Source organism: Copidosoma floridanum, unplaced genomic scaffold (assembly GCF_036245765.1).
Source record: "Copidosoma floridanum isolate Cflo_tuat_1 unplaced genomic scaffold, Cflo_Japanese_pri ptg000015l, whole genome shotgun sequence".
NCBI classification, from domain to species: domain Eukaryota; kingdom Metazoa; phylum Arthropoda; class Insecta; order Hymenoptera; family Encyrtidae; genus Copidosoma; species Copidosoma floridanum.
Genome location: NW_028321892.1, coordinates 3,419,063 through 3,867,519, shown reverse-complemented (window position 1 = coordinate 3,867,519; position 448,457 = coordinate 3,419,063). Strand labels below are relative to the sequence as shown.

At 35.1% G+C, this 448,457-nt stretch overlaps 4 protein-coding genes across 4 annotated transcripts; 3 read left to right on the top strand and 1 right to left on the bottom strand.

The window, feature by feature from the left end:
• Nucleotides 1-20,375: 20,375 nt before the first annotated feature.
• Vps11 (vacuolar protein sorting 11) lies at nt 20,376-225,239 on the top strand. Its single transcript, XM_089592289.1, has 15 exons — nt 20,376-20,582; nt 20,669-20,737; nt 20,872-21,045; nt 21,180-21,376; nt 104,287-104,545; nt 104,968-105,116; nt 105,179-105,412; nt 105,493-105,793; nt 143,238-143,540; nt 163,414-163,520; nt 163,669-163,881; nt 163,970-164,142; nt 219,994-220,291; nt 224,085-224,437; nt 224,706-225,239. Exons 1-15 carry the CDS (start codon nt 20,568-20,570, stop codon nt 225,110-225,112), a joined length of 3,252 nt encoding a protein of 1,083 aa, XP_089448415.1. The 5' UTR covers nt 20,376-20,567; the 3' UTR covers nt 225,113-225,239.
• LOC111643661 (uncharacterized) lies at nt 57,084-57,644 on the bottom strand. Its single transcript, XM_089592255.1, has one exon. It carries the CDS (start codon nt 57,642-57,644, stop codon nt 57,084-57,086), a length of 561 nt encoding a protein of 186 aa, XP_089448381.1.
• An 11,498-nt stretch (nt 225,240-236,737) lies between the features above and the next one.
• Pldn (biogenesis of lysosomal organelles complex 1 subunit pallidin) lies at nt 236,738-433,671 on the top strand. The gene is made up of 6 exons (XM_014353806.2): nt 236,738-236,833; nt 345,860-345,982; nt 346,058-346,162; nt 346,234-346,321; nt 433,214-433,300; nt 433,450-433,671. Exons 2-6 carry the CDS (start codon nt 345,942-345,944, stop codon nt 433,480-433,482), a joined length of 354 nt encoding a protein of 117 aa, XP_014209292.2. The 5' UTR covers nt 236,738-236,833; nt 345,860-345,941; the 3' UTR covers nt 433,483-433,671.
• Nucleotides 236,941-237,612, top strand: PolZ2 (DNA polymerase zeta subunit 2). Its single transcript, XM_089592270.1, has 2 exons — nt 236,941-237,244; nt 237,306-237,612. Exons 1-2 carry the CDS (start codon nt 236,958-236,960, stop codon nt 237,610-237,612), a joined length of 594 nt encoding a protein of 197 aa, XP_089448396.1. The 5' UTR covers nt 236,941-236,957.
• Nucleotides 433,672-448,457: the final 14,786 nt, after the last annotated feature.

The window sequence follows — 448,457 nt, the reverse complement described above, 5'->3', positions numbered from 1 at the left end:
ACTTTCAAAATTATATTTATTTCAAAATATTACGTAGAAAGCGAAACTGACCGCCAACAGGAGGAGGTATCCGAACCGATGCCCGGTCCGTCGGGGTTAACTATGATGCGTTACACCCCTGCAGGTAACTAATAAATTTAATATTCGAGTTTCTCAAACACAATGTATAACATTTTAATTATAATTGTCACATATTTTTATTTTACAGATAGAGTTGATGGGATTGATAGTGCTTATATCGAACAACAGCAGGAGCAACCCCCTTATCATCAACAAGGAAGAGGTGTTGCAAGCGTCGCCGTGCAAACAGAAGATGAACCGGACACGTCAATAGGTACAAAATATATTACTTTGGAAAGCGATAAAAAAAAATTTGTAAAATCTTTTAAAACCACTTGTCGCGTGATAAAATTTAAAATTACCAACCCTTCCGATGCAGCGAATACTTTAGATTGGATCAAGAACGCTTTTCAACAACTTATAACTGTTATTTAAAAAAATAACTCTAGTAATTATCTTGTAGGGATAGATTTGCACTCAGACGCGTTGACTGAGGGATCGGCGGGTATCTATTACAAACTTATTGATCAAATAAATTTTCAAGACATCTGGGGTCTATGCGAAAAAATTGAACAAAGCAAACTAATAATCGACATCGCGAAAACTTTAGTAGTTGAGGTTACATACGTCAAACTCCCTCAAGGGTGGGGTGCACAGAAAGATATTATAAATAGTTTGAGTAAAAAAGGCGTCTTAGTGATAAATAATAGAGATAATCTATGTTTAGCTAGGGCTCTTGTATGTGGTAAGGTTTTGACTGCGAAAAATTGTTCGTCAGATTGGTCCCAACAATGGAAAAAAATTAAAACCGAAAATGAACAAAAGTCGGAAGCTATTAAATTAATGCAAGAGTGTGACATTGAAATAAATAACGAACAAGGGTATGGATATGTAGAGTTTTTGAAATTTTAGCGATATTTTGAACAACATAATATATGTATTCGGATATTTGAATATGAGTCTTTTGGTGATGACACAGCTCTTATATACGATGGTGCTAATGACGGAGCAGTATATTGCACATCATTTATAAACATCATGTATTATGAGGACATAGGACATTATAATTTAATTAAAAATTTATTAACCGTAAGATCAATGTATTTTTGTGCAACATGCAATAAAAATTACAAGCGTGTGGGTGAGCATGTTTGTAAATCGGTTTGCCCTGCATGCAATGGGTCGCCAAATTTTAATAACACCTACGATACGTTAAAAAAATCTTGCACTGATTGTAGGAGGGAATTTTACGGAGATCAACGTTATAATAATCATAAGATAAAAGGGTCATTTGCGCGTACAAAAAATCACAAAAGAGCGACAAGAAGCATATGCGATGTAGTTAAAATTTGTAATTCATGTGACAAGCTCATAAACTTAGCTAAAGGTAAGCATGAATGCGGAAAAAAATATTGCAAAGAGTGTAAAAGCGTTCATAAGTTTAACACGCTTTGTAGTATGCAACCTATTACGTTGAAGAATAATTTGAATGCTAAAAAAAATTGTTTCATTTTTTACGACTTTGAAACGCGACAAGATAAAGAATTACATGATACAGCCAACACGTGTGTACACATACCGATCCTTTGCGTGCTGCAAGTACGATGCGATGCGTGCATAGACGAGATAGAAGAAAATCCCCACGCGATTTGTCCCTTCTGCGGTATTAAACAGATTATTTTCGAGGGTGAAGAGTGTCTAAAAAATTTTGTTGATTTTGCAGTAAGATTTGAAAGTAAAACTTTCGCTTTATTTATCTGTATAGCTCATAACTCTAAGGCTTTTGATGGTCAATTTATATTAAAATATATTGTAGATAATAAAAAAGGTACTCCCAAAATTATTCTTAATGGGCGTAATATTATTCTTATGTCGTTAGGAAAAACTAAGTTTATAGATAGTTTAAATTACTTACCCATGAAATTGGCTGATTTACCCAAAACGTTTAGTCTTGCAGGAAATATAAAAAAAGGGTATTTTCCACATTTATTCGTTACGAGCGATAAAAATTATAAAGGTCCTTATCCAGATTCTCGCTCCTACGCGCCAGATTCTATGAACACCGGCGATCGCGCAAAGTTTTTAGAATGGTACCATAAAGTAACTTCAGACGTAAACGCGCAGTTTGACTTTCAAAAAGAACTTGTTGAGTATTGTGTGCAAGATGTTAAAATATTACGTGAAGCTTGCACGGCTTTTCGAAAAATTTTTATACAAGTCGGAAAAGTAGACCCCTTTGTTGAAAGCGTGACAATAGCAAGTGCGTGTTCCGTACTATACAGAAAAAACTTTTTACAAAAAGATACAATTGGGATTATTCCAGCAACTGGGTATACACATGCAGGGCAGTTTTCTAAAAAATGCATCCTCTGGCTTTTGTGGGAAGAAAAAGTAAGGAATGTAGAGATCATCCATGCAGGTAGATCGCGAGAATATCGTTTAATAGAAGGTCTTTTCGTTGATGGTTATTTAAAACCTCAAGTAGAAACAATGAATCCGAAAGGAACCGTGTTTCAGTTTCATGGGTGTTATTCTCATGGTTGTATTCGCTGTTTTCCTAACGATCGATATCAAAAATTGAACAATAATGAAACTTTCACCGAACGATATGAAAATACTATGAAAACAAGTTTTAAAATAAAAGAATACGGTTACGAAGTGATTGAGTTGTGGGAGCATGATTTTGACAAATTTATAAAAAATAATAACGAGTATTTAGACTATATAAAAAATCACCCAATTGCGAAAATCTGCACTATAAACCCTCGAGATGCTTTTTACGGTGGTCGTACAGGGAATATTGTCACACATTATACGATTAAAAATAATGAAGGGATAAAATATTTGGACGTTTGCTCACTATAATTTTCAAAAAAAAGTCGAAGGTTTAGTAAAATTCACAATTTTACCGCCGCGAAATTTATTTCACCCTATACTTCCAACAAAAATGAATAGTCGTTTACTTTTTGGATTGTGTCGCACGTGTATGGTAACATCCTCTCAGGAAGAATGTAAACACGATTCAGTGTCAGATAGGGCTTTATCCGGTACATGGGTATCCGTCGAAATAAAGAAAGCTCTAGAACTAGGGTATAAATTATTAAAAATTAATGTCATTTGGCAATATGAAGTTTGCTAAATACGATCAGACTTCTCAAAGTGGTGGTTTATTTACAGAGTATATAGACACTTTTTTAAAAATTAAGCAAGAAGCAAGTGGGTGGCCCAGTACGGTTAAGACGGAAGAAGATAAATTAGAATATATCAATAATTATGAACATAAAGAAGGTATTAAATTAGACATCTGTAACATTAAAAAAATTCGGGTCTGCGTTCTGTAGCAAAATTATGTTTAAATTCGTTTTGGGGGAAATTCGGTCAAAGGGGAAATTTACCTCAAACTAGTATAGTTAATGATTATAAAGAGTTACTAAAGATATTATGCGATAGTGAGAAGTATGTAGAAAATTGTCTACCGGCGAATGATAGTGTTATGTATGTAACGTGGCGATATAAAGAGGAAGTGGCGCTTTCCTATCCATGTACAAACGTTGCTGTAGCTGCATATACGACAGCTCAAGCACGTTTAAAACTTTACTCATACTTGGAAAAACTCGATAGAAGAGTTTTGTATTATGATACAGACTCAGTAATATTTACAAGTAATAATAATGAAAATGTCAGTGAATATCAACCACCTACCGGTTCGTTATTAGGACAGTTAACAGATGAATTAGAGGTGTATGGTGAGGGATCGTATATATGAGGCTCTTTTACCGTCAAGCTTGAATCAGATGGCGCCAGGGCACGTCGCGGCTGTCATGGCCGTCTCACTCACACAACATTACTTTTCAGTATTGTATGTACATAGGAAATTAAAGTGTAGTGGTAAAGCGCAATATTTGAAATTTTGAAATGAATAAGGAAGACAAGAAAGAATATTATGGGAGCTTAAAAGTTTCAGAATTGAAAAAGCTTTTAAAAGGGAAAGGAGCAAGAGTCAGTGAAAGAAAAGCAGAACTCGTGGACAGGTAAGCCATGACTTGGGAGCGGCAAAAATGTTGGTCTCCCAATTGCTTCGAGCCACTTTTTTTTTATCACACTATCAGAAGGAAATTTAAATTTCACTTTCTTATCGCAGGATATTACACTGCACTTCATTTTTCCTACTATCTTTAAACGTAAATGCAAACAAAAATTGTCTGCAAACAACAGCAATCATTTACAAAGGTTATGTCTTCTGCTTTGCTCATTACACAGATAGGCTCACGAACGCAATACACAACTGTAAATTTGACGGTGTGTAAGTATGACAGCCGCGACGTGCCCTGGCGCCATCTGATTCAAGCTTGACGGTAAAAGAGCCTCATAGAGACCTTTGTTTCAGGAGGTCCTAAATTTTATGCGTACCGTGTGCGTACAGCTGCTGGGGGGTTTCATGATGTATGCAAAGTCAAGGGTATTAAATTAAATTACGAAAATTCATTAAAAATAAATTTCGATTCTATTGTAACTATGGTTGATCGATGGAATGAAAATAATGTCCAATCAGATAACACAATAAAAATTAAAAATACGATGATTAGAAAGTCCGACATACATGAAGTGGTAACGCGTAGTGAAGAAAAAACATGCGCGATAGTTTTAAAAAAGCGGCGGTTTAATTCGGAAACCTTATCGTATCCTTTTGGTTATCAGAAAAAATAAAATAAAATGAATAAATTATTTTTGTTATAGATACAGTACGCGCAATCAAAAAAGTCTGTGCTGACGGAAATTGTGATTGCCATCGGTACTGTTGTCATGTGCCAACATGCAAGTATTATCCACCCTATAAATCCTCTTTAAAAGGATTAGCATGGCACTCCCTTTTACATACGCTTGTTAAACTCAAAGCAGATGGAGAAGTTAAAGCGTATCATGCAATGTACGAAAATCTATTGAAGCTTGATTTTATTGAGATAACCTTTAAATATGTAAGAGTGTTGGGGTATTTTAACGAGTCAAGCGTCATATGGAGGCTTCAAAAACCCGTTGAAAATTTGGAACCCAACGATCAGTTAAATACTGTACCGTACAATAGACTATTAGATGCGCATATTTTTTTTAATATTAAAACAGCAGAACTCTTACATCTAATCGATACAAATCGAATTATAAGAATTCATTTTCATAAAGTTAGACGTTTGGATGAAGAGCAACGTGATGACGGTGTGATTTATAAATGTTGCAACGGTCATTTGATAAAAAGAACATATTATAACCGATGGATTGACGTAGTTAAACATAGACGTAGACTAAGATTATTGGAAAATGAATTCTAAAAAATTGTTTCTATGTATACGAAAATTACTTGATTAAACTAATTTGATACTTTGATTTGTTTGTTATAGATCTCATGCGTACTATTCAAACATACTGCTCTTCATCGAAATGTTCATGTTTTGAAAATGTTTGCAAATTTCCTGAATGTATTCGTTTTCCAACTTTTCGCCAGACGTTGCAAGGCTTATCGTGGCACTCATTATTCCATACGTTGATAGAATTAAAAAATAAAAAGCAGATATCCGCTTATAGACAATTGTATCAAAAAATGTACATCATGAAAACAGTTTCGGATATCATTTTTCATGTAAAATTTATAGGTTATTTTCAAACATCGAGTATTATAAATTATCATGGCTCTACAGAATATAACGACAATATTCAAGAATTTGAGAACATTAAAATTGCTGAAATTTTATTTATAATAAATACAAATAAAATAACAGATATTTATGTAATAGCAATACAAGATGACAATTGTCAAAATGAATGGTGTGCGTCTGTTGGTATGCACTTGTAAAACACAAATACAAAATATATTGTAATAATGATTTTTTTTTAATTTTTAATAAATAGAGTTCTTCCCAACATGAATGTGAAACTTTTGTTATTTTTCCCTAATCATATATTTTCTTATAAAATTTTGATATTCAATATATATTATATACTAACGCTGTGGAAGAAAAATGATGATGGTTATAGTTGCGAAAGGTGAGTCACTTGCTTCTTTCATCTCTTTTACTCATCTCTTTTACTCATAGCATGATCATTTTTATGATATTTTTCAAAGGGGGCTTGTTAAGATAAAGGAGAGAGAGCGAGATAGAGAAAAAAAAAGATGTCGCTACATTCTGTAAAAAATATATTATAAGAGCATGTTATAATATGTTTTTTACTCAGTATTTCATGATGTCTGCAAGTAGTAAGAAGGAAAAGGGTACTATAGAAGAGAAGACCCCTCTACTTTCCAGAAAGAACGAGGAGAAAAAAAAGAAATCGTTATTTTCGTCGGGTAAAAAATTCACGACCGATCGATTCTCCAGCAACCAAAAATCTTGTCCAGAGAATAAATATTATAAGAGAGTGTAGTAGTTCACCATCATGGATTTGGTTGTAGATATACAAGGTTTTTATAACTCTGACAGGCGTTTTATACCAAAAGAAGTTGCCGTGGTATCGATGCAAGCAAATGTCATCGGTCATTGGTTAATTAAACCACCCCGCCCATTCAACGATTTACCTTACGATGTAAAAAAGTATAATAATCACCGCCCGCTAGAAGTTCACGGTATAGAGTGGTTTGACGGAGATACCACAATAAATTATTTAAAATATAGTCTTATTACGCTTACTAAAAATTTCAAGAGAATTTACATGTATGGTAACGATGGAGCTGAGTTTATAAGTTCAATACTAGCACGTGAGGTTCGCGACTTATCGCAAATTCATACCTCATTCAAAATGTATGAAAATAAAAAAATTGGTTTACCAATTTGTCTAACGCATGCGCAAAAACATTTCGAAGACAAGCAGTCATTTTGTGCATTGTATAGAGCGTGCATGTTAAAAGAATGGATCATCAAGACTGAATCTCTAAAAAAAGCATCAGCGTTGGATAGTGATGCATATTATAACGCCTACCAGAAGCTTAAACGTCAAAGATCGCTACGACCATCCCCTGGATGTCCTGACGTCGTGGATTGCGTCGGTGATAATGAAAAATGAAACAATTATTTGTTACTGTACGTTTTTGAAAAAAGTTATTGCAAAATAAAATCGTCAAACTAATATTTTGGCTTTTTTTAGAGTGGTACCCCATCCGAAATTTTATTTTAAAAAATCCCATACTTATAAATATTAGGTGTAATAAAATATATAAATAAAAAAAATAAAAAAATAATATGCAAGCCCTGAAGAGATCAAATTGAATCAACAGTTTCATGTCGATAAAACCATTAACCAACTGAGCTATTCAGGACTTGCATCTTCCAAAATCAGAATAAGGTACTACAACTACTTTTGTAAGTAATAAAAGTATACGAGTCGTTCATTTGCGTAGTTAGATACCAATGCAGGTAATATTTTTCCTGTGCATGCTCCTTCCATCTACCCAAGGGAGTAGTTGAGAGAAGAAGAGAGTAGCGTCTGATGTGTACGTAGAGACAAATCAGCTGACGCTCACACATCGAACCAACCCATGCGTAAGATGCATATATATATATATATATATATATATATATATATATATATATATATATATACATATATGAATATATTTATACACTTAAGTATTAGCTACAAAATCGTACTGTTGCACCCACCACCACAAAGTAGGTATGCTTTTCGGTAAAGTATTTAACGTACTAGCTTTTCAAAATATAATTAGTATAAAAAATATTGTCATAATGGATACCCGTTGGCAACATCCGTGGACAAGCATGATTTGCGGTCCAACTGGTTGTGGAAAAACAGTTTTTGTTAAAAGATTTCTAAATAATATAGAACAAATGGCAAGCGTTACATTTGACCGTATTTTATTTTATTATGCAGAGTGGCAGGATGGCTATAAAAGTGAGAATTTTTTGAAAAACGGACGACAAATTGAATTTTACGAGGGGTTGCCAAAACCTTCTGATTATTCAAACGATCCTCATCTTAAAAAACTTTTAATCATCGACGATCTGATGCGCGAATCGTCGAATCATGTTGTGGTAGATCTTTTTACAAAAGGGAGTCACCATAAAAATATTAGTGTGATGTTTATAACGCAAAATATTTTTCACAAGTCAACTCATTCACGAGCCATAAGTCTGAACGCATCGTATATTGTCGTATTTAAAAATCCTCGCGATCGCGCGCAGATACAACATTTAGCGAGACAGATATATCCTGGAAATCCGAAATTTGTGCAAGAGGCCTATCAAGATGCAACGGTTAAAGGTCATGGTTACCTTATGATTGATTGCAAACAGGACACTTTTGATGAGTTAAGATTTCGTGCGTGTATATTCCCCGACGACGAGTATCAATATGTTTACCTGCCAAAATATGCAACGAGTGCTTTCGCGCATTTGAGTTAAATTAACAGATAAAATAGTTTGTAGTAACACATAGCTCTCAGTTTTCTTTTGACAATGAAGCCATCAACACCGAAAAACGGACGTTTCAAACAACCCCCTCGTCGTGTAGACGAGGCTCGTGAAGCTCCTTTTGAAAGAAAGTACATTGCAATATTAGAAGCTCTCGCTCATCTCAATAGAGAACAGAGAGTTGCATTATTAAAAAAAGGAGACAAAAAATTAATCGACTGCTTGTGCAAGTGTGTTTTAAACATTCTCAAAGGTGTTGTTTCTCTGAAAAACAGTCAAAAAAAAAAATTTTAAAAAGTTTAAAAGTGTTTTAAGACAATTGATTGCGAAAAGTCAAGGTAAAAATTCGTGGAAAAAAAGAGGAAAATTATATAGTTCAAAAAGGTAACGGTTTTTTACCGTTAATATTACAACCTATTCTAAGTAAAATATTATCAAGAATATAGTAAAAATAATAAAATGGAAAGAGGGAAAAAAATGATTTTACTGTCTAAAGACCAACTCGAAAGAATAAAAAGAGAAAGCACTACCGTAGGAGAAAGCCCCGGTCCTTCTACTCCTACACCCGCAAATAATTTTTTCACACATTCTATTTTACAAACCACACAGACAGCCGGAGATAACTTGAGTCGATTAGACGACTCGATGAAAAAAATTCTAGATTCAAATTCGTATAGCAATGAATACGATAAATTGAAGGAATACTTGAGAGTTTTACACAGGTATTTATACTTTATCGATGAAAAGCGTGAGCCAATGCAGATTGCTGAAAACGAAGTTAAGAATATCACTACTAATACAGATGATTATGGAATGAGCGAAGAAAAGATTGTCAGTACTGTACCTAAAGTGTATCAACAAAAATCTATGCTGCTTTTAAAACATTTAAAAGGATACAAAAACAATATTAAGTGGGATAGTACAGGTACAGTAATTTATAAAGGTAAAAAAATTGATGGGTCAAATATTATCGATTTAATTAATGATGCTGCAAGGCGAAGGAAAAATGTTAAATTGGTGGGGAGAAACATTTTTGCTAAAGTACTTCGGGAGGTAAACACTCCTCAAGAACTCGTGGGAAATACAGACCTCTTGAAAATCGTAGATCGCGACAGTTCAAGCTTGCTGTTGGATGGGACCAGTAATATAAAGTCGCTCGGAGAAGACGAAGAAACGTTTGAATACGAGACTTTTTCATCACCTTTGGAAAAAACTGTACGCGATTCATCTACACCAAAATCAAGCGGTGTTAAAAGCTGGTTACGATATTAATAAATAATGAATGTGCTAGAGAAACAATATTTTACCCCTAACCATGAAGCAGCATTTTCTGGGGTCCGCAATTTAATAAGAGTAAATAAAAACAAAATCTCCCTTGAGAAAATCAAAGAGTGGCTGCAAAAACATGATGCTTATACTTTACATAAATCTATTCGGCGAAAGTTTCCACGGTTGTTTTACGATGTTAATGCTAGAGATGAATTGTGGGAAGCAGATCTTATTCAACTGACGTCATTAAAACACTACAACGACGGAGTGTCTTTTATTTTAATTGTAATTGATGTATTAAGCAAATTTGTATGGGTGCAACCTTTAAAAGATAAAAGTTGCCGTAATGTAACAGCAGGTTTTAAAAAAATTCTTGATAATAGTCAATCTCGCTCGCCCTTTATGTTACAAACGGATCGAGGGAATGAATTTTTAGGAAGTGAATTTCAACGCTTTTTGAAAGACAATGCTATAAAATTTCGAGTTGCCAAAAACCCTGATGTTAAAGCGGCCGTAGTAGAGCGCGTCATTCGAACGTTTAAAGAGCGTATGTACAGATATTTTACATACAAAAATACATACCGTTACGTAGACGTTTTACAAGATTTAATTAGTGGTTACAATAATACCCCCCACTCTACAACAAAGTTAGCGCCAAGCAGTGTAACAATATATAACGCACATATAGCACGACAAAATTTAGTCAATTCGAGACAACCTCGAACAAAACAACGGCACAGTCAAAGTAAATATAATTATAAAGTAGGTGATTATGTACGCATAAGCCGTGATAAAAATGTGTTTGAGAAAGGTGCAGTAAAAACATGGAGTGAAGAGATATTTAAAATTACTCGAATTTTGAAAAGACAAAATTTACATGTATATGAGCTCAGTGATTTAGATGATGAAAAAAATTGAAGGATTTTTTTACTCTCAAGAACTGAACCCTGTTCGCAAAGAGCGTGTCTCGGAGCAAGACCATAAAATTGACAAGATCTTGAAAACAAGAGGAAAAGGGAAAAACAAACAACACTTTGTTAGTTGGGCAGGATACCCTGAAAAATTTAACTCGTGGATAAATTCAAGCGATTTAAAAAACAATGCATCATAACGAGTTTACTGTAACTCTACCTAGCAATAGTAGTATGATATATTTTCCGAACAATACTACAACAAATTTTTTCACTCAGTTACCGAAAGAGATCGAGCTTAGTGGTAAATGGGAGGTAGGAATTTCCGAGATTCACGTAACGTACACTATTTTGCATGTACGACGAGAAGAGGCAGTAATAAGCGATCCTGGTGAAGAAAAAAAGTGTTTTATTCAGCACGGCACCTACGACTCTGTACATAGTTTATGCGAGGAAATAAATAGAAAATGGTTGGAATACTATCATAAAGATAAGAAATGTCAGCAGCTAATTTATGATCATCGAGGCAGATTTGTATTTATTGGATTTCCAATAATAGGACCAGGACGTACAAGAACATGCGGAAAAACTCCGGCTGTATCAGCTGTAGTAAAACGCGTTATTGGGTTTGAGGAAGGACTAACCGAGATTAAGCGTGACCGTGCCGAAATAAGAGGGGATTACAGGCTATTGTTTCACGGTAAACAACCAGCAAGCTTATCAAGAGCGGTACCCGATCAACTTTTTATCTATTCTAATATATGTGAATCAAGTATAGTTGGTGATACATTTGCACCCCTGCTGAAAATAGTAAATTTAGCCGCTCAAGAAATTAATTTCGGAAGCACAATTGTCAAGACATATACTCCACCAGCCTACGTACCCCTCCTCAATAATAGATTTCATACAATTGATATAGATATAAGAGATCAATTTGGTAAACCAATATCATTTGAGTTTGGGACACTGACCGTGGTGTTACATTTTAGGAAAGTTTTCTTTTAAGTGAATCGTTACAAAATGGTTTTTTACGAGGGGTATCACATACAGCACGGGGGCGGAAGAGGAGTCAAGCATGTGTTTGCGGGGTCATATAGACAGAGAGGACATGGATTTGGCTCTTTTTTCACTGGACTATTTCGGAGTGCTGTGCCCTACATATTCAGAGGTGCTCGTGCCGTTGGAAAAGAAGCTTTACGAGCGGGAGTGAATATAATTGACGATATAGGGGAAAGCAATATTCCATTTAAACACGCATTCAAGAATCGGATAAACGAATCTGGTAAAATTTAAAACGTAAAGCTACAGAAAAAATTGTGAAGCTGATGGAAGGATCGGGATATAATGCTTTACCATATAAGAAAAGAGCAGAGTCTCGGCGTAGAAGCGGTGGTGTAAACAACTCGTTAAACACTGCAGAAAAAAAGAAAAAAAGTCGTTCGAGAAAAGTCAAGCGAAAAATAGGTACGCGTAAGAAAAATAAAAAAAATAGTAAGAAAATAAAATCAGACAGAAAGGTAAAAAAAAGAGTTGTTCGCAAAACTAAGAGAAAGGCAGTAAAAAATAAAAAATCAAAACCAGTAGATATTTTTGGATAATCATGTCTTTCCTGCATAGTCACACAGACCCTTGCTTGTTGAGCGAATTGGATTTATTTTCCGTTCCTCTCACGCAGACGGCATTAGAAGCTAACCGATGGGTGCATTACAAACCTGTTTCGTCGTTAAGCGACGAGAGTCCAATAGAGTTCGTTATCAGTTCTCAAAACGAGGATTACATCGACTTGGCCCATACGATGCTCAGAGTGAATGTCAAATTGACACCTTACGACAAGGATGGGGATGCGCTTGTAGCTCCAGTAAACAATTTTTTACACTCAATATTCAACCAAGTTGACGTATATTTTAATCAAAAACTCGTGACTCCCCCAAATAATGCTTACCCTTACAGAGCATACATTGAAACGCTTTTAAATTACGGCCCTGCAGCAAAATCATCGCATTTGTCAACAAATCTTTGGGAAACAGATGTCGCTGGTGAAATGGACGAATTACCCGGCTCGACAAAAAATTCAGCTCTTACTAAACGTCAAGAATATTTAAAAGACGGAAAGACCATAGACTTAATAGGTCATTTACACTGCGACGTATGTATTCAATCAGGATAAATTATTATTAAACGGCGTCGAAGTTCGTTTACGTCTAATACGCTCAAAAGATGCTATTTGTCTCATGGATGCTTCAACGAAAAATTATTCTATCAGCATTACCGAGGCTACGCTTCTCGTTCGGCGAGTGAAAGTTAGCCCTACAGTTTTGATCGCACACGCAAAAACTTTGGCTAACACCACGGCAAAGTATCCAATTACGCGCGTCGAAGTCAAATCTTTTACCTTACATAGCGGTATAAGCGGTGACCGTTTGGATAACGTTATCCTTGGACAACTTCCGAAAAGAATCATTTTAGGTTTTGTTGACAACAAAGCCTTCAACGGGGATCGAAAGATGAATCCATTCAACTTTCAAAACTATTCTATAAATTTTTTGTCGTTATACGTTGATGGTGTACAAGTCCCTAGTAAACCGCTGCAACCGACTTTTACAGGTAACACACCTATGTACGTGGAAGCATACCATACTTTATTTTCGGGTACCGGGATCTACTACATGAACGAGGGAAACAGTATTCACAGAAAAAACTATCCCCATGGGTATTGCCTGTTTGCATTCGATCTTACACCTGATCTCTCATCACATTTTGCAGGTCATTGGAATTTAGTAAAAAATGGTACAGTACGAATAGAGGTGCGTTTCGAGACAGCTCTCACGAAAACTATAAATTGCATTTTGTATGCTGAATTTGACAACATATTGGAAATAGATTCAAATCGTCAAGTAGTTGTAGATTTCAACTCATAAGAATTCATACATCTGTTATTATGGACTCGTTGCAACTGCGTAGAGCTCTTTGCAATATACCTGCAGCGACGGTCGGCGTATTCCCCGCTGACCAGTTACCTTTTGTTTGGACGAGACCGTGCGCTCTCATAGTTAATACCGACGAAAGTTCCAAACCTGGCTCGCATTGGGTAGCTATATATGTTGATATTAAAGGTGATGGAGTGTACTTTGACAGCTATGGTCTTCCACCCTCGATCTCTCATCATATTAATAGACTCAAAAGAAACTGCATTACTTACCATTGGAATGTACAACAGCTTCAAAATATTAATTCCACCGTTTGCGGAAATTACTGTATCGATTTTTTATTTTTCATGTGTAACAACTATTCTTTAGGCATGTTTTGTTCATTTTTTTCAACAAATACTCTTATAAATGATAAAATAGCTGTAACTTTTTTTAATCGTATAACTAGACGTAGAAATTATGGAAATAATCGTATTGTAAGCAATACATGTACTCAAACTAGTAAATCTAAGTGCAACCATAGAAAAGTACATTATTAAAATTTATATGTAAGCTCAATTCGATAATGTGAGTTTCTTAAAAAATACATGTATATGATACATTTTAAGATGGTTTTTTTTTTTAAAACCTGCCTAACCACCCACTCCTAATAATTGTTTTACGATGTACTTTGATGAAAATGAATAACTTAGAATTATATTTTTAATTTTTAAAATTTTCACACAAAATGTTATTGAGAAACGTAAGCATCAAGTAGACTTCCTTGACTTTAACCGATGTTCGACTTTAAGCCGATGCATTTTTCCAATCCCTGTAGACTCATGAGTAATAAATATTTGCTCGAAATGTATAAGTATTCCATAGCTCTTAGATTTCTCTGACCCTACTTACTCTACACTATAGGTTACGAACAATCGGTCAAAATGTTTTTCGATTTGGTGTTACTTTACTTTACGTTTGGTGCAAAAATCGTGTTCTATTGTCATGAGACAATAGATTATGCTATATATTCAATACACCATGATTTTAAATGGATGTTGATTAATATAGCTAAATATTTCGAAGAAAAATTAAAGGAATATTTAGAGTTTAAAGACGTTCAAGATTATGGTCGCCGCCTGGAAATGTCGGATAAAGAGATCGAAAGGAAAACAAAGTGGAACAATTTTGTTTCCAAGTGGCTCCAGTTCAAGAAGATAAAGAGGTGTGATGTGAGCGTAAATTTTCCTTATGAAGATCGATATGGTAATTATCGATTTTGTAATAACTTAAAGTTATGGATCGGAAGCAATATGCTCGAAACATAAGAACATAAGAAGATCACTATGTGCAGCATATCACCTCACAACAAAAGCTGTAGAAGCCAACGTACCTGCGGATCATATGGGTATGGTGGCATTTTTTGAGCTGTTGCTACGTAAGCAATACGCTTATAAATTTCACTTAAAATCGGACGTAGGTCATCAAACATGGGAACTCGAATTGAAGAAACGGAGTCGCCACTTCCGTCTTCATGACGGATTTATTCAGGAAATTAATTGCGACGACAAGAAATGTAAAGAAAGGTGTCGTGAGATACAGGGACGATTTACCAAACCTCGTAAGCTCGTCATACATCGTAGAAATCGTCTTTTTTAAATGACATAAATATTAAATTAAATAGGATTAATAATATTGTAAAACATTTGAACATTTTGTTTATTTTTATATAATATATGTATGAAATATATTTTTTAATTCATTTAAAAAACCCCACCCACCACCCGCTCCTTATACTAACCCTTACGAAGAGCGGTCAATAATTAGAACAAACTTTTGAATTTTGCAATTTTCAAATTCTGTCACGCTTACCAATCGGCACAGTTGGAACTTGGATGCCCTAATTTTTCCCCCTCCAAAAAAAAAAAAAATAAAATAAAATAAAAAAAAAAAAGTAAAAAAATAAAAAAAAAAAATAAAAAAAAAAAATAAAAAAAAAAAATAAAAAAAAAATAAAAAAAAATGTATATAAAAAAAAAAAAAAAAAAAAAATATAAAAAAAAAAATATAAAAAAAATAAGAAATAAAAAAAAAAGTTACCGACCAGGCAGCGTCGGTAATAATACTCAAATTACGCGGGGCCACCGCGCGCCCTCTTCCGCGCATACTGGCTACCCACGCAAGATCACGTGGCCTGCCAAAATAGGACCCCGGCCACGCCCCCGCTCTCGCCGCCAGCCGTATGACATATATCTATGAGAGTGTCTGGAAAAATAGTACCCTTACTACTCTCGTCGTTGTCATGATTGTAATTGTAATATAACTGAAGAACATTTTTAATACCTGAAAACGAAATAAAGATATTCTGAGTCAAAAAAAAGGAAATTATTTTTTCCTCCATTTTTTTGTTTTACACAGCTGTATCTAAGTATTGCTGCAGTTTAAGGTTTTTAAGATCTCGTAATAAGTGATTGTCGAATCGTTTGGCGTGTTGGCGGCACTCTTTAATTGAGCGTTGTGTAGTACGCGGGTGGGCACATGTAGCGACCTACTGGTGCTTCCTCAGTCAAAAATTTATAGCTATGAATATGCCTATAATTTATAGCTATAATTAAAGTTATAACTATCTATAAAACAGCTATAATAGTGTATAAAATTCAGCTATAAATATAGCTATAAACTACGGCTGTAAATTTTTCACAAATAATGAATAAAAATTAGTTTAAAACCAGATTTTTTTAACATATATCGATCAGTACAGAGGGTATCATCCTTATGATAACAGTAAAACTGGGGGCCTGAAGTATTTTTGAATAAGTAGAAAAAAAAACAAGAAATCATATACAATTTCAAGTTTTTTAAAAATTGTTTAAAAATACTTTAGGCCCTCAGTTTTACTGTTATCACACGAATGATACCGCTTGTACTGATCGATATATGTTGTAAAAATCTGATTTCAAACTAATTTTTATTCAAAATTTGTGAAAAGATTACAGCTATAATTTATAGCTATATTTATAGCTGAATTTTATACATTATTATATATAGCTGTTTTATAGGTAGTTATAGCTATAATTATAGCTATAATTATAGCTATAATTTATAGGTATAATTATAGCTACAAATTTTTGACTGAGTCAAGCCCTTTTATATAACAAGCTATTGCTAGTTTTTCACGCTCCTGGGGTGTTTGTGTTATCTCTGGGTAGTTGCATTGCGGTATTTTACCCACTCTAATATACAACTGTAAGACACGATCATTTCTGTAAAAGTAATTAGTCGTTGATTCATTTCTACGTTGTTTTGTCCAGATTGTTGCTTCATTAATATCGATTAAATGGTTGAGAAAATTTTATTTTTGGATTAATTACGTTAAGAGATTTATTTCCTGTTTCGTGTTAAAAGGATTTTTTTTTCATACATATATCTAGATACTCTATAACCCTTCAAAGCATGCCAACTTTTTTTAAGACAATAGAGAAAAAAAATGCGAAAAGTTGTTTCATAATTGGTACTTTTATCTTATCTTGGCTTCAGAATAAGCTAGAACATTCTTTTTTTTTTTTTAAATTCGTGTTTTTTTTACGACAAATCTAATGTATGACGTTTGTTAGAAAAGAAAGTATGCAAAATTGGCTTAGGTATTTGCAATTGTTTAAGTTGTAAAATACGATTTTTGCTAGCAAAGTTAAATTTTTTCTTATTTGTTATTATTACTAACATTCAATACAATGTTTTTTTATCGAAGTGAAATGTTATTTAACTGACCATGAAGTCTGTAATGTCTCTTCAAAAATTAAGTTTAAAAAATTAATTGACAAAAAGCTGACAATTATTTTGCAATTTTTAAAATAGCTAAATATATTTTTTATGCAACTTAAATACCTTTACTTTTTTTTACCCAATTGGTTATATGTCTATAAATTAACATGATAGTCGATTATTAACGTCGATCTAAAGTTTTTCAGAAAAAAAAATATTTTTTTTAGCACTTTTTTGCCATTCACATGTTATTTATTATGTGGACATATTAACAATAAATAATGGATTTGCAAAAGTGTCTGTTTTATAGAAAATTAGATGACGAAGAGATGGGTGCATGAAAAATTTCTCTAAGAGCAATAATAGAAGTGGATATATAAACAAAAAACTAAATAAGAAATTCCTGTTCCTTCATGAATTGTTAAATAAATAAATAAAGCCGACGTTTGATTTGGGCAAAACTATTTTTCTCATCTTTTTTGGAATATTCTGAAGGGAAATGACCCATTTTTTCCCTACTGGAAAACATAACATTAAGTCGTTTTTTTTGTTTACGGGCAATGGACTATACGTATAAACATCTGGTCATAAACTAAGTTTGCACCGATGACTAATTAACACTATTCTTGGATAAAAGATTGCCATATTTGAACCTGAAGGGTGATAATGAATAAACAAAAAAAAAGTATGTATGGTATAAATATTGGTATTCAACCGCCATCTGCTGGAACTTAAATAAAACAGCACAAATATTTTACAAAACTTATGCCTACACGGAGGATATGGGACATGGGATGGGACTTAGTTGCTCACTGCTCAGTTGCTCGCCGACAGCGATGGGATATAGTTCCGGCCAGATTTGGGAATTCTCTAGGACCCAACCTCTCTGACGTGGGAAATCACTAGATCAAAAAAAAATTAGTACCGAAGGTGACGCGCGAGATTCAAATAAGGTCCAATAACACAAGCATCCATCACCTGATGACCCGGGGCGCTTACTGGCAACTCTGTTAAATAAATAATTATTAATAACACAAGCGCCTATCACCCAATAACCCGGGGCGCTTACTGGCCACTCTTTTAAATAAATAATTATTAATAAATAACACAAGCGCCTATCACCTATTGACCCGGGGCGCCTACTGGCCACTCTTTTAAATAAATAATTATTAATAACACAAGCGCCGATCACCCAATGACCCGGGGCGCTTACTGGCCACTCTGTTAAATAAATAATTATTAATAACACAAGCGCCTATCACCTGATGACCCACGGCGCTTACTGGCCACTCTTTTAAATAAATAATTATTAAAATAACACAAGCGCCTATCACCCAATGACCCGGGGCGCTTACTGGCCACTCTGTTAAATAAATAATTATTAAAATAACACAAGCGCCTATCACCCAATGACCCGGGGCGCTTACTGGCAACTCTGTTAAATAAATAATTATTAATAACACAAGCGCCTATCACCTAATTAATGACCCAGGGCGCTTACTGGCCACTCTTTTGAATAAATAATTATTAATAAATAACACAAGTACCAGTTACTGGCAGTAAGCATGAGCAAGGGGATGTGCGCATGCGCGTTGGCTGCGGTTTAACTGAAATTATTGCGTAGAGCAGATTTGCATTAATAATTACCATCCAAGGTTTTTAAGCTTTCATTTCGTTTGGAGACGGCACGCGCAGCTTACGCGCAATCCTTTTATCAATAATACATAATTCGTTGTCATAATTAATCAATAGAAACTAGCCACTGAGTTTTGGGGGCAGCCCATAAGTGTTTTTCCCTTATAACTCTTAAACAATTGCACGCGCAAAAAAGTTGTAGCGTAACTTTTTGCAGCATTTTCTACGCACAATCGATACATCCAATTTTTTTTAGATTTTAACAGCTCTGGGGGCGAGCTCTATGGCGCTGCGTAACACGTACTGCGTAACCGTTTAAGCCCATTAGAGTGAGAGAGAGGTTCGCGTACTTTATCTCTCTCTTACTCTCATGGGCTCAAAAGTTTACGTGGTACGCGTTACGCTCTCCATGTGCCTGCGGCCTTACACTTTACTGCTGAAAATAAATACAACTCACCTTGGAAAGCAGTATTAAATTAATAGCTTTGTACGTACAACGTTAATTAGATTGCCAGAGATGAACAAAAAAACTGACTTCTGATGTTAAAATTCTCATAAAAAGAAAAAAAATTGTAAAATTTGTTTATTCAAATATTTAACAAACTATATTCCTTGTACATTTTACAAATAATTAGATGATTATATTGAGTTATATTCATACATAAGACAGTGCACCTAACAAATTTTAAACACATTTAGCGAGAAAATTTCTTACCCTGAACTCTTGTTTATGTGTAGCAGTACTACAGTAGTTGAACAACGCGCTCTCTACGCTCATTGGTGGAAAATCCAATATGGAAGGTCGCTTGTTCCGAGCCTCCTGATTGGCTGATCATTTCGGTGGCTGAAGAGCCCACTTTATGTATTTTTTACACCATAGGACCACCTATCGTACACCGCGACATTGGCCTATGCATAGACATATAAAAAATAGACTGCTCGTTCTTAAGTACGGCGCTGAAGCACAAGTAGAAAGAGACACATCACCGTGCGTGTTTATCGAGTTGCATCGATATATCGATGTACACGTTCGATGTTGTGTCCATTTCTACTTGTGCTTTAGCGCCGTACATAAGAACGAGCAGTCTATTTCATATATGTCAATGAGCCTAGGCAATAATATAAGCTTTTGAAGCATAGAGGTATAAGAATAGAGGGGAAAAGCGCTATACTAGCCCATTAGCGGCAGCAACAGCATAATTCAGTGTTACGGGGCATCTATCCTTGTTGCCAAAGCCACGTTATTGGCTACTTCTTTGTCCTGAATCCTAGAGTTAATAAGACTTGACCAATAACATAACTGCCAGACAAAGACAGATGCCCCGTTACGAAGCGAATTCTGCTGTCGCTTAACACGCCCCCTTTTCTTCTCTATTCTTAAACCTCTATGTTTCGAAGTGGAAAAAAGTTTAGTGGTTCGGCTCCTGCAGTATGTTAATGTGAATAGCTCAATGGTCATTTATAGTCCTGAGTAGATCATTTGTTACTTCTTCTCTAGTAAATTTTTGAATTTCTCTGAAGCAATTCTTCGTTAATTAATTTTCAATACCGTACCAACTGAATTTTTAATGGAATAATTGAGCTTATAACCTCACATTGCAGCTTGCACTATGACTTTTTTTGAAGTAGGCTTGTTTGATTAGGTTGAACAATTATCGTTCAAAGTGTCATAGCAACTTGATAACTAAATCAACAAATTTTCGTATTTCAGTGGCGTCGCTTCAATTTTTTTGATTTAGAAAAAGAGGTAGACTCTGGAAAAATTGCTGAGGTCCTTGCAGTATGTCCATTATTTTTGTTAGATTAATACACCTACAAACATCATTACCTACCAAACCATTAAGATGGATAGCTCTTTGTTGCAAAATTTTTAAGATTTCCGCTGAATACTGTTTATTCTTAAAAACTTTTCAGGGAGCCCAAGTTGTAGCAGCCACTAGTGGTAATGGACTACTAGTTTTTGCTGATAGTGCAGGCAATATTCATCTTGTCAACAGGCACTTTAATGTAGTCACGTTTAGAGCCTATGAAGCTACTGTAACAGCTGCTCAGCAAGCACAAAATTCAACATTTCTGTTTACAATTGGAGTAAGTCAATTTGATGCTGGTCTATTAAACTTATTTATTTACAAGACCTTCTGACTGTTGAAATTTCATATTTTTTCTGCTGTATGTTGTTTTTTTAGATGTGGAACTATTTTTTTTTTTTTTTGTAATTGCAGGAGGATGATCCTGGATGTAATCCAACCATCAAAGTTTGGAATTTAGCTGTAAGAGACAAACAAGACTGTCCTCTGTGTGTTCGCATTAGCAGAGCTATACCCAGTTATAAGGCAGTGCCTGTCAGTGCACTGTGCATCCATTCAAGCTTAACATTAATGGCTGTTGGTTTTGAAGATGGATCCGTCATGCTTTATAGGTACTTAAACATAATTATATATTATTTGAATTCCACTGTATCAGGTAATTGCAGGTGTGTAACATGTATAATAGACCATACGCCGGGGATTTTGGCCTGCATTCTCCGGGTGGAAGCAATGTTTTGATTGATTCTTAGCACCTTGTGCCGTGGAATACGATTATCGTTACGCGCACACTGTGAAAGTTCGCCTTCATTTTTTAATCTACTAATTTATTGAAAAAAAGTGACTCTTTTCGCGTTTTCTTTACATCACCTCTTCTGGGCATTTTTTGAAATCCATACCTATAGAGTTTTTTGTTCCATATTTATTTATCTAAAAAGTAAGCCCTGGTAGAGATCGCTAAGCATATTTTTTTAACGGTACATAGCGTTTAACGTTGAAAAATGTGCTCTTTGAACACAATTAATATCTTAAAAACAACAATACCTAGAAGCTTGAGATTTTCTGTAATTGTTGATGATAATAGTCGCACCGAATTTTATTAAAATCGGTTTTAAAGTTTTCGAGTAATTGAGTATTTGTTGAATCATTCAAACCAAGCCGAAAAATTAAAAAAACTATCCAAGTTTTGTATCTCGTTCGAATTTAAAAAAAATAATGATTTCGACCAATTTTATAACTATTTTGTAGCCACACTATTTTTAGACACACGTATAAAACTATACAACTTTTTGAATTAAACGTCTTGAGAATTCGCTTTTGTATTGTTGTAAAGCTGTTATTTTATTATGAGTTTAAAAAAAAATGTCCTAGCATGCTCAGGAGTCGAGATCATTTTTTTTCTTAAAACTCTTAACCTCTTAATTATTAAGGGAGTTCACTCGTACCTAACCTCTGTGACGCTTAAGATCAGCAGTATTGTAACCTGCATTAATATATATCTATATATACATATATAACATGACTTACTAACTGTAGCTGTTGAAGAATTATTTTTTCACTAATTTATTGCTCATTCCATAAACCACGAGTGAAGATGAGACAACAGCTACGTTATCACTAAGTTTTTAGCTATTTTCTATAAAACTTCCAATCAAATCTTGACGTCGGTTATCCAGATATTGCAGGTTATGTATCAGAACAGTACTGATTCTCATAAGACTGCACGTTAAAAGTTTGAGAATAAAATTATCAGTCTCTCACTTTATAAGCCATAAAGGGACTTGAAATTTAAATCGAAGGTTTTTTATACACTAATTAATCTCTGTTCAAAGTATTGCACATGTTGTTCAATTCTTATAATTTCATAAAAAAATAGCGATCTGTATGCAGCCAGATAATAATTAAATCCCGGTAAAACAATCACTACTATGTTATCGCGCTCCAGATTTCTAGTTTCAGTGGAGGGACGAGAGGCGAGGGTAGCTTGACGACAGATAATCTAAGGTTACTATTGTTATTCTGTACGATAAAAATATTAGTTTATAATTTAATATTTTTGTTTAGCCATAATTAAGATGTTTTTAATTGCATATAATTATATATTAAAAATAATTGAATATTAATAATATTCTGTGTTACATAATACTTACGTGGCATCATAATCAACTCAGAAAAATTTGATGAATGATGAAAAATGTATATCATTGTATAATTTACAACTATATTAAAAACAATAAAATGCTTGTAAGTAGTTTGGAACCGATAAGAGAGTACTTATAGCGCGCCTTATTTCAAAACATTTCTAGAATTATTTTCCCAAATTGTAGTACAAAAACAATGCAAACAATGTTCACAAATAAATCAAATTTAGTTTAATCAATGTTTTTAGAAAACGTACTTAATAACAGTTTTATGGTGCAAAAATTCATATTCTATTAAACAATTAAGAAAGCCAAACATTTTTATCGTACATAACAACAATAATAATCAACTTTCGATTAAGTATTGTCAAGCTACCCCAAATTAATTCCAAAAGAATTTTTTTACGTCCAGAGGAAGCTGAGAAAACGATAGTTTAGCAAGCATGGAAAGTTTAAAACTACTTGATCTCTTTTCGTCAAGCTGCGGTGTCTATGAAGCAAGCGTAGCCAAGTCATAGGGTCATAATAAAACTCAAACAATATTTTTTTGCTAATTATTTGCTATTTTTTTGCCAAAGAATTGATTTTTTTGCCATAGCCGTTTCCGAAAAACAATGGTCCTGCTGACTTGAGACTCAAGTCAGCGTAGCCAACGTAATATTTTTAGATCTCTTACACTTATCAAAACGAGCTTTGGGCATAATTTTTTGCTAATTATTTGCTACTTTTCTAGCAAAGAATAAATTTTATTGCTGCTACCATCATCGAGTAACAATGGTCCCACTTAAGGTTTAAGTCAGCATAGCCACCGCTGTATTTCTAGACCTGTAGTATCAATTCGAATAGGATTTGCGGGATATTCTTTTGCTAGTTATTTGGAAACAGTTTAAAAAAAATGCTAATCACTAAGTTGCCAAGAAGCTAATCAGGTTTAATTTTTAACAGAAAATTCAGCCATAAATAGCGTAACACAATTATTCCATATGAAATGTGCATTTTTTTCAACGGTATGGTTGAACTCATAACTGTATTGACTTTTTAGCCCATGTATGGCTTTTTGCATAAATGGCTCTTTTTTGCAGTTTCTAACTAAAACTTCTTTATAAAATCTGGCAAACTTCTCCAAAATATTATACCAATTTTAAAGGATATCAAAAATACAAAACTGGAGAAATTTATTCGATCTGATAAATCGTTTACGCTTTTAAGACTGACAGTGCCGTAAGTCTGAAATTCGAAAATCTTTCGGTTACTTACATAAGCTACTTCTTTATAATTTACTAGCGGCCCCCCGTCTCGGCTTCGCCCGAGACTTACTAAAAGGAACACCGTAGTGTGTTGACATGTAATGTGAAACGTTTTCAGTTAGAAATTTTACATTTATTCCTGACACTTTTCAGAATAAAAATCTTTTTATTGAAAACATATTTGTTCACAATCCATACAGTTTATTTGGTCAAATAATAAACTGCAAAAATTAAAAAAAAATATGCTGGAAAGTACTGTGCATTCCTTATGCCATAAAATAATCGTTGGCCGTAAGGAGCGCTTGATTTTCAGTTTCTCCCGTATAATTTACAAAAAGGGATATTTTTTAAAGCTGTCAAGATTTTAAACTCCCAAAAAATATTCATTAAAAACATTTTTTTTTCTCTTATCTCACAACTTTATAACCAGAGCAACAAAGTCCTAATGCTTAATCTCTACATTTTTTATTGCCACAAAAATACAAATGTATTTTCTACTTATTTAAATATCTGAATTTAGATCTTTGAAGATTTAAGAGATTACTGTGAGGGTAAAATGAAAAGCTGATCTCCCACGTAATGGATTATTTATTTGTCGATTTTGATGCTGCTGTTCCAATCTCGATAAACTTTCTGCGTCAGTTTCTTGATGCCTTAAATTGTATTCATTAGATACATTTGAAGTTTTCCTTCCAATTCACCCTCTTGCGACTTTAGGCATGCTTAAGACTTTAGTGACTCTTAAAGGCCATTTTCTGTCAACTTTGTTAAGTTCTAATGTATTTGTTAGCAAGGTAGTTCGACGTCCCATTGCCCAAAAAAAGACCGGTGAGCTTATTAAGTAAACTCTTTCTTGACTAAAGTTTACAGCAAAGTTGACTGCCTGGATACCTCAGGGTGATCTTCACTGGCCTGCTGTTGAAGACCCAGACTGATCGGGAGAAAAATTACCAACTCCGAAGCTTTGGGGCTAGTTGTAGTGCTCTTTCGAGATTGGTTCGTGATGCTTGCCCGTTGGAGACTCCCGTTGGCTCAAGTTTTTTTTTCTTTCATAGCTTTTAGGTTCGCCCAGCGCAGACCTCGGAGATGAGGATCGGTGATTCCTGGTTGAATGCTTAGAGTCGAGAGGGTAATATAGGATCGTCAGTCACGGGGGTTCCCAGCCTTCTGACGAACAACTCTGCTCGTGACGTCTGCCAGTGAATGACTGACTTGGTTTAATAGTGGCCGGCTTTACGTAGTCTTTTACTTGACGAATAATGTTTCCGAAAATGGTAGTAAAAATGTATTTATTGGCAATGTAGTTTAAACTTAGGTGGCCCTTATAAAAAACTGATGAGATTGAAGGTTAAGTAATGAACGTAAATATTTATATTGGCCCTGAAAAAGGCCAGTGGTAAAATTTCTAGTTATTCCTTATTGTTATTCTTGACTATGGAGAGCCAGCTGTTGGTAGCTTGACTCTTACCCTCGAAGTATGTATACGGAGACCGTACATGAGGGAGATGCGCCGCTGACCAAAATATGTCTCGTCTTCAGGTCGTTCCCCGTATAACCAACCGCTCATCGTTAGTCGGGAAAGTGGGCCTGGAGAATACCTTCTCTGTAGGTATGCCGTTGGAACGACCACCAAGAAGTTGGCCGTTGTGGCTGCCCGTACTCTTCAGGGCTGTCTTCCCTGGCTTACATTTGTAGTAAAAAATTCTCTGACGGCACCAGGCCAGATTGTGGTACGGCCACATTACTCTGAAGTGTTGGAGCAGGACGTGCTCTGGCTAGACACGTCTCCTGGTATTCCGCCGGAGATGTCATCGGTTAGAATAAATTTTTTATTGGTTGCACTCGTCAATCCTGGAGGTTCTGGTTCAGGGTGAGAGAGTAGATCTAGATCACTTGCCCATTGGAGAAGAGTATTGTCGGTTACCGGGGTACCCAGCTGCACGACTATTATCTACGTTCTCGATGCAGCTCACTGAATTGCCGATAAATAACTGAAGAAATTTTTCGAGACGCTCCGGCGGATTATAACCACACTTATTTAATTCTGTTGCAGGTAGCTTCGATTTTATGTCGACGCCACCTAGCGGATCTTACTGAACTAAAGTAAAAAGCTGGCGAATTTTTGCAAAATTTTGAGCTTATTTACTGATATTGTTAAATTTTTCAAGATAAAAACCATACTTAAACCATCCAGGAAGTGTCAAGAATCGGTATGTAAAGTTTCAGCAAAATCGGTTCAGTAGTTTTCGCAGTTAGCGATTACAACGGTTTTAGCCACTTTGCTTTATATATTAGTAAGATTACGTTACTGAAAAAATTTCATGCAAGTTAAGTGTACATAAAAAGCTCGTTTTTCATAAATAAAACGCTAATTTTTCGACTATTTAAAAGTAAATTTCATTACTTTCGAAATATTGTTTTATTATATGTATGTAAAATAGTGTAAAAATAATATATATATATATTGAAGGAAATAATCTTCTACTTTCATTATCTTGAAAAAAACATATGGTTTTTTTTAATGTTTAGGTGGACAGAGATTTTTAAATCTCTTTATGATTTTTGTATAGTACTTTTGAGATAACGCAGTCAGTTAAAAATATTGTGGGTAACACTTTAAACAGGACCATTTGCATACAAATTTGTAACTTAGACATTTATATAGTTAGAAAAGACCTTAAGAAGCTTTTTTTTTTAATTTTCTTTTATTACATTTTAAGAATAAAACTCATAATTATTTTAATTATTTTCTTCAACCAAAAAAAGTAACTCATTAAATTTTTAATTTTGATAAATGAGAGTCACGATGCCGTAATTGTTTATTTGTTTTTGTACTCAGACACTGTTATAGTAAAAAAGTTTCTTGAAATTTAGAACACGATAAAGACAATACATGCGTTTAAGCAGAGTTCATACGTTTGTATGGTCTTTAAGATTATGAGTCAATGCTCTAATTAGGTATACACAAGTACTTATTACTATTTTTTGTTACTTTCATACTCTTTCAAAAAAATTTAAAGGTGTTTAAGACCTAAATAAGCTTTAGATTTAGATTCAATGCATCAATAGTACATTATTTACCTAGGTAGGAAAAATTACTTGTGACCTGGAACATTATTCATTTCTCTCCCTAGGTGAATAATATACTATTAAATAGGTTGGTTTGGCCAAAGAAGAATTAGTTTTTGTTGTGTCTTAATGTAGTCTGATGTAGTGATTGAAGATGTTTTTCACAAAATGCAATGAAAAATATAATAATTTTAATAACCTTTTAATAACATTGTAATGCTGACGCCTTTGACTTAAGTACGAGTAAGTTGCTCGATACGTCGAAACTCTCTTCAGTGTTAACATTTGGCTGTTATTTTTTGACTTTGTATAATATTAAGGCATTAATTATGAGTTTTATTTTATTTATTTTTTAAATCAAGCCGGAAGAGGTCGATGCACCTGGCGACGAAACGTTGCAAAAAAAAAAAAAGTTTGTTTTTCCAATTAAACCACTCCCCTCAAGATCGAGTAAAAAAAAAAAACACTTATTTCAAAAACCTTTAATGGTTGGAAGATGTTTATTTTTATTGCTTAAATTTATTGCACTAAAAATATTATTTTAAAAGCCAAAAAATGGCAAATAATTAGCAAAAAAATATCCTTTAAATCCCGTTTGAATTGATGCTTCAGATCTAGAAGTACAGAGTTGGCTACGCTAGCTTCAGCCTCGAGTCAGTAGGACCACCGTTACTCGATGATGGTAGCAGCAATAAAATTTATTCTTTGCTAGAAAAGTAGTAAGTAATTAGTAAAAAATTATGCACTAAAGCTCGTTTTGATAAGTGTAAGATATCTAAAAATATAACGTTGGCTACGCTGACTTGAGCCTCCTATCAGCAGGACCATTGTTTTTCGGAAACGACTATGGCAAAAAAATCAATTCTTTGGCAAAAAAATAGCAAACAATTAGCAAAAAAATATGGTGTGAGTTTTATTATGGCCCTATGACTTGGCTACGCTAGCTTCATAGACACCAAGCTGCGCTGAGAGAGCCGCCGCACAGTGTGATAAAACGCAAATAAATGTGTCAAAATTTCCGCTTCAACTGAATGTTGCTCCATAAAATAATTTTTTGATATCGTTCTACTCGTCCTAGACTCTAGTGTTCCGTGGGATTCTAAACGTTCAGGGTGCTTAATAACAACGCGGTAGTTGAACTCAATCAATCACTTTATTGCTATATTCCTTAAGGGAAGGCGCTTTGCGGTCTCGAGTTACTCATTGAGACTATCCTCTTTCTAGTCCCGACGTTCTAGAGCCCTGTGGCCACTGCTGCCGGCCTTTTTATGCTCTTTCCTCCCCCACTTGTGCTCCTTTCTAATACTAATAGCCGAGGCCCATCTCACATAGTATGTTCCATATTGTACGTGACACGTCCGAGGCCGCTTCGTCGTCGCCCTCGACAACGTTCTTTTCTGTGCCACCTCGGGAATGATTGTTTAATTAGTGTCTGTGTCATGTTGTTCGTGTTGTAATGTATACTAACCATATAAGAAAAATCAATGAGGTGTTCCTATGAGCATCCTCGTTTCTTTTTCTTTTACATGCTTTGATTAGTTTTCTGCAACTTTATAATTGTGTTATTACACATATTGTTCGTGTTTGCGCTCTTCCCTCTTACATAATAGATTGATAAATATGCCCTTGTGGGTCTTACTTTTATTTGTGATTATTTAATTACCTTTTATTGCTTATTATCTAATTTAAAATTTACTCATTTACTTACATATTTTTTTTTTTAGTTGTTTCATACATATTCATTTTTATCATTATGATTATTATTTTCCTTCTTTTGGTTTTATTTTACTTACAACTTTTGTTTTGTACATTTATTATTTTTTTTTTTATTTCCTTTTTTTTGTTTTATACAATATTCATTACATTTCACGTAGCGTCTTCCACACAACATGACAAAAATCTTTTTTTTTCATTTTATTATCATCATCATTACATACGTATTCTTTTTTTTTTTTTTAGTATTCATCCATTTAACGCATCATTGAACCAAAAGGTATATCAACCGTTTTTATTTACGTATCTAATTACTATTTTCTTTGTCTATTTATTTACTTATATTTTTTTCTCACCTAGATTTTTTTTTTTTTTTTTTTTTTTTTTTTTTTTTTTTTTTTTTTTTTTTTTTTTTTTTTTTTACTAGACATCGTCAATGCTTAGGTATTAAGGCTCTACCTTTAACTTAGCCCAAAGTTTGTTTGTTTCTTATGGTAACTGTTTGTTACTGCCCGTCGGTTGATCTCCTTATCGCCGCTCACCCCGTACTTGAATAAGTATTGGCTGGAGTACCATAGAATTCCCCGGATTTTCATTTCTTGCGGCATTGTTTCTGGTTCTTCTTCCTGCAAACATTCTAGATAAGTTTAGTATAAGTGGGGCCCCCCATTTTAAAATCCCGACCGATCCTGTAGCCGCCCCCAACGCTATTTCAGCTGCTAACCATGCATATTCCTTCCAGTCAAAAAACTCCTCTTTTGTCTGTACTAATTCATGTATACGTTGTACTATGTCCGTCAGTTTAGTACCTGTTGTCAACCTATCCTCCGATCCATGTTCTTGCTTACCAAGCTACTGTAACCCATCCCTTTCTACTATCATCTTTATTTGTTCCAATATCTCATCTACTTTTACCCCTTTTATTTTCCGCGCTATTTCTTTCAGATTTAAATTTGAGCTTTTAAACTTAATTATTTGGTTCTCGCCCTCGTCCTGACTCGGGTCCAATCTCGTCTCTGATGTTTGAGCTGTGAAATCTTTCGCTAGGTCTATTATTTCTGCCTTCATTACTTTAAATGTTTTGTGCTCGGTGTGATCGTATTGTACGTGCATCTTTTCCTTTATCGTGGTGCTGAACGCATGTTGATTCTTCGCGTGAAGACGTGTCCAATATGTGCCCTTTAATTTTGATAGTACTATCGAGCACTCTTCCGGTTTCTTTACAGTGTCTTCTAGTTTCAGCCGTATCTCACAAGGATGGTCCTCCTCCACTTCCTGTGCCGGCTCCATTCGTGTACACACACTTACCTTTTTCAACTTCTTGCATTGTTCCACTGTCTCCCGCGCTACTGGTGCAAATCTTTTTTTGCTCGTGCTACTCGCAGTGTACTCATATGTTGGTTGGAGATAAGCGACGACGTTCGTCATATTTAATCCCTCCTATTCTACTGAAAACGGTGATATTCTGAAAAGGTCTAGACTCTTTCTTGTTACCAGCGGTATTTCGATATAATAGATAATTTTTCTATCAAGCGCTATCGTTGCTATCTTTGATATTTCAGCTATTTCTTCCCCTACCGTGTTTCTTTCTCCTGGAAATCTAAGGTCCGGTCTAAACTGTTCTGCTATCACATATAGCGCTGTTTCCGCAGGTGTGACACGCCTCGACTCGCTAAATATATGATATCCGTCGCTGTCTCAAATTTAGCTACGAGTTCTTCAGTCAATTTTTCGAATCTTTCTACTATTCCTGATACTCTGTCGTATCCGTCTCTAAGTTCCGTGAATATTTTTAATCCTTCTTCTGTTACTACTTCTAATCTAGTATTAGGGCTTGACTGGTTATTACGGTAAGTAGCGAGTGTGGCTCCGTCTTTACATTCAGGGTACATCGTTGCACATAATATTAATGTTATACTTATGTACATCTATATTTGTTACACCATGTATGTGTATGCTATAAACATAAGGTACATAATAGTCTTATTCCTGAGGAGTTTCTTTTTTTCGCTCAAAATTCTGTTTTCTATCCCACGTCGCGTGTTAGGCACATGCGTGTCTGTATGTTTACAGCGTCGTTTTCGCCGATTCTTGCGACATTTGTGTATGTATTCGTTTATTGTACCTTTGGAAGGTACCGCGTTGTATTACAGTTTGTCCCCATTTTGGCTGGGATGAGCTTGGAGGAGTATATGATTCTATGATCGCACCTTTCCGTAGTGAGCAGTATGTCACGTCGGGACCAATACTTCACTCATTTTCCCTTTTTTATACATTATCTCCTTTCATCCCTTTTTTTATTACTGTATATATATATATCTTATCTTTTCCTTTTCTCATGTGACAGGATTCAGGCAGGGAATGTCAAAGGGATTCTGTTGGGTTTTCCTTTTCTCATTGCTGCTCTCCCGTCAGTGTACTCGCTGATTTTGTCCAGTACTCTTTCTTGTTGTTCCCTCACAACGCAGAAAAGTTTTTACTATGACTGGTGCAAGTGCAATTTTTGATATTTTCGTGCGTTTACCCGAGTTTCTAACGTTGGGCTTTACCCATCTTAGTGAGCCGGTAAATTTTCTTTCACCTAGAGGATCGCCTTGTGCAATTCTCTTAAACTGCATTCTGCAGGAGGATCACATGTGCATAGTGTCCTAATGTCGTCACGTAAGTAGAGGTTTACGTAATTACCAGCACGCTTCACTCTCTATTGGCTTGTCGTATAGGCATTCTTCGTTTCTATTTATTTTATTTATTTATTTATTTTTTTTATTTATTATTTTATTCCGTTGCAGGTTACACACCTCTACGTGTGTCGGCAAGTGTTCACCACCCTGCGACCTTCTTCCGTCACCGTTATTGTGGTCGAGGGTCCTACAGCCCTCGCGGACGTCTACTGTCCCTTAAACGGTTTGGTAAGGCTATTAGACTATTGGATATCGTGGTCCTGAAGTTTAAGAAAAAATTTGTTTTAGTTGGGTACACGGCTCGTTGTTGATCCGTACGCTTATTTCGGCGTACCGAGGCCTCTGTGTAAGCAAGGGTGGTCTCACAACGTGGCCCTTTTGCCCTTGCGGCGGTACCCATATTGTGGAGGTGTTGGAACCTGTGAGGTTTAGTGCCCTTTAGGGGTACCGTTTCTCCTTGTTTTTCAGGACCACGAGGAAGCGGTGGCGCGCACGTCATTCGGCGGCCGCGTGCTGAAGAAATACTGTCGAACTCTTGAGTCTGGGGCGACTTATACTATTGTTATTGGGTGAACTTGCCACCGGGCCTTCATGGTGGTGGTAGTCGACGTGCAGCTCGACGCTGCTTCCTATCTTCTCGACAGCCGACCGATAATCCAGGTGCGCTATCAGTTGATTTACTTCTCGTCATAGTTGCCAGTTATATGCTTTTGTAAAGAAAAGTTACCTTAGGTGGACGGTCCAGTGGATGGTCTGTTCGTCGCCAAGGACGTGACCGCCGATCCAGTGTTGTCTCATGACGACTGCGTGCGCCGTTTACAGGCGCTGTTATTATCCGGGAGTGACCACGGCGGGGGTAGGATAGTCCCTGACGGCGGGTGGAAGAAAGAGGGAGGAAGAGGGAAGAGAAAGATGTGTCCTAGTTCGCGAACTCGTGGCTCTCGATAAAAGTGTGATAAAAAATTTTTCCTGCGGTAACCCATTATTATTTCTATTTACCGTTCCTCCATGCTCCTCTCGGCCGTACAAATATGCAACTCAGAAAAAGGTTCTATTGTCCTCTTTTCCTTTCTTTTTTTTTTTTTTTTTCTTAACATATATATATATATATGCCTATGTTCTGCGTATGTGTTCAAAGTGTACACTTATGTGTTAGTTGTATTAACATAGTTTTAACGCTAGTTAAATAGAGCAACACGCACTTTTTACCCACCTCTCATACATCGTTTATTTAAAGAGTAACAAAGGAAATAAAAATAGAAAATCACTTTATTATACACTTTATTTATTCATTCCCTCTTATTATTGTGATTTTTATTATTATTTTTATATTGCATGTTTCTCTCTTCCCCTTAATTCCTCAGTCTGTGCTCATTTTGAACGTAATTTATTTTCTTTCGTGATATGTCTCCTCCCGTATGCCTGTATTTAATGAATCTTCGCGGCGCGTCTGGGGGCCGCGAAAAAAAAGGGGGTTCCCGAGAGAAGTGGTATTTATTTTCACATCTATTTCTACCCCCTATTCATCTATAATAATATTATTCGTAAGTAACTATGGGGGTTTGGAGTAAGTTGCCTCTTGGTCCCTTTGACTTTTCTTCTTCTCCTCTTCTTATAATCTCATCCCTCGGACGCGGGGATTTCAATACACAAGCTTTTTTTATTTTGTCTACATGTGAGACCCGTATTTCTTCATTTCTCTGTAACTTCACATTATGGTTCCTGTAATCGATGCCGACTATTTCGTAAGATACCTCGTATTGGTCATTAGATTTTCCTTTAGATGGCTCTTTTAGTACGTACACCATCTCACCTTCCATAAAAAAATTCGTGTTCAGCGCCCTATCATAATAGTACTTTGATCTGTTTTTGTTCTGTGTTTGGGTCATTGCTGCCAATGATCGTAATTGCGCGAGTGTCCCCGTTATTTGCAGCAGTAACTCTGTATATGTTTGACCCACCTCTGGTTTCTTAAAGCTTGACGGGAGTTTTGCCTGTTGATCAAACATAAGCACGTAGGGTGTTTAGCCTGTACTCTCGTGTTCCGACGTATTGTAAGTGAGCTTACACAACGGCAATAGTTCGTCCCATTTTTTGGTCTCGCTAATATAGGCTTTTAAGTATTCTGTTAAAACGTGGTGCATGCGTTCAATTGCCCCATTGCTCTGAGGATGAAATGCCGTGCTCCCAAGTTTTTCAATTTTGAATAATCGCGTAAACTCGTCCATCGTTTTGTTCATAAAATGCGTTCCTTGGTCTGATAATAATTTTTCTGGAGCTCTAAAGTATGCTAAAAATTTATTCATTAAGGCTCTTACCATTTTTTTATCTGTTGCTCTTTGTACCGGTATTAATACAATAAACTCGGTTAGCCAATCCTGTATTGACAGGATATGTGTATAGCCGTTTGTTGAAGACTTATTAATTGGTCCGTAATAGTCAATCAAGATTTTTTCAAACGGTCTGCTGGGCGTATCTGTAACGAGCATAGCTTGCTTCGTTTTTACCCGCACTAGTTTCTTAGTTTGACATGACCTGCATACAAGTATAAATTGCCTTACATCGGCCTTCATATTCCTTTAATAATAGTCCCTTGCTATCTTATTGTAGGTTTTATTCATTCTTTTATGACCCCCGATTGTTGATTCGTGATACTCCTTAATAACCTTATATCTTTGATCCACTGGTGGTATAACTAAGGTGTTCATGTAAAAGGTCGCTGTGACCTTGAGGTTCTTAAAAATTTTCCTCAAATTTTTCCACGAAGTAGATCCATTGGCTCATGTTGAGTATTACCAAGTCACGTATAACGCCTATAGACTTTATTTCATTTATCATTACTAGTGCCTTGAGTGACGTAATGCATTTCTTGATGTCCGATTTTAGCGCCGTATCTTCAAAATGCGATTTAATATAAATTCGCATTACCGCGACCTTTCTCACATTTGCTCTCATGACGTCACCAACCATCTTTTTTTTATTATTTAGGGCTATTGGATTTATGTATCCGCGCTCATATAGGGCGTCTATTGTTTTCGTATCAGGCACGCTTTCTGTTAGCGTCGCGAATACTAGGTTATCTAGATAATGAAATGGGTGATCCTTTGCCCGATGCATTCTTTCAAATGGCTGTATGTCTGTTTCTTTTCCCGGTAGCTACGCTGGTTTTTCATGTGGTAACCGTGTCCTGCATACTTTGTACTTTTTTAGCTGTGGGAGGTTTGATACTACTTTTTTTTGAAGGTCTGCTTCCTCTGGTTCGCTTTCCGACTCCAGTCTGGCCTTGTTTAACCCAGCCTTCTCTTCACTCTCATTGTTTAGTAAGTCTGAGCTACTTGAAGAGTCGAGGGGTGGTGGTGGACCAGGTGGGGGCGTGTCCCTATCTTCATAAACTTCCTCATTCATGGAGTCACTTTTATTACGCTCTATTTCTTTAACTCCTTCCTTTTTTCCTTTCCATGATTCGTTTACTTCACTTTTCCAATTTATGTTGGCGCCCGATTCGTCACTAACCCGCGATTCCCTTTCCACTGGGCTTTGTTCCTCCTCCCTATGCCTGGTTGCGGCAACGAGTGGCCTGAAGTGGTTGTTGAGGAGATGCAAGTGTATATATTCCTCATTGGTATTAATCGTGAAAATTTCGAAAATTTCACACTTTTCTCCCCTCTTAGTGCCCTGTAGATGTATACAAATTATCTTCCTGAACTCTAGTGCGAACAAAAATATGCAATCATCATTACCATATTCTGTATTGGACTGCAGGATTTTTTCTACCTCCTCCGGGTCAACACATATATATTTTCCACTTCGAACATTGTAGTAAATCCCGGAGTTCTCGCGCCGTCAATTGCAAGTCACAGGAAAAAATAAGAGAGTCGAATAAGCAATTACCTGGTATTTCTACCTGAAGTTCTTCGATAAGTTTTAAATTGTTATTCAACTCCATGCAGTTTTGTTCTAAATTCCGTTTGGCTACATTTCCACCTCCTGCTTTACTTTCAAGCTTATTACCGTCATCGGTATAATCGTCCGTTACCCCTCTTATTCTTTCATTCCCCGATGGGTTTTCATTAATCTGTGGTGATCCACGCGGGGTATCTACCTTGCTAAAGAATTTCTCTCTATCCCCTAAGCCCGTTTTCTTCTTCGAGAACTGTTGAGATATGTTTGTATCATTATCTGTACTTACCGTCGGATCGCTCAGAAGTCGATCGGTGATAGTAGCGTCTATTCTGATTCCCAGCTTGCCTTTAAAGTCTCGGCGCTTAACATCTAGTCTAACTTGCGCTTGGAAGTTATCTATTGAGTCAGTAAGTAACGCTCCAATCTTTTTGTTTACTTTCGTCCCTTTTTCTGGACTTTCTTTCGTCTGTGTACCCCGTCGTGATTCATTTATTTGCTTCTCGCTTACACTCTCAGTAGACGGTCTGCTTTGTACCCCTTCCTTCGGCGTCAGTCGGTCCCCTTCGACCGTATTCGGTATTTTCTGTTGCTGCTTGTTACTCTCTTGGAGCACACTTTGCGCGTGAGCTTGGACCCATCGGTCATTCTCCTTCTCTCCTTTATTCGCATTTCTGCTTGACATACCTGCACCCGAACTCATCATCTCTATGGTATCTATAGGGTCAAGCATTCTTTCTCTCTTTCCGATCAACTCTGTAACCAGGCCTGTCTGTGCCTGCTGGTGTCTCCCGTGCTTATCATTATTCGCATTTATGTCTATGATCTCTGTGCTTACAGTTTTTTCTTCCTCTTTACCTTCCTCATTCGCTAGGCTAGCTGTGGCTAGTTGGAATCCCCATTGTTTCACCGGCTCAGATTTTCCTTTAAAAGCCAACGGTGAGTCACAGTTCGCTATGATAATCTCTTTCGACACAGTTTCTATTTGCGGTGTTACTGAAAAATTTGGCGGGTGCCTATGCAGCGTATCCAGTTGTCTTTTGCGATTTTTTCGTTGCATCTTCAGTTATATTTCTAGTTCTAAATACGGTGTGCTTGTTATTCCCACCCCTTTTTTCAAATTTTCTTCTTTGCACATGTAAGCTAATCTATCCTCAGTTGGACCCTGTGAGAGGATTTGTTCTTCACCATTGTTTAAGGATCCTATTTGAATATTTTTCCCCTTATTCTCTTCTGCGATCTGTACTATCTGTTTACGCGGCCTGCTTCTTTTCCCTTGTTTCTTACGTGGTTCTGCCCTTTTACTCTCTATATTTTCACTCGCCACTGGCCACTCTGATTCTGAATCTGCGACGCTGTGTTCATTGACCGTCAACTTATCTGAGTTATTCATCTTGCGAGGATTTTTCCTTTCTACCTTTTCGTTCGACTCGTCTGAATCAGATATTTCTATCTACCATTTCCTATCCTTTCTTATTATGTTTTTCTTTCTTCTTGTCCGCATTTTATATATTTGTGCGGGTGGCTCATTTATGTCACCACGACCATCCCTCTCCTGCTCTTTAGCAAGTTCATATAACTCTCGTCGCGGTAGTTCAGGATTTTTCTTTCCATCCTCTATAATCGGATTTTGGGACAGTGCGTCCAGTACCTTATTGGCTATTCCTGGTCTATAAACAACGTCAAATTTATAGTTTCTTAATTCAGCTTTAAGCCTATCAAATCTTATGCCTGGCTTCTTCGATGAGTAAAAATGTTTAAGAGGCTCATGGTCCGTAACCACTATAAACTTTCTGCCAAATAGATAGGGTCGAAACTGCTCTTTTGCACATACTATTGCGAACAATTCTTCATTGTACGTAGGGTATCGAATTTCGCTGCCCTTTAGGCATCTAGAGGCATACTCGCACGGATTCTTTTCCTATTTCTCCCTGACTCAATATTGCCCCAATGGCATAGTCAGATGCATCCGTTGTCACCACAAATGGTTTTTCTAGATCGGGTGCTTTAAGGTGGCTCCAGCGCCTAGTGCCGTATCAAAATGGGAAGACTAAAAATTAATTATTATTTTCTTTAAAATATGGTATAAAATTATCGTAGAGACTGTTGTAAGCCATATTTTACATTTTATCTGTTACTTTAGTGAGTTAATATAAAAAAACAAGAAAGTTTTATGGTGCCCTAATTGATGAACTGTTACGGTACGCTCCTAAGTTCAAGAATAGTTATACCTACATATATGTACTCTGCAGAATGCAGACAGCTGAGAGCTGACTTGCACTCGCAAGTGTATACTTAGTCTCCGATTATTTAAAGATTTTGTTCGATAACAAGACACTTTTCTCATGTCATTGAAAACTGCGTAATAATATATACAAGATAGTATGTTTTTTACACCTTACGGGTTATTTATATAAGTGCAGCAGTAGGTTGTATATCGCGTAAGCTTGCATTTCCTATCCAACCCGTCTTAAAACTACGATTTTGTAAGCATGATTTCTTACAATTTTCATCGTCAACCTTAATTTTTTTTTATACGAATAGAAAGATGGGAATTCAAAGAATATAATTCAATTTTATTAACCTCTGTTGGGTTATTTATAATTTTAACATCGAGGCCACTGGAGCCACCTCAAGTACAGGCTCGCTGCAAAGTGCATCTACGAGCGTTTTAAATGCTTGTTCATGCTGCTCTTTCCATTTAAACTCTGTACCTTTTTTCAGAAGCTTCGACAGCGGTTGAGCAATTTTAGCGTATCCTTTAATAAATCTCCTATAAAATCCAACAAATCCAAGAAATTGTTTGGTTTTTTTTGCATTTGTAGGCCTTGTTTATTCTCTTGCAGCCTCGGTTTTCTTTGGATCCGTTTTTATTTCACCATTTCCTACAATATGGCCTAACACTTTTGCTTCACGTTTTAGGAATTGGCACTTCTTTGGCTCAATTGTAAGATTTGCCCTCGACAATCGCTCTTACAATTTTACAAAGCCTTTGCGATGTTCTTTAAGTTTCGACGCGAACACCATTATATCGTCTAAATGTACCTCTACCTCGTGGCCCTGCAGCTCTGCCAGTGCAAACGTTATTGCTCTTAAAAACGTGTTCGGAGAGTCCGTGCAACCCATTGGCATTCTTTTGTACTAGTAATGCTTATCTGGGGTTGAAAACGTTGTTTTATAAGCATCGTCACCATGTATTTTGACTTGAAAAAATCCCTGCTTCAAGTCCACCACTGTAATATAGCGTGCCGTCGCCAGATGTTCCAGTATATCACTCTGGAAGGGAAGTGGGTGACAACTACCCACTGTTATGTCGTTGAGTTGCCTGAAATCCGTTACTACCCGCCAGCGCTTTTCTTCGTCTGGTCTAGCGTTTTTTGGTACGATCCACATGTTTGAGCTGTATGGCGACTCTGAAGGCTCTATTATGCCTTGTTCGAGTAATTTCTTAATTTAAACTTTTATTTGCTCTCTCACAGCTGGCGGATATCTATACCGCTTCGTTACTATCGGTCTATCCGTAGTCATATTTATTTTATGTTTTAAAAGATTTGTCGCTTTCAGTTGTTTCCCGTCGAGTCCAAAAACGTACGAGTCAACCTCTATAAGCCCTCGCACATGTTTTTTCTCTTCTTCGTTGCACCCCGATACGTCGACTAACTCCATTATTTTGTCGACTCGCGCTTTCCTGCAACTTGGGACGTCTGTTTTAATATTTTCCTCAAGTATTTGAGTATTCTCGTTGTCACGGCCATCCTTGTCACAACCCTCGTTTCCCACGATATTTTTCTTCGTACATGTGCAGCTGGCGTCGTTTCTTATCTCATTGCCTAGTTTTTCATTCAGGGTTTTCAGTTTCTCTAAACATCCGTACAAAGGCTCTTTCTAAAGCTTCTACGTCATCCCCATTGACGTCTGATGAGTCAGCTTTCTTCGTCGTCTTACACTCTAAAAGATCCACCACTGGGACTTGTACATTTATTATTTCATTTGATATATTTAGACATTCGGCATACACCCTACCATTATTGTTCGTTGCGATAAAATTACCGGACAAAATAACCTCTGTAAGCTTTTGTAGTGGGATCCAGCCCACTTTAATTTTCCTGTGCGACTCTTTTATATACGCATATATAACTTGCCTTGTTTTTGGCACCATTTCAAAACTTTCTGATTCTCGTAGCGGAATTCTCCTTTCATTCAACTTAAGTGTGTTGTCTTCGGCATTTATCTGACAGTTATACAACTTAAAAATATCCCATACTATGATTCCTTCCACCTCTATGGGAAAGTCATGGGGGACTACGTGTAGGGTACACATAGTGTTTTCTAGGGGTAATCTTATAGATCCCAAAGTTTGGCGAGCTCCGTGCGTTACGCCTTTTATTTCTACTTTTTCTCTACTATTTACCGCTACTCCAATATCGAGACAATTCTCTTTAATTATTGAAATTTCCGCGCCCGTATCGGCATTAAATGTCGCACCTTCGTTTATACAAGGGCTTTCTAGAATTACTGTGGGTGGTGTGTATCCTATTTTCGATAAATTTATTCTCACTGTGCGAGATAGCTGCTGCTCATCTTTTCCTTCAGCCTTAGAATTTTCACGCGTCGTGGCATAAGTCTTCGATACCTTATACTTGTCATTATCCATACCCTCCTCTAACACTCCTAACTTCCTCTTATAAATTCCTTCATTTATTGCTTTGTTATGCCCGACGATTGGGGATCGCGTCGAACATCCTGCGAGTTTAAATGCCCGGTTTTCGAGCTGTTTACCCTCGCACTTTAACTATTAAGATTATTTCTCCTATAATTATCCCTGCGATTATGCTGATTGGAGTATTGGTTATTTCGCCTGTCCCGATAATCGTCCTTCCTGTGGTCATATCTATTATAATTATGATCTACTTTTCTGTCATTGTAACTATTTCCATCATAATTATTACTGTTATTATTATTGTTATAATAATTATTACTATCGTAGTTATATTTTCTTTCCTGGTAGCGATTCCCTTGGTTGTAAGGCCTTTTACCATTATTCCCTTGTTGTCGATCAAAAATCCTATCGTTTCCATACCGACGGTGATAATCATTATACGCCACTTTCCTATCATACCATCCTTCTTCTATTATTTCTTTTTTTGGTTCTTCATCAACGTTAAAATTTTTTATTATTCCTTTTTTGCATCTTGCCACAATTTCTCACATCCACTAGTAGAATGGGCACCGTGCTCTCGACAATACGAACAGTACTTTACATCAGCCACACCGTCCCACTCGTCCGTATCTGACTTCCCCACAGGTGCGTCGCTACCGATAAGGCCCACCATGGCGTCATACCGTCTCTCGGCGTTATTTGCTCTAAATATGCTCTTTTGCACTATCATTGAGCGGCGGAGACTTAATTCATTATCTACAGTAATGGCGGCTCCAGTAGCCTCCTCTAGCGTTTTTGGTTGGAACCCTGCGACGTTCCAGTTATACGGTGCCTTTAATCCGTACAGAAACTGCCTCACTGCTTCACCGTCTCATTTCTTTTTGGACGCGTCTTTCTCGGCCCGCGTCAAGTATGGGTTCGCCTCATGTGCCATTATGATCCCATTGTGTAATCGCTGGACTCGCCCGCAACATTCCATAATTAATTCGTTATTCCATTGCGTGACAGTTTTAAGCTCCGCTGTAAGTGTCTCTACTCCTCCCATTTTATTGAATCTTCGTGATAGAGCCGACAGAAACTCGTCAATTGAATTAAATAACGATAATCGCGTGCAGAACTGATCGTCCGCTATGCCCCGCAATTTATTTCCCAAAAGTCCTATGAAATATTTTTTATACTAGGCAGGTATTGTTCCCTTTATCATCCTAACCATTTACTCAAATAAAGGAAACTGCACGGGGTCTCCATTATACAGTGGTATACCATTTACTGCGTTGTTTAGGTAGCCTAATATATTAAGATTCGAGCCTAAGGCTAACGGTACCCCTGTTTGTTGCCTATTTCTAGGAGAAAATTGCATTGTTTGATGCTGAGGGTTATCCCGTATGTTACTTTGTGTCCTTTGAAAAAATTCTGACTGATTATTTATCGGCAGCTCGGTTGGTCGGTCAAATGCAGGGGAAAGGTATTCTGTATTTGTATACACGTCATTATGATTTTCTTCGTATCCAAACCTCAGTCTATCTGTCCTATTGTTTGATGTATAGTATTTATTATGTTTGTCATTCGAATGCAGAGGTGGCCAATCGCAGAATGGTATAATAGGTTGTTTACTGTTTGTATTTTCTCGTTCTCGCCGTTTGGTATACTTTTCCTGCCAACTCGTTTTGCCTAGCCCTACCACGCCTAATTGATCACGTTTCCTGTCCACCCCTATGTTCTCCTTAATCGCATTCTTTTTTAATTCTGATTTTTCTGGTGCGATTTCCAACATTTTTATTTCTGCTGTTTCATTCGTTGGCTCGGCTAATTTTGTATTAGAATTCCTTAAATGAAATTTTTGGTTTTATATTTTTAAATATCTTTAACATAAGAACTTGATTTTTCTTATCCATCTTCTCATAGAGTGCATACGATTCGGGGTCGTGTTCAAGCATAACCGTTATTGTATCTGAATCTTCCTGTGTCATGGAAAAAGTTTCGTTTAAACCATCCCTACCGTTATCAATCTCTTCCCCGTGGTTGGACATCATTATTTCTTTTCCTTTTTTTTTTAATATTAGAGTGATGTAAGCTTAATTATATTTTTTGATTTCAGTCCACATACAAAGAAATAATAGGATCCCTTTTTAATTTCCGATTCTGTATTTCTATTTTACTGGCTTCTAAAACGAGCGGAACTAGCCGTATTCGGGTTAAGTATTATTTTTTTTGTACGTCGTTTCCTTAGCTAAATAACCCCGAGGGACAATAAGTATATATATTTGGGAGGATAAAAAGAATTATTACTTACTCTGACAGAAGGCACGAAACAATGAGCTCCAATATACTCCAAGTCATCCTCTTTACGATGGGTCCTTTTGAAACTGGATGTTGACTCTAGTCCTTCCTTACTCGATAGCAGCTGCAGGTGACTGCCTTGAATTTTCTGCGCCTGTTGTTGCACTGCACTATGTGTGCTTCCCGATTGTCGCCCGAAAATTCCGAAATATCACGTGTAAAAAAAAATTTTTATTTCGCGACAAAACCTACCCTACACTTAGCACCAAAACTATTACCTGGGATTCTAAAGGTTTAGGGTGCTTAATAACAACACGGCAGTTAAACTCAATCAATCACTTTATTGCTATATTCCTTGAGGGAAGGCGCTTTGCGGTCCCGAGTTACTTATTGCGACTATCCTCTTTCTAGTCCCGACGTTCTAGAGCCCTGTGGCCACTGCTGCGGGCTTTTTTATGCTCTTTCCTTCTCCACTTGTGCTGCTTCCTCATACTAGTAGCTGAGGCCTATCCCACGTAGTATGTTCCATACTGTTCGTGACAATATAAAATAATAATTATTAAATTTACACAAATCTTTGGTACACGATTATTTTTTTTGTTAAATCTCTATTATCTTATTGATTAATATTTAATAATCTCCATCGATTTTTCATCATGAACTATGATCTTCACCGAATAAATATGAGTAATAAAGTGTGACTTGTTAATAGATTTTTTTGTGAAAAATATTACGAAAAATTATGGTCTTTAAGAAACTAAATTCTTTGTTGGATCATTTTAATGAAATAAGGTGTCCTGTTTTTTTTATTTCTTTTGCTTATAATTATCATTATTACAAATAAACCTGTCATGAAATTCTTCCATACTATTTATTATTTGATCTCGCTTCATCCTACGATTACCACGTAACACGGTATTATCTTTGGGGGACAATTACGATAAAAATTATCGAATTTTGTCTCTCAGTGCATACTGGCAATCAATTGCTCAGCCTGTATTTTCTGTACTTAGTGATAAATTTGTAGAGAAGCAAGTCCATTAGAGATTTTTGTAAGTATTCGATATTTTGGTCCAATGACAGTATTGAAACGTTAAATAGCACTTTTTAGTACTTATTAGTAAAGATTCTTTGATACTTATACCTTCTTGTGCAAAGTATAAAAAAGCATTAATTTTATGTATTAATTTAAAATACGAAATATTTTTTTACTATAGTTTGAAACGTTTGAGCTCACACGAAAAATGTACGACTAGAGCACGAGTTCTGACGGTACTTTTAATTACAAACGAAAGTGAATAAAATGTAATTGCAAAAAGACATTTGATTTATAACTTGATTGTCTGAAAATGTGTTTGTTAATTTTCCAAGACATTAAAAAAAGATCGTTCAACTCTTTCTAAATGTACATTACTCAGTTTTATAAGTCACATAATTTATACCAAGTGAAAGTAAACCATATATCTTCAGAAAATTTTCATCGCATCAACAACTTTAACATTGATAGTTTTTATAATGAGCTTCAAGCCTTAAGTGTTTTTTGTATACAAGAAATAATACATAAACATAGATTATATTTTTATCATGCGTGAATGTAAAAATTTTTGAGGCGCTTTTGAGAGGTGTGCAATCTGTTGGACTTTTAATTAACTCTACGTTTTTGATAAGGTAGTTTGTAACTTTTGTATGAGAAGGATTGACGACAAGATTAGGTTTAACATAATTTGTACTTCTTATCATGTTAAGACTTTAATTACTCATAAAAGGAAACATGTACGAATTTCTTCCGCAACTGTTCAAAAGATTTCTGAAACTTTCAAGAATCAGTCAAAAGTTATCATTAAGAAAGAATTTAATGTTTTTCTCAACACTGTTTAAAACAGAGTAGCAAGTCGAAAGCTGCTCTATAAGACGTCATGCGTTAGACATGGATACTGCACACTTTATTTAGACTTCAAGAATTAAAAAAAAGTACGATTATTTACACATTTAAATAAATAAATTTTGGTGCGAACATTTTGCTGAGTTTTGGTTTATTTATATTTTTTTTTCAAGGTATTGATGAACCGTTGTCGCAATACGACAGGTCAACTAATTAGAATTATTATTCCACTTCAAATATATGTGCTGTCAATGAAAGGTATTGTGTTACTTGAGATCAATCACCTCAGCTTCAGTTAAGTCATTTATTAAATGAAGGTGCAGACAAGCAAGTTCAAGTTAACAAATAGTAGCCCGAAAAAATACCGACCATCTGTTTACTATCTCAGATATATTACTGCTACATACATGAATGTCTTCATGAACATTTGCTAATAAATAATATATATTTTATTGAAAAATTGTTGTATCACAGCTGCACAAAAATTATGACAGTACAAACGAGAGAAATTATTGTTTACTATGATAAAAAATAACTCAGCATTAACTGTCTGATTCGTATCTATTCAATGGATTGTTAGGCAATAAACTTTCTACAATACAATGACTTTAAAAAATAGTCGGTATTTTAAAATAAATTTGTACACGAAGCCTATGCACAATTATCTGCCCTACAATATTCATATGTAACCCCTACACTAAAATCTGCCAAGTTTTATGTATAGTTCAGTCAACATAACCCAACTCATATTGAATGAATACAGAAGATCTTGCAAAACAAATATGTAAAGAGAGAAAGAGAGAGAGAAAATGAGAGAAATAGACTGCATTTATTATGTTAGACAGCTAGTACAAAGGAATTCTCCAAAATTTCATCTTTTCAATTGGATTTATACTGGCAAAGTCTTCATAGTTACAATAAAAATAGATCTTACCTTATTAGTACAACAAGAATAGCGCTTCAATTACGATGAATGCACAAGTAAAAGGCGGAATGAAAATGGATGCTTTTATGAGTTTTCAATATAAATACGTACGGTTCACATTTATAACAAATGCATTTGTCAATAATGCGTCGAACTGTTTGTCAACACTGTCACAGTTAAAAGTAAAGCATGACGATAGTAAAACGTAAATCGATAGTGTATCGATCCTTTATTGGTATCGATACTTCGTTAGAGGCATCGATAGTTTTTATGATTCTTTCAAGTACCACGGAATACCATGGCGTTCTAGAGTAATCGTCCACTAACATAAACACTTGCCTGTTGCGTTAAGAAGGTCAATTCGGGCTTATTGGACCCATGGTGTCCGAATGAATAATGTAAAAAGGAGCAGTAGTTCTCACTCTTACTGTCTTAGCAGGGAGTTTTTTAAATTTTACCTCTAAACATACTTAACAATAAGATAATTTGTAATTAAATATAACATCCTTTAAATCTTTGTTATCGGTAAAGGGCCTAGTTGGATAAGGAGGGTAAAACTGCCTTAGCTCTAAGAAATCTGAAAAAATGCATGTACGTGTAGCGCCTGAACCTGGCGTAAAATCTTCGCGCCACTCGCGCAAGCAGACACTGGTGCCGAGGAAAGAGTTTGACTACCTCAGTCAAGCTCTCTCCTACTCGCGCGAGCCAGCAAGCGGCAGCAGGGCCGCGACTGATCACCGCGGTACTGTTGCTGTCTTCTTCGCTCGCCTTCCATCAGCGGACCACCTCAGCTGAGGCGCCGGAAGCTAGCCCGCCGTCTCAGGAGATTGTGTGCCCAGCTGTACACCAAAAAGCAAGCGCCATGCACCGTGCTCGTGGCCAGAGCACGTGTCAAGAAACAGTTATTTTTCCAATCTGGAATTTTCCTTGCAATCAAGTTATATTTTCGTACTTATATTTTATCAACGTTAATAAAAAATTTTATTAACTAGTTTTAAAGTTGACGAGCACGCGAGTATTTATTTCGCCTTGCAATAATCCCGCTCCCAAAGCATTCAACAAGTGGTGGCCCGACTTCAGAACAGCACGACGTGAGTCTCTGTTGTTTTTCTTTCTTCAGTGTTTTTTGCTTGCGGTGATTCTGTGCTCGCTAACACAACTCAAGTGCAAAAAATTGTTCGGCTGGTATTTGCGCAGACTTTTTGACTCTTTTCGCGAGTGCAAGTTGCTCGTGAAGTGCTCGTGACTCGTGGACGTTTCCACTACGGAGACGCATAGCCAAGTGCGCCTACGAGGGCGAACTCGAAGCCTTTCTCTCGAACGCAACACACGTCGAGACCCAGGGCGGCCTCCTGTCAACGAGGATGACACACGCGCCCGCAGCTGGTCTCCCGGTCACGGCAGAGGAAGGGGTCGCGCGACAGCATCCAAACGCTCAATTAGCGAACACGACGATCCTCTACGTGGTTTCGATCTTGGCCCCGTTCCCAATGATCCGGACGCTTTGCTGCTAGGTTTTGCTGCTCTCCCGTTCTTCAACATCGACGACATCTCCAAGGAAGGGCTCAGAGGAACGCCTCCATTTTTCGACCAGGGAACGAGGAATATTTAAAATAACCTCTCTGACCCTACTAACCCTTTCAAGGAATCGACGGAGGCGAATGGCGTCATGTTAACACACAAAGGCGTGCTACAGCCTTTTTGGCGCGCAATGCCCAACCTGTGGTTTTTACAAGCAGAGGCACTTTTCCACACCAACAACGTTACGGACGACGCAGCAAAATTTGATGCCGTTTTCAGCGCTTTGGATAGTGAAACGACGTCCAAGTTCGCCGATATCGTTAGTGCCCCTCTGGCTTCAGAGAAGTACAAGACACTCAAGGAGACGATCTTGAAGCGCACAACAGAATCACAGGAGCAGAAGCTACACAGCCTGCTCACCGATCTGAAGGTGGACAATGTGAAACCCTCGCAACTGTGGCGGAAGATAAAGGGCCGAGCAGGTTCCCGAGTTCCTGATAAGACACTCAAGGTCAAATGGCGCTCTCTTCTTCTAGTCCACGCTCAGAACCTGCTTTAGATTTTCAAACCTGGAAACATTGAAGACATGCTCCAGGCAGCAGACGAGATCGTTACTACAAAGGGAGTGGGTGTTTTTGCGGTCAATAAAGATCCAGTGCTGGAGAGACTTGCTGCCCTGAAAGCCGCCATCCTCCAACTTGCTGCAAATCAGAAGGCCCCTCAACAGCAAAAGCAGCAACGAGGACGCAGCCGCTTTCGCAACAGGTCAGCTTCAAGAGGATGCAGTCAGTCAGCAGGCGGTAATCAACAGTGGTGCTGGTACCATGACAGGTTCGGCGATAAAGCGCGTACCTGTTTGCCACCTTACTTGCACCCCAATGCTAAGCCAGGGCCTCTGGGAAACTAGTGACGCAACCTCTGTGTCAGGCGGCAGAGGTCAGTGCGCAGCATGAAATCCGCCTACACCTGCGCGATGCAAACACGGCCACGAGGTTTCTGGTAGACACTGGTTTAGCTGTCTCTTTGCTGCCACTTCCCAGGTATGCCACAGGCCTGCAGCCGCAACTACTAGTGCTCTACGTAGCCAATGCAACGCCAATTAACACCTATGGCCAACAACAGTTACTGCTCAATATCGGCCTCCAGCGGGACTTAGCATGCGAAGCCATCATCGCCGAGGTTCCACACGCAATCCTAGGAGCAGATTTCCTGGCAAAACACGGTTTGCTTGTCGACATGAAAAATGGTTGCATCATTGATCCTCTTACAGGTCTGACTTCTAAAGGAACACTTGCCCGTGCAGCGCTTCACTCAGTCTCCACAGTGGCGCCAATCATGCCTGCACCCAACGAGGTGTTGGCACATAAACACACAGCCTTGCGGCAGGAGTTTGCAGACGTCTTCGAGCCAAACACCACGCCTACCCAGATCCCGGGACTTCCGGTGAGACACCATCAACACCACTGGGCCACCCGTGTTTGAACGATTTTGCAGGCTGGTGGGAGACAAGCTGGCAGCTGCAAAGAGTTCCTTTGCAAGCCTCCTAGAGAATGGCATTGTTCAACCCTCTGCAATTCAATGGGTGAGTCCACTGCACATGGTGCCGAACAAGGATTCATGGCGCGTCACAAGTGATTATCGACGTTTGAATGCCTGTACCACCCCGGATCGATACCCTCTGCCCATTACAGAGGACCTTCTCCAGGAGAGCTTTGATAACGTTTTCTCAACGATAGATCTGCGCAAAGCGTTCTATCAAATACCGATTGCAGACGAAGATGTAGAGAAGACAGCGGTGACCACACCATTTGGGCTGTTTGAGTTCCTAGAAACACCCTTGGGATTACGCAACGCTGCACAGTCCATGCAGAGGTCCGTCGATTATGTGCTGCGCAAACTTCATTTGCGAAAGCATACATAGATGATATTATCGTCGTCTCCAGTAACCACGAGGAGCACCTGGGCCATTTAAGGCAACTCTTCACGACGCTTCGCGAGAACAACCTTTATGTGCATGAAGAAAAATGCTCTTTTGGCCAGGCCAAGGTCATATATACCTTGGTTATCAAGTCTCGGCAGAAGGCCTCCAGCCGCCGCCAGCAAAAATTGACGCCATTAAGACGTACACCAAGCCCGGCGCTACCACAGAGCTTCGCCGTTTCCTAGGCGTAGTCAATTATTATAGGCGTTGTACTTCTCACGCTGCAGAGGATCAAGTGCCACTCCACGACCTACTCAAAGGACTATCCAAGAAAGCCAAGCTGACTTGGACGCCCGAAACCAACAAAGCTTTCGAAAAATGCAAGAACGGCATCATCAATGCCGCCTGCACTACCTTTTTCTGTCTGGTAACCCACTGGCCCTCTGGACTGACGCTTAGCAAACTGCCATGAGAGCTGCGCTGAAGCAACAACAACCAAATGACACTTAAAAACCGCTGGGTTTTTTCTCCAAGAAATTGGATGCTACGCAATACAACTACAGTACCTACGACAGAGAGCTGCTCGCCATCTTCTCAGCAGTCAAACACTTTGAGAGACTTCTCGAAGGCCACTCTTATACTGTGTTCACAGATCATTACCCTTTGGTGCACGCGCCGAATCAACGCTCAGACAAGGTATCGCCCCGACAAGCACGGCAGCTGGAATACCTGCTGCGTTTCAACGCCAAGTTTAAGCACACACGAGGCGCCGACAACGTCGTCGCAGACGCCCCATCCAGAACATGCGCCATTTCGCAGATCCACAGCAGCAAAGAGGAATCAACCAACGAGAACTTAAGGCAAGAAGTGCCTTCCGAGATTGCCACCGACGCAATGCCAACTTCATTAGACGCAAAAACCATCGCAGAAGCCCAAGCATCTGATGTCGAGCTGCCAACTCTTATAGACTCTGTTCTCCAACTGCAAATCTACCGTTGGGCGGGCATGAGGTCTTCTGCAACATCAACAACAACATCGTGCGTCCATACTTACCGGCACACTTGTGACGCCTGGCATTTAACACGACCCACGGACTATAGCACCCAAGTGGGAAAGTCACTTCAAAAGTTTTGGCACAAAAATTCGTGTGGCCAGGAGTCCGCATAAATTCTCACACCTGGGCACGTAAATGTAAAGCTTGTCAGAAGTCGACGGTTGGTCGACACAACAGGGCACAATGCGGTCGATTTACAGAACCTGACAATCGATTTGAACATGTTCATATCGACTTAATAAGATTACCACTCATTCAAGGTATGCAATACTGCCTCACAATAATTGACAGATTCACATGTTGGCCCATGGCAATTCAAATACCCAATATAAGAGCTGACATAGTTGCTAAAGCTTTCATGGATCGCTGGATCAGCATCTTTGGCACACCACTCCAAATTACATTGGATCGTGGGGCGCAGTTTGAATCAGAGCTTTTCAACGAGCTCGCTCGGATCATCGGCGCAAAAATGGTGCACACTGTGACATACCACCGACAGTCAAATGGGATGTTAGAGAGATTCCATCGCTCTCTCAAAGCAGCCCTCAGATGCTGCCCACAGTCATGGGTTGACTGCCTACCCACGGTTTTTTTTGGACTCAGGACAGCCTTCAAACAGGACCTGGAAGCATCTCCGGCTGAAATGCTTTTCGGCACCACACTCCGAGTCCCAGGAGAGTTTTTTTGTTACAGATTCCCTGCAAGCCGACAAAACGGCTTTCGCTCAAAGCCTACGTAGCCTCTTTAGAGCAATACGGTCCGTTCCTGCATCCAGGCACAGCTCCGGTCAACCGTTCGTCTTCAAGGACCTTCGATCCTGCACACACGTTTTTAAAAGGGTTGACAGCATCCAGAAGCCACTGGAGGCTACCTATACCGGCCCACATCGTGTCATCCGGCGCATGGAACAACGCACGTTCGTCATTGAAATCAACGGCCAGGAGAAGGTGGTCTCTGTCGACCATCTGAAGCCTGCCTACCTGGAAGCAGTAGAACCGTGCCCAGCTAACCAACCAATACAGCCCACTACACCAGGTACAACTTTGGCTCAGCAAGCCGACCGTCAACAACGAGAAACACCTTCCCAGGCAGTTGACGAGCCAACTCCAGCTCCAAGCGCTCAGCCCAGAAAACTTGAGCGTCATGTTACCTTTCCAGCGCCCCCCGTGCCAGGCACTGGAAGGGGACTACCTGTAGCGCCTCAACCTGGTGTACAATCTTCGCGCCACTCGCGCAAGCAGACGCTGGTGCCGAGGAAAAAGTTTAACTAGCTCAGTCAAGCTCTCTCCTACTCGCGCGAGCCAGCAAGCGGCAGCACGGCCGTGACTGATCACCGCGGTACTGTTGCTATCTTCTTCGCTCGCCTTCCAATAGTGGACCACCTCAGCTGAGGTGCCAGAAGCTAGCCCCCCGTCTCAGGGGATTGTGTGCCCAGCCTTACACCGAAAAGCAAGCGCCATGCACCGTGCTCGTGGCTGGGACACGTGTCAAGAAACAGTTATTTTTCTAATCTGAAATTTTCCTTGCAATCAAGTTATATTTTTGTACTTATACTTTATTAACGTTAATAACTAGTTTTAAAGTTGACGAGCACGCGAGTATTTATTTCGCCTTGCAAGAATCCCGCTCCCAAAGCATCCAACATATGTACTGTGAAAAAAATTTTTTTTTAATTTTTCCAGACCCCAATCCACTCGTAGGTTTGCTACAGGCCCCAAACGGTGAATTTCGGATTTTCAAAGATACCTCCGCTATTTCTTAACCGATCCCAAAAATTCTAATTGAAAGTCAAGGACAAAAATAATTTATACTAACTAGAAATTTTTCAAAATTTTTGACGCCAAATTCAAATTTTGGGAAACGTTCGAAATTTATAAAATTGCGTACTACTAAGAGTCTTATCAGGACAGACTTGAAAAAAATCTATAGATTGTATTATATAATATTCTATAGCTATGAATTTTTTCAGAATTTTTGAGATTTGGCAACCTGAATAAAAAAAAGAAAAACCCGTTTTTTCACCTATTTTTTCGCTATAATGGCTTCGATATACCTCAAATAAACTATAGAAAAAATAGATATATTATTTTTTGGCACTTTACTCAAATTATTTATACTGAAGAATACTTTATCAAGATGAATACTTACATAAAAAAATGAAAAAAAAATTGTCACGATTTATAAAGTTAGAAAAAATATGAAAAAATAATTGCAAACAGAATTCAGTGACGCTTAATATCAGTTAGAGTAACAGGTACGTGCAAAGTATTATTTAGAAAGATGTAAGTAACTAAATACTTTCATTATGTAATATTTGAACTTATGTTTTTCATTCTTCCACTACGTTCTGTCATCTACATGCTTAGCAGATATACTGTCCAAGGATGATTAGTACTGGGCCACCGTCTGCACTCACCTACGCTTACGGAAAAGACTAGAGAGAGAAGAGTATAGTGCGATAGGATCTTGTTTTTACCGAAACAGATATTAATATTGACTGTTGCAGTAATAAAATTGATTTGGTGAGATCTTAATAATCAATTCGTAACTATTCAACAATCTCATAAACTAAACATAACCTTGTGAAATGAAATATTAGGGATTCATTTTATCTGGATTTATTGTTTGGATTTTTTAAATAATAATATACAGGTAACCAAAAGTAGTTGAAGTATGAATAATTACCTTATGTAGTTTTCTAACCTTGAAAACTTGTTAAAAATTGTTTTTCTTGAAACTATTATAAAGTATGCTATATCAGTTATATGAAAACTTTTAATCAATTCAATCAATTTGATACTGCAACATATGTAAGTTATATGACCTTAATATTTTTAATAACTTATATTAATAAGTATAATTAGTTGAGTAATTATTGGTTTCAAGAGATACAATATTAAATATATGTGTTTTTACATTTTTTTTTCTTTTTGCTAATCCATTTTTTTTATACAACCGATTGCATTCGTGAAACTTTTAATAAAAATAAAAAATAAATATATTTCTTTGTTTTGAGAATAAAAGTAAAAATATACGAAAGGTCCAGTACAGTGAGTTACGGTAAAAAATAAGCGTAGTCCAGCGTGAAAATTCTTCTTTCTTAGTAAACATGCACTTGTTATTTGTTTATTAGTATACCACTCAACAATTTTAGTTTCAGTGAAAGAAACATTTAATAATTTGATATATTTTGTCTTTGAGTTAGATCGCTTTATTTAATAATTATTTGGAATCTTAATAAAAATTATATACGAAGAAATATTAAAGAATACAAATTCCATCATTAATTATCCATGTAACCCGTGTAGTTATGTAAATGTTCTATAGTGTGTATAGTAGTAATTTTAGAATTCCCATACACTGTCTACATAACATTATGATTTACTAACTTAATGTTTATTTGTTCATAATTATATTGTACTTAAAGTTTGTTATCGTAATAAAATGAAAAAAGGTATTAAAAAGTTTAATTTTATTAAATTAACACCACGCCTTTAGTATTTTGATTCAAGAAATTTATACAAACAACAGTAGACCAAAAAAGTCTTGTATTGTTTTTACGTGTAAAATTCCTTACTTTATTTTGTAACTTGATCTAAAGGTTACAATATTACTCACTTGTATTGATGTACATAGTGCTATTATGAGGCCAATCTTTGCGGTCAGTATTTCCTTAGATGTTGTAGAAGTGTTATATACGTTAACGTTTACATTCGAATTACAACGTATAAGGAATAATACAGCATTTACCGTATATATTTTAGAAATATCTTGTGTAGGTACATATAATGCGTTGTTTGTAAGCTGATTTTCAAATAGTATAAATTTGAAGCTTTTTGGTCAATCATTTTTATTGATTGCCAGTTGTAAGTTTGCATACACATAGTAAATATTCTTGAAACTTGAAACAACCATAATTCAAATGATGGCAATAAAAAAGTTTATTTAACATAAGCATAAATAAAATACAAACCTACTGTTGAATAAAAAAAAATTTATCAATCAATAAATTTTTTTTTAACTACTGTACTATGATGACATTAAATGTGTCAGTAGATCAACATCAAGTTTAATGTGATACAAAACTTTTACAATGTTAAATTTTTTATTCTTACATTTTAAAATTTTTTCAGATTTATCATTTCCGTTGGAGAAAACTCAATGACAATTAAATGTGTGGCTTGTCAAATTCAAATCGAACATTTCATTGGAGGTACAAAAAAAAATAGTGGATACAGAAGAACTGGCAAATCAGTTCTCCGATTATTTAAAAAAAAATATTGTGATTAATGATTTGATTAGCCCAAAATGTTATAAGGGAGACCGGGGTAATCGTGGCCACCTGGGTAAACAGGCCACTGGATATATTCAACCATTTAATTGAGATAAAAATGTAACATATTTTTTTTTTTATTGAAATATATCTTTACTTACATGCCGTCAATAAAATAAAACCATAGAATGACTTTTTGTTAAATTTTTAAATAATTAAATTTGATAGTTAAAAAATTTGGAGGAACAGCTACATTATTAAACTTGCCTCAAGCGGAAAATACATCAAATCGATTCAAAATTGACACAAATTGAAAGTTTGAACCTCAATCTACAATCTGCTTTTTTTTATTTTACCAAATATTATTTAGAAATATAATTATAAGTAATTTAAAATAGTCCTATTGTGGGGTGTGGTGGCCATCTCTACGGGGTACATTGGCCATCGAGTTTGTTGTTTACGTCAATACTGAGTCAGTCTGCTAATCTGCGGATACTAACCTAAACTTTTTAATCGTACTTACAGCCAAAACAAAACAAACAGTGTCAGGTGAAAGTTATGTAGTACTTAAGTAATTAGTCATATTTTAAGTAAATTCGGTATTAAAGGTGCAATAAAAATAAGTCATGGTGCGTAAGTATAAGAGAAAAACTATGGATAAAGGCTGGAATGAATTCCAATTGCAATTTTCAATTGAAAATGTGCTTGGTGGTACCTCTTGTAAAGCTGAGGCAGAGACGTCAGGCATCCCAAGAACGACTTTGAGAAGGAGAATTGCAATAGCTGCGAAAAATGCTGATGAAGCAGAGAAAACAAATAAGTCTGCAGGTTATAGTCGTACTTTTGATGATGAGCAAGAAAAAGCTTTAGCAAATTACATTGAAGAAATGGAATGTAAATTCATGGGCTTGACCTCGACTGATGTAAGAAGACTGGCTTTCGATTTTGCTGTGAAATTTGTAAACGATAGACTGATAGATTAAGAAGTCAAAAATTTATAAGAAAGTTTAAAAAACATCGTAATTATTTTTCATTCAATTTCTACAACGATATACCGAAAAATATATATTTCTCTTTATTCTATGTGTATTCGCTCCGAGCCAATGCAGAGGCTGCGCCCTCTGAAGCTGACATTTGACGACTTTTCTTGCATGTAAACAAAGAGTAGTGATATATATATATATAAATATATCTTACAAATGTCAAAATCTCATTTTAAAAAGCATACCTAATGATGGATGTTGTAATTCGGACTGGTTTTTCTCCCGTCACTCATTCGATAAATTTTGAGCCTCAAAAACTCGTTAAGGGAAAAATGCTATCTCTTTCCCATGTTCAGAGAGTAGAAGAAGTAAAGGGAGTAGGTGATTGCAGGTTAATAAGGTGCAGTGTTATAAGAACAACCAGTGTCACTGAACATCCTTACAAAGTGAGCTTAGAGGTAAAAATTTTGATCTTTGTAAATGGACGATAAGTAAAAAAAAAAAAATGTGAATTGCATATTTTTTCAGTTAGACACTAATACATATGTCACACATGCATCATGCACATGTGTTACAGCTGATGGACACAAATGTAAGCATATTTCTGCTTTAATAGAGTATGTTAATGTTGATAGAAGTCTGTCCAAAACATCATTAGAACAACAGTGGGGTAAGCCCACCGATGCTCAGCTGGGAAAAGATTTGTATGCAAAACCACTCGTTGTCTCAGACGTGTTTAAAAAAAAATCAAGTGTTTGTTGCGATATTCAGCCTTATTATGTTAAAGTAGAGGATCTGTTAGATTTAAATTGTTCATTGAGAGAAATTTTGAAATTGGAAAATAGAAGTGAACAGTGTATAATTTGTACAGTCTATTTTAAAAGATATTGTACATCATGCCGTCACTAAATGTGAAAATAGTGTGATAGAGGGGAGTGCAATTTGTTTGGTACATTTGTCAATGAGTAGCACTACTTACTCATCAAATATTAAAATCAGTGATCCGGAAGTAAAATCTTATTTTGATACTCATGTATGTCGTCAAGAATTAGACATCATTCAAATCTGTATTGAAACTGTAAAGCAAAGTGAGTGTGATAAATGGTTTGAAGTTAGAAAAGTGAGGATAAGTGCTAGTTCAAAAGCTCATCGAATAAAAAGTAGAACAAAAAAAACTGAAAATGAACTTGTCCAAGATTTTCTTTCTCAGAAGGAAAACAAAATAAGTGAAGCTCTGGAGTACGGAATAAAGAACGAAAAGAAAGCGATTCGCGAGTATTCTCAAAAATTTAAACAAGATGTAAAGTTTATTGGAGTGTTTGTAATGCCACAACAGCCCTGGTTGTGTGCCAGCCCTGATGCCGTTGTTATTCATGAAGATTGCATTGTCAAGGTATTAGAAATAAAATGTCCCATAAGTTGTCGGAGCAAGCCTATATTTAATAATAAGGAAAAGAAGTTTAATGTACCTTACTTATATCTGCATAATGACAGAATGCATTTGCAAGCTTCACACAAGTACTACACTCAGTGCCAGGTACTTATGTACGCCATGGGATTGAGTGAATGTGACCTCTATGTTTGGTCTCCGAAGAGGAGCTGCTTAGTAAGTGTATACAGAGATGAAGAATTTTTAATGGAAGTAATACCCAAATTAGAATGTTTTTATATAAAAAATTTCCTACCAGAATTAGTCAATTATTGTAAACAAAAATCCAAAAAGGGAGTTACAGCTAATACAGCTACAGTATACTCTGAAGTTGAACAATGACTTCTTTACATAGATACACAATGTAAAACAATTTTGATAAAACGTGAGTCAGCAGAATTGTGATATTAAATGAAGTTAAGTTACAACAATGTCTCTGATATTTAGTTTGTTAAATCAAATATGTCGGCAATGTAAATTAAAAATTCTATGCCTTAAAAAAATCAATTAAATATAAGTGCAAAAAAAATTTGTAATAAGTCAAGTTTAAATTAGTAAATTAGATAAAAATAAAAGACTGAATATTAAATAACAATAAAAAAATTTAATTTATTTATTTACTTAATAAAAAAACAGTATTCTTTAAATTTTTTGGTCAATGATTGGTGGTTGCAAGTTTACTAAAACACAATACATAAATATAATATCATCAGCATAAGGAAGCATTTCTGTGGTAAACTTGTCGACAATCTTGTAGGTTCTAATCCTTTGCATAATTCTCTCAATATGTATTCTTACTTTTGCCACTTTATAGGTTTTGTCAACTTCTTTTGCAGTAAAATGCTTATTTTCTAAAAAAGGAGGCATTACAACTAAAAAATCTCTTCCAGAATCATCTAACAAAGTTTTAATCTGAGGGAATCCCTTATCTGCAAGTACAAGGTCTCCTGGTTCTAAAAGGTCCAAAATACCAGATGATACAGTAATTTGGGAGTCACTGGCACGTCCACCATGGCACTTACTCAAAAGAGAAATAAATCCTGAGGGAGTACACCCTACTAGCACTTTAACCCTGTATCCCTTCTTATAATGAGAGTAAAATTGGACTCTTTGCTCTATAGAAACTGGCTGTTCCACCTCAAATTCTGTACAATCAATAATTATTCTGCAGTTCTTGTACTCTTGCTTGAAGGAAGTTGGCATAGTTGCTTGCACAGTTTCTTTTGATGGCCAAAAAATGAAATGTTGACATTTAGCAATCAAGTGTTCTAAAGTGCAGTAAAATATTTTTGAAGCTGTTGTTCTATGCATGTTAAAAAGTACTCCAATTGCAGAAAACGTCATTCCACTTTTCATTTTTACTAAAAACAGAAGAAGTCGATTTTCAATGGTGATTTGTCTATTAGGGCTATAGTCTAACGTTGTTGGAGACAAAATTTTGAGCAATAATTGGAACACTTGAGGCATCACTCCAGCTAGATCGACAAATTGATTCGTATTAGACAGACTTACAAATCCATGAAATCCTTTCGAACAGATTTCACTATTTTCAACTTTCTTTACCTTTCTTTACCATTTCTGATGTAATTTGAGTTTGAGCTTCACATGTCACTGGACCACTGAATAAATTACACAAAAAAATTTCTTTTTGCTCAACTGTCTGAATAAAACTTATTTGAGTAGATTTGTTAGCTACTTGTATGCAATGTTTTTTTTCTTTTTCTGGCTCGTTACTGAGGGTAATGTTTTGAAATTTATTTGACTGCAGATTTATTTCTTTAACTGGCGCATCATTAACTGCAGCTGCAGAATCAGAAATATGTTTACGTTTTACATCACATTCATAGCTATGAACAGCTGCATTCACCCTTACTCTGCTTTCTTCATCAAAAATTTGTGGAACATAACTAGGGTGCAGAAGATCATCTGATTTTTTATTATTTGCAAAATGATGAGAACAAATACGAAAATAAGGTGTTGGTTCCCACGGAGAACCATCAGTGTTTTTTGGCTGCATCGCTTCCAACCATTTTCTACGTCTTTCTGCTGCACGGTTTTCTGATGGAAATGGATAGAACTCTAAATCACATGAATTGGTCGTTGTATTTTTACAGTTTGCGATACAACATCGCATGCTTCGTTTTGATGTCCTCACAGAAGCTCCTACATTAAAGGTTATACTGCTAAAAGGAGGATTACCTACAAAATATGTTCTTGTTTAAGGTAATCGCATAAATAATATTTTTTCTAAGGTCAATAAAGACTTTTGCATAATTATTTACGTGACATGATCGCTGCTTTTATAGGAAATTAAAAAATATTACTGCTAATGATGTTTTTAAAATGTATTACTATATATTTCTTCGTTTGTTTACATGCAAGAATTGTTGCCTGATTATGGCTAGAGAGGGCGCAACCTCTGTGTCGGCTCGGAGCGAATACTGACAGAAAAATATTTATGTCGATATACATATTTATTTATCGATCTGTTATGTAAGTAATTATTAATTTACATAAATTTTTAATTTTTAGACGTAAGTTTACTAGCAACACTTAAAATAACCTTTCAAATCGATGGCCACTGTACCCCGGGGTATGGCCACCTCTACCCCGGCCCTGGGTAAAATGGCCAGTTTGAGACGCATTCACTTTTTCATATTTAAACTACATTTATTATAAATAAATAACTCAACAAATTCAATACTATTTCTACACATCCGGCCCCTTTTATTTGCGTTTTTTAAATTATTCTACAATCAAGTAGTCGTTAATAATAACGTGATAAAGTTAGGGTGGCCAGACTACCCCGGTCTCCCTTACCTTTTTTCTCTTAAAATTATTTAAGCGAATAAAACTAGAAATGGATCAAAGTCGACCAAATCATAGTAATCTTGTAAGTTAAGAATGTAAGCGTAGTTCATCGTCTCAACAGTTAAGTTGTAGCGATGGTTCGGTACATGCTTCTCCCGTTTCAAAACAGTCTGAAGAAGTTGAAAAAGTAGAACTACCATTTCCAAGACCAATTGTAACTCATTCATACTGATTTATACGTAAGAAATATTCTAATATAATATAAGTACCATTGATTGCTCGAAAACAAGTTTTTTTTTAAGCAAGGATATACATTTCCGAAGGTAATCGCTGTTGCAACGATCACATTTTCAATAAAAAGTTTTGTGAGGATGAAATTTATATAATAAAAGTTGTATCGAGTGCATGTTCAGTTGCAGTACATGATTTATCAACGATGTTAGAGTCGATGTGCGTGTCAGCTGACCAAGAACTCACAGATAAGATTGGCGATTTCACACTTTTTGAAGAGCGAATTAAAGCATTCACTGGTCTTAGTTGAAAAAATGTGATTCAATGACGCGACATGTTGGTTAACATGAGAGACTCTGAATGCCGAAACGTTGCTCAAGCTTTGGTCGCTTCTCTATTCAAATTAAGAAATGGCAACTCGAACAATCTTATTTCATCTATTTTTGAGCTTAAACGACCACACGTTTCCGACTTCTGTGCTTCTATCTTAAAAGCTTTTGAAAAAAATTTATTAGCGAAAAATTTTGGGCTAAAATCTGTTTGTAGAAGCGATCTCATTAATAATCACACTGTAATTAATGTTAGAAAAGGGCATGATATCGGTAGTGATAAACTTAATTTAATCGCAGGTAGACTGTCGGCTGGTGACAGAAAAAATTAACCAACTTTTTACAGTCTGCCAATTATAGGGGAAATATTTACAGCCCCAAGCTACAAAAAAATGTATTAAATAAGATTCTATACGCATTCATGCATTGTTAAACATTAATGTTAGTTTGCAAAAAAAAAAACAGCTTTTCAAAACAACTTTTTACAGTCTGCCACTTATTTAAATGAAAGACCAGACTGTTCAACATACTACAAATTTATTGGCAGACGACTACTCCAAATACTAACTTTTACATAATACTATTAGTTTGCAAAAAAATAAATAGTACTAGACACAATGTTTTACAGTCTGCCAAGGATAGTGTAGAGTTGCGCAAGCATAAGGTTGGAGAAATTTCACATGGCAGACGAATTTACTATGTAATTTTTTAGACGTACTGGTGAATTAGCATTTTTTTCCCAATAACTCGGAACAATTTTTTACAGTCTACCTTTTTAATCAATGCAAATTTGTAATTAAATATGACATTTAAATTTATGGGCATACTTATTCGCAAAGTTAGATGTGTAGGCAGACGAGGTTAAACTTGTTAAAAAAACACAACAATTTTTAACAATGTATTTCAGTCTGCCAATTTTTTTCGCAATATTTAGTTGTTAAATAGACAAACTTCAAAATGGCAGACGATTTATTATTATATTAGTGTCCATGTAAAAAAAAGAAGAAAAAATTTATTCCCCATACTGGCCTTTTACAGTATTGTAACGAATAAATCAATTTTTTCCAGTCTGCCGCTGTTTTGCAGCATTAATTAGTTAATTAATTATCTAAATATTAATTGGCAGACGTTCTTATTCATGGTACAAGTTTTTGTTATACGTATGAAATTTTTTTTTTATTTTCACAACAGTTAGCACTTACAAATTACATCGTATAAAACAGTAAAAAAAAAAATTTCAATTAGAAAATACAATAAGTAAATAAATTTAATTAAGAGCTTTCATCAGATTTGCCTTCATGAGACATGTTTATGTCAATGCTGATATCGCTTTCCGCGTCACTATTATAATCAAAATCATCACTATCATCATGCAAAGATTCGTTTTCCTGCAACACATTCTCGTCTTCTTCTTCTGTTAAATAAAAAAAAGAATTTACATTACATAACACTCATTATCGGCGAAAAATTTCAAAATAAACTGCATTGTCTTATGACAATTTATTTTAAAAATAACATACCTTGAGAATATTCTGTTGGCAATCGAATTTCTTTGATGGTTTCTGGTGTTTCAGGGCCATCAAACCATTTAAATTCGTAATGACCATCATCACTTAAAATCCAACCATAATTGGTTGCATCTAATGATGAAGGAATATTTTCTATCGCTTTTATCCATACATGTGCCACGTAAGCGCTCCTTAAGATTTGTTGCAGCAACTCCCTTGAACATAGTGGCAGATTAGATGCATCAGCAGAGACAACAGATTTCTTAAATGACTCCATGTCATTCATCACGCCATACGTTTGTGTAAACAATACAGATCGCGCTTCATTTACTGTATTTATGTTTCGTAATTTATTTTTTTTTGTTGCATACATTTCGCACACAAACTGTTCGATGGTCTCTACTGCGTTAGTAACTAATGCTGGATCTGCCAGATCTCTAAAAACTTCTTGGTATTTTTTGTTACTACGTAATATTTGAAATGGTTTGCTTTTCCCTTTTTTATGAAATGCTGGCGTAAAATCACTACCAGTGAACGCGTGAAAAGCAGGTAGTGCAGAGCAGAGTAGGCTGCCCAGACTATTTCTGATTTCGTTTACATTAATAAACCTGGTATTATTTCCTACTCCAAACTGCAACCAAACAGAAAGACCATCATCAAATTGGACCATATTAGCCAAACTTATAACTAAAACGCCTCCATGAAGTCTGAAAGAACAGTTCCTTAAAAAATACGTGGTAATTTTTGTTTCAATAAAATAAATGTAAGATAAATAATTTATTTTACGGAATATTGTAAATACTAAAAATATTTAAGTTACTATCAAAATTAGTGAAAGTAGTATGAAGTATATTTATTTACAAAGCTGTGACCTAGAAATATTAATTACGGATTCTAAAATTCACACATTGTTCGTATAACTAATAGTCGTAAGAAAAAAAGTATCTGGAAAATAAATAGCAATAAATTTATTTTTCTTACTTTTGATATTATGGGAAATACAAATACAGTATTCTGTTCGGTTATACAGAAGAATTAAACAACTGGATTGAAATATGTTGGTGCATGTAAATAAAAATGCGATTTGTTTCATGAACATTAAATTTACGATTATTAATATTACGTAAGTTGTCTCTAATACCTTTTCCAGATCAATATTCGCTTCTAGTGAGATGCCGACTAATCTGCCAAATAAATCCCGCTGCAATATTACTTCTTGTACTTTACCAGCAACATTAATTTTCCTTTTTTTTTCTATGCTTTTAAAATTACATATTTTCGTGTTTTTCATAACATATGTACTTATAACATTTTCATCTTCTGAACAGCTGTCGAAAAAAATTTTTCATAATATGATGTTTCAAAGTTTTGGGCTTACAAAATAACTAAAAAATTGTTAACTTGTTCAATTAATTGTTTAATCTGTTTAATTAACACTTTTACCATGAGTAACAACGTCTGCCTATTAATATGCTGTTAATTAATCAACTGATTAATGCTGCAAAATAGCGGCAGACTGGAAAAAATTGATTTATTTGTTATAATACTGTAAGAGGCCAGTATGGGGAATAAATTTTTTTTTCTTTTTTTTACATGGACACTAATATCATAATTAATCGTCTGCCATTTTGTAGTTTGTCTATTTAACAACTAAATATTGCAAGAAAAAATTGTCAGACTGGAAAACATTGTAAAAAATAATTGGTTTTTTTTTGCAAGTTGAAAACAGTTTTGCAGTGTCCTTTATGAGTTCTTTTTGTCTGCCATTCATGTTATTTAAAATTAAAACAAGTTTAAGACTATAAAAAATTGTTCCGAGTTATTGGGAAAAAAATGCTAATTCACCAGTACGTCTAAAATATATATACATCGTAAATTCGTCTGCCATGTGAAATTTCTCCAACCTTATGCTTGCGCAACTCTACACTATCCTTGGCAGACTGTAAAACATTGTGTCTAGTACTATTTATTTTTTTGCAAACTAATAGTATTATATAAAAGTTAGTATTTGGAGTAGTCGTCTGCCAATAAATTTGTAGTATGTTGAACAGTCTGGTCTTTCGTTTAAATAAGTGGCAGACTGTAAAAAGTTGTTTTGAAAAGCTGTTTTTTTTTGCAAACTAACATTAATGTTTAACAATGCATTAACGCGTAAAGAATCTTATTTAATACATTTTTCTGTAGCTTGGAGCTGTAAATATATCCCCTATAATTGGCAGACTGTAAAAAGTTGGTTAATTTTTTCTGTCACCAGCTGACAGTGTAAGATGGTACTTACCTTAGACACGAGAAAAGCACTAACAACGAATATCAAAGAAAATCGTATTTTAGTAAAAAAAAAACTTATCTTGTCAAGCTTTTTACAACCTGTACAACAGATGGATGTATCGTTGACGTGCTTGGACTTTTGTAGCGAATAAAAATGATGCTGATATTCTTAGAAGTGAAATGGAACACAATTAAAGTCTGATATTTTAATTATAGACCGCGGCTTTCGAGATGTTGAAAATCATTTACAATCAAAAGGCTTGAATGTATTAATGCCATCGCTAAAAGGCCAAAGAAAACAACTTACGACAGCTGAAGCAAATTATTCTTTATTAGTAACCATGTTTTGATAGGTAGTAGAAGCAGTACATGGTGTTATCAGTCAGAAGTGGAAGTTTTTCCATAACCAATTTGATAATAAAATGCTACCTGATGTAAAAACTTACTGTCAAATAGTGGGTTTTTTAAATAACTTATTCTGTCAGAGATTTGATGAAAGTACATCAATTACAAGTAAAGTGTTATTGCAAGTAAAATGTCACAAAAACAAAGAAAATACGTTAGCTGAGGAAGCAGAATCAGGAAGACAGAGACGTAGAAAAAGTAAAATTTTAAAATTGCAGTTTCGTGACTTTGAAGATTTTCCAGAAATGATCGAAAGAGATTCAAAAATATTATTTACAGGAACTCACCAGTTACACCAATAGTATTATATCCGGCAGAAATCATAGATAAAAATAATGAAATTATTATAGAATACTTAAGAGACACCTACAATTGTCAAGTTTAAATTTCGATCGCGACACATCTTCAAGAAGACATACAATTACTTTATTGACTGCATACCCAGTACTATTGAGTACATTGTAATACAGAGATACTGCTATAAGTGCGCAAACGGCATGAGAACAATCGGCTATTGTTCTCACGTGGCATCAATTATCTACTACTTAGCATATGCGAGATATCAGTCTAAAATAATTAGACCAGCTGAAAAACTGTTACAAATTTTTCTTCAACATATTGGAATACCTGTTATTAACGACGACAGTGACAAAGATTAGAATATGTTCTTTAATTATTTACATCTATATTTTAAGTACTTTTTTATTCAGAAAATCAGATGTATAACTAGTTAAACAAAAGTGTGATATTAGATGTAATTAGTCATCATTTTAATGAATAATGAAACTCATTTCTTTTAAACTATGTAAGACATATTTTATGTTTGTCTTTATTTAAAAAAATTATGTAATAAATTTTTCATATTTTTTTTTTTTGTACTTTAATTAGCTACTGAGAAATTTCTAAAAAGTTAAAAAGTTAATGCGTTCTTAAAAGTAAAAAACTTAAATTAAATTACATTTTACTATATGCCAAAGCGTCACAAGTTTAACAAATTGGGTTTGTGATCATTTTTCCGCATCATCTTTATTTTTATGAATAATACTAACTTTTTTATGAAAATATACAAAAAGTTCACATCATTTATAGTATTCTCAAGTATAAATAAGTTAAGTAAAGTGCCAAAAAATGATATATCAATTTTTCCTATAGTTTATTTGAGACACATTGAAGCTATTTTAGCGAAAAATGGGTGAAAAAACGGATTTAATTTTTTCATTTAGGTTGCCAAGTCATAAAAAATCTTGAAAAGTTCATAGCAATAGAATATTATATAATTTAATCTATAGATTTTTTTCGAGTCTGTACTGACAAAACTCTTAAAAGTACGCAATTTTAAAAATTTCAAACGTTTCCCAAAATTTGAATTTGGCATAAAAAATTTTGTTAAAATTTTGGTGAATATGAATTATTTTCGTCTTTAACTTCTAATAAGAATTTTTGATATCGGTTGAGAAATAGTGAAGATATCTTCAAAGAACTGAATTTCATTATTTTGGGCCTATAGCGAACCCATGAGTAGATTGGGGTCTGGAAAAATTTTCAAAAAATTTTTTACAGTACACTATGCACATGGATTTTTCCAGATTTTTCAGGGCTAAGGCAGTTTTAGCCCCCTATCCGTAATCTAAAGTGCCTTAAGATAGGTTTGTTGATAGTATCTGTCTTTTTAACAGTTCTACAACTGGCAGTTATAGCCGCATTTTCCACACATCAAGTAATCTACAGTTATTAATCAAGTTTCCACAGCAAGAGTGTATGGTGTGTGACATGGTCAAATTTTTAGTACATGGTGGATCGTTTTCAATAACTTCCTCTTGCCCGACATTTTTACCGATGTTGCCGTCTTCCCTTGTAGCTTCGTTTCTTGGTATTATACCGAGGTTCGTCCGAGCCATTCGTCAATAGATACGAAAACTTTTTGACAACCTGATTTTTATCTTTGTTTCAAGTGCTTACTTTAACAAGTCAGAGATTCGGAGTTAATCAAGTTATTTAACGTCAGATCATTAATATTATTCTTCCTACGAACAACCGTGCTTTCTCGTTTATTTAATTTTGCCTGTCTGATTGCGATTCAAATTTATAACTACCAGCCGAGAATTAACTAAATGATCAGTCGCTCCCGAATCAGCAAAAAGTTTAATCAGGTTGCAATTATCAGTCTTTAGGTTATCCACAGAATTTAGAAACAGTAAAGAGACAACATTGTGGTTTAGAGAAACAGTCTTATCTTTATTATCAGCTTATGTGTCTTTGTTATTTTTGCCATTCGAATTTCTACCTTTTCCTTTGGTCTCATTCTCATTTTTGTTACTTTTGTCATTGTCTTTTTTCTATTTTTCATTTTAATTATGTTATTCACTGTCATGCTCCCTTTTTCCCTTTTTATTTGAAAAAGTCCTTGACTCGTGACTATCTTTCTTTTTCCTTCCTTTAAAATTCCCAATTGTATTCTTCTCCTCACCTGATGAAGCACTCCTGCAGTGTTTTTTGTGTTCTATAATGGTGCACTGGAGTTTTCCACAGTAGTAGCATTTATGATAGCCTTCCTCTGTTGGGCAATTATAGGAGTGATGACCAGTGTCGTTACACCTATAGCATCATACGTTGTCATGGGAGCAGTTTCTCCTGCAGTCCCGGATCTCCCCTTTGAGAAAATCAATTTTAAGCGGTCATATGTTATTAATTTTCCTTGCTCTTCTTCAATCATGGCGTCAAAAATTTTAGTCTGTGGTACATTATTAACGCCTGCAGTACAAATTGCGTTACGTATGTCTTCCTCAAAGTAGGACTGTGTACCTCGTAAACTTGTGTAGCTTCTGAGGAGTTCTTTAAATTTATGAATGCAATCTGATGCTATCGTTCTATTAAAGAAGTACCGGAAATTATACATTTTTCGCCTGATTTCATTTGATAATAAATAAGTTTTATTTCTTTCAATTTCCTTTGATTTATCTAGCTTTTTTTAGGTTAGTAAAATGAGCCGTTTAGAGTCATCGATATGATTAATTATTATGTGTCGTTTTTTTTTTATGCTCATCCAATTTTTCATCCGAAAGAAAAAGGAGATACTCGATAGTATCATCTAGCCTATGTAGCAGTCTTTTAATTTTCAGTTTTGAAAAGAGCTTATCAAGGAACGATTCTATGTTATTTTTTAAAGTTTAATTTATAGTCGTAAAGGCAAGGTGCTGCTTGGAAGTTTCTGCTAACGTTTGCAAAGTATTCAGATACTTCATTTTCTACCTCGCCTCAAGCCAAGTAAACTCTTGAATGTAAACATGTGATTTAGGAATTCAATTATTTTTAACTGCCTGTGTAGTAACCAAGTTGTCCTATCAACAACATGGCGCCTGGCGGTTTGATGTACGCTACTTTTGCATTAGGTGTTGCAACTGTATGAACTATGTTAGAGAGGGTCAAAGGAGAGCGTGGAAAATGATGTGATATACATATATTAGTGGCGCTTCGCGCGATAACCTCCCAATACTAAATCTCAGAAAAAAACATTACAATCTTAGAGTAAATGCTTTATTTTAAGTCTTAAATTATGAGTCATACAATTTCATACTTCAAAAGTTACGTGTATTGCATTAAATATGGCGTACTACAATATACTGCAAGAATCTATAAATTTTTTATAAAAGATAATATGATATTGCTTAAATATCTATGTCTTAATCCGTGTACTGGATCCATCTCAGATCTGATACACCAAGCATTGATACGGAATGCATCCATTAACTATTCCTGAGAAATGCCATTTTCAGAACAGAAGTAAGATTTAAAAGTTTTGTTCAATTTTATATTATTTAGACAATTAAATATGAAGATTTTATTTTTGCCCATAGGATCGAAAATAATTTTAGTAATTTAAAGTTAAAACTTTTTTTCTGGTAATTATAGTGACAGCGGTCATTATGATCCATAACATCATGATCATGTCAGAATTAATGAAAAACTAAAGAAAACTATGAAAACAGTTATTATAAAAAAAAATAATGCAAGATAATATTAACATTACAGTCTTTTATGAAAAACCTCAAATTTGTTTTGTCACAAATAGTAAAATAAGATCGAAAAAAAAAGTTCAGAAGAAAATGTAATAAACGAAATAGATACAAATAAAAAAGCTCTGCACAAAAAAAACTTACAAAAACAGGCTATTCTAGCGAAACAAATGTTGAATGCAAATTTTGTTCAGCAAAATTTTAGCAGGGTGATACTTAATTTAATATTACAAGAATCTTCTCTCTTTTGCATCATTTAGTGTAAATCTCGTGAGTGAAAAAAAGAGCTATTAATAATTTCAAAAGTTGAGGTCAAGTTTGTCACATGACACCTAAATCTATTATAAACAATTCTGATAATCATTTTTACCGTCATACGTATATATGATGATGACTTCAATTTTGTAGAAAAATGCTTAAAACAGAAACCAATGTGATCCAAAGACGGGGACCCAATTATCTTCCCGCTATTTAAAAAAATGGTACAGATAGCGAAGACAACAGTTTCGCGGCCATTTGAAAAATATTTTATAGGGACATTAAGAAATAAGATAAAAGGTATAGCTGCAGACCAGCTTCGTGCGCGGCTTTCACTATTTAATACGGTCGATGAATTTTTACTAGCACTCTCGCGACCATGTGGAAGCATAGAGGGCGCGGAGACGCTATTAGCAGAGTTGAAAATGTTAATGCAGTACCCAAGTGAATCGATCGCACAATACTACAGTCGGGCCCAAAGATTATGTAATAGAATCATAATAACTCATGATTAAAATCCACACCTGCGGAAAATAGAAAAGAGAATACTTAAAAAAAAAATGTAGATAGGGAAGCGGCTAAAAAATTTGTGTATGGCATCAGGGCACCATGGAGTTAGAACATAGCCGGACTTAGGCCGGCGACGACAAAGGAAGCTACAGAAGCAGCCACAAAAGTAGACAACGAAATGGGCTTGCGTAACATGGGACAAGGACCGTACAATTCCTATGTAACACAGGAAATTTAGAGACAGAGTACATAATGAGTGTGTTTGACGAAGACGATAAATGGTGTTCATTTTGTAGAGGACACTACACACACTCTACTAAGGAATGCGAGAAGCTGTATGAAGATGCACTAACTGGAAAATTACGACACCCTGATAAACCATTCGACGTACCGTGCGAAGAATCTGCCGTAGGAAGAACAAGAGCGGAACTTCGTACAACAACTCATCTTATGTTACGCGGCAAAATGGTCTCAACTTCTATGGTAATAATAATTATTATCAACAACAACAAAAATATGAAGATGGTGATTACAGGCGCCGCAATAACAATAACTATTATAATAGTGACTATAATACCAACACTAATAACCGCTCGTACATCAGCCAACGGCCACAAAATGGTTATGCTGATAATTATAATAGGTCAAACGGAGCAAGACGAAATTTTAATAATAGAATCAGATATAATAATACAAGTAAAGGTAATGGTTATAGAGGACACTATCAATATCAAATGGGTTTAATAATCGGGGCCAACAACGAGGAAACGAGGCCACCACGAATTTCAGGAAGGAGTCGCAAGACGCAAGAGTAAACGCGGGGAATTGAAACTCCAACGATGCTTGATGCGCTCCCCAAACATAAAGCATTCAGCAATAGGCAATAAGGTGATAAACATGCTCAGTGGTAGAGGGGTAGCAGGCACACGTGCAGATAACGAAACGCACGAAGGTGCATACACATGGCAGGTAGAGACCGAGGAGCCCAATAGCAGTACTCCGAGCTTAACACAGCCCGTAAGACAACTTGTTAACGAGTCGTGTGAAGTCAATATTCAGGGAAGAGAACCACCGACTACGAGCGCGTACGTAGATAGGATGACGAAAATAAATAATTTGCTTCAAAGCAGCCCACGAACGGAAGAGAAAGAACGAGGAGATAGTAGATACGAACCCTCTTATAGAACTATAAATATATTTAAAGCAGGTAAGACCTCTCTTCCCTTTAATATGTTTGAAAAGCTCTTGGCTACGAAATGGTAAAGTAAAATTTTACGCCAATACAGGCGCAGAGATATCGATCGTAAAGAAAGACTGCCTTCATCTAGACACTTTCGTTAACAATGGGACTCAAGTTAAAATTATTGGAGATACGCACGGCGAGCGTAGCACGTTGGGTATAGTAGAAATACCACTACATGGCCTCGTTTATACGTTTTATGTGGTCCCACGCGACTTCCCGATAGATGTGAAAGGTATAATTGGTTCGAATATTTTTAAAATGTATGATGGCCGTATATGTGCCCGGGAAAATGTTTTGCAATTGGGAGGCACAAAAATAAAATTAGAGCCAGAGATTCTCAAAATTTTGGTCTGACCAAGGCAAGTGGTATATGCTCGTGTAAAGAAAACAAGCGAAAATTTTAACTTTGGTTGGGTTCCTTTGCAGAAAATGAATAAAGATTAATTTATTAGAATATGAAGTAATGCAAAAGGCTGAACCGTTCAGTGGATTGAATAAGGCAATGATATGGCTATTTAAAACAAAGGGGGAAAAAAAAAAATTTGATTAAATAAAAAAATATAAACATGAAAGAAGCAAGAATTATTTTGATTTAATAAGTGCCAATAATATTGATGGAGCGTTAAATAAAGAAAGAATTGTGAGAGTTAAAAAAATGATGCAACTCATTGACGTGTCTAGCTGTAACGAAAAAGAAAAATTACATGTCTGAAAACTTATAGAACATAATCCCTTTGTGTTTGATTATGTCGTTTGTTAAACATGTCGTTCTGCTCTCAGTTGTTTCCATGATGACTTGAGGGTCAGTGCCTAAGCACACGATTAGTAAGAGCTAATTTTGGGAGTACGAATGAAAATTCCAAAAAATCAGGTGTTAGTTTGAGCAGCGTTTCGTTGGTCTTGACGCCAACCTCATCTATTGTGTGTTCATGATCTAGAATTTTGGTTTGAGAAAAATTAAAGTTATGGTTGGATTCTTTCATGTGTGTAGCGACAAAAAGTTCATTTTTCTTCGTACTTTTGTGTTCGTTCAGGCGTTTTTTCAATGCTCGCTTTGTCTCACCTACGTATGATGCAGAGCAAGAATCGCAAGAGAAATGATACACATTGGTTTGATCGAGCCTATCAATTTTATCCTTTCCAAGAATGATAACACTGTCCAATTTGTTTTGAATAGTAGGGTAAAATTGTATACTTAATTTTTTCAAATTTTTTGAACAAAATTTGAAAAATTACGGGTTGTAAGGGATGGACATTGTTATTTTAGCACTTAAATTGTCATCTAGTAAAAAGTTATTATCATTATTAGTATTTTTTATTTGGTGAAGTCTTTTCTTGATATGTTTTTGTATAAAAATTTCAGTATATTTGTTACGTCGAAGACGGCGTAATAGTAAATTTTGTATTTAGGCCTAAGCTTTCGCTCAATAGCCTGGGGACACGACAGCAAGGGTTGAGGACGAGGCACTAGGGTAGGAACAGGGTAGATGATTAAAGAAGGGTTAGCTAGCTACTTGGCCATCGGTATTCGTACCCGCGGCACGTAACTTAGCGTTGCTTGATTTTTTTTAAATGGAGGCTAGTTGTTTGGCCATCGGCATTTGCACCAACCGGCACACAACTTAGCGTTGCTTGATTTTTAATTGGAGGCTAGTTGTTTGGCCATCGGCGTTTGCACCAACCGGCACACAACTTAGCGTTGCTTGATTGATTTCTTTTTTAAATGGAGGCTAGTTGTTTGGCCATCGGCATTTGCACCAACCGGCACACAACTTAGCGTTGCTTGATTGATTTTTTTTAAATAGAGGCTAGTTGTTTGGCCATCGGCATTTGCACCAACTGGCACACAACTTAGCGTTGCTTGATTTTTAATTGGAGGCTAGTTGTTTGGCCATCGGCATTTGCACCAACCGGCACACAACTGAGCGTTGCTTGATTTTTGAAATTAATAATTTTTTTTTTGAATTAAAAATTTTTCCACCACCTGCTTGGCCATTAATATCCGGATTGAACGGCACGCAAAGTGGGTTTTACGAAGAGAAGAAAAAAAAACTATTAGGGGATATATATGAGCATTGAGTTTAAAAAGTATTGTTACTTACTTTTATTAAAAAGAAAAAAAAAAAAGGGGAATATAAGTGGCTCTCGAGGCAAGATCCGGGTGGCCGGATATAATTTAAATTGAAATTGTGGACCGGATTCTCCAGGTCACGAATAGGCTTCGACCGGATTCTCCAGGTCGTGTATTCCTGTCTGGCTACTACTCTCGGTGGTTTACCAAGCTGGCCTGACCATTGAATGCATCGACCGGGTTCTCCAGGTCGTATGCCTTTAGTCTGGCTACTGCTCTAGGTATACACCCAGGCTGGCCTGACCATTGAACGAATTTTTTTGAGACTGAGCTGCTCGTGCAGGAGGCCATGGGCTTATATAGCCGAAGATCTTGCCTCCTTATCACTGCCACTACGGCCAGAGACGACGAGACGCACATAGGTTCTCAGAATTAGTCTGCATCATCTCATGGCAGGGAGAGGGAAAGATTTCCTACATGCTTTCCGTCTCCCTTTACATATGTTGTTTTGGTTTTGGGGTGACGCTTACTTGCTAAAGAATATAGTATAGTAACGATACTGGTCCCAGTGCTTGCTTATCGGGATTAGGTCGTATTATAGTTCGCGTTATTTTTCAGCTTGGCGTCTCTGGATATGTGAGTGTTAGAGAAAGAAGGTGGTAGGAGTATAGCATGCTGTTGTCAAGTCGCGTTGCATGAACGCTGGCCGATGTGTAGATCAACATCCCGGCTCGCGCGTCGGGTTATTTACGAATGGTTAGGACACAGAAGAGGGAAAGGATAGAAATTATTAAATTTCATCAGGCGATGTCGACGTATAAGGAGGGAGGGAGATGTAGACTAGTTCTTCTTTGTCTTGCTCGGTTTCTCCTTATTTGTGTGTCACGAAGCCTTAGTTTCGGTACTTGGTGTATGTGTGCGTGTATGTCATTTAGCTTGCTACGAAAACGCGGCTTTACGAGGAGGATAAGGAGAGGAGGAGGAAAAAAAAAAGGTACGTCGAGCGCAGCCTCGATGTAACATAGTTATTATCTCTTAAAATTCTTTTAGCCATGAGAATATTCTTTCTGTGGAAGGATTTATCAGATAAAAAATGTCTCGATCAACTAAACCGTATACAGCATTGACTTTTAACGATCGGGGATGGTTGGAATTAAAATTAATTATTCTATTGGATGAAATTGGCATAACATACCAATTAGTGGTTATTTTCGAGTTTTTATGTGTAATTGTTATGTCTAAGAAATTTATAGAATTGTTTTTCTCTACTTCGTAAGTGAATTTCAAGTGATTGTCTTGTTCAATAAAAATCTTTTAAAAATAGTTGAGCCTGATCTTTGTGTACACATACGAGAGTGTCATCGACGTATCTTTTATGTATAAAAGGAACGCAACTATCATTTTCTTTTAACAAGCGCAAGACTTCGATCTCAAGTTCTCTAAATCTAAATCAGCAAATAGTGGAGAGACAGAAGTAAACATTGTTGAATAAAATTTCTTTACATTCTATGATTTTATAGTAAGGAATTTTCGATCATCTGTGAATTGGCATGTATCTCTTTTCCAAACTATTTATGACTGATAAACCTTTGTGTTTGGTCTAGATAGAGAGCAGCTAAAAGCCACTAATGTATTAAAACATTGCATTGAGACTACAACAGAAAAACCCGTGACAGCTAAGCGCTATAAATACACGCTGGCACTATGGAAACAAATGAAGAAAGAAATAGAAAAATTGTTAGAACAAGGTATAGTTAAACCATCGAAATTGCCATAAAATTTTAACATGTGGATCGTACTTAAGCATGTAGGGCTAGACGGAGAGAAGCGTTGACGCGTAGTAACCGATTTGAAAGAGCTGAACTAAATTACTGTAGAAAGCTGCCATCCCTTACCATTCAAGAGCGATGTATTTGAGCATTTAGCGTTAGCTCGATCTAATCTCGAGACTCGAACAGTAATCAATCTAAAACAAGGATTTTTTCACATCGAAATTCTCGAAGGAGACGCACATAAAACGGCGTTCTCTGGCCCGGACGGGCATTATCAGTATAGGATAATGCCAATGGGACGTACGGACTCGCTCAACAAATTTCTAAGAGCGATAACACTCGCTTTAGCAGGTCTACTAGAACACGAAATAGGGGTGTACTTAGATGATATAATGGTGTTTGCTGAGAGCCATTAGGAATACGGAAGATGCGTTATTAGCCTCTCAAATCGCGTGGCAGAATCTTACTTGACCATCGAACCTAAGAAGTGCCAATTTCCGGAACGGGAAGCGAAAGTGTTATGGTATATTGTCGAAGATGGGCAAATAAAATCGGACCCAAAGAAGATCGAGGTAGCATGAAAATACCCGAGACTTACTAACGCCAAAAAATTGAACAATTTATTGGATTCGTCGGCTACTACAGACGATCTATCTAGAATTATGCGAAAATTTCTCAGCCGCTCTACAAGCTCTTAAAAAAAGGAATATAGTTTAAATGGAAAGAGCAGTAGGAGCAAACCTTTAAGACACTTGTCGTAGCATTATCTAGTGATTCGGTGCTCGTTACACCTAATCTGGACAAGCCCTTTATAGTTACAACGGACACGTTGGAATACGTGATAGGGGCAATGTTAAGCCAAGGCAAACTGGGGTAACATAGACCGTGTGGATATGCTTCACGATGCATTTGAGGAAGCAAATTACGCTACGTGACGTATGATAAGGAACTATTGGCTGTAGTGTTCGCAAAAGAAAAGTTTCGGCCGTACTTATTTGGGCGCGAATTTACAGTGATCACAGATCATGAATCACTAAAACATCATACGTCAAAGAAGCCTGACATAAGATTCAACAGACTGAAAGCAGAACTACGAAACTACGACTTTGACGTAGTATATCGGCCAGACATTTTAAACAATGCACCTGACGTACTCTCTCGAAATCCAGTATGAGGAGAGGGAGAAATAAACACTAAGCGGCCACGCCAAGAACTGTATTAGCTGGTGGACAAATAGGAGAAAGAAGGACTAGCCGATAGCAATGGGCCTCCGACGCGCTTTTTTAAAATTCAATTACTTGTACTCAAAGGAGTCAGATAAAAGAGTGCAAAAAAAATGATTAGTTAAGGAACAGAATGAAAATAAACGTGACATGGACATAGGATGTGCAGGCTCGGATACATCATACGATGAAGCAGAAGAAAAAAGAAAAATCGAAGGTTGACAAAGAAAACGATAAACACAAAAACGAAGACACATGTGGGGAAGCGGATTTAGAAGTAGGAAAGTTGGATAAGATAAAAACTATAAGAATGAAAAGGAAAAGCTATACGGCAGGGATGACATTAAAAGAAAAACGGCGAGACCGATCGCTACTGCAGGGGATGATCCTATTTTCCAAGGAATGACGGACGAAAAATGAGGTTATATTATGAAAGAACCGAGATTTTGAAGGGGATTAAAAAAACGCCGAGAGCAGTACTGATCAAAGAAAGAAAACGAAAGTTGCGTAAGAGACAGCTGGAAATATTAAACAGACAAAATCCGAATTTTTCGATTACGCCACCAATAAAAAGCCCTTCGAAGAAAATAGTAATTGCTTATTGTGACACGGCACAAACATCAAACAGTACAATGGCACAAAACGCGGAAGAAGAAGAACGTAGGTCAGCGAAGCTCCCAGGGAGTACAGAAACGAACTTCGCTCCAACAACAGAAGCGGACAAGGAACCGGACATACACAATTTGTTGGAGGGAAAATCAGATGAATTGTGGGTGCAAGTTATGATCGACGTAAGAAGACCAAATCTAGAGGGAAGGCCGGGAATGAGGATTGACGTGTGGGAGCCCAACGAAACCATACCTGAGAAAAAAAGCGCCACCTGAGAAAGGGGGAAAAATAGGTCTCACGTTGATAATGCATAAAATTGATAAGCAAGTCCAATTTGAAGAACCGGGGGATCAAGAAATATAGGAGCCTAAGTCACCATCAGGCACAAAGGCGCTGACAGACAAGTGACTAGGGTATCTTAATGATGAGATATGAAATACTTTCTAAAGTGCCACGACTAACGCACGACCCGCCAGGAAACTGAATATTTCACTGCCTAATATTTTTATTTAATCTTGACCTCTTGACTAACGAGCTTAGAACGATTAAAAAAAATTTTGAATTTGTGCAAAGGTGTTGAGAGCTAGAGGAAACAGAAAATATACTAGAGACGCATAGAAAGTATGGAAATGGGGAATGTGTACACACATTTTTGCAAGAATTCAAGAAAAACGTGTGCGTACACTTCAAATTAAACTGGGGAAATTATATTTATACGCACTACATTGCAACGGGCAAAGAAGAAGTCAGCCACTTACATCTAGAAGGTGATGGCAAGATCGCCCATTACATGCTTTTAATACAAACATTTAATACCGAATCAAAAAGTGATTTACATAGCGATGGCAACAGCAGTCGTAAAATGAAGAACGCAAGAGTGATCCAGAGCTAGACGAAAGAACAGACCGGCGTAAGTGGGAAAGAGACAACAAAAGTTTATCAAGAATGGAGCAAACTTCCACCGTAGAAGGGATGGGCACGGATTTGCATAGAGAAGAAGGATGAAGAGACAAACAGCTGAGTAGCAGCAATGATGAAAACTCTAAAATTACAGTGAGGGAGAAGTAGAGTAGGTTAATGAGTTGAATAACGCATCATGCGAAACGGAGTACGAGAATAAAACTAACAGAGCCATACACTTACCGTCGATGGAAAAATACACGGTGTGCAGAACACGCCTGCCAAATGGGCAACAAACGAGGGGAAAGATCCACCCTTGTGCCAAAATAAACAAGATCGAAAACCATCCCTTTAGGTACCTCGAAAACCTGGCGTTTATGACGGTTCCGAAAGCGGTATTCAAAGCAAAAGCGATAGATGCCGTACATAAAAAAGAGTGCATAAACCCAACGCGCATGAACAACAAGGAGAAAGTCGTAGGTGAAGCTAAAAGTACTAAAGAGAGACAGGTAACGGTCATACACATGTATGTAAAGAAACGCTTCAAAGAAACGTTGCTCAAATCAAACATTAAGAAATGTATTAGAACTCTCAAATAAATAATGGTAGCAAATAGCATTAAAATATTTGGAACTATCAGAGATCTAGCGATTATCAATCTTATCCAATCGGGGTACTTTGTCGACATTTTCAAAGAAGTATTTGAAAACACTAGATTAGCCGCAGTGCTCTACACCAACACACTAATAATTCAACTGACAAATCAATGATTAAAAATCATTAGAGAGTACCACGAAGCAGCATTAGGCGGGCACAGAGGTATGAACAAAACCTATTGTAGGTCGTAAAAGACTACTACTGAAGAAATATGCGCTCAGACATAAGGCAAGTCATTTTGGGGCGCCCCTTATGTCAGATGAAGCAAATTGTAAGAGGAAAAACAAAACTAGCCATGTTTATTACGGACACACCAAGCAGACCATTTGAAAAAATCTTAATAGACTACTACGGACCAATTAGTAAGCCATCAGTAAATAAATACACGCATATTTTATCTATGCAGGACTGGCTAACGAAGTTTATTGTTCTCGCACCTGTAAAGAGAGAAACAGCCGAAAAGACCGTGTGGGCAATCACTGATAAATTTATAGCATACTTCGGATCCCTGAAACATCTACTATCCGACCGAGGTACCCATTTCATGAACAAAGGCATGGACGAACTAGTAAGATTGTTTAAAATAGACAAATAGATAGCACAGCTTTTCACCCTTAGACAATTGGGGCCATTAAATGAATGCATCACACACTCATTGATTACATAAAAGTCATGGTAGAGAAAGAGGATCAATGGGACGAACACTTACCGTTGTGTATTCACTCACATAATACAACGGATTATGAAAGTACAGGATACTCACCGTATGAGCTTGTTTTCGGACAAAGAGCAAGGACACCTACTAGCTTTGGAACATCACCTAACGGCCGGACGTCGAGCGAATATTTTAATGAGATGGTAACGGCACTGACGGAGATAAGAACCATCGCCGCAATGAATCAGATGCAAGTGAAATACCGGTCGAAGTATTATTATGACCGCAGTCGACGCCTAGTACGAAAGCCCATACGAAATAACCGGCATTGATTATGCAAAAAAAATGTCAAGCTTCAAAGAAAAGATGAGGTGAGAATATCCCACTTGGATGAAATAAAAAAAACATGCAAGGTGAAAACCCCTACAGAAAATGCAATTACGGAAAGAGACACGGAGGTGCAAATTAAAACTGCTAACTTCGCTTAAATCTTCGCGGCCCCGGACGCGCCGCATAAAATACAAAAAAGTTAAGTGAAATTAAAGAAAATTTACAATACACACGAAAAACGGGGATACAATAATAAATAATAGCTGTACGTAAAAAAAATACAATGGTACGGTAAATGAAAAGAGAAAAAAGAGAAGAATATTTGAGTCAAAAATTTTTATACCGCAAATAGCTGTACACACAACATTCGGAAAGTCAAGTCATTGTACAGATAATAAGTCTTTTACATTTTGCAACCTTTAATAATGAATTGTTAGAAGCAAAAAGGGATATTATTTAGAATAATAAAACTATATGGTAAGCATTAAAAATATAGGCAAAAAAGCTATTGCGCTTCCATGTTGAAAAAAAAAAAAAAAAAAAAAAAAAAACATTTTGAAAAAAAATAGCATAAATAATAAAAAAACGTAAGTAACAATAAAAAAAAAAAAAAAAAAAATTTACAAGACATTTACAAATACATTTACGGATGGATGTGGCCTACTGCAGATCGATGTAATTAGTAGATTCTTAAGAATGTGAAATATGCAAATTTTTAAGAAAAAAAAGTATACTTTTATTTAAATTATCGAAAAATACAGTTGCAATTACAATTTTTATTGGTTAGGCACTCAGCTATAATCCCCAATTACTTGATTCCTAAAGATCCTTATACTCCTTATCTACCAACAAAATCAACAGCAAAAGTAAATGGATTATTGTTTAACTTAAAGTATCGTCTGCCTTGTTATTATGGAAAAAAGTTATGATTGCGTAATCGATTATAACATTAAACTGAACAGTGATTGACGAACAATAACTACTCAGATTCCTAAGGAAAGAAAAATTTGCTTTATACAAGAGACTAGAATAAATCCAAAAAAGAACATACATATATATACACATAAATACGTACCTGTATGAAAGAAAATGATACTCAAGGAAATAGTGCATCTGTCTTTTAAACAAAGCCAGAAAATTCTAAGAGCAGACGCATCTGCAGTAAAGTTCCGAAAAACAGCTATCACAAGCTTTCAGTTGCGTGAATAATTGAGCAGACCTACTACTAATACAGCAAACCCCACGTCGGTGATTGTCAGCTCTACTATGGTAGAAAAAAAATTTACACAACACTGCGAAAAAAACCAGCTCGTTGAAGGATGACGTAAAAAGAGGTCAAGACCCAAGTGTTAAAGTATTGTTGAACAAGAAAAAGGAGATGCCAAACTTAAAACTTTTATAAAAAAAAAAATAAAAAAAACCAACAAATTTTCTACCAAAAATTCTGACGAACTGCCTATACATTCCCTATCCAAAAATACACACAGTCCCAAAAATTTAAAAAAAAAATCGTTTAAAATAGTTATGAGGGCATTGTCAATTTATATCGGGCAAAACAAGGGCACACCAAACTATGACTCCACTCAAGCAATGGCACATCCTTTATAGTCAACTAAAGTAACGTATATAGTAACCTTTCCAATAACATGTAAATGAGAAAACTAATAAAAGCATTTTGTAGACAAAGAAATGAGCTATAGAAAGATAAAAATTAAGAATAGGTCAAGCACCAATATGTGTAAAAGGGATGCAAAATATAATTACTTATTGAAAGTTTATCATTCAATATAATTAGTACTCATACAAATATAATTTTCACCTAGGTACATAGAGTGAAAAAATTTAGTGCAGTTACGCTAAACACCTTCTTCTCTACAACGTTTCTTATCAAAGTGTCTTTTTAAAGTAAGGGGCCCCTTAATACTAAATTTGGCTAGAATATTTGCAGGTAAAAAAAAAACAGATCCCGAAGTGAAGGAATTGCAGCGGGTGCAGTGACAAAGCAACCACTAATGTTGCAGAGCATACAAATATCAGGTATACCAGTTACATCGCGAAACCCAATGCGCGTAGGGTTCAGATGCGCATCATCGGCAGCTCACAATATGCCACGTCCATAAGAGGAGAATATAAAGAAGCAATCGTTATATCTATAATAATAATAGTAATTAAAATATATATAAATCTAAGTTACGTTTGCTTATTATAATTTAGTTACCATATTAACGAAACAAAAAAACCACATTATGTAGCATAACGCCTAATAGGCTCGTAGCGCAGCCAATTGTAACAATGAGATAGCACTAATAAAAGGCATTAAAATAATTATTGGACCAACAGTAGGAGAATAAGTAATATTATACAGTACATTATAATAATATTGTAATACCACATTATACAAAATCGACTATCAATAACTTAAGTAAAATTAAGTAATTATGCTAAGCACTAGGACTAAGTAATAACCCTTAACTGTCAAATTTAGAGGATTTTTTTACACACAACAATATAGTATACGAGATAAAAAGAACGGAAATAATAAAAGGTTACGGCTATATAGTTCGTGTTGAATAATGTTTAATAACTCTTAAAAATACTTTTAAGATTATTATACTCCAGGAATTAGTAAATAAGAATTTTGCAACACTGCACTATATTATAAAGAGAGAAGAGCGTGAACAAAAACAATAAACGTTTTTACAAAAAAAAACAATTTAGTGAATTTATATATATGTATAAATATATATGTAAAATAAATTGAAAATTTATATGACAAGGGACTCAAGATTCTACAACGTGGCTAGATTTAGCTGCCAAAACATGACTAGGCCCACGCGTTAGCTATAGCCTTACAAAAAAAATCACAGTGTACAAATTTTAATCACCTTAAATTAAATAAATAAAAATAAAAATAAAAAAAAGATAAAAAAAAGGTAACAAATATGTCTCACTCCCGTCCCTGCCTATCCACGCGTAAAAACTAACCTTAAAAAGTGCCTATGAAGCCGGCCACGAAAATTAGGTAAACTGAAGGCTGATCGTAACTCAGGTGGCAGATAATTCCAAATACGTAGAATAGCAACGTGAAACACTCTCTGATAGCATGAAATGGATGCGCGCGCTATTCTCAGGTCAACATTAGAGCGACGGCGAGCACCATATTCGTCCTGGCGTCTAAACACTAGGCGATTTGATTGGTACAAAGGTTGACCACGCCTAAGCATCGAAATGAGAAGACATAAAGCCAGATGAATTTTGCGCTCATAGAAAGAGAGAATCGCTAAGGCCCTATAAACAGGCATAATATGATCTGAACGGGCAACACTGGTAACAAATTGTAGGCACGCATTTTTACCACGAGCTAATTTAGTGCACATTATACTGGACATGTCCAACACAATTCCGGAACAATACTTGAAGTACGAGAAAATCAGTGATCTGATCAGCGCTAAGCGCTGCAAGGAATACCAGCACCTCTGAAGACGTGAGAGGCTCGTGTAACTCCTTTGCTCGAGTTGCTCTAAGTAGCTTTAAGGATTTAGTGAGCTCTATCTGTACTCTATTAAGAGTGGGGGCCCGGTCAGAGAAACCGTGGACAGCGACCATATTACTACGCGAGCCGAACTATGCTGCAAGAGTTTTCCTGCTATTTGCTGTAAAACAGTTATCAAGAGCCCAATGTAAAACATGGTCCAAATCCGAGTCAACTATCCTCACTATTTCTCTGACCTGGCGCACAGAGCCTGAATATCTACTTCAAGACAAATTCATCAGCATATAAGTGGCAACTGTATTACTCCAAAACCGATGGTAAGCCGTTTATAAACAGGGAGAATAAAAGCGGCCCGCATAAACTCCCCTTGCGTTACGTCAGCAGTACCATCAAGCCAGCCAGACACAGATCCATCTGATAACTTGACAGCTTCAGCCGCCTAGTCATCAGTGATTCAACCCAGGCGCAAGTAGAGTCTGAAAAACCAAATTCGTAAAGCTTACGTATTAAAAGCTCAATGTTAACGTCGTCGAAAGCTCGTTGAAAATCCACAGCCACTATCAACGTAACTTTGCCCTCATCTATTGCCATTCTTATGTCGTCGACAATGTTTATTAAAGTAGTGTCTACGGAAGCCCGATTGGTTGGGGCAGAGTGTTGCAGTAAACACCACAAAAGCTAGCATCTGCTTAAGTGCCACAAACTCAAGCAGCTTAGATACGGCGTGCAGGATGCTAATGGGGTGAAAGTGGCTGGGATAGGTAAGGAGCCGTTGTTTAGGCAGCGGTATGACAAGCGCTTTTTTCAAGCTGGCGAAAATCTGCCTGAGTGCAAAGAACAATCAAAGATGTGCATACTAACAACTAGAATTGTGGGCATAGCAAGTTTTAATAATTTGAAAGTTAATTCATCGACCCCACGTGCGTTAGACTTAGCATGAGAAAATACCTTATGTATGTCACGCTTGCTGACGTGACCAAAGAAAAAGCGCGAGTCAAACGGCAATGGGGTACACGAAGGAGCAGAGGCCGAGGATGCTGCGGATACAGCAGCTCCGAAAAAATGGTGATTCAGATCATCACCATTCACTGAGGCAACTGGCACCGTATCTGGCACAGGAGCAGCGCCGATATCACGAAGACTTCTCCACATATCCGCTGCGCATTTACACGACTCTTTGCTTGTTGTAAGCGTGAAGTGCATTTCGTGGAACAGTTCTTACCCTATTACGTAGTTTCCGAAAATTTAAAAGATCGGCCTCACATCGGGATCTGCGGTACACTCTCTCAGCATCGTTACGGGCCTGAATGAGTGACTTAATTGTATCCCACATCCAGGGACACGGGCGCTAGTGAGGAACAAAAGTTTGCAAAAGAGCGTGCTCATTGAATAAACCTAAAAGAGAGCGAGTTAAAAAGTAAACCTTGTCATCAATATTTTTCAAACTTGTTATACAGCACCAATCAATTGCCTCAAGGTCACGGCGGAAACGTTCCTGGTTAAAAGCTATAAACGACCGAGTAAATATAGGGTGATTATTACTCTCTGAAAGTGTACACAGGACCTGAACAGTAAGCACACTGTGCTTGGAAATCGCTGGCACATCAAACTGTCCACTCACCCTGATTAAACTCGGATCACTAATACAAATATAATCAATAGTAGTGGCAGATAAGCCAGTGTGATATGTTGGATGAAAAGGTACAACCGAAAGGCCCAAGGTAATAAAAGAATCACCAAGTATTCTTCGTGGTGTACTTTCCAATCAATCAATAATGGAAAGCAAATTTCTCACGAAATAGATTCTTTATCTTTCGATTTTTACGCTGCTGTTTCAAATCTCAATGTTCTGAATCAGTTTCTTGATGTCGAAAATTGTATACCTTTGATGCATATAAAGTTTTTTTTCCAATTCACTCTCTTGAGACTATAGGAATGGTTGAAACTTTTTTGAGCCCTATGACGGCTATATTTTGTCTATTTTGTTACGTTGTAGTATTTTTGTTGGAAAGGTAGTTTGACGTCCGATTGCTCTAACAAGGACCGGTGCTGAACTCTTTCTTGATTAAAGTTTTCAGCAAACGTGACTGCCTAGATATCTTAGGATGGTTTTCTTTGGGCTGCTGTTGTAGCACCAGGCTGATCGGGAGAAAAACTGCAACGTCTGAAGCGTTAGAGCTAGTTGTATAGTTCTTTTACAACGTTTTATGGTATTGCGCTGAAAATGTTGGTGTCTGAAGCACCCTTTTTTGCAGACCTTAGTTGTTTTGATGATTTAAGGTGGAAAAATTGGTTCGTGATGCTTGACCGTTGGAGGCAGTCAACACTTACTCAAGAGAACTCTAATGAATATTGATTTATTTAAATATACTAAGAAGTTAAAAATCTCCGATCTTCGTGGGATCTTAATTCAAATAATCTGCTGATTGGCTTTGTTTTCGTGGAACTGTTGTAGTTGATCCTAATGATAAAGATCGTCCTGGAACACGCTGGGTGGCGTATCGAAAACGTGGTAATGATGTCTTTTTTCAGTTTTTGCGATCCACAACCACCAATCGTTATTATGATGTACTACGGAGTTGACAATATCAAGTGTAACTATGAAAAATATAAAGATTATAATTTTTATATCTGTGATCAAGAATTATGCTTGAAATTCATGTCTAAAAGTATAAACGGATTGTCATCGATCAAAATCATTTAGTCGTCTGTGAGCAGCCATAGATAAAATATTGACATTAGCTTTGTCTGAAACTTCTACTGCATTACACGGTGTTCTTGAAGGCTTCAAAAGTTTGAATAAAATGGAATCAAAATCTGTGAACGCAGAAAGTTTCTATATTGTTTGTACATAAAAAATCAGTTGAATTTAAAATTGTAGTTGCTTCTTTTTACGAGTTACACGTGTTTTTAGATTTTTACATATTAGCTGTGTGTTATTGACCCTGTGTAAAAGAGTTTTTCACGTAAAATCATTTTTGGATTTGATAATCTTTATTACCACTTTTAGCCAAGTCCAGGACGAACGACGAGGACGTAGTTATTGAATGGTCCCAATTAAAAAAAATTTTTTTTTCATTTATTATATTTTTTAATTTTTTTCATAACTTTTAGATTTTTCTTAAAATTTTCTAGATAAGCTATATATTAAACTATAGATAATAGCAATTTGTAACTTTTAATCATACTTAGGAACATAGTTTAAGTAAAGATAAATTATAATTGTAAATGTAGGGAAGAAAATTCTATGACTGCTTTTAACAGTTGTGATGAATATGATACGTGAGGTAAAGTTGATACTTTGTGACGTGCCAGGATTTCAAAAAATTACGATGTATAGATCCTCCGCTTTGCTCTGACCAGTACCTTTATCCATTATTGTTTTCTATGTAATTCAAACTTTATTTTACATGATCAAGAATCATGGGAATCATTAGTGTCTCAGAAAGCTCATTAATCAGCCTGATCTAATTCGTTTATGTAAGCACTGGGTGAGAGTCCAACTTTTCTAGAGGTAAAACAACAATCAACTACTTTATTCATTGCCTTATAAGCATTTACAAAGGGTATCATTTTGAAAATACCTACCTCTTCATACATTTCTGGATCTTCTAGCTTATCAGCTTTTTTTACTATTATTTTACAAGCATTACCTTCAAACGCGTTTCCGTGATGATTTTTTGTAATAAGGTTGAGCTTTTTCGGCTACAGTAGAGCTTTTTCTCTACCTACAAGAGTAACCATTCCTCGCCAGAACAAGGGGCTTACAAATTCCTGTAAAACATAAAGCTCGGGTATAACACATTTTTGCAATACATAAACTTCATCATTTTCCGAGAAAATAGGGAAATTAATTGTACGATGACATTCTTTACCATGTTGTTTATCTTTACCTATAAGACAGTGTTTTTTTAAATCAGCTCGTAAATCTCCATAAGTTTTAAATCGCCTACAATTTTTCACTGTTTTTGTATCTATTAAACTCGTGGATGCAAGAGAATCAGAACTATCTTCAGTAATAGATTTGCCTCTTTAAGTATTCAACGAAATAAAACAATATAGGCAGGGATAGGCAGCGCTAGCAGTTTGTTGTCCATTAACAATTAGTAAGAGTTAAAAATCTGCCATAAATTTGAACGAAATATTATTATATCTGTTACGTAAACTAAGAGTTTAAAATTGTTGTAAAATTCTTTTATTTGTGGAACGATGCATAACAATATTAATGTGTCTATGCTACTCAGCTTACTTCGTTTTCCAAGAGTTCCATCTTTTGAATATAATGATCTTTTCTCACATTCATATAAATCATTTAAGTTGCGCTCACTGTTTTCAGTACACTCTGGACTTAACTGTGGAGAGTAATTTTTAGGAAGAATTTTCAAACTATTTAAAAAAAAACCTTGACCTCCGTCAGCCATAATCTTAACAGTACAATTTCCTTCTAGTTCTTTTTTCTCTATAACTGATTCAAGTAAATATTCAGCATTAGCATAGATAACAGGCTATTGTTGTTTATTTTATGAGTTTCACAGTCAGAGTTATAAAAGCCAACATGTTTTTATCAGGAAGCCGTTCAACTACTTTCAGTAAATTATTTTTAGGGCTCTTGCGAGCATGGCTCATATCTTTTCCTATTTCTTGAGAACATTTACTACAGAGCTTAATAACATTGCTAGTGGTTTCAACTGGACTTGAAGCTTTTTTTTCTCCATAGACTTTTTATATTGCCCTGAAACATCCATGTTAGTTCTTAGTTCTCTCAAATATCCTCTGCCTTTCTTTACATTTATGTGCTCAAAAGAAGTGGCAGTAAAGCATGTATAACAATCACAGGTGTCTTTTGCAGATCGTGTCTTTCTCGGTAGTACCATTTTGTACCATTTTGTAGAACACAAATGTGATCTACAAATACTCAAAGGATATTTTACATTTTGAAAATCAAATCTTTTGACACACACTTTTTTATGAGATTTTCCATTTTATTATTTATCACAAACTTTTCTGACTTAACTTTACCAAAATAATTTTTCTGCCTCACGGAGTGCATATTTTTTGCCTATTCTCATTATGAAAACATGTACTACCGTGATTCATATTAAAGGTAAGATAAATATAAAATGACAATGATTTTTAGAAATTATCCTTCATTGAATTGTAAATTTATTTACACTCGAACCTGTTGCACCGAACGTTATTGGTAGTAGTTGTCGTAGGGAGATCTTGCACGTTGTATTTTCAAAGTATTATTAAGTTCTATTGTATCTATGTATATCTTACGGTGTTTTATTTGTAATACAAGTTGTATTTTTTAGCCGTAGTAAACCACATTAATACATCGATACTTATAGTTAAAAAAATTAAAATTTCTAAATTCAATCACCAAAAATCTACGAATGCGAATAACTCACGAAATGAAGCAGCTAGGATTTTGAGTTCGACTGATTTTTTATGTACAAACAATATAGAAACTTCCTGCATTTACAGGTTTTGGATTCATTTTATTAACAAAATAACAACATTATTGGCTTAGTAGGTAGTAATACCAGATAGTAATACAGCAACTATGAATACTGTATTGGTGAATAAGTTCATTTGTCACCAATCCGAAGAAATTGATAATGAGATTAACGCTATTGAGATAAATAAGGCTGGACATGTGGTTCTAACAACCCTCATGAAAAATTGGTTAATGTTTTGTCCTGATCAAGACGTGACGTAGAATTTAAAATAGTAATACGGCAGCTCAAATAGCGCGTTCCATATACAGTGGTGTCGGTTTTTCATAAAATTTGTCTGCTTAACTATTTGATTAACAAAGACAAATTGATATTTATAAGTTTTTATACTTAGAAGTTTTATGAAAGTCTATTTTTACTCACAACATTAAAACATATGTAGATAGTCAAGACATCCAATCACTGTAACATAGGAAATGTTAGACTATTTAAATTCACAATATCATCATTACGGTGATCTGAATGTCAACATGATGATCATGAAGCACGCAATGTTGTTTAAATTTGAATCTCACGATAATTTTCTCGCCAATATATTAGCCTATTGCTTAATTCTACGCAATCATATTTTTATGAACAATGCAAACCAACAAAAATATTAGGCATCTTTGAACACCCAGGAGGTCCTTGGATAGATCCATATTACTCCAACACATAACGGAGATCCGTAGAAACATGTTATAACAAAATAACTAGTAAAACGAACGATTGATCTATTAGCTGGACATGCTGTACAAACTAAGAAGAAAAGACAGGCAAAAAGGTTATAGGCAAATTAAATAGATTTTTGTTCGGCACACTCGACGAGGAAGACGAGAGGAACATTAAAAATATCATCGAAAGCGGAAACAATCATACAAGAATACTCACCATGTTCTTATCAAACCAAACAGAGTTGGTTATGACAGAACTATCGTCAATCGAAAGGGAAGAAATGAAAACAGAGCAGAAAGTGAACAAACTTAACCTCGACGAAGAATTGCTAGAACAAGAGCTCTCCTCGTCAGTGAGTTATTTAAAATCATAATTAACGATAGTAAGTAGAGAAAATTATAAACAATCATAAGATCGTAACATTGATCATAAAAGTTGCAACAGTATTATTTGCGTATAAGCCAGTAGGCAGAAACAATAAAATAAAGTAAATATTCTTCGACGTTACTTACTTAACCGCTCTTTGGCGATAAATCAAAATTGTTCTCCACGTATAAAAAAAACAAAATTATTTGTAGAAAGTATTGATTTGTACAAATTGATGGAGATGACTAATACACGTAATAACCACAGCTTACTAATCACTGGCTCTAACTTACCTTAGTGCATTAGGAAAAAATTTCACTCACGTGTAGTTGCAAAAATACTCTGCTGGTAAGGAACAGAAAAGAAAACTTATACTGACTACATTAATATCACTTTAGATCAAAGAGTATATAGTATCAATACGAAAAATTGACTACAAGATCACTTATCAGAACTGACTCGTACCATAACATGTTCTCACTATTGAGCACGAATTCGCTTTGCACTGCACCCAGAGTTTCTTGAAAATAGAATTTTAATTAATATATGACCTCAAGATAAACATAGCCAAAGAGTACGTTCGAGGGCTAAAGAGCAAACGATCCCCCGAAGAGAAAATCAAACAGGTTTTACTAATTTTGGTAAAGATTGAAATCAAGAGTATTAAGGAAATTAAACGACCTTCAGCATCACCACGCAGCCGGTCTAGTGATACTGATTTGTTTGATTATAAAACAAACAAAGGTCTTAAACTCAATGTCAACTTAAATGCCTTTCATAGAAGACTCCAAAAACTGCAGCGATGTTTGATGGGGGATATACTTACTTGTAATTCCTGTACTTCTTGCTGTCTGACTCCTTAAGACCTCAAACTCATACTGCCATTTTTCGGCTTTATTTTTCACCTACCTTCTCTTTTCCCTCTCTTTTCTACGCACATTCAGCACGTATACCGCCCCTAGCGACCACTTAGATGCCTAGCGACCATCCTTACTTTCAGACAACTGTGGTAAATTGCCGTTGCTATACAGTTTTTCCCGTAAAAGGTGTTCAGTCACACAAATATATGGCCTATTACAAAAAAAAAATGTTTACTTTCAATGGGTTTGTGTCAGATTAACAATGTTTTCTTCTTTTAAAGATATTCGTTTGTCGAGCTAAGTGTATAGCCTTGTGAATTTGTTTTTAAGTGAATTTTTAACTCTATTTTTTATCTTTACATATTTTTTGTTTATATTCGTAAAAAATTCAATTAGTTGAGTTTAATTCGTCGATTTAAAAATTCTGTACATATTCTTTTAAGTCCTTAACCATGTTCTTAAGAACCTTATGTGCAAAACAATGTCGTTAATTTTAAGATTAAGACACAAATTTTTTCAAAACTAGTTAAGGCTAGTTTATGGCAAAAATTACTCCTAAAAGTTAAATTACCAAAATTTTTACTAGCATTTTTTATGTGCGCTGGGATGATGTGATGTTGGTGACATTGAAGAAGAAATATGCTGCGTGGAACTACCTTTAAAAGTTTGAACGTATTGTGTTTTTTGTTTGGAAGTTTGCCCCAAATGATCGAACAAAAATTAGTAAACAGTATACATATGAGTCTCCATATTCCTATGATCTAAAACTTTGTCAATAGTTTGTACCGTTTTACTGACAGTTAAAAGAAAGCTACATAAATATAAATGATACTGTATCGTAATGCTTAATCTCGAATAGTATTCAGTGTATCGGAGGCGTAAAGACGATTTCAGCGTGGGTACGACCACAGCCCCCTTGCACTTGTGCTCGTAGCGCCATCACCCATCCATGACTTTATAGCTGAGCAAAAACTGCCCCCCTCTTCACCTATGCAGGTACGAGACATGGTGTAAGGAAAACAGGTGAGCTAAATGCTTACCTCTTTACCACCTTTTCACATAATTTGGCTAAGCGGCATCTAAAGCATATACTACTGGAGGTGGCATGGCAATGCATTACAGTATAAGACTGACGAGGACGACTTTTGGTAGTAGCTATCTTTCTCTAGTTGGGACGCGGTTAGTCGAGACGTTTGAATTTATCTGCGTTAACCAATCACTTTTCAACTAGAGTGAAATAGCTACTACGCGTCAACCAATCACGCTTCAGCTAGAGAGAGTTAGCTACTGCTAAAAGTCTGTCTGCCTCGTCACTCTGTAAATCATTGCCATGCTACCTCCAGTAGTATATGCTCTTAGGAGCGAAGATTATGTAGTAGTGTCTCTGTTGGCTTGCAGAGGGATTCGTGTCAAAAAGGTAATATATGAGTCATTCTACAGAAATCGGAATATTTTAAGGGCCAGAATAGACAAACGCTTCAACAAATTTTCAAATGTTAAAATATTTTTTAAGTATAGTTCGTGACCATCATGAGCTAAAAAATTTTTGGCCCTCCTATATGTAAATGAGAAAAATATTTTCCGAGTATTTTCTTATCTCATTTTGTTAGAGCTATCGAGGTACGGGATTACTTTCCTTCTCTCTAGCTTTAAGACCACCTATAGCGAGTATGGAGTCACCCCCCTAAAACACCTATGCTCGTTTCCGCACAGCTCCAAGCACAAGCTGTGGCCTGTGCTCGTCCCACTCTTGTGTCCATGGCTGCCTTATTGCAGCCCGGTGTCTCCACCTTAATCCGGTCTATTTGAATATTTTACATTAGATGTTATTTTTAAACTAACTTTCTTAGATTTCAATAATCATGTAGATCATTTTCCTTTTAAGATTAAATAAAAAGGTCTAATGTGTAATTATAATATGTAACAGTATATAAAAACTCATTTTGAGTCAAATGTAAAGCGTGCTTTATTCAGGTTGAAATTGGTACATTTGGATATTTGTCAAATAGATGCTGTTTCAATTAAAAAAGCAAAATATATTTTAACAGAACTTAATAAAGATTTTGAAAAAAAAGTTCATGAAGTTTCTCTTTTTCGTCATGTTTAACATGGGCTCAAATGTGAGTTGTCAAAAAGTCTTAGAAAAAACTTATTACTCTTGACGTAGCGATAAAAATGTTTTGAAAAACTGGTATATTATTTATAACAACTTCATTGATACACGTGCAAATCTTTACCATTAGAGATATTTGCACAAACGTAAACAAATTTGTTTCCAGCTAGTATACTACCTACATTCATGTAGGAGACAAGAACGCACTAAGTACACAGTCTGCCGTCAGCTTGACTTTTTACGTGGTACGATGTCTTTTCATAAAATCATTTTTAGAAGCCATTGTACTAAAAATTATGGTATAAAACTTGGTGTAGCCCTCCATGAGACCTCTAATTTGGAAAATTCATGGCAAACTTTTCTTGAAAGAAGATTAGATTGGCTATGCCGTTTTCTCTTTATTTTTAATATCGTATAAAAAAAAGATTTTCACTGTTTGATTTATACCATAAGAAACTAGATACCTTGAAAAATATTCTGTTACTTTTTTGAAGCATAGTATAATTACACTAATAATTACTGGTGAGTTGAACACAAATGTGAGTTAAGTGGACGTTTTTGGACTAGGTTATTACAGCAGACTTTATCACGGCACGTGTGCTTTCCTTCATTCCCCCACACCCCCCATGGTAATGACCATCCTTTATCAGCCACTCCTTAAGTGGATGAGATGTATGCTATTCTAATCTGAATTACCGAATAAATTTTGGGGTGAAGCTACTGCAACTGCAGCATACATCATAAATCGATCGCCTTGAATAGTACTTGATGGTAAAACACCGGAAGAAGTTTGGTCAAACACAAAGTCTAATCCATCTCTGAAGACTTATCATTTTTTTAGGCTGAGAGGAGAGGTCAGTAAAACAAAAAAAAACGATGCACTTGGCTGAAAATAATTTACTATAGTAGATTCAGCAAATTATATAATATAAACGTAGTGAGTAACGTGCGTGCTTTATAGCGTGAATACCCACTATGATAGTTTACAGGCTCAAGCGTTTAATGTAACATGAAGTTTCATGCGCACACAACGTATAATACACAGATGTATACTACCTCTACCCTAAAGAGGATTATTAGTTCTTTTAGTGCGGTTATAAAGCTCGAGTTCCCATTGGATTTACAGCAGCAAACAAATAGGCGCCTTTGCTAAAGCACGTTGAGTGAAAAGTGTCGCTGCCAAATCACGACTTTGTTATTACTTCAAGGCACAAATTAATTCCAAGTGTGTACGCTCTTTGTGCAATTAAATCCAATGAGATGGGACGGCCCGAAGCCGTCTTATACAGTGGACTAACCTTTGTAGCAATCCGAAGTGCTAAGCACTCCTCTTCGACTGCAACTAGTCACGCTCAAGACTTGAATACTCTTTTAACTTTTCAGCCTTTTAAAGATTTTATAAGAAATGAAGACAGCTTAGTTAAGCCTGTCCTCATCATTTCAAGCGATGGTGGTCCTGCCAAGAATCCACGATATCGTAAAGTGATCGCTCATGCCATAGAGCATTTAAAAAAGTATGATATGGACGCAATATTTATCGTGACTAATGCTCCTGGCAGAAGTGCTTTTAATAGAGTAGAGAGATGCATGGCTCCACTTAGTGGTTGTTATTCTTCCTCACGACTCTTTTGGGACCCATCTTGACTCCAGTGGTAGAACGGTAGATATTAGCCTGGAGAAAAATAGTTTCAAAAAGGCAGGGGACGTTTTGGCCGAAATATGGTCCGCAGTATGCATTGATGAATATGAAGTCGTCGCTCAATACGTAGACTCGAACGAAGACACTTATAGCGAACCACACCTACTATGCGAAGGATGGTATGCCGAGCACGTTAGAGAGAGAGCCAAGTTTCCTTTTTATTTTTACCACGATTTCAGACATACTTTTTTATATTTTAAAAAAATTTCTGATTAGTGTGAGTACTAAACCAACAATACATTTTTATCAAAAGTTAAAAATAATATAATGAATTGTTTATTATTGTTTTTTTAGGTTGTTCAATGTGATGACCAGAACTGCTGCAGACCACGCCGAAGTGCACTGCATATGATTACGCACGACCGTTTTCTCCCACCCTCATACCCTATCGCTCAGGTTAAAGGGCAACCGATAGTTCCGTCCCTTGAAGAGCATGACGGAAAGTCATTTGCTCCTTTTTTTGATTCGTCACTGCCTACTGGTTCAACCTCTGCACTACTTTATCAGCATGCCCTATGACCTTTATTGCCTAAGTTTACGTGGTGATCTGGAAAAAAGATGCTGCAGTACATGCGGCATTTATTTCTCACTCATAACAAAAGTAATTGAGCATCAGCATGCAGCCCATAAGGCACCAACTGCACTAGCACGCAAAATGCGACCTTCAAAGATTGTCACACGTCAAGCTACTGAGCTTCTGTGTGCAATCGACAATGTTTTTGAGTGGCTAAGTCAGAGTGAAGTGGACGGAGCCGATGGTTTTACTGAAACTCTTATGGACATGCTGGTTCCACTAATTACTCTTGAAAACACATATGAGTTCTCATAGACTGAATTGGAATGAACATTTTTTTATGATTATGTGTATTCAATTGGTGAATTTTCTTACTGTGATACTAGATAATGTTCTTAGTAGTTTTACATACTAATCTTATCTAGTCTTCAATAAAAAAACGAGTCAAGTTATGTTTTTCGAATTATTTTTTTACAATCAAGCACATATGCATGTAGTTACACTAAAAATACGCATTTTAAAAAATCTCACGTGAAATTAACGGAGGTGAAGGCCGAAAAATCACCCAAATCACCTCACGTAAATAATGGACGACCCCCTAAGGTGATTTTTGAACTTCAGGACGTTCATCACAGTTTGCGGGGTGAAGCTCCAGAGAAACGAGAGGAGCGCAATATGCAGCTTATAGTATTTTTCTTCTTTTTCTTTGTTTTTAACCCTCAAAGTCTCGCCAAGAGCTCTTTTTTGTGTCCAAGAGTCTATGTGTATGTTTTCTGTCTCACTGTGTGACAAAGCCCGCCGATGCGTTATGGGCTATTACGGTGCTCATATTGGCTTCTCCCGTTGCCCTTGCCTTGATAAATCGGACTTGTTATCGGTGTTTGACTGGGACCTTGGTGGAAGAAAGAGATGTATATTGTATATTTTGGAAGCCTGTTCCCATATTGTACCATTAACCCTCGATAAAATGTATAAAACTTTCACACCCCAATTGGTTTTTTTTTTCTGCATCACTCCCCTTTTTATTACATTGTACATATTTTCTTTATACTCTTTTGTGTTCGTACATATTAGGCATTTTATTACACTTTAAACTACCTGTGTTCTTTTTTTTTTATGTAGACTTAGGTAGTGCCACTCTTAATATTCGTATGCAAAGATGGCTTAACTAATATTAATATCATTGACATGAGTCTGTTCTTATAAAAAAAAAGAAATTTGACAGAGGAAAAAAAAATGGCCATCGGTTCGTGCTGGTTTTGTTTGTATTATTAGTTATTTTTGACTGACTGTTTGTCTCTCCTTCCTGCGGTGTGTCCGAGGGCTGCCAATAAGAAAAAATAGTCTAGTTTAGGTATACGTATACGTACCGTCTACATACTCACATACATGTTGATATATTCCATATTCTTATACAGTTCTAGTCATTCTTTCTCTACCGTTGTTATTATAAATGTTATTTTTATAACTATTATTAATTATATTATTATTATCGTTTTTATTATCTCATTTTTCCTCTTTTCTTTGGCGCGTCCGAGGGCCGCGAATTTTTAAAGATGAATTCGGCATGTATTTTATCACTGTTGCTGTTGTAAAGAGAGATGGTTTCAAATGCCTGAACATCTGTAGGTTGCATATTTATTTATTAATTTTTATTATTTTTTCTCGCGGGGCGTCCGGTTGTAGTGCTCTGCTTTTTTTTCCTTTTCGTTTCTTAGTGGATGGGGGATTTCAGTGTACATGCTTTTTTTATTTTATCCATATATGCTATGCGTCTTTCGTTGTCTCCTTGTAGTTTCACAGTATGATTTTCATAGTTTATACCAGTTATTTTGTATGGTACCTTAAATTCGTTGTCGTGTTTCCTTTTGGATAGCTTTTTTAATGCATAAACCATTTCTTCTTTCATGAAGAACTTCGTGTTTAGCTTCCCGTCGTAATAATGTTTTGACCGTTATTTGTTTTGTGTCTATGTCATCGCTGCTAGCGTTTTTGATTCAGTAAGTCACTGTGCTATCTGTTTTAATAGTTCTGTGTACGTTTGACCGTTTTCTAGTGGCACCGTTATAAGACTAATTGGGAATTTTTCCTGTTGGCCGAATACGAGTTCGTATGGCGTGAGATTTGTTGACTCATATTTAGCTGTATTATAGGCTAGCATGCATAGTGGGAGCAACTCGTCCCATGTTTCGGTTTTGTTAAGCTATGCTTTTAAATATTCCGACAACCCGTGATGCATGCGTTCTATTGCGCCATTGCTCTGCGGGTGAAATGCTGTGCAGCCGAGTTTTTATATTTTAAATAATCTGGCTAATTTTTCCATTGTTTAGTGCATGAAGTAAGTTCTCCTATCAGCCAGTAGTTTCTCTGGTGCTCTAAAATATGTGATGAATTTATCCATTAATGTTTTTACAGTTTTTTGAGCCGTTGCGTGTTGTACTGGTGCTAATAAAATATATTTTGTCTGCCAGTTTTGAAAGGATAAAATATGCATATTTCCATAATCCGATGACTTATTTACGTTACATGGGTTTCTCAGTGTGGAAGTAAATAAAAGTGCGACTTGTAGTCAACTTGAACTTTATTAGCACTTCTTGTATTCGAGGGAAGCTGCTCGTGTCTTTCAGTCTCGTGGGTCTGGTCTTTTCGCTTTCGCGTCTCTAGCTAATCTGTCCCTTACTCTTTTGCTTCGCTCTCTCTTTCTATCACTTTCCTTCCCTTTTCTCCTAACTTTTGGGTCCAGGCCAGGGGAGCCAACGCATGCATAGCTATATGCTATCGTAGGTAACACGTCCAAGGCTGCGACGCCAACGTCTTTGGCGGCGATTTCCTTCTTGATTTGTATGTTTGTGATAGAGAAGGGTTCGTGTAATATTGTTTGTGTTATATATTAATTCCAGTTAAAGAAAAGAGGGTGGTTTCAAGCGCCATGTCCCTGTTTCTCCTACTGGTTTATTTCGCTGTTTCTTCTGTGTACACATATTTGTTTATGTTTGCGTACTTCCTTCATCTAAAACGAAAATATTTCAAAATTCTCTTACTTGTAATATATAATCGCTTGCATATACACATATATATATATACTTACATATAAGCTATATAATGAATTAGAACAAATTTATTTTTTTTCGCACTAAATAATAATAATAATAATAATAATAATCTCTATGTAGTAACATAATTGTCAATTTCGTACTCTTTTTTTGTTTTGTTATTTTGTTATTTTTTATTTTTTATTTTTTTTCGTGATCAAGAATGTCAAGGGTCAAAGGCTTATTGCTTTAACATATTTATAATACTGTTTCTAGTGTTTGTCTATTATATTTTAAGTCAACCCATCGGCTCCACGGTGGTGTTATTCTCCGATGTTGTCTCCGTTACCGTTCATTGTCTGTTGCGCCAATCTTTGCCTGTAAACAATCTATAACACATAAGTAATAGGGGCCCCCCGTTTTTTAAAATTCCGAACGATCCTGCAGCTGCTTCTAATAATATTTTCGTCACCATCCACGCGTAATCCTTCCAGTCTGACAGCTCTCCATTTATTTGCGCTACCTCGTATTCGTATGTTTAGTGATACGTGCCACCATAACGTTTTCTTATTTCGTATATCCTCCTCCATTTTTGCTAGATTATTATTATTTTTTTTAAATCTTTTAAAAACTGCACTGGAGAAAGTGAGGGGCAAGAAAAGGAAGTGGTTGGTCGTATGGCTCTGCGTCGTCTTCGTTTACATTCTATGTACGTTTCTCTTTTCCTATATCTACACTCATGCACATACATGTACCTGGAAAATGGTTTACTCGAATATGACATGACACAATGCATTATATGTGGCGCTCTCTTTATAGATGTATATTTTCTATCTTATGTTGCGGCATAAGCTATACGGTATACATATAAGTATTCCTCGCTATCCTACAATAGCTACGCTTCCTTGTTGCCGTGCGCTTACTTTTTTTCTTACTTTTCCAGTATCGTTTTTTGTTTTTGTTTTTTTTTTCCTACTTTGTTATTTTAACCTAATTTGTTTTTCTTTGATTTTACATTTACTCATTCTCTTTGGTAAATGAATAAGTATACTTTCTTAAAATATTTAATTATTGTTATGCTCCAACAGAGGCGAGTCCGGAAAGATTGTCAATCTTGTGCCGGAGTCGTGGTTGGGCTTATATTGGTCTAGTTTGATTTCCTGTTCGTAAGATTCACCTTTCATATTTATAGTGCTCTTTTGGGCCTGGGAATGTGGTCTTGTGTATGTCATCCTCGTGTATATCTACCTAGAAAAATCCGCTCTTTAAGTTTCTCGTACATGTCTTATTTCTTCTTCGTTGCAGCTTGATATGTTGACAAGTTTCATTATTTCTTCAACCCATGCTTGCATGTTTGCTCTTTGGCTGGTACATTGTGCCTTCCTGTTGCTATAATTCTTTTTGTCTCCTCCCTTTGCCCCACGTTAATTTTTTTGAACATCCAATAATTTGAAATGGTTTTCCTCTGCTTGAGTTTTTTTTTAGTTCTTGCTTGATTCTAAGTTAAAAAGTCCTATTATCGCTGTTCGAAAGCCTATAGCATTGTGACGTATCCCTTTCGTCTACAGCACGCGCAACTTGGTATCGAATTACCGTGACTATCTGTTGAGGTCAAATTTTTTTGAGTACTGTTACTTGCTGCCGTATCGTGTTGCCGTTTATTAAAATTTTCTCTCTTTTTGGCATCTACATTGAGTTGGAATATTTTTCACTGTTTTGTCGCATGGTCGGGCCCGTTGCAGAATGAGCAGGGATCATAGTTTGTCTCACTCGGATAGCATTTCAGCGTGTTTTCTATTACCGCTGGGTAATACATGTACGCACTTTTCTCCATTTCTTCTGTCCCTACTTCTGCCATCTTATGCGCACACAACGCGCAGTCCATCGCAGTGTAAGATAATTTCTCTGTCTATTTTCATGCCTGTAGCCCATAAAAAATTTCCTTATTGACTCTTCTTCTACGTCTTTTTTTAGCGACATTTCTTGTGTTGCAAAATAAACTGGGCTAGTGGCATATAAGGATATTATTCAGCTATGTAATGTCTGGATTTGGTCACAGTACGATTTCATTGACTCATTTCTTTGTTGTGACATAATTCTTAGTTTTGCCAATAAGGTGGTGGCATTCCTGGTGCAAGTATACCTATTTTTTATTTTTGTAAAAAATTCATCTATGGTCGAAAATTGTGCTAATCGGGGAATGAACTCACCCGTCCGGCTTCGTAACGTGTTTGCAAGGGTTCTAATGACAAATTTTTGTACAGTGGTCCTACCGTGAAAGCTACCGTTCTGGTCAGTTGTTTGAACAATGGGAGTTTTTGGCGAGATGGCTCAATGTAGCTAGAGAGTTTTATAACCCGCGTGTGTGAGTTTGATGTCATGTGTGTTTCGGCGGTTCTACGACGTGATTTTGTGTGTGTTTGTACCTATTGCCTGCTTGATGTGCGTAATGTGTGTCTACGAAATCATGTGTATCTGTTCTATTATGGATGTTATGATTTCCAATAAAATTGTTATTCCTAACTGTTGTATTATTGTTTTGAGTAAACGGGAGTCGTTCCCAAGTATTTGTGTTCTATGTTGGGTGTGAGCTTTTTCATCATCTTTATCATAAACAGCTTTTTTCTTACTGGCCTTCTGCTACTTTGCCCATGATTCTGGATCATGTTCTAAGTTCATTTGTATGACGTCGTCGTCTATGTCGTCCCGTCTTATTTCGTGTTTGTCTGTGTGCCTACCGTCTTTTTGTCCTTATCACTCTGATATATCATTCACTTCCGTGATGCTCATTATGTTAGCCTCTGTGTTTTTTTGTGTACATAGTTAGTCTTGTTAGTTCGTACATTTTTTTTTTTTTTTTAATCGTAAGACGCTTTCGTTTTTGTGTACTTCGGGTTTGCTTGAGAGATATGCACACTCTTAATTAGCGTTAGTCAATATCCTTTTTCCCGGTTTTGCTTTCTATTAACTACTTCTTTTATTTATTAATTAATTTAAAAAATTTTTTTTCATGAGTGTTTGTCGCTTGGATATCAGGTATATGTTTGTGCATGCAATTATGTGTTACAACCTAAGTCTTGAAATTTTCCGATTTAGAGCTAATATTAATGTATAGAAATTATCTCTCTGGGCGCTTATTTTCCTTAGGGGTTATGAGTATAGTATATAAAAACAATAAAACTTGACTTACCAGATCCCCGTCACGATGGTTAGTATAATAATGATCCTGTGTATGTACACAAATTGGCCTTTGATCCTCCTGTAAGTTGACCTGCCTTCGCTTTTCCCTGTTGTTTCCTTTTTTTTAGTGATGTATCCTGTATTTTGTCTCTGGGCTGCGGTCCAGGCTCGGCATGCCGTATTCTCTTTTTGTCCGCATTTCCCTGAGTTTGACTGGGAGTTGCTTCTAGTATTCTGGTGAATTGGTCCAGGACCATCTATGAAAAAAATATTATTTCTTTGTTTGCAAATAATATGAAATATATTTTTCTGGTCATTATTCAAACTTTTAAACATCGAGTAAAATATTTCTTTACTGAAACGTATTTCATCATCTACATCTCCTTTTTTTACTCTCGATTTTTTTGTTGTTGAGGGTAAATTACAGTATCCACACGATTTATCTTCTAAATCTAAAATTTGGTTAACATGTAAGAGAGCTAAACTATCTTTATTATTAAGCAAAACCCTTCATAGAAAATTCTTTGTATTTATTTCTTTATTTATTCCATGTTTTATCTCCTTAAACGTTTTCTTAAATTAAAAACCAAGCAAAAAATTGTCTTAATTGATATGGAAATATAACAGCAATTGCTTCTTTAAAAATATCATCAATTTTTTCATCATTGTCTATTAAACATGTTTTAATGTCTTTGAACGATGTCGAACCAGTTAACTTATTTAATACAAGTTTAAAAAAAAAATTTTCATCATCTTTTAGAGATACAATGTTTAATCGACCAATTGCAATATTTTTATTATATTTTTCCTTTAAGATTAATTTTTAGTTTACGATTACTATTTGAATTTCCATATTCGAATATCGTTATAGTTTGAATATCGTTATTCGAGAAATTAACTATAACGTGAACAGGTAATAAATCTGAGAAGCTTTTAATTTCAAAACTTGTACGGTAAGTCCCATTTTTTGACATTATGTTAATATATTTATCACTACTTTTTACATTTTGATAATAATCTTTTCCTACTATAAATTCATAATAATTTTACCATTTATTTACAACATCATTGATTACTAAAGAACGAGGTCCCATGTGGAAATCTTCGTCACTATACAGAAAATAAGGAAAAGTTCTGAATAAACAATTTTCGTCCCCTTTCACGCTAACTTTTATATTGTTCATTTTAAAAAATTTAAAAAATGTTAGTTTAATTTAAAATTAAATTTTAATAATACAAAGTACAAACGATTTTTTCAATTTATAGTGTGGAACACTGTGAAGAAATTATTTTCATATGTGTCATTGAATCTTAAAATGTAAAATTTTTGTCAACCACTTATATCAATTGATAAAATATAGAATGCATAATAGTAACAAAAATGATATAAAGTATATGTTATATAAAATTTAAATAATTTATATGTGATTTAAGTGATGAAAACTTTTCGTTGTTTAGAATTGAATCATTAAAAAAATAATGTATACTTTTTTTCTCTAAACATAACGGAGAGTTCTAAAAAAACTTTTAACGTACCACAATAGTACCTTCTGGGTGGTGTGGAAATTTACTGTTAGATTTATAACTAATGCCTAACGATGTAGATCAAAAACTCTTCTTCCTCACGAAATTCTGGTCACAAAACTCTTCCTACCTACTGATAAAATTTAAAGACTCTCCTTTTAAGTTATAACAGTAGGGGGTTGGCGTGCGGAGCAAGTAAGGGGGCGAAGCCCCACTAGTATATATATATATATATATATATATATATATATATATATTACAGGTATGTTAGTATGTATGTTCCTACGCTACAACTTAACACTAATTCGATGAGCACGAAGAAAAGAGATAAGAAGAGAAAAACAACAGATGTACCTATACTAGAAGCAAAGTATACGTGTACAATATGCATACATTTATATTTATATTGTATACATGTAAACGTGTTTGCCGTATTTGAAAAATTCATTTGGATATTTTCAAAATCTTTGAAAAATTTTTGTTATAACTTAACGTCTCAAAATTCGATAAACAGTCATATCTCAAAAGGTAAGCCAGATCGGCTAAATATAATTTTATGTATAGAAGATATTATTGAGATGCAAAAATGTATGTTACACGGATTCATACAAACTATCGTAAAACTCTAAAAGTAATAAGTCATATCTCAAAGGCAACGCTACACCCTACATATTCTAGCTATAAATTAATTTATTTTCTATTCTCTATCATTTCTTATAGAAATAATTGTCACGTGATCAAAACCTATATTCTCATTATTAATTTTAAGATTAGTAGACATTAGTTATAAGCACGACTAAATTTCAATATTAAATTATAAAGAATCATAGAAATCGAATTGAATGAAAAATTATATTTTTACAATGGAAAATAGCTATATGTCTATTGTTTTCCTTAATTTCAATAAGAGAAGTAGTGTAGATTATTTTACTATTATGGTAGCCAAAATTTAAAAAAAATTGCATCTGTTGGATACAATGATTCCAACAAGAATTGATTGTCCATCTATAATGCACGAATAGTAATTTTGAATGTAAAGAATTTTTTCTTCCGCGTAACGGGAAAAAAGTACCTTTTTTCGGGGCACTATGATGAAAATGTTTTTTTCACACTGCATTACATGACCAACAGTTAGTACATATATTAAAACATATATATTATAGCAAATATGGAAGTACTTGGAATGCGCGAATCACATGTAACATAAGTATACGTATTTTATGCACGCGCGTGCTTGAATACGTAATAATAATAAAATTTTTACTATTTTAATGTTGGATTTTTAAAGACCTATTGAAATTAGGTGTAATCTAATTTTTTCGATTTCTGTTACACCGAGTTTAATAACATTTAAGTTAAAAATTTCACTTCCGCTAGGGGTCCCGAGACCCACATATGGTTTTTTTTATTTTTTATGCTTTTTTGAATATATGTTTGATGTTTGGATACGATCTATCAAAAAAATCTACGTGTGATGGACGTCCTGAAGGAACATTTACTGGCATGTAATACTACTCTAGTGAAAAAGGCGGTACTACAAAATAATTTTTTTTTAACCTCTAATATACAATCATATTTTTTGTATTACATAACAACTAGAAATAAGTGTGTGATTGTGACGTAAAAGATGTAATCAGCGTAGGTGGTACAAAGTTGTTTTTAAATCAATGGAAGATGCGATGAAAGCACACCGTCTTGAGCTAGCCAGCCTACATATCGTTTATATTCTAGTGTGCCATAATGTATTGTTAATAACTGTTTATTTATTAAATATTAAAATATTTATAAGAACCTGACATAATTTTCGTACACGGAGAGAAGATTCTAGGGCCAGCTCCTTAGACCGTGGAATAGTAGCATGAATAGCCCGAAGCGCAGTCCCTCGATGCCATCGAGTTGCAAAAACTCGATAGAGAGAAGCAGCTTCTCAAGGAAGGGTAACAGCAGCACAATGAGTGTAGTGTATCAGCTACATTATTTGTTGACTGATCACTGTGTATTGTGATAAATTAGAGCGCCAACCTGCCTCTTACGTGTAACATATCTTACTTAATGTGCGATTGCGCTGGTAATAATTATTTAATAATTGTAATCCATTTATTTGAAATTAATTTTTTTATAACCTGTACGGAATTCAATATCATTCTCCATTATATACTCGTTAACAATTTTTATTAAAAAATCTTTTATTTTTAATTGTTTATAAAAAATTTATAAATAAACGGGTAATAAAATGCATACGTCAACATACGTGCATATGTTACCATGCTATCCCCACTCACGAAAAAATGACTGGAATCAGATGAAAAATGACTGAGATACAAAATTTTTTTGACGATCAAATTTGGAGTCGCTCGATCGAAAAAATGCAGGAACAAAAATCGTGGTGGGTCTTCATGACTCATAAAAACTACGAGTTGTCGAAACTTGATGTCAACAATGTGAACCGTAACATTTTGCAAAGCAGTTTGTGGAGTTATATAGTCGAAGTTTTTAACTAGCTACCCAGTCAATTTTTATTATTGAAATTACTTAACCAACAAACGGCGTAATAAACAAAAAGAATATTATCTTAGTTCAGAAACATTTTACAACTATCTTTTTTTTTTTAATCCGTAAAAAAATATCAACTATTAGAATATGTGATTTAATTGCTGCTATGATGATTTGTTTAAACAATATTTGCAAAAAAACGCTGACTAAAAAGGTCATACTTTGTAAAATGCCATTTTTTCGTAGAAAAAAATGAAAAATTAGTTAGACTAATTACAGGATCATTTACTAGAAGTAACAACACCAAAATAAGCTGTGATAATTTTTTTTTTTAATTACAGAAGTTGAGTTAGACATCTAAATTGATAGAGTTTCAAGCGCAAACTTAGTTAATATTGCAATGTATATATGAATTTTATAACTAACACCTCTTATTGTATCGTGCATAGTAAACTAACAAGTGATTATTTTTCTGTGCCTGTCCACGTATCATGCATGTACAACTTGATAAGATACCTAGTATTGTATTATTTCTTCCTATTCGCAACAGCTCCGAAAGTACCATTTAATTTCAGTGTTTAATATAAAAAAAAATTGTTTTACAGAGGAGATCTAACTCGAGATAGAAAAAGTCAAATAAAAGTCTTCAAAGATAGTAATTCAATAATCACAGGACTAGCCATAAAATCAACTGGAAAGCAAAATCATCTGTTTGTTTCAACCAATAATAGTATTAACTTATATGATATAACAATAAAAGACAAGGAAAGCAAATCATCTTTAGATAATGTAGGCTGCTCTAAAAGTTGCAGTATTTTAGCAGAGTCCAAACAAGATAGTCATTTTATGATTGGTCGCAATGATGTAATTACAGATTTCAATATTATTCATAACCATAACAATGATTTAACGAAGATAAATTTGCAACGCTAAAATGTTTAATTTTAGTTATTATTTTGCATGAAAAAATCCATTAGCTCTGTTGTACTGATATTAGATGGATGATAAAAAATATGAAATTCGTAGTTTTTGTTTTTCTTTGCGGGACATCATTGTTCGTTTAACTTTGAATTATTATTCACACGATCATAATAATGCTATGAATATGTATATATATCTCCCTTAATTTTTAATTTGAACTTGCTTCGTTGTCAATTCTTACACCTGTGTAAAAAGAAAAAAAAGGTCTAATACTTTGATGATTTGTCTGACAAATCCAATAAATTTGAAACATTTTTTTGGCAGCATCTTAATCTTGTAATACAAATAGTGTCAAACTTTTTTAGGCTGTTTATTGCTATACACTTGATGGTCGGGGGCCATGCTATGCAGTGGATGGTCAAAAAGTTATGTTGGAATGGTTTAGAAACTATCTTGTTATAATAGCTCAAGATACAAAAATTATCAACAGAACAACAGTGTCTGCAAAACCAAGGTACATCTTTGAAGTTTACCTTAAAATAAATTTTCATGCAAAAATTATAACTTTAATTCTAGTTCTATTGAGCCTATCTCCCAAGGAGCTGATAAGCACGTAATTACAATTCTTGATATTCAAAACAAGTTTATTGTATTTTCTGCATCGATGACGGTTGTTCAGGCAATCCTATCTGAATGGGGAGGTTTATTTATACTAAGTGGCGATTCCAAATTATATCACCTAGATGAAAAAGATTTACAATCGAAACTAGCTTTGTTATTTAAAAAAAACCTATACGACGTTTCAATCAGGTAATTTTAATATATTGTAGTACACAATTTTTTTTTTCAATCATGATCACATAAGGTTTACTCCAACTAAATTTCTCCAGGATTGCTAAAAATCAGCACTACGATGCTGAAGGTCTTATTGACATTTTTCGCCAGTATGGTGATCACCTTTACCTGAAAGGTGATTACAATGGTGCTATAGATCAGTATGTTAAGACAATAGGGAAACTCGAACCATCCTATGTAATTCGAAAATTTTTGGATTCTCAGCATACAGATTATTTAACAACATACTTACAAGCGTTACACAAACAAGGTCAAGCAACTGAAGATCATACAACACTGTTATTAAACTGTTATACAAAACTAAATCATACGGATCAATTAAAAGAATTTATAATGGTAAAACTCTTAAACTATATTATTTTAGATTTTTTAATAATTATTGAGTCATAATACTGAGTTTGGATGAGCTTACTTTAATTTATAAAATAGATACGTAAGAAAAAATCACACAAAACTTTTTTCAATGAGTCAAAATAGATTACTTTTTATTAAATGCTATTTTTCTGTGAAATCTGGAAAAATTGTCTACTTTTTAGTTACACTTGTTTAATATAGCTTGGTTAACAAATTTATCCAAGAAGTTATTGTAATACAGTGGCCCATCACACAAATCTCTACCACTGGAACGGGTGTGACATTTCAAACTGGCCACTATAGTTTTTAGTAGTGGAAGAATAATTTACATGTGTTAACTATTAAAAATCAAGGATATTGGAAGGGTCTTCTGCCTTTTTAATTTTTTTAAAATTTAAATTTCTATTGTCACAAGGAAAAGTAGTAAATTTAACCACAAAAAGATATAAAAATTGATCAATTTCTGTTATTTCTACGAGTTCTATCATTAACTAGGGTTTCTACGTGAAAACACGCAATACCGTACATATCACGTAAGTTCTTTCCTTGAAGTCTCCTGTTTTACAGTTCCATGTACCAAAATTTTTTCATACATACTCTACTTTATTATCATATAAATTAATCACAATATGTTGAAAATTATACATCTATAGACGCATTTTGCGCAAAAGAAAACCAATGATTTAAAAATTTTAACTTCAAAAAAATATGTAACAGAAGTAAATTTTACACTTTACTTCATGCCTCCTTCCGTCCAAGTGTAAATAAAATTAATTTTAAATTTTATTAATTTAAATAATTCTCAAAATAAAAAAAAAACACTCTGCCATGAGCTAAGTTTGAGAGAAGTTCACCTCTCACTTTTTTGATATTGTGGTTCGTACCTCATCTTCAATTAAAACATTTGTTTACTGCTTCTGAGCTAATTTGTTTTTAAATATTTATTCACAATATATACTAACTATTACGAGCGAGTTGAACACAGCATGGTTGGGAAAAAAAATTCACAAGTGTTAGGTGGCCCGCTCTCAGTGGACGTGCTCATATACATAATGCATTCTTTATAATTGTTTATTTATCAAATTAATATTAAGTGAAACCATACCTAACTACCGAATATCCTGATTCCAGCGATAATGGCACCACTTTGATACATACAACACAGTGGGTCATTAAAAGTATCAATTCATTAAACGTATATCAATGTATTCACTACACTAGCACCATTTTCTAAAATAAAGTCTACGAATTTCTAAGCTACAACAGGCCTAATCTGATATTTCGATAAATACACATAAATAATAATCAACGAAATTTACAATAAATTTGTATAAATAATCAAACATTACTTTTTTCAACACTAAACTTCGATGATCCTTTTTTTCAGCTGTGCCATCTTCACTTTGTCGTCTCATTCGTTTAATCTCGGTGGTTTATTCCTTATAGCTCATTATCAACTTCAAGGACCAGGTAGTAAATCTGGATATTTTTCAAGTTACTGTTGTCCGTCGTAAAGTATTTCTTACTGTTCTATTAGGCCAATTTAAACTTACTCCGGCTAAAAACTGTGAAAGGAATCCTTCAAATTATATGTCCAACAGATGAACCATAGGTTCACAATCGTTGTCCAACAATTTTTCGTATCCAATTCAAACGATTACTTTTTTTACTAAATGATTTGTTTAATATGTCAAGCTTGCAAATAATATAAACTACTGATGAATGTTTATACTGTTGTGAGATTTACAGATCCAAAGCTTCTTTTTTCAAGACTCTCTTTTTCACAGGCTCCATTTTTCCTATGTGTCAAGTAAACGATGGTTCATCAGAGACTGATGGCTGCTTTTTGTGTAAATATGAATGTAAGCTACTGATTATTTAAAAGAAAAAAGAGATTAAAAACTTTTGGAGATCGTTTATTGCGTTTGAGCTTGCCAAAACTGTACGTCTAAGTTATTTATTATTTATCAGTATCTCTCAATAATAGCAATCAGTTGTTATTACGCCCTACTCTTAGAGTAATTGAAATTATTGTTATATTCTTATTTTATATTTATTTGATGTTACGCATGTGGGAAACATGTAAAAAGAACAGATAACGGGGCCATGAGCCGCACGTTTTTCTCGCCATTAACGCTGTAATCGATTCGCTTGGCCATGCACCTGGCGAATAGGCAATTTCGCTGCGAAAAGATCACCCATCTCCTTTACGAGGAGCATTGCGTGATGGAAAAACACACGTAAAAATTCACAGAAATACTTGTTTCAAAGAGTCGCCCTGGCTGGGAATCGAACCGCCGTCTTCCGCGTGCCGACCCGCAACCTAGCCAACCGTAACCTTTCATCTTTTGGTATCTTCAAAGGCAATCTTTCTACTCTTCTAAATACTTGTTCATAGAGCGTAAAATTTGTTGTTTTATGTACACTCGTGTTTTATATGAAAGCTGCAAATTTTGCCACTTTGTTCCTGTCATCATACGTTTCAGAGTAAGTTCTTATAAAGTCAGGTAGGGTGGCATGACTTTGCTCTAGTAATCTGTTCATTTGGGGGTGATTTGCTCATGTAGTCAGATGATTTGTTCTTGGGGATTTTCATAAGTTGTTCTAATAAATCAGGCATAAATGTAGCAAGTCTATCTGATATAATTTCTCTAGGCACATTGTAAAGTAATATAAGATTTTGTATAAGTTCATCAACAAGCGTATTCGATCTTAAATCTGGTACAAGTATTAATATGTACTTAGTCGAATTACACTGTAGTGTTAGCAAGTAGCAATTACTATTTTGTGTCATTCTTTATTTACCAACGGTATCAACGAAAACTTGATCAAAAGCTTTCATATGTGTGTTTATAAGTACTAGGGTTTCTCGTGTTTTCATCTGTTCAATTTTTTTTTCTAGACATTTACTGCATTGTTGGCATTTCATTACGTTCTTGAAATTTTGGAAAATTAACCTTATTGTTATAGACAGTAATTTGTATAGGCGTGTGATTAAATGTTGCTAAGCATTTTGGAAAGTACTACTTCAAAAGAAAGTATGAAGGCGATACTATAAAAATGTTAACTGTGACGTTTTTCCCAAAATTTTAGAGTTGAGATTACAAAATGCTGAAACTGTTTATTTCTTGGAACTTATAACAGTTCGTAGCTAAAGTTTCAGAGATGCACAGACTCCAAATTATAAGCATGTACATCGATACATGATAAAATTTTAGAACTAAATTTTGTATCAACAATATTTAACTCTACAGCATTTTATTGGACATCCGCTGCTACCCCGTACAAGTTTTTTTATTATCTTTTAATTTTTTTGTTACATCTCAATGAAATTAAACGTCTGGTGATTTCATTATTTTTTTTAAATCATCAGAAAAATTATCGAAACATTTTCTGAAATCCAATGCGTTATTTGTGTACAATAGAAACATTAAAAATAAACTTAGCAGCTAATTAACATTCCTATGCCGTTTTTTGACAACTTTTTCGTAAAATATTAATGTTATCTGGTACCTCTGGTCGTACTATATAGCTATCGAAGTAACAGTCATTACAATGTTTATTAACATATGTAGCAACCCAATGGCCTTACACGATTGTCAGTGATTACAACAAGTGTTGTCTGTTTGATACACACCTGTAGGGTCTGATGTACCGAGAGTGTACCCAGTGGACGTGAAGGCATTCGAGAGAAAAGTTGCAGTACCTGCAAACGGTTCGTGGCTGATTTTTTTTATATTAAATAATCTCTTGCGGAAATTGTGTTTATAGAGCCAAGACTTAAACTTGTCCGCATCGTTGAAGGCACATCGATATGTTCGATAATCAGGCTTTAATGTGTGATGCATACAATATTCCTCCTTCTTTCCGAATTCTAAATTTATTACTTCACAATTCGTAATTTTGTACACACTGTACTACTTTTCACAACGTCTAACGTAAATTTAGCGCGTGTTTCTTCCAATATCATTCAAAATTCTTGAAATTGCTTTTGAAGGTACTTCGCCCTTAAAGATATCAAGCCCATAATGATGCTGGGACTACTAAATATTTGGTTTTTGTGCCTCCTTACTGAATTTTTGTAAACTGGTAAAGAGATGTAACTACCGAGTATGTGGAAAAGCCATTGATCAAAGCAATGATGGCAGCTTCTTTTGGCACTGTTACATTTTTTCTTTTACCTTCAAATATTGAATGTTTACTACGAACTCCATTGCGTTTTATGGATGGTTGAGCGTACAAACACAAACGAGACTGTAATATGTATAAATAAGTACATGCAGTTAGTGGCACCATCTACCCACTGTAGTTAGGTATCATTTATTTCGAGAATATTCTTGTACTCGGCAAATACTATATATGTTATACAGTTAACAGTCAAAAGAAGGGCGTCGGCGAATCGAACGACAAATCTAACAATACCGTGCTTAATTAGGTTCTAATGAGAACATTTGCTGGTCAACAAATTTTGTGTTAGTTCAAAAGCGTAGAGATAGGAACCGTTGAGGTTGGGTTTACGAGTACATTGATATAATTTTCTTTGTTCAGAAAGTAAACATCAGTATCGAAAAACAAGGTATGATAAGCATCTATGTATAAATCATTCATTTTAAAATGTTGCTGCAATGGTTTGGGAAAAACTTGAATGCCGTTAATATACACAGAAAATTAATAATGAAATGATAAAAATTAAATAGATTCATAGAGCGATCGCCATTATAAGCTTTTTTACGAAGTCGATAATAATTCGCTTAAGTTGCGGTTCCAATACAATATCATCCCAAGTTTTCCCATGAGTACCACTATGCTTTTACTTCGATCTTCGTGAGTGGATATTTTTCCATATTCTTTTACAGAGCTTTGGCATGGGCTAGTATAATGGTTAGGCTTATTTTATTGTGTCTAACTAAAATATTTTTTTTTTTTCAATGCGAACTGAAACCAAATTTGAGGTGTCTGTAGAGCAAATTGCATCGCGAAATCTTACTAATCGCATTTTCACTTGACGTCATTCCTGAATAATTTTTCCTGATAAAATACGTCACAATGAATATGACCAATTAGATAAATTGACTTCTTTGTTAGTTGTAATGCACGTCGCTTGACAAGCCCCACGTTGGTATCTGACTCGTCGTCCATCTTTTTTATCCTATCATCACATCATAATGCATTCGTGCAAATTTTGCATTTACATCTAAAAATAAAATACTATTTAATTATGATAAAAAGATCGTATACTGTACGAAAAGTATTAACACCCTATCTCGTTGCATAGTCAGCTGATTATACTTTTTTAATCCTGCATCCAAAACTGCATGGACTACAAACAAAAGTTTTTTAAATTAAAATTTATTTGTTCCATGATGTGTCCAGTATAAATGCAAAATTTTAATGCATTGATAAACTGTGATATGTGGGTTTCTCAATTCGTAAATAAGGGCTTGGCTTATGGTTAAGCTACTTTATTAGAACTTGTTATGTGTGAAGGAAGTAGCGCGTGTCTTTTGGTCTCACGTGTCTACCTTGTAGGGCTCAGACCAGATGGGGCGTACGGATGCATAGCTACATTTTATAGTACGTAGTACGTCGATGACCACGACGCCGATGTCCTTGGTGGTGATTTTCTACTTGACTTGTACGTTTGTGACAGGGTAATGTTTGTGTTATGTTGTTTGTGTTTTATATTATTTCCAGTTAGAGAAAGAGGGTCCTTTCTAGTGCCATGTCCCCGTTTCATCTATTTATTTTTGCTGTATTTTTGCTGTATATATTATGTGTATACAAGTTTTCTCATGTTTGCGCGCTTCCCAAATACAATTCTTAGTTTAAAAATTTTCTTAGATAGTTATGTTATCCAATCACTTACAACGTATTTTTCTTGTTATTTTTATTATACGTGTATGAATGGGCGTTATACAATAGATTATGACTATAAATTTTTCCTTTCTTTTTTTTTTGTTTGTATCAAGTACTATCGCTAGAGTACAGTCATATTAATAAAATTGTTGATTTGGTAACTTGTCAGGAATGTACAGAACCAAGAACTCACTGCTTATTCATAGTATTTTTATTGGTATTACTTCTTATGGCTAATATTATTATAAATGTTATCATTGCTAGCTATTTTCATTATTATTCTTATTATACACACAACTCTTTACTTTTTTTTTGTATTATATTGCTTTTCATAAACTACATATACTTTACAATAAATAGTCCTTTAAAATATTTTAGTGATGGGAATACTATTCCTACTACATTTAAGTTACCAAATTTTTCATTGTTTCGCTTGCTTCCTGCATACTTATTTTAATGTATTGTATGATTTTTGTCGAGGATGCTCTGATCAAGGCCTACTACGTTCAACTGAATATTATTATTCCTTTTTTTTCTATATGCGCCTTAGGCTGCTATTAGTACAACTTATCCCTATAGATATATTTATGTTATATATTTTTGTTATTCTTATGACCTCTTGAGTTTTGTTTCTGTTATCCATTTTTCATTAATTGCCAATGAGTTATTGGCTTCTGTTTAATCGTGAGGCGCTTTTGGGTTGCATGATTGGATTGTTGCATTGTGGTTGATTGCCTGTGTATTTGACGCCACTCAGATCTCCCTGAGCTCCTTCTTGTAATATTATAACTAATCTCAGTGCCAAATTATCTGCCAAATTAGTCTGGTGATGTCTTGTTGGCTCTATTTAGCAGATTTGGTCTGTTTGGCAGAGCAATATTATTAACCTTTTACCCAAATTTCACCATTCATTTTTACAGACGTATGGTTTTCTGAGTCATCCCCTTTATTACACCGCCGATTTCGTAAACCATCTACATTAGCTTAATTTTGAAACCTTATTAATTTTGCGACTTTTTAATGTGTAAGAGATAATGAGAAAGCCAGCTTTTTTCCTTTCCTGTTTTCCTAGCTCAGTAACGTTAAGAGGAAGTCCTTATTGCTGCCTCCAACATAGGTAACAGAACTTTCGAATCCCCAGGGCACGATAAACCGACTTTCTCTCTGATGACTAGCAGTGACGAATAGTTGTTGATAAAAGTTTTCACAAACATTTTGAATTATTTTTGCAACTTTTCTAATTAGTTGGAACTGCCTGTAAATCTAGTTATTTTAACTCGCGACAGGCGCAGTACTATTATTTCCATTTTCATTATTATCTTTATCAGTATAACTATTATTAGTATCATCCTCGTCATCATTGTTTAATGATTTTTATTGTTATTATTACTATTATTATCATTGTTATTATTACTAATACTAAATCTCTAAGTATCATAGCAAAGGCCACTGTTGCTATTGGTTAATTATTAATGCTAACGGATACACCGTAACACACCGACCGTTCATTTATCCAAGCATTAAATCGAAATGTCAAGCGATTTTCACCGTTTTTTTTGCAGTAAGTTTGGTTGAATAAAACAACAGTGCCTAGTATTAATCATTATTATTAATATTTTATCCTAATGTTAATATTAAGTTACAAGGAAAAATCTGTAAAATTTGTACGTAAAAGAGAAAGGAAGGGCATGGGTAAGTGAATCTACTTCTAATTAAAGGGCCCAGAACCCTCGAAACAGTCAACCCTTGAACGGTGGACTGCGTAGTGAGAGTCCGTCTCTGCTACCTCACGATCCTCCATGAGGTGGGTTCACAGTTTTTACTTTTACCCTCGAATGGTCGACTGGGTAGTTGGAGTCCACCTCTACTACCATACGGTCCTCCAAGAGTGCGGTTTAACTTTTGCTTCAGACCCTTTAGCTTGCATTGGTTCTTCGCGTGTATGACTTAAATATTCAGAATAGAAGTAAGTATGTTTAAAAATTGTTAGCTTCCTTACTTTTCTCCTTTCCAACGTGGGTATAACTTCTAGGGCTTTTTCAATTACTCGGGACGGTAGTAGTAGCCTCTAGATCACGAAATGAAACACCCTCTGCCTTCTCCTAAAGTGTACATCACCGTTCTAGGTAGTAGTGATAACCTCTAGCTACGTCACGAGTAGTTGAACATAATTATTGTTTGTGCAGCGCTAATCACCACAGCGGCCACTCTAAACAGTTAAAACTTGATCCCCCGCTCAAAGTTATTTGTGCCGCTTCGCTTGGATTAATGAAGAGAACTATGACTTTTAGTTTGGATATCTTGCCGCGTATTCTTGACAATTCCTTAGCCCCACGTCCTACCTATGTCATTAAGTGCAAGCTTGGACCCAAATATTACGTCACACCGACGTAAAAAGTAAATATACTGAATCTTTGCACCTAACGTACCAGGGTTAAAATTATCTGTTAATTGCTTATTATGTTAATAAATTTCTTTCACTAGATAATTATATTTCGCACCCCTTTTGCACATAATTTTTCTTGACGTATATTAAATTCTTATTTTTTTATAGCTAACTATTTTCTTGTGTACAAAATGCTTATACTAGTTTTCTTATTGCATGTAACATCGTGTTTTTTTTTTTTTTTCATTACTTACATTAGTGAGCTATAAAGGATGTGTCGGTTACGTACGCAATTATATCAATTTAAAATGTGTTTTTTTCATCTGATGTTAACTAACAATGCTTTCATAGCTATTATGAATAATTGTTTCTTTTTCTGATTTGAGACAATGAGTATTTTTGAACAAAAAAATTACAGGCGATTGGTTGGTATTTTTAGCTGAAAGTTTGTTCGTTTTTTTCTCATTTCTAGCAGATATTTGGCTCTTTTTATACTGGACACATACTCTTTTTAAACAATACTAGGTTTCATGAACTCCCTTTACATCATCGTTCATTGAGCTGTGTTTCTTTTTTTTTTGGAATTATACCATCGGTGCATCTGCTTTGGATGTTCTTACTTGATTTACAAGACTGATGACTTATATTATTCTCTAAAACAGGGTTTATTAATAAAAAATACGTCTGCATGTATGTATGTATAATTATGTATGTGAGTATACTTCTTAGTTCAGTTTTATTTTAGTCTTACTGTTTGGAACGAATTTTTAGAATTTTCAGTAATTATCAGTATTCTTTAGTCACTGTTTAATCTGAATCTTATTCTCAATCATGCAATTATAGCTTTCTCTGTGATCCCAAGGTAGAAGCTTCTTCCAGTTTAACGATCGTCCATATCTAATTTCAGCGGATTTTGTTGCAAGGTGAAGAGTATTAGAATCTTTACGAATAAAGTAATTGAGGGACTGTATTTTATTTGTATTTCGTCATAACTTCAATAAAAATAACTTGAAAAAATTTTTTCTCAAAAATTTGTACATTGTATAATGCGCACCTTTTAAAATCTACCAATTTCACAGATCTGAAGTGGACCATGTATGCCCGCAAGTATATGTGTAAATATGGTGTTGTTAATCTTTTTTTTTTATTGTTGATGGCATTATTTTTCTTGTTCTTATTTTTTTCTCAATACGTTCTTTCTTGTTCTCATGTGATCACAATGGTTTTTTTGGCCTACATTTTTCAAGGTAAATGTATAGTTTTGTTGTTATAAATCATGTGCCTTTATTGCAAAATTCACTAACTATTTGTACATTGATTTGTCTTTCCAAACGTTGGGTGTACAGCCATTTGCCACATGAAAAGTTTGACTGAAGTATTTTTCTCTTTCAACTTTTTTTTTTACTTTATATGGAATGATAAACATATGAAAACAGTAAATTTTAGTTGGTAAAGAAAACAAATTTGGTTTGCGTCTTCTTAAAAGATTTTTTTTGAGACGCGCTAGGGCAATACACCAGCCGTTCCGGGATAAGCTTTTCCCGAGTGGTTTCCCCACCCACAAAACTGGTTATCCTGGTAAATGCGGAACGGAATTTCCTACACCCTTACCATCTCCATACCTCCCCAGTCTCCAAAGTACCGAGTGCCCAGAGAAGGACGTATAAATATATATATATATATATATATATATATATATATATATATATATATATATATATATATATATATATCTCCCTATATTACATAGTTGTATTGACGAAAGTGAGTCTCAGCCCTTCCGTGCTCCCCCTCAGCTCTCCCCCTCGCTTCCCCTCCACCTCTCCCCCAAAAATACTTATTCACATAGTTATTTGCTTGTTTTTACGTCATTTTTGATCAAATTATGATAGAAGAACCTCCCCCTCGCTCCTCCTCAGCTCCCCCTCTACCTCCCTCCCCAAAAAATACTTATTTATAGAATATTTTACCATCTAAAATGTTAAAAAATATATGTAATTTAGTACCCAAGTCATACCTCGTTTTTAGGGTTTTTCAAGTCACTAAGCATAGGTCCCCCTCTGTCTATTATCTCCCATTTACTCACTATATGTCTCTGAAGAACCATTATTTGTTTAACTTAATGGAACTTTTACATTTGGAATCTCTTTCTGGTTCATGTGTACTTTACCCAAATATAAGATTCTTGATTAACTGAGGACTTTATTTACAAAAAGACAGAATTTAGGAGAAGGTATAATTAAATAGACAAACACAACTAAGCTTTTGAAACAATAATTCATTCTGTTCATTTAATGTTGTGACATTTCATGTGTCGTTTTAACCCATCTGTTCTTTTAAAACCCTTTCCACGTTTTTCATATATTTTTTTTTCATGGTTTTTATGAATTAACATATATGTCTGTTTAAATGTAACGATCTTTAAAGTTACATATTTTTAAATTACTGAAAAATTTCTAGCTAAACAATATTTTCAATTTCTAATTAATTCTTGGATTCAATTTGAATAAATATTCTTTTTAGATTCTTACATCTTGATAAAGCAACGTATAATTGTCCATGAGAGAATAAAGGTTTTGTGATGTACAATCCTAAGGAATCAAAACTCTGTCCTTGTGATTTGTTGATAAACATAGAAAATGCTAATACAAAGAAAAACTGTTTTCTATTTAAGACAAAAGGTAATGATGATGAGGTGCCAGTATTCAATGTTATTCTAGGAATATAAACTTTGCTTCCTTTTTTTTCTTTCGTTATTATTTCTGCTTCTATATTATACTTAAATAATTTTATTATTTTTAATTTTGTGCCATTACAAAGACCGTCTGATATACTTAAATTTCTTAATAACACTACTGTAGCATTTATTTTTTGTTTTATTTCGTGTGGTGGAAGACCTTTTCTGACATTATTTAAAAATTTTATTGGAAAATTAATACTTATGTTATCATCTGTTTTATCAACTCCTTTGTGACTCGCGTATTCTGCTATTGTGAACTTATTCTCAGTCTGCATTGATAATTACACGAGTAATGTTTTCATTTTTTCTACTCAATCTGTTAATAGGGGGTTGGCGCGCGGAGCGCGCAGGGGGGCGTTAGCCCCAGTAGTATACATATGTTACATTTAGATACACAGACGAGGGACTTGGTTTCTTGTAGACCATTACAAAAGAAACAAAATAAACTATCCATTGATTTTTTTAATCTCAAATTCCAGTGAAGCACGTTTTTTTGCTTTTTTTTCTTCGTTTGGCAACACTGTGTGGCGTATGCGTAGTTGCGTTCTTACCTCTCGGATAGACTGCAGGTCGTTATGGATAATGAAGGGGAGTGCTTGGACCTCTTTTTCAGATATACTGGAGTACCAGAGGAAAGCGTGCTGGGCCCTCTTATTTTAGCGCTATATGTTAACGATGCACCACAGTACTGAAATACTGCAAAAACCATACCTACGCAGACGATGCTACTTACTACATGCAGGGTACCTTAGGAAATACGTCTCCTTATTGCTAGAATGAATAAAGATCTCGACTGACTCTCACAATGGGCACTGTCTAATGGCTTGAAAATTAATCCTACGAAAACGCGGGTTACGTGGCTCAGTACAAGAGGATTCCTGAGGTGCCTACGTGAGATGAACTTGTTTAAGATTCGGGTGGAGAGCCAGGAGGTATTCTATACCAACACTACTGAGATCTTGGGCATGTTGCTCGATAGTGAGCTGTCTTTGTTGCAGTATGTGACTGGGACATAACGTAAGTGTTATGCAGCTCTCGCAAAACTTCAAAAGTGCGGTGACTATATGCCGAAAAGTACGCGATTACTACTGGTCAAGGCACTAGTCTTTCTCTTCTTTGATTACTGTCAAGGCCTATTTCTCGGTCTATCAGCTGAGCTTATACTAAGACTCAAACGTGGCATTAAAGCGGTCGTACGATTCGCAACGAGACTAAGAAAGTAAGAACACATTTCTTCAACCTACAAGTGTTTAAATATCATGCCCTCTCCAGTTCGCAGGGATAACTTGTGCCTTTGCATGTTGAGAACATTGCTAGACCAGCAAGGGCTTCAGTGCCTATCGTGCTGGTTTAAGTTTCGCCGATGCGACAGCGTGGGATCGGAAAGGCTCTCTAATCAAGATATTTTGGTGAAGTGGGCGAATACTGACTTTTACAAGATGTCGATTTGCATAAGGGCTGCAGAGTTGTGGAACGGTCTATCACTCGAACTCTGGACGGCATGGAGACGGTCGATTTTGAAAACGAAACTTTGGGAACATCTTTTGCGTGAATACTTTAAATAAATTTACATGTAATGGTAACGGTGTTGTGATTGTGACCGAGTTGATTATTAGTTTCTAGTCATTAACAAAGACTATGCGTCTTTCTTTTGTTTTAACTTGAAAATCAAACATGACAATTAAAATTTAATAAGAATATTAACCTTACGATAAGTAAACTTTTATGAGACATAGTTGTAATAAAATCTTGGTCATTATTACTTTTTTTGTCTTTAATTTTTAATTTCTCAAATGTTTTTACTGTTAATAATAACAATTTAAACATCATAAACGCCACAAGGGCATATATACATACCGAGCTCTCAAGTTCAAAATGTAATGTTTGTTGTGCTGGACTATATTGGACCAAGAGTCCGAAGTAATGAAATTCAATTTAATTCAATTTAAATTAATTCCTTATATTGTGACAGTTAATACACTGAATTTGGCGTCTGGCACTTTTCAAACTTTTTTTTTTCACTTATCGATAAGTGATATTTCTTTTTTTTCTGTTACATTCACTGAAAAAAAATCTTTTTTTCTTGTTTAGCAAAGTTAAGTATTTTTCGCGACCGAGAAAAAATGTGAAAAAAATTATCTCTGTATCCCAGTTCTACGTAACACCAGCTGTTACGTAGGTTTCTTGATTCTTGAATAAATAAATACGCGACATTGTGGTTAACTTACTATATTAGAACTTCTTATCTGTGAGGAAAGTAGCGCGTGTCTTTCAGTCTCGTGTGCCTTGTCCTTTCGCTCTCGTGTCTCTAGAAAATCTCTTTCACTGTCCCTTGCTTTGCACTTCCTCTACTACAGCTTTTTTCTCTATTCTCCTACTTTTAAGGAACCGATCCATATAAATCTTTCAATTTTTTTTTTAAGATAACTTATATAATACTATTAGATGAACATATTTAATTTTAAAATGGATCCATAAATTGGTTTTGTAATAAAATAAGAAAGAAGTAGTTAAATATGTGTGAAAGTGCATATGTAGGTAAATCTATTTAAATCAAATATTTGCTAGAGCGAGTGCATATTTGCTTTGATTTCAACCCTTTAAACTTAATCCCCCCCCCTCGCTAACTATGACGACTGCCCGTAACTCAAAATGTTACCCTAGTCACGAATAAAAAAATTATAAAAAAATAAGATGCAATCATTATAAATTATTGTATTTATAGCACTTAGAATAAATAAATATACTGTTCATGGAAAGTAGATAAAAAAATGTTGAACTGCTCAAAAAAGTATGAAAAATAATAGAAAAAATGGTATAAACAGTTATTTATTTTATTCAAAAATAATATATTATTAAAAAATGAATAGATTTATATTTATTTAAGAAGAGTTGCTAAAAAATAAAACTATTTAATCATGCCAATAATTTATTTATGTACGTATTAAATTAAATACTTAAAAACATAATAATCAATAAACAATAAACGCATACTTTATTTTAAAATAACTTTAAATCACACTATTCAAAAGTAAAAGATATCTTTTTTTTAGGAAGAGCTTATGGTTTAGGGGATATTGTATCCAGCTGGTACGCAAGAGGTCGTAAATTTAAGTCCGGTGAACAGTGTTTTACTATTACTTATTTGTTTTTTTTAGAGAGTTGCATAAAATTCAATATGTATCAAAATTTTCTTTCTTTAAATATGTGCTGTACACTGAAAAATATGTACAGCCGTATCGGCAGTACCACAATGTCGAAACAGCAGAGCTGGCCACAGTGATCTTTGTACGGCACTATCCTGCGGCTATCACAGGAAAGTTTAGAAGTTGTGGCAGTACGTACAAAGCTGATCCATCATTTCGGTACCACCACCGAAACCACTGTAATTACTCCCGCAATCCCGCGCTTACAGCTAACACGGAAGTACATCATGACAATTATAATTGGTTAACTGAGAGACTCTAAGCAAATCTAACCTACAAAATTTTGTAAACATGCGTAGTAATGAGTGCGCACACACAAGGAATTCTTGACCGATAAAAGCTCGTGCGTTTTGTGACTGCTAGATTTCAAATACTTTCGAGTCACTGAAGTACCAAATTAAACACATCTTGGTCCGAATTACGTGCTGTTCCATTTTAAAATAAAAACAGACGATAAGAAAGCAAATATTGGCAGCACTCATGTCAAAGTTGGTACAACCACTGTTCAATGCGTAGGCGAGCTGTGCAGTGTCGAGACTGGGGACTCCGAGTCTCAAAGTTCGGCATGTCAGGGGCCAAACCTTTGGCTAGCGAGAGACAAGTATAGCTTAAACTCTCTAGCGTCACGTACGTTAATTTTCAGTGTGTGTGTATATATGTATATATTCTCCAGTAGCATTTGATATTAGTGATGTGCATGATGATGGTCCACCGTCCGTAAAAATTAAAAAAACATGCCACCTCAGTACCGCCCAATTGTTGCTAAAGTACCACCCAAGTTCTGCCAAAGTACTACCCAAAGGCCGCCAAAGTACTACCCAAGCCCCGCTGCTTAAGTGCCCCCCAAGTGCTGCCAAAGTACCACTGCTTAAATCCCGCTCAAACACCGCCTAAATGCCGCCTAAGTACTGCCTAAGTGCTGCCAAATTCTGTCCAAGGTGCCGCCCAATTGCCGCCGAAGTATCGCTGTTTAAGTTCTGCCAAAGTAATGCCCAAGTGCCACCTAAGTACTGCCCAAATGCCGCCGAAGTACCACCCAAATGCCGCTGCTTAAGTGCCGCCCAAGTACCGAAAAAGTACCGCCACTCAAACACCGCCTAAGTCACGTCGAAGTACCGCTCAAGTATCGCCTAAGTACCATCAAAGTCCTGCCACCCAAGTCCCGTGAAAGTACTCCTCACGTGCCGCCCAAGTATCTTTAAATCCTACCTCTTAAGTACCACCATAGTACCGTTGCTCAAGAGCCGATTAGGTGCCGAGATGCCGCCGCTAGAATTCCTACCAAGTGCCACTATTCAAGTACTGCAAAAGTACCGCCCAAGTTCCGACGAACTACCGCCAAAGTCACGTGACAAAAGTGCCGCCAATGAACCGCTGCTTAAGTGTCACTCACGTACCGCTTTTTTAGTGCCTCTAAAGTGCCGCTGCTAAAGTGCCGCCTAAGTCCCAAGAAAGTACGACTGCTTAAGTGCCTTTCAAATACCACCGAAGTTCCACTTTTCAAGTACCGCCGCCGCGCCGTAGTACCGCTGTTTAAGTGCCCCTTAAGTATACGCCGTAATTGAGCAGTATTGTAAATTCATCAACTTATTAAATAATTGCCAAAAATTATTCTGCCAACGGATAAGATAATGGCCTACTCAGAATGAGCTGCTTTATATACTGGTTCCTGATCTTAAGTACTTATCAATATCCCAATTTCTAAGTAAATCCCAGATAAGTCCTACTAAAATCATAAGTAAGCCCCACTGAAGTCCTAAATTAATTTCAACTAAGTTTCAGTTAAGTCGCAATCAAATGTTAAATAAGTTTCAAGTTGCTCCTGAGCAGCACTAAAGCGCTCTTTTAGGAGGTGGTTTTGTGCTTTTATTATTCAATACTCACTATAATAGTAAAACATAGTAAGATTATAAATGATCTTCAATATAAAGTTATAATCATAAAAACAGAAGGTTAACAACTGAAATGAAATAAAATTTAAACACTATAAAGCACCTAAAGTCAATATAATTATAAATTTAATTTATTTGTATTAATTTGGGAACGTATTTCTTTCTCGGAATCCATAAGTATTAAAATTTTATTATTTTAGGTATTTGCTAATTATTTGGAGTACTAGGTGTTTCAGGTGTCATTGATTTTACACGCATACATTTTCAAATATCTAGACATATTATTGCGCTAACGCAGCTGTAGCTGTTAATGATGGACAACAGTAATATCTGGAAATCAATGAGAAATAAATTCACGTAATTATATGACAAAACAAAGTATCATATACTTTTAAATGGCACAAGGCTTGAATTGAATTCGACGATTTGGATAGGAAGGAAGGACTTCGAAATAGGGGGTTGAAGGTTACAACAACACTACTTAAAGAAACACCATCCTGTACAAGAAATAAAAGAAAACAATGTAATACAGCAAAATATTTGAAACAGGTGTGGGTAACTATTACTCTTAAAAAACAAGCAGAATTAAAATTGTTAAGGTTTACTAGCTTCTACCGTAATAACATATGTCTCCAGCAGTAAATCCATGTGACTAGACAGTATTCATGAAATTGATTTATAAGTACTATAATGTACAAAAAGCATTACTTTAATAAGAAAAATATTTTATCACTAAATAATCACACGTGATGATTAAAAAACCAAAAGGACTAAATACCACGTAAAACATATTTAAACATAATGTTATGGGTGAATAAACACCTGTATAATGTGTGCAATAAACTGTATCTGTAAAATGCTTCCCTATTTTTAAAGTAACTCCTAGACGTCATTATCAGTGTATAAAAAACATCAGACAGTTGCTCTGAATGGTTGCATGACGAATGATCGTGGAACAACAGAGACATTTAAATTTGACATCGGAGATACTCACTGGTGTGGTATTCGTGATTAGTTAACTTAAAACTATACACGAAAGTACCTACATCGGGCATTATCCTGCAGCTCTAGGAGATGGCATAGATATTGTCTACCCTGGGCTCCAGGGACCCCGAAAGCACTTGGTACCGTGGTCTTTGTGATAATCTACCCTACAAACCCCACGAGAAATTATCTATATCTGGCATTATTCTGGAACTCCAGGAGATGACGTAGATACTGTCTACCCTAGTATGGGATCTAGATGACTCGGAAACACTCGATGACGAGGTATTTGTGATCGGCATTCCCAAAAACCCAGAGAAATTTCTTATAATGACGTAAATAATATCTACCCTGGACTTTAGATGACTCGGAGACACTTGCTAACGTGGTATTCGTGATTAGTGACCTTATAAACTTTCGAGCAACGACAATCGCCTCATTTACTTTATTACTCATCGATTTGTATTGGCTTTGCATTTTGCTCTGAGATGAACTTTCAAACTAATAAATATAAATTACTGCACCCTACAAGATGGGATTGCCGTATTACAAAGCATGACAAAATACGGCGTAGGTACGGCTTACCGTATTCATCGATGGTTTGGTTATGGTACGACTGCAGCTGATCTGTCATTATGATTCGATGTTTGGGGCATTACAGGTTTTTCAAATTAATTCCTTGCAAAAGCCTATTGATTTAATTTAGTTATAATAAAGTGTATCCCGCGTTAAAATTCAACGAAAAACACGAAAAACATAACCAATTCAATGTTTGGTCAATACTCGTAACAATTATTGTTACTTTTTTTTTACTACGATCCTTACATTATTTTTATTAATTTCACTGAAAAGAGCATCCTCAAATTACTCTGAAGCCACATTTCTGCTATGGTATTATTGCTTACTCAACTTGCAATAGGCTGTCTAACTTGAACATGACACTTTGTACATAAATACTTTGATGTATTGAACTGTGACTGTATACGCATTATATGTTATAAACTGAATTTAGCGAACAAATGTATACGCAAAGAGCATTGCATTGAACGTGCAGAAAATATGCACTGCATATTGCGCAGGAGCAAGTACAGTGGTTTCGGCGGTGGTACCTAATTGACGGATTATCTATACATACTGAGTATACGTACTGAGACATCATCTGAAGTCTCCTACGATAGCTGCAGGATCGCGCCGTACAAGGATCGCTGTGGCCAGCACTGCCGGCTGTACATATTTTTCAGTGTACATGGAAAATCACAGCCGACAAATGGCACATCGATAAACTTACTTTAATTATTGCATAACATTTATTAATTTTCTGTCATATGAAAGAATACAAATTCATGTAACAATGCATTTTTTAACATTTCAACATTATAGAACTTGATTAATTTTTCCGTTAATTTATTATTCAAATATATATGTATTTCTTCCTTAATTATATTTATAGCTTTTACTAAATACTTCTGAAAAGTTAAAATTATATAAGTTGTACTATGAAATTTGAGGCAAAATTGTAATAGTGTGTAAGTTTAATCCTTATGAAAAATTCTATGCATTAGTGAATGATAAGGTATCATGGTATATCTGTATATTTTCTTTAATAAGAAGAGATTCCGTATGACCTATTTCTTTAGCAAACACTGAATCAGAAACTTTGAAAATATTGTCATTTGGATTCTCCAAAAATGAAATCATCCTTAAAGTAATATAATCAATGATTAATTCATCTTGTTCGACACCTTTATTTGCTTTGCCAGCGTTGGAGTAACATTTTCCATTTTCGTTTCGTAGAAGCAATGTGGGAAGATATAGGCTGTTCAACACGTATGATAGATTTTATTCTAGGCTTAGTCATCTTATTGAATAGCTCTTTTTTACAGTTTTCATTTTCTCAGAAATAAAATTTGTTGTGTATTCATCAAATATGAGAATGGTGATCTTACCTCTTCTGTCTTTTGTTTTAATCATGTTGTTTACAGTTAAGCTATTTTTTAACGTATTTATTATTTTTTGTTCAAATTTGTTGTTATATCCATTACTACATTGGTGGAATTCGTGTTCGTACGATGATCCAGAGACTTAAAAACATCATGTCTATTTAATGATTGTAAATTACTGAGACGCTTTGCTAATAGAGTGTCAACTAAATTTTTGCCAATTTGACTACCATTCTGACCTAATAAATTACTTGTTGAATTAAAATCTTGTGGAAAATAAGAACTTAATAAAAAATAATGATTGATACCTTCTACAAAGTTATTTCTTATTTTTATGTAGTAGTTACGTACTAATAAAATTAATTGCATTCTGTAAGGTAGACACAGTTTTTTCAACCATAAGTTGTGACGTACTGAAACAACTTCTTTCACTGTTAATAATATAATGTTAATAACATTGCCACTGAGAATACATTAAATGATTGTTCGTTGGCTTTAGTAGATTTTGCTGTATCTCTTTATGGGAAATATTTTTTATGATTTTCGAACATCCCACCACCATATTTTATGACTCTAAAAAAAGGAGAGAGAAATTATGACTAAAATTATTCAAATTAAAAAAATTGTTTATTTATACCAAGAGTGCTGGAACTGGAGCTTACGTGCGAACCAACAGAAAATAAATTCCCCTGTAAATCATAAAAATTTGATGAAAATACAGCAGGGTTGGGTTACCGAATCCCATTTTTTTTGTGCGTTCATAGCTGTCTTAGCTGTGGTAGCTTTACCAAACATATGAAAATCTCTTTTCAGTATGAATCGTTCACCTTGATAAAGAAAAGCTGCCACTTCCTGAGTACACAAATGACTGATAGGCTTCATATAATCCACATAAAGTGGTAAACGTTTGTGTGTACCATGTATTGGAAAACACAACATCACAACAATATTTTCTCTTGCAAGTTCAAGAACTTAAAAATTTTTTACATAAAATAGTTTTTTACTTGAAGCTGCAATCTGCTCCAGCACTTAAAGGTTTCATGGCCATTCTTTCAACCGTCCTGGGGCTACCAGAGCAGATTTTTCTACAACAGCAAACCAGAAAAAACAACCCCGAGCAGTTCAGTCAGCCACAACAGCCTCCTTCTCAGTGGTTCGTCCCAACGGCATACCCACACAGAAGGTATTTTCCAGGCCTACTTGCCTGACTAACGATGAGCGGTTGGTTATTCGAGGAGTGACACAAAGATAAGATACTCTTGGGCCAGTAGTGTACCTCTCTCCAGCACGACTTGCATACGCAGAGACTCTGATGGTAGGAGTCGAGCTACCCGATGTCCGCTTTTCATCTTCAAGAATAAAATAAAACCCGGTAGGTGAGGCATTCAATTAGGTCAAAATTGGATAATAACGCGAAACCTGTTTTAATCGTCTTGAAATATCAAATTATTAATGAGAAAAACAGTTTTGTCCAACCAAAGTGTGTGCTTAAATTTTTATTTAACAAATACTGAAAAGCGACTCGGTTTTTTAAAATTCTTTTCAATATAACTTTTTTCCTTGCATTCGAATTTAAAAAACAGCCAAAGATAATTTGTTCCTCATTTGATTATCTGTCGATCTGCGTTGGATATATTATCGCAAACCGTTTTTCCGCGAAGTTATAGTGGAAAAATGCGCAAAAATCTTCATTTTTAATTTCAATTTTTAATCACTCCTAACTTCAACATTTTTTAACCAAACTGCTTCAAATTTTAGGATTTGATAGCTTTTGTATAGGGTTCAAGCTATGCACAAGGCTTTTGTTTCCAGGTTAAAAATGACGTCACAAAACCGGAATCAATTTTTAAGCTCTCCTAATCGAAAAAAAAGATAGATCAAAAATTTTTAATGGATGTTGTTAAGAATAATAAAAGCTTTTATAAAAAAAAAAATTTTTCTCAATTTTGATCTTTTTTAAAAAAAACGATTTTGCCATATCAACAATTAAAAATTACTTGGTTGGTTTTGACGTTCGGATAACAAAACTAATTACATCTAAAAGAGCTTAATTTTATACAGATAAAAAAAAAAAATTAGTGCGATACGTTGTTTTTACAAATTGTTATTATCAAATTACCGTTTTTATCAACAATTTTGTTCTCGTACGTCATTTTAGCTGGGAAAATTTTTTTACTACTTTTTACAGTGTTCTTTTATGACTATCTACTACTCATTAATTTTTTAACTAACAACATTTCCTGTAAAAAAAATTTTTCCTTGCTCTACTTTACCCATGATACTGGAGGCCGTACGTTCGGTTGCAGGCACCTGAGCATGAACGCATATTCTGCGTGCCCTTCATTCTTAATACCATGTTCATTGATCATGCTTCAATTTTTCAACGAATTGCATTAACAATACGCAGCAAAAATGATTTAAAAGAATGCCTTCAATATGAATTAAGTAACTACCCACTATCGTTGTTTGACAACACCGGAATGAGGAAAACGACCAAATCCAAACTATATTATAACTTCACACCAGTCCCATTTACTCCAGAAATTGAGAATAGTATTTATGTTATCGACGGAGGTTTCTTATTGCACAGGGTCGTATGGCAGGAGAAAAAAACGTATGCTAAAATCTTATCTCAATATGAGTAATATATAAAGAAATATTACACAACTCGATCCATCATAATATTTGATGGTTATCCCAATCATGGTTCAAAACACACAAAAACGGCAGAACATATTAGAAGAATGCAATCAACTGCATGTCCAGATTACAAGATTGATGCTTCAATGGTACCTCCTGTTGCGCAATCAAAATTTTTATCAAATGAACACAATTAAAAAACGGTTTATTTCTATGTAAATTGATAAATTAAACAAAGCAGATTTTGTAGCGCGCCAAGCGCCCGGTGATGCAGACTTATTAATAGTGCATACAGCTATGCAAGAAAGTATACATTATAATTCCGTAACAATTGTCGGTGAAAATGTCGATCTGCTTGTTATTTTCACTTAAATTGCTAATTTAAATAGCAAAGTATTTTTTTAAAAACCTGGAAAAGCATCAACAGAGCCGCAATTGTATGATAGCAATAGCTGTAAGTATCCGCACTTACGCAATTTGATAGCCCTTATTCACGTATTTTGCGGTTGCGACACCACATCTGCATTGTTTAAAATTGGAAAAGGAAAAATTATTAATGTTTTAGACAAAGACGAAGATCTACGGATTGTGTGTCAAGTGTTTTATAACGACAAAGCATTCCCTAATTACATTAATTGTGTGGGACGAAAACTTATTCAAGCATTATATGGTGGCTCACTGCAAGAAGAAATATTTTTAAATGAATTCCGATTCCAGATATTCAAGAAAATTTCTTTGACCAAAAACATTAACATAGCTTTATTTCCACCCACAGAAAGCGCAGCCCGCGAACACTTTTGCAGGATATACTACCAAATAAGAGAGGGGCTTCAAACCAACTTGGGACTCGACGTTGAAAAATGGGGTTGGAATAAGACCCAAAACGGACTTCTTCCTGTGACAACTCTGCAACTACTGATACCCGATAAAATATTAAAACAAGTTGTGTGCAAATGTAAAAAAGGATGCAGTGGGAGATGTAGTTGTAAAAAAATGGGATGCACTGCACAACAGTATGCAAATATTGCGGAGGAAAAAACTGTGCAATATAAAAGAAGCAGTCATATCATTGACTGATGATGCAGAAGTTGTAGAGCAAAGCACACTTGAATCTGAGTACAATGAAAATGCCAGCTTAGTAGAAACAATAATTGACGATGACTCAGATGAGGTATTATATGCAAATATTGACGACGTAACAGATAGCGACAGCGACTATAGTCCAGCTACGAAAATACGAAAAATATAAGTTAAAGTATGTATATGTATGTACGTCAGCCGATAGTTATTGTAGCACGTAATAATTTTTTTGTAAAAATGAAAAAAATGTGAATAAATAACATTATGCAAAGTCATATAATAATAGTGCATTTCTTTATGGTACCTTTATGTCGCCCAAATGCCTACAATCGGACGTACGGCTTCCGGTATCATGGGTAAAGTAGAGCAAGGAAAAATTTTTTTTTACAGGAAATATTGTTGGTTAAAAAATTAATGAGTAGTAGATAGTCTTAAAAGAACACTGTAAAGAGTAGTAAAAAATTTTTTCCAGCTAAAATGACGCACGAGAACAAAATTTTGAAAAAAACGCTTATTTGTTAATAACAATTTGTAAAAACAACGTATTGCACCAATATTTTTTTTTTGATTTGTATAAAATCAAGCTCTTTTGGATGTAATTAGTTTCGTTATCCTAACGTCAAAACCGACCGAGTAATTTGACACCCATACAAAAGCTATCAAATCCTAAAATTTGAAGCAGTTTGGTTGAAAAATGTTGAAGTTATGAGTGATTAAAAATTGAAATTAAAAATGAAGATTTTCGCGCATTTTTGCACTATAACTTCGCGGAAAAATGGTTTGCGATAATCTATCCAACGCAGATAGACAGATAATTAAAAGAGGAACAAATTATTTTGGCTGTTCTTCAAATTCGACTGCAAGGAAAAGTTATAATAAAAAGAATGAAAAAAAACTGAGTCGCTTTTTAGTATTTGTTTAATAAAAATTTAAGCACACACTTTGGTTGGACAAATATGTTTTTCCCATAAATGGTTTAATTTCTCTAGATAATTAAAACAGGTTCCCCGTTATTATCCAATTTTGACCTTATTGACTGATTAATGATGCCTCGCCTACCGGTTTAATAAGGAATAGCTGGAAGTTTTACCACTAGCCCTAACTATCAACGTTTCCTACTTAACCATACATGTCGTTGGTTTTTCTAAGGGCCACCTAAGGTTAACTACCTTGCCAACAAATATTTTTTTACTACCATTTCCGGCAACGATTCGTTGATTGATAGTCTATATAAAGCCAACCAATATTAAACCAAGTCAGTCATTCACTGGGAGACGTCACGAGCGGAGATGTTTGTCGCAAGGCTGGGAACCCCGGCGACTGACAACCCTATATAACCCTTTCGGCTCTAAGTATTCAACCAGGAATCACTGATCCTCTTCGAGGTCTGCGCTGGGTGAATCTAACAGCTTTGAAAAAAAAGTAATTGCTAAAAAAATTTTCAGTAAAGCCGTTGGATCTGCTATCGAATCCTTAGCACGTGATAAAAATGATTCGCGACTCACTACAGCATTATTTGTGAAAGATTTGTCTAAATAGTTCACAACTATGTGCATCAGAAATATTGAGCATGCTTTAAGCCTTAAGAATCTCGAGAAGTTTTTTGGAACAGTCTTGATTTAAACAAAACCATTGAATTATTTACGAACCTAAATGTTGGAGCTCACCGAAAATCACAACCGTTTTAAACAGGATTAATTGTGTTAACAAAAACTGTCTTAGATCTATAAAAATTACAATGTCAATTCAAAACTTATTAGAATATCTCAGTTCATGAAACAAGTCAGCTATCTAAAATAGAGTTAAATGTTTTATACTATGTATCTGGATACATTATTGAAATCATTTTTAAAAATCCAAAACGTTTGTGGTATATGTATAAACGCAGTAAAATCAGAAACCACGATTAAGTAGTCTTATAGTATAATTTTATATAATATACTATGTTTAATTTTAGCAAAAAAAATTAAATTTCGTTTTTTTGTTATTTATACCACATCAATATTTTTTATTCGGATGAAACGTATTTTTTGTACGTAGATTGACGACTTCAAAGTAAAAAATATAAATCATAAACAATTTTTTATTACTCAATATAATTAAATATTTCCATTTACACCTAAATTTAATAAATTATAAACTAAGGCTATCAAGCGTTCCACCGCATTTAGGCTAAAAATTTTTATTTAAAAAATTGACCTTCCCTGTCACAAATTTATATGTTACTAAATTAGTTGCAATGCATAACCGTATTAAGTATATTTCATAAATTAGTGTTAGTATTAATGTCTAAAAAAGTGTTTATTTTCGTCAACTTGAACAGAAAGGTATTTTAATATTTATGCAGAATTTTATTGACTTCACCTTTAACATTTTTCGCGGATACAGAAATTAGGAAAAAATCAAAACTCTTGTTAGTAGGAAAAGATGTACCATAGATTTTACTGAAATGAGCTTCGATGGAAGCTAAATTTAAACTATTCCATACATAAATATTTTCTTAAAAGTTTTGCTATTTTAAAATATTATAATAATTTTCCAATTTACAAGTTTCTCGATTGGTATCCATAAGAAATAAAAACAGAGATAAGATCACCTGCTGCGTAGCACAATCGATAAGGTACCCTACCAGCAATCCGAAGGATGTGGATTCGATTCTCGGAGTCATTAAAATTAAAAAAATTTTTTTTCACTCTAAATGTATATTTGTATAATATGTGTTAACTTATAAGTATACATATATATGCTATACACACACACACACACACACACATATATATATATATATATATATATATATATATATATATATATATATATATATATATATATATATATATATATATATATATATATATATGTACAGTATTATATATATATATATATATATATATATATATATATATATATATATATATATAAATCTATAAATATATATACAGTTGTGTATCAATGTATATTCGGAGCGCGCGGTAGCTCAGTCAGCTAGGTCGTGAATGGGCACGCGGGAGACTATGATTCGATTTCCAGCCAGTGCGACTTTTCACATGTGCTTTTTCACCACGCAATGCTTCTCAAGAAGGCCTTAGGCGACTTCCTCGCAGTATAATTGCCTAATTTTCTCCTACCCCCCTCCTGTAATGGGAGGCCTCCCATCCCTTTCCTTGTCCCTTTCCCTAGTGCTAAGTGCCCATAGTAGTGCCCTTATTAAAAGGAGCCAGGTGTAGAGCACTATAATATAAAAAAAATATGTGTATTCGGTTAGTACACTTTAATTAAAAAAACCTATGTATACACGACAATATCGTTATAGTTACCGTGTATATGTATATATAGGGGTTATCACGCCCACTAACATCCACACACCCTTAGGTACTGTTTATTAATTCATGATACGTTATTCTGTACAAATTCTTAAACTTCCAAAATATTTTTATAAAATATTGATTGAAGAAAAAAGTTTATTTTTATCGAAATCGGCTTTTATGAATGTAAATAATAAAATTTAGCAGAAAAAAGAAAATGGCAATGTATACTACCAAAAAAGTTTTTATGTCAGCTGTGCCAATCATTTTGAAAGAAATCTAGAGAACCCTAAAAAATGACTTAAACACACACACACACACACACACACAGAGAGAGAGAGAGAGAAAGAGAAAAACAAAGAACCACATTTATTTCACAGTAATGTATTCGGGAGTCTGTGGTTAGAAATTTTTTTTTATTCAGGGCGCCAGACACCAAAAAATCGCCAAAAGTGGGAGTCTTTTCTTTGTCAACGATTTTGATTTCGAAATTTACAAAAATATACACAAAATATCATCCTACTCTCTTGACCTTGAGCAAGGTCAGAAACATTGTTTTTAATGCAAAATAAAAAATTTTGTACTTTTTTCTCCAATTTTCATTAATTATTTTGAAATGTATGACTCCTGGGAATTAATGTTTCTTTTTTACATGTATATTGAGCGAGAATCCGTCTAATTTTTCGTGGCGCAGAAAAAACTGTGCAAAATTTACTGCAATTTTCTCTTTGTCTTTATTAATATTTCTCTAAACTCCCCAGAAAAAAGGGTGTATTTTTATAAGAGTAACTTTCTAAAAAGTTAACACATTGATGCAAATGTTGTTTGTTTTTTACATCTACACAATACAATAACCACTGATCAAGGGGTATTCGAACTCTCCCATTTCTCCCACCTCTACTAGAGCCCATGAAAAACGTGTGGCTTAAAGAATCTTTTTTCTGCGAAATTTGCTAAAAAAAAAGATCGAAAAATTGTATATAAACTTATTGAGCGCTGGAAAACATCATTAATTTGTTTATAAACGTTAACACATTTTTAGTACAACAAACCTTCCTTAATAAAATTTTGTAGTATTTTTTCAACTTAAGCAGTCTTGTACATTCAATTTGCACAATGCAATATACGTGATAAAACGTATATATATATATATATATATATATCTTTCTATATAATATAGTCGCAAGAGTTAGAGCAAGGTTTTGCTCCCCCCACCTCCCCCCCCGCTCCCCCCCAAATGTGGTAGTTATTCTTTCATTTTCTTGCATTTTTCGAGTAATCCTACTTTTTTGATAGCTCTCCCTACTCCCGCTCAGCTCCCCCCCATTTTCCCCATATAAATTGTAAATATATTAGTAAAGCCTTGTATATTAACTGTTCCGAGTGGTCTAATTTTCACATATAATTTTATTTGACCATAACAACAAATTTTGTTACAATTATCTTACTAACGATGTTTATTTTAATTACATACTCTAAAATGTATTTTTAGGTGCTCTGCTTTTAGGGGTGAACGCACCATCTACCGTACACCCGTAAATTCACTTTATTTTGTTACCATGATTGTAAGACAGTTTGATACTAAATATTGACACGGTAAATTTTAAATTGTTATTAAGGATCTCAATAGAGCACCGAAATTTTTTTGAGGTGTTGGAGCTTGTTAAAATGATTTTATAATAAAAATAAAAAATTAAGTTAACCCTACATAACCTTTTCCACAATTTTGACATATATTTTTTTGAACGTTTTTTTCATGACTTCTCAAATTTCTCTGTAAGTGATGACTTCTTTTTAAACTTTTTTCGCATTTAATACTCTTAAAAATTTTTTCAATGTTTTGTCATTCCTTTGTGTGACGCAAATAGTTTTTCTTGTTTAATATTATAATGCTACACAGATCACATACAAAAAATTTTTTTTTGTGAATTTTTTCGTGCGATGATAGACACTCTTGATTTGAAAACTTTGAGTAACATTTATCACACTGATGAAAATTTTCATCCATGATGGTGTATCTAAAAACATGTAACAAAAAACGGATTGTTTATGATTACATAAATCTGGGTACTAGACGGTACTGAAATTTGCTTTAAAGATGAAAGATAAAATTTGCAAGAGAGTATAAAAACAGTAATGAACTATAGAATAGTTTTTTTGTTACTCTAAAATTTGATTCCAAACAATATTATTAATTTCAAATTTGTTTTCTGATTTAATTGGGATAAAAATTTTTTTTTGGTTTCAACATCTGGACAGTGCAACATATAATTGCCCATTAGAAAAAAATGGTCTTCTAAAGTACAACCCTAAGGCATCAAAACTTTGACCTTAAGATTTATTGATAGCCATAGGAAGAGTTAAGATAAATGGAAATCGTTTTCTGTACAATATAAATGGTAGTGAAGAAGAATTGTTTGTTTTGAGTGTTATACTTAGACTAAAGACTTTATTTACTTTTTTATACCTGAGATTATTCCAGCTTCAATGTTGTATTTAAATAATTTTGTAATTCATAATCTTGTACCATTGCAAAGTCCTTCAGATATGTTTAAGTTTCGTATTAACATAACAATAGCGTTGATTTTTGAATCTCATTCGTGTAAAAAGACTTTCTTTACTACTATTTAAATATTCTGTAGAGAAATTAGTATAAATATTATCGTCTAATTTGTCTACTCCTTAGTGATTTGCTTTATCAATACTATAGTACGTCACTAATATTCCTACCATATTATTTTAAATTTTTTTGTTCAAAAAGTGAGTTTATTTATTGTGAGATGTTAATATAGCTTTACTTATAAAAGAATCATTATCATTATTAAAAATTTAAGAACATATATCATTTGTTTTCAATGTCTGAGGAATTATAAAAGTTTTAAGTTTGCCTTCTCCTATATCCAGTAGCAATGAAGACAATTTTTTATCAATTGAACGTATATTATTTTTTAAATAGAAAATATTAAATGAAGGCCAAAAATTGGAAAATTTTATGGTTTCTTGAACAATAGTAATTTTTCTTCCGTTTTTTACTACTGGGAGAATTTGACGAAAGTCTTCACCTAAAATCATTATTTTATTTCCAAAAGGTTTATTACCACTAGATAAATCTTTTTAAGTCCTATCAGCGATTTCTAACGATTTTTTCGGTACCATAAAAGCTTTATCCCAACTAATTACTTTTACATTACGTAATTTTTGTTTATCTGGCTCAAACTGGAAGAATGCACTTTCTATAGTGCTTAATTCCAAAGGAAGTCTGAAAGTTCTGTAAGTTGTCATTCCCTTTGGAAGCAGAATAGAAGCAATACCTGTACAAGCCATTGTAAGAATTTTTTTTCAATTGATATGAAATAATAAATTAATCTTTTGTATAGAAAAGTTTTTCCAGATCCACCAGGACCATCGATGAAAAAAAATTTTTTTTTTAATTTCATTATTTCTTGAAAAATTCGACATTGATTATTGATGATTAAGTTGTAAAAACCTTTGATGAAATTTATGTTTACAAAATATTCTTTCATCATTCTCAGTATCAATATTTTTTTTCATCGTTTCTGTGGGTTCTGGTAAACTGAAATCTTTACAAGACCTATTTTCAGAATTAAAAATTTCGTTAAAATGTAAAACAGCTTTATTTTGATCATCTTTACAATTTTAAATGAAAAATTTTTTGTATTTGTTCCAAATAATATTTCAAAAAAAATTTTCAGACATAATAAACCATGCGAAAAATTTTCGCAGTTAAAAAGGCAGCATAACGTTACATGCTTCTTCAAAAATTATATTGTTTTGAAAATTGTGTTCTACTAATCCCATAGAAATAGCTGTTATTAGTGAGGAAAAATGAAAAGTGATTGTTAAAAATTCATGTAATTAATTATGATGAATATACACTTATTATATATATAACTTTTAAGTAACAATTAACATAATTTGGGTATTTTTCCATACTTCGTAAATCTCATTTGCAATTACGGGGGTTGGTGCGCAGAGCGCGCAGGGGGCATATGTAGTTATAAAAGCTTAGAAATATCTATTGACACATATAGCATAGACAGCTCATTTAAAAAAGGGAGCCACTAGAAGAAATAATAAAGCTCACCAACAAAAATTTAAGGGCACATCTTTCTGTCTATATAAACTTTACCACTTTTATTTAAAATTAGCAGCTTGTTCTTCATATTTCTTTAAAAAAACAGACCAGTAATCATACCCCCGCGTAGAAAATTTATTCCCGAGTATTTTCGAAAAATGCCATAGTCTTCCGAATTCTGTAAAATATACTTCAACATATTATTTCCATACTAACAATTGATACTATCATTTGTTAAGGCCTTAAAAAATATTAATACAAACCTTATTTTAAAAAAATTATACGTATAACACAATGAAAGGGGGGGTTGGCGCACGGAACGCGCAGGGGGGGGCGGAGCCCCACTAATATATATATATATATATATATATATATATATATATATATATATATATATATTAGTGGGGCTAACGCACCCCTGCGCGCTCCACGTGCCAACCCCCCACTAACAGATTGAGTAGACAAATTAACGACATTCCTCGTGTATTTATCAATGCAGGCTGAAAATTAGTTCACAACAGCAGAATACGTGACTCACAAAGAAGTTAATAAAACATATGATTAACTTAACATAATTAAATTAACATAAATATTAATTTTTCAATACTATTTTAAAATAATTTTAGAGAGGGTCTTTCATTGCTCGAATTAAAACTTAAAATAAATGCTATAGTAGTGTTAATGAGACCTTTAAATATATCAGACGGTCTCTGTAAAGGCACAAAATTAAAAATAACAAAATTATTTAAGTATAGCATTTTCTATGTTTATCAACAAATCACAAGGACATTGTTTTGATTCCTTAGGATTGTACATCACAAAACCTTTATTCTCTTACGGACAATTATACGTTCCTTTAATCAAGATGTAAGAATCTAAAAAGAATATTTATTCAAATTGAATCCGAGAATTAATTAGAAATTGAAAATATTTTTATTATTATTAGTTTATTAGTTTTCAGCCATTATTTAGGCCTAGAAAACGGACTCTCATACATATCTGTGTCATAATTACAATTACAATATTATTTTTACAAAATCATATTCAGATTACAAAAACTACATTGTTACACTTAATCCTATTCTCCATACTTTTACATTACATCTCTTTTAGTATTAATAACACTTAACTCTATAAGCTTTGGTAACTTTTACATCTCATATTGACATGCACACGCATAACCTTATGTTCTTATGCTCATACTTAGACTTATTCCTGAATCTACCCCTCATACTTATATGCCATATCATACACTTTTGCTCGCCGCCTTTCGATGTTTACATACTTGATTTTATTCATCTTTCTCCCCCCCTCCTTCCTCTTTACCCCTCTTTTCTGAATCGAACGCTTTAGTTATTGCTTTTAAAATCTTAAACGCCGCATTGTTTATATTTTCATTTAATAGCCAGTAAATTTTTTCTTGCAAATTCATATCTTTAGGTACCTCTTCTACATTTAAGTTTTCGCATTTTTCCAACATATGTTCCCAATTTCCCTCTCCTTTCTTACATAATACACAAGTTTTCTCCTCTTCTTTTAACCAATACTTATTCCCTGTTTCTAGATTGCCACATCGTGCCCTTGTAATTACACTAATACATGTTTGTTTTTGGTATCTCTTTAAATATAACGGTAATCCCACCGGCTCAACTTTTTTATAGAACTTATTGTACTTGGAAGCATATATTTTACTGTCAATCATCTGCATTTCGATATCCTTTTGTCTTTGAAATACTATCCTATTGACATTCTCCCCTTTATCTATTAATCTTTCTATCTCCACCCCGCTTAGTCCCAAGCTATTCAAGAACTGTTCCCTTTCCATACTCGTTTTTAATTTTGTATCCTTTTTCAACCCCTCTACCAGGCACGATTTTCTAAGTCTGTCTTCACTCTGATTGAAAATCTTTTCTTCATAATTTAAAGCTCTCATGCTCCACTGCAAACCCAATGAATTCCTGTCCAGTTCCCTCATTATTATGTACCTTGGAGTGCAGAAGTCTAGTTTAAGAACCCACCTAAAATAATCCATCTGTACCTTTTCTAATTCTTTTGCCCCTTTCCATCCAAAAATTTCTGCCCCGTAACTCATAGTACTCTTCACTAAATATTCATAAAGCATTGCCCTTCTCCCAAAATCCTCCTTGCATTTTCTTTCCCCCAAACTCCATGTTCTCTTTGCAGCCACCATCCCTTTTCTTTTTAATTCATTTATATGATCTTTATAATTTCCTGCTCTATTAAAGTTAAACCCCAGGTACTTAAACTTTTTTACTTCTTCCAGTTCCCCTTTGTCCCATTTCCACACTTCTTTCTTGCCATTATTAGCTTTATTAAATACTAATATTTTTGATTTTTCCTCGCTTACGATCAGCTTCCTTTTCTTTGCGAACCTTTTCAATGTACCCATCATGTCAATCATAGCCTCTCTATTAGTTGCAAGTAATACCTTATCATCTGCGTACGCTAATGACCATATTCTATTCCTCCCAATCGTTACACCCCCCACGTTCCTATCCCTGAAATCATCTTCCAAATCCGCAATGTATATACAAAATAAAATAGGACTCAATAAACACCCCTGTCTTAAACCTTTTGTCACCCAGAATTCGTCCGTTAGTTCTTCCCCTACTCTGATCCTGACCTTCGTTTCTTCATACAGGTTTTTTATTCGGCTGACTATATACTTGCTAATCCCTTTTTTTTCAATGATTTCCCACAGTTTATCCCTATCTACAGTGTCAAAGGCTGCTTTGTAATCAACGAACAGGGCGTATACTTTTCCTTTACCCTCTTTGGCTTTCTGTATCACATAATTTAAAATAAATATATTGTCAATAGTCGACCTACCTTTTCTAAATCCAGCCTGTCCATCCGGTAAAATCCCTTTTTCATTTATTTCCCTCTCCAATCTTCCCCTCAACACCTCAGTATACACCTTATATACAGTCGGCAAAAGCGAAATTCCTCTGTAGTTTTCTGGTTTGTCTTTGTCTCCTTTCTTAAACAGGGGTACAATAATCGCCGTCTTCCAATCTTCCGGTATTTCGTCCCCCTCCCATACCTTAAATAAAACTGCACACAAAGCGTCCCTCACCTCTTTACCCGCATGTACCCAGGCTTCATTTGGGATCTTGTCTATTCCTGCCGCCTTCTTTTTTTTCAGCTTCCCTATTGCTTTATTAATTTCCATTTCATTGATATCCACTACTTCGTTCTCATTGTCCATTAAAATATCCTTAACCCCCAAAACCCTTTTTTCTTCACCCTCTAACAGTACTCTAAAGTGACTTTTCCACCCTTCCAAGCTTATATTATTTTCTACGGCCTCTCTTTTATTCCTGAATTTATTTAAGAACTTCCATACTTCACTTACATTTTTAATGCTTCTCAGCTCCAATTCTTCCCGTTCTCTATCCTCCTTTTCTTTTCCAATGCATAGATTTCTCCATTCTTTTCTTATATTTAAGTAACTGTCCTTATTGTTTTCCCCCCTCCTCCATGCAATCAAGGCTTTTTTGACCTCTCTTTTCTTTTTTCCACACTCTCTGTCCCACCAACGTTTCTCCCTTAATCTCTTATTTTTTATCCTCATTTCTTTTTTAATCATAGCTCCACACACTTTGTCTTTTATTAACTCCCAAATATCTTTAGCCTTTAAATCTATTCCAGCAGTGTTTTCGAATTTTTCTGTATTCTTTTTATATTCCAATATACTTTTATCATTCCACAAATAAATATTTTTCTTTACTTCCTCTCGTTTGCGAACCTTCTTTGTCTCTATAACATTACCCACCAAATTTAACCTGAGTGGCAAGTGATCAGAATCTATTCTACTCTCTATCCAAAACTTTTCTATTTCATCAGTCCAGAAACACCCTACCAACACGTAGTCAATGACGGAGTTGCCCCTTGCTCCTATATAAGTGTATTCTCCCTCTTCGTCACCCTCCCATTTCCCGTTCAACAGATACCATCCCTTGTTGTTTATTAAATCTACTAACTTATGCCCTTCTCTGCTAATTACTTTATCTTTGCTTTTTCTACCTGTGTCGTCTCCATCATCCTCCCCCCCTGCCCCCGCATCTAAGTCGCCTATTCTAATATTAAAATCCCCTCCAATTATTAAATTTTCATCTAAAAAATCCGTGCTTTCTAGTGCCTCAATAAGCTCAGCCAAATTACCCGTATTGTAAACTGAAAGAATATTAATATTTTTTCTCCCATTTATTATTGTAGACTTCACCAGCCCCTCTTTTACAATCTCCACAATTTTGCTTCCTGCACTTAAACACCTATTCCTAACTCCAATTAAGAAACCCCCTTTAGCCCTCCCTTTTTTCTTTTCTCTGATAGCATGAACTGCTTCCCATGTAAACTCTGCAGAGAGCCTATGTTTTACAATTTCCCAGTCCTTCTTTTCCAACCAAGTTTCGGACAGACTCACAAAATCGGCCCCCTCTATAAAGTTCCAGAAGTCTTTATCTTTATTATGAAAACCGGCAATATTCCAGAACAATACCGAATTTAAATCAACACAGCCTCTATCCCCTACACTAATCTTACATCCGCTTCCCCGCCTCTGCCCTACTCTAAAAAATTCTTATTTTTATTTTTATTTAGATTTAAAATCGTTTTATCGCTAGAAAGCTCAGAGCTTCGTTGATCAGTCAATTTATTATTCTTATTGAGATCCCGTGCCTCCCTATTGTTAACCTCCAATCCGCTACTTTCAACTATCTCAATGTTCGGCGCGTTTAAAGAATGATTTTTCTCTCCTGGTCTGCTGTGCGCTTTCGCTTTATCACCTCCATCCCCCTGTGTAACACCAATATTATTGATATTTTCAGCATTTGTAGCTTCTGACTTTACAACATCCTCCCACCTGTTCCATACCCCCCCAACAAGTACCCTACCCTGCCCCACTTTTACTTCCCAGCCTTTGTCTTTTTTATCTTTTGCCCATTTTACAATCATTTCCTGTTTCTTTCTGTCGTCGTATGACAAATCATTTTCTATGTATATACTAGTTCCCTTTAAGCTGGACTTATTTTTCATAACAATCATTTTCTCTTCCACACTGTCAAGCTTAACAACAATAACTGAACCACTCATACGTACACTCACAACTTTTTGTACACGTCCATTCGTTACTTTTGACAAAAAATTTTCTACCCCGCTTTTTACATCATGCCCCAACCCCGCTGCCCCTTAAACAATAATATTATTTCTTCTATCTGCCCGGTCCCTTTCGTATACAAGTTTTTTCATTTTAAATACCTCTCTATCAGACAAGCTGACGCCACTCATACCCGTTGTTATGCTCCACGTTGAATCACCTTTGTAGCTGCCCCTGCATGACTGCAAACCAGCCGACCGCTTCATGCTTGAACCGTTTGACGTGCCATCTTCGCTGTTTGCCACTTCGATGTTCTCCCAAAGTTCTATCCTCTTCTCACAGTCCTCCAGCCGCTTGTTTACCTGTATCTCCAGCTCTTTTAGATCAATTATTGCTCTCTCTATCTTTATCCTCTCTTGTCGTACTTTGTCCAGCTCCTCTCTGCATGCATCTCTTACTTTCTCGCTCTCCAATCTCACGGCGCGGCACAAACATGCCTCCTCTCTCCAATCAAACTCGAAATCCACGTTCTTTGCTCTTCTATCCGTTGTGACTTGGTTATCGAGAGTAGACTGCCTTAACACGCTTTTCCCGGCCATTTTCTCTGTACCAGACTGTCTTATCGTTACCTTTGCCTCCTTTTTTTCAGAGTTCTTCACTTCTGTTAGCCCTTTGTTTCTCGTATTGCGGGTCTCAAGAGCACTCTCTCCCTGTTTGCCGCTCATTTTTCACAGTACAATGTGTAGACTCACACCAGCGCCGCGTGCACCTTTCTAACCTCCAATTACCTATATTACTTTGAGCGACACTTTTTGCAGATCCTTCGACCCTTCTCACCTCCTTTCTACAAATTACACTTCGCCGGTCTCCCTTTTATAGTCTCCAACTCAGTAAGTTATCTTTTAGTTTCAGCAACCACAAAAACCCCGGCCCTTAGCACGGACACTGTAGTCGTGACGTCCGTACGCTAAGGCGGTCCACACGCGAGTCCCGAAATTGAAAATATTGTTTAGCTAGAAATTTTTCAGTAATTCAAAAATATGTAACTTTAAAGATCGTTACATTTAAACAGACATATATGTTAATTCATGAAAACCACGAAAAACAAATATGTGAAAATTGTGGGAAGGATTTTAAAAGAACAGATGGGTTAAAATGACACATAAAATCTCACAACATTAAGCTAACAGAATGAATTATTGTTTTAAAAGCTTAAATGTGTTTGTCTAATTAATTATACTTCCTTCTGATTTTTGTCTTTTACTTAATAAAGTCCTCAAGTAATCAAGAATTTTATATTTGGGTAAAGTAGACATGGACCAGAAAGAGATTTGAAATGTAAAAGTTCAATCAAGTTAAACAAATAATGGTACTTCAGAGATACATAGTGAGTAAGGGAAAGTGAATAGACAGAGGGAGACCTATGATCAGTGGTTTAAAAAAATCCTCAAAACGAGGTACGACTTAGGTACTTAATTGCGTATATTGTATAACATTTATGATGGTAAAACATTAGATAAATAAGAATTTTATTGTGGGGAGGTGGAGGGGGTGTTGGGGGGGTGAGGGAGCTCACTTAAATATAATTTAATTAAAAATGACGTTAAAACAGGCAAATAACTTCGTAAACCAAGGGGGAGCTGAGGGGGAGCGGGGGGGCTGAGACTCACTTTCGTCAATACAACTATACAATTTAGGGATGTGTATATATATATATATGTATTGAATACACTAAATGTTAGTTGCATTTGTGATTCCACGGGTCAATGTGTGTACCGTGAAAAGCAACCCCCTCCCCAGGTGCTGTAGTGGGAACTTACTACATACTAGATCTTAGGGTACGGCTTAACTACCGACGCTTTGATTCTTTGTTGTCGGCTCCTTTTTACGTAAGTTTCAAGTAATTAATCAACATATGGAATTAACCTATCTCTTATAAAACACGTGTACACTTACTTTTTCTTTAAAAATCTAGGCATTCTTAATTGCCCATAGCTTCATGAATGCTACAACATCACTAAAAATGAATTGGCAACAATACAAAAAAAATTCTGTCCATATAAAAGAATTGATTTTTCAAATTGTTGAATTTAATTTTTACTAATTAAAAGGAAACCTATGTAGTACATACAAACATTTCATATGCTTGAAACGATATTTAAAAACACTTTTTCTTTTATAGACAAAAGACCGAGAAGTGGACTTTGATGTTGATATAGCTATCAAAGTTTGTCGACAAGGTTCCCCTGAAGATGCATTGTTCTTAGCTAAAAAACATGAAAAGCATGATTGGTATCTTTGCATTCAAATAGAAGATAAAGCAGAATATAAAAAGGCTTTGGAATACATAGGCAGTCTAGATTTAAAGCAGGCAGAAATGAATATGAAAAAGTATGGAAAAATACTTATCGAAAATGTTCCTAGTGAAGCAACGCAATTTCTAAAGGTTCTATGTACAAATTGTATTTCAAACCGTGGTGCTAAGGTAATTAAAATTTTTTTTTCATTTTTTATTTTTTTAATGAAAAAATTGTTTTATAAGTTCATATTTCAGTCAAGTACTTTTGATGAGCAGTACTAAAAGGACTTTTAAATATGTTTTTAGAATCAATATTTTTTTTTCAATCATCAGGTAACAAGTAATGAACCAAAATTAACCTAATATTTTGGTATACTATGACTATTGTGATAATAATTTCATTTTATTCAAATAAAGTAGGTTTAGACTACTTAACTTTTTTCTTATCATCTGTGAAATTTAATGATACTTGACTATTATACAAATATGAGCAATCATATTCAAAACCTTTATCTATGAGCTTTCTGCCATTAGTAAAATAAAAAAAATTTTGAGGTCATACCTTTGGAACAAAAATTTGAATCCACTTACCTTCAGAAATATAGGAAAATTCAAAAACATTTGGTTAATTGTAAGTAAACGGTAGTACGCTTTTAAAATTATAGTATAGTACTATTTTACAAATGAAAAATGACAAGTACAACTTTTATGGACCCTATATGTAAATAATGTACAAGTAATTCTTGAAACTCATTCTAAACCTCCATAGGTAAACAAAACTATACAAAAAATTAGTTTGCTATAAGTCGAGTATTGTTACTTTTACCTTGGTGAAAATTTACTGTTGGTGAAAATTTAAAAAAGATACAAAAAGTTGGATCGAACATTACTTGCTTCTCGACAATTATCGGAATTAATTCGCGAGGCGTACTGGTTATCTTAACTGTAGACAAATACGAAAAAAATACGCATAACTGAATGTTATTTGCTTTTGACTGTAATTTTTATATGATTGTATGTACTTTTTGTTCATTAAAAAAAAGAGAAACTGTATTCTACTCAATTGACACAGTATTTTCGTGAAAAAAACTATAAAGATAGTTTTTATAGCACAGTCAGTTACACAATCGTAGATAAGGTAGATGTTATTAGAGAACTACAAGATCATTGCCATTCTTGCTATGCAACAAATTCAAGTAATCTACGTGCGGTCGCAGCTGACACTTATGAAAGTAAAGTGATAAAACATTAAAAGTACAGTTGTTACAGAGCACAACGTACTGTAAACCGAGAAATCCGACATTTCAATTTCTTCTATATTGGTATTTAAAGTAAAATAACATTTTTTCTATCACATTGTAAACTTAATAAATAACCTTTACTATTGTATTCTTACCAACTTAGATACATTAAGACACCTACAGAGTATACGCACTTTCTAAGGATGCCAGCAGGACATTGACATGAGCAATTCAACATTTCAAAGCAATTTTCCATGCGAGATAGTTTTACTCTCACTTCAGTGGGATTGTCATTTAGAGCTGAAGTTCGTAGTATAAGAGCAATAAATTCAATATCCTTGTCGCTTTGGCCAGTGGTACCACTAAGCATAACATAATCTGCATTGAAAATACGTTCACCTTTAACATTTGGACGTGTACCATCACTAACATAACTTGAAACACTGCTCAAACGAATAGCAGAAGAATGTCATGCAAGAGTACTGTGCTTCCTGGTCAAATAGAAACAACGAAATTACAAGGACATTATAGAGCCGTGAATATTGATGAAAGCAATTAACATTAGGTACCTAGGGCAACAAACTTTGCTAGCGGTCTTTAAACTTATGTAGTTTCACGAACGTGGCTTGGCTGGACGTGGCTTGAGTTGGTACACTAGCGGACAACTGAGGACACAATAATGCACCTAGCAGCGCAATTAATACAGTCGAATTTGACCGCGGTCGTGGCTCAGTGGTTAGCTTAAAGTCTCGCAAATCCTTAGTTTATTGGTTCGAGCTCCTGCTTCGCCTTTTTGGCAGAGCTACTTACTATAACAATCCAGCAACTGTAATTCATTTATTAAATATATTGAAATTACCTGCTCCCCATGTATACGAATATTCCCCAAGCTTCTTCCATAACATAAGCCTCTAACTTGATGACAGGACGGTGGGATATAGATTGGGATACTGTCTCAGGCAGTCGAGTAGGTAATTCGCGCAAAATTTAACTGGGATATACGTTGGATACATCCATCACCAACTTGGGAATCATTTATATTACCTGCGGTGTCTGATAAGAATTACGTCAACTGGTCAGTCAATACTAATGAAGCTACTTTGTAAAGAAACGATATTAAGGTGAAAAGAGAGAGCGAAGCAGTTCAAAAGAAAAAAGGATATAAAATCTGTCGAGGGATGCCAAGACATGTACGAGGAGATTGTCAAGAGTTGTCGAATACTGAAATATCCAGCTGGTGACGTTACAAGAAATTTTATCTGAGATGATGGCATACTAATCTGTGGAGGTGCCAAGGACGCGGCGTGGTTCGGACAGCCAAGACAGTGCCCGTGTGTTGGTGCACCGGTGCACTACTCAGAACATAATAATGCACCTAGCAGCGCAATTAATACAGCTGCTCTCGACAGCGGTCGTGGCTCTGCACTTAATCTAAAGTCTTGCTAATACTTAGTTGATCGGTTCGAGCCCCTACTCCGCATTTTAGCGAAGCTACTCACTATGATAATTCGACAACTTTAATTCATTTGTTTACTGTACCGGAATTACCTGCTCCCCATCCACACGATAATCCCCAAAGCTTCTTTCGTATCATTAACTATGGTCAGTCTTAATGTATATCTTTTTTCTTATTAATATTATTAAAGTGAAATTTCTTTAGGCATGCCTAACACTTTTACATGTAGTCTTATGAAATCATCTGGCAAATCTGCCAGTGAAGGGTGCGTCAACTCGTTTCCTCCTATTTACCTTAACATGAAAAATTCGGCAAAATGGAAGCAGCACTGAACTTGCACACAGCGATTGGATATGATCTCCGTACCAGCCAGCGCTAAGATCTGTTAGTCCATTTGTCTTGCTCTCCCTCTCTCGCATGCGCACAATCGTTCCCCCGCCGCAGTTACTAAATATATAAAATAGCCTTTTTCTAAACCTACTACTGCAAGGTGGAAATGATAACGTGGCTGTAGTGAAAGCTGTAACAATAAGAAACTATTTGAATAATTATTAGAGATACTAGGAGTTTACTCTAGGGCCCTGAAGGAGTAGGACTTAATATTTTATCAATTCAACCAGCTCTTCTACAAGTTGCAGCGATAACAAAAGGCATTTGGCGACGAATGGCCCCACATCCTAAGAGTTATCTTGTGGCCGTGGCAATAGATGGTCAGTGACAAGCAGTCCTGCATCCTGGGAGTTGGTGGTTGGTTAAGATTTGAACGATTCCTTGCAGACTTCTATTTCTAAATGCTCCATCACTGTAAAAAATACTTGGCGTGAATCCATATCGACAAATAAATGAATGAATTTCTGAGGGACTGGCACCCCGTATAAATAGGCAGTCAAACAGCTATGCCAAAAATTTGCTGTATTAGAAAACAATACAACTATGACTACTACTATGTCTATTCTTTAACTGCAAACAGCATTATACATGTAAAAATTAATGAGTAGGGAAAAACTATTTTTTGCATCCATTGGAGCATCATTGTGTGCATTATTTTTAGAACGAAGTTCTTTATGTCCCGTTACTCGGGGGGCTGGAATTTGAAAACCGACAGATTTTTTTTTTTTTTGAAACGAAAGTGGTTTCACCCAAAGTCTCTGCCTTTCAAGTTTCCCCCCCTTACCCCGTCCCCCTCACCAACTGTTCTCTACACACTTTCCCTCTCCCCACTATATATGTATATCAGCCAACCGTGCCGTGTTACTCTTCTCCACACCTCTACCCACCATTACCCCTCACACTCCCAAGCATTTAATTTTATTTTCCCACAGTAATTTTTCTTTCACTTTGAATTTTTTTCATTTACAATTCTACAAAAAAAAAAAAAAAAAAAAAAAAAAAAAAAAAAAAAAAAAAAAAAAAAAAAAAAAAAAAAAAAAAAACATTTTCCACTAAAGAGATTTGAACCCTTGACCTCATGCACATGAGTCCAGCACCTTTCCCACTCTGCTACGAGCGCTGCCGATTAGAGAAAGTCGGTTTCTTGTACTTATCGTGCGGTTCGTAACTATAATATTCCATCTTTATATGCATTCACTGATGCTACATTTAAATAATGATAAATTGTGTATTTGTGTTGAAAAAAAAAAAAAAAAAAAAAAAAAAAAAAATTTAATTAGCATAAATATGGTAATGTAGATTGAACATAATAAGATGCGTTATTACGCATTAAATATTTGTATTTTATGCATTTGATGCATAAAATACTGACCCATTTTTATTAAACCTGAGGTTTTTTTTGGCATTACAGTAATGCTAATAATTACAGTTATAAATAAATTATTTTATAAATAAATTATTAAAATAAACATATACGACAGAGTTGCAGAACGTATCAATGGTTTTTGAGATTTTGAATTCGACTAACTAATTATGTTACAATGTCACATAATTATATAAATTAAAAAAAAAAAAAAAAAAAAAAAAAGGGAATGAAAGAAAAAAGATTAAATTTGAAAATAAGAAAGAAATTGAATAAAGGAAATAAAAAAAAATGAAAAAAAATGTAATAAAATGAAATATGAAAAAAAATAAAACAAGAAATGGAAAAAAAAAATAAAACAAGAAATAAAGAAAAAAATGAAAAAAAATGTAATAAAATAAAATATGAAAAAAAAAACAAAAAAAATATTTTACTACTCACGATGGTTGAACTTCGTGAGTACTGTATTTATGCACGACGTTCTCACGAAGTTTAACCATCGTGAGTAGTAAAATATTTTTTTTATTTTTTTTTTTTTATTCGTTTTTCAAGTGTTTGTTTTCGTAAACAACATGAATGCAGTACTAACGTTAACAGAGCTTCATTCCTCCTGTGGGTCTGGTGACCCCCTTGTTACCTGAGAAATTGTGTCTATACTCATCTCATGTTTAAAGAACTTCGTTCTTACCGTGGGTCCCATGACCCATTTATCCCCCCTGGTTTGTTGTTTTTTTTTTATTTTATTTTGTTTTTTTTTTCTTTATTTCTTGTTTTATTTTTTTTATTTTCATTTCTTGTTTTTTTTTCATATTTTATTTTATCACATTTTTTTTCATTTTTTTCTTTATTTCTTGTTTTATTTTTTTTTTCCATTTCTTGTTTTATTTTTTTTCATATTTCATTTTATTACATTTTTTTTCATTTTTTTGTATTTCCTTTATTTAATTTTAAAGTGGCAAAATAAATTTATCTACTTCTACAGCAGTATTTAAAAAACCAACAAATCTGAAAGAGAAAAGCAGCAGACAAAAAAATTTTAGAAGGAAAAAAGGTGTAGAAACGGTAGCCAAAATAGAAACAGCACTAAAGGAAACAGTTTTCAAGTGGTCCATAATTTTTTTTCTTATAGTCGCTCGAAAAAACTATCTTCATAAAAATCTTATCGTAGTGAAAGTATTTTTCGTATTTTTTTTCTGGCACATTTGAATTTACCTAATAAAAATATCTCTTCTTAAACTAAAAGTATTTTTTTTCTTATAGTTTATTATACCTATCTACAGACGTTTGATACAAACTGTCTTCAATGAACTATTTCAACTTCTTCTTATACGCGCTCGACTAAATCTGTATTTCTGAAAAAATTTTCCGAGTGTAAATATTTTTTCATATTTTTTCCTCAGACATTCACTGTTTACCTGTAACATTCAATCAACTGTGGGTTAACTCCAAACTACCATACAATTTCTTCATTACTATTTGGAAATAGTAGAGGTAGCAGGAATTTATATACATGAACCTCAAGTTTTTGTGTCAAACAAGAGCAAGAAGGGACACCAGCTCCCCCTTGATTCACATAGTATTTGCTTGTTTTCACGTTATTTTTAATCAAATTATATTTGAGTAACCTCCCCCGTTCCCTGTCGCTCCCTCTCCACCTCCTCCCAAAAATACTTATTTATAGAACATTTTACCATCTGGAATGTTAAAAAATGTATGTAATTTAGTACCCAAATCATATCTTGCTTTTAGAATTTTTCAAGTCACTAATCATAGTCCCCTTCTGTCTATTCTCTCCCCCCTACTCACTATATGTCTCTGAAGGACCATTATTTGCTCAACTTGAATAAACTTTTACATTTGGAATCTCTTTCTGGTCCATATGTGCTTTACCCAAATACAAAATTCTTAATTAACTGAGGACTTTATTTACAAAAAAACAGAATCCCGGAGAAGGTATAATTAAATAGACAAACAAAATCAAGCTTTTGAAACAATAATTCATTCTGTTAATTTAATGTTGTGACATTTCATGTGTCGTTTTAACCCATCTGTTCTTTTAAAACCCTTTCCACGTTTTTCATATATTTTTTTTTCATGGTTTTTATGAATTAACATATATGTCTGTTTAAATGTAACGATCTTTAAAGTTACATATTTTTGAATTACTGAAAAATTTCTAGCTAAACAATATTTTCAATTTCTAATTAATTCTTGGATTTAATTTGAATAAATATTCTTTTTAGATTCTTACATCTTGATTAAAGGAACGTATAATTGTCCGTGAGAGAATAAAGGTTTTGTAATGTACAATCCTAAGGAATCAAAACGCTGTCCTTGTGATTTGTTGATAAACATAGAAAATGCTAATACAAAGAAAAACTGTTTTCTATTTAAGACAAAAGGTAATGATGATGAGGTGCCAGTATTCAATGTTATTCTAGGAATATAAACTTTGCTTCCTTTTTTTTCTTTCGTTATTATTTCTGCTTCTATATTATACTTCAATAATTTTATTATTTTTAATTTTGTGCCATTACAAAGACCGTCTGATATACTTAAATTTCTTAATAACACTACTGTAGCATTTATTTTTTGTTTTATTTCGTGTGGTGGAAGACCTTTTCTGACATTATTTAAAAATTTCATTGGAAAATTAATACTTATGTTATCATCTGTTTTATCAACTCCTTTGTGACTCGCGTGTTCTGCTGTGTGAACTCATTCTCAATCTGCATTGATAATTACACGAGTAATGTTTTCATTTTTTCTACTCAATCTGTTAGTGGGGGGTTGGCGCGCAGAGCACACAGGAGGGGGGCGTTAGCTCCACTAGTATATACATATGTAAATTACAGGTGAAATTGATATTATTGATTGACATAGATATAGTTATGTTTATAGAGAGTGAAATTCGCGGTGATATAAGCCAATGTTGCAATCGGTTTACCAAGGCCAGTAATTCATATATGAAAGAAGGATATAAAGCTGATGCGGTGATAAATATTCGTATTATAATAATAATAACTTGTGTAGATGGGCTATGACCAAGCTATTGCCTTATGCAGGCTTTAAATGGATTAAAAATGTTTTTATTCCAAACGTAATAGATGATGGAGAAATAGATTACATACTTGAAGTGGATCTTGACTATTCCAAGACTCTTCACGACGCCCATACAAATTCATTTTTTTGTGCTGAGCACATCGCACCTCCAGCGTCTCAGCAAAAAAAATTGATGACTACACTATCCGATAAACAATGATATGTGATCCACTATTTTGCGCTATAACAAGTCGTTAACTATGGTCTTTATTCAACATTATTTGATAGAGTTTTACAGTTCAATTAAAGTTTATGGTTAAAGGAATATATAGACTATAACAGTGAAAAGTGTAAAATGGTAAATACATTCAGTGAACAGTTGGTGGCTATACAATTAGTACGTACCGAAATCTTAACCAAGAAGCTAATGTATGTTGGATTAGGGTTTTGAACCTATCCAATATCGAATTTATTGTGACTTTATGAAAAGTCAAATGGCAGATCAATGCCAACTTTTATGTACAGACACCGACAGACTTCTGTCTGAAATGAAATATAATATCTACAATGTGATGCGGGAAAATATCATAGAATTTGACACCCGTTAGTATCCTATCAATAAAGATTTTAACATGTCTCGTAGTAATAAAAAAAATTGTTGGCCTCATGAAGGATGAGTGCAATATAAAAAGTTATATTGGAATTTGTAGGATTAAGAAGCAAAATGTACAATGTAAAGATTAAAGATCAAAAGCCACTAATCAAAGCCAAGGGTGTTGAAAACTCAGTAGTAAAGGCTATGCACTAAGTGCGCATGATAGCAAATGCAATTTTCAATCTGGTTCTACAGTCTCCCTACCATGGAGTCATTACAGCATAGTAGAGAGATGATCAGTAAATCAAGGGAAAGAACGAGAAAGGAGAAAGATAGCTTATCTGATCAAAAACGAAAAAGTAGGGATTGAAACAGCAACTCATAATGAACAAATAGAAAGAGAGAATACTGTTAACCTAGAGCCACCAAAAATCGAGGGGGAAGCTGCGATGGAGGAACAAGCCACAGTGGAGGAGAAAGCTGCAGTGGAGGGGCTAGTTTTATACAAGGAAGTGTTCATATAAGCAGAGCTTATTACATACTTATTATATACTCTTAGCCAGAGGTTCAAATAGAACTAGACTAAAAAAACAACAGGATCCTCTATCGCCGTCAGTAGCCGTTTCTCAAAACGTTAGACCGAGTAAAAAGCCTTGATTTCTCACTGATTAGCATGATTTTTTACAATTTTTTTATTATCTTGAGAAAAAAAAAAGTGTTTGAGCAGCTCAAATAATTATTATTCATGTAAAATGTTACAGAAAGATCCTAAAAAACTCAATAAAATCACTAAAAGGTGTTTTGCCAACGAAATAAATTTCTGAGATGATTCCGCATAAAATATGTGTGGTAACCAAAAAAATTGAAAAATGTTTCATTTTAGTAGTATTTGATCCATTATATGAAAAAAAAAAAATTTTTCTTACTTATTACGGAAAATTGAAAAAGATTTCTTCATAATTTACTCCTATCAATTAAACTATTGTGAGTGCTGTTAAAACCTAGTAACTTGACAAGACCTTGCTGTCTACCTCTTCAAAGAACTTTTTCTACCATGTTAATATCAAGTTTTTTGGTTTTCTGCAGTTTCTGTTCGTAAAAACCTCTGGAGATAGGTTGATATCGATAATTTTTCAGACGATACTTAGTTGTATTTGTTCCTGTTGCATAAGTAATTGTAAATAATTCTGTCAACCCATTGGGAGTATAGTCTTTTTTAAATGCTCACTTTATTTTGCTTACTCGTATTTTATCACTAACCTTAAATTTTGGTTTTGGTTTGCTGCTACGTCCAAATCTTTTTTTAAATTTTGTCAGGACTTGAATTTCATTTTCAGCAGAGATGTCTATTGGTTTCATACTAATTGTTTGATGTTTTCTAATATTACATAATTCAATCAACGTCAGTAAATCATGAAACCATTTTTAATTGCCTTGTATGCTGAATTGCTTCCACATGAGGTCTTTTAATGAATGGTTCAATCGTTCCCATATAAGTGCTTTAAAGTTGCTGTAAGTTAAGTATAAGTTTATTTTGTAGTTTTCTATGAGATTTTGAAACTTTAAGTTGTAAAATTCCTTGCCATGGTCAGTTTGCAAGTTTACTGGCACGCTTCCGTTCTTCAATGTAACAGTAAGTATATACCTACAGTATTTGATAGCGTCAGACTGAACTTTGATAAGGTTTGCTTGCCAAGTCTTATCGAAGCCACGCACGGAAAATTTTCGACAAGGATAAAGCTGTCTCGCTGTTTTGTGAAGTTCTTTAAGAACTCGTCCAGATTTATTTTTGTTAACTAATCTTGAACAAACAAGAATTTTTTTGGATATGTACATGAAAATTTGAACGATACTTATTTCTCTTTCAATACTTTTAATTCTTTTACTTAAGTAAGCCCAGTTAACAGCATCTTGAGGTTGTTTTGGTGCTGAAACATTGTACAATCCCTTATTATCTAAATTATACTGTCTATAAGTAGTAAGTTTGTATCCGACACCTGGAGGACCTTGATTACTGCCTTTAGTCCTACCTAGTTTTCAACCAAATACGTCAAGGCTTATTTTGATACTAAAAAAAATTACTGCTTACGTTAATATATACACCCCTCACACAGCTCTTTACTAATTAATACAGTTTCATTGTCATGACTTGTATTCCCTGCCGATCTTTTAGCAGTGAGTAATTGTAAACAACCCACAAATTCATTCGGATTGTCATATATGCTGCTGCGTTTTTCAGGTAATTTTGTAATGTGGTAGTAATAATCCTTCTGTTTTACTTAGAACGCCATTGAACATTAGAGGCATAATTTGATTAAACTCATGACTATTATGTTTCCTAGGAGTCCATTTTTATCAAATCCTTTTCTATAAACACTCGACGTTTTTAAAAGCTAGTAAAATTTTTGCAAATCCTTCTGCGTTGTGAGAGTTGGAACAGGATGTTTTTTTTAATAGTAGTTTCGTTAGTCCATCAGTCATTGAAAACTCGAGTTTGTCCATTATAATTTCATCATTATCAAAATATATTGGTAAACTTTCATTCGGTATGTTTAATTTTCTTTTCGTACACCGTACATCAAATCCAATAACATTTTTTTAGCATTATCAAGCATATACATATATGAGCTGCTAGATAAGTTTTCATCGATTTTAACACTATGAGTCATACATTATACAGTTTTATTTATTTAATCAGTATCTTAAATCGTATTGACATCACTTTCACTTACAGCAGACTCGAACACCGTGTTATTATTATCGTTGGGTGGTTCTCTAGTTTTTGCTTTTGTAACGTCTTTATTCTTATCTTATTCAAGTAGTTATAGATAATAACTACTATAATAACTACTATAGTAACAATTTCCTTTAAAAGACCTGCTATTGGTTTACAAGTTTCACTTAGAACTTTTTCAAATTTATCTTTCCCAAACTTTAACTATCTGTACTTTTTTTCACAGCTTTTCTTGCCTCAACTAATTCATTGAGTACGTCTTTTTCTCCTTTATACATGTTGGTACAAATGGTAATAATAATATATATATATATATATATATAAAAATACGTATGTTAAACGCAATTTGCTCATTCTAAGTCCTTTTATGTTTACTATAATATATGTTTAAATACCTGTACGATTCGTTGGTCATGTAATGTAGAACGAAACGATAATTTTTACTATACTGCATTGAAAGAATTTAATTTAATTCCGTTATACGGGACAAAAATTGTTATTATCGGTGCAGCATTGGTAGAAGTTGTATCATCCTATGTAATTAAGTAAAGAAGTCTACGTCTCACGTTAACGGTCACCCTTCGCTTCGCCTCAGTCAACTATATACGTGAGATCTGAGACTGACTTTGCTTTTGCACCCTTAAGGTGTATTGTATACTATTTATGCATTAATATGGCATCAGATATATGTACAATCAATTGATGTTTGAATCTTTGTATTGGACAAATTAAAACTTTTTCAAATTTTGGCTACCATGAAAGCAAAATAATTTACTCTATCCGATTGAGATCAAAGAAAACACTAGACATAGCTATAGTACAACTAAAATTTTTATTAAAATCGTTTTTATAATTATTTATAACGTAATTTTAAACTTTACCCACTCTTTACACATTTCTACTAATCTCGAAATTAATAATAAGAATACAGGTTTTGGTTTCATGACAATTATTTTTATCTCACATGATAAAGAATAGAAAATAAATTAATTTATAGTTAGGATAAGTACGATGTAGCTTTCCTTTTCAGATATGACTTTTATTATTTTCAGAATTATTAATATTGTCCGTATAAATTTGTGTAACACATATTTTTGCATCCCAATACTTTTTTCTAAATAAAGAATTATTTTTGGCCTTTCTGGCTTCCTTTTTGAGATACGACTGTTTGTCTTATTTTGAGACGTTATGTTGTAATAAAAATTTTCCGAAGATTTTCTAAACGTCCATAGGGGAAGATAGGGTCAAATGGACATCCTGGCTCGGATAAGGGTGGGATGGATCTCAGAAACAAAAATATATTTTGAGCTGATTATTTTTTAATAAGCATATATAGCATCTATAATTTTATCCTCTATACAAATGTACAAGAGAAATAGCCCTCCTTTTTAATAATAAATCGTTTAACTCTGAGTCGAAAAATTCCCAACAGATCCAATTTTCAAGTTCTTGGCAAATTGACTTAAGTTTGATGAGCACGGTTTCTTATGAAATCATTGGAAAGCTGGGGTGTTAAGCTTTAATTTACACTTTTTTTTTGCATTCTTTACGATAAATATTAAGAAAGATATTGTTAATTCAAAAGCCTGTCTTTAAAGGGCACGCGTGGACACCCATGTGGGGTACGGATGAGCCCGGGTAGTTTGAGTGACGGTAGCGACAAGTGCGCCACATTTATATGTATAGATATATCAGTTCCCTGCTATCAGCTGTCGTTTGTGAAAATTGTAGGTTAAGGTTCACTGTCTTTGTTGCTGTTGCGTGGATTAGAGTAATTTGTAGGTAGCTTATAGTTAGTAAACATAAGTAATTAGGTATCATAGTACGCAGTTATCATGCTAAATCCAAAAAGCGTTCTTGGGCTGATGGGGACTCTTATTATTTTATAATTGTATAAGAGACCATGCTGTTTAGAAAATTTCTTATAAAACATCGTCAAATAATATTCACGTCCAGTATTACTTGAACACAGTTTCCATTCTATTTTCTTAATTATATACGCACTGTGTATTTTTTCTATTTTTTGTACACGCATAAGCCCGCGCCCATACGTGCCTAACCCCCTGTTCACTCGTACCTCCTAATGGGGAACGAGTGACTCTTTTTGATAGCTCTAGTTGTCGAATTATTAAAACCAAACTATGTTAAAAATCCAATTTAAAAAGTATTGCAAACTAAAGTTAAAGTGATCATCTTCAAATTTACATATTTGTCAATAGTAAAACACTAAAACTCTTCATCACAATCAGTTAATCACAAGAAGTGGCCCACCCTACCCCATGTTCTCCTATCAATTTTACCCACATGCCATACGAAATAATAATTTATTTTGACACGTCCTCCAAGATAGAGTCGAAAAACGAGGAAATTAAGGTTATATTTGTGCATATTCCACCGTTTCTCTATTTGTGTGCTTTGATTATGTAGGTTCCATCTCGAGAACAAAATTATTATTTTTAGCTAATTTTTCTTTTTTTTCAAAATACAGCATCTCTTCTTGTTTCCAAAGGTTTTATTGTCATATTATACATATGTAATATTTATGCATGTTTATTTACGTGCATATATACATAAAAAAAAATAGATAGGGAAGGATACCCATTTTTACTTTGTTTTTTTTTAAGACTTCAAAGAGATCAAGCGACGCGACGTTTCGCTTCCTTTGTAAAAATACAAATTAATGCTAAGGCAATCAACCTAAGCATGCCATCTATCCTTCAGTTATATTTCACCTGTCTTAAAGCCCACGCTCAAGATCGTTATCTCATTTTTCTTAAAACTAAGTATTACGTCGGCTTAACGCATCAGGTTTTGAGCTATGCTTTCGCTTGTTGCTTGGGATTCCTTTTCGCTAATCTCCTGTTAGGCAGTCAGATAGATGAAGATAGGCCGCGATGCGAGGTGATGAGGTACGTGAGGGAGGTTTAACTTCACACCAGCCACTCTAGCGAGACGGTGCAAAGGTACTATTTCATTGATTGCTAATTTCGGAAGGCAACCTGAATTGACTGATAAATTGTATGAGAGACAGAGGACCTTGACTGAGCGGATCGAGAATGATCGAAGAACCACCAATAAAGAGCAGCAGTATCTTGCGTACATGCAAAGTTGCGGTATTGGAAAGAGGTCCCGAGTGCGAACAGGGAAAGCGATCATCGAATGGGAAGGCGTGTTTCCTCGACCACGCCCTCGCATAATTCGGGGCTGTCACTCAGGTTTAAGCACGTGATAGTTTGCAAATTTTAGAAAATCCTCTTCCTAGTTCAACATACTAGAGAGAGGGGAGACAGTATCTTATATTTTTTCCCGTCTCTCTTTACAGCTGGTATTTCTTACAACTAACGTTATTGCTAAACTAATGCTAGTTATTAATAAGAGAGCGAGCATACTTAATTAATAATAAAGAAAAGAAATGGCGGTAACTTTACCAGTAATGATGATAATAGTAAGAATGGTAGTAATAAATAATACAAGCAGTGATAATAATAATGGTTCTAGCCGTAGTGGTGGTAGTAGTTAAAATAACAAATATAATAATCGTAGTAAGAATAACAGTAGTTCCAGTAGTGGTAGTAGTTACAATAATAGTAATCGTACAAGGAAAAATAATAGTAACAATAGTAATAATAATAATAATAATAATAATAATTATAATAGTAATAATAATAATAATAATAATAAAATACTTCGAAAGTATAATGACTGCACGACGGCTTTTGATTAATAAAGTGTTTAATTGATTTAACTGTAAGTATAGTATTGTGATTTATTAGCAAGTGTCTAACCCACTGAAATCCCACCCTTTAAATAAACTACTTATTAAAAAATGTAGGATTTTTCACTTTTAGCCAATTATCAATTGTTGATTATTATGTCCCAGTTTGACGCATGATTTTTTAACTGAAAAATTTCACCTCTCACATTATCACTAAAATGTGCTGATTTCTCATAAACAGAGCACGGACTTTGCACTTTTCAACTTATACAGAGCACACTTACTAAATTATAAAAAAAAATTTTTGTAGTGACATTTACCGACTGTTTCATTTTAAAAGAAAATAAAAATTGAAACGAAACAGACTTCATGTGAGTTATAGGGACAAACAAAAGACTAAATGGGTTTAACCAGCAGCTGTTTAAGGTAACAAATATGACTTATATTTTAGAAAAAAAAAAAAAGTAAAAATAAACCCCCCTAAAAAAAATTTTCGGCCAAATTAGTAGGTTATGATTAAAAAAATTGTTTCTTATCAATTTAAATTACAATGCATCGTGCATTTAACATCTTCAATCATTTTAAATATAACTTATCTAACAATGTCAGATACCGTAAAATTTATTACCTTTCTTCATTTTCTAAGATTCCAAACTGTTTTTTATTTTTTTTTATTTTTTTTTTTTTTTCTGTTGTTGCTTGCTAGCAAGAAGTTAAAGAAATTTAGGAGCATCATTCAGAGAGGCAAGGAACGGAGAGTCCCCCTGCTCACGCAGATGTACCCCCTTTACCGCGCACCTTCTCTTGCACTCTACAACTTGAATCTGTACGACTGTAATAGGTTATATTTTTGAAAAATGCCCGGTGAATCATGATTTTTTTGTTGAATATCTTTCTTTTTTACTAAGGTATCTATAAAAACGTATTTTTTAAATATAACACATTTATAATGTACCGTAATATTCTATTAAAACGCAACCTAACCGTGTTCTCTTACAAGAGACCGTGTTAAACTGACAGTATTTAATAATTTTCTTCTCGAAAATTTCTCTGGTGAAAAATCTGAAAAAATTCATTTGCACTCCTTGGTATGCCCAAATGTAACATACGTTTTTTTTGGCAAGATTCTACAATTTGCACTTTTTCCCCAAACCTCCTTAAAAGGCGTTATCATACATAAATATTACTAAGATTTTAGTACTGTATATTTTTGAAAAGTTTTTATTAGGAGTGCATTATTTGTTTCCCTTCTAAATCCATCATTTAACTTAATTTTCTTAAGCTTTCTGAAAAAAATGTATACTTCTTTATACTACGTATGAGTAAATGTAGACGCAATCATGTCTCTAAAATTTTTATTAACAAATCATAAAGCTTATTAATTTACTGTTTTGTGTTTTTTTTGCATATTTTTACTATACTGTAAATGTTAACATAAATAACATTTATCTTATTCTTTGACAAATTGAATATTTTTATCACCATAAACATAACAGTAAAGTTGATACTCCCATAAATATGAATCGTTAAGAAAAATTAAAAACATTTTTAAATAAAACATGAAATATCAGCTAATTACCTTTGTATGATAACTGAAATGTATAATTTTACTGTAATTTTATATCTCTTTGTATTTAAAGTATATTGCGAGTTTTGAAACTTCATGACTAAAATCTTTTATTTGGAAATTATGTCAATAAAATGTAAGTTATTCATTAACAATGAATAAATAACTATTATAAAAGTTTATTAACATAATTTTTGTAAAAATCTGTACTAAAATGTTGTTGATTGAACACTTACGGACACCAGTCCTATATAAATAGTCAGAAAACTTACGATTGACTCCTGAAATAAGCAAGTTATTATAAGCAAATGTATAGTAAATCTTTTTCATAAAAACTGTTGGTTTTATAAAAGTAGAAAAGAACTGTCGATCATAATTATTATTGAAATATACAAGAACTAAGTACGTATGTATATACTTAGTTGTGTTGTTTATGAATTTTCCTACATTTCTACAGGAATGTTAAATACTAAAATTTGTAATTAAAAACAACGTCTAATGATGGTACTGTAATATTTTTTAGTTATTTAAAAACAAAACAACGTTTCAACCATTTGGACAACGTCCTGGCCCTCATTAGGTACAAAACTTTCTGATTCTTACGAAAGGGATGAAAATCGTAATGTTTATATGTAATTGATGAATTGTTTGGACTTTGTTGATCTTATCAGGCGAAAAACAAACTTGAATTACTTAATGTTAACTAAGAACAAAAAAAATTTCCTCTGCAAGTGCAGATCGAACGCACAACCTCCTTTTGACTAGATGTTTGCCTCACCACTTAAGCTACCGCGGAGCAGTAAATTCACTCGCACCGTAGCACAATGTTGCCAAATGAAGAAAAAAGTGCAAAAATTTGTGCTTCATTGGAATTTAAGCTTAAAAAGTCTTTCGATAGTTTCTTTTGATAGTTTATTTTGTTCCTAAATATGTTTGAAATCTTTAAATCAATTGAAATAATCTTTTTTGAAGATTAAAGATAAAAAAAAGTATCATCATTGTAAATTTTTTTATAATTTTTAGCACAAAATTAAAATTTTAAACTGCTGATTATCTCGGTTTTGAAGAAAAGACGTTTTTTTCAGGATATCACAGTGAATTTTGATTGAACGGTAATAATACTCGATTAAGGTTGAAGATAGTATCAAGTAAGTTTACTGTAAGTTTTTTTGAAATTTTTTGAGCCCAATTCAAGTTTTTAATTTCTAATTATCTCATGTTTTCGAAGAAATGACTTTTTTTTTTTAGATATTATCTGAAATTTTGAATAAATAGTAATAATTCTTGATAGAGGATGGAAGGTAGTATAAAGTATCATTACTGTAAATTTTTAAATACTTTTCGTAACCAAAATTTTTGAAAAACTTACAGTGACGGTACTCGATACTATTTTCAACTCATATCAAGAATGATCACCATTTAATTAAAATTCGCTATAAAAAGCGGCGTTGGCTCAGTGGTAAGCGTGCTTGTTACTGATACAACGCAGTTCTAGGGGTCGTGGGTTTGATTCCCAGTGAATGCAGATTTTTTCAAAAACTGTTTTCATCGGGAAAAGTTCCTATGTAATCCCAGCTGTTTCGGGGCGGGTTTTTCCGTGGAATTTTCCTTCAGAATAATTCCAGGGTTTTTTCCTTGCCCCACAAGTTTTCGGGTCTGGGTGAATGCAAAACAGTGTTAGGGCTATAGGTAGGGATTAGTGGACCCGATGCCAGGCGTCGGGCAGGGATCGCTGGCCTTACCGGTGAGGAGTGGCCCCTGAAACACGGGGCTTCTCCGGGGATGCTAATTAGCCTGGATCCGATGCTTCGGCAGAGAGCGCCAGCTTAACCAGCGAGGAGTGGACGTCCTGGAATAATGGAGTCTTCTCCGGGGAAAGGCTACACAGTGGTGAGTGGACCCAATGCACCATCGATGCAGAGTGTCAGCTTAACTGGCAAGGTGTTCCACCGGAGATACTCACACTGTGCCCATGGATTCAGGTATAGGATGCGAGGAAAAAGGTTTAGAGATGGGTGTGGCAATACACCCCCACACATAGGTGGTGAGTGGGTGGCCTCCGCGACTAGGCCAAGTAGGCTGTCGTGTTAACCCGGTAAAAAAAAAAAAAAAAAAAAAAAAAAAAAAAAATTAAAATTCGCTATATTATCTCAAAAAATACGTCTTTTCTTTGAACAAGCGAGACAATCACCAGTTCAAAATTAGTATTTGGCTTCAAAAATTTTCAAAAAACCTTCAGCAACGTTACTTAATGCCATCTTTAACCTCCAATAGGAGTTATTATTATTTATTTAAAATTCGCCAAATCATCTCGAAAAAACGACTTTTCTTCGAAAAAATGCTATAACCAGAAGTTCAAAATTAAAATTTGGCTCCAAATAGATTCAAAAAATTAACAGTAATTTTACTTCATACTATTATCAACCATTATCTAGAATTATTACCTACTTCTTTTCTTTGAAAGATTGAAAATAGTCAACGATTTAAAATTTTAATTTGGCGCTAAAAATTATTAAAAAATTTATAGTAACAATACGTCTTAATATATTTAATCTCCATTAAAAATTATTTCCATTAATTAAAAATTCGCGAAGATATTTAGGTGTAACTGAAATGTTATTAGTAATTTTTATGTTGGCGTTCTATGTATGTATACATAGCATTTAGACACACATGCAAGAGACTTGGTTTCTAACAGAGTATTGCAAAAAAACTATAGAAGCTATCCGGCGATTTTTTTAAGCTTAAATTCCAGTGAAGCACGAATTTTTACGCTTTTTCCTTTATTTGGCAACACTGTGGCAAAAGTTTAGAAATGATTTTGTTCTTAACTTGAGTTGTTTTTACCTCATGCCCGATTTTTAATAGGTATATTATAAAATGATTCTAATGCTTGTAAATAAGTAAGAAATTTAATATTACTATAAAAGGTATATAAGCAATATTGATAAATTTATCATCTCATAGGCACATTGGTGGATGGCGGCATTTTTATATGAGCATTTTTAAAATCATACATGTCCTCTTTTCGATAGCAAATATATAGTACTGAGCCATATCTAGATTATAAACTCGATGATATATAATAATAACAGTATAATATTTTTATCCCAAATTTTGAAGAGATGAATTGTTTGGTCTTTGTTGATTTTATAGGGCGCAATAAAAACTTGAATCACTTGATGTTAAGTAAGAACGAAAGAAGTATTTTTATGGATAATATAATTTTAAGAGTGCTCAAATAAAAGTGCCACCATCCACATGTGTGCCGATACGATGATAAATGTTTCAATATTGCTTGTATACCTCTTAGAGTAATATTAAATTTCTTACTTAACTACAAGCATTATAATCATTTTCTAATAAACCTATAAAAAATCGAACTTGAGGTAAAAACAAATCAAATAAAGAACGAGAACTTAATCAAACCTCCGGTGCGAATGAATGTACGGCTCTTCGGTAGCTCAAGTGGTAGAGCAACTTTCTAGTAAACAGAAGGTTGTGCGTTCGATCTACACTCAGGGAAGATATTTTTCTCGTTTTTACTGAGCATCAAGTGATTCAAGCTTTTATGTCGCCCTACAATTTTAGCAAAGTCCAAACAAATTGAGATTTGGGGCAAAAAGATTATACTATTATATTTCTATGTCCTCATGACGACTTTACATCCCTTTCATAAGAGTCAGAGATTTTTGTACCTGATGATGGCAGGGACATTGTCCAAACGATCGAAACGTTGTTTTGTTTTTAAATAAATAAAAAATATGACAGTACCACCATTGGATATTATTTTTAATAATTTACCAACTATCGTTGGACGTCTTATTTAATTACTAAAATGTGTGTTAGAATCAGTTGTTTCAAAAAGGTATTTTTTAATTGTAGAGGGCTGCTAGTGGGAAAGGGTTTTTTAAATTGTTAAAACAAATAATCTACACGATAAAATTTTACTTTAGGAAAATTGTCCAGAAAAAGCTAATCCCGAAGATTATCTACATTTATTTATGAACAATTCTGAAAGATTAGTAGAATTTTTGGAACATTTGGTTAAAATTGATTACAAGTTAGTAATAATTCTTACTCTTATTATAATTATAATTTTTTTTTTTTTCATTTACTGCATCTTTATAGTTATGATTTTATAAGTTGATTTGAAATTTAAATGAAAACACATAATTTTAATTGCAAGAAATTTATATACTATTTTACAGATGGAGTACAACAGTGTACAATACGTTAGTCGAACATTATTTACATGTGTGGTCGTCTTTAAACAATGAAATTTTGAGATTACAATGTGAACAGAAAATTGCTTACCTGCTAAAAAATCCCAATGCATGTTATGATAAACATCAATTATTAATACTTTGTCAACAGCACGATTTTAAAGAAGGAGTCGTCTACTTATACGAGGAAAGAAAATTGCAAGTTTCATTTCATTTTTGTTGTTTAAAAACGATATGTTACGAAAGATACCACATGAAAATTTGAACAGTCATAAAAAATTTTCAGACATCAGGATATATTGTTGTACTACATGAGAAGAAAAGACTGCCAACACGTTTTAAGTACTTGCTACAAATACGGCTATCAAAATCCTAATTTATGGATTCAAGCCCTATGGAGCGTAGTGTGGAATAAACAAACTACGCCAACGCTGCTATCTGACATTCTCGATTACATAGGTACGTATAGCAAATTTTGGTTCTTTGTTTTATTGGCTTGAAATGGATTTTTCTGCAGGCATTTTGCGGTTCTTATATAATTTTTATTCTTGCAAGAAATTTGAAACTGTTAAAAATAATTTTTTTTTATACAATTATTTATTGACGTAATGCCCTGAATCGCTTATCAAATTTTAAATATAAGCACCCTCAAAAACCATTAAAGTAATTTGTAACTATACATGTTTTAACGATATATAACTCGATGTTTACGTATAAAATGATCTTACATAATTTATTAATCATTAATTTAATAAATTATTATATTTACATAATTATGTGACATTTGAACATAATTTGTTTATCGAATTCGAAATAAGCGCCCTCAAAAACTATTGATACGTTCTGCAACTCTATTGTATATGTTTATTTTAAAAATTTATTTATTTATCAAATAATTTATTTACAACAGTAATTATTAGCATTATTTTATTGCAAAAAAAAACTTAGGTATAAAAAAATGGTCGGTAGTTTATTCATTACATGCATAAAATACTAATATTTAATGCGTAATAATGCGCATTATCCGATTTTATCCATATAACCATTTTTATGCTAATTAATTTTTTTTTTTAATTTAGTATTTAGAAATCGTAGTTTTCCTACGAGTTTGAAAAGTCTTTGTTTGCGAACTGAGAGATTTGCGGCCCGAGCCGAAAGCGAGGTCCGTAACGAGGTTCGTAAAGGAGACTTTTCGAAGGAGTATCGGAAAACTGCTTTTTTGCCCGAGGAAGTACTAGCCTCCCAAAACCACCCGAGGGCGGAAAATATATTTATCATTAGTAAGATCAATTAAACAATTTAATAATTTTAAACTGTGTTTCCAGTAGCATACTTAATGTAGACAATAAGAATTACAGTAGTCTTAACACCTCGATATGTTCAAATCCCGGTATTTTATTTTGTTTTATTTTTATTTATTTTTTTTTAGGAGGAAGAGTCTTCCAGTAAGTGACTTCTGTTTCATAGAATTCTGTCGTTTTTAAAATTCCGGCCCCCCAAGCACGTGGCATAAAGAACTTCGTTCTAAAAAATATGCGAGCAAGTTTATATTAATAAGACTCAAGATTTCGTAGTCATTCTTTCATTCAACTTGGTGCTGCTAGAGCACCGTTTGCTACAACAGCAAGCTAGAGAAAACAACCCTAAAGGGTACGGGCAGCCACATTGGCTAAAAATATTATCAGTGTCATCATAAATGTACCACCAAACCAAATCTGTCGTGAATTTGAATCCGCGCACCATCAAGAAATGTAAAAGCGCCTTAATACTCAAACGTATGACATGGAGAGACACATTCTACTAGAGCTCACATCTATTTAGTAGTACTTTTGTATTACACCTTTTATATCATGTATTACTTAAGCTAAACCGGTGACGAAGAGGCTATTGCAGCAACTTAGTTTTCCTCGTTAACCAGTAACTTCTCTCTTGTGTTACTTGGGTAAGGAGAGGATCACCGGGGCAGTGCAAACTGGAGCTATCCTCTAGGTAAAGTGGCTTGTAAACCGGTGGATCTTCAGGGCAGTGCGAACTGAAGCGATCCCAGGGCATTGGTAAATTACCGCACCTGTGGGTATCATAAGAGAGTAAATAAATTAACTCCTAGTAATATCAATAACCCCAGGACGTTGTGTCGCAAGTCAGGGGCATTGTGAATCTGACCACATCCTACTCACTCCCACTGAGGTATCTCATAATACGTGTTGGGGGCTCTACGAACCCCACTTTGTACCTACGAGTCCTCATTGATTCCTATCCTTCTTAAAGCCGGATCTCCGAAATACTAACATACGTGAATATATTATGATGTCACACGTAAGAACTCCATACTAAAAGTATACTTTAAATTTCAATAAATATATTTGTATATAATCATGACCCTCACAGGCCATCATTAATTTTCACGTTTACTACTCTATTTACTACTCTACCATCAATCTCTTTAGTCTTTTTTGGGCTCATATAACGTTGAACTACCTCGCAAACAAAAATTTTTTTAGAACTACTATTTTAGATAAAAATCTTAGAGCGACTTCTTACAGCGATTCATTTACTAATAGAACTATATAAAGTCAGCCAATATTAAACCAAGTCATTCACTGGCAGATGTCGAGAGCAAAGCTGTTAGTTGTGAGGCTAAGAAGCTTAACCACCGACGACTCTGCATCACCCTCTTGACTAAGTATTTAACCCGAAATTACTAATCCTCTAAAGTCTGCGCTCGGTCTACTGAGTCTAGCTCACTGGTCTTTTTTAGGGTCATCTATCGTTGAACTACCTCATAAATAAATATACTACAACTTAAGAAAATTTGCGAAAAATAGTTACAAAAATTTTTAACATTACTTAGAATTGCAAGTGGGCAAATTGGAAGGAGATCTTTAAATGCTTTAAATGTTTTCAATTTAAGGCGTTAAGATGCTGACGCAGAACATTCATTAGGATTAAAACAGCAGCGTCAAAATCGATGAATAAATATTTCTTTAAGTGAAAGATCAGTTTTCTATTACAACTATCAGTCTTACATTAATTGTTGAAATCTTCTAGCAATCCAAATATGTGGAGTGAAATGTATTTACACTTATTGTGGCGCTGAAAAATGGAGAGATGAGGCCTTAAGATTTTGTTACTCTGGTGGTAAAGTTTCTCTTGATCTATTGGAAAATATTCCTGGTGTTTGCTGATGAATGAATATCCTCTATCAGAACATTTACTTCACAACATTAGACGTTATAATACTAAATTCCAAATAACTTCATGTGAAGGCAAAGAGATCAGAAAAGGGAACTTTACGCAAATTTTTTAACTTGAAGATAAAATATACCACTTGATAGGCAGCTTACTTCTAAAAAAAGACAAAAGCGTGGAGTGCTTACAAATTTATTTCATGTCTGATGCAGAAAAATTTTCCATTTGGTCAGGCAACGTTCTTAAAAAAATATTGATATAATTGATAAAAAAAATTTTACACGATTTCAATTCTTTTAAAAGAAGTTTTAAATCCAATGATGAATCTTGAACATTAAATGAACTTCAAAATTAAAAATTAATTATTCATGCTGACTGGACTCCTGTTAGTGAGCATTGGGGATGATACAAAATGAAGTTGCTGTACTAAAAGTTGACAAAGAAAAAAGTCCTAAAGACCTTATTCTACATGATCGACATGGACGGTTGGAGTGAGTTTCTCGCTCCACCGATTGTACGACTCCATGCAATAATCCTTTTATGTATGTTTTCAGAGAAAATAGATATTCTATTAATATACCACTTCACAGTCTTCCAAAAAAAATTGTTTTTTGCATGCAATTTTACTCTTACAGATTTACGTTTAGAATTTATAGTATAAATTACCTGCTTTATTATAAAAATTTACTTAATCAATTTGCTGTATATATGATGGCGAAAATAATCACAGCGTATTTGCTTTATTTGCGAACACCTTAAAAACAACTGCGTGCTGAAAATTACGTTCATCTCCGAGATGCAGTAAATAATGAAAGTAATATAGAACCCACCAGTATCGGACAGCTAATAATGTTACCTTTCGCATTTACTGGCTCTATGCGATATAAACATATAAAAACTCAAGCTGCAATGGTATACGTACGTGCCTTCGGGAGTCTATATTTATTTATCACCTTTGCATTTAATCCTGAGTAGTCACAAATAAGAAATAATTTCAAGGGTTTTTTACTTAAAACTGAGAATACTGGATGTCCTCACTAAGAAAGTAATACACGGTGAAATTAGAGCTTGGATCTAAAGTATCAAATGGCTAAAATAAGGCCTACCTTACGTACACATACTTTTATCACTCAAAACAAAAATTTAGCCAGTGAAAGTAGACATCATTTTAGCTGAATTACCAGATCCTCAACAAGATCCCTTGCTATTTAATATTATTTCAAAAAGTATAATTAATGGGCCTTGCGGCGAATTCAACATGGCTTCACCTGTATGAATAACGAAAGATGTACAAAACAGTATCCTCGCAATTTTGTAAAAAAAACTTAAACTGCAAATGGCGGCAACTTTACCTATCGTATAAGATCTCCTTCAGATGGAGGTCGTAGTCCTATAGTTACAGTTCGTAGTGAAGATGTACCCATCGATAATTATTGGGTTGTACTGTACTCGCCCATTTTATCTCGATGTTTCAATGCTCAGAGTAATGTCTAACTTTGTCATTCAGTATAAGCAATTAAATGTATTTCCAAATTCATCCACAAATGAACGTACCGTGCTACTTTTTTAGTTGGAAATATCGACGGAATTGCAAACTATGCCAATGGACATTATATTTATTCTTCTGAAAGATTTTGGCGTATAATTCATTTAGAGATTCATGCACGGTATCCTAAATATTAGTCAAATAAATGTTCAACAATAGGAACCATTTTAACAGGGCACACTAAGTATCAGCAACGATCTTCAGTGAATAAAAAACGGGTCTTTTCGTTTCATAATCGTTGACTGAGGAAACGAAAATAAATTAATGGATAGTTTTTTCTTGATCGTTTAGGTAATAAGATCTAAAATTACAAAAAATTAGTAACGAACGTTAAATGCAGTTTTTTAAACTCAAAAAATTAATGTTCTGATTTAATTTTGCTCGGAAGCATCGAGAAACTTTTTAAAATAAACTAAAACAACGAGGATTCTTGTGATGCATTAAATACTAAAATTATTTTCTAATTCATTTAACTCAAACAGTGGCTTAACATAACCTTAATGATATTAAAAAGTAGTAAAATTGTCTTTGTAAGCCATCAATTGTAAACATTGATAAATTTAATATTTTTCTAAAAAAATTAATGTGTGTTATTCATAATTTGTTGTCCCGTTTAACGTAATTTATCTTAAAAATCTAGGTAAAATCATAGTAAGTTATTGATTCAAACATTATAAATACATAGTTTAATTGAAACCCGAAATTGTAACAAAAAACCATTAAGCTAAGAAAATTAGCCTAATGTCGACGAAAAATGGAACAATCACCTACTTTCAGCTCTGTGTGAATAAATAATCAATTATGATAATTTTAATCAAAATATAATGGTTGACTTTACTACAGACGCAATACGTTTGCTATCTTTAACAAGTTTCAAAGGTTGAAAAGAACACTGACATTCTAAAACAAGATCTTAAAATGGACCAAAAAATTGCATAAAACTCAATATTTATCTTCGATACTTTTAGTACTCTCCTTAAAAAGTATAAATTTGTTAGCAAAATCAATTTGAAATAAGCCAAAAAATTTTTTAAAACTTGATTTTAAACCATTTATTTGTAAGAAATCGATAAAAATATATTCAAATTCAGGCACTACATTGGATTTTACGCAAGAAAAACCATATCTTGCAAATTCTGATTTGTGATTTAGTTAGAGAGAGAAAGGGATACATGTTTAAATGTTTTTTGCCTGCTTATGTGCTTAAAAATTAATTTATTTTCATTATTTAGAATTTTTTTTTTGTTAGAATTACATTAGTTTTAGTTGACGAAAATATTAAGGAGGTGGCACAGTCATTTTCAAAAATTGGGAAACAAGGGATACCCTAATACGTATGCGTGAACTTGTGTATACTTTTAGATTAAAAACAGATTTATGATAATTTAATTCTATTTAATTTAAAAAAAAATTCAGTAAAAATGCTATTAGAATTAAAAAAACTTACACAAAATTCTTAGGGAATTCTTTGATAGCAATTCACTTAAAACTCATTTGTATAAATTCTTATTAATACAAAATAACTTTAGATACCCTGTGGACCAGCATGCCTTAATGCATGCTACAAAGGGATGTGAACCCTTTTTCTGAGGCTCAGGACTCGGTCACATAAAACCACGTGACGCGTAAAGCGTATCGCGTATCCCGTACAATTCTAGGATAAGGGAAGGTTAGGCAAGGTACGCTTTATGCTAAAAAATTTCTTATTGTGTACATGAGTGAAAAAATATGCGCGTAACTTTTTTTGCCATGAGTGCAAGCGAGACAGCATGTATTACGCTGACGTTATTTTTATTGTGGAATGCGCGAAACAAATGCATGTAATCTGTGTATTGGCGGAGAAGGAAAGTCAATAGTCTGCACTAAATTAACAAAAGCAATTTAATCTTTACTTTCATAACATATTGAGTTATCGATATGAATAAAAAAAACAGTTAAATAAAAGGATAATTATAATCAATATATTACCGCACAATACAATTTAAACAGTATGTAGACACAATGTATAAGTAACAAGCACGCTTACCACTGAGCCAACGCCACTTGTTGGAATGTGGGTTGTACGAATCGCTGTGTTAAATGGGGTCTTATTATTATTTAAAAAATTTCACCACTATGTGGTATTGGTATTTTTTCTGATGCATATTATCATTAGTAGTTAATTAGCCTTCGAGATTCATTCATTAAATGCTGCAAACAAATACTATTTTGAATGAAAATTTATAGTACAAAAAAAATCCCACAAACTATAAACAGGAATACAAGTATTAAAAAGATTTTTTTCTAAACTTGATAACAAAGAAGCAACTACTACACTTTTATGCAATGCTTTATAGAAATATGTATTCACGGTTCTAAATGTAATATCTAATATTTATCAAATGTTAGTGAGAGGCTGTATGGGTTAATCAGATGAGGCAACATGGGACAAAACGAGTATAGCAGCAGACGATTTCTATATTTCTCTTGGACAGACACTTGCTCTGATATTCCGTGTTGTGATGCAGTAAGTTTTATTAATAAAGTTTAAATAAAGTGATGAGGTCGTACGAAAGAAAAACAAATCGGCAGCCCTGGTCTGCTGAGGCGTTGCAAAAAGTAGTAAGTGCAATTTCAGCTAGGGATACATACTGACTTGTAAATAAAAGAATATGGTGTATGTGGTAAAACGTTAAGGAGAAAAGCTCCAACTATTGAAAGAAAAACTAACAAAAAAGTCTTGAAGTCGTGTATAAACCAGGTTCGTATATTGTCGCTATGCTCGTTATATGATGTCTTATGAACATACTTTCCTATCATTTAGTTAAATTCAAGGGCCTCGGCTAGTGTGCAGAAGATCGGAGGTTCAAATTTATTGGGAAACTGTTTTTTGGTAGTGCTGTTCTATGGTAGCGTGGCATCGTGTGGTGCAGTATGGAGGGGAAAAGGCGCAGGGCAGTATGACGAGAGCGGTGGGGCAAAGGGGAAGAAACATGCTAAGTCCACTTTCATTACACATTTTCTCAAGGTCATTAATCTGAAATCGTTGATTTACTCTCGCGCGTAACGTGCCTATAGAAGTATAACTTTATAAATTGCAAGAACTTGAGGCCAAATGTGGAAAGTCCATACAAGCTACATTCAATAACTTAATTTCGTTTAGAAAAATTAATAATTTTGACGTTTAAGCTGCATGAAATAAATGTACATCTTGTAAAAAACAAAAAATAAATTATTTTTACGCGATACGCGACGTTCTTATGCCTTATTTATGTGATCATTTACTTGCATGTACCTAACATTTCCTACCTTTACGCGATATGCTTTACACTGTACGTGACTCCGTGTGACCAAGCCTTCATAGTTTGCTTCAAGATATCGTTTTTCGCTATTTTTAACGCGATACAGACTAAACGAGGCTAGCAAATTCAGCGTTTGCTGCGACGGTAAAAAGTTTAATTCCAGTCGCTGACCCCACCTAAAATAAAAAAAAACAAAATATGGGCAATTACTTTAAACGCCATACGGCATAACATATGGTTTTACATAAAGGGTATAGGATTGGTGATGCTATATGCAAGTCCGTGTAGAAAACACATGGAATTACAAATTTAAAAAAAAATTATTTTATCTAAAAATAACCTCAGAATACAGTTATATGTTATAAACTATTATTTTAAAGTGCTACCATCCGGATAACAACTCCCAAACAAGGAGTTATAGCTGATTTTCCTTAAACAAAAAAATGAAACTTTTTTTTTTAAATTCTAAAATAGTACTTGAAACCTACGGTTTAGAAGTCGTCATCCACATAATACTACTGATTTGTAACAGTAAATAACGAGTTACGTTATTCTGCAGAGATTTCTGGATGACAAAATTTTTTTCTTTTCTTTAACTTGTCATTCTACGTACTTTTCTACATGAAATTAAGTAATATGACATTACCAATCAAAAACACTTACGTAAAGTGTAAAACCATATGAAATGCCACATGGCTTTTCTGAAGTAATTACATGTAGAGTTTCGTATTTTTTTTTCTGGTGACTTCCAAGCGCATTTTGGTTATGGTGGACCCTGCGATTCCAACGCTGCCACCAATAAATTCTTAAACAAATGATAATGGATGACTTCAGGAATACATTTACTTCTCATTAGATTGCAGCAAAAGGCGATAGGAAAAAGCACCTCGAATCAATGAGATCAAAAAATTTTTGAACACAAAGTATATATATATCGGACATTCCACGTCAACCGGGTCACCCAAATGACAAGAAATCATTGAGACCTAGAAAATTATTTTTGGGCTTCAATTTTTGGTCTATTTATACGCTTCTGAAATTGACCTAGCTTTTTTGAAAATTAAAAATGGCGGATCCAATATAGCCGCCAACTTTTCAAAAGTAAACAAATTTTTAATTTCAAAAACACCACGATATTTTGCGTGAAATGCTAAGAAAGAAATTTCTCTTATTAATTTTTTAATAAAATTGCTGTTTTTGAGAAAAAATTTATAGAATTATTACAAAAATGTTTGCTTTATGAAATCTTTGATATTAGTCTTATATAGGAAGAAATTGACAATCAGTAAGTCAGGAAAGTTTGTGAAATACTCGAGTGTTAGAACGTCGCTAGTGACAAATAAAAGTCAGATGTTAAAAGTTTAAAATGGTGGATCCAATATGGCCGCCAAATTTTCAAAAACGAACGAATTTCTAATAAAAAAAATATTACGATATTCTGCGTAAAATTCTAAGCAAAAAATTTCTCTTACTAATTTTTTAATAAAATTGCTGTTTTCGAAAAAAAATTCATAGAATTATTACAAAAATGTTTGCTTGATGAAATCTTTGATACTGGTCTTATATAGGAAAAAATTGACAATCAGAAATTCAGGCAAGTTTGTAAAACACTCAGGTGTTAGAACGTCGCTAGTGACAAATGCGACGTCAGATGTCAAAAATTCAAAATGTATAGGATAAGTGAAAAAATCTTTTGTTTAAAATCATTACGTTAAATAATCCTTATTTATTATAACTATAGGTCTGTGAGATAATGACAGCTATATCTAACCTGTATAAGCTGTCGTAAACGTTTATTTTGCTGGTATGGACTTCAGTGATTGTACTAAGATAAGTGACATCATAGATTTTGTTGTAAGTGTTATTTTTGTAATTAAAGTACTGTACATTCATTCAGTAAAAGTACTACTTTTTGCTCATTACAGTCTAAAGTATTTACTAAACACGTATCTTATAAGTATTATTCGATTATTTACAAACAAATAGGGCCAAATTGAAGGATTATTTGTATCAAATAGTACTAATTAAAACTTTATTATATTATGTACTTTATAAAATAAGTTTCTTACGTACCAACCATATACCAAAACTGACACCACGCTAGTGTCAAACAAGCTAGCTACACAAACGAAAAATGATGATCAAACGCTCACACGTATTATGTTTATTGTACAGCTTTTCATCAAATACGTATGAAAGTCCGAATGTTGCAGTAAGTTTTTTTCATAAGTGTAGCGTATTATTAAACAGAAATCAGAATCAATGTAGACTAACAAAGACACTGATTTAAACAGTTAATAACTTATAAAAAAAATGAATAATCTTTAGGTATTTTGCATATACGCCATTTAGTCTTTGTCATTACAGATAACTAATAAAAAGTAGCAGTCAGTTCTTTTATTTGTATAATAACCTTAAAAATTTTTTTATTGCAGCTCAGTGAAATTTGAATCAATTTTAATTATTCAGATGCAAATCACAAGTAAGTTTTATAAGTTCAAACATTATTTTTCTCTTCCACACTCTTATTGATATATAAAGCAGTATACAGTCAAAATCATGTCCAAAACTCAAGATGCAGTCTGTACTGACAGATGTGTAAATCCTTATAATATTAAAGGAATTATAGGCAGAGATTTAAGACATATTTCTAAAAGTATGCATGAAGTATTTCCGAATATACCTCTGCATGCTAAAATCTGTCAAAATTGTAGAAAATTAAATTATAAGAATTAACAATTATTAAATAAATCTGAAGAAGTATATAGCATAGATACTATGTTAGACGACTTCCTTTCTTCAATATCCGAAAATTCAGACTCTCACCAACAAAAAAAATCGTCCATCGAGAGAAATCGCACTAGAACAAATGTTACAAAGTTTGAAAGACAAGTTTTCAAGTCTACCAATGAACGATCCTCTACGTTTAATGATTTTAACTGTAGCTCCAATTAGCCGGAGTGTTCGTCAGACAGCAGAAGAATTTGGTACGTCTCGGAGAAGTGTTTAAAAAGCAAGAGAGCTACAAAAACTTAATGGTGTTATAGCCTCTCCTCAGATGAAAGTTGGAAAAAGATTACCCGATGGTACAGTGAAAAAAGTTATAGATTTTTATGAGAGTAATACAAATAGCCGAGTTATGCCCAGTAAAAACGATGTTGTCTCAGTTACAATCGATAATATTAAAACGAAAATGCAGAAGAGATTGTTGTTGTCTGATAATAAAAGATTTCATACTTAGTTTACAGATTAAAATTTCATAATTGCAGTTGGTCTTCGTAAATTTGCAGAACTCCAGCCAAAATGGTGTGTGGTAGCTGAGACTAGCGGTACTCATAGTGTATGCGTTTGTGTATGCACCAAAATTTTAAGTCAATGATAGATGCATTTCAATTACCTCGACTGACTCGGGACTGCACTAGTTCTATATCTTCATTCACAGACTCTTTCAAAATTATTTTGTGTGATAATCCTGCGGCATCTTGTTACTTAGGCTCTTGTAAAAATTGTCCAGACATTGAGAGGTTTTCCACGTTTATTTCAGATATTTTCGGAAAAAATGGAATATTACATTTTTTTTTTCCACTTGGCAAACAACTAACCGCTGCACTCTTAAGAAAGTATCAGATGAGTAATCTTGTAAACCATGAACAAGATTTTTGTATGAAAGCTGAATGGCATTTTCATGCTACTGACACGGTAAGAGCGCTTGTGATGGCGTTGGAGCTATCTTTAAACGAAAAGCATATTGGGCTAGCCTTCTAGCTAATTAGATAAAAGCAATACTTACACCAACATTGCTATTCGAGTGAGCAGTGAAAAAATTAAACAATTTAAATTTTTATTACTATAGTACGAAGCAGCATGAAAAGACTCAAAGACATCTGGCTCAAAGATTTTCTGCAGCTCCAGCAGTAACAGATATATCCAAAGCACATGAGTAGTCGGTGAACAGTGGCGGTTCTGGCTCAAGTGAGCCAAAACCACCTGGCGGTTGTAGCTCACTTTCCCTCTTTGCCCCTGACATGCGGTAACCATGGCCGAGCTGCGGCAAGTATGCTCGAAAGCGGTCCGACCGAGTACCCCCTGAACTGCTGCTGTTACTTGATAGACCGCCGCATGCGCTGCTTGAGTTTGCGAAATCTTGCTCTCTTCCCGTAGAGCACCCCGATGTGCGGAGAGTATACTCAAGCTGCAAATACGATGTATAGGGCCCTCTCGAGATTAGCTTGAATATGCGAAATCTTGTGCAGCTTGTGCACGCAATGATTATATACATTTTTGTGTAAGCGAGTGCGTTGCATGATTATGTAGGATGCAGAGTGGTGGAAGAAAAATTGTTAAGATTTTTGTTTTATTTGATTAATGAGTTTATTTTTAATTTAATACATGTACATTTAAAAAATGATTTTTTAGAAAAGTAATTCTTGAAATACAATACATTTTCACAGCTCTTTATTATAATCGTCATCGTCGTTGTTGTCATCATCAACATCAACCCCTTCCATATTTAAGTAAAACTTTTTCATTCCTTTGACATTATGAGGAGCACACATGGATCTGTAAGCACCGTTGAGATGAGCACAAGTAGTAACTAATCTTGGAAGTTCAAACGGTGAATAGTCTGTCATATCAGTGACTTTTAAGCCAAATCTTTCAAGCCACTTTTGATACTTAACATTAGTAGTAAAATTGCTTGTACTCGATTTATGCGACATATTCATTGAAGTCTCGTTAAACAAATTGATTTTTCAAACAATTACACAGTCTTTATCTTTCGATTTTTCCACAGATTTTGTTTTTTCAACCTTCACATCTTTCTTCTGCTCGTTTCTCTTCATAAATTTTTCCTACTCTTCTTGTCGTCGTTTATTTTCTGCTTCTTCTTTACTCCAACTATTGCTCCGGCCTTTATCCATAATGGTTGAGAATAAACTGATGCTCACAGAGCCCATGAATCAGGTTTATATAGCTTTACATGAGTTTCTTGGAATCCCCACTCATTGGACTATACTGAACGATACGATCATGTAAAATTAAGCAATAAGCTGATGTATTGGCAGGAAAATTGTTATGCGACTCAAATTCTAGTCTCACATCTACTGGAGCATTTTTTAATGTCTTGTTTTGTTTGTAACAATCGAGGACGATTGAAGGTATTCCATTGAGAAAGTGATGTTTGCCTAATGAAGGCGTACAATATTTGCCATAATATGAATTTTGAAAATTAGCATTCATATTATACAGCAATGCATACTGCTACGTGTTATATCGAGATTAAGATCACCATAAGGATAATATTGTAAATTTAAATAGAGTTTCACATTTCTTATATTGCAGTGATCAATTATGTTAGCGCTTACGTTTTTCTGATTTTTTCGGTTTGTTTAGAAGGCTAAAGTAACATAACGAGGCTGTTCCAACTGATTAGATGTCTTAACTATCCAAATATGTTTTGATGTGCTAGGTAAAAGGGGATACTCATCTGATTCCCAAGTTCGGAAACTCATAGATATAAACTTATCTTTTTACATATAATTCAATAAACGAATTTTATGAGAATCTGACATCACCACATAGGGCATAAGCCATTAAAGCTTTGATATTACTATTTTGAAGTCTTCCCAAGTTGTTGCAGCATCAGGATCAGCAGCGTTGACATTGAGCGGAGTTTGTAACACAGCATTTAAATCACTTCTTGATCTTGTAAGTATAAGCTCATGTTTTACATTAACTACTATCTTACGATAGTCTTCAGCAAAACCTAAAATCATATTGAGTGGTAGTATAATCTCAAAGTAGCCGTTATTATTAGTAAGACTCTTCTCATCATCTTCTTCTTCTCCAATGCCAAGCCAACCAGCATTTATCATAGATTTATTTTGATCAGGATAAAGTGATAGCCAATTTTTCATTAGGGTTGTTAGCCCAACATTTTTGCACTTATCTACCTTTATAGCATTTATCTCATATCGTATTTCTTCAAATAAGTGACAGATGGCGTTATTTATCAATGCGGTGTTTGTTACTGACGTATTTTCATCTGCTTTGACCAATCTTCCGTAAACATGTAAAGAACTTTTGAATGGTAAAAGACACAAGTTTTGATGTTGAATTGAAATACGAATTTCATCACTATTGCCGTATGTTGATGATGCATACGGCTGATGAGCATGAATCTCATAGTGTGCAATAAATTCGTCAAATGCGACTGGAGACTGAATACTTAGAATCTCGTCCATTTTATATACAACAAAAAAGTATCCAATTTAGTTTCCACAGGGCTTTTTATTTTTAGACCGAGACTTTTTATAAACTGAATGTTATGATGAGTTAGTTTTTGATGTGTCAATTGTTTTCTTGGATGTCTCGATGCTTTGATAGACTTTTTTCTCTGACGTCTCAATGCTTTGAGAGCTCGTTGTTGACTAAGTGCTGGAGTGCATATTGAGCTGCCTATATGATTTGTCTGATTATAAATGATACCCATTATGGAGAGGGTTTTATGTGCAATCTTATGGTTATGACTTCTCCACGAAAATTCACTAAATCACCATCCTGATCTACAATCCGTAGTTGTATATGAACAATGATACGTCCAATGATCGGTAAATAAATTATTTGTGAAGGAACTTCAATAATCTTATATCTGGGTGGTACAGCGGGAAAAAATTCATGAATCGTGTGTACTTTGTGACTGTTTATGTAAGCTCCACTTGTGATGTTACATTCAACTCTTAATGCCTTTATTTTTAGAATAGCTACAGGTAAGTCTGAAATATGAGTGGTAGTATTATTTAGAACTTTCTGAGTAAAACCTAATAGACGGCCTATAGAATCTTTAGATCCAAAATCAACAGTATGACTGCACTTGATAACACTTCGAAGCGTATTATTGTTTGGCTTGATATCGAGAGTTACAATACTTATGTTGCGAGGTTGTAATACCTCCATCAAAAATGATCTAATATCTTTAATCTCATAACTGCCAGTTGGCAATACAATAACTTGATTGCCGACGTAAAATTTATTACAAATTTCATCGATATTTGGGATGGAGTTGAATGAGAAAAGTTCTACTAAGCCAAGCACATAGTTGTGTTTTGGTGATAATTCAATCGGTGGAAAATACTGTGCTTGTAAAACAGAAGAAGTACCAGAAAGGCTAAGTGTTAATGTTTCTTCCATGGTTGTTGAAGTGTAACTAAATGGTTTCTCCCCATGTAAGAAAGTTATATTTGTTTTAAAAGAAACTTTAAGCACAAATGACCGTAGTTGTAGAAATTCAATTCTTAATATCGCTTATGGTTATATTTCACTTTATTAATTTTTAGATACAACATTAAGTCAGTAGGTGGCTGCAGATCTCCAAAACTGTCAAAGGACACAACATTATTACTACATTTTTGATAAGTCACCCAGTGAGTTCCAGGTCCATTTTTATCATCAAGATTTACTATAGCTGTTTCACAAAATCACGAACCGTCAGCAGGTAAACTGTTGCTCATGAATACTCCACAAGAATGAGGAATTTTTAAGATTTTAGAATGTTTCATCAAGTCTATGTTGGTCAGGGCTCGATCAGGTCATTTTATTTCTTTGAACTTTTAAAATTTTTTTTTTTTTTTTCAAACCTTCTCTAGCGTAAGGCTTTAAATAGACTCCTAATCCAGTTTAATGCGGTTTGAGATAAAGACATTTTCCAAGGGCGATAGCTTCCATGGTTTGATTATGTCTCTGGCTTTCTGCTAACTTCTTTTTGGCTGACTTAGCAGCATTTATGCTTTTCATAATTCCAGCTATTCCATTTGCTATAGCGCCGATTGCACTCAAACCAGCAAACAAGGGAATCAAAGGTAAAGCTCCACCAATCTGAGTAGGAAGGTGTAAGATGCGCAGAATCGTAACATACTTTTTACCTCCCAATTTTTTAACTGCACTACGAGCACCTTTCAAAGCACTACTAATGACATCTCGAGTTCTTTTGCTTTTAGTATTCATGTCTTGCAAGGCAGCCCTAATAACTGCGCTTGAAGCACTACATTTTTTTTTCTTTGACCTACCGATCCTTCTTTTCCTTTTTTTAATACTCTGTTTTTTCTCTTGCTCCAACCCCATACCAAATTTACTTTTAACCTTCATAGCGCCTGTCACTAGGGCAGCTGTTGCTCTTTCACCAATACTTGAATCTAAAGCTTTAACTCTTTGCCAAGCCTTCTCAGCTAAAATTTTATCTGCTTCATGTCTGGCTTTCAAATCTTGTCGATTTTTTGAGTACGCTATATCATGTACATGCTCTTTGCACGCTGCGTCCAGCGGATTTACCCCTGAATCGCCTCTAGCAAGACGCTTAGCAAGCTTAGTACCTGGACCGCAGTACTGATAGCCTGGTAAATGAAGCTCTACTGGTAAAGAATTTATGATTCTATTTAAAAGACCATGTCCTCTCTTACGATGCATGATGATGATGATTGTTCTTCAGAGGTTGGACTATGACTAAGCATTCGAGAAAATGAATAATGTATGTATAGTAGACAAATTCGTTGACAAATAAAGAGCTCAAACTATATAAGCGTTGTACTATTTCATTAAAAGATTAGTTTGAACTGATTATTCATACAGTATAGACATGGAGTTCAAAAAGAAATCCATAAAATTGCAAGTTCCTAATTTTGACGCTATTGTAAAACAAGAAAAGCGTTCAAATCGACATGGCGAACTACTCCCTGACAGTATTCGCGCAGTATTTTGCGGTCCATTTAATTGCGGTTAAACTAATAGCTTATTAGCTCTAATCATCCATCCCAATAGAGTTAAGTTTAAAAATATGTACGTGTATTCAAAATCGCTACATCAACCGAAGTACAAATTTTTAAAAGAACTATTGGAGCCTATAGAGGGTGTGAAATACTTACCTTTCAGTGAACACGAAACTGTAGTCTCACCACATGATGCTTTACAGAATTCTATAATGATTTTTGATGATAAAGCCTGTGAAAAACAAGATAATGTAAAGGCCTTTTTCTGCATGGGTAGACACAAAAATGTTGACTGCTTCCATCTTTGCCAGTGATATGTTCAAGTGCCGAAGCATCTTCTAAGGGATAATGTCAACTGTTTAGTTTTATTTCGTCAAGATAAAGTTAATTTGAAGTTTGTGTATGATGATCATGTAAACTCAGACATACCATACATTCAATTTGAAAATTTATGCTCTAATTGCTGGAATGATAATAAACATGGATTCACCGTTATAAACAAGGATAGGCAAATAAATAATGGTCGCCACATAAAAGGCTTTGATAATTTCGCCATACATTTAGGACATACCTAGCGCAATCGTTACGGTGTGTTGCAAGACATTGGATCATCATTATCATGTATCAACAAGAAAAAGACATTCTACGCCAGTTAGTAAAGGCGCGAGAGTCAGTTCAAGAAAAGTACAGACTGTTGAAGTTTGGAAAAAATGAGGCTGAAAAAGTACTTAGGGAAACTTTCAAACCAATAACAAATCCTTTAATAGAAACTGTCGCCGAAACAAAAAAACACAAAAATAATAGTAATAATTTTGTTACTCACAATTATTTTTATAATAAAAACGGTGAAGAAAGTAATAAAGTTAATAAAGTAAATCAACAAAAAAAAAAAAAAAAACAGAACAATTCATGATTTAACATTCGAGTTTGTCATTAGTGAAAGTGATGATGATCATACCGATTTAAATAATACTATTCAACGTCAATCTCATGTTTCTGTTCAAATCAGTAAAAATTTATCAAATAACTTTTATTTACAAATACTTAATCAGAATCAGAAAGATTGATTAGATTTAAAGTATGGAGTGCGAAAAGAAAATGAGTTGTACAAACTTGGCGATTCGCAAATGGAATTTGAAAATAATCAAATCAAAATAGATGATTTAAAGTATCCAATGACTCCGGTATTAATGGAGCTACTCATCAAAAAGCATCCTAATGAATCTCTGTTGACACAGAAAGATTTTGAAAAATACTACGTATTATTAAAAATGTCAAATGTTTACAGAAAAGGGTTTAAAAAAAACGGAGCTATACGAACCCATAATAGTAATTAGTTTAATAAAATGATTGCTCCAATGTTCGATCTCGCGGTTCGTAAAAAAAGTGGATTGTTGCTACCTCATTATAAAACTGCTCGAATAATGCCAAAAGTAGATTATAGACACTAGGATGATCCTAATGAGTTAGTAGATCGTTTACGTTTATTAATAGCTGAAAAGTCGGCAGGAAATACAAGTCATGACAATGAAATTATATCAATCATCGAAGAGCTTCGTGAGGGAGGATATATATATATATATTGATGCATGTAATCATTGCTTCAGTATCAGTTCTATTCAGTATGAGTGTCGATGTATTCGGTTGACAATTGGGTAGGACCGAAGGCGGTAGCCGAGGTCCTCCCAGTATTGGATATACATTTACCGCAGATGGACAGTATGACTTCGATAATAAAAGTCTGTGCAATATTGGAACACCAAAACAGCCTCCAGATGCTGTAAATTATGCTTACTTGAATGATGTAATTATAAGACTTGAAAAAAAATAGATGAATTTCGAATTTTTATACACAACTTGCAAAAAAAACTTCCATTTATTCAAGCTGATTCAAAAACTTAAACCTAGACAATTAATACATGAAGCAAATCGTTGAGGAACTTCATAAGGCAGCCAGGCGTAACTATCCTCGCCGAAAATTTAACAAACGTGGCTTAGACGGAACTTGGCAACCAGACCTTGTACAGATGCAGCCTTACGCTTCCGTAAACAAAGGATATCGGTATATGCTCACTGTAATAGATGTTTTCTCCAAGTACGCATAGGCTGTACCTGTCAAGAAAAAAACTGGTGAAGAAGTAACTGCAGCAATGCATTCAATATTGAAAAAAGGACGGATGCCCGTGAACATGCAAACTGATCGTGGCAAAGAATTCTATAATGCAAACTTCCAAAATCTCATGCAGAAATATAAAATAAATTCATACTCAACTTACAGCAATCTTAAAGCTTTCATATGCGAGCGATTCAGTCGTACTTTAAAAGATTTGATGCGGAAAAAATTTAGTTTGCAAGGCAATTATAAATGGTTGAATTTGTTACAAACGTTGATTGAATTTTATATTAATTGAAAGCAACAAACAATTGGTTTGAAACCAAAAGATGTAGTGGCTGAAAATGAGGTTCAAATTTTAGAGAAGTTGAAAAGAAAATGTGAAAATAGTAGTAAATCTAAGCCTAAATTTAAAATTGGTGATAAAGTACGAGTGAGCAAAACCAAACAAACATTTGAAAAAGGATATACGCCAAAATGGTTGACGGAAATATTTACCAATACGCGAGTAGCAGCAACAAATCCAACAACGTATTATCTCGAAGATTACCGAGATCAACCCATTTCTGAAGGTTTCTACGAGCAGGAACTGCAGAAAACAAAGCATCCAGGTGTTTACCTCGTAGAGAAAGTTCTTCGAAGGCGTGGAAATCAAATTTTTGTTAAGTGTTGGGCTTTGACAGTACTCACAATAGTTGGACGAATAAATAACTAAGATTTTAAAAAAAATTACTTTAAGTTAAAAAATCATAAGATTGTAACACGTATGAAGTGATAATGAAAATGTTACATAGAAAAAATGTTTTGAATAAATACTCAAAATTTTAGAAAAAATTGTAGTTTATTTTTCACCTTTTTTTACATTATGCATAAGAAAATATGATGTGTTTTCCGTTGTACACTATGAATAATTAAAATTTATTTACAACATCCAACAATTTATTATAAAATTCTTCGTTTTTAAACAGAGCTGAACTTATTCTAGTCTGCAGAAAAATTTGAAAGTCATCGTCAAATTCTGCAACTCTCTTAGGTCCCTATTTAGTATAAACTTTTCACCATGTAGTTTTGATTAAGAATTAATTCGGAAAGTTTCCTCGTAGGGAGAAAATCGCTGTCAGTGGTTTTGTTGAGTGCTGCGAGATCCATCTTTAACAAACAAAAAACATGAAAGTTAGCATAAAATATTCATATATTACATATGCTGTGTAAATATGCATACGTATTTACTATAAAAAAAAATATATCACCTTGACTGTATTTAAATTTTTTACTGAGTGGTTCACTTCAAGGTGATTTCAGCTCCTGTTGATTAAGTTCAACCTCACTGGAACCTCTGCTGGGGTGTAGAATGAACTTGCCTGGTCGAGACAACTCCTTATATAGCACCGACCCCTCCACTATAGGCTCATCTGCTAGTGCTCTGTCTATTTTTTTTTTTTTTTTAAGGGATCCAATACAGTAACTACCCTTGCAGCTTCTCGTACCTAATTGGCTACCCCTTCCAACTCCATTATGCTAAAATGACCCCACGGCAAGGTATCTGTAACACCGGACTGCAAATATCGTTTGTCATCATGCGCACTTAACGCGATTTTTGTTTCTCTCTCTGTTAAAAGCTGATAATGGCGAGATCTAATATTTTTTTGCTGACGCGTCATGCTAGAGTTCGTACACAAGCACGTAATATAGTCATCAAAAGTTATCGTAGCTTTCACAACAGAGTTTTTAATGCCTTTGGCTTTCTTCAGCGGATTTTGATCTTGAATTTTGACACTATACATTTTGCTAATTAATCGTACGAATTGTAACATGACTTTCCCATTACATTTATCCTTCATCAGACAAAAAATTTTTTTATTCACGAGTGGTATATTAAATTTATTCTCTGAGTGATAGTCTGAAGTATCGAATCCCTCGATATTTTCACGCATAACATTATAAATATTTTGGTTAGTTATTTCATACACAAAACTATCAGTGTCTGTGTACAAGAGTTTGCAATCATCATTCATTTTACTTCTCATAAAATAATAATGAAATTTATGTACAAGTGTCTTTGATAAATCCAAGGCACTCCATCCAACATATCTTGCTTTTTTAACACAAGCATTAGTACGCAATAATTGTATAGCCACAAGCTACTTTTCAAATATGTCACAACTGTGAAAATTTGGTCTTGCAATATATATCTCTGCACCATATCTTCCCTCCCACTTGTCAACAAGCTTAACATCAATACGCTTGCTCTCATTTTCCATAGTTTTTCCATACATAGCATTATTAAATAATTTATACAACATCTTTTCAAAGTCATTTTTCGCAGTTTGACGCTTTCCACTGTTTAAGTCAATATATTTTTTTAACCAAAGACTCTGATAAAACCGTATGACTCTATAAACTTTTGATATGTTGAGACCATGACTGACAGCTTGCTTCAGTGACCGATAATAAATCACATAATGTTTTTTGTCGCAAAGAGTAGTCATTAATTTCTTCTGTTTGGATCCAGGGGGGTTTTGGCAATGTTGTAATATTGATTACAACATTGGTTTATTCCACCTCGTATGCCTCGCTCTATGAATAAAACTTTATCTATGTCAGTCAACAATTCTAGTTTAACCTATAATTTAAACAATATCTTAATTTTAACAAATAATTCAAATGATATTATTTAAAATAAACTTATAACAATGAAATACATCATAACTACCAAAAAGTATTAATTGCTCACCTTTGTATATTTAAGCATAGCGTCCCAAGTTAGGCCAGGTGTAGTGTAGTAATGAGCTGGGTCTAATTAATACGTCTCAATACAATTACTACGAAAATTTTTGAATATTTCAGCAAGAAGCAGTACGTCAGTCTTTAAATATAAATCAAAGTACTGCGCGACAGTATGAATGTTGAAAGTATTCCAGATATTTTTAGCATGTTGATACTCTTCGTCAGATATACGGGTTTCGTATAAGCTGCTGTAAAAATCTTGTTTTGATGGAAGTTCATTTTCTTTCAGGTTTTCAAGAGAAGAAGTATAATCATATGGGTATACTCCTTTTCTTTTCAATAAGTTTATCTGCGCTATTGTATACTGATCATCTCTAGAAAATACTTTTTCTAGTATTTTAAGTTCGTCTAAATATGATGACAATTTGTCAAGAGATGAGGCAATAAATTTAATGGAATCAATAAACCAAAGATTAATATCAGTACCCTCTACGTATTTTGTAAACGAAATAGATTTTTCTTTAGTTTGCGGTAAAAGCTAAACTCTTCCGGGGAAACGCTTGGAAAGTTCTTTTATAAATAAATGTGAACCATAACCACTCAAGTTATGAAAAATTATAGGTATCATTCTTGAGTCTTGATAGCTAATATTGCACTTGTTGTGGGCAGGACCGCGATATCTGCAAACAAAAATTATATATGACCAGCTAAAAATTATTTTCATAATAAATTACACTTACTTTCCAGTAAAATGATAATGATCTCGAACTTTTATATCATCCAAGCTAAAGGGTTGGTCACATATATGACACAAAGATGCTTTGTCATATTTAGTTTTTTCTTCAAGAGTCAAATCAATCATTTCGAGTGGATTTTTATATGATTCTTCTAGCTTCAGAGCAAGAAAATGAAGAGCTCGAACAAACCACTGAGCAGGTGTCTCTTCGTCTTCTTTACTTTGTTGATAGCTTTTATATTCTGATTTACTATCGTCATACGAACATTTTATAAAATAACCAATACTAAATGCTTTGTGACATTGATATGCTCGAATACTTTCAACAGCTTTCAATAGGCATTCAAAGTCTACATATACAACAAAAGGTACACGATTCTTGTGTGTAAAATTTTTAAACTCAAGTATGTGCTCATTATTGTTTCTATTAGGTAATGTAACTTTACTCCTGTCTAAATTTTTACAATCAATTTCGTGTGCTTCCAACTTTTCCTTGGACCAAAAATAGTGAAGGAAGCGATCACATGTATTTTCTGCATGTTCATGCCCAGATAACTGCTAACATACTAGTCGAGATAAATTTTTTATCCATACATAATGATATTTGTACTTAATATCATCATCATTCTCAATGATTCTGTTTGTGTTATCTTCTTCTTCACTATCTAGATAGAAACTTTCGACGAATAAAAGATTGACGTGATTTTCTTTTTTGTTAGCTGACAAGTGACTAGGAAAAACGTTGTAAGTGCTACCGTTTTTTTTTAATAATATAAATTAACTGAAATATGGTTTTGCTTTTCAAATTTATAAATTTTTCTAGGGTTTACAGGAAACTCAATGCTATTAAAATTTAACTCTTTTTCATATTGAAAATAGTTAGAGACACGATTTGAGTTTTTTTTTACTGGGTGTAAAGCTGACAGAATAGCCCATTCAAAACATTGGTTTTCTGCATTCATTATATTTACACAAGCATGCTTTTTTTCAATATAATCTGGTAAGTCTATGAAAGAGCTGCCTCGCATAGGATTTAGTTTATTTATGTAAACAACTAAATTTAAAATCGAGCGCAGAGACCAGCCAGATTCCTTATCTTGAAAATCGTCTAAATTTTTTTCTATAGAGTGTTGCACATTTACTTCAAACCACTCACTTAGATCAGTCGTCTAGTAAAAAGCTTGTTACTTTGTATTAAAATATTTTGAATCAGTATGCTCAACAATATCTCTGATTATCACATATTCAGCTGCTAAAACTGTATTTACTTTCAATGCTTGAAGATTCTTAAGAGACTGTTGACTTCGCTGAATAAATTTTTGTTTAGCATCTTTGAGAAATTTTTTTACATCTAAGTGCTTTAAATTCACAATTACAGCCGACGTAATACGATTTTCAAAGGCAGTATTAACGTAATCTAAATTAACAGATTCAACGTTCTCAACATTTGAAACTACAGCTGCTAATGCTGTGGCTATGATTTGACCTAGAACGATTTTTTGATTACTCGCCGGTACAAAAAATTTTGGTTCATTTTTAAAAGCATCTATTGCTGCTGCCACTTCTTTCTCATTGTCTGATATAAATTTTTCAGATTCATTCCTAAATATTTTTGTTGCCTCTACTACTTCCAAATGATCATAAAGTAACTAACACTTTTTAGTAAAACCTCGGCAGATTGTAGTTTTTGTTTTTTTGATGTTGTCAAATTATTATCATTATTTTGAGTAAAAATATTTGTATCTTTAAGAATTGCAAGGCTAATGTCTAATATTCGTTGAATGTGGCATGTGTCAACTTCACTATTGATTATTTGCTGATATGATTGCCAAATGCAATCAGCCTCATCTTTAAAATATTGAATAGAAGCCATATTAAAACTCTCACGAGGAAGTTTACTAGTGTAACGTTCGCGTAGAAGTGAGCTGCTCAAGCTAATACATCCCCTAAATTCTTTACGGAAAGTGGTGGGAGGAGGAGGGACTCATTTTTTATTGGTAAGTGATAAGAAGAAGGGGGGGGGGCTGAGTATGGTGGCGTGGAAATATATTGTAAGTCTTTAGCGGCAGAATTAAGTCATTTGACTGCGCTTAACTAAGCAACATCAGTTTTCTTTTTATCAAAATGAAGTACATCGTGGACTGTCAGGGCTTCCAGAGCTTTGGCAATATTTTTATTTTTAAGGAGATTTCTTGCATTGAGTTAAAGAAAGACGCCATACCTGTTGTTATAGTGCTCAAGCTACCTTATCCATTAGAATGTTTGTCAAAAAAAGATCAAAGTCTGAATGAATGGTTAGAGGCTAGTTTTCATAGCATAAGCTGGAATTTTGGCAACATTTCCTACAAGGGAGGACTTTGAAATTTTCAATGCATGCTGGTTGATGTTGAAGAAGTTTACGTCAAGGGTCGTGAAAAGAAAAATTGGCTACAAAGAATAGCATCATGCAAGTATGTATTTAAAATCACTTATAAATAAAAAAAAATACATTGAGTATTATTTTAAATTTCTCATATTTTAAATTTTAGGGTTACTAACATTGAGAAGTATGAGTGTCCAGCTCTTGAAACTCTAACACGTGACTACATACTATTTAAACATCATAGCTTTGTTACCGTCAGGGGTATTATTTTAATAATTATTATATATTTAAATAACTATTTTCTTTAAATTCGATCGTTTAACATAAATTTGAATTTTGAACTTTCGCGCGCAGCACCGACTTCCAACTAGTACTTGATAGTACCACCTATCGCTCGCCAGGTGGCGACCAAAATCGCAAGTAAGAAAGCGAAGTAAAGTATATAAGAAGGACTGTGCGACGACTGATTGTATCGATCCAAATTATTCAAATATGTGTAATGCATATCTCTTAAGCCACTCAATTACTTAAGGTACATATTCCATAAATATCACTGTACCAATACAAAACACTTGTCTACACCCTTTTTTTTTTTTTTTCCTCTCAAAAAAAAAAAAATAACAACAACAAACACCCACCGGTCAACCTGGCAACCAACCCATCGAGGCCTCTACGCATCACTGCTCAAACGCCACATCTCTACGATGAGTTGGATTCCGAGGAATGAAACGAAACCACTACGCCAACAACACCGGACATAGTACCACCATCGTCGTTTAACCTAAAAGGAAGGCTTGTGACACTTGAGAGTGACTCCAATCTCTTCCAACTACCCCCCCCTTGTTCAAAGTCGCCCACCCCCCAAAGGCCACTTTTAACAATTTGGCGCTCGACGTGGGGCCTCCTCTAAGGAATTCTCTGCTGCTGCAGGGAGGTATCTGCGAGCCTCAGAGTCAATCATTACCGCCGACTGACACACGCCTATCAGCAACCAACAACACTCCTTCTAGGTGGGGAGAAACACCTAGTGGCGCTTGACACACCTAACCTACAAACCCAGCATCAAGCACGGGGAGGATATGGACCCGAAGGACCAACCAACTCAGAAACTCGTGAGCACCAGTTACACAGCAGGTTCTTACGTCTTGCAACGAGCCTCCGTAGAAGATGGAAACGGATATCAGCCTTTGTAGTAATCGGTGGTAACATTGCCACTGAAGTCTCTCGGGCCCAACTTAGGTTGGAAGGCAACTTCTTTACTCAAGAAGCAGAGAGTCGACAGAGGGCATGGTCATCCTTTAAGAAATAGGCAGAGGCCATTATCCGCCCAGGTCAACGAACTCTTCAGACACTTCGGTCCACAAGCCGAACTGACTCAAAACTACACCACCTCTACGTAAGCTTGTCCGAATAGAGGTCGCCGTTTATGCTCGAACACCCGCTTCGACATCACGCCGATGCTTCTCTACGGGCCTCACGCTCCAACACCACCTCGGACGTTCCACCATCCGAGCTCGCCCAAATAGAGGAAACTGATCGTCGTCCACGCTCGAACACCACTCTTCGACACACCGGCCTCAGTGCTTCGTATCACACCGAAGTTCCTCTACGAGTCTCTCGCTCCAACTCCACCTCGGATGTTACACTACATAAGCTTGCCCAGAGGAAACTGATCGCCGTTGATGCTCGAACCCCCACTTCAACACACCGCCATCAGTATTTTGCATCACACCGATGCTCCTCTACGAGTCTCTCGCTCCAACTGCACGTCGGATGTGACACCATCCATGCTCGCCTTAACAGAGGAGGCTGATCGCCATCCGCGCTCAACATCCGCTTCGACATACCGGCATCAGTGCTTCGCATCACGCCGAAGCTCCTCTTCGGGCCTTACGCTCCATCTCCACCTCGGACGACACACCACCTAGGTATGCCCGAAACAGAGGAGACTGATCGACGTCCATCCTCGAACAGCTACTTCGACACACCGGCCCCAGTACTACGTATCACGTCGATACTCCTCTTCGGGATTCAAGCTCCAACCACACGTCAGACGCTACACCGCCCCGGCAAGCCAGGACTGAAGAGATTGATCGCTGTCCATGCTCGAACCCTGTTTCGACACACTGGCATCAGTACTTCGCATCACGCTGATGCTTCTCTTCGGGCTTCACACCCCAACCGCATGTCGGACGTTACACCATCCACGCTCGCTCGAGCTGAGAAGATTGACCGCCATCGACGCTTAAACACCTGCCTCGACCCCGGCATCAATACTTCGCATTATGCCGGTGCTCTTCTTCAGGACACATGCTGGAGATCAACACCATCTAAGCTCGCCCACACAGAGGAAACTGATCGCCGTCCACGCTCGAACACCCGCTTCGACTCACCGGCATTAGTGCTTCGCGCCACGTCGATGCTCCTTTTCAGGACTTTCGCAGCAACTCCACGCATATGAGGCACCACCCATACTCGCCCGAACAGAGAAGATGGATCGTCGTCCGTGCTCGAACACCCAACTCGTCACACCAGTATCAGTGCTTCGCATCACGCTGATGCTCCTCTTCGAGACTCACGTTTCAACTACACGCCAGACGTCATGTCACTCAAGCTTGCCCACTCGGAGGAGACTGATCGCCGTCCGTGCTCGAACACCCGCTTTGACTCACCGGCATCAATGTCTCGCATCACCCCGATGCTCCTCTTTGGGATTCGCGCTCCCATTTCACGTTAGATTATAGTACAAAAAAAAAAAAAAAAAAAAAAAAAAAAAAAAAAAAAAAAAAAAAAAAAAAAAAAAAAAAAAAAAAAAAGACTAGATTAGAAGATTAAGTCTACCATTACGCAATCATCAGAACGCTGCTACCAGGGTATCTCCGGCTCAACTGCTGTTGGGTCACAATACCTCTCAACCAAGGGAAGGGAGAACCCATAGCCGGCAACTCAACTCCTACCAAAGGAATACATTCAGGTTCTGGATCATCAAGCACGATGCCAGGAACAACACCACTCGACTGGTCAACCCAGCCCTACCTACCTACCAACCTCCACGGGCCGAGCTACCACGAAAACTCTACGTTTCCAAACTTACCCACGCGGAGGCTATCGATCGCCGCTGACGTCCGAATGCACACTTCGACCTGCCGGCATCGACAACTCCACAGCACACCGCAGGCCCAGAGCCCTCTACAAGGTCCGATCAGAAGATCGTGATAACCAATGCTAGTGAAATAAGCAGAGCGGATAAGTCCACTAGACCATTCCGAAACAATTCAGAAGAATTAGGTGACGTCTCAGTACCACCACCCGGAGGTCCTGATGGGCCAAGCCAACGTTATAATTTGCGACCACGAAATAATAAGTGAAGTGAAGTGAAATATGTGTACAGACATTGAATAAAGTAGTATGAGTGTGAGTGTGCAGGAAACCGCGGACCTTTGTCAATCGAGAATGGATGAATGAATGACCGTGAACATTTATATCGAGAGTGATAACTTCTCCGACTCCTGTAGCTCTGCCACTGCTTTCTCAAATTTATTATAAACTCTTTAAAACGAGGGGATTTGTTACCGTCAGGGGTATTATTTTAATAATTATTATATATTTAAATAACTATTTTCTTTAAATTCGATCGTTTAACATAAATTTGAATTTTGAACTTTCGCGCGCAGCACCGACTTCCAACTAGTACTTGATAGTACCACCTATCGCTCGCCAGGTGGCGACCAAAATCGCAAGAAAGCGAAGTAAAGTATATAAGAAGGACTGTGCGACGACTGATTGTATCGATCCCAGTTATGCAAATATGTGTAATGCATACCTCTTAAGCCACTCAATTACTTAAAGTACATATTCAATAAATATCACTGTACCAATACAAAACACTTGTCTACACCCTTTTTGTTTTTCTTTCCTTTCAAAAAAAAAAAAATAACAACAACAAACAGCCACCGGTCAACCTGGCGACCAACCCATCGAGGCCTCTACGCATCACTGCTCAAACGCCACATCTCTACGATGAGTTGGATTCCGAGGAATGAAACGAAATCACTACGCCAACAACACCGGACATAGTACCACCATCGTCGTTTAACCTAAAGGGAAGGCTTGTGACACTTGAGAGTTACTCCAATCTCTTCCAACTACACCCCCCTTCGTGCCATTCGAATAGCTTTATATAAAACTAGCCCAATGCCATATACAAATCATAACTACTCGGAATTTTTAGTTAAATTTTCATTTTTCTCTACCAAATTACGCCTAAGAAGATTATTCAACTCAATAGTGCAGCATCTACCAGAATCTGATTGTATGAGTCAGTTTAAATCGAACTTACATGCACATATGTATTATAATCAATAGTTATAATGCCGACACATCGTTCAGACTAACACCACTCACATAGTGCCTTTGATTTTATTTTATTTTGTTATTAACTTTTTTTCTGACTGTATATGAATTTACATAAAATTTTTTTCTCTACATTTCAAAATTTATCTTTGTTTGTATTATTACATATTTAAATATTTTTCATGATTATTTTGCCCAGCGATATACTTACACACCAATTTGTAAACTCATGTAATTGAGTCTTTGGCCCGTCAGTTTAATAAATAAATAATTTGCACACAAGAATGAATTTAAAATTTTTATTACATAAAAATAGCTATTTTACAAAAAAATTCATTTTATTACAACATCTATTTTATAAAGAGACAGTTTGTACAAATTATCCTTAATACAATTTATTTTATTTTACAAATTTCCTAATTTAGAAATTTGCATTTATGATTCATACGTAATTTTAATTTTAAACTTTCGCTGGTTAGCTCTTCAATATTAATTTTTTCATTTTCTTGATACTTTTGAAATGTTAACTTTTTTTCCTCTGCTTTTAATATTTTTCTTTTTTTTCAGCTTCTTGTTTTAACATTTTTTCTTTTAACTTCGTTTTTTCTTTTATTACTTTTTTTTTCTCGTATGATAATTTTTTTTGTAACATTTTCAAGAGCTGACAGTACTCTTGATACCAAAATATTTGTATCATCTTCAGTCCATTCTTCTGAATTATCTGATGGTATTGGTACTATCGAAGACAAAGGAGAAGAATACTGTTGAGGTGATGATGACAATGGTTGAGGTGTTGTTGAAAAATATGCAGCTAGTGCATTTTCCGTTGCTCTCGTTGTACTCGATGTAGGCGGAATAATGCTTTCCTCTGAAGATGTTGGGAAGGATTCTTCCAAATCCCAGTTTTGATTCAGCCACCAGGAAGCTGATTGCGACAATGGTGGCTGAAAATCCATAAGGCAATCTAACCAATCAGGTTGCGTTACCTGCATGGATTTTCCATTTTCTGTAAACGAAAAAAAATAATTAGAAAAAACATTTTTGAATAAAGTAGTAGTGAAAATTATATATTTTACCATTTTCTGCTGCTGATATCGTGGCTTCAAAATTTTTTTCAGCTGCAGTATCAAAAGAACTTGCATTTTCTGCTGCTGGAGTATCTTGAGAAGTTGGGTTTTCCAATGCTGATGGTTCCTCAACTGTCAGCTCTAGTGCTGGTACTTCCTGGGGTGGAACTTGAGCTTCTATCTCAGCCATAGCGTCAAAATCTCTAGCATAAACTGCTAGAGCCTGTCGCAAGAGTTCGTTATATCTCCTGATGTCAGAAGCTTTTGTCTTCTTTACCATTTGAAAAACTGTAACGCTAAGAGTAGAAAAAGTATTTTAAAAGAATTCGGAATCATTTCTGCGCTGAGTGAAGAAGAAATAAAGATTAAAAAAGTCTCTTAGCATCATTTCTGCGCTAAGAGTAGAAAAGTATTATAAAAGAATTTGGAATCATTTCTGCTCCGAGCGAAGAAGAAATATGTTAAAAGAGACTCTCAACAGCATTTCTGTGCTGAGAGTAAGAAAAAAGGTAAAGACAATCGACATCATTTCTGTGTCGAAAGTAAAAACATGTGCAAAACTCTCGGTATAGTTTCAACGTCGAGGGTAAAATAAAATAAATTAACTGAAATTTTACCTACCTTATAAATGTTAATTACTTATATGTACTTCAACCGCTGCACACGTGTTCCCTTTTTTACTTACATGCACCTTTGCTCTGAACTTAATCACCTTTGAGCTGCTTCGCTAACTCTAAATAGTAGAGTAACCAGGTCACTTAACTGAGATTAACTGACCTCTTCCACATTTCTTTGGTACAAAGTGGGGGATAAAATATAGTTTATCCTTTTCTAATATTTGTCATCCAATGAAAATTTATTTCAAAGTTCGGAAAATAATAAGACCATGTGAGACTGTAAATATAACTTCAAATGTAACTTTCTTTTTCTAATCCATCTTCACACCACCAAAATTCACATCTCTCACATCAAGAAAATATTCAGGAGGACTGAGTTCTCCCCTTCTTACTCAGGAACAAGTGTCTGATTGGGTATTGCAAATTTTCACCGGCAGAGTGCATATGCATATGAGTTTTATATCGTGTACATATGATGGGGGTAATTTTCTGCCTTTTTCGGAATAACTCTTCTAAAGTGAATATAAGAGAGGTCTTGGATTGTGAAAATTCAGTTTCATCGCAAGTATGACCAGAACAAGATCTGTACCACACTTTTGTGACATGGACCTGTTGTAATTGGAATAGATTGAAGACTCCATCAATCATTAGGCATCAGAAGAAGAAGAAGAAGAAGAAGAAATGCGACATTCGACGGTTCGCTCTCCGAGTCCGGCTCTATGGCTGCTATTTTCACCATCTTCAACAAACTCATAAGTAGATGAACAGATACTTGAAGAAGCGTAACTCGATATGACTCCCATTGGGGTATATTCAACAGAATCCGAAGCAGCATCATCAGAAGTTTGACATGTAGAAGAGCGGTATCCATTTGTTGGCGAGTTCACATTTAGACTGAATATTTGTCTTAGTGTGTAAATTTTATAATGATGTGTAATATTTTTTCAAACAGATTTTGAAGGAAATTTACTAACTTTGTCTCCGGGACAACTTTTCTCCGTGGTTGCTGAAGTAGAACCACAAGTAGCAGAAATAGTTGAAGTTGACAGCTATTCTTGCATTGGGAAGTTTTTCTAATTTTTTCTTTTTTCTACTCAAATAATATTAATAAAATTTTTTTATTTTTCAACAGACCTCGAAGGAGATGTTAAATGTCTGTCTCCGAGCCCTTTTTGCCCCGTGGTTAGTGAAATGGAACCACAGGTAGCAGAAGTGATCGAAATCGACTGATAACCTTGCATTGGTAAGTTTTTCTTTTTTTTTTTTTTTCTATTTATATAATAGTTAAAAAAAATTTTTTTTTTTTTTTTAACAGACCTCGAAGGAGATATAGAATTTCTGCCTCTGAGACCATTTTGCCCGGCGGCTGCCGTACTAGTGGAGAATGCAACAGCAATGAGCAATAACCCAATTTTTTCATATATGAATGAATTGGAGGTATCTCACTGTCAGCAGTTGCGTGCGACTCAATACCGATCATTGATTTGGTATCAGCAGATGTGTCTTCCCTCAGTACATTCCCTCCCGCAAATAAGAAAAATGAGCAAATTTTTTAATTGGTGATGTACATTATAAATATGTAATACGCAATATATTTTGAATGGCTTTGTTTATAAATCTTTAAAACCTGATTATTGTGTGAAATTCTATTATATATTTTGTATAAAATTTCTTACAAAAAATTTAAATATTTCAATAAGGGAGTATCTAGGGTTTTAGATCAGGCATCCTACTTTTAAGAGTGGCAACCAACTCGGAGTTTCAAAAAATTGACCACCTCGGATTACTTTTTATAACTTCCATGTATAACTATATACACTCAATCATACACATGGAAAGTAACTTCAAGCTAGTTCTTAGCTAGAAGAGGACAGAGCCTAGAACAATGTCGCCCTCTGGTGGTCATTTTTGTAACTGATACTCTTATTCTATCAAGTTTATTTTGTAATTTCAGGAAATGATTGAACTTTTTTTTTAACGATCGTTTAGTTTTTTGGATTGGGGGCTTTGCCCCTCTACCACCCTGAGGGGTTTTTCCCCCTGGTCCACCACTAGGGGCTGCCGTCCCTGGACCCCGCACAACCTTTGATTCGAACCATCGTTTGTTAATAATGAATTCTTACTTATTCACAAAAAATTGCCTACCCTACCGACTACTTTTTGAGATTTTTATTATTTTGTAAAAAGAAACCACACTCAATATTTAATGAGTGATACAAAATACAAGTTACACTTTTATTGAATTAACTAGACATCATTAACCTGACAAAATACGATCTCACTTTGCGCCCTGAAAGAGAAAAATAGGATACGCAACTCGGGTGGAGGCCTCCCCACCCTTGAGCGCACTTTCTACCCTTCGAGAACTTTCGGTCCTAAGGCGGAAAGTGCGCCCACGGGCGGGAAGTGGCACTTTCCGCCCTAGTACCGTAATATACTATTACAAGAAAGATAGTGAAAATCAGTTGTCTATCTGTCTATATCCTAAGTAGCTTTATGCAAGCGCGAGAGTTTTTATAAATTAACGATATAAAATATAATTATACCAGAATTGTCATTTAGTAATAATCAAGATTTTCATTAGTTTAGAGTCAATAAACAAATCAATAGCAGCAAACTAGTAGTGTAGTAAATAATTTCATTTAATTTTTTTAACATGTTTCAATTAATAACACTAGCAGAATACCAACCTTGCTGTACTTATGTACACATATACATACACACATACACACTCACACACACACATATATATATACGCACTAGTATAAAGTCAACTCAAAACTGTCCTTCTACATGACTAGAGCAGTAGACAACGGTGCTTTCTTAAATATGTTTTCTCTAAAATACGCTAACACATATCTTTAATCGTGCTTCTACCAAATTGTCGTGTGTGTACAATTCATGTATTCTTTTTTGGCTCAGTTGAGCCAGAACCGCCACTGATCACTTACTCAGATGCATTTATAGTGATTCCTGAGAAGTTGAAAATTTTAAGGTATTCCACAGCCTCTGAAGCAATGAGCATTATGCAGTATAAGAGGTTATAAAAATTACGAGTTATTTGACTCTTTTCTTTTAACTACGACATAATAACATAGTAACATTATTCTTTGTACATAATGAATGTTTTGCATTACATGCCACTACTAATATTCTTTAAGTATTAAAAATACGAGTATGAAAATCAATACTCAAAATAATTGATTGTTGTCTTACTTGGCTAACATTGTACAATATTTTATAGGAGCTTGTACGTACTATCATTAGTATAATATTCTTTCGCAATAAGAAAATACAGATATTGTAATATTACATATTTGGCTTGTTAGTTCTTTCAGAAGTATAGGAATAACATTTATGTAACACAATTTACTTTGAAGTCGATATGTAAATCCTCATTCATTATTCTTATTACTGTCATAAAATTAGTTTTTTACTGAAATACCAAAAAAACTTCTTGGAATTCAATTAGATTTCTAGCTGTGGACTTACGAGGGTGTCGTTGCCATTAAACAGATAAGCTTTTTTATAAAAAAGGCAAAAAATGCTACTGTACTTTTTAGAATTTAAAAATTTGTTTCGCAAATTTGGCGGCCATATTGGACCCGCCATTTTGAATTTTTACAATCTGATGTTGTATTTGTCACTAGCGACGTTCTAACACCAGAGTGTTTCACAAACTTTCCTGACTTAATGATTGTCAATTTTTTCCTATATAAAACCAATATCCAAAATTTGATAAAGCAAAAATTTTTGTAATAATTCATGATTTTTTTTTTTTAAAAACAGCAATTTTATTAAAAAATTAGTAAGAGACATTTTTTTCTTAGAATTTCGAGCAGAATATAGTGGTTTGTTTTTTCATTAAAAATTCGTTTACTTTTGAAAAGTTGGCAGCCAATTTGGATCAACCATTTTGAATTTTTAAAAAAGCCAAGTCAGTTTTTGAAGCGTATAAATAGACCACAATTTGAAGCCCAAAAATAATTTTCTAGGTCTTCATGATTTCTGGTGATTTAGGTGGCCCGGTTGACGTGGAATGTCCTACATATATGTATATCTTTATTAATCGTGACTTATGTGGACATTATTATGTAAAAAAAGGTTATTATGAGGACAAAATCGTACTTATGTGGACTGTCCTCATAACTTTTAAATACGTATAATCGTATGACATCATATGATCACACATATTGATTGAAACTCAAGTAGTAAAAAAATAGTAGAAACCATGGTAGTCATCGCCAGTAGCCCTATGAAACCACGAAGAGACACGAACTCCCCGATTCCTGATTTAAAGGGAAAAAAATAACCATCAATAGATATAGTAATGGGATAATAATTTATTTATATTTCTATGCCTATCCTTATAATTTTTTTTTTTTTTTTCTTCAAAAACTCGTCTGTCTCAAACCTATTAATTTCTTGTTTATCAATTAAAAAACAATTATATAATACGTAAAAGTTATAATTCATACTTAACTGTAATTTTACGAAATGAGACTTTTAGTACAGAATCTTAAAATTTGATTCTTGTAAATTATTGGTTTTTAATACGTATACAAAGTAATCACAAAAGTAAATCAATTTTGCCAAAGAAAGTTTGAAAAATGTTCTTATTTAGTTATAAATAGTAATCCTGAATCAAAATTTTAACTTTAATGATTTTTAACAAAATTGTAACATAATAAAAAATTAACATATCATGTCGCATGCTACTACTAAATAATGTTGTTTTAATTCATGAGATAACTTTTAATTTGTTAATTTTTTTTTCTTTTCAAAAAATGTACTTTCTCTTTATCAAAAATTTATTTCTAAACAACATTTTCTAATGCCGAATTATTTTCACGTTCAATTGGCATAAGTATCCCTTCTTTAGTTTTGTATCTGGATAACGATACGTATAGTTGTCCATGAGAAAATAAAGAATTTTATAAGTGTATACCGACTTTATCGAAACTTTGCCCTTGAGATGTGTTAATTGTCATAGTAAATGTCAAGACTAAAAGAAAATGCTTTCTGTAAAGTATGAAAGGTCCCTGGAAAAAAATTACTATATAAACTGGCTAGAAACTCGTCAACGTACATGCGTAACTGGGCTTATATCACGTTGACAAGTTTCTAGCCAGTTTATGTAATAACGTTTCTACCAGGGGTAACAACGAGGTATTGCCTGTATTTAAAGTAATTTTCGATATAAATACACTATTTCCAAGTTTTTCTCCCGTTATAATTTCAGCATCAATATTATACTAAGATAATTTTCTAATCATTAATCGTGTGCCGTTTCACAAACTGTCTGCTATACAAAAACTTTTTTTTAACGTAACTATTGCTCCAAATTTCAAACTTAGTTCATGCGGTGGCTAACCTTCACGAATATTGTTTAATATTTCAATAGGAAAATTTATGTAAATGTTATCATCCGATTTATCGACACCTTTGTACGTGGCATGATCTATGCTATAATAAGTTGTCGTATTTCCTTTCACTAGATTTAAAATTTTGTTTTAAAAAAAATAGTGTATGGTAATATAGTAAATAGTAAAAATGGAAAGTCAATGATCTACTTTACCAATATTTTGTATTTTTACTAAATATTTGTAAGATAGATCATTGACTTTCCATTTTTCACAAATGATCAGTCATTTTATTTTTTCCTTTCCAATTTCTAAATGTAATTGAGAAAAATTTTCATCAACCGCACTGAGAGAAGTGCACAGCTCATAGCAGCATGCTACGCCATCTATCTTAAGGTGATATCACGTCACAGCTACGCAAACTGCTTAGCAGACTCTAGGAGTATGACATGCACTCTTACAGTTAATGGGAAAAAAGCAGCTTTGCGAAGAGTGACGATCATTGCTACTGTCCATTCTATATGATATAGTCATGCTTCCGCGCTTGCTGATCGCATTATTATATCTGAGTTAAAGTTTTATTGTAACGTGCTTCTACTTTCTTTTTCTTAAATTACTTAATTGAAAATATTGACTAAGTATTAAATGAACAATTTTTTTTGTTTATTTTATTTTTTTTATTTTACTGAGGTGAGGCAAACGTTTATGGTTAATATAAGTAACCATACGTTAAAAGTTAATATAAGTGTAAAGTAAACATTAAAAAATGATAATTTTGTAAATTTGTTGTTTAGGGTTAAAATGGAAGAAAACATGAATCAACACATCTTGAAACTAAAGTACGAATTGTACCACAATTTGAGATACTGAAGAAGTGACATTTAGCTGATAATTAAAGTATTTAGTAATTTTATAAAAGATATTTACAATCCTTAAATTTTAAAAAAATTGAATAATAACCTTAAAAAATGCTGTAAGCGAAGTAGTATCATTCGAGATATTGAATACACTTTTGAAATGTAGTGATCTTTGTAAGCAGTTTCAAAGTGATGATATTTGTTTAAAAGTGTATGGAAATTGTGGACTATATGTTAAACCTGAAAAAGTAGTGATCAAGACTACTTAAAAAAAAAAATTTCTGCATGAAAATAAGTTCGTTGATAAAACTGTGGAATCCTAAATAGTACATTTACCGATGACAAATTCATTAAGATAACTATTGGAAACCAAACAGCATTTTTAAAGGTTATTATTCAATTTTTTTTAAATGTAAGAAGTGTAAATATCTTTTATAAAATAAATAAATAAAAAAAACCAATATGAATACGACTTTGGATAATAAGTTTAAAGTTATTTAATACTTAGTCAATACTTTCAATTACGTAATTTAAGAAAAAGAAAGTAAAAGCACGTCACAATAAAACTTTAACTCAGATACAATAATGCGATCAGCAAGCGCGGAAGCACGACTATATCATATAGAATGGACAGTAGCAATGATCGTCACTCTTCGCAAAGCTGCTTTTTTCCCATTAACTGTAAGAGTGCATGTCATACTCCTAGAGTCTGCTAAGCAGTTTGCGTAGCTGTGATGTGATATCACCTTAAGATAGATGACGTAGCATGCTGCTATGAGCTGTGCACTTTTCTCAGTGCGAACGAATGTTTGTATATAATTTTTAAGAGTAAAAAGAACTTTAAAAAAATGATAATAGTTTCCGATGTAACTATACTTCTATTACCATTTTTTATAACAGAAAGTGTTTGACGAAAATCTCCTCCCAAATTATTTATTTATTTGCAGAATGTATGTATGACTTGCATACATCACGCAAAGTTCTGTCTACTATCTATAAAGCTTTTTTGGAAATCATAGAAACCTCATCCCAAATTATCAAATCAATTTTACGTAATTTTTTTTTTTCAGATTCGAATTCAAAAAATGCAATCTCATTGTTTAAATCCAAAGGTAAGCGAAAAGTTCTATGACTGGTCATACCTTTTGGTAGTAGTACTGACGCAATGCCAGTCCATCCCATTGACAAATTTTTTTTTTTTTTTTGGTACAAAGTAATATATTAATAATTTATACAAAAAAGTTTTTCCTAAACCTCCCGGACCATTCATAAAATAAATCTTCTTAACGTTTTTACATACAATTTTAAAAATATTTTTTTGTTCGTTGTTTAGCTGAGCATACATCGAATCGAACATATGTTTACAGAATGCAACTTTCTCTGCGTCATCATTGTTTTGTAAGTCAATTTTAATCGGTACAGGTAAATTAAATTATTTACATGATTTACGTATATCTCCAAGTTCAAAAATTTCGTTGATGTGCAGAAGAGCACAATTTACGAATAAAGTCTTTAGAAAAATAGTTTTTTATACTTATTCCAAATGTTATTATCTTGTATATTTTCTGATATGTAAAAGTGTCTTTAAGTGTTTTATACTTTATATCTTTATATGTTTTTAAATCTTGAAATTAATTTGCTCCAATTTTTTTATTTAATATTAATTTCGAAAATAATCTTTCATGATCTCTTGGTGATACTGTATTCAATCTACCTATTGCAGTATTTTTAATATTTCTTTTTTTATCCACCCAAACATCTAGTTGATTATTAAAAATATAGTGCGTGGTGTTTATTTAACAAGAAGAGGTACAGGTAAATCAACTCAAAGTCGTATGTATGTGTTTTCAAAAACCTTTAATACGCAATTTATGAGTTTAACTACAAACAAAACTTTTAGCAATGTCTTTAAAATAATTCCAAGATAAATCACTACTGTAAAATTAAAAAAAAAAAGTTGAAACAAAATATTCCTAATCGCAAACAGCAAGAAAAACAAAAGATTCAGGAAAAATGGTTACTGCGCGAATTCTTCCGAACCTCGATTATACGAAGGGATTACTAATAAATCAAATTATTCTCACAACGCAGTTATTCTTAATTTACAAAAATATCTCACTTTAATATCTAAGAACTAAATATTTCGTCTTATCATTAATTAACTAGCAATTTCACACTTTCCCGCAATTATTTTCTAATATCAGATTGTTTAACATGTTCTTAAACGCAACTTAATTCAAGTGAGTAAAATATAAAGAAAAACAAGAGTACAACGCAACATCCAACAGGATCTCAGTGCCTAAATTACGTGGTATTACTAAAGAATAATTCAAGTGAAATCGAGATTTCCTAGCCCGAGATGAAGCATACCTGCAAGGTCACCACAAAGGGTTTTACTACCTCTACGTTGAGGAATCGTAAAAAAAAATTTAAACGATTCACGAGCTTAAGTCCACCACTCAATTACGACCTCACTCAGACAAAAATTATTAGCTATTATTTTAACTATAAATTATAGCGGTATTTACAGCTATAATCAGCTACAATAATAGCTATAATTGACTGCAAAGTAGCTATAATCGTGTACAAATAACAACTATAAAAAGTAGCTGTAAACATTTTCTGTCGATTTTGTCTCTTTTAAATCATCCTGCCTTTCAGATTGTTCTCTTTGTTTTCTTTTTTGATTAAACACATGCCCAGTGACCATAGGAGTTTTCACGGGTCTTGAATTTTCGAATCCAAATTTAGTCAAAATTTTATCTATATAATCAGTCTGAGTCAAGGTTAAGACCTGCCTCTCCCTTTCTCTTCTGACTTCGATACCTAGAAAAGATTCTACTTCACTGAGATCCGTCATCTCAAATTCGCTTTGCAGACTTTTTTTAATAGACTTTAAGCGATTTGGATCATTACTTTCAATAATCACATCATCAACATATAGAACTAAAATAAGAATTTTATCTACCTCGTGTAAAGTAAACAGACATGATTTTAAAATGTGTGACTTTAAACCTATTTTAATAGCTGCTCCCGAAAATCTTTCATGCCATTTTTTAGGACTGACCTTTAGCCCATTCAAGGCTTTTTGCAGCTTACAGACTTTATTCTGACGTTCTTGGTCTGTGTAGTCCAAACCTTCTGGTATCTCCATGTATATTTCATCATCAAGAGTACCATTCAAGAAAGCTGTTTTTACGTCTAGCTGACATGTATTCAGATTTAATTTATCTACCAGAGCTAGAACCGTTCTGATCAAGGTCAATATCGACACCGGAGCGTAGGTTTCTGTCAAATCGTATTCATTTGTGTCTTTAAATCCCCGAATTACCAGCCGTGCCTTGTGTTTTTTCTGCCCTTGAGAGTCGATCTTTTTCTCAAGTACCCAGCGAGAGTCAATTATATTTGGGCGTCTGCCGTTTATAAGACCCACAGGTCTGTCTGTAAGAATCCATACATCATTTTTCGCCATTGAATCAAGCTCATCTTGTATCGCTCGAATCCAGCCTTCCCGATCTGCTGCCTTTATTGCTTCTTTGTATGAAGACGGGTCTTCATTTATTTCAGCCAGAAGCAGATAGTGAGTGGGATCTTCTGCAGACGTATCTTTATCTGCCATGTCTGTATCATATTTTTTAAAAATTAGATTTTTTATGAGATCGTCAGCAATAGCCAAACCCGCAAAACTGACATCTATAAATGGATTTTTACACTTTAGGTTCGTATCTACCATGTTCGCTTCTAACTCTGTTGACTTTTTCAGCCTTCCTGGTTTTCTTCGTACGACTGCAGGCTCTCCCTCCGATGTTGTCATCTCTTTCCTTTCTTTCTCGAAGATCAAAAACCACTCATCTAGTTTTATATCTACTGTCACGTTCTCCCAGTTTTTAATCGAACTTTTGCCATATATGTCTCCATATACAAAACGTTCGTTGAATCTGACGTCCCTACTCTCGTAGGATTTTCCTTCGTCAAGGCAAAGCAGCCGATACCTTGTGGGTGTGTAACCCACCATAAATGCTCTCTTTCCTTTGGCCTAGAATTTTGTGTCTGTATTTCTCTGAACTCTCATATAGGAGACACAACCAAATCTTTTCATCTGACTTATATCTATCCTTTTGTTTGGCACAAGCTTCGCCAAAGAGATTTACATATTATTTGAACGATTTGAAGTGCCATGGTACGCAAAAACTACCGCGTTCAAGGCCAAGTCCCACATGTTTTCCGGGAGTCCCGAATCATACATGAGAGCTCTGACTTTCATTTGAATTGTTTTAATCAGCCTTTCCGACGTGTCGTTTAATTCGGGGGTATCCGGACAGTTCAACTGGAGTTCCACTCCAAGACCATCTAACACCTTTCGAGTGAATCCTCCCGTGAATTCTGTACCCTGGTCTGACCTTAGGTAACATACTATAATATCATATCCTAGCAAATTTTTACAGCTTGTGACGAAATTTTCTAAGCATTCACCCGTATCACTTTTGTTTTTCATGGGGTACTCCATGGCAAATCTCGAGAAGTCATCAATAAATATAGGGATAAATTTGTACCTTTTCGAGAAAGATGACGGACTTATAACTCCCATTGTGTCTGAATAGATGATCTGAAGTGGTCTGGCTGCTCTTTCTCGCACGGAGGGGAAAGGCAATTTTTGAGACTTTGTCTTCAGACACACGTCACACGTCCTTATTGCGTCACTAAAATAGCCTCCTTCAGACTTCTTATTTCCAGATATGCTTTCTGCAGCTCTCTGAGATATCCTTAAGACGCATGTCCCAATCTGACATACAATAACATTTCCCCGTTGTTATCTTTAAATGCTTTATATTTTTCGGTGAAAGAGCTCTGCACTTCGTTTATTAACTCAGTTTCTACTATTTCGACATCGTAAAACTTTCTATCTTGTATCAAGAACATACCATCAAAGAACTGTCACCTTTTTCAGTCATTCTAATCGAGCTCCCCAACTTATCAGTAATACTGTATTCCGAAACTGACTTTTCAGGACTAGTCTGTGCTTTTAACTCTGCCGTTAGTATTTTCATTCTTTTGTTACTTCCGATCTGTCTTTGGCCAAACTTTCTTATGCTATACGACCTTGTGAATTTGACTGTCCAGTACGATTTTTAGTATATTCCTTACACCCAGACGTTTTCTGTTTCAGGATCGAAAAAGCTAATTTCTTAATCATCTAAATAGATGGACAGACCCATGTCAGCAAATTTTCGTAAGGAGAGTAAATTTCCGACCAAGTCCTGAGCACGAATTACTCCGTTTAACTCCACCTCGTTACGACTATTCCTAAGTAGCAGACTTCCCACTCCCTCCGTTCTCAAATCTGCAGATGAGTCTGAGTTTGTACATTTAATTTTCCAATTTTTTTTTGACAAGATTTTTAAATAATTTTTCCGACTCAGTAAAATGATCGATCGCTTCTGAATCAGCGATTTTTTTTTTTAAATTTATTTCGGCCTTGGTCAGACACTTTCTGTCTTTTTCATCTCTGACATTGCTAGAGTCCCTTTTATGTCTTAAGTTCCGGGCACTTGGGTAGCCACTGCTATAACCACGTCTGCAGCCACCTTGATGCCCTCGACTTCCACGCCCCTGCCTTTTAAAAGCCCATGAATCTGACTTAATTTACTCACCACATCTTGAACTGTACTTCTTGTGGGCTGGTATGTCATTTACAAAAGTGCCACAAGAGTAGCTGTTTTTAAGCCCAGTTTCAGCCTTCGGGCATCTATCGGCCATATGGTCCCAGTCGTCGCAGTTTGAAGTACCGAAGGCGATCCTGGGGTCATGACGCTGTCAACCCCGCCCTCATGGGTCGGCCTCCAGTAGCTTCTGCCAGGCCTTCTGACTCAATCTGATTTCTTTCGGGTCTTGGCGTGGAGTGTGAGAGGGGACTGGAGTTGGCCAGTGCCTCGAGTTTTACGAGCCTCTCATTCCACATGTTTAGCCTTTGGTCGAAATTTTATAGGGCCGCATAAAATTTCTCCCTTGCTCGCTCTCCTTCCTGCCTTCCTTCTTCTATCTTTTTTCTTTCATTTGCAGCCTTCCTATTCTATTCCTCCTGCCCTTTTAGCATTCAGTCAAATTCGGCCATCAGACTTTCCAGTCGGCGTGTTGGACTGTTTTCTGTAAATTTTAAAACTTTATTTTTGTTTGACGTCGACTGTCGTTCAGTCACTGCCTTTGATCATTTGTATTTATTTGGCAATGTTTCTATTTTCTTTATATTTACTGGAGAAGTTTTACCTGTGCTTAGTCCGAAAACGGTTTCTGTTTATTTTTTGACTTGTTCTCACGGCCTGCCTTTCTGTCTAATTTCAATTTCTCGTTATGTTTTCTGCCATTACCAATAGCATTGAGAGCATCAGCATCAGACGTTTTATAAACCGACTTTATCTCATCAACTGTCTTGTTCACATCAACCAACTTTACAAATAACCCAGGTTCATTTCGAGTAGAATTTCCATTTTCGTAATCTTCCTTAAAAAGATCTCCTGGTAGTGTTGGTTTCCCGCCCTTTAGGTCGAGAAAATTCAGCAAGTATAAAATATCGTTTCCAATCAGGAATTCTAAAACACAACAAATATCAGGAGTCTTCAGAGAGTTAACTTAGACCGACCGAACACAAGTCGTTTCTAGTCACTCGGCCCGATGCATACAAACGTACTCGAACACAAAGTACTATTGTGTGCTGGGCACCTACACAGTCCTGCGTGGCCGAACACAAGCCCTACATGACTGTGCAAGCCACAGCGAAAAGTTCCAAAAATATCTGCCACACACCTTCAACATTTATAGTATTACACCCAACATGAATACAGCCTTCGTCTACTGATACAATGACTTTCGAGTCTCCCACATTTTGCCCTACGCGCAAACGAATGCCGTGGGAAGCTCCAGATAGAGCATCGAATGTCAGCCTTTTATATCGAGAATATTTAATGAACTATCTCTGACTTTTATTAAATATGAAATATATGACTTTGTTGTATCGATCCCGGAGATTTTATGTATCAGCCTTTCTGCCTTTATTTGAGGCAAAACAAAACACTGAGCGGGCACGCGCACGTTTACTGTAGAAGAACGTGAGAGAAAAATATTTTCTGTTTAGAAGTCGTGCAATGCTGTACAATGCGTGCGAGAGAGACCATGTGGTCTCATGTTAGTAAGACGGAGAGGGAGAAAAATTCTCTATTCTGACTCCACTAATCACCTTCCCCTGTCTTTCTTCCACACACCGAAAAACAATTAAACATGTGCCTGTAGCGCTTTTGTCGTAACGTGCGAATAGACAGTTTTCTTTTTCTCGAGTTTTTCTAAGAACTCGCTGACCTTTTCCTGTCTAACTGCCTCTCGCCGTAGCACTGTCTCCGAGATCCGACACAATATTTGATAACAATACTGCAACTTACCGACATCTCTTACTTCAAACCGAGCTGTGTTTGTCGCCTCGGGTGATCCTGGAAGCAACACCATCGCCTCGGCCTTATCCTCAGTCCCAGTCACCGGGAGCTCCTCGTCCACTAAAGTCGCGATTTCCTCGCTCTTCTCCTCAGCCAGAGCTAGTTTCCTATTAACCATTTTTCCTCCCAGGGACACGAAAAAGAATAACACACACGAGAGAAAAGCGCGGTAAAGCGTGCTGGGCCCATAACCTGAAGGGTTATAGGTTGAGGAAAAGAGGAGACGACTTTATGGATTTATTTTACAAAATTATTTATTTAACTGACTCGACACAAACGAACTGACGACTGACTATAACTGCCTTTACGTGTGTACAGACTTTATAAAATTCAAGGAGAGCTAAATGTTGCGTGTGCACTTGACTATAGAGTAATCAAAACTGGCGCACAACTGACTGGCGCTGTACATGCCTCTCCTCTAACACAAACACACATGCGCTCGCGCAGACGCGCATGTCTACAGCCTATCGATACAGTCGTGCACTTAAACATAAACAAAAGTTTAAGAGACAAACTCATTTGAGTAGACATTTTTCAATTCATAGGTTCAATGAGAGAAAAATTTACTCCAAATGTGAAAAAGCTCTCCTATCTTAAAAAACGATGGGTCACGTGATAAAGCCTGTTTATTCGTCGTGTGATTGGCTGAAATTAATTAAGCGCGAGTAAATTTGAAAATGAAATTTTGAAAAATCAGTAAAAGGTCACTTAAATTTATAAGTTGATAAAGATTACAATATTGCGTGTTACAACAAAGATATAATTATTATTTTTTGTTAAAAATATACACAATAAATGTTTGATTTAATTTCAGAGGTTTTCGCGCGGAGCGCGCAGGAGATTCAGCCTCCTAGTTTTTAGAAATGACGTATTTAACAGACTTATTAGAAAAATACATCAAAAAAGTAAATACATAGCAACACATTTTAAAAAAATATATAATTTTTTTCTTGCGATTTGTGATAAATGTTGATTCTTTCAACAGATAGATTAAAAATAACAGCGTAACTAACACTAAAGTGCTATTATCATGATATGTTGAAGTGCTAATGTCAGGAATCAATTTTTTAATTAATTACCAAACATTATTTTTTTGTTAATTTTTCAACATATATATTATATATTCAAACAATATACTGTTTAACTCCTAACATTTACGTATTGCTCTAAAATTTCAGCTGATAAAAGATTAGCCCATCAAATACGATGTTTTTAAACTCAACTATTATCTGGTAATGAAGAGTCAGCGCTCTAAGTGAATGAGAACTTGAGTAATATACTGGGAAAATATATGATTTCTTGATCTATGTACTATTTATTGATGATATTATAACTCATACATGTTAAATTGACATTACGCTAGCGATTTAAAGTATTAGTTGACTGAATCCTGCTGCATGCAAGTTCTCTATTGTAGCGCTGGCATCGTTATTTTCTTAACACCAAGTTACTATATAGATAAGTTCTGCGGTTAACTATTACTGGCTATAGTATCACATAAGCGATCGTCTTCAATTATTTCCTGTATCGATTCAAAGTAGTTTCAAAAGGCAATAATGAATGTAAAGAAAATCACTATACTAGCGTTGTTCCTTTTCTTTAGTTATAATTTTACTAATTAATTTGAATTGGCCGCCTTTCCTTGATCGATATCAAGTTTGAGAGCGACTCCTTCACAAGTGTGACTGTCAATCGAATGTAAATGTGGGGTTATGTTAATTATCGAGTCATGATAGTCTCCAAGAGTTATTTCATTTAAAAGAAATATTAAGACCTGGAATAAAGGCTTTAAATGTTGTTTTTTTGTCTTTACAGGTGAGTTAGTAATTTGTTAATAAGTGATAAAAGTGGAAATACATGTACATAAGTTTGTCAATAAAAATGTTCTTGTCTTTACAGAAAAACGCAAATTTCGTCTTTATTTCACCCATCAGAGTGTGATATTATTATAAAACAACATTTTCTGCAAATGTTTCAAGAATCATGGGAAAGTTGAGGTTTGATTTTGATGTGAAAACTTCGGCGGATGGAAAATCGAATATTATTTGCATAACCTCAATAGGTACACCGCATGGACAAGTTTTTGGCATACCGCTAGAATACCAGCTTGCAAGTTTACATCAAGTAATCATAAACACTTCAAACTATGCCAAGTTGAGAAAAACACTGAATAAAAGGCACCAGACAAGGAAAATATGGATAACTCAAACTGATGAGATATCCAAGATATATTTGGATGAAGAGGAAAACTTGCAGTTGAATGATTTTTACCTGGAAGAAATAACGGAAAACCAAAATGATTATAAATCTTCACCGAGTAGCTCCGATCACACATTGGAAAAACTATTAGAGAAATTACTTAAAGAAAAAGAAACAAAATCTGAAACTCTAAATTTAGGGAAAATTTCAAAGGATTTTATGATTGAGAAATTCACTGGCAGAAATGCAAATGCGTACCAATGGATTAAGGATTTCAACAAAGAGTGTGAACGTTTTCATATTAACGAAGACAAAAAAATAATTGAAATATTAAAAAACTTTTTGGAATACTCCAGTTTGGATTGGTACAGCTGTTTGCTAATGAAATTTACAGTGGAATCAGAGTGGAACAGATGGGAGAAAAATTTCTGTGATACATTTGGAAACAAAGGATGGTCGCCCATCAGATATGCTCTTGCCTTTAAATACCAAACAGGGTCGTTGCTTGAGTATGCACTAAAAAGAGAAAAATTATTATTGGAAGTGAGGAAGTCGATTGATACTGGGACACTTATAGACCTTACAGAAGCGGGCCTGCCTAATTAACTAACTGATAAAATTGACCGAGAAACTTTACAACAAACCGAAGATCTCTATAACGAGTTAGGAAAACATGGAACATCTTGTCGCAAAGAATAAATTTGATAAAAAAAATTACCCAGTAAACTCTGACACAAAAAGCAAAAAAATTGAAGAAAAAAAACCATGCCAAATCTGTATCACCGAAAAAAAGGGAAACGTTTCCACCCAGAGGAAAATTGCTGGTTTCAAGGGAAGAATCAAAAAGCAGTTGTGAAAAGTGTAAATAACTCTGAATTAGAAATTGAACTAAATAAGGAGAATCCAAAAAACTAGAGGTACCACTATTAATAAAAGTAATGTTACTAATAAATGACACTTTGCAAGTCTCTGAAATTTATGATTCGGGTTCGAATGTATCCTTAATTAATGCTAAAGTGTTGAAGATACAGGAAATAGAAGACACAAGTGATACACAAACAGCAAGCTTGAAAACTATTAATGGTGAGAAGAAAACAAAAGGTATGGTAACTCTTAAACTTAAAATCTATAATATGGAAAGAACTATGGATATTTTTGTGATGGACAATGAAAATTTTCATTATGATTTTCTGATTGGTTTGGACTGCATAAAAAAATTCAAATTAAGGCAAGATGAAAAATTGAATATTATACAATGTAATAATAATTCAGAAGAAGATAACAAGTTTCTAAATGAAGAAAATTTAAAAAATAAGGAATCAAAAATTGATCCTTTCAATTCAACAAATGTCAACATTCCTGATGTACTAGGTGACAAAAATGAAAGAGATATTTCTTCACACTCTGAGGCACTGAAACTAAAAATAAATCAAACAAACAGATGTGAAGTAAACTTCAACGAACATATAAACCTGGATGAATTTGAAATTTCAGTGAACCATCTAGATGCATACAAAAAAACAGAAATTGATAAATTAATAAACAAATACAAACCAGTTTTTGCTAAGGATAAATACGTCGGCACTGTACGAGATTATGAAGCTCGTATAGATTTGATAGTGGATAAATATTGTTACAAACGTCCGTACAGGTGCACAGCTGATGATAGAAAAGAAATCGAACATCAAGTATCAAATCTATTGAAAAAAATTTGATTAAAGAATCGTACAGCCCATTTTCCGCTCCGGTTACCCTGGCATATAAAAAAGAAGATAATAAAAAAACAAGGCTTCGTATAGATTTCAGAGATTTGAACAAAATTGTCATCCCTCAATCACAACCATTCCCCTTGATCGAAGAGTTAATGGTGAAAACTGTAAACTGTAAATATTTTTCTACTTTTGATATGAATTCAGCATTTTGATCAATTCCTTTAAAAATTTAAGATAGATACAAAACTGCATTTGTCACACAGGAGGGGCATTTCCAATGGACTTGCCTTCCATTTGAATTGAAGATACCTCCAGCAATTTTTCAAAGAATATTGAGCAACATAATAAGAAAGTACAAGCTCTCTGATTTTGCAGTAAATTTTATAGACGACATCTTAATTTTTTCAAAAACTTTCAAAGAACACTTACTAAATATATCAAGACTACTAGAGGCAATATTAACAGAAGGATTTAGACTGAAGTTTTCGAAATGTGCTTTGGCAAATAATTATGCCAAATACTTGGGCCACATAATAGAAAATGATTCAGTTAGACCTCTCAAAGATTATTTAACAGCTGTCAAAAACTTCCCAGTTCCAGAAACAAGTTAAAATATACACCAGTTCCTCGGAAAAGTAAATTTTCATCATAAATTAGTGCGATTATCCTGAACCCGTTACACAATTTATGTTACACAATTACGGAAATGTATGTAAAATTCATTTGGACCACAGAATGCCAAGAATCATTTGATAAAATAAAAGAATTACTATGTTGGAACCAGTTCTTAAAATATTCGACCCTGAACAACCAATAAAAATTTACACAGATGCTAGTATTAAAGGAGTGGGAGCAGTATTAAAACAACAAGATAAAGATGGAGTTAATAAACCTGTAGCTTACTTCTCGAAAAAGTTGACAGAAACTCAAAAGAAAAAGAAGGCTATATATCTAGAATGTCTGGCTATCAAAGAAGCCGTAAAATATTGGCAGCACTGGCTTATGGGAAAAGAATTTGTGGTATATTCTGATCATAAACCATTAGAAAATCTAAACATCAAGGCTAGAACAGACGAGGAACTAGGTGATCTGACATATTATTTATCGCAATATAATTATAAAGTAAAATATAACCCGGGACAGTCAAATCAAGAAGCAGACTGCTTAAGCAGAAATCCAGTCCTAGAACCTTGTGACAATACTGATAACTTTTTAAAAGTTGTAAATTTAATCAATCTGAAAGATGTAAAGAATGACCAAGACCCAAATCAAGATCTACAGAATGAAAAATCCAAGTTTATACTGGAAAATAATATTAACTACAAAAAGAATAAAAAACGAAATAAAATTATACTGTCGGAAGCATTTAGCAAAAAATTAATTATAGATGTCCACGATACTAACTGCCACATTGGAAGAACGCAGATGATAAATAAAATAACACCATTCTACACGGCAAGGAATATCATCACAAATATTAAGCAAATATGTGAAGAATGTGACATTTGTATTAAAAACAAATCAAGAAGAAAATCAAAATTTGGTTTGATGTCACATTTGGGTCCAGCAACACGTCCATTTGAGATTATATCAATTGATACCATTTAATTGGTCGCTTCGGAGGATCAGGGTCTACAAAGAAATACTTGCATCTTCTGTTTGATCATTTTACTAGATATGCTTATACATTGACATCGAAAACCCAAGGCTCCAGTGATTTTATTAAGCTAATAAATAATGTGACACAAAGCTATAATATTGATATGGTATTAACAGACCAATACGCTGGCATAAATTCCAAGGAATTTAAAGACTTCCTGAAAGAGAAAAACATAACAATAGTGTTCACAGCTGTAGATGCACTATTTCCAAATGGGATTAATGAGAGGCTCAATCAAACTTTAGTAAATAGGATAAGGTGTATAATAAACCAAGGTGAAAAGAAAACTGCCTGGACAACAGTTGCACCAAAATGTATAACAAAATATAACGAAACAGAACATACAGTCACAAAATTTACTCCAAAATACCTTTTAGAAGGCGAGAATATGGATATTCTGCCACTTGAATTGAAATCAAGGTGCACAAAAGAAGATCTGAAAAGAGATAGGAAAATAGCCCTCGAAAATTCAATAAAATCCCACAACTATAATAAGAAAATATACGATCTACGTAGAAAAGATTATAAATTCAAAGTGGGAGACAGAGGCTATGTAGAAAATGGAAATCGACCAAATAGAAAGAAAATGGATAAACTGAGGATAGGACCGTACAAAATTTTAAGGAAGATTTACATTTCAATCTATGAAATTGATGCTGGACATAAGAAGGAAGAATTGAATCTCTACTATGTTTCAAAGCTAACGCCAGTGATGGTTGACACCTAATCGAACAATCGCTTGCAATTGTTCTCTCCAAGGGTGGCAGATGTAAAGAAAATCACTATACTAGCGTTGTCCCTTTTCTTTAGTTATAATTTTACTAATTAATTTGAATTTGCCGCCTTACCTTGATCGATGTCAAGTTTGACAGCGACTCCTTCACAAGTGTGACTGTCAATCGAATGTAAATGTGGGGTTATGTTAATTATCGAGTCATGATAGTCTCCAAGAGTTATTTCATTTAAAAGAAATATTAAGACCTGGAATAAAGGCTTTAAATGTTTTTTTTTGTTTTTACAGGTGAGTTAGTAATTTGTTAATAAGTGATAAAAGTTGAAATAGATGTACATAAGTTTGTCCAAAAAAATATTTTTGTCTTTACAGAAAAACGCAAATTTCGTCTTTATTTTACCCATCAGAGTGTGATATTATTATATGAATAATAAATAAAAATTTTTAGAATTAAGTAAATTGGAGAACGAAAATAAATAATCAACAAATATATACTAAATATGTATATACTAAAAATAATTTCAGTATTGATGCAGGAGTGCTTTCTGTAATTAGATTGATTATAAAAATTTTTTTACGTATGTAATTTTTAATAAGTATTAAGCGAAAATAATTTTAAATTTTATCAATTTATTTTATAATTTAAGATCGATGAGCTTATTTAAGTGTGAATATTGCCCATATGTTTTTGGAACTACGGAAAAATTGAAAATTTATCCAAAAAAATATAACAACAAATTTTTTGAATGTGGTGTATGCAATATAGTTATAAGAAAAAAAATCTATTACGTACGCTACGTTAGAGAAAATACGTACGGTAAAATTATATCTTGTCCTATCTGTGACCACAAATTTATAAGAGAAACACATTGACGGCGTCATTTAAATATACATAACCCGGAGTGCAATAAAATTTGTAAACATTGTGGGAGAAAATTTTCGAGAAAAGATGCATTATAAAAGCACTGCAATAGAGTCCATAAAAATATAAATAAAAAATTTTAACAGCATGTGAATACTTACTAATTGTTCTAGTAATATTAGATGTATAATTTTCTTACTTCATACAAAATACAGATTAAACCATTTTGAATGAAAATCAAAGGTCAATGTGTACCCATCAATATTAAAATATGAACATATATCTATGTAAATTAGAAAGAAAATAAATTTAAAAAAGAACTGATTTACAGTAAATAACAATATTTATTGTAAAAATATCTCCAGTACTATGCTGCAATTCATTTTTTTTGTAAGTAAAAAAATCATATTTCATTTACGTCTATCATGAACCGCTCTTGATTATTTACCACAGACCCACTAAAGCTCTTATGACAACCGTAATTATCTATCTAATGAGGTATTTATTATATTTTTTATGTAATTATTATTATTGCCTATGCAATTCATGTACTTTAATTTAAAAAAAATAATTTTTTTTTCTCATTTATAACCTTTTGCTTCCTACCTCAAAGCCGACGTGAAAGATTATAATTTACTACTAAGGGGTTGACACTCGAAGCACGCAGGGGGGTGGAGTCCTACTAGTATTTACACACACACACAAATTTTATTAAAAGTTATTATCACCTCCTAAAGCTCAAACACGGCTATTTTAACACCATATAGTGTATTTAGCCATGCATTGGTTAATTAACAGTAGATAAAATGGTAGGTAAATCGGTGGATTTATTGAAGCTTAAATGTTATCCAGATAAAAACCTCATTTTTTAATTTAAAATTTTTGACTAGAGTGGAATTTTAACCCCGGTCATCAAGATCTGTCGGCAGGCACGCTACCGACGGAGCCATCATGTGGCTTCATATCTATATATGGAGCCCCACATTCGTCATGTGTGTGTGTGTGTGTGTGTGTGTGTGTGTGTGTGTGTGTGTGTGTGTGTGTGTGTGTGTGTGTGTGTGTAGAAAAACAATTTCTGAATTGGGCATGTAAAACATGATATCTTATGTATTTTATGGTGCTGAATCCGAGTCCGAAGTCAGAATAGGGGATCTCGCGGTACAAGTTTTAAGTAAATCGCTGTTTAAAGTCAGAAAGCCAGTCTAAAACACTTTATGCATTATGTTCGAATGCTTATTGTGCAAGGATAATTAGTATCGTATTTTTTAGTATCGTTTCATTGCGATAGTGATAAAGAGTACAGGAGTTTCTTCACTTAAGACCCTAATCTAGTTTACTGTCACGATGTAGTAGGCTTAACTAGTAAACTAAAACCAGCTGCTTATAAAGTTGATAAGTGGTGGTTTTTCATAAAACCATTACTATAAAAAAGAATAGAGACCTAGAACATCATTACAGCATAGTTCAAAGAATGTCACAAAGCAGCCATTAGTTGAGCCAAGTAAAATTCTTTTGCCTCCTTTACATATTAAATTACGATTGATAAAACAGTTTATTAAGGCTCAAGACAACGAAGGGCAATGCTTTAGATATATCAAGCGTGCCTTCCCTAAGTTGTCGGATGCTTAAGTTCAACAAAGTGTATTTGATGGACCACAGACCTGTACTTTATTGAGAGATGAAACTTTTGCGATTACTATGACTTCTACTAAAGAAGCAGCATGCCTTGGTTACAAAGATGTCGTGTAAAATTTTCTTGGAAACACTAAAAGCGAATAATATCAAAAAATTGTGAAGAATCTCAAACTACATTTCCTCGACTATCACCTGGACCTTTCCCAGAAAATCTTGGAGATTTCAGCGAAAAGCAAGTTTAACGATTCCATTATGATATTAAAGAGATGGAGAGACGTTATCAAGGACGGTAGGATATTAATATGATGACTGACTTTTGCTGGACATTAAAGAGGGAAACGAATAAGAAAAAAAGTAAAAAAATGTAAGAGAAATCCCCTACGCGAATCTTTCGAGGATAAAAAGATAGGTAAACGATCGAAAAATTGAATGAAATATATTGAGGCATAAGCCTACAGCTAACTGGGGATTGGAATCATCAGAATTCTTAATTTTTTTTCAACTTGTTTGGTCGAAATACTTGAAGTCTGTCCCTCCTGTACACTGAAAAATAAGATATTAATGATCCTTGCACATTAAGCATTTGAACATGATGGATAAAGTGTTTAAGACTGACTTTCTGGATTTTCTGACTTTAAACAGCGATTCACTCAAAATTTCTCAACGAGAATCCGTATTCTGACTTTGAATTTGGATTCAGCACCATAAAATATGTAAGAAAATATGTTTTACATGCCAAATTAAAAAACTTTTTTTTTTGTGGTCCTGTGTAATTTAATATTAAAATTTATCGGTGCTTAACTAATGTTTACTAATCTCAAAATTAATTATAAGAATATAGGTTTTGATCACGTAACATAATTATAATCTTGTAATACATGATCGAGAATATAAAGTAAATCAATTTATGGGTAGGATATGTGAGATATAACTTTACCTTTGAGATATGTTTTTTTAATTTTTAGAGGTTACGTTGTAACAAAATTTTTTTTTAAAGATTTTTTCAACATCCGTATTAATGTTCTCAATATGCCATACTAAATAAAACATTTTTTTCGATTTGTTCTTTTCAAGATACAGTCGAAGAACAAGAATATTGAGGTTTTGTTTGTGCATAGCCCAACCCCTTTCTATTTGTGCGAGTCAACAATGCAGTTCTTCCTATAAAAATCCGTAAAAATGGTTATTTTGGGTCTCTCTAGCTTCCTTGTCGAGATATGGCTGTTTTTTTTAATTTTGAGAGGTTATGTTGTCACGAAAATTTTTCGAAGATATTGTAAATGTCCATATTAATTATTTTAACACGGCATACAAAAGAAAAAAATTTTTTATTCGATCTTTTAAAGATACGTTCGAAAAAATAAATAGTTGAGGTAATCTTTGTGCATAGTCCAACCCCTCTATACTTTTTCACCTCGATCATGTAGTTTGCCTTTAGAAAACCCGTAAAAATTGTTTTTTTAAGCTAATTTGGCTTTTCATTTGAGTTCCAGAGTTTCTTCTTGTTTTCAAAAGTTAGGTTGTCGTATAATACACATTTGATACTTCATGCACGATTTTTTATGTACATGTTTATGTATAAAAGGATAAATTGGAAAGGAGAATTTTTACTATTTTCTTTTTTTGTAAGACTTCAAAGAGATCGAGTGACGTATTGTGTCAGACATTATTTGCCTGATAGTACCGCTTAGCCCGTATTACAACCACGTCACGATTTTCACCATGCAGCAATAGGTATAGAGCACTATAGAGAGAGGCTATATTATACATATAGATAAAGTATCAACTGCGGTGTACTATTGTGTAAGGGAGGAAGAGAGATAGACCAACAGATCCTCTGCGCTGCAGTCAGCGCTGGGTAGTACAAATAGATAATATTACATACAGATATGTGCACAGCAGCGTTCGAACGCTCGGTCGCTCGCTCGCTCGTTTCATCAGTTAACTTCCCATATAAGGCGTGCCTAAAGAAGTGTCACTTCAAAAAGAAAAATAATAATGATTTTGGTAATAATAATGATTACGATGATGATGATGGCGATGGCGATGGCGATGGCGATGACAATGACGATGACGATGATGGTGATGATGTATCTTATTAAAAATAATGCCACTTTGGAAAATTACTCTATGACTATTTTTTTCCATTTCCCTGCTACTTCATAGAAAAACTCCTCTAATTTTTATGTGAACCCTGCAGTAAAAAAACAATTTTTTTTTTAAGTTTAATATTATAGTTAGTGGATGATTTAAATTTACAAAATCGAACTTTTTTAAATTATAAGTGATATTTCGTACTCCTTACTTTTTTTAAATAACTTTTAATTTGATCAAAATAAATTGTATATTACGCATCTACCCCAGCGGGAAATTAAAAATGTAATAAAATGTAAGGAAAAGTAAACATGTGTAATAATATGCCGTGACCTGCAAGAAAACGTGACAAAATGTAAGGAGCTGTAATATTCTCATAGATTCCGGATGTTTTTTATATTTTATTATGCTGTTTTACGTTCTATTACATTTTTGTTACATTTTGTTGTAATTTACCATATACTATTACACTAATAATTTTTTACAACAATTACTTAATTTTTTTTCATTGAAAGTAAATTTAACTCAGAAATGTAAGAAAATGTGTCTACAAGTTGTTAGTTAGCACAAAATCTCACATTACATCACAGAAAGTTGTGGTTTGGTATACGTTTTCTCACATTAATTTTTCCGTTGGGGTAGTGAGCGAAGTTAAAAGTGTCGTAGATTTCACATGAATAAACGCCTGAGGCGAAGCCAAGGGTGGATAACGTAAAATCTAAGACATTTCTTAACCTCCGAACGTGGTGGGTATGCTATTTTTCTGCATACCCTCGTCGAAAGAGCTGATTATCTGTTTTGTAGCAGGGCAGATATGAAGCACTTTCAGTAAGAGTATGCAGAAAAAATGTAAAGCACATAGGTTATCAAAGCTGAGCTTATTAATTGCGTGATCATCTCTATACCATTCTAAAAACAGTAAATAAGCATTTAATAAATCAATATAATAATTCCATTTTCACAGCAAAAGAAAAGTTATTGTCACCACTCATAGTAATCAATACAGTTTCAACATCGTACTCATGTACTCTGGGAGATGTTAGAAGTTACTTAAATAATGTCTTACGTCAGGGATATAATCAGGTCCAGGTAGACAAAGAACTAATTGAAAAGTATAAAATGGATACGGAAAAGTTGCGAGAGTTAATACAGTCAATCAAAGATGATACAATAATTTTTCAAGGATCACGATGTAGTGCTTGCCATCATCAGTTAGAACTGCCATCTGTTCACTTTATGTGCCAGCATTCGTACCATCAACAGTTTGTATCATTTTTTTAAATAAATATTATTAAAAACTAATGGGCTTGTAAGGTCGTAGGATTGTAAGTCAAACAATGATGGCCTTTATAGTTTGTAATGTCTTTTATTTTATATTAGACTTGTTCAATTCAAGTGCTCCGAGCGACCCAAGAGTCATTGAGGTGTATATCTATATTTACAGTCTTGGCCATAAATATAGATATGCATCTCAATGACTCTTGGGTCGTTCGGAGCGTTTGGAGCCCTTGTAGAGTGATAGAATTAGCTTTTCTGTCCAAGAAATTCTGATAAAATAAAAAATAAAAAATATTACTCGCTAGGAAATCGTATTCAAAAAAAAATGCAATACTTTTAAACAGCTAAAAATGTCAATAAAGGCCCCCATAAAAATGGTAAAAATGACAAAAACAGGTTTTTGCGTCTAGATAAAATACTATAAGGGCTGTACAAAAAAATATTTCAGTTAGTAAAGATGCTCTATTTCAAGACCAAAAAAATGCAATCCGCAAAATTAAAACCGGTTGAGCCGTTTTTTTGCACTTTGCGAAAAACCGCCATTTTTGGCTATTTTTTCGAAATTCAATAACTTTTGTTCTAATAAATATTAAGGGCTGAAATTTGGAAAGAAGGTAGGTATTATAGCTCCCAACATGCACACTAAATTTAATAAATATCGGTGATACTTTTGTCGAACCGCTAAGAAAAAAAAGTCTTTTTTAAAAATGGCCATAAAAAAGTTTTGGGTCATTTTACGTAAATTTTACAAAAAGGTCTCGAATCCTCTGGACTTACTTTACATTATGTTGTAATGGGGTTTCATGAAACCTTCAGTTACTATTAAAGAAATAGGTTTAAAAAACAGCATTTTACATTTTGAAGGGGCTCCCTCAAAATCACCGAAGCCTCGCTTCGGAAAGTGGGCATGGCCTCCAGCGGCGCTTCGTGGCGGCTCGCCTCAATGCTCAGCCAGCTGAAAAGTGCTGTTTTTAAAACCGATTTTTTTAATACTAACTGGAAATATCATGAAACGCCATTCCAGCATAATGTAGAGTAAGTCTAGAGGAACCAAGACCTTTTTGTAAAATTTACGTAAAATGACCCAAAACTTTTTTATGGCAATTTTTTGAAAGGACCATTTTTTACTTTTCTTAGCGGTTCGACAAAAGCTTACCACCGATCTTTATAAAATTTAGTGTGCTTGTTGGGAGCTATAATACCTACCTTTTCTCTAAATTTCAGCCCTTAATATTTATTAGAACAAAAGTTATTGAATTTCGAAAAAATAGCAAATTAATCGGTCATGGGACCCACGGTAAGAACGAAGTTCTTTGAATATGAGATGAGTATAGACACAATTTCTCAGGTAACAAGGGGGTCGCCAGACCCACGGGAAGAACGAAGCTCTGTAAACGTTAGTACTGCATTCATGTTGTTTACTAAAACAAAAACTTGAAGTTTTTCAAGAACAAAGAAGGCAAAACTTGAAAAACTTCAAGTTTTTGTTTTAGTAAACAACATGAATGCAGTACTAACGTTTACAGAGCTTCGTTCTTCCCGTGGGTCTGGCGACCCCCTTGTTACCTGAGAAATTGTGTCTATACTCATCTCATATTCAAAGAACTTCGTTCTTACCGTGGGTCCCATGGCCCATTAATACCCCCTGGTTTGTTGTTTTAATTTCCTTTATAATTTTTCCCTTTTTTTTTTTTTTCTTTTTAATTTCTTGTTTTATTTTTTTCTTTGTTTCTTGTTTTTTTTTTTTTTTATTTCTTGTTTTATTTTTTTTCATATTTCATTTGATTACATTTTTTTCATTTTTTTATATTTCCTTTATTTAATTCCTTTTTTTATTTTCATATTTAATCTTTTTTTTCATTCCCTTTTTTATTTTATTGTTTTTCATTCCATTGTATTTATTCATGTCTTTTGTAATTTCATTTCATTTTATTTTCATATTTCATTTTATTAATTTTTTTTGAAATTTTTTTTTTCACTTATTTTTTTGCGATTTTATAGCTTATTAATGTAATTTTTATTTTATTTTTACATAATTACTCAATGACATTGTGCCATTATTTGTTTATCAAATTCAAAATAAGTACCCTTAAAAACCATTAAAATGATATGAAACTCGAAATTTATTTATATAATGATCTTACATAATTTATTTATAACTGATTTAATGAATTACTTTATTTATATAATTATGTGATAATGTAACGTAATTTGTTTGTCAAATTCAAAATAAGCGCCTTTAAAAAGCATTGATACGTTCTTCAGTTGATACTTTCTTCAACTCTATTCTACATGTTTATTTTATTTTATTTTTTTTTTTTATTTTTTTTTATTTAATATATTTTTTTTTTTTCAGATGTATTAATTGGAAAATATATTTAAATGTATTATTTAGAAAACAAATACATAATTAAACGTATTATCAGTGAATACATTAAAAAATGGAATGTTATGGTTACGAACCAGACGACAAGTACAAGAAACCAAGATTCCTATAGCCGGCAGCGCTCGTAGCAGAGTGGGTAAGGTACTGGACTCATATGCAGGAGGTCGGAGGGTTCAAATCTCTTTATTGGAAAGTGTTTTTTTTTTTTTTTTTTTTTTTTTTTTTTTTTTTTTTTTTTTTTTTTTTTTTTTTTTTTTTTTTTTTTTTGTAGAATTGTAAATGAAAAAAATTCAAAGTGGAATAAAAATTATTGTGAGAAAATAAAATTTGGAGTGTTAGGGGGAATGGTGGGCAAAGGTGTGCAGAAGAGTAACACGGCACGGTTGGCAGATATAGATATATAGTGGGGAGAGGGGAAGTATTTAGAGAACATTAGGTGAGGGGAACGGGGTAAGGGGGGAGACTTGAGAGGAAGAGACTTCGGGTGAAACCACTTTCGTTTCAAAAAAAAAAAAAAATCTGTCGGTTTTAAAATTCCAGCCCCCCGAGTAACGCGACATAAAGAACTTCGTTCTAAAAATCACGGTTTTTCGCTAAGTGCAAAAAAACGGCTCAACCGGTTTTAATTTTGCGGATCGCATTTTTTTAGTCTTGAAGTAGATCATCTTTATTATCTAAAAATTTTTTTTTGTACATTCCTTATAGTATTTTATCTAGACGCGAAGAACCTGTTTTTGTCATTTTTACAATTCTTATGAGGGTCAATATTGACATATTTAGCTGTTCAAAAGTATTGCAATCTTGTTTGAATACGATTTTCTAGCGAGTAATTTTTTTTTTTAATTAGAATTTCCTTGAAATCCAGGGGTCAAAAAGCTAAATCTATCACTTTGTAGAATCGAACAAGTCTTTTGTATAACCTGTAGTTTCTATACAGAGGTGAGCGTATGTCCGGTAATCAGCGAGGCTCGGGCTCGACTGTGTAGTTCGGCTTGTGATTGTCTACCTAAAACCTAAAGTTATTTCCTAAATGCACCAATCCGCAGTTGCGCACGCATACACACATTCATGGTACACACTAGGATGATTTACTCTAAAGGCATACTTTTTCCTATCTACCTGTATTACCAGAGAATATAGAATATACTCTTCTTGCTATATGCTTGGCCTGTACATAACAAAAAATAACGCCGAAGTTAAAATTTTTTTACAATACACGTTTAAAATTTGGAATAAGTGCATAACTTCAGCATTGTTTTTCAAAGCTGTGAAGTATACCCAATGTTTCACTCTACTCTTAGCTGTAGATAGATTGACAGTAACAAGTTACTTCTAAATATACAACAGGCATTAAAAAAATGTCTTGAACAAAAAAGTTTTTATTGTTGCAGCTGTTTCCAAAGTTTTTCAGAAAATGAAAATGAATGCCCAGCATGCATGCCATGTAATAAAAAATGGCTAGATATTATGAAAGCTCAAGAGCAATCAAAAGATATCCATGAAACTTTCCATAGTCTGTTGGATAGAGCAGAAGATCCATTTTCAATAGTGGCAGACTATTTTTGTCGAGGAGTTTTCAAAAAACTCATGGTTATTTCTGAATGGCAACGATATAAACAACGAACTTTAACAAGTAAAATAAAACAAAAAATAGTCAAGCAGGAGCATGACACAGATTGCACTGCTCATCAAATAACAGCCGACGTTGACATATGCTTAAATGAAAACAAAAACTCTTTTACTGGTAAAAAAACACATACTAGAACACCCTTATTATAACTGTTAATATTGCTATCACAATCGTTAGTTCAATTTTTGATGTCTCAATTTATCTTTTAGGGCTTTTTTGTCAAAACCATGAAGTTTCTTGAAAAATCATATGGCTTTTAAGAACCATGTGGTTATTTGAGACAAAACCATGTGATAAAATCTCATGGTTTTTTTAATAGAGCTTAGTACTTATTGCAACAGAATATAATAATATTTAATTTCATTCATATTCTTCCTTACAGTTGTAGGTAAAGTAGATCAGTGGCGTGCAAGTAATGATTTCTTACCATCTCCAGCCGCAACTGGTGACTTACTTCAAGCACTGAACAAACAGGATTTTCATTCTTTTTCTTTAGCTTCAAATGCAATTAACAGTGATTTCTCAATACCTGGAACTAATTTAAGAAAAGAATCTACTCATGAAATAAACAACAGCAAACAAACTCCAAAATCATCACCAGTTGAAAAAGCATGTGTGCTACCTATGTCACCAATAGTACCACTGAATCCATTCACAGATGAGTATGATGAATTTAAAAATCCTTTTGCTGAAAGTGATACTGAAAATATTAATGATACTTACGACAAGAAGGATCCATTAAGAGAAGATGATAAAGATTATGATAAAAATCTAAATCCATTTTTCTAATAATATGCAGTAGTCTGAAAATTATTATACGTTGCAAATATTTTTTTTAATTTTGTAATCTCAAACAATGTTAACCTGTTTACTGTTCCCAAATTTTGATATCATCATAGCTGTATTTTTTTTAAACACTGACAATAAAAATTTGTTTATTAGATGTACTATTTTCAGTTTTAAAGTATACATTTTTAAATGATATAATTTGACACACTGAGAAGTTACAAGAGTAATAAAAATATATCTGAAGAAAATCATTAATTTAATAATCCATGTCCCTGCAAAATTTCCATGTAGATATTTTATTGCTTATTTTGAAAGCATCACATGAGAAAACATGATCAGGTTTTCTAACTATTGGACTGGAAACCAGGAATCGTTCCTCACTAAATTTTAGTACATAAAAGTTTTCTAAATGAGGTATAATGTCCTTATTTCGTGATTCAGGATCCTTGCTTCGCATAATTTTTACTGGAAAATTATCATTCTCATAGTTTGAAAGACTTATCAAGTTTTTGTACACAGATTCAGTCGGTAAAAACTCTAGAGCAGCTGAAATCTAATAATAATTGTAGAACTAACAAGGAATCTTTATTTATTTACAGAAGTATACAAGTGTTTTTTCTAACCTTTTCATTAATAAGAGACTTGCATGCTTGTGAATTTTCAGAAGTAGTCACCGGTTTTTTTTCATTTATTTCGTCGAATATTTTAATGAGTTGAACAGTTGAATTGTATTCCGGTTGAGAGAATGGATTGATGAATTCAATTGTTTTCTTATTACTACATTTTGCGGAATCACTTTTAATCTTATTTTGAAATTTTTTAAATGGCACATTTGGTTTTTCACACAAATAAGATATGTTAGCCGCAAGAGTGGCATTGGGTACACTTATTTCTATCCTTGGATTTTGAAGCCCTTTGGTCGCCATCGGATTTTTAGTAGCGTGATCTGTTGGGCTCAACTTTTCACAGGCCATTCCGCCACTAACTTTCGACTGATAGTGAGTTAGTTAAGTATTAGTTAAATATTTTTAAATAATTTGCCCCGTGTCTCTTATTAGGAACTTTGTAAAGAATAATTTTTTAAAAACAATTTATTTTTGTCTACAACGACTGCTTTATTAAATTTGATCCAAAAGGTGCTTCCATGACAACTTTTTAAAAAGTTTTTTCTTGTAATCTTACAATGTTTTTTAATGATTTGTTTGCAATGCTTACATTATGTCTACTCACACGCAGTGGTGGGTATGTATATTACACCGTTTAATTAATAAATTTCTTACAGGTGATTAATGTAAGTCAAATAATATGTATTTATGACACGGTGTGGGCTCCAGGAACTCCGCGAATGACTTTCGAATTGGGACATGAATAAAATACCCAAAATTGCGGAATCGTTAGCAACGTTTGCAATCACTTTGCAAAAAATTGTCGGATCTTCCGATTGTCTATAAAAAAATAAAAACTAAATGGTCCAGCAAGAGTCCGAATAAGTACGTTGTCTGGCTCAAATACTCCACATACGGCTATGAAACTTACTTTAATCGTTTGCAATTTAATTGTCGATGATGATTATCTATTGCATTATCGTAAAACTAACAGAAAAACAATGTGAAATAATTATTTCAGTCATTGCGAATGAAGTCTTCTCTGCAGCTCTATATATATATACATATATATATACAAATAGCTATAGCGCTCTCGAGAGCAGACAGACTACCTAACTGGCGGAAAATTCAAATATGTCGCACAGTAGAACAACTTCTATTAATATCAAGATTTATAATTTAAAATAGATATTGAAGAAAAGCTAACACATGAGTAATTACAGAAGAACCTTAAACTTATTATTTATAATAACTTAATATATGTATAGAGCAAATATATCAAGCTGTATACCTATAAATACAGATATAGCTGTACCTGTAAATATATATTTGCTCTGACTCACGTTACCAACTTACAAACGCCAAAATGATAGTTTTATACTTATTGTATCAAAATAATTTGTTCTATTAATAATGCACACTTGTTGCAAATTCATACTGCAACAGAGTTTTTTTAGTATTTAATTCAACTTGATAAGACCGAATCGACTTCAATCACGTAAAGCAGATGATTGCGTTACGTAAAAACACATTTTCGAAGTTCACTTAAAAAATAATAAGTTTGAGGTTCTTTTGTAATAACTCATGTGTTAGCTTTTCTTCAATATCTATTTTAAATTATAAATCTTGATATTAAGGGGGCTCCTACGACTACTGCTGAGGTCAAAGACAAACAAAATATAAAGTTTTGTTTTTCAATAAACAAATGTGTCTGAAAACCATTATGATATTTTTGATAACGTATGAAGTGGGAGAAATGATATTTATGTGTGTAGTTTAACTTTGTACGAAAAATTAATTATTGTTTTGACCAGTCTAGTGCATACGAGGGTACACCACCTGTGTTGGTGTAGTAAAGCGATGTAATATATAGGTATATGGTATATATATGTCGTGAACAAGTACGTCTGCTACCCACGTGACCTCCTGACCTCCCGGACACTATTTATTTATTTCCATCACAAATATCTCGGTACAATGGTCCTTTATCCACAATTTTTAATACAGCATATTACAGAGGAAGACTTCATCTACAAAACGTATATATTCAGTCTGCTGGGACATTTAATTTAGGTTTATTATAAACGAAAACAAATTGTTTTTCACGCTGCCCCATAGGGACACGTGCTAATCGTTACAACTTTGAGCTCGGATTTCTCAAAATTTTGACCCATTCGAAATATAATTTAGACTACCATTAAATTCAGTAGACTTTTATTTACAAGAAATAATACATCTCTGTTTGGGGACTTTCGTGAAGGAGCCCCCTTAATAGCAGTTGTTCTACTGTGCGACATATTTGAATTTTCCGCCAGTTAGGTAGTCTGTCTGCTCTCGAGAGCGCTATAGCTATTTGTATATATATATGTATATATGTATAGAGCTGCAGAAAAGACTTCATTCGCAATGACTGAAATAATTATTTCACATTGTTTTTCTGTTAGTTTTACGATAATGCAATAGATAATCATCATCGACAATTAAATTGCAAACGATTAAAGTAAGTTTCATAGCCGTATGTGGAGTATTTGAGCCAGACAACGTACTTATTCGGACTCTTGCTGGACCATTTAGTTTTTATTTTTTTATAGACAATCGGAAGATCCGACAATTTTTTTCAAAGTGATTGCAAACGTTGCTAACGATTCCGCAATTTTGGGTATTTTATTCATGTCCCAATTCAAAAGTCATTCGCGGAGTTCCTGGAGCCCACGGTGTGTAATTAATGTCATTAATTCAATTCTAAGAGCTATTTCTTTACAAATTAAAATACATTACAAATTGGTATGTATAAATAAAATATATTTGGTTTCTTGGAAGCAACTTAACTCGATTTTTGTATGTGTCTAAAGTTTGAAGTTAATTTGTTATTAATTTTTTAATAAGTGTAGTATTATTTTATGTCATATAAAATTTGTCTTTAATTGTCTTATAAGAGCATCTAATGCATTTCAGATATCGCCGCAATCGGTCCTCTGTATTCTTATATTCATTACATTTATTACTAATTATTACAATAATTACATTTATGACATGTCATGTAATAAATACACATTTACTATATTTACCCACCACTGCTTACACGCAATCAATTATCTACACACATTAAAGCCTACGCACTCGAATTGACCACCTACACCCCAGCTTGCAAAGTGTTGTGTATACAAAAATTAAAAAAAAATAGGGTCGTATATTTACAATTGCTTCGACCTCAATGCATACAGTTTTAATTGTTTCTGTCTCAAAATAGCAAAAAAAAAAAAATATTTTTGAGAAGAAAAATTGGCTAATCTTTAACAGGTGATAACACAATGAATACGGTACACTTCGAATTGCTTCTACCGCTAATAAACTGCTTTTGACCTCTTCTTAATTGCTTCAGTGAGTTTGATAACAGCTTCGTAAATATAAATAATTAATTAATAGAAATTGGAATTCCAGCAATAATCTAGGAAAAGGTTAATAGCAGCGATGGGATATAGTTCCGGCCAGATTTGGGAATTCTCTAGGACCAAACCTCTCTGACGTGGGAAATCACTAGATCAAAAAAAAAATAGTACCGAAGGTAACGCGCGAGATTCAAATAAGGTCCAATAACACAAGCATCCATAACCTGATGACCCAGGGCGCTTACTGGCAACTCTGTTAAATAAATAATTATTAATAACACAAGCGTCTATCACCCAATAACCCGGGGCGCTTACTGGCCACTCTTTTAAATAAACAATTATTAATAAATAACACAAGCGCCTATCACCTGATGACCCGGGGTGCTTACTGGCCACTCTTTTAAATAAATAATTATTAATAACACAAGCGCCTATCACCTGATGACCCAGGGCGCTTACTGGCAACTCTGTTAAATAAATAATTATTAGTAAATAACACAAGCGCCTATCACCTGATGACCCAGGGCGCTTACTGGCAACTCTGTTACATAAATAATTATTAATAAATAACACAATCGCCTATCACCTGATGACCCGAGGCGCTTACTGGCCACTCTTTTAAATAAACAATTATTAATAAATTACACAAGCGCCTATCACCTGATGACCCGGGGCGCTTACTGGCCACTCTTTTAAACAAATAATTATTAATAACACAAGCGCCTATCACCTAATGACCCAGGGCGCTTACTAGCAACACTGTTAAATAAATAATTATTAATAAATAACACAAGCGCCTATCACCGTATTACCTGGGGCGCTAATTGCAAATCTAGTGAATAAATAATTATTCATAAGTATGTCAAGCACCTTCTTCCTGATGATCCAGGACACTTGTTTGCAACACTATTAAATGATAAAAAGTTGATCGATAACATATTAAACAGATCACAATTTATTTTGATTGCCTATCTAGTACAACAAAGATCTTTTTAATTGGCGCTCTTGTAATTACTTGATAACTTATTATTCAATAGTAGCCAGTAAGTACCCCGGGTCATTAGGTGATAGGTGCTTGTGTCATTAATAATTATTTATTTAAAAGAGTGGCCAGTAAGCGCCCCGGGTCATTAGGTGATAGGCGCTTGTATTATTATTAATTATTTATTTAACAGAGTGGCCAGTAAGCGCCCCGGGTCATTGGGTGATAGGCGCTTGTGTTATTTACTAATAATTATTTATTTAACAAAGTGGCCAGTAAGCGCCCCGGGTCATTAGGTGATAAGCGCTTGTGTTATTAATAATTATTTATTCAACAGAGTGGCCAGTAAGCGCCCTGAGTCATTAGGTTATAAGCGCTTGTGTTATTATTAATTATTTATTTAACAGAGTGGCCAGTAAGCGCCCCGGGTAATCAGGTAATAGGCGCTTGTGTTATTTACTAATAATTATTTATTTAACAGAGTTGCCAATAAGCGCCCCGGGTCAATAGGTGATAGGTGCTTGTGTTATTAATAATTATTTATTTAACAGAGTGGCCAGTAAGCGCCCCGGGTCATTAGGTGATAAGCGCTTGTGTTATTATTAATTATTTATTTAACAGAGTGGCCAGTAAGCGCCCCGGGTCATCAGGTGATAGGCGCTTGTGTTATTTATTGATAATTGTTTATTTAAAAGAGTGGCCAGTAAGCGCCCCGGGTCATCAGGTGATGGGCGCTTGTGTTACTAATAATTATTTATTTAAAAGAGTGGCCAGTAAGCGCCCCGGGTTGTTAGGTGATAGGCGCTTGTGTTATTAATAATTATTTATTTAAAAGAGTGGCCAGTAAGCGCCGTGGGTCATCAGGTGATAGGCGCTTGTGTAATTTACTAATAATTATTTATTTAACAGAGTTGCCAGTTAGCGCCCCGGGTCAATAGGTGATAGGCGCTTGTGTTACTAATAATTATTTATTTAAAAGAGTGGCCAGTAAGCGCCACGGGTTGTTAGGTGATAGGCGCTTGTGTTATTAATGATTATTTATTTAAAAGAGTGGCCAGTAAGCGTTGTGGGTCATCAGGTGATAGGCGCTTGTGTTATTTGTTAATAATTATTTATTTAAAAGAGTGGCCAGTAAGCGCCCCGGGTCATCAGGTGATGGATGCTTGTGTTATTGGACCTTATTTGAATCTCGCGCGTCACCTTCGGTACTATTTTTTTTTTGATCTAGTGATTTCCCACGTCAGAGAGGTTGGGTTATTGGGTTAATGTCAAAAGCGTATTTTAATTACACCTGTCTAAGATAAGCCAAATTTTCTTCTCAAAAATACTTTTTTTTTTGCTATTTTAAGACAGAAGCAATTATAACTTTACGCATAGGTGGTCGAAGCTATTGAAAATATACGACCTTTTATTTCTTATTTTTGTAAAGACAACACTTTGCTAGGCCCTTAGGTAGGCCCTAAAGACCAAGAGCTAAGCATAGACACAAAAAATTGACTGCTTGTTCCAGCGTTGGGATAGGTGGATTCAATATCGGAACTTTTTCCCTAGATTGTTTATGTAGCTATACGATCTAGGGAGAATGTTCCGTCGAGCAGACAGCATAGCAGTAAAGGGGCACAGACACGCGGAAACTAAAAATTGTAATATTAATAACACAAGTGCCTATCACCTTATGACCTGGGGCGCTAACTGGCCTCTCTATTAAATAATAAAGTATTAATTATTAACACAATCGCCTATCACCCGATGACTCGGGGTGCTTACTGGCCACTCTATTAAACAATAAAATATTAAGTATTAACAAAAACTCCTATCACCTAGTGACCCGGGGCGCTAACTGGCTACACTATTATATGATAAAATATCAATTATTAACACAAGTGCCTATCACCCGATGACCTAGGGCGCTCACTGGTCGCTTTATCAAACGATATATATTATTGATTAATAACACAAGTGCCTGTCACCCAATGATCCAGGGTGCTTACTTGCCACTGTATAAATTAATAAAAGGTTAATTAATAACCCAAGGGCCTATCACTAAGTGACCCGGGGCGCTTACTGGTTGCTTTATTGAACGATATATATTATTAATTTATAATATATATCGTTTAATAAAGCGACCAGTAAGTACCCCGGGTCATCGGGTGATAGGCGCTTGTGCTATTGAATAATACTTCATTATTTTATAAAGCGAACAGTAAGCGCCCCGGGAGATCGGGTGATAGGCGCTTGTGTTAATAATTAATACTTTATCATTAAATAGAGAGGCCAGTAAGCGCCCCAGGTTACTAGGTGATAGGCGTTTGCGTTGATGATTAATATTTTATTATTTAATAGAGTGGCCAGTAAGCGCCCCAGGTCATTAGGTGATAGGCGCTTGTGTTATTAGAAATTATTTATTTAACAGAGTGGCCAGTTAACGCCCCGGGTCATTGGGTGATAGGCACTTGTGTTATTAATATTACAATTTTTAATTTCCGCGTGTCTTTGGCAATGCCTCTTCACTGCTGTGTTGTCTGCTCGACGGAACATTCTCCCTAGATCGTATAGCTATATATACGATCTAGGGAAAAAGTTCTGATATTGAATCCACCTATCCCAACGCTGGCTTGTTTTTATGTAAACGGGTCAGTAGTCTAAGGCCAGCTGGTGCAACTTCCCCACCGTTGGCAACGTGCGAGAGAGACAGACATACACGTTAAATGTTGTGTCTCTTTCTACCTGTGCTTTAGCTCTGTACGTAAGAATAAGCAGTCTATTTTTTATGTGTCTATGGAGCTGAGGCTGCAGGATAGTCAAAATTTTAACCAGCCGCCACTCGCACTAGAATTGGAAAACCTTACGATTCGTAGAGATCCAAAATATTTCGGTCATATTTTATTCTGGTGAAGAGTTATGTGGTAATTATAGTTGTGCCATGCAGTCTTTTTCATTAACCACCGGCAACTTACACCAATGGATAAAAGAAAAAGTTGTTGACAGGAAGTGCCATTTGCGGCAAGATTAGAATGCATCTTGTACCCGAAAATCAACCTTTAAAAAAATAGACCCCCTACCTAATCTTATCTACAATACTCATCTACGTGTCTATGAAGCTAGCGTAGCCAAGTCATAGGGCCATAATAAAACTCACACTATATTTTTCTGCTAATTATTTGATATTTCTTTGCCAAAGAATTGATTTTTTTGCCATAGCCGTTTTCGAAAAACAATGGTCCTGCTGACTTGAGACTCAAGTCAGCGTAGCCAACGTAATATTTTTAGATCTCTTACACTTATCAAAACGAGCTTTAGGGTATCATTATTTGCTAATTATTTGCTACTTTTCTAGCAAAGAATAAATTTTATTGCTGCTACCATCATCGAGTAACGGTGGTCCTACTGACTAGAGGCTGAAGCCAGCGTAGCCAGCTCTGTACTTCTAGATCTGAAGCATCAATTCAAACGGGATTAAAAGGATAATATTTTGCTAATTATTTGCCATTTTTTAGCTTTCGAAATAATTATTTCACCGCAACATTTAACAAGAAACAATGATCCTGCTGATAGGAGGCTCAAGTCAGCGTATAGAGCTATAATTATAGCTATAACTACCTATAAAACAGTTATAATAATGTATAATATTCAGCTATAAATATAGCTATAAACCACAGCTGTAAATTTTTCACAAATAATGAATAAAAATTAGTTTAAAATCAGACTTTTTAACATATATCGATCATTACAGACGGTATCATCCGCATGATAACAGTAATACTGGGGGCCTGAAGTATTTTTGAATAAGTAGAAAAAAAAAAAAAATCATGTACAATTTCAAGTTTTTTAAAAATTGTTTAAAAATACTTTAGGTCCTCAGTGAAAAGATTACAGCTGTAATTTATAGCTATATTGATAGCTGAATTTTATACATTATTATAGCTGTTTTATAGGTAGTTATAGCTATAATTATAGCTAGAATTTATAGGTATAATTATAGCTATAAATTTTCAACTGAGGTTACACCTACCGTATATTACACGGTTTTTGCCAACCAAAACGTACGGGCTGATTTAAAACTCGGAATTATTTAAAAAAATAAAAATTGGATTGTAAGCGCCCTGGATTGTGTGGAAATAGGCGCTTGTGTTTATATTTTATGAATCATAAATAATTCAAGCGACCAGTTAGTGCCCCGAGTTGTGTGGGGATTGGCGCTTGCGATATTTTTTTACTTATTTTAAATAATCAAAGCGACGAGTAATTGCCCCGGGCTTAGTAAGTTCCGATAGTGGTGGGGTGGGTGTTCGTGTTTCGAAGATCCTCTATGCCAACACTGTTGCATACAGCGAAAAATTACGAGGTTATTTTAAAAGAGAGGGCGCACAGGCGCAAGCGGGCGCACACTTTTGGAGCGTTCCAAAAGCTGAAATGGATCAATACATTGATCTTCGGATTCATACGGTATAAAACATTTCCAACGTTTTCGACATCCAATTCAGAGTGAGCTATAGGGTGTAATCCGCAATCGCCGCCAGCAGTTACATATGTAAGACGTGACAACGTTGCGTAGTTGGGGGTGCTACTGTCGATTTACTGGTGATGTGATCCGCAATCCCGCCAGCAGTAAAACAGACGACGTCAGTCTACTTGCTCTTTTTCGTGACATTTTTTTAATGTAAACAAAGCGTATTGTGCTAGACGTTAACAAACACGCAGACCAAAAAAAATAGTTTCAAGTGCCAAAAACAAAAATGGAAATAACAGCTTTACTGCTGGCGGGATTACGCGGGATCACAGCAAAAATGGAAATAACAGCTTTACTGCTGGCGGGATTGCGCGGGATCACAGCAAAAATGTCACAAAAAAAAGCAAGTAGACTGACGTCGTCTGCTTTACTGCTGGTGGGATTGCGGATTACATCATCAGTAAATCGACAGTAGCGCCCCCAACCACGCAACGTTGTCACGTCTTACATATGTAACTGCTGGCGACGATTGCGGATTACACCCATACATATGTACACATTAAGGTCCTATCACTCGATGACGCAGGGTGCTGACTGGCCACTCCAATAAATAAATAATTATTAATCACGCAAGCACTTATCACCCAATCACCTAGGGCACTTACTGGCTACTATTAAATTATAAATTATTAATCAATTACAAGGGTGCCAATTAAAAAGATCTTTGTCGTACTAGACAATCAATCAAAGTTGTAAATTGTTTACATATGTTATCAATTGACTTTAAATTATTTATTATCGTGGCCAATAAGTGTTCTGGATCATCAGAAAAAAGGTGCTTCACTTATTTATTGATAATCACTTACGTACAATATTCGCAATAAGCATCCCAGGTTATTAGGTGATAAGTGCTTGTGTTATTAATAATTATTTATTTAACAGAGTAGTCAGTAAGCGCTTCGGGTCATTTGGTGATAAGTGCTTGTGTTATTAATAATTACTTATTTAACAGAGTGGCAAGTAAGCTCTCCGGGTTTGGGTGATAGGAGCTTCTGCTATTTATTAATAATTATTTATTTATTGGAGTGGCCAGTAAGCGCCCCTGGTCATTTGGTGATAGGCGCTTGTGTTATTCATAATTATTTATTTAACAGAGTAGCCAGTAAGCACCCGGGGTCGTCTGGTGATAGGACCTTAATGTGTACATATATATAGCTCACTTTGAATCGGATATCGGAGACGTTAAAAATGTTTTTTACCGTATGAATCTGAAAATCAAGTATTTACCGTTTGTTCCAGTAGCGCTCTCCGACAACTTACCCAGAACTTAAACATGACGCAAGATATCGTAAGATATAATTAAGCTGTCGGTAAGTTGCCGGAGAGCGTTACTGGAACACACTTAACCAACTCTGGCGTCGCGCGCCCTCAGGGCGCGCTCCTCCTTTTGAAATACTCTGGAGCTATTCACATAGACATTTTCTGCTTATTTCATTGTTAACGTTTATATTGAAAATGGGGTTCCACTGTTTCGCTAAACTCAAATTGAGTGAACAGACTGAACAGACCTATACTGTGTTCTCTGTCAGGCACATAGAGATATTATAGATAGAGTTGTTGCGACCATAGCATAGGCTTTTTTGCCTGATGGAAAAAGAGGTATAGGTCTGTTCAGTCTGTTCACTCAATTTGAGTTTAGCGGAACAGTGGAACCCCCTTTTCAATATGAACGTTCGCAATGAAATAAGCAAAAAATGTCTAATAGCTCCATGCATACATTCATAGCATATAAAGAATCTATTTATTATAGGTTTGTTCAAACCAATCATCGGTGAGACTCGGAGAGACTCTGGGTGCTTCCGAGAATGGAATGAACAAGTGTTCTTCTCCGAGTGTCTCCGAGAGACTCTGACTGTCCCCGAGAATGTATATGCACACGTTAGGTCAGATAAATTAAAATCCTATGTAGATTCACTCTAACACTGAGACATTCTGTTTATTTTTTGTACTTATCTAACCTAACGTGTGCATATACATTTTGGGGGACAGTCAGAGTCTCTCGGAGACACTCGGAGAAGAACACTTGTTCATTCCATTCTCGGAGGCACCCAGTCTCTCTGAGTCTCACTGAGAATTGGCTTGAACAAACCTTCTGTGTCTATGGGCTATAGTAAAATGTTGTTGCCAAGGGAACCGTTATCATGCCCTTACATCGATCAAAGCTGATTACCAGCTAGTTTATTGCAAAATTTCATATAGATACCCACTGAACACAAATAATTATGTCTGATACATGTATGTATTTAACTTTTTTTATTTGAACATAGTATTCAAAATTTATTATTTATGATTTCCTAAAAATTAGTTTCTTAATTAGTGTAATACATCCGTCTATATTTTCTTATTAGTAAACCATGATATGTTATGGAAGTTTATTGAAGTGGCTTTACATGCTACTTTGTACTACAGAAGATTGTATCCGAAAGAGATTTTTGTGAAGAAGACACTGTATGGCACAAATGTTAATTTTTGCAAACATCCGAAAGTGCTTGAATACATTAATAATATTGTCGAGACTCTGAAAGCGCTATTTTATGGAGATAAAGCAAGTTTTAAGTCATTAAATTTTGTATGTTATGATGTTAACAACATTGTCATTGAAAAATACATTTTTTCTCTCGAACAATCTTGTTTATGTAGACCAAAGTAAGTTTTTTTGACAGCATTCTTTAAGAAAACTAAATTTATTTAACATTAAGGGTATGTTTTTCAGAAAAACAGAAGATTTTTTCAGAAGTTTGTATTTAAGACTGTCTATGATATTAAATGGTATCAGCCCACTTCCATCTAAGGCATCTTTCATTGTCTATATATTGACGAATCAAAAAGCTTACGCAATTCTTCAAAATACATCAGTGTACTGTGATTTTCCCTGGTTGTTATACAACCATCGTGAATTAATAAAACGTGGCTCATTATTACCAATAGAATATATTATAGCACATTATATAATTTTAAAGTTTTATGCTGTGCAAAACAAAGACTTATTATTAAAAGTAGTTTACAAACACTAATGAGTTTTGTTCACAATTCGTTAAATTTTTTCATGTAAGAGACATAGATTAGTAGGGAGATTGCTGACTGCCATGCTATCAGCGTTGGGTTAGGTGGATTCAATATCGGAACTTTTTCCCTAGATCGTATATATAGCTATACGATCTAGAGAGAATGTTCCGTCGAGCAGACAGCACAGGATAGTGAAGGGGCATTGCCAAAGACACGCGGAAATTAACAATTGTAATATTAATAACACAAGTGCCTATCACCCAATGACCCGGGGCGTTAACTGGGCACTTTGTTAAATAAATAATTTCTAATAACACAAGCGCCTATCACCCAATGACCCGGGGCGCTTACTGGCCACTCTGTTAAATAAATAATTATTAAAATAACACAAGCGCCTATCACCTTATGACCCGGGGCGCTTACTGGCTACTATTGAATCATAAATTATCAAGGAATTACCAGAGCGCCATTTAAAAAGATCTCTGTCGTACTAGATAGGCAATTAAAATTGTGATATGTTTACATATGTTATCGATCAACTTTTTATTATTTAATAGTGTTGCAAATAAGTGTCCTGGATCATCAGGAAAAAGGTGCTTGACATATTTATTAATGATTATTTATTTACTACATTTGCAATTAGCGCCCCAGGTTATACGGTGATAAGAGCTTATGTTATTAATAATTATTTATTTAAAAGAGTGGCCAGTTAGCGCCCCGGGTCATTGGGTAATAGGCGCTTATGTTATTAATAATTATTTATTTAAAAGAGTGGCCAGTTAGTGCCCCGGGTCATTGGGTGATAGGCGCTTGTGTTATTAAAAATTATTTATTTAACAGAGCGGCCAGTAAGCGCCCTAAGTCACTGAGTGATAGGCGCTTGTGTAATTAAAAGTTATTTATTTAACAGAGTGGCCAGTTAGCGCCCTGGCTCATTGGGTGATAGGCGCTTGTGTTATAATATTACCGCGTGTCTTTGGCAATGCCCCTTCACTGCTGTGCTGTCTGCTCGACGGAACATTCTCCCTAGATCGTATAGCTATGTATACGATCTAGGGAAAAAGTTCCGATATTAAATCCGCCTAACCCAACGCTGCATGCTATGGAGAGGGCCCACTTTTTTCAGTGATTCAAGCGCCCCGCCGCGGCCAAGCGGCCGAACCAGGCGCACATTTTTATTTTATTTGAGGGTCACGGTAGGGGTATGAGAAGAGTGGATTCGCGTGGAAATGTCCATATAGGCGCACATTTTGGAGACGCGTGGAAGGGGTATACCGAATGTGCGCCTACGAGGAGAGGAGTGGAAATGTCTGCTATATAGCTGTATAGCTGAGCGCACAGCTAAAGCAAGCGACGACACGAATTTTTCTCTTTTGAGAATCTTTTGACTCTGCAACCGAGTACATGTTATATATATGTTTAACTGACTTGCTCTCGCTTTGGCTTTAATCTTGTCTATAAATCTTATTTAATTAAATCGTGGAACTACTTGCTCATTAATCATATACACAGAATTTGATTTTAATACATTATTATTTAACTCTTTCGTACTTTTAACATTCCCAAATCCATTTATGTTTTTAAAAAATATGTAGCTTCACCTATTTTTTAAGGTTTTCAGACAGCTTTAACCACTTATGTATTAATTTTACACATCCTAACTGCTGTAAACTGCCGGACAAGCTCCGAAGGGATACCCATGAACATATGTGACTTCGAAAGGGATATCACGTGTTCTTCGGATAGCTAAGATAGATAAGGCCCCTTCGTAGATTGTTTTGCACTTAAGGGTTCAAATCCACTTCATGGTAGATTTTTTTTTTTTTTTATCATTTTGTCTTCATTTCTTTTATTTATGTTTCGTTAAAAAAAATATATATGTGTAGTCAACATTTTTTTTCGGATACATCAAAATAAATTAATATTGTTACTTTGATACTTCTTATTAGCAAGGCAATTCTGTAATTTTATAATACTAAAATAACTTTTAAGGATTTTAACATAATTTGTGTATTTTAAAACTCCTAAGAAATTATGAACATCCTATTTTCGACAAAAAAAAGCCGCATGTCTACTGCTATTTACTTAATGTTGAATTTTTAATCAGTAAATGAATTTGATGAACACAATAGAAAACAGTTTTGTAAATATTTTAAAATTGTTTGCAGGTCTTTAATAAGGTGTGCTTTTTTCATTCATTTTTAGACAGCCAGAAGAATAATAATGAATCAAACAGTTCGATGAATAAGTAATAAAATTTATTCCGTAAGATTCTGAGACAAAACATTATTTATAATACCGCAGTTTAAAAAAAAAAAAAAAAAAAAAAAAATGAATTACCTTTAAGGGTGATGATTGTAATAAACATATTTTTAGGCTGTAGATTATAAAGGAAGTTTAATTATTTACATTGAATGCTGGAAAAGCATCGTAATACTTTTAACAATGATATCATCGGGTGAGTGCAAGAAAGAGTCTTTTTAGAGTAAAAGTCAAGAAAGAGCCTTTTTAAATTTTTGGGCAGGAGAAAGTCTTCTCAAACTAAAAGAAAAAGCCTTTTTATGCAGAGGTACACTCGCACTGAGGTGTCGGCGTCGATTGGTATATTTAAGTCCAACGAATCGTCGCTCAAGATTATTCTTCGACATTTTTGAGTTCTTATTTGCTCCTCGCCCAGCTCTCGGTTGATCTTATATATCTGTACGAATCTACACATTTATTTTATACTGAAGAGCAAAACGAGGAGTTCAACAAAAAGATATCAATGCCTTTTTAAGTAATTTGTTTACTTTTATTTTAAGGTAGTAATGTATATTTTTTATAGATCAATTATACATGTATACACACAAATGTAGTACCAACTTGAAATCGGAGAAATAAAAATTAAAGGCTCTTTCTTATATTCAGTTTGAAAAGGCTCTTTTACGCCTATTACTCTAAAAAGACTCTTTATTATTCTAACGTGATAAACTATTTAGAATCAGGAATTGTGAGAACTAAAAAAATTTTTTAACTACAAATTTATATATTAATAAAAACTGAGTCTAAGTCTATTTCTGCTAGCAAAAACTTCGATGAAGAGTTACGGGGGATGTTGTCATATTTCATTGATTTAAGAAATTCCTGAAAAAATTTGTATAGGTATGTTTCACTATCATAAATAACATTAAAAATTCAAAGAGCCCAGATTCACCATTTTTGAAAAATAAAATCGCGAAGTTGGCCACTTATAAACATGATTTTAAAAAGAACTTGTCGGAAAATGCACGTTTTTACTCATAACTTTTGAAATTTTTTTAAGAATCTTTTTAAAAATTAAAATGTTAGGGCTTATTATAGTTGAAATAAGTACTGAAATTGGGGAAGCCTAGCTTCACTGTTTTTAAAATATAAAAGTTTAAAGTCCAGTTACAACGTTACTAGAATACCTATGTAGTGGTACAGTCTGAGGTGAAAGTTAGGTTAATTTGTTGTTTTCACGTTTGTGTTTACTTTCCTGGGCATTTTTCTGTTCCATACAGTTAATTTTTAAATCATTTACCTTTTTTGTTAAGAATAATTATAACAAAGACATTTCTAACACGAAAATTCAATTTTGGAATTGACTGTACCACGACAACCCCCTTAAAATAGTATTAACATATACATTCGTAGTGCAAAATCTTTAAAAAATCTACAGTTTTTCGAAAAAATTGACCAATTATTTATTCTAGTTTTCCATTTTATTCTTAAAATCGTGAAGTATTCAAACTATTATTGTTTACTGTATTTAAGTGCATACTTCTTTATAATAAATTAATTCAACTATGATTCTCAAAAACTAATATGTAGAGCTATGAAAAAGGCATCTTAAAGATTTTAAAGTTGAGCTACTCGTCGTGAGAGTTCCGCGATTTTTTAAATAAAAGCAACCTATGTCACGTGGTTGAAGATACCGATAATGCGATTGTTACTATAACTACAAAAAAAAAAAAAAATTAGCTGCCTTGCGTTGTGTGGCAAGAGGTGTTTTTTTGATGGTCTTTCTTATCAACTACAAACAATCGAATAAATTTATGCGAATCATTGTGTGTTGCATACACTGTAAAATCAATTGAGCGATTGCGATGGTTAAAAGAGCAATTTAAATTGTGAAATTACAATGTTTTGTATAGTTATTCATCTATAAAAATATATATAGTGCCACCTTCAATATAGAGGAAAAAAAATTTTTTTTAACTGTATATGATTTACGCACTGTCAAAAAATTTTGGTAACTATTTCTGAAAAATTACAATAACAATTGATTGTAGGTAAAAAGATTAATTATTTACACAAAATACAACTTGTTTTTTTAATCCATACTCTGAGTTATAAGTGGTTGAAACCAGTATGTGTTGAATAAAAATAGCTTTGTTCAGTCTCTGTAAGACTCTATAATCTAAAATACGCACTATTTATAAAGACTAAAGAATCTTCTTTTATAATTGTACATATGTGTAGTACGAATTTTGTCAGTGCAATAACCACAAGGTATTGATAAGGAATGTAAATATAAGCTCAAAAGTATAATATATGTACGTAGTTAAATATTCACGTATAATTGGATGTAAGTTGTACTTTACTGGTAATGATCATATTTGATATAATCGTAGTAAAAGTATGAGTTTTCTTCTGCCTTCGGCTTTTTTTTGTCGTAAATAGGATGTTCATAATTTCTTAGGAGTTTTAAAATACACAAATTATGTTGAAATCCTCAAAAGTTATTTAAGTATTATAAAATTATAGAATTGCCTTGCTAACAAGAAGTATCAAAGTAACAGTATTAATTTATTTTGATGTATCCGAAAAAAAATGTTGACTATATATATATGTATATGTATATATGAATGTATATATTTATTTATTTATTTATTTTTTTTGTAAAAAAACATAAATAAATGAAGACAAAATGATAAATTGAATAAAAAAAAAAATAAAAAATCTACCATGAAGTGGATTTGAACCCTCAAGTGCAAAACAATCTACGAAGGGGCATAAGCCTTATCCATTTTAGCTATCCGAAGAACATGTTATATCCCTTTTGAAGTCACATATGTTCATGGATACCCTCCGGAGCTTGTCCTTGTCCTACAGTTTACAGCAGTTAGGATGTGTAAAACTAATAAATTAGTGGTTAAAGCTGTACTGAAAACCTAAGATTGAAGCCAAAGCGAGAGCAAGTCAGTTAAATATATACATAACATGTACCCGGTTGCAGAGTCAAAAGATTCTCAAAAGAGAAAAACTCGTGTCGTCGCTTGCTTTGGCTGTGCACTCAGCTATACAGCTATATAGCCGACATTTCCACTCCTCTTCTTGTAGGCGCACATTCTGTACACCCCTTCCACGCGTCTCCAAAATGTGCGCCTATATGGACATTTCCACGCGAATCCTCTCTTCTCATACCCCTACCGAAAAAAAATGTGCGCCTGGTTCGGCCACTTGGCCGAGGCGGGGCGCTCGAACCACTGAAAAAAAGTGGGCAGACTCTGTAGCATGGCAGTCAGCAATCTCCCTACTAATCTCTGGTAAGAGAATTGTTTTTCTGGCGGATGTGTTGTTTACGACTCCTTACGAGAAGTTTACTACAGAACTCGCAATGCTGCCAACATGACAGCCCAGAAAATTCTAAATTATTAAGGCGGTAAATTTGATTGTAAAATGCGGTCGGTAATTCTTCTGTCGGTACTTAACAGGATTTGTTTATTTTTAACACAGCTCTCAAGTGAGCAAAGCTCGCTATTACCAAACTATTACTGTGGGTGAACCATGATTGAACAAGAAAAAAAATTTTACAGGTGGAGGTGGAGTTTTCTTCAATTTGTAATTAACATTCAATTTTACCGCATTAGTGATTTTAAATTTCCCGTGCTGTATTAGATTGGTAGCACCTTAGAGCATATACATATGGAGGAAGCACGTAATGGGATAACGTGTAGGCAACTGAAGAGAAAGCAATAGGTTTGGGGTACCCCACTTTTTAACCCTTTTCTCCTTGTTCGTTCGTGATTGGCTATCCGTTGACTATATGTATAGGTATACTAGTATTTCACTTTGAGTAAGTGCCGTCTTCTCATAATATTTACATCAGTCGAGTCAAAAGCTTAATTATTGTAAGTATCACAGTGAATAGCTAATAGAAGCGTGATTTTTAATGATCCTAGTCTAACATTTTTGCGAAGCACACAAGTATAAAAGTATTTTGGTTCAAAATGATGACTGCAAATAAAAGAGTTGTTCGTCATTTTTATTTGACAATGAATAGCTAGTCTATTGGCCCACTGCTCTCTTCTCTTTTCATTTTTGCCAGCACTAAAACATTATACATATAATAACATATATTTCATATGCAACTCTATTTTTCTATACAGTATAATATTAAAACTTACAAAGAAAGTGAACATAAGTATTTACCTGCGAAAGGTTATATTTTTAGCTGCCAAGTCGTAACTTTTGAGATTTTCGCGTTGGCACGAAACACGTTTTTATGTTGTTTTTTTTTTAACCAAAACTTTTGCAAAATCACGCTTACATTAGCTATTCACTGTGATACTTACAATAATTAAACTTTTGACTCGACTGATGTAAATATTATGAGCAGACGGCACTCACTCAAAGTGAAATACTACTATACCTATACATATAGTCAACGGATAAACAATAGCGAACGAACAAGGAGAAAATGGTTAAAAAGTGGGGTACCCAAAACCTATTGCTTTCTTTCTCTTCAGTTGCCTACACGCACGGAAGATTGTTGTTACCAGAAAAACAGGTACTATATGTTAGTACAAGTATTTTCGATACTCTGTACAAGAAAAATGTGTACTGGTACAGGTATATTTGGTACGGTAGTGTACTTTCAAGTACCTTAGTGAGTATAGATAAACCTTATACTTAGTACGTCAAAATCCGATACGTGGTACGGGTTTTTCCTGTACCAGTACAGAAAGTTAGTCGGCCAGTGGGAGCATATAGAATGTCAGTATATACATACGTAGCTGTAAAAGTTCAAGAGGTTAGGATTTCAGTATATCCACCACAACACAATATAAAGTTCAATACATTGATACGAATCTAACAAGATGTAATGATAAGTGCAGTAGGCACTTGTAGTCACTTTCCTGTTGCGTATAATAATTGGTTTTCACTCGCAAAGAACAATTTACATATATTGAGCCAAAATAACAATGACAATCCCATACATGTATGCAAGTATGCACATATATATATACATACATATTTCCACTGTATATTATAAGCGCACGTACTATGCGCGGTAGACGGTACAGTAGAAAGCCATGCGCAGTATACAAATTTAATAGACTATCCATGGTACAGAAAAATCCTGTACCAATCCGTCAAAATATGAGACTGGTTGCAGAAATCTCAAGACCTGTACGTTATTTTTCTATACTCATCGCTTTTGGTATAGCTTATTCTGGTAACAACAATCTCCCGTGCGTTATCCCATTACGTGCTTCCTTGATATGTATATGCTCTAAGGGTAGCACTGCAAGTTCTGAAGCTAACTTCTCGTACGGAATCGTAATCTACACTTCAGTATCCTTCGATAGTAATGGTACAAGCTTCAGTGTCTTTAAATGTTACTGAATGATTAACGGTCAGATGCTGATAACCTTCCTTACTCAAACAATCGTAAGCTTTTCAGCAATCGCTCACAATTTTTGAACTCGGTTTCACATACTGTTTGATGAGTGGCATTAGAGTATCAGCTGACCTGTCAGTAACACTAAAAAGAAAACACTTGTTGCTACCTCTCTCACCACCACCAAAAACCCCCTGTCCTTCAACTCGCTTGCCTTGATTGTACTTTCGTTTGCCAAATTTAGATTCGTCAATCTCGACGATTTTTCCGACACCTCCAGTTTGTTCTCCAGCACTGAGATGAAAGACAATTTCGACACAAATTTCTCTACAAAAATTACACCAGTCAATACATGTTTTATTAGAAATTTCAGGTTCTCTCACAATATGCTGTTGAGAAAACTGATATGCCCACATGTACGTAATTTAAACAATTTTCTGCATGGATAAATGCGAACCGTCAAACCAAGAATTTTTACGCACTGACTTCAAGGTTTTGCATTTGCAGCACCTCCATACGTACTTATCCGTCAGACTAAATTTCTCACCTAAGTACATCTCATTGCTACACTGAGAACAAATTGCAGTTTTTTCCAATAATCCGCGACTCTGAAACTCTTGAATGGTTTGCAGAGGTGTCAGTGTCATCTCTGTAACAAACAATTCACGTAAAAAAACCATTTTAATATAGAAAAACGAGATTTGACAGGCACAACGAAAAAACAATGAATAGCAAGTTTAAACTTGAAAGCTTGACGGCGTCAGGGGATAATATATATATATATATATACATAAACAGTCGTATAAGCCTGCTAACAAGCAGGAAATTTTAATTTTCACTTCACACAGTATATTTAAAATAATGGCTCTCTCACTCGCTTCGCTCGCTCAAGAGCAGAATTTCAAATAAACAAATCCTATCAAGTACCGACAAAAGAATTACCAACCACATATATATAATAAAATTTTCTGCGTTAGGAATTGAAAATTTCCCGCGCTATATTATGTTGGCAACACTGCGCAATCTGAAGCTAACTTCTCGAAAGGAGTCGTAAAGCAGAGATGAGTCGAGAGATTGCTAACGCCAATGCTACGATGCGAGACGACTTTTTGGCACTGATCGGAGCGCCCCGCCGTGGCCAGCCATCGAACTTCGCACATCTCAGTACTTGTATCGGACAGCGTGCGCCTACGAGAAGAGTTGTGAATTCGCGTGGAAATGGTGATATAGGCGCACATTTTAGAGAGACGTGGAAGGGGTATACCGAATGTGTGTCTGCGAGGAGAGGAGTGGAAATGTTGAGTATAGCTATATATCTGAACGCACAGCCAAAGCAAGCGACGACACCAGTTTTTCTCTTTTGACTACAACCGAGTATATCGTATACATTAAACTGATATATTACACTGATACTAAATTATTGAATAGATTCAGTATGAAAAATATATTTATTTCAACGTATCGAAAAAAAAAAAAATGAGTTGGCAACATTATTTATATAAATTTAAATAAAAATTTAAATAAAACATAAACAAAAGAAATTGAAACAAAACGATGAACTGCATTAAAGAAAAAAAAAATCTGCAGAAAGTTGGAATTGATCCCGTGATAGCAAAACAATTCAAGCGGCGGCATAAGCATCATGCAACTTAGCTACCGAAACTTCGGTCTTTAGACATCTAAAAGCCACTTATATTCATTAATAACCTTCGCAGCTTGTCCTACAGTTCATAAAAATTATGAGGAAAAATAACAAATTAGGGATTATAACTGCCATCCTTAAAAAAAATAGCTGAACATTTTTTCAAAATTATACTAAATTTCAAAATAAGTATTAAAAGTAGGGGAAAAAGAAAAAAGAGCAAGAGCAAAAATCAGTTTAATATATGTACGATATACTCGGTTGCAGTCAAAAGAGAAAAACTGGTGTCGTCGCTTGCTTTGGCTGTGCGTTCAGATATATAGCTATAGTCAACATTTTCACTCCTCTCCTCGTAGACACACATTCGGTATACCCCTTCCACGTCTCTCCAAAATGTGCGCCGATATGACCATTTCCACGCGAATCCACAACTCTTCTTGTAGGTGCACGCTGTCCGATACGAGTACTGAGATGTGCACCCGGTTCGACGGCTGGCCGCGGCGGGGCCCTCCGATCAGTGCCAAAAAGTCGTCTTGCATCGTAGCATTGGCGTTAGCAATCTCTCTACTCATCTCTGTCGTAAAGTATACAAGTAACGTCTACAAATAAAAATTGTATTTGTACCTTTTTGTAAGAGAAATCTTTTAAGATTACAAAAATTATATGTGAACTACTTAAAGAGAAATAAGAGAAAAGTGATTTATTATCTTGTACGCATGCGGCGATTAAAATGATGAGTTCTTTTTTTTTATCGATATTTTATAACTTTTTCGACTTTAAAAACTCTGGATTTTGAATATGTGATTCAGATATTTAACTATCAAGACAATTAATAATAAACTTTTGTCATAATTCATAGAACCCTACAGGGCTCCCCACTTAGTGCGGCACCAAACGCTCAAGCCACCCTAATACCAGCCGCAACTTCCACCAGAGAATATAGAATATATATATATCTGTATGTATAATCCAAAAGGTGAGGGCACTAGCGCAGACACTTTCTTGCTTCCAACTTTTGAGAGGCATATATGGGTAATTTCATTAAAAACTGCGATATTTTCCCGCTCAAATTAAGATTTGTTAAATTGAATGTTTGGAATTTTTTAATTATTTTTCCAAGTGATATAAGGTCAAAATTAGTTGGAAACTTTTGGGCCCGACTACGATCATTTATTAAAACTTTGTTAATTTAAAAGCATTTTTTTTTCAATTAAAAAAGCGTTACGGTCATAACCGTAACCGTACTTTTTTTTTGCGATTGTGAAGCCCCAAGATGGAATTTTTCAACGAAATTTCGTTTTTCACGTCTGCACCCTATACCCCTTCATACACTTTAGTCATCCAATCGATGATTTCAAATCCCCCGGAGATTAAGGATGTGGCGGTAATGACCGCTTATTTTACTGGGAAAAACTCTCTGTATTTGCGACGGTACTACAAATAGACACATTAAAATTTGGAGCTGCAAAAAATTGACTGTATTTGCTGTGAGGATGAAGACCAGCAGCGTTCCAGCAGATTTTTTCCAAGACCTGAATGTGTCGAGAGCCACACGGAGAAATTATGTTACAGACAAGGAAATTTTTATATGTTTCAGATTATGGTAATGACATTTAGACCTGTTTTTTTAACCTTACGGCCACACAAAATAATTTTTCGACTCGATCTCAAAAATGCATTTAGGGAAAGTTGGTTCACACCGTTGAATGAAAGTTCTGACTCAAAATAGTTCGATCCGTCGTTTTTTAACGAAGGCTTCATGGAATATCGCATTTTTGTGAAATGACCATACATTCAATTAGGTACCCGATGAGGCGGGTGGCATAAACATCTGGGGGAAGTGTACTAAAGCAAAATCTGTTATTACCATGTGGGTCGATGCTGTTGACAATAGTTATCATGTGTTACTAACAAGCTAAAACTGTTACCATTTGCGTCATCGTAGTGCACTCGCCGTACTTTGATTCGCAAACCGCTAAGTTTAAATTCTTAAATTTTTTAATGACAAAGAAACATAAAGTATGATTTTAAGATTGTTTAATAGTTGTTAATACAATAGTTGTTTATCATTATATTTTTATTTTATGGTTATGGTTGTTCCTCGTGTTTTAATACGATAAATTACTTCAAGAATTCAAACTTCGCGGTTTGCGAATCAAGGTACGGTGAGTGTAGGTGATCTAACTGAACTGTCAAAAAGTCTCCTTTTGAACGTCCTCAATTATTTATTACCACACTTGATTTGCCTACATAATAATTATGACGAACGATATTTGTATCTACAAATGCTGATGTTACCTGTTACATATTACGGTAATTTTTGTCTACTTATAGGTAATTTCAGTAATAAACGTATTAAATGAAAAATTTAACAATTTTAATTCTGAAATTATAGATCTACGCTGATTGTTCAACTACAATACTATGGAAGCCAACGTAAAGGTTTAAGTTCTTCCATCAGGAAGGGATGGGAAGAGATGCATTAGGTGTTTTATTGCCACAAGTTTATAAGTAATTTGATAAGGTGGAAATTATATTTGTATTTGATTTTGTAAATATGTATACATTAGATAACAGTCTTACAAGTTAAGGATAACGAGATATTATCTCAGGCAATAAAATGAGAGGGAGCAATTAACTGAGAACGGAAAACAATTAACGTCTTGCACAATCAAAAAATGGAATGAGTTTTTTCTCCAGTACGTGACATGCATTTTGAGATTTTTTTCCTCAAAGTGTAACAAAATATGGCAACGTCTGTATTATAAACCATCACAATCACTCTATACATTTTTTACACAAATACATATTTTTCTAGAAAGAAAAATTCTTTTTGCTGAACATTCCAACCATTAGTAATCTGTAGAATACTGATTGTTAACAAATATTAAATCTATGTATAGAATAAAACATGCAAAATCGTAAGAATGTAATAAATTAAAGCTGCTGTACTTAAATGACCGCGAGAAAGCTTTTTAAATGATCTAATGCACATTTACTTCAATTATTTTACAGAAATGCCAATTCGCTTACTGTTTTATTCCATAAATGTTAACGTCTCATTACAGTGGTTCAATTTTTAGTAAGTATAATAAATAACAAATAGCGCTATGGTGAATAACTTAAATAAAAATTATCTCGACACTTGAATAACCGATTTGTAAGTAAGAATCAATAATAAGAAACAAAATCACAACATTTTAGACTGAAAAAAAAGGTGTCAAAACGGTTATTCATGAATAGTTATTACTTGTTTTATTTACGTCGTAAAAGACATCTCCAAAATTTAAAAAAAAAAAATTAGTGAAAGAACTATTATAAATTATAACCGAAACCTGCAGCTCACTGTATACATTATTTAATATCAAATATTTAAGTTTTTTAACAACCGATATAAATTTCTTTGTATTACAAATCTTTCACTAAAATTATTTACTGTCGTTCATTCTTGATACGTAAATTTAATTTTATTTAATTGTCATGAAGGAAGAAAATACACCATAACTCTTGCAAAGATAAATACTATTGTAGTCTCCATTGAGGAATGTACGGTGAAAGCTAAATCTGGAGGGCACTAGGGCCTGCCAATCCTGATTTATGGATTCATTTTATGTGAGTGTTTCATATTATTTGTTGGTAACGTGAATCATCGAGTTCATTGATAGTGTCACCATACACACACTAACACGGATACACTACCCTAAGTAGCACATCGTAAGTTTTGAGAAGCAGACTTTTTACGTCATTGCGTAAGAAATGCACGTGTCTGCTTCTTAAAACTTACGTTGCGCTACTAGGGTAATACATCCGTAAATCAGGACTGGTGGGCCTTGGCGCGCCCTCTGGATATTGCTTTCATCGCACATTCCTCATTTAGACCTGATCATTTGTTATGATCATTTTTATTAATTTTTACTCTTTTTCATGAACAATTAAACTATTTTTACTTACCAAGAACTCACTTCTTAGGTTTAAATACTACTTCGAAAAAGTTTATAATTTACGCCCCAATTTTTGCAATTAGCGCAATGTGTTGATAAAGTTGCCGTTCTTTTTTTTTTTTTTTCGTTATCTTGTGCATCTATGGACATCGATTTAAAATAATAATAATGAATATGTATTTTCACAAAAAGTTCGATCGTGTAATCTCGATGCCCTTGACACGTTTCTTTCGACCAAATACAACTGAACCTCTGCTTAACTATCTTTTCAATACAGCACTAAATTCACAAGAATAAACTTTTCTGTAATGTGATTTCGGAATTCTGTATAGAAAATTTCATAAGTGTTGTGTATGGGCTTGTGTAAGGGGACCCGCGACAGGAAGAGATCTAGGAGTATTATCTAGTAAACAAGTGTACTGAAACTCGCGTGTATTCAAGATATCATGTACATGACAGAGTGGTCTTCGCTTGACTTACTTACCTACTCATACTGCCCATTGCAAGCACGACTCACCGCTTCGCGCCTCAAACACACTACTGCACACTCTATTACACTCGCGTGTGTTACGCACATACCTAACACTTCCCCTTGAGGAAATGATACCTTCACTATTATTTCAAAGACAGTTGAAAGTCTTTTAGATGTCCTGGTAATTTTGTAATAGGTCTCGGTCTTTCTTGCTCATTAGTATCCGGTGTGTGTCGTTCTACTGCTTCCGACTTCCAACTTTTTCCAGGTCTTGGCGCTTCTTAATTATTTGCCCAGTTAAACGAACCCATGCCTCGACCTCGACCTCTGCTTTGCATGGGTATACTATTTAACCTTGAAAGTGGCGGGCGTAGCTGAATCTGTTCCTACAACGGAACCCAGTAATCAACACACTCACTTCCCATACTTCGTTCAACACTTTGTTCGCGCCTATTTTCACTCTTACTTTCTTTTCGCAAGTAAGTAAGTTTTTTTCAAAAACGATTTAAAAGCCTTTGACACAATAGTACGACCGTTGCCCGAAATCACACATTCTGGAATGCCAAAACATGCAAATATTTCTCGACACTCCTTAATCGTAGTGTCTGCCAGAATATTTCTTACTATGCGTACTTCCGGCCATTTCGAGTAAGCATCGACCAATACAAAAAAATAACGATTTAGAAATGGTCCTGCAAAGTCTATATGTATACGCTGAAAAAGTGCTACCAGCGGGCACCACGAGTGCTTCTCTACTTCCTTTGCATTATTCCAATTTAATTGACATTCCGTACATGTTTTCGCCGTTCTCTCAATCGCTTGATTCATATTCGGCCACCACACATACCTGCGACTCAGACCTTTTATTTTTGCTACTCCAAAATGACTAACATGTAATTTTTTAAATAATTTTTCGCGCAACTCTTCAGGAATTACAATTCTATGACCTCACACTAGCATCCCATGCCCCAATGTAAATTCTTGCGGTTCAATATTCCAAGTTTCACGTCGTCACACTGTTTTTCCTTCTTTCACTGTTTTTATCACTTCAATGAATTTAACATCACTTTGATACGCTTTTGTAATATCTGACGCATTAAAACATACACTCAACGCTCGCTCAACATAAAAAACTTCAATCACACCCATACCATTTCCTTCATCATCATTATTTAAAACTGGCAATCCCGACAGTCAGTGTTACCGTTCTGTTCTGAGCGCCTATACTCAATTTCAAATTAAAATCTACGAAGAAAAATGTTGGATGCACATTGCGCTATACACAGGTAAACTCTTTGTCTTCGCTAATATTTGCGTTACCGGTCTATGATCAGTTAACAAAATGAATTTTCTTCCGTAGAAGTACTGATGCAATCGCTTGATAGCGAATATTATTGCATAAGCCTCTTTATCGATTTGATTATACTTTACTTGTGTCTTATTTAATCGCTGTAAAATATATTATACTGCGCGCTCCGACCCATCCGGGTAATGATGTGCCAGCACTGTACCTACGCCATAAGGGCTTGTATTTGTTGCCAGCACCAACGGTAATGATGGGTCGTAAAAAACCAAACATCTCTCGCCTTTAAACTCAGCTATTGCTTACCTAAAGGCATGTTCGTGTTTCTCACACCAGCAAAATTATTTTCCTTTTTGCAATAACTCGTACAGAAGCTCTAAAATTGAGCTGACCCCCCTAATAAATCTATTAAAAAATTTATCATCCCCACAAAAGCCCGTACTTCATCTGTATTTGAGGGTCTTGGCATATTTTCAATAGCCTTAATTTTACTTTTGTCTTTTTTAATGCCCTCTTTCTCAATAACATCACCACAGTAATGTATCTTTGGCATGAAAAATTCGCATTTTGGAAAAATTACTTTTATATTTTACTTATTTTAAGTTTAAGTTTCAAACACCAATCCGAGTCTCTACACGAGTTCCCACTTAGATCTTACCGCTACGCGAATATCGTCCTAAAATGTTTTTACCCCCGGTATTCCTCGTAACATGTTTTTCATCATTTTCTGCCAGTGCCGCTGGTACGCCGTACATAAGTCGTTTATATCTTAATAAACCTCGATGCGTATTCAATGTTAAAATTTCTGCTGATTTGTCATGAACCTCCAATTGCAAGTATGCTAATTTGAAATTAATTTTTGCAATAACGCAACATCCGGCTATCTCCATAAACAACTCATCAATAGTAGGCAACGGGTATTCATTAAAAAGCAATTGAGGGTTGACAGTTACGCTGTAATCTCCGTAGACATTAACACTATTATCTTTTTTTTAAATCGGCACCAACGGAGTCGCAGATTCCGAGGAATTAACCCTTTCCAAACGCCTTCTTTTAAGAGTAAATCTATTTCTCGGTCTACCAATGGCACTGTAGCGTCTTGGCTTTCATAAACACAGGTTTCGCATCCAGTTGTAATTATAAACTCTCATGCACCCCTTCAATTTTTGAAAGCCCCTCATCGGTAACTCTCAAAAATTTACTGAGCATCTGTTGAACGCTTTTGCGACTCATCGATTCCATTCTCGCTTCGCTCACATTTACACTATTTATGTCACACAAGAATTTCCACGGTTTTCTACCATCAGACAACGCTCTGATCCATTCCCATCCCATTAGAGACTGACGCTCGATGTTGGTTAAATATATATTCAATTGAAGAAGTGCCCCTCTATATCATACTTATACCGTTTTGAAACGTAATACTTGAGTACACGATTCACAATACGAAATCAAACACAATTTAGTGTTGCACTCCTTAATGTCATTAAACAATTCATTCGCCTGATTTTGCCCCATCAAGGTTACTGCCGCGCCGGTATCCACTTCAAAATTTACTCATTTCCCGCTTACCTCCAGCGTTGTGTAGAACTTTTCTCTACAACCTACGTGCTCTACTGATATCTGTTGCCGTAAATTCATCACTTCATATTCTGTAACATGAAAATTTTTTTTGAAACATACCTTCTCTATATGTCCCGGGAGCTTACAGTAATAACAACGCACCGTACTCGCAAAGCTACGCTTGCTTGCAAAATGCGGACCACCACATCTTAAACACTGAACATATTCATGCTGGTCCTCTTTCCTTATTCCTCCTGCTACCAACTGTTGTTGTTTTGTAGTTACCTTCTAAGGCATCATCTTTTTATGTTTATTCTTCGGTGTGCATTTAAGTACGGCACTATACCCGCTTCGCTGCTGTGTATCGTGTTTGCTTCCTTCTCAGAAATTTCCATCGTCCTTGCTATCCATAAGGCCTTCGTATATGTTAGCTCCTTTGTCTCCAACAAGTGACCTTGTACTGTCTTGTTTACTAAACGGAAAACGAATTGATTTCGTAGTGTGGTGTCCCTGAACGACCCAAACCCGCAAGTTACGCTCATTTTGTTTAGTTGATTCGCGTAGTCCATTGCACTTTCACCTTGCAACTGCCTGTGCGAATTGAACTTGAATACTTTTGCGATCTCCAACAGTACTGGCTCATATAACTCCTTCAATTTCTCGGTGACTTCTTTGTACGACTTTTTATATGGATCCTCACGAGCGGATGCATCACATAACTTATTGAACGCGATTTCACCGATGTAGTGTAAAATATTTACTACACGATCTGATTCTTGTACTTTCATGATAGTAAAAGCGCCTTCCAGCTATCGACTCCACGTCGAATTTTTGTGTATGGGCTCGTGTAAGGAGACCCGTGACACGGATAGATCTAGCAGTAATAACTAGTAGATACGTTTACTGCAACTCGCATGTATTCAAGATATCATGTACATGAGAGAGAGAGTACTATTTACTTGACTGCCTGCTTCCTACTGCCCATCGCGAGCAAGCCCTAACCACTTCAAGCCTCAAATACACATACATACACGCTCTTATTGCACACTCTATTACACTCGTGTGTGTTACGCACGTACCTAACAATAAGCAAGTTGAATGAGTGAAAAAATTCATCAGATGGCACAATTAAGTTTCCAAGCTCATTTTCTGGTATTAAGTATACTTTGACAAAATAAATAAAATATCACTTTCATCACAAATACTTTTGTTATCTCTGGCAAACACGTTCGAACGAAATTTGTAATTAAATTTATTTCTACACTTATAAAAGATAACCAGCAACATACGTCATAGTACTTTTTTCTGAGAAAATGCTTTGTTAAGGAGTAACTTGTGAATCGAATTTTTTTTTAAGACCATAATTATTTTCTTCATAACCAAAATACTTTAAGCTAGCCCAGATCTCGAAATTTGATTAAACACCATTTAGTAGTTACAATCGTGTGTTAAAATTTTTTTTAAAATTGCAATGCTGTAGGATTAGTATTATTTCCAAGAAAAAATCTTACTACGGAAAAAAAGTTTTTCAATGCATCTTGGTTAAACTTCCCAGCCCGTAAGTAGCTATAACGTTGTGCTTTAAGCTCTTCCCACTATAATAATACGTTATTAATGAATAGTATTAAAAGCAATAGTGGGATTAGATAGTAAAAACTGCTCCTTCCTGGATTTTAAATCGGAGTTGACCATCCGCAAGTTAGTAAGAACTTCTCCAGCTAAATTTTTGGCCCTTTAAGTGCTGATGTCGACCTCCTGGCCTAAAAAACATGTTTTTTCGAAAAAAATCGTTTCTGCTCGATCTGCCATTTCAAAAAATTTTAAAAAAATTAAGAACGTGTAGATTTTATAGCAGAAATACATATTTATAATAAAGTTATAGTCTTGAAATTTCTAACTAATTAACAAAATGAACAATAATCATAATTTCTAAGATTGATTTATAATATTTTTAGCCCTTGTTACTATCTTCGTCTATTACAGGATCAATATCTGAAGTTATGAATAATTACGAAAGAATTTTTGCTGGTTAAATAGTTTTTGATTTACCTTGCATTACTGAAGATAATGTATGACTGTAGCAATGTAAGAAAAAGATCCTATAGTTCGTAATCCATTGGCACAGTTACATACATAGAGTAGAATACCGATGTGTCCGATTATGATAGGTTTATATTTGATGTACCATTTGTAAGTCTTTTGTTAATATGCCTGAACCTTATTATTACTCTGATAATATAAGGTTTCATTTTAATATATTTCAAATTGATATTGTTATCGTCATCCATTAATTTGGCTCAATAGCGTATGTCTTCACATAATTGAAAGATTCCAAAAAAAAAACTTTTTGATGTCTTTTAGTTGACTCTGGAAAGTCAATAATTTCATTAGATAATATCGTAATCAAATCAGTGGGTCGTCAATACCATCTGTCGGTTTGAGCTTCTATTGCTAAAGTATTTTCAGTTTGATTATTAATGAATATTCATTCGATGATATTATGTAAGCCATCGTTATCTTAATCGCTAGTTATACGCTTACCAGAAAAGTTATTAGGAAAACATGCAATTTTATAATATGCATCAGTTTTTGGTAATGGTTAACTATTTAATTGCTAGTACAGAAGCTTGTACTTCTTTCCTAGAACACCATGAACAGCTTCTACAACCTGTCTTAATTTTGTTACATAACAAGATTCATTCGCTTCAGTTGTACTCGAGTTTGATCTATTTTCCTTTAAGGCAGGCATAAAAACCGTAAAACCAAGATTTTCTAAATAAGGTACCACATCCCTAAAACTTCTATCCATAATACGAACGTCATCTTTTCTCATGATAGTTCTTATATCATTTGGATCATCCATTTCTTTCTTCGTGATTCTTGTATCATTTTCTGTGCTTAAGAAAGGACCTAAGAAATCAACAATAAATCCATCTGTGGTGCAAATAATAAAAGGCTTAACTAAGGATAATTCTTGTGATTTGAAAATGATTTTCGTTGGTACTCGTTATTTTTTAGCGTTTTGTAATTTAAGGACGTTCATCACAGTTAGAGGGGAAATGTAGAGAGTGCAGTGAGGGGGGAGCGAGCATGCGGCAGCGCCGGCAACTATTTTGAATAAATTTGTATACCTATATGTAGGCGTCTGACACTGTTTTTTTTTTATTTAACTGCGGAAGAAACTTGTCGATCTCTCTGAAAATTGAGAATAATATCAGTTTTATGATATTGCGTCATGCAAAAAAAATTGGAAAAGTTCTACATACCATTTTCTTATAAATTCCATTTTTATGTGACTCCTCCATAAGGTTACGTGTTAAGTTGAAGTTTTTTCAACATTCAATACTTAAAAAATGGTGTTGTGAAACGATCCAAATTTTACATGTTACTTTCTCACACCATTACGAGCATCCTGTTGAAATTTTAGGAAGATCTTACAGGAAACACTATGTGTGATGAACGTCCTTAAATGAGACTATAACTGGAGCCTGCATGATGTCTCTAGAAGCTGATAATCTCTTGAAAACTTAGAATTTTCTCACCTTTTGCAATTGATCAGACGAAAGACTAGTAAAAGAGAATACTTGTTTATCGGTAAGCTCTGATAATTTTATTTTATGTACAAATGTTTTTGGAGCTTCATCTGAAAATTTCTCTAAAAATAAACACATTTCATCTGCCGTTAAAAAACTAGGATTACTGTTTACCAGGATTAGTTCCAGGTCATCATAAAAAAATTGTTTTTCTTAATTAAATGCTTAGCACAAACTCAACTTCCATTTAGAATGAAAATTTTACATTTTTTTAAAACTTAATGGACATGCAGTTAATGGTACAAGCGTTAAATTATTTTTATTTATACAGATGCAATATGTTGTATAAGAAATTAAAGTTCTTTGATGGGGCAACACAATGGTAGGTTTTTTCTCCAGGTGTTCTTACTGATTCCTAAAAAATGCCTCCTGAGCTCTGAGAACTTGCCATTTCCGAGGCTGACTAAGTGTTTGTTGACTGACTTCCATCACTGGTTGAAGATTCTACTTCCGCTGTAGGTTTTCGTTTGCAAAAAAACAAGTATTTTACACTTATTGCAGAGTTTAAACCCGAATGTAATAGTATCTTTATTTAAATGCTTAAAAACGGCTTCGACTTCACTAGCTAAATTTTAAGATTTCGATCTGAACGATTTTTTTTTTTCTTGTTATTATTATATGGGCAGAAAATACATGCAATTCAGAAATAGCACGTCTCATCAATGTAATTGTCTAATATATATGTCTTATGAATTTTAATGTCTTATGTAGTTTAGTAAAAATGTAAATATAAATCACGATATATTGCATTTAATCAACTTTCTTTTCGCAGAAAGTATCCATGTTCAGGAAATCGCAATTCATGAGTAAGCCTGTGCAAAAATTTGTATACAAGAAGTATCATTTACTGTTACCGTTGCCTGGACTACTGAATTAAAGGATTTTAAACACTAAAAACATACACAATTAGGGACATGTTACATCAAATCTATGCATTCAAAATAATCAAACCGTTAAATAACATTAAAGTATAGTGTTTAAGTTAACGTTTTAGTCTTCGCGAGTTTCAAAAAATTGTGAAATAAATGTGAAACATACAATTAAAAATTGTAAAAAACGTGTTTTAGACTAGGAATTTTTAGCCTAAAAACTACGCATGGTACAAAAAAAATCATGAAAATATTTTTTGCTTAAAATTGGTCAAAGAAGATATAAAAAAATTTTATTTGCTCATTTACACAATTTTTGAATCCGTTAACAAAACTTTATATAACTCTTATTGTCAGTTGTTAATAACTCTTTTCTGTCCAGAATTTTAACAGTCCACTCTTGAATTTCGTAATCAGGGCATCAAAATACATAGAAAAAACCGTGGTGGAAATGTAGGGGCCCATCGGCTACGAAAAACGAATCGGCTATTCTCTTTCCTTTTTTAGATCAAATCTAACTATAGTGATAACTGTAAACTTTGTACAATGTAAAGCCCAGAGGTAAATAAGTATAGAGGAAAAAAATGTGGAACACGTAAACAATTTGCGCAATAATAACGCGAGAACTTAGAGAAATGAAATGCCTTAAACAAAATTTTTTCGCACCTAAAGAAAGGCTCTTTGTAGCTACAAAATGAAAAAAAAGTTGGTAGAACAATAACAATGTTGTAAGATCTAATGTACGGGTATTTTTAAGACAATATTCCAGATAATTATACATTTTTTAAAATTTTTTTCTGTAATTTTAGAGCATTATTTGATGTGAAGTTCATAGTTATGGCAATGGAATTCAACAATGTTGAAAAAATTGCAATAAAAGTGTTTATAAAGGTATCGTTTGCCATTGTTTTCAAGATTATATACCAAAAAAAAAAAAAAAAAAAAAAAAAAAAGAAAAAACGTCTCGAAAACAACGGTTTTCTCTAATTTTCAGAAAGCTCTGGCACGAAAATAATTCTCAAAATACCGTGACTCGAAAAAACCAAAAAATACATTTAAAAAAGTTATTCAGAAGTTAGCAAAAAATACCTACGTAACCTTAAAAACCATTGGAAAATTCAAACTTTTTTCTGAGCTCCACTTTAACAGAAAATATCTAAAAAAATCAATGTATTTTTGTTAGAATATTCACACGTTTTTCAATTTTTTGAAATGGTGAATCAAGCAGAAATGTTTTTTTCCGCCCTCGGGTGGTTTTGGAAGGCTGGTACTTCCTTGGGCAAAAAAGCAGTTTTCCGATACTCGTTCGAAAAGTCTCCTTTACGAACCTCGTTACGGACCTCGCCTTCGGCTAGGGCCGCAAACCTCTCGGTTTGCAAACAAAGACTTTTCAAACTCGTAGAAAAACTACTGTTTCTATTGAAAAAACATGTTTTTTTTATTAGGGGGTCTGCATCAGCACCTAGAGAGCTAAAAGTTTAGCTGGAAGAGTTCTTCCTAAAGATCTTTTAAATGGTCAACCTCAATATAAAATCCAGGAAAGTGCAGCTTTTACTATCTTATTCCGCTACAGCCTCTTTTCGCTTCTTTGTAATATTAATTGTCTTTCTTCTCGTTGCGTATAGTTTCTTCTGACTCCGTATCTGCATCCATCAAAAATATTGTCATTCCTGCTTGTGCTTACTCTCAATCATTTCATCGTACTTAAGAAAGCTATTTCTAACATGTAGTGTTAGTGATTTACAATTGCTGCAGGATAAGACAGTCTGAGCATAAATTAGTGTTACGTTCGATAGCATATAGCTATGCGTGCGTGCGCCTCTGCTGGCTTGGGCCTGAAAGGTAGGGGAATAGAGAAGAGAGGTGATAGGAAAGGAAGAGAGAAGGGACGTGGAGATCAGCTAGAGGCACGAGAGGGTAAGGACGAAGTCCGCGAAACGATAATACACGCACAACTTCCCTCAATGATAAGTAATTCTAATAAAGCATAAGTAACAACAAGTCACGCTTCTATTTATTCCCGCACCGAGAATCCCACGTAACAGCTGGTGTCAGAAGTAAGATACAGATAAAATTTTTACGGTCTGTCGCGTGCGCGAAAATCACTTAGTCTCGCGGAACAAAAAAAAAAAATTTTTTTTAATTTTTTTTATTGACTTAATTAACGTAATTAATAAAAAAAAAAAAAAAGTAGAAAGAATATATCTCTCGTCGCAAAGAAAAAAAAAAGTGTCAAAAGTGCCAGACGCCAAATTCAGCGTGTCAAGTGCCACAATATAAGGGAAATTAGAAAAGTAGAGAAGAACAGGAAGATATAATCGGAAAAATCTTCGATACTGCAAGGATACCAGACAAGGAAAAACTGCATATCAAGCCAGTGGACCAACATACCAGGACACTAGAGGCAGCTACCACTCACTAAACCCAGGAAAATAGAGACAAAGAGAAGAAAGCACGGTACGCCAAGCCCGGACTACAGCCACAGAGAAAACACGGGATACACGGCACAGGAGAAGGGAACAATAAGCGACAGCAAAAGCTAAGCAACTCTAGGAAGAATCAAAGAAGGGACCTATAAGTATGCACGGGATTATCGTCATGCTGACCATCGTCACGGTGATCTGCTAAGTAAATTTTCATTACTCGTATATTCTATACTCATAACCTCCGAGGAAAATACGCACCTAAAAGAAAAAACTTACATATCGATATTATTTCTAGATCGCAATATACTAAGACCTTAGCGGCAACCCATAATTTCATGCACAAGCATATAACCGATACAAACGACAAACACCCCATACAAAATTTTTTAAATTAGTTAATAAATACAAGGAGCCAATCGAAAACAAAAACGAAAAAAAAAGACTATCGACTAACACTCGATAAAGCGCGCGTATCTATCAGGTTAACACAAAGTACACAGAAACGACGGCGTTTTACAATTAGAAAAATATAAATACGAACTAGAAAAGCACAAGACAAACTACAAAAAAAAAAGACTTAAGAGCAACAATATGAGTGACGTAGAAACAAATGATACACTGGGAAGAGGAGTACAGGAAGCCGTTAGGTGCACAGATATACACGAAACAGGACTAATTGACACAGATGACGAAGTAATACAAATTAATCTAGAAGATGATCCGAAAACATGGACAGAGTGGCAGAAGACCAGCAAAAAACAGAAGCTTTTTATGATAAAAATGTTAAGGAAACTAACGCCAAGCATCAAACGTGGACAGTTATCTCATAGACAGGACATAAGCGATAACGAAACTGATGCGCCATCCCACACAGAAACACATAGACCCCCCGTATTTAAAAAATGAACTTCATTTACCGAACGTGAAAACGCGACAACTGACACAGTGCTCTCGACAGTGGCACCCAAAGAAGCGCGAAGTTCAAATTAGCTATATGGAGCAAGACGTGAAAACCCAGATATCACGACAGTATTTCATACACAAAAAATTAATAAATAAACCCTAAGCTATTTAACCCAATTACCCAGTGAGCCTACTGGTCGCTTTGTCATTAAATGAATTTAATAACACAAGCGCCAATCCCCACACGACCCGGGGTGCTTACTAGTCTCTTTGTTAATAAATGAATTTAATAACACAAGCGCCCATCCCCCCACGACCCGGGGCACTTACTAGTCGCTTTGTTAATAAATAAATTTAATAACACAAGCGCCAATCACCACACAACCCAGGGCGCTTACAGGTCGCTTTGTTATCAAATAAATTAATTTAATAACACAAGCGCCAATCCCCAAACAACCCAAGGCTCTTACTGGTCGCTTTATCAATAAATAAATTAATTTAATAACACAAGCGCCAATCCTCACACAACCCGGGGCTCTTACTAGTCGCTTTGTTAATAAATGAATTTAATAACACAATCGCCAATCACCACACAACCCGGGGCGATTACTGGTCGCTTTGTTGATAAATGAATTTAATATCACAAATGCAAACCCCCACACGACCCGGGGCGCTTACTAGTCGCTTTGTTAATAAATAAATTTAATAAAACAATCGCCAATCACCACACAACCCAAGGCGATAACTGGTCGCTTTATTATTAAATAAATTAATTTAATAACACAATCGCCAATCACCACACGACCTGGGGCGCTTAGTGGTCGCTTTGTTATCAAATAAATTAAAATTAATAAGACAAGCGCAAATCCCTAAACAAGCCGGGGCGATTACTGGTCGCTTTAATATTAAATAAATTAATTTATTAACACAAGCGCCAATCACCACACAACCCAAGGCGCTTACAGGTCGCTTTGTTATCAAATAAATTAATTTAATAACACAAGCGCCAATCCCCACACAACCCGGGGCTCTTGCTAGTCGCTTTGTTAATAAATGAATTTAATAACACAATCGCCAATAACCATACAACCCGGGGCGATAACTTGTCGCTTTATTATTAAATAAATTAATTTAATAACACAATCGCCAATCACCACACAACCGGGGGCGCTTACAGGTCGCTTTGTTATTAAATAAATTAATTTAATAACACAAGTGCCAATCCCCACACAACCCGGGGCTCTTACTAGTCGCTTTGTTAATAAATAAATTTAATAACACAATCGCCAATTACCACACAACCCGGGGCGATTACTGGTCGCTTTGTTAATAAATGAATTTAATAACACAAATGCCGATCCTCACACGACCCGAAGCGCTTACTAGTCGCTTTGTTAATAAATGAATTTAATAACACAATCGCCAATCACCACACAACCCGGGGCGATAACTGGTCGCTTTATTATTAAATAAATTAATTTAATAACACAATCGCCAATCACCACACAACCCGGGGCGCTTACAGGTCGCTTTGTTATCAAATAAATTAATTTAATAACACAAGCGCCAATCACTAAACAAGCCGGGGCGCTTACTGGTCTCTTTATTGGTAAATAAATAAATTTAATAACAAAAGCGCCAGTCAATGATGCAAGTTCTATTACCATGTAAACATTACTGCTTTCACTGTTATTAATAGCTTTAATAGTTACGATAGTGGTCAGTCATCACCCTGGCCTGTTCGGGGACTTGCGCTTGTGGTATTAAATTAATTTATTTATTATTAAAGCGACTAGTAACCGCCCTGGCTTGATTAGGAATTTGCGCTTGTGTTATTAAATTAATTTTTCTGATAACAAAGCGACCAGTAAGCGCCCCGGGTCGTGTGGGGATTAGCGTTTGTGTTACCAAATTAATTTATTTATTAATAAAGCGACCAGTAACCGCCCCGGCTTGTTTAGGGATTTGCGCTTGTGTTATTAAATTAATTTATTTATTAATAAAGCGACCAGTAAGAGCCCCGGGTTGTGTGGTGATTGGCGCTTGTGTTATTTAATTAATTTATTTATTATTAAAGCGACCAGTAACCGCCCCGGCTTGTTTAGGAATTTGCGCTTGTGTTATTAAATTAATTTTTCTGATAACAAAGCGCCAATCCCCACACGACCCGGGGTGCTTACTAGTCGCTTTGTTAATAAATAAATTTAATAACACAATCGCCAATCACCACACAACCCGGGGCGCTTACTAGTCGCTTTGTTATCAGAAAAATAAATTTAATAACACAAGCGCAAATCCCTAAACAAGCCGGGGCGCTTACTGGTCGCTTTGTTATTAAATAAATAAATTTAATAACACAAGCGCCAATCCCCACACAACCCGGGGCGCTTACTGGTCGCTTTGTTATCAGAAAAATTAATTTAATAACACAAGCGCAAATTCCTAAACAAGCCAGGGCGGTTACTGGTCGCTTTAATAATAAATAAATTAATTTAATAACACAAACGCCAATCCCCACACGACCCAAGGCGCTTACTAGTCGCTTTGTTGATAAATGACTTTAATAACACAATCGCCAATAACCACACAACCCGGGGCGCTTACTGGTCGCTTTGTTATCAGAAAAATTAATTTAATAACACAAGCGCAAATTCCTTAACAAGCCGGGGCGGTTACTGGTCGCTTTATTAATAAATAAATTAATTTAATACCACAAGCGCAAATCCCCGAACAGGCCAGGGTGATGACTGGTCACTATCGTAATTATTAAAGCTATTAATAACAGTGAAAGCAGTAATGTTTACATGGTAATAGAACATGCATCATTGACTGGCGCTTTTGTTATTAAATTTATTTATTTACTAATAAAGAGACCAGTAAGCGCCCCGGCTTGTTTAGTTATTGGCGCTTGTGTTATTAAATTAATTTATTTGATAACAAAGCGACCTGTAAGCAACCTGGGTTGTGTGGTAATTGGCGCTTGTAATATTAAATTAATTTATTTATTAATAAAGCGACCAGTTATCGCCTCGGATTGTTTAGGGATTTGCGCTTGTGTTATTAAATTAATAAATTTATTAATAAAGCGACCAGTAACCGCTCTGGCTTGTTTAGGAATTTGCGCTTGTGTTATTAAATTACTTTTTCTGATAACAAAGCGACCAGTAAGCGCCCCGGGTTGTGTGGTGATTGGCGCTTGTGTTATTAAATTAATTTATTTAATATTAAAGCGACCAGTTATCGCCCCGGCTTGTTTAAGGATTTGCGCTTGTGTTATTAAATTAATTTTTCTGATAACAAAGCGACCAGTAAGCGCCCCGAGTTGTGTGGTGATTGGCGATTGTGTTATTGAATTTATTTATTAACAAAGCGACCAGTAAGCGCGCTGGGTTGTGTGGTGATGGGCGCTTGTGTTATTAAATTAATTTATTTATTAATAAAGCGACCAGTAACCGCCCCGGCTTGTTTAGGAATTTGCGCTTGTGTTATTAAATTAATTTTTCTGATAAGAAAGCGACCAGTAAGCGCCCCGGGTTGTGTGGTGATTGGCGATTGTATTATTAAATTCATTTATTAACATAGCGACTAGTAAGCGCCCTGGGTCGTGTGGAAATTGGCGCTTGTTTTATTAAATTAATAAATTTATTAATAAAGCGACCAGTAACCGCTCTGGCTTGTTTAGGAATTTGCGCTTGTGTTATTAAATTACTTTTTCTGATAACAAAGCGACCAGTAAGCGCCCCGGGTTGTGTGGTGATTGGCGCTTAAGTTATTAAGTTAATTTATTTATTAATAAAGCGACCAGTAACCGCCCCGGCTTGTTTAGGGATTTGCGCTTGTGTTTTTAAATTAATTTTGCTAATAACAAAGCGCCCATCCCCACACGACCCGGGGCGCTTACTAGTCGCATTGTTAATAAATAAATTTAATAACACAATCACCAATCACCACAAAACCCGGGGCGCTTACTAGTCGCTTTGTTATCAGAAAAATTAATTTAATAACACAAGCGCAAATCCCTCAACAAGCCGGGGCGCTTACTGGTCGCTTTGTTATTAAATGAATAGATTCAATAAAACAAGCGCCAATCCCCACACAACCCGAGGCGCTTACTAGTCGCTTTGTTATGAGAAAAATTAATTTCATAACACAAGCGCAAATCCCTAGACAAGCCAGGGCGGTTACTGGTCGCTTTATTAATAAATAAATTAATTCAATAACACAAGCGCCAATCCCCACACGACCCAAGGCGCTTACTTGTCGCTTTGTTGATAAATGAATTTAATAACACAATCGCCAATAACCACACAACCCGGAGCGCTCACTAGTCGCTTTGTTATCAGAAAAATTTATTTAATAACACAAGCGCCAATCCCCACATGACCCGGTGCGCTTAGTGGTCGTTTTGTTATCAAATGAATTAAAATTATTAAGACTAGCGTAAATCCCTAAACAAGCCGGGGCGATTACTGGTCACTTAAATATTAAATAAATTAATTTAATAATCAAGCGCCAATCTCCACACGACCCAGGGCGCTTACTAGTCGCTTTGTTGATAAATCAATTTAATAACACAATCGCCAATCACCACACAACCTGGGGCGCTTACTGGTCGCTTTGTTATCAGAAAAATTAATTTAATAACACAAGCGCCAATCCCTAAACAAGCCGGGGCACTTACTGGTCGCTTTGTTATTAAATGAATAAATTTAATAACACAAGCGCCAATTCCTACACAACCCAAGGCGCTTACTGGTTGACTTATTAATAAATAAATTAATTTAATAACACAAACGCTAATCCCCACACGTCCCTAGGAGCTGACTGGTCGCTTTATAAATAAATAAATTAATTTAATACCACAAGCGCAAATCCCCGAACAGGCCAGGGTGATGACTGGTCACTATCGTAATTATTAAAGATATTAATAACAGTGAAAGCAGAAATGTTTACATGGTAATAGAACTTGCATCATTGACTGACGCTTTTGTTATTAAATTTATTTATTTACTAATAAAGCGACCAGTAAGCGCCCCGGCTTGTTTAGTGATTGGCGCTTGTGTTATTAAATTAATTTATTTGATAACGAAGCGACCTGTAAGCAACCTGGGTTGTGTGGTGTTTGGCGCTTGTAGAATTAAATTAATTTATTTAATAATAAAGCGACCAGTTATCGCCCCGGATTGTTAAGGGATTTGCGCTTGTGTTATTAAATTAATGTATTTATTAATAAAGCGACCAGTAAGAGCCCCGGGTTGTGTGGTGATTGGCGCTTGTGTTATTAAGTTAAATTATTTATCAATAAAGCGACCAGTAACCGCCCCGGCTTGTTTAGGGATTTGTAATTGTGTTATTAAATTAATTTTTTTAATAACAAAGCGCCAATCCCCACACGACCCGGGGCGCTTACTAGTCGCTTTGTTAATAAATGAATTTAATAACACAATCGCCAATTACCACACAACCCGGGGCGCTTACTAGTCGCTTTGTTATCAGAAAAATAAATTTAATAACACAAGCGCAAATCCCTAAACAAGCCTTGCGCTTACTGGTCACTTTTTTATTAAATAAATAAATATAATAACACAAGCGCCAATCCCCACACAACCCGGGGCGCTTACTGGTCGCTTTGTTATCAGAAAAATTAATTTAATAACACAAGCGCAAATTCCTAATCAAGCCAGGGCGGTTACTGGTCGCTTTAATAATAAATAAATTAATTTAATAACACAAGCGCCAATTCCCATACGACCCAAGGCGCTCATTAGTCGCTTTGTTGATAAATGAATTTAATAACACAATTGCCAATAACCACACAACCCGGGGCGCTTACTGGTCGCTTTGTTATCAGAAAAATTAATTTAATAACACAAGCGCAAATCCCTAAACAAGCCGGGGCGGTTACTGGTCGCTTTATTGATAAATAAATTAATTTGGTAACACAAACGCTAATCCCCACACGTCCCTAGGAGCTGACTGGTCGCTTCATAAATAAATAAATTAATTTAATACCACAAGCGCAAATCCCCGAACAGGCCAGGGTGATGACTGGTCACTATCGTAACTATTAAAGCTATTAATAACAGTGAAAGCAGTAATGTTTACATGGTAATAGAACTTGCATCATTGACTGGCGCTTTTGTTATTAAATTTATTTATTTACCAATAAAGAGACCAGTAAGCGCCCCGGCTTGTTTAGTGATTGGCGCTTGTGTTATTAAATTAATTTATTTGATTACAAAGCGACCTGTAAGCAACCTGGGTTGTGTGGTGATTGGCGCTTGTAATATTAAATTAATTTATTTAATGATAAAGCGACCAGTTATCACCCCGGATTGTTTAGGGATTTGCGCTTGTGTTATTAAATTAATTTTTTTGATAACAAAGCGACCAGTAAGCGCCCCGAGTTGTGTGGTGATTGGCGATTGTGTTATTAAATTCATTTATTAACAAAGCGACCTGTAAGCGCCCCGAGTTGTGTGGTGATTGGCGATTGTGTGATTAAATTAATTTATTTAATAATAAAGCGACTAGTTATCGCCCCGGGTTGTGTGGTGATTGGCGATTGTATTATTAAATCCATTTATTAACAAAGCGACTAGTAAGCGCCCCGGGTCGTGATGGGAATGGCATTTGTGTTATTAAATTCATTTATTTGACAACAAAGCGACCTGTAAGCAACCTGGGTTGTGTGGTGATTGGCGCTTGTAATATTAAATTAATTTATTTAATAATCAAGCGACCAGTTATCGCCACGGATTGTTTAGGGATTTGCGCTTTTGTTATTAAATTAATAAATTTTATAATAAAGCGACCAGTAACCGCTCTGGCTTGTTTAGGAATTTGCGCTTGTGTTATTAAATAACTTTTTCTGATAACAAAGCGACCAGTAAGCGCCCCGGGTTGTGTGGTGATTGGCGCTTGTGTTATTAAATTAATTTATTTATTAATAAAGCGACCAGTAACCGCCCCGGCTTGTTTAGGAATTTGCGCTTGTGTTATTAAATTAATTTTTCTGATAAGAAAGCGACCAGTAAGCGCCCCGGGTTGTGTGGTGATTGGCGATTGTATTATTAAATTCATTTATTAACATAGCGACTAGTAAGCGCCCCGGGTCGTGTGGAAATTGGCGCTTGTTTTATTAAATTAATAAATTTATTAATAAAGCGACCAGTAACCGCTCTGGCTTGTTTAGGAATTTGCGCTTGTGTTATTAAATTACTTTTTCTGATAACAAAGCGACCAGTAAGCGCCCCGGGTTGTGTGGTGATTGGCGCTTAAGTTATTAAGTTAATTTATTTATTAATAAAGCGACCAGTAACCGCCCCGGCTTGTTTAGGGATTTGCGCTTGTGTTTTTAAATTAATTTTGATAATAACAAAGCGCCCATCCCCACACGACCCGGGGCGCTTACTAGTCGCTTTGTTAATAAATAAATTTAATAACACAATCACCAATCACCACAAAACCCGGGGCGCTTACTAGTCGCTTTGTTATCAGAAAAATTAATTTAATAACACAAGCGCAAATCCCTCAACAAGCCGGGGCGCTTACTGGTCGCTTTGTTATTAAATGAATAGATTCAATAAAACAAGCGCCAATCCCCACACAACCCGAGGCGCTTACTAGTCGCTTTGTTATCAGAAAAATTAATTTAATAACACAAGCGCAAATCCCTAGACAAGCCAGGGCGGTTACTGGTCGCTTTATTAATAAATAAATTAATTCAATAACACAAGCGCCAATCCCCACACGACCCAAGGCGCTTACTTGTCGCTTTGTTGATAAATGAATTTAATAACACAATCGCCAATAACCACACAACCCGGGGCGCTTACTGGTCGCTTTGTTATCAGAAAAATTTATTTAATAACACAAGCGCCAATCCCCACATGACCCGGTGCGCTTAGTGGTCGTTTTGTTATCAAATGAATTAAAATTATTAAGACTAGCGTAAATCCCTAAACAAGCCAGGGCGATTACTGGTCACTTAAATATTAAATAAATTAATTTAATAATCAAGAGCCAATCTCCACACGACCCGGGCGCTTACTGGTCGCTTTGTTATCAGAAAAATTAATTTAATAACACAAGTGCCAATCCCTAAACAAGCCGGGGCACTTACTGGTCGCTTTGTTATTAAATGAATAAATTTAATAACACAAGCGCCAATCCCTACACAACCCAAGGCGCTTACTGGTTGACTTATTAATAAATAAATTAATTAAATACCACAAGCGCAAATCCCCGAACAGGCCAGGGTGATGACTGGTCACTATCGTAATTATTAAAGATATTAATAACAGTGAAAGCAGTAATGTTTACATGGTAATAGAACTTGCATCATTGACTGACGCTTTTGTTATTAAATTTATTTATTTACTAATAAAGCGACCAGTAAGCGCCCCGGCTTGTTTAGTGATTGGCGCTTGTGTTATTAAATTAATTTATTTGATAACAAAGCGACCTGTAAGCAACCTGGGTTGTGTGGTGTTTGGCGCTTGTAATATTAAATTAATTTATTTAATAATAAAGCGACCAGTTATCGCCCCGGATTGTTAAGGGATTTGCGCTTGTGTTATTAAATTAATTTATTTATTAATAAAGCGACCAGTAAGAGCCCCGGGTTGTGTGGTGATTGGCGCTTGTGTTATTAAGTTAATTTATCTATCAATAAAGCGACCAGTAACCGCCCCGGCTTGTTTAGGGATTTGCAATTGTGTTATTAAATTAATTTTTTTAATAACAAAGCGCCAATCCCCACACGACCCGGGGCGCTTACTGGTCGCTTTGTTATCAGAAAAATTAATTTAATAACACAAGCGCAAATTCCTAATCAAGCCAGGGCGGTTACTAGTCGCTTTAATAATAAATAAATTAATTTAATAACACAAGCGCCAATCCCCACACGACCCAAGGCGCTAACTAGTCGCTTTGTTGATAAATGAATTTAATAACACAATTGCCAATAACCACACAACCCGGGGCGCTTACTGGTCGCTTTGTTATCAGAAAAATTAATTTAATAACACAAGCGCAAATCCCTAAACAAGCCGGGGCGGTTACTGGTCGCTTTATTAATAAATAAATTAATTTGGTAACACAAACGCTAATCCCCACACGACCCGGGGCGCTTACTGGTCGCTTTGTTATCAGAAAAATTAATTTAATAACACAAGCGCAAATTCCTAATCAAGCCAGGGCGGTTACTAGTCGCTTTAATAATAAATAAATTAATTTAATACCACAAGCGCAAATCCCCGAACAGGCCAGGGTGATGACTGGTCACTATCGTAACTATTAAAGCTATTAATAACAGTGAAAGCAGTAATGTTTACATGGTAATAGAACTTGCATCATTGACTGGCGCTTTTGTTATTAAATTTATTTATTTACCAATAAAGAGACCAGTAAGCGCCCCGGCTTGTTTAGTGATTGGCGCTTGTGTTATTAAATTAATTTATTTGATAACAAAGCGACCTGTAAGCAACCTGGGTTGTGTGGTGATTGGCGCTTGTAATATTAAATTAATTTATTTAATAATAAAGCGACCAGTTATCACCCCGGATTGTTTAGGGATTTGCGCTTGTGTTATTAAATTAATTTTTCTGATAACAAAGCGACCAGTAAGCGCCCCGAGTTGTGTGGTGATTGGCGATTGTGTTATTAAATTCATTTATTAACAAAGCGACCTGTAAGCGCCCCGAGTTGTGTGGTGATTGGCGATTGTGTGATTAAATTAATTTATTTAATAATAAAGCGACTAGTTATCGCCCCGGGTTGTGTGGTGATTGGCGATTGTATTATTAAATCCATTTATTAACAAAGCGACTAGTAAGCGCCCCGGGTCGTGATGGGAATGGCATTTGTGTTATTAAATTCATTTATTTGATAACAAAGCGACCTGTAAGCAACCTGGGTTGTGTGGTGATTGGCGCTTGTGATATTAAATTAATTTATTTAATAATAAAGCGACCAGTTATCGCCACGGATTGTTTAGGGATTTGCGCTTGTGTTATTAAATTAATTTATTTATTAATAAAGCGACCAGTAAGAGCCCCGGGTTGTGTGGTGATTGGCGCTTGTGTTATTAAATTAATTTATTTATTATTAAAGCGACCAGTAACCGCCCCGGCTTGTTTAGGAATTTGCGCTTGTGTTATTAAATTAATTTTTCTGATAACAAAGCGCCAATCCCCACACGACCCGGGGCGCTTACTAGTCGCTTTGTTATCAGAAAAATAAATTAAATAACACAAGCGCAAATCCCTAAACAAGCCGGGGCGCTTACTGGTCGCTTTGTTATTAAATGAATAAATTTAATAACACAAGCGCCAATCCCCACACAACCCGGGGCGCTTACTGGTCGCTTTGTTATCAGAAAAATTAATTTAATAACACAAGCGCAAATTCCTAAACAAGCCAGGGCGGTTACTGGTCGCTTTAATAATAAATAAATTAATTTAATAACACAAGCGCCAATCCCCACACGATTCAAGGCGCTTACTAGTCGCTTTGTTGATAAATGAATTTAATAACACAATCGCCAATAACCACAGAACCCGGGGCGCTTACTGGTCGCTTTGTTACCAGAAAAATTAATTTAATAACACAAGCGCAAATTACTTAACAAGCCGGGGCGGTTACTGGTCGCTTTATTAATAAATAAATTAATTCAATACCACAAGCGCAAATCCCCGAACAGGCCAGGGTGATGACTGGTCACTATCGTAATTATTAAAGCTATTAATAACAGTGAAAGCAGTAATGTTTACATGGTAATAGAACATGCATCATTGACTGGCGCTTTTGTTATTAAATTTATTTATTTACTAATAAAGAGACCAGTAAGCGCCCCGGCTTGTTTAGTTATTGGCGCTTGTGTTATTAAATTAATTTATTTGATAACAAAGCGACCTGTAAGCAACCTGGGTTGTGTGGTAATTGGCGCTTGTAATATTAAATTAATTTATTTATTAATAAAGCGACCAGTTATCGCCTCGGATTGTTTAGGGATTTGCGCTTGTGTTATTAAATTAATAAATTTATTAATAAAGCGACCAGTAACCGCTCTGGCTTGTTTAGGAATTTGCGCTTGTGTTATTAAATTACTTTTTCTAATAACAAAGCGACCAGTAAGCGCCCCGGGTTGTGTGGTGATTGGCGCTTGTGTTATTAAATTAATTTATTTAATATTAAAGCGACCAGTTATCGCCCCGGCTTGTTTAAGGATTTGCGCTTGTGTTATTAAATTAATTTTTCTGATAACAAAGCGACCAGTAAGCGCCCCGAGTTGTGTGGTGATTGGCGATTGTGTTATTAAATTTATTTATTAACAAAGCGACCAGTAAGCGCGGTGGGTTGTGTGGTGATGGGCGCTTGTGTTATTAAATTAATTTATTTATTAATAAAGCGACCAGTAACCGCCCCGGCTTGTTTAGGAATTTGCGCTTGTGTTATTAAATTAATTTTTCTGATAAGAAAGCGACCAGTAAGCGCCTCGGGTTGTGTGGTGATTGGCGATTGTATTATTAAATTCATTTATTAACATAGCGACTAGTAAGCGCCCCGGGTCGTGTGGAAATTAGCGCTTGTTTAATTAAATTAATAAATTTATTAATAAAGCGACCAGTAACCGCTCTGGCTTGTTTAGGAATTTGCGCTTGTGTTATTAAATTACTTTTTCTGATAACAAAGCGACCAGTCAGCGCCCCGGGTTGTGTGGTGATTGGCGCTTAAGTTATTAAGTTAATTTATTTATTAATAAAGCGACCAGTAACCGCCCCGGCTTGTTTAGGGATTTGCGCTTGTGTTTTTAAATTAATTTTGCTAATAACAAAGCGCCCATCCCCACACGACCCAGGGCGCTTACTAGTCGCTTTGTTAATAAATAAATTTTATAACACAATCACCAATCACCACAAAACCCGGGGCGCTTACTAGTCGCTTTGTTATCAGAAAAATTAATTTAATAACACAAGCGCGAATCCCTCAACAAGCCGGGGCGCTTACTGGTCGCTTTGTTATTAAATGAATAGATTCAATAAAACAAGCGCCAATCCCCACACAACCCGAGGCGCTTACTAGTCGCTTTGTTATCAGAAAAATTAATTTAATAACACAAGCGCAAATCCCTAGACAAGCCAGGGCGGTTACTGGTCGCTTTATTAATAAATAAATTAATTCAATAACACAAGCGCCAATCCCCACACGACCCAAGGCGCTTACTTGTCGCTTTGTTGATAAATGAATTTAATAACACAATCGCCAATAACCACACAACCCGGGGCGCTTACTGGTCGCTTTGTTATCAGAAAAATTTATTTAATAACACAAGCGCCAATCCCCACATGACCCGGTGCGCTTAGTGGTCGTTTTGTTATCAAATAAATTAAAATTATTAAGACTAGCGTAAATCCCTAAACAAGCCGGGGCGATTACTGGTCACTTAAATATTAAATAAATTAATTTAATAATCAAGAGCCAATCTCCACACGACCCGGGGCGCTTACTAGTCGCTTTGTTAATAAATCAATTTAATAACACAATCGCCAATCACCACACAACCCGGGGCGCTTACTGGTCGCTTTGTTATCAGAAAAATTAATTTAATAACACAAGCGCCAATCCCTAAACAAGCCGGGGCACTTACTGGTCGCTTTGTTATTGAATGAATAAATTTAATAACACAAGCGCCAATCCCTACACAACCCAAGGCGCTTACTGGTTGACTTATTAATAAATAAATTAATTTAATAACACAAACGCTAATCCCCACACGTCCCTAGGAGCTGACTGGTCGCTTTATAAATAAATAAATTAATTAAATACCACAAGCGCAAATCCCCGAACAGGCCAGGGTGATGACTGGTCACTATCGTAATTATTAAAGATATTAATAACAGTGAAAGCAGTAATGTTTACATGGTAATAGAACTTGCATCATTGACTGACGCTTTTGTTATTAAATTTATTTATTTACTAATAAAGCGACCAGTAAGCGCCCCGGCTTGTTTAGTGATTGGCGCTTGTGTTATTAAATTAATTTATTTGATAACAAAGCGACCTGTAAGCAACCTGGATTGTGTGGTGTTTGGCGCTTGTAATATTAAATTAATTTTTTTAATAACAAAGCGCCAATCCCCACACGACCCGGGGCGCTTACTGGTCGCTTTGTTATCAGAAAAATTAATTTAATAACACAAGCGCAAATTCCTAATCAAGCCAGGGTGGTTACTAGTCGCTTTAATAATAAATAAATTAATTTAATAACACAAGCGCCAATCCCCACACGACCCAAGGCGCTAACTAGTCGCTTTGTTGATAAATGAATTTAATAACACAATTGCCAATAACCACACAACCCGGGGCGCTTACTGGTCGCTTTGTTATCAGAAAAATTAATTTAATAACACAAGCGCAAATCCCTAAACAAGCCGGGGCGGTTACTGGTCGCTTTATTAATAAATAAATTAATTTGGTAACACAAACGCTAATCCCCACACGACCCGGGGCGCTTACTGGTCGCTTTGTTATCAGAAAAATTAATTTAATAACACAAGCGCAAACTCCTAATCAAGCCAGGGCGGTTACTAGTCGCTTTAATAATAAATAAATTAATTTAATACCACAAGCGCAAATCCCCGAACAGGCCAGGGTGATGACTGGTCACTATCGTAACTATTAAAGCTATTAATAACAGTGAAAGCAGAAATGTTTACATGGTAATAGAACTTGCATCATTGACTGGCGCTTTTGTTATTAAATTTATTTATTTACCAATAAAGAGACCAGTAAGCGCCCCGGCTTGTTTAGTGATTGGCGCTTGTGTTATTAAATTAATTTATTTGAAAACAAAGCGACCTGTAAGCAACCTGGGTTTTGTGGTGATTGGCGCTTGTAATATTAAATTAATTTATTTAATAATAAAGCGACCAGTTATCACCCCGGATTGTTTAGGGATTTGCGCTTGTGTTATTAAATTAATTTTTCTGATAACAAAGCGACCAGTAAGCGCCCCGAGTTGTGTGGTGATTGGCGATTGTGTTATTAAATTCATTTATTAACAAAGCGACCTGTAAGCGCCCCGAGTTGTGTGGTGATTGGCGATTGTGTGATTAAATTAATTTATTTAATAATAAAGCGACTAGTTATCGCCCCGGGTTGTGTGGTGATTGGCGATTGTATTATTAAATCCATTTATTAACAAAGCGACTAGTAAGCGCCCCGGGTCGTGATGGGAATGGCATTTGTGTTATTAAATTCATTTATTTGATAACAAAGCGACCTGTTAGCAACCTGGGTTGTGTGGTGATTGGCGCTTGTAATATTAAATTAATTTATTTAATAATAAAGCGACCAGTTATCGCCACGGATTGTTTAGGGATTTGCGCTTGTGTTATTAAATTAATTTATTTATTAATAAAGCGACCAGTAAGAGCCCTGGGTTGTGTGGTGATTGGCGCTTGTGTTATAAAATTAATTTATTTATTATTAAAGCGACCAGTAACCGCCCCGGCTTGTTTAGGAATTTGCGCTTGTGTTATTAAATTAATTTTTCTGATAACAAAGCGCCAATCCCAACACGACCCGGGGCGCTTACTAGTCGCTTTGTTAATAAATGAATTTAATAACACAATCGCTAATCACCACACAACCCGGGGCGCTTACTAGTCGCTTTGTTATCAGAAAAATAAATTTAATAACACAAGCGCAAATCCCTAAACAAGCCGGGGCGCTTACTGGTCGCCTTGTTATTAAATGAATAAATTTAATAACACAAGCGCCAATCCCCACACAACCCGGGGCGCTTACTGGTCGCTTTGTTATCAGAAAAATTAATTTAATAACACAAGCGCAAATTCCTAAACAAGCCAGGGCGGTTACTGGTCGCTTTAATAATAAATAAATTAATTTAATAACACAAGCGCCAATCCCCACACGACCCAAGGCGCTTACTAGTCGCTTTGTTAATAAATGAATTTAATAACACAATCGCCAATAACCACACAACCCGGGGCGCTTACTGGTCGCTTTGTTATCAGAAAAAGTAATTTAATAACACAAGCGCAAATTCCTAAACAAGCCAGAGCGGTTACTGGTCGCTTTATTAATAAATTTATTAATTTAATAACACAAGCGCAAATTTCTAAACAATCCGAGGCGATAACTGGTCTTTTTATTAATAAATAAATTAATTCAATATTACAAGCGCCAATTACCACACAACCCAGGTTGCTTACAGGTCGCTTTGTTATCAAATAAATTAATTTAATAACACAAGCGCCAATAACTAAACAAGCCGGGGCGCTTACTGGTCTCTTTATTAGTAAATAAATAAATTTAATAACAAAAGCGCCAGTCAATGATGCATGTTCTATTACCATGTAAACATTACTGCTTTCACTGTTATTAATAGCTTTAATAATTACGATAGTGACCAGTCATCACCCTGGCCTGTTCGGGGATTTGCGCTTGTGGTATTAAATTAATTTATTTATTAATAAAGCGACCAGTAACCGCCTTGGCTTGTTAAGGAAAGTCCGCTTGTGTTATTAAATTAATTTTTCTGATAACAAAGCGACCAGTAAGCGCCCCGGGTTGTGTGGTTATTGGCGATTGTGTTATTAAAGTCATTTATCAACAAAGCGACTAGTAAGCGCCTTGGGTCGTGTGGGGATTGGCGCTTGTGTTATTAAATTAATTTATTTATTATTAAAGCGACCAGTAACCGCCCTGGCTTGTTTAGGAATTTGCGCTTGTGTTATTAAATTAATTTTTCTGATAACAGAGCGACCAGTAAGCGCCCCGGGTTGTGTGGGGATTGGCGCTTGTGTTATTAAATTTATTCATTTAATAACAAAGCGACCAGTCAGCGCCCCGGCTTGTTTAGGGATTTGCGCTTGTGTTATTAAATTTATTTTTCTGATAACAAAGCGACTAGTAAGCGCCCTGGGTTGTGTGGTGATTGGCGATTGTGTTATTAAATTCATTTATTAACAAAGTGACTAGTAAGCGCCCCGGGTCGTGTGGGGATTAGCGTTTGTGTTATTAAATTAATTTATTTATCAATAAGTCAACCAGTAAGCGCCCCAGGTTGTGTAGGGATTGGCGCTTGTGTTATTAAATTTATTCATTTAATAACAATGCGACCAGTAAGCGCCCCGGCTTGTTTAGGGATTGGCGCTTGTGTTATTAAATTAATTTTTCTGATAACAAAGCGACCACTAAGCGCCCCGGGTCATGTAGGGATTGGCGCTTGTGTTATTAAATTAATTTATTTATTAATAAGTCAACCAGTAAGCGCCCCAGAACGTGTGGGGATTGGCGCTTGTGTTATTCAATTAATTTATTTATTAATAAAGCGATAAGTAACCGCCCTGGCTTGTTTAGGGATTTGCGCTTGTGTTATTAAATTAATTTTTCTGATAACAAAGCGACTAGTAAGCGCCCCAGAACGTGTGGGGATTGGCGCTTGTGTTATTCAATTAATTTATTTATTAATAAAGCGATAAGTAACCGCCCTGGCTTGTTTAGGGATTTGCGCTTGTGTTATTAAATTAATTTTTCTGATAACAAAGCGACTAGTAAGCGCCCCGGGTTGTGTGGGGATTGGCGCTTGTGTTATTAAATTTATTCATTTAATAACAAAGCGGCCAGTAAGCGCCCCGGCTTGTTTAGGGATTTACGCTAGTCTTAATAATTTTAATTCATTTGATGACAAAACGACCACTTAGCGCACCGGGTCATGTGGGGATTGGCGCTTGTGTTATTAAATAAATTTTTCTGATAACAAAGCGACTAGTGAGCGCCCCGGGTTGTGTGGTTATTGGCGATTGTGTTATTAAATTCATTTATCAACAAAGCGACAAGTAAGCGCCTTGGGTCGTGTGGGGATTGGCGCTTGTGTTATTGAATTAATTTATTTATTAATAAAGCGACCAGTAACCGCCCTGGCTTGTCTAGGGATTTGCGCTTGTGTTATTAAATTAATTTTTCTCATAACAAAGCGACTAGTAAGCGCCCCGGGTTGTGTGGGGATTGGCGCTTGTTTTATTGAATCTATTCATTTAATAACAAAGCGACCAGTAAGCGCCCCGGCTTGTTGAGGGATTTGCGCTTGTGTTATTAAATTAATTTTTCTGATAACAAAGCGACTAGTAAGCGCCCCGGGTTTTGTGGTGATTGGTGATTGTGTTATTAAATTTATTTATTAACAAAGCGACTAGTAAGCGCCCCGGGTCGTGTGGGGATGGGCGCTTTGTTATTAGCAAAATTAATTTAAAAACACAAGCGCAAATCCCTAAACAAGCCGGGGCGGTTACTGGTCGCTTTATTAATAAATAAATTAACTTAATAACTTAAGCGCCAATCACCACACAACCCGGGGCGCTTACTGGTCGCTTTGTTATCAGAAAAAGTAATTTAGTAACACAAGCGCAAATTCCTAAACAAGCCAGAGCGGTTACTGGTCGCTTTATTAATAAATTTATTAATTTAATAAAACAAGCGCCAATTCCCACACGACCCGGGGCGCTTACTAGTCGCTATGTTAATAAATGAATTTAATAATACAATCGCCAATCACCACACAACCCGGGGCGCTTACTGGTCGCTTTGTTATCAGAAAAATTAATTTAATAACACAAGCGCAAATTCCTAAACAAGATGGGGCGGTTACTGATCGCTTTATTAATAAATAAATTAATTTAATAACACAAGCGCCCATCACCACACAACTCAGCGCGCTTACTGGTCGCTTTGTTAATAAATAAATTTAATAACACAATCGCCAATTACCACACAACTCGGGGCGCTTACTGGTCGCTTTGTTATCAGAAAAATTAATTTAATAACACAAGCGCAAATCCTTAAACAAGCCGGGGCGATAACTGGTCGCTTTAATATTAAATAAATTAATTTAATTACACAAGCGCCAATCACCACACAACCCGGGGCGCTTACTGGTCGCTTTGTTATCAGAAAAAGTAATTTAATAACACAAGCGCAACTTCCTAAACAAGCCAGAGCGGTTACTGGTCGCTTTATTAATAAATTTATTAATTTAATAACACAAGCGCAAATCCCTAAACAAGCCGGGGCGGTTACTGGTCGCTTTATTAATAAATAAATTAATTTAATAACACAAGCGCCAATCACTACACAACCCAAGGTGCTTACTGGTCGCTTTGTTAATAAATGAATTTAATAACACAATCGCCAATCAATACACAACTCGGGGCGCTTACTGGTCGCTTTGTTATCAGAAAAATTAATTTAATAACACAAGCGCAAATCCTTAAACAAGCCGGAGCGATAACTGTTCGCTTTATTATTAAATAAATTAATTTAATATTACAAGCGCCAATCACCACACAACCCAGGGCGCTTACAGGTCGCTTTGTTATCAAATAAATTAATTTAATAACACAAGCGCCAATTACTAATCAAGCCGGGGCGCTTACTGGTCTCTTTATTGGTAAATAAATAAATTTAATAACAAAAGCGCCAGTCAATGATGCAAGTTCTATTACCATGTAAACATTACTGCTTTCACTGTTATTAATAGCTTTCATAGTTACGATAGTGACCAGTCATCACCCTGGCCTGTTCGGGGATTTGCGCTTGTGGTATTAAATTAATTTATTTATTTATGAAGCGACCAGTCAGCTCATAGGGACGTGTGGGAATTAGCGTTTGTGTTACCAAATTAATTTATTTATTAATAAAGCGACCAGTAACCGCCCCGGCTTGTTTAGGGATTTGCGCTTGTGTTATTAAATTAATTTTTCTGATAACAAAGCGACCAGTAAGCGACCCGGGTTGTGTGGTTATTGGCAATTGTGTTATTAAATTCATTTATCAACAAAGCGACTAGTAAGCGCCTTGGGTCGTGTGGGGATTGGCGCTTGTGTTATTAAATTAATTTATTTATTATTAAAGCGACCAGTAACCGCCCTGGCTTGATTAGGAATTTGCGCTTGTGTTATTAAATTAATTTCTCTGATAACAAAGCGACCAGTAGGCGCCCCGGGTTGTGTGGGGATTGGCGCTTGTGTTATTATATTTATTCATTTAATAACAAAGTGACCAGTAAGCGCAAGGCTTGTTTAGGGATTTGCGCTTGTGTTATTAAATTTATTTTTCTGATAACAAAGCGACTAGTAAGCGCCCCGGGTTGTGTGGTAATTGGCGATTGTGTTATTATATTCATTTATTAACAAAGCGACTAGTAAGCGCCCCGGGTCGTGTGGGGATTGGCGCTTTGTTATTAAAAAAATTAATTGAATAACATAATTGCAAATCCCTAAACAAGCCGGGGCGGTTACTGGTCGCTTTATTGATAAATAAATTAACTTAATAACACAAGCGCCAATCACCACACAACCCGGGGCTCTTACTGGTCGCTTTATTAATAAATAAATTAATTTAATAACACAAGCGCAAATCCCTTAACAATCCGGGGCGATAACTGGTCGCTTTATTATTAAATAAATTAATTTAATATTACAAGCGCCAAACACCACACAACCTTGGTTGCTTACAGGTCGCTTCGTTATCAAATAAATTAATTTAATAACACAAGCGCCAATCACTAAACAAGCCGGGGCGCTAACTGGTCGCTTTATTAGTAAATAAATAAATTTAATAACAAAAGCGTCAGTCAATGATGCAAGTTCTATTACCATGTAAACATTACTGCTTTTACTGTTATTAATATCTTTAATAATTACGATAGTGACCAGTCATCACCCTGGCCTGTTCGGGGATTTGCGCTTGTGGTATTAAATTAATTTATTTATTTATAAAGCGACCAGTCAGCTCCTAGGGACGTGTGGGGATTAGCGTTTGTGTTATTAAATTAATTTATTTATTAATAAGTCAACCAGTAAGCGCCTTGGGTTGTGTAGGGATTGGCGCTTGTGTTATTAAATTTATTCATTTAATAACAAAGCGACCAGTAAGTGCCTCGGCTTGTTTAGGGATTGGCGCTTGTGTTATTAAATTAATTTTTCTGATAACAAAGCGACTAGTAAGCGCCCCGGGTTGTGTGGTGATTGGCGATTGTGTTATTAAATTGATTTATTAACAAAGCGACTAGTAAGCGCCCCGGGTCGTGTGGAGATTGGCGCTTGATTATTAAATTAATTTATTTAATATTTAAGTGACCAGTAATCGCCCCGGCTTGTTTAGGGATTTACGCTAGTCTTAATAATTTTAATTCATTTGATAACAAAACGACCACTAAGCGCACCGGGTCATGTGGGGATTGGCGCTTGTGTTATTAAATAAATTTTTCTGATAACAAAGCGACCAGTAAGCGCCCCGGGTTGTGTGGTTATTGGCGATTGTGTTATTAAATTCATTTATCAACAAAGCGACAAGTAAGCGCCTTGGGTCGTGTGGGGATTGGCGCTTGTGTTATTGAATTAATTTATTTATTAATAAAGCGACCAGGAACCGCCCTGGCTTGTTTAGGGATTTGCGCTTGTGTTATTAAATTAATTTTTCTGATAACAAAGCGACTAGTAAGCGCCTCGGGTTGTGTGGGGATTGGCGCTTGTTTTATTGAATCTATTCATTTAATAACAAAGCGACCAGTAAGCGCCCCGGCTTGTTGAGGGATTTGCGCTTGTGTTATTAAATTAATTTTTCTGATAACAAAGCGACTAGTAAGCGCCCCGGGTTTTGTGGTGATTGGTGATTGTGTTATTAAATTTATTTATTAACAAAGCGACTAGTAAGCGCCCCGGGTCGTGTGGGGATGGGCGCTTTGTTATTAGCAAAATTAATTTAATAACACAAGCGCAAATCCCTAAACAAGCCGGGGCGGTTACTGGTCGCTTTATTAATAAATAAATTAACTTAATAACTTAAGCGCCAATCACCACACAACCCGGGGCGCTTACTGGTCGCTTTGTTATCAGAAAAAGTAATTTAATAACACAAGCGCAAATTCCTAAACAAGCCAGAGCGGTTACTGGTCGCTTTATTAATAAATTTATTAATTTAATAAAACAAGCGCCAATTCCCACACGACCCGGGGCGCTTACTAGTCGCTATGTTAATAAATGAATTTAATAATACAATCGACAATCACCACACAACCCGGGGCGCTTACTGGTCGCTTTGTTATCAGAAAAATTAATTGATTAACACAAGCGCAAATTCCTAAACAAGCCGGGGCGGTTACTGGTCGCTTTATTAATAAATAAATTAATTTAATAACACAAGCGCCCATCACCACACAACCCAGCGCGCTTACTGGTCGCTTTGTTAATAAATAAATTTAATAACACAATCGCCAATCACCACACAACTCGGGGCGCTTACTGGTCGCTTTGTTATCAGAAAAATTAATTTAATAACACAAGCGCAAATCCTTAAACAAGCCGGGGCGATAACTGGTCGCTTTAATATTAAATAAATTCATTTAATAACACAAGCGCCAATCACCACACAACCCGGGGCGCTTACTGGTCGCTTTGTTATCAGAAAAAGTAATTTAATAACACAAGCGCAAATTCCTAAACAAGCCAGAGCGGTTACTGGTCGCTTTATTAATAAATTTATTAATTTAATAACACAAGCGCAAATCCCTAAACAAGCCGGGGCGGTTACTCGTCGCTTTATTAATAAATAAATTAATTTAATAACACAAGCGCCAATCACTACACAACCCAAGGCGCTTACTGGTCGCTTTGTTAATAAATGAATTTAATAACACAATCGCCAATCAATACACAACTCGGGGCGCTTACTGGTCGCTTTGTTATCAGAAAAATTAATTTAATAACACAAGCGCAAATCCTTAAACAAGCCGGAGCGATAACTGGTCGCTTTATTATTAAATAAATTAATTTAATAACACAAGCGCCAATCACCACACAACCCAGGGCGCTTACAGGTCGCTTTGTTATCAAATTAATTAATTTAATAACACAAGCGCCAATCAATAACAAGCCGGGGCGCTTACTGGTCGCTTTATTAGTAAATAAAATAATTTAATAACAAGAGCGCCAGGCAATGATGCAAGTTCTATTACCATGTAAACATTACTGCTTTCACTGTTAATAATAGCTTTAATAATTACGATAGTGACCAGTCATCACCCTGGCCTGTTTGGGGATTTGCGCTTGTGGTATTAAATTAATTTATTTATTAATAAAGCGACCAGTCAGCTTCTAGGGACGTGTGGGGATTAGCGTTTGTGTTATTAAATTAATTTATTTATTAATAAGTCAACCAGTAAGCGCCCCAGGTTGTGTGGGGATTGGCGCTTGTGTTATTAAATTTATTCATTTAATAACAAAGCGACCAGTAAGCGCCCCGGCTTGTTTAGGGATTGGCGCTTGTGTTATTAAATTAATTTTTCTGATAACAAAGCGACTAGTAAGCGCTTCGGGTTGTGTGGTGATTGGCGATTGTGTTATTAAATTTATTTATTAACAAAGCGCCTAGTAAGTGCCTCGGGTCGTGTGGGGATTAGCGTTTGTGTTATTAAATTAATTAATTTATCAATAAGTCAACCAGTAAGTGCCCCAGGTTGTGTGGGGATTAGCGCTTGTTTTATTAAATTTATTCATTTAATAACAATGCGACCAGTAAGCGCCCCGGCTTGTTTAGGGATTGGCGCTTGTGTTATTAAATTAATTTTTCTGATAACAAAGCGACCACTAAGCGCCCCGGGTCATGTAGGGATTGGCGCTTGTGTTATTAAATTAATTTATTTATTAATAAGTCAACCAGTAAGCGCCCCAGAACGTGTGGGGATTGGCGCTTGTGTTATTAAATTAATTTATTTATTAATAAAGCGATAAGTAACCGCCCTGGCTTGTTTAGGGATTTGCGCTTGTGTTATTAAATTAATTTTTCTGATAACAAAGCGACTAGTAAGCGCCCCGGGTTGTGTGGGGATTGGCGCTTGTGTTATTAAATTTATTCATTTAATAACAAAGCGGCCAGTAAGCGCCCCGGCTTGTTTAGGGATTTGCGCTTGTGTTATTAAATTAATTTTGCTGATAACAAAGCGACTAGTAAGCGCCCCGGGTTGTGTGGTGATTGGCGATTGTGTTATTAAATTCATTTATTAACAAAGCGACTAGTAAGCGCCCCGGGTCGTGTGGGGATTGGCGCTTTGTTATCAGAAAAATTAACTTAATAACACAAGCGCAAATCCCTAAACAAGCCGAAGCGGTTACTGGTCTCTTTATTAATAAATTTATTAATTTAATAACACAAGCGCCAATCCCCACAAGACCCGGGGTGCTTACTAGTCGCTTTGTTAATAAATGAATTTAATAATACAATCGCCAATCACCACACAACCCGGGGCGCTTACTGGTCGCTTTGTTATCAGAAAAAGTAATTTAATAACACAAGCGCAAATCCCTAAACAAGCCAGAGCGGTTACTGGTCTCTTTATTAATAAATTTATTAATTTAATAACACAAGCGCCAATCCCCACAAGACCCGGGGTGCTTACTAGTCGCTTTGTTAATAAATGAATTTAATAATACAATCGCCAATCACCACACAACCCGGGGCGCTTACTGGTCGCTTTGTTATCAGAAAAATTAATTTAATAACACAAGCGCAAATCCCTAAACAAGCCGGGGCGGTTACTGGTCGCTTTATTAATAAATAAATTAATTTAATAAGACAAGCGCCCATCACCACACAACCCAGCGCGCTTACTGGTCGCTTTGTTAATAAATAAATTTAATAACACAATCGCCAATCACCACACAACTCGGGGCGCTTACTGGTCGCTTTGTTATCAGAAAAATTAATTTAATAACACAAGCGCAAATCCTTAAACAAGCCGGGGCGATAACTGGTCGCTTTAATATTAAATAAATTCATTTAATAACACAAGCGCCAATCACCACACAACCCGGGGCGCTTACTGGTCGCTTTGTTATCAGAAAAAGTAATTTAATAACACAAGCGCAAATTCCTAAACAAGCCAGAGCGGTTACTGGTCGCTTTATTAATAAATTTATTAATTTAATAACACAAGCGCAAATCACCACACAACCCAGGGCGCTTACAGGTCGCTTTGTTATCAAATTAATTAATTTAATAACACAAGCGCCAATCAATAACAAGCCGGGGCGCTTACTGGTCGCTTTATTAGTAAATAAAATAATTTAATAACAAGAGCGCCAGGCAATGATGCAAGTTCTATTACCATGTAAACATTACTGCTTTCACTGTTAATAATAGCTTTAATAATTACGATAGTGACCAGTCATCACCCTGGCCTGTTTGGGGATTTGCGCTTGTGGTATTAAATTAATTTATTTATTAATAAAGCGACCAGTCAGCTTCTAGGGACGTGTGGGGATTAGCGTTTGTGTTATTAAATTAATTTATTTATTAATAAGTCAACCAGTAAGCGCCCCAGGTTGTGTGGGGATTGGCGCTTGTGTTATTAAATTTATTCATTTAATAACAAAGCGACCAGTAAGCGCCCCGGCTTGTTTAGGGATTGGCGCTTGTGTTATTAAATTAATTTTTCTGATAACAAAGCGACTAGTAAGCGCTTCGGGTTGTGTGGTGATTGGCGATTGTGTTATTAAATTTATTTATTAACAAAGCGCCTAGTAAGTGCCTCGGGTCGTGTGGGGATTAGCGTTTGTGTTATTAAATTAATTAATTTATCAATAAGTCAACCAGTAAGTGCCCCAGGTTGTGTGGGGATTAGCGCTTGTTTTATTAAATTTATTCATTTAATAACAATGCGACCAGTAAGCGCCCCGGCTTGTTTAGGGATTGGCGCTTGTGTTATTAAATTAATTTTTCTGATAACAAAGCGACCACTAAGCGCCCCGGGTCATGTAGGGATTGGCGCTTGTGTTATTAAATTAATTTATTTATTAATAAGTCAACCAGTAAGCGCCCCAGAACGTGTGGGGATTGGCGCTTGTGTTATTAAATTAATTTATTTATTAATAAAGCGATAAGTAACCGCCCTGGCTTGTTTAGGGATTTGCGCTTGTGTTATTAAATTAATTTTTCTGATAACAAAGCGACTAGTAAGCGCCCCGGGTTGTGTGGTGATTGGCGATTGTGTTATTAAATTTATTCATTTAATAACAAAGCGGCCAGTAAGCGCCCCGGCTTGTTTAGGGATTTGCGCTTGTGTTATTAAATTAATTTTGCTGATAACAAAGCGACTAGTAAGCGCCCCGGGTTGTGTGGTGATTGGCGATTGTGTTATTAAATTCATTTATTAACAAAGCGACTAGTAAGCGCCCCGGGTCGTGTGGGGATTGGCGCTTTGTTATCAGAAAAATTAACTTAATAACACAAGCGCAAATCCCTAAACAAGCCGAAGCGGTTACTGGTCTCTTTATTAATAAATTTATTAATTTAATAACACAAGCGCCAATCCCCACAAGACCCGGGGTGCTTACTAGTCGCTTTGTTAATAAATGAATTTAATAATACAATCGCCAATCACCACACAACCCGGGGCGCTTACTGGTCGCTTTGTTATCAGAAAAAGTAATTTAATAACACAAGCGCAAATCCCTAAACAAGCCAGAGCGGTTACTGGTCTCTTTATTAATAAATTTATTAATTTAATAACACAAGCGCCAATCCCCACAAGACCCGGGGTGCTTACTAGTCGCTTTGTTAATAAATGAATTTAATAATACAATCGCCAATCACCACACAACCCGGGGCGCTTACTGGTCGCTTTGTTATCAGAAAAATTAATTTAATAACACAAGCGCAAATCCCTAAACAAGCCGGGGCGGTTACTGGTCGCTTTATTAATAAATAAATTAATTTAATAAGACAAGCGCCCATCACCACACAACCCAGCGCGCTTACTGGTCGCTTTGTTAATAAATAAATTTAATAACACAATCGCCAATCACCACACAACTCGGGGCGCTTACTGGTCGCTTTGTTATCAGAAAAATTAATTTAATAACACAAGCGCAAATCCTTAAACAAGCCGGGGCGATAACTGGTCGCTTTAATATTAAATAAATTCATTTAATAACACAAGCGCCAATCACCACACAACCCGGGGCGCTTACTGGTCGCTTTGTTATCAGAAAAAGTAATTTAATAACACAAGCGCAAATTCCTAAACAAGCCAGAGCGGTTACTGGTCGCTTTATTAATAAATTTATTAATTTAATAACACAAGCGCCAATCACCACACAACCCAGGGCGCTTACAGGTCGCTTTGTTATCAAATTAATTAATTTAATAACACAAGCGCCAATCAATAACAAGCCGGGGCGGTTACTGGTCGCTTTATTAATAAATAAATTAATTTAATAAGACAAGCGCCAATCCTTACACAACCCGGAGCGCTTACTGGTCGCTTTGTTATCAGAAAAATTAATTTAATAACACAAGCGCAAATCCCTAAACAAGCCGGGGCGATAACTGGTCGCTTTATTATTAAATAAATTAATTTAATAACACAAGCGCCAATCACCACACATCCCAGGGCGCTTACAGGTCGCTTTGTTATCAAATAAATCAATCTAATATTACAAGCGCAAATCACTAAACAAGCCGGGGCGCTTACAAGTCGCTTTATTAGTAAATAAATAAATTTAATAACAAGAGCGCCAGTCAATCATGCAAGTTCTATTACCATGTAAACATTACTGCTTTCACTTTTATTAATAGCTTTAATAATTACGATAGTGACCAGTCATCACTCTGGCCTGTTTGGGGATTTGCGTTTGCAGTATTAAATTAATTTATTTATTAATAAAGCGACCAGTTAGCTCCCCGGGACGTGTGGGGATTAGCGTTTGTGTTATTAAATGAATTTATTTATTAATAAGTCAACCAGTAAGCGCCCCGGGTTGTGTGAGGATTGGCACTTGTGTTATTGAATTTATTTATTTAATAACAAAGCGACCAGTAAGCGCCCCAGAACGTGTAAGGATTGGCGCTCAAGTTACCAAATTAATTTATTTATTAATAAAGCGACCAGTAAGCACCCCGGGTTGTGTGGGGATTGGCGCTTGTGTTATTAAATTAATTTATTTATAAATAAAGCGACCAGTTAGCACCCCGAGTTGTGTTGGGATTGGCACTTGTGTTATTAAGTTTATTTATTTACTAACAAAGCGACCAGTAAGCGCCCTAGGTTGTGTGGTGATTGGTGCTCTTGTTATTAAATTTACTTATTTACTAATAAAGTGACCAGTAACCGCCCCGGGTTGTGTGGGGATTGGCGCTCGTGTTATTAAATTAATTCATTTATTAATAAAGTGACCAGTAACTGCCCCGGCTTGTTTAGGGATTTGCGCTTGTGTTATGAAACTAATTTATTTGATAACAAAGCGACCTGTAAGCGCCCCGGGTTGTGTGGTAATTGGCGATTGTTTTATTAAATTTATTTATTAACAAAGTGACCAGTAAGAGCCCCGGGTTGTGTGGGGATTAGCGCTTGTGTTATTAAATTAATTTATTTATTGATAAAGTGACCAGTAACTGCCTCGGCTTGTTTAGGGATTTGCGCTTGTGTTATTAAATTAATTTATTTGATAACAAAGCGACCAGTAAGCGCCCCGGGTTGTGTGGGGATTGGCGCTTGTGTTATTAAATTAATTTATTTATTAATAAAGCGACCAGTAACTGCCCCGGCTTGTTTAGGGATTTGCGCTTGTGTTATTAAATTAATTTATTTGATAACAAAGCTACCACTAAGCGCCCCGGGTCGTGTTGGGATTAGCGCTTGTGTTATTAAATTAATTTATTTATTTATAAGTCAACCAGTAAGCGCCCCAGAACGTGCGGGGATCGGCGATTGTGTTACCAAATTAATTTATTTATTGATAAAGTGACCAGTAAGAGCCCCGGGTTGTGTGGAAATCGGCGCTTGTGTTATTAAATTAATTTATTTATTAATTAAGCGACCAGTAACTGCTCCGGCTTGTTCAGGGATTTGCGCTTGTCTTATCAATTTTAATTTATTTGATAACAAAGCGACCACTAAGCGCCTCGGGTCGTGTGGGGATTGGCGCTTGTGTTATTAAATTAATTTATTCATTAATAAGTCAACCAGTAAGCGCCCTTAGAACGTGCGGGGATTGGCGCTTGTGTTACCAAATTAATTTATTTATTAATAAAGCGACCAGTAAGAGCCCCGGGTTGTGTGGGGATCGGCGCTTGTGTCATTAAATTAATTTATTTGATAATAAAGCGACCTGTAAGCGCCCCGGGTTGTGTGGTGATTTGCGATTGTGTTATTTAATTAATTTATTTAATAATAAAGCGACCAGTTATCGCCCCGGCTTGTGTGGGGATTAGCGCTTGTGTTATTAAATTTATTTATTTACTAATAAAGCGACCAGTAACCGCCCCGGGTTGTGTGGGGATTGGCGCTTGTGTTATTAAATTAATTTATTTATTGATAAAGTGACCAGTAACTGCCTCGGCTTGTTTAGGGATTTGCGCTCGTGTTATTAAATTAATTTATTTGATAACAAAGCAACCAGTAAGCGCCCCGGGTTGTGTGGGGATTGGCGCTTTTTTTATTAAATTAATTTATTTAATATTAAAGCGACCAGTAATCGCCACGGCTTGTTTAGGGATTTGCGCTTGTGTTATTAAATTAATTTATTCGATAACAAAGCGACCACTAAGCGCCCCGGGTTGTGTGGGGATTGGCGCTTGTGTTATTAAATTATTTTATTTATTAATAAAGCGACCAGTAACTGCCCCGGCTTGTTTAGGGATTTGCGCTTGTGTTATTAAATTAATTTATTTGATAACAAAGCGACCACTAAGCGCCCTGGGTTGTGTGGGGATTGGCGCTTGTGTTATTAAATTAATTTATTTATTAATAAAGCGTCCAGTAACTGCCCCGGCTTGTTTAGGGATTTGCGCTTGTGTTATTAAATTAATTTATTTGATAACAAAGCTACCACTAAGCGCCCTCGGTCGTGTTGGGATTAGCGCTTGTGTTATTAAATTAATTTATTTATTCATAAGTCAAACAGTAAGCGCCCTAGAACGTGCGGGGATCGGCGCTTGTGTTACCAAATTAATTTATTTATTAATAAAGCGACCAGTAAGAGCCCTGGGTTGTGTGGGGATCGGCGCTTGTGTTATTAAATTAATTTATTTCATAACAAAGCGACCTGTAAGCGCCCCGGGTTGTGTGGTGATTGGCGATTGTGTTATTTAATTAATTTATTTAATAATAAAGCGACCAGTTATCGCCCCGGCTTGTGTGGTTATTGGCGATTGTATTATTAAATTTATTTATTAACAAAGCGACTAGTAAGCGCCCCGGGTCGTGTGGGGATTGGCGCTTGTGTTATTAAATTCATTTCTTAACAAAGCGACTAGTAAGCACCCAGGGTCGTGTGGGGATTGGCGCTTGTGTTATTAAATTCATTTAATGACAAAGCGACCAGTAGGCTCACTGGGTAATTGGGTTAAATAGCTTAGGGTTTATTTATTAATTTTTTGTGTATGAAATACTGTCGTGATATCTGGGTTCTCACGTCTTGCTTCATACAGCTAATTCGAACTTCGTGCTTCTTTGGGTGCCACTGTCGAGAGCACTGAACTGACATGAATCGACGAGTCACTAATCAACATAGCGATAAAACACAAGCCAAATACGACACCAATTTACACGATATAATAAGAGAAGCAGCGGCACAAGCGGTGCAACAATATCCAAATCGAATACCTACACCTAGACAACCAAAACATCAATTACTACATTAGACTTACGGAGAAGTTATACGGCGTCAAACACAAATGCGAACCCCAGTAGCTCAAGGCGAGCAAGAAATCGGGAACTACGGCATCACCCACAATACAAACCACGACAATAATTATTATAGACAGAACACAGCGGCACTACTTTGTCCTGCAGGAGAGGACGAGTTAGGTTGGGCAAATAGAAATTACTTAAACGCTCAAGACCGATTTACAGTACCCCCACATTACACAGGAAATCCTAATGACGAATGCCCAATTCAGAACACACTGTCGTCACTAAGTCACCTAGCAGCAAACATACCGATATTGGACGGCGATTCCGTTAAACTACCTTTTTTCGAACAAATGGTAAGAGTGGTATCGTGGACGGTAAGCCCCGTATATGAAAAATTTTTTATAGGCTCACTAGCGAATAAGCTAAAAGAAGCAGCCGCCGAATTTATACCGCGCCTGGCACAGTTCTCATCTGTAGATGAATTCTTGGTAGAATTGAAAAATAGGTACAGCAGCATCGGAAGCGTCGACACGTTACTAGCAAAATTAAAAGTAGTGAAACAATACAGAGGGGAATTAGTAGAGGAATACAGCAGGTGCGTTCAAAAATTATACGATAGAATAATAACTCTATACGATTTGGACACGACACTATCACCCGGGCAACAACACGCATTAAAGGAGAGCGCTAAAAAAGAAGCTATAAAGCAATATACGTACGGGATACAATCACCTTACAACTACAGGGTAATATGCCTTAACCCGAAAACGAAGCTATAGTAGCCGCGCTGAAAATGGAAAGCCACTTAAGGCTACGAGAAATAATGCCGGCACGAATCGAAGCCCAAATATACCAAGCGAGAGCAGAAACAAGAGATACGGACGATCGTGTGAGCAGCCACGAGCAGGCAGAAATACGCGACACAACAGATAAAAATAAAATAACAGTGGACTATCAATATTGCTCATATTGCAATGAATACGGGGAGCATGCTACAAAAGTATGTATGAAATTAGTAGCAGACGCATCGAATAAGAGAATTCAAAACCCAGACATAAAAACAAATGATCCACCAGTGCAGGTATTACAGGATAAACAAAACGTAAGCGATAAAAATTGCGCTTACTGCAAACGCAGGGGGCACTATACCAGCGAATGCCGTACACTAGTAAGAGACGCAGAGAATGGGAGAATAAATCAGAGCGACGAACGCGAACAGTTTAACAATAATAACAGGGAAAATACGGAAGGAAATTTTAACTACCGGAATAATTATAATGACCCCCCTAACACGTGTAGCCAAAACTGTAACAACGATTACAGAAGGAACCCCTATACGAATACAGGCTACAACAGATATAATAACTACAACAGAAACGCTGATTACTCAAGAAATAATAACAATTACAACAACCAGTACAGTAACAACAATAATTATAGAGGAAATCATAATTATAACAGAAATTATAATAGGGATGAAAATTATAACGACAGAGGACCTCCGAATGGAACAAATGATGCACCTGATGAAAAAATATCCACGCGTATCACGGAACATTTAAACTCGCAGGACGCTCGTCGTGCTCCCCAAGCCGCGAGCGGTCCCCGAGAATAGAGAAGGAGATAGAGCATAAAAACGAAACGGAGTCAGCTGAAGGAGAGGAGCAAACAGAGTCAAATAAAATACACATTGGAGGTAAAGATAGCGAGACATCACGCAAAGAAAAGTATATGAAAAATCAAACAATTAAAGTATCGTTAGAAACAGACTCCGAACAGGCTCCTCAAAAGCTGAGAATTCTCACAAAGAAAAAAGAATTGAAACAGAATTTATAACTAGTAGCCCTTGAGCTGGTAAAGAAAAAATCCATGAAAACATGAACCTACCTCTCCGCAGGGTAAATATATCGAGTACTGGAAGCACACCACCATCAGTAATATTAAACAGCAATCAGCTGCAATCTTATAGCGCAAAATTTTACGTGGATACTGGTGCCGAAGTATCAATTATAAAAGAGTGCTGTCTCACTACAGTCACGCATATAGAGAGCAGAGAATAAGTCCTAATAACTGGCGTCACACATGGAGCACGCTGCACGTTAGGGACGACTAAAATACCACTTAACGGTATAATAATGAATCTGCACGTAGTCCCCGATACCTTTTCGATAGAAATGGAAGGCATTATTGGCTGGGACGCTTTTAAGTTGTATAAAGGCCTCATAAGCGCCAAAGAAAATTATTTAGAATTAAAAGGCATCAGAATCCCATTACTAAAACCAGAATATTTTAAAATCCCCGCAAAATCGAGGAAAATAATATTTGCGCGTATGAAAGATGAGAGCAGCCACGTACAAATCGGCTGGGTCCCTCTACAAATATAAAGGAGGGAATCTTATTCGAAAATTTTATAGGAGAAAATAAAAACTTAAAGATATATGCGGAAATTATAAACATATCAGACAAACAAATTGACGTGCCAGTACCAGAAGTAAATGTTTTCGAATGTAAAACCAGACAAGGGGCGGAACCATTTAGCATCGCTGGGAACGACGCTGAAGGGTTAAACGAAGCCATGATTTGGCTTTTTAACGCTAACAATTCAGACGGAAAGGTGGAAAATAATGAAATTATAAAAGGAAGAAATGCCGTAAGCGGTAAAAATAATGAGGATATAAAGAACAACAGCGAAAATTTCAAAGATATTAAAAAATCGGATATAGAGGCTCGACTAAGCAAAATAATGGAAATCGTCGATACATCTGGCTGTAACATGGAAAAATTGAACCACATCTGGAGCCTCATAGAGTACAATCCATTCGTATTTGGCCTCGACGGCGAGCCACTAAAAGCTACAAACTTACTTAAGCATCGAATAACAACGGCAACAGAGAAGCCAATAGTCGCCAAAAGGGTACGCTATCCAATAAAACTAAAAGAACAGATGCAAGTAGAAATAGATAAACTACTGCAGCAACAAATAATTGAGCCATCGACATCCCCATATAACTCAAATATGTGGATTGTCCCGAAAAACGTGGGACCAAACGAAGAAAAACGCTGGAGGGTCGTAACAGATTTCCGGCTATTGAACGAAATAACAGTCGGTACGTGCTATCCACTGCCATTCCAGAATGAAATTTTGGAAAATTTAGCGGCTGCAAAATATATAACCGTGGTAGATCTAAAGAGCGGGTTTTTCCAAGTAGAGATTCACGAGGAGGACGCTCATAAAACTGCATTCTCAGGACCAAACGGACATTACCAATATAAACGAATGCTGATTGGATGCATAGACTCGCCAAGTACATTCATGCGAGTGATAACACTGGCACCAGCAGTTTTACAAGGTTGGGAGATAGAGGTATATATGGATGACATCATGGTATTCGCAGAAAACCTGGAACAACACGAGATGAGATTCAAAAGGCTCTTAAAACGGCTAGCCGATGCAAACCTCACAATAGAGCCAAGAAAATGCTAATTCCTTAGAAAAGAAGCGAAAGTGCTCGGTCATATTGTAGGCAACGACCAGATCAAAACAAATCCGGAAAAAATTGAAGCAGTAAAAAGTTTTCTTAAACCAACAAATGCGAGGAAAATGAAACAATTTATCGGGTTGGCGGGATACTATCGACGCTTCATCAAGGATTACGCAAAAATAGCCCAACCTCTCTCAAAGCTTACAAGAAAAACAGCCGAATTTAAATGGAAAGAGGAACAAGAACATGCATTTACAAAACTTAAAAACGCTCTGTGCAGTGAGCCAGTGCTGAGAGCTCCAGACATAAACGAACCCTTTATCGTAACAACCGACGCATCTGACTACGCTATCGGAGACTTTTTAAGCCAGGGAGAGATAGGCAAAGATCAACCTTGCAAATATGCATCCAGATGCTTGAAGGGCAGTGAATTACAATATCCGACATACGACAAGGAATTATTGGCGATAGTGTACGCCAAGGAGCAATTCAGGCCATATTTTTTCGGTCGTAAATTTACAGTCATAACTGACCATGAACCACTCAAAAATTTCCATACATCAAAGAAACTGGACTTAAGATTCACAAAATTGAGGGCAGAACTCCGTGGATATGAGTTCGATATTGTTTACAAACCTGGACAGAAAAATAAGGCACCGGATGCTCTTTCTCGCAATCCAGTACTCAAAAAAGGGGAAGAAAACCCAGAACTACCACGCCGGGAGCTATACGAGCTTGCGGAAAAACAGGAAAGGGACAATCACGAAGACATAAATGCACCACCGGCACGAATATACAAAATGCGTACAAAGAGACAGAGGAATCTAATACGAAAGAACAGGAAAGTAAAAATCGAAACGTCTGACTCAGACGAGTCAGACGAGAAGGCAATTAAAAAGAAGCCCAGAAAACTTAAAGAAAGCGAACAGGTATCAAGTACCCACAACTACAGTAGTACAGACACAGGATCAGAACGGGAAAGGACGGAAAAACTAAAAGATAAGGCAGATAAAAACACCCTTACAGCGGTAAACGATGAAGAAAAAATTCTGTCGCAAGGACCAGCGGACGATAAACTGGCATACATGGGCAAAAAAAAAAAAATATGGAAAAAGGGGTAAAAACAACGAGCACACCATTTATCAACAAGGGTGTAACAGAGAAAACACAACACAGAACCCGTAAACGACAGTTAGATACTCTACATAGGAAAATCGCAGATTTTTCTATTACCGCCGAGCAACCGCATAACTAAAAGGAAATTATTATCGCGCATTGTGATACACCGGCAACAACGCAGAGGGATACCGAGCGAGAAAAACATTGGGGTTACCAACTAGCGCGGAATAGCGAGGCAGCAGAAAGAGCGGAGAAAGAGAGAGAGCGGAAAGCTAAGAAAGCAATAGGGGAAACAGCAGCATCAAAAACACCTGACAGAGACAAAGAAAGCGAAGGAAAATCGGAAAATAAAGGAGGGGTACATGACCAGAGAGAGAGTGGAGACAAAATTAGGCAGCAAGTAGATGAGCGAGAGACGGAAATGACCAAACAAAGCCGAACGGCACCGAACGAACACGAGAGCCAACAACCACCAGATACACAGGTACCCAACGGCGGAAACGATAAGGATAATAATAACAAAGGTCAAATTACCAATTTAAGGTCAATATTTAATGAATCAACCAATCGATTCCGAGCAAAGGTCTCAATCGACGTTAAGAAGAAAGACATCAAAGGAAAAGAGGGCATGAGAATCGATGTATGGAAAAGCGATAGCACACCAACCGCAATAAACGAAGAAGAGGATGCAAAGATCCGAGTATCGGGGACTCAATGCGCAGAACCTTACAGACAGCTAATAATGATCGATGTCCCTAGAGACAGAATTTGTCTGTTCCATTGCCTAAAACTTCTATACAGATAAAGAGAATCAACAGACGAGCTCAGAAAAATTCTACGCGGGTCAGAATGGATAATTAAATGTAATGACCCAAAAGGAACCAACCAAATATTAAATAGCAGCCATGAATTCGGCGACAGAGAATATGCTTTTATATTTTCACAAGAATATGAAGCAAACATATGTATACACCTACAAGTATCACCCGATAAGATAGTATACCAACAATTCATGGGGGGGGGGGAAGACGAAGAATTTAAACACATGCATCTCAGAAACCAACACTATCAAGCCCTCGTAGAAGGAACTAGCGGCGATCACTCACCCAAATATAATAATGAGAATCAAAACGACGATTTAGATACTCAGGAACCTCGAGATAACATAGAGGGAAATTATGAAGGAGATAGCAACGACCACGCCGTAAACGAACAAGACGAAGAGACCGATGAAGAGGATGCACGGAATACAGAGAGTGAGGAAAAGAGTGAGAGGGATGAAGAAGGAGAGCGGACAGATGAAAAACGCAGCATGCCCCCGCCTAAACCTCCACCACCACTAAACACTAATACTAAACGAGACTCTCTCTCACTAGATAGCGACCAGGGCCTAAACAAAGCGCTCATAGAGGAAAGTGATGAGAGCTGCGGCGAGGAAAAGAAAATCGTGGATAAGATGGGCATAATGGAAAAATATAGGGTATGTAGAACACGATTACCACGTAACATACCTCCATGGGTCCCGCAGGACGGCTCAGAACCTACCCCGTTTCAAAAAATGAAAAAGGTCGAAGATCATCCATTCAGGTATATCGACAACCTCGCATTCGTTACAATAACGGACGACGTCCCGGGCACGGAGACCATCGTCGCATTGTACGAGTGGGGCTACATAAACCCAGCAGTCATGAATAACGAGACAAAAGCAGTGGGTAACGTCATGCTATCCAAAATAAAAAAAGTATGCGTTATTCGGATGTACGCAAAAGCTCACTTTGAAGATACAGCACTGAAATCCGACATAAGGAAATGCGTAATGGCCCTTAGATCGCTAGTAATGGTAAACAAACTGAAAACAATTGGGCTGGTAAGAGGTCTAGTGATACTGAATCTTAACCAACGGACATACATGGTCGAACAATTCGAAGAAATCCTTAAAGACATAAAAATGAGCGCTACTTTATATACAAGCACATTAGTGGTACCGCCGGTAGATCAAAGGTATAAGCTAATAAAAGAATATCATGAATCGGCTGTAGGCGGGCATCGTGGTATTAACAAATCATATAGCAAAATAGCAAAGGATGTCTGTTGGCGAAATATGAGACCAGACGTAAGACAGTACATACTCGGCTGCCCGTCATGCTAAACAAAAAAGTTAGTGCGAATAAAAACAAAACAAGCCATGATAATTACGGACCCTCTGAGTAGACCATTCGAAAAGATATCGATAGATTTTCACGGACCGATAAACAAACAATCGGCACACAACAATACACACATTTTATTAATACAGGACTGGCTAACCAAATACATAGTACTAGCCCACGTACAGAAAGCAACAGCAGAGGAAACAGTAAGAGCCCTAACGGACAAATTTATAGCGTACTTCGGAGCCCCAGAAAAATTATCATCGGATAGGGGGACACACTTCATGAACAAAACCATGGAGGAATTCGTGAAACTATTTAAAGTCAAAAAAATTGGGAGCACAGCTTACCACCCCCAAAGCAATGGCGCAATCGAACGGATGCACCACGTCTTGACGGAATATTTGAAAGCATACGTCAGCCAGACTGAAAAATGGGACGTAGTATTACCACTGTGCGCACTGGCATACAACACATCAGACCATGAGAGCACAGGATACTTCCCATACGAACTAGTATTCGGCCAACGTGCAAAACTTCCCTCAAGCTTTAAACAGCCAGAAAAAGGACATACGTATACGGCACTGCTAGAACAAATAACAGAGAACCTCACACAACTACGAACGCTAGCAGCAATGACAGACACAAAATAAGTACAAATCAAAATACTACTACGACAAGAAACTCAACACAAAGTTCTTCATGGAAGGGAAAATGGTATATGTATTAAAAGAACCGTCCAAAGGGAAGTACGACAACCAATTCGAGGGGCCATATGAGATAACAGGTACAGATTACAAAAACAACAATGTAAAATTACAAAGGGACAACGAAAAACGCGTAGCACATAAGGATAAAATTAAAAAAGCATGCATATTGAAATCTCCGAATACACCGCAAAACGAGAAAGAAAAAGAAGCAAGATTGTACAGAATAACCACGCGCTTCTTGCTCGCGACCCTTAGACGGGCAAAAGAAAAAAACACACACACACAGAGAAATAACACAATTACATACAGAAAATCGCACACCCCCCTACGAAATCAAAATCAACATGCACAGGCAGTAGTCACTAAAAGTAAACCCTTTTCCCCTTCTCTCTTTCACGGCCCCCGGACGCACCACGAAGGAAAGCACACTAAAGGCCAACGCATACACACGTATACAATAACACGAAAAAAAACGAGGATCTAAAATAAATGAAAATAGAGCAAACAGGCGTGCGAAGGGCTACCTAAACCGAATCGGTAGAATAAAAATGAGGAGTAAGTACCAAGAAAAAAAGGCAAAGCAAAAATCGATAGAAAAAACAACAACTTTAATTTTATATTTAACATAACTGAGCAATCAATCTGACCAAAGCAAGCGCCCTCGTTGTTAGTAATGCAAAAGGGCATCAAACTGAAAACAACACTAACAAAAAAACAAAAAACAAAAAAAAAAGATACCTCCGCACATAAGAAAAATGGTCGTTTGTGTTTTAGGGCCGCTCCAGCAAAAGATCGACCAGGAGAAATAGAACAAATTAAAAGAAACTCCGGAATTCTGGTAGAGGACTTAGGCTTAATCCAACCGGTTGCAACGACATGGAGGGTAATATGGTACGTAGACTGGGCCCAATTAGCGGAAGAGACACATACATTCCTTAAAGCAAGCAGGCAAATGAGATGGAAATGCAGGGTAACCATAAAGAAGCAGGAGGAGTTGCGAAGGGCGGATAGAACACACAGCAAACAAGGTATCGGTAGCATTACAAAAAATGAAATTAGCATACAGGGCAGTGGTAGGACAAAAGATCGGAAACAACCAAACCGGAATACAATTACTCCAGGGGCACATAATGGACGAAAAAAAGGAGAAAATACGAGAACTAATGGAGTCGAACTGGACACGAACGACAGACACAACAAAGTATCTGAAGGAACAGATAAGAGTCGCAACATTCGGCGACCACGACAAAGTTCTACAAGTGATAGAAGAACTAGAGAATAAAGCGGGAAAAATAACGGAGGAAGGACTGAAAATGTTCACAGACCTTATAAATAGGTACGATAGGACATCAAAAATGATAAGAGAATTCGAGAAACTGTCCGACGAACTAGTGGTGAGATTCGAAACAGCGACGGATATAGTATACCTAGCAAGCCGAGGCACTTCACACCTACCAGAGACAGCCTTAAAGGCATTATCAGAAGTAAAAGTACTAGCAAAACAATTCAGACCGGATCTCAGGTTCCCAGGGAAAACTAACACAACAAAGGAAGAAATAGCAGAGCTTTCGGAAACAGTGACAATAGCATTGAACAAAAAAATTATATACTACATTGAATTACCACTAGTGACCAGGGAGAAATTAGAATTTTTCAGAATATCTCCACTACCAGTGGTACAAGAGGGAATAAATGTAACAGATGTAGTCGCATACCTGCAACCAACCTATGAATATATTGCAGCCAGTACAAGTGAAAAAACGTTTACACCAGTATCAAAGGAGACAGCCAAACGATGCAAAAGGCTAAGAAAAATAAACATATGTACGAATGTAGAACCAACACAGGAGGTAGAGGAGGATCACCCCTGCGAGGTACGATTGATACTTGAGGAAACCATAGAGAAACCAGAGGATTGCCCAATAATACTAGCTAAGCTAAAAGGAACGTACTGGACACGCCTACATGCGTGAAATCAGCAAGCCTTACATCACAACAAGGAAAGAGAAAGTACATATACAATGCGAACATACGGAACACGAGACAATAAAGATAACCGATGCAGGGGTAATAAATCTAGCGAGAGACTGTATGGGCCAAACGTACGAAACTAGATTAGAACCAGGACAAGAGGAAGGAGAAAATCAAATACTGCAAATTAAGAATTCAAATCTAAATTTAAAAGAAATATTACAACGAATAAAAGGGGAGGGAAAAGAGAAAATGATGGAGCTGATGAGGACAGTTATAAAAAGAGACGGGCTACAAGAACTAGGGGGTCAGCAACACGGACTGGAGGACATAATAAAGACGGGCACGAAATTGACAGATCTAATACAACGCATAGGCGAACTGACACACGTAAAAGGAGAACTGACAGAATGGAAAGAGTACGCATGGATAATAGCGGAAATATTGCTGGGAACGGCTGCAGGATCATTCGGAGTTCTAAAGTGGGGAGGCCCAGTAGCACTGAAGGTGGCAAGAATGCTTATGGACGGACAAAATAGGAACAACACTACAGGGAATGGAACGATAACAAACCTGGAAGCACTGAGACGAATAACAATACATACACAGGGTGACCGAATACGAAAGAGCCAACGGAATAATAGGGATCAATAAAGAAATCACTAACACTCCTTAATGAAGAATCAAGACATAACAACACAATACAGACAACGGTGACACAAAAAAAAAATATATCAAAATAAAACTGATCATCAGGGAGAACAAGAGCAAAGAAAAAAAAAAGAATTATACAAAAAGCATATATATATTATTAACAATAAGTACAGACTCATAACAGGACTTGCGAAACATACAAATCACTTGGGATTATACCAAGGTCCCAGCCACAGCGCAACAGATAACGGACGGTAAAGAAGACAACAAACAGGAAACGACATCATCTGACAACTGATAGGTTAACTTAAGACACTACAAAAAAAAAAAAATAAAGTCAGAGAAGGCTATAGGAATAGAATCATACTTACAACAGTAGGAACAAGCATGAATAATAACAACGGTAACGATAATATAGTAATAATAATAGTGATAAGAATAGTAATGATAATAAAACAAAAGTAATGTAGAATTCAATAACTATAAATCAAGCATATACATATAGTATAGTGTAGGAAGACGGGATACGCAGGAACAAACGAGTAAAAGTTATAGGAAAAATATTATTTTTCTTTTGTTCGCAGCCCTCGGACGAGCCGCGAGAGAAAGCAACAAATTAAATGAAGAGAAAATATAAAATAACTAATAACTACGTAACCAACGGACATTCAGACAATTAACACCCCCCTTATCTAAAGGAATAATATCGATGAAATACAAAAAAAAAAAAAAAAAAAAAAAAACTTTTTCTCGTTATGACCTTCCGATGCACGCGCAAAATAAAGGCGAAGGAAAAAAAATTAAGAAAGAGAAGAGTATACTTATCTGAAATTTTTTTGGCTGTAAAACATCCAACTTACAGAAAAATGAGTAATAGGATAAAAGATAGAGTTATTGTATTTTGCAACCCTTAAAAAGAACAGGCATTGTCAAAAAAAAAAAAAAAACCAATAAGAAATATTGTTTATAATAAGAATATTATATGTTTGTACTCGAAACCATAGAAAAAAAAATATAATAAGAATAATAATGAACAGGTAAATAATATTAATTATTATTGTTTTCTATAAGAGAAAAAAAACAATAAAAAAAAAAAATTGTTAACAATACAACAAAAAAAAAGGGATTTAATAACAAAATAATTACAAGTACAATTACGACTAAATGTGACGCACTTCAGAACAGTGTTATTAGTAGATTTTAAAGGACGTAAGACATGCAAAGTTTTAACAAAAAAAAAAGATCTTATTTTCAAATTATTTTGATTTTAATTATCAAGAAATACAGCTGCAATTGAAAAATTTTTACAAATTGCGCACTCAGCTATAATTCGTCAAGTACTCTATTCATAGCTAATCCTGATACTCCTTACCTACTATCAAAATCAACGGTTATCAGAGGATGACAACAACTACTGAAAATTCTGGAGATTCGGTTACATAACAAGACTAAAATAAAACTGAACAAGGAATATAAAATAGTTACACACATTTAGCTTGGAAGTCATATAAGATAAGATTTCCGCCACTGTATAAGGGATCAAAATCACAATTAAATCTGAAACAGCATTTCACCATGACAATAACAGTAGCATCTACATGCATAGTCATACAACATAGCAGAGCCTACAGGGGATAGTTCTCAACAAAATAACAAAAAAAAAACATATACATACATTACATATGTATATACATACGTGTTACATGGTAAAAAACCTATAATACAAGTCATCAGTCTCATAAACGAAGCCAGAACATCCTAAGCGGACACCTGTGATGGAAATTCCTCAAAACCCACAGTAAACATAAAACATTAATTGCCAGAACAAAGGAGCAACCCTGCTACAGAAACACTACACAATACTATTAGTGAATTCTAGTACTACCAGGACATCGGACGAAAAAAAAAAAACACATTTTATATATGATTGAATCGCGTATGCAATCAACACATCCTTCAGAGTCCACTAACGTAAGCGAAAAAGAAAAAAAAAAAAAAAAAAAAAACAATGTTATATTTAATAAAAAAATTAGTATAAGCATTTTAAACACGAAAAAAAGAGCTGTTACAGAAAAATAAAAAGTTAACAAGAGGCCAGAAAAATTGAATGTGTAAAAGGGGTTCAAAACAAATAAGAATGGCAAAATCTATTAGCATTTAATAAATATTAAACAAATCATTTTTACCCTGTTACGTTGGGTGCAAAGATTCAGCATACTGACTCAGCTTGCCTTCTCTTTCTTTTAGCAATAGTCAAATTTAAGTGCCATTCCCACAGGGGGCCCCGCTACTTACTTGTTATAGAATGATTTCAGGTAACAAGCGAAAGAACAGCAGTCAGAGAGCCAACGAAACATCACTGGACAATAGTTTGGCATTGAAACCAGCAATAATTTTACAGGAAGGTATCAAGACAAACTTAAGTGGCGTACTGATACACGGGCAATAATTGTCCAAGCAACCAAAATGAAGAAAAAAATGTATTAATAATAAAGTTAATGAACGCAGTAAGACCTTGACCCTCGACATCCTTGACACAAGGAAAAAAAAAAAAAAAAAAAAAAAAAAAAAATATATGAAACTGACAATTATATTAATTTTCATCCAATGCGAGAATAAACTGTTAATAATAATAACCCTGTATAATGCATGTGTACATAAATAATAAGCAAGAAAACTGTAATTAAGTGATTATATAATATAAGTAACTAAGCTAATTCTAGGATAAATTTTTTGTACAAGGGAAGCGTGGAAACAATAAACAAAAAAATGTATACACATAAAATACAGCGAATTAAACCAGTAGAGAAAATAGGGATAGAGCGCTTCAAACCACCCTCTTTCCTCTAACCGGAAAATGCTATACAACACATACAACATAACACAGACATGAGTACACATCAAAAAGAAAATCGCCGCCGAGGACGTCGGCGTCGCGGCCTCGGACGTGTTACGTACGATAGCATATAGCTATGCGTGCGTGCGGCTCTGCTGGCTTGGGCCTGAAAGGTAGGGGAATAGAGAAGAGAGGTGATAGGAAAGGAAGAGAGAAGGGACGTGGAGATCAGCTAGAGACGCGAGAGGGTAAGGACGAAGTCCGTGAAACGATAATACATGCACAACTTCCCTCAATGATAAGTAATTCTAATAAAGCATAAGTAACAACAAGTCACGCTTCTATTTATTCCCGCACCGAGAATCCCACGTAACATTAGCGTGATTTAATGCGTGTTTTTGACAACTGAACACGTTTTTCTTGCGTTGAGTTGTGCATCGACACTTTATTTTTATGTCAATATTATCAGGAATCAGTTCTATGCCTGAATATGCGTGCATTCTGCCGTTTGGTGATTGTTTCCAACCCCATTCAAGCGTAGATTTGTTGTTGCCTAGCCTCTGCTGAATCTGCAAATAAATGTGAAAGAAATAATGTTCTCTGGCATCTTCATTTGTCGGGAATAATTTAAGCAATAAATCCGATTTATTGGCACACTTTTTTAAGTGCTGGAAACGCAGATCGTTAAGCATTTCGGATTAAGTTTTTGTGCTGTACAATTTGGAAATTATAGCGTTACCAGACAAGAAATCAGTTGAGTGTGAAACTGCGGGATTATCCCGTCATCTTTTCTTTGCTCTTAGTAGCTCTTTTCCCTCTCTTCCATAGTATCCAACGCGTTTGTATATCTATATACGTAGTAAGGTCCAAAAGTTTTTGGTCAGAACTATAAAATGAAGGAAAATTCTTAAACCACTTATATTATTTTTCAACACAATGACCTTTTATATCAATAAATTTTTCACAGCGCTTAATCAACATTTCTATACCCTTGAAAAAATAGTCTGAATGTTTTCCTTGAAAATGTAATAAAACCGCTGACTTCACTCCTTCATCAGTGTTAAATTTTTTTTCTCGCAAGTCCGATTTCAATTTTGAAAATAAATAATAGTCACTTGGGGCCAAGTCACGACTATACGGTGGATGATCGAGCTCAGTGAAACCGCATTCTTTAATGGCAGCCTTTAAAACACCCGATGTGTGAACCGTTACGTTGTCATGAAGCAAAAACACTCCTCGTGACAGTTTTCCTCGACGTTCTTTTTTAATAGCATCTCGCAACTGTTGCAACAAGGAAGCATAGTATTCGCCGGTCACAGCTGTTAATTCTTCAATCTTATTCATCTGTCTTCCAGTACTTTCTGCTCCACAAATTCAATGTTTTTATCAGTAATGGCCTCGGATGGACGTCCTGGACGAGGTTCATCTTTAACTGATTGTCTTTCTATACGAAATTGTTTTGCCTATTCTTTGATGGTGGGATACAAAAGAGAAAATTGCCCGTTTACAGCATCCAAACGATGTTTGATTTCGGCGGGCATGTTGCCTGCTTTCATTAAGAATTCGATTACAGCTCGGTACTCAATTTTATCCATTTTGAATTTTTAATCGACTATCTGACTTTAAAATGCTATATCTTTTCAATGAAATGATATGACTTAAAATCTTTTATTGTAGGTGGGTAATTAAAAGTCTAGTAATTTAATGATAGGTTACTTTAGTGTCTCCGATTAATGTCATGTGGGAAGTCTGGAAACTTTCAGATCCAACCACGTATACATAAATACATACAAATATCTTTATTTATTTATTTATTTAGTATAAGACCTTTCTATATTTTAAAGTGGTTTTAGAGGGTCATTTTACAATATCTAAATAATAATTTGATTGGTTTCATACATTTATTTATTATTTATATTATTTAAATGAACTGTGAAATATTATTACTTTCAATTTCATACTTCTGCAAATATATAAAAATTCAATTCTTTTGATCTAGTTGAAATTGGTTAACATCAAAAATTTATTTCCAAACAATATTTTCTATTTTCAAATTGCTATCACCTTTTATATAAATATAAACTCCTTTTTTATATTTGCATATTTATAACGTGACGTATAACCGACCATGCGACAAGAGTGGTTTAATAAAAAATAATCCGATATTATTAAAACTCTGACTTTAAGATTTATTTATAGTCATGGAAAATGCTAAGTTTATAGAAATTTGTTTTCTGTATAAAATGAAAAGTAATGATGATGAATTTTCTTCGTTCAGAGTTATTGTTAGTATAAAACCTTTTTTTTTCAAGTTCCTCTATGGTTATAAAATTTTGTTTTAATATTGTATTTGAGTGATTCTGTAATTTGTAATCTTGTACCGTTACATCAGCCATTAACTATACTTAAATTGCATATCAACATAATTTTTGTTCCCTTTTTTAAAATAAAGCTTATATAGAGGTAAGTCTTCATGAATGTTGTTCAGAAATTCAAGCTCTTTTACTATCAGGATTTTTAATTAAAAACAACGTCCAATGGTGGTACTGTCAAATTTTGAATTTATTAAAAAACAAAACGACGTTTCGGCCGTTTGGACAACGTCCCGGCCCTCATCAGGTACAAAAATCTATGAGTAATAAAATTCTTTGCAATACAAATTTAAGTAAAATATAATAAACGCAAATTAAGTTACATGTATAACATACCTCTGACTCTTACGAAAGGGATGTAAAATCGTAATGTAGTCAGAGTTTCAAGCTAAGTTGCTTTTATACCCTGCACATACACAAATGACATAGTACACGCACGTAATACAATCGAATAAGAATCGCAAGCAGTTCCTTAAGACGCACATAAACAGTTCATGTTTTCTTAATACTATGAATGAAAGGGGTCCTCGAATCATGTATATAAAGTTAGTCACCTTTCTTAATTGACATAACGAGAGACCTATAACAATCTTTCAATTTTTCTGTATCTTGTTGTCTGTTAATATTATTATTAAAGTAATGTATATTTAGCATTTCGGAAAAAAGGCGCTATTTGTAATTTTGTTCTATGTCTAAAATTTTAATATTATCAAAATTAAAATTATGTGTGAATTCAATGCTGTGTTGTGATAGTACCGATGTATTCTTTTTTTTCTCGATGTCTCTTTTGTGTTCTGTCATTCTTAACTTTACAGCTCTCGATGTTTGACCAACATAACAGCGGTTGCAATTCGCACATGGTATGTGGTAAACAACATTTTTTTTATCGAGTGGCTCAGTTACATCTTTTCCAAGTGAAAAGATCGATTTTAATTTATTGTTTAAACTGTATATAAGACCAATGTGAATACCTTGAAAAACATGAATACGATTGACAATAGCAACAGAAATAAAAATAATTATAAATTAATCTTATCATTACCGTATATTCCCCACTTGCATAGTCATATTAAATATTATTGTAAGAAGCTTCACATTGGTCTTATATACAGTTTAAACAATAAATTAAAATCGATCTTTTCACTTGGAAAAGATGTAACTGAGCCACTCGATAAAAAAAATGTTGTTTACCACATACCATGTGCGAGTTGCAACCGCTGTTATGTTGGTCAAACATCGAGAGCTGTAAAGTTAAGAATGACAGAACACAAAAGAGACATCGAGAAAAAAAAGAATACATCAGTACTATCACAACACAGCATTGAATTCACACATAATTTTAATTTTGATAATATTAAAATTTTAGACATAGAACAAAATTACAAAAAGCGCCTTTTTTCCGAAATGCTAAATATACATTACTTTAATAATAATATTAACAGACAACAAGATACAGAAAAATTGAAAGATTGTTATAGGTCTCTCGTTATGTCAATTAAGAAAGGTGACTAACTTTATATACATGATTCGAGGACCCCTTTCATTCATAGTATTAAGAAAACATGAACTGTTTATGTGCGTCTCAAGGAACTGCTTGCGATTCTTATTCGATTGTATTACGTGCGTGTACTATGTCATTTGTGTATGTGCAGGGTATAAAAGCAACTTAGCTTGAAACTCTGACTACATTACGATTTTACATCCCTTTCGTAAGAGTCAGAGGTATGTTATACATGTAACTTAATTTGCGTTTATTATATTTTACTTAAATTTGTATTGCAAAGAATTTTATTACTCATAGATTTTTGTACCTGATGAGGGCCGGGACGTTGTCCAAACGGCCGAAACGTCGTTTTGTTTTTTAATAAATTCAAAATTTGACAGTACCACCATTGGACGTTGTTTTTAATTATTTACCAACTGTCATTGGACGTTTTATTTGAATATCAGGATTTTTTTTTGTGGAGGGAGAAAGAATGTATTGAGACATATCGCAGAGACAGCAGTAGTGTGGGACTCAGTGGATTTTTTTTATAAAACCACTAATACCCACTAACCCTCTTCCCTCATGCCGCGTTGCTTCAGTTCCACCCAGAAACCGTGTTAGCATTACTTCAGGGTGAAGCTACCAGGGAGATCATCGTATCTCACAGCATTAGTGAGCAAGCTCGCCACCTTGCTCGCTACCAGTTGCTTAAGATGCCAATCTTCTTGAAACCTGAAAAGAACTCGGGGTCTCTGAGGACCGGCACCCGTTATCCAGTGCTTCATTGTAGGCTGCAACCTTTGCAAGCGCCACTAAATGCTTAATACTTTTTCTTGCTAATGAGTAAATGTACTTAACGCAGCTTAACTTCGCATTAAACTTCACTTACCGTGGAGACCTTAGTACTTCTGACGGCCTACTCAGGGGGGGGGGAATTCCTGCGCAGCGGCTCTCTCCTTTTCTTTCTGTAGCTGGATGACAGACCCGACGAAGCCATCTACTACCTTCCACCCCTCTTCGGTGCATAGTATCTTAGAGATATTGGTTTCAGGAGTGCGTGCCACGTTGAGCCCATCTATCAGCTGATGGCACTCACAGTACCATCTCTCGCACACGAAAAACGTATGTTTGACGGTATCATTCAACGCAGGGAAGTAAGTGCATCTGGGTTATGCTATACATGGCATGGGATGGAGATAGTCATTAAAGTAGCTATGCCCGGAGAGGAACTATGTGACGAAGTAATTCGCCTCTCCGTGTACTCTCTCCAGCCATGGTCGCAGGATTGGCATCTGGTGCGTCCATCTGCCCACACCAGCCTGATTCCACTCCTGTTACCACGTCGTCAACATTTTCTCCCGCCTGTCGCTATCGCTTTCGTCACCAGAGCCCAGGAACTTCGTTCGTGGCTTTAGAGGAAGCAACACAACAAGAATTGTTCGAGCTATCGCCATAGTGGCAGCAAAGGAGACCGTGTGATAGGCTCACACGATCCTCAGGGATCCGATGCGCTGCACCAAAGTGAGGCGCTCTCGGATGTCCTTCCTTGCGAGCGCGTCCACCCACACCTACACGCTGTCTAGCAGAATCGAGTTGGAGACCAACGCAAAAAGCCGTCTTTTGGCTTCCCGTGGACTCACTACGTTCAGCATTAACCGTGAAAGCGTCCCAAGCGGCTTTATCGGATGCTCTTCTGATGTGCTTCCACATAGTGAGCTGTGAATCAATCCACACTCTCAGATAGCGCACCACCAGACTTGCACAGATTACCATACCCGCAACGTTCAGGCGAAAGTGCTCCCGAACTATCTCCGCCTGTTGAGAACGATCATCTCCGTCTTTTCGATCGCCAGTTCGAAACCGTGATCCCAAAGCCACTCCGGCACTATCACGACCGCCCACCATATTTTGCGTGACCTCTTGGCCGAGTCGAAGGCATTCTTTATGTTGAGAGTCCCCAGCATACAGACGCTCCCCGTTTTATAAGAGGGTTTTCATGCCTCCTTAACCAACTTAATAACCTCAGCCACAGCCATGATCGTCAAACGCCCCTTTCGAAACCCGTTCTGGTTGTTCGAGAGGCTAACTTCTTCTTTCAAGCGAGTTCTTATTAGCCTCTCAAGCATTTTTCCTCATTTGTCCAAAATACCTATGGATCGGAATGACGACACGACCAAAGATTGGGGTGTATTCCTTGTCCAAAAGAACAAGCCTTTAATTTTCCAACGCTCCCTGAACAGTTCAACGCGCAGGCACGCATTGAACGTGTCCAGCAAAATGTAGCTTCTCCACAGCTATGGCCTTAAGGACTTCGGAAGTCCGGGCCAGGGGCTTTTCGCCACGGCGTCTCCGATGCCATCGAGCTTAATTCATCGAGGGTAAAAAGAGGCACTTGTCCTGCTTTTATGTCCTCGCGCCTCCTATCGGCATGCTCCGGAAAGAAGCAAGAGACCATCCTCTCCAAGAAGGAACGTTCCATCGATGGCGTCAGATCCGAGCCGCGCAGTCTTTTTAACGCGATCTGGTAGCCCAAGCCCCATCTTTTCTTGTCCACCTTAGCGATGGGTTATGCCAGTATCGATTCTTGCTGACCTTGATCGCCCTCACCAAGGCTTTTTTTGCTTTTCTGTATGCAGCAACAGCTACCTCGGTGTCTTTGCGAGTTTTGTGTCGCTGTGCAAGACGCCATAGGTGCTGTGCCTCTCCGCGCAGGCTATCGATTTTTTTGGTCCACCAGTAGCATAAACGTTGACCCTTTCTGGCTGACTTTTTAGGTATACATGCATCGCACCATTTTTTGACACGTCTCATAGTGCCGTTCACAAGTGCCTCTACCTCCAATGAACTTGTGACCTTGTTCAAATTAGCAGGAGGTGGGGCGCTTACTATGGCTTCCTGCAGCAAATCTCGATTGAGTTTTGTCACATTCTACCTGGCAACGGGCCTTCATATCACTTTTTGCGAGCATCCACCACGATCCTCGTTTAACACAAAGATAATATATTGGTGATAACTGGCTATGTAGTCCTCTTGGACTCGCCAGTCAGACACCCGTGCCACCATTTTTGACAATACCATCGTAAGATCGATGATCGTGCTACAGTTACCAGGCTGCCTTAACGTTGCTAAGCCACCAGAGTGCATGACGATGAAACATCTAAGAGAGAGAAAAAAAAGGCAACGGTAGCTATGAAAAAGACCTGGAGCATTGGAGAGAAAATCTTCAGAGAAGACCTAGGAAGAAGATACAGGATGTATGATGCATTGGTAGAGAGTATATAACTATTTGGAGCAGAGATATGGGGCTACAAAGAGGAAGACGGTATGGAAGGGCCCAGAAGGAAATATGCAAAGAGGATTTTAAGGTTGGATAGGAACACGCCCAATTATATATTACAAGAGGAGACAAAACAAAGGAGCTGCAGAGGCAAAGCAACAGTGGGAGCAGTAAGGTACGAAGAGAAAGCGAGAAATTCAGAAAAACAACTAGTAAAAGAGTGCATCAAAGAGAAGGAGAGAGTAGGGTCACACACGCAAGCAGTATACTGGGCGAAACTGAAGAGAGAAATGCTGGAGAGGACTCTGAGAGGCAACAAAGATGTAGAAGAGCTTAGAAGAGAAGGCAGACTGTGCATACAGATAGAAAGAAACTTCGAAGCTAAAGAAAAGATACAGAGGAGGAAAAAGATAGAAGAGTCAAGATACAATACATTCTATAAAGAGTTACTAACGGAATCAAAAGACATGCCCGAATATGCAAGGTCGCACCTAGAGGCAAAAGATAAAATGATGATTGCAAGGTTTAGATGTAGTAATAAGGTAAAAAACAGACAGCACTGGATGGGAGGGAGAAAAGAACAATGCAGGCTATGCAACAAGGAGGCAGAGTCAATACAGCACGCAGTACAGTATTGTGAAAAATACAAGTCTGGCTATACAGCCAAAGAAGCACTAGATGAGAAGGGAAGAGGCCTTCTGATTCTTAAAGAGATAGAGAGGAGGACAAGACAGGTGCTAGGGAGTACTACGCAGGATAAGGAAGTTCAGCCCAGCGAGGAAAGTAAAAAGGGCGATTCCAACCACAGGGGTGAGCAGTGATTCGGTACAGCAAAAAGCGAAGCGGAACAGACCTATATAGAAAGGAGAAGAGAGCGGGAAGAAGTCACGGGCCGACCAGCATAAGCACGTGGTAAGAGAACTTCAGAGTAACAGGTCAAGCAAGTGTGCAGAACGAGAGTAAAGTAGACAAGAAAGGATGGACGGGCAAGCAAGCTGGGAGAGAGAAAGAAAGGAGGAGATCAAGAAGATGCTAGAGAAAGATGAGAAAGGCGATTTAGGCGAGTGGATGAGAGAGGTGAAAAGAGAGCTGTTTCGAGTCAAAGAGTTTGCTGCGAACATAGGATAAGAGAGAGAAAGTGACAGGAAGATCGTCGAGGAAAGGCTACAGAGAATGGAGAACAAGAGGGAGACGGATGTAGTGGAAATAAACAAGAAGCTGTCAGGTATTAAAGAAAGGTTAGAACGGCTCGAGTAGGGATAGAAATTCTGGGAGACCTGGGCATGAGATGTGGAGAGAGATATCAAGGAGATAGTGAAGAAGCAAGAAGCGAGAAGTGCAAAAGGAAAGCTCGAAGGTATAACTTAGAGACAAACGGAAGAGGCTCGCCCAAGGAGAGAGCAGCAGGAAAGGCAAGGAGCAAGAAGAGAGGACAGAAAGGAGGGCAGTGGCAACAGGCTAAACAGGAAAATATAGGGCCAGTAATGAGAGGTGTCCTAAAGGGAGCAGAGACATACACGACAGAGGAGAGTGGAAGTGAAGTCTGAAGTAGTAGGAAGTAGCTAAGGGCGTGAGGAAAGAGTGGAAGTCAGTGGTGCTTAAGTCAGTGGTCAGCCATGCAGAGGCTAGTGAAAAAGTGTAAACAGAATTTAGTTAGGATATAATGGACTGAGAGAAACATTTTTAATCATTTTAAGAAGTGCCTAAATAAGTGCTATATAAGCTTGGAATTTTTGTAATAATTAACAGTAATTTAGTCGTAAGTTTTAAATTATTTAACTTTGAAAATCAAGTTTTTGGAATCTTTACAATTTTCTGAATTTCTGAATTTTTAAAATTTCTTTTAATTTTGTTTGTGAATTTTAGTTTTGGAAAATCTTAGTTCTTGTATCGGTGTTGAGACGAGATTCGAGTAAAGTAAAGTAAGAATACATAAAATAAAGTAAATTAAAGTACGAGTATAGGTAAAAAGAACAATATGTGTTTAGTAACAGTCAACAGATAGGTTAAGGTTATACATGGTCTACGAAACTAAAAATAAAAATAAAAATAAAATAACTTGAAAATAGAAGTAATTAGAGTAAGTTAAAGTCAAAAGAATTGTAAAAAGAGTACAGGTAGTCAATTTGTAAGCCCGTTTTTTCTTACTAACCCCAGTGGGGTATGTAAGTAAAATAAATAAATAATGAATAAAATACTAACACAAGCGCCTATCACCCAATAACCCAGAGCGCTTACTGGCCACTTTAATAAATAATAACGCAAGCGACTATCACCCGAAGCGGTTATTATTACACATTTTAATTATTTATTAGAGTGGCCAGTGAGCACCCAAGGTCATCGGGTGATAGTTGCTTATGTTGTTATTTAACGTTTTGATTATTTATCGGAGTGGCCAGTTAGCGCCCCAGGTTATCAGGTGATAGGCGTTTGTGTTATTATTCAACATTTCATTATTTTTTAGAATGGCCAGTAAGCGCCTTGGGTCATCGCGTAATATTCACTTCCGTTATTATTTAAAATTTAATTATTTATTAGAATGGCCAGTAAGCACCTTGGCTCATCGGGTGATAATCTGAGGCGTTGTTATTTAACGTTTTAATTATTTATTAGAGTGGCCAGTGAGTGCCCCAGGTTATCGGGTGACAGTCACTTGCGATTTTAGTTGAGATTTAATTATTTATTAGAGTCGCCAGTAAGCACCCTGGGTCATCGGGTGATCATCTGAGGCGTTGTTATTTAACGTTCTAATTATTTATTAAAGTGGCCAGTTAGCGCCCCAGGTTATCAGGTGATAGGCGTTTGTGTTATTTTCCAACATTTAATTATTTATTACAGTGGCCAGTTAGCACCCCAAGTCATTGGGTAATAGTCGCTTGCGTTATTATTCAAGATTTAATTCTTCATTAGAGTGGCCAGTAAGCACCTCAAGTCATTGGGTAATAGTCGCTTGCGTAATAATTTATTAGAATGGCCAGTAAGCATTTCATGTCATAGGGTGACAGTCGCTTGCGTTATTATTCAAGATTTAATTCTTTATTAGAATGGCCAGTAAGCGCCTCTGGTCAGCGTGTGGTAGCCCTAGGTATCCATAAATAATAAGAACAAAGATTGGATCAGCTTCCTGCATGGCACAAACGATAAGGTCGCCGACTACCAATCCAAAAGATAGGGTTCGATTCTTGAAGTCAGTAAAATTTTAAAATTGTTTTACACATATATAGTACGTAAAATATATTTATAATGGATAATATGTATTATATATGCTGTAACGGCACTGCCGTTTGGGGTTCGCGGGAATTCTGGTAGAAAGGAGAGGGGACGCGATGGAGCAGAAAAAGAGCGATGAATTACTGAGACCAGCTGGGGATTGCGAGCGAGCCGGACGTGCGAAGAGAGTTAGGAAGCGGTAAAAGGCGCGAATAGGTTAGAGGCGTAAATGAACGTATTACCAGGAGCCCAAACAGCGAGGATAAGCGTTGCCGGTATAAGGTATTGAGTCACGCGGGTCAGCGCTACCAACCGAATCCGAAAGGATACTTGGGTGGTGGGGACGCCCACCAGTTCTCACATCTTCAGGATGGGCATATAGACCTTGACTTCACGCTCTGTAGCCGTTGGAAAATAAAGTTAGTCCGCTCCTCATTAATCGTGTAAGGTTTATGTATTAGTTCGTGAGGTCTGCCCACTGCGTAGGACGCAGAAGTTGTACGCTGATTATAGTTATAAATATACGGGGGACAGCGGTCTCCCCACCGAGGTTTATAAAACGTACTCTATTGTTAATTACAGACTTATACACACACACGACTTCTTATTGTTTAACTTATACTTTAGATTTAATATACTTTTCTTTTATTCGTAATGTTGAGAATCTTTCTTTATTAATGCATGTATTTGTGTGTGTCATCAACTTTATTAGTTCCGCGGTCCCAGTCCTATACCTGTCATTTAATATCTAGCTACTCCACGTATCAGGGACATACGTGGCCTGTCGTTATAAGCCAGCAGAGCATCTGACGCTCAGGCTTGACTACAGTGACATAAGGTAAGATCTACAGGTCGTTTGACCTGTACAAAATACAAGGAGTGCTGTCGAGGGTTTCCGGGCCTGATAAGCCTGGCTGAAATCACATAAGGCAGGACATAAGGGCATGACCAGTTCCCTGCGTCATTTCCCCCCGGGCACCCCGTAACAATGCGTATGTATGTATATGCCACATGTACAATACGTGTATAATATTGATCTATTATATACTCTTCTATATAGCTATATTCGATATGCACCTATGCCAGGTGGCGCCGTCGAGTAAGGATCACCAGAATACATGGAGCCTTATAGGAAGTTTTCTTAATAAATTTAAAAAAAGGTTGTTAAGAGTGGATTGACGAAATGAATTAGTGATTTGAGGTTTATTATGTCAATGCACAGTAATAAATTTAGTTTGGTGTCGTCATGTGTACTACAAGATTAGAAACAATAAAAACATGAGTTGCAATTGTGATAACACAGTATATATGAGTGCATATACATGCTTGCACTTGTGTGGAGCTTAAGAAACACAAGTACTGCTTACACTTATCTATTTCTCACAACACAGTGCTCAATAAAAGTAAATACTAATGACAGGTTAGGTTAACTTTTACACATTTATATTATGTTTCCGTATATTACTTGTGTCCTTTAAGCTGTACACAAGTGTAAGCATGTAAATGCACTCGAATATGCTGTGCTATAACAGTCACAATCCATATTTTTTATTTTTTCAATCGTGTCGTACACGTAATAACACCAAACAAAATTTACTACTGTAAACATAATACACACTTAAATCACTGTAAACATAATACACACTCAAATCACTGATTCATTTGGTCAATTCACTCTCAATAAACTTTTTTTACATTTATTAAATAATTTTCCTATAAGGCTCCATGCATTCTGGCGATCTTAGTGACAATTTCTCTCACTTAACCGCGCCACCTGACATAGGCGCATAGCGAATATGTATACAGGTAGTACACTTTACAAACGAGAAAGGAACAGCAGTAAGCATGTAGAGAAAGCGACAGAGAGCCAAGCCGAGCCGAGTCGAGCCGAGTTAAACCGTAGATCGTGCCATCACACGGTCGCTTCATTGCGTCGTCAAAGCCATAAGCGCGCCAATAAATGTTTTATATCAAAAAATGTTATCGTTAATAACTGAACAAGTAATTGACCAATGATGCTACAATTATTTATGCATGTTCGGGTCAACATAAACATCATTTTTTTTAATTTTTAGCCATCCATATGCATTCATATTTTAGTTAAAAAAATAGAAAAAAAAGATTTTTTCAACTTCAAAGGCTATTTGCAGGTTGAAAATTGCAGTTGGCGACCTTTAGCAGTATTTATATTCAAGAAAATTTAACAAATAACAACTTTTTTGACGCATATGCCATACTGAAAGTTAAAAGGAATAGATATATTAAAGAAAATAGAGAAAAAAACACTTTTTTTTTGGTTACAAATTGTTTATTATGAAATGAGGCACACTAACAATTTTAGTGCAAACTTAGGGGAATCAACTACACCCTAAAACAAAGCGATTCCAAAAATCAAATCACCTCTGCCCGAAAAATACACTTTTTAATGTTCTCACGTTCCCACCGTCTAGCCTATTCATATAAAACAAGGTCTGATTGAACTGTTTGTTAAAACCTTTGATAAGACAACTGAATATTTTAACTACTTATAAATAATATTTTTTAGAGATTATGATACCAAAATTTAAAAAAGGATTGTACAGTGATCCTTCAATTCGAAATTGTTAAGAATCTTAATATATAATTAAAATTATCAAAAAAACTGCAATATAGCCAACTTTTCAAAAAATTATACACATGAAACTAAAACAGTCCACAGTGCAAAAAAAGTTGCAATGATTATTAAGGTTTATGACAAATGAGAATGCTTAATATGCTTCAAGATATCTTTTTGCATTTTTAAAATGTTGAATTTTATAATAACCTAAAACACTTTTATAACTAACAAGCAAACTTTTTCACCAAGTTACTAGATTATTCCAACGAGCTATCTGGAACAGTAGACAGCTTATACAGTAGTAGATTTTTATCAATTTTTAAAAGGAACAAACTTGGTCAAAACAAAAATCATAAAAGGAATCTTTCATACGGATCATTGCTAGATATAATAACAGCATACAATTTTTAAAAAACGACATAAATGACGCTTACTGTATTAGCGCAGCTTTATCAAAAGACCCTGACGTAAAAACGTGAGTCGTATTGAAAGGACTAGATACTACTTTATACAAGGAAAAGTTCTGAAATATGAGGCTGGCCAAACTGCTAGAGACGTTGCTCATAAAAGAAAGACGGCTACTGATAACTTCTACATGCTTCTTGCATAATATATCACTACAAAAAGTTGATTAAGGTCCACATTGTTATAAAAAATTGTTAGCAGTAGCAGTAGCAGTAGTAGCAGTAATAATTTTTTTTTGTGAAGGGAATGGAAACGCCTTGATACACACTGCAGGGACAGCAGTAGTGTGGGACTCAGTAAATTTTTTTATTATACCACTAAGACTCACTAACCCCCCCCTCCTATTCTGCATATCTTAAGTTCTACCTCGACACCTCGTTAGCATTACTGAAGGTGAAGGCACCAGGGAAATCATCGTATCGCATAGCATTAGCGAGCAAGCTTGCCACCATTTGCTAAAAGTGCCAATCTTCTCGAATCCTCAAAAGAACTCGGGGTCCCTGAGGACCAGCACCCGTTGCCTAGCGCTCCTTAGTAGGCCGCATTCTTTGCAAGCACCACTATATGCTTGATGCTTTCCCTGGTTGATAAGTAAGGAAACTCAGCGCAGCGTAGGTCCGCATTAGCTCACACTCTTAAAAAACTCGGCCTCTACTTTTTCGCGGCTTAGGCTTTTTTCCTGGCTTTTTCTAGCGCTTGTTTAAAAATTGGGCAGCTTTCACTGCCGGCATTGTGTTTTGTGTCTCCCGTCCTGCAAAGGGAACATCGTGCTATACTAGTACAGTCTTTTTTGCGGTGGTTGTAGCTTCTACATTTGAAGCACAGCTTCGACCAGTCTTCTTCTTTATAGCCATGGGATACGTGACCATACCCCAGACATTCAAAACACCTTGTTGCAACTAGCTTTCTTTGAACACGGCAAGAGACAAATCAAATTTTGATTTGGTCTGTACGCTCAACTTCCTTGGCAACTGTTTCATTAAGGGTTACCAACGCCATTTTTTGTCCCTTAGCGTTTGCTTAACGAAGCTGAACCTTCAAATCTTGGGTCCTGCTTCCGATAACCTTCTCAAATGACTGCCTTATTTCTGCTTCTTTGACGATACTGTCCAAATCACGGACTTCGAGCGTCGTTTTTTGTGTAGTGGTTATCACCTTTCCTTGGCCAGCCACTGACTTCTCTACATTTTGAGAAAAAGTTACAATATCTTTTACTCCTTTGGCTTTCAAAAGCAAACCTCCTTTTTTAGTGGCTATGATCCTTTCCATAATAGCTCCTGTTTCGTCTAAGTTGAAACTTGCTTTCATGTATTCAAGTACTTCAGAGAAGGTTTGTCCCTCAGCTATCTTTACCACTATTTTTGTCGTCGTTTTTAAAAATTTATGATTCTCCTTCTTAATGTTCTAAACGCTCTCTTCCCTTTTTCCCTCGCTAAACCTCTTCCTTTTAGTCATCGCAGTACTTTGCATTATATCAGGGTTTTTTGAAGGACTTCTAATTCTTTTAACTTGTTTCATTTTCTTAAGAGCGGTATTAAGGGTTTTTTTCTAGACGTGCTATCTAAAATTATCCTTTTTCTGCTCTCTATACTTCAAGGATTTGCAGTACTCTTTCTAAAATCGATAGTGCGTCTCTTCAGCACTAAGATTCTCTTCTTTTATCAATTCTGCCGATTCAAGGTGTCTCTGAGTACTTTTAAGAACATCTTTCATAACCTTTGCGGTGTTATCATACTTCTGGTTGATAGCTTTGAGTGCATTCTCTATCTCCTTTATTGCACATTGAACTTGCTGAATCTCTTCTATTCATTTCCGCCTAAGTTCTGCACCCTTTGTTTCTATGTAAGCAAGCTCGTTTTGCGTCTGGTTGCTGAAGATGCTAACATCGCTCTCTTGGCTAGCGTTGCTAGCTATGCTTTTAGGGCTAGGTGTTCTCCCTTTATCCAACAATGACCATCTAAGGTAAAGTGGACATTGTTGACCACTAAAAACGTCTTTGTGACCCTTCCTCCAGGATCCGTGGGGCCTGAGACAGTCACCTGGGCTTTCACCGGTTCGGAACTGCCGGCAGATTCTCTCTGAGAGGTTACCACCTGGGGTATTTATTTTACTGGGACGTTCTTCATAGAGGTATCTTCTTTGATGCATGCTGACCCGCGAAGGCCAGCACTACCCTTTTTTTCTAAAATAAAGATTTGGAAAGGTTTAAAACCAAGGCAGCAGCTTTCTCTGTCTTCAAAAAAAGGTGCTACTTGCTTGGGCCGGCCGGAAATATCTATTGACACATACGGGATAGACAGCTCATTTAAAAGAGGGAGCCACTAGAAGAAATAATAAAGCTCACCAACAGAAATTCAAGGGCTCATCTCTCTGTCTATATAAACTTTACCACTTTTATTTGAAATTAGCAGCTTGTTCTTCATATTTCTTTAAAAACATACCAGTAATCATACCCCAGCCTAGAAAATTTATTCCCGAGTATTTTCGAAAAATGCCATAGTCTTCCGAATTCTGTAAAATATACTTTAACACATTATTTTTATACTAACAATTAACTTTATCATTTTTTAAGGCCTTAAAAAATATTAATACAAACCTCATTTTAAAAAAAAATTCCACTTATAACACAATAAAAGGGGGGTTGGCGCGCGGAGCGCGCAGGGGAGCGGAGCCCCACTAATATATATATATATATATCCCTTTATTATATATTTAACTCAGTGGGGCGTTCCACACAAACCCCCCACCGCTCCTATTTGCCCCCCTTCTTCCCCCCACCAACCCCCCCACAAAGTAAAGTAAAAATCTGTTATTTTCTTGCTTATTTTGACATATTGTAGTTTTTCTCAAAACCCCCCACAGCTCTCACCAACCCCCCACGCATTTTTTCATTTCCCCCTACTGGCCCCCACAAAATATTATATGTATAATATAGAAGTATAGTATAAGTCTTTATTCAAACCAGGGGGTTAACCCACATATGGCTTCATGGGATAATAACAATGTATGTTTTAATATTCAATCAAATAGTTACAGATTAGTGCACAATACTCTAATCAGCTAAACTTTAAAACAATCAATTGTATTTCGATTTATTGGATCCCTTGGTTTCTTTGTAAGCATAAAGTTTTTGGGTGGCTGACTTTTTTTGTTAGCATTTTGTAACGTTGCATTTTGTCAGCCCTGTCAATGTGATAAAGTCTATTACACCATTCCTATCAAATCACATGGAAATATTGTATGGTATTTTTTCTTAAAACATCCCACATCCCCCAACCTACCCCCCACGGCCTTCCCACCGACCCCCACGAATTTTTTTATGGCCCCCACCGTCTCCCCACACTACTTTTGGAGAACCTGACCGTGATCATACCGTCTTTACCTATTTTTAAACAAAACTGTCTTATCGCCATGATTTATTTCATCGTCAAGAAGAAATTTAAAGTCATATAATTGATTCGTAGGGGGTTGTTGCGCAAAACATCCTTATTTATACAACTAAGTACGTTTAAAAACCAATTAATATGGAGTTAACAATATTTTGAAACCAAATAATACATACACATATATTGGTGCGCATACTTATTATATCATCATTACTTATTTAGTCCTTTAATACACAATTCTTCTTTTTACGTACATAAATTTAAGTTGAATTTAGAGAATTATTAATATAAAAAACGAAAGTTTCTCATCACTTCATGAGTCATCTTATAAAGCCTGATTAATCCACGAAGACTTACGTCCATTTCTATTCTGTTTTAAATTAATGCTGAAATTGGTACAATAGATGAACACGATATACATTCATGATATTCATTATTAATTAATAAATTTTACCTATACATAAAAAATAATAATTAAATCGTGTTATGAATATTAGATACATTATTATATTTAAAAATTTCTTTCCTAAACTATATTTTCATTTTCTAAACTGTTTTCTTTATCGACTTGAACAAAAATTCCATTTTCATTTTTGCATCTTGATAAAGCCACGTATAATTGACCATGAGAAAATAAAGGTTTTTTCAAGTATCATCCCACATTAACAAAACTTTGACCTTGAGACTTATTGATAGTCATACCAAATGTTCCAACTAATGGGAATTGTTTTCTATATAAAGTAAAAGGTAATTATGAAGTATTCCAGTATTTAATGCAATTCTTGGAATGAAAACTTTATTACCAATTTTTTCTCCCGTTACTATTTTGCCTTCTACGTTATACTTCAGTAATTTAGTAATTCGCAATCTTGTACCGTTACATAATCCGTCTGATATACTCAGATTTTGAATTAACATTACTATTGTACCTATTTTTAATTTAAGTTCATGAGGTGGCAAGCCTTCACGAATGTTGTTTAACATTTCTACGGGAAAATTTATGTAAATATTATCATCTGATTTATCAATACCTTTATATGTTGCAGTGTATCGATGCTGTAATAAGTTTTAGTTTCCCCATGTAATTCACTTAAAATCTTATTGTTTAAAAAAAAAGTATATTTATTATGTAAAGTTAGTATCACGTTATTGTCAAAACAGTTGCTGTAATTACCAAATATTTTGGTACAGACATCATCTGTTATCCAGGATTTAGAAATATTAAATGTTTATATGTCCCCTTCTCCATTTCTCAACAACAATTTAAAAAATTCGTTATTACTAAAACGGATATTATCTTGTTATCCTAAAATTTTGAAGGAGTTCCATAAAAATGATGATTTAATAGTTTCTTCTATAATTATAGTTCTATTACCGTTTTTTATAACTGGAAGAATTTGTCGAAAATCTCCTCCTAATACTATTAATTTATCACCAAAGCAAAGTTTTGTATTACACAAGTCTTTCAACGTTCTATCAACGATTTCTAGAGCTTTTTTCGGAATCATAGAAGCCTCGTCCCATATTATTAAATCAACTTCCCTTAATTCTTTTTTTTCAGTTTCAAATTCTAAAAATACACTTTCAATATTATCTAAGTCTAGAGGTAAACGAAAAGTTATATGACTGGTCATACCTTTTGGTAGTAATACAGATGCAATTCCTGTCCAAGCCATTGACAAAATATTTTTACCTCTAGAAATAAAGTAATAAATAAGTGTCTTATATAAGTAGGTTTTTCCAGATCCACCAGGACCATCTATGAAATAATTTTTTTTATCTTGTTCACAAATAGTTTTAAAAATTTTTCTTTTATCTTCATTTAAATTTGTGTACATTATATCGAAAAATTGTTTACTCAAAGATATTTCCTCAATATTGCAATTATTTACGTAGTTGCTAATTGTTGGTGTCGGTAAACTAAAAGACTTACATGATTTCCTTCCGATACCAAAATTTGATTAATAAGTAGAAGAGCACAATTATTATTACCATTATCGAAGTCTTCCGTAAAATATTTTTTATATTCATTCCATATTTTATCTCCTTGAATGTTTTCTGAAATAAAAAACCAAGCAAAAAATTGTCTTAACTGGTATGAAAACACAATTGTCATGGCTTCTTCAAAAATATTGTCGATTTCAGAATCATGTTCTATTAAACCCATTGCAATTGCAGTATCCCTGAAATTTTTATATGTGATTCCATTATGTTTTTTAACGTCTTCAAACGATGTAGCCCCATGTAATTTATGTATTTCTTATAAAATATTCAAAAGTTGGGGGGTTGGCGCGCAGTGCGCGCAGGGGTGCGTAAGCCCCACCAGTATATATATACTAATACTGCGTTACCAGACAATACTTTGAGAAAAGTATCAGAGTATACATATATGCTTACTGTGTGCAGTACGTCAGTACATGAATAAAAGAAAGAAAATGAGTCGACTTAAATTTTTTGAAGTGAAACTTCTCATGGCACGTTTTGATTTTTTTCGAGCAACACGAAATTTCTGAGCCCCCCACCACTCCAGCCGCTCTCTCTCTCTGCTGCGTCCCCCTTGCCACCACATGCTATACTAACAGGCATCTCTACTACTCCAACTCCAGCCGCTCTCTCTCTCTCTCTCTCTCTCTCTCTCTCTCTGCCTCGTCCCAGTTGCCACCAGAGCAGTGCATATACGCGTAGAGTAGGACGAGGGACGGCCTTTCTCTTTGCCTCGCTCCCCTTGCTACTAAATGTTCAAATTTTTACGTATATGTATATATATATATATATGTGTGTGTGTGTGTGTGTGTGTGTGTGTGTGTGTGTGTGTGTGTGTAATGAAATTATTTGTTATTAAATAACCTCAAATTCGTATTTTAGTTGTGCTTTTCTGACACATAAGTTATAAATTGCGAATAAATTACAGTATACTTTAAACAATAATAATACAGATGTACGCGAAGAATTTTAAAGTGATTTCATGACACTATAACTTCATAAAATAAGAAAAATCGTCGTTGTTCGACGGAGAAGCAAAATAGGCCAAAAATACCGATTTCTTACGGGTAACCTAAAGGGAAAATAAAATATTGAGATGCACAAATTGAGGTGTCATTTGTTATGATTGCATAACCTCAAATTCGTATTTGCGGTCTATCTTTATAAAATTGGAGTTCTAAATTACGAAAATATTGCAGTATACTTTAAACATTAATGCAGATGTGCGCGAAGAAATTTAAAGTGTTTTCATGACAACATAACTTCAAAAAATAAGAAAAAACACCATATCTTGAAGGAGAAGCAACATAAGTCGAAAATACCAATTTTCATGGGCTTACTAAAGGGGAAAAAACAATCGATGCGTACAATTCGGTTTGATGAAAACATGATTTTCAGCCATTTCGAATACAAAATTTTTTTTACTCGTTTAATGTTGTTGAAAGAAATTGACATATTTAACTCGTAGCAATAACATATATGATTGCTTCTTATATAATTTTCTGTATAAAATGAGTTCAATATTTGATACTTGAAGTTTTACTTCTATCGTGGGTCCCACGACCCATTTTTTTTTATCATAAAGTTTTACGAATAAATGATTTGTGTACTTAAGTTGTAATATACAAAAAAAAAGTTTTCTCTTGGGGGTAAACTGTGTTATATTCCTCGATAGAGATTTTGGATGACATATTAAAGCACGGATGCTGTGAAATATTTCTAAAAAGGAGTTTAGTTTGACACCAACCACCGGTGTACAAAGAAACATCGTCATCGTGTAGATCTACGAATTGAGATTTATTTGTCATAGTTAAAACTGCTCTGACTATTTGGTTAAAAGTTAGTTATTATCATTTAACATTCTAAATTACAATAACAAAAAACACTAACCTAACTTGTGAAAACAGTGAGGATGTGAGAAAGAATTTGAAGACTCATTTGTAGTTAAACATTGTGCAGCCACGGCAGTAGATCATGAACATAATTCGTTTGCAATAGCCTTTTTACTTTGCAGCTTTTGAAACAATCTCCCACCCTGCCATGTGTTTTCTTCTTTTGAAAAAAGAGACTTAGGCCGCGTTTACATGGCCATCACATAAATACGCGAACCTCTCTCTTACTCTGATGGGCTCTTATGGTTATGCGGTACGCATTACTCTTTTCATGTGACTGGAGCCTTAGATTAGAAGAAAAGCTCTCAAAAGGTGTAATAATATACCGATGCACAGTCATACTTGGCAGAAAATACCGATACTTTAATACTGTGGGTATCGAGTATCAAAGTATTGCTATTTTTCGATATCTAAAAGTATCGGTATTGGTATCGATACTTGAACAAAAGTATCAACATGGTATTGCAGTATCGAATAGTATCGCCGATCACTGCTAGTGAGTACCGACTCCCTACATAATGCTTTGATAAGTGTCGTTAAGGTTTGCTCCTGCTGCTCTTCCTATTTACACTCTGTTCCTTTTTTTAAGAGCTTGGAGAGCGGCTGATTAATTTTTACGTGATTCTGAATGAATTGTCTGCAGTAGCCGACAAATCTAAAAAATTGTTTAATTTTTTTGGCATTATTAAGCCTTGGGTATTTTTTTGCTGCCTCGATCTTCTTTGGATCCGTTTTTATTTGCCCATTACCGACAATATGCCTTAACACTTTCGCTTACCGTTTCAGAAATTGACACTTCTTAGGTTTGATGGTCAAGTTAGCCTCTGCCAGGCGGTTCGAAAGTCTAATAAAGCGTATTCCATGTTCCTGAAGGTCCTCGGCAAACACCATTATGTCATCTTAGTACACCTCTTCTTCGTGTCCTTGTAGACCAGCCAAAGCGAGTGACATCGCTCTCAGAAATCTATTGGGTGAGTCCGTACATCGATCGGCATTTTTTTATATTGAAAATGCCCGTTCGGCTCAGAGAATGCCGTTTTATGTGCGTCCTCTTCGTGAATTTCGATCTGAAAAAACCATTCTTTCAGATCGATTACTGTTGTATATCGAGCTGACGCTATATCGTCGAGTATGTCACTGTGGAATGGTAAGGGATGGCAGCTTCCTACGGTAATTTCGTTGAATTGTCTAAAATCAGTTACCACGCGCCAACGCTTCTCTCCGTCCGGATCCACATGCTTTGGTACAATCCATGTGTTAGAATTGTATGGTGATTTTGATGGTTCAACTATACCTTGTTCAAGCGATTTTTTTATTTCTTTCTTCATTTGCTCTCTTAGTGCCGGCGAATACCTATAGCGCTTAGCTGTCAGGTGTTTATCAGTTGTATTCTTGATTTGATGCTTTAATATGTTAGTGACTTTTAACGGCTCCCTATCCATACCAAATACGAAGGAAATATGCTCTATAAGTTTTCTCACATGTAATTTTTCTTTTTCGTTACAGCCAGTCACGTTTACGAGTTCCATTATTTTTTTCACTTTCGCAATTTTATTTTAATTTAACTTGCCGTCAAAATTATCAAAAAATTTTTCTTTTTCTCTTTTTGTTTCAAATAACCTTATCATAGCTTCATTAAAGCCCCTTGCATCATCCCCTTCGACGCTAAACGGTTCAGCTTCTTGTATTACCTCGCACTCTGATAAATCGATCTTTGGCACCGATATTCTGTTTCGTCTCTTGTATTTATGCACTCTGCATAGACTTTTCCCTCATTCTGTGTAGCTACGAAATTTCCAAACAGTACGACTTCCTTATCCATTTTTAGTAAAAGGACCCAACCAATATTAGCATTTGCGCTTGTTTTCTTTACACGAGCGTATACCACTTACCTTGTTCTGGCAGGAATTTTGAGCATCTCTGGCTCTAATTTCATCTTCATGCCTCTCAATTGCAAAATATTTTCTCGAGCACATATGCGGCCATTATACATTCAAAAAACATCCCAAACAATTATACCTTCCACATCTATTGGGAAGTCGCGTGGGACCACATGTTATGTGCAAACAAGGCCATATAGTGATATTTCTACTATACCTAACGTGCTACGCTAGCCGTGCGTAGCTTCAATAATTTCAACTTGGGCCCTTTGTCAACGAAAATGTCTGGACGAAGGCTATCTTCTTTTATGATGGAAATCTCCGTACCTGTATCGACGTAGAATTTTACTTTACCATTTCGTAGCCACGAGCTTTTTATACATATTGAGAGGAGAGTCATACCTGCTCTAAATATATTAATGGTTCTACAAGAGTGTTCGTATCTACTTTCTCCTCGTTCTGTCTTTTCTGTTCGTGGGCTAGTTTGAAGAGAATTATTTTTGCTTGCCATTCTCACGACATACGCGCTCGTAGTCAATGGTTTTTTTACCTGAATATTGACTTCACATGACTCACTAATAACTTCTCTTGCGGGCTATGCTAAGCTCGGTGTACTGTTATTGAGTTCTCGTGTGCCTGCCACCCCTCTACCACTGAGCGCGTTTATTACCCTATTGCCTATTGCTGAATGCTCGATGTTTGGGGAGCGCACTGAGCATCGTTGGAGTTTAAATTCTCCGCGTTTATTCTTGCGTCTTGCGACTTCTTCCTAAAAATCGTAGTGTCCTTGTTTCCTCGTTGTTGGTCCTGGTTGTTGTTAACCCGTTTGATATTGGTATTGTCCTCTATAGCTATTACCCCTGTTTGTATTATTATATCAGTTTCTATCATTCAAATTTTGATTTGCTGCGTTCGGCCTATTATAATTACCTGTATAACCATTTTGTGGCCGTTGGCTGATGTACGGGCGGTTATAATTATTACTATAACGGTTATTGCTATAATATTTATTGTTATTGTTATTGGGGCGCCTGTAATTACCATCCTCATATTTTTGTTGTTGATTATAATTATTATTAACATTGAAATTGGGACCATTTTGCCGCGTAGCATACGACGAGTTTTTATACGCGGTTCTGCTCTTATTCGCCCCTGCGGTAGATTCTTTGCACGGTACGTCGGGTGGTTTATCGGGGTGTAGCAATTTTCCAGTTAGTGCATCCTCTATTAGCTTTTTGCATTCCTTAGTAGAGTGTCTGTAGTGTCCTCTACAATACGTACACCATTTATCATCTTCGTCAAACCTACTCAATACGTACTTGGTGTCTGTGCTCTTCATTTGTGCATCATTGATTGCCAATGGAACTATTATTTATACCTTTTATCACTATGATAACTTTCCTGTGTTGCATAGAAATTGTACGGTCCTTGTCCCATGTTACGCAAGCCCATTTCATTGTCTACGCTTGTGGCTGCTTCTATTGCTCCCTTTATCGTTACCGGCCTAAGTCCATCTACATTCCAACTCTATGGTGCCCTGAGGCCGTATACAAATTGTTTAGCCGCTCCCCTATCTGAATTTTTCTTCAGTATTGTATTTTCTATTTCCCCCGAGTGTGGATTTAAATCATGGTTCATCATGATTCTATTACATAATCTGTGCGCTAGGCTTCAGTATTATGAAATCAATTTTTTTTTAGTACTGCGTTAACATTTTAAACTCTGCTAATGACGTCTCTGCGCCCTTTATGCTCCTAAATCATCGTGAGAGTGCTAGCAAAAATTTATCGACCGTATTAAATAGTGAAAGCCGCGCACGAAACTGGTCTGCAGCTATAACTTATTGCCTAATGTCCCTATAAAATATTTTTCAAATGGCTGCGGAATTGCTTGTGCTATCTGTACCATTTTGTTAAATAGCAGGAAGTTAATTGGGTCCCTGTTAAATATTGGGATACCTCCTGATGTACTATTTACATGAGCTAGTATGTTGTGTGCATTCGAGGGCTGCATGTATTCGGCTTGCTGGTGTGCTATGGGGCTAGTATGCACCATACCTGGTTGAACCAGATGTTGTTCGTGTAGAAGGAATTCCCCATTCATATTATTGCTCTAAGAGGGAACATTAAATAACGGTGCACTTTGTTGATATCCTACACTTTGGTTTCGTATCTTTGGCAGTTCGTCAACATGTCCCGAAATACCTAACTGCTGAGTACGTGCAAATCCCTCGTACCCTTGTGCCATAAACTCTTGGGGAATCTGCGGTAAATTTTGTTGTGCTTTTTGTTGCGTATTGAAATTTCCGAGTGTGTTTCCCGCTTGTACTACCCCATCCCTTTTATAGACGTTTATCATCTTTCTTGTCCCATATACCGCGTCTTTCGAGAATGACTCACATACTACGGTATTACCCATGTTAAAATTTTCCTAACTCGGCCCTGCTGTTTGCACAGGCGTTGGGACGACTTTTTCTGTTACAATAATTTTTTCATTTTTTTCAAAAATTTTAGCAGTAAAAGGCGCTGTTTTTTGTTCATTTTTTCCCAACGTTTTTGGGATCCTGGGCTATGTTCCAAAAAATGGTCAGCATTTCTGATTCTGACTTGTTTTCCGGATACGAGGTGGTTTCGTCCTCCCTAACACTCATTACGTCACTTGGCGCTTTGTCGAAATTTTCCATTGTAAGTACGCTATTATTCTTTTTTGTTATCGTTTATTTCCTGCCTGTATGGGAGCGCTTCAACACTCATAAATTCCTGTACGATTCTCTGCGCTACTCCACGATAGTGAGCCCGTTTTATTTTAACTGTTATCGCGTGTCTAATTTCATTATTATTGATTCATTTATTATTTTCTCGCTTTCAACCTGATTAATTTTCTTCGCAATCCGAAATCTCTCTGACACACAATAAATTACTCTAGTGACGTACCACCGATATTAAAAGGAGGATATCGAACGCAAAATTAATATAACAACAAAAATAATTTGTATCGCACTAAAGGATTTAACAGAATCCCTGGGACAGTATAAATATAATCGTTTGTTTATAATCTGAAGTTCTTACCATATGCTCCCGGCTAGAACGATGGCAACCAAAACCCTTAACATCCTTGTTTGCTCAATCTCCTGTTGTAGTACCAGGTATTCTTTCGCCTTGGTCCTTGCTTAGAACTTGCTTTTCTCCGTACTTTGGCAACTCCTTGTTTCGCTGATCTCTCTCGTAGCAGTTCCTTATTCACTTCGTGGTAGAACACTATGTGTGTTTCCCGAAAATTGCGAGATTCGATACTTTATTGTTAACAAAGACCGAAAAAAAAAATTCCACTTTTATTTTATTTAATCGCGATGGCCACATCACTTCTGATACCAAAACTGTTGCGTAGGATTCTATGTTCTTGGAGTGCGCACAAAGTAAACAGTCGAGGAACTAGTATCAACTTCTTTATTTATGCAAAACGAGAGAAGAGCGCGTCGCGTGTGTAAGACATTCGTCCTTGCCGCCTCCAGCCAGAGAGCCCGCACCCTTCGGCATCCTATCTGCTTATGCCCTTGACTCTCTCCCACTTCAATCATTTGTAGTAGGCCCCAAAAAGAGGGGGCGCAGGTACGTGTAGCTATGATATCGAACGTGACATTATTAACAATCAAAAAATATGCTAGTTTTAGTGATTTTTTTAACTTTGTAGATGAACAAAATGACTCATTGTAATCAATTTTTTTAATTTTGTAGATCTTTTTAAGAGCTAAATTTTACCTTTTTTTCTTAAGGTGTATACTTCTTATGCTATTTTAAGAAAAAACCAAATTTTTCACATAACGAATTTTTTAAACAATGTTTAAGAAAAATTTAGCTGTTCCTCAAGACGAATATTTAAAAGTCGAGGTGAATTCCATATGAAAATATTATTTTTTCTGCAGTATTTATGAGTTTTTAAAACGGGGTCTCATACAAGTATTTCTCTGACACTAAACGTATAATAAAATGATCGCTGGGCCGAACATTAATCGGTGTCCATGCACTCATACAATATAACAAAGTACTGGCTAGTCACCACACGAACTCGTTTATGGCGAAAGAGAAAGAATGTTATCTAGTATTAAATTGTGACCCAAGGGCCAGACTTAAACAAATATTACAAAGAGTTAGTTGAGATCTTAATAAAAGTGAAAACTATCGCAGCAATAAACTAAGTTCAGGTGAAGTACCAATCGAAGTATTACTACGACCATAAACTGAATTCTAAATAGTTGCTAAATGGAAAACTCGTATGTTCTAAAAAAGCCATTAATGATTAAATACAATTAATAATACGAAGGCTGTATGAAATAACAGGTATTGATAATTTCAAGAAAAATGTAAGGCCACAGAGAGGGGACAAAATAAGGATATCTCACATGGACAAAATCAAAAAAGCAGGCATAGTTAAAATTTTACTAACACGTCAGGACTGTAAAGGGGAATCAAAAAATCGAGTCTTATACAAATAAATGAGGATCAATAGATTTTACGATAAAATTTTTCGTGACCCCTGCACGCACCGTGTACATACATATACACATGTGTTAAACTTAAGTATGCAGGCTTACGGGAAAATAAAAAAAACAGCAATAATGAGGATGTAAGCCTAAACACAACATTAATAACATCAATCAATAGGATGATATGCATAACGCGAGTGAAAAAAAAAAACAAATAAACGAATAAGTGTGCACATGGTACTCTCTAATAAAAAGACATACTCCAATACGTATAGAATTAACTTACAGTCCAAATGTATATACTACAGATGGTAAAATATAAAAATAAACCAATTGTATGAAAGAAAAAATATATAGACTGACATGTAAATGTGAATGTTAATAAGTTCATACGAGCGATAAAAACAAAAAAATAGTTAATGTGAAACTAACAAACAAAAAGAGTATAAGCTAATACGAAAAAACAGTTTTTTTCAGGCCATTGATACCATTATTGTTTGGAACCAGTAGACAGTGGGTGTTTGTGTATCCAAGTCTAGAGTTATACTTCTATAAAATTAGATGGCAGACAATATAATTATAAATATAAATATACCTTCCATGAAATAATATTGTGTATAAATCTGGTGCGATTATCGTTGGGTGTAGTTTGAATAAATATTTTTATATTTAATAACTAAACAGTTACAAAAAATATGTTTTGGCACAATACGATATAACCAATATGTGGGCTGGCCAGAATAAAACTATGCTTTTTCATCGAATCTTTTGATGATTTTAAAAGAACTTCCTACCACCTACGCTGATTACATCTCGAACGTCACGCTCACATCTGTCACATACGCTTACACACTTATTCCTAGTTCAAATATAATATACAAAATATAAATGTATTTAAAAGATTATGTAAAACCATGCTGCAGTACCGCTTTCTTCAATATTACGTGCCAGTGAATGTCTCTTCAGTACGTTCATCACACATAGGTTTTTTTCACAGATATTATCTTAACATCAAACAAATATTTAAAATAGCATAAGAAATACCAAAAAAATTGTAGATCATTTAACTGTACCCTTTTTCACATGTTTGATTTTAAAAAATTGCAATTCAGTATGTAACTTTATGGAAAAATAATTGAAAATTACATTTATATGATGTATAGAAATCTTCCAATTTTTTGAAAAATCACTTTCCAATAAACGTATTATATTTTTAAATAGATCCACAAGTTGATTTTTTTAACAACATGAAAAAATAGGGTTCAAGTATGCGTAAAATCGTGTATGGAAGTACATCCATATGAGAAAAATAATTGCCTGCGTTGCTGCATATAAAACGCAGTAAAAATAAATTATTATATTATTAATGACACCATAACAAAAAGTAATTGATGTATGATACACACCATAACAATAAGTAATCGAGTTTTCTATATCGGGACCGCTCATAGCAAAGTGGGTAAGGGCCTCAGCTGGTGTGCAAAAGCTCGGGGGTTAAAAACCGTTTGGAAACTTTTTTTTCAATTGCTTAACGTAAAATAAAATAAAATTATCTAATATTTAAAATGTGTGTTGTACTGTGCTGTAGTAACGTGGTGTGGGGTGGAGGAGAAAAAACGTGGGGCAGTGGAAAGGAGGGCAGTGTGAAGGGGGAGTAACATGCAAAATCCACTTCCATCACACTTTTCCTCAAGGTCAGAAATTTGAAACCGTTGATTTACTCTGGTGCATAACACGGCTATTGGGAATATGCCTGTACCACTTGACTATATACGTATGTATGACTACTAGAGGGAAAGTATTATAGGCCTCATGGGAAAAATTAAGTTTTTATTGTTTTTCGTGGTGGAAAAGGTATTGAATACAAAAAGTTACTGGATTACATATTTTTAACATTATGAGAGTTAGGTTCTTATTTTTTTCATACGTTGAAATCGCTTATTAAGGCCGCAAACAGCGTTTTAAAGGTACGAAATACAGTTTAACCCTACATTGAGCTACTCGCTTCTGCTGCTGCTGCTGCTGTCGCTGTTGCGCCTGCACAGAGGTAAGCAAACAGCTTGATGTTAGGTTGAACTGTACTTCGTACCTTTAAAAAGATGTTTTCGGCCTTTATAAACGATTTCATCGTATAAAAAAAAAAATAAAAACTTAACTCGTACAATGATAAAAATATGAACAAGTACAAGAGATTAAACCTCCTCTTTTTTCTCCTTTCCGTCGTCCTCCATCAGAAACAATTCCACTCGGCCATTGTGATCTGTCAACAACCGCAGTGCCTGAAGGCGATGCATACAGTAAAGGGCTACGAATAGATCATTCGTTGGACCGTTCACCTAAAAGAAAGAAGAATTTCATAAAAATCATATGAATCAGAACTTAATCGTTTATGTAAAGAAAACTCTTATGATTATCTGGACCAAAAAATGAGTGAAATATATTGCGACTGATCGTCATACTATTTGACTATAGAATATTACCGAATTAAACAATAAATTACATGTGGGATGGGAAATTCTCAAACAGTATGCGTAGAGATGGAAAATGACAATGAAGATGATAATGATAACAATTCTAAGATAAATAATAATAATTATACGGAGGGCAAGAGAATTGAAAAATACGTGCGTTATTATATATTTTAAATGTAAAGAAACAGCCCTCACTTGCAGTATAATGCTGAACATGAAATTAAAAATAAGAGATATAAAATGAACACTAATGAGAGCTTGGAAGATTTAGATGAGATGTCAAAATATAAGGAAATCATAGACGGTGTCAATATACACTTATCACACGGAGAACTTAAGCTAATTACTAGGCAATGACTATTCAGAACTAATCTTTCAGCTGATAGGACAAATCTGAAAAATTATTAAAATGGCCCGCACGCTCGCCGAAACTCAACAGACGCATAAAAAAGTGATAAATTTTAAATAGTTTTTATGTCTCACGGCAGGGTCAAGAATGACAAGAACAGGGCCTCGTTTTCTTACACATAAGTGCCTTCTCCATCAAGGGATTCTAATTTTATAGTGATACAGAATGATTGCAGGACAAAAAAAAACGGGAGAGTTGGTAGTCGTTTAAACCGTGCTGATGGTACAACTTTAAGCATACCAGCTATTATGGTCCAGGGGGATACACTATCAAGTTAATACATACAAAAACAACTAAAAAAAGTAACTTACTACTTGTAATAATCATGGATAGATAATCAAACAGTTAACTCATGTAAAATTACGAATAAATTGTAGTGGATAAAATTATCGCTAGTCACAATACATTAACTAAATCAATAAGAAAATAAGTAGGAGACACAGTCCGTCGAAAGGGGACAAAAAAATTTTCATTTCCTATAAAAACACCGTAATAAGTTTGTATGAAGTTACAATTATAATAATGATGTGTTAACTAGATGGGAAAAATTAATACAAAGCAATACAAAATTGAATGTAAATCGAAATGTATTAGTATTGGTTGTATACATTGAGGTACATATATAAGGTGTTATGCTTACATGATTAAAAAAGAGTTAGCGAAAAGGCAGTCTGTAAATAAGTCTTGACTCTCCAACAGCGAAATGTACACGCCGAGCTCTTGCGAAGTATATTGTATAGTAATTATTTAATGTCAAAGTGTGATACGTCCTTTAATGTGTGTGTTAATATTCAATCACTAACCCACTAATCTCAAACATAAAAAAGAGAAATTAACATTTAATCCTTTACAAATAAATAAATTAATAAACCTTAACTATAAAAAATTACAAGTATATTGTATCGGATAGAATTGCCGTAAATCACAATACTTGATCGAAACAAATGAGAAAACAAGAAGCTATGAGTGCTGAGAGTCGCTTGACTGCATCGGGGGGCGCAGTCTGTAGGACAAAGACAAAAAATAATTTTTTTTCCCCTTATACATGGTGGCAAAAAATTTGTACAAAAAAATTTCTAAACACATGAATAAATAAAGAAATAAACGTATGAAAAATTTTAAAATAAAACTCCATAATAAATTACGTAATGTAAAATTTTGAAATATGTTGTATTGATTGTTAACTAGCCGCCCCTCGTCTCGGTTTCGTCCGAGAATTACTGAATTGAACACCACAGTTTGTTGACACGTAATGAGAAACGTTTTCAGTTAATAATTTTACAAATAATCCTGACACTTCATAGAACAAATGTCTCTTTATTAAAAGCACATTTTTTTCGGAATCCATACAGTTTACTTAATTAAATAGTAAGCTGTAAAAATGAAAAAAATATAATGATTATGAAAAGTACCGTGCGTTTCTTACGCCATCAAATAGTTGTTGGCCCTACGGGCCGTTAATTTACCCTTTTTCACGTTATAATAAATGAAAAAGGCTATTCGTTAAAACTGTAAATATTTCGAACTGTCAAAAAATATATAGTTAAAAAATTTGTTTTTCCAATCTTATAACTTTGTTACCAGAACAACAAAATCTATAATCTGTCCATTTTTTACTGCCATAGTGAATACTAATGCACATTATTCTACCTATTTAAAAAACTAGAAGATTAAAGTTATTACTGTCAGAGTTACAATGTAAAGCTGATCTCTCACGTAATGGATCCTTTATTTTTCGATTCTGACGCTGATGTTTTAATCTTGATAAGTGTTCTGCGTCTTTTATTGATGCCTAAAATTGTATACATTTGAAGTATTTCAAGTTTTTCTTTCAATTCGCCTTCTGGAGGCTATATGCGTGGTTAAAACTTTTTTGAGCCTTAAAGACTGTTCTTTGTCAACTTTTTTAAGTTGTTCGGCATCCGATGGCCGTAAAAAGGACCGGTGAGCTACAATTTTTCTTGACCAAATCGCCCTTACTGTCTCATGCACCTTGCGCTCACTACAGCCACTGCATACACAGATGAACCGTACTCACTCATGTGCTCACGACTTCCTTGTTTCTTGGAACTCCTGGTACCCGATGTCTGCACCGGCCCTGGTCTTCTTGCAACCATTTCCGCTAATGATTACACCCAGATAGCCAAGACTCAATAACCCTTGTCCTGGTCAACACGATCGACGAGAAATAGCCAAAATCAGTGTCAATGAGCCATACAAATTCTTTTACAAACGTGCAGAATTCTTTTCGATCAGCTCAGGACAAATCTAAAACCGCTACTCAAATCTATTACTCACTAGCCCAGCTATTTCTTCCTGCTTGATAACTTGGAAAAGTCTCTACTAACAATCCTTGATCTATCGCCTACCGTCGATCAACGATTGCTGATTGACTAATTATGCACCAGCGCTCTCGTTGATTTATTTAGTAGTCCCTTGACCCTTATTAGCATAATAGTTTGACTGGCAATTCGTACCAGCTCCTCCATCAGTCAGATCCTCATGTTTTAGATCCTCACTATCACGAGCAATCTACCCGCTACCAACCAACAAGCTACACCCCTCATGTCTGAGTTATGTCAGCACTGCTTATCGAGCGCGCGCTCACGACTTATAGCCTGAGAGAAATTATTCGAGGGTGCTGAGCACATAAACTGGCACGTACACATAAACTTAGGAATTTACTACAGCTAGGTACCTGCGTGCATGTGCTCGACGCTGCGACTCCGTCGCAATATTGAGCACGTAATGAGAGAAGACAGAATGATTAGAAGGGCAAAAACATAAATGCCAAGAGAACAGCGATTTTTTAGGATGGAATGGAAGAATGAGTGTGGAATAGTAAACAACACAGACAACATAATCCAGCACACATACATATAAACGCACAACCACAAATGCAAGCAAGTCTCAAAACTCAACACTGTGTAAAATCAAGAGTCTGCGTCGTTCTAGGCGACAACGTCATAGCCTCGGACGTGTTACATACGAAAGGATAGGTGAGACTCTAGGACCCCTCTCCGTGCATCTTGTAACAAGGGGCCTTAGGGCCAGGAGAAAGGAGAATGCTTTCAGAGGAGTCACGACGAGCCTCAAAAGGGAACACACGCATGACTTGGCCTTATGGAAGCGATATCTTGAATGAAGGTCCTTATAATTAACGTTATAAGTGTTAATCATTCCCGCGATGTACCTTCTTACCAATATCTAATGATTCATAATTTTGTTTACCGTAAAAATTATTCTGTTACAATCAATATAGCTAAACAGACGTGAGTACTTATTGATATTGATAGCTTTTATTATTTTTGTTCTATTACTACTATAAAGTTCATTTTATCTATCATCAAATCTATTTCGATTATCATTCGTCAAGTTTCTTTTAATAATATTGGCCTTTTATTATGATTTGTTTTGTTGTATTTTTATTTTAAATAGTGAGCCTGTAGTGGTTGGCATTAAGGCCATTAAAATAATACTTAGTAGCATCAGATTTTTCGAGTTTTCACTTTAGTTCTCTAATTATCTTTTAACTTATCGTATCTATATACACTGACCTTAGAAGTTATGAAAAAAAAGTTCAAAAATGTTTATTGCTCAATACGTTAGTCAGTAACTAGCTCGCTGATTATAACATCTAGTGCATGTTAAAATATATTTAGAACCAACGAAACAGGTGTAAGAATTTTGTTAACTGTAAGCTGATACGTAAAACTACACTTAATTGGCGGTACATGACTAAACTTTTTTCAAGTTTTCTGACATTTCTTACCATAATTACTATTATTTTTGTGTCAAACTCTTATTTTTAGATAGATCAATTTTTTTATATGTAATTAAGAGGTTGGATGGATGATAAAAGCATCAGTGCTATATCAGTTTCTTCATTCTAGGAAGTAGAAATTTAAAAAAAAGTTGAGAGAGAGAAATTAAGAATTGCTTAGTGATGCAACAATGTTTTAGCTTTTCTTACTTTCCACTAAACTCCTGTATAAGGATAAGTCGTACAACACTTAACAGCATCGTTATTGCTATTTACATATTTGTGGGCCTGTTCACATTAATTCTACTGCTGCGCCGTGGACATGACTGAGATGGCTACTATTAATTCAGTTTATAATCTTTTTGTATGAACAGAAAAGTAGAAAGTTGTGAAAGTGGGTACTCTATTTAAATATTTGGTCCTCATGTGGTTATATCTTTTTTATTCGTTGTAGGGTTTATGTAGCCACGTAAAAAATGTAACATGATTTGATTGACGGCGTTTTTAAAAAATCAGTCAATTGCCATTATAGTGGATTCATAAATGGTATATTGTACTTTTCCATAATGACACTAATGCTGAATACACATGTTTAAAAAAAGGTTTTAAAAGCATTTTTGATAAATCAACATTGTAGGGCTACAGTTAATAATTGTCTAAAAAACATCTACGTAATTAGTAGAAATGTAAGGATTGCTTGGATAAGATATGGAGTTTACGTTTGCAAAGACGAGAAAATAAGCGAAAAATAAAGAGCAAAATTTTGTTTTCTTTGAGAAGTATGGTATGCTTACGGGATCATGATATAATTAAAGTAAAGATATTTGTAACCTAAGTTAATATATTAGTAACCCTATTTTTAAATATATTTGTAAACAGTCATGATAATGACGATGGCGTAAAGTGCGTCTTACGTAACTAATAATAGTTTAAATTGACAGACAGTAGACTATTGGTACGATCATATTAATATTTTCTGTAACATAATTCAATGTAGAATTCAGGTACTTTTGGAACTTGTTTTATTTGGTCCAGAATGTATTGAGCACGCGTATCATATAGCTTTTTTACAACATCTCATGAATTCATAATAAATAATTGAAATTAAAGTTGTACTAACATATTATGCTGTATAATATCAGAACTTTTAAATATTTTAGCATTCGTTCAGTTTATACAGTTGGATATAAGTGTGCAAACATCAATATTGCACTTACCTTGTCTACCTCAGGTTTCAGAGAAAACGTACATGGAAAGTGGTATTCACCGATTTAGCAAGTGCCAATTATCTTTTTTTTCTTGCTTTAGAACGATAGTTTTCCATGCCTGTTTTACGTTTCTCTGGTTCCACACTATTTTGGTGCCAGAACTATAATATAAAAACTCTGTGTCAGGAATCCAAATATTTTGTTCTTAAAAACGTGAAATAATTATGTTATAGGTGGCGCTGATTAAATCGGTGGAAATCTGATTGCGTGTTTACAGTAAAATGACGCCCAAACTTAAAGTTTCACGTAATGCAACTGTTAGAACAAAAATTTCTTACAATTGAGAAGATCTGATACCATAATCATGATTGCAATGAAAAATCACATCAATGATTAAATTCTGTTTTAGACAAGTTTGCTGTTCAAAATTCTTTGATTTTCTTTGATCTTGAAAAAATTATTTCCTTAATTTTTGATTTTCCTCATATTATTCATACCTTATCAGATGAGCCACTATAAGTGAATTGCTCATGGTATTTTTTGTACGTAGTCGTGCATGTAGCCAGGTCAAGGATCAAGGCCAAGTAAAACAATATTTTTTAAAGTTACACTTCTATTGGCGCGCTATGCGTGATAGTAAATCAACGATTTTAGATTGGTGGCCTTGAGAAAAAGTGTGATGAAAGTAGATTTTGCATGTTACTCCCCTTTTTTCGGTTTCCAAACAGTTTTCAAAGAGATTTGAACCCCCAACCTTCGTTCCACTATCCCTTACCCACTCTGCCATGAGTTGTCCCGACATATAAATTCGATTCCTGCATGTTATCGTGTGTCTCGTAACTAATTTATAGTGTAAATGTGTATTTTATTCTGTACATTCATTCACTTGGTTTTATAATAGATTAAATTAATAAATAAACTGTAATAAAAAAACTTATGTAATATATGTATAATAAACTAACTTTCTTAGTGAAATATTTTTTTCGGAAACTTACAAATTAGTACATCTTAACAACACAGCTTTCCTATATATGAATAAAAGTTTATTCGTACATAAATAACTTCTTACTTTTAAAATAAATACATAATTGTTTACTCAATTATTTTTTCAAAATTTTCAAAAATTAAAAAAAAAAATTTTTTCTAGTGTCCAAATACAATATTGATTTTTAGTGTGTTTGATTCTTTCACAATATTTTAATTCGTGATTAAAGTAATTTCTTAATTTCAGAAAGTTCTTCATATAGTTAGTGGGGAAAAAGTTCAGAGAAATGAGAGGAACGCTAATGTGTGCAGTAAACCTAGCAATTATTTTCCTCATGTGGATGTACTCACATACATGCTTTTATGCATACTTGCCCCCCTCTTTGCAAATTTGTTTAAAAACCAACTTGCGGATCTATTTGAAAATTTGACGTTTATCTAAAAGTAATCTTTTGTACCTAAAAATTGGGATATTTCTACAAATCATATAAATGCCATCTTAAGTGTTTTTTTCATAAGGTTACTTGTTAAACTGCGATTTTTGAAAATTCAACATGTATAAAATAATGGTAAAGTCAAACGAGTTACAATTTTTGTGAGTATTTCTTATGCTATTTCAAATACACGTTTTAAATTTAAATAATATCTGTCCAAAAACCTATGTGTGATAAAAGTCCTAAAGGGACATTCACTGGCGTATATGCCCTGTTGAAGAAAGCGATACAACAGAATGGTTCTTCTTAATTTTCTAAGTACAATAATATTTTGGGTATTAAATATAGACTAGGATAGGTATGGGAGCGTATGTGACAGATGTGAGCGTAATGTTACAGGCGTAATCAGCACAGGCAGTAGGAAGTCGTTTTGAAACCATCGGAAGATTCGATGAAAGTGCAGTCTTGTACTGACCAGCCTATATTTTTATTTATATTATTTTTATCGATCTGTGCTGTAATATGTTGTTTATAATCGTTACTTATTAAATAATGATCGAAAACATAGCCAATCAACGTAGGTATACTCATTTTTACGATAATTGCACCCCCTTCGTAAACAATATTGTTTCATAGGAGATATTTTTATACTCATAATTATATCGTTTGTCATATAATTCTAGAGAAGTACAACTTCATACACGGGTACCCAAGCACCCACTGTCGTTCGAAATGTTCGCGCTGAGGCCCAATATCCTTGCTGCACTTTTCGCCCATGCTTAGAAAAATAATAATTTGCTATACGCTTCTACAGTGCTGCTCTTATTGTCATTAACTTCCTGTTCAAATAATTGTAGACTTAGATGACTTTACTGTCAAACGTTTTTATTGTTAAACATCGTTTCAGATCGTACAAAACACGGTCAAGGCCTTCATTAGGTTCAATCTGAATAATTAGAATATAACAATTAAAAATAAAAAAAAATTAACAAAAAACAATAGCACTAAAAACAATTTAACTCGCAATAGGTTGCACAATAAGCGACTGTAGTACCGTTTAAGATGTTACTGAAATTTCGCATACTGATTCTTGAAACTTCCTAAAAAGTTTTAGTATACTTTTTATTCTGAAAAATTGATAACAATAGCAATAAATAAGCTTAAAGTTTTGTAAAAATACGCTAGCTATTCACTTCAGTTCAGTAGAATCTGCTAGGTGTCATAGAAGTTAAATTAAAGCTCATAAAATAAGGTAAGTATGGTTATTATATTCCCGTGCAAAGTAAAGTCGATCATTGGTAGTGCATAATGCTTGCAGCTAGGAGTCGGGCAGCTGGATATCCTGGCTACCGACAACACTGGTCTATAATAAACAAGCGACTTACCTCAAAGTCTATCCTGAGCCAATATGATTGACGAGTGCTATCAAAATAAAGTGTTCTAAATGCTGACGTCTCCGACGAAATATCAGGAGACTTGTCTAGCCAGACCATATCTGCTCTAGCATTTTGGGGTTTTATGGCTACTCTCCCACCCGTCCTAGGGCTACCAGAGCAGATATTGCTTCAACAGCAAGCCAGGTGTAACAACCCTGAGGAATTCGAGCAGCCACAATAGCCTCCTTCTAAGTGGTCGTCCCAACGGTTTACCTACAAAGAAGGTATGCTCCAAGACCACTTTTCCGACTAACGATAAGCGGTTGGTTATCTGGGGAACGACCTGAAGACGAAATATTCTTGCGTAAGTGGCGTACGTTCTTTACTCAACCATCAATCTCATCAGTTCTTTTAAGAGCCACCATGGATTAAACTACCTTGCCTACGATTACGTTTTTACTACTTTTTTCGGCAACGATTTGTCGACTAAAAGACTATATAAAGCCGGCCACTATTAAACTAAGTCAGTCACTCACTAGCAAACGTTACGAACGGAGTTGTTTATCGCAAGGCCGGAAACCCTGTCGACGGACGACCCTATATTACCCTCTTGACTCTGAATATTCAACCAAGAATCACCAATTCTCTGTGAGGTCTGCACTAGACGAACCTAACAGCTATGAAAGAAAAACAATCTTTAAAAAATGGCACAGTCTTCAACGCGCAAGCATCACGAACCAATATCCCCACCTTAGATTACCAAAACAACTAAGTCTGCAAAAAAGAAGGTACTTTAGACACCAACGTCTTCGGAGTAATACCAAGAGACGTAGGAAAAGAGCTCTATAACTAGCTCCAACGCTTCAGACGTTGTCGTTTTCTTCCTGATCAGTCTAGTGCTACAATGACAGGCCAGAAAAAATCACCCTGAAGTATAGAGGCAGTCACGTTTTCTGAAAACTTTAGTTTAGAAAGAGTTTACCTGTATAGCTCGCTGATTCTTTGAGAGCCATTGGACGTTTAATTACCTTGCCAACAAATATATTAGAACTTAACAAAGCTTACAAAAACAGCCCTTAGAGCTTACAAAAGTCTTAACCATGGCATGAGTCGCAAGAGGGCGAATGATAACTCCGAATGCATCTATTGTATACAATTTTAAACGTCAAGAAACTTACGCAGAACATTTCTTGAGATTGAAGCAGCAGCATTAAAATCGATAAACAAAGAATGTATTAAGTGAGAACAGCTTTTTATTATCATCCTAACAGTAATTTCCTAAATCTTCCAGATTTAAAAGTAGGTAAAATTTTTATTTTAATTTTTGTGGTGATAAAAAATGTAAGCTTTAGAACTTTGTTGCTCAGGTTATAAAGATGTGAGATAACAAAAATTTTTGATTACATATTTTTTGTGAGTTTTAAATCTTAACAGTTAAAAAAAAAAGCTATTTTCTTAGATTATACAAAAAAAACTGCAAATTAACGGCCCTTCAGTGCCAATAATTATTTTATGGCATAAGGAACGCACAGTACCTCTGACGGTACTTTTCAGCGTAATTTTTCCTACTATTTACAGCTTATCATTTAATCAATAAAACTGTATAGATTCCGAACGAATATGTTTTCAATAAGAAGATTTTTTTTCTGAAAAGTGTTAGGAATAAATATTAAATTTTCAACGTTTCACATTACGTGTCAACACACTACGGTGTTCCATTAAGTGAGTCTCGAGAGAAGCCACGACAAGGGGGGGGGCGCTAGTAAGTATAATAAGTTTGACGGCATAATCATCCTCGTCTACAATTATTTTATTAGTATTATCTGCTGTCATTCGAGCCACTTAACACGTATTAATTTCCTGTGTTAAATCTTATAGAAAAAAATAGTCAAAATAGATTGCGTTGACAAAAGCTCTTCATTTTATTTAAGTATACATGTTAAAGTAATGAGTAGCGACAACATACAGGCGCATAGCAAACAAAATTAATTTTTATTACAAATATCATTAGTATTATCTTTATTCTTAAATGATTATTACTATCATTTAATATCGCCTTCAATTTAAAACTAAAGGTTGTAAATTGCAGTATCACGTTCCTCCACAGGCTGTGGGACCAGCAGACAGTCCAACTATTTTGTTATTTACTAGTTAAGAAAGATATAAGAGATGAAGGGATACAATGCGTGTGTTTAGGTATTAGGAAATATTAAATTGATTTATTTTATTTTTTCTTCTTTGGAGATTTATATATACCTTTTTAATTTCTCTTTACAAGGTTGTTACTATGTCCTGTTATTGTATAGACCCCCTTCGTATACTCTTATTCAATTACTAGACTATCTGGGGTAATCCTGTCACTCTTTAATACAATTCAAACTTTTATTTTCTATATGTTTATTTAGATTTCATTACACTTATCAAAATGATTGAAAACAGTATCGGGCAGCGTATAATAAATTGAGTAGTGACACCTCAGACAAAAATTAATAAACAGTTGTATTTTTTAATATTAAATTAATAAATAAGATATTTTTCTCATTCTTATTTATTACTTGAAAAAAATTTCTTGAAAAGAGAAATTATATGGTTTAGTGTTATGAATCTTTAGTATATTGAAAATTGAGAAAAGGGCATGGATGGGGGATATAGAGTGCTTGTTTAAAAAGTTCCGCCATCTATAAATATGCACCTCATGATACAATTGTTAAGATGTATCAACATTCGCTTGTTTACCTATGGGTCGTATCAAATTTCTAGTTTACCTACAAGCATTGGAGTCATATAACTACTTTATCGAGCTTAGGTGAAAGACAGCTTTAAAAGTTGAGAATGGGAACTTATCTAAACTTACGGTGCGAGTGAATGTACAGCTTCTTGGTAGCTCAAATGGTAGAGCAACTGTCTCGTAAACAGGAGGTTGTGTGTTCGATCTGCACTCGGGGAGGATATTTTCCTCATTCTTATTTATTACTTGAAGAAAATTTCTTGAAAAAAGAAATTGTGCGGTTTAGTGTTATGAGCCTTTAGTATATTGAAAATTGAGAAAAGGGCATGTATGGAAGATATAGAGTGCTTGTTTAAAAAGTGCCACCAACTATACACATGCACCTCATGATACAATGGTTAAGATGTATCAACATTCTCTTGTATACTTATTGGTCGTATCAAATTTCTAATAAACAATTGAAATATATTGGTCAACACTCGATGAGCGGTGGAAAGTTACTCACAAAAATGCCGTGTAAAGAAATGCACCATGCGCAAAGCTTTAGTTGAAACTTCTTTTTCTTACATTCTATGGGGTTGGTACTCGCTGACTTTATGTGTCCAGGCTTAAAGGTTTGCTTCGGATGTCACTTGCCACTTTCGAGACCCACAAAGCATACTTTCGGCTTTATTAAGGAGTCCTAAAATTTTATCATTGATAAAGAGAAAAATGTGATATAAAATAAAATAATTTCAAATAAAATAATAAATTAATTTTTTTATGCAAGTCCTCACTTATCATTATTATTTTTGTTAAAATCACCCGCTATTATAATAACTTTCCATTTATGTTATCATTGTTACTACTTCTTTTTTATCATGATTCAGATTTTCATACCAGTAAACACATAAAGTGGATATTCTGAGCTGAGATATGAAATAATTCATTCAATAAGCCGTAAAATATAACATGGCTGCTGGTGGATTATGCTCCATTCATTTAAAAAAAAGGTGAGGTAATGCAATTAAAGTGGCAAAACTTTGCGTACACTGATTTTACCATTTTTAACTATTCTAATTTTTCAGCTGCATCTTGCAAAACTATAATACTGGCGTACAGCTTCCCAGAGCAATATTTTATACATATGCAGTACCTTTAAAAATTTTGAGCCAGGAAATAAAGAATTTAACGTAAGATAATACTGGTCGAAAGCTATTTTTTTATGTGGAATATATTTTAAACAACATTAATTAATTTTTAGATTAAAACAGAATTCGTGCATTTTAAAAATGCAACACGAAAATGGCAAAATTAATTCAACTCAAGAAAATGCAGAACTTCAATGCTTGGTTGGTTTGTAGTTTTTATTTTAAATGACAAAATTTTTTAAGTAATGTAAACTTGTTTTATGATTTACAATCGTTAAACATTTTGAATGACCAATGAGACTGACACCGATGAGATTTTTTTCTAACCATAGCCAGCTAGAAAACGATTATGAGTTACAAACCTTAAACAAATGCATAAACCTTACCCTCTGCCTGACTATCTTAGTAACTACAATCATTTTTAATTACTTTTTCTGAAGGCAATAGAGTTTTGTAGCTCTAGCATTATGGCCTCATACACTTTAAATATGTTAAACATGAATACAGTAAGGTTACATTATGAGATTGGTATTGCCTATCGACGCTAGGGTCTCGTTTCTTTTATCTAGTTATAACGTAATATATATCTTTTGTCTGTATAAAAGTATTTTTATAATTTTTTTCTTTCTTTCTTTCTTTCTCTTATTTTTTATTTTTTTTTTTTTTTTTTTATAAGAAAATATGTATCAAAAAGACGTCGTCAAAAGATCCATCATTTTTATCTACCATACCGGTCGAGCTCTTCGAGTTTTCTATATCCGATTATTCGGACTTTTTATTTATATTTATGCTTTCCAGAGCTAAGTTTGCCAGACCGGTCTGTGCTTCTGACTGCCGTTAGAATTTTCGTTCTCTCGGCATTTCCAATCTATCTCTAGCTAAACTTTATATTACTTTCTGACTTGACAAATTCAACTGTCCAGTACGGTTTTTGATACATTCCTGATATCTATACATTTTCTATTTTAGGATAAAAATGCTAATTCCTTCGTTATTTAATTGATTGAATAATCGGTTGCTCCCTCATCAGCGATAAACTTGATTTTATTTGTCCAGACTAATTTAAAATTATTTGCATCTTTTACAGAATTTAAAAACAAAGTTTTGGGGGGCTTGCTTAATGTAAGAGATTTCACTCACCTTTATTTAACCCTGACGCATTTTATTTTTTTTTAGTGTTACGGTCCTGGTTGGACATTTTCTGGCTTTTGAAATCATTCTCATCTCTGACGTTGCTAGAGCCCCTTTTCTATCCAAAGTTTCAGGATTTGGAATGACTCCGTCAATCGCCATGGCCATGCGGTGACCTCGATTTCCTTGACTTCAACGACTCTACAATTTAAAATCCCTCGAACCAGACTTATTTTTCTCATTACATTTTGGGCTGTTCGTCTTGTGGCCTGGAATGTCCGTCACAAACATGCCACAAGAGTAGCACTTTTCAGTCCCGTCCCAGCCTTCTGACATTTTTCTGCCATATGGTCTCAGTCTTCACAATAAAAGCAGTGAAGGTGATCCTGGGGCTAAGACGCAGCTAATGCTGTTCTCGTGGAACGATCTCCAGAAGCCTCTGAAAAGCCCTCTGACTCAATCTTTAACGTATAGGACAAGAGATAACCGTATATCAATTCCTAACCATCCTTGCTCTGAATTTTGAGTGTAAAGTCAGTTACTTGCACACTAGTAATCAGTACCAAAATTACGGTATAAAATTTTTCTTCTCCGGAAAAGGGGCCTATCTTGTTTATTATTTTAGAATTTATGACGAGTTCTTCGAACCCTTCAATGAATTCTGACACCGATTCTTTCCCTTTATTAAATTTAATCTCATGCATTTTTTCCCAAATTGTAGTCATTGTAAAGGGTGTTTTAAATAAAGTTCTGATTTCAGTTTATCGAAAAACACCTTAACATTTACGTCCTTAGTTAAGCTGTAATTAAAAGTATTCTAAGTCTGAAGTCCAAGTCTATGATTAATTCAGTTCAAAATACTGTAATGATAAACTGCATACTACGTTCAGAAATATTATCTGCCTATCTTATATCTAAAAAAGTTTATAGTATTTTTTTATGCTCTTCTACCAGCCCTTGGCAAGGAAAAAAAGAGGACCGGTTGTTGACTGAGCCCTGGAGGTTTCAATGCTTATCAGCCTCTCATTGAGCTTGCTCAGAATTTGGTCAAAGTTCTCCAGGACTATATAGAACTCTTCTTTCGTCCGTTATTACCAACATTGAAAATTTTTTAATCAGATATATTCTAAACCAAATTTTATTCATTTTTTTTGCATCAACCGACTTTTTGAATAACTCGAGTTTTTTTTTAGTGGATTTAACGTTTTCGTTATCTTCTCTAAAAATATCTCCTGGCAGCATTCCTTTATTTTCCTTTTTTGACGAAGAAACAAAGCAAGTACAGTATAACATTTCTTATAAGGAATTCTGAAATTAAATAAATGACAGAAGTCCTTAGAGAACTTAAGTCCGACCGAACGCAAGTCATACCCAGTCGACTTAGCTCGATGCACATAAAAGTACTTGAACGTGAAGCACGATTGTATGCTGGGCATCTGCATAGCCCACTGTGACCAAATACAAGCCCTATATGATTATACTGATCGCAGTGGAAAGTAAAAATACAGACTTAACACCTTCGACATCCATATCACGCCCGATGTATGCCTAATGCGAATTTCATCAGCTGACACAACAACTTTTAAGCCTCACGTACTCTCAGCTTGATGCGCGAGTGAATTTCATGGCAGACTCTGTATACAGCTTTAAATATCCGCTCATCTTTAATTTTTTAATTTTTATTTACTATCCTGTACATCACAATTTTGGTTAACTGTATTATACTTGTATTAAAAAAAAATATATATATATATATCTGCCTTTGTTGTACTGATCCCAGAGTTTTATGTGTTGTTTATGTTCCAAATATTATTTACCAGCCTTTCCGCCATCTACGATATATAACTCTGGCTGGGTTTGTGGGCGACCACTATAGTTGTGCGCATAGCAAAGGTAGCATTTCTCAACAAACTGCCGTTAGGTACCAAAATGACACGAAAGAGAAATCATGCGGCGTTTTGATCGTATGGTGAACAGAAAGGGTTCCCTTTGTTCTGCCGTTATTTGTCACTTCCCCTTACTCCTCTTCCCACATTCGAAAAAGCAACCAACAACGTGTCAGTGTCGTTTTTGTCGCCAAGTGCGAGCAAGTAGTTCTGACTCTCAAGTCCTCGACGCTCGCGTACTTATCTTGCCTTGTGGCAGAGATGAGTTGAGATATTGCTAACGCCAATGCTAGGCGTAAGACGACTTTTTCCCACTCATCAGGGCGACCCGCTGCCGCCAGCCGTCGAATCAAGGCGCACATTTTTCGAGAGTAAGAGAGTCATATCGAAGAGCGTGCGCCTACGAGAAGAGAAGTGGATTCGCGTGGAAATGAGCATGTAGGCGCACATTTTGGAGATACGTGGAAAAGGGATATACTGTATAGTGTGCCTACGAGAAGAGCAGGGAAAAAGACTGTATAGCTACATAACTGATCGCACAGCCAATGCAAGCGACGACACGAGTCTTTCTCTCTACTTATATTATATACTATATCCAAAAATACTTACAAGTATGTATATTCAACTGACTCTTGTTTCAGTTTTATCCATATCAATCACATTTAATTAAATTATAGAAGTAAATGCTCATAGTTATTTACGCTATCTTTGGATTTCAAGACATTTCTTTTTCATTAGATTCCGTACTTTAACTGCTTATTCTCAAATCCACTAATATTTTGAAAAAATATTCAGCTTAAACTATTCTTTAAGGATGTCAGTTCAGCAGTAATCACAAGTTCATTATTTTTGCTATAATAGCAATAGCATAATTACTTTAATGGCAATAGGGCAAACTCCGGAGATTATCCATGAACATATCTGATTTCCAAATCGTAGGTGTCAGAAGTTTGGATAGCTCAGATAGTTAAGGCTTATGCTGCTTGTCGAATTTCTTTGTAATCTTGGCTTCGATTCCAACATTCGGCAGATTTTTTTTTTTTTAATGCAATTTATCACTCTGTTTTATTTTATTAATTTTTTTATTTATTTTTTTTTGTTTTATTTTAATTTATATTTTATGTTGTCGATACTTTTTTTTGATTCATCGAGACATAACAGAAGGCACTTTAAAACTTACCTGTATTACAATAATGTGAAACATGATTATTACCAGCAAAGTAGAACAAATCCAATTATACATTAATATTTGTCTTCTTACATATAGATAGTTTTTGGCTTGTATTTACATTTTTACTCATTTCTGTAGCTACAATAACTTGAAAGTAACAGTATGGATTTAGAGAAAATAAAGGTTTTATCGTATGAAAAAAAAACGTCTCTATGAGATCTATAAGATTCCGAATCAATAAGTATATGGTTAATACTTCGAATTGGAATTTTTTACAGCAATCATTTGCCGTTGCACAGACATTATTATTTCTTTGCGCTTATTGTAACTACAGTGTGTGTAAGTAGAAATAGTAGTGCAACAATATTAACATTGCAGTTTAGTGAAGTTATTATCAGTGGTTAAAATGGCAATAAGAATACACGACGTTTTTCAGTACCGAGGCTGTCAGAATTCGAAGCAGTCTGCGAAGATGGTCAGGTTCCCCAATGCTACAACGCAGAAGGATCGTCAAAATCTATTGATTTTGCACTCTGGTGAGTTTTTATATCAAGCAAAGTATGGTAAAGATATTTTCAGAACCATGTTCCTTTTCGTGGGTTGCGACAGGATATATACCTCCCATAAATTTCTTATCTATAAGGACGATTGGGAACGGGAACCCATCACCCATCAGCCAGAAAGTGTAAGAAAAAAGCCTGAAGCTCCATTATCGCTGGCTAAAAAAAAAAAAAAACTTTTTGTTCAACATGCATACACACGGCTTTCATAAGTTGATTTATACATACTTGTATATAATACACTTATAGTTACACATGTAAAACAAATCGACAGAGTGCGAAATTTTTTATCAATTTTTCAGTATATGCGTGTATCAGAAACGACCAAGTTCCGACTTCTGGCGTTCATAACAGAAAAACCAGAACTATTACCCTGCTGAAAATTATGCAAAATATTTAATATAATATAAACAATCCATGCAAAATTGACAGGGTGCGTAATTTTGCATCGATTTTTCATTATACGCGTATATCGAAAATTACTAAGTTCTGACTTCTGGCGCTTATAACAGAATAACTAGAACGAATGCCCTGCTGAATACGATGCACATTGTTAATTATAATATAAACACTGTATTTAAATTAAAATATCCATGAAAAATCAACAGGGTGCGTGATTTTTCATTGATTTTCCGATATATCGGAATAACGCCATAGCGTGAAAATTACCAAGTTCAGAATTCTGGCTCTTATAACTTGAAGTCCAGAACGAACGTCCTGCTGAAAATGATACACGAAGCAGGGCTACGAAAATCGTAAATTAATTCGGGGTCGACAGCGCTACTGCGGCAAGTTTTCTTTCTGATGAGGGTCTAGTAAACGACTTCAAATCTCAAAAAATGCTTCAAAGTGGGTTATAGCGTATATAACGAAGAAAATACATTTTTTGGGCTCCGTGACACATACATACGTATTCACTTATACACACACATATGTGCATATATGAGTTTTTTTTGTACCAAGTTAGCTTTTTTCACTTGATTAATGTTATTCACAAATCGACATAAAATTTTGAAAATTAATATACAATATTTTTGTATCATTCAACTTTGAATAATGATACTTTTATTGTGTGTACGTCCCTGGGGGAAAGAAAGCTAATGATAGGGTAGAATTGTAGACTTGCAGAAGTTTTTGCAAACTTAACGCATTTTTGACTGTATATTATTTACGTTCACAACTACTCCAGTTGTTTGGTATATATACATGAGAGAAATCATAACAAACGCATGCTCTAAAGATCTTTTATTAGCAAGCAATTGAATTCAACAAATCAATGAATTCATTGTAGTAAATAAAATATAATACGTGGCATGTAATCATAAGCAGACAGTTACGTCAATTGCAGTCACTCACGTCACATCCATGTCACTTTACAGACTATCTCAGTTCGTGCTTCAACACGATGATATTAAGGTTATGTTACTGACTTTATTAGCGACTTTATTTTACAATTCCGAAAGTTTGCTTACAAATTTTATACAGTAAACAATCACAATGAACAGTTTTTGTTGTTCTTCTAAAACATACGTTTGTCATTGTAATAATTCACAACAATATGTTTAAATTTGACAATGAATTAAGTCTTAAAAAGATTCTGAAAATTGGCACAAGTCTGGTATCAGATGGCGCCAATATACTCGCACACAGCAAATAATGGAGTTTTTCAACTTGAAAAAAGATTTTTTCTTACTTATTGTTTATAGTAACGGTACGTTCATTATTTTGTCGATAAATACAGCAGGTTATTCAATAAACATATTTTGTAAGTAAACAGGTAAATTGGTGAAATATTTCTACACAGGCAACAACGATCTTCTTACTTGGTCAGCATCTTCTATACGATCAGCAGGTCTATGCACTGATCATTTTCAAGTGGACATTGCTGTGAGTAATCAGCGAGAAAGTGCAGATAAGCGTTTTCAATCCCTACATATATAAATAGCATAGTTAGTTGCAGCATCGAAAATAGTGGTGAATCGTTTGTCTTAACAAAACACATAAATGATTTATCATATCCTTCGAAAAACAACATTTTTTCAAACGTTGATGAAAGTGAATCCAACGAAGTTTATTTGAGTCATAAAGTTGATCATGATAGTAACAATATCGCGAAGGATGTGATGATTGATAAAATTGAAACTCAGAAGCATGTAAAAATCAGCGTATTCAAAGTAATAGATTTTTGAAAAAAAAGCTAATATCCCAAAATTTTGTTCAGTCAAGTGTGAACAGAAAACGCGGTTTATTGAGCGTCGGATAAAGTTTCTTGAACAAAAAGTGAAGCATTTAAGTACGGTATACAGAAATGTCAAACAAAATAATTCTCGATTAAAACAACGCGTAGATCTTGAAAAAGCCAAACAAATGGTACATATACATGATTTTATGACTGACCTTGAGTGTAGTGAGTCTCGTTAAACCTTGGTAGCAATGCAATTCAAACCGAAAAACAGACAAAAGTTCACATTTGCTGAACAAAAGTGTAAAATAATGTATTATCATTCTGCAGCTGGCTATTCTCAGTTAAACAAATTAGGGATAAGGTTAGCCGCGGAGTCAATCGTTAGGAGTTGGATAGCGAAGTTAGATGTAAAGCTGGGATTAAGTATGAAAGTTTTGAGAAAAATCGAACAGCAATTAAGTTTATTACTTATTAGGCAGCGTATATGTTCTTTAAAATTTGACGAGATGAGCCTAAAAAAATGGAAAAATATTCTCCAAAATACGACGAGATAGAAGGTTTGGAGTATATGGGTGGTAATATGAGGAATGCAAAAGTTGCTAGATATGACCTTTTATTTTGTTTGGATAGCATTAATGCTAAAAATTTTTGGCGCCAGCTTTTTTGTTTCGGTTTTAATGAAAATGGTGCATCTGCTGAACAGTTGCATACTTTTTTAGGTCAAATTTTATCAGCACTGTTTCGAATTGGAGCTGTTGTTGAAATTATTGTATACGACCAAGGTTCAAGTAACCAATCATTGTTTAAAAAACATTTAAAAGAAGACGTAGAACAACCATACTTTGAGCATGAAGGAAAGAAAATTTTTGCAACTTTTGATTGGCCTCAGCTTATTAAATGTTTGATTTATCAGTTGAAAATGCATAAATATATTTTCGTACACGACGAAGTTATTGTGTCTTGGAAAGATGTATTAGACACACATGAGATAGATAAAATGAAATCTTCATCTAATTTACTAGAGTTTTTGAGCGATAGACACTTTAACCCTTATAACTTTAGGAGTACGAAAGTAAAATTAGCTTTCCAACTTCTTAGCAGACAAATAGCAGCTGCTATAAGAACTGCTGGTGAAGCTGGTAAAAGAGGTGATGAAAACGGGTTGATATGAGATACGTGGGAGCAGTCAGCTGAGTTTGTTAAACGATTGAATGCTGTAATTGATGAATGGAATTCTTACAGATTGCGTAACGTAGAAAAAAAAGCGCCCGCTGTCCCATCTCAACCCGGAAATCCAAAAGCGCCTTGAAAAGTTTGTGCAATGATCTAAAAAGTGGACGACACATCCGGTACGCTTGGGTAAACGAGGCAAATTTGAGACAGTTGGTAGACCGGCATGTTTCATTGACTTATCTTTAACTGCAAATTGTTTATTATTGTTGTTTGAAGATTTTAAAGTAGAGTTAAACAATTCAGAGTTTGGATTAGCAACTGGTCTTCGCAACCAAGATAGCATTGAACAGTGTAATTAAAAATGTCGAAGTAGAGGTGCCTTTAATCCTAATCCAACTTGCCGGATGTTCAAATTCCATATTTGACTACTTGCATACAGTAATTTTTTAGAAACGTATATGGTTATAGTAGTTTTAATACCTGGTAGCGCACGTTGTTCAAACAAACTTCCGACATTTTGGAGTTTTTATTCTCACTCTTTGATTAGCTCTTAACAGATCGTGTGCTTATCCACTGCCCCTCAAGTCATTATTCAAGTTTAAATATATATCTTAACGAGTACGCATGAATAAGTATGTATATACAAACGTATGACTGTAACTATGAGTATGAATGTATGCATGTAAATGTGTATTATCTGTGTGGACATATAAATATGTATTAAAGATATAAATATTTATTTCATTTGTAAATATGTATTATATCTGTAAATGTGTATATACGTATCAATGTATGTGTATAGATCCCGTTTTATCACTGTTTGTAATAAAGGTGAGTTTTTTGTGCCTCTGGCTTTTTTCTCACTTGAAAGTTGTGTTATTCTTGAAGTGATACCTTATATATTAACCTCTACACTTAATAGCTAAAGATACTGCATAGTACTATTGGACTTAACTTAGATAGTTGATATCTAATACATCATATTGATATAGTAGTACATGGTTTTTTTTTAAATAAGGCTTAATTTGACAAGTTCTTTATAATTAGTTAAATATTTATGTACTAATGCATTTGTCTTTAAAAAAACTTAAATATTGTATGTGTGTATTCAGTTTATGAATAAATGATTTAATCATAATTATAAAGTTGAAAATATTTGCAATTATTTGCATTGCATTAATAGCACAACAAACAATAACCAAATAGTTTAGAGAGCGTAATGGCCAATTTATGTACCAATAAAAATATAATAAATAACTGCAGCGCCTATCACTAGGTAACCAGGGGTAAAATTATCGTACGAAGACAAACATTAATGTGTAATTGAATTTGTTCTACTTTGCTGGTCATAATCATGTTTCACGTTATAGTAATAAAGGTAAGTTTTATTGTGCCTTCGGTTTTGTTTCACCGAATCAGAAAAAAGTGTCGACAACATAATACATAAATTAAAATGAAACATAAATAAAAAAAAAATAAAAAAATAAAAATCTGCCGAATGTTTGAGTCGAAACCAAGATTAAAAAACAATTCGACAAGCGGCATAACCCTTAACCATCTTAGCTATCCAAACTTCGGACAGCTACGATTTAGAAGTCATATATGTTTATGGATCACCTCTGGAGCTTGTCCTATTGCTATAAAAGCAGTTATGATAATAAAAATAATAAACTTGTGATTACTGCTGAACTGACATCCTTAAAGAATAGTTTAAGCTGAATGTTTTTTCAAAATATTAGTGGATTTGAGAATAAGTAGTAAAAGTACGGAATCTAATGAAAGAGTAATGTCTTGAAATCTGAAGATAGTGTATATAATTATGAGCATTTACTTCTATAATTTAATTAAATGAGATTGATATGGATAACATTGAAACAAAAGTCAGTTAAATAACATACACTCGTAAGTATTTCTGGTTGTAGTATAAATTATAAGTAGAGAGAAAGACTCATCTCGTCGCTTGCATTAACTGTGAGCTTAGTTACATAGCTATTCAGTCCTTTCCACTCCTCTCCTCGTAGGCGCACATTTATTATATCTCCCTTCCACGTATCTCCAAAACGTGTCTACATGCTCATTTCCACGTGAATCCAATCTTGCACTTTCGAAAAATGTGCGCCTTGGTTCGACGTCTGGCCGCAGCGGGTCGCCCCGATGAGTGGAAAAAAGTTGTCTCACGGCGTAACATTGGCGTTATCAATCTCTCTACTCATCTCTGCTTGTGGCCTCTTTCCGTAGCATGGTCTTCAGGATTTTACATATGTATTGGCTTCGTCCCCTGCTCGCTCTATGTGCCAACCCCTAATTTGTGAATGTCAGTTAAATACTTTATTTTCATAATTTGCCTTTTAAAGTTTATAAACACAAAAATCGTGCATTTTTTCATGTACATAAAATTTTATAATAAAAAGACAAATCATTTTTTTTTTTTTTTTTGATGGAGCGAGGAGGAAAAAATCTTTATTGACACCCTATCTAATTCGGTGGTCGTGTCGGATACACTCGGTGTACCTGCCGACTGAAAACTAATCTCCCGCATGGGACAGGTCCATTAGGACCACTCCCCTACAAGATAAGAAGGGCGTAAGAGAAGAGGAAAGAAGGAAAACAACGGAGAATTTTAGAGGCCAGCTCGCTCCCAAAGGGATGAGAGGAGGGGTGCTTACGCATCTGGGTGGAGCTCGAATATTGGCTTGCGCTGGAATATAGTTAAAGAAACTTAAATTTGTTGTTATTGTATGTGTGTTTCCGGGCTTTCCGGGTTCTTAGGGATTAAATCATACCTCTGATTTTGAAGGATGTGCAGTGTTCAAAATCCGGGTTGTCAAGGACCTATTGCTGCACCGTGTGGGTTATTCTTGCGTGTTCCTAAGCTAATTCTTCAGGGCTAAGGTTGGAGGAGCATTGATTTTGCAGTGAATCTGCGAAGATCTCTGCTTTATATGAATCTAGTGAGTAAAGTTTGTTCCCTTGATATGGAAGGGAAGGCTGTTTGTTACGAAGTTTAGAAGTGATCTTCCAAGCTTTTCTTGGGTGGGACTCTGCCTCGGCTATGAACTTGTTGAATTTTTTGTTTAGGAATTTGAAGACCTGGGGTTTGACTTCCCTTCGAGGAAGTTAAATTGTTCTTTTAGTTTGGGGGTTCTCCGTTTTTGCCAAAGTTTCTGAACTCTTTTCTTCTTCTTGATGAGACGCTTAAGGTCGCAGGGGGAGTTTACGTGTGTGTTGGAGAGCTGTAGTTGTTTTGGTGGCGTTTCCTGTGCACCTGTTAAGTTTGACTGTAAATTCGTTCACTACTATGTCGAGTTTTGTTTAGGACCTAATGGGACGACATTTAAATGGAGAAAATTCGTGGTTGTACGCAAGGTGGACCCAGTCTATGCAGCTGGTAGTAACGAGTATGGTGAGAAGGGGCTTAGGGATATGCAGGTAGACTGGGTTATGGTTGCAAGGAAGATCTGGAGAGGTTCGTGATTCCGTACGGATGGTTAAGTTTTTCAGCAGGAATGTGTCTAAGATGTCCAGACTTTGGTTTGGAGAGCTGGGATAGTGAGTCGGTTTACTCGAAACTTTAATGTTGATGTTGAGGTTACGCAAGTGTTAAGAAAGGGAACGACCTTTAGGATTTTCGTGTTTGCATCCTCACGATTTGTGCTTGGCGTTAAAGTCGCCAGCCACGATCGTAGGAATGTTAGAGTCAAACAGCGAGGTTATGCATTCGAGGTTAGGATCGTCCTTAGGAGGAGAATAAAGGAGATGGTTCTAATGGAAGCGAATGCTGTGGTGTGTACTTCGACTCCAACTGCCTCGCAGTTGGCGGCGTCCGTACTTATGACTCTAAGGAAAATGCCCTTGCGAACAATTATAGCCACTCCACCATGGGACTGTTCGCGTCTGTCTAGTCTGTATACCGTCTAGTTTGGTATGTAGAGTGTCTTTGTGTTGTCTTGGTGCGTTTCAGTAATGCATGCAATTTCAATGTTTCTAGTATGAAGTATGTGTGTAAATTCAGTCGTTTTGTGTGTGATGCTGTTCGCGTTCCAGTTGAGTAGTCTAAAGTTTCTCTGTGTAGTGTGCTGCTGTTCTGTTACCCTCGAAGCTGGACACTCTTTGGTCGAGGCGTGTCAGCAGGGTCATCATGGAGTAAAGGATGGTCTCGGTTGTGGGGAGTGTATTGAGCAGAATACTTTTGGATTGAGCTCGTGTCTAATGTTGTTGAAAGGATGCTACCTCTGCGTATGACATCCTTGGGTGGTTAATGTTTGAGCCTTGGGCTGTTGAACGGTGGGTAGAATTTCCAAAAGGAGGAGGAGGGGCAGTTCCTTTCTTGAGAGCATGAGCTCCTTTTTGGGGGATTTTCGGGTATTCCTGGTGAAAAGCGTGGTGCTCGCCGTTGCAGTTCGCGCAGCGAGAGGTGGCTTGGTTCGTGTCTTTCTTAGTGTAGGTTACGGTGGCGTGGTTCAAACCGCAGAAGCCACAGACAAAGGCAGCACGGCAGTAGGCTACTGTGTGGTTGAACTTTTGGCAGCGACGGTATTGGAGAGTGTCGTTCAACTTACGCTTCTGTTCGACTCTGACAGAAGTGCCCCCAAGGGACCTAAGGTTGTAGATGGCGTGATAGTTGGCGTCCGACGTATTAAGGTATACGGTGGCCCAAGACCACCCTTGATCATGTGGTAGACACGATGAATGGAGGGAATTTTTTCCTGGATCATGTCCAGGATTTCTACTTCCGTGTAGCCAATGTTGACTCCACGAATTACGACTACCATTTCACGGTCCCCGTGAAGCTAGTGGGTGGTGAACTCGACTTTTTTCTTGTCAAGATCGTGGACGATTCGTCGAAAGCTAACGGCGTTGTCGGAGTACACGCGTGTGCCCTGAGAGGTCTTAATAATGTGGTGGACAGAAATGTTCTTCGCAACGAGGGCTTTGTTAATCTGAGGCCATAATTTCTGGTCCAAGATTGTGATTGATGGAGGTGCCTTCTTTTTGGACACGCTGTTAGCTTTTTCCTGGTCAGGTTAAGCTGTATCCGCCTAAGGTGACCGTCAAAAGCATTTTTCTCCGAATGGAAGACTGCTTTTCTCTCAAGGTGAAAGAGTTTAGCAGGTTCAGAGGGTCACGATTTGCGGGTGACGGAGTTGTGAGGTCCGAGCCTTTGAACGGGAAGTTTATCGCAATTCGGAAGAATCTCGCAGAAAATGACGCAATAATATTGTCTTTCTTCTGGTTGGATTGGACAAGTTTAGCAATTTTCTGGGTAGATTATTCCAGCTAGACAGAGTACTCACTCGTATCTTCTCCAGATACTGGTTCCGTTGCCGGAGTTCGGTGAGTTCAGCAGCGATTTTGGCCAGTGTTTCGTCTTGGGAGCGTGGGCTGCAGTCCCACTGACTGTTAAGTCGGATGACGCGAGGGTCTCGGCTGGTTGGCTTAGTACCGTGGTAGACCAAAAGCCGGTTGTCCAGATTGATGGGCATTGAAAGGAAGTGGGTTACGCTGGTGACACTTGCACTGTTATTTGCACTGTGGCTGGCACTGTTTATCGTGGTCATCTAAGAAGATGATGAGTCTGTTTCGGATAACAGCTCTTCAAAGCAGTTGGTTATAATGATGTTACATCCAGCGTAACAAGCAGAGTAAATTTTTGAAACGTTAGCCCTGGCAACCCAATGCCATAACCTGGGTCGTACTTTGATCGAGGAATCTGGATTATTCGGCTGGGGTGGTGCGAGGACAGGCGTTGAACCTACTGTTGGTCTCACGTAGATGCCTGACTCTTCGAAAGGAGAAGTCTATCTCTCGACCAGCAGTTTAAGATTGCCTGGTTGAGGAGTGGAGTCGGGGTTCGTCCTAGGCTGACTAGAACAAACACCGAAGGTGGTGGAGTTTATGATGAGCAAGGCGTCCTGGTGGTCGCCAGAACACGATTACTCCTAATATTACTACTGGAATTCATCCTGACAGTAGTACCAGAGAAAACTCTACAAAGAGAGAAAGGAAGAGAAAGAACGGAGGAATACTTCTCGTAAGAAAAAAAGCAAAAATAAAATGTAATAGAATTGTATATTTTTTTACTTTCTCTCGAGTCGCTCTACTGAGAAGGATGAACGGATGTGTGTGTATGTGACCTTACTGCCCGAGAGATACGGATGTGTCGTCGGAGACGTGATTTCCTAGAGATAAGTTGTGGCGGCCGCTGCTTGAGCGGACGAGCTGTGACAGTTGCTATCGAGTTCTTAAGTCCAAGGTCTGGCCCAAGACGAGGTTCCGAACTTTTCCGACCCAAACTGCTTTAGTCGTGTGTACATGAGGTATACGACTGCGTATAAGTATGCGCGTGGTGTAGTCTGCGCAGGTCTTCTTTTCGGGAAGAAGCTACATGATGATGACATATGTGTGGTGGTGTGCCGTGTGATGAATGTTCTAGGAAAAAAATGGCTACGCGTGTGCCGCTGCACATGTAGTGTTTACATATTATTTGGGGGAACGCAGTCAGTAGAACGACTATACAATAAGTATTCTTAAAATTATTTATAAAATATGCTTGAGTACAAAAAATATAGCTTAAAACTAGCGTTAATAGTCATGGCAATAGTCGCGACGTTTACAATAATAGTGGAGAGAGAAGAAAATACAAATGGTGAAAAATGGTATAGCTTAAAGTTAAAATTGTATGTGGCTGAAATTTCTATTGGTAACAGGTGCAATGCTAGAAGGGCATCTCAGACTTATCATAGGTATATAATGGGCAAACGAAGAGGAAACTGGGAAGGTAAAATAATGGCGGCATAGTAACGTAGGAACTCAAGAGAGTTAAAGGGTCGAGCGTGGCAGTATAATCAGGCGGGTATAGGTATTAATTTATCGAGAGCAAGGATGATTCAAGGGTTTGATAGGATAGATATGGGTGTTACTTATCATATTAGATTTGTTAATCTTATGTACAAAGATGGAGTTCGGATTTTTACATTGACGAATTTTGTGACAAAAAAGCAACTATATAAAGAGTATTAATATTAACGCTACAATATAAAACTTGTCTCTAGGTATTAGTAAAAAATTTCGTTTGTCTCTCTTGTACGTGTGCGTTTCGTTCTCCATGGGTGCTATTTCCTGGGAGCATGGTAAGCTTATCATTTGAAACGTCGTTGAGTGAAAGATAAGAATATCGCAGAACCAAAAAATAGCGCTCTTGTTTGTCGCATAGTAAGAGTAGATTACGTTAGTATATAATAAAAATTAATATCTTAAACCAAAGTACAGTTAAGTTTTTAAGCGGCGGGAACTCATTGCTTTGTGGTTAAATAACCGAGGGCAGAGTATTTTAGGAAGAAGCAATAAGAGAAAACGGTTAACTATGTTATATATTGTGTGCTATACTAAAACAAGCGTGACTAAATAGGAAAGGTAGGAAAGTATTCTGGTTGGGTAAATGTTGGTTGTGTGGTTCAGGAATGAGAAGAAGGGAAAAAAATAAATTCTGTAAGTTGGATGTAACCATGACCTTGAAATGTGGATTTTCCACTGTGCTGATGGTTTGGCTGCGCCCTTGTGAAGGGCCAGCCATGCGGGCCGTCCCTGAGCGTTGTATGTACGCGGGTGTTATTTGAATGCACTGTCGCGAGTCATGACTAAGTCACAGCTACCGAAAGAGAGAGAAAGAGGGCCCTGAAAAGTGCTGTGAGGAGAAAACTCAAGTCTAAGTAAAAGCGTTGCGGAATGAGCGTGTGCAGGAAGCGTGCATTTCGTACGAGCACTCCAACAAGTCGTGAGGAAATTTAAATTAACTTACACCAAAAAATTAACACAAAAAAAACAGTACCATAAAAAAAATTGTATTTTGTACTTAAATTCTCAATTCAATGTATGATAAATTAAAGAACAAATTAAGATTTTTGATATTATATGTGACTAGCAGCTCTCGGCTTTGTCCGAGACTCACTAAATGAAACACCCGCAGTGTGTTGACAAATATTGTAAAACGTTTTCAGTTAAAAATTTAACATCTATTTCTGACCCTTCTCAAAACAAAAATTTTCTCATTAAAAACATATTTATTCAGAATCCGTACAGTTTATTTGGTCAAATGATAAGCTGTGAAAGTTGTAAAAGATATAATGATGCTAATAATTACAGTGCGTTCCTTATGCCATAAAATAACCGTTCGCCCTGAAAGGCTGATGATTTGCAGTTTCTCTTGTATAGTCTACAAAAACGGCTATATTAAAGCTGTAAATATTTAAAAACTGACCAAAAATACATAATTAAAAATTTTTGTCTATTGTCTTACAACTTTATTACCTGAGCAACAATGTCCTGGAGCCTAATCTCTAAATTTTTTATCGCCACAAAAATACAAATACATATTCTACCTACTGAAAAATCTGAAAAATTTAAGAGATTACTGTGAAGGTTATAATGAAGCCCTAAAAAGGACTAGTGAGCTAAACTCTTTCTTGACTTAAGTTTCCAGCAAACGTGACTGCCTGAATACTTCAGAGTAATCTTCTCTAGCCTGCTGTTGTAGCACCCGAATTATGGGGATGAAAACTATAACGTTTAAAGCGTTGGAGCTGGTTATAAAGCTTTTTTCCAACGTCTACTGGTATAAAGCCAAAGACGTTAGAGTCTCAAACGCCATTTTTTTTTTACAGACCAAGGTGTTTTGGTAATTTAAGATGGTGAGATTCATTCGTGATGCTTGCCTACAAGAGACTGCCCCATTTGTTGAAGTAAATTTTTCCTTCATAGCTGTTAGATTCGCCCAGCGCAGAATTTGAAGAGGATCGGTAATTTCTGGTTAAATGCTTAGAGTCGAGAGGGTAATATACGGTAGTCGGTCGCCAGGGTTTCCAGCTTTGTGACGAACAACTCTGCTCGTGACGTCTGCTAGTGAATGTCTGACTTGGTTTAATAGCGGCCGGCCATTTTTTACCGCTCCTAACGCTGCTACACACCGCAAGAAAATTTTATTTATTTATTTTTTGGAGTATAAATAAAAATTAATAAATATAGATGGAAATTTAGTAGTTAGTAGACATGTAAGTAACAACATAATATTCTATTATTAACAATCAAGGAGTAATGACAGACTAAAAATAGAGATCCATTGTGATTTATTAACATTAATAAAAATAAGATGTAACTATTTTTTACCGTACTCTTCAGCATATTTACTCGATTTTTCTTTTCTTTTTATTGACAGTAGTCGTTTTTAAAACGGTCTTACGCCCTTTTAACTTCGGGAATGTTTTATATTTGTCACTTGCAGAAATATTTTTTAGCATAAATTTATCGTCACTAGTAGGAATAAAAGCGTGATAAATCCAAGTTCCTGGAATCATTTCTGCGTTTTAAATTTGATCTTTTAATGTTTTGGCAGTATCTTCATAGTCAGTTTTACTACTGAAAAAAACTGTCGTTTCCTTGCAATATCGTTAAGCCCAATAAAATAAATCTTCTGCCGTCAAAATATAGTTTAACTCATTATCTTTTCGGTAATAAAATGTGACGGTGAAAATTGTGGCCTGGTAATTGTTCCAGTAAAATAACTGCGCTGAATTTTGAACCACGAACGCATAATTTTTCGCAAAATCAAAGCTGAGTATAAACTCGCCTTCAACTAAATTATTTTTCAAATTCTTGATGAATTCAGATTGTTTCTTCGCGAAAAAATCGTGTGTTTTCAACTTTATTAATTTGTCTCCCAATAAATCCAAGTATTCACGAATTCTCAATGAATTTAAAGTTATTGTGCATCTGTTAGTTTAAGTCCATGTTGAATAATTCACCTTAGAAATATCTTCAGCTTCTAAGCTCTCTAGCAACATTGATCTAAGTCCTCTACAATTCGGACAATCTAAACAGTTTCCTAGAAACAATTTTTAGAAGGATCGCGACATACAATTAGATTCAGACAGTCTCCGTTAGTTTTAAGAGGTGATGCTGTGTGTTTTGTCAACTCCTTTAATTTTATTGCATCTAACATGAGTTTGACGTTCTCATGGTGCACGCACACACAAACATTGTGAGTACCGCTACTGTCCGCTAAAATACAATGCGGTGGTCTTAGTTGAACAAACTTCGTAAGGCTTACTTCGATACTATTATTTTCTTCTTTAAACAAAGTAAATAACTCGTTCAAGTTGCCAAGTAAAAGTCTTTTTTAAACGCTTATTCAATCACCATTATCTTGCTTCATCAAAATGCAATCTTTTACACCTGTCATTAGACGACTTACGTTATCTTGTTCGTAAAAACTTTTCATACGATTCTCACTATCGGCTAAAAATACCTTACCTTTTTTTCTATCAGGTGACGATAAAATTCCATATTTTTGAGTCCAAAGCTTTTCTAGCTTCTCTTTCGGTACATCCAAGTTCTTCTATCAGATCGCGTCGATTCCAAAATTTTGGGGCGAGTGTGATCAGCGTAATTCCTTCTTTCTGATCATTCGACGATGCAAACTTTTCTTTGACTTGCTCTAGCACTGCGATACCTACTTTAAGGTATTTATCGTCGTTGCGTTTTTCCTCATTCCTTAGTTTGTAAGCCGAAATTTTGCTCTGTAAGCATATCATAGCCTTATCTTGAACGGATAGAAATTGTTCTTTCAATGATTGCAGAAATTGCACTAAACTTATGTTAACGTGATTATTCTCTTTTTTCAAGGGATTACAATAGACAACCATCTTAAATACTGATTATAAAAAGTGAAATATAACAATCAAATGTAGCTGGCATTCAAGGATGCGTTACCATAGCTCGGTTTCAGCTCACTATAATAATAATACGTATCATAGGCAAATCACTTTCTAAATAAAAGGAATTAAAAAGTGCAACTTACGGCAGAAAATAAAAAATGTACTTATAATTATAATCAAAAAGTATCAAAACAATACCAAAACAAAATTTTTTTTATACAGTATTTAGATTAGGAGTACTTGTTAACACTCAGAATAAATAAAAATAATGCCTCGCGGTGTGTGGCGGCGTTAGGAATGGCGACGGGTGCGTAGCAGCTGCCCGTACCGCGGGGTGTATCGTACCTATACATTCATCGGTCCAATATATAAAAATATCAAAAAATCCCTATTTTTTATCGACTATACTTTAATAAAATTATCTTATCTTTCGATCTAGATGGTCAAAAAAATTCTAAAAATTGTACATCATGAGATTTAACGCATTTTTACCAACCTTTGCATTTATAGGTTATAAAGAAAAAATTTGTGAAAACTGATGGCACCATCAGAAAGCTAAGAAAAAAGTGCATGAGAATTGTTGCTTTTGCGATTTTTAAAACATTTTTCTCAGGCCCAAACGACGAGATGAAAAAGGCCTCTTTTGCGTTCTGGCGGCCTGTCTACGGTGGCACTGGGGCAGTTAAGAAAGTTCTCCCCATATATACGAGTATAACTTACAAGTATTATTCAGTTTGTTGTACTTCTATTGTTGATAATTCTAATATCACAATAAACCTAAAATATGCATACAACATATAGTTTCGTATAACATTATTTTATAAAATAAAGTTACAAAATTTTTATTATCATAAAATTTGCGATTGAAAATTTATGACCATTTGTGTAAGGATAAATTTCGAGTACGAAATTAAAGGCTTTTCTATTCTATAAGTTTGTAAAATTACTTTTTTACCAAACTTCAAGATTTTTGAAATGAAAGTAAAACTTAAAATATGCATTTTATATATTTTAAAACTTTATTTTTTTGAGAAAAACGAAAAACTATAATAAATAACCTGTGACAAAAAAGTAACAAATTTGCTAACGATCAAAAATTTCTTGCCATACAATGTTTTCAATGTTTGCTTGGTTTTTTAAATCATTTTGTATAAATATATTTTCAAAATTTTTATCCTAATATCAATAAGTTTATTTAACTTAGTGAACAAAGGTCTTCTTTTGTAAAATCTTAATTCATCGAAACTTTGACCTTGTAATTTCTTGATTGTCATGGAAAAAGCTAGAACTAATGGAAACTGTTTTCTGTACATAATAAACGGTAATGATAAATCAATACCTGTATTAAAAGTGATTCTTGGCATAAAAACTTTATTACCAGATTTCTTACCCGTTATTATTTTTGCCTCTTAATTGTAATTAAATAATTTTACTATATGAAGTCCAGTGCCATTGCACAAGCCATAAAATATACTGAAGTTTCTTATTATTATCACAATAGCATCTAATTTTAAATTTAATACGTGTGGAACTATTTCTTCATTTATATTATTTAAAGTTTTTATTGGGAAATTGATGTTTATATTTTCATCGGTGCGATCACTACCTTTATGTTTTGCATAACCTATGCTATAATAAGTATGTTCGGCCCCTGTACTAAAATTCCAAACGTTTTTTATTTAAAATATACAAAAGCTCGTGATCACTTGTAAGAATTACTATGTTTAGGCAGCTATTTGTATCGTCTCCGTAAATTTTGTTAGAAACGATTTCAGTTTTGCATCCCTGAGGAATTTTAAAAGACTTTGTGGTTCCGTTTCTAATGTCCATTGAAAATAATGAACGTTGTTAATCTGTACACCGCATATCATTTTTCAATTTAAAAATTTTGAAGTGTTTTCATAGAAATAAATACTGTTACGTACGGAAAATATTGGTAAGGAGGTGCGTCGCGAGAATGACCAACATTTGTTATTTTGAAGACCTTTATTCAAGTTACCGTGATCATAGGCAAAGTAGCGCGAGTGTTTCCCTCGAAGGCTAGTCGTGTACTCTCGTGATAGACTCTCTCCTTGCTCGTGCTTCCCTTCCCATGGCCCGAGGGGCTCTTCGTTACGAGATTTAAGAAGAGGGAGCGTAGAGTTTCACCTATACTATCGTACGTTATACGTCCGAGGCCGCGACGTCGTTGTCCTGGACGACGCTGACTTTTTACTTTATGTAGAGTCTGTTCCTTGTTCGCAATCTTATGTGTGTGTGCTGTTTTGTATTCTGTTGTTTATGTTGTTTATGAAGTTTGATATTTTACACTTATTCTTCCATTCAATTAGAGGAAACCGCTGTTCTCTTTACATTAATATTTTTGCTCTTCCAATTATTCCATTTCCTCTCATCGTGTGTCGAGTGTATAACAATATTGTTTGTGTATGCACTTTGCCCTGTATTGCAATTATTTATGTACAAAATTGCCGTGAGGTCAGCACTTGCTTAATGTCATCTTACATTAAGTATTGTTTTATAATGTACTTTTCATTTTAACTTTTGCATGCGTTTATTCACAACAACAAAAAATTCCGTTGAAACTTCTTATTATTAGTATTCAAGTAAAAAAAAAATCTTTTTGGGTCTCGTCCACTATTTTTATTGTTATTATCATCCTTATAATTATTTTAGTTATAGCTACAATTTTTAGATACTTTTTTTTTTTTTTTTTTTTTTATAAACTATTTTTTATAAACAAATTTCCCGATGCTAAATATTTTGAAAAAAGAAAAATTCTTTCTTAGTGTCGTCCTACAGACTGCGCCCTCCAATACATTAGAGCGACTCCCGGCGCTCATACTCGTTGTCTTGCGAATTTTAATTCTGTGTCATAGCCAACGGAAACTCTAGTATTCGTCTACAGGGTTGCAGTCGCCTTTCTGGTCTGAGTTCTGCTGTCGGCGCGGTTTGGATTACTGCCAATTCTCGTGCTTCCTATTGAGCTTTTTAATTACCTGTGAACATTCTATAACATATTAGTAGTAGGGCCCATCGATGGAGAAGGCACTTACCCATAAGAAAAAGAAATCCTATTCCCGCGATAATTAGTCCTGCCATAAGGTAAACGAGCCATTTGAAACTTGTAATTTCTTTTCGTGTCTGTTGACTTTCTGTGAGCCCGCGGGCCTTTTTAATAATCTTTCCTAAGGGTGTCCCATCGGCTAGTGGGTTGGTCCTGGAGTGCCCTTGTTTATTAATTAACTCAAGCTCCCCTTGTGGTAATAGTGTGTTAACACTTAACGTCATCGGAAATCCCATTATCTTTTAATGTTCCGTCTAGTTCTTCTAAGGGTTTGTTTTCTCAGGTGGTGCCTTCACCATACACGCTTTTTTGATCTTATCTACGTGGGATACTCTTATTTCGTCATCTCTCTGTAGTTTTACGTTTTTTTAAGTATAATTAATACCTGTTATACTTCGATCGATATTTTGCCTGACCTTGGTTCATTGCTGCGGTAGTTCTCATTTTCGTCAGGGTCTCAACTAGCTCTTTAAAATGTTCATTCGAAATTTGGCCCACCGGTGGCAGTTTGATACTGGATGGTGTTCTCTCTCTTTGCCCAAAAACGAGTTTGTGCGGTGAGTATCCCGTGCTCTAGTGGTCCGTTGTGTTGTATGAGTGGCATGCACATAGATAAATGTTCGTTCGAGTGATAATTTTGTTCTACGTCGGCCTTGATGTACTCTGTGAGTGTATAATGCATACGTTCGATGGTGCCGTTTGTTTTTGGGTGGAATGCTGTGCTGCCTATTTTGTCTAATTTAAACAATCTTGCGAGTTTGTCCATGCTTTTTTTCATAAAATAAATGCCTCGGTCCAATAATAAATGTTCCGGCAGCCCAAAATACGCTATAAACTTATCTGTTATCGCTCTTACCATTTCATCGGCTGTCGCTCTTTTCACGGGTGCGAGAACGATAAATTTCGTCAGCCAGCCTTGCATCGATAGTGTGTGTGTAATAATTTGCTGATGGTTTACTAATGGGCCAGTAGAAGTTGCCCGTAGAAGCCCATAGAGATTTTTTCGAACGGTCTACTCGGTGTGTCGGTTATGAGCATGGCTTGCTTCGTTTTAATTCGAACGAGTTTTTTCGTCTGACATGATGCACATCCCAGGATGACTTGTCTTACATCTGGGTGCACGTATCTCCAATAGTAGTCTTTGGCGATCTTGTTATATGTCTTATTCATTCCCTTGTGTCCACCTATTGCTGCTTCGTGGTATTCTCTCATGATTTTAAATCTTTGATCTGCTGATAGAATTACCAGAGTGTTCGTGTAGAGTACTGCTGCTAGTCTAATATCTTTTAATATTTCCTCAAAGGTATCGACAAAGTATCCTCACTAGGTTAGATTGAGAATCGCCATATCCCTAACAATTCCAATCGTTTTTATCTCGTTTGCTACTACTACCTCTTTAAGAGCTTTAATACATTTTTTAATGTTTGATTTAAGCGCGGTTTCTTCAAAGTGCTCCTTTACATACATATGCATAATTTTTTTCTCCTTGTATTTATTATTTTGACTTCTCCTACGCCGAGGGGTGGCCCTCGATCCTGTTGAGTTTTGTAATACTGTTTGAGTACTCTGTTTCGCATAGCACGTTATTTAACTCGTTGGCTTGCTCTCTTTCTTCCTCTGCTATACTTTCATTGCTGTCGTCGTCGCTACTTGTTTGCTGTCTGTTCTCTCCCTGTTATTCCGTATGCTTACTTGTATCCACTGCACTTTCGGAAGTGTCTGCTCCTTTTCTGAATGACTTTTGTCCTCCTTCCCCCGCTTGCCTCTGTCTACTCTTTCGTCTAGCTCGGAGTTATGCTTATTCTCCTCAGTTCTCTCACTATTGCTATGGTTTTTCGGTGGCTCTGTCCCCGATTCATGTTCCGCATTTATCGCGCTGCAGGCCTGTATGAGAGGCGTATAATGTGCATTTTCACCTACTTCTTCTAGATGTGAATGGCCAAATTTACTGTCTGTCGTAGCAATATAATGAGTGTAAATATAACTTTCATTGGTTAATGCGAAATGCACACAAATTTAATTCTTGAGAGAACAGAAAAGTGCAATCGCTGTTCCCATACATTGTCTGTGACTCCAAGATTTCTTTTGTTTCTTCCAGCTCTCTGCATTTTTTTAACAAATGAGAGTTGCGCAGAATTGTTCGTAACTTCGCAGTTGAGATGTCGAGTTCGTATAATTATATAAGGCTGTGAAACGAACAGTTTCTGGGTGGGCCGGATGGTATTTCCGTTATTTTTGCCAGAGTACTACCAGGTTGTGTTCATTCACAAGTTTTCCTTCACCTTTCGGCTTTTAAATGTTCTAACCATTTATCTGGGGGTGTAACTTTTTCTAGCTGCACCTCGCGTTCGTTTCGTACCGTGTTCTCATTTTTCTCTGACTGAGCCATACTCCCCCCGTTGTGTGTGTTTTCATTTACTTTGTCTCTTGTGCGTAGCGCTGCTTTGTCTGTCGTTATCATCTCACTGGGCTCCCACATATCTTTTCTCATTCCTGGTCTGCCTTTTACATCGTCAATCATTTCTAGAGCCCTTAATTCATCGGACCTTCCCTCTAATAAATCATGTATGTTTGGCTCTTGTTTATTTGTTAAAAATTTCCTTGCTTGTTTGATACTTCCATCCTTTCCTTCTGAATCAGTTTCCTGTTCTTCTATAATAAATTCTTGATTTTTACTTGTAGTGTTATGTAATGGTGTGTCACAATTTGCTATTATTATTTTCTTTGACGGATTCGTCGTCAGTTGCGTAGCTGAAAAACGCGGTTATTGTCTATGCAAAGTGTCACGTTGTCCTTTGCGTGCCTTTCGTAATTTCTCTTTTCCTTCTCATATTGCTGGTGTGCTTGTAGTAGTTATCCCTTTTTGAAAGCCTGGCTTTTTCTTAATGTAGCCTCATTTTCTGTCTGCTGTTCCCTGTGAAATAAATTCTCCTTTCTGGGCAACTTCTCATACTTTACACTCGTTTCGACCCTTAATTGCTTGTGTGGTGGCGAATTCTTTTCGTAAGGCTCGTATGATTCAGAGTCCGCATCGCCATTTTCTCGACCTTCTGTACTTGTATCTGTTTCTTTTTCACTATTTTTACCGCGATATCGTGTTTTTTTTCGTATTATACCGTTTGAGTTTTCCGAGTCAGTGGCATGGATTTTTATTTTTTTCGAGTTGCCTTGGATTCTCTTCTTACGAGTTACCCATACTTTAAATATGTGTGTCGGAGGTCCGTCGCTATCGGCCGGTTCTTTTTTCTCTTGTACGTCCGCAAGCTGATATAGCTCTTGGCGTGGCCGCTCGGGATTCACTTTCCCCTCTTGTAGTACTGGATTTCATGATAATGCGTCGGGTGGTCTGTTGCTTACTCCCGGGCGGTATAAAACTTCGAACTCATACCCTCTCAGTTTGGCTTTGAGTCTGTTAAAACGAACGTCTGGTTTTTTAGATGAATGAAAGTGCTTGCGTGGCTTGTAGACTGTAACCACCGTAAATTTGCATCCGTATACATATGGTCTAAATTGCTCTTTTTCAAATAAAATTGCCAATAGTTCCTTGTCGTGTGTCGGGAAGCGGAGCTCGCTTCCTTTAAGACAGCGAGACGCGTACTCACACGGTCTATCTTTTCCGATCTCTCCCTGACTGAGAATCGCTCCAAGCGTAGTCTGACGCGTCTGTTGTGACGACAAAATGTTTCCAAGTCTGGGGCTATGAGTACAGGCCCACTGCACAGTGTTTCCACGAAAGTTTTAAACGCCTGCTTAAAACTCTCGGAGACTCACTAAAATTAGGAGACTCGATATAAGCTGGGCAATTCGTGCATAATTTTTGATGAATCGCCTATAGTAGCCAACGAATCCTAAAAACTGTTTTACTTTTTTGCGTTCGTCGGTCGAGAGTAATTTCTTACCACTTCGAGTTTCTTTATGTCAGTCATTATCTGTCCGTTTCCCATAATGTGACCTAGCACTTTTGCTGCTTTTTTCATGAATTGGCATTTCTTAGGTTCAATCGTGAGATTCACCGCTGCCAGTCGTTTTAACAGTTTTGTGAATCGTCTTCCATGCTCCTCAAGGTCAGGGGCAAATACCATTATGTCACCGAGATACACTTCTATTTCATGGCCTTGTAATCCCTAGTGCGATAGCCCTTAGAAATGTGTTGGGCGAGTCTTTGCACCCCATTAGCATCCTTTTATATTGTTAGTGCCCGTCTGGGCCCGAAAACGCCGTTTTATGTGCATCATCTTCGTATATTTCTACTTGAAAGATTTGAGGTCCACTACTGTGAAGTACTGTGCTGACGGTAGGTTCTCTAAGATGTCGCTCTAAAACGGTAGCGGGTAACATGAACCCACTGTCACTTTGTTTAGTAGTCGAAAATCTGTGACTACTCTCACCCTTTTTTCGCTGTTTGCCACTATCCGGGTATTTAAGCTATACGGGGAGGTGGAGGGTTTAATTGTCCATTGTTAGAGCATTTTCTTTATTTCAACCTTCATTTGATCTCTTACTGCTGGAGGATATCTGAATCTTTTTGCCACGATGGGTTTATCCGACGTCGTTATAATTCGGTGCTTTATCAGGTATGTTGCCTTGAGAGGCTTACCGTCGAGGGCAAATACATTAGAGTTTGACTCGATTAGATTTCTCACATGTTCTTTTTCTATATGGTTGCAACCAGCTATGTCTCCTAGTTGCATTATCTTATTAACCCGTTTTTGTTTCTCTAACTCTTCTTCGTCTTTTGTAAAATTATCTGTTTTTTTTTCTTTATCACCTATTTCTACGTTGAGTAACCTTATTAACTCTTCCCCCAAACTTTCGACATTGTCCCCTTCAACGTCTCCTGAGAGCTTCTGATAAATTTCTTCGTAATCTAGCAGCTCTACTTCCGGAATAGTCACGCATTTTATCTCGTCACTTGTATTAATGCATTCTGCAACTATTTTCCCGTTGATATTTCTGGCTATGAAGTTTCAAAATAATATTCCTTCTTCCATCCCTTGGAGAGGTCTCCAGCTACTTTCTGCATTATTTTCACTCTTTTTTACTCGCGCATAAATAATTTGTTTTGATCTTGTAGGTATCCTTTAATGCTCCAGCTTTAACAGTGGTATCTCGACATCATTTAATTTAATCATATTCTCGGCGGCGCTTATCTGGCCCCGATATCGCTTAAAAGTATCCCACCCTATGATTCCTTTCGCGTCAATAGGGAAGTCATGGGGGACGACATGTAACGTGCACTTTAATCCGTGCAGCTGGGCCTGTACTGTGCCCAATGTTTTGCGTGCTCCGTGAGTCTCGCCGATTATAGCTACTCGATACCTACTGTCTATTAGTATGTCTGTGCTAAGAAAATTTTCCTTTATGATCGAAATCTCTGCGCTTGTATCCACATAGAAAGTCGCCTTTCCGTTCTTTAACTGTGGTCCCCCTAACTGGTCCAATGGTGGTGTGTGCCCTGTTCTCGCGAGTTTTATAGTTATTTTGGAAAGCTGATCTATTTCTGCATCACTCTCTGAAAGCTTGGGTTCGTCATTCCCTATATGTGTCTCTGGCGCCTTTATTCAATTACTCTTTTTGCGGACTCTCCTACCTTTTTTTGTGCGTTTGCCTCTCCGCTGTGTAGGAGTATCTCCGCACTCTACTTTATTATGTTCTACTCTTCCCTGCCTTAAGTCAGTACTTGGGCTGTTGTGGTGCATTTCCGTTCCCACTATGTCTAGCTCCGCCTTCTGCGGACTCTCTCTCGCACATTCTCCTTCGTTGGACACGCTATTCTCCGTCTCTTTCTCTAGTTCATGTTCGACGTTTGGGGACCACGCCGAACATCTTGCGAGTTTAAAGCTGCGGGTGCATTTCTCCTGTTTTTAGGGCCGTATGCGCCGTTTTCTCGTTGCTGTGGGCCCCTATCCTGTGGTGGTGGCCTGTTCCTGACTGCATCTCTATTAAAGCCGTCCCTGTTGTCTCAATTTCTATAGGTGGTTTCATAACGGTTGAATGTTTCCCCGTTGTTATTATACGAGTCACTTTAGCCGCGGTTGGTGTAAAAATTACTGCCTTTGAGGTTGTAGTTATTATACCTGTTATTGTAGCCATTCCTGTCATTGTAATTGTTATTTATGTTGTTTCCATTGTTGTCATTGTTGTTCCTGTTATTGTAGTTATTATTCCTGTTGTAGTATTTATTATTTCTGTTATAAGGCTCCGTTGGACCATTGTTATAGTCCCTGTTATAATTATTATCATAATAGTTGTTAGGATTATCATTTCCGTTTCCGTAATTACAAGTGTTCCTGTTGGTATTGGTGTTATCTACGAGTTGGTTATGCCCTTCATTTCGCTGACTCTCCTCTTCCTCCCTATCTTGCTTACGTGAGCGGCAGTCTCTCGCATAGTTTCTCGGTCTCTGACAATAATTGCAGTTTCCCTTTGGTTCCCTCCCGTTATCTCTTGACATTTTTCCGTCGTTTATCACCGCTAGCAGTTTTCAACATTCCTCGGCTGAATGCCCGGTTTAGCCGTCGCAGTATATAAAGCGTTTTACGTTTGCTGCTGCTCCTTGTGTCCCATCCGTGATTTCAGTTGTTTTTTCTCCTATACTCGCCAGGTTTACTAGTGGCCCCCACTTGATTGTTGCTTTATTGTGTACGGGTAGTGTATTTACTGGTATTGCATGCCGTAAGCTAAAGTTGCTCTCTATTTTCAGCGCTTCTACAATTGCTTCGCAGAGGGTCCTCGGGTTTAAGCATGTAATTTTACATTTGTATGTTGGATGCAAGCCATATGTAAATTGTTTTACTGCCACTGTCTCTGCGCTTTCTTTCAGAACCTGCTTCTGAATCGGGAGTAGGCTTGGATTCGAATCATGCAGCATCGTCAGCCTGTTATATAATCCTTGTACTCTTTCACCGTAGTCTTCGATTGATTCTTGGTTTTGCTATCTGATTATCTTCAGCTGTGCCATTAGCGTGTCTGAATTATTTATGCTACCATATCTCCTCGAAAGTTCCCGAAAAAATTCCTGAACTGTCAAAACTTGAGCCAGTCTAGGCGCGAAATATTCAGCCGCTTTTCCCTTTAGTCTGCTCGCAAGTGTGCTGAGAAAAAATAATTCTTTTTCTGAGCCCACCCTCTCCGCAGTCATCCTTACCATCCTTTCGAATAGTAGCAGGTTGATTGGGTCTCCATCAAATAACGGGATTTTTCTTGCCATATGACTGAGCGTGGGCACAATGTTTAGTTGCGTGTTTTGTGGTCTGCGTGGATACTTACGGCTGTTTGTAGCCTGTATGTATTCTGTGTGTTGAGCTCTGGTGGGTGCTTAATCACCTAATGTTCTATCCCTATTTACTTCAAATCGACTCGATTTGCGTAATTATTGTTGGGCGGTGGTACTGTTGCTATAAATACGGCTTTCTTCATTCTTTCAAGTTCATCGCTCATATCTTTTTTTTCGTCCAGTAGCTGTTGATTATGCGAGTCTCTTATCCTGGGGTTTTCGGGCTTTTTATATTCGTAGCAGTTTGAAACGAAATTCGGCCGCTCTGATCTCTCTGGTATGTTTAATTGCGTCAGCGGTAAGTTTGCCCCTTCTATTTGGGCCCCATATATTTCTGCCGCTCCTATAGTATTTCCCTCGATGACCCGTTCGCTGAAACTGCCCGCTTCTCTGTTTGTAAAACCTATGTTCCCCCAAGTGTCAATAAATTCGGCTTTGGGCTCTGTGCTTATTGGCAGCGAATCTTGAATGATTCCTGTAGCAGCGTTACGTGACATGTCTACTCTTCCTGTTTGTTTTAGCCTAGCTTTCATCGTCGAGAACAGGCCCATCACCTTCGCTTTAGTATCTTCGTCTAGGGCGTCGAGTATCTCACACCTTTTCGCTTCTATTTCGAGTTCCAGCATTTGTTGTCTTATATTTGTTTGTTTTCTGTTAACTATATTGCCTATCTCAATTCTGTCGTCATTTATTTCTTACTCGTTATTCACAACGTTATAGTTAGTACCCCCGGAGAGTGGCATGTTTGCTGTAAGTGTAGCTTGGGTTTTTCTAAATGTCTCTCTTTACTCACACGACACACTCGAGCCCTATATATATAGATAGATAGATCGAGAGAGAGAGAGAGAGAGAGAGAGAGAGAGAGAGAAAGTATAGTGTTAATGCGTAGGTTTGTTGTATTGGACAAGATAATGGCTGAGGGTCCCTCTACCAGCTCTTGATACGTTATATGTTATGTCCAGATCCTAATATTGGTCCCTTTCACCTAGCTGCAGCAGCTTGAGAAAGAACAAACGGGCGAAAGAATTTCCCTACTTTCCGTTCTTGATTCAATTTATGACACTTATTCTCTCCTTAAGACGCTGTTTTCTCTCCCCTCTGGTCTTTGCTGTTTCCTGTTTTCGACCGACTTGTCGGGTTTTTGCGTTATGAGTCACTGATTTTTCTCCCTGCTCTAGAATTTTTTCATCACGTGAATCGTTTTTCCAACAAAAATTCTACTAATCTAAAACCACTCAGACTCTTGAGAAATTTATTATCTACAATCGTAAGTTTCTTTGATTGTAAAATATTGATCATGTTGGTCAAAAAAATTATTTTTAAAAAAATTATTTTTTTATCGTAATAATCACTATTTTACAATCAAAGAAAGTTACGATTGTAGATAATTAATTTCTCAATAGACTGAGGTTTTGGATCGAAACCGGAAAACAATTATATAAGTTACCAAGCGTTAAGTAGATTTTTTTTTAATGGCTACATTGTTATAAATAATTGCGCGATTTGTTTACATACATAAGGTCATTGCCTGCTCCTCTCCTCCAGCGTAAAGATCCGTATGATTCAGCTAAACCCTCCTCCTCTTCCTAAAACTGTCCACGGCATTTGGGTACGAACCCTACCAGGGAGCCGGAGGGACCAGAGGGGGTGATTTAAAGTAGGGAGGGAGGTTGAACAAGCAAGAGAGGGTTTGAAGGAAAATGAAATATTTGTTATTTGTTTACAGTAAGGAAGAAATATTGAGATTTTTACCTTATTTAGAGAGAGGGCTCGAAAAATATTCAAAAATTTTGAGGGATGACAAGGGGAGTGAGGGAAGCAAGGGAGGGTGGAAGACTGAATTTGGTCTTATAGCTGTATAATATACCTTCCAATATTTGTTTTCACTATACCCTAAGATTTGCTTTCCCACCCGGCCCCTCTCTTTACCATAACTTGAGTTATTTTTCTACTATTTTTTTGCTGACTGTTAGAAACTTCCCAACGCTGCCTTACCCTTTTCCACTATGCCCTACCCTGTCCTACGCTGCACCACCCTTTTTTCCTTGTGCAATTCTTTCTCCACTCCTTCTCGACCTCATACATTAGACACATATCTGAAATAACAAAAATTTTGCTACACGTTATGAATTTTCTTTTATTTTTAAATAATATTTTAAATTAATGATATTAAATATCCTTCTAAACAATGTTATCTAGAAATAAAACAGTGCATAAATCAATAAGTTCTTAAATAATAAATGTGTATTTATATTTCAAAACAGCTTATTGCATTAACTTCAAGGCATTTAATAAATTTTCAGAGTGTATTGTTCAAAAATTACTTATTTGACTTTTTGTAAGTTTAACTGTTTGTAGAGCATCTTTTCTTAAAAATTCTCTTACACATCAAGAACAAATATTTTTGTTGATGACTTTTTTGTGCGTTAAGTGGTGCCTTTTTTGGTGATACACATTTTTATAACTGTTGCAGGTGTCACATGTGTAGATTTTTCCTAATTATGCCCATTCAAGAGTTTCGTTAAATTCTTTTTGTGTTTGATTATTTTTTCGCAAAGGTTACATGTATAGCTTTTTTTGTATGAATTTTCATATACGCTGTTACTTAACAGTAATCTTTGAATATAAAAATGCAATAGTTATATTTAAACTCTTAATTTCTAAAAATAAAATAGCTTTAAATATTTTAAAGCTATAATGCGTTTTATCAAAGAAATTTTTATGTCAATTATACTTCTCTAAATACATTAGTTTATCATGAATATTGTTGGATTTCCAAAAATTCCTGCCAGACAATTTTTATTTTTAACTCATCTTCAGAATCATTTCAGACAAAGCTAAAATCAATCAAAATTTTTTTCTATGTAACATAAACGGACAAGAAAGGTCACTGGTATTTAAAGTGATTCTAAGGATAAATATTATTTGTCCTTTATTTTCACCTGTAATAATTTCAGCTTTAATGTTTTACTTAATAATTTTGTTATGCGTAAACGAGTTCCATTTAAGAATTTGTCTATTACACATAAATTTCTTACCAACACCACTACTAAATTTATTTTCAATTTTATCTCATAAGGTAGTAAGTAGTAAGCCTGGGTAAATTGCATTTAAAACTTTTACTTAAAAAATTAACTTTATATTTTCGTCAGATTCATCTGTTCTTTGTGATGTTGCATAATCAATACTGTAGAAGGATAAAGCAAATCCTTTCATACTGTTTATTATTTTATTGTTTGATAATTAAGAGTATTTGTTACGTGATGATAAAATAACTTGGTTAACGGAAAAAATATTTGTTAATTAAAAATTTTTCTGCAAAAGTCTTTCTTTTTTCTTTTATAAAGTATTGGGATTTCAAAAAGTCACATGACTCGCGGTATATAAAGTCACTCGGGGGAAAAATAACACAGCCCTTATGGGCGTAATTCTATTTTAGTTTTTTTTTACTCGTTCAACGATTGTAATACGATAAAAGCCTTTCAATAACATATTTTTGAGGAGATGACAATACCTTGGCTATTTTTTCCCAACTCAATTAGTCTTTTGCAGCTTAAGACTTTCCTTTGAAAGTGTTAAAACGCACATTTAACCTTATCAAAATCCTGCTTGTTTTCCCATGTATAGTCGGGAACGGGAAAACTTTGAACAGGTTAAATGTGCGTTTTCGTACTGTCCAAGGAAAGTTTTAAGCTGCAAAAGACTAATTGAGTTGGGAAACAATAGCTAAGGTATTATCATCTCCTCAAAAATATGTCATTGGAAGGCTTTTATCATACAACAATCGTTGAATGTGTAAAAAAAATAAAAATAGAAATGCACCCAAAAGGACTGTGTTATTTTTTCCCCAAGTGACTACATATATCGCGAGAGTCACGTGACCTTTTGAAATCCCAATTGTAAACGAATCAATTTTACCGTTTCATATATCAAATGAAAGCGAAGAAACTTTCTTATTCAGGGATCACTGGTTTTTTTTTTAATAAAAAATATTCAAGTGATTCCATGAACAAGATGTACTTTACATGTACTTTATTGTTTTTCCCATAATGGCTTATTTAAATTTATTTTTTTAAACTGGTAAAGTTTGTCTGAAATCTCTGCTTAATATTATTACTTTTTCTCCATTATGTAAATCATTATCACACAAATCTTTTAATATTCAGTTCACTATTTCTAAAGCTTTTTTCGGAAACATTCACGCTCTATTCTATTTTACGATAGCTACTTTTCTAGTTTTGTTTTTCAAATTTACGTTCTAAAAACGCTATTTTAATGTTATTTAAATTTAAAGATAGTTTAAAAATTCTGCAACTTGTTACACCTCTTGGTAACAAAATAGCAACAACTCTTCACTGACCCTCCAAAGTTTTTAAAATAACCCTGGAGGGCCCTACCGACTTCCACAATCTTACGAATAACCCACAGGCCCTCCACTGCCTCGCACAACTTTTAGAAAAACGCATCCAAGGCCCTCACCGACCCCCCACATATTCAGATAATATTTTCCCAGAATGTAATAAAGTCTTAATTTTTAAAAACTTTTTAATGCCCTACACAGTAGGTTGAAACTTTCGTTAAAAAATTTGTTACATTTCTCCGTTATCTTAAATACAATGATCATGTATAATTCACATAAATAAAATGTTTAACAAATTCTCACACCACCTATGGGGTATTTCTAATAGCCTTCTAGCAACTTTTTATTAAATTTTCAATAAGTATATTTATCATATTATTAAAAAAGTACAATTCTCCTACATAATAAAATTATACTAATGCAATATGCGGTTAATAAACCATTTGAATATCTAAATCCTAATTCTCGCCGTTAAGCCTACTTTTCACGAAAATGCAATTAAATTAATTTAGTAAAGTTTACTGAATTATCTTGTTATCTTTATTTTTTCTAACCAGTTTATATACTAAAGCAAACGTATTTGTCAAAAACTACTCAATTAAAAGCCTAAAATTTTCACTTTAAAAAGAAAATTTTTCGTTTTACATTTCAATATTGGTAATGTTGTTAAAAAAATTTAAAGATATAATTATACAGGAATCAGTAAACTGACTGATTCACAAGACTTATCTTCGAATTAAAAAATTTGATTTATGTATAAAAGAGCACGATGGTGTTTATTATTGATGAAATCATTACTAAAATAGTCTTCATATTTTTTTCAATTTATATCGCCTTGTTTATTCTTAGAAGTTGAAAACCAAGCTAAACTTTCCAGAATTGATTTAGTAACATAACAATACTAGCTTTTTTAAATTTATCATTAATTTGTGAATTATAATGGACTGATTAAATTTATTAACATTTTGTTTCTTTTGAGAAGTTGGCGCGTGGAGCGCGCAGAGGGCAAAGCCTCACAAGTGTGTGTTTTTAGAAAAGGTGACTTATGCGGACAATTATATGCATTCGAGGAGGGGGGGAAGAGAAATTATGCGGACAAATAAGGAATTATGCAGATGTCCAAATAATTCTACTGTATTATTAACATATGTCTTCAAAGCACTTAGAGTCTGCACCAGTGCTCTCGACTGCGCCAGAAAATAAAATTTGACTGGATGGTGACCGTCCCTGGAAGCGACGCGGACGTGGCGGCTACTCAAGCCACCGATTCTACTGACTGGAGAGCAAAAATCTGTTTTTTGCAATAATTTTTAGAGATACCTAATTGGTAAAAATGAATGGCATTTTAGATACTTGTAGAGTAAATATAGACGAAACCAAATACGTTCGAAAAATGGATCTATGTTTGCTAACAACTTTTTATGGCCTTTTTTTTTTTCGGTTATTGTTGCGGTTCGCGAAAAGTTTAAAACCGATTAAGCTGAAATTTTGTGTGCACAATAAGGGCTATAATATCTGTCTTGTATTAAAATTTCAGCTTTAAATATTTTAAGTAATGCGAGTTATTAAATTCCGAAAAAATGGCTGAAAATGGTACATTATGTCACTAGGGCACAAAGTACAAACATGAGCGCCCGAATAGCGCGCTTGTTGTAGATTGGTGCCCGAGTTGCGTATAATGTTTTTCTTACCGAGGGCGCAAAGTGGCAGTTGCACTTTGGGCCCATGGTAAGAAATGGCAATTTTTTGCGATTTGCAAGAAAACGACTGAATCGATCTGAACCCAACGCGGCTCATTTTATTCGTCTTAAAATTGCACATCTTTTTTATGCAACACATTTTTATGTACGATCCTTCAGTTCTCTTCTAGACGCGAAAAACATGTTTTGTCCATTTTTGGCCCTTTTTTTGGGCTCTTTCTGACATTTTTACTTGTTTAATTCCATTTTAATTTTTTACAATACATTTAAACTACTACCCTGTTTTTTTCCGTGCTAGTCAAAATTTTTGGGCCGAAAAACTAATTCTACCATACTAACATAACTAAACTGCTATACTCTTTAACATTTGAAATAATAAGATAAAATACTTACTCTTCATTAACGGGCAAAAGTAAAAATCTTTATTGAATATACTCATTTTTTGTTAAGTCATTTTTCTTGATGTCTCTATTTTTTTCAATTGCTGGCTTTTTAACCAGGTATAGAAAAAAAAAAATCGTTAATACTACTTCGCATACGCTGCTTTTCGCTAATTGTATCACTGTAGAGATATAACAAATAAAAGTTGATAATAATATCGTTGATATGTGAATTTTCACTGAGACAGTTAATGTGTTTTTCACGGATGCAAATATTACCTTTTTTCGGTGATAAAGGATGCATCAATGATCTGAAAATAAAATGCCATCATAACATTTGTATATATGTCGCATAGTTCTTGCAAAGTCAATCTAAATATTTGAAATACTTACATGTCACTGCTCATAGAATTCAATGGTTGTTGACTAGTTGATTCTTTATGAACGTTCTTATTGGACAAACTTTTTTTGGAGAGGCTTTGCGATATCATCTAACATTAAATGACATAAAAGTAATGTATAATATACCTTCAGTTGATGATGTTTAACTTACCAATGCAATATTATTTAACTAAATAACCAGTGTAGTTATTTTTTTAACAAGTTCTGGCAATCTATTCTTACATCGAAGACAGTAACTAAGATCTGCGGAACATGGTTTGCTAAATGGGCATATAGCTAGCACTCCCTTCTCATAAATAAACTTCTACGTAATATTGTTTATTATTATTAGTGTGACGATGCCTCAATATTAACGTCTTTAATAGTTATATAATGATAGTATTACGTACTTTTGATGATCTTCCACTACGAGACGATTTGATAGATGCCTGCTGTGATAATGATGGTGTTTCTTCGCACGATGAAATAAGCAAAACAGCATACGATCCTTCCCTTGAACTATCAGTCAAAAAATTATATTTATTACACTAGTTTGAAGTGCCGTAGCGCCCAATTGCGTTAATATTTTGAAAAATGACATAAATAACAGTGGGCCAAACGTGTAAAACTATTGTTCAGTAGTTTAATTAACTTCGTACAACTGTAATTGTATTTGATTATGTTCCTTTTTTTTTTTTTTTTTTTAATAACTCATGAGAAATTCACATTTTTTACTACCGTATGTTTTTTTCGGTAACTTACATTACTATATTACACAATTAAATGAATAGTAACATCTAACAATTACTGCACTTTCTCGAAATGCATTTTTCCAGACTCATTTTGGGAAGTTGCATCGCAGTAAACGCTTAGATCATTCAAAAATATTAGAGGTAAGAAACACTTTGTATTTACGTACAGTCGGTGGTGACATATATTGTTGAATACTAATAAAAGAAGGAGCTTAATGTAAATCGAAATTAATGAACATATGAAAAAATAAATTTTTGATGAGCTTAGTGCACCCACAAATATATTTTTAGATGTTTTGTTTTACAATACAAGAAAATTTTCAATCAAAACATTGCCCACGTAAATGATAACTTTTATAGTATAAACGCGGATTATAGTCATTTCTCTATAAATCTTACGCGATTTCAAGGCCTACATTAAAAAATACGTTAGGCAAATAATAATCAAGACATTTAAAGTATAACCGTCCTCTGACAGTTTATTATTGTCACTTGACTACTGTGGCAATCCGTAGTGAAACGAATTGTGCGCATGCAATGTATTAGACGACCTTCTTATTTTTCTACTTGGAGATATACTGTCATCAGCATAGATTTCTAGAATATTATGTCAGTAATATTTAGTACTATTTCTGTATAATTTTATATTTAATTTTTTGCTAAAATTTATGGATAGACGTAATGTACACCAATCTTCAGTTAAAATAACATTTTTTTTTTGACAAATTCACAAAAAAATGTTCTGGCAATATTTACAAGCGCAGAAATCGTTGGCGTTTTAGAAATATATATTGCTCTACATGCCTCTAGTCATATGCACCTCAATTGCGAACGTACTTTTTTTACCGAGAACGCAAAAACATGTATGGGAAAAAAAATTGTTAATTAACACAAACTTCTCAAACACTTACTAAAAAAAAAAAAGAAAGTAATAATCTCACCAGTTTTGTAACAAAAACTACATGTATTGCATGAAATTAAATGCCACAAATGTTTTAATAAATTAGCGATCAAGCAACGTTTAATGATGTTTTAGAAACATTTATTTTGAAAGATAAAAATGTTTTGTAAGTGTTGCAGAAACGATTCAAAACGTCGACGAAACCTTGAAATGTCCGACGGTAAAATCGAATTTTATCAGTCGATATTTTAAAAAAGATGTTTCTTAACCGTTTGACAAATGCCTCTAAAATGTTTCCGAAATAGTTTTAAAGCTTACTGAAAGCTATAAAAAAAAAAAAAATTCAATGGTCTTATTAATACTGTTATGAAAAAAGATTCTTGAATAGAAAAATGAATTTTTACCGTAGATGTTCATGAATTTTCACCGTAGTTTACACTATTTTTTATGGTAACTGTAAAATTTATCCAAAATTCACTATAATTTTTACTGTACGGCAACGGTAAAATTTCCCCTAATAGTGCATATAGCTATAAGCTGCAGGGTCACGTGGGCTGTAGGGAAGGGCTGACCAGATGTCTACTGTAGTGGGCTATATAACTTGTATGAGAGACCGAGATAGACGTAACATCTGTATTACCAAAATCTACGTATAGATGAAAGTACGGGTATCTTTTATGAATGGCTATAAGCGAAGGAGTACTGCATCATGTGTCCAACAATTCGTAAAGTACCAATTCTATTAATGCAAATATCCGCACAGATCTACAATTTGTAGGTTAGTCCGCGCTTTAGCAGACAACTAATCAGGTGTTCGGCCTTCCCCTCCAGCCAACTTGACTCTGCAGTTTATAGCTATATATACTCTTTCAGGGGAAATTCTACCGTTTCCGTGCAGTAAAAATTATAGTAAATTTGTAATAAATTTTACAGTTACCATAAAAATTATTGTTAACCACGGTAAAAATGCATGAACAACTACGGTAAAAATTTACGTAATGACAAATTATCACAGGATTACCGTTGCTTTTACTGTAAAAATTCCTGTGATACTTTTCTGCGGGTAGTAGTCTTACTTACGTTCATGTAAGACACAAGTACCATACTTGTTTTCTGTTATGTAAAACTGAATCTTACACAAATATTGTATAAATAGTAACAACACTCCTAATTTTTTTTTTTTCATCATTTGCTACTTAGATATTATTTAAGTATCTGTGACAGATGTGAACTCTACACCCAGCTAAAAATTTGTCAAAAAATCTTAGATAAGTTCTTATGTAATTTATTATGTAATTTCTTACATATGTTCTTATGTAAATTCTCAAATAAGTTCTTTAAGTAGAACTTATGTCAGAACTTGTACACGATCTTACATTTGCTTATCAATCGAGAACTTACATAAGATCTTATGTAGTTTTTTATGTAAGTTCTTATGTAAGTTCTTATAAGAGTTCGTGTATCAGTCGTTTAAACGTATTTAATTACTATCTACATACATACACGGTAAATTTTGAAATTTTTCCTGTATAAAAGCTGTTAAAATAGCTAATGTAAATTAGTAAATACAAAAAAAAGCATTTCTTACCTCCACTAAGGGAATTTGAACCTTGTCCGGAGAATCTCTAGACAAGTGTCTTACCCACTTGGCCAGAGTGGATTCGATACACGGGAAAGAATTAATGTCCTCATAAGGTACTTCTAAAACTATTAATTTTTTTATTTGTGGATAACATTTACCACCTTGGTTACCTCATTGGTTAATAAACATTTTATAAATGTGGATATAACATTGTTTTGAGTCTGATAATGTGTTTCTCGACAATAAATCTAGTAATTCATTTCACAACTACTCTTCGTTCACGAATTTTATTTGAACTTTAGTTATACTTTTTATTCTAAGGGAAAAATAATGTGTTTTTAAAATTATAATAAGTTTATTGTAATCGCTATAACAAAGTTGAGGATTAACTTTTTCTCTTCAATACTTTAATGTTGGTATCGAAAACCAGCAGCAAAAATAATTTCTCACTTATTTATACATTGCTCAAAAATTTATATAAATTCTTAAAATATAAGTTACTACATGGAATAAACTTTTTAAAAAAAGTATTAGATCTAAATAAGAAGTGGAAAAACACGTTTCTTAAGTTGTATCAGAGATTGCAAAAAGCAATAACTTGAGGACTTAATCACATCGATGTTAGTATCAAATGTACCTTATAAGGACGTCAATTCTTTCCCATGTATCGAATCCACTCTGGCCAAGTGGGTAAGACACTTGACTAGGGATCCTCCGGACCAGGTTCAAATCCCCTTAGTGGAGGTAAGAGATGCTTTTTTTTATTTACTAATTTATATTAGCTATTCTAACAGCTTTTATGCAGAAAAATTTTTAAAACTCACCATGTATGTATCTAGATAGTAATTGAATACGTTTAAACGACTGATACACGAACTCCTATAAGAACTTATATAAAAACTTACATAAAAAATTACATAAGATCTTATGTAAGTTCTTACTTGATAAACAAATGTAAGTTCGTGTACAAGTTGTGACACAAGTTCTGATAAAAAAACTTACATGAGAACTTACGTAAGAACTAACATAAGAACTGACATAAGAAATTACATAAGAAATTACTCAAGAACTTATGTAAGATCTTATGACAAATTTTCAGCTGGGCATCAAAGTAAGACGGAAAATTAAATCTTGAGTTCAGTTACTGAAATCATAATTAATGTAAATGAGTTACTAGAATTACTATTTACATTAATGTAATGCACAGGCATTACACTCTTTTGTATATATTGTTTATCTGTAATATCTGTACTACCGAAATCAACGTATAGATGAAACTACGGGTCTCTTATGAATGGCTATAAGCGAAGGAGTACTGCATCATGTGTCCAACAATTCGTTAAGTAACAATTCTATTAATGCAAATATCCGCACAGGTTTACAATTTGTAGGTTAGTCCACGCTTTAGCAGACAACAGATCAGGTGTTCGGCCTTCCCCTCAAGCCAACGTGACTCTGCAGTCTATAGCTATATATACTCTTTTAGGGGAAATTTTACCGTTTTCGTACAGTAAAAATTATAGTGAATTTGTAATAAATTTTACAGTTACCATAATAATTACTGTAAACTACGGTAAAATTTCATGAATAACTACGGTAAAAATTTACGTAATGACAAATTATCACAGGATTACCGTTGTTTTTAGGGTGAAAATTCCTGTGATACTTTTCTGCGTGTATTTGATTGGAACCTGCAATATATAATTATCGACAATCATTTGATTTGTAAGGTAGTTGGTCTAAAAATGAACTTACAACATAATTTTCATCAAGTTCGCCAACGCTTTGCAACGAAAAAAAAAATAATTTAACTTCTCACCCCTGGGATCGTGTGAAAATCGTACACAAAATTGTACACATCCTTACACAGTAAGTGTTACCGAACACATCGAACTTGGGTACTAGGGTACTACTGCGGTTACCTTCAATAAACGGTAAATATTTACCAAATTATCAATTCTAAAATAGTTAGAAATATTTGTTTTTGTCTAATACGTGCATCTCTCTAGGGTGTTCCATGGGTCTGAGGATGCTTGCAAATAAATGCCCGAGAGACCGTTGTGACTGCTCTGATTAAATACACATAAGTGGCGAACGCAATTTTTCCTATTGAGGGCAATATATCTCTGAAGAAAGTTCGAAGTAGAGAAACTTCTATTAATATTACTTATAAGTACCCCAAATACTCCTTAATGAAGTGATAACATGCACGCTGAGTGTTCCAACTTTCAACCAAGAAGGTTATCGATATTTTAGGGATGTTTGTGGTACTTTTTTAATTCAAACTGATTAGCGATCTATTCGTTCCTCCTATAATGAATAAAGTCTTCTTCTTTTTCCACAGCCATATGGTTATGTATTGATAGTCGAGGAAATAAAGCACAAAATTAGGCCAAACAAGCTCATATTAGTGCAGTAAGATGGATCACGATGAGATTTTTTACGTTCGATTCGTAATGCCGTCCCAAAACTTTGTGAAGATAGTTATTTAATGAGCTGCGAATAAATAAATTACTGTAATAAAATTACTGATTTTAGAAAAGCATCGCTAAGAAGCATTAAATAACAATTTGGCAACTCGGTCAATTATAATAGAAATGTGTCCAATTTTGGGTACTCTCAGGTTTTGAGAGTCGCTAACTACCATTATGCAGTCGGCGACAGCGTCTGATACATCTGGGGCCCAGAGTGTGCATTAAACACTTCGTCTTCTGGACTTTTGCATCTTATTCGTGAAATAACGAGCCAAAAAAGTACTCGTGAAATAACGAGCCAAAAAAGTACTCGCGAAAATACTTGGAAATTATGAGGGTCGTTAAATATGAATGTGTAATCAGTAAGGACATAAAAAAATATTGTTTTACATTGTTTATTTTAAAAAATCATAAAGATTTATTAAAGAAAATTTTATTTCATAAATACAGTGTATTTTCGGGTACTTCATCGCTTTCAGCATTACATTCTTCACTTACATCTTTGTTTTCGTTGGTGCAATTAGCACCTGCACAGTTTTTTCACGTTTCACTACAAATCAAGCCCTGTTTACGGCTTCGACACGAAGTACCGCAGTCTTTTTTGCAACCGCTAAAAATTATTTATAAAATACTGGAGGGACTAGAGGGTTGCGTCATCCGAATGGGAATCAAAGACATATCTGTGCGTTCCCATCCCCAGTCAATAGGATTTTAAGTTTCGTCCTCTCTCTACAGTCAACTTTAAACCTGCAAATAAACTTTTTTCAAGTGTTGCGTTATCGTATCCACGGTAGGGATTAGCCGAGCACAACTTTTTGATTTTTAATTACAGCCATAAAACTCATTCCGTATCTAAACGTTTCAATCAGTTTCTTATTACTTGGCATCAATTTATTTAAGACGTTTGGTTTCCTGAAGCTAAGAAGAGCGTTTTACATTGCCAAGACTAATTAACTGTCATGAAAATTCTATAAATATTTGATACAAGTCTTATAAAAAATTTATTTATTGTATAAAAATATAAAAATTTTTTAATGTCTTTAATAAAATTGTTACATAATTTTTATACACTTTCTATACAGCGAAAACCATGCAAAAACTTTATAAAAATTTTGTAAAAACATTTCTCTCGGGGACCCTAGACCCCATATGCTTTAGAAGCCATCGTTGACTGCATAATCGTGATCAGCGATCACCACAACCTCCAAGAAAGTAGTTTAGTTCTTTTTTTTACAAATTAGATGCAAAAGTCCAGAAGACGACGTGTTTGATGCACACTGTGGGCCCTAGATGTATCAGAAGCTGTCGCTGACTGCATAATCGTGCTTAGCGACCCCCAAAACCTGAGGATACCCAAAATTGGACACATTTCTAATATGATTGACCAAGTTGTCGAATTGTTATATAATGCTTCTTAGCGATGCTTTTCTAAAATCAGTATTTTTATTGCAATAATTTATTCATTCAAAGCTCATTAAATAACAACACTTCACAAAGTTTTGGGACAGCATTACGAATCGAATGCAAAAAAATCTCATCGCGATCCATCTTACTGCGCCAATTTGAGCTCGCTCAGTACTTTATTTCCTTGACTATGGAAGCTTACTTTTTAAATATCTTTATTAACTTAAATTTCTATAACGTGGTGCTGGTAAACAATAAACAAAATTTAACCGTTATTCTCAAATCTAACGGACGGTACTCTAATTTTCATTTTAAAGCTGCCACCAACACCCTCAAAGGAGAGACCACACGGTGAGGATTGTTTTTGAGGGGCAGAAATTAGCAAACTTTCGTGTGTTTTCACTCCTTTGACAGTTTTTGCGGTACTTTTAAAATCAAGACAGCTTGTATATTTTTCTCGATGAGTACTGAAAAGTATTTATTGTTTACGTGTATGCCTACAAAACATGAAAAAATATTGGTCTCTAAGATACAAAAACTGGTATTTGATCTAATAAATGCATAACGCTTAAAAACTAATTTTTTCACTCTTAGAGATGTTTTATGAAGATTTATTTGGTCGTCGTAGTGTACCGAAGTCGTACCCAAGTTCGATGAGTTTCATTATATTTACTATGTTAGGGAGTATAAATTGAGATACAAGATTTTCCCATGTTTATTACGGGAGGGAAGCTTTTTTGTAGTACTTGATGTATTAGTATACCCTGACATAAGAGAGTGGTTTTACAATCTTCTTTTGTGGGAAAATTTCGGAAACTTTATTTGGGGGTCACGTAATACTGTTATACATTATAAGTTACAATTTTGAAAAAATTGCCCATGCCGTTTTTAAAATAAACAGCTGCACAGTTTGATTCGTTAATATAGAATGTTCATTAACATGACTTGTATCGTTAAACAGTACGTTATAGTGGGTTCACTGAAAAATTCATTATAGATTTTGTCAAAAATATAAATGTTTCTTCTGCTCCCTTTCATGATAAGAAACGAAGTATGTAAGTACATTAGTCAGCCGAGAAACTTTATACATATATGAAGGTCATTCTACGAAAATCGGCATATTTTAATAGTCAGTATGGACAAACTCTTAAAATGGATTATTAATTGTTAAAATTTTTTTTTTGTATTGTCTGAATCATACTAAATTTTTTTGGACTTTGCTGGATTTGAAGAGAAAAATTATTACGATGACTTTATTATTTGATTTCAGAAAAATAGGAGTGTTACGGGCTCTTATAAATACATGGAGAACTGGAGATTGTAACGCACCAAATTAAAATTAAACTTTGTCTCTGCACCTAATTCATATACAAAATAGCTATATTTTAATCCACCACCTTCTGAGTCGATAGCTTAACACCTCGCCAAAATACATTACATTTTCAGCGTTACCGCCTCTTAGTTTTTATTTTGGAAAGATCGAATTTACAAATTTGCGAGCCTGTAGCACTGGCTTATCGGGTTGCAAAAACCCAGAAAAATTTCTACAACATACTGGACCTCCATGAAATAGAAAACGTCCGAATTAAAGAGTTTTTCGTATTAAAGGGTCTTGTAAGTTATGAAAAAATCATTACAGCATATCCTATCCTTTACGTCTAAATTCTTGATATATGTATAATAGTGTCCTTGTTTGTGATTTCCTTCATACACAACAATCCCAAATAATTCGTACTTGAATGAATATGGTTTGTTTGGTTTTTTTATAACAATAAGTCAAAAGTAGTTAACTATTTGTACTTCATGATACCAAAAAGTAGTTAAGAATCATATTTTTATGAGTGCTACAAAACATACTTTTTTGAAGGACTTATTAGCGTACTATCATTTTCATTACAACATATTTTATTCAGCATACTTTCAACAACCATTTACTATTTTCTTCATTTTGGTTCGTGCTTTTCTGTCATACTTTTCAATAAATGTATAAGTATCAAGTTTGTCTGAAAACTTCACTCTGTGAAACAGCGTTTATTATTAATAGAAACATATTTAGTTGCATCAGTTGTATGAAAAGTAGAGCATGAATACATGAAAATATTTTTAAAAGTGCATAAAAATAATATAATGAAGCGTATTTTTAAATAGAGCATTTCTATTACATGTGTTATTTATTGTATTTCGCCGCTCATTACTTCTTAGTGCTTTTAGTGTATGTATAAAGGCCGTATGAAGTTACTTGTCAAAACAAACGTCGTGACACCGAACTGTTATAATTTTTTAATAACTTAAAAGAAAATAAAAAATAGTAAAGTCATTAAATACAATAATTGTAACATTGCTCTTTAAACAGATGTAACCTTAACCGAGCAATTTTATTGAAAAATAAGGGTTTATAATAGTAATGTAAGTTGACGATGATTTTTAATATCGATATCAATTATAAAATGCTCTTTATCAATGAATCATTAATAATTTCATCACTGAATCATCGATGATTTCAGTGAGTAATCAGCACTGACATTAATTTTAGAAAAGGCTATTACACGCGTCAAGTATCAGTACTACTTATAACTATTTTGTCTCAAAAATTATGTTTGTTACACTACACCTTTAAAACTATTTTTGAAATTATAAATTAAAATTTAATAGCTACGTTTTGACAGCACTATTTTGGTAGAATTGACTGATGCAGAAATATTACCACTCATGACGTTTGAAGTATATTAATATGCATAGATTAACAATACATTCATCACTTTTCCAAATAGGGCAAAATAAAAATATGTGTAACAGTGCGAACATATTCATCATCCAGTTTCACTATTGTTTTCTGCTGTGCATCATATTTAAATCGTTTGATTTCCAATGACAAAACCTGTGGTACGCATATGAATTTCGAATAGTGGATTAGATAATCAATTTTTTGACAACTGTCACGTCTTCTGGTCTTTGTCAGAACCTCTGATTTACAAAAATCTGCTAATGACTCTTCCTGCAAAAAATTTTTTATTGTACTATATTTTTAAAGTACTTAAAGAAAATAAATGTAGAATGATACAAAATGTAACTGAAAAGTATTTATTGAGCGATACGATAGTTTAAATAAAAAAATATTTCTTAACCCTTATTCCTTTGGATATTTCATTTTAACTAAAAATATTCAGTCTTTCAAAAATACTACTTTATAAAATGAAATAAGAAATTCTTCTGACTACAAATAATCAATTAATGTAATATATTTTACTGGGCCATTTCATGTAAAATTTCGATATTTTCAGGCTCTGAAATTCTTTTAATTCAGCGTTTAGAATTTTTTCATTTTTTTCCCCAAATTTGCGTGATGCCCACATTAGTTAGAAACTTTTGGGCTCGACTGCAAGGTCCCGTTTTAAAAGCCTATGTGAATTTAAATACAATGCTTTTTTTATTTTAAAAGAACGTAACGATACTTTTTTGAGGATTCTAAAACCAGAAGTCAGAATTTTTTAATCTAATTTTTTTTATCACATTTACTCTTCAGAGACCTTCGTAAACTATAGTCATTCAATCGATAATTTTAAATCCCTTTAAGATAACGGACACTACAGTAATTACCGTTTATTTTACCAAGAAAAACGCTTTGTACTCGCAACGATACTACAAATAGTCACAATACAATTTAAGGCTTCAAAAACATCGACTGTTTCTTCGTTAACTCCGAAATACAAAATGATTAATTCCCAGTGTCCAAAAATTAATCAATTGGCTAAAATAAATCATTTCTGGCGTGCAATTAGTCAGTATTAAAAGTAAACTTTACAAATAAAACGTCCCATACGTGTTTTTTAAAATTTTAAATTATCAAAAAAGGTGCTTACGCCTCAAATTTTCAGGTGGTACATAACAGAAACATTAAAAAATTGACCAAAAAAAATTACATTTTTAAATTCCTCTCGTTAGGGTAGCGAAATTTTTGCCTATTTTTTTCTACCTTACGGCCATGCAAAAATTTTTTTAACATAATCTTAAAAATGCATGCAGGTTGATTTAGTTTACATCATGTCAAAAAGTTCGGACTAAAAATATTTCAATCCTATATTTCTAAACATAAGCTTCATAAAATATCGCAGTTTTTAGAAAACGACCCATATATTTATTAATTAATAAGATTGAAAGACATTGGTAACTCAGTGTTAATACTGAATAAACATCTTAGTTAATCAAGCAACAGTGCTTACTTGTACTAAAAATATTTTGCGAGAGCATTCGACTATTATTAAATAATCGTAATGCAGAAATACAATTGATTGATATTCTTTTCATAAAAAAATTTCATATTAATTTTTACTGTATATACGACGACAGCTGTAATTATTTTTTGATACATGATAACATACATTAAAGTTTTATTGTACTTTGCAATACATGTAGTGATAGTTACGTTTACGGACCTCTTCATTCATGTAACGCATGTTTACTCATAATAATTTGTACTACTTTAAAGAAAAAAAATTTTCTTAGAAGACAAACTTTTTCATTTACATCAGAATAAATATCGCAATGTATGTTGATCTGTAGAAATGTCGTTCTGGTATCTACACTGAGAAAAGTAGTGTTAAAAAAATTATTATAACTGTACTAAAAATTACTATATTTTTATGAAAGCTAAGCTATACTCACCTAATGACGCAAAACTATTACGTTTAAGATAATTTTTATTACATTTTAAGTTATTTTTATTATGCAGTAGCCCTACGAAAATTATTTCACGGCATAATAAAAATTATTACGTCTAACACAGTAAAAATTGTAATAGTACAATTTTTGCTACACAACATAGAAAATTTTATTGTGATCGTTTTAAAACGTACCACATTCTAAAGTAGAAGTTGCTATGTGACATACTAAAATTTCTCATTCCACTGGATTGCTATTCAGTATGGTAAAAATTACTATAGTTATTTTTCCTTTGATTTTGATTTTAAATTAATTTCGTACGGTATCTATAGGATAAAGCTGAAGCTAGCCGTCGAACCTAGCTGACGTACTATATGAACAGCTCCGCAAAAAAAAAAAAAAAAATATTAACTAAATGAACAAAAGTGACTTACTTGATTTCTAATATATGAAATAAATCAATGAAGCAATAAGGTTTGATTTAAACTAAATAATAATCAACTTTAATCCGTAAAATTATGGTAGTTGACACAACAAAACTACAATATGTATTCTATGTTGCGGTAATTGACAAAGTTTCCTTTGCAGCAATTAAAAAAGTTAGAAAAAGTACAGTAAAAAATCTTAACATTGACTACAAGTCCAAACGACTTTGAGATGAAAAAAAAAAAAAAAAAAAAAAAATTGATTTAACTAAGTAATCACGTAACATTAACAACAGAAAAAAGCAGTCTTACAGTCAAAAACGGGCTCCAACTGCACTAACAGACGTAGGACTGCTTTAACCTTAAATATATTTCATCTCAAAGTAGGTAAACCATGGCGGTTCTGGCACCCCCTTAGCTCCCCCCCTGAGGTAGTGGTGGGGGGAGAGGCTCTAGCTATAGCTGTGGGTAGAGGAGAGGTGGTGGTGGGGGGAGAGGCTGCTCGGGCGGTAGAGGAGAGGTGGTGGTGGGGGAGAGGCTGATCGGGCGGTGGGAGGAGGGGCACGGGCAGTATAGGTAGTAGGGGCGGTGGGTGGTGCGAACTACTCGGATGGTAACGTCAGGGGAAGGGGGCCTCTTCCGGATGCTGTGACGTCGGATGGTACTGACGGCTCCCTTCCTTTCTGACCGCGAATCGAGCTCCGACGTCATCAGGATAGGTCCGAAAGGTGTAGGTGACAAGCCCAACGTACAGCGCGAGAGGAGGTTGATCAAGCATGAACGTGTATTTCTTATCAGCGGATTTTATTTTCTTCTTCCGCTCATTGATTTAGGAGTCTCAGCGTAATCGTTGTTTTTTTTTTTTTGTTCTTCTCAAGAGCGGGTGTATCGAGTTGTTGGAGAGAAAATTTCATTGGGAAAAGCGTATCGCGTATCCCGTTTAGCTGCGACCAACGAAGGGGGTGATCCCATGTGTTGTATACACACACACACACGCGCGCGCGCGCGCGCGCGCACACACATACATGGGCGCGCGTGCACCATCAGTCGTAAGAGATGACTTTTTCTCTCATAATTTGAGGGTATAATACACCAGCATCACATTTTTTCTTCTCAAGAGCTTGTGTACTTATCGAGTTGTTAAGGAAAGAATATATACTGTTTCAATACCAAAAGCAGATTGCGTATTTCTTTGAACTGCCTCAAAACTGGCCCACTCATTTTTGGCACAGTACTATGCCAATGAATACATTTATCATTTCTTATCTATATGCATGCATGCATGCATTAGCCGTGACTGATTATTCACCGCTTCTTACTAAGGCAAATAATGTACCAGCAGAATATTTTTTTTTTTAGCAAGAGCGGGTGCATCGAGTGATACGAGGCCCACATACAAGCAATAATTTTCGTACATTGGAAGTGTGTAAGTTCGAGTGATACGAGGGGTAATATTTTCATAAGAAGTTTAAGCAAGCACTTGCTTAACATTAAAAAAATCTCTGTAAAATGTAGTTTTGTATATGTGTGTGTGTACGAGCGCGCGCATTAATTTTTTGGTTGTTTTTTAAAAGGTATTGAATTTCTTAAATAAACTCAGACACTTCCGTTTGAGTTGAACTTCAATCAAAATGTACGTGTTCGATGGTGTGTACGATGTCTTCATAAAAATATGTGAAAGAGGAAAAATTTTTTGCGTCTTTGACAAGAGATGTTTGCTTAAAATATAATTTACCAGCTGCTCACTAGGTAACGTAAGTAAAAAAGCTTTTATAATTGACAGTGAAGACTTGTACAATGTACATGAGGCGCTAGAGTTTAAAGTCAGGTAGTTACAGTCACACAAGTACAAGTCAGTTATGACGAAGTAGACTCTGCAAGTGGAAGCAGTAGTGATAATATTAAATACGCAGATCTCTACGTGGCCTTGTCCCTGGCTCTCTTGGATAAAAAGATGGAGATTAAAAATCAACACTAATCAATATTTTTTTGTGATTATTTTATTGATACACATAAAATAATATCACTCCTCTCATCTAAGAGTGAAAAAAATTGGTTGACTGTTATCGCCAACTCTATTTAATTTCATTAGAATTAGTTCTCCCAACCACTTCTCTCCAATTTGCATCGCGTCCGGCTGCTGCTGCTTCTGTGGCTGAAATTGCTGTTGAGGCTGCGGTTGTGAAAAAAAAAAAAAAAAAAAAATCATGAAACCTCATTTTTTTTATTAAAAATTTTAATTAAAAAAACAATATACCTGCCACTGCTGCTGCTGCTGCTGCTGCTGCTTTTGTCCCTGCTGTTCCAGTTTCGTACCCTGCTGTAGAATCAAAAAAGAAGTTCAACAAAATGGTTTTATTGTAATTTAAAAAATTATAATCATGGATATTGCAACTTTTTATTTTACTTACAGGTATTCCGTCAACAGCATCCTTATTAGAATTCATTTTTTGGGTGAAGAAAAGAGCTTGACTGGTGTCGTTGTCGAAAGTTTTAGAAACAACAATTCTATAAAAAAGTCAAAAAAACACATTAATAGTGCATAACAATTACAAGAAGATTAATTTTATCAGTCAATGTTAAGGAATAGCATACTACAAAACAATTTTCAACCATTGACTATTTTAAAAAAATTTTTTGTTTAAAGTGTTTGAACGATAGTATACATGAAATTGATTAATACAAAAAGTATATTTTCATATTATTTAGAACTTTTACATCCAACACTTTGTAAAATTTTCAAATTTATTTTTTTGTAGTCAAGAACAATTTTTACTATTTCTATATCTTTTTTCATATTAATTTTAGCATTAAAGAATCTCTGCATTGCAAATCAGAATAAAAATGTGTTTTACAAAAAATTGTATTTTATCCTAATCTATAACGCGTCTTAGATCGTTAGCGTATAAAATATACGTGCAAGAAGTTGAGTACTCTACTTGAGTCAGTTGAAAAACTTGTTAACGCATACATATACATCGTGCGACCAACTCAAATCACCCTTATACTAGCTTCAAAAGTTTTGTTATTCTATCAAAATAGATGATATATAAGTAATAACACTTTCTAGGACAAAAAATATAATGCTCTGAGAAAAAATATTTAAGGCACTCCCTTAGATTGGTCATGACTAAAAAAGATAATTGAAAAAATTAGAAAACTAATAGAAACATAACAATGCGATGATAGTTAAAAAATAATGACACTTATTTATCACTACCGCTGTTGTGATCACTATTGCTGCTTACTTCTACTGTTATAACACTCTAACAATTAATTTTTTCGTACTATAAAAAATTTAGCTATGTTACTCAAAAGCAAAGATGAACTGTGAATGTGATGATAGTTAAAAAATAATCACACTTATTTATCGCTACCGCTATTGTGATCACTATTGCTGTTCACTACTACTGTTACAACACTCTAACAATCAATTTTTTTATACTATAAGAATTTAGCTATGTTAATCCAAAGCAAAGAGTAACTGTGAATGTGACGATAGTTAAAAAATAATCACACTTATTTATCGCTACCGCTATTGTGATCACTATTGCTGTTCACTACTACTGTTACAACACTCTAACAATCAATTTTTTCATACTATAAAAATTTAGCTATGTTAATCCAAAGCAAAGAGTAACTGTGAATGTGACGATAGTTAAAAAATAATCACACTTATTTATCGCTACCGCTATTGTGATCACTATTGCTGTTCACTACTACTGTTACAACACTCTAACAATCAATTTTTTCATACTATAAAAATTTAGCTATATTAATCAAAAGCAAAGAGTAACTGTGAATGTGACGATAGTTAAAAAATAATTACGCTTATTTATCACTACCGCTGTTTTGAACACTATTGCTGTTCACTACTGTTACAACACTCTAACAATTAATTTTTTCGTACTATAAAAAATTTAGCTATATTAATCAAAAGGGATTTTCTACCTCTACAGATCCTTTTATATTTTTGGCAAAATGTGCTGTTATAGGAATAAAAAGAATAGTTTTTAACATAGCTGTTAAGACACAAAATATGCTGATGGTTTTTCTCTTATTGCTTCTACCAGCTGATTGAGGTTGGAGTATGAATAGTTCAAAAAATCCTAAACAAAGAAGTCAACTTGTATTTTACAATTGACTAAGAAGACGTATATATAGCCCTAACACACTTATATCTACAAGTTAGATATATAATATTCCCAATGGAGTACATATGCTCTAATCTATACAAACATGCGTGTATATAAAATCCTTAATCGTCGTTACAGCACTTGTGGTTCGTTGTGTGAATATGCATTATATACAGTGAGACACTCCACCTACATTAACAGTAATATCCACGCAGAGTTCTATTGACTACCTGAGGTGTAAAAAATAAAAATAAAAATATCTATATTTTGTATGTAGCTCTAACGACTCAAATTTAAACCAATTATTGATGCTAATACCTCAAAGTCACATGTTTATTACCAATTTTCCTTTTTTTCACATTTTTATCTATTTATTTAAACTGTAAATACGTATGATTAATTATCAAAACAACGTGAAATAAGTACAGTTAAGGAGATTATGGCAAAAATATCTAATATAACTCCAGAAGACATTTAAGAGGGATGATAGGAGTAGTGAAAGAGCTTCATAAACGTGCGAGACGCAATTATCTCCGCCGAAAGTTTGATGTCCGGGGTTTGGAAGAAAAATGACAAGCTGATCTTGTGGAGATGATACCTTATGCTCGTGAAATCGGTTTGGCGCACAGTCATAATTCGTCAAAGTGCCGAGAATATATTTACTGAATTATGGCATATGATGAACCCATTTATATGGTTCAACAATTATCACTTTTGATGACCGTCAAAATTTAGCCCTTCATAACCATACCATATAACATCACTGATGAATATACCAATGACTATACGTGTAGAGGACCAAGTAATTGTCAAAAGAATACATCAAGAAACTAGTTAGACCGTCAGAGGCTGTAAAAAGATTTATGAATGCACCCTTTGCGCTGTAAAGCTCATAAAATGTATAGCTTTGTAGAGTAAGGAGTGGCATCTTTAGCGCACTGTATATATCTTGACACGGTTTGTCTCGTACTCTCGAACATTCATTTTACGCGTCATAGAAGAACGACGCTCAGTTCTGTGTATGTATGTGTCGTACTTGCGTCTAACGTGCTATACAGAAACAGCACCTTAAGAATCTGTTAGAATATTGTATACTCTATAATTAACTCCTTTATACGCTTGCATGTACGAGACATTACAGTGGCGTTTTAAAAAAATACGACACAAATGAGCAATACGTAGTTAAGAGAATAGTTTATACTCTTCTAGTTTTCCTTTGCAAGTACAACTCGTAGACTATTCTGATGTCTATAAAAAGACTACTCTTCTTCTGTATGTATGTGTCGTATTTGCGTGTATCGTGCTATACGTAAACAGCAATTCACGAATCTATTGGAATATTATATACTTTCTGCTATATAGACGTATAGGCTTTTTGCTCATGTAGACTTTGGATAATTAAATTAAATTTATTGTTATTATTATAAGACTATGTAGCCCTTGTTAGCTTGACCTTCTACACGTAAAACGATTCTTGAAATAAGAAAATATTTTTAAGACAGGTTAGGAGAAAGCAAGAAACAAAAGTAGGAAAAACATATGGCTTTTCCACCAGTACTCGAGAGAGAGCAAGAAGAAAACAAGGGGCTAGCTTTCTCACCAACATCAACTAGTTATGTGTATGAATATTTTTAGCTTTCTCTTCTTCTTCCTATACTTTTATATGACAAAATATATGTAAGGACGCACTAACAATCAGCTACAATTATGTAGACGAATATATGTGTATATAAGTATCCTCGTTAGTATCAGTAAGCTATGTGCACGTATTCACAATCTCCTTTTCCATCAATTTGATACCCATAGAGTAAATCATAGTTTTTATTTTTTTCTATATTTTGCATACAGTAAAACTATAAAATACAGATTTCTGAATACTCTTCACGCCGGGCCCTCTAAGCAGTCTCTTAAATATATGAACTTATTTAAATCGTTGATGTCGGTACGCGAATCCATCATTAACAAAAAGGTGTTTTTAAACGAAAGCCATTTATCGTGATCACCGTTAAACCGAGGGAGATTTGCAACCGGTAGCTTAAGAAAGCATTGTTTCTAGACGATTGTTGAATGCCCGAAGGCAACACGAGGATATGTGGAAAATTTATGCTAGTGACAAACACTGATCAACGAGGCACGAAATATCTAACTACCGTGCACTATTAGATCCTCGTGTTGTCTTTCTCTTTTGCTTTCCCGCGCATCCCGAACTTAAGGTAGCATACAAAAGGGTAATGAATGAGTATATTAAGTTAGGTCACATGTCATTGGTGCGTGACAAGTCTTCGAGTGGCTATTACATGCCTCATTACCCAATAATAATAGAGTCAAGCAGCACCACGAAGGTGCGCGTCGTCTTCGATGCATCCGCTTAGGCCAGTAAGGACTTTTCCCCAGTCTCAACTGTTTGATCATCTTTTGCGCTTCCGCACCTATCGATATATCATCACGGCGGACATCGCACAGATGTACCGGCAAATACTCGTTCACCCCGATCACAGACGGTTTCAACGTATTTTGTGGTATCACCAAGGCGAAGTAAGAACTTTCGAGCTTAAAACGATTATTTTCGGCGTGTCTTCTACTCCTTATCTCGCTATACGCACAGTTGATCAATTTCTAAACTTAAAAAATATTTGCAAACTGTTGTATACTGATACAGACAGTTTAATATATGAAATTAAAAACCATGATATTTATGAAATTATGAAAAATGACATTCAGGAATTCGATACATCTAACTATCCCAAAGATAATAAGTATAAATTGCCACTTAAAAATAAGAAAATCGTAGGACTTATGAAGGATGAGTGTAATGGTAATATTATTACGAAATTCATCGGTCTTAGAAGTAAAAGTACAGCATTCATGTTCAGAATCAAGACATAATAAAAAAGCAAAGGGTGTCAAGACCAGTGTTGTTAAAGCCACTATTAATTTTAATGATTACATTGATTGCCTACGCGATCAAAACATAAATATAAATCGAGAGCAAATTAATATTAGATCTCGTCTGCACAAGATTTATACTGAAAAACAAAAAAATAGCTCTTAGCTCTCGTGATGATAAGCGATGTATTTTCCCTAATATCACTGATACATTACCCTGGGGGCATTATAAAGTAAATCAAAAACGGCGAGATGGAGATGTAGAAGAGAAAGCTAAGGAAGATAGGGAAAACATAACAAGTCCAAGAAATGAGTCATGCTAATATGTCACTGAGTGACCATAAAATAATAAATAGAGAATCGAGATTAACAAAGGATGGAGGCGAAGGAAAAAAAAATGAAGAGGACAGACGGAAAACACCTTGTATAGAAGAGAGAATTTGAGAAGGGATCAACATGACGATATCACGAAAAGAAATAGAGGAACCTTCACATCCAGAGCAACTGAAAATAAGCGTATCATTGATCAAATGCGAAACAATGAGTAAAATATAATAACTTTTAGTTTTCATGATAGCGAGCAATGTAATGTTACCTCTATGATTGACTCATCGTCCAGCAAGAATGATGAAATAAATAAAGAACGTAACAGAGAAGAACAAAAGGGTGACGACAATAAGCTCAAAGTAACTTGTCAAAAAGAAACAAGTGGGGGGGGATTACTATAGTAGAGCTCCCTTATGTGATAGTAAAAACCTCGTATAAAAAACCAAAACAACAACGGCAGGCCAGTTTGATCAGAGTTGCCAAACAGCGACGTCAAGTCATCGATCGTTTAGTATTTGAAGCAACGGGTATCGTCCAACAACAACCTCACAAAAGAACAAGTGTGAAGACGGAAAATTTTGAAGAAATCCCGTTAAGAAAAAGGGTGAAAAACAATTTTGAGGTAAATATAAATTTGTTTTCTTCATAACCACATTTTTTTTTACCCATTTTTCTTTTTTTCATAAATATTAAAATTAGTAAAAATTTTGTGTTTCTTTGTTACAGATGTCCAATCTAACAGCTTTAAATAAAGTCGCTTCTGGAGGCTTCCTCCCGTGCAAGAAAATCACCGAGGTAACAGTAAACCACAGCTAAATGGTTACAAAATTAAAGAAAGTTAATACTAAATACGGAATAAAAAAAGGTGTGGAACTCAATGACGAGTTTCAAATATTTTTTCCCAGGAAAGTGTCAAAGAATATAGTTGATAATGAAGTGCTATATAATAATTTGTTAGATTCCACACAGAAAATGGAGCTCTTTATAACTTATAATGGTTCTCATATTCAATTTTCAAGTGAATAGGTTAAATAGTTTCTGTGGAAATAACAAAAAAAAAAACATGTGTTGCATTATTTTCCATAAAAAATTTTTTTTAATAAATTATTCTCTTTACAATTCAAATATATTTATTTAATTTATTTTTTCCATGCATTTGCCATATATCTTCTATACATCATATTTTTTTTTGTTAAATTATAATTGATCTTTTGAAATCCAACTATTGTGTGTACTGTCAAAATCCAACCATTTCACGAAAATTTGATTTTTTCGTCGGCGTAAGATTTTCTCAACAAGGTAAGTATTAGGATACTTGGTTTTCTGCAGTTCTTGATCGTAAAAGCCACCAGAGATTGGCTGCTGCTAATAATCCTCCAAATGGTAAGTGAATGGCTTTGTTGGTGCTACTCGGGTAACAGTAAAAATTTCTGTCGACCAATTAGGCGTATAACCTTTTTCAAAGACTTGTGTAGTATTACTCATACGTACTTTATCACCAACTTTCAATGTTGATTTTGTTCCTTTTTTCGAAAATATAAATTTTTGTAAAATATTTTTTCATTAGCTACTGAAACATCTTTTGGCTTCACAGCAATCGTTCGGTGTTTTCAATTATTGTAAGAAGTTATTAGCTTTGTAAAATATTGAGCCACTTGTAATTACCTCTTACACTAAACTTTTTCCACATAGCATGCTTTAGGGTACAATTAAATTGTTCACATATAGACGCTTTAAGATTACTGTACGTAGAGTATAAGTTAGTTTTGTAATTATTCGAGAGACCTTGAAAATTTGCGTTGTAAAACTCTTTACCACGATCGGTTTGCAAATTAGTTGGAACTCTTCCTTCCGTTAATATAGTTTTCATAGCTGCAGTCACATCCATAACAGTTTTATTTTTTTATATACTTCAGCAGAGCTTTCCTCGTGTAAGATCTATCACTTGCTCTTTCGCAGACGGATACACTTTTTCATACTCGTACCTTTGCAATTGAGCTATGGTAACAGGTCACTTTTATTTATTCAACACATTGACTAAGCTTTAATCGCTCTGTCTGTCACATCTCATGCAACTGAAAGAGAGACTCCCTTCTCTAAATAGGCAATCGCGTAATACAGTATGAACACCTTATAAATATGCGCACTAACAAGTAAATATTTTTACGTATCAAAACACGTACCCGCTTTTCATTTCAGCATAGGCATGTTTAAAAATGAATTCTACACCATGCTTTTGCTCTCTTATTATTGAGACGTATTGAATATCACCCTATATTGTAATTTTGTAAGCAAGTCTACTAGCTTAAAATTTTTGATGACAAAAAAAACTGCTGGAAAAGGCTGAAGTCGTTGAGATGTTTCCAAGCGAGAAAGCAGTTGTCCCCCACGATACTCATACACCCGTTGTCAAGAGTGCAACAGTGCCAATAGAAAACCCCAGATTTTACGAATTGTTAACGTTAAGATCTCGTCAACGATTTCCTTTCAAGTGTGTGAGAGAAAACGTGATTGTGGAAATTTTACTGTAAAAAAATCACTATAGATTTTTTTAGTTGTGGAACATTGTATTGGATCAAGTGAATCGTGTGTATCCGGGACTGATTACGGAGGGAAATACATGGAGAACATATCGCTCATACTATACGGCTAAAAGCAAGGCGAACCCATTGCACATGATTTTATATATTAAAAATGACACTTATACTCTTTTACGCTGTTGTGAACTTTCAAGGTACAGCGTGGAGAACAAAAGAAGATTTATCTTCTGAAATGGTAGGTTATTCGAACACATTAAAAGAATATAATCCTATTGCATGACACATCGGCTGTCATAAAATTTATCTGAGTGTGTAATAAACTTGATGTGTGGTGAAAAAAAAGGGTATTGAGTAGTGCATGATAGTTTTTTCACCACTATACATAAGACTTTCTCTGACATTTTTTATTACTCTATCTCAATAAAACATTACCTAACAAAACGTTTCAAACCTTTTTCTTTTACACAAGCGGTATTAGCAACAGCCTCTCCCCCCACCACCGCTTCTTCTCCATCCATAGCTATAGCTAGAGTGAGCGCGCGGTGGCTCAGTCGGCTAGGTCGTGGATTGGAACGCGGGGGAGACCGTGGTTCGATTCCCGGCCAGTGCGACTTTACGGGCAAGTACCTCTGTGATTTTTCACATGTGATTTTTCACCACGCAATGCTCCTCGAGGAGGGTTTTAGGCGAGTTTCTCGCAGCAAAATTGCCTAATTCCCCCTACCCCCCTCCTGTAATGTGAGGCCTCACCGTCCCTTTCCCAAGTGCTAAGTGCCTATAGTAGTGCCCTTACTAAAGAAGCCGGACGTAAAGCACTATAATATAAAAAAAAAAGCTATAGCTAGAGCCTCTCCCCCCTCCACTACCTCAGATGGGGGGAACTGGGGGTCGCAAGAACCGCCATGGTTTACCTACTTCTCAACCATGTAACCAATACACTCGCATAACTTTAAAGGCAGCAGAAGAATTATAAATATTAAAATTAAATGAACAATGGACGTTCATTCAAAAAAAAGCCAGGATTATCGTCAAAATTAAGCTGTATCCGCTCTTACACTCATAGGAACGCTTTGAAATTCAACATACTTTAATTAACTTATGCATACTATAAAGCCTAATAACTTTTAAGGTAGCAGAAAAATTCTAAACATTAAAATTAAATAAAGAATGGATGTTTATTCGTATAAAAACCAAGATTTTCGTCAAAACTTAGCTGTATCTACATTTACACTAATAGGAACGCTTTAAAGTTCAATATACTTTATCTCACTTATGTATACTATAGAGCAAAATAACTTTTGAGGTAGCAGAAAAATTATAAATATTGAAATTAAATAAACAACGTACGTTTATTCGCTTAAAAGCCAGGATTTCTGTCGAAACTCAGCTGTATCTGCAATTACACTTATAGAAATACCTTAAAATTTAACACACATTATTTAATTAATGTATACCATAAAGCCAAATAACTTTTAAGGTAGCAGAAAAATTATAAATATTGAAATTAAATAAACAATGGACGTTCATTCGCATAAAAGCCAGGATTTCTGTCGAAACTCAGCTGTATCTGCAATTACACTTGTAGAAAGACCTTAAAATTCAATATACATATCTTACTCATGTATACTGTAAAGCCAAATAACTTTTCAGGTAGCAGAAAAATTATAAATATTAAAATTAAATAAACAAAGGATGTTTATTTGTATAAAAGCCAGGATTTCTGTCGAAACTCAGCTGTATCTGTACTTACACTTACAGAAATACCTTAAAATTCGACATACATTATCTCACTAATGTATACTATAAAGCCAAATAACTTTTTAGGTAGCAGAAAAATTATAAATATTGAAATCAAATAAAAAAATGGACGTTTATTCGTATGAAAGCCAGGATTTTTTTCAAAATTCAGCTGTATCTGCATTTACACTTATAGGAACGCTTTGAAGTTTAACATACTTTATCTCACTTATGTATACTATAGAGCTAAATAACTTTTGAGGTAGCAGAAAAATTATAAATATTGAAATTAAATAAACAACGTACGTTTATTTGTATAAAAGCCAAGATTTATGTCGAAACTCTGCTGTATCTGCACTTACACTTATAAAAATACTTTAAATTTAACATACTTTATTTTAATTATGTATACTATAAAGCCAAGTAAGTTTCGACGTTGCAGAAAAATTATAAATATTAAAAGTCAATAAACAATAGACGTTAAAAAAAAAAAGCCTGGATTTACGTCGAAACTCAGCTGTATCTGCACTTACACTCATAGGAATGCTTTAAAATTCAACATACGTCATCTTACTAATGTATACTATAAAGCTAAATGACTTTTGAGGTAGCAGAAAAATTATAAATATTGAAATTAAATAAACAATGGATGTTTATTCGTATAAAAGCCAGGATTTCTGTCAAAACTCAGCTGCATCTGCACTTACACTCATAGAGTTACTCTAAAATTTAACATACTTTATCTTACTTATGTATTCTATGGAGACAGTCAACTTTTGAGGCAGCAGATAAGTTATAAATATTAAAATTAAATAAACAATAGACGTTTACTCGTATAGAAGCCAGGATTTGCGTCAAAACTCAGCTGTATCTGCACTTACACTCTTAGAAATACTTTAAAATATAACATACTTTATGATACTTATGTATATTATGAAGCTTAAAAAATTTTGAGGCAGCAGAATAGTTAAAATATTAAAATTTAATAAACAATGGACGTTCGATCGAAAAAAATTTATGATTTTTGTCAAAATTCGCAAAAGTCGAAAGTGCACGTGGCTATGATTTGTGTACAATGGTTTTTAAAAAAGTGTTTGTATCTGCTGGACACATAGTCACAGCTTTTCGTTTATTCTTCTTAAAAACACATTAAAATGTGAATGAATGTGTTAGAACTTTAGTGCAACTTGATTTCTCCAATTCAACTTGGTACGAAATTTGCGAGTTCGTTCTATCAAGTACTAGCCGGCTTGTAACAAGGAGGAGCTTCACGATAGCAGCGGATACACTCTAATTTCTGATGAACCAGATGTTTGGAATTTGGAGAGCGATGGTTTTAATGCACCTTTAAACGGTAAATAGACCAATTTTTTTATTGTTTACCTATTATTTTTAGGAAATTGTACAGTGAAAAGATTTATAAAAAAATATGCAGTGAACAAAAGTTAAAGATACCTAGCCTTAACGAGCTATGAGAGTTAATTATTGTGCTTTTTTCGCGTGAAAGTTCTAATAGACAAGTTTTATTAAACACGCCCTCAGCATAAGATCACCGAACCGCTTGTTGATGCGTTAGGCCACAGTAAAACTGTCATTTCGCGTTCGTGTTTGTAATAAAGAAGAAATTTAAAAGAAATAATTTTACAATTAATGCAAGAAAGCTATGTATTAATAATGTATTTACGAGAAGCACGTAAGAGGCTTTTAAACTCGTTTACTGATAATGCTGATAAATATACGCAATCAAAAAATCAACCGGAATGTAACAATTGGATCGAGCAGTCACCGTTTCCGCTGTCAATACAATTTTTGCAGAAATTTTTCCCAGATAAAGAGAATAAAAGGTTAAAACAAGGATGGTGTGATGCATTCAACAAGGAGTTTGAAAAAAATATCCATATTGCATTTGCATTTTGTCGATAAAAGATGTCGGTTGTATACTCAAGAAAAAAAAAGAAACGAATCTTATTTTTGGGTATTGGCCACGTGTAATCCGTCTTAAATGGTCAGAGTAAAAGATGTGCCAGATGAAGTCTTAGCTCAAGGGAATTTGAACGACGCACCGAGCTCAACCATCCTTAAAAAAATAAAAAGTGAGAGTCGTCTAGATATGATCTTGACAAAAATTATTATTATCACATGGAAAAATTAGAGAAACATTATCGTGAATCGTACGGAGATAAAATTAAAGGGTGTATTTAGTTTCACGCCATCAAACCCCTATTTGTTATATTGTTTACTGAAAAACAATTGCAGTTTTTTAAAAGTGTAGATCGAACTTTCTTATATTTAGATTCAACAGGCAGTATTGCAGCTAAACCAAGTTACGTCGAAGAAACCATTACCATTTATTATTACGTTTTTTTTTGTCTGGCAATAAAACTTTTGCACCACTTGAAAAGGCTGAGGTTTTTTCAGCATTTCATACAGAAACGGCAATTCTTTTTTTTTGCGATTTTTTAACGATAACGTAAAAAAAAATAACTGCTAGGAAAATCGATAAAATTGAGACAGATTTTTCCTTAGTGCTATTAAAAGCTTTGTGCTACACTTTTAATAGTATTAGTCTGTGTGAGTACATGAACGCTTTATACCGCGACACAGAGGTACATTAAAAAATCAACCATAATTTGACTATTATACACACGTGCTCTTCACACCTAATTAAAAACATAAGAAAAAAATTAAAAAAGTGCTTCCTCAACAAAAATCAAAGCGCAGAACGATAAATAGCAAGTTATTTGCTAAGTAGTCTGATGCATTGCTCAAGTTACTCAGATGCAGAGCTATTTTTTGAAAAATTTGTTAGAATCTTTGGAAATGTGTGTGAGGACAGTGACCTTAAGGAATTACTTTCGAGTTGTGTAGTCGATACAAACGTCACAGAAGAATTTTACTTGCTTTTACGTATAGAGGATGATGAACACGACGATTCTGATGAAGTAGGAAGCACCTCAGTTAAATTGTTGTCACTATACTACAAATTGTTTTCAAAAGCACGAGACGAAGCACTTGCTAAATTTCCAACAGAATCTCAAATGAACAAATTTTATTGTGAAGAGTTAGTGACTTACGTTATAGAATTTTTATTAGTGTACTTTCCACTTTGGTCGGCAGTTGGCATTTCACGCTTTGGATTAGCGAGAGACAGTAATGCCACTGCTGAAAACGGGTTTAAGATACTGAAATAGCAGGTATTAGAGAAAGAAGAAAAAATTTTGATCCCACGCATAATGAAAAAAAATGAAGAAGTGATTCACGGAAAAATACAAGAGAGAAAATATCCCTTACAAACTTCGCGCCAAAAAAATAAAAAAAGGACATGTTGTGAGGAAGATTCCACAGAACTCGGTGCCAAAAATAATTTGAAAACCGAAACAAAAAAAAAAATTAGAAGTTGAAATTTGGCAAAGAAAAAGAAAAATTAAAAGATGTCCAAATCGGTATTTGACACAATCTAAATTTATACAAAAAAAAACGAAAAAATTAAAACCATGGAAAAAGTAATGAGCGACATGAAAAATAGTATAAAAAAAACTAAACGTGCAATAAAAGAATTGGAGAAAGGAGAGTACTTGAAAAAATCTGTGGCAACAATAAGTGAAGATATTTTAGACACAAAGAAAGTTCCGTTACTGATAACCTCCAAAAAAATCAGCGATGCTATTAATAATTCACTTTTAGATGATAAGATAAATAATGAAACTAAGCTCAATAATTTTATATTTTGTGGTTCAAATGATCTATTTCGATTTACTAAATATCCCAATGGCTTACCCAAGTTAACTGTAAATATAAATGGATACATGATTGATACTCACAGTTTCGCAACATTGGATCCATACAAGGATTGTAATCAATACCTAGACGATGGAGTGATAAATGGATTTTTCAGCCTTTTGCCTGATATTTCAAAAAATAAAGAAATATCAATCCAATACCTTGATTCACTATTTTTTGAGAAAATTCTGACTTCTAGTTACAAAAGTAAGAGTTTTATGAAGTGGGCTATGTTCAGTTTTGTACCTGAATATTTGCCGACAAACCTTTTCTAAATTTAAATTGCGTCACGTTCGTTATCCTTATCTTAAAGTTGAAGTAATTTTCCGATCATACGCCTTTATCATCGCGTACATTTGCAATGCCCAAGAGACCGTTTTACCTTTACTCTTGTACCTTTATTTATCAATGTACTAGAAGTTTCTACTTTAACTTTTGTCTCTATAAATATTGCTGTGCGAGCATAGTAAGTTAGTTAGCGCGCCGCGGCGGCAGAGAAAGCTTCTCTCCGCTTGCCTTCACTTGAGCACATTTTCATAATTTAAGCACTGTAAATATATTGTATGAATTTTCATCGCACATTTGCGTTACATTTATTTTCCGCCGTAAACCACTTCTACCTCTACACGACTGAACTGGATTGGGAGCAGCATGAAACCCCTTCCCTCGTGAACAGGCTAAATTGCAAAACATTTTTAATAAAGCAATTTGGCTTATTCCAATCAACAGATCTCATCATTGGACCCCGTTAGTGGTGATACTACCCTTACAAATTATGGTAAACTTTGACTCTCTTTATGGCGAGCTAAAGTAGCAAATTATTAATGGTATTTGTGCACTCATTGGCAGCTTGACAAAAAAAGAATTTCCCTGGAATGAGTGGAGAATCTACTCATCAAGTGATATTCCAAGGCAAAAAAACAGTATGGGCAATACTGGAGGAAACTGTGGTGTGCATGTATGCACATGGGCTGCCAATGTAGCTTCATTCTCATCGATTCCTTTTTGTGAAGATGATATGGATAAAATAAGCACTGTTAGAAAAATATGTATTAAATTTAATATTTATGTATTGGAAGCAAGTTTCATAAATCAGTTTTGAGGTTTAAAAACACAATATTGAAATTTAATAAATAGCTTATGAGTTTAATACCAATAGAGTATCGTAATTTTAAGAACTATATCTAAAAAATTAATAAAAAAGAGTATTAATTATTTAGGTATCAATATGTAAAAGTAATAATCATTTGTATAGTAGTTGAAAAACATATCTTTTAAAATAAAGATGTAGGTGTTTAAAAAAAATTATTAAAATATTAATGTTTATGAAAAAAATTTCCTGACATTTATTATTAATGTTTATTATTAGTGCAATTCTGTTGATAGCTGTAAACGTATGGACTCTTAAGTATTTCTTATGTATTTATGTATTATGCATTTAAACGAGTCATGATTGTCGAGAATTTCTTAATTTTTCAAGTATTGATTATGCATTGTACTATATATATATATGTATGTATACGCAACAATTAGTTATAAAATTCGCATTTGATTGTTTATAATAATGTGAAAATACCAATTTCATGACTGCAATAGAAAAAAGGGGTGGATTAATATTTGTCGTAGCGGGGTCTTGAACCCCTGATCTCTCGCGCCGTAGTCCAGTACCTTAGCAGCTCACCTAAACTTGAACATGAGCGAGGAAGACAAAAACTTGTACATATGTAATCTAGTTTCATTACTTTTAAAATTAATAACTGTTTTGCAATCATTCCAAAGAGATATTGACAATTATGTTTTAATAAATTACTACTTAAACACCAATGTTGCCAAAATTTAATGTGTTCATCCATAAAAATATAAAAATCCGCTTAATGTTTAAATTTTTTTTTTTTTTAAATTTTTCTGTGTCTTGATATTTTTTAGTCAGTAAAAAATTAAAATTTATTAAACTTTACGTTCGAAGTATAGATATTTTTTATAAATGTCAATAATCGGTAGCCAAATTTCATTTTCAGTTAAGCTTCATCGATTTTAATACATACTTTCATCAAGTTTCAATAAGTTCCTCTAAAAAATGTATAATATCCTGTATTAAATTATTTTAAGTAACTAAATTATGAAACTTGTGTTAGAAGTGTCTCTTAAATATCTTTTAAATTTAAGAACTTTTTTAATAATAAATAAAATTTTTTTATGAATGTTGATAATTGGTATCCAAATTTTATTTTCAGTTAAGTTTGATTAATTTAAATACATGCTTTTATCAACTTTCATAAGCTTCTCCAAAAAATTTATAATATCCTATTTTTAAATTATTTTCAGTTACTTAATTATGAAACTTCAGTTACAAGTGTCTTTTAAATATCTCTTAAATTTAAGAACTTTTTTAATAATAAATACAATTTTTTATGAATGTTAATAATCGGTAACCAAATTTTATTTTCAGTTAAGTTTCATTGATTTTAATACATGCTTTTATTAACTTTCATAAGCTTCTCTAAAAAATTTACAATATTGTATATTAAATTATTTTCAGTTACTTAATTATGAAACTTAAGATACAAACGTCTCTTAAATATCTCTTAAATTTAAGAATTTTTTTAACAGTGAGGATAGCTATTGCAAATACATTATTTTCCTGTAAAACAAACAAAGAAAATGCTCGAAGAGTTATAGAAGGACGTAAGCATTTGCTCCAAGACTTACAAAAATCTAGAGATGTACTATGCACTATTAATATTTCTTCAAAAATACAAAAATTTACTACACCTTCGATGGATTTTTAAAGTACTCTAGAATTTTGCTCCGTCCTACCCATAATTTTACCCGACAAATTCAAACCGTCAAGAAAAACTGCGTCATGAAATTAATAACAGAAGGTAGTATAAAAAACAAACGAATGCTCTCCCAGAGAAATATGTAAATATTGTAAATATGATAGAGCCATGTATACATCCAGTAGTAAATAAGCCGTAGAACAAACATTCGTTAAAGAAGTATATGAATTATGGAGTACAAAAAATTGTTTCGTATCTTATAAGTACACGTTATAGCGTATTACCAAAGATTTAAGTACAAGTAAAGCAACATTTTTGAAAAAAAAAAAAAAAACGTTTTTTACTCGGATAAACGTAATTTACTTAATTAACTTTATTGTTCATACATTCTTTTCGGGGTTTCAAATAGTTGCCGTGATAGTATGTATGAGTAAAAAAATTAATCCAATTTTATGTCATTTATAAATGTAAAATAAAAGTTAAAGCCACTTTTTACGTACGTATGTCTCTACGAAAAAAATTTTTCTTCCCTCAACGTAATTTGTTCCATTAATTATATTGTTTATAATTTTTCCACCAACCAAAAAGTCATTCAGCGTTGTTGTATGTAAAAGTCAAAAAAATACATAACAATTTTAAAAATTCCTACAAGTTTGAGAGGCAGAGTGAATTAAAAACAAAATATATGTATATTTTTCTCCTATAAAAATTATTTGTTTACTATATTACATTGTTTACAATCGTTCTCCCGAGTGAAAAGTTGTGAGAGTCCAAAAATGCACAAGTCAGATAAAATATATAAAATCATTCATGTTTTTGTAATAGGAGTAAGAGCTAATGTCTCATTAAAATACTCTAATAAACGTAAATTGTTCAATTTAATTTTATTGTTAATAGTGTTTCTGTCAACTAACTAATAAGAAGGCCTTTATGTATAAAAAACTTATATAAAATGAATAAAATTTAAAAGCATATCTATATGTGTGAGTAAGGATAAAGTGGAAAAAAGGGTTTTATCTTCGATAAATAAATTTTCGTACGTACTTACATATTTTATATCAGATCTTTCAAATTTAAAATTGTTGGCGTACTAAAAAGCATTAAAAAAATTATTTAAAACAAACTTTGAAGTATTACTACTTAAGTAATGAGGACAGAGACTAACCCTTATTAATAAACATTTTTTTTTTAATTAAAACAGTTAATTTAACTCATTATTCATAGCATGTCTGCCAACATACGACAATATCAATGTTATTGTACTAAGAATAAAAATGTGATCAATCAAATTTAAAAGTAGTTCTATGTGTGTGTAAAAAAACTTGATCAAATTATAATAGAGAAAAAAATCAATAAATGTGATGTGCTTATTTGATTTCGTTGTAACCCTTCCTGCCAACTTCAAAAGTATCTAATGGTGCTAAAAGATGTAGCAGTCATTTAATTCATAAGAATTACTATTTAAACCGCCTTAAAACTCGTTTCAGCTAGTAGTACAATTACGTTAAATTGAATTTATATTAAAAGAGAAAGCCCTCCTATGTCTGTGAGAAATGATAAATCTTGATTTTTTTTTTCGAAGTAGTCTATCCTATAGTAATCGTACATTGCTTAATAAATTTCAATATTCATGATTTTTCTACTGCCTCTAAAATTATTTGGCTTCATAGTGTACATAAGTAAGATAAAGTATGTTAAATTTTAAAGTATTTCTAAAAGTGTAAGTGCAGATACAGCTGAGTTTCGACGTAAATCCAGGCTTTTTTTTTTAACGTCCATTGTTTATTAAATTTCAATATTTATAATTTTTCTGCTACGTCAAAAGTTACTTGGCTTTATAGTAAAAATAATTAAAATAAAAAATGTTAAATTTTAAAGTGTTTCTATAAGTGTAAGTGCAGATACAGCAGAGTTTCGACATAAATCCTGGCTTTTATACAAATAAACGTCCATTCTTTATTTAATTTTAATATTTATAATTTTTCTGCTACCTCAAAAGTTATTTGGCTTTATAGAATACATAAGCAGAATAAAGTATGTTGGATTTCAAAGCTTTTCTATGAGTGTAAGTGCAGATACAGCTTAGTTTCAACGAAAATCCTTGCTTTTATACGAATAAACGTCCATTGTTTATTTAATTTCAATATTTATAATTTTTCTGCTACTTAAAAAGTTATTTGGCTTCATAGTATACATATATAGGATAAAGTATGTTGAATTTTAAAGCATTCCTATGAGTGTAAGTACAGATACAGCTGAGTTTCGACGTAAATCCGGCCTTTTTTATTAATAAACGTCCATTGTTTATTTATTTCAATATTTATAATTTTTCTGCTGCCTCAAAAAAGTCTGAGCTTCATAGGATACATAAGTACGATAAAGTATGTTGAATTTTAGAGTATTTCTATAAGTGTGAGTGCAGATACAGCAGAGTTTCTGCATAAATCCTGGCTTTTATACGATAAACGTCCATTGTTTATTTAATTTTAATATGTATAATTTTTCTGCTATTGATAAAGTTATTTGGCTTTATAGTATACATATATAGGATAATGTATGTTAAATTTTGGAGTATTTCTACAAAAGTGAGTGCAGATACAGCCGAGTTTCGGCATAAATCCTGACTTTTATACGATAAACGTCCATTGTTTATTTTATTATATTATTTATAATTTTTCTGATACCTCACAAGATATTCGGCTTTATAGTATACATAAGTAAGATAAAGTATGTTTAATTTAAAAGTATTTCTATGAGTGCATGTGCAGATACAGCAGAGTTTCGACATAAATCCCAGCTTTTATACGAATAAACTTCCATTATTTATTTAATTTTAATATTTATAATATTTCTGCTACCTTAAAAGTTATTTGGCTTTATAGTATACATAAGAAGTATGAAGTTTGTTGAATTTGGAAGTATTTCTATGAGTTACAAGCCGGCTAGTACTTGATAAAACAAACTCGCAAATTTCGTACCAAGTTGAATTGGAGAAATCAAGTTGCACTAAAGTTCTAACAAATTCATTCACATTTTAATGTGTTTTCAAGAAGAATAAACGAAAAGCTGTGACTATGTGTCCAGCAGATACAAACTCTTTTTCAAAAACCATTGTACACAAATCATAGCCACGTGCACTTACGACTTTTTCGAATTTTGACAAAAATCATAAATTTTTTTCGATGAAACGTCCATTGTTTATCAAATTTTAATATTTATAATTATTCTGCTGCCTCAAAATTTTTTAAGCTTCATAATATACATAAGTATCATTAAGTATGTTAAATTTTGAAGTGTTTCTAAGAGTGTAAGTGCAGATACAGCTGAGTTTCGGCATAAATCCTGACTTTTATACGATAAACGTCCATTGTTTATTTTATTATATTATTTATAATTTTTCTGATACCTCACAAGATATTCGGCTTTATAGTATACATAAGTAAGATAAAGTATGTTTAATTTAAAAGTATTTCTATGAGTGCATGTGCAGATACAGCAGAGTTTCGACATAAATCCCAGCTTTTATACGAATAAACTTCCATTATTTATTTAATTTTAATATTTATAATATTTCTGCTACCTTAAAAGTTATTTGGCTTTATAGTATACATAAGAAGTATGAAGTTTGTTGAATTTGGAAGTATTTCTATGAGTTACAAGCCGGCTAGTACTTGATAGAACAAACTCGCAAATTTCGTACCAAGTTGAATTGGAGAAATCAAGTTGCACTAAAGTTCTAACACATTCATTCACATTTTAATGTGTTTTTAAGAAGAATAAACGAAAAGCTGTGACTATGTGTCCAGCAGATACAAACACTTTTTTAAAAACCATTGTACACAAATCATAGCCACGTGCACTTTCGACTTTTGCGAATTTTGACGAAAATCATAAATTTTTTTCGATCGAACGTCCATTGTTTATTAAATTTTAATATTTATAACTATTCTGCTGCCTCAAAAGATATTCAGTTTTATACTGTACATAAATTTAATATACTATGTTGAATTTAAGAGTATTTATATGAGTGTAAGTGCAGATACAGCTGAGTTTTGACAAAAATCTAGGATTTTTTTTTTAAAGAACCTTTATGGTTTATTGAATTTTAATATTTATAATTTTTCTGTTGCCTCAAAAGTATCTTCGCTTTAGAAAATACATAAGTAAGATAGAGTATGTTGAATTTAAGAGTATTTCTATAAGTGTAAGTGCAGATACAGCTGAGTTTCGACATAAATCCTGGCTTGTATACGAATAACCTTCCATTGTTTATTTAATTTTAATATTTATAATTTTTTTGCTACCTCAAAAAATATTTGGCTTTATAGTATAAATAAGTAGGATAAAGTATGTCGAATTTCAAAGCTTTCCTATGAGTTTAAGTGCAGACACAGCTGAGTTTTGACGAAAATTCTGGCTTTTATACGAATAAACGTCCATTGTTTATTTATTTTTATGACAATAATTTTTCTACTACCTTAAAAGTTATTTGGCTTTATAGTTTACATAAGTTAGATAAAGCATATTGAATTTTAATGTATTTCTATGAGTGTAAGTGCAGATACAGCTGAGTTTAGACAAAAATCCTGGCTTTTATACGAATAAACGTCCGTTGTTTATTTAATTTTGAAGAGGTGTGAGTAAAGGGGGCGCGCGAAATAAAAACGAGTATTTTATAAAAGAACAAATTGTTTATTTAATTCGACTGCCGACCGACGTAACACACAACTGCCTTGATACAGTTTATAGACTTACTACTGACAAAACTGACAAACACAATAAAGAGAGCTGACGAGATGTGTAGAAGGCACGGTAGCTTACACTGTACTGACTAGAGGGCCCGCAAGTTTCACCTTGCTTGTGGCGCTGTCTCACATACTATATATACTGCCTATTGAAAATTCGTATATGCCAACCTTTTCTCCCGACTTAAGATAGCTAAGTATGTTAAGAAAAAATTATAATTCAAAAAGATTTAAAGAACAATTGTTTTTTTTTTTTTTTTTTTTTTAAAAAAAAACAAATAAATAATCGTGTGTTTTTGACTCGGCTCCACGGCTCTGGGAATCCATCCAAGTAGTGCATGAGTCGGTTCATGGCTTCTTTATCGCTTATCTGAAACAGAGACAACTTATTAGTTACCAGTCAGAGTCGCAGAAGCTGTTTGCGATTCTGCTAGCAAATTTTTCACGGAGCTCGATCGGTAGAGGTTTTGTGAATACATCGGCCATCTGTTCTTTAGTATTCAGCCATCTGACGTTTACTCTACCATAATTTACACATTCTTTAACATAATGCTCACGAATTTCTGTCATATGTCTTAATTTACCACTGCCTATGATTTTAACATTTTGCTCAGCTGCCTTATTGTCGCACCATAGATCGGTCGGACACAAAGTATTATTCAGTATGATTTTAATCGAATTATCAACTGCCATCAGTTCTCTACATGCTTTACTCAGTGACACATACTCTGCCTGACATGTTGACAAAGACACATATGTTTGTGTGTGAGTTCTCCAAGCCACTGAGTATCCAAAGATTTTAATCACGTTATCACTTGTGGTTAGAGACCCTTTACAGTCGCCAAAACTGGCATTGGAGAATGCCTCCAGCCCTTGCTGCCTTCCACAATATCTTAGACCATAAGATTTGGTCCCTGACAGATACCGAAACACTCTTTTAACCATATTCCAGTCTTCGTTAGTCGGACTTATTTGATGCCTGCTCAGCACATTCACTGCATAGCTTATATCCGGACGTACAGTATTGGCAGCATATAATAAGCTCCCAACAGTCTCCCGGTAGGGAACGCTTTCAGCCGATCTGGACTCATTCAAGTTAATCTGCCTTTCTGATTGCTCTCTTTGTTTTCTTTGTTGATTTAACACATGACCTGTGACCATAGGAGTTTTTACTGGCTTAGAATCATCAAACCCAAACTTTTTAAGTATCTTATTTATTTAATTGGTCTGAGTTAAAGTTAGAACTTGGTTTTCTTTGTCTCTTCTGACTTCAATGCCTAATAACGATTTATCTTCTCTTAGGTCAGTCATTTCAAACTCACTTTGCAGTCTTTCCTTCACACACTTCAATTTGCCAGTATCATTACTTGCTATAAGCATGTCATCAACATAGAGAACCAACATCAGAATTATATCTGCCTCATGCCAAGTAAACAGGCAAGGTTCCAAGATGTAAGATCTTAGACCGATTTTCGTTGCAGCCTCCGAGAATCTTTCATGCCATTTTTCGGACTGACTTTAAGGCCGTAGAGGGCTCTCTGAAGCTTGCACACCTTGCTCTGTTTATTCTATATATATATCTCGTAGTTCTTATATATATCTGGTAATTCTATATATATCTCGTCGTCAAGAGTACCATTTAAAAATGCCGTTTTAACGTCAAGCTGACATGTATCCAAATTTAGTTTATTGATTACAGCCAAAGCAGTTCTTATTAAGGTCAGTCTTGACACCGGGGCGTAAGTCTCCGAAAGATCATACTCATTTTTATCTTTAAAACCCCGTATTACCAGCCGTGCTTTGTGTTTCTCACATCCTTGAGCATCGACCTTTTTCTTAAGAACCCATCGGGAATCGATGATATTCGGACGTTTACCATTTAGCAGTCCTGCAGGTCTGTTTACCAACTTCCAGACTTGATTCTTCGCCATTGAGTCAAGCTCTTCTTGGATGGCTTGATTCCAGCCTTCTTTATCCACAGCCTTCATTGCTTCTTTATATGAAGCTGGATCTTTATTTATTTCTGCCAGCAAAGAGTGGTAAATCAGATCTTCCGCATAAATAGTATTATCTCCTGACGTTTCAGTATCACCGTTCTTAAAAATTAGGTCTTTTGTTACTTCTTCCCCGAGAGCTAAGCCCGCAAAGCTGACGTCTTTTACACGATTTTCTTGGACCAAGTTGGCCTCCATTGTTTCTATCAGTCTTTTTGGCCTTCCTCTTTTCCGTTGTACCACCGGGGGCGCTTTCTTCGATGACACTGTCTCTTCTCTTTCCTTTTCGAATTTTAAAAACCACTCGTCTAATTTAATATCTACAGTCACATTTTTCCAGTTTTTAATTGAATTTTTACCAAAAACGTCTCCATACACAAAACGCTCGTTAAATCTGACGTCCCGACTTTCATAAAACTTTCCTTCGTCTGGACAAAGCAGACGATACCCTGTCGGCGTGTATCCTACCATAACTGCTCGTTTCCCTTTTGCTTGGAATTTAGTTTTGGTGTTTCTCTAAACTCTCAAATACGCGATGCAGCCGAATCTTTTCATCTGACTTAGGTCTGTCTTTTTACTCGGAGCCAGCTTCATTAAAGGGATTTCCATGTTATTTGAGCGATGCGGAGTACGATTATACGCAAATACAGCTGCGTTTAGTGCCAAGTTCCACATGTTTTCCGGGAGTTCCGAATCACATATCAGAGCTCGGAATTTTTATTTGAATTGTTTTGTTCAGCCTTTCCGACATACCATTGGGTTCAGGGGTATCCGGACAACTCAGCTAGAGTTCAGCTCCAAGGTCATTTAATATTTTTCGCACGGAGCCTCCCGTGTACTCGGTACCCTGATCAGACCTTAGATAACACACTTTAGCTTTAAACCCGAGAAGATTTCTACAGCCTTTAACAAAATTATCTAAACATTCACCCGTATCACTTTTGGTTTTCATCGGGTAAGCAATTGCAAACTTGGAATTATCATCAATAAATACCAAAATAAATCTGTATCTTTTTGGGTAAGATGCGGACTAATAATTCCCATTGTATCTTAATGAATTATTTGCAGGGGTTGGGATGCTCGTTTGCGTACCGAAGGGAAAGGCAGTTTTTGGGATTTTGTTCTTAAACACACATCACAAGTCTTAATCACATCATCAACTACGGCTTCTCTCAGACTTTTTACTTCCGGATAGTTTTTCTGCAGTTCCCTTAGATACCCCAACGAAGCATGGCCCCGTTGTTATCTTTAAATTTTTTATAATTTTCGCTAAACGGACTTTGATTGTCTTTTATTTCTTCGGTCAGGACTTTTTCGACTTCGTGAAATTTTCTGTCATTTATTAAAAATACATCTTCAAAACTGTCATTATTCAACTTACCGACCGAGCTCTCTGAATTTTCCGACTTATTATGTAATTTTATATCTGCACTTGAATTTTCAGGAATAGTGTGTGCTTTTGACTCAGCCGTCAAGACTTTCATTCTTTTGTTGCCCGACTTAACAAATTCAACCATCCATTAGGGTTTTTTGTATATTCCCGATATCCATACATTTTCAGTATTAGAATCGAAAATACTAATCTCTTTGTCATCTAAATAGATCGACAAGCCCATATCAGCAAATTTCCGTAGCGACAAGAAATTCCCGATCAAGTCGCGAGCACACACCACTTCCTTCAACTCAACGTTGTTATTGCAATTTTTAAGCAGCACATTTCCCACTCCCTCCGTTTTCAAGTCTGCGGATGAGTCTGAGTTTGCAAATTTTATTTTACCAATTTTGTTTCTGTCAATATTTGTAAAGAATTTTTCTGACTTTGCAAAGTGATCAGTCGCTTCCGAATCAGCAACTAATTCAATCTTATTTTCTCCATCCGATTCTGAATTATTTACCCAACCTACAGAGTTTGAAAACAGAGTATTGGGGGGCTCGATCAACGTCAGAGACTCACCTTTATTTGACCCTGAAGCATTTTGTTTTTCCTTCGTCTCCCGGCGCGGCCCTGGTCAGAAACTTTCTGCCTTTTGGAATCTTTTTCGTCCCTGACGTTGCTAGAGTCCCTTCAAAGTTTCGGGAATTAGAGCGGCCTCGGCCACTGCCACGGCCACCGCTGCGGCTACCTCGATTCCCTCAACCTATACGGCCCTGCCTTTGAAAATCTCATGAATCAGACTTATTTTGCTCACCACATCTCGGGCTGCATCTCTTGTGAGCTGGGATGTCATGCACGAAAGTGCCACACGTGTAGCACTTCCTGATTCCGGTACCTGCCTTCAGACACTTGTCAGCCATATGGTCCCAGTCATCACAGTTGAAGCAGTAGAGGCGGTCCTGGGGCCAAGATGCAGTCAAAGCTGCCCTCGTGGGGCGACCTCCAGTGGCTTCTGCCAGGACTTCTGACTAAACCTTTAACATGAACGACATGAGATTTTTATATGTCATATCCTTTCCATTTCTGCTTTGCATTTTAAGCGTAAAGTCTGTCACCTGCACGCTAGGTACCACTCTGACTACAGCGGTATAAAAGGCGTCTCGCTTTTCTTCTTCAGAAAAGGGACCAGACGTAATTATAATCTCATAATTTCTGACCAGTACCTCAAATTTTTCTATGAATTTGGCAACCGATTCTTTCCCTTTGTAAAATTTAATTTCATGCAATTTTTTACGAATCGCGGCCGTTGTAAGGGGGCGTCCTTCCTTCTTAAGTTCTTTCAGACTTTCCAATATTGCAACCAGATCTTGCAGACGAAAAGTTCTTAAATGATATTTTTCCGTTACTCTACTTAATAAAATATCTCTGACTTTTAATTTATCTTCTTTGATCATGTCTTCGTTAATAAATTCCGTATTTTTAATTGAAGGATCAATGACATATAGTAATCCTTTAGACCGGAGTTCAGACTTAAATTGATCGAGGAAAACTTCGAACTTCATATCTTTAGACAGATGATAATTGTATATATGTTGAGTATCACGGCCGAATTTATGTATTTAATTGATAGTTGTCGCGAGAAGTTCCGCGCTACCTTTAGATAAATTTTCTTTTTTTGTGTCATTCAAGAACGTTTTCAATTTGTCTTCTAGACTCACCCGTGTTCTGTCGTTGCGAGGAGTTGATGACTGCAGGGGTGCCCCGGTTGACGGTTGGGCCTCGGATGATTCGACCCTGTTCACCTGTTCGCCCAACCGGGACAACCTCTGGTCAAAATTGCGCAGGACCAAAATTATCTCCTCCCTTGTTTTCTCAACCCCCTGCCTTTTTTTCTCTGCCTTTCTTGCCCATTCTTCCTCTACCTTCCATGCCTCCTCGTTTGCTTTCTCCTGCCTTTCGATTATCTGGCCAATTGCGGCCATCATCGAGTCGAACCTAGCCAGCATGGTGTTTTCTGAAAAATTTTAATTTTTCTGTTTATCTGCCATATGCAACTTCGTTTTGCTGACGTTTATCCATTCATATTTGTTTTCAATGGTTTGCACATTCTTTACTTCAAGTTAGGTATTTTCCGGTGTGCGCGACGGAGAAGAGGGGGCTGCTTCATGTACAGACTCATTTCCGCCTAATTTCTGCCTAAGATTTTCACTGTCTACATTTATCTCATCAAAGTTTCGGACTGCTGACATTTCGTACTTTTTCTCATCTGACATTTTAAACACATCGACCGACTTTTCAAATAACCCGGGTTTATCACGAGCAGGTTCCTCGCTTTCCCCGTCTTTCCTGAATAGATTTTCTGGCAATGTCACTTTGCTTTCCTTTTTACAAATAAATTCAATGATTTATTTGTAATCGTCACTGATCAGATAATCTAAAACAAAAGATGGACATTGTTTTCAGGGAGTCAACTAGAAATCCACCGAACGCAAGCCGAATCTAGTCAACGTGGCCCAAAGCGTGTTCTCGTGCTCGAACACAAAGCACGATTGCACGCATGGCACTCACACAGCCGCGTGCGACCGAACACAAGTCTAACGTGACTGTGCGAGTCACACGGAAAATAATTTCGTCTACACACCTTTGGCGGGAATATCCCTTTGCCCGACACATGCCATTATTCCCCTTTTATCCACCAACAAGATGGCAGCTTGTTGTCGCGCCTCTGACTTGACTTGGGATGAAATTCCCCGACATATTCTCGACAGAGCATCGATAGTTTGCTCGTCTAAAAGAAAATGTTAACATTTCAAAATATCAGCCTTTTCTGACTAAATCTGAAAACCGCCTTGAATATAAATTGCCTAGAGTTCAATTAATTAAAAGCACCGGGAAAGGACATATATAATTTTCTGCCGACACACGTTCAAACTTTCCCAGTTCAGACATTTATATTGTAACGCGCACACAACAGTCGAGGCGACAAGAACAAGAGACGCGAGAAAGCACGAAAACAAAACACAAACGGCCTCGTAATATGTTTTCAGTCAAAAAGCCTCGCGTCATCACGAGAGGGAGAGAGAGAGACCGAACTCAGCCGCAATCTGTTGTCCCCCTCTCGATCCGACCCGCTCTTGTATGTGCGTGTCGCGCTACCGATGCCACGTGTTTCTTGGAATCCCGCGCATTTCTCGAAATGCACAAGAAATCCCTTTTGTTACCTGACGTCGTGGCGTCCAACCTAGGTATCGCTCGAAAGAACAAAGTGTTGACCTATCGCTGATCTCGGTCCCGGCGTCCTGAGTTGCTCCCCTACCCTCGACCGGCGTCGACAACGCCTGGTCGACAACGGATTCGGCCTGGTCACCGGGGGTCACGCTCTCGGCCGCTTCCTCGATCGGACTCTCTTGTCCATCCTTTGCTGTCTCAACCCTTTCCGCCATCCTCCCTTTTATCACACTTACCCACACAAAAAAAATAAAGAAGAGAGCACGCGCGGTGATTCGAGTCTGAGGCCCGTAACCTGAAGAGGTGTGAGTAAAGGGGGTGCGCGAAAAAAAAAGAGTATTTTATAAAAGAACAAAACGTTTATTTAATTTGACTGCCGATCGACGTAACACACAACTGACTTGATACAGTTTACAGACTTACTACTGACAAAACTGACAAAGACAATAAAGAGAGCTGACGAGAGGTGTAGAAGGCACGGTACCTTACACTGTACTGACTATAGGGCCCGCAAGTATCACCTTGCCTGTGGCGCTGTCTCACATACTATATATACTGCCTATTGAAAAGTTGTACATGCCAACAAATTTCAATATTTATAATTTTTCCGCTACCTCAAAAGTTATTTTGCTTTATAGTATACATAAGTGAGATAAAGTATGTTGAACTTCAAAGCGTTCCTATGAGTTTCTTCAATTTTAATATTTATGATTTTTCTGCTGCCTTCAAAGTTATTCGGTTGTATTGTATGCATGGTTGAGATTAAATATATTTGAGTTTAAATCAGTCTTATATTATTGTTAGTGCAGTTGGAGCCCGTTTTTGACTGTAAAACTGCTTTTTTCTGTTGTTAATGTAAAGTGAATACATAGTTAAATAATTTTTTTTTTTTTTTCTTATCTTTAAGTCGTTTGGACTTGTAGTTGATGTTAAGGTTTTTTTTTGTACTTTTCCTAACTGTTTGAATTGCTGCAAAGAAAACTTTGTCAATTACCGCAACATAGAATACGTATTGTAGTTTTATTGTGTCAACTACCATAATTTTACGGATTAAATTTGATTATTATTCAGTTTCAATTAAACCTTATTGCTTCATTGATTTATTTCATATATTATAAATCAAGTAAGTCACTTTTGTTCGTTTAGTTAATTTTTTTTTTTTTGGGAGCTCTCTATATAGTACGTCAGCTAGGTTAGTCGGCTAGATTCAGCTTCATGTCGTTAGGTATGTACGCCTATTGTGTTTCAAATTTGAGGTTATATGAATGTTAATATTAAGAGAAACATATTATTTGATTTATCAGGATTAAAAAGTGATACGTGCTGACAGTTAATTTTGAATTGACTAATTATCCGTTGTTAACATCTTGGTCTACAGGAAACCCTTTGATTTTTTAACTTTTTGTGTGTATGATAAACAGTTCACGTCCTCACATGTACTTTATTCACACTCGCGCAGACATCATGTCCCGTGTTCTAGTGGTTGTGGAGTCTGACTCGAAAGCTCAAGGATGAAGGTTTAAATCCTTGTCACTGCAGATCTTTTTTAAAATATATCAATATCTATGTACAATAAGAAAAACCTGTCGATATGTATTAATCGTCTGATAAACACGTTTTCACTCGGCAAATATATAATATATTTTTCTTCTCCTACTTGAATATAAAAATACTTTCTAAGTAACGTAAAAATTACTATGTCGAAATAGCAAATTATCAAGGTAATCTGGTTTTACTATGTAGCAAAGTAGTTTTTATAACATGGCGAATAAGTCTCAGCTCTCCTATAAAATATAGTAATTTTCATTATAGTTGTAACACTTTTTCTAACACGACTTTTTTCAGTGTATGAAACTGGATAAATCAATTATAAATTTTAATACAAATCGAAGTTTAAAACGCATAGAATTTACCGTTGTAATTTGGATAAAAAACGAGAAACAAAAGTTCATGTTTATTGATAAAATAAAGTCCTACAATAATTGATTGACTACGTACAAACATAGAGTGGACAGCGGGTGCTTGAAAGAAGTTATATTTCTAAAAAATTTTATGGCAGATAATATAATTATAAATATAAATTTACCTTCTATGAAATGATATTGTGTACGAAAATGGTGCAATAATCGTTGGAATGAGTATACCATCTTTGACTTTAGAATTCCACTCACAAAATACAGCAATCTTTTTGGTTTTTATTCCGATTTCAGTTTTTTTAAGCGTTCTACTCTTTGGATAATTCAACATCAAGTAACCATGGAAATTTTTTTAAATATTTAATGTGCCATAAATAAGACGCAATAGTTTATAAAAAAATATCGGCTTTTAGCGATTTCAAGAATTCATGCAGTAAACAATTACGTTTTTGTCATTGCATTTTAAATATTTTTGAAAATTTTCCATGACAATATTATATTTAATTTTCCAACTAGTACCAAAAGCTTCTAAACGTTAAAATTGGATACATAATTAGAAAGACATAATGAGATTCCTGTCTTTTTGTATGCAATTGTAAAATTAAAAAGCATTGAAACAGTAGCTAGCAATCTCCATTTTTTTCATTCGTAACAAGCTACATTAATGGATGATCATGAGAAAGCTTATTCCAAAAGTGTTGAATCACCCACTCTTTGACTTTTGTTAGTTGGTTGATTTTTGACAAAATACAACGCCGTAATGATATCCTAGCTTTTACATTATTTAGATATGAGTTGGTTTAATTTTTTCCTGTTCCCAAAACTAAAAAGACGGATAAAAAAACGAAGATTGGTAACGATTAAGGAGATAAAGACTGCATCACTGAAAGAGATTAAGACTTTACCAAAAAATATTACTCAGAAGTGCTTAGAAAATTGGAAAAAGCATAAATACAAGTGAAAATATAGGATATAAATATAAATTTCCTGATAATATTACGCAGCAGAAAAAATTTGAGAAGTAATTTCTGTAAAACTAACACACCGTAGTGGCGTAAATTTTTGGAGATTTTTTCCTCATCGTTTCTTTGATATCTTTTAAGGTATCCTCGAAATATGGGGCCCTGAGGTGCTATATTATTTAAACAATTTAAAACGCTTTTTCGATACCCCATGAGTAGAGACTTGATTTCAAGCCATCTGTTGTGGCCCTTAAGACCTCGATTTACACAAGTTAATCGCAGCTCGTGCTTCACACTTACGCGAGTGCGTGTGTACGTCGAGATTTTCGGAGAGCTACATCAGATGGCACTTAACCTCGTTCCTTTGTGGGAAGTTGAAGATGTCAATGCTTGTCGTTGAAGCTGGTTGCTGAGCTGCCCTACTGCTGCCGTGTTCATGTAGAGGTCGAGGATTGGAAAGAATGAAGTCTTGCTTGTTAATGATAACAAGGTTTTATTCTTGATTAAAGCAAATTACAAGGTTCCTCGCAGGGCACAAACGTCTAGCAGCGTCGGTAGACAAAAAAGAACTGGTTGGCTGTGCGAGCTAACGTGTGTGTGGCGCAACGGTCATGAAGAGTGAGCGAGAGAGAAAAGACAGTATAGAAGACAGAAAATCCAACACACTTCCCTCCTAGAGAACGCAAAAACTGTTGAACAATAATTGAGAGGCGTTTCGATATAATTGTAACGCTAAAAAGTTACAGATGGATGCTCGCATGCCGATTATTACAAATATATCAGTATTAAACGATGGTTAAACGCAGCTTAATAGTTACTTAATACAAAAATTTATGAAAACTTACAAAAGAAGACATAAACATTTAGTCACAAAATATAAAAATGTAGAGTCTAGTTACAAAATTGTCTTTGGTCGCAATATTTATTTATTACATCAACTTTAAATAGAGTTAATCATTTACTAGAGTAATATATTAGCTTAGCAATTAAAATTCAGTCACAATAATATTAAAGATATTATATGGGTTCATAATTAGAAAAAGTATTCGGCTGTGGTTAACAAAATTAGTTGCACAAAAATCACAATATTAGTTTTCTTATTAACTAGACTGAGACTATAAAGGCTAATTAAACACATTTATCAGGCCTCGCCAGGGGGGAAAGTAAAGAAAGATGCGAATAAGCCTTATTTAGAAGTAATTTGAGGGGTTTGGAAATACACTTTTTTTTTATAGGTCTTTAAAATGGAAAGCAGCTCTGGAGGTTGGATGATGAGAGAGGGGTAGTCCAAGATCGGAGTGCTGAGGTCATCCGGAATGAAGTGAGCTGGCTTGAGTTGCTCAGTGTAGACTTCTTAAGGGGTGCCGTTGACGTCGATCTTGTAATCCAGATCTGAAATCCATTCAATGACTTTAAAAGGGCCACAGTAAGATCTTTCAAGAGTTTTAGCCACTGGAAAGCGACGAAAAACATGAGAACAAGAGCGGAGATCCTTGAAGAAGAACGTTCGGGGTTTATGACGATGTTCCACAGGAACCGATTTAATCTGTCTCATATGCTCTCTGTAATATTCAATGAATGTTTGAGGATTGGCCATAAAGTCGTCAGGGATGAAAAATTCGCCAGGAATTCGTAGAGTAGTTCTGTAGAGGAATTCAGCAGGAGAAGCTCCAGTGTCACTGCGAACAGCTGTGCGAAGGCCTAACAGAATAGAGGATAGAAGCTTAAGCCAATTGAGGCTGTGTGACACATCAAGGCAGCTTTGAAACTGCGGTGCCAGTGTTCTACCAGGCCGTTGGCAGCGGGGTGATAAGCCACGGTTCGTTTTCTCTAGCAGCTGATGAACGAGAGATATGCGTTAAAGAGAGAGGACTCGAATTGGGAGCCTTGTTCTGTTATGATGAATCTAGGAGCACCGTAATTAGCGACCCAGTTCTCTTGAAACGTGCGAAGTACAGTGGAGGCTTGAATGCCCCTAAGAGGAACAGCCTTAGCCCATCGGGAGAAACAATCAATGATTGTTAACAAGTAAGAGAAACCTTCACAGGTTTTGAGAGGACCAAATATATCCATATGGATGTGGCGGAACCTGTCATCAGGCGCAACGAAATGGCTAGGTTCATTTTTGACGTGGCGAGATATTTTAGATTGCTGACAGTCTAGGCAACCCTGGCACCAAGACCTAATGTCACGGTGCAAATTAGGCCACACGTATTTTTGACATATTAACAGGGCAGTAACTTTGGGTCCAGGATGCAACAAGGAATGAACTAAGTCAAAGATGCGTTTGTACAATGATTTAGGAATGAATGGTCTTAGAATTTTACCAGTAAGATTGCAGAAGAGGCTGATCTTGTTGTGACCAAGTTCGATACTCTTGAGATTAAGTGAGCAGTTTGACGATTTGAGAATCGATTCGAGCTCTACGTCAGTTTACTGATGTTGAGCAAGCTCTGACATTTCGAGATCAATAGGAAGTCGAATCATATCAATGCAAGAAAGAGTGTCAGCCACTACATTGGGTGTGCCGGAGAGGTGTTCGATGAAAGTCGTGAACTGAGAGATAAAGCAGAGTTGTCGTCGCTGACAAGGGGAAGCCTTCTCTGCTTTTTGTTTAAAAGCGAAGATCAAGGGCTTATGATCAGTAACGATTTTGAAAGTTCTGCCTTCCAAAAAATACTTAAAGTGTTTGATTGCCTCAAAGATTGCTGTGAGCTCTTTGTCGTAAGTGGTATAGTTTAACTGAGCTTTAGAGAATTTTTGAGAGAAGAAAGCTACTGGCTGCTAGGCGTTGTTAAGAAATTGTTCGAGAGCGGCGCCCATAGCGAATTCAGAAGCATCAGTTATAAGACGAGTTGAAGTATCTACTGCCGGATGAATTAAGAGTGCGACATTGCTGATATTGGTTTTGGTCTTCTCAAAGGCCTGTTCGGCTTGAGGAGACCAAAAGATCAAAGTTTAGTCGTTTTTCTTGGTGCCACGAATGTAGGCATAGAGAGGAGACTGTTCTGCGATAGCATGAGGAAGGCTGCGTCTGTTAAAATTTGCTAGTCCCAGAAACCTGCAGAGCTGAGCTACCGTCTCAGTTTTGGGAAAATGAGCAACGGCTTCGACATTAGTAGGACAAGGCCTAGAGCCACATTGATCGATGAGGTGGCCAAGAAAAACTATCTCAGACTGGCCAAACTCTCATTTTGGAACATTGAGTCGAAGACCAAAATTCTTGAGGCGATCAAGAACAATACGAAGGTAACTTTTGTGCCCCTCAGAAGTGGAGAAAAAGACAAGAATGTCGTCGAGGTAGACGAAGACGAAGTATAGGTCACTAAGAGCACGAGTTATGTATCGCTGAAAAGACTGGCAAGCGTTTCGAAGGCCGAAAGGCAAAGACGTATTCAAAAAGCCCGAAAGGCGTAGTAAGTCTTGACAACGTCAGTTGGAGCGACTGGGATTTGGTAGTAGGCACGATAGAGGTTTAATTTAAAGAAGACTTTTTTACCACGTAGTTTTACGGCATAGTCGTATTGGAAATTTATCTGGGACGGTGCACGCGTGAAAACGACGGTAATCACCACAGACTCTCCAAAAGACATCTTTCTTCCGAACCAAATGTATCGGACTGACCCAGGGGCTGTTGGAGTATGTGCATGTACCCTGATTGACCAATTTTTCGAACTCACCCTGAGCTGGCTTATATTTTTCGAGATCGCGGCGTCTCGTACACACCGTAACAGGAGGACCATTAGTCTCTATATGATAAAAGACATGTTTAGCAGTTATCGGAATGGAGGGCTTTTCTCCAGTGACTTCAGGGAAGTCATTAAGAATTTTATAGAGGGTCTATAATTCTGACGTGAAACGTCGACTATGAGCCAGAAAAAGTGAAAGAAGTCCGCACCCAGGATGGGGGCTTGGGACTTCAGCATGAATAAACGTTCAAGGAAATCGACGTTTAAGGCGAAGATTAAAATTCAGACGTTCCTCACCGAATGTCTTGATGACCGAGTTGTTGGCCGCAAAGAGTTTGAAGGTAGTCGGCTCGGCAACAGAGTTTGTGTTGGGCAGTAAAGAAATTTCAGCTCCAGTGTCGACTAGAAAGGTCAGGCCAGACTGCGAGTCACGGATATGGAAGCATTTACACTTGCTTCCCGCTCTCGAAGCTTCCACTCGAGGGGAAAAAGTTAGTTTTCCTGAGAATTCGGTGAAGAGGCCGTCCATGAGCAGTTGCCCCTACAGCGGTGGGCCTTGTCACTATACTTCGCATGCACATAATAAAGTTGATTGTTATTGTTTTTGGAGCTTTTACTTTTTCTTCGGTTACGGTTGTAATTGTTCCGACTGCGTGAACGAGGATGTGAACGAATCGAACGGGGTGGATTATTACTCACAATTTCTGCTTGAAGTCGTCTACGTTGAACGAAAGCTGTTTAAGCGTCCCGAAGGCCCTGTCGTCCATGGACGAGAACTGAGCTTTGACTAAAGAGATCTCAGCCTGAATAGCCGAGACACGGGGGTCAACAGGAGGTGTCTAGGAGTTAACAGAAAAGACGTGAGATGTATTCGCCGGTAAGCAATCATAGAAGCGGTCTGCAGCATCGGCCAACTCAGAGTCGGTCTGTGCACGTCGTATAAGAAAGTCTAATGCAACGAATTAAAAATAATTTTTCTACATTTTTTTTACTACACAATATAATCTGAAATTTTATATGCAACTAAAATTAGGCAATAATATTATATGAAAAAGGGTTAACTATAAAAAATTTAAAACAGACATTTATTCGTTGGAATGAGGAAGTTTGTAATTTTGAAGGTTATGATGGATTTTGAGTGAACAGAACGTATAACGTACATACCACTGCAATCTAGTGTTTTGAAAGTTTTCAGGTTATTTTACTGCCTCTTTTTGAAGTATTTGTTAGTTGATTGCTACTCGGTATTATACATTTACTATCACGAGATCTTTTACGTTAATATTCCTAAACCTACAGACTTTATATTTTGGTATAGGTTTATATCTAAATACGCACAACATTCGTTGTAGATCATAAACAGTAATTAATGTTGTAAGCACCAATCGTTTACATTCTTACAAATACACACAATTGCACTAATTTATTTTGTAAGAAAAGCGCTCTTTAAAGACGCAACGACAGCTCTTAAACGAAGTAAGCCAAAAATCAAATACAGTAGCATGTATGCTGCAGTTGCTGGTAACACACATGACATATAGAACGAAAGCTGAATGTTATACGACAACAAGTGTTAAATGCATAACGGGTGATGTTTCACGTCATTTTGAATTTTTAAAACTCGATAATAGAGTTATTACAAGCCGTTTCAAATGATATTTAATTTATATTTATTTTAAGAGAATACCGCTATTCTTATCCAAATGGTACGTAATTTTCAATTTTTGTGGTAGTTTTTGGTAATTTCAAACCTCCCTCAACTTAATATCTACCTTTCGGTATTTTTTTTTTTTTTTTTTACATTGTGATGTTTTCATTCTTGTAAACTAACAAGAGTCCAAGGCATTATAAGTTTTTCATTTAAAAATACTATTAAGGAGGTTCAATCCATCGCTATAATCCATGTGACGCTTTGTATAGTTTGATAGGTTGTCTGTATTTCTTGCTCTCCTGTGACAACATAACCTTTTGTAGCTTTTACCACGCTTATTAATTAGCTTCTTCTCTCAAAAAAATCCTCAAGATGTTTAATAAAATTCAATACGATCATTAGATGCTTTTTTATCATTGATAAAATTTTTATCTAAAGTTCGTTGTTGATAAGCAAGGTATAGACAAATTTATTTTATTATACTATGAGACGACTATGATTCTTTCTACTGTTACGTATGTTTTTAGTTTTGAACCCCTAGTAGCTCTCAACCTATTAAGTAAAGCAGTGAAGCATTAATTTTATTAACACAATTATTAACTATTGTTAGTTCGCACTTAAATAATCTGAACAAACTTGGAATCGTAAAACCAAAAAAAAGGAGGGATGAATGTAACAAATTACAGACAACAGAGAGCAATTTTATCACCATATAAATATCCTATGAACGTTGTAATTTTTTTTTTAAATTAAGGTATCGTCAATACAGCATGCGACTTATTTTCAATACTTTAGTGGATGAACCGTAGTTATATTTTACATACACAACTTGTTTGAAAATGGAATGGTAAAAAATATTTCAGCGATTTACTCAAAAATAGGTATTTTCAAACTACTAGCTGATAAGACTTAGTGTTAAAACATGCGAATGAAAAATTAAATGTTTGGGAAACTGCACGCTTAATCTTTAGAAAAGTTTTACTTTTCATATTGTATATTATTGAGTTAACAGCTTTTGTTCTAAGTATTGATGTTTTTGTAAAAAAATCGTTTTTCAAACTACCTTGACATATTATTTACATGTAAAAATGAGCTAAATTATATGTTACTCAATACAGCTCAACTTAATACAAAAATAATTTAAAAAAAAAAACATTTTTTTTTCTTGTTTCAGTTTTCTACGATAAAGATATACTCACACAAATTGAGCATGATAAAAAAAGAATTACTACTCATCCATGGAAAAGTGTTGAAATTAAGAGTAAGTAGTAGTATTTATAAAAAAAAACATCAAGAATTTTTCTTTTTTTTTTTTTTAAGGTTGGAATTATATTTAAAACGATTAATACAGCTTTAAAATAGTAATTTTAACATGAGTATTTATTAAAAATTATTTTGAATTATTACTAGAAAACAATGCTGCTAAATTTCAATCGTTGTTAGAAAGGAACGAGGTACTAATTAAGATGATTACTAAGCATGTCAATTTGACTGAGTGCCAAAAAAACTCAAAAGTCAGCGGATCGCTATGAAATGTACTCATTGAGCTAAGTGTGATGAAAGACTTGGACAGAAAAGACAAACTATTAATATTTCTTCGTCAACTACTCTGAAAATAATAAAAAATTTTCTATTGACCAATATGTATTCATAAAATTTATATGTATTCAAATCATTATTCTTGTATGATTTATCGATCCAGTAATATCCTTCCATTCCCTCTATGACGGGCCGTTATTCGCACACCACAGCGTAAATTTGAAACAAACATTTATTCGTTGAAGTTAGGAAGTATGTAATTTTGAAGGTTATGATGGATTTAAAGTAAACAAAACGTATAACGTATATACCACTGCAATCTAAGGGTCTTATAAAGCGTTTTTAAAGTTTTCAGGTCATTTTACTGCCACCTTTTGAAGTATTTGTTAGTGGATTGTTACTCGGTATCATACATTTACTGTCACGAAATCTTTCACGTTAATATTCTTAAGACTACAGACTTTATATTTTGGTATAGGTTAATATCTAAATACGCACAACATTCGTTGTAGATCATAAACAGTAATTAATGTTGTAAGCACCAATCGTTTACATTCTTACAAATACACACAATTGCACTAATTTATTTTGTAAGAAAAGCGCTCTTTAAAGACGCAACGACAGCTCTTAAACGAAGTAAGCCAAAAATCAAATACAGTAGCATGTATGCTGCAGTTGCTGGTAACACACATGACATATAGAACGAAAGCTGAATGTTATACGACAACAAGTGTTAAATGCATAACGGGTGATGTTTCACGTCATTTTGAATTCTTAAAACTCGATAGTGGATTTATTACCAACCATCTCAAATAATTTTTAATATATCTTTCCATTCCCTCTTTTTAAACGAAGTAAGTCAAAAATCAAATACAGTAGCATGTATGCTGCAGTTGCTGGTAACACACATGACATATAGAACGGAAGCTGAATGTTATACGATAACAAGTGTTAAATGCATAACGTGTGATGTTACACGTCATTTTAAATTCTTAAAACTCGATAGTGGATTTATTACCAACCATCTCAAATAATTTTTAATAAATCTTTTCATTCCCTCTTTGACTGGTCGTTATTCGCAAACCACAGCCTTACTGCAACAACCATATTCTTGACACCTCTCTTTTACCCTAGGGTACAAAAGTTTTTATTTTAACCTTGCAATGTTATTTTCCATTTTGGTCACATGCAACGCAAGTATCTAACTGGGCAGTATACTTTACTGCAGATTTTCTACATAGTAAAAAATACAGTTCTTGTAATTTAGATACTGCCATGTTGTTACTGTAGGTAAAATGTACAGTTAACGAGTTGTCTATATCGCCATTTTTATACCCTACTGTAGCTGTGACCGATTGTGCCTCTTGTCTCCTATGTTATTTGTGTCTTGTACTGTGCAGTGTAGAAAAAAATCTGTACTACAGTCCGAACTCTTGCAAGTTCAAATTATACCTAATTTTTGGCCTACTGGTCTCAAAACCTTTTACTTTTTTTACCGGACTCTTAGCAGTAGCAAGCTCAATTATAATACGTTACTAGTTTTTGATAAAATTGTTAGTAATCTAAATAAAAATTTATTTTTGCAGTACTAAAAATCCTGTCGTGTAAAATCTTTACTGTTTACCGTAGGTTGCATGTATTGAATATAGTTTTAGGCGTTAAGAAAGTGACGCAGAATATTCATCGAGATTAAAGCAGCAGCATGAAAATCAATGAATTTAGAATTTATTAAGTAAGGGATCAGCTTTTTATTATATTCCTCGAGTGATCTCTTAAATCTTCTAGATTTTTAAATACGTAAAATATGTATTTGTATTTTTGTAGCGATAAGTAATGAAGGCATGTAATGTAAAACGTTTTTAGTTAAAAATTTTACATCTATTCCTGACACTTCTCAGAACAAAAATCTTATTATTAAAATCATACTTGTTCAAAATCCATATAGTTTATTTGGTTAAACAATAGGCTGTAAAAAGTAAAAAAAATATAAATTTGCTGAAAAATACCGTGAGTTCCTTATGCCATAAAATAATCGTTGGCCCTAAAGAGCGGTTGGTTTGAAGTTTCTCCCGTATATTTTACAAAAAGGAATATTGCTTAAAGCTCTGAAGACTTAAAAATCACAAAAAATTTATAATTAAAAATGTTTTTCTCTTATCTTAAAACTTTATTACCAGATTAACAAGTCCTGGAGCTTGATCTCTAAATTTTTTATCGCTACAAAAATACAAATACATATTCTACCTATTTGAAAATCTTGAAGATTTAAGAGATTACTTGAGGAATATAATAAAAAGCTAATATCTTACTTAATAAATTTTTAATTTGTCAATTTTTATGCTGCTGCTTTAATCTCGATGAATGTTCTGCGTCAGTTTCTTGACGCCTAAAATTATATTTATTACCTGCATTTGAAATTTTCCTTCCAATTTACCCTCTTGCGACTTTTGTTGTGGTTAAGACTTTTTTGAGCCCTAAAGGCTGTTTTTTCTCAGCGTTCTTAAGTTCTAATATATTTGTTAGTAAGGTAGTTCGACGTCCGATGGCCCGAAACAGGACCAGTGAGCTTCTTGAGTAAACTCTTTCTTGACCAAAGTTTCAAGCAAACGCAACTGCTTCTACACCTCAAGGTGATCTTTTGTAGCCTGTTATTGTAGCACCACACTAATCGGGAGTTTAACTACAACGTTTAAAGCTTTGGAGCTAGTTATTGAGATTTTTCCTAACGTCTCCTGGTATTACACTGAAGACTTTAGTGTCTAAACCTTCTTTTTTTGCAGACTTAGTTGTTTTGGTGATCTAAGGTGGGGAGATTGGTTCGTGATGCTTGCGTGTTGAACACTGTGCCTTTGTTAAAGATTATTTCTCTTTCATAGCTGTTAGGTTTGTCTAGTGCAGACCTCGCAGAGAATCGGTGATTCTTGGTTGAATGCTCAGAGTCGAGAGGGCAATATCGGGTTGCTGGTCGCCGGGGTTCCCAGCTCAACTCCGCTCGTGACGTCTGTTGGTAAATGACTGACTTGGTTTAATACTGGCCGGCTTTATATGGTTTCTTATTTGATGAATCGTTGCCGGAAATAGTAGTAAACATGTATTTATTGGCAAGGTAGTTTAATATTAGGTGGCCCTAAAAAGAACCGATGGGTTAGATGGTTAAGTAGAAAACGTAAATATTCATAATGACTCTAAAAAGGGCCAGTGGTGAAACTTCCAGCTATTCCTTATTATTATTGTTGATGATGGAGAGCTGGCTGCGAGTAGCTTGAACCTTACCCTCGGAGTATCTCTGTACGGAGACCGTGCTGGTGAGAGGTATGCCACTAACCAAAGAATATCCTATCTTCGGATCGTTCCTGGGATAATCAACCGCTCATCGTTAGTCGGAAAAGTGGTCCTGGAGAATACCTTCTCCGTAGGTATGCCGTTGGGATGACCACTGAGAAGAAGGCCGTTGTGGCTGCTCGAACTATTCAGAGTTGTTATCGTTGGATTGCTATTAAATCAATATCTGCTCTGGTAGCCCCAGGACGGTTGGAAGAGTGGCCATGAAATGCCAAAATGCTTAAGCAGATGGTGCTCTGTCTAGACACGTCTACTGATATTTCACCGGAGACGTGACCATTTAGAACACTTTTTTTTGGTGGCACTCGTCAATCATGGTGGCTCAGGATAGACTTCGACGTAAGTCGATTGTTCATTATAGAACAGTGTTGCTCGGGGATGTAATAACTAGACTTACTTAATTCTATTGCAGGTAGCTTCGATTTTACTTCTACGCCACCTAGCGGATCCTACTTAACTGAAGTAAAAAGTTGAAAAACTTTGAGCTTCTTTCTTGCTATTTTTCTTAATTTATTTAAGATAATAATTACACTTAAACCATCTAGGAAGTGTTAAGAGTCAGCATGCAAAATTTCAGCAAGATCGGTTAAGTAGTTTTTGTGGTTAGCAATTACAACGGCCTTAGCGACTGCGCTGTATAGATTAGTAAGATAAAGTCATATAGAATAAACATCTCTTTTAATGTTTGTGCTGACGTTGATTATAAAACATTTGTCATAACGCTTTTAAGATTGTGCTAACACGTGGTAATTAAATAGATTATTTTGGGGTCGTAGAAAAAATTTTGAGAAACTTTTTTTTAATTTTTTTTCCTTCAATTTTTTGACAAGTGGAATTCAATAATCATGATCATTGCTATTTGGACGAGTTGTGATAAAATTTGATTTACTTAGTTTTGGACCCATCTTATCGGTTGGTTGTTAACGCGTTTACTGTTGAAAGACTAATTATCAAACCCAAGGGCACGGTCGTACTTTGGATGACTAAGCATTTTTCCTTTCCTTACTCTATAATTATACTATACAAAATGTCTTTTACCGTAAATTGATTAAGTCTTCACAACAAAAAAAGCATCCGTAAACTTACTGCTCAGTCGTGTGTTTGTAATCGTATGGATAACTTGCATCCACATTTATCAATCTACAATTTTTAGTTACAAATCTCCTTTTTCCGTAAACCTGTTTGCAAGTTCTTATTTTAGGTTGCCTTATCATATCATGAAATGCTGTTCACCGTATAACATTATTTGACAAGGTGATTGCTAATACGTCCGACGTTATTAATTTCTTAACTGTATCAAAATTTATGTTTTGACTGTTGATATCATTTAATCTAATACTCTTCACCTCGCAAACGTACTCATTGCCATTAGGTTTTTATATTTGAACGCGTAACACTTTGATCTACCAGATATAAATGAAGTTATGTATAAACCGATACTTTTATCGAACTATTCTTCCGTAAGACATCTAAGTGTTGTACCGAGAGGTAAATTAGTTTCTGTTTCTTGACTCATGTAAAAAATAGAATCCGTGCCGTAATGTACTGCACGCAGCCCCACTACGTGTAAGTAGATTAACATGTTTAACCGAGCTTAGGCTATCACAAAAGCATCTATAACTACACTAGTTAACGGAGCAGCGTTGGCACAATGGTAAGCGTGCTTGTCACTGATACAAAGTCGTTCGAGAGGTCGTGAGTTTTAATCCTGGTGAGTCAAGATTTCTTCAAAAACTATTACCGGAAAAAGTTGCTATGCAATCCCGGCTATTTTGGGGCAGGTTTTTCTGTTGAGTTCTCCTTCAGAGTAATTCCAGGATTTTTTCTTGCCCCATACGTCTTTGGGCCCGGGTGAATGCGAAACAGTGTTAGGGCTATAGGTAGAGATTAGCGTATCCGATGTGCTAGGCAGGGATCGCCAGCCTTACCGGCGAGGAGTGGTCCCTGAAACATAGGACTCCCTCAGGAATGCTTATGAGCTTGTAGCCGATGCTTTGGCAGAGAGCGCCGATTTAACCGGCGAGAAGTGGACGACCTGAAATACGAAGTCTTCGGGGAATGGCTGTACAGTGGCGAGTGGATCCGAGCTAGCTGCTTAATAAGAGCCGCCGATTTGCGGTTTGCAGAAGTTCTCAACCTGAACACTAAACATCAAGAATCTCCCTAATAAAATAATGCACAGTGTACAAGTACATACTAATATAGTAAAGAGCTTATATGTACTCAGTAGGAGCACAATCGTAACCAAATACATAGTTATTTAACAAAACAAATGCTTCACTAAGTCCTTACATCGAATAGTGCGCCTTTAACGGTAAATACTGCAGACTGGAGCAGTTATTTTAACAAAAACATTTTCTTAAGTTTTTTGTTGCCTCTAGAACTACATGAACACCCTCAATTAAAACAAAAAAAATGTATTCCTAAAAAGTTACAAATAAATTAAAAAGTCTATATAAAACGTCGAATAGGCAGTACGTGTTCAAAGTTAAAACAACTATGAAAGGGAAAGTGCTCTTTTGAAATAAATCGTTTTTATGGTTTATCTAAGTATTTTAAATGCATACGCAAATTTTTCGTAAAAGAAGACTTGCAAAATAAGTTATTAATGAATTAAGCAGTCTTTCCAAGTGGCCAAATCGGCTGATACCCGAAAAAAATTACTGTAGTTTGAAAACTGAGAGTGTTTTCTTTATAAAAATCAATTTTATAGTTCATTTGTCTAAAATAAATACGCAAAATTTTAGCACAAGAACACTCTGCAAAAAAAGGTAGCTTCAGACTCACATGCACTATTGGTGTAGAGAGTGTCAGCTTAACTGGCAAGGTGTATTTCACTGGAGATATTCCTACTGTGCCCATGGTATGACATTAGTATGATACCAATTAAGAGATTGTAGATAGGTGCAGAAATATACCCCCACACATAGGTGGTGAATGGGTGGTCCTGGTGACAAGGTGAATAGGCTGCCGCGGTAACCGGGTAAATGAAAATAAAAAAACTACTCTGGTTAATGCAGTTGGTGTTAAAGTCTCCACTTTATAGCTCCAGTTTACAACAATGTATCATCGTTTACAGCCAAAATAACATTATCATCTATTTCTGTACTGGTGAGTTATTCCATCAATCTTTCAGCGGTCGTTACGACTTCTGTTTTTTTTTTAAATTCTCGCGTTGAACAACTTTACCTTACCAAGAATTTAGGCACAATGTAGCAACAGATCTTAATCCAGCATTAAACTTTGTTACACTTTTATTGAGGTCTAATTCTTTATCCTCTCGTATTTTATCAATATACGTATCGTTGCCTTTATCTGTGACACACTCGGGGAAGAAACAAGAGGCCTGTATTTTTTGCTTAAAAAACTCGTCGATTTAACTCGCGAATAAGCATGTTTCTTTAGTTTCTTGATTGAATCGTGTCATTCTATACTGTCACATTTCATTAACATTTTTTACTACCTAGGTTACTTGAACATCCATCTTGACTTCGTCACATATCCAAGTACTTTTTAGAATACGGTCATTCGCATCTTTGTGCGGACAATCGTCTTGAATCTAATTCTCGCAACATATACAACACAGTGGAAAAAATAACTTGTTATGCATTTTAACTGGTAACATAGGATTGTATAAATTTACTAATGATATGACGTCACACATGATTAAGCCGTTTAGAAGGGATAAGTCATTGTTGTCTTCAACTTCTCGTTTTTTTTTGCTCGGATACCATTTTTCACTCATCTCCAGACACAATAGAAGGAAGTTTGATGCGTGGCTTAGACTTGTTGGACTTCTTGATCCTTTTTTCAACACTCGGCCAAGGTAAAAAAGGTTTTATTAAATCCTTTGACTCATTTTTTGGGTCGGTTGAGATTTGAAAGTTGGTTGTAGCTGTTTGAAGGGTGTAATCTGATTCATTACTTGTTGAACAAGCTGGCATCGGATTACTTAAATAATCAATTTGTGGTTCGACCGGACTTTTTTCTTCCAAAAAGATAGAATTCCTATCAGTGTGTACATGGGACTTAAAATAATCGGAGAACTTTTTGTCTTGATTTGTTGTAGACATCAATGAGATTTCATTTAATACGTCAACTGTATTATTTAAAATTATAAAATAAATTATACAACAAACTGAATGTAAAAATCGTCAATAAATGAAATTAATAATATTCAATAAATGTATAAATTGATGTTGTAAAATATGATGAATAAAAAAATTAAATTACTTTGTAGAAAAAAGACGTATCAATATAATTATCATCCGTATTTCCTTCAGGTGTAGTATCATTTGATTCCACTGTTACAATTTCTTTAGCCTAAAAAAGATGTAAAGATTGAACATTCGCTTCAAAACACAACAAATATTAGTTAATTAGGCGTGATAGGTAGGTACTGATTGTATTTTAGAGGATGACTGATGCATTGAAGAGTTGGAGGCATTGTACCAAATATTAAAAAGACTTGTATCCTCAACTGCACCAGTCTACACTGGACCTGGATTTGATTGAAATTGTTGCAACTTCTGTGCTGGTATTAGTTTTTCAAAAAATGCACAATCTGTATCCTCTGGACCTTTCTTAATATTACACAATGAACTATCACCTTCATAGGAGTTTCGTCGAAGTGACTTGTTCAAGTCAACAGCATTAAAAGTAAAAGGGTATAAACCGAATTTTTTAAATCCATTTGCAAGAAGTGACTTTGCACCTAGTTTGTCTAAGGTTTTTTCAAAATAGGAGCACATTTGTGTTTTAATACACCTAAAAATGCACATTTATAAAAAATATTTAGAAAATTATAAAAAAACAAAGACAATTCCACAAAAATTAATTTGTGTATATATACCAATACTGGAAGATTTTTCACACACATCTCTATGTACTACTTGCCATTTACATTAAAAAGGCTCAAAAAAAGACATATAAGTGGCTGCAAAATATGTGTAGCATTTAGGTGAAGTGCTATAAGCACAATTTCTTTATCAGAGCAAAACGTACTAAGTGAAAGTGTTAAATGAGACGAATGCCCGTCAACATACAAAATCACCGGTCGTTCAATATTTTTTTATGTCAGCCAAGGCTCAGATTTATTTGCCATAATCTCGTTAAGGTTTTTGGCCAACATCCATCCATTTTCACTGCACCCAAAGGAAAATTCTGGAGGTGCATTGAGAGCTGCTTTTTTAGGTAAATTTTTTCCTTTAAAAAGTACAAGCGTAGGTAGAAGTTCACCTGCAGCATTGCCAGTCACCAATACAGATATATTTTCTTTTTCGTTATTGCCCACCACATTATTAACATCTTTCAAACCCCTAGGAGCGAGTACCCTCTTTGGCTTAGGATTCAAAGGCACACCTACAAGATCACGTTGTTGTTGTTAAGTAAAGTTTACATAATAACATACATTTTGTTACTTTGACATTGCACTAATCTGTTTCATCACAGTTGAATATTCGATTAGGTTCAATTAATAATAAACCATTATTTGTCAGGTACTGTTCAACATCATCAAACCACTTACGCAGGCTTCAATCGGATACTAATGCTCGATTCAAGTTTACATTTTCTGTCATACGCTGACTCAATTCTGGATGACGTTTTAAAAATGATTGATACCAGGTTTTATCTGGTTTATTTTCTGGAAATGGGTTCTCTATTTTCTTTTGATTACAAACCATTTGGACACTGTTCAGCAACTATGATTTTGTGATTGGAAAGCATCGTTTGGCACACTCGATAATCCAGAGTACAAGTTCTTCTTCTACACTCAAAGACAAATAAGAAGACGACCCAGGCTTCTGATCAGCATATTTGTTATCTCGCTTATTTCTCAATGTTGTCTCCGGTATACCGAATTTATTTGATGTTGCTGCAAGCGACTGGCCTTCTTTCAGTTTCTCCAAAGCTAAAGACACGTTTATTTTTTGATACTGTAATCTAACGATCTTTTTTTCCCTTTTTCACTCCAGTTTTCTCCTTCTTTTTTCTTTATTTTTCACTTTCACCATTATTTAATACTCTTCAGTTACTTTTCTATAACTTTAGCTTGATACGTGTTTATGACTGTTTTTGTGGTTAGGTCATCTGGTGTCAGAAGCCCGCGATAATTAAAAAATAGATCGATAGATGGGTCTAGTTACCGCTTTTCAATTTAAGCAATGAAATTGCAATATTTTATCAAAATTTTTTGTTTTTTCTTAAAAAAGGACCATTTATTTGTCTAGAATAAACGATACAATCGTGATTTTTATTTTACATTATAAAATATAAGCCTCTCGCCAATTTAGTTCTCAATTCAGAAATCTACAATATTAATGCACAATTGGTCGTTTTTGCAACGGTCGGAGACAATTATTTAATTTCATAAATACTGTCACATTAATCAAACCAGTTTTTTTCGCAAGTTATCTTTTAATACAATAATGAATAAAAAAAATTTTTTCAACACATTTTACGTCAAATAATTATTTCATTCGGATATGTTACTCACGCCCCACGGTAACAGAGCAGACCACGGTAACTAGGTACTTTATCCTAACAAGTTAAGGAACCTCGTCACTATAAATACAAAGATACAAAAATTTTAGGCGAGTTGAAACTAGTGCGTGATTAATCTTACGAGAAAATCAGTGATCAAACAATAATTGACATTTTTAAAGACACTTTAACACCAATTCAATTATTATAATTTAGAACAAGAAAGTGAAAATTAACGAGTGATATTACGAACTTACAAAATATATTTACACTAGTTTATATTACATTGCACAAATCATATTATTAACAAAAAACCGTTCATTTGATTAACATAAAATTTGGGACATTAATATTATTGAAATTCAGTTAAATATAAATATTTTTTCGCATTATTTAAATAAATTGTTTCAATTATTTTCAATCGTCGTTCTGTCCCATGTAATCATATTACGCAATGAAAAGATTTTTCCAGTAATGCAGAGTGGCACTTCCATGCCACAGCATATGGAAAAAATGCGTGCGATGGTACACACAAAGATTCTTTCCCTTTACAAACATGGTGTACGTTCGGCCTTTACTCGCGTGGTGGCGTGAAATCAGTCGCTTAGCCGAGTGAACTTCGAGCGTTCATTGAAAATTTTGGGGAAATAACTACGTTCACTGGGATTTTCTAGTGAACGCACTCGTAGAGCCGAGTGAACTTCGAGCGTTCATCTAGAATTAGGAGGAATGAATTGCGTTTACTAAGATTTCCAGTGAACGCACTCGTAGAGCCAAGTGACAGCCTAACCTTCACTGAAATCATCAATGTTTGTATTATTATAGCTCACTCACGACTACATTGTTGTGTAGCTATAGCGATCAAGAGAGATTAGAATTTGTAGCTAGGAGGTAAAATTTTATCTTCTTTCTTATGATGACAGTAACTGTCACACTATTTTGATAGTTGGTAGAAGGTAAAGAGAATTCGAGTGTAACAATTAAGTCATAAAATTTCAAATTTTTTTCAAGTCCTTGGTCTGAGAGTCCTGCAAAATATCACAGTGACCAAATACATGTATTCTCACAACAGCTATATCCAGTGCGGCTAAAATTTTGTGCAGGCAAGTTGACAAAAAGTTTTAAAGTGCTTAATTAACTTGTGGTACCCACATAAGAGTACACAAAATGATTTTAGAGCTGCCAACATCGGTTTGTGAGACCACCCACAACCTTCCTCATTACTGTATCAGCCAGTTGTAGGCATCTGAATATTTATACCCATGCTTCACACCAAACTGGTTACTGCAATTTTTTCTAGCATTATCTTTAGGAAAGCAGCGTTAATGCATTTTCAATTCATGACAATGTAGCTTTTAGACCAGTAAAGTTAATTAAATAGGTGCTGTATTCAGTTTGGTTTTGTATTCTAGGGTCTAGATGAGTGTGCACATTTAGATACCTACAACTGGCTTATACGGTGATTAGTGAGGTTGTGGATGGTCCCACAAACCAATGTTGACAGCTCTAAAATCCTTTTGTGCACTCTTGTCTGGGTACCACAAGTTAATTGAGCACTTAAAAACTTTTTGTCAACTTACCTGCACAAAATTTCAGCCACGCTGGCTGTAGTAGTAATTGTAATCACTTCCATCGAATACCTGTATTTGGTCACTGTGATATTTTGCTCTTAGGCCAAGGACTTGAAAAAAATTTTAAATGTTATGACTTTTTACACTCAAGTTCTCTTTGCCTTGTGATAGCAATAATGTAGTTTGTCAAATAAAGTATTAATAATTTTTATAAATATAATTTTTTTACTGCTGACCCAAAATTGTATTTTTAGAATAAGCTTCTAAGATTTGATACAAATGTTGGGTTACATTACTTGTTTCTCTTACACATTAGGTTAATTTATAAGTAGTATTTAATAGAGCTTATTTTTCTGAAATAATAAATGTATTTGTATTAAACTAATCCAATCTTTAATAAACTACTTATTATTTAGTACCATGATTATTTCATTCATTCACATTTTACCCAATAATATTGCATTAGTACTCTCTCCATTAGTAGAATAGTAATAATTATTATATATACGAGATAAAACTTTTTCATAACTAGTATATTATTAAGTAGCTGTTAACCTCAAAATATTTATACCATCCAAGTTCAACATTCTTATATACCCATATAAATACACACATACCAATATCTAATTAGGTATCACTTGGCTCTATGCGAGTGCGTTCACTGGAAATCTTAGTAAACGCAATTGATTCCTCCTAATTCTAGATGAACGCTCGAAGTTCACTCGGCTCTACGAGTGCGTTCACTAGAAAATCCCAGTGAACGTAGTTCCTTCCCCCGAATTTTCAATGAACGCTTGAAGTTCACTCGGCTAAGCGAGTGATGTCACACCACCACACGAGTGAAGGCCGAGTGTACACCATGTTTGTAAAGGGAAAGAATCTTTGTGTGTATAGGAGCTTGTACAAAAAATAACGCGAGGCGTGCAAGTTTGAGAATGGATTCAAGTAGTAGCATCTTAACTCCCATCACTTTTTATAAGTGGTCGAAGAAGAATTTCAAAAAATAACGTGTTTTTATACGTGAAAATATTATTACAAAACTGCACAGAAAAAATTAAAAAAGCAAGTTTGAAAACCCATCACAATTTATGGTACGTTATCGTTCCATTGCGTAAAACCATCACATGGGACAGAACGACTGGAGCTGAAGGAATTCTCAAGATCTGAATCTTCATACCTATTTCCACCTATGAAAAAAATTGCAAAAAAAAATTCACTATACAAAACTAATCCTAGATTAGCCAATGCTAATTAAAAGATTTTAACATATTCCCATAAGAAAAAAAAATGCCGAACAGTCTATGCCACATATATTTAAAAAAAAATGCAAATACAACCGAAAAGGTGAAAAATGAGAATTTTTTGTGAAATACCAAAAATATTGTACAAAGCGCTTGTTAAGAGTAACTTGTGCATAACAAGGTATGTATAAAGCTTTAAAATTAAATACGCTCTTAACACTATTTTAACTTTAAATGAATTTGTTTATTTCATTTATTTCCTTCCTCTCTGGTGAAAAATTTGTTTGTACTTAATAAAAACCATTTGCTAATGTTCTAAAATAAGCTGATGATAGAATAGTTAATAGAACAACTCGTTAGTAACAGTGCGTCACCGCGTGGCGGCGCAGCGCAGGCGACAACTGCACGCCTTGCCGCCGTGCAACGTGCTCATTCCAACGTCTTCATTTGCTTGTAATTCATGCATTCTTTGCTCTCTCACTCTGAAAATTTGTGGAGTTAATATTTTAGCATTGCTCTTTCGATTCCTGCAAATTTTATTTTTTTAAACCATAGCAAATTTCAGAGAAACGTCCTGAACTTCTGACTCATTTTTCTCAACGAAAAAATTTTTTTGAGGAAAAACGAATAGCACTATTAAAAAGAGGAAATCAAAATCTATCGGTTTGTATTTTTCAATAATTTTTTCAGCTATCTCCTAACCATTACGAGCGAGTTCAACACAGCGTGCTCGAGCGAAAAAATCCCCGCGCGCGCAAGGTGGCCCGCTCTCAGTGGACAAGCCCATATACTCTTTTTCTTACATTTATTACTTTGAATTAAACCAAGTCCTTAGTAAATTGTGTTGGGTCCAACGAATCGCTGCATTAACTAATTTTTAATCTTCTTTAAACATTTTTTAGCCCCAAAAACTCTGAAACTCAATTTATTGTATGCTTAATGAATAAAATATAAAACCTTAGTTCATCATATGTGTAATCATAAAAATATAAGGACAATGTTCAACTAAAAAAGATTCGAAAACAGGAGTTGTATTACTGCTAAAATTGATGTTTCTTATTACTAATACTCTGGAAAATTAATCCTTTTCTCTCTCTGTGTATACGCGTGCATGCGTGCGTGCACGCGCGCTCGTGAGTGTGTGTAAGATTAGATTGGAAACTTTTTATTTATTATCATGAGACCATACAGCAACAACATAAAATTACAGCGCATTTAAAAAAATTTTTAATAAAAAACACAGTATCAACATTCCAAATAATAGGCGAGATTTACAAGAAAATTTTCATGTCACCATTCAAAACTTTAATAATAATGCTAATGAAACGATTTGTTAGATTTCAATTTTAACTAACCAACTGACTTATACTTTTGGGTGCAAGCTCTATGACGCTTTATGGCAAAATATTTAATAACAGCGCATTTATAAAATTTATAATAAAAACATAGCAATGTTCCTAGCAACAGACGCATTCAACACAATATTTCATGTCACCATTCAAAACCATCATAACAAATTAAACCTTAAAGGGGACTAATGTCATTGAGTAGTCAAACAAGAGCCCTCGCAAGTGTGCTGTGTAGTAGTCGTTGCTCAACATACCGGTATTTAAATCACCTGTGAGCATCGGGTTAGGGTAACGTGCGGAACACCAGCTAAAGGCTTCAAAAAATCTATACAGAATCTCTCTCTTAGGACACCTATATACTGATGTCAACAAACCCTTGCTCCTGCCTAGTGTTATCGAGCGCACCTCTAGGACATCACTCCACAATTGCTGCAAACTCAGCAACACAAAAAAAAAGTATGGATAGATAGAGTGGATAGATTATTCAGGCGTTTGTCCACAGAGTCAAAACTTGCTCTATTCTTGGAAGTAAGTCCATTGATCGGCGTCATTAATTGTAGGAAGCGCTGATTTCTGTTGAAGTTCTCCTATCCAAATAGCATATCAGACACAGATGCAGCAGCCTCCGTATCAGCGTCGAGGTGCCTAGGATCCTTCACCCCGTCATCCACACGCCCATCGTCAATCTCTCCCCGCAGTTTCCCAATAATAAAGGATGTCTCCGAGACACCATCTGTTAACATGTTGAGTTCAATAAACGCACCTAACCTACGGTTTGCATCATGACGCTCTGCGCGCAAACTACACTCCTAATCAGTCTTCATACCACACCTAAACCCATACCGTCTAAAACAAATACAACGGTTACCCTCTGTCGTTGACTGATTAAAGAT

Coding starts and splice junctions, on each gene's coding strand:
- Vps11 (XM_089592289.1), top strand. Junction 21,046..21,179: donor CATTTCTGTTTACAATTGGA/GTAAGTCAATTT, acceptor TTGTAATTGCAG/GAGGATGATCCTGGATGTAA. Junction 164,143..219,993: donor TGACATTCTCGATTACATAG/GTACGTATAGCA, acceptor CCATTTTCACAG/CAAAAGAAAAGTTATTGTCA.
- LOC111643661 (XM_089592255.1), bottom strand. CDS start 57,644: ATGCCAACTTCCTTCAAGCAAGAGTACAAGAACTGCAGAATAATTATT.
- PolZ2 (XM_089592270.1), top strand. CDS start 236,958: ATGTTATGGAAGTTTATTGAAGTGGCTTTACATGCTACTTTGTACTAC. Junction 237,245..237,305: donor TCTTGTTTATGTAGACCAAA/GTAAGTTTTTTT, acceptor TAAGGGTATGTT/TTTCAGAAAAACAGAAGATT.
- Pldn (XM_014353806.2), top strand. CDS start 345,942: ATGGCTGCTGGTGGATTATGCTCCATTCATTTAAAAAAAAG. Junction 346,322..433,213: donor ATGCAGAACTTCAATGCTTG/GTTGGTTTGTAG, acceptor TTCTTGTTTCAG/TTTTCTACGATAAAGATATA. Junction 433,301..433,449: donor GAAAAGTGTTGAAATTAAGA/GTAAGTAGTAGT, acceptor AATTATTACTAG/AAAACAATGCTGCTAAATTT.